Source organism: Phocoena phocoena, chromosome 11 (genome assembly GCF_963924675.1).
Source record: "Phocoena phocoena chromosome 11, mPhoPho1.1, whole genome shotgun sequence".
Classification (NCBI taxonomy): Eukaryota; Metazoa; Chordata; class Mammalia; order Artiodactyla; family Phocoenidae; genus Phocoena; species Phocoena phocoena.
The window spans coordinates 67,318,520-67,895,235 of NC_089229.1; the positions used below are offsets into that span (position 1 = coordinate 67,318,520).

At 37.9% G+C, this 576,716-nt stretch overlaps 2 protein-coding genes and 1 pseudogene across 3 annotated transcripts in view; 1 reads left to right on the forward strand and 2 right to left on the reverse strand.

The window, feature by feature from the left end:
• The first annotated feature begins 66,042 nt into the window (after positions 1–66,042).
• On the forward strand, positions 66,043–451,002 carry NELL2 (neural EGFL like 2). Its single transcript, XM_065887857.1, has 20 exons — positions 66,043–66,538; positions 66,979–67,107; positions 122,146–122,296; positions 161,017–161,193; positions 161,280–161,376; positions 163,755–163,827; positions 163,998–164,080; positions 165,311–165,439; positions 166,929–167,031; positions 214,952–215,043; positions 218,179–218,281; positions 224,962–225,090; positions 276,143–276,268; positions 330,135–330,257; positions 333,017–333,112; positions 408,323–408,463; positions 429,792–429,985; positions 431,471–431,647; positions 433,150–433,374; positions 450,293–451,002. Exons 1-20 carry the CDS (start codon positions 66,484–66,486, stop codon positions 450,341–450,343), a joined length of 2,454 nt encoding a protein of 817 aa, XP_065743929.1. The 5' UTR covers positions 66,043–66,483; the 3' UTR covers positions 450,344–451,002.
• Positions 451,003–465,493: 14,491 nt separating this feature from the next.
• LOC136131100 (E3 ubiquitin-protein ligase RBX1 pseudogene) lies at positions 465,494–465,838 on the reverse strand (annotated as a pseudogene).
• A 95,627-nt stretch (positions 465,839–561,465) lies between these two features.
• The window catches only part of TMEM117 (transmembrane protein 117), a 556,152-nt gene continuing 540,901 nt past the window's right edge, over positions 561,466–576,716 (reverse strand). Inside the window, exons 7-8 of one of the 2 annotated variants that reach the window (XM_065887475.1) lie at positions 574,412–574,541; positions 561,466–563,206 (exon numbers count right to left, since the gene is read on the reverse strand). In XM_065887475.1, coding sequence (XP_065743547.1) covers positions 562,557–563,206; positions 574,412–574,541 — 780 coding nt within the window. In that variant the 3' untranslated portion in view covers positions 561,466–562,556. The remainder of the gene's footprint in view (positions 563,207–574,411; positions 574,542–576,716) is intronic. The other variant, XM_065887476.1, reaches the window with a different exon arrangement.

The following is a 576,716-nucleotide window of genomic DNA, read 5'->3' on the forward strand; positions in this document are numbered from 1 at the left end:
GTTTGAATACATTTTAAATTAGAGAGATTTGCAGTGCATTATAATGACTGTTCCCCGTTTCAGCATTGCATTTTATATGTGGTTGCTTAAATTCTTGACCCTATAGAAAGCTATAAGGATTATTATTTTACATCAAGATTTTTCCTCTCATTTAATGATTGCTGAAGCATTTCCTTTTTGCAAACCAGCTTATAATACTGTTGGCCCTTGCTTAAAAATAAAGTTGTTGGGAATTAGGTACTTGATCCGCATACATAAAGAACAATCATACTTACAGCCTTTCCTGTCCTATTTTTATTTTTTATTTTTTATTTTATATCGGACTATAGTTTATTTACAATGTTGTGTTAGTTTCAGGTGTAAAGCAAAGTGATTCAGTTATACATATACGTGTATCTATTCTTTTTCAAATTCTTCTCCCATTTAGGTTATTACAGAATATTGAGCAGAGTTCCCTGTGCTACACAGTAGGACCTTGTTGGTTATCTATTTTAAATATAGTAGTGTGTATATGTCAATCCCAAACTCCCAATTTATCGCCGCCCCACCTTTCCCCTTTGGTAACCATAAGTTTGTTTTCTGTCTGTGAAGTTCATTTTTATCTTTTTTTTAAGATTCTGCATATAAGTGATATCATATGATATTTGTCTTTCTATGTCTGACTTACTTCACTCAGTATGATAATCTCCAGGGCCATTCATGTTGCTGCAAATGGCATTGTTTCATTCTTTTTAATGACTGAGTAACATTCCATTATATATAGGTACCACATCTTCTTTATCCATTCATCTGTCGATGGACATTTAGGTTGCTTCCATGTCTTGGCTATTGTAAATAGTGCTGCTCTGAATATTGGGGTGCATTTATCCTTTTGAATCATGGTTTTCTCTGGATATGTGCCTGGGATTAGGATTGCTGGATCATATGGTAGTTCTATTTTTAGTTTTTTAAGGAACCTCCATACTGTTTTTCATAGTGGTTGCACCAGTTTACATTACCAGCAACAGTGTAGGTGGGTTCCCTTTTCTCCACACCCTCTCCAGCATTGTTTGTAGACTTTTTGATGATGGTCATTATAGTGGGTGTGACGTGAGACCTCATTGTAGTGTTTTTGTTTTTGTTTTTGTTTTTGTTTTGCTATGCCACGAGACATGTGGGATCTTAGTTCACTGACCAGGGATTAAACCCGTGTCCCCTGCATTGGAAGCACAGTCTTCTTCTTTTTTTCTTTTTTTTTTTTTTTTTAACAGGGTTCATACTTTATTCTACAAATTAATCCCCATTCCATACATGGAAGTGCAGAGTCTTAACTACTGGGCTGCCAGGGAAGTCCCTTCATTGTAGTTTTGATCTGCATTTCTCTAATAATTAGCGATGTTGAGCATCTTTTCACGTGCCTCTTGGCCATCTATATGTCTTCTTTGGACAAATGTCTATTTAGGTCTTCTGCCCATTTTTTAATTGGGTTGTTTGTTTTTTTGATTTTTTTTTTGGAAATTTAGCCCTTGTCAGTCACATTGTTTACAAATATTTTCTCCCATTCTGTGGGTTGTCTTTTCATTTTGTTTATGGTTCCCTTTGCTGTGCAGAAGCTGTTGAGTTTAATAGGTCCCATTTGTTTATTTATATATATTTTTTCTGTTACTCTAGGAGACAGATTGAAAGAGATCTTGCTGTGATTTATGTCAAAGAGTGTTCTGCCTATGTTTTCCTCTAAGAGTTTTGTAGTGTCCAATCTTACATTTAGGTTTTTAATCCATTTGGAGTTTACTTTTGTGTATGGTGTTAGAGAATGTTCTAATTTCATTCTTTTACATGTAGCTGTCCAGTTTTTCCAGCACCCCTTATTAAAGAGACTGTTTTTTCTCCATTGTATAGCCCTCCGTATTTTAGTATCCAGGCACACAGCAAGTGGAGGACACTTCAGAAACAAGAAGTTGAGCTTGTTTAACAGTGGTTTCTCTAGAGAGCTTTACTTCCATTTGCTGATTAAAAGTTGGTAAGTGAGTTTTGTTTCTTGTTGACATCAAGCACACTGTGAATATCTTGAGGTGAGTGCTTAAGTGTGACCAAATAAAACGGAAATAAAAGTAAGTCACATAAGACAAAAATTGGATTCCAGATTGCTCTGTTTTAATGATTTATTCAATATAACAAAGTCTCTTTCTGTGGCTGCTGCTAACTCTTCTGTAATCCTGTGTTAATATTTTAGGTAAAAAATTGAGTCCAGGTGAGGGGTTGGGGCAGGGGAGTGACAGCTAAGAGTTGGGAGAGGACAGAGTTGAGCAGGAGGGAAATGTACCACACTAAGATTTGTCATTTTCTTGGATAGTATTATTTTTTCTTGCTTTTTTTCTTTTAGTTCTCTAGCAGGTAAGTAAGCTACATTTTCCGATTTTTATTTGATTAAAGAAAGAAAATTTAGAACATTTTAGAAGAAAGTCACCCTCAAGTCTGCCACCCATAAATTAAAAACATAGATAAAGATACAGAGACAATTTTTCTTTTATCCACTGCCCTTGTTTGTTCAGGAGATGGAGTTTTAAAAATAGATTCAGGGCTGAAAACCCCAAAACAAGAGCTTGCTAAATGACAGCCTTAGAAACAAATCAGCACCACTATTGGTTAATGCTGCACTTGGTGACTTAAGGAATACCTGAATTATTCTTACCTAGGAGCTTATCACTGTGGCCAGAGACAAACACTATCATAAAATATAACTGATTCAATTCAACAGACGTGTTGAGTGCTGAATATGCACCGTGGTTGGTGTTAAGCATAAAAGGATGAGAAAGACAGTCTTGCTTTTCAAAGAACTCACAGTCTTAAGAGAAGCAGGCAGGTAAATATTGTTCAGAGTTATTCATAAGGAGCTCAGTTCCATATTAGGTTATGAGCAAATTGTTATGGGAGCACAGAGGAAAGAGAAGTTGTTTAATTCTATAGAAGGGACATTCTGGACTCTATGCTTTTTTCAGGGTTTGTATGGGATGCGCAATTGTCTGTAAAGTACTTTGAAAAGTACATTGGAGGATAGGGTTCACCCAAGGTTTTGGCGTTTGGTTCTACCCACTGATTTGGGAGACTGAGTGAGAAATCTTGTCTTCTTTCTCATACCCCTCAAGGTTCTGATCAATGTCCTACAGACAGTATAATTCCCAGAGTGGCCTTCCTCAGCATTCCCTCCACCTTGAAACGATCTGTGTACTTCACTAGTCCCCTAAGTGTGTTTAGGGAGGGGCTGTGCATATTAGTCATCTTTCACTTCCGGTGCCTAGCAAGTGCTTGGCACACTGTAGCCTCCCAACACATTTTTGGTTAATTGAACTAAAGGAAGAAAGAAAGAGATGTGTACTTCTCTGATCTCACTCAACCAACCTTATTTTCCCTCCCACCTCTTTGACTAATTCCCTTATTTCTGATTATGGAAATTAAAGAAAATGCTCCCTTAATAATTCCTTCGGAAACTGTGCTGCAGCCATATTAAGGGTTTTCCTATTTCCTTTCAATTTGAAAAGAAGGGTGGAAAAGCCAAGAGCTGCAGCTTTATTCTCCCCCCCCCCCCACCTTTCTTACTCTTTTCAGATTCCTTCTTTGGTTCCAGAGCAACCTCTAATAAAGATATTAACCTTGTATTTCTCTTTATCCAAAGCATGGACATAAATCACATGGTTTCTGCATTATATATGTTAATCCTCTAGGATAATACCATCCTTTGCTGTTTGACAGACATTCCAGATTAAAGCGTTTTAAAATAATATATCATTAAAAGAAACTACAGTTGGTGGCCAGGGAATTCAATTACATTTTTCTTTTTTTTAATGGAATCAAAGCATTTTACTAATTAGATTTGTTTTTCCACAAGATGGCGCCATAGCCCTTTTGATTATTTGGAGTCTATGAGCCCAGGGTTTTATTTTATTTTTTAAAGTAACTCCCCCTCCCTCTAATACTTTACGTATAAAAGTGACATATAAGAAAGAATATAAGATTGTCACTCATAAAAGGCCAGATTTACTATCTGATTTTAAAGAGGTCCATAGGAATAACCATAGAATAGCTAATAACAGGCATTAGTACAAGATGAATAATTACTAAACCTGAATTAATTATTTTTTCTTTAATCAATTGTTTATTAAGAGGAAGGAAAATTGTTAAACATAGTGTAACTCAAATATGAATTAAGAATTTAATTTTTAAAGCATTACGGATAAAATTTTAATGTTCTTTAGTACTACTTGTAGTTTGGGTGTTCAGAATGAATTGTTGAATTCACTGGGCAATTTTTTTTGTTTGTCCTCATGTAGAAAAACATCTTATATAGAGGACTAATTCTTTTTTACTAAATATTTTGGTGTTAATCACATTCTCAGGTTTGTTCTAAATATATATATATATTCTTTTTCTGCGGTACGTGGGCCTCTCACTGCTGTGGCCTCTCCCGCTGCAGAGCACACGCTCTGGACGCGCAGGCCCAGCGGCCATGGCCCACGGGTCCAGCCGCTCCGCAGCATGTGGGATCCTCCTGGACCGGGGCACGAACTTGTGTCCCCTGCATCGGCAGGCAGACTCCCAACCACTGGGTCACCAGGGAAGCCCCTAAATATTTTTTGATTGTTTTGAAGTTAAGTCTTCCCCAAAGTTGCATACAAATTTGCAGGTGAATCCCATTTATAATAGTGATGTTGAGCCCCTTTTATGTGCAAAGCACAGTTTTAGATAGGATCTAAGCAGGAAAACAAAACTTCACTGCTATTTTCATATAATCCACTCAATCTGAAAAGTAAAAGAAAAAAGATTACTGCTAAAAATATGTTCAGAAGGCTTAGATTTATTTTATTTTATTAAAAAATAATTTTAACATCTTTATTAGAGTGGTGTGTTAGTTTCTGCTTTAAAACAAAGTGAATCAGCTATACGTATACATGTAACCCCATATCCCCTCCCTCTTGCGTCTCCCTCCCACTCTCCCTATCCCACCCCTCTAGATGGTCACAAAGCACCGAGCTGATCTCCCTGTGCTATGCAGCTGCTTCCCACTAGCTACCTATTTTACATTTGGTAGTGTATATATGTCAATGCAGAAGGCTTACATTTAAAATATTAATATTTTGGGAGTTAATTATTATGAATATTATTTTTAACATCTTTATTGGAGTATAATTGCTTTACAATGGTGTGTTAGTTTCTGCTTTATAACAAAGTGAATCAGTTATACATATACATATGTTCCCATATCTCTTCCCTCTTGCGTCTCCCTCCCTCCCACCCTCCCTATCCCACCCCTCTAGGTGGTCACAAAGCACCAAGCTGATCTCCCTGTGTTCTGCAGCTGCTTCCCACTAGCTATCTATTTTACGTTTGGTAGTGTATATATGTCCATGCCACTCTCTCAGTTTGTCACAGCTTACCTTTCCCCCTCCCCATATCCTCAAGTCCATTCTCTAGTAGGTCTGTGTCTTTATTCCCATCTTGCCCCTAGGTTCTTCATGACCCCCCCTTTTTTTTCTTAGATTCCATATATATGTGTTAGCATACAGTATTTGTTTTTCTCTTTCTGACTTACTTCGCTCTGTACGACAGACTCTAGGTCCATCCACCTCACTACAAACAACTCAATTTCGTTTCTTTTTATGGCTGAGTAGTATTCCATTGTATATATGTGCCACATCTTCTTTATCCATTCATCTGTTGATAGACATTCAGGTTGCTTCCATGTCCTGGCTATTGTAAACAGAGCTGCAATGAACATTTTGGTACATGACTCTTTTTAAATTATGGTTTTCTCAGGGTATATGCCCAGTAGTGGGATTGCTGGGCTGTATGATAGTTCTATTTTTAGTTTTTTAAGGAACCTCCATACTGTTTGGGAGTGAATTATTTTTGAGATTTATTTTGATAATGCTGGATCCATTTAATGAAAGTTACATATTGACCCCAAATACTAAAGATTTTAATTAATGCCTGATATAATCTCCTTGTTAGAATCATAAATTTATTAAATTTTAAAAGTCCAACATGAAAAGAAAACAAATTACTGTGTGCAATTCTTAATTATGTCTAATTGCGAGTTTGTAATGTATTTCCATTTATAAAATCACTTAAGTTATCAATATTTGAGACAACAGTTTGTGTTTACAAATTGCACATTTGTTAAGGAGTGAATTCGTTAATGTGCTAATTAGAAAACTCCCATAAAAGACAATACAGGTTGTGTGGCTCACTTCTGTCCATTTACTCCCATTTGGATCTTGTAGTAGTGAGTGGGTGGAAACACTATGGTTAAGTTTAAAACCACTGAATTCACATTAACAGATATGTTTGTGCTTTTAGTTGGTGATTGAAGTATCTAAGCCATTTATACTCTCATTATTACTACTACTAATTACTCTTCCGGAAGGTCTACTGTGTGTCAGGGACATCAAGCATTTATTTAACTCACAATAATGGTTTGGAACAGGTACTGTTATTCTGATTTCACAGATGAAGACACTGAGGCTTAGAGAAATTAGATAATGTTCCAAGGGTCAGGCAGCTGGTGAGTGGAGGCCAGGATCTGAATGCAAGTTTCTATGACTCCAGAGCCTGTTAACCATTTCAACCGCTTACTTATATTGTGTATGTAATTACCATGTCGTGTAGCTCTTGGTGAAGTCTTCAAATTTAATGTGAAATACTATGTTCTTAATGTGTAAGGAATAACGTAGGCTTTCTATGCTATTTAGGGCACAATAAGGGCTTTTGCAAAGGGGATTTGTTAAGTTATTATGATAGAGGCAGCAAGCAGAGCATCTCTGGGGTGAAAAGGAAGCTCCGTTTTCCTTCTTCCTCTCACCCCTTAACTTCCCCCATGTCATTTTGTTAATGTACAATACAAGCTATCATGGCTCTAATGGGCAGACCTGATTGTATTCATTTAAAAATTACTTAAAACCCACCAAATTCATTACCTTCCAACAGAGTGAAAAGATGAAATGTTTCTATTTCAAAATGTTATCTTCTTAAAAGAAAAGATATGAGTTTAAAAAAATACTTGGTAAACTAAAATGACAGTTGAAGGGCTTTTTGTGTTAGTTATTGGACCAGATTTTCTACATATTCTGTTGCGAAGTATGTAAAAGTTATTAAAAGAAGCACAGCTGTGAATATCTCTAAAAAGTAGCTAAATGGTCATTTAGATGAGATGGATGTGGGTAAAGTGAAGTCTTCATAGAGAAATAAAATAAACTTTAAAAAAGCTTATTTTAACCCTAAATTAAACCCCAACCCTAAGGATTCTTTGCTTCCCTAAATGATGCCAGAAAGATCAACTGCTCCAAGCACAATGACAGGTATGAAGCAGATAGCACACACCTGGTGATGGAAGGTTTCAGGAATCAAATCAGTCTTCCCTTCATCCATCTGTCTGGCCGCTATTTGATGGTCACTTAGTATTTGTAACATATTCAATTCTGTAGTTACTGACCCTGCTGTTACAAGCGCTGTGTGAGGTACTGCAAGCCTTAACTTACCCACAGAATTAAATCATCAGTTCAATATGTTTGCCTCAGTATGTGATTGTATCTTTTACAGGACTGCTGATTCAACCGTTTGGGGGCTGTAGTCCTTGATTTTTATTGTCAGCTTGTTTAAGCAGGAGATAGTCTGTTCATTGATAAAGAGCTGATGGAATTTATGTATTTGGGTGACTGAATTGATCTAATTATTTGGTGTTTAAAGGATTTCGCATGCGTTATAGACATAGTCATTCACATGTTTAGGAAATAAAATCCTTTGTCACATCTACACCATAGTTTAGTAGAAGTAGTAGTAAGAATCATAGTAATAATGTTTATAATAGTAAATTTTACTTCATTGGTGGGAAGCAACTTCATATGTTAGCACTATAAATATTCTTTTGAGGATCTGACTTAGCACCTTCATTTCAAGAAACATAGAGAAAACGTGTCATCTTGGGGAGGACACTATTATCTCTATCCCTTAGTTCCCTCCTTTGTAGGATAAAGAAGCTGCACTAGGTGATCTCTAAGTTAAAGTTCAATGCTATAGTTTTATAATTTTAGGATTTGATTTTCCTTCTTTTTTTAAAAAAATTTTATTGGAGTGCTGTTGATTTACAATGTTGTGTTAGTTTCAGGTGTATAGCAAAGTGAATCAGTTATACATATATCCACTCTTTTTTAGATTCTTTTCCCATATAGGCCATTACAGAGTATTGAGTAGAGTTCCCTGTGCTATACAGCAGGTCCTTATTAGTTATCTATTTTATATAGAGTAATGTGTATATGTCAATCCCAAACTCTTACCTTATCCCTCCCCCCTCTTACCCCTGGTAATCATAAGTTTTTCTACATCTGTAACTCTGTTTCTGTTTTGTAGATAAGTTCATTTGTACCCTTTTTGTAGATTCCATATATAAGTGATATCATATGGTATTTGTCTCCCTATGTCTGACTTACTTCACTCAGTATGACAATCTCTAGGTCCATCCATGTTGCTGCAAATGGCATTATTTTGTTCTTTTATATGGCTGAGTAATATTCCATTGTATATATGTACCACATCTTCTCTATCCATTCCTCTGTCAATGGACATTTAGGTTGCTTCCGTGTCCTGGCTATTGTAAATAGTGCTTCAGTTAACATTGGGGTGCATGTATCTTTTCGAATTACTGTTTTCTCCACATATATGCCCAGGAATGGGATTGCTGGATCACATAGTAACTCTATTTTTAGTTTTTTAAGGAACCTCCATACTGTTCTCCATAGTGGCTGTATCAAGTTACTCTCCCACCAACAGTGTAGGAGCGATCCCTTTTCTCCAGACCCTCTCCAGCATTTATTGTTTGTAGATTTTTGGATGATGGCCATTCTGACAGTGGAAGTTATACCTCATTGCAGTTTTGATTTGCATTTCTCTAATAATTAGTGATGCTGAGCATCTTTTCATGTGCTTTTTAGCCATCTGCATGTCTTCTTTGGAGAAATGTCTATTTAGATTTTCCACCCATTTTTTGACTGGGTTGTTTGTTTTTTTGATATTGAGCTGAATGACCTCTTTGTATATTTTGGAGATTAATCCCTTGTGTGTTGTGATTTTCCTTCTGATTTCAGAAATTTTTTTCTTGGCACCTGTTTTTTTTTTTGTTTTGTTTTTGGTTTTTGTTTGCTTTTTAAAATTGAAGTATAGTTAATTTACAATGTTGTGTTAGTTTCAGATGTACAGCAAAGTGATTCGCTATACACACACACACATACACCCACACACATATATATACATATGTATTCCTTTTCAGATTCTTTTCCATTATATGTTATTACAAGATACCGAGTATTAATGCCCTGTACTAGACAGAAGGTCCATACCGTTTACCTGTTTCACACATAGTAGCATGTACATGTTAATTCCAAACTCCTAATTTATCCCTCCCCCACCATCCCCTTTAGCATTGATTTTAGAAATTTGAAGAATTTTTTTTTTATTTTACTCTTAGGTAATGCCTCGCAAGTTATCTTACACATAGTAGACAATAAATGTAGTTGAGTGAATAAAAGATAGCAGTAGACCAACATCAATGTTACATTTATTTAATACCTATTAACTGAGCATCAGCTATGTGCTGATCTACATGCCTAAGAACCAAGCAGTAAATTAGGATTAAATTCCCTTTTCTCATTTAGTTTACAATCTAGTGGGGAAAAATGGATAATAAACCTTAAAATAGCAATGATTTCAGATAGTAACAAATACCCTGCAGGATAATGGGGAAGACCTGAGGTGGGCAGGTGTGTATAGACAGGCTGGTCAGGGAAGGCCATTATGCTATGTAAAGATCAAGAGTAAGAATATCCCAGGCATTGGGAAAATCTAAAGCAAGGGTCTTGAAGTCAGATGTAGGTTGTCATCTTCAAGCGACACGTGGTGGACAGGTATAAAGCGAGGGAGTGTTCTGAGATGACGCTGGAGTCAGGCAATATCAAGATGGTGACAGGTCTTCTAGGACTTAGTAAGGAGCTTGGATTTTATTCAGTTGCAGTGAAAACATGAGAAAGTTTTAAGTGTATACCTAATTCTCCCATTACATAAATGTATATTCTGAGATTGTAGATGTTGAGTCATACTTGGCCAAAAATTTCCTTTTTCTCCCTTGTGTCCATAGCGATACCCTATTACTGTCTTTAGAAACTCATTTCTAAAATTACTTCATTAAATCAGGAATGAATGTTTTTTTCCCTGCTCATGAATTGAAGATTGAAATGTTTCCAAAGGCCACTTTGAGAAATGAGAAGCAAATGGGGTAAACTTCAAGAGGAGATAAAAATATATTTGTATTCTTTTTTTTTTTAAGAAAATTCAGCATTTATAAACCCTTTTTATTTTGTGAGATTTCTGGAACAGTGGGAGTCAAATTCCTATTTTTGTGATAAGGAGTGAAGGTTTGTGATTTCCCCTTAAGATTCCCCTTCATATTATGAAGTAAAGTACAGTACAAATATACTCATCATGGAAATACAGATTTTACTTTATACTGGGGTAAAGGAGCATTATAAATACCTCATAATGCAATAGAGAGGACAGCTCAAACTGAAGTGCACTGATATTCTTTCAGAAGAGTTTTGTCTTGAAGTAACCATTAAAAGATAATTGGGAAGTTGGTTCGTCTACTGTTAGAGTGAATTTTACTTATAGTGGGGTAAAACTTGGGTATAATGACAGACAGGGTCTAGTTCAGCACAGTGTTTCCCTCCAAAATATGGAAAGGTGACTTATTACATATAAATGGTAATGTACAGGTTTGAACCAAAGAAAAGTAAAAGTAGTGTGTATTTTGGGAGAAGTTGATTAATGTCTTTGAGCTGTTTCCTCACCTATGAAAATAAAATTGAACCAATGATTTCTAAAAAGGATTCTATGCAATTGACATTGATAAGTTAATTATGTAAATAATGAGGGGAGAAGAGGAGAGAATGTTTATGACTTTATAATCAAGTTTTGAGTCAAGGACGATGAAAAGGGACAGAATAGATAAATTTTAACATGAAAGGCTCTTCAAGGATGGGTTGGTTATAAATAAGCTTTGTTTTGTAAATAATAGGAAGGCATCTTAAAATTTGCAATTTTCCCTCTGAATTAAGTGGAAATTGAATTCTATAAACATTCTCTAATGTTGCCCATTTCAAAAGCAGTTTCTGGAAAGAAAACTCTGTATGTGTTATTGCTTCCCGCATGTGTTTTCACACTCTTATAACCCAAAGTTAGTTTTGTGAATTAGTCATGGTATTATGTCTTTGCTCTGTTTCTTGCCTCTCTTCTGGTCATCAAGTTCTCAATAATCCAAAGACATATTGAAAATGGAAAAGTAGTTCAAAGTTGAGAAGGAAATGAGAATTCAATCTGATGACAATAGTTCTCTTGGGTTTGGGTTTGTATGTAGATGTTTATACAGGAAGCTTGAATATTGGAAGGCAAGTTTATGTCTTATATGAAGAATATTTATCCAAAATTTACTTGGGGTTGACAAGTGTACAAAGTAAATGCAAGTGGTTTAATTGCTATAGGTTTATCATTGATAGATATTTGAAGCAAATTAAATTTTATCATCACCATTTAGTAAAATTTAAGATCTCAATGTTAAGAATAAAATTCAGAAGATTTGTTGTTTTTCAGTACGTGTTTAATTTTTTAAAACAAGCAATGGAGAGCTTGTATTCAAGAAAATAAAAATGATTTACTCTAGATTGTAAAGAAATTAAGGATATATCCAAGTGCTTTGGTTTCTCAAGACATAACCAAAACCTTTTTCTCTTCTCTTTAAGTATTTTGATCAATTACCATCTCTAGGTCTGTGATTCCTTTCATTGATGTCTCTGGCCCAGGCCTCTCTGACAAGATCTAGACTCATCTGTGACCCTGCCTACTCAGCATCCGCATGTGGATGTGTCATTAGAACCTCAATTCAACATGGTCAAAACTAAACTCTTACCCATGCTTTGCTATCTGATTCTTTTCTAGTTCCTTATCAGAAAAAAAATACCCCATTGACCCAGCAACACAAGCCAGAACCCTTGTTTTCATCCTTTGCTCCTTCACATCTAATCAACTACAAACTTCTGCTTGTTTTTTTTTTTTTGATGCTTATACAATCTTTGAATCTGTTTCTCTGTAGCTAGTTTTCTGCTCTGAGCTAGTCTTATCTCTCATCCAGACTGCTGTAACAGCCCCTGAGTCACCCCCCACCCCCACCATGTCCGCTCTTGTCGGCTTTCAATACCTAGTCTGGAGCCAGAGAGAAATTTTTGAAAGGTAAACATGATTATTCACTCTCCTTCTGAAAACCCTGCGAAGATTTCCCACTCTCTACTAGGAGAAGGTCGAAATGCTTAACCTGGCCTCAATGATCTGGCCACTGCCTGCTTCACCATACTCACCTTGATGGTCTCCACTTTACTTTTTGGGTCCTAGCCACCTTGACCTTTGAATTTCTAAAACGTATTGTATTCTTTTCTCTAAAGCCTCAGGGCCTTCATAAGTGCTATTTTCTTTGCTTGAAACATTCTTTCCTGCCTATTCTTCAAATTAACTCACATTAGTCCCTGGTGAGCTGTTAACTTCTATTTATAACTCTGCCCAAATATCACTTCTACAGGGAAGGCTGTTTTGATCTTTTAGAAGAGGTCATATCTCCTTAATAAGTACTTATTCTATACCTTTTCTCTTTAATTCATTCATTCATTCCTTTTTTTTTTTTTTTTTTTGGCTGTGCCCTGTCTTAGTTGCAGCACATGGGATCTTCGTTGCAGCATGCGGACTCTTAGTTGTGGCCTGCATGCAGGATCTAGTTCCCTGACCAAGGATCGAACCCCGGGCCCCCTGCATTGGGAGCGTGAAGTCTTACCCACTGGACCACCAGGGAAGTCCCGCATTCATTCTTTCTTTCAGCAATTATTGGGTGTCTACAATGTCATGTATTCTTCTAAAAACTGGAGATAGAATGAGAGAAGACTGACCACAGTCATAGGACAAAACAAGTGAGATAATTTCATTATCTTGATGAAGATTATAAAGAAAATTAAACAAACTAATGTGTTAGAGAACGACTTGAGAGAGGTGCTTTGGGTAGAATGTTTGCATTCAGTCTCATGAATGTTGGTTTGTTTTATGTTTGTCTTCTCTGCAAGAACACAAGTGCCCAAGAACTGGGACTTTGTTGCCCTTGCTCACAGTATCCGCAGCACTTGGTACAGTGCTCAATACATGACAGACGCAATAAGTATTGCTGAGTGAATGAACTAACCTAACTGTATTCGCTTCTTGCGGCTGCCATAACAAAGTATATAGGTGGGGGCTTCCCTGGTGGCACAGTGGTTGAGAGTCCGTCTGCCGATGCAGGGGACACGGGTTCGTGCCCCGGTCCGGGAAGATCCCACATGCTGCGGAGCGGCTGGGCCCGTGAGCCATGGCTGCTGAGCCTGCGCGTCCGGAGCCTGTGCTCTGCAACGGGAGAGTCCACAACAGTGAGAGGCCCGAGTACCGCAAACAAACAAACAAACAAAAAAAGGAATATAGATGGGGTGGCTTAAAACAGCAGCTGTTTATTCTATCACAGTTCTGGAGACTAGAAGCCTAAAATCAAGGTGTCAGCAGGACCTTGCTCCCTCTGAAGTCTCTGGGAAAGAATCCTTCCTCACCTCTTCCTAGTTTCTGATGTGTGCCCACAATCCTTGGCATTCCTTGGTTTAAAGGTGCATCACTCCAATCTTCCTTCTTCATTACGTGATCTTCTTCTCTTTGGGTCTGTGTGCTCTATCTCTGTGTCCCAATTTACCTCTTCTTATAAGATACTGTAATTTGATCAGGGTCCACTGTAATCTACGATGATTTTATCACTTGATAACATCTGCAAAGACCCTATTTCTAAGTAAGGTAATATTTACAGGTATGTGAGTGGGGATTAGGACTACAGTATATCTTTTGGGAGGACATAATTCAACCCACAATACCTATATCCCTAAGTTAAAGGAAAATCGAAAAAGTTAACATTTTAAAAGTTTATATAGTTTTTAAGACTTATTTTTAAGGAAGCTGTATATAATGTACACATATTTGAAAAGGCATTACTATTTTACTTCGGATAAGCATGATAAATTATTTTTGATTTGTTCTAGACTATTGGTTGAGCCCTAACCACACCAATATCTGTGCCATCCTAAAAATCAGTACCATGATGTGAACCAAATTCATCTCATGTTCTCTATTCCCTTAGCAGACAAGCACCTGCTTCTTCATATATTAAAAATAAATGAATGTGGAAGGATATTCATGACACTCGCATCATAAAAATTCATCCTGACATTCTTGCAAAGACTGTGTGGAATGTTGACATATTTTTGTTATAAAATGACAGTTTTAGCACAAGTTATTCTCACTGTGACCAGGGAGAAAGAGAAAACTAAAGAAAAAGAATATGTTACAGTACTACCCACACGTTAAGTGAACCTGTCAGGCAACAGAATGGCAGAGGTCCTTTCTACAAAGGTGGAGAAGTTCTTTTGCATATGAAGGGGGCAGGGGGAATGACTAACATTGCTGCCTTATGCTCTCTATCTTAGGAAAGTATTCCTGATTTTCCCACCAAATGCCATCTTGCCCTCCCTTGAATCCATTAGCACTGTGTTTTTAGTTTTCTCAAATGACCCTTACCTCATACTTATTGTTTACACTGCTCTAGGTGCTTTGCATTTATTAACTCTAGTTAGTCTTCATAACAGCCTATTCCCATTGCATGGCTGAGGAACTGAAACACAGAGAAGTTACATGGCTCATTAGGTTGGAGCCACAATTCAACCCAGTGTAATTCTTGTGTCTTTGTTCTTACCCATCGTGCTATACTGCTTGTGTTGTTAGTAAATTTTAAACTTATTTTATACCCCTGTAGATTGTAAGCTTCCGAAGACGTTGGTCACTATATCTTTCTTACGTTTGTATCTGCCGTAAAATCTAGCTCAGTATCTTGGGCGTAATAGATACTCAATAAATGTTTGCAAATAAATTGAAGTTAGACCATGGTTTGCACAAGTCTATCCAGTGTCTGGGGCTTTGACTTCCAAAACATGAAGACGTTCATTTGGAAAAATAGAATCCTGAATAGGTAGATACAAATAAAATAAGGACACTGACAAACGCCGGTTTTGGTGCTTCCAGCCTCCAGATGCTTCTTTCCTTCACTCCCTCCCTAAGGCCCCACCTGCCAGCTATAAAAATGTGCACTTAGGTTGAGATCTCAAGTATTTTCACTGAGGATAGCTTAAAATGTTGCCCTCTTTAAAAATATTTATATTACTCAGGAATCAATCACTGTATCATCAATAGATGAGGGAGGTATTTATTTGAGCAGTAGTGCTACTCCTAAGCTACAAATTATATTAATTTTCATGTAAAATATCATTTTATAAGTCTGTTGGTAACTTTTGCACTTGTTTGCACTCTCTTCATGTATAAATATAATATTAATTAATAGCAAATAAAAACTTTAATCTTCAGTTTTAAATTTGGCAGTTCTGAAATAATGTAGCCATGTTCGTGTTCACTCTGCTACTTAAGAATTTAAATTTAATTTTGCCTTTTTATTATGTGATATGTGCATCACAAGCCTGTGGGCAATAGATGAGCTTTAATAACGCTAAAAATAAATAAAATGGGAATGTTAATAAACCTTGTAGCTCATTAAACATTTGGATTCACTGAGTATCTATTAATTTTAAATGAGACTACATTAAGAAACCTTTGTTACATGAAGGTTGTAATTAAGTGAATAATATATTCAAATTCAACACAAAATATCTTTTTCCACATCTTTTTACTGACAATTCTTTAGTAGGAAATTTCAAGGAACTGAAAGACTTAAAAAGTAATGATTAAATTGCAAATATAACAATTTATAGTTCTTTGTAAAGAATTAAAATTTAAAAGATATGTCCAAATGGATTCTCTTCGACAACTCATTATTATCTTCTTAATCTATTCTAGCATTTGTGATTTCATCATTTTATTAAGAAAGTGCACGTGTCTTTTAACCCTCTTTATTGTTCTGTTCCATTTGTATATTTGAAAATTCTTCCTTAGTTTCTATTAAAATACATGCACTCTAAATTATTCCTTTTTCTTTCTCTGTAGAATATTCCTCTTTCTTTTAAGAATCTCTTCAGTTTCCGACCTAAGGTTAATCCATGTGTAAAGACTTTACTTTGAGAATCATGTTTTTGTACTATCATTATCTATGAAAATAAACATCACCTTATGAATGTATGACTATCAAAAAAGTGAACACTCATTTTATGTGGGTTTTTCTTTTTTTGGTTTCCTTTGGAATTTGGGTTTATTTTTAACATTGAATTATGTATTATTTTGCTAGGGCTTGTTAAAAAACAAAATTCAACTGAGTAAATTTGAAGATCTAATTGGCTTTATTCAATGATTCATGAATGAGGCAACGTCTCATCTAGCAAATAGAAAGGAACTCCAAAGAGCTGCAAAGAAGGAATGGCTTTTAAAGTCAGAAATGAGTGGGATAGGAAATCATAAATAAAAGAAAGGATTGTTTCTGACAAGATCACCTTCCTTTTGGAGGAAGGCAGATTCTCTCAGTAGTGCTGGCCAGGAAGTTCCAGGATGACTGGTTAAGATTACATTCCAAGGAGAGGCTGAAACTGCAGTTAGAGTAGGTTTTAAGTCTAGGTTTGCTGACTTAGGGCTTAGCAAAGTTACCCCATTTTAGGCCTGTTGTCTCTTTTTTTTTAAACAGGTGGCTGTAACAAAGTACCACACGCTGGATGTTTGTACAATAGGAATTTATTGTCTCACAGTTCTGGAGGCTACAATTCCAAAACCAAGGCAATGGAAGAATTGGTTTCCTCTGAGAGCTGTTTCAAGCCTCTCACCTAGCTTCTGATGGTTTTCTGGCCATCTTTGGTGTTCTTTGTCTTGTGTACGCATCACCCTGATCTCTACCTGTTACCTACCTGTTCTTGGATTCTTTAATCAATAGAAATTGATAAGAGGCCAGAGGAGAAATTCGGGCAAGGCTTTATTGAGACTCATTCTGCAGCACAAGGGAGTGAAAACAAGTAACAGGTGTCCCTTGGTCAATCTCTGAGTGGGGTGGCTAGCTCGTTCTTTAAATGGGTTGACGGTAGGAGCGGATCGGTGGGTTGGGTGGCGGGGCGGCTTAGGCGGTCTGCCCACCCCCTTGGTGATGCTGTGTGCAGGGACCATGCACAGTACCCTGCTTTTGCTCCCAGCACCTCAGAAGCGGCAGTTGTTTTTCGGCCTCTTCGTATCTTATTGTTCACAATTTGACCCAGCTGTGCGTGAGTGCAGTTATTTTTAGTCCCTTATAAGTTCCTTTGTGTTTTGTTGCTCAATGAGACATTTGTCCAGGTGCAAGCACTGCAGTAAAGGGTCCCAGGTCCCAGCCTATCTTACCTTCATGTACACATGGCATTTTTTTCTGTGTGCGTGCCTCTGTGTCCAAATTTCACCTTTTTTTAAGGATAGAGTCAGCTTGGATTAGGGCTCACCCTACAGACTGCATGTGATATTGTGATGTATAAAAAGAAATATATATTTGTTCTTTATCCCCATTTCCATCATAGATCTCCTAAAAACCTTGGAATTTCCTAAGTGTAATAACGGTGTCTTTTTTTTTTTTTTTTTTTGCGGTACGCGGGCCTCTCACAGCTGTGGCCTCTCCCGTTGTGGAGCACAGGCTCCGGACGCGCAGGCTCAGCGGCCATGGCTCCCGGGCCCAGCTGCTCCGCAGCATGTGGGATCTTCCCAGACCCGGGCACGAACCCGAGTCCCCTGCATCGGCAGGCGGAGTGTCAACCACTGCACCACCAGGGAAGCCCTAGAGGTACTTCTAAATGTACTTTGCCTGTGCAGATATGAAAAGAGGAATACTAAGTTTCTGAGATTTTTCCTGATTGGCCGGATAATCTACACAGGTGTGTGTGCACATGCATGTACATGGCTATATCCCCAAAATAACGTAAAGCTAGTGAGGTCGTTATGCAACTCAAGTGATTAATACAAACTAGAATAGATTAATATAAATTATTATGTATAAATATAAAAACAGGGCATAATCAAATTTAATTATAAATATCATGTTTCTTATTAAATTTAGGTGACTGCCACAACCCCAGATTTAGCATCCATTAATACTTTCTGCCTGAATAATTTTTTTCTGTGATGGTTGCATCCACTTTTGCAAGCCACACTTCAAACGGAATTTAGCTAAAGTGGAGATGTTTGGGGTAGAGTTACCAGAGCCATGAAAAGACTGAAAAGATTCAAACAAAATGGTATTAGTTTTATACTGCAGACCAAACTACCAGAAACTTAGTGGCTCAAAACAACACACTATTAATTATCTCAGAGTTTCCATGGCTTAGTAGTCTGGGCACAGCTTAACTGGGTCCTCTGTCCAGGGTCTCACAGGCTGCATCTTTATTTAGAGGCTTGACTGAGAGAGGGTCTGCTTCTGAGTTCACTCAGGTTGTGGGCAGAATTCATTTGAAGCTATATGGCTGAGAACTCTGAATTTTTTACTGGCTACTGACTGGAGGCTGCCCTCAGGCTCTAGAGGCACCTGCAGTTTCTAGTGGCCCATCCACAGTTCCTTGCCTTGTAAGAGAGAGTATCTCCTGCTTGTCTGTGCCTTCAGGGGGGACCCAGTCTCTCTTTTAAAGGACATTCACCTGATTAAGTCAGGCCCACCCAGGAGACTCATCCCTTTGATTAACTTACAATCAACTGATTTGGAACCTTAATTATCTGCACAATCACCTCATCTCTGAATATTCTGTTGGTTAGAAGGAAGTCACAGGTCCCACATACACTCAAGGGGAGAGCGTTTTACAGGGTATGAACACCAAGGAGTGGGAACTGTGGGACCACCCTGGGGTCTGTCCACCATGTTTACCTGGAGAAGGCTCAGGTGGACATGATAGCACCGAACTGGTCATGTGGAGTAGAGTATCTCCTCAAACTCCCCAGTAGTTACTATTATCCTCTATTTGCAGATGCGGAAACTGAGACTCAGGACAGCTAGGCAACTTGGCTGAGGTCACTCACTTAGGAAGTGGTTGGGCCGGGCCTGTCTGAATTCAAACCTTGTACTCTTTGCATGCTATCATGTGGCTTAATTCTTCTGTATAATCGCAAGGAATGTATTATCATCTGTATATCAGTCTTTATAATCATCCCGGTGTGGCGTGAACTAGTCTCGTGCAATGTTTCTCAGTCCTGGCTGCATATTAGAATCACTTCGGGAGCTTTGACAATATACTGACTCTAAATCAGAGTCTCTCGGAGGTAGGCCCCAGGCACTGTGATTTTTTTATGTTTTCTTATCAATAAATGTCCCAGGTAAAGTATTTAGTTTAGGTGACATAAGAATGGAATGAATAACAGGCTGAAGGTGAAATGGACCATTTTGGAAGATGGTGGATTCTCTATCAATCAACATGTTTCAGTAAAAATAAAACAGCTGTGTGGCAGGAATGTTACAGAGGGAGTTTAAGAATGGATACTTGGTTGGACTGGAAGACCTTTAAAATCTATTTTGACCTTGAGAGTCTATGATTCTAGGACACTGACATTTAATAAGTGTTAAATATGACTTATAATGAGTCAACCAGAAGGGTCTCAAATTTTGTCATTTTCTTGACTTCCATACTCCATATAAATCTATTGAAAAATGGGTGTGCTGTGGTCAGGAAGGTGGTGTAATGCTGGACGCAGTGAGGAGCGCTGGAGAGATGTGATAGAGAAGAGAAGCCTCTAGAGATTCTGTCGGAAAGGAAACTAGGAAAAATTCACAGCCATGACCTATTTCATATCAGTTTCCACAGTATTCCAGGATTCTCTTGCTTCTTTTACTCCCACCTTGGTTATAATAATTTCTGTTTTTTAAAATGTGAGTTTTATTTGATGGTCGAGTAATAACAATTTCTTTTTAGCTCAGATCTTGAACCCATTTCATTTACTTGATTTCTATTTTACCAACTGTTCAGGTTGTTTTTATATTTTCAACTCTCTTGCCTTTGTACATTTTCTTTTCATTTGATTTCCCTTGTCTATCGCTTTTATAAAATTTTAAGCTCTTTCTCAGCTTCTTCACCTTCATAACTTTAAGCCTGCCGTTATTTGCAGTTTTTATGCAGGTAAGGTTGGCCCATTGATTGCCTACCATCTGCTGAGTCAGCACCCTCTAATACCTGTTACTTGTTAAATTATGTAGGCTTTTCCAATACTTTAATTTTGATTTAGACATACTTGAAATATATAATGCAGATTTTAGAAATTTTAAATATAGTAGGTGATGAAATATTGCAGTTTGGAGAGTGGTGGTTGTGAATATTCATTAAAGGTGTTTGGAAAAGCTTTTAGATTATCCTGTAGCTAGGCAACTTCCGACTGTATTTGCATCATGTGGAAACAAATTGCAAGGACTGATGAGTGATATCATTTAAGAAGTACAGTGGGCTGACAACTTCATACATTTAATTAACACAAATTACCAAGCAGTGGTGGTGGTTATTTTATACTACTTTCCCACTTTACGCATCTGTTTCCACTACATGCAGACAGCAGTCTTTGAGGGGACCATTTGGGATTCTAATTGCTGATTCTCAGTAAAGTGTTGTCTGACCTTGGACTCTGCATTTATATTTTGAAGAAGCTTCAGTGTAAGTTTCAAATTATTGGAAGGAGAATTGCAATCTCCATTTACTTCCAAGTATATTACTTTCAATTCCCACATGTCCTGTCAGTCACCAGTACAATTAAAAGGTCACAGAAGATGCAGACTAGAATGTGAATTCTTTAGGAACACATTACATGTGTTTCATTTCCTTATCAGTGTTCCATGGTTGTTGTTTAAGATCAGATGGTAAACAGATGAGAAGACATCCATGTTCTTCATTTACTGAGAAGGTAAGATAAGCTTGCATATGAAATAAAGCGAAATGCAATTAGAAAGCAATTAAAAATTGACTCAGACTCCTGCAATTAGTTGCATATTTTGTATCATCTTACTTGCCTCCAGTTTTATAAATTTCGCTAATTTGAAATTTGCAAAAAGTGCATTATTTTTTATCTTTATACTTTTCCAACAGATATGAAAATGAGTTCTCTTGAAAGTTTCCTTTTCCAGGCTTTATTTTTGATGTCATCTTCACTGATGACTCCTAAAATTATATCTCCAGCTCAGGCATCTCTCCAAATTCCAGGAGTGTATATTCAATTGCCTACCCAACAACTCCACTCTCATTTAACATTCACCAGATATTTATTGAGCACTTATTTATGTGCTAAGCACCGTTCTGGCCTCTGGGAATAATACCCCAGGGAACAAACCAGAAAAATCCTGCCTTCATGGAGCTTTCATTCTATTAAGGAGAGACAATGAAACACATAAGGAGAATATATAGGATGTTAGATGGTGTTAAGTGCTATGTAGAGAAAATTCTGGGAAGGACGATAGAAAATATGTGTATGGGGCAGTCTGCAATTTCAAAAGAGGTGGTCAGGGCTCCAAAGAAAACATCCAGATGGCCAGCAAGCACATGAAAAGATGTTCAGTACTGCCAATTATTAGAAAAATGCAAATCAAAACTACAGTGAGGTATCACCTCACATGAGTCAGAACAGCCATCATTAAAAAGTCTATAAATAAATGCTGGAGAGGGTGTGGAGAAAAGGGAACCCTCCTACACTGTTGGTAGGAATGTAAATTGGTGCAGCCACTATGGAGAACAGTATGGAGGTTCCTTTAAAAACTAAAAATAGAGTTACCATATGATCCTGCAATCCCACTCCTGGGCATATATCCAGAAAAGAAGAAAGCTCTAATTAAAAAAGATGCACACACCCCAATGTTCATAGCAGAACTATTTACAATAGCCAAGACATGGAAGCAACTTAAATATCCAGTGACAGGTGAATGGATACATAAAAAATGGAATATTACTCAGTCACCAAAAAGAATGAAATAATGCCATTTGCAGCAACATGGATGGTCCTAGAGATTATCATACTAAGTGAATTAGGCAGACAAAGACAAATATTATATGACGTCACTTATATGTGGAATCTAAATATGATACAAATGAATTTATTTACAAAACAGAAATAGACTCACAGACATAGAAAACAAACTTATGGTTACCAAAGGGGATGGGGAGGGGAGAGATAAATTAGGAGTTTGGGATTAAAATATACACACTACTATGTACAAAATAGGTAAACAACAGGGACCTACTGTATAGCACAGGGAGCTATACTAAGTATCTTGTAATAACCTATAATGGAAAAGAATCTTAAAAAATATATATATATTCGTTACGTATAACTGAAACCACTTTGCTGTACATTTACAACATTGTAAAGTAACTATACTTCAGTAAAAAAAAACTTTCTTATAAAAAAATAAGAGGTAGTCTGGGAAAACGTTATTGATATGGTGACATTTGAGCCACATGAATAACTGTAGGAAGAGCATTTCAGGCAGAAAGAACAGTATGGGCACAGGACTTGAGACAGGCTGGGACCTGGGCCCCTTTGCTGCAGTGCTACAGGGCTTGCACCTGGACACACCTCTCCTCGAGCAGCAAAATACTAAGAAACAGTAAGGAACTAAAAATAACTGCATGCATGTGCAGTTAGGGCAAATTCTGGACAAAAGATACAGAGACCAAAAAACCCAGCTGCCACATTTGAAGAGCCTGGAGCAAAAGCAGGGGGGTGGGAGCAAAAGCAGGGCACTGAGCATGCCCCCTGCACACAACACCACCTAAGGGGTGGGCAAAACACCTAAGCCACCCCTCCAGCCTGACCCCTGGACACACCTCTACCCTCACCCCATATAAGGAACAAGCTCGTCCCCCGCCTTGGGGAGTAAGCGAGCAACGGAACCTGTTGTTTGTTCTCCATCCCCACTGCTGCAGCAGGGGCCCCAATAAAGCCTTGCCTGAATTTGTTGTCTGGCCTCTGATCAATTTCTATTGATTAAGGAAGCCAAGAACCCTGGTCAGTAACAGTCTGACTGGCTTGTTATGGAAACAGTAAGGAGGCTGAGGAGACTGAAATGGAACAGGGGAGGAAGAGTGTGATCAGAGGGGTGACATGGATCAGATCATGGAAGACTCAGCAAGGACTTTTGCTTTTACTTCAAGCAAGATGGAAAAGCACTGAGGGTTTTGGGCCAAGGAGTGACGCTATCTGACTTGCGTTGTAATGGGATCATTGCTTTGCATGCTGTTTGGAGCACAGACTAAGGGGAAGGATGGTAGCAGGGAGAGCAATTAGGATGCTGGCTTGAACCAAGACGGTTGTGGGTAGAGGTGGTAAGTGGCCAGACTCAGGATATATATTGAAGAGGAGCAGAAAGGATATATTGGACGATTGGGTGTGGAACATGAGAGCAATGGTTCCAAGATTTTTGACCTGGGTAATCAGAATGATCCATCCAACACCTGCTGAAATGGGGAATATTCTTTTATTCAATCTGGAAGAAAAAGAAACCTTTTAGACCTTATTATTATGAAATGTCTATAAGAAGACTTCTTAGTTTTAATCCTCAGAATTTGAGTTCTTAAACTCTTTCTTACAATTTTACTTTTAAGGTAATTCTGAACACTTTTTTTTTTGTAGAGAAGTACAGTGACCTGAATTTTTAAGCAGCTAAGAATTCAATGTGAATCATATTGTTTTCTTTAAAATATATTAATGTTCATGAATTTTAAAATTATATTAAGAGTTTTGGGATTTCTTTGGTAAATTCACAACTATTTCGAATTTGAAACATAATGTTTATTCCTACCTTGAGCTCCCAATTATTGCTGGCCACTATTTTTTGGATTGAAAAGGAGAAAAATTACTATATTGCGTTCGTCTTTGTTTCTAACTCTAGTTTGAAGCTAACTTTTTAAAGTAACTTTTTTTCCTGAATATAAAAGTAATGCACACTGATTTTGGACAGTGTGAAAAATAGGAAGAAGTACTATAAAGAAACTAGCAATCAACTTTATTCCCTCATCCTTCTGTTACATTTTTATATCCTGACTTTTTTAACCAGGTGTGGGGAGAAAATAATGAGAGCTAGGAGACTGTGGCTCAATACCTAGGGTAAAGATTGACGTCTCAGTAAAGTTTCCTACTTAAGAGAAGAGCCCAAATGGGCTTGTTTTATCTCATTTTCACCAATCTCTAAACAGCCTAAGGATTTATTTTGAAAATTTCCCAGAATAAATGTGCAATGAAATACTTTGTGAAAGGAAAACACTCCCTCGGACCCTAGCATATCTATTTTATTTCCATAACAGAAGAACACATTGTGCTTACTATATACGTAGCACTGTTCCAAGCACTTTATAAATATTAACTTATTAAATTTATCTAATCATCAGAACAACCCCTGAGTTACGTACCGTTACAGTTCCCATTTTACACAGGAGAAAATCAGCACAGATTGGTCAAGTCATTGTCTGAGCTCACACAGTTAGTAAGTGGAATAGCTAGGATTTAAATTTAGACAGTTTAGGTCCTGAATCTCAGTTCTAACTGCCACTATACCCTGATGATTTTGTGTCCTTTATAATAAGGATCCAAGTTCATTTTTGTTTTGTTCCGATGAACTCAGTAAGAATCTAATATTTTTATTCCTATGACCATAATTTGAATTTGTAAGGCTCATGTATTTTTATGCATGGTTAGGCTTGGCATGTAGAAGGTACTAAAAAAATTTTATTGGATGAGGGATAGATATGTACGATGTCATGTGGTAGGAAGCCAGTTTATATTGTAGTGATGTCCTCACTGGCCCAGTAGCATTTTGCAGAATACGTTCCCACAAAACATTAGTCTTCTAATATGCTCCTTAAAAAAGTGAGGGTGGGGTTCCTGTGGTCAAATTCATTTGTAAAACTATATATTTTCTTTTCTTTTTGAGATTCACAATGTGCATTAAGAAGTGCAGAAAAGTCTAAAGTAAAAAAATCCTTTAAATTTTGTTTAACCTTATTTGATCAGAGAACCATTTTTTATGTCATATCTGACAACATTCCATAGAACTAATATTTATGGAACACACTTTGGCAAATAACTACTTAGCAGGAGTAAAAGCAGACTGCTTAGGCTAACAGACTACTTAACTATCTAAAAATAAATGACTTACAAGGCTACATTTCTAATTTCATTTTACAGAACATTTCCATTGTTTCTCCTCATGAACCACACCTCTCTTCACAATTAATGTAAATGTCCTTTGAATTTATTCCTCTACATTTTGCTGATGCTTTTCCTTCTGCATGACCTTCTTGCTTCCCAATACCACCTTCTCCCAGAACACAGACCTTCATAAACCTCCTTCAATCTGAGCCTTAACTCAGTTCTCCAGGCCCAGTTCAGATACCACCTATGGCCCTCTTTTGACTCAGAAAGACTTAATCTCCCTTCCTTTTTGGCCCCTTAGCATTTGGTATGCAAATGTATATTGTACCTATATAGTTTTCTTATGTGTGTGTCTTTCTCTCTAGTTTATGGATGACTTGAAGGCAGGGATGTGTCTTGTACTAGTTTTTGTTTGCTTATCACATAGTAAATATTGTCATGACAGAGAACTATCTTGAAAAGCTTCTTTAGTTATCATTTTCAGTTGACCCTTGAACAACATGGGTTCAAACTGCGCACTTCCACTTATACATGATTTTTTTTCAATAATAAATACTACAGTAGTACACCATCTGCCGTTGGTCGAACCCACAGATGTGGAACCACAGATACAGAGGAACTGTGGATATGGAGGGCTGACTGAATTATACCTGGATTTTTTTTCTTTTTCTTTTTTTTAAAATGTCTTTATTGGAGTGTAATTGCTTTACAATGGTATGTTAGTTTCTGCTTTATAACAAAGTGAATCAGCTATACATATACATATATCCCCATATCTCCTCCCTCTTGCATCTCCCTCCCACCCTCCCTATCCCACCCCTCTAGGTGGTCACAAAGCACCGAGCTGATCTCCCTGTGCTATGTGGCTGCTTCCCACTAGCTATCTGTTTTACATTTGGTAGTGTATATAAGTCCATGCCACTCTCTCACCTCGTCCCAGCTTACCCTTCCCCCTCCCTGTGTCCTTAAGTCCATTCTCTATGTCTGCGTCTTTATTCCTGTCCTGCCCCTACGTTCTTCAGAAGCATTTTATTTTTTTTTAAGAATCCATGTATATGTGTTAGCATACGGTATTTGTTTTTCTCTTTCTGACTTACTTCACTCTGTATGACAGACTCTGCATCCATCCGCCTCACTACAAATAACTCAATTTCGTTTCTTTTTATGGCTGAGTAATATTCCACTGTATATATGTGCCACATCTTCTTCATCCATTCATCTGTTGATGGACACTTAGGTTGCTTCCATTTCCTGGCTATTGTAAATAGAGCTGCAGTGAACACTGTGGTACATGACTCTTTTTGAATTATGGTTTTCTCAGGGTATATTTCAAGGGTAAACTGTACTTTTGATTTTGATCCATTCACCCAAACCAGGTTGCCCATAAGAGCTTTGTAGATTTCCTTTTGGGAGTGGCAAAGATTAAAGAGATACATTTACTTTTTGATGATGTTTCATCTTTTTATCTTTGTGAAAGATTATACTATGTGAGTATAATTTAAAATCTAACTGGGAATACTTAGTGTTTAACTGCTGCTGAATCACAATGCCATCATATAGCTAAATGGTCACCACTAGAAACGTATGTTATTTCTTATAGTCTCCTTAAGTTTGAGCAAATGTAATCAATGGTCAGAGTGATCGCAACACTCGTCTGAAACCTGCAGCTTTCCCTGTTGATGTACAGTAGTTAGAATACTCAGGGAGGAGATAATCTCATGTTAAATGGCTCAAACGTGTCCTTCCTTAGCACTCCTCCTGCCCCCATATTTGAAAAATAGTACTTTATTTTTAAATGTAACTACTTTTTCCTTTTTAAACTTAGTAGAGCGTTGTATTGATTTCATAATTTCTCTGTTCTTATGTGCTCTGTGTATAGGTATCTTTTAAAGGTCAAATACTTTAAAAGTAAATCTAAATAAATTATGTCAGCTGACTCTTCTTTCAGTGAAAGTTGAAGTACATTAGTCGTATGGGATCTTTTCTGAAGGACTCCTCCTATAGAATGGAAAGGCATGAGCCAACCTTAAAGATGTCCAGATGGTTTACCCAATACATAATAGATTCCTTTTTAGTCTTGATTGTTGAAATAGCTTTCAATTATCTGTCTCTCTAGTGTGGTCATTAATATTCTATAGAAGGCAAAAGCAGGTTCCCATTCCCTATGATGAATACCCATCTTTAGCAGCACAAAGTTTCTTCAATTCATTTACTTTTGATTCCTTGTGGAATATAACCTTATTAATTGAATATTTTAGCTCCTGGCTTACTTTACTTCTCCCAACATTTCTCCTGCCACAGTTCTTAAAGATTTTAATATCCATGTGAATCGTGCTTCTACTACTCTAGACACTTGGTTCCTTGACATCCTCTCCTTCAGAGATCTTGTCCTCCATTATTTCTCAAATACAACCTATGTTCATTCAAGACCATATCCTAACTAATAACTGCAGCCTTGCCACAATCTTGATCCCAGGCATCTTGCCCTGACTATTTATCTCCAGTTTATTTCCTAATACCCTGATCGAACAATCATTTGACCCCTACCTATTTACTATCCCTCATTTCTTCATACGTTACCAACGTTTTAACCTAGCTTAAGTTTCTTAATTAATCACTATATAACTCTCTTGTACATACCTTCTAATCTTTTACCATCACAAGACTGGCAAGAGTTTTGATCACTGAACTCAAATAGACTTATCACGCTGCCTTGCAATCATACTTCCCCACGCCACTCACACTTCTATACTTCTACATGTCTATTTCACACCTTCCCCTCTTTCCCCAAACCTTCAACATCTCTGCCCCATCCTAACTTCCACTGAGAAAATAGAAGCAACCAGAAGAGACCATCCTTAAGCTTGTACCATCACATTTAACCACCTCTGCCTTTGTGTGCCTCAGCTCCATCTTCTTTTGTTAGTATGGATGAAGAACTAGTTTTCAGCAAATGCCAACCCTCTACTTGTGTATTTGATTCCATTTCTAGAATGTACTCAAGAACATCGTTCCAGTGATTCTCCCTTTTTTCTCTCAGTCATCAGCTTTCTCCTCCCTAGTGGTTCTTTCTCACCGCCTTATAAACATATTGTTACATCTTCTATCTTAAAACAAGAACAAAGACAACCTCCTTTGATCCTACCCTTCTTTCTCTCCTGCTTACCATTGCATTTTTCTCCTCCCCTTTATAGCAAAATTGTGCCAAAAAGTTGTCTATCCTCACTGTCTCTAATTTCATTTTTCTCATTTTTCTTTTGAAGCGTTCCAAACTGGCTCTGCCTCCATCATTCAACTGAAATCGCTCTGGCCAAGGTTACTAATGACCTCCATGTTGCTAAATCCAAAGATCAAATATCAATCTTCATTTCTCTTGACCTACAAGCAGCACTTGACACTTCCATGACACTGCCTTCTTTTAGTTTTACTCCTAATTCACTGGCTTATTGTTCTCAGTTCTTTGCTATGTCTTTCTGTTCTTTCAGAACTCTTAATGTTGGAGTGCCCCAGAACTCTTATTGTTTTCCGTCTGTCTTTTCTCACAGTTTTTGCGATCTCATTTGGTCTTATGGCTTTAAAAATTATCTACATGCCAATGATGCCCAGATTTATATTTCCTATACATGCCTTTCCTCTGAATCTGCATCACAAAACTCCATCTGCCAGCTTAGTATCTCCATTTGGACGTCTAATAGTCATCTCAAGTTTAATGTGTTCCAGACTTACCTTCTGATTCTCGCTTCTCTTCCCCTAACCAGTTCTTCTTCTAGATTTTCCATCTCAATAAATGTCAATTTTATCTCTCTTAGTTGTTCATATAAAAGATCTTAGTGTTCCCCTTGATTCCTCTCTTTTCCTCATACTCCACATCAAGTCTGTTGGTAAGTTCTATCTGCTCTGAATTCAGTATGTATTCACAGTCTCACCACTTCTCACTGTACTTAGTCACTACTTCCCTGGTTTGAGCCTCATCATTCTCCCCTGGATTATTGCAGTAGTCTCCTAGCTCCTCTACCCTTTTCTCCTCCAGTCATTGTCAGAGCATCCAGAATTAAACGTTTTAAATATAAGTCATTTAATATCATTCTCTGTTCAAAATCCTTCAGTGATTTTCCATTTCACTTAAAGAAAAAGCCAGCATTCTTACAGTGATTCACAGGCTCAGGTGACTTGGCACCCTGTTACATCTTTGACCTCCTGTGCTCTTACTGTCCCCCTAATCCCAGCCGTACAGCTGCTGCTCCAGGCACACTATCCTCCTTCTGTTCCACAAGTATGCCTAGAACATTCCTGCCTCAAGGCATTTGCTGTTCCCTCTGTTTAGAAACTCTCTTCCCTAAGATACTGTCACAGCTCACCTCCTTGACCCCAATGCCCACTTTTTTTTTACATTATTGCTCCACTTTTAATTTAATTTAGTATACATTAGAATTGAGTATATTCTTCATAAATCACATTACTAAGCTAGGATCCTGTATGACTCATTACTGTAGTTTCTAAAGTACCCAGCAGAGAATTTTGCAGACTTGTTGATATTGAATGAGTGAATGAAGAAGGAGGACAGATGTTCAACTTTCATTGTTTTTCTTGTTACATTTAGTTACATATGTGAAGTCATGGAGATATTTGAGATAATTATCTAAAAAATAAATACTAATGTTTTTCCTCCCAATTTTTTCAAAATATCTACATTATTAAAGCAAAAAGTTGTTTCAACTCTAGTTTTTATAGAAGAAAATATTTTGGGGGTTCTGCTTTGGTTTTATTTAATCCTTGTGACAATCGCCTTAAGTCTTTACTTTGTGTAAATTTCTTAGGTAATTCTGAGTATTCATTTCACCATCTTTGTGAGACCTTTACTAAACACCCTATTTAAAATTTTAACCTCTCTATAAACTGCCTATTTCACTTTCTTACTTTATTATTTCCATAGTGCTTATGACCATCCAACATACTGTATAATTAATTGTAGTTAATTTAGTTTATTATTTGTATCTCTTCCTCAGAATAAGCCTCTGAGAGGGTAGCAGTTTTTGTCTGTTTTGTTCATTAATGTATCAGCAATTTCTGGTGCCTAGTAGACCTTCATTAAACATTTGATAAATGAATATATGTATGATAGTCGTACCAAAGGGACATCTATTTGTGAGGATTCAAACCAAACGGCCCCCTCTGGGGCTGAGTGCCAGTCAGGTAATGCATGGTCTACCTGAGGATTACAGGATACTTTGATGATGATATTGGCCAGAAGAGGATATCAAATAATTCAGTTTATTTAAAAAAATGATTTGGGAAGAGACATTAAGGATCTGTCAGTGCTCAAATGACCAGATATTAAAGAAGGAATTTATATTAATCAATTTCTTACCCATTTTCTGATCCCTATGTTTTGCTTGTTCAGTCTGGGCTCACTGAAATCTCACTTTAAAAACCTATGCTACTGAAAGAAAGCATATCTTACAGAAGGAACATACTTGGAAATTAAAGTCATCTTAGTTAAGATTTATAAACAGTCATGAGAATTTATGCTTAGAATATTATCAAAAGGGAAAATTTTTAAGTATAAAAATGCCACGTAAAATGCCAAAAAATGAAAAATATATTAAAAATAGATAATGAGAAATTCCAGCTGACAAATACAACTACATTAGACGAAAGAATATCCTAGAAAAATAAAAACATACAAGAAAAAAAATCTACATCATCAGAACTCTTACATATAAGAATTTTCTTTTTAAACACGTAAAGCTGAAGAAAATTTGGTGTAATTTAGTGTTCAGCGTTCTTTTGTCTCCTCCCCAAACTGTGTCTGATCCTCACTGGACATGCCCACTGGAGAATCACCAAGAGATAAATAAATCCCTAATGAATTATCAGGCTACCTCACTTCAGAATATAATGATTAGTGGTTCTATCCCTTTCCCTTAAATCCTTTCTCTTCAATTTTACTTTTTAGTATTCTCAATATTTGATTATATTTATAACATAATGTTTTGGTGTATTTATTGCTTTGAAATACTTTTAAGTGATTTGAGGAGAATTAGAATGTATATTGTACAATTCTTCTGATTTTTAAACAGGAATAAAGTTTTGGGAAACTCTATTAGTCAGGATGAGCTGACCGTAACAAACAATCCCCAATCTCAGTAGCTTTTATTCTAGTTCATATCACAATCCAGTGAGGGTCGTTGGGAAGTAGGAGGAGGGTTCCTCTTCCACACATTCATAGATTTAATCTCCTTCCATCATGTGGTTTCGTTGTATTTTGTCTTTTAAATCTTCAAGAGTCTCAGAGCATTGCACTGTATATTTTTGCACCTGGCCAGCATGCAAGGAAAGAGAGAGTATGGAGGTTTTAGGAGCCAGTCTTGGGAGTGTTGAATATCCCTTCTACCCATATTCTATCGGCCACAACTCAGTCAAGAGCATGTGCTAAAAAAGGGAGCTTGGGAAATCTATTCTTGCTGTGTCTTTAGACTAAAAGAAAATAGAGTTTGTTGAACATATAGCATTATTTCTATCATAGTGTCTGATTTAGCTTTTTCCCATTTCCCCCCATATCTGAGATATTTAATGCAGTGAAATAAAGTATAGTCTTTCTAAAGTAACATTTAGTTTTTTAATTTGCTATGTTTATAAGCAAAATGTACAAAAGAGTCCTAGACATTTGATAGCTTTGTTCTGGGTGCTCCTGACCATGCTTGCTAATTTGCCTAGATTTTAAAGATGCTAAGTTTTAACACTGGAAAACACTCCTCTTTTCCACATCATATTTTGTAAGTGTGAACCTTCATTGGTTTTCTGTTGTTTCTGAGAATGTTACGATCAATTTCTGCACTGTGTTCTGTAATCTGGCAGTCCCGACAGGTATTTGACCAACCTTGGTAGGTAATTATTACTCATATTATCTTGTCAAATTTGAGAGGATTCACAGCTTCTTTTTAACATTCTGATTTCACCAGTACTGTACAGATGGGCCTTTTTATAAAAGGATGTCAGTAATGTATTTAGCATTCATTTGTACAAAAGAACAAAGGACATTTTAAAGTTCTCTGATTGAGTCACTCTGGTGCTTAAAAACCTTCAGCAGTTTCCTATTGTCTTCAAAATAAAATCCAGACTCATTTTGGCTTTCAAAGCTGTGGGCTTCACTTACCTTCTGTCCTTATCACCTACTTATCCACTTTATGCATCTGAACTAGATTTTTATTTTTCAGACAGGGAGGAAACATTTGCCTATGATGTACCATCTGTCTGGAGTGTCCCTCATTCTCTCTTCTACCCTTTAAAAACCAAGTTTTTGAAGCCCAGATCAAACTCTCCATTCTTCAAGAAAACTCCACTGGTCTACCAATTTATCTATTGCCTTTGTCCTCTGTGTTCCTCTAATACTCTAAGTAATTTCTCTCTCATAAAACCAATTACGTTTTATTTTGCCCAACAGTTTTCATGTGTATACATCTATATCCCTGAGGCTAAACTATACATTCCTTAAGGGCACATGCCCTTAGAAATAGATTACATTGTAGTTTTTAACCACTCCTGCGTATACCTTAGCCATGTAATTCCTTTAAGGAATGTTAGTTGATTTTGATTAAAATTGTGAAATTATGTTAATTTCTGTCATTTATTAACAAAGGACGGTTAACTAAGAGATGGAGATGTTAGAAATCTTCTGACAGTTTTTTAAGGAAGCCTATAGAGCTAACCTCAGCTGGATATCCTGAACTAAAATAAACATTTTCTTCTTTTTTTAAACTTTGCTGTGTGTTTCATATTAGCTTACGCTAGCAAATATATTTAGCAACCAACAAGGATTGCTTCGTTGGATGATTTTTGTGAAGTGGCACAACTTTTAGCCTTTAAAACATGACATCTTGCTTTCTGATTTAGCCAAACTAAGGCCTGCCCGGATAGCCCCTCTCCATGTCTTACTGAATAATAATTACTCTTCTAACTACTTTGACCTAAATGGAAATCTCAGACTCTTGTTTTTTCCTTTCTTCATAACACACTGAATGATTTATTTTCTCTAGCCTAATCAGAGAAGGAGCAACCAATAGAGGATAGGGTTTGTAATCAGACTATAGCACTTTATAAAACCAAATATAGAAAAATATTTTATATTTATAGATGTATGTATTATGTTTTATTAATTGTCGAATTCAGTGGTTACCAGTATAGACATGTTAGATGATAATGTAACCCAGTTGTCTATTCCATCTCTATTTATGTTGGCAGTATAATGCCACCAAAGAGAGGCTGAGTGATTCCTTTAAGGCTGTAAATCTCAAGGGGGAAGTATATGCCGCAGGGTGGTGGTGTTGGTATCAAAGGTAGGGGAGTGCTATATTATTTCATAACATAAACTGTAGAAAATGAAACTCAATTACACAGCATTGTTAATCAACTACACTCCAATATAAAATAAAAATTAAAAAAAACTCAACAGAAATTTTATTGAGTGGTATGGATACAGATCAGAATCCCCTGGGGTTATATTTATAAAGGGAACATGAGTTTAAAAGAGTTTGAGGATGCTCGACATCGCTAATCATTAGAGAAATGCAAATCAAAACTACAATGAGGTATCACCTCACACCAGTCAGAATGGCCATCATCAAAAAATCTACAAACAGTAAATGCTGGAGAGGGTGTGGAGAAAAGGGAATCCTCTTGCACTGTTGGTGGGAATGCAAATTGATACAGCCACTATGGAGAACAGTATGGAGGTTCCTTAAAAAACTAAAAATAGAACTACTATACGACCCAGCAATCCCACTACTGGGCATATACCCTGAGAAAACCATAATTCAAAAAGAGTCATGTACCACAATGTTCATTGCAGCTCTATTTACAGTAGCCAGGACATGGAAGCAACCTAAGTGTCCATCAACAGATGAATAGATAAAGAAGATGTGGCACATATATATAATGGAATATTACTCAGCCATAAAAGGAAATGAAATTGAATTATTTGTAGTGGGGTTGATGGACGTAGAGTCCGCATACAGAGTGAAGTAAGTCAGAAAGAGAAAAGCAAATACCATATGCTAACACATATATATGGAATCTTAAAAAAATGGTTCTGAGGAACGTAGGGGCAGGACAGGAATAAAGACGCAGACATAGAGAATGGACTTGAGGGCACAGGGAGGGGGAAGGGTAAGCTGGGAAGAAGTGGGAGAGTGGCATGGACTTATATACACTACCAAATGTAAAATAGATAGTTAGTGGGAAGCAGCCACATAGCACAGGGAGATCAGCTTGGTGCTTTGTGACCACCTAGAGGGGTGGGATAGGGAGGGTGGGAGGGAGATGCAAGAGGGAGGAGATATGGGGATATATGTATATGTATAGCTGATTCAGTTTGTTATACAGCGGAAACTAACACACCATTGTAAAGCAATTATACTCCAATAAAGGTGTTAAAAAAAAGGAAAGTTTGAAAATTATGGCTTTAGTGCTTCTCACTCAACTACATGGGATGGTGACAGTTGCAAGACAAACTTTTCCTTTATTTGTTTGTAATGGAGATTTAGACCAAACTGTGATTTTTCATGTATCTGCAACAATATATTTTTATTTAATCATCAGTATGAATACTAATCAATTAAGCACGGCTAAGTTAAATAGGAATCTTAGAAACAAGTTGGGAATTCCTCTTTACATTTCAACTGTTCTGCTTTGTTTCTTCTAACTGAACTTACGGCTCCTTACTAGATTGCTGTCATGTTATCATATCACACTTTAACCAGAGTTGACACTCACTCATCCTGATAAATAGATGCTCTTCTAGCACCAAAGCAAGGACCCAACCTGCTACTGTTCTCTAAGTGCCAAGGGGAAAGACCGCAGGAGGAGACTTCCTTTCTACTTTCTCTACTTCCTGTCTTTTCTCCTGGCCAACTCCAACCAGTCTAGTGTGAAAACAAATATCACCTTTTTTTCCTGTCACCTCCCTTGTGATTCATACCTCTCACCCATGTGTTTACTGCTCATTATATCTTTTAGCTCCTGTCTCCTTGTCTCTTTTTATGTCTGTCATCACAGCTTCTAGACTGCATCCTAGCTGTAATTTCTTATGGAAAGGGAGTTTACCAACCCTTCTCACATTCTCTTTGATTTATGAAAATGTAGCAAGCAGTATCAATAGTTAATTGAAAATTCAGTATGCGTTACACTCAGTTTCTACTTCTACACCATGTTACCATGCTATTTAGAAACCAGAATGTAACTGAAGTTTAAATTTTTTAATCAAAACTTTTCGTATAAAGGTGAACTTAGATAAACATTTATTTTACTTGTATAAAGATAAACTTAGATAAGTATTTATTTTATTTATTTGCACATTTACTTATTTAATTAAATAGATATTTATTGCCTGGCATGCACTAAAGGATTTTAAGTGAATAGGGTTCATAAATTATAATTATCATATATTATCATCAGATTACCAATTTAAAAATCCCAGACATAGCTGCAGGCGTCAGATATCAATTTTGAGGTTTTACAGAAATGGCAGTAATGCAAATATTGATGCTACTAAACCAGGTCAAAATGGATATATCCCATTAGGCTATTATGAATCTATGTCATAAATTCAAGGCAAAATGTCACCGAAGTGAAATTAATAAATTCAGAAAATCAGTACCTTCCTATTACATTAGAGATAAATTAGGGCAAAATTGATCTCTTTGCTGCAGAAAAGTGGGAATGAAAAAATAATCTATAAAATATGAAAAATTATTTATTTGGTTAGCTTAAGAAGATACCTTAAAGCAGAGAAGCCTTGTATATTTTTTGTTGTTATTAATACTGATTAAAGGCCAAATTCTCAGTATGGACACTGAGAAATAAGAAAATAAATTCTAGGTCAGAATGTTTTGTCATCTGGGCAAAGCACTGGGAACTCATCTCAAAAAGACTATTACATTATGAGTCCATTCTTCGACTGAAGGGCTGAAAGCATCCATATGGGAAATATGCAGGGTCTGGTGGTGAGGTGTCCTTCTTCCCTGACCTTATTCTAATCTATGAAAATCTCTGTCCTTGCTCTTATCATGCTTACCAGCTCAGTCTCTATCTTCATATCCTAGAACCTAGCACAATGCTTTCTATAAAGTAGATTCTCAGTAAATCACTGTTGGGAAAAAAAAAAACCAACAACAACAAAATAAACAAAAGAACAAAGATACTCAAGTAAAGAGAAAAAAGGCAAATAAAAAGATAAAATTTCGTAGACTATTAGGGCATTTTTGTAATAACTCAAAATAGTCTGTTGTGCTTTTTTGTCCTTATCTAATTTTTCTCCCACCTATCTATCCTCATTTACTTTATCCTTAAGAATTACTTTTTATTGTCATTTGGCCTAATTTCCATCCCCCACTCCATACCTAATTCCTTTTTTCCCCTTTCCCTACTCCCCTGTTCCCCACCTTACCCCCATCCTTCTGACTTCTTATGGACGTAAACCTTATTCACTCATTATATCAGCAAACATATTGAAATCTATACTGGGTCAGGCATTAAACTAGGTTCTGGCACCTCAGAGGTGAACAGGAATTCTTGCCCTGAAGGAAGATATATTCTAGGTAGATGGAAGATAGATAAGTAAACAACTTTGTAAAAATGATGCGATATTTGTTACAACAGAGGTGAATGCTGAGTTTTATGGATTTGAAGAATACAGTAGAGAACCGGGTGCATCCAACCCCTACTGTGTGTGTGTGTGTGTGTGTGTGTGTGTGTGTGTGTGTGTGTGTAAGTAAGGTGATAATCACGTGAGTCTTGTGGCTGGATGGAAGTTCATCAGGTAGGGTGTGGGATGAGACTGGGGATGCAAAATGAGGTATGGAAGGCTATTCCAGACAAAATAAATGGCATAATACAGAAAACTTAGCTGCTTTTGTACTTGGCCCTCTTCTGAATTTTTTTCTTCCCTCCCTCCTATTCCATCTTACCCCACTTCCCCTTAATTCCTTTTCCTTTTCTGCCTCTAGAAGGCTCAGGGGCTAAATAGTTCCTAGAAGGATGCAGTCATACTATCAAGGTGAGGGATCATTTTTCACTTTTGCTACCCAATGAGTCTGAAAATGGTATTTTATATTTTTTTCTGAAGATATAAGACATTTTTGTTGCTGCACCCTGTAAACTGCTGTAGAAAAATTCTGTTCAGTTCATATTTATTGTACACCTGCAATTTTCCTGGCATTTGATGATAAAAGAAGGTAGACATAATCTCTGTCCCTATGGTGGTTACATTCTAGAAGGGAGCACAAATATTAAAAAAATGGTTATAAAAATGAGAAGCTCATCTTGTCTATACTATGCATCTATACTAGGGGAGGTATGGAGTGTGAAGTGGGAGAGAGCATGGGGTATTTATATATGACCAGAGTATAGGGAGTGAGAGGCAAAGTGGCAGGAGATGAAGCTGGAGATCTGAGTGAGGATGAATTATGTAGAGTCTTGTAGACCAGAGTTACTCAAAACGTGATGCTAGTTTTAAACTGTTTATAATGGGTCCACATGAGATAACTGAAGAGGAAATGTTTAGAAACTCTGATTGCATTTTGATATTACCACAATATCTAAGCAGGTGGTTTTCAGTTTAAGTTTTATGTAGAAGTGTCCTCCTGTGGTGCAACTGTAATAACAGAAAAGCATTCTGGAATAAATACTCAGATTAAGAAGCTTATAATTTAACACACTACTTTTTAAAAAAATTTATTTTATTGAAGTCTACTTGATTTACAATGTTGTGTTAATTTCTGTTGTACAGCAAAGTGATAGTTATACATATTATATATATATTCACTTTCATATTGTTTCCATTATGGTTTATTATAGGATATTGAATATAGTTCCCTGTAACACACTACTTTCTTTATCAAGAAAGTCTTATTATGAGAAAAAAAGTTAGCTGAACAGGTAGTGTGTTTAGCGACGTAGCAAAAATTGTGAGGTATGGTAAGGCTAATGTGTTAAATTCTACTACCTTATTCTCTTTGTGATGATGTGAAGAACATGAAAGCTGGTAATAAGCAGCTGTTTTTGCAGGCTGAGTTATGATGATTACAGAGGGAAAATGTTCAGTTGAGAACGTATGAACCACAAAAGAAAGTCTTTCTGCAAGATAAGAAATCAGTTTCATCTCAACATTTTAAAGTTGTGAATTGGACAGCATGGATTTGTTTATATATTTGACATCTTTGGTATTTTAAATTATCTAAATACATTCATTCAAGGAAGGAACGCAAACTATATTTCATTAATAGACAACACTGAAGGGTAAAATTGAGAGTTAGAAGCTTGGAAGAACAGTTTCTATGGATTGTTATGACATGTTCCATAATTTAGTGAAAAATATCAATGGGACAATTGATGATCTTAGAATTTTGACATCTGTGAGTACCTTACAAATTTGATAGAAGTTTTGGAATTTTACTTTGTATCAGAAGAAGATCTGTGCATAAAAAATAGTGGATCCAGCATTCCTTTTAATTTTTGAAAGATAATGTAGATTTAACCATGACTTTACATGATAAATTATTTATCAGTAACTATTTACTGATAAAGGATTAAAGATGGATTTTGAAAATACGGCATTGTTTGCTTCACTTTAGATAAAAATTAAGAACAAACACCCTGGCTTACAGTAATTCATTTTCTTCCATTCCTGACAATATACCTTGGGAGACTGATTTCTCTATGATGAGTGTTAATAAACAAGACATAGATGTATGTTATCCCCTGAGAGCAGCATTGTCATCAATCCAACTCAGATAAGTTAACAAGCAGGAAACAAGCTCAACTGTTGATATACATGGTGTTCATTCAAAGTGTGTGTGAAGCAATTTAATACAGGGGATTTCTATTTTCTTTATAACTTTTTTCTTTATGATTGTGAATGACAAAAGATATGAGCACAATCAGCAATTCTCCATTTTATTCTCCTACATGCAAGCTTTCAATAATCAATGTATATAGTTTCTATAATTTTTTCCTGTTATGTTTGTTCTGATTAGATTTATTGAAATGTAATTTTAGGTCTGTTGAGTTTCTATGTCTTTTAAAATATATTTTTCTGGAAGTTAATTTTATTATACTTTACAAACGTAGAATTTTGAATCTCTAATCTGTTGATTCATGATGGCTTAGAGATGAAAAATTTGTTCATCACTTCAATAAAACTGGGGAAAAAAATTAGTCTGTCACTACAGATAGTTTGAGAAACGCTTCTGTAGGCAGGTTTAGGATTTTGGACACTGTCCCAAGGGCAGGAAGAAGCCTTTGAAGGTTCAAGGATAGCTACTATTCCCATTATTTAGGATGCTATCTGGATATTCACAATTGGGAGGCTTGGGAGACCCCAGCTGTCAGGCTTGCGTAGGTGCTCAGAACAAGAACACAGCTAGTCTCAAACATTTGCCAACTCGATTTAAGATAGTACAAGTACCACTCTGCAATCTTTCCTGACATGCAACTTCTACCCACTCTGCTCAGGAAGAGGTACCAATTAGATCTAGCAAAACCATGATTATATGATTAGGTACAATTACTAAGTATGTGAAGGGTTAATTTAGCTATTTTTTATTTAGAATAATAGAATTTTGGAGCTGAAAAGGATTTGATGTATTTAACTTAGGCTCAGAGAAGTTCTATAGAGAGGACTGATTAATTGGTCTCAGACACAGAGACTGGAGTTGTGCAGCCACAAACTAAGGAAGACCTGAGGCTACCAGAAGCTAGAAAAGGCAAGAAAGGATCCTCCTCTAGAGGCTTCAGACCATCACCTTGATTTCAGACTTCTACCTTCCAGACCTGTGAAGGAAGAAATTTCTGTGTCTTAAGCCACTCAGTTTATGGTAATTTGTTATGGCAGCCCTAGCAAACTAGTACATGTGCTGATAAAGTGTCATGAATAACAGTTTTCTGGTACATGAATTTCCAAAGACTTAAACTAACATCCCCTCTAGAATACAATGTTTTATAAAAGGAGTTTGGGTGTGGAATCAAATAGTTATGATTCGTATCCCAACTGTGCCCCTTACTTAACATTGACCTTAGGTAGTTTACTTAATTTCTTTATGCTTTGGTTTCTTTATCTGTAATAGTTTGGTAATAATAATAATGATAATAATAGTAGTAGTAGTAGTAGTATTTACCTTATAGGAGGAAACAAGATGCTACAATAGTTAAGTCAAAGGAAAAAGATAATTTCATGTGTGGATAAAGGGAGTAGACAGGCAATAAGGTGAAAAATATGCCTGTAATGTTGGAAAAATAGTTGTCAGTCACATTGATGCAATTTGCTGGGGGAGAGGGAGGAAACTAAGGGAAATGAAACTAATATCCGTGCTTCATCCTAAGTTGGAGGCATTTTGAGGCACATTCTTGTGTATAATCAATAAGAGCCTGAAGTACTGAGATAAATAACAAGTGAAAATAAGTTGTCAGTTTCTTTTTGTTGCTAAAAAAAGTATGTCACAAAACTGCAGCTAATTTTACACAAGAGGTTTTACTTAGAAACTTAGACCTCCATCAAAAATCACTTGTTGAACCCATTTTGAATGTATAGTATTGATCTAGACATGAACAAGATGGGCTTTTGCTATATCTCAGCAACTATGTAGAACGATCTGTAGAGGTTAATGAGGAGGTTTTACATGCCCTAGAGGATTATGTCCTGTTGAACAAAAGTGAACATATTCTAGTAAATTCTAAGTAGTAATAGCTACCATTTATTTAATGCCTACTATAGGCTCGACACATACTAGGTGTGTTTATATACATTTTCCTTGTATTTGACATATTTACAATGTGTCAGGCACTGTTGTAGGTATTAAGAATAAATCAGTGAGAGGTCTCGGAAGATGGGAGAGGAGTAGGGGGACGAGTTCATTTCTCCCCACAAATGCATCAAGAATACATCTACAAATGGAACAATTCTCACAGAGTACATGCTGAACACTAGCAGAGGACCTCAGACACCTAAAAGAACAAGAAAGATCCCTATGTAACTGGGTAGGATGGAAGAAAGAAGAAGGGAAAAGGAAGAGGAGAGGAAGCAGGATGGGACCTTCACCCCTAGGGGGAGCTGAAGGTGAGGAGAGGTCCCGCATCTTGGGAAGCCCCCTCACCAATCCAAGCTGATTAGGGAGATCAGCTTGGACAGAAGGGGAACTTCAGGGACTCAGAGGAGGGCACAACAACTGGTCTGTGGCAGACAGGACAGAGTGAGACCTACACAGATATTCCATACCACAGCCCTGTTTGCTGCATCCTGAGGTGGGTGTCCACCAGTATGCATGGGGGCTGGATGCTGGAACATGGAGTTCGGAGAGCAGACCACAATGCTATGAGATTAGAAATCAATTATAGGAAAAAAAAACTGAAAAAAAACACAAACATATGGAGGCTAAACAATATTTTACTAAACAACTAATGGATTACTGATGAAATCAAAGAAGAAATTTAAAAGAAACCTAGAGACAAGTGACAATGAAAACATGATGATTGAAAACCTATGGGACACAGCAAAAGGAGTTCTAAGAGGGAAGTTTATAGCAATACAATCTTAGCTCAGGAAACAAAAAAAAATCTCAAACAACCTAACATTACACCTAAAGCAACTAGAGAAAGAAGAATAAACAAAACCCAAAGTTAGTAGAAGGAAAGAAATCATAAAGATCAGAGCAGAAATAAATGAAATAGAGATGAAGAAAACAATAGCAAAGACCAATGAAACTAAAAGCTGGTTCTTTGAGAAGATAAACAAAATTGAAAAACCTTTAGCGAGACTCATCAAGAAAAAAAAGGGAGAGGGCTCAAATCAATAAAATTAGAAATGAAAAAGCAGATTTTACAACTGACACCACAGAAATACAAAGGATCATAAGAGACTACTATAAGCAATTATATGCCAATCAAATAGACAACCTGGAAGAAATGGACAAATTCTTAAAAAGGTACGATCTCCCAAGACTGAACCCGGAAGAAATGGAAAATATGAACAGACCAATCGCAAGTATTGAAACTGTGATTTAAAAACCCCTAACAAAGAAAAATCCAGGACCAGATGGCTTCACAGACGAATTCTATCAAACATTTAGGGAAGAGTTAACACCTACTCTTCTGAAACTCTTCCAAAAAATTACCAAGGAAAGAACACTCCCAAGCTCATTCTGAGGCCACCATCACCCTGATACCAAAACCAGACAAAGATACCACAAAAAAAAGAAAATTACAGGCCAACATCACTGATGAACATAGATGCAAAAATCCTCAACAAAATATTAGCAAACCAAACCCAACAACACATTCAAAGGATCATACACCATGGTCAAGTGAGATTTATCCCAGGGATGCAAGGATTCTTCAATATACACAAATCAGTCAATGTGATATAGCAGATTAACAAATTGAAAAAGAAAAACCATATGATCACATCCATATATGCAGAAAAAGCTTTTGAGAAAATTTAACACCAATTTATGATTAAAAATTCTGCAGAAAGTTGACATGGAGGGAATCTACATGTATGGCTACATACATGGCCAACATAATAAAGGCCATGTATTGTATGACAAACCCATAGCTAACATCATAGTCAATGGTGAAAAGCTGAAAGCATTTCCTCTAAGATCAGGAACAAGACAAGGATGTCACTCTCACCACTTTTTTTCAATATAGTTTTGGAAGTCCTAGCCATGGCAATCAGAGAAGAAAAAGAAATGAAAGGAATCCAAATTGGAAAAGAAGTTAAACTGTCACTGTTTGCAGATAACATGATACTATACATAGAAAATCCTAAAGATCCCACCAGAAAACTACTACAGCTCAACAGTGAATTTGGTAAAGTTGCTGGATACAAAATAAATACACAGAAATCTGTTACATTTCTATAAACTAACAACATAAGATCAGAAAGAGAAATTAAGGAAACAAGTCCACTTACCATTGCATCAAAAAGAATAAAATACCTAGAAATAAACTTACCTAAGTAGGCAAAATACCTGTACTCTGAAAACTATAAGACCCTGATGAAAGAAATCAAAGATGACACAAACAGATGGAAAGATATACCATGTTCTTGGATTGGAAGAATCAATATTATAAAAATGACTATACTATCCAAGGCAATCTACAGATTCAGTGCAATCCCTATCGAATTACCAATGGCATTTTTCACAGGAACAAAAACTTTACAATTTGTATGTAAACTCAAAGGACCCCAAATAGCCAAAGGAATCTTGAGAAAGAAAAATGGAGCTCGAGGAATCAGGCTCCCTGACTTCAAACTATGCTACAAAGCTACAGTCATCAAAACAGTATGGTACTGGCACAAAAACAGAAATATAGATCAGTGGAACAGGATAGAATGTCCAGAGAGAAACCCATGCACCTATGGTTACCTAGTCTATGACAAAGGAGGCAAGAATATACAATGGAGAAAAGACAGTCTCTTCAATAAATGGTGCTGGGAAAACTGGGCAGCTACATGTCAAGGAATGAAATTAGAACACTCCCTAACATCATACACAAAAATAAACTCAAAATGGATTAAAGACCTAAATGTAAGGCCAGATACTATAAAACTCTTACAGGAAAACATAAGCACAACACTCTCTGACATAAATAGCAACAAGATCTTTTTCAGTCCACCTCCTAGATTAATGAAAATAAAAACAAAAATAAAAAATAGGACCTAATTAAACTTGAAACCTTTGCACAACAAAGGAAACCATAAACAAGACGAAAGGACAACCCTCAGAATGGAGAAAATAATTGCAAAAGAAGCAGCTGACAAGGGATTAATTTCCAGAATATACAAACAGCTCATGCAGCTCAATATCAAAAAAAACAAATAACCCAATCAAAAAATGGGCAGAAGATCTTTATAGACATTTCTCCCAAGAAGACATACAGATGGCCAAAAAATATATGAAAAGATGATCAACATCACTAATCATTAGAGAAATGCAAATCAAAACTACAATGAGGTATCACCTCACCCAGGTCAGAATGGCAATCATCAAAAATAATCTACAAACAATAAATGCTGGAGAGGGTGTGGAGAAAAGGGATTCCTCCTACACTGTTTGTGGGAATGTAAATTGGCACATCCACTGTAGAGAATAGTATGGAGTTTCCTTAAAATCTAAAAATAGAGCTACCATATGACCCAGCAATCCCACTCCTGGGCATATATCTGGAGAAAACCATACTTTGAAAAGGTACATGTACCCCAATGTTCACTGCAGTACTATTTACAATAGCCAAGACATGGAAGCAACCTAAATGTCCATCAATGGATGAATGGATAAAGATGTGGTACATATATATAATGGAATATTACTCAGCCATAAAAAAGGACAAAATAATGCCATTTGCAGCAACCCGGATGGATCTAGAGATTGTCGTATTGAGCGAAGTAAGTCAGACAGAGAAAGACAAATATCACATGATATCGCTCATATGTGAAATCCTAAAAAATGAACTTATCTACAAAACAGAAGTAGACTCAAGGATGTAGAAAACAAACTTATGGTTACCAGCGGGGAAAAAGAGGGGAGGGATAAATTGGGGGTTTGGGGTTGACATATACACACTACTGTATATAAAATAGATAACTAATAAGGACCACTGTATAGCACAGGGAACTCTACTCAATTCTCTGTAATGGCCTATATGGGAGAAGTATCTAAAAAGGAGTGGATATATTTATATGTATAACTGATTCACCTTGTTGTATAGCAGAAGCTAACACAACATTGTAAATCAACTATACTCCAACAAAAATTTTAAAAAATAAATAAATCAGTGTAAAAAACCTGTGGAAAATGGAGATTACATCCTTGGGTGGGGGAAAATAGACAATGAACAAATAAGCAAGTAAATAATAAATGTATAAATAAGTAAAATTAAGCAAATAAGGAGGGTAGGAAGTATAGAAATGTATAGGGGGTGCAATTTTGAATAGGGCCATTTGGGAATGACTTCACTGAGAAGGTGACACTTGAAAGAAATGAAGCAGCTGTGTGGGAGAAGAGTGTTCCAGACAGAGAAAACTGGATGTGCAAAGTTCCTGGGTCAGGAGTGTGCTTGGATGGTTCAAGGAACACCCAAGAAGTGCTAGGGCAGAGTTAGTTCAGGGGTAGTTAATGAGAGATTTGGTCAGAGAGATATAGGTGGGATTTCATGTAGCTGTTCATGAAAGTCCATGTGGGTGGTGCATCTTGATTTTCTTGGAACATCAAGAAGCAGCAGTTATATTTTAAGATTAATCTGTCACTCTTTATAAGGTCCCTTTGTCCAAAGTGGTGCCTGGGCCCTAGTTGGGATTTGCTGATCTGAGGCACGGAGCATGGTGCTGATAGTTGGACCTCCACAAATATCTGTGGTATAAATGACTAAATTAGGCAAACAAGGCTTATGAGCTAGCTCTGAAATTAATTAGTTGTGTGATTTTGAACAAATTGCTTGACTTGTCTGAGTCTTAGCTTGCAAAATGAGAACTTTTCAAGCTTTACTATTAAGTGATCGTGAGTGATGGCCAGTCTTCCCAGCAAGTCCCTGACTTAACTCTGTGAATGTAAGAGTCAGCTCAGGGAAAGGATGAGGATGACCTGAAGACCCCCTGCACCACTAACACATTTATTTACCTGCTCACTCAGCAGCTATGTCATTCTGTTTGCCTTCTCAGCTCCAGCCTTTGGCCAAGACAGTAAAGCTGGAGATAGAGTCTGGCTCTGGCAGGGTGACACAACTCTTGAGGCTTTTCTTTCTGTCAGAGGATTTGATGATATGTGTGAATGGATACTTTGGCCAGGCTTATGCTGAATCTGGGTCCCTGCCAGCCTTTTAAAGATACTAACATAAACTTATCCTTGTTCTCAAGCCGTGAATTTGGGAAACCTGGTCTGGACTTTCCATCTAGTAACTACATGTTCATCAAAAAGAAGATTCTAATGTCAGTAACTAAGCACTAAGAATTATGTAATGAGTCAGGAAAGATTATGAATTATTGTGTCTTGAGGCCTGAACTTAATCAATTTCCTTTACAATGTGGGTTATGAATAGCCTTAGAAAAAGAGAATGATTTTTGATGATAGCAGAGGCAGAATCAAATAAAAATCTTCCTCTTAAAATGGAATTTTTTTTTTTTTTTTTTTTTTTTTTTTTGTGATACGCGGGCCTCTCACCGCTGCGGCCTCTCCCGTTGCGGAGCACGGGCTTTGGACGCGCAGGCTCAGCGGCCACGGCCCACGGGCCCAGCCGCTCCGCAGCACGTGGGATCCTCCCGGACCGGGGCACGAACCCGTGTCCCCTGCATCGGCAGGCGGACTCTCAACCACTGTGCCACGAGGGAAGCCCTAAAATGGAATTTTTAATAACTTCTGTATTTACCATTTCTGGAGTTAAGTTTACAACATGAAGGGGGAAATCTGATATAAGTAAAGCTGGCTTCTGGATACCATTAAGAATATTCTGGGGCTTCCCTGGTGGCACAGTGGTTGAGAGTCCGCCTGCCGATGCAGGGGACACGGGTTCGTGCCCCGGTCTGGGAAGATCCCACATGCCGCGGAGCGGCTGGGCCCGTGAGCCATGGCCGCTGAGCCTGTGCGTCCGGAGCCTGTGCTCTGCAATGGGAGAGGCCACAACAGTGAGAGGCCCACGTACAGCAAAAAAAAAAAAAGAATATTCTGACCTTTAGCCCTTCTGGGGAGGGTTACTTTGTCTCTTAATGTTAGGCAAAACCCCATCCTTTAATAGAAAACCTTGAGCAAGGCCAGAAGCTAGCAGACCAGCTGGGTCCACATGGATGCTTTATTCTATTCATATAGACACTAAGTCCTGCAGTGTATTGGCAAAAGCAGCCAATGCTCAATCTGCTTGTCTATTGGTAGTTAAAAATAAGGGCTGCATGGTGGGATACGTTTTTAAACCAATGACTAGTGGCTCTTGCAGACTGGTAACATTTGATAAGCCAGTAAGTCAGTCCTGTCCTCAGAACTATATATATATATATATATATATATATATATATATATATATAGTTATATAGTTATATAGTTATATAGTTATATAGTTTATATATAGTTATATATATAAAATTTAAAAAATACATATATTTTTCAACCAATAAGGCTCACTAGCTAACAGTGCTATTTAGTTAACCATTTACATATTTCAGTTCTCTTTTCCTTTCCTATTCTCATGCACTGATTTTAATTACCAATATTTTGCATTACGGTAATTGAATCACAAAGGGGAATGACAGAAAAAGGCTAACCTTGATGTGGCAGAGTTTAATGTAACAACAACAGAAAGAACTAGCATTTACATACTGCCTGGCAATTTTCAAAGTAGACTTGACCCTCCGCAGCCCTGGGATAGCTAGGCGTTCGTTATTACGCCATCCTGATGACAGGTGCAGGGAGGTTGTGTTTGGCTCAGGAAAGAGGAGGTGGGCCAGGGCCTTGACCTGGAGCTCCTGACCAAGTTCCAAGCTTGTTCCTTTTTGCAGACTGCCCCTAGTACTGGGTTTGAAGCGCTACTTCCCTTATTTTTCTTAGAGCGTTTCAGTTGATTTGTGTGAGTAGTTCAAAGTATGGGGAGAATATAAAGAGTTGACTGAAACCTAACCTTCTTCCATGTTCCAAACGGGCACCTCTTTTACCTTCATGAGTGAGTGTGCTTTGGAAGGAAAGGCATCTTAAATAACTTCTCTTCTCCCACTTACCATTCTTTTTTTCATATTGTACATAATCATTTTCATTTTGAGATACTGCTTCTTCTAATTTTTTTTCTTTTACACTTTTTCTATTTGGTATTTTAATGTTATTGGAGTGTTGGGCTCTTTCAAAAGACATGTGGAGTAAGGGAGGTGTTCGACTCTGTGGTTGGTTACAGAAATCTGAGCCACTCTGCCTTGAGCCCTGGGACAGAAACCAAGGTACCCTGATGATTGTTAGTATAAAATGAAGAAAACGACAAAATGAGTCAGGAATCACCCTCTCATCATCCCAGGTTTTGTCACAGTCAACAACATGTGAAAGCGGTGTATTGCTGCATGTATTAGTAGTTCATTGCTGGATAGTGTTCCATTTCATGAATTTACCACAATTTTTTTTCCATTTATCAGTCTGTGGACATTTGGGTTGTTTCTGCGTTTGGTTAAAATGCATAAAGCTACTATGAGTCTTTGTGAAGAAATCTGTTTTCATTTCTCTAGGGTAAATAAATACCTAGGAGTGAATATTTTACTTTATAAGAAGCTTCCAAACAGTTTTTTGAAGGGCCTGTACGTTTTCATTCCCTCCAGCAAAGAATAAGAGTTCATGTCATTTTTTATCTTACTGGCACTTGAAATTGTCAGTTTTTAAAATTTTAACCATTCTAATATGTGTGCATCTCATTGTGGTTTTAATTTGGGTTTCTTTAATGACTGCTGATGTTGCAATTTTCATGAACATTTTTGCCGTCTTTATATCTTCTTTTGTTAAGAGTCTATTTAAATATTTTGTCTGTTTTCTTTTTAAATTAAAAACCTTTTGTCTTACTGAAGTATGACTTCCTTATATAACAGGAAACAAGTCCTTTATTAGATACATGTTTTGAAAATATTTACTCCTATTCTGTATTTTGTCTTAATTTCCTTTTTTTTTTAATTTATTTTTGGCTGCGTTGGGTCTTCGTTGCTGCGCACGGGCTTTCTCTAGTTGCGGCAAGTGGGGGCTACTCTTTGTTGCGGTGCGAGCGCTTCTCATTGCAGTGGCTTCTCTTGTTGCAGAGCATGGGCTCTAGGCGCGCAGGTTTCAGTAGTTGTGGCACGTGGGCTCAGTAGTTGTGACGCATGGACTTAGTTGCTCCACAGCATGTGGGATCTTCCAGGACCAGGGATCAAACCCATGTGCCCTGCATTGGCAGGCAGATTCTTAACCACTGTGCCACCAGGGAAGTACCTGTCTTAATTTTCTTAATGGTGCCTTCCAAAAACCTAGTTTTTAATTTTGAAGTACTACTTATCATTTTTTTCTTTTAATTTATGTGAATTTTGTGCCCTGCTTGAGAAATCTTTGCCTAACCCAAGTCACAAGATTTTTACCTATGTTTTCTTCTAAAAGTTTTAGAGTTTTAGCTTTTATACTTGTTTGTGATCCACTTCAGGTAAATTATTGTATATGGTGCAAGATAAAGGTTACAAATAAGAATTATCTCCCTTCCTCCTTCCTTCTATCCTCCCTTCTTCCCTCCCTCCCTCCTTCCCTCCTTCTTTCCTTCCTTCCTTTCTTCCTTCTTTCCTTCCTTCCCATATGGATGTCCAGTTTGTTAAAGAAGTTATCCTTTATCAATTGAAATATCTAGGTGCCTTTGTAAGAAATCAATTAATCATATATATGTGAGTCTATTCCTGTACTCTTTATTTTATTCCTTTGGTAGATATGTCTATCCTTATCCCAATACCATGCCATCTTGATTACTGTAGCTTTCTAGTATAATCTTGAAGTCAGTTAGCAGACATTTGGTCCAGTCCAAAACATCCATAAGAAATTTGTTCCATTCCAAAGGGTCCTTGATATTTGGTCCTATCCAAAATATCCATGAGCATATTTGTTCATGTCAGGTGGTTTTGGAATAGCACCAAATATCAAGAAACTTTCCTTTTGGCATGAACCAAATGCCTCCATGGTCGTTTTGGACAGGACCAAATATGACCAAATATCAAGGACCTTTTGGCATGGACCAAATGTCTTATGAACATTTTAGACAGGACAAAATGTCCTACAAGTTTGAAATGAAATAGTATAAATACTCCAATTTTGTGCTTTTTCAGGCTTTTTAATTTTCCTTGCTTTTACATATAAATTTAATTTTTTTAATTTATTTTTTTATTGAAGTATAGTTGATATACAATGTTGTGGTAATTACTGATGTACAGAAAAGTGACTCAGTTTTATATATATATATATATATATATATATAAAATACACTTTCTTTTTTTATATTCTTTTCCATTGTGGTTTATCATAGGATATTGAATATAGTTCTATGTGCTATACAGTAGGACGTTTTGTTTATCTATTATATATGTAAAAGCTTACACCTGCTAACCCCAACCTCCCACTTTGTCCCTCCCCCAACCCCTCCCCCTTGGAAACCGCAAGTCTGTTCTCTATGTTTGTGAGTCTGTTTCATAGATAAGTTCATTTGTGTCATATTTTAGATTTTACATATAAGTGATATCGTATGGTATTTGTCTTTCTCTTTCTGAATTACTTCACTTAATATGATAATCTCTAGTTGCATACATGTTGCTGCAAATGGCATTATTTTGTTCTTTTTTATGGCTGAGTAGTATTCCATTGTATATTCCATATAAATTTTATAATTGGCTTGTCAATTGCTGCCAAAAAGCCTATGAGATTTTGATTGTCTTGAATCTGTAGATAAATGTGAGTATAATTGATACCTTAAAAATATTAAATCTTCTTATTAATGAGCATGATAAATATTTTCATCCATTTAGGTCTTCTTTAATTTCACTCAGCAATGTTTTGTAGTCTTCAGTGTAAAATCTTGTCTATATTTAGATTTATCCATTTTAATGCTATTATAAAATGGTATTGCTTTTTATTGATATTTTCAGTTATTACTTGCTTGCATGTAGAAACATAATTGGTTTCTGTATGTTGGCATTGTAACATTGCTAAACTCTCTTACTAATTCTAGTAGCTTTTTTTCATAGATGCTTTGGGAATTTTTAAATGTAGATGACCAAATCATCTAGGGAAAAAATTATTTCTTCCTTTCCAATCTGAATGGCTTTTGTTTCTTGGCTCATTGCATTGATTAGAAACTTCAACATATTTTTGTCTTGTTAATGTAGAATCTTTTAAAATATACTTTATTATACTGAGGAGATTTCCTGCTACTTTTACTTTGCAGTGAGTTATTTATTTTATCGTCAATAGTTGTTGAATTTTGTCAAATACTTTTCTTGCATCAATTGATATGATCACATAATTTATCCTCTTTAGATTGTAAATGTGATGGATTACATTGACTGATTAAAATATTGACTCAACCTTGCATTCCTGGGATGAACCCTACTTCACTGCAGTTTATTACTCTTTTTTATATTTTGGCAGATTTTATTTTTTAATATTTTATAGTGGATTTTACATGTATGTTCAAAAGATATATTTAGTATCCATGTTCAAAAGGTATATTTTGTATCTATGTTCTAGTTTCCTTTATTTGTTTTGTATTGTCTTTGTCTGGTTTTGGTATGAGTAATGCTAGTCTCATAAAAAGAGTTGGGAAATATTACCTGCTCTTCTATTTTTTGGAGGGTCTATGTGATAATGTTTGGTGGCATTTGGCATTGAAACTCTCTGGGACTGGAGATTTCCATTGATTATGAGAGAGGAATGCAGGGAGTTTCTAAATATAATTGTGGATTTTCTTATTTCTTCCTTCAGTTCTGTTCACTATTTCTCTAGGGCTTCAAGTATTTTGAAGTTTTGCTATTAGGAGCATACACATATAGGATAGTTATGTCTTCTTTGTGAATTGGCCATTTTATTTTTAGGTAATGTACCCCTTTCTCCTGGTAATTTTCTTTGCTCTAGATTTACTTTTTGTTATTAATATAGTCACTCCAACTTTCTTTTGATTCACCTTTACATTGTATATCTTTTCTTAATACTTTTATCTTAAATTTACCACATTATATTTGAAATGAGTATCTTTCAACAGCCCATAGTTGGGGTACATTTTTCAAGTCCATTCTGACAGTCTTGGTCTTTTAATGTTAATTGTTGGTTTTTTAGTCCATTTACATTTAATGCAATAGGGATATGTTTGGATTTTGGTTTTCCATGTTATTATTTCTTTTCTCTTTGTTCCTTCTTTTATCTGTTCCTCTCAATCCTTTTCCTGTCTTTTAATTTATCTGAACATTTTTTAATATTCCATTTTATTTTATCTATTCTGTCTTTTAACTATATCTCTTTGTATAGGTTTTAAAATTAGTGTTCTGGAGAATACAATATGCATACTTAACTTTTCACTGTCTACTTAGAGTCCATGTGTTACCACTTCAGTTTGAATATAGAAACTTTTCTACCATATTGGTACCTTTATCCTCATCTCTTTATGTTGTGGTTGTCTTATGTATTAAATCTACAAACATTGAAACCCTTTTGGAGTACTTTAAAATATTTTCTTTCAATCATTATCGTAGCCAGAATAATGGCTCCCCAAATATGTCCATACTCTAATCCCCAGAACCTACGACTATGGCAAAGGAACCTGTACAGGTGATTAAGGTTAAGTGCCTTCAGATGGAGAAATTATCCTAGATTATGAGGTAGCCCCAATGTCATCATATACAGCCCTAGAAGTTAAGGACCTTTCTGAACTATAGTCAGAGAATCAGAGAGAATGCACTGTGTGAAGGACTTAGTCTGTTGTTACTGGCTTTGAGGATAGGAGAAAGGGGAAATGAGCCAAGGAACACAGACACTCTCTAAAAGTTGCAAAATGTATGGAAAAGGATTCTCCTGCAGAAAGGAATACAGTCTTGTCAATGCTTTGAGCTTAGCCTATTGACTAGTGTCAGATTTATGACCTACAATACTGTAAGATCATAAAGTTTGTGGTAATTTGTTATAGCATCAATAGACAACTAATAAAACATATTTTATAAAACTCAAGAGAAGAATTATCTGTTGTGTTTACCCAGATATTTACCATTTCTACTGCTATTTCATCATTACTGATATGCTGGTTGTCTTTCTATTATCATTTCCCTTCTGTCTGAAGGATTTCCTTTAGCAATTCTTTTAGGACAGGTTTTTTGGAAACCAGTTCTTATAGATTCTCTTAATCTGAGAGTACTTTCCCTTCATCCTTATTCCCGAAGGATATTTTCACCAGATATTGAATTCTGGGATGACAGAATTCTTTTGAGCACTTTAAAAAATGTTGTTCCCTTCCTTCTGGCCTGCATGGCTTCTGATGAGAAACCTGCATTCATTTAAACTGTTCCTTCCCTATAAGTAACGTGTAATTTTTATCTGGTTGCTTTCAAAATTTTTTCTTTGTGATAGTTTTGTTTTTCTATTGTTTTCAGCAGTTTGATTATGATATGGTTGGCCATGGATTCCTTTGCATTTATCCTATTTAGAATTCACTGAGCTCCTTGAATCTGCTAAATTTATGTCTTTCTCCAGATTAAGGAAGTCTAAGGCCATTATTTCTTTTTTTTAATGTATATATATATATTTTTTATCGATTTTTATAGGAGTATAATTGCTTCACAATACTGTGTTAGTTTCTGCTGCACAACAAAGCGAATCAACCATATGCATACACGTGTCCCCATATCCCCTCCCTCTTGAGCCTCCCTCCCATCCTCCCTATCCCACCACTCTAGGTCATTGCAAAGCACCGAGCCAATCTCCCTGTGCTATGCGGCTGTTTCCCACCAACCAACTATTTTACATTCGGTAGTGTATATATGTCAATGCTACTCTCACTTCACCCCAGCTGCGCCCTCCCACCCCGTGTCCTCAAGTCCATTCTCTATGTTTAGCTCTTTATTCCTGCCCTGCAACTAGCTTAATCAGTACCGTTTTTCTTTTCTTTTTTTTTAGATTCCATATATATGCGTTAGCATGCGGTAGCTGTTTTTTTCTTTCTGACTTTCTTCACCCGGTATGACAGACTCTAGGTCCATCCACCTCACTACAAATAACTCAGTTTCATTTCTTTTTATGGCTGAGTAATATTCGATTGTATATATGTGCCACATCTTCTTTATCCATTCATCTCTGGATGGACATTTAGGTTGGTTCCATGTCCTGGCTATTGTAGATAGTGCTGCAATGAACATTGTGGTACATGACGTTTCCTGAATTATGGTTTTCTCTGGGTATATGCCCAGTAGTGGGATTGCTCTGTCATATGGTAGTTCTATTTTTAATTTTTTAAGGAACCTCCATACTGTTTTCCATAGTGGTTGTATCAATTTACATTCCCACCAAGAGTGCAGGAGGGTTCTCTTTTCACCACACCCTTTCCAACATTTATTGTTTCTAGATTTTTTGATAATGGCCATTCTAACCAGCGTGAGGTGATACTTATTGTAGTTTTGATTTGCATTTCTCTAATAATTAGTGATGTTGAGCATCTTTTCATGTGCCTCTTCGCTACCTGTATGTCTTCCTTGGTGAAATGTCTATTTAGGTTTTCCACCCATTTTTTAACTGGATTGTTGGTTTTTTTGATGTTGAGCTCCATGAGCTGTTTGTATATTTTGGAGATTAATCCTTTGTCTGTTTCATTTGCAAATATTTTCTCCCATTCTGAGGGTTGTCTTGTTTGTGGTTTCCTTTGCTGTGCAAAAGCTTTTAAGTTTAATTAAATCCCATTTGTTTATTTTTGTTTTTATTTCTGTTACTCTAGGAGGTGGGTCAAAAAAGATCTTGCTGTAGTTTATGTCAAATAGTGTTCTTCCTATGTTTTCCTCTAAGAGCTTTATAGTGTCTGGTCTTACATTTAAGTCTTTACTCCATTTGGAGTTTATTTTTGTGTATGTTGTTAGGTAGTGTTCTAATATCATTCTTTTACATGTAGCTGTCCAGTTTTCCCAGCACAAGAGGCTGTCTTTTCACCTTTGTATGTTCTTGCCTCCTTTGTTGTAAATTAGGTGCCCATATGTGTGTGGGTTTATCTCTGGGCATTCTATCCTGTACCATTGATCTATATTTCTGTGTTTGTGCCAGTACCATACTGTCTTGATTACTGTAGCTTTGTGGTATAGTTTGAAGTCTGGGAGCCTGATTCCTCCAACTCCATTTTTCTTTCTCAAGATTGCTTTGGCTATTTGGGGTCTTTTGTGTTTCCATACAAATTAAAAATTTTTGTTCTAGTTCTGTGAAGAATGCCATTCGTCGTTTGATAGGGATTGCATTGAATCTGTAGATTGCTTTGGGTAGTATAGTCATTTTCACAGTATTGATTCTTCCAATCCAAGAACATGGTATATTTCTCCATCTGTTTATGTCACCTTTGATTTCTTTCATCAGTGTTTTATAGTTTTCTGAGTCTTTTGCCTCCTTAGGCAGGTTTATGCCTAGGTATTCTATTCTTTTTTTGCAGTGGTAAATGGGAATGTTTTCTTAATTTTTATTTCTAACTTTTCATTGTTGGTATATAGGAATGCCAGAGATTTCTGTGCACTAATTTAGTATCATGCAACATTACCAAATTCATTGATTAGTTCTAGTAGTTTTCTGATGGCATCTTTAGGATTTTCTATGTATAGTATCATGTCATCTGAAAACAGTGACAGTTTTACCTCTTCTTTTCCAATTTGTATTCCTTTTATATCTTTTTCATCTCTGATTGCCATGGCTAGGACTCCCAAAACTATGCTGAATAAGAGTGGCAAGAGTGGACATCTTGTCTTGTTCCTGATCTTAGAGGAAATGCTTTCAGTTTTTCACCATTGAGTATGATGCTTGCTGTGAGTTTGTCATATATGGCCTTTATTATGTTGAGGTAGTTTCCTTCTATGCCCATTTTCTGGAGAGTTTTTATCATAAATGATGTTGAAATTTGTAAAAAGCTTTTTCTGCATCTATTGAGATGATCATGTGGTTTTTATTCCTTAATTTGTTAATGTGGTGTATCACATTGATTGATTTGCATATATTGAAGAATCCTTCCATCCGTGGGATAAATCCCACTTGATCATGGTGTATGATCCTTTTAATATGCTGTTGGATTCTGTTTGCTAGTATTTTGTTCAGGATTTTTGCATCTATGTTCATCTGTGATATTTGTCTATAATTTTCTTTTTTTGTGATATCTTTTTCTGGTTTTGGTATCAGGGTGATAGTGGCCTTGTAGAATGAGTTTGAGAGTGTTCCTCCCTCTGATATATTTTGGAAGAGTTTGAGAAGGATGAGTGTTAGCTCTTCTCTAAATATTTGATAAAATTTGCCTGTGAAGCCATCTGGTCCTGGACTTTTGTTTGTTGGAAGATTTTTAATCACGGTTTCAATTTCATTATTTGTGATAGGTCTGTTTATATTTTCTAATTCTTCCTTGTTCAGTCTTGGAAAATTGTACCTTTCCAAGAATTTGTCCATTTCTTCGTGGTTGTCCATTTTATTGGCATATAGTTGTTTATAGTGGTCTCTTACATCCTTTGTATTTCTGCAGTGTCAGTTTTGATTTCTCCTTTTTCATTTCTAATTTTATTGATTTGTGTCCTCTCCCTTTTTCTCATGATGAGCCTGGCTAATGGTTTATCAATTTCGTTTATCTTCTCAAAGAACCAGCTTTTAGTTTTTTTTGTTTTTTTGTTTTTTTTTGCGGTACGCGGGATTCTCATTGTTGTGGCCTCTCCAGTTGCGGAGCACAGGCTCAGGATGCGCAGGCTCAGCGGCCATGGCTCATGGGCCTAGCCGCTCCACAGCATGTGGGATCCTCCAAGACCGGGCATGAACCCATGTCCCCTGCATCAGCAGGCAGACTCTCAACCACTGCACCACCAGGGAAGCCCCCAGCTTTTAGTTTTATTGCCCTTTGCTATTGTTTTCTTCATTTCTACTTCATTTATTTCTGCTCTGATCTTTATGATTTCATTCCTTCTACTGACTTTGGGTTTTCTTTGTTCTTCTTTCTCTAGTTGTTTTAAGTGTAGGGTTAGATTGTTTATTTGAGAGATTTCTTGTTTCTTGAGGTGAGATTGAATTGCTATAAACTTCCCTCTTAGAACTGCTTTTGATGTGTCCCATAGGTTTTGGGTTGTCGTGTTTTCATTGTCATTTGTTTTAATGTATTATTTAATTTTCTTCTTTGATTTCTTCAGTGATCTCTTGGTTATTTAGTAGCACACTGTTTAGCCTCCATGTATTTGTGTTTTTTACAGTTTTTTCCCCTGTAATTGATTTCCAATCTCATAGCTTTGTGGTCAGAATAGATGCTTGATATGATTTCAATTTTCTTAAATTTTCCAAGGCTTGATTTGTGACCCAAGATGTGATCTATCATGAAGAATGTTCCATGTGCACTTGAGAAGAAAGTGTATTCTGCCACTTTTGGGTGGAATGTTCTATAAATATCAATTAGATCTATCTGGTCTCTTGTGTCATTAAAGCTTGTGTTTCCTTATTTATTTTCTGTTTGGATAATATGTTCATTGGTGTAAGTGGGGTGTTAAAGTCCCCTACTATTATTGTGTTACTGTCCATTTCTCCTTTCATGGTCGTTAGCATTTGCCTTATGTACTGAGGTCCTCCTATGTTGGGTGCCTTGACATTTATAATTGTTATATCTTCTTCTTGGATTGATCATTATGTAGTGTCCCTCCTTATCTCATGTAACAGTCTTTATTTTAAAGTCTATTTTATCTGATACAAGTATTGCCACTCCAGCTTTCTTTTGATTTCCATTTGCATGGAATATCTTTTTCCATCCCTTCACTTTCAGTCTGTATGTATCCCTAGGTCTGAAGTGAGTCTCTTGTAGACAGCATATATATGGGTCTTGTTTTTGTATCCATTCAGTCAGTCTGTGTCTTTCAGTTGGGGCATTTAATCCATTTACATTCAAGTTTATTATCATTATGTATGTTCCTATTACCATTTTCCTAATTGTTTTGGGTTTGTTTTGTGGCTGTTTTTCTTCTCTTGTGTTTCCCACTTGGAGAAGTTTCTTTAGCATATGTTGCAAAGCTGGTTTGGTGGTATTGAATTCTCTTAGCTTTTGCTTGTCTGTAAAGGTTCTGACCTCTCCATCGAATCTGAATGAGATCCTTGCTGGGTGGAGTAATCTTGGTTGTAGGTTTTTCTCTTTCATCACTTTAAGTATATCCTGCCACTCCCTTCTGGCCTGCAGAGTTTCTGCTGAAAAATCAGCTGATAACCTATGGGGATTCCTTTGTATGTTATTTTTTGTTTTTCCCTTGCTGCTTTTAATATTTTTTCTTTGAATTTAATTTTTATTAGTTTGATTAATATGTGTCTTGGTGTGTTTTTCCTAGAGTTTATCCTGTATGTGACTCTCTGTGCTTCCTGGATTTGGGTGACATTTCCTTTCCCATGTTAGGGAAGTTTTCAACTATAATCTCTTCAAATATTTTCTCAGACCCTTTCTTTTTCTCTTCTTCTTCTGGGACCCCTATAATTCGAATGTTGGTGCATCTAGTGTTGTCCCAGAGGTCTCTGAGACTGTCTTCAGTTCTTTTCATTCTTTTTTCTTTATTCTGCTCCTCAGCAGTTATTTCCACCATTTTGTCTTCCAGCTTACTTATTCATTCTTCTGCCTCAGTTATTCTGTTATTGATTCCTTCTAGTGTATTTTTCATTTCAGTTATTTTGTTCATCTCTGTTTGTTTGTTCTTTAGTTCTTCTAGATCTTTGTTAAACATTTCTTGTATTTTCTCAATCCATGCCTCCATTCTATGTCCTGAGATTCTGGATCATCTTTACTATCATTACTCTGAATTCTTTTTCAGGTTGATTGCCTATTCCTTTTTCATTTATTTGGTCTTGTAGGTTTTCACCTTGCTCCTTCATGTGTGACTTATATTTTTGCCATCTCATTTTTTTTTTTTTTATGAGTGGGATTGTTTTCCTGTTTTACTGGTTGTTTGGCCTGAGGCTTCCAGCATTGGAGTTTGTAGGCTATTTTGTAGAGCTGGGTCTCGGTGCTGATATGAGGAACTCCGTGAGACCTCACTCCAGTGAATATTCCCTGGGGTCTGAGGTTCTCTGTTAGAGTGGTTCAGACTTGGAACTCCCACTGCATGAGCTTCAGCCCACCCCTGGGCTCGTGAATGAAGATCCTGCAAGCCCCATGGAGCAGCCAAAAAAAAAAAAAAAAAAGAACAATAACAAAGTTAAAAATAAAATTAGAGTAGGAAACTAACAGATATGTTAGAAAGAATATAAAAATATAGAAGAATCAACAACCAGAAGGTACACCAGTACCACAATAGTAAAAGAGAGGAGGGAAAAAAAAAAGTGGGAGGGAAAATCCTTGGCTGTCGAGGGCGGGGCCTTAGCAAAGGTGAGGTTTGGGCAGTGGGTGGGGCCAATACTCAGGACCCACAGGGCTGGAAAAGACCCTAGGGGCTGTGGGGGGTGGAGCTTAGTCTCAAGCAACAAAAAGGACCCAGGCGTGACCCCCACCCCTGGTCTCAGAGGGCAGGAGACCTCACCTGGCAGCCTAGTAGGCTCCCATTCCCACGTTGGAGGGGAAATCACCCTCTGCTCTTCTCCTGCTCCTCCCAGAGGGCCCCTCCCACCTGCCTCTTCTGTTCTCCCCTCGGCCTCCTTCCTATGCCCCCAAAGACCCATGCAACCTGGAGGGGGCTTTGGAGGGCAGGGGATTGGCCTGGGAGCTCAGCAGGCTCCTTGGACCTGAGTGGGTGAGTCAAACGCCCTTGGCCCCTTTCCCACTTCCTGGAGGGCCCCTGCTGCAGGCCTCTCCCGTCTGCATCTCCTGATCTCCCTGACCTCCCTCCTATGCCCCCAGGACCCACGCAGCATGGAAGGGGCTTGGAGGGGAGGTATTGGCTTGGGAGCTCAGCAGGCTCCCCGCCCAAGTTGGCCAGGCAATCATCCTCAGCTCCTCTCCCGCTCTTCCCAGCGAGTTCCTTCCACCTGCCTCTCCTGATCTCCCTGACCTCAAGGGCATCAATCCTGTCTGACCTCCACCTCTCCTCCCCACTCAGTCCCCCTATGTCCTACCAGTTCACCTTGGGGTTCCTCCCATCTCCTTGGGCATGAGAGTCCCCTACCAGTGGTGGCAGGCGCCCTAGCTGTGGAGAGAAGCTAACTCTGCATTTTCCCACACTGCCATCTTGACTCTGCCTCTAGGCCATTATTTCTTGAAATACTTTTTTTGCTATTGAACTCTTTTTCCTCTCCTGGGACCCTAATAGCATTAAGGTTATTTTGATTTTGTCTCATAGATTTCTGTTGCTATATTCACTTAAAAATAAGCAACAACAACAACAAAAACAGTATAAAAGCAAAAACAGGAATCAACCAAACAAAAAACACTCTCTGTTATTCAGATTGGATCATTTCAATTGATCTGTCTTCAAGCTCACTGACTCTTTCCTCTGTTATCTCCATTCTGCTACTGAGCCCATTCTAATGAGTTATTAAATTTCAGTTATTATGCTTTCCAGTTCTAAAATTTCCACTTTGTTCTTTTTTTATATCTTTTATTTAGTTGCTGCTACTTCCTATCTTTTTATTTGTTTCAAGAGTGTTTGCCCTTGTTTTATGGAGTATTTTTATAATAGCTTTTTAAATGTCTTTTTCAGATAGTTCCAACATCGTTGTCATCCTGGCATTGGTATCTGTTGATTTCATTTTTCTTATGTAAGTTGAAGTTTCCCTGGTTTTCCCTATGCCAAATAATTTCAGATTATGTCTTGAACATTTGAATATGGTAAGTACTGTGAATTTTAAGTACCAGGGAGAATGTGAATTTTTTTTTAAAAGCAGGCAATTGGCACAGTTGGGTTTAGACTGTCAGTTCTGACTAGCCTTCTTTGGAGAGATTTCAAAGACTTTGTAGTGTATTTAGATTTATCTCATGTGCGTACCACCCAGAGGCTGTCTGTGACTTGGGTGATGGTATATTTCTTAGAATTACTCACTGTCACTGTGGTGGTACTTCAAACTCTGGTCTTCTTTCTCAATTTGCCTGCTACTACTTAATTTTCAGAGTCCTCAAATACTCCATGCATTCTGTCCAGGTTTGGTAGCATTAAGTGGGAGAGAGGCTGGGGTATGCTTATTCTATCTCACCCAGGATTAGATTCTCATGCATGCTTTAATTCTTGAAAGCTTTTCACTCTTATTTGTTTAAATATTTCCAATAACACTACCTACTTCCATTCTCTCTAGTCTCTTATTTTACATCTCTAAGTAATTGTGTTTGGATCTTCTAATTGTAACACTGTTCACATTTCCCATCTTTGTATCATTCTTGCCAGATTTTCAATAATATCTTCAGATCTCACTTTTTATTCCCAGGTTTTTTTGTTCTCTAATTTTCAGCTCTATTTTATCTGCTGCTTTTTCTTTTTTCTTTTCTTTTTTTTTTTTTACATCTTTATTGGAGTATAATTGCTTTACAATGGTGTGTTAGTTTCTGCTGTATAACAAAGTGAATCAGTTATACATATACATATGTTCCCATATCTCTTCCCTCTTGTGTCTCCCTCCCTCCCACCCTCCTTATCCCACCCCTCTAGGTGGTCACAAAATACCGAGCTGAACTCCCTGTGCTATGCGGCTGCTTCCCACTAGCTATTTTACGTTTGGTAGTGTATATATGTCCATGCCACTCTCTCGCTTTGTCACAGCTTACCCTTCTCCCTCCCCATATCCTCAAGTCCATTCTCTAGTAGGTCTGTGTCTTTATTCCTGTCTTACCCCTAGGTTCTTCATGACATTTTTGTTGCCCTTAAATTCCATATATATGTGTTAGCATACAGTATTTGTCTTTCTCTTTCTGACTTACTTCACTCTGTATGACAAACTCTAGGTCCATCCACTTCATTACAAATAGTTCAATTTTGTTTCTTTTTATTGCTGAGTAATATTCCATTGTATATATGTGCCACATCTTCTTTATCCATTCATCCAGTGATGGACACTTAGGTTGTTTCCATCTCTGGGCTATTGTAAATAGAGCTGCAATGAACATTTTGGTACATGACTCTTTTTGAATTATGGTTTTCTCAGGGTATATGCCCAGTAGTGGGATTGCTGAGTCATATGGTAGTTATATTTGTAGTTTTTTAAGGAACCTCCATACTGTTCTCCATAGTGGCTGTACCAATTCACATTTCCACCTATCTGCTGCTTTTTCTAGCCAGTGTTTAAAAAAAATTTTTTTTAAATATGCTTTTTTGTCTAGAAGTTCTATTTGGTTTCCTTTGAAATCTGCCTAATATTTCCTCATACAGTTCTGTTCCTTCATTATTTTTTTCTATTCCTTAAAAAACTCCAATCATTTAAAATATATTTTAAAATACTTTTTGATCATGTTTCTCTGATATTCTGAGTTCAAGAGATTCTAATTCTCTTTTTTTTTGTATGTTTGTCTCCTGACTCATTTTCATGGTATTTTACTTCAGTGCAATTTATTATTGCTATTGATATTATTGTTATTATTTAATTGTGATTATATCTTCATCAGAATTTTTTCTCTTATATGCCAGAAGTTGTGGAAGCTCCCTTAACGGAATTTTTACATTTGCTTCTTCAGGAGACTCTAGGGGTTTTATTCTAATTTCTGATTTTATAATTTCTTATACCAGTGCAGATGTAATTTTGGACCGTGTGCTTATAAGTGCCAAAGCTTGAGATTTGACATTTATTACAGGTGACTTTGTTTTCCACCTATGGTCATGTGCAGCTGGCAAGCATTCTTGTCAATTCTTGGGCCAATTTGTGCAAAATATATGTGTAATATAATCATTCATATCTCCCTATTTTTATTGGAGGGATCAGTAACATCTTCACATCTTCTGGCTTTGGCCATAATTTATTGTTTCCAGTTCTTGTGTGGATGGTAAAATCCTACCCCATTGTCTTAAGGCCCCTACTGTGTCCGAAACCCTGTGTCCTACCCTCTCCCAATCATTGCATGAGTTACTCTTTTGTCTGCCAATTTTCAGCTATCTCTGCTTTCCCCTAGCATCTGGAAATTTTTTTTCATTTTTTATGTAAAGTTCATCTATGAATAAAAAAATCTTGAAAATTTGTGATAAAATTTTATTTATCACAAATTTTATTTGTGATGTATTTATGAATAGAAGAGGATTCTTTCAGGGTCAGTAGAGTCTACCATTTTGACTGAACTTTACGTGGTTAGTATTTATATTAGTTTTCTGTGAATGCTGAAACGAATTACCACAAATTTAGTGATTAAAACAACAGAAATTTATTATCTTACAGTTCTGTAGTTCAGAAGTCTAAAACAGATTTCACTGGGCCAAAATCAAGGTATTGGCATGGTAGTATTCCTTTGTGTGTGTGTGTGTGTGTGTGTGTGTGTGCGCGCGTGTGTGTGTGTGTGCGTGTGCGTGTGTGTGTTGGGGGAGAGAGCATTATTATGCCTATCACAATGACTGAAAGCAAAAATTTTAACATTGTATAAAGGATCTGTTTAATACATGAGACAATCACAACTTAAAGGGGTGAGGATAAAGGGACCAATATGGTGGTAAAATTTCTATGTTCCAATTCAAGAAGTAACACATGGACTTTAAAGTAGATGGTGAAAAGTATGTATATTGTATTCCCTACAACAGCAATTTAAAAAGCTACACAAAATGGGGCTTCCTTGGTGGCGCAGTGTTGAGAGTCCGCCTACTGATGCAGGGGACGCGGGTTCGTGCCCCGGTCCGGGAGAGTCCCACATGCCGCGGAGCGGCTGGGCCCGTGAGCCGTGGCCGCTGAGCCTGCGCGTCCGGAGCCTGTGCTCCGCAGCGGGAGAGGCCACAGCAGTGAGAGGCCCGCTTACCGCAAAAAAAAAAAAGCTACACCAAATGATATAGTTATGAGACATATAGATAAAATGGAATATTAAAAATACTGGCATTTAGTGGGTAAAGACCAGGGATGCTTTTAATCATCCTACAAGGCACAGGACAATCCTAACAAAGAGCTATCCAACCTTAAAATGTCAATAGCTCTAAGGTTGAGAACCTCTGCCCTAAATAATACAATGATTCACCTTTATTATGATTTTCTAAAGCTTTGCATTTCCATTTTATGGAAACAGCTCTTCTCTGTACTCATATTTTAATGGTTTCCATAAATTTAATTAGGTCACATATTTACTATAGCAGGTTCAACTGGATTAATTCTGGATACAAAATACCACTCTTCTGGAGGGAGCATAAGCACGTGTGACAAGTTTACTAACCCCCAGCTTTCAGCATGTCATAGGTGAGAGTCAGAGATTGGTGAGTACCCCTGATTCTATGATTTGGTTGAGTGCAAGTAGGATAGGAGAATGTCTATATGTAAATATGTGTGCATATGTATATTTACTTTTCCCTCTCATTTTATGTTTCAATTTTTAATGTAACTTTTGTAGATACTTATTACAATTCATTTTTTTGGCTGTACTTCTATAGAAAGATTTTAAATTTCATGGTGAATAATTTCCTTTGAATTAATTCAATTCAATTACATTAATTTCATTTTGTGTAGTTTTGCAAATTTACAAAGTTACATAAAACAATATTTCATCACATATATGTACTGGAATATTTCTCGAAGTTTACAAAATTACAGATAGAATCAAATGGGAAAACTGAAAAGGAGAGATCATTAAAACTTAATTTGGAAAAGCTTACAGATTCTGATTTTTTCCCTTAAACATTCCAAGAACAGAGCTAAATATGTTCCCCTCATCCCATTATAGTATAACATAGTACATATTGCTCTACTGGAGCCTCAGACTCTACCCAGTAGGTATTTTGGTAACTAGCTGGGTAGGATCCTTTTGGAGAATTCAAAATCTACTTGTTTGGATGGAAAGTTAAGAAACTCAGTTGATCTTTGTACAGATTAACAATTTAATCGCTTTTGAAACTTACTTTTTCGGTATGGGACTTTAATGTCATTATTCAAAATTTACCTCAAAATTTAAGGGCTGTAGAATACTATATGCTGTTAACCTCAAGTATACTTTTGCCTGCTGAGAATTAGATCTCAAATGACCTCACTGTTATGGTTTCGGTGCATATGGTGAAGGGTGGGTAGAGCCTGCATGAGTGTGGTCAACGATGGGGTGGCTCTTCTCTCTTGCCCAGGCTCTGTAGTCGTCTTCTGCTCGTTTCTCTGCTCCTCGACCCCATCGCCCGTGTGTGTCATTATCTATCGATCATCTATCTATCTATCTATCTATCTATCTATCTATCTATCTATCTATCTATCTATCTATCTATCATCATCTTTTATCTCTTCTTTTCGGGATGGGCAGGCACGCTGACTCTGTTGGCCTTGCCTCCTGCTGTCCTGGAGAACCAGAGCCCGGGTTTGGGCGCTGTGTTTGGCAGGGGGCGCGCGAGGTCCCGGAGCTGTCCAGCAGTTCCTGGCTAAGTTCTCCACTGCGCTCTCCGCACTGGGGAAGCTCTCCAGCGCCCCGCCCCGGCTAGGGAACCTCTCCCGCAGAGCTCCCAGGGCTTCCCAGGCTCGCCACCTGTCTCCGTCAGTTTCTCTCTACTTCCAGCCCCACCACGGGAGTCTACCTTGCCTTAGCAGTCTTCCTCCGCAACCCCCCGAGAGGGAGTCCCCTCTCTAGTCCCCGAGGTTGCGCGACTGTATGCGGGCTTCCCGCCTTTGCCTAAAGGGCGGGCGAGTGCGTCTCCTTCTAGCCTCGCCTTCTGCGATTGGGTGATCCTTTCTCTCTCAGTCTTTCTAGACAGGCGCCCGAAATCTCGGGGTGAGAGCAAAGACCGCCCATCAACTTAGCACCTTGAAATAGAATCTTTCGATCCCGAAGGAGGTTGGCGTTGCTGGGGTCGGCGGGAGAGGAAGAAGGAGGGCGGAGGCTGCAACGGCTCCGGGGCTAGCTAGACGGGGCTTGGAGACCGAGGAGCCCGTGCGGGAGAGGGACACCGGGCGCGGGGCCTCGCCCTCGGGCTCCCTCCCTTCTTCCTCTCTCCCCGCCTCCCGGCCCGCCCCTCCCTCTCCGAAGAGCCGTCTCTCCTCCGCGTGTCTCCGAGCGCTCTCTCCATTGTCTCTGCCTTTACAACAGGTTCGGGCGGGGGGGAAGACAGGCGGGTGCGGGGCCGCCCCAGCCCCGGCTTTCTTGGGGCGGCCTTCCTTCCTCCGGGTGTGAGTGCCTTCGGCTGCTTTGATTCGGCTCCGGAGCTAATTCCCCGGCGGAGCAGCCCCCGGCGAGTCCGACCCCTCCCTCAGGGCCGCCTCCCAGCCCGCGCCCCGCCGCCTGGGTCTGCGTGTGGGAATGATGTGCGCGTTGGAGGGTCTAAGTTCTTCACGCGCCTGGGGGGTCCTCCCTTTTTTTTCTTAGGCAACCAAATCGTACTCCTCTTACTAATCAATAAATCCAAGGCAGCGGCAGGAAAGACGAACGCTGTTTTTCCCGCTTGATTCCAAGAACCTCTTCGATTTTTATTTTTAAAGAGGGAGACGATGGACTGAGCAGATCCACACCATGGAGTCTCGGGTCTTACTGAGAACATTCTGTTTGCTCTTCGGTCTCGGAGCAGGTGAGTGGCCTCAGAGCTGGGGCGGGAGAAGGGATGGCCCCCGCCTCTGGGCAGCCCGAGCTGCCTGGGGACGCCTCGCTCTTCCTCCACCTGAAGTAGGTCTGGAGTGGGAAGCTTGGAGTAGGGGGTGGGTTTGGATTTGGATGTTTTTCTGTGCTTGTCTTGGAGACAGCAGGGCGGGTCACACCCCTAGTCCAGGGTCTGAGGGCCAAGGGGAACTTTGCACCGAGAGGGGTTTAAAGTAGGTCACGGAAATGGGACTGGGTGCTCTGCTCTTTAAATCTTGATTGCTGATCTCAGGTAAGGCAGCGGAGGGAGTCGCCTCTTGTCAGTTTCCAATATTGTCTCTAAGACGCGGTTCTTTGCTGCCTTGGAGGAAGAGACTTATATTTTGATGGAGGTTTTTCTTTCTTTCCTCCTCCCTCCCCCACTCCCACCAGTCTGGGGGCTTGGTGTGGACCCCTCCCAACAGATTGACGTCTTAACGGAGTTAGGACTTGGGGAGTCCACGACCGGAGTGCGCCAGGTCCCCGGGCTACATAATGGGACGAAAGCCTTTCTTTTTCAAGGTAAGAGGGGCGTGCTCAGTCCCCAGTGTGGTTTCAGTTCGGATAACCCCTGGAAGAGCTGGCCTGACCGCTCTTCCTAACTTCTGTTTTGCCTCATGGATGACATCTGAGCTGAGATGTGGAGGGGTCAGTGTGAAATACACACACCTTCCATCTCTTTTTAAGTGGCTTGGTTTCTCTCTTCCCCCACCCCCTCCTCTTTCTTACTTTGTACTCTTGCCAGTTCTAATGGATAGTCCCTTAATTACTGTACAGAAACTCCGATGGCAGATGGTTGATTTTGGAGTCTGAGTAACAATGAATTATAACACAAACGCCTCATTTGGGTGAAATTGATTTAGGTAGGGAATAGGGTAGCTTAATCTTAGTTAACACACTGCTCTCTGAAAGTTTCAAGTACAGTGGTGCCCAGTTGCAGAGGAATTTCTTTATGTGGGTAGCTTTGTGGAAAAATTAATATCTTTCAATAGTTTTAACTACTGTGTGTCACAAACACACTATATTTGAGACAAGATTCCTCATTGAAAGATAATGATTCTTCTCCATCAATGATAGGAGAAAGGAAATAATATTCTCTTAAAAGTTATTTTGAAAATATTTCAAATAAATGTTAATTCAAAAGTATACTTTGTCTCACCATTAATCGCGTACTTAGGATTTTTAAACTTTTCTTTTGAAGTCAGTGGGCTTTGGCTATGCACAAGTGTCTACATTTAAATTTATATTTAGGTGTGTTATGTAGTCAGAGCAAATTCCAATGCATCGATCCTTCAGCTTTGATTTACCAACCTTTTTGAAGACTGCTTGGTTTGTGGGAAGGTGCTGTAGCATGAGCTCCTAAAAGGTAGCTAAACACATACAGAAAGACTAGTTTCACATATGGTAAAGTAAAGATGAAGGCTAAAGAGAAATGGAATTTGGTTTAACATATTTGATGGACTGACTAAAGCATCTTCTCCCCACCCCACCCAGTTTTTCTTTTGTGATTTCGGTGCTGTGGCTTCAAAAAAAGTGCAACTCATAATTACTAAAGAGTTGGATATGCAAAATAAAGCCACTTCAGCAAATTTGCCACCAAGAAATAGGCATAAAATAAAACTTGAGTGTTTCTGTAGTGGTGTTGTTGCGTGGTATAGCCAGTATGTGTCACCATGGACAGTAACACCAAAGCTTACAGTTGGAAAAGGAGGAAATTGACATGTGTTGCATTTATTTAAAGCAAGTTTACTCTTACAATAAGTTAAATGCAATTTTCTGTTTTAATTATGGTGAGCCCACTAAATGCTGTTATTGTGAGGGATATTCGTGATAATATTTTATTTACTTAAAGTTCTTTTTTTTGGTGGGGAGTGGGGGTGTGATTTGGATATTGACTCCTTTAAGAACAATGACCAAATCTAATAAAGGAAATAAGACTTAGACTGTCAGCAAAATTCACAGAGCAGAATAAAAGTGTCATTAGAGTTAAGCTTCTGTTTTTCTCTTTTTCTTCTTCTCCTTTTTTTTCAATCTCTGAGTTTTCAATCCCTGTGAGCTGGAAACAAAATTACTTCAGGGCTGCCAATTTGATTAAGTGGAAAGCTTTACAGAAGCTAAAGCTCCTGATAAACAAATGGCGTTGAAGTGCCCTTAAAATTTCCAAAGGTCCTTTAAATTATACTGGTGTTCTTGTCTTTCTCTGAAGACCGTCTGAGCTGTCACAAATAGAAACCTTCAGGACTGTGCATTTTATGTTCTGATGCTAGACAATTTCTAGGAAATAGTCTCAAGGCACCAATATCTTCTGGTTAAATTTTTATAAGAAATGTTTAGGATTCATTTTTATTTAAATTGCCAGTTCTTCAAGGTAGGCATTGTGTTGTGAATGAATTGGCCATACTTACTACGTATCAGTGCACACCGATGAATTGTTTTGTTTCCTTGTTGGTACCAAGCACAATATTTAGACAGAGTAAATGCCTGGCAAATATAGTGTACGAGATTTGGAGGTGTAAAGTTTTATTTCATGCCAAATTATGCACCTTATTTCATATAGCCAATCAATCAGCAAGTATTTGCTACCTGCTGTGTTCTCAGTAGGCGTGTATTACTGATGTATTTATTATGCTCTAATGATTTCTCTGATTCTCAGATTTAGATTATAAAATGGACAATAGGTAGACCTTTGGCCCTGCTTGATAGTTTTGCATTACCTTGGAAAGGTCTTTTCTCTGCTATTAGAATGTGGAAACTGTTTTTAAGAAGTCAGTTCTGGGCTTTGCTGGGATTACATGGATTTTAGAGAGACAAAAGCTTTCAGCCTCTGAAGATTTTATGGACTCGCTTTATAGTGAATTGAGGGTGTGGCGGATATTTTTGTATAGTCTTCAAAATGGCATAGCAGGAATAGTAACACGTTACAAACCTGTGAGGTGCTCTCAGATTTCACATAAACTTATCAGATAAGTTACTTTGTGCTATCAGATATGTTCCAAATAGATGGAAGAGCTTTTTGAACCATCAAATCTCTCTATCTTCTTTTGTCTCTTATCTTTAAATTAAAGAAATCTCAACATACAATTTCCCAATGATTTTTGCTCATTTAATATTGCTTCTCCATTTAGCTAGTTCATTCTTCTCTTTATTGTTTTTTAAATATGCTTATAATTCAGTACTTTTAGAAACTAGTTTTTGTAAATTATTGTGCACTAAGAATCTACTATTACTTAATAACTATTATATTTATTACATATGTATAATGAAAGCAAGTAGAAATGTATTTCAAAGTCATACCTGATTTTTGTCATATATAGCATCACTAAAATTGTTTTGTTGTTGTTGAAATTTGGTTTACAGTTGCTTTGGGAATTGAAGTAATAAGATGCTAAATTAGATCATCTTTTGATACATGTGGCTTTTGATCTGTGCCAATTATATTTTTCAAAAGAAAAAAGTGACCAGGCAACAGTTTGGAGTCTATATCAAGATCTTCCATGTATTTCTAGCTACAGTCTGACTGATAGACACAAAAATACACTTATGGTTTTAAAAAATAGAGGACCAGGTTCTGACAGTCAAAAGACCTATGAAAGGTGGTAAAGAATTCTGAAATGTTAAGGGCTAGTGCAATTATAAATAGAATTCTACCAACCTTGTTTAAAGTCTAGGGAATATTCTTCAAGATAATGATTATAATAATCTTTCCTGTTTATACATGAGACACCAAGAATGAGAAGAGAATACAGAAGTATAGTTCTAGGACTTTCTAACATGATTTTTAGATCTTTGGTTTTAACGTTTTGTCTGGCCAGGTTCCCAAACTAGATAGTTTCCTCTGTTGGTTTAATAAAGTTTCTTCTAAGGCGTTCACAGATTTTATAATGTCACTAATCCCCACGAGGGAAGTAGATAAAATCAAAGCATTTTTTTCCCCGAGTTGGTCATTGGGAAATAAATATTTAGTAATTATTTTTAAAGAACTTTAAGATGTTAAAGGAAAAAAAATGTTCACAAGTCTACCTTATGCCAGTATTTGAAAACAGGAATGAAAATGGGCATTTGGTGGTGAGTCATTGGCTTGACTAGGCAACGGTAACTGCATTAAGGAAAGTGAGGTGGCAGTGAGTAGTACTCTTCTTCAGTATGAAGATCAGAGAGTATCTGTGGACTTAGAGACAATGGTCATTTTGATGCCGCATTAGAATAGAATAACACAATGACTATGGGCTTTGAAGAGATGGGCTTTGAAACCAGTTAGACCCAAGTGGAATTTCATTAGTTGTGTTTCTATGGTGAAGTTACTTAATTTCTATGAGCTTCAGTACCCTAAATTATAAAATTAATGTTATGAAGAATTTTTTTGTGCACCTATTCTGCTAGGTGTTAGGCCGATAACAAATGAAGTTAGAACTTTACTTTCATAGTGCCTTAAAAATAGTCATTAAACAAACAATTACACAGATAATAATTTCATCACTGTTAAGATAAATGATATGAAGAGAAGCTAAGGATGTAATGGGAATCTACGTTCTTGTTTAGGGAGTCACAGGATCAAGGAAACTGTCTTTGAAGGAGAGTCATTTACACTGATAGCCAAAGGATACATAAGAGTAGTCTGGGGAAGAGGAGCTGTGGGGATTCAGAAAGGAAGAGTAACACAGGCAAAGGAGATAGCATGAGCAAAGATCCTGACCTGAAATGAGCATGGTGCACTTGAGAAAATGGAAGAAATCCAGAGTAGTGGAAATGTAAGTGTTATGATATGAAATGAAGCAAACAAAGAAAGCACGGATCAGTTTACACAGTAGATCATATTTATACAGAAGAATTGAAAATTTATCATTATACAGTATATACTGTGGTGGGCAGAATAATAGTCCCTCAAAGTCCCTAAGCCTAGGAACGGAGAATATGTTGTGTTACATGTCAAGGGGGAATTAAGGTTGCAAATCTTGGATGATCTGGGTAGGCCTCATGTAATCACAAAGGTCCTTTAAATCTGGAAGAGGGATGTAGAAGAGTCAGTGTCAGAGTGAGGCAAAGAAGAATGACTAGACCTGCCATTCATTGCTGGCTTTGAAGATAAAAGTGGGCCACGGCCAAAGCATGTGGGCAGTCTCCAGAATTTAGAAAAGCAAGAAAACAGATTTTCATTTAGTGTGTCCAGAAGGAACACAGCATAGCTGACACCTTGATTTTAGCCCAGTGAGATCCAATTTGAACTTCTGACCTCCAGAGATGTGAGATAATAAATTTGTGTTGATTTAAGCCAGTTATGTGTGTGGTGATTTGTTACAGCAGCAATAGGAAACTAATACAGATTTTGATTCATGGAAGTGGGGATGCTGTGAGAAATACCTAAAACTGTGGAAGTGGCTTTGAAATTGGGCAATAGGCATAAGCTGGAAGAATTTTGAGGGACATGATAAAAAAGGCTAGATTGCCTTGAATAGACTGTTAGTAGAAATATGGACATTGGTGATTCTACTAGTGAAGATTCAGAAGAAGATGGAACATGGTAAACAAAACCCAAATCACCTTTGAGAATACCTGAACTGTCATGAACAGACTATTTGTAGAAATATGGACATTAAAGGCAATGCTAGTGAGGGCTCAGATAGAAATCAGGAACATGTTATTTGAAACTAGAGGAAAGAATATCCTTGTTATATAGTGGCAGAAAGCTTAGCTGAATTCTGCCCTGCAGTTATGTAGAAAGCAAGACTTGTAAACATGAGTTTATATATGTAGCTGAGGTGATATATATGCAAAGTTTTAAAGGTGCAGCCTGGCTTTTTCTTGCTGCTTATAGTAAAATGTGAAAGGAGAGAGATAGATTGAGAGAAGAACTGTTAGGCAAAAAAGGAAGCAGAACTTGGTATTTGAGAAATTCTTAACATATCCAGATTGCAAAATATGCTAAAATTAGGAGATTCACTGGCAGGAAAGCCTACTCAGGAGAGAAAGCCAATAGTGTGGTCTAAAAACCTTTTGCTGGTGCCTTAGAAGTAAGGTCAGAGTATTCAGTCACATAGAGGGCACTTTGAGGAAATTGAACGTGTGACTCATGTATTCCCTCAGACAACTCAGTAGAAACCTGTAATAGAGATGGATTTATCCAGGAAATATTTGTGGAGGAGCCTGTTGTTTAATGGAGTAAATCTCTATGACGCATGTGGGAGACCCACAAGGTTCTTGAGAAAACCATACCAGCAATAACACTCCTGGCTTAACCTGAAAGGGCAAGTGAGAAGATGTAATGAAAGAAGGTTGTTGGGTCCCCAAAATTCTACAAGCAAGAAATAGGCTGGTTAAGTTACTCAGCTGCAAACATGTGCCACCTTTCATGGGCAGAACTGAGAGCCCAGAAGACAGAGCTCAGAGCCTAGAGGGTGGAGCCAAGAATCACAGAGGATTATTCGCAGATCTTAAAACCAAATGCAGTTTACCTGGCTGGATTTCAAAATTGCATGGATCTGGTGTCTAATTTATTTAACTTCTATTTTCTCCCTTTTTGAATGTGGATGTCTATAACTGTTATCCTACTTCTATCCCACCATTTTATTTGGGGAGCAGTTAACTTGTTTCTTGAGTTTTACAGGTTTACAGATGACAGAAATTGTGTCCCAGGATGGATAATACCCAAAGTCTCTTTTTTTTTTTTGTGATACGCGGGCCTTTCACTGTTGTGGCCTCTCCCATTGCGGAGCACAGGCTCTGTACGTGCAGGCTCAGCGGCCATGGCTCACGGGCCCAGCCGCTCCGCGGCATGTGGGATCTTCCTGGACTGGGGCACGAACCCATGTCCCCTGCATTGGCAGGTGGGCTCTCAACCACTGCGCCACCAGGGAAGCCCCCAAAGTCTCATTTATACCTGATTTAGATGATGAGATTTAGGGCTTTTGAATTGATAAGATTTAGACCAGATTTTAAACTTTGGGTTGATATTCTAATGGGTTGAGACTTTGGGAGACTTTGGGATAGAGTAAATGTGTTTTGCCTGTGAGATGGTTATAAATCTTGCTGAAGGACAGATTATGGTAGGCTGGATAATGGTCCTCCAACTGTCCACATACTAAATCCTGAGAACCTGTAAATATGTTATGTTACGGGGCAAGGGGGGATTAAAGTTGCTGAAGGAATTAAGGTTGCTAATCAGTGGACTTTAAAATATGGAGATTATTTGGGATTATTTGGGTGGACTTTATGGAATCACTCGGGGGCTGCCCACAGGGCCATGTACCCAGGGCCATGGCCATGGCACTCCTTTAAATATGGAGGAGGGAGGTAGAAGAGTCAGTGTCAGTGTAATGTAACATGAGAAAGACTTGATTGGTCCTTGCTGACTTTGCACTTGGAAGGTGGTCTTGAGCCAAGGAATGTGGGCAGCTTCTAGAAGCTGTAAAAAGTGAGGAAATGGATTTTCCCCTAGAACCTCCAGGAGGATCTCAGCCTCACAGACACCTTGATTTTAGCCCAGTGGGATTCATTTTGGACTTCTGAACCTCTAGAACTGCGAGATAATAAATTTGCATTGACTTAGCCATTAAGTTTGTGGTGATTTGCTACAGCAGGGATAGGAAACTGCTGTATGTGTTAAATGTTAATTTATTTTGTAACTGAATTACACTTTCTTTTGAGCCCTCCTTCTACTATCCATGAGAATAAATTTGTTCAGTGGTTGGAAACTTGAACTAGTCAGTTAAAGTTATCTTAGTCATTTGGGACTTAAAAGTTTTTTAAGTGTAAATTCAGAGTCTTCATACTAAATGATGAGTCTTTAAGGGATTCTCTCCATCATTCTGAGGACAAACAGAGTAAAATCAAGTTGTGGGTTTTTTCAATTGTGCTTATTTTTCAAAAATGCACCCCTTCTTCCCCGAAAAGGTTCATCCAGAGGTTGAGGGGGAAAATTAGAAAGCATGCATGTTTTGGAAGTAGAATGGATAGCACTTAGCATGGTGTTTGGCACTCAGTAAGTATGGTAGTCAGAATTATGGACAGGGGCAAGAATTACTAGAGTTCTTTATCAAAAGTGCCAGGGGTGGGCTTCCCTGGTGGCGCAGTGGTTGAGAGTCCGCCTGTCAATGCAGGGGACACGGCTTCGTGCCCCGGTCCGGGAAGATCCCACACGCCGCGGAGCGGCTGGGCCCGTGAGCCATGGCCGCTGGGCCTGCGCATCCAGAGCCTGTGCTCCGCAACGGGACAGGGGTATCTGTAGGATGCCAACTAGGTTTGATTTGGGAGAAGCTGGAGCAGTCTTGACAGGCTCTGACTGGTGAATGATCTCAAATGTCATGGCTAAAGCGCACCCTGGATAATAGCTGAAGTGAAGGGCCTTTCTGTGGCTTCATTCCATCTCCCACTAGCTCATTCACCTCATGCTGGTCCCAGACCCCATTCTTGCAGACACCTATCCTTTTCTGAGTTCTTGTTATTATCTGTCCATAATTCAGATAATTATTGTCTGTATGCTATCTGGTAACTTTGGTATTAGATATTAAGGCCTTATGGTGTGATGTCTCCTGTTGATTTTACTTTAATTCAATTTAACAAATATTTATTGCACTGCTATTATGTATAAGGATAGGACATACATACAGTATAATAGAGGAAAGAAGATGTCTACGTAAGTTATTACAGGAGGTAAAGCAGGAACCAAAGTTTAATTGTAAATAGTGAAAAAGTAAATTTGGGACTTTATGTTAAAGAAGCTAGAAACTGTGACAATCATTTGTCCTAGTCTACATTTGACAAAATGTAGGTGATCATTTAACTATTAGTCAGTTATAAGAACAAGTGAATAAAATCAAGTGTTGGGGTTTTCTGTTTGCTTATTTTTGCAAAAATATCTGAGGACTATCTCTTAACCTTTTAATAATAAGAAATCATTTATTTTGAGGTATTTATCATTTTGGTCAAATTTTTATTTTTCATGTTAAAAATTTATCTACCTATATAAGATCGTCATAAGTTAGTGCCTTTGTGTGTCATTTGAGCATTCCTCTTACATTGTTTTTATCAATTTTATGAAACTTTTCATCTTTTGCTAGTCTTAGTTTAGAATTGACATTGAAGAGAGATGCCAGTCATGTGGAAACTCATTTTTTAGGGGATAATTTTTGTTATGGTAACTTTTGCTTCACATATGTTGAAACTCAGATATAAACTACTGTAATTAAGAAGAATTAGGGAGAGAATAGATGGGAAGAAAAGTGGAGCACAGCTCTTCCCTTTCCCATTAGGGCTGCTGCCAGGAACTGGACACGGGCCCTTGGACAAGTATTTGCTGAGTTGTTCTTGATGGCAACCCTCCTGACAGCCTTCATTCTGGGGAAGGGATGGGGAACCCAGACAACCAGGTGTCTCTCCCTTCAAAGAGAAGATTTAGAATGTGGACAACAAACCAGTGCTTGGAAGGTCACACTCTACCTGTCTAGACAAAGGGAAGAAATGATGGAGACAATTCCAAGTTCAAATTGATGTGCAGTAGTCATTAGGAATATGGACTCCAGAGCTAGGTATCTTGGGTTCAAATTTTGGTTCCTTTGTTCACTAGTGTGAACTTGAATTTGTTGTTTAACGTATCTCTGCTTCAATTGAGATAATGACAGTACTATTTCTTAGAGTTGATGTGTAGATTATATGAATAAAACTGTGTATGGCATTTACTAGCTAACCTAAGGTGACTTTCACGTGATGCAGGGATGAAGGTGAAGGTAGAGTGGAGTGGGGGAGAAACTGTCCCTGAAGCATCTCCTGTTCTATTTTTGTTGTTTGGGCTTTACTTGGGAGAAGAGGACATGCGGTTTTAGGTAGAGAGAAATTAGAACAAACGGTCAGTTTGGAGAGGAAGGGGTAAAATCTGCCACTGTTCAGAAGTTGGGGGGGGGCATAGAGAAAACCAGCAAAAGAAGATTCAGAACATAGTTCCTCTACAGTCACCCCAACACACATTACTTTTTAAGTGTATTAAAGGTTTAGCTTAGATTTTGAGTCATGTATTGTGGGGAGAAGTATTAGAAGTTCTGAACAACAACACAGTTGTTCTCCCTGGCTCTGTCTGGGTCACCTTGGCTTTCCCTGACAAGGTACCAGCTTGGTCTGTTGGTGGGAGCTGGTGGTAGAGGATAAGATTCCAGGGAACCTTGAATGGTGGTTTAGGGGCCAGGGTAATGTTGACAGAACCTTTGGGGGTGGTCCTTTGGGTCCTTTCTGAATCAGAATCACTTTCCCTACATTTCCTGCTACATCTTTGGCTTTTCTTTTTCTTTTTTTTTTTTTTAACATCTTTATTGGGGTATAATTGCTTTACAATGGTGTGTTAGTTTCTGCTTTATAACAAAGTGAATCAGTTATACATATACATATGTTCCCAAATCTCTTCCCTCTTTGGCTTTTCTTGAATATCTTGCTGGCATGATTGTTTCTCTCTATAGTCCCTTTGCCAGTTTTCATTCCAGTGGCACCTGGGACTCTGGTCTTAAGTGATGTACTGTCTTGTCTCTCTGTTGAGACTGTAAGTTCCCCAGGGAAAGGATCATGCCATATACTTTTCCTGGCCACTAAAAACTCTGTGCCAGTTCCTTCTCTGCATTGTTTTTCCTCTTCCTTTTTCCTGGTGAACTTTTACATATTATTCAGGACTCACCTAAGATACTAATCTTTCCTTGGTAGAATTGTTGTTTCTTCTTCTGTGTTCTCTAAGCTTTCTTTACTGAAACAACCACCTCGCTGTATTATAGCTAGGGTTTTCTTTTTAACATAAAAACTCTGACCACTTTTATTTTCCTTGCTGCTACTTCCCCGATCCACACCATCGTCATTTTTTTTTTTTTTTTTTTTTTTGCTGTACGCGGGCCTCTCACTGTTGTGGCCTCTCTCGTTGCGGAGCACAGGCTCCGGACGCGCAGGCTCAGCGGCCATGGCTCCCGGGCCCAGCTGCTCCGCGGCATGTGGGATCTTCCCGGACCGGGGACCGAAGCCGTGTCCCCTGCATCGGCAGGCGGGACTCTCAACCACTGCGCCACCAGGGAAGCCCACCATCGTCATCTTTTGCCTGTATTATTGCAATAGCCTCCTAAGCAGTCTTCCTGTTTACCCTTTTGCCCCCCTGCAGTCTGTTCTCAACATACTTGTTGAGTGATCTTTGCAAAACATAATTCACATCGTGTCACTGCTTTGCCCCAAACATTCAACGGTTCCCCATTTCACTCAGAGTCAAAAATAAAGTTCTCATTATGCCCTACAAAGACCTACATGAACACTGCCACCCCACCGCATTACTTTCTGGCCTACTTTGCGGCTTTCTGCCCTGCTGTTGGCTTTAACCCTACTGTCCTTCCCGTTCCTTCAATAGGCCTGGCACTCTCTTGACTCAGGGCCTTTGCCCTGGCTATTTGTAATGCCTGGAATCCTACTCTCCCAGATGTCTACATGTTTTCCCACTAACTTTCTTCAGATGTTTTCTCAAGTATCAGTTTGTTAATGAGGCCTACCCTGACCACTGAGTAAAATTTCAACTTGTCTTTTACCCCACAAGTATTCTTGATACCCTTTATTCTGATCTGTTAATTTCCATAACATTTACCATCTAACATGCTATGTAACGCACTTATTTATCATTTGAATTGTTTATTCTCTTTCTTCTCTCTGGAGAGTAAGCTCCATAGAGCAGGGCTTCTTGGATGTTTTATTAACTAATATATCACCCAAGTGCCTAGCGTATAGTAAGAACTCCATAAATATTTGTCACTTGAATCTACTTGTCTTGCTAACTAGATTGCGATCTCCTTGAGGCTTGGGACTCTGCCTTGCTCCTTGTGGCCTCCTGGCCTATTGTGGTGGCACACATGATATGCTCAGTAAACCATCAGTAAGTGAATATTTGTAATGTTGAATTGAGTCCATTTAGTCATGATTGTTTGTTTTTAATCTGATTGTTTTTGGTGACATTATTATATCTTATATTTATGTAACTTTAAAGAAGGCTGAAGAACTCTTGTACTAGATCCAAACACCTACGTTCTTCTCCAGTAAGAAAAGGTAAGAGGGTTGAGAGGCATTGAAAAAAGGTAGCTCTGCTTAACTTAGTCTCTGAATTATTCTGAGAGAGCTCTTCTCTATCCCAAGATGAAGTGTGCCACAGAGGAAACAGCAGCATGGTGAAGAACCTGGACATCGTGAACACTTGTTAAAATTTTACTTTGAAGTATTGTGAATTCACCATTTAGCAGAGACACTCATATTCATATGAACGTACTAAGAAAGATTTCCAAGGCAGATGGGATTGATTTGGGTTATCTATGCTATGGTACTTTTCCACTATTGCAAATCAAGCAGACAGACTGGAGTGTATCCAGAGGACAGCAACTGGAGAATTGAACGGTTTGGAAACCATGTCAGATGAGGAACAGGTGAAAGAGTTGGGAATTTTTAGCCTGGAGAATAAAAGACACTGGAGATAGGACCCTATATTTCAGATAATTGAAGGACAGTCATGTACAGGAGGGCTTAGGTTTATTTTGTGTTGTTCTAGAGCAGTAATGCCCAAATGTCAGCCTGATGATCAGTGGTTAATTGACTGCCTTGTTAAAAATACTCTCTGGCCTTCCTAAACTAACTAAGTTTGTATTTCTGGGGGGTGAATCCTAGGAATCTATAGTTTGAAAAATCTTCCTGTGATTTTGATGTTCAGCCAAATTTGTGAACCACTGTCTAGAACTAAGCTGTCCAATATAGCAGCCACTGACCACATGTGGTTCTTGAGCACTTGTGCCTCGTACAGACTGAGATGCAGTGTAAGTGTCAAAATACACATGGGGCTCTGAAGACAGTCTACAAAAATAATGTAAAATCTCAATATTTTAATGTTGATTATATGTTGTAATAATATTTTGGATGTATTTGGTCAAATACGTACATTATTAAAATGAAAATCACCTGTTCCTTTATTTTGAAATGTGGCTAATAGAAACTTAAAATTATTTATGTGACTCACATTTGTGGCTCTCCTACTTCTTCTACTGGGCAGAACTGTTATAGAGGGCAAAACTAGGATCTGCAAAGGAAGTTAGGAAGAGGAAATTTTGGAGTCAACGTAAGAAAAGCATTTTCAACAAATAAATTCAAAAATTAAGAGGCTTATTTTAAGCGATATTTATCCATCCATCTGTCCATCCATCCATCCAATAAACATGCTTCTAATAATACTCAAATAGAGATTAAATGACCTATTTCAGGGAAGATGTTTCAATGGGTGTGGGGTGGGGATTAGGACTAAATGATTTCTAAGGTTACTTTAGTTCCAGCTAAAAGTGAATTACTATCTTTTCCCTTTTAATTAACTTTTTATTGTAACTACAGGTGTCCAGGGCATCTTCTTTTTCATCTGTCTGACAATCCTTGACTCTCTCTTCATAACAGTTCCCTTTTAAAAAGCATCTTGAAGTTCTAGTACTCTGAAGTTTGCTACTGAGAGATATTCTGTCATTTACTCCTGTGCTGTGCATTTTGTATCTGATTTATAAATATTCCTTCTTTTTAAAAATTGAAATATAGTTGATTTACAATGCTGTGTTAATTCTGCTGTACAGCAAAGTGATTCAGTTATATATATATGAACATTCTTTTTTATATTCTTTTCCATTATGGTTTATCACAGGATATTGAGTATAGTTCCCTGTGTTACACAGTAGGACCTTGTGGTTTATCTATTCTATATATAATAGTTTGTGTGTGCTAACCCCAAACTCCCAATCCATCCCTCCCTCCACCCCCATGCCTCCTGGCAACCACAAGTCTGTTCTCTATGCCTGTGAGTCTGTTTCTGTTTCGTAGATAGGTTCATTTGTGTCATATGAATATTCCTTCTTAATGGTAGTGATTCACTTTATTTCTTCCATTCACTGGTGTCTTAGTGTTTAATCTATTTTGCTTGTCTATTTAAATGGAGAATCCCCTAGGCAAGCAGTATGTCTAATTCTATGTTCTTATAGTCTAACACATTGTACTGGTGGACCATTAAATGTTCCAGAAAAAGTGCCAAATAGATTAAGTATTTTAGAGCAGAATATAACCTATATTTTTAGAACTCATTTAAATTTCCGGCAGTAATTGGTAGCTGAACATCCTCACTATGAGTTGTGTGTGTTGACATATACTTGTAACTGAGCAGAGTTCTTCCTGGAGACTAACAGATTGTTAAAAAAAAAAAAGACACATAAAAACGGTTGCTGCATGCTACCAATGAGAGGCAGTGCTCCTAGTAACTCAATGTTGAACCTGGATGTTTCCTGAGAGCCTGTTGATTTTGGAGGAGGACATGTTCACTGATATACTTTGGTGTATTCTTACTACATTTCATCAAATTGCTAATTATACTATAAATACAGATTTGTTTAAAGTGTTTGAGTACTCCTGAGAGGCAGCTTATTTTATGTTACCATCATTCATGTTTGTTCTTCCTTCTGAGACATTTTCAAAAGTTCAGTTGAAATGTAAATACTTTGCTTCTGTTAAGACTTCCTATCCCCTGATGTTCAGACTGAATTTTTATAGGATACTTAATAGATAATTTAATTCAAACATCTTAGAAAAGCACTGTGACTCTAGGCTTTCTGTTTTTGCCTTTCAAATGAAAACAAGGAGATTTTTCACTACAGGAGAGGAAACATCATACCCCAAGTAAAGGGGAGATTTGCTTTAAGATGTCTCAAAGGTGGGAGTGTTGCATCCAAATTTGAGACCAAAGAATCCAAACTTGGGCTTGTCTGGGGTTTTAGGACACTTCATGTTTCATTACTATTCTGAAAGAAAACATGTGGACATGACTTTACCAAATTTCTTTAACTTAAAATTCGAGGGTCAGAAGTTGGAACTCAATTTAATTGGACTTTTAACATTTCAAACTCAAATCTGAGTTGCCTTTACCATAACCCTTACTAAATTCTTCCTGAAGTTCATCACTAATTTCTGTGATAAACAGTAGTCCTGAAGAGACAGGACATTGTTTTAAATTATACTTTTCATAGGCTATTATGGGTTAAAATTAAGAATTTTTTGAGGTTGAAATGAATTGGATATAAGCGCTTGAGTTGGAATGTTAAGTTGCAGTATGGGAATTTGCAAGAAATCAGGCCTATAAAGGGAAAGAAAAGAACTCAGAATAAATGTGTATTTACTGCTACTCACCTTGGAACACTGACTCTGATGCAGAGGTCAATTTTTTTCAAGTTGCTGCAAAAATTTCATTAGCCTTATCATAGATGCCTCTGTACAACAAAGTATCTCATGGTACTTTTCATCCTTTTGCTGCTGTGGGTCTACTTTTTAATAATTGAGTTGCATTTCCAGTGACAATAGTGTAATTTAAATTGTTCTTTGATAACACACTTCCAAATTAGAACATGTTTCAGAGACTAATGGAAAAAAAATGAGTGTTCACTCTGTGAATCATTGAGCAGGCAGGAAAGTGTCCAGTGGGGAGAACCCACCTATTTAATGGATGATTACTTTTTGTTATTTTGGTCAGCAAATTAGCAAAGTCAGAGGGTGAAGTTGGGGAAAGGCCAGATAGGCTGTGGAAAGTTGCAGGCTCAGTCTTATTTCTGAAACTTTCTGGGACTGATGTTAATTACACAGGCATCAGACTAGAAAAGGCCTGCTTTTAAGTAAACACTATCCTAGCTGTCATGAAGAAACTAGAGGGAATGTTTAAACTGTAGCCATCTGTGTGTAACAAAGCTTTTCTCTCATGGGAAGAAAACAGAATAGAGGTGCAAATGCAGAACTACCTCTTTTTAGACTTTCTGAAGTCATTATATAACCATGCAACAAATATGTACTACTGGGAGATATCGGAGGGTTCGTTTTCCTTTTTTTTTTTTATTATAAATTTAGTTATTTATTTATTTTTGGCTGTGTTGGGTCTTCATTACTGCGCCAGAGCTTTTCTCTAGTTGCGGTAAGTGGGGGCTACTCTTCGTTGTGGTGCGTGGGCATCTCATTGCGGTGGCTTCTCTTGTTGAGGAGCACAGGCTCTAGACACACGGGCTTCAGTAGTTGTGGCTTGTGGGCTCTAGAGCACAGGCTCAGTAGTTGTGGCTCACGGGCTTAGTTGCTCCGCAGCATGTGGGATATTCCCGGACCAGGGCTCGAACCCGTGTCCCCTGCATTGGCAGGTGAATTCTTAACCACTGCACCACCAGGGAAGTCCCGGAGGCTTCGTTTTCTTTCCACACTATCTTAGTAGAAGAAGTAGGTAAGGAAAATATAATTTGTTATTTTTTTTTTCCAACAGTGTATGTTGGGATATAACTCCACAGAAGGAAGTGTTCAAATCATTAAACTGAGATGTGGAATTTCAGGTACAAGCTCTCTATTCAAGGAAAAATAGTAAATCAAATGCTCTGTTGATATTGATGACCATTGGACAGTTAATACATTTAGATTTTAGTGGATTAAATGGAGAGAACTCGTAAAATAAATCTATAAAAATATGAGAGAGGACGATGGGAAGTGTAGAATGAATGTTCTACATTCTTGCTGCAGAGAGACTTATTTTTAATTAGAGAAAGTAGAACGGAGTGCACTTTCGAAGAAAAGATCAAATGTTTTTGAAGGACAAAATCCGTCTTTGTGGCATGTAGGTACTGAGGAAGAACACTGTATGGCATAAGATACCGCAAGCAGATTCAGCTGTCAGTATGTGATGCGTGAAAAGACCTGGGTACTGCTGGCTCTGGAATTGGGTCTCACTGGTACAGATTGCTGCCAACATTTGGAACTGAAATAGGCCATTTTTCACATGGCGCATCCTCCCTCTGTAGGAGGAATGGGGTTTATAACAAGTGTTAGCCACTATTCAGTCCTCCAGATAGACCCGTGAAGCTTTTTTGCATTTTGATTTTGAAAGCACTATATCTTTGGAGCTATAGGTTAATTCTGTCTGTAGCTATAGCAGTAAATAAACAAATTGCTGGTGAAAATTGAAGATTTAGCAGGATGCTAAAAAAGACTGAAAAAAAGATAGATAATACTTGACTTTATATCATTCTGTTTGGTATTACCATGAACTAACAGTGGTTGGTTATCTTTTTTTAATATGTACATATATTGTTATTGACATGCAATCATAAGCAAAAAACCCCCAAATTTGGACTTGTCTGGCGTTTTAGTCCATTTAATGTTTCAGTATTTTTCTTATAGAAAATGCATAGAAATGACTTTACAAAATCCCTTACCAAATTTTTCCTGAGGTTTACCATTAATATTTATTTATGAATGTGGATTCTTTACTCCTCTTGATTTATGGTGGTGGGTGTGTGAGTTTGTCAGACTAACCCAGTCAGATCCTTCTGACTGGGTTATGTGCTGACAGTAATGTGCTGACCCAGATGGATTAAGGTATTTCTATTATAAACAATAACTGTTTAGGGTTCTCTTGCTAATTCTTTGAACAAAAAAGGGAATGATGAATTACTTGATTAATACAATATGGATAGCATTCTAGCCGAATCTTATTCATAATTATATAAATAGGTACCTACAATATAGGTATTTTAAGCATACTGTATGTAAGATTATTAGGCTCCCAGAGCCTCTGGATAACCCCCAAGTGCAAAACCGTATTTGTCTGTTTCATCTAATCCCTTCATCTGGATTCACCACCTTCTTCCTAAATTACACTTTCTCCTCCCTGATCTCTTTGGCTGTTCTCTTTCATTAACATCTACATTGTTGTCGTTGTTGCCAAAGGTTTATACAGTCCCTATGGGCTCCATTTAACGGTGTTGCCAGGGCTATGTTACAAGTCCCTATTGTTTCAAACTATTCATTTTATTACTGTTTATCATATACTTCAAGTTGCTAAATTTTGCAAGAACTGTGAGAAACTTGTTTCATAAATTTGCTTTTTTCAATGAGCTGTACTCCATTGTTTTCGTGTACACCTCCAATATTAATTTTTTACAGAAGAAAAAATTATGATTTTGTATCGATACCCTCTTTCTTTGATGAGAGAAGCCTCACTCTCTAATTAAATGTAATCTTCAAAAATAATATTATAAAAAATAATCTTTAATTACAATTTATTAACAAAACCATGAATATATTATGGTTTTAGAGCAAATTAAAGTATTTTTGAAATGACTCTCCTGATACCATTAAGAAAATGACCAAGTGCACAGAATAGACATCCTTGTCACTCAGTCTCTTACACTTTTCCACTTGCACAGAGACTTCCCTTCCTACTTAGTTCCTTTTTTATGTTGTTGGAATTATTTATGTCTGCGTTTTTTTTAATTGTCATAAAAAATAATAATTAAAAAATCTTTTTCAGGACTACTAAGTTAGTAGTTCTGTCTCTCAATATGATCATTATTCCCTATGGAACTGTGTTGGTCTATAAATATATATTTTCATTGAGACACAATTAACATACAGTTGAATGTATAAATCTTGAGTACTTAGTTTGATATGGTTTGATAATTGTATACAATTGTGTGTGTACCATCCAGAACAAGGTATAGAACATTGCCATTCCCCCATAAAGTTCCCTGGGCTCCTTTGCAGTCTGTCTTCCACTCCGTCCCCCACAACTATGCTCTGATTTCTTATGTGATAGATGAAGTTTGCCTATATATATATATATATATATATTTTTTTTTTTTTTTTTTTGCGGTACACGGGCCTCTCACTGCTGTGGCCTCTCCCGTTGTGGAGCACAGGCTCCGGACGCGCAGGCTCAGTGGCCATGGCTCACGGGCCCAGCCGCTCTGCAGCATGTGGGATCTTCCCGGACCGGAGCACGAACCCGCGTCCCCTGCATTGGCAGGCGGACTCTCAACCACTGCGCCACCAGGGAAGCCCGGTTGTACTGTTTTGTATCACTCTGTGCTCCTATAGAAATGCTCCACACCCTTACCAACATTTGTTTTTGTAGTCTTTTTGATTTTAGCCAGTTTTGTGGGTATGAACAGGTATCTCATTTTGGATTTAATTTGCATTTTCCTGCTATAGCATAATATACTATTCAGTTATTTCTTTTTGTGAAATATCTGCTCAATTGTTCTGTCCATTTAAAATAAAAATCTTTTTATTGTTGGTTCTCATAGAATTTCTTCGTATTGGGTTGGCCAAAAAGTTCGTTCGGGTTTTTCTGTAAGATCTTCTATAAAAACCCGAACAAACTTTTCGGCCATCCCAATATATCGTAGATATGAGTTATTTATCAGATATATACCTTGTGAATGTTTTCCCCCAGTTGTGGCTTGTTTATTCATTTTCTTAATGGAGTCCCTTGATGAACAGGGATATTTACTTTTTTTTTTGTTTGTTTCAAGGTAAATTATGCTCAGAGACTGAGATTATCTTTGCCAATATTTTATTTAACACAGGTCTACTGTGGGAATTATAATTTCACAAGCCAATAGCATACAAGATAATGTCCTTTAATAAGCCAATAAAGAAATAGCATACTCCAAACCAATGACTGATTAATTACACTATTGTTCCAGGCAAAGGGCACGATGAAAGGAATAAAGTCCAAATTTAGTTGTGGTGTACCTTTCTGTTGCAGGAAGGGGGACCCCTTCCAGGGCCTAGAGTGGGCTTTTGTCTAACACTCCCAAATGAATTGTCCAAGGAGACACATGTACTGACAAAGCAAAAGACTGTATTGGAAATGGGCACACAGGCAGAGAGCAACAAGGTAAAGGAACCCAGAAGAACTGCTCTGCTACGTGGCCTGTGGTCTCAGGTTTTATGGTAATGGGATTAGTTTCCGGGTTATCTCTGGACAATCATCTTGCATGGCCCATATTTGATCTAACTAAGAGTCTTCCCTGGTGGCATTCACATCTCTCAGCCAAGATGGATTCCAGCATGAGGGCTTCTGGGAGGTGGGCAGGATATGTCGTCTCCTCCCTCCTTCTTTTAGCCCCTCCCAAATTCTTCCAGGTTAGTTTTACAAGACATACTATGGGTTGGCATGTCCTCCTTCCTTTGGCCCCTCCCGAATATTCCTGGTTAGTTTTTGGTGGCAGCACCACATTCTTCATCGAGACCTCCTGTTGCAAGACAACTCAGGCAAGAGGTTATCATCATGCCTGGTCAAGGTTTCAGTCAATGACTCCCTAACATTTCTATGAGCTGGTTCTCGAGAGAGAGAGCTTAGTCAACTGAGAGCTGATGTCCAGCTGCCAGCGCAAAGATGACAATCTCTTGTTGTAGAGCACATCGCTAGGACATGAAGGCACTGAGGCTGGCAAGCATGATAATCTCCTTCCCTGGGGCTGCTTCATGGTTTTCACCACTGCTGAGCAGAGATCCACCTTCCTAGGCAGGAGCCAATACCCCAAAGTCTTCAGAGAGTTATTTAGATCAGCAAAGAGTCACCTTGCCCAGACCAAACACTCTCAGATGGTCCTCACACACTCTGGGTATTTATACTCTAATGTCCCCTTGCCATAGCTGCTTCTTCATATGTTCTTATTGATAAGACCCTGGTGGTGCCCCTCAGCAGTTGAGCTACTACTGAGTGCTTGTCAGCAACCGCAGATGTTGATGATGACATCCTGACGCAACAACTTCAATACTTTTATCGAAACAACTTTACTTATAAAAACAACTGTATTCTTAGATCAAAACAATTTTTGTCATGAACAAATAGATCTGAAATCATATCAAACCACTAAACAACAGCATTCATCCTCTTACTACATTTATTGTATCTCTCTTTGTATATACCCTTATTTCAAATTCACCTCTATCTCCTCCCCCATTTTCTCTGATGCTCAGAGAAACTTTTGCACAACTGTAGCAATGACAGGGAACGGAGGTAAATTTTGAAGAGAAAGGACTTGGGAGCGTCGTTAACTAGAAATGTTAGGCATGTGATCTTTTTATCATGTGATGTATTCATCCTCTACAAAGGAGAATGAATCCAAGTGACAAATGGCCTAAATGCTTCTGGAGTTTTCAAAATCAATTTACCCCATTTCCTGAGGTTGAATGGGGGAAAAAAGAAGTCTTAAATAAAAATGAACAAAATGATTTTACCAGGATGGCTGCAAAAATTATCTAGTTGAACAGAATTGAATTAGGTGCTCCTAAGACCCACAAAAATTAATATTTAGAGAGAGTATCCAAAGCTGTATAGATATTTATGTTTACTCCTAATTCATGAATCTCCAACTAAACTAGTTTGTTTTTTTAAGAAATGTGTTCATGCTTGAGGTAAAGACTCATCCATTTAAAAATGGATGGAAAATAAATAAGGGAATATCTAATTGGAAATATGTCTTTTCGTGGCTAATGCCTATGTGAGCTAAGGATTTAATGACTTTTTGATGACCATTGAAGATTTTTATATGGCTCTACGTATTGCTGTATGAGATTTACAATGTTATATCCCTTTCCTGAAACCACTGAAGAATGCAACAGATGAAAACAGTTTCATTAGAAAAACAAAATTGTGTATTATTGTACTTGGAATTTTGGCATTTTTTTTTTAAACATCTTTATTGGGGTATAATTGCTTTACAATGGTGTGTTAGTTTCTGCTTTATAACAAAGTGAATCAGTTATACATATACATATGTTCCCATATGTCTTCCCTCTTGCGTCTCCCTCCCTCCCACTCTCCCTATCTCACCCCTCCAGGCTGTCACAAAGCACCGAGCTAATATCCCTGTGCCATGAGGCTGCTTCCCACTAGCTACCTACCTTACTATGTTTGTTAGTGTGTATATGTCCATGACTCTCGCCCTGTCAAAGCTCACCCTTCCCCCTCCCCATATCCTCAAGTCCGTTCTCCAGTAGGTCTGCATCTTTATTCCTGTCTTACCCCTAGGTTCTTCATGACATTTTTTTTTCTTAAATTCCATATATATGTGTTAGCATACGGTATTTGTCTTTTTCTTTCTGACTTACTTCACTCTGTATGACAGACTCTAGGTCTATCCACCTTATTACAAATAGCTCAATTTCATTTCTTTTTAAGGCTGAGTAATATTCCATTGTGTATATGTGCCACATCTTCTTTATCCATTCATCCGATGATGGGCGCTTAGGTTGTTTCCATGTCCTGGCTATTGTAAATAGAGCTGCAATGAACATTTTGGTACATGACTCTTTTTGAATTATGGTTTTCTCAGGGTATATGCCCAGTAGTGGGATTGCTGGGTCATATGGTAATTCTATTTGTAGTTTTTTAAGGAACCTCCATACTGTTCTCCATAGTGGCTGAACCAATTCACATTCCCACCAGCAGTGCAAGAGTGTTCCCTTTTCTCCACACCCTCTCCAACATTTATTGTTTCTAGATTTTTTGATGATGGCCATTCTGACTGGTGTGAGATGATATCTCATGGTAGTTTTGATTTGCATTTCTCTAATGATTAATGATGTTGAGCATTCTTTCATGTGTTTGTTGGCATTCTGTATATCTTCTTTGGAGAAATGTCTATTTAGGTCTTCTGCCCATTTTTGGATTGGATTGTTTGTTTTTTTGTTATTGAGCTGCATGAGCTGCTTGTAAATTTTGGAGATTAATCCTTTGTCAGTTGCTTCATTTGCAAATATTTTCTCCCATTCTGAGGTTTGTCTTTTGGTCTTGTTTATGGTTTCCTTTGCTGTCCAAAAGCTTTGAAGTTTCATTAGGTCCCATTTGTTTATTTTTGTTTTTATTTCCATTACTCTAGGAGGTGGGTCAGAAAGGATCTTGCTGTGATTTATGTCATAGAGTGTTCTGCCTATGTTTTCCTCTAAGAGTTTGATAGTTTCTGGCCTTACATTTAGGTCTTTAATCCATTTTGAGCTTAATTTTTGTGTATGGTGTTAGGGAGTGATCTAAGCTCATACTTTTACATGTACCTGTCCAGTTTTCCCAGCACCATTTATTGAAGAGGCTGTCCTTTCTCCACTGTACATTCCTGCCACCTTTATCAAAGATAAGGTGTCCATATGTGCTTGGGTTTATCTCTGGGCTTTCTATCCTGTTCCATTGATCTATCTTTCTGTTTTTGTGCCAGTACCATACTGTCTTGATTACTGTAGCTTTGTATTATAGTCTGAAGTCAGGGAGCCTGATTCCTCCAGCTCCGTTTTTCATTCTCAAGATTGCTTTGGCTATTCGGGGTCTTTTGTGTTTCCATACAAATTGCGAAATTTTTTGTTCTAGTTCTGTGAAAAATGCCGGTGGTAGTTTGATAGGGATTGCACTGAATCTGTAGATTGCTTTGGGTAGTAGAGTCATTTTCACAATGTTGATTCTTCCCATCCAAGAACATGGTATATCTCTGCATCTATTTGTATCACCTTTAATTTCTTTCATCAGTGTCTTATAATTTTCTGCATACAGGTCTTTTGTCTCCTTAGTTAGGTTTATTCCTAGATATTTTATTCTTTTTGTTGCAATGGTAAATGGGAGTGTTTTCTTGATTTCACTTTCAGATTTTTCATCATTAGTGTATAGAAATGCCAGAGATTTCTGTGCATTAATTTTGTATCCTGCTACTTTACCAAATTCATTGATTAGCTCTAGTAGTTTTCTGGTAGCATCTTTAGGATTCTCTATGTATAGTATCATGTCATCAGCAAACTGTGACAGCTTTACTTCTTCTTTTCCGATTTGGATTCCTTTTATTTCCTTTTCTTCTCTGATTGCTGTGGCTAAAACTTCCAAAACTATGTTGAATAAGAGTGGTGAGAGTGGGCAACCTTGTCTTGTTCCTGATCTTAGTGGAAATGCTTTCAGTTTTTCACCATTGAGGATGATGTTCGCTGTGGGCTTGTCATATATGGCCTTTATTATGTTGAGGAAAGTTCCCTCTATGCCTACTTTCTGCAGGTTTTTTTTCATAAATGGGTGTTGAATTTTGTCGAAAGCTTTCTCTGCATCTATTGAGATGATCATATAGTTTTTCTCCTTCAATTTGTTAATATGGTTTATCACATTGATAGATTTGCGTATATTGAAGAATCCTTGCATTCCTGGAATAAACCCCACTTGATCATGGTGTATGATCCTTTTAATGTGCTGATGGATTCTGTTTGCTAGTATTTTATTGAGGATTTTTGCATCTATGTTCATCAGTGATATTGGCCTGTAGTTTTCTTTCTTTGTGACATCCTTGTCTGGTTTTGGTATCAAGGTGATGGTGGCCTCGTAGAAGGAATTTGGGAGTGTTCCTCCCGCTGCTATATTTTGGAAGAGTTTGAGAAGGATAGGTGTTAGCTCTTCTCTAAACGTTTGATAGAATTCACCTGTGAAGCCATCTGGTCCTGGGCTTTTGTTTGTTGGAAGATTTTTAATCAAAGTTTCAATTTCAGTGCTTGTGACTGGTCTGTTCATATTTTCTATTTCTTCCTGATTCAGTCTTGGCAGGTTGTGCATTTCTAAGAATTTGTCCATTTCTTCCAGATTGTCCATTTTATTGGCATAGAGTTGCTTGTAGTAATCTCTCATGATTTTTTTTATTTCTGCAGTGTCAGTTGTTACTTCTCCTTTTTCATTTCTAATTCTATTGATTTGAGTCTTCTCCCTTTTTTTCTTGATGAGTCTGGCTAGTGGTTTATCTATTTTGTTTATCTTCTCAAAGAACCAGCTTTTAGTTTTATTGATCTTTGCTATCGTTTCCTTCATTTCTTTTTCATTTATTTCTGATCTGATTTTTATGATTTCTTTCCTTCTGCTAGCTTTGGGGTTTTTTTGTTCTTCTTTCTCTAAAGGGATATTTACTTTTGATGAAGTCCAATGTATAATTTTTTTCTTCTGTGGTTTGTGCATTTTGTGTCCTGTCCAAGAAATCTGATGTTCATCTAATTTTAAAAACTTCTTAATTTGTGAGTTCCTTCTTACCAACATGTAAATTCAGCAGAAAGAAACAGACCTATATCATCTTAAAATTTTTAAAGCAGACCATCACAAAATTATTGCTTACATGGCCAGGGTAAGTAGCACAAATAAGCTCACTGGACCAGCTATGAGATTATAAGTAGTGAGGTCAATAGCTAAATGGAAAGTTCAAGTTTCACTTAAAGCTATGCGAATTCAAATTTATGTTTCTGGAAATGGATGGGCCAGCTGGGGTTTTGTAATCCCTGCCTTTAAAGAACTATTGAAATAGATTCTTATTAAATGATTTTTGTCCAGTGACCGCTGCTTAAACCTGAGCTCTTTTCAGGTGAGAAGGAGTGATCAGTCTGTTGATTAAAAAAACCCAGTCTCAGATAGTTTGTGCCTTCTGTTTTTTTCTACAATGATGATGGTTCATAAGGAGGATATGGCTTTGGTGACCTCATACCCAAAGGAAAGACTTGAGATCTTTGGGAGGTTTATCCTCTGGTTCCACTATCTGCAGGGTGTTTGTGTGTGTGTGTTGATGTCCATCTCTCTGCTGCTCTCTGGGGTGATATCCCATGCCCACCTGTTGCTACTTGTGCTGGCGGTCGTGGCTCAAGTCTGTGGCTGTCGTTACTTGTACACTGGCTTTTGTACTTGTGCACTCGGTCAGAGCCAGTGGTATCACCTGGCTAACTGCCTTAGCTTGGTCCTGCTGATGCTCAAGAGCCTCACGAGGTCTGGCTGTAACTCCCACTTGACCCTAGTCTGGGTGGCTGACCCCTCTGCGTCGCTCTTTGTTAAAGCCACCTCACTGTTTCTCCCCTGGTCTTTTCCCTGGCAAGGTCCCGAACCAGACCTTGGGAAAGGTAAATCTCAAGACATCCCTCTTCCTTAGCCCATCGCACTTCTGAGTTTACTCTGGTGGAAGGGGTATCGTGAGTACACTACTAGGCATCTCTAAGAGCTGTGTTCTACAAGCTTGGCTCTTGGTATATACAAGGAAGGACTTGAGAAATTTATAAAACCCTCTCTGGAGATAGTAGCAGGCTTGCAAGGCTGTAGTCTTTCTGCAAAATCCTATTTCTGAATTACAGAAGTTGAATATTACTTAGGCTTTTTTTCTTTGCATTCCGTCTGTACTGAGCCAAGATTTTCCTCCTAGGCAGAAGGATGCTTAGGCTAGCTAAGGTGAATGCATTCAGAGGCATATTAATAATTTATAAAATATTATCCCTGTTATACATAAGAAATAGAGATAAGTCCACTGTGTTAAATCTACTATATTAGTCTCAGTGGAGTTAAACAGTAAATAGTAATAGGATATATGATGATAGTGCTTCAGGAACATGCACCTTAGTTTGGAAGAGGATTAATAGAAGTAAAATACATATATGAATAAGGTAATAATCCAATGCACTTACTTTATAAGAATGGTGATTTACGTATTCCATTCTTAATCCTGTTTGCATCCTTACTGTACCAGTGAGCTTGGCATGGGGTCACTCACTGCCCTGCCAATAGTAATATTGGTGATGGTGGTGACTGTACAGCTGAGTCTCTAGCCATTACTGTGGTTTTTTTTCTGTTCTGGCTTACCTGAAGCTATTAGAAGCATAGAATGTTACATAATATTCTGAATTCTGGTATCTGGCATTATGTAGTATGGGGGAAAACTGCCTGGTGATAATCAGCTGCTCTCTCTATGTCCCTACAAGATATCCTGGAATTAAAAAGCCACTTTCCAAAGACCTGTGGCTGATACTGGCTTCAGAACATTGTTGTTTGTGAGATGTCAGAATGCCATGAGAGAGAGATGGATTGTTTTTAGTTCTGGAAAGTGGTGTAACTGAAAAATCCCAAGTAACATCTGTATGTATCATACGTATAGAGTTCAAATGGAAATGGAAAGATCATTTAGAGAATTTAAAAGTTTTTGGCCCGAGAAAAACCAGAAAAAATATGTTTTAGGATTTATTTTGCATTGATCATCTTAGATGGGTTCCACTGCTTACAATAAATTGTCATAACGCTTTGGCACATTGTCTGAAAGGGGAGAGTATGTAAGAAAAATTAGATTATTTTTTCACCTGGAGTCCAGGCTATTCTACTATTGTGGCAACTTAAAATACAATAGATGGCAGCAGGAGTAATATCAACATGATAAATGATAATTCTTCCAGAGGAGCTGTGCTGATCAATATTGCTAGTGATCCATAAACTGAGGACTCTCTTAGCGGGGTTTGGTATGATTAGACCACAGTGGCACTAAAGAAGCCATCCCCATCTGTGGCATTAAGAATCTTCATAAAAGCAGACTGTCCATGTTGATGCTGACACCATAGACTGCCTGACAGTGCTGGAATTTTCCCGTAAGATAAATGCATCGTTAACTGTGATGGCTCCAAAGGAACTTTTGTGGTCTTTGGGGGTCAATAATCTCTAAATATATACTTGCATAACAAACCACAGTTGCTATGAGAGCACTTTTATAGACATCTGGCCTATAAGTTGTCTCTTAAATGGCCTTAAACCATGTACATGGCCAAGTCAGTGACTTCAGTGGATCCACTCCAATCATTGATCCATATGGTTATTAGTGCTCTTGGTGTAAATGTTTCAACTCCATTTTTATTATATTAGCATTTTTATAGGTCCAGAATCAGCACTGCCTTAGCATGGAGCTCAAGTCATTTTCTAATCTAAAGTCTTGAATTTTAAAAGCCTTCAGGATTAAATCCTTGACATAAATAGAGAATAACCAGGCAAAGAAAAATACATCTTGGCTCAAAAACTTTCCCTGGAAATGGAGGCAAAGTGAATTTGCTGTTACAAGATCTTTGGGGTGACCCTCATGTGAACTAAGACTGATTGACCTCTAGTTTTTGCTTTAGGGTTGTGTATGTGCGTGCGTGTGTGTGTGTGTGTGTGTGTGTGTGTGTGTTTATGAAAAATCTCTGGTTCACAAGGTTCCAGATCTTAATCCTTAGTATTGGGCCATTGCCTTTGCCTCAGAATACCAAGTTTCCATTGAATTTAAAATGTAGCTTTTACCTTAAGGACTGTTTCTTGTCCCCAGCTTGCTTTCTAAATTGGAGTTGTCCAATAGAAGGGTGTAATGTGTGGAAAGGTCCAATATGGTAACCATTAGCTATGTGTGGTATTACACACTTGAAATGTGGCTAGTGTGAATGAGGAGCTGAGCATTTAAATATTTATTTAACTTTAATTGCTTATTTTTTGATTGGGTTGCTTGTTTTTTTGATATTGAGCTGCATGAGCTATTTGTATATTTTGGAGTTTAATCCCTTCCTTGTCAGTTGCTTCATTTGTAAATATTTTCTCCCATTCTGAGGGTTGTCTTTTCATCTTATTTATGGTTTCCCTTGCTGTGCAAAAGGTTTTAAGTTTAATTAGGTCCCATTTGTTTACTTTTGTTTTTATTTTCATTACTCTAGGAGATGGGTCAAAAAAGATCTTGCTGTGATTTATGTCAAAGAGTGTTCTCCCTATGTTTTCCTGTAAGAGTTTTATAGTGTCTGGCCTTACATTTAGGTCTTTAATCCATTTTGAGTTTATTTTTGTGTATGGTGTTAGGGAGTGTTCTAATTTCATTCTTTTCTATGTAGCTGTCCAGATTTCCCAGCACCACTTATTGAAGAGGCTGTCTTTGCTCCATTGTATATTCTTGCCTCCTTTGTCATAGATTAGGTGACCATAGGTGCGTGGGTTTCTCTCTGGGCTTTCTATCCTGTTCCATTGATCTATATTTCTGTTTTTGTGCCAGTACCATACTGTCTTGATGACTGTAACTTTGTAGTATAGTTTGAGGTCAGGGAGCCTGATTTCTCCAGCTCCATTTTTCTTTCTCAAGATTGCTGTGGCTATTCGGGGTCTTTTGTGTTTCCGTACCTAAATAGACATTTCCCCAAAGAAGACATACAGATGGCCAGCAAACACATGAAAAGATGCTCAACATCACTAATTATTAGAGAAATGCAAATCAAAACTACAGTGAGGTATCACCTCACACCAGTCAGAATGGCCATCATCAAAAACTCCACAAACAATAAATGCTGGAGAGGGTGTGGGGAAAAGTGAACCCTCTTACACTGTTGGTGGAAATATAACTTGATACAGCCACTGTGCAGAACAGTATGGAGGTTCCTTAAAAAACTAAAAATAGAGTACCATATGACCCAGCAATCCCACTCCTGGGCATATACCCAGAGAAAGCCATAATTCAAAAAGATACATGCACCCCAATGGTCATTGCAGCACTATTTACAATAGCCAGGACATGGAAGCAACCTAACTGTCCATCAACAGAAGAATGGATAAAGAAGATGTGGTACACATATACAATGGAATATTACTCAGCCATGAAAAGGAATGAAATTATGCAATTGGCAGCGACATGGATAGACCTAGAGACTTTCATACAGAGTGAAGTAAGTCAGAAAGAGAAAAACAAATATTGTATAATATCGCTTATATGTGCAATCTAGAAGAACAATACAGATAAAAACTTATTTTCAAAGCAGAATTAGAGACACAGCTGTAGAGAATGAACGTAAGGGATGGAAGGGGGAGTGGGATAAATTGGGAGAATGGGATTGATATATATACACTACTATGTATAAAACAGATAACTAATGAGAACCTACTGTAAAGCACAGGGAACTCTACTCAGTGCTCTGTGGTGACCTAAATGGGAAGAAAATCCAATAAAGAGGGGATATATGTATATATGTAGCTGATTCACTTTGCTGTACAGCAGAAACTAACACAACATTCTAAAATAAAAATTAATTATAAAAAATGTAATAGCTTAAAGTTAAATAGGCTTACATGGCTAGTGTACTGATATAGCCACTGCACACCACACTGCAGGCCACAGAGTACACGACTCTGTACTGTATTGAATAGCATAGCTCTAAATACTGTGCCTCATTCCTGTCACCTTCCCTATGCTTGGTGGACCTTAAGTCAGGAATCATAACATTTGATTAAGAAAGGTTTTTTACAATAAATGCTGGAGAGGGTGTGGAGAAAACGGAACCCTCTTGCACTATTGCTGGGAATGTAAATTGATACAGCCACTGTGGAGAACAGTATGGAGGTTCCTTAAAACACTACAAATAGAACTACCGTATGACCCAGCAATCCCACTACTGGGCATATACCCTGAGAAAACCATAATTCAAAAAGAGTCATGTACCACAATGTTCATTGCAGCTCTATTTACAATAGCCAGGACATGGAAGCAACCTAAGTGTCCATCGACAGATGAATGCGTAAAGAAGATGTGGCACATACATACAATGGAATATTACTCAGCCATAAAAAGAAACGAAATTGAGTTATTTGTAGTGAGGTGGGTGGACCTAGAGTCTGTCATACAGAGTGAAGTAAGTCAGAAAGAGAAAAACAAATACCGTATGCTAACACATATATATGGAATCTAAAAAAACAAACAAAAAATGGTCATGAAAAACCTAGGGGCAAGACAGGACTAAAGATGCAGACCTACTAGAGAATGGACTTGAGGACACAGGGAGGGGGAAGGGTAAGCTGGGACGAAGTGAGAGAGTGGCATGGACATATATACACTACCAAATACAAAATAGATAGCTAGTGGGAAGCAGCTGCATAGCACAGGGAGATCAGCTCGGTGCTTTGTGACCACCTAGAGGGGTGGAATAGGGAGGGTGGGAGGGAAGGAGGTGCAAGAGGGAAGAGATATGGGGATATATGTATATGTATAGATGATTCACTTCGTTATAAAGCAGAAGCTAACACACCACTGTAAAGCAATTACACTCAATAAAGATGTTAAAAAAAAGGAAAGGTTTTTTACTAAATTAATAGTCTTTATTCCTTTATCACTCATTTGTGATGGGGAAGGTCTCTTGTTTGACGTGTACAACAATTAGTAGGACAGCTGGCTTTTTGGAATACAATTTGGAGTCTGTGTTATTTAATCTCATCTTCTCAAGTTAGGAAGTGATCAAATACTTTGAATTTTTCTAGTTTGTATAGAAAAGGAGGCTCACCTTACATTTAGGAAATTTACTGGCACTTTGGGACTCTCATTATTCCCGTTTTTGAATGGAAAATATAGCTGATTAGGAGGCTATGTCCAAAATATTGAGCAAGGGACAGGTTGGAATTATCTGGCATTTTATGGCTTACTACAATTAAAATAATAGAATGGGTACCAATTGTAATTTTTAAAAATTAGATTCCTATTATATCACTTGTGCACCTTCATAAACACTCTCTGAGGCGTTTTTCTTTACTTATACGAGATATGGAAAATAGAGGTTTGCTGTGACCAGATCATCAGAAGTGAACACTTCCTACTACAGTAATGATTTATTTAAGTTATGGAATGAATTTTAAAATTGAGTAGACTTGTGCTCATCTTTAAAAATAGTTTTCAGATGCTGATTTATACACAGTGAAATGCACAGACACTAAGTGTACAGCTCAGTGAGTCTGACAAATACATGTACCTATGGATCCTGTATCTCATGATTCCAGGTACTCCAACATTTCTCATGTAAAACCAATTCAAGCACCCTTGTGTCTCTTTCCAGGTGATCCCTGCCTGCCATTCCCCTTCTGCCACCCCTACTTCTGAGGAAACTCTGATTTCCATAACCATAGCTGGTTTTGTTTGTTCTATTTCCTGTGTCTAGATTTCTTTGTTCAGCATAATGTTTTTGAGATTCATTCATGTTGTACATCCGAAATTTGTCTTTTTTTTTTTTTTTTTTTTTTTGCGGTACGCGGGCCTCTCACTGTTGTGGCCTCTCCTGTTGCGGAGCACAGGCTCCGGACGCGCAGGCTCAGCGGCCATGGCTCACGGGCCCAGCCGCTCCGCGGCATGTGGGATCTTCCCGGACTGTGGCACGAACCCGTGTCCCCTGCATCTGTAGGCAGACTCTCAACCACTGTGCCACCAGGGAAGCCCTTGCCTGTTTTCTTAATGAAGTCTTTTGATGAGAAGTTTCAGTTTCCTAGGGTAGCTGTAACAAATTACCACAATTTGACAATCTGGGGGCTTAAAACAATGGAAATTTATTCTCTCACAGCTCTGAAGGCCAGAAGAAATCATGATGTTAGCAAAGCTCCCTCTGAAGAATCCTTTCTTGCATCTTCCTACCTTCTGGTAGCTTCCAGCAATCCTAGATGTTCCTTGGCTTGTACCTGCATTATTCCAATTTCTGTCTCTGTCTTCACATGGTGTTTTTCCTTCTATGTGTGTGTCTGTGTTTCTGTGTCTCCATGTGTTACATGGCCTTTTTATAAGGATATCAGTAATTGGATTTAGGCCCACCTTAAACCCTAAAGTATGATCTTATCTTATCTAATTCCAAATAGGGTCACATTCTGAAGTTCCAGTGAACATGAATTTTGGGGAGACACTATGCAAAACAATAGACTTGCCTATTTATTTTCTTAATGAGGTTTTTTGGTAAACAGAAGTTTTTCACTTTGATGAAATCCAACTTATTTATTTTTTATTTAATGGCTGGTGCTTTCTGTGCTCTGTATAATAAATCTCTGCCAACTCAGGTTCTCAGACATATCCTCTTGTGCTTTCTTCCAGAAGTTTTGTAGTTTTTACCTTTTACATTGAGGTCTATAATGCCTTTTGAATTTGTTTTTATAGCATGAGATGGAATTCAAAGATGATTTTCTTTTCCATAAGGACATCCAGTTTTTTCAGCATGATTTATTGAAATATTACCTTTTCCCCTTTGAATTTCTTTGGTGTTTTTATCAAAATTTATTGGACAGACCTCTTTTTCTAGGCTGTCTGAGCTATTCTTATACCACACTGTTCTGATTACTGTGACTTATGTTAAGTGTTGAAATCAGGTAGTATAAGTCTTCCATCTTCCTCCGTCCCTTCCTCTTTTTCAGGATTGTTTTGACTGTTGCAGGCTTTTTGCATTTTGTTGGATTTTGTTGTCTTCTTTTAAAGAATGCTGAGTTTTTTTGTTTTGTTTTGTTTTAATCAGGCAGATACTGGAGGATTATCATTGTTCTATTATGGCTTAGTCTTAAGATTTGTTAAGGTGGCTCTAGAGTAGCCATTACTCTGTAGCTAGAATGGATCCACTTCCTAAGGCATGGCCTTTTTGGCTTGAATGCTCTTGGGTGCTTGAAGAGATCTCTCTACTCTGGATGGTCATAAGCCAGTGGCTTGTGTGTGTCCTCTGGAATCTCAGTCTGGCTCCTTCTCCCCGGGAGCTGTCCTCTGCCAATCTTTTGGAGTTTCTCACAGTGCATGCACAGCTTAATAATTGGCTAAAGCTGGTTCTTGGGAACCCCAGGCAGATTCCAGGAGCTCTTCCTCTGCACATCTGTCTTCTGCCTCTGTGCAGTGAAGACTGTGGCTATCTCTTTGGCTCCATCTGTTTCCCTGTGCCTATGCCTCAGTTAGGAGGGTACACAGGCAGAAAGCCAAGGTTCTCGCAAGGATCACAACCTTGTGGTGTCTGTTGTCCAGTGACTAAAAATAGTTGCTTTCTACATTTTGTCTAATATTATAGTTTTAGATAGTAGTGGGTAGGTCTTACAGCCATTCCTGCATTATGGCCGAGACAAGAAGCATGTGCTATCCTTTCAGAAAGAGAAATGTAAATATTATTACCAATCAGTTTGATTCTTGATGATATCTAATTTTAAAGGTTTGATCTATAGAAAATTGAGGCAAGGTACATGATATAGAAGTAAGAGATGTGAAAAAAGCCATGGGGTACACTTAAAGAAGTTCAATTACTCTGGGCAGTCAGGGGGATTGCAATCATTTTGAAATGTCATACCATAAAGCTTGCCAATTTCTGTTCTCTTCTATCCATTGTACTTTCTGCTAATAGATTTCTGAGGCATTACCCAGTGCACAAGGGTTCACTGGGCTATTTGTTTTAAACTGTTGAATTTTAATAAAATTATTATGGTTTCCCCCCAATAGGTAGTTATGCCAACAACAAAACACTACTTTCAGAATATTAAAAATATCAGGCCTAGGGGTCTGCCTGCTTGTAGTGTTTTGCAAAACTACTTGTTATCTCCTCAATTCAGACACATAAACAATTGCCTTAGAAAGACATTTTTAGCATTTTAAAAGATATCTCTTTCCCATGTATTTGACCTATTCCTGCCTTGGTAAAAAGGAGAGAAAATGAATTGCTACATTTACTGTAGCACCTTTGACTTATACATAGTACAATTTGTTTTAAGCTAGAGATCTATAAAAAAGTGGTAGAAATTTCTGTTGGCAGGGAACCTTTATGACACGTTGTTTAGTTACTGTTTGTTAAGAGCAGATGCAATATATATGTTGCCATTTAGAAAGAAAAGTAAAGAGCCTTGTTTAGGAAAGTACATTTCAACATCAAAGCAATAGGTATGCATTTTGAACCTACTGGGCCAGTTTGGATTTTGACTTTTGGGTTATGGAAAGACATTACTTTAAAAAAAAGGCCACTATATAGAATGACTGGGATGATTTAGTCAATATTTCTCAACCACGGCTATTGTATAAACCTTTTCCAAAGGAAAAGTTAATTCTTTCTGACTCCCATTATGTACCTAAATTATTTGTATTGTTCCTTAAATTTATGTAAATATAAAACAGAGTATAAATTCCTTGTGCTAATAACATTTATACTAATAACACTATAATCAAAACACATTTACAATTTAAATACAAACAAAGCTGTAAATACAAATTAACAACATTAGTTTAACATGATAGGTAATATTTTGCTGTTTACAATGTAAATATGATACCAAATATGTTTGTTATCTATAACATAAATATGACTGCTAGGATGCAGGTTCTTTTAAGCCCTATTCATGTACTGTGGGATGACTCAATTTTCTCATCATTTTGCTCTGAATACTGTAAAACCTTTCTTAGTATTTATTCAGTATTGTAACTTGGCCATCTCTTGGCCTGAAAGCCGTCATGTTACTTACATGTATCTTTTCATAGTTGTCTCTGTGAATTATAATAGTACTTCTTGGGTCAATGCAGTTGTAAACAAAAATACTAAGGCAGTCACCGAAATTTCATGAGAGTGCTCCAGAGGGTGGTTTTCCAGATGTTCAAGAGTATATTAATACAAATGTTAAATTTTAGTATCAAAACAAGTCACAAAATGATGTAATTCTTTTTTTTTAAGATTTTTTTTTTGATGTGGACCATTTTTTATAAATCTTTATTGAATTTGTTACAATATTGCTTCTGTTCTGTGTTTTGGTTTTTTGGCCGCGAGGCATGTGGGAGCTTAGCTCCTCGACCAGGGATAGAACCTGTACCCCCTGCATTGGAAGGCAAAGTCTTAACCACTGGACTGCCAGGGAAGTCCCACAAAATGATGTAATTCTTATAGGTAACCTACGGACTGTTAGGAATGCATCCATGCACATACAGTTTAATAAACCATCTGGTAGAATGGATTTGAAGAGGCGAAGATTAGACGCAGGGAGACTAGAAGACTATTGCAGCAGTCCAGAAGTGGGATATCAAGAGCTTGACCTCGAGTGGAAGTGATGGAAATGGAAGAGAGTCAATGGGTGGTGATGATCACTAGCCCCAATATTCTAGTTTATTTGAAAGATTTATTTATTCATTCAGTCATTCATTTCTTCATTTGGGCATTCATCACTGGAGAGACTGTTTTCTATGATGACTAAAAATCTTTATTTTGTCATCTATCATTTCCTCATGGGATTGTTGAGTGAGATTAAAAAATGTAAGATCTTGGAACATAAGTTCTTGATAAATGAGGGTTATTATTAATCCATTCACATTTATTGAGTTTTAAATTATGTCAGGAAGTAGACTAAATTGGGATAGATAAGGCCTGAGTTTTGGTTTCAAGGCATTCACAGTGTAGTGATGGACACTCTAGTTTGACAAGCTCTGCAGTGGTAAACTCTCCAGCACTCAGTGGACTGGCATTCTGAGGAATAAATCACCTCCTCTACCAACTGTAGCTGGGTCTTCAGGACTGCATCGTGGAGCAGGGTGCTTGATTAAGCTGGAACTTGGAAAGCATTTAGGTGCTTGTCTGACAGACCAAGAGGTAAGGAAGGATGTTCCAGGCAGAGGCATAGCATTTGCAAAGATACGGCGAGTTCAAGAGCCTGTGCGCTTGGAGGCATGCAAGTAGTTCAGTGTGGATGGAATGGAACACGCATGTGGGAGCATGGGCTGGGGTGAGGTTGGAAAGGTAGTGACAGTAAGGCAGTGTTGAATTCTGAGAATCAGAATGGGAACCTGACCTGTGACATCTGTCTTGCAAGTGTGTGCCATTGGTTATGGGAGGAACTGAGAAAGCCTGACTTAAGCAGTGCAGCCAAGCCCAGCTGCCAGAAAAGCAATCCAAAGCAGTGTCCCCAGATGGCAGGCAAATCGTGTCATCCTGGGTGAGAAGAGCAGAATTATTATGGTCCTTTTCAGTGGAGTCATTAGGAAAACTTTTCACCATCATCAGAGTCCTGACAGCACACTGAGGGAATGATAGTTTTCAAGTGAAAACTTCATTGAGTAAGTTGTGTTAGAAGTTTGAAAAACAATTCCAGTAATGGAAAGAACTTGAAGTAGATTGTTACCAGTACACATTTCATATTAGTATCTCTGCATAGAGCTGAAGGGCCTTTTGGAAAGCGTTTTAGTTGTGATATTATTCAGTATTCAAATGTTGATATTATTCTTAAGGTAATGCAGGATTTTTTTGGTTTAGTTACTAGTGCTCGTGTTCTTAATCGATATTTACGAAGAGAAATCTTATGGATGCTTCAAGCGTTGATCTGGGTGATTGTTGCAAATAATTCTGTTTTTATGCCATGTTGCACATAATTTATATATAATTGATCATCTCTGTCTTCTTCTAGTACAATTTTCTTTTTCTTTAGTACCATTGTTATATATATAAGTAACATGAAAACATAGACTGTTTTTTCTAAAAATGATTAGAGTGTCTTAGCTGTCTTTAAAATGTTTGTTCCGAGTTACCAAGGTTACCAAAGGGGCACATAAATATTCTGCAGAAGCATAATTAGTACAATGGTACAGAATAATCCTTCACAGATGGTATAAAGGAATAAGAGAAAAATTTTACAAAGATCATAATGAGAATAGGAAGTAGTGTCACATAAATTCACTCATGTGGCACAGATTGAAGCGTGCGTGGGGAGGTGTGGGAGCTGCACAAAATTAAATCCCCTCATCACACTCTGAAAATTGCCATCTTACAGTCTTCAGGTCCTCCTCCTTCTCAGATGTTGAAGCTGTGCTCCCAGACCAGCAGAAGAAAATTTCATATTTCAACATGTTCCCATGTAGTTGATGAATTCATTTACAGTTGTGGCTGCTAAAAGCTGTTGATGTGCGTGTTGAAATGACTGTTCATATCTACATCTGTTAGATAAGTGTTTCATTTATTTGTTTATCCATTTACACACATCAGTTTGAATTCTTTGAATATCAAAGTGTGTGTGATATTAATTGGGCACTTATTAACATCACTTATTAATAGCCAAGCACTGTTCTAAGTGGTATATATATGTGTGTGTGTATATATATATATATATATATATATATATATATATATATATATATAAATCCTGACAATGACCCTATGTACTATTATTATTCCCATTTTACAGATGGGAGCCAAAGTAACTGAGGCCCAGAGAGGTTAAATAGCTTGATTAAGCTAACAAATGATGGGAATAGCATAGACATTCAGTGTACACTTAGTCCAGAATGCACGCACATATTCAAAAATGATTATTCAAAGTGTAGGTCCATTTTTGCAGTGAAAGATTGGTGCTCACAATTTGTAAATTACCTACGTAACTCATATTGACATTACTTACCAAAAACATTTTTCACGCTTGTTCCAGATGAGTGGTAGTTGTTGGGTTTTCACTATAGTCAATGACATAAGAGATCTTACTGACCTTTCAAGGTATCCTCTGTCGACATAATTTCAGACATCCTTTTTGTGCTCTGGGAAGCACCATGATACCAAATTCTGATACTGTATTTCTCAGTGGGTTTTATTACCTTTAATAAAGGTATTTTCATCCTACATATTCTAAATACTAAAGACAGGTAGAAGGATTTGAAATTAAATCCCTTGGACTTCAGTTTCAACATAAGTTTTTAAAATGAGAGAGAGAAGCTCTGTGGATTGTGGTTTGCTCCTGTGGTAGGCAGGCCTCTCACTGTTGTGGCCTCTCCCGTTGCGGAGCACAGGCTCCAGACGCGCAAGCTCAGCTGCCATGGCTCACGGGCCCAGCCGCTCTGCGTCATGTGGGATCTTCCCAGACCGGGGCATGAACCCGTGTCCCCTGTATTGGCAGGCGGACTCTCAACCACTGCGCCACCACGGAAGCCCGCTCCCGTTGTTCTTAGAGTCGAGGCTTCTGTGAAGTGCACTGGCAGCATTACAGTCAAGTCCCCCTTGTGCAGGTTTCACAAAGGCCATTTAACTCCTGGAGCTCACATCTTTGGGAAGCTATTCTCCACTGATTTGTGCTTCTACTTTAAGATGATTTTAGGATATTGTAATAAAAGTAGCACAGTATAAGTCCTTAAGGCTGAAATCCGAATTGATTTAATATGGACAATCTAATCTACTGAGTTCTGTAAGGAACACTGCAGTTCCCCAAAATGGGACGGAAAAGTCAGGGCCTTAGCCATCAGAAAACCAAAATGTAGTTCCAGTCCTCCAAAAATATTTGAAAAAGTGTCTGGAAGATATGAATCAACTTGTTGAGAAAAATACTTTAGGTTATTCTTCTGTAGTGTTTGGTTTCAAAGTAGCCATTCAGACGCACAGCTATGGTGAAAACGAGATGAGAGGGTGTGGGAAGGTGCTCACAGGGCACCTGGTTCCTAACAAGCAGTGGCTAAATGTTAGCTTGTGTGCTTTCTGGCAGCTGAGATGGAGAGGTTAAGGGCATTCTCTGCAGTGGGTAACCTGGACTCCAATCCTGGCGCAGCCATTTATCAGCTAGAACTCCTAAGCAGTGGTTCTCAACCAGGGTAAGCGTTGTCCCACAGGGCACATTTGGCAATGTCTAGAGACATTTTAGGTTGTCACTCTTCAGGGTGGGGTTCTACTGGAGGCCGGGGATACTGCTAAGCATCACACAGTGCTCAGAACAGTGGGTCCTCCCCAACAGAGAGCTGCCTAGTCTGAAACGTGAATAGCACTGCGGTTGAGGAACCCCAACCTAGAACAAGTAACTTTGTCTCTCTGTAAATAAGGACGCTTAGCTAATGCAAAGAAAGCGCTTAGAAAAGTGCCTCGTATACTAAGCACATAGTAAATACTAAGGCTTGTTATTCTTTAAACAATTATTTGTAGGAGGCTCACTATGGGCCAGGCACTAGCCTAGGTGCTATGTATGCAGTGGAAGTGGAAGGGAAATAGGCCCGGTCTCTACCGTCGCAGAGCTTGCTGTTTCTGGCTGCAGGGGTCACCGCAGAGGAGACCACCACTCCTTAGGGGCAGCAGCATCGATCACTGTTGGGACCACCTCATGCTCTCTGTGCCTCCCTCCTCTTTTTTTTAAGAAGATGTTGGGGGTAGGAGTTTATTAATTAATTAATTTATTTTTGCTGTGTTGGATCTTTGTTTCTGTGCGAGGGCTTTCTCTAGTTGCGGCAAGCAGGGGCCACTCTTTATCGCAGTGCGCGGACCTCTCACTAACGCGGCCTCTCTTGTTGCGGAGCACGGGCTCCAGACGCGCAGGCTCAGTAGTTGTGGCTCACGGGCCTAGTTGCTCCGCGGCATGTGGGATCCTCCCAGACCAGGGCTCGAACCCGTGTCCCCTGCATTGGCAGGCAGATTCTCAACCACTGCACCACCAGGGAAGCCTCCTCCCTCCTCTTAAAGTACAAGCTCCTTCTTCATCTCTTTGTAAAAATCTCTCTTTTAGACTTAGAAGAATCCACAAAAAGAAGAAAAATATTAGCCCTAGCTTCCCCATCACACTCATCTGGATTTGAGCATCACAAACCTCTCACCCGATCCATATGCAGACATTGCCAGCATCTCCAAGCATCCTTTGTGAGGGGGGAGGTCTCTTTCATGCCAGTGGTGCTCCAATTAGAGAATGTTCTTCACCCCAGGACTGCTTCTCTTCCTTCTTTACTGGCTCTGGGTATCTTAGTCGTTCTCCATCAGTGCTGGGATCCCTGAGTTTCTTCTCTCCCCTCCTTCCCTTATTCCCTCGGAGCTGCCAGGAGCATCTCAGGCTCCTGCTGTTGCTCCTGTAGCCTAATGTGGCTCAGGGATGGAGAATCTCCATTCCCTTTACGGTGCTATTTAGGGAGAAGACATTCTTAGGGTCCTAAGTGTGAAGTTTGAATGTGGTTTCACCTAGAGGCCAAGCTGTAAAGGGTGGTCTGTTTCAGCACTTTTAGGTTTGCGTAACCAGGCCTTGTATGCCAAACATTCCCAGTTCTGACCAGGGCAGGGAGTTTATTGGGACCCCACCCCACTAGTGTGGGCATACAACTCATTAAAAGTCACTGTGCTAATGACTGGTGCCTGGTGCTGTGCTGCTCTATGCCTGCTAAGCCATCCCTTCTCCTTCCGCCTCACTCTGCTGGTCCAGTTCAGATAACTGGGCTTCTGCTTTGGTTTTGTCTTAGCCCTACCGTTCTCTGAGTAACACAGTATCTCTGCAAAGGCTGATCACAGAACCATGATCTGTTCCTGACCACCCATCTAAACTCCTTCCATTTCCCACCTCCCTCCCTCCTACACGCCTTATGCTCCAGCAGTATAAACGGTATAGAATACTGGTGGGTCCCTGAAGGTACTGTGCTTCTGCATACCACATGCTTTGCACAGATTGCTTCCTCTGCCTGAATTACCCAACTTGAACCAAGCCAGGGTTCACGTTTACTTCTTTGACTGTTCGATATTGAACTGCCGGCTCCCTTCAGGATCTAGTCTGCAGCTTGTTCAGTTATCCCATCCCTTTACCTCATCTTGGCGTCCAGATTTCTCCCTTGCCCAGCAAGGTTCCAGGTGTTCTGAGTTCAGCATCCTGGATTTAAGAAACCAGAATCTATTGGATTTAAGTCAGCCACAGCATACTGTAGTAGATGGAGTCTTCTCAGGACCTAACCGTCGTGTAAAGTGTTGCTTCTGTGTAAAAATGCAGGCCAAAGTCCTAAAAACTGATCAGTCAATGATGGTTTAGAAACAGCCACATTTATAAATTGTAGATTGACCACAGCAAAAATGTGTGTGAGTGTATGTATGTATGTGTGCATACACACATATATACACACACATGTATTAACATATACTGTATCTTCTGCATTTATGCTCATACTTTATGAAGCAAGAGGGAAGAATGAATAAGGATACTGAAAATAAGAATTCAGAAGAAAAACAAAATTAGAGTATATTTCTACTGAGTGAATGTGAGGCTGTGCAGATAAGGGAGAGAAGCTATGCAAATGAGGAAATATGTGAATGAATCGTTAGATGTTGGTATTTAAATAGGGAATATTATTGTTGATGTTTGGTCCTAATTTCCTAAATTAGAAATGGAAATATATCTTTCACATATCTGTATGTAATTCAGAGCCATATCTAAATATGGCATTAAGGTGGAAATACCCATTTTCTCTTCCAAATGCTAGAAAGAAAACAATTTTGTGGAATTGGAATATGAACTAAAGAGGAAGAAATATATGACTTGGGATAGCGTTCAAACAGGAAATTCTGGGATGAAAGGAGGCAGCTTGTTTTAAGATACACTCAGACATTATGGTTTCAAAAGAATTTTAAACTCTAGCAATTTTCCTAGCCTGGACTAATAAGATAGTTGCGACTGGTACTTGGTATGGGCCATGCCTCCCAGGACCTCTGCATAAACCCGTGTTCAGGGTCAGTTGTGTGTGTCTGTGAGATTATCAGGCATTGCCTGTAGCTGTACAGCGAGTTCAGGGTTGTAAACCTTGTTTCACTGGAGAATTAAGAGGGGAGGGGAATGACATCCTTACACGACCAAGGTGGGTACGTTGTTTTATCTTCCAGACCTTAAAAAGGAAAATTAATTCAACTCTATTCAACAAATATTTATCAAACTCCTTCTCTCTGTCTTGGACCATAATTGCTGGTAGTTAGGAATAGAAGAGAACTAAAATGTACACTCGTTGCCTTCAAGGAGATTAAAATCAGTCTTTCTGAGGATTTAAGATTGGCATATAAAGCAATTACGTAAGAAACAGAGAAAGATGTAAGACAGCACAAAGTGCTACACTGAAAAATAATGAAAGTGCATAATAAACAATCAGGGCTATAGACCATCATAAAAAAAAATATTGTCAGGAAGGTGGGATGTGACATGTTAAATCCTGATTGCAGTATAATTCCAGGATTATTTTCATGCCTGGGTTCTCCTCTGTTTTAAAGGGTGTAAAATATAGTGAGGAAAACTATCTGTAGACCACTGTGTAGACTTTTTGCCTGAATAGTTTTTTCAAAAGAAAAAAAGCCAAGAACATTCATTTGTTAAGTGTTCTGAATATTCTATGTAGGTCAACTCACAACTATCCCAAAACTGATAGTGGAGCTGAGAGAAGACAAGTCCAGTGCTTTCATTTGGTTCTGGAAGGTGTTTCTTGCCATTCAGTTAGAAATTATTTTCTCTGACATTCTGGAAATTTGTAACATTTCTAAGAAACTACTCAACCTTCAGTGTAATCATCTGAGGGGAATGTTTTGAACCTGTCATTAACTGAGACCTCTATTATTCCTTTCCTGGGAACATACTCATCTCAGAGTGCTACAAAGGATTAAGTTCTTTTCGTAAATCTAGAGTCCCTCTGCAGACTTGCCAGTTTGTGTTGCAAGGGGAAAGGAGAGAGCCTTTGGTCTTAATAGATAACAATATAAAACATTATTGTAAAATTTTTTGTACGTATTCTAGTTTAGTTCATTGGGGTTATCATCTATTCTACCTTTTAAATCATAAATTTTAAACTGGGTGGCAATGCAAAGGAGTATTTGAAGGCAAAATAAATCTCTAGCCTTTACTTAGCTATTTGAGCAAACAACGAGCACTGTTACGAAAAGGCATAGAAGTACGTGGGGAAGTCATCAATGAACAAGACAGTTGGCCGCATATTGATTTTCTGCATGGACTGTGCCAAGAAGAATTACAAAATTGATCCCTGCACTTGGAAAGCCTATCACAGAATGAGAGAAGATAGGATGTGCCCCCAATAAACATATCAACAGCAGTGATGAAGGCAAGGTAACAGGAATTGTCTCGTTTTTGATTCTATAGCATCTAGACTTGCCCTAACTAAGCAGATCATCACATTATTTTGGTCTTACTTTCTAGGCATAAACATAGCTAAAGATATAAAAGAATTGCTTTTTTTTTAAAAAAAATTATTATATTGAAGTGTAGTTGATTTACAATGTTGTGTTAGTTTCTGCTGTACAGCAAAGTGATTCAGTTATGCATGTATCTTTTTCATATGCTTTTCCATTGTGGTTTATCACAGGATACTGAATATAGTTCCCTGTGCTATACAGTAGGACCTTGTTGTTTATCCATTCTATATATAATAGTTTGCATCTACTAATCCCAAACTCCCAATCCATCCCTCCCCCATCCTCCCTCTCCTTTGGCAACCACAGGTCTTGTTTTCTATGTCTGTGAGTCTGTTTCTGATTTGTAGATAAGTTCATTTGTGTCATATTTTAGATTCCACATATAAGTGATATCATATGGTATTTGTCTTTCTGACTACTTCACTTAGTATGATAATCTCAAGGTCCATCCATTTTGCTGTAAGTGGTATTTATTTTATTCTGAAAGAATTTTATTCTAAAAATATTACTTTTTATCTAAGGGAAATTATATTTGTTGCTTCCAGGGGTCAGTAGACTGTTCCTTGTTTTTTTGATAATAGCCATTCTGACAGATGTGAGGTGGGACTACATCAAACCAAAAAGCTTTTGCACAACAAAAGAAACCGTGAACAAAATGAAAGGCAATCTACTGAATGGGAGAGGATATTTGTAAACAATATATCTGGTAACGGGTTGATATCCAAAATATATAAAGAACCCATAAAACTCAAAATCAAAAAAGCAAATAACCCAGTTAAAAAATGGGCAGAGGACCTCAATAGACATTTTTTGAAAGAAGACATACAGATGGCCAACAGGCAAATGGAAAGGTGCTCAACATCACTAATCATAAGGGACATGCAAACCAAAACCAAAATGAGATGCCACCTCACATCTGCTGATACTTGTTTTAAAGAATGATACCTCAGGGGCCATCTGAGTGAGTCATAGGAGAGTTGGGGAGACATATTACCTAGGGAATAGGCTAAGCTCCCGTGACAGAGACCCCCAGTGTTTAATTAATAAATGAGTTTACAGCCATAAAAAGAATGAAATAATGCCATTTGTAGCAACATGGATGGACCTAGAGATCGTCATACTGAGTAAAGTAAGTCAGACAGAGAAGGACAAATATCATATGATATCGTTCATATGTGGAATCTAAAAAAAATGGTACAAATGAACTTATTTACAAAACAGAAATAGACTTTCAGATGTAGAAAGCAATCTTATGGTAACGGGGCGGGGGGAAAGGGGGGAGGGATAAATTGGGAGATTGGGATTGACATATGCACACTGCTATATGTAAAATGGATAACTAATAAGCATCTACTGTATAGCACAGGGAACTCTACACAATACTCTCTAATGACCTATATGGGAAAAGAATCTAAAAAAGTGGATATATGAATATGTATAACTGATTCACTGTGCTATACAGAAGAAACTAACACAACATTGTAATTAGACTATACTCCAATAAAAATTTAAAAAAAGAAAGGAGTTTATTTCTCTCTCACCTAACAATCTAAAGGTAGGCAGGTGTTCCACGGCTGATGGGTAGTTCTGCCACATGAGATTATTCAAGGTCCCACAATGCCCTTGTCCTCATGGAAGAACTTGGCTTGCTACCACAACATCCTGATTCCAGCCTGAGGGAAAGGAGAGTGGAGAGCAGTCAGTTTCCTTTTCAATAATAAAATCTGGATCATAGCACATATCACTTCTACTCACATCCTTTTTGCCAGAACTGAAGTCACCCGGCCTCTTTAGCTGGAATGTAGTTTCTAGCTGGACAGCCATGTGCCCAGATGAAAGTAGGGAGTTTTATTACTAAAAAGAAGGTAATTATTGCTACTGGAGGACAACAAGCAGTCTTTGCCACAGTAGACGGTTCATTGTATTGAATTATTCCTGATCTTCATTGCTGAATGCTCAGCACGTAGCAAGTGCTCAATATATATTTGTTGAATTAATGAAAGTGAGCAGGAAACTAGAGCCAATCCTTAGGCCAGGGATGAGCACTTAAAGAGAAATCCAAGTCTTGAAATGGGAGAGACATGAGCTTGGTAGGATTAGATGTAAGCCTCCTGGGAATGGATGAATCAGTAGTAGAGATTATATAGCTTCTAGTAAAGTGAAGTCCAGAGATGAGCTTAGACAGTAAGTGAATCTTCTGTGCTTTATCCAGGGATAGTACCCTCACTTAAATAGAGAATATAATTTAGAAAAACTCACAGGAGCAGGAAAAACTCCACAAGGATGGTACGATGGGGTGAGGGGAGGGTATGAGGATGAGTGGGAGTTGGGGTAGTATCCAGTCCAGTAGCCTCCACAGTTCAAAGGCAGGCAGGCATCATTGGATGGATCTAGCATTCTGACACTTTTTAGCAGGATTCATCCATTCCTGAGGATCAGCAGAGAGAATTGGCAAGATTCCTGACTGGGCATTAGAGCCTCAACCAAGCAGATGGGGGGGTGGGCAGGGCAGGGTTTTGAGTTCTAGGCTGGGAAACTGAAGCAGCAGCTCAACTTTGTGTATTGGGCCAACATAGCAGGTGTGGGAAATGATTCATTTTAGAAGCTGCACAAATTCTCAGAGCTAATTTTTTCGTTGAATATCTGAGCAGTAAGACTTAATTCTGAGCATCATTTCTAATTTTCAGGCATCTTTATCATAACTGGTTCAGAAATGGAGGGGAGACGGATACGGGGCCTGGGGAACAAGGGCAGAGGTTGACTGACATAAGGGCTGGTGTCTGAGACTCTGGACTGAGAAACTGATTATACTATGCCCCGTGTCCTTTGGTACTTTATAATGCTGTTTTCTTTCTTGCAGTGAAAAGAATAATTGTAAAATATAGCACAATTTCAATAGGGTGATAAACCATGATAATGGATATTTTGGTGTCTTGTAATTCTAAAATAATCTGATTATTGTAATTAAAGAAGGATAAAAGCAGAACTCCCAAAATTGATGTCTCAGGTCAACTTGGCCTATTAGGTAGAAAATGAAATCGTGTATCTCAGCACTTCAACTCTGCATAATTGATGGGGCACTACTTACTATCTCTTTGGCTATTCAGCAGAGATTCTGTTAGAATCTGCTTGTGTAATTTGAGGTTGCACAATTTATAACCTTCATAATTTTATAGATGTAAAACTATCTTAGAGATACCTATTATTTATTCTTGTCAATTAATAGGTTCAATTGAACATTGAAGATATATAATGAAAATCTCACCTTGATCCTCTATGTTTTCTTCCTTCTTTTTGCGCTAATAAATCTGCTAAGCTAAGCCAAACGCTAACATGCATGTGGATAAAATGATAGCCAGCTTTGTGAATGCACATATTTGTTTTCTCTCTTATCCTTCTCAGGGACTGTATGAATATTTGATCAGACTTCAAAGAAAATAAAGGAGTGACTTATGATTCACTTTTCACTTAAAAAACTAATTTATATATATTTCTTTTGAATTTCTAGTTACTCGCTTAATAGATGAACATTTTACAAAGAGTAATTATATGTGTTATTTAAGGTATAGCTAGGTACTGTATATGGGATAGTTTACAAGAGAAAAGAAAGATTCCATTATTGATGAATTTGTACACTTCTCTATTAAGATGAGTAGTTTAGTTTAAGCAATACCTCATCCATTATAACTGTATCAGCATAGGAAGATGCAAGTTGAGCCTTTTCCTCTACTATTAATGGTAGGACTAGAAAAAACTCAAGTTTTTTTTTTTAAAGAAATTCAAACATTTATTCAAGTTTTCAGTGGCTTTAGTCAAGGCAAAAGCATGTTTTGTAAATGATGGCAGTCCATGAATTTAGTTTTCCTTATGTATTTAAGACATTGGCTCATGATATTAGCCAACACACTGTATACAGTTTAGATTCAGTTGGATATAATACTGGACTACTTTAAATAAAGGTCTAGCAAATTACTAATTCTCAAATCTGCTACATATGTTCACATGAGGTTGTTGAGACTGCTCTCCATAAATAGTGAGGCAGGATCAACAGAGGAATGCAGCCAGTCTATTGAAGTTGTGAATGACGTCGTCATTATCATCATCATCATTATTGGCATTGGCATTGTCGTCGACCATCATATCCCCTTTTATTTGCTTAGTATTTCTGCCTATTTGATCTTCTTGAGCAGTATTGCAGTTGAGAGAAGAGATGATAAAGAGGAATACTGTTGTAGCTCCTTTACCTTCTTAATTTTGCTGGTAACAAAAGAGCTGCTAATTTCACTGGTGAATTTCTGAGGGACAGCTAAACACTAGCTAAAAGCATTAATCTGATTATAAACTCAAGTACCAATTTTAATTTTAATCTACAATGAGGATTATAATAATGAATGAAATCAGGATACTCATACCGTGTGATCACTACTGCTGTGTCGGAAGGAAAATGTACCTTGGAAGCCAATTATTATCAGAAAGTTGTTTGTTACCATGGAATAAAAACAAACAAAGTGGAATAACTTTAATATCTTGTCTTATGTCTGTTATGTATATACTTTTAATACTTTAATTTTAAGCCTCAAAGTATAGAGGTGTTTTATTATTTGTAGTCCCCCTTGCACCCTGACTACACTTTGTTCTACTTTACTGGTGAAAATTCCAATGATTTATTTAAAGTCAATTAGTTAGTTGCTAAATCCAGGAGTAGAATCTGCTATTTGTTTTTGTTTCTTTGACTAGTTAGTGGATGCTTTTGTTCCTGATTATATTCACTTATGTATGTATATTTTTATGTTGTTAGATATTCACAACATTAAGCCAACAAACATTTTTTGTAAATAATACATGAAGGTACATATGTTTATTATGCATTGAATCAAATTATAATTAGCTGTAGATTTGAAAGAAACTTTTGAGATTGTTTTGAGGTTAAATGAAGGGATATTTCCAAGTTGACATCCCAAGAGTGTGTCCTTGAACTCCCTGAACCTAGGAATGTAAAGGGCATATAGATGTCTAAAGGGTGAGGATGTGACATCCTTAGATGTGCGTTTGCTGACGAAAAAAAGTTGTGGATTACTCATACATTTTGCCCAGTAACTTTTTGAGGAGAATTATTTAAAATTGTCTTTTTAAAAAGCTTTTTGTTTTAAAATTTAGTATTGTTTACATCTCAATAGTTTCAAGTAGTTTCAAGTAGCAACTGAGAGATTATGTGATATGAATAGTTTTGTAGATCTGAAAAACCTAAATTGATCCAAAGATCAAGAAAAATGTATTTATTTATCTTCAGAATATATTTTTCATAAAAGTTAACTAAAAATGAGGGTTTATCTACTGTCTATTATAGAGTATGCATCGTGCTCCTGTAATAATAGGAAGCACCTTGGCCTGGGTTGGGATCCAGGCTCTGACACTTGAATTTGGTAGGTTCATTCCTATATCCTCTCATAATTGCCTTGGGTAGTGCTATTGGAGGAGGTCACTGAGAGGACATGGCCGCCAGTTGACCCACAAGCCGGAGGCGGCAATCAGAGGCTCCTCACCCCCTCCCATCCTTGAAATGTACATTCCAGTGTTCCCACAGTCGGAGCTCTTTTCAAGGAAGCAACTGCCTTGAGAAAGCAATGTGTTGTTGAGACCATCTGGATGGCATAGGTGACAGAACCCAGTTAAGGCTTCTATATAAACTTTTAAAATTCTGGTAGGCGAATGCAGAGCTGTACTTGTCTTGCGACCGCCCAAGCCAAGCCTGGTGTGTAAGTTCCTTTGTTTGTTAAACCTGCCACCTACCAATCCGAGACATCTGCCTCTTCCTGTGGTCTCTCCTTGCCCTTCGTGTACCTGCTCAGTTTCAGATTTCACTCAGGAAGCTCCCGTTGAACCAACAGGTTCCTAAAAGAGTAAGTTGATGGAAATCAGCTCTGATTTTGAGCCACTTACAGAGATAATCACAAATGTCTTGGTTTCTCTGTGCCTCTCTTTCCTCATCTGTAATTTCTATTACTGTGGAGCTGATAATTGCATTTATTCAAAGTTGCTGTACACTTAAATGAGATTGTTGATGTTTAAGGACTTTGCAAGCTGCATATATTGTGTTAATAAAATTTTAATGGCTTTTAAAATTGTTATTATTTTGCCTTTAAAGTTTTGCACTGTAAAGGCATGGATCTATTGAAAGAGTAAGAGCAATGAACAACAACTATTGATATAATAGTAGTTCTAATTTCATACATTTCTAACCTGAATTTAGAAGACAACAACCTTTCATAGTTAGAGACTGAACAAAAGGGTAATTCGGTGAGTTTTGGAACATTCTACGTCAACCGCTCTATGCCTAAGATTAGACCGTTTTTATAACTGAATCTGCACATGGTATTTTTATTAGTCTGCTTATGTGGCGGGAAATCAGTTTAGGTTTCTACACACTGCAGACAGGATAGACACCTGTCAGGGGCCAGGGACTCATTTGATTCATCATGGCAATTGTAGTGATGCAGTTAAAGTGCAAAAGAAGAAAAGAATTCTTACCGATTGCTTTGTTATTGGGAGATGGACAGACCCCTTCTCTTTACTTTTACTGCTAATGCACTAAACATACTTAAAGAAGCTCTAGTCTGATTCTTTTTCAGTAAACATCCATATTTGCTGCCACAGATACACTTGCATTAAGCTACAGTCTATTTTGTATAGAAAGAAACCAGTTTCTGTCTCTCCATCTCACCCTCACTCTCCTCTCTCCCCCTAACTATGTGTGTGGAGGATACACTGCATCCAGACATGAACTCATCACTCCATCCTGGTTGTCCCATGACTAAAAATGAATATTTTGATGTAATTGCTTCTGACCTGCTTCATTATTTATTAATAACTGCTTGAAAATGCCACACGTTGTGTTCTTAGTGGGATTTTTAGGCTTCTGCATGCAATAAAAATGGAAAACTTGGAAAAAAAGTTTTATTTTAAACTCAAGCAGTTCTCCAATTAAAAAGACCTAATACAGCATGGGCATGCTGGGAAGTTCTTCTGTAAGGCTTCCTAGTAGCATTTAAAGGCCCCTTTTCTCAGCCTGTTTTTCTCTGAAGAGGCAGTTCAAATGATGGTCGTCAGCCCTTCTTTGAAAAGACATTCAGCTTACTTTGATTTTTGTCCATAAAAGAATGATCATTCACAGTTCTCTAGAAACAGGGGGTGGTAGGCAGAATTTACCTTAAGAATAATTTCATTGCAAGAAACTTTTATGTTAATTTTCATATGTGAGAACTGGTATTTTGTGGCTGAGTTTGAGACACTTAGAATGAAAGTAAGCTCAGAAAATCACCACAAGGGTATAATGGCTCTTGGTAGTTTTAGTGGGTTCCACAGTCTCATTGCTTGTGAGAGTAATAATAATATGTATCATAATTCTAAAAGCCAACACGTGGTGTTGCTACATGGCAGGCACAGCTAGTCATCTGCATAGCTGGCATTGGAAACTTATTTTTCTGGGGTGAGAATTTGTCCTCATAACCATCTATTTTTTATGTGTGGTTCCTAACAGGAGACCTTGTTGAGCAATTGCTTAATACATACCTGAATTTAATTATGAATTCTGAAAACTGAAATGATAACAAAAATAAAGTAAAATTATTCTTCCGTGGTGGTTTCTTTGACTTGACTTTCTGGTGAGGACTAGAGTTGGATCTTAGAGTAATCACAGGAACTCAGAAGTCTCTCTGAACGGTATATCATCTTTGAGATGAAAATAGAAGGCAGGAGTGCTAATTTTACAAAGTGGGAAACAGAAATGCAAATGGGGAAAGTGACCTTTCTTAAAATCACTACTAAGCGAGTCACTTAAGGAACTAAAAATGTTATGTTATATAATTACTTCTTTCTGGATTATTTTCTATGTTGATGCTCCCGAATTTGCCTTTCTGTTTGTGAGTGGCAGTTAAGCATGGGTAAGGATGCCACATTCAGGAGGCAGGGCAATTTAGTGGAAGGAATACTGGGCCCGAAACTGTCATCCCCATTACACCTCTAGATTGCCTGGTGCCTTTGGGTGAATCACAGAATTGTAATAGTTGTCCTTGTTAAGCGTTGTGAGAATAAAATGGAATGTGAGTTCAAAGGGGAAAATACATTATTTATACATTTTTGAAAGACAAATGTTGTATGGTGCTAGACGTGCAGCATTGTATAGTACACGTGTAAAGTTATATATGTTGTCCCTGCTGTGCTACAGATTTAGTGTTTTTATGGTCCATCCTTTTATCCTCTTCTCATTCCTGTGATTCCTGTGATTTACTCAGGCATGCCTATGACTTTAGATACTGTATTCTGATGACCTCTACATTTATACTGCTGACCTTGACCTCTCTTGAGATCAAATTCTGTAGTGCCAGCCTCCTACCGGACATGTCCACATGCACGTTCCAGAACACCTCAGAACGACCGTTTCTAAAACTGAAATCCCATTTGGGTACCATCATGCTCCTACTGCATTTGCCTTTCATTCTGTTTCTCAAGCTAGAAACTTTGGATTCAATTTTCTCCTGTTTCTCCTGTTTTTGCCTTTTGCATGTGTTTTATCAGTGACCAAATTCTTTAGATTCTGCTTTCTAAAAATCTCTTGAATTCTATAATAATAAAATGATTATACTCCCTAATTTTTTTGAGCTACTCACAGAGTTCAGGCTCCCATCAAATCCTTCCCGGACGCAGGCATAATAAATTTTTGAAAAACATGTTTTTAAGGGGGAACAGTAGATTTAAATATCATTAAGGTGAGGTAAGGATTGGTGGGAGATGGTGTTCTGTTGACAGAAAGCTGAAAATTAGTATACTTCCTAGAGGTGCTCTCTCTGCCTCATTCAGTAATTTGTCTTCACCTGGGGATTATAGATTCATGTAAGACCCAGTTTTTAAACCGCTATACAAGTGAACTTGGTTAATCAGGATGGAAAGAAAAGAATTTCATTTTTCCTGACCCTAAAGCATAGGCTGAATGGAGCTTCTGTAGGACATGTTTGGTATTGGAGGGTCCCTTCTTCCTGCAAGTCACTCTAACCACCACAGAGGGAGCAAAACAGGAAGGTAATAGGCTGGGAGGAGAGCCTGGACAGGGTGAGAGAGCGTGTCCTGAATTGTGACCCTGCGTAAGTGAATAGGCTTAAGTATAAGCTGTATGGAGACCCTCTGGGACCACACTTAACCACCCTGGCGGGATAGAGGATGGTTCTGCCCTGCAGGTCTCCTTAAGCACTTCCTTAAGCATCTCAATGCAGATATCCACCTGGGGTTCACTTGGCCCTTCTCACATCAACATGCCTGACAGGCAGTGAAAGAACCAGTAAGTGGTTCTGTATCACGATTCCTGGTGAAAGCCAAAAACATCAATTTGATTTAGAAAAGGTAGTTTAGGGATGTCAAAATGTGATATTTAAAATATGTGAAATTTAACAAAAAGTCAATAATCACCTGAATTGCCATTTTCTCAAGAGTTTTCCCAATGTTCAGATTTTTTTCTTTCTTCATATATTCCACATGGCTACCAGAGAAATTTTTCCAAAATGCAGATTGACAAATCTTTAAAAAAAATGGTTTCCCTTCAACTACACTTGCCTTCCTCATGTTTTCAACCGTGGTGGTTTACATTTTTACCAACAATACTCAAATGTAATCCATTTTTTAGGTCCTTCTTCCTTTCATCATAAGGTCAGTCTTCACATGTAATTTCATCTGAAAACAAAACAGATAAAAACCCACACAAATAATATAGCCTCCTAACCCTTCTCACAAATCTGACTCCAGAAGCAGTGGAGAATAATATAGAGATTTAGTGAAGGTTTTCTTTGCGTACCAAATAACAAAGCTTTCTAAAACTCCTCTTCAAGCATCTCTTCTTTAAAGTTCCACCTTGTCAGGCAGCTGGTACCCTTTTCTCAATTTCTTTTCTCTCACTATAAAAGCTCAAGCTTCCTGGGCTACACCTTCCCATCTCTCTGTGGCTCTGATCATCATTCCTGTATTTAGTGTAGTCCTTCCTCAGTTTCCTTCATTTATGTCCCCATCTATCACCCTGTTCATCAAGACAAAGGATGCTGCTCAAGCTCTACCTGCCTGAAAAGGGTCGGAGCGAGGCAGGGCCGGGAGGGGGAGTGTGATGTTTGTAATTCAATTTTAATTTGTTCTTATCTAGCAAATTGAAACGAAGTCATGAAGTTTGTGAATGATTCACTTGTATATAAATTGGAGTGGATTAAAAGTTAACACTAGATAAATCCTTCTCACAGAGTCTCATTTTCTGTGCCTCCTTGGGGAGAAGATTGGTTTTGGATCTCAGAGGAATTGGATGGCATCTCTGCAAAGCCTGACTTCTCTCTAGTGGAATCTAGGGAGAAACTATTACATTGACCATGGCTGAAATTGTGGATTATTATTACGCTTTTGAACTGTGACTATTGACTAGAACTGAGGAAGTTTGTTTTTGGAAACTAGGAAGTTTCTTTTTCCTAAAACCTGGAACCAGTATCCTGGGCCTGACTTCATTGCCCTGGCTTAGGTGCCTGTTTCGGAATCAATTACTGTGGACAGGAATAGGCGACGCTCTGATTTAGCGCAGAGGAAGCCATGGGTTAAGAGTGGGGAGGGATCGTCTTTCAGTGGTAGATAAGAATTATTATTATTTATTTTTTACCTAGAGAGTAAATTGAGGATGGTGACAGAAACAAGTGTCTATTACATTGGCACACAAAGCCCTGCCTCTCCTCTTCAGCTTTCCTATCCAGCCCCATCCTGCAATGGCTGCTACTTGCTGTTTCAGCCATGTCGTGCCCTATCACATCTCTTTGCTTTTTCATAAGCTATTTCTGTGACTGGAATGCGTTTCCCTCTCTTCTCTACCTGGTGAACTCCTGAGCAAATGCCTTCTGTTTCGAGATCCTGCCCTCCAGATGATGTTGGCTACTTTCCCTCTGTGGTCCAACACCACTTTGTACTTACCTGTATGACAGCGTTTCTTTTGTTTTATTGGGATTATTTGTCCCCTCCTCCATTTTATGGGTATCTTGAGGGCTCCTCCATGTCTGTGCATCCCCAGTGATGGACACAGACCAGGTGATTGCAATTTTATTCCATAAATTTGTGTGGCTGGAAAGGTGGGGAACTTTAGATTAATCTCATAATCTCTGTTTCATCAAGGTTGTGGTTCTCAACCTGATTTCTGCTGCACTGTTCCGAAGGGAATGCTTGGAAATGTGTGGGGGAACTTTGGGTTGTCACGATGACTAGGACTGAGTGCCACTGGCATTCGTTGGGCCAGGACCAGGGGTGCTAAATGTTCTGTAGTGCATAGGATAGCCTTCCACAGGAAGGGTTATTCTCTCCAAATGCCAGTAGCTTCCCCTTGAGAACTCCTTATCTAGTCTATCTAGTCTAAAGCACAGAAAAGAGGAGAACGATTTGATAGCTACAGAAACTGTGTTTCTGGCTCCCATCAACCCTCTGCACACACTGAATAGGAGAGCGTTATGCTCTGTGAGCGGACGGCTTGAATGATAGGTTTTTCCTGTCCACTAAATCCATTTCTACCCCTGGCTATTTCTCCCATGTCCTCTGGGTCCTGAGGTTGGAGTGCATGACTAAACCACAGGAAAGTGCAGGATAAAAATCTGCTCTCCCACTCAAATCTCTCTTGTCTAGGTGTTCTCTAAGCCTGGGGAGAGGGACGTGGGAATTGAGTTCTGTGCATTTCTTTCAAAAATACGGCACGATAATTTGATCTTAATGTTTCATCCACTGCACAGAAGGCTGAGAGTGACTAATTTCAATGATCTTTTAAAAAATCTATTTATAGCAAGCCTTCTGGCTACAGATATCAACGTGGAAGGTGGCACATTGATTTAAATCCAGTTTTCTGTCACGAGGTGTCAGAAAAGCTAAATGGCTCTATCATGGTTTTTTAGGTCCTTTTCTCGGAAGGACATCCTTTTGTTCAATGTTGACACTGACGTGGCTGTGGTATCCAGGATTTAGGAAGAGTGTGAGGAGAAAACTTGGGAGCTCAGTTTTTCAAACAGGGCTCTTTGATTCTTCATCTCAAAGACATTTTTGAAAAAAGGTCTCTGAAACACAAGCTCAGTCATTCATGTGGTTTACTGTCCTGTGTTATGTGTAGCAAAAAGTCTTTTCGAACCAATTTACCAGGAGTCTGGAGCTCAGTATTTATCAGCAGCTGCTTGATAATGTTTTCTGAAAGATGTTGCCTGTAAAGAATGCTTTATAAAGCCAAGTTCTAGTCTATTTACTGTATGTTTCTTTTTTTAGATACTCCCAGAAGTATAAAAGCATCCACTGCTACAGCTGAACAGTTTTTTCAGAAGCTGAGAAATAAGCATGAATTTACTGTTCTGGTGACCCTAAAACAGACCCACTTAAATTCCGGAGTGATTTTCTCCATTCACCACTTGGATCACAGGTACGTTTGGCTGCTAGAGTTTCCTGTGTTTTCATTATATATGGTGAAATTAACACATTAAAGAGAAGTAAACAAAAGCAAGATATTCATGATTGCTTTAAAACAGCAAGAATAATTTTGCTACATTATGCAAAATCAGAAACACAAGTAATTGAGATCAGCCTAAAAGCACAAGGAGCTATTGCTTTTGATGTTGCTAAGAGCGAAGGGAAGTCACCATTCCTAAAACCCATTTATTAATTACTAACTTCCTCATGAGTTATCTTCCTCAGTGTTAAAGTCAAACATACTTCCTCTTAATTGGTGAACAGTTAGCCACAAAAATACCATATTCTGTTTCTCTAGGTCATTGCCTGGCTTTAGAGTTTAATAGTCTTATAATTTTAATCACAGACAGATAAATTCTTTTTCAGCGCACTTCTTAGACTGTGACAGTTACAGCTGTATTTTTGGACGCGTGTTGAATCAAAATGCTGTCTAGTATTTCCTAGCTCCTCACATGCATAGAAGCATGATTAGGAGAGCTGGTGGGAGTAGTGAGGAAGAGGGGAGGGGGGAAGAAGAAAATCATTCATAACACTTAGCATATACATAAATTGCTACTAAATGATATCAAACAGCTTAAAGTGATTCCTTCCTGAAAGAATAACCACAGTTCTGACAATGAAAGTTCCTTTGTGTTCATATTTTGAATGCCCACCTCGTGACTATCTGGGAACGTTGGGCGAATCATATAACCTCTCTGTGCCTCAATTTCCTTATCTGTAATAGGAGGATAGAAATAGTACCTCCTTCATAGGTAGTTGTGAGGATCAAAGAGTTCATATATGTAAAGTGTTTTACGTATATAATGGACTTAATGATCCTGTTCAGATGTGGGCAGAAACCTCTTTTCTTGGTTTCTCTTAGGAGAGATGGGGCAGCCTGGGACTTGGCAAATCTTTGCTAAATACTAAAGGGCAAACAGAAGCAAATATATGTGGAGAACAAAATATAGAAAAGTGACACAGAGAGTAGGGTTCCTGATGACATTCTACCTGGATTACTCTCAGGGATTTAAGACCCCATCTAATTCTATCGTTAGTCCCAAAGGATTGGCGTATCTTCCCAGGCCCCTCACTTGGATTTCTTTCCTCCCAGGTTTTGGCCTGTTTTTGAAAGGAGGGTGCCATCCTAACATTCACCAGGTAATTGGCTTGGGCTCCTTAAGACTGAGCAACAGGGCTTCCCTGGTGGCGCAGTGGTTGAGAGTCCGCCTGCCGATGCAGGGGACACAGGTTCATGCCCCGGTCCAGGAAGATCCCACATGCCGCGGAGCGGCTGGTCCCGGTGAGCCATGGCTGCTGAGCCTGCGCGTCTGGAGCCTGTGCTCCGCAACGGGAGAGGCCACAACAGTGAGAGGCCCGCGTACCGCAAAAAAAAAAAAAAAAAAAGACTGAGCAAGAAAGGGAGAGGTCCATCTCCAAGGGCTCACCAGGGCTCGTCGCCGTGGTATGTTCCTGGTCCTCGTCTTCAGGTGATTGACATCAGGGGAGCTCCTCATTTGTAACGCTGCGACCCTGCTCTTCTCCAGTGGGCTTTAGGCAACATGATTCACCTACAGCGAAAGATATTGTTTCTTCACAGAGCAGCCTGATTTATTGCTGATTATTTCTCTTTGCTAAGAAAGCTTCCCCTGTATTTTGGGCACGAGATTTTTCTAAGCCCTGTGGCTTCTTACTACCCCATTTGTAGAGACATGGAACTCACGTAACCTTCTTCCAGATGACATCCCTCACGACCATCCCATCCAGATGGTCAATGTTTTGTTGGTCCCTAGAGTTGAATACATTAACTCTACAAATGTTTGACCAGCATGCATTTCTTATAATTTGTGCACTTTCCAACTGATACATATTAAAATAGTTTGAAAATATTTTTTAGCACCTTAGACATAGTAAGGATATGGACCACCGAAATACCCAACTTTTATCAGGTAGGTCTTTGAAGGAAGATTTGCTGTCAGACAGATCCTATCTTACTGTTCCTATGAAGTAAATTTGTTAAAGTTGTGTGTAGGGCTTTATATTGACTTATTTCAATTAAAAATAATATTTGTTTTTTTTCAAATTAGCATAGCAACATATTTTCATTGTAGAAAATGTGGACAACTGACAAGTGTAATAAAGAAATAGGAAAACTCATACAAATCATATCACCAGAAGAAGACTGATGTTGAAATTCTGTCATACTTTAATCGAGTTTTTTGTCTGTGTCGGTGTGTGTTCGTTCTTTTGGATACTGAACTCTTTCCTTTTTTAACTTTGATAAACAACACTGTGATGAACATATTTATACATAAATCTTTGTGCTCAGCTCTCATGCTTTCCGATTATTCTTGTTAAATTGATTATTAATTCTTCATTCTTCCTTTGTATCATCTGTAAATTTGATAACATTTACCTAAACAAATACCATATTTGAGATATAGGATATTTTTCTATGATATTTAAAATCATATCTATTTGGAAGGCACTTTTCATTTGCTTGGGAAGCCAACAATTATTAAAGGCTTACCGTGTGCTAGGCTCAGTGCTCAGTGCATTCCACGGGTTAGTTCCTTTTACGTCAATATTAGATAGTGGTTCAGAGTGCAGATCTGGAGAAGGACTGCGTGCATTCCAGTCATAGCTCTGGCTATGTGACCTTGGGTAAATCACTTACCTCTTCTGAACCTCAGGCTCCTCATCTGTGAATCCGTATAAAGTGCTTGATGATACTAGAGAAAAAAATTCACTGAAGTCCTATCATATTGCAAGGTCATTATTCTCATTACCATTTTACAGATAAGAAAAATGAGTTTTAGAGAGGTTAAGTTGTTAAAGGCTCCCAAGAGTAAATGCAGGTAGGGTTTAAACTCAGGTAGTATGATTATAGAGCTGGTCTCCTGCACCTCTGTGCTGTGTCTGAAGTTGTTAGACTAGCTTCTCTTCTGCCTGTTTTTTCACAGTATCACTTATCTAGATGGTGACAGAGTCGGCACCCAAACCCACTTCTTCTGATTTTTTTTATTCCAGTTTTATTGAGATATATCAATAATTGACATGCAGCACTGTATAAGTTTAAGGTGTACAGCATAATAATTTGACTTACATACGTCATGAAGTGGTTATCACAGTAATTTAGTGAACACCCGTCATCACATATAGATACAACATCAAAGAAATAGAAAAATAATTTTCCTTCTTCTGAGAACTCTTAGGACTTACTCTCTTAACAACTTTCATGTATAACACACAGCAGAGTTAATTATATTTACCAAGTTGTACATTACATCTCTAGTACTTATTTATCTTACAACTGAAAGTTTGTACCTTTTGACCGCCTTCATCTAATGCCCTCTTCCTCCATCACCTGCCTCTGGGAACCACAAATCTGATTTTTTTTTCTGTGAGTTTGTTTGTTTGTTTTTGAAGCATAATTGACCTACAACACTATTAGTTCCTGTTACGCAGCGTATTTCTATATATTTCAAAATGATTACCACAATAAGTTAAGATGGCACCATACATACACACATATGTAGTTATTGACTATCTTCCCCACACTGTACATTTCATACCTGTGACTCGTTTATTTTATAACTGGAAGTCTGTACCTCTGAGTCTCCCTAACTTATTTCTCTCCTCGCCCCAAACCCTCTCTCCTGTGGCCATAACCTGTTTGTCTCTGTATCTGTAACTCTCTTTCTGTTCTGTTATGTTTGTTCATTTGTTTTGGTTTTTAGGTTCCACATATGAGTGAAATCATACAGTATTTGTCTTTTTCTGTCTGACTTATTTTACACTCAGCATAATTTGGATTCCCGAGTCTGGTATTTTTACGCATCCACTGTGATATCTCCTAACCTCCCATCACCCTCACAGACCTTGTGCTTTGGTTTGTATTGTTTTTTTTCCTGTTGTTGCTGAAGGTATCTTTCTTTCCTTAGTCTTATTCTCTTTAGTGTCATCATTTCCTGAACACTTATTTATTCTCTGCTATTTTCACAAAAAAATTAAGGAGGTTTATAGAGATATCTACAGCACAATAAGACAAAAATAAAATGAAATATGCAAACCAAGGCAAAGAAGAAATAGACAACCACTTAGATGATAAGGGAATGCAACTATTCTTGGTTCTGAGACCAGAGACTTATTTCTCCTATGACCTTTTATGGTAAAATATAGTGAGTGCCTTTAGAGGAACAAGTTCAGAGGACCTTGTGTCAGCTGGTGTCATCAAGCCACAGCGCGCTTCAGAAAAAGCAAATCTATAACGATGCCAGTAACGTGCATCTAGGTGTAAAGGTGTTTGAAGTTGTACTGTCTTCGAGGCCCTTGGTAGCGTGCACAAAAGTTCTGTGCAACCAAGTTTAACTGCTCAGAATGCCGATAGCACCTCCTATGTGAAATCCTGATAAAATACCATGTCTTCTAGGCAATATTCCACACCAGTTGCTTTTCCCAGTGTCTTGAGAATAATACTGAATTCAAGTTAGACTTCTCTGATAAATACCCAGATTGCAGCTATTCTTTGTTGACAGTTAAATGAAAGTTGTGTTGAACCTCAGCAGCAATTGAGTTGTAGGAAATATTGACATTTTATTATGAAAATTGAGGAACCAAATAAGGCCATGCCTGAACGGAAGGTACCCACATCCTCCTGTGGTAGCTGAAGTAGGCAGTTCCCAAGGGCAGGGCCAGGCTTTTCCTGGGTAAGTAGTGTGGATTCTACTCTTGCGTAATGATGGATGGATCCTCTAGAATGTGGAAATTTTAACTATGCTACAGATTTCAAACATTACATATAAGGTTAATGCTGATAGTGAATTTTACAAATTAGGAAAATCACAAAGAGGGAAGCAAAAATCATCTGTAATTTTATCCCCCTGGGGATAGTGTCTACTAATACTTTCAGTTATAAATGTCTACTTAAAATGTATAGATATACTATTTTTTAAAAAAATTAACTCACACTGTACATATTTTATAACTTTTTATAATTTAGTAAAATTTTTTGAGGATTTTCCTATGCCAGTAAATATTCGTTTATAATCTGTTCATTAATGACCAAAGAGTATTCCATTACTGGGTGCAAATTAAATCAGGGAAATCAGATTCTCACAAAATTTTAATTTTGTCATTAAAAATGCCAAACTATCCAAAAAATGTCAAATTTTGATCAGTAGAACTATCTGACGTATCCATCAAGATGACTAGCTTGCAAAATATGGTCCTGGATAAGTGAATACATTTATGTGCTTCAAAAGATGGTTAGCTGTAAACCAGTTAAATGTTGAAAAATGCTCATCAGAAGAAACAGGTGATCTGTCATCCTTTAACTGGCAGTGATTAGATGTGGATCCAGCCTTCCGTCAGGTCTGTCTTAGTTCACAGAAGAGCTCTTCCTCATGAGGAAAGAAGCTCATTTCCTAGTTGCTTTTGGGAGTGGGTGGGGTGAGGTTGTGGTGCTCCACTGACCACAGGTTCTTGCCTGCTTGGTAGAAGGCAAGAAGTTGAGTTATTCATAACCCCGTGAGTTAGGCTTTGTGAGTTTGACCATAGAGTGCCTGCTGCAGAGCAAACACTAAATAAACATTAATGTTATTACTAGAGATGATGTGAAGCGGCTTCCCCGCTTCTCGTGTCAGTCGCTGACTTCACTCTTATCTCCCTGCGGGTTGATGGCAGTGAGCTATCCTGAGATGTCTGGCTATTGCGCATCTTGCTCTGACTCCAAAGGAAGTAGGGAGAGGTCAGTGAGAAATAGAGGCTGTGGGGAATGTCGGCTCCGGCACTGGCAGAGATGGAGAAAAGTGGTATCATTCAGTAGGAGTATAAATGCCAGGCACAGTGGCCAGTCTTCTCATCACCTCTGTGTAGATCCCTTTCTATCTGCTCATCCAAGTCCTGTTCGCATTTCAGAACTTCACTCACAGCTCCGTGAAGCTTTTACTGACCTTCCCAGTTTACATGAATTTCTTTCTCCAGGTTTTTAAATCTGGGCCACTCCTTTTGGCATTCTAACATACAACATCTTGTTGTTGCAATGTTTCACATATGTATTCATTGCATATGAGAAGGTAAAAAGTATTATTTGCTGCCTTTGATCACAATTTAAATTTTAAAAATCTAAATCTATTTGGTAACAAATATTTACTGAAGATTTTTAAAATTTAAATTGTAATTGTAATTTTTAAAAAAATTGGTAATACATCCCATGGTTCAAAATTTAAAAGGCACAATAAGATATAGAGAAAAAGTCTACCTTCATCCCTCCCCGGCCACCTGATTTCTGTCCCTGGGGGCAACCACTATTATCATTAAAGACATTTTGAAAGTAAGAAAAGTTAAAAGAAGAAAATGTTTCTCAGCCAGTCAGTGGTGTGCTGGAGCAGGCTCATACTGGCTGATAAGAATTGAAACTTTGTGGGCTGGCTGATGTCACTGTTGTAGCTTGAAGTAGACTATGGAAATAAGCAAGTGCTACAGAGTAGAGCTCTTTTTAAAAAATGTATTTTTGTTGATAAATATTCTGTTTTTAATGAGTCTACTTTTTTCATATTTCTTTTCTTCTATCTTCCCTAAACAAACGGATAAATGAACCAATATCTTAGAATTATTTCTGTAGAAAACAGAGAGCCAAATGTTAAACATTTATCAGCACCATGCCTGCAGTGGTTGTAGACAACCACCATAAGACTCCAGGATGTAGCTTTCTAATCCTTTTCCCAGGAGTACTTGTGTGTTTGCCTGAAATTTTATGTAGCTGACAACAATTTTTGATTAGATTTTTTCTTTTGCTGTAAAGGATTATGCATTAAACTTGCACACTCCATTTTACCTGCCATGCTGTCATACAAAGTTAGATGCTAAATAAATATTTGGTGGATGAAAAAATGAGTGGAAGATCGAGCGAAAGGTCATCATGAGTACGCCAGGAATCACAAATGACATCACAAAGTTTTCTCCAGGCTAGGGTAAAGGATCTGGAGAATGTTCAAATTGCTCTATTGATGCAGGGTGCCTTATCTGTCCTGAAATGCCATTAGCTCTAGGCGTGAGGATTTCACTAACTGGCAGACGCTGCTTCCAAATGACTGCAAGTCAAGTTCTTAGAGAATAACGACACCTGTAATGAGCTATGTAGCAACATCTCAGCCACGGTGTGAAAGCTGGAAACCCAATCACACAACTTTGTTGGTTTGGGCATATGAGACTAATGGATGCGCTCTGGGTCTTGGGGTGTCTGAAGTGAGCTAAGAGCAAGATGGAAGTGGGAAAGGCAGACATCACAGTATCTTGGGACTGGAAGTGTGCTTAAGTCACATCTTGGTACTGAAACACAGCTTCAGACAAAGTGACATCGTCATGAAGCTACTGGGAACCTTATAAGCAGTGCCCTGGTGTGCCATGAACAGTCTCATTTGGCCTCCAAACCTGAGATGCTGGTTTCCAGTGATGTTTTTCAAGTAGGGGCTGCTGTTAAAAATTGGACCACAAACTTCATGTGAGCACAGTGTAAAAAGATTGTTGGCTCTTCTGGCATTTCTGTGTATGTTTAGCCAACATCAGTATTACCTAAAAACAACAGACAATAATATATGGTACTTTATGTATGAAAGAATTAAGACACTTAGGCAGATCAAAGGAGTTTTCTCATCATTACAGTTTTCTGGCTATTGTGTTTTGAAAGGAAAAAAAAAGACTAGAGAAGTAATTCTAAGATATTATTCACTTATCTATTTGTACAAGAAATATAGAGGAGAAATATGAAAACAGTAAAGGCTAATTGAAAAGTGAAAGTATATTTGTAAGTAAAAATGAATGAGAAAATTTCCCCGAATTCTAAAAGGACTCTGTTCTCTTTTTCCATGTTTTGCAAAACTGCATTTTCTTCACGATAAATAAAATCCTTTTGCTGTCCCTTGATGTAGCTTTGGTACAGTCCCCTAGATTACATTCTGTGGTTTAAAATTTCCTTTATGAGAAATTTATGGTCTACTCTATAGAATAGAAAATTTGGCATGATTTTGGGCAGTTTGGGGGAAGTAAGAAAAAAATTCATCTGTCCTTGATGCTACCTAACTTTCTTCTTTGGATGTTGAAGAATTTGTGACAATGAAGGAGAGATTATCTCAGCACAATATTTGACTCTGCAATGAATACTGATACATAGGCATTAATGCAAATACTGTTGATTAGTTTACTATTGATCTTTTAATTGGAGATCTGGAAAGGGGATGATGATACATCTGTATTTAACTTTCCATCTTAATCTGCCCCGCTGTATCCAGTGAATGATCATTTTGTCCTGCCTAACAAAGAAAAGAAATGGACATCTTGAACTTAGATCTAGGTATACTTATCTAGTGTAATATCTAATAGGTGAAGCTGGTGGTCCCAATGCCAGTTACCCAAAAGCCCATTCTTTTCTCACATATTTGTAATGTCAAATGTAGTACCAAATCTCTATCAATTCAGAGGTCTGTTTCTGCGCCTTGTATTCTGCTCTACTGATTCCTTGTGGCTCCTGCAGGAAGACCACACTACTCTGATTACTGTAGTTTTATAAGACTTGCTAACTCATAGTTCAGGTCTCTGTTCTTCTTGTTCAGATTTTTTGCTATGCTTGAAACTTTATTCTTTGGTATAAACTTTAGAATCAGTTTGATAAGTTTTATGAAAAAAATGCCATTGGGATTTATATTGGAATTATGTCACATTTATAGATTAATGTGTTAACATTTTTCTGATATTCATTTTTTAAAATCCAGGGATATGACTTATCTCTCCATTTTCTTTCACTTCTTCTTTATAATTATCTCTATAAAGGGCATACACATATTTTGTTAGATTTTTTTCCTAGGAACCTTATAGGCTATTCTGTTACTCAAGTGGGATCTTTATTTTTCCATTATATTTTCTAATTTGTAAAAGACTTAAGTTACTATATTACCAGAAAAATGGATTCTGATTTGTATCAAAAGTAACATCTTCTATAGTATTTAACTTGCTTTCTCTTTTGTCTCTGGAGGAAAGTTGGATTTTTTGGATGCAACTCAAGTATAATAAGAAAATTTTCAAGGTGCCATCAAAGTTCATTTAATTCTCTTTTCTTAATCTGCCATACATTGATATGCACTGACATTTCAGTGATCTTTTCCAAGCTGAATGTTGAGGGATTTGTTGTAATATATTTTAATTTTTTGGCATTAAGACTCTTCTCCTTTTAGTCTTACGGTGTCGTTGTGAAACTTCCCAAATGCTGTTTAGGCCTTTGGTCAATCACTTAAAATCATTTTCCAAAGGACTCATTTAACAAATTAAAATGATCTTCCTGCAGTTTATTAGGAAGTGACAGGAAATAGAATTGAGCTTATTTGTAACTTGTTTTGTTATCTCCTGTAGTGTGGTGAAGCATGTACCTTTTAAAAAAGTCCATGCAAAATATTGTTTTGGGGCTTCCCTGGTGGCGCAGTGGTTGAGAGTCCGCCTGCCGATGTAGGGGACACGGCTTCGTGACCCGGTCCGGGAAGATCCCACATGCTGCGGAGGGGCTGGGCCCGTGAGCCATGGCCACTGAGCCTGCGCGTCCGGAGCCTGTGTTCCGCAACGGGGGAGGCCACAACAGTGAGAGACCTGCGTACCGCCAAAAAAAAAAAAAAAAAAAAAAAATTGTTTTGGTGTCCTTATTGACATGGAGTTTATGTTATCTCCATTACTTAAGAAATCTTATTTCCCTAGCTGTTGTATACACTTGCATTCCATTGATCTTGGCAAGGTGTCATATTTTTGAAACCATATATTGATGTATTTCATAATAGTTGAATGAAAGTCATTCAAATTTTGCCTCTTCTTTTCAGTGATTTTACCCATTGAGCATTTAAAGAAGGAGATGATTGGCATGCTGTCATCTTTCCTTTGTATTTTAACCTTTGGTTATTTAAAACTCTAGGTGGTGTAAAAATTATGTTTGATTATTATTGAGGATGTGAGTGCACTAGAGAATACATGAATCAGTGAATATTTCAACTTAAATCCATTTATCTTAGCCAATAAAAATACCCTGATCAGCACTGAAAAGAAAGTAAGATATGTGTTTTGAGGAAACAATTTACTTTGCAGATGACTTGAACTATACACTTTGAAGCACTGAGCACTATATTTAAAATACTTTTTGCTAACATGATATCTGAGAAATGACTGTCATTTCTAAAGTTTACTGTTCTTTGAATATTAGTGAATTTGTACATTTTCATATATTTATTAGTAAGTTGTTGGTGTCTCTGATTAGATGAATAGTTTCTAAATATCCTTTGCCATTTTTACACCAGAGTCTTGTCATTTTTCTTGTTTATTTGTAAAATTCTTTATATGTTAAGAATGTCAACTCACTGACAGTTATATTTGCAGGAGAGTTCCCAGGTTGATGATTGCTTTTAATTTAAAAATGTTTTTTGAAATCATTTCAAACCTACAGAAAAGTTACAAAGACAGTACAAAGAACTCCTGCCTCTTCTCTCACCAGATTCCTAATTGGTAATATTTTTAGCTCATTTGCTCCATCACCCTCTATCTCAGTCCAGTACGCCTTTTACTGACAATATACTCCATCACCCTTAAATACTCTAGTGTATATTTTATTAAAACAAGGACACTCTCTGTATAACCAACATACACAATGCAATCAAGAAATCAGCATTGACAGCACAATACCATCCAATCTCAGACCCCATTTAAATTTCACCAACTATCTAAACAATGTCTCTTTTTCCTTCTTGGGCCATAATTCCATTCTAGAACACATGTTGCATTCTAGAACACATGTTGCAAATTTATAATTTCCTTCAATCTGGAGCAGTTCCATTCCCTGTTTTGGGTATCCTTTAGAGTCTCAGAAGTATAGGCATTTCATTCCATATTATCACCGTCAACCTGGGTCCATCTGATGTTTCCTCATCACACTCAGGCTATGCATTCTTGTTAGGAATACCACAGAAATGATGCTGACCACATCTGGAGGTACACTGTGTCAGTCTGTTCTACTGCTGTGATATTAACCTTGATCACCTGGTCAAGTTAGTGATCTGCCAGGTTCTGCACTATTTTTTCCCTTTGATTTTGATCAGTATTTTATGGGGAGATAATTCAATTTCATTCCAATATCCTGTTCCTCATCAGACCTTCACCCACCTGCCTTAACATCCATTGACTGTTCCCACCTGTATAAGATACGATTGCTTCTTAGTGACACGAATAAAATGATAAAATGGAAAATTGAACTCATTCTAACTCAAATTCATTTTTTATACTGTCAAAAACTTAAGGAATATATGTCATGTAAAAATATATTCCTAAAAAATGGTAATTCAGACTTTTGTATCTCATTTTTTAATTTTTATTTTTTGCCGTACACGGGCCTCTCACTGTTGTGGCCTCTCCTGTTGTGGAGCACAGGATCCGGACACGCAGGGCCAGCGGCCACGGCTCACGGGCCCAGCCGCTCCGCGGCATGTGGGATCCTCCCAGACCGGGGCACGAACCCACGTCCCCTACATCAGCAGGCAGACTCTCAACCACTGCACCACCAGGGAAGCCCTTGTATCTCATTTTAAGTGCATATCCCCTTTCACTATGCAAGATATCTTTAAATTAACTACTGTATTTTTCTTTAATGAAAAGTATTCATTTATACTGAATGAAATTCAGAGAAAATAATGTTATTTCCATAAAGTTGATTTGCCCAACTTTTCTACCTTTTTCTTGATAGCTTTATATACAATATTGCATTCATTGAACTAAACTCAAAGACCTTTGTGAAAACAAGATCAGAGTGTATATAAGATGTATTTCCAGGCAAATTTTGCTGGAAATACATTTAGCCTTCTATGATGTCTAGTTACTGGATTTTCAGTTTTTGACATTTCTAATTGCATGTTTTCTACATTTAAAAAATAATTCTGATTGTTATTCATCAGCCAGTAACTGAAATAAATATATGACAAAATCTTTCTATCCTTTAGTTTGTCAGAATTCAGGATCTATTGCAGGTGTTTTGTTCAATCACATTAAGAAAAGTTGTGCTTATTTTTAATCTCTCCATTTCTAACTAGATATGAGAATGTAGAGTAATAAGACAGTATAAAAATGTCTGGTCATGTAAAATAAAGATCTGGCAGAAATATAAAAATTCTGGACACGAAAAAGGAAGGCCTACATTTATAGCAAATCATCACCCCGGGGAGTGTCAATTCAGGAAAATGATGAAATGGGAACTCTTTGAGGACCTGGACTTTGGTGTCTCTTTCCCAGTATTCTCTGTACCTGGTATAGTGCCTGCTGTAAAGATGGCTGGTGGATGTTTGAGGAATGACTGAATGAGAAGTGCAGAGAATCTGCTGATATCCAGTGTATGGTAGTTGGCTGATTTCTTAGGTTCATTGAAATGTTGTCTCTGCATTATAAGGATTAACACTTTATTAAGTTCTTACTCTGTGTCATGTAGTCTTCTAAACACCTTACATGGATTAATCTCATTAAATGTGCATCACAGTCTTGGAGGTAGATACCATTCTTATCCTTATTTTCCAAATAAGAAAATGGGGCCTTGAAAGGTTAAGTCTCAAGTCCCAGGTTACAGTAAGTGGCAGAATCAACATTTGAACCAGGCTGCCTGACAGCAGAGCCCATTCTCCTGTAACCACCATCCTGACAACTTCTCTCTCTGCCTGTTTTAGAGCAGCACTATGGCCTTTCTGCCTCCTCAAAACCCAAGAACTCTATTGACAGGGTTAATACTCTTGCTTTCTATTGCTTTTGAAGACAACAATCATATATTTTTCTTCTATTAAGCTTTTTTGTTACAGTAAACATTTTTATCCGGAAGTTTTCTTTCTTGCAATTTATTTCTTTATTTCAATAGCATCATCATGGCTTGTTGAAGTTGATAACAGTATAAATAAAGCTGTTGTGGTCTGCATGATTGGGAAAATATTTTGTCTTTTCATTTTTTAAAATTGACTCTCCATAAAAAGTTTGTGCTAAAACTTAAAACCAAGATTACTACATTTTTGGCATTTCCCTACTAGAATTTGGGGCCCAGTTGGATCTATTTTCTTTAGTTAGGGGGGTCCAGTAGCCATTTCGATTGGGAACGCTTGAAGTAATAGGCTCACTAAGAGCAAAATGTCACCTCAGTGGACGACCCATGAATCCTGTTGCCTTCTTCCTTGGCTTTTATCTATTCTGAACAATAGAGGAGACATGATGACCCATGAAGCATGTCAGAAAACAGATGCTGCAGTGTTGACAGCTTACTCTCCCCTGTGACTAATTCCTTTCTTTCAAATACAGCCTCCCTAGAACTTCTAGTTGCCTTACATGCATCAATGCTTTTCCTTTATTGTCTGCCCGTAGTTTCAGAATGTGTTACGTGTAAAGCTGCCAGAAATTCCTGCACAGACCAACCTCTATTGGCCTAAGGAAGTCCTATCGATTTTTTAAACGACCTTAGGAAAGCAAAATGTTAAGAGGAAGATTTGAAACCAGATAAAATACTTCCTGGAATCAAAGGGCATCGAGGGTCTTTGGGAGTCACTTAGTCACTCCAGATGTATGTATTCCTAAAAGCATCATGAATCATTGTTTTAGGTGAAGGTGATGATGAAAAGTTACCATCTTGAGAACATAATGTTCTTCCAGAAATATTGTTTGCTGTTTATACTTTGAGATAGCACGATTGCATGCACACTTTAATACACTTGTAAAGCCACTTAAGTATCTGGAAATTGAAGACACCATTGCTGTATTCTCTTGGAATTACACATGCACATACACACAAATTCCAATTCATCCAAAACTACAATAATGTTTAAATTATGTATATAAATGTGTATGGATTTTAAGAGGTCACCAAGTTCTTTCCTTCAGGCAGAGCTGACTTAAATCATTCTAACTGGTAAAACTACATCCAGAAAAGATGTTTTGTTTTGTGAATTTTTTTCACAAAAGAGATTGACTTAAGTAACCAAATTCAGAAATTAAAAAGTGATGTATTATGGAATTTTTAATGTAAAATTAAGTACATAGTGTCTTATATACTAAAGGATCAAGTAATTAATGATTCCTCAATGAATATGTTATTCCCTCCCAGACTGTGCTCTACTTTTCTATGTATGTATATTTTTAGATCCTTTCATATCAAAGTGGATGTTATGAGAATTTGATGTATAAAATATCATTTCTGTAGTTTTTGAACCCTACTTGACCATTAACACACATCACAGATGGTTTCACAGATCCAGGGATAATTTACTCCACTTCCTTTCTGCAGAAATAGAATTACATATAATCAGTGGAAAAAAGAAATTCATGTTTTATATAGGTCTTTTAAAATAACTTTTCAGGGAGGGAGATGCAAGAGGGAGGAGATACGGGGATATATGTATATGTACAGCTGATTCACTTTGTTATAAAGCAGAAACTAACACCACTGTAAAGCAATTATACTCCAATAAAGGTGTTAAAAAAAAGAGATAGCTATAAAATAACTTTTCAATAGGAGTTTCATCTTTAAATTCAAATGAAGTGATACCTCAGTTAATAAATCCCTTGGAACCATATGTATTTTATTACTTAACTATATTAAATATACGTTGTGCGTGCACATGCGTGTACACACACACACAAATACTCGCACCTCAGAGTCTTTCAAAACAGAACAGCTAGTGCTTATTTTTAATGACCAAATCTTTAAATTTTCCTCTCTAATATGTTAATCTGAGTTTTATAGAAAAAAGTATGACCATTTCTGAAATTAGAACGATGCTATATATCATAAAGGGATAGTGAGCTGGAAAAATTTTAGAAAAAAGGAAAGAATGCACTGACCCTCTCTCAACCTACCACTCTTCAGTGTAAGCCCTCTTGGGGAATTAGTGAAGGGTTATGCTTCTAACTTCCTTTCAAATATCATCAGCGTCTCTACATTGGAGTAAGGACTAGAGGCAGAATAGCTTTGGTGATGCCATCAGGAGTGAGATGGGATGAATCCAGTCTCCAAATAGATTCCTTGAGTTTTCAGCAAGTGGGGATCTTATTTTACATGGCCTGTACTCGTAGGTGATAAATGTAAGTTGGGAATCATTGCAGAAATCTTCTTTTTCCTTATATGAATGTCTAATTGATGCTCCCCAGTTCTTTGAAAGAATGATTATTTTCTTTTAGAATTGCAGTCACCTTTGCTATAATCAGCTGAACCTGATATGTATGGCCCTGTTTTTAAACTATCTGTATGGTTCCATTAGTCTATATTTCTATTCATGTGCCAACATTGCATAGTTTTAGCTACTGTGGTTTCATAATAATTTTAGATATAGTACTGTAAACCTTCCAAATTTTGTTGTTCTTCTTCAAGATTATCTTGGATATACTTGTCTTTTTCACATTTCCTTGTAATTTTAGAATCAGCTTGATTTTTGGTTGGGGCCTATTAAATCTGTATGTAAATTTGACCAATGATTTACGTATTTCCATTAGAGATTTAAAATTTTTTCTCAGTAACATTTTTATATAACATTTTATTTCATTTGTTTTGTAAGGTTATCGCACATTTTCTGTTAAATTCTGGGATATGTGATGTTTTGATGTTAATTTAATTGGCACATTTTAAATTTTGTTTTATATTTGTTAGCAATACAAGTGAGTTTTGTACATTGATCTTCCAGTGACCTTTGTTACATTAATTTATAATTTATTATTACTCATTTATTCATTAATTTATCTGCTATTCATTATAATATTGACTACCAATAACAGTGATATTTCTTTCTTTTCAATTCTCATACCTTTAATACATTTTTCTATCTTATTACATTGGCTATTCAATATGAAGTAAATATGGAATAAAAGTGTGCTGGCTGATATTTTTATCTTCCCAATCTCATGGGGAAAGCTTTGATATTCCATTATTAAGTATGATGTTTTTCACAGTTATTATTGTTATTTTTGTTTATTTGTAGATTCTTCACCTTATATAAAGGAACTTCAGTTTTATTCCTCAGAATTGAGGAAAAGAATGGATGTTACATTTTCTCGAATGCATTTTCTACAACTGCTAAATATTTAATTTTTCTCCTTTATTTATTTTTTTGGGGGGATTTTTTTTTGTTCAAACAGAAAGTCACAAAAATTATAATCATCTGCATCAGTTCACTCAGTCCCATGTAATTAATTTTCTTTTTATCTTGATCTTTCGTTAGCACTTTTATGAGTTCATCAGTTTTCCATTAGAGTTCTGAAAATGCTTATTCATTCAGTTCAGCAGTATAGTCAGTTACCAGAAACCTGTACTTGTCAGAGTCTTTCCCATGAATTCCTTGAATGAAAGGATGAAACCCTTTTATAGGAACATATTTGCAAAAGCATCTGAGTACACCCAGAACTGTCTGTAAATGACAAAAGACTTAAAAATGGCCACGGTTAAAGATTTGATGAAAGTCCATAATAATGCAATTGACAAGAAAATTTAGTTATTTCTGAGATATACATTTTAAAGTAATAGCTAGAATTATGACTTATAACATTATACCAGAACATATAAGATTTTTAGAAATTTCATGTAATGTCTGAAACATTTATATTAACATATTTCCATACAAATAACCCAAAGAAAGTTTAGTATTAGTTGTTTTTGTTTGTTTGTTTGTTTTTTATACTGCAGGTTCTTATTAGTCATCAGTTATTTGTTTTTTTTTTTTGCTGTATGCGGGCCTCTCACTGTTGTGGCCTCTCCCGTTGTGGAGCACAGGCTCCGGACGCACAGGCTCAGCGGCCATGGCTCACGGGCCCAGCCGGTCCGCAGCACGTGGGATCCTCCCAGACAGGGGCACGAACCAGTGTCCCCTGCATCGGCAGGCAGACTCTCAACCACTGCGCCACCAAGGAAGCCCTAGTCATCAGTTTTATACACATCAATGTACACATGTCAATCGCAGTAGCCCAATTCAGCACACCACCATCCCCACCCCGCTGTGGTTTCCCCCCCTTGGTGTCCATACGTTTGTTCTCTACATCGATGTCTCAACTTCTGCCCTGGAAACCGGTTCATCTGTACCACTTTTCTAGGTTCCACATACATGCGTTAATATATGATATTTGTTTTTCTCTTTCTGACTTACTTCACTCTGTATGACAGTCTCTAGATCCATCCACATCTCAACAAATGACCCAATTTCATTCCTTTTTATGGCTGAGTAATATTCCATTGTATATATGTACCACATCTTCTTTATCCATTCATCTGTCGATGGGCATTTAGGTTGCTTCCATGACCTGGCTATTGTAAATAGTGCTGCTGTGAACATTGAGGTGCATGTGTCTTTTTGACTTATGGTTTTCTCTGGGTATATGCCCAACAGTGGGACTGCCAGATCATATGGTAATTCTATCTTTAGTTTTTTAAGGAACTTCCATACCGTTCTCCATCGTGGCTGTATCAATTTACATTCCCACCAACAGTGCGAGAGGGTTCCCTTTTGTCCACACCCTCTCCAGCATTTGTTATTTGTAGATTTTCTGATGATGCCCATTCTAACTGGTGTGAAGTGATACCTAACTGTAGTTTTGATTTGCATTTCTCTAATAATTATTGATGTTGAGCAGCTTTTCATGTGCTTCTTGGCCATCTGTACGTCTTCTTTAGAGAAATGTCTATTTAGGTCTTCTGCCCATTTTCTGATTGGGTTGTTTGTTTCTTTAATATTGAGCTGCATGAGCTGTTCATATATTTTGGAGATTAATTCTTTGCCTGATGATTCGTTTCCAAATATTTTTTCCCATTCTGAGGGTTGTCTTTTCGTCTTGCTTATGGTTTCGTTTGCTATGCAAAAGCTTTAAAGTTTCATTAGGTCCCATTTGTTTATTTTTGTTTTTATTTCCATTACTCTAGGAGGTGGATCAAAGAAGATCTTGCTGTGATTTATGTCAAAGAGTGTTCTTCCTATGTCTTCCTCTAAGAGTTTTATAGTGTCCAGTCTTACACTTAGGTCTCTAATCCATTTTGAGATTATTTTTTGTATGGTGTTAGGGAGTGTTCTAATTTCATTCTTTTACATGTAGCTGTCCAGTTTTCCCAGAACCACTTATTGAAGAGACTGTCTTTTCTCCATTGTATATCCTTGACTCCTTTGTCATAGATTAGTTGACCATAGGTGCGTGGGTTTATCTCTGGGCTTTCTATCTTGTTCCATTTTTCTATGCTTCTGGATTTGTGCCAGTACCATATTGTCTTGATTACAGTAGCTTTGTAGTATAGTCTGAAGTCAGGGAGTCTGATTCTTCCAGCTCCGTTTTTTTCCCTGAAGACTGCTTTGGCTATTCACGGTCTTTTTTGTCTCCATACAAATTTTAAGATGATTTGTTCTAGTTCTGTACAAAATGCCATTGGTCATTTGATAGGGATTGCATTGCTCTGTAGATTGCTTTGGGTAGTAGAGTCATTTTCACAAAATTGATTTTTCGAATCCAAGAACATGGTATATCTCTCCATCTGTTGGTATCATCTTTAATTTTTTTCATCAGTGTTTTATAGTTTTCTACATACAGGTCTTTTGTCTCCCTAGGTAAGTTTATTACTTGGTATTTTATTCTTTTTGTTGCAATGGTAAATGGGAGTGTTTCCTTAATTTCTCTTTCAGATTTTACATCATTAGTGTATAGGAATGCAAGAGATTTCTGTGCATTAATTTTGTATCCTGCAACTTTACCAAATTCATTGATTAGCTCTAGTAGTTTTCTGCTGGCATTTTTAGGATTCTCTATGTACAGTATCATGTCATCTGTGTTAAATAGTGACAGTTTTACTTCTTCTTTTCCAATTTCTATTCCTTTTATTTCTTTTTCTTCTCTGATTGCCATGGCTAGGACTTCTAAAACTATGTTGAATAATAGTGGTGAGAGTGGACATCCTTGTCTTGTTTCTGATCTTAGAGGAAATGCTTTCAGTTTTTCACCATTGAGAATGATGTTTGCTGTGGGTTTGTCATACATGGCCTTTATTATGTTGAGTTATGGTCCCTCTATGCGCACTTTCTGGAGAGTTTTTATCATAAATGGGTGTTGAATTTTGTCAAAAGCTTTTTCTGCATCTATTGAGATGATCATATGGTTTTTATCTTCAATTTGTTTATATGGTGTATCAGATTGATTGATTTGCGTATATTGAAGAATCCTTGCATCCTTGGGATAAATCCCACTTGATCATGGTGTATGATCCTTTTAATGTGTTGTTGGATTCTGTTTGCTAGTATTTTTTTGAAAATTTTTGCATGTATATTCATAAGTGATATTGGTCTGTAATTTTTTTTTTTTTTTGTAGTATTGTTGTCTGGTTTTGGTATCAGGGTGATGGTGGCCTCATAGAATGAGATTGGGAGTGTTCCTTCCTCTGCAATTTTTTGGAAGAGTTTGAGAATTATGGGTGTTAGCTCTTCTCTAAATGTTTGATAAAATTCACCTGTGAAGCCATCTGGTACTGTACTTTTATTTGTTGCAAGATTTTAAATCACAGTTTCAATTTCATTACTTGTGATTGGTCTGTTCATATTTTCTGTTTGTTCCTGGTTCAGTCTAGGAACGTTATACCTTTCTAAGAATTTGTCCATTCTTCCAGGTTTCCATTTTATTGGCATAGAGTTGTTTCTAGTAGTCTCTTAGGATGCTTCGTATTTCTGAGGTGTCTGTTGTGACTTCTGCTTTTTCATTTCTAATTTTATTGGTTTGAGTCCTCTTCCTCTTTTTCTTGGTGATTCTGGCTAATGGTTTATCATTTTTGTTTATCTTCTGAAAGAACCACTTTTAGTTTTATTGATCTTTCCTATTGTTTTCTTTGTTTCTATTTCATTTATTTCTGCTCTGGTCTTTATGATTTCTTTCCTTCTGCTAACTTTGTGTTTTGTTTGTTCTTCTTTCTCTAGTTCCTTTAGGTGTAAGGTTAGATTGTTTACTTGAGATTTTTCTTGTTTCTTGAGGTAGGCTTGTATAGCTATAAACTTCCTTCTTAGAACTGCTTTTGCTGTATCCCATAGGTTTTGGATTGTTGTGTTTTCATTGTCATTTGTCTCAAGTTATTTTTTCATTTCCTCTTTGATTTCTTCAGTGATCTCTTGGTTATTTAGTAAGGTATCGTTTAGCCTCCATGTGTTTGTGTTCTTTACATTTTTTTCCCTGTAATTCATTTCTAATCGAATAGCATTGTGGTCAGAAAAGATGCTTGATATGATTTCAGTTTTCTTAAATTTACTGAGGCTTGATTTGTGACCCAAGATGTGATCTATCCTGGAGAATATTCCGTGCATACCTGAGAAGAAAGTGTAATCTGCTGTTTTTGGATGGAATATCCTATAAATATCAATTAAATCTATCTTGTCTATTGTGTCATTTAAAGCTTCTGTTTCTTTAGTTATTTTCATTTGGATGATCTGTCCATTGGTGTAAGTGAGGTGTTAAGGTCCCCCACTATGATTGTGTTATTGTCTATTTCCTCTTATAGCTGTTAGCAGGTGCCTTATGTATTGAGGTGCTCCTATGTTGGGTGTATATATATTTATAATTGTTATATCTTCTTCTTGGATTGATCCCTTGATCATTATGTAGTGTCCTTCTTTGTCTCTTGTAACATTCTTTATTTGAATGTCTATTTTACCTGATATGAGTATAGCTACTCCAGCTTTCCTTTGATTTCCATTTGCATGGAATATCTTTTTCCATCCCCTCACTTTCATTCTGTATGTGTCCCTAGGTCTGAAGTGGGTCCCTTGTAGACAGCATATATATGGGTTTTGTTTTTGTATCCATTCAGCAAGCCTGTGTCTTTCGGTGGGAGCATTTAATCTATCCACGTTTAAGGTAATTATCGATATGTATGTTCCTGTGACCATTTTCTTAATTATTTTGGGTTTGATTTTGTAGGTCCTTTACTTCTCTTGTGTTTCCCACTTAGCAAAGTTCCTTTAGCATTTGTTGTAGAGCTTGTTTGGTGGTGCTGAATTCTCTTAGCTTTTGGTTGTTTGTAAAGCTTTTGATATCTCCATCGAATCTGAATGAGATCCTTTCTGGGTAGAGTAATCTTGGTTGTAGGTTCTAACAGTTCATCAGTTTAAATATGTCATGCCAATCATTTCTGCCTTGTAGAGTTTCGATGAGAAATCACCTGTTAACCTTATGGGAGTTCCCTTGTATGTTATTTTTTGTTTTTCCCTTGTTGTTTTCAATAATTTTCCTTTGTCTTTAACTTTAGCCAATTTGATTACTATGTGTCTCGGTGTGTTTCTCCTTGGGTTTATCCTCTATTGGACTCTCTACGCTTCCTGGGTTTGGGTGGCTATTTCCTTTCCCGTGTTAGGGAAGTTTTTGAATATAATCTCTTCAGATATTTTCTCTGGTCCTTTCTCTCTCTCTTCTCCTTCTGGGACCCCTATAATGCGAATGTTGTTGCGTTTATTGTTGTCCCAGAGGTCTCTTAGGCTGTCTTCCATTTCTTTTCAGTCTTTTTTCTTTATTCTCTTCCACAGTAGTGAATTCCACCATTCTGTCTTCCAAGTCCCTTATCCATTCTTCTGCCTCAGTTATTCTGCTATTGATTCCTTCTAGTGTATTTTTCATTTTTGTTATTGTATTGTTCATCTCTGTTTGTTTGTTCTTTAATTCTTCTAGGTGTTTGTTAAACATTTCTTGCATCTTCTCGATATTTGCCTCCATTGTTTCTCTGATGTCCTGGATCATCTTCACTGTCATTATTCTGAATTCTTTTTCTGGAAGGTTGCCTATCTCCACTTCATTTAGTTGTTTTTCTGAGGTTTTATCTTGTTCCTTCATGTGGTTCATAGCCCTCTGCTTTTTCATCTTGTCTATCTTTCTTTGAATGTGGTTTTTGTTCCACAGGCTGCAAGATTGTAGTTCTTAGTGCTTCTTCTCTCTACCCTCTGGTGGATGAGGCTATGTAAGAGGCTTGATGGGAGTGACTGGTGGTGGGTAGAGCTGACTGTTGCTCTGGTGGGAAGAGCTCAGGAAAACTTTAATCCACTTGACTGCTGATGGGTGGGGCTTTGTTCCCTCCATGTTGGTTGTTTGGCCTGAGGCAACCCAACACTGGAGCCTACCTGGCCTCTTTGCTGGGGCTAATGGCAGACTCTGGGAGGGCTCACACCAAGGAGTATTTCCCAGAACTTCTGCTGCCAGTGTCCTTGTCCTCGTGGTGAGGCATAGCCACCACCTGCCCCTGCAGGAGACCCTCCAACACTAGCAGGTAGGTCTGCTTCAGTCTCCTGTGGGGTCAATGCTGCTTCCCCTAGGTCCCGATTTGCACACTACTTTGTGTGTGCCCTCCAAGAGTGGAGTCTCTCTTTCCCCCAGTCCTGTCAAATTCCTGCAATCAATTCCCACTAGGCTTCAAAGTCTGATTCTCTAGGAATTCCTCCTCCTGTTGCCTGAACCCCAGGTTGGGACGCTTGACGTGGGGCTCAGAACCTTCGCTCCAGTGGGTGGATTTCTGTGGTATAAGTGTTCTCCAGTCTGTGGGTCACCCACCCACCAGTTATGGGATTTGATTTTACTGTGATTTTGCCCCTCCTTCTGTCTCATTGTGGCTTCTCCTTTGTCTTTTGTTGTGGGGTATCTTTTTGGTGAGTTCCAGTGTCTTCCTTTTGATGACTGTCCAGCAGGTAGTTGTGATTCTGTTATTCTCACAAGAGGGAGTGAGAGCATGTCCTTCTGCTCTGCCACGTTGGTTCCTCCTCCCTTTATTTTGTTAATATGTAGTGAATTACTTTTTTTTTTTTTTTTTGCGATACGCGGGCCCCTCACTTTTGTAGCCTCTCCCGTTGCGGAGCACAGGCTCCGGATGCGCAGCCTCAGCGGCCATGGCTCACGGGCATAGCCGTTCCGCGGTATGTGGGATCTTCCCAGACCAGGGAACGAACCCGTGTCCCCTGCATCAGCGGACTCTCAACCACTGCACCACCAGGGAAGCCCGTAGTGAATTACTTTGATTGATTTCTAAAATGTTAAACCAACATTAAATTTCTGATATAAGTCCCACTTAGTTATGATGTATTATTCTTGTTTTGTATTACTAGATTATATTTGCTAATGTTCAGGGCTTTTACGTATATTTTTTTTTTTTTTTTTTTTTTTTTTTTTGTGGTACGCGGGCCTCTCACTGTTGTGGCCTCTCCCGTTGCGGAGCACAGGCTCCAGACGCGCAGGCTCAGCGGCCATGGCTTACAGACCCAGCCGCCCCGTGGCATGTGGGATCTTCCCGGACAGGGGCACGAACCCGTGTCCCCTGCATTGGCAGGCGGAGTCTCAACCACTGCGCCACCAGGGAAGCCCTACGTCTATTCTTATGAATTAGATTGGTTTGTAGTTTCCCTTGTAATGTCTTTGTCAGGTTTTTGCCTCATAGAATATGTTGGGATGTGTTCCCTTTTTGGTAATCTGGAAGAATTTGTGAAAGATTGCTGTTACTTTCTCCTTGAAGTATTCAAAAGAGTTCACTGATCTAGCCATCTGAGACTGGAGTAATGTTTGTGGGATGATTTTAATTACAATTATCCTTCTTTCTAGGTTTAGTGTCCATAACCCTAACAAAGGCCAGCACTCCAAACTGCGTATGAAATTGCATTTCCTCTCAGGGCGTTGCTTCAAGAATTCACTTCTTCTTTTGCACTATTACTTTGTACTTTCTCTATCGGATATTTCCATAAGCACATAAATATGCTATAATATTTATAGTATGAAAAGCAAGCCAAATGTAAAACCTTCTATTGACCTTACCTATTCAACTGCTGTTCCTCTATTTCCCTTTGGTTGTCTCCAGTTCCCCTCCTCTCACTCTTTATTGGACCCTACTCTCTCTGCTTCACTGAAAATGTATTTGTCAAGGCTTCCACTGATGTCCATCTTGCAAAGTCCATTCTCTAATTCTGAGTCCTCATCCTGTTGGACTTTGATTACTCCATCCTTCCAAACTCTTTTCTTGAGCTCCCACTTTCCTGGTTTTATTCCTCGGTCTCCTGGCTCCTTCCTCCTCACACCCCTGACATCTGGATATAGGACTGTTCTAAGGCTTGATGCCCAGACTTCTTCCCCATGTTCACTTAATTCCTAAGTGATCTCATACTGTCTAAGGGCTTTAAATCCCATCTCTATGAGACAATGGATTATTAATTTTTTCTCTTATCTTGACCTTTGCCCTTGGACTCCAGACTTGTATATCCAACAGCTCATCTTCACTTGCATAAGCTGGAATATCAAACTGTGCATGTCAGAAGTCAAACTCATCATCCTCTTCCTTAAACTTGCTCTTCATTCAGTGTTCCCCATCTCAGTACATGGTAACTGCTTTCTTCTAGTTGTGCAGGCTAAGAACCCTGAAGGGTTTCTTGATTTCTCTCACACTGCACATTTAATCCTAAGAAAATCTTTTCACCACCTTCCCTGGTCCAAGGTACCTCTAGCAACTCATCTCCTTGATTTAGCCCTTGTAATCTCCCACCGTTCATACAGTTTATTTCCGACACGGCAGCCAAAATGATTATAGTAAAACTCTGTTCAAAAAACCCTCCCATAGCTTTCTACCTACAGCAGCCAAAGTTATTTTTTAGACCCTTAGTCCGTAAATGGTCTGCCTCTGTGCTTTCTGATGCCTTTTTGACCTAATTTCCTCCTATTCTGACCCTTCCTCATTCCACTGTAGCCACACAGGCTTCAGTGATATTCCTTGAATTTGCCAGGCAGGCTCCTGCCTCAGGGTCATTGCTTTTCTTCAGGGTTTCACTACATGTCACTTCTTCAATAAGGCTTTCTTTGAACATCCTGTTTTAGATATCATCTTACCATACTCCTTAGCCTCCTTTTAATTTTCTTCATAGATTTTATCACCATGTAACCTGTTTATTTGATATATTTTATTAATTTATTTTAATATAAATTCAAGGAGAACTGGTATTTTTATCTCTTTGGTTCTCTTCTGTATCCCCAGAACCTAGAACAGAGCCTAGGACAAATAGACATTCAGACAACATTTGTTGAATGAATAAATGAGTGAGTAGTAAATGAATATAAGAAATCCCTTTGAAATGTGTATGCCATTTGAGTCAGCAATTTAGTTATAATAATTTATTCCAAGAAGGAAATTGTGCAGGTACACAAAGAAACATGTATTGAAATATTTTTATTAAGAATGAAAAACTGGGGAATTCCCTGGCGGTCCAGTGGTTAGGATTCAGTACTTTCACTGCCGTGGCCTGGGTTCGATCCCCGGTCAGGGAACTGAAATCCTGCAAGCCGCATGGCATGGCCAAAAAAAAAAAAAGAAAAATCGGAAACAGTAATAGGAAATTGGATATTAACTAGATCATGGCACAGCTATACTATGAAATACCATGCTTCCATTACAAAGGATGTGGCTTTACTTTTATTGACTTGGAAAGATGTTCACAGTGTATGGTTAAGTGAAGAAGACTGCAAAGGGTACATGCAAAAATATTATATTGATCATCTCTTGCCAGCAGGACCATTAGTGATCTTACTTGTCTTTTTCATGTTTTGTGTATTTTCTGAATTTTTGTATTATTATAACCAATTATTTTATGTCAGAAAAATTGTATACATATATAAAACCAAGTTGTCAAATCTTTCACAAGTAGCCATATTCTGCTTGGTCTTCCCGTAAGACAGGAATGCTCAGCTTGGAGTCCATGAATGGACCTCATGGGATCTGTGAACCCCTTGTCAAATCTGTAAGCCAGATTTTCTACGAATTTACATATGTGCATTTTCAGATCATCACAGCAATCCGTATTCCCTAGTTGATCTTCCTCAACCTTGCAACAGTGTGTTCCTGGGTTCATTCTTGATAAAGTAGGGAAGACTCATCTTCTCTGAGTCTGCCTCTTCTTTGAACCCTTTCTCTTCAGTCTTTCACTAATTTCCACTTGCTTGGTCTCCGTCACAACTAAGTGAATGGAGGTTATGAGAGGACATAGCATTCAGTAGGTGCTGCCCTTTATCCAACAACATTTCAACTCGACTTTCGTGCGTACCCTGTGCTGTGGAGTGAGTACCCACTTATTACCAGTGCTTTATCATATCTGTTCTTTCTCCATCCTTGTATAAGACCGTTCCCAAAGTGATATTTAATGCCATGATGCCACTAAATTCTCCTCCCCTCCAGGATCATAGCTCAAAGTGTTGTTTCTTAGATTTTTTTGTGTCATGCTAGTAATAAATTACCTCCATTTCATGAATGGCCACTTTCCCTTTTACTTTACTGTAAACTCAGTTATGTGGGGTAATAAGATGGAGAGATTGTTATTCAAGCCGTCATGTATGATGCCAAGGCTTCAATCATGAAACTTCCATTTGCTACTGCTCTTTCCCTTTGGTGATATAATTTTGCTTCCTAGCTGTATTATTCCTGAAGCAGCTTTGTTACCCTCACTGGTCTAGCTACATTCCTCTTCTTGCAGTGAGATTTTTATAGTAGTATTATTATTAGTTTTGAAATGGCTAAACATTTTTCAGTTAATAATGAGTTTATTATTGAGGATCTCCAAGCTTCACCATTGTTTGGCCTTATTCATTGCCATATTCTCAGTTCCCATAGTAAATATTAGCTGGAATAAATGAACAAATAAATCATAGTTTAAAAAACCATCTTCCCTTTATGTTTTAATATAAGCAAGGCCTTGGTTTTATAAAAATGAAATGATTGGCCTTAGGAAGTCATGAATTATTGGTCACCAGATGAATTCAAACAAACTGGATGACCATTTGATGGGAATATCATAGATGAGATGCAAACATCATTATTTGGGTAGATTCTCACTAAATTACTTTCTGTCTGATATTCCTGTTTAAGTTAAAATCAGCCCTGAAAATTTGCTGATGTTTAAATAACATGCATAAATATGTCATAGGAAATATAAGTCATAATCATGATGTGTATGGAGTGCTTACTCTCTCTCAGTAACTGTGTAAAGTAAGTCCTTATAAGTTATTTCATTTACAAAACAACCATATAAGTTCACAACTCTTCTTACCCTTATTTGATAGGGAAGGAAACTGAGGCTTGGAGAAGATTTTTAACTTGTCCAGTTGTGAACTATGGAGACAGGATTAAGACTCTGAGGTCTTTTAAATTGCTGCATTATACTGGCTTGCTGATGACCAAATACTGTTAAAAACTAATAAAAATAGAATCAATATGATTCTAATGAAGGATGCCAAAAAGTACACCTTTTACTCCCCACTCTGCCATCTCCCTCAATACTTGAGGGAATCATTGGAAGAGGCGAGGTGAAACAGCCGTTTTGTTTCTAATAAGTGAACGCAGCAGCCTAACTTACAGTAAATTTGGCCCTACCACTGGACTTCATGTTTCATATTTTACTGGTTACACTAGAGCCCCCACAATACCAGTGCTGTCCACTTAGTTTCTATGAGCGTGGATTAATCTTCTGTTTTTATCTGCAAGTTATGCCTCCTGGTTTCTGCATTATTTCAATTAAAAATGTATTCAGCACACTGAATTGTATGCTTTAAAACAGTAAATTTTATGTTATGAGAATTTTGTCTCAAAAAAATGTGTTCAAATTGCTTGCTATTCACAGAATTGGCTATAAAAAGCTGGACTTTATAAATGATGCCTTATTGGGACTATTGACAAATAACTAAAATAGTTACCATTTATTGAGTGCTTCCTGTGTTTCAGATGCCAGGCTTTATATGGCTTATCCCATTGAATCCTTATTTTACAGATGAGGAAACTGAGGCAGTGAGAGGTCAGGTCATAGATGGTAGTGAGAGGCAGAGCTGGTTTTCAATTTCAAAGCCTGTGCACATAACTCCTTTGCAGTTGTACCATCCATGAACCACACTAATGATATAGTTGGCACTAGAAGTGCCTCTGGCTTTTCTTCAAGTGACTGATTTACAACTGGGTTGTAGCTTAATGTTCTGAGGTGATCTGATCATTTTTCTATTTAGGTTTAATTTAAGGCGGCAGAAAAATTCTCGTTTCATGTTGTGTGCAACCTTTTGGCGGATGAGACATGACCTTATTTTTATCCTTTGATCTTGAGTTATGAAGGAGGTTGTTAAAATGAATGATGTCCTACCACTGTTGCCAATTTCTTCAAAGCCTAGTCTTAGTTTATATTTCTGCCATTGCAAAGGATATTTGATTAACAAGGGCATAAATTATTATAAAGGGTGAACTTTATTTCTGATTTTAGTTACTTCTCAAGATTATGAATAACAAATCAGGGCGACATGATGTGTTGAAGTGTGACAAATTATCTTCTTGGGATTTAAAATGTGATTTCAATTTAAGGTAGTAAATGCTCATTAAACATAAAAGGGAAAATGAAGGACAATACAAAGAAGGTTAAACTTCGTACATAGTTCTGTCACTCAGTTGCTTTTAAAAATGTTGATACATTTTATTCCAATTATATATTTTCCCCATGGTCACAACTGTAATGTATTAGTTAGGGTTCTTGCTTGTAAGGTGACTTCGGGGGTGGTGGACAGGCAGGGTAGCTTACAGTACTGATGGGAGGCTGAGGCACCAGAATTTTGAGGAGGCAATAATCAAAAGTGCCCTTGTAGGTCAGCAAACAGGAAGCAAGATGCAGAGTGACCTTAATATAGCTGACTGGGATGCTGCTGCCCTATCGCAATGTAGGGGTCCCTCCTCCCTCTCTTCCTTGCTGTGCTTCATCCAGATACCCAGTCCAAAGGAAGAGTGTCAGATTGCTAAGATGTGTCATGGACCTGTCCCTGGCTGTACTATGGGGAGGAAGACGGAGGATTTGACCTTCGCTTTTTGAAATGAAAAAAATATCTAACGTGTTTTGGGCGTGCCCAACAGTGTTCTGAGTGCTTTCTTAAATTAACTCATTCCAATCCTCAGGGAAGTCCTTTGAGGCAAGTGCAATTTGTATCTTTGTTTTATAGTTGGGTAACCAGATGAGGCACAGAGAGATGAAGTAGCTTAGTGCTACCAGGAGGGCTACCAGGATGTGAAGCGGAGGTCAGGCTTTAGGGCTTGGGTGTTTAACCACACTGATCTACTGAGCCTTGGGGTGGGGGGATAGGTGAGGGGAGGCCACCTCCCACTTAGATGCCACCCAATGGGGGACAGGTGGAGTTCTGGAAATGAATAATATTTATTGAATACTCACCACATGCCAGGCACACTTCTAAGTGTTTTACATCATCATTTATTTTTCTTTTCACTGGATGTTTTTTGTGTATTACATATCTATTTCATTAAAAAAAACTGAGCGAATGATGCTGATAAAAATGTAATTTTTGGTAAAATATTTAACTACTGAAGTGTTGTTCTTGTTTGTGCAGCATGGTGTCAGCCTCCGTGCTATTAAGGATAATTCTGGTGCCTCAAATTTAGGAATTCAGTACAGGTGACAGTAATATCTAGAGGAAGAGACCAGACTGACAGCAGTGGTAGGGTTCTTGCCTCCATGTGGTAAAAGAACTGAAGGTATATAGCAATGGGGTGATGTGTTTGCTGATGTTATTTTTTTTTAATGCAAATATCTCTCTATCATTATAGAACTCACTAGTTGATTAAATAATGAATACTTGTTATCAAATAATAAGATAGAAGGGACTCTCTGATTGGTATCTTCTGGATCAAAGACCGAACAACTTGGTGTTTTATTTATGCTTAATAAGTTTACACATGATTTATATTCTGGATTACTTAGTTTATTTTTTATCTTAAAATAGAATTTTACTATATATGTGTGTATATATGTATTATATTAAAGAAGTAATACATAATTAATGGAGAAAATTCAAGGTTATAAAAATATTTGAGAAGGTTCTTGCATCCTTTCCCCCAAATTGTACTCCCCTGAGGTAACTACTGTTAACATTTTGGCATATATCCTTCTTGATCATTTTTTCTCTAAACACACACACACACAGTTTTCTCAAACTAAATGGGATTCTATAGAGCTTTTTTTAAGTTTAATTCATATTGGTAATTAACGATGGCATTATTTCACGTCAGAACCTCATGCTTTCAGAGAGTGGCATAGTGTTCCATAACATGGATGTATAATTCCCCTGTGAGTGGGTAGTTGGTATTTTATCAGACTTTTTTTTAGTGAGTGACACCACTGTCACTTTTTTTCTCCTCTACTCATAGGCCTTTGGTTTCATTTGCTAGTTCCTCCTCGAAATGTTAATGTGTCATTTCATCTATAATAATTCCCTGGATAATCCCTATGCCTTCATGGCTTTCAATACAATCTCTATGTCTATGACTCCCAAGTCCTATTTCCATAATGGACCTCTCTCCATCTCAGACTGGTAGATCTAGCTGACCTCCCTACATGTCCTCTTGAATGCTCATTAGGTACTTTAAACATAACATATCTAGGTTTAAAACTTGGTTCAAATTATCCTTGTTTTTCTTAATTTGAGAATGCCTTGATTTCTTCATCTCTGAAGGATATTTTCACTGGGTATGGGATTCTGGCCTGATAGCTTTTTCTTTCGTCACATCAAAAATATTTTTCCACTTCCTTCTGGCTTTCATTGTTTCTTCTGGGGAATTCACTACCATTCTAATTGTTTTTTCCTATACATAACGTGTCAATTTTTTCTCACTGCTTTCAATATTTTTATCTTTATTCTTAGTTTTCAGAAGTTTCGTTATGATCAGTATTCCTTCGAGTTTATCTTGTTTGGGGTTTGCACAGATTCTTGAATCTGTGAGTTTATGTCTCTGACCAGATTTGGGGAGTTTACAGCCATTATTTCTTCAAGTACTTTTTTAGTTCACCCTCTTTCTCCTCTTTTATGGGCTCTGATTATGAAAATGTTAGAACTTTTGTTATAATCTCCCAGGGCTCTGAGACTGTTCATTTTTTTTCAGTCTGTTTTGTCTCTGCTGCTCAGATCAGATAATTTTTGTTCTGTCTTCTAGTTAACTGACTCTTTTTTGGTCCCCTCCATTTTGCTGTTGAGCTTTTTATTTCAGTTATTGTATTTTTCAGTTTTAAAATTTCCATTTGGTTCTTCTTTATTTATTTGGTCCTTCTATTTCTTTGCTGAGGCTTTCTAACTTGTTTTTCTAATTTTTGAATTTTATTTATTTTTTTATACAGCAGGTTCTTATTAGTCATCCATTTTATACATATTAGTGTATATATGTCAATCCCAATCTCCCAATTCATCACCCCCCCCACCCCACGCCACAGCCACTTTCTCCCCTTGGTGTTCACACATTTGTTCTCTACATCTGTGTCTCTATTTCTGCCCTGCAAACCAGTTCATCTGTACCATTTGTCTAGCTTCCACATATATGCATTAATATACGGTATTTGTTTTTCTCTTTCTGACTTACTTCACTCTGTATGACAGTCTCTAGATCCATCCACGTCTCTACAAATGACCCAATTTCGTTCAATTTTATGGCTGAGTAATATTCCATTCTGTATATGTACCACATCTTCTTTATCCATTCGTCTGTTGATGGGCATTTAGGTTGTTTCCATGACCTGGTTATTGTAAATAGTGCTGCTGTGAACATTGGGGTGTATGTGTCATTTTGAATTATGGTTTTCTCTGGGTATATGCCCAGGAGTGGGATTGCTGGATCATAAGGTAATTCTATTTTTAGTTTTTTAAGGAACCTCCATACTGTTCTCCATAGTGGCTGTATCAATTTACATTCCCACCAAGAGTGCAAGAGGGCTCCCTTTTCTCCACACCCTCTCCAGCATTTGTTGCTTGTAGATTTTCTGATGATGCCCATTCTGACTGGTGTGAGATGATACCTCATTGTAGTTTTGATTTGCATTTCTCTAATAATTAGTTGAGCAGCTTTTCATGTGCTTTTTGGCCATTTGTATGACTTCTTTGGAGAAATGTCTATATAGGTCTTCTGCCCATTTTCTGATTGGGTTGTTTCTTATTTTAATATTGAGCTGCATGAGCTTATATGTTTTGGAGATTAATCCTTTGTTTATTTGTTTGCAAATATTTTCTTCCATTCTGAGGATGGTCCTTTGGTCTTGTTTTCTTTGCTGTGCAAAAGGTTTTAAGTTTAATTAGGTCCCATTTGTTTATTTTTGTTTTTATTCCCATTACTCTAGGAGGTGGATCAGAGAAGATCTTGCTGTGATTTATGTCAAAGAGTGTTCTTCCTATGTTTTCGTCTAAGAGTTTTATAGTTTCCGGTCTTACATTTAGGTCTCGAATCCATTTTGAGTTTATTTTTGTGTATGGTGTTAGGGAGTGTTCTAATTTCATTCTTTTCCATGTAGCTGTCCAGTTTTCCCAGAACCACTTATTGAAGAGACTGTCTTTTCTCCATTGTATATCCTTGCCTCCTTTGTCATAGATTAGTTGACCATAGGTGTGTGGGTTTATCTCTGGGCTTTCTATACTGTTCCATTGATCTATATTTCTGTTTTTTTTTTTTTTTTTTTTTTTTTTTGCTGTACGTGGGCCTCTCACTGTCGTGGCCTCTCCCATTGCGGAGCACAGGCTCCGGACGTGCAGCCTCAGCGGCCATGGCTCACGGGCTCAGCCGCTCCGCGGCATGTGGGATATTCCCAAACCGGGGCATGAACCCTTGTCCCCTGCATCGGCAGGCGGACTCTCAACCACTGTGCCACCAGCAAAGCCCTATATTTCTGTTTTTGTGCCAGTATCATATTGTCTTGGCTACTGTAGCTTTGTAGTATAGTCTGAAGTCAGGGGGTCTGATTCCCTTTTTTTCCCTCAAGACTGCTTTGGATGTTCAGGGTCCTTTGTGTTTCCATACAAATTTTTAGATTTTTTGTTCTAGTTCTGTAAAAAATGCCATTGGTAATTTGATAGGGATTGCATTGAATCTGTAGATTGCTTTGGGTAGTATAGTCATCTTCACAATATTGATTCTTCCAAACCAAGAACATGCTATATCTCTCCATCTGTTAGTGTCATCCTTGATTTCTTTCATCAGGGTCTTATAGTTTTCTTCATACAGGTCTTTTGTCTCCCTAGGTAGGTTTATTCCTACGTATTTTATTCTGTTGCAATGGTAATTGGGAGTGTTTCCTCAATTTCTCTTTCTGATCTTTTGTTGTTAGTGTGTTGGAAAACAAGAGATTTCTGTGCATTAATTTTGTATCCTGCATCCTGCATTCATTGCTTAGCTCTAGTACTTTTCTCGTGGCATCTTTAGGATTCTCTATGTACAGTATCATGTCATCTGCAAACAGTGACAGTTTTACTTCTTCTTTTTCAATTTGTATTCCATTTATTTCTTTTTCGTCTCTGATTGCCATGGCTAGGACTTCCAAAACTACGTTGAATAATAGTGGCGAGAGTAGACGTCCTGTCTTGTTCCTGATCTTAGAGGAAATGCTTTCAGTTTTTCACCATTGAGAATGATGTTTGCTGTGGGTTTGTCATATACGGCCTTTAGTATATTCAGGTAGGTTCCCTCTATGCCCACATTCTGGAGAGTTTTTATCATAAATGGGCATTGAATTTTGTCAAAAGCTTTTTCTGCATCTATTGAGATGATCATATGGTTTTTATTCTTCAATTTGTTAATATGGTGTATCACATTGATTGATTTTCATATACTGAAGAATCCTGTGTCCCTGGGATAAATCCCAGTTGATCATGGTGTATGATCCTTTTAATGTTTTGTTGGATTCTGTTTGCTGCTATTTTGTTGAGGATTTTTGCATCTACATTCGTAAGTGATATTGGTCTGTAATTTTCTTTTTTTGTAGTATCTTTGTCTGGTTTTGGTATCAGGGTGATGGTGGCCTCATAGAATGAGTTTGGGAATATTCCTTCCTCTGCACTTTTTTGGAAGAGTTTGAGAAGGATGGGTGTTAGCTCTTCTCTAAATGTTTGATAGAATTCACCTGTGAAGCCGTCTAGTCCTGCACTTTTGTTTGTTGGAAGATTTTTAATCACAGTTTCAATTTCATTACTTTTGATTGGTCTGTTCATATTTTCTATTTCTTTCCGGTTCAGTCTTGGAAGGTTATACCTTTCTAAGAATTTGTCCATTTCTTCCAGGTTGTCCATTTTATTGGCATAGAGCTGCTTGTAGTAGTCTCTTAGGATTCTTCGTATTTCTGCAGTGTCTGTTGTAACTTCTCCTTTTTCATTTCCAATATTCTTGATTTGAGGCCTCTCCCTCTTTTTCTTGATGAGTCTGGCTAATGGTTTATCAAGTTTGTTTATCTTCTCAAAGAACCAGCTTTTAGTTTTATTGATCTTTGCTATTGTGTTCTTTGTTTCTATTTCATTTATTTCTGATCTGATCTTTATGATTTCTTTCCTTCTACTAACTTTGTGTTTTGTTTGTTCTTCTTTCTCTAGTTCCTTTAGGTGTAAGGTTAGATTGTTTATTTGAGATTTTTCTTGTTTCTTCAGGTAGGATTGTAGTGCTAGAAACTTCCCTCTTAGAACTGCTTTTGCTGCATCCCATAGGTTTTGGATTGTCTTGTGTTCATTGTCATTTGTCTCAAGTTATTTTTTCATTTCCTCTTTGATTTCTTCAGTGATCTCTTGGTTATTAAGTAACGTATAAAATAACCTCCATGTGTCTGTGTTTTTTTACATTTTTTTCCCTGTAACTGATTTCTAATCTAATAGCATTGTGGTCAGAAAAGATGCTTGATATGATTTCAATATTCTTAAATTTACTAAGTCTTGATTTGTGACCCAAGATGTGATCTATCCTGGAGAATTTTCCATGCGCACTTGAGAAGAAAGTGTAATCGGCTGTTTTTGGATGGAATGTCCTATGAATATCAATTAAATCTATCTTGTCTATTGTGTCATTTAAAGCTTGTGTTTCCTTATTAATTTTCTGTTTGGATGATCTGTCCATTGTTGTAAGTGAGGTGTTATAGTCCCTCATTATTATTGTGCTACTTTCGACTTCCTCTTTATAGCTGTTAGCAGTTGCCTTATGTGTTGAGGTGCTCCTATGTTGGGTGTATATATATTTATAATTGTTATATCTTCTTTTTGGATTGATCCCTTTATCATTATGTGTGTCCTCCCTTGTCTCTTGTAACATTCTTTATGTTAAAGTCTACTTTATCTGATATGAGTACTGCTACTCCAGATTTATTTTGATTTGTATTTGCATGGAATATCTTTTTCCATCCCCTCACTTTCAGTCTGTATGTGTCCCTAGGTCTGAAGTGGGTCTGTTGTAGACAGCATATATGTGGGTCTTGTTTTTGTATCCATTCAACGAGTTGTGTCTTTTGTTTGGAGCATTTAATCCATTCACGTTTAAGGTAATTATCGATATGTATGCTCCTATTACCATTTTCTTAATTGTTATGGGTTTGTTTTTGTAGGTCCTTTTCTTCTCTTGTGTTTCCCAGTTAGAGAAGTTCCTTTAGAATTTGTTGTAGAGCTGGTTTGTTGGTGCTGAATTCTCTTTGCTTTTGCTTGTGTGTAAAGATTTTGATTTCTCCATCAACTCTGAAAGAGATACTTGTTGGGTAGAGTAATATTGATTGTACGTTTTTCCCTTTCATCACTTTAAATATATCGTGCCACTCCCTTGTGGCTTGTAGAGCTTCTGCTGAGAAATCCGCTGTTAACCTTATGGGCATTCTCTTGTATGATATTTGTCGTTTTCCCTTGTTGCTATCAATAATTTTTATTTTTCTTTAATTTTTGTCAGTTTGATTACTGTGTGTCTCACCGTGTTTCTCCTTGGGTTTATCCTGCCTGGGGCTCTCTGTGTTTCCTGGACTTGGGTAACTATTTCCTTTCTCATGTTAGGGAAGTTTTTGACTATAATCACTTCAAATATTTTCTCTGGTCCTTTCTCTCTCTATTCTCCCTCTGGACCCCTGTAATGCGAATGTTGTTGCACTTAATGGTTTCCCAGGGGTCTCTTAGGCTGTCTTCGTTTCTTTTCAGTCTTTTTTCTTTATTCTGTTCTGCAGCAGTGAATTCTACCATTCTGTCTTCCAGGTCACTTATCCGTTCTTCTGCCTCAGTTATTCTGCTATTGATTCCTTCTAGTGTGTTTTTCATTTCAGTTACTGTATTGTTCATCTCTGTTTGTTTGTTCTTTAATTCTTCTAGGTCTTTGTTAAACATTTCTTTTCTTTTCTTTTCTTTTTTTTTTTTTGCGGTACGTGGGCCTCTCACTGCTGTGGCCTCTCCCGTTGCGGAGCACAGGCTCCGGACGTGCAGGCTCAGCGGCCATGGCTCACGGGCCCAGCTGCTCCGCGTTATGTGGGATCCTCCCAGACCAGGGCACAAACCCGTTTCCCCTGCATCGGCAGGCGGACTGTTAACCACTGCGCCACCAGGGAAGCCCTGTTAAACATTTCTTGCATCTTCTCAACCTTTGCCTCCATTCTTTTTCTGAGGCCCTGGATCATCTTCACTATCATTATTCTGAATTCTTTTTCTGGAAGGTTGCCTATCTCTACTTCATTTAGTTGTTGTTCTGGGGTTTTATCTTGTTCCTTCATCTGGTACCTAGCCCTCTGCCTTTTCATCTTGTCTATCATTCTGTGAATGTGGTTTTTGTTCTACAGGCTGCAGAATTGTAGTTCTTCTTGCTTCTGCTATCTGCCCTCTGGATGATGAGGCTACCTAAGAGGCTTGTGCAAGCTTCCTGATGGGAGGTACTGGTGGTAGGTAGAGCTGGGTGTTGCTCTGGTGGCAGAGTTCAGTAAAACTTTAATCTGCATGTCTGCTGATGGGTGGGGCTGAGTTCCCTCCCTGTTGGTTGTTTGGCCTGAGGCAACCCAACACTGGAGCCTCCCCGGGCTCTTTGGTGGTGGTAATAGCAGACTCTGGGAGGGCTCACGCCAAGGCGTACTTCCCAGAACTTCTGCTGCCAGTGTCCTTGTCCTCGTGATGAGCCACAGCCACCCCCCGCCTCTGCAGTAGACCCTCCAACACTAGCAGGTAGGTCTGGTTCAGTCTCCTGTGGGGTCACTGCTCCTTACCCTGGGTCCTGATGTGCACACTACTTTGTGTGTGTCCTCCAAGAGTGGAGTCTGTGTTTTCACCAGTCCTCTCGAAGTCCTGAAATCAAATCCTGCTATCCTTCAAAGTCTGATCCTCTCGGAATTCCTCCTCCCGTTGCTGGACCCCCAGGTTGGGAAGCCTGACGTGGGGCTCAGAACCTTCACTCCAGTGGGTGGACTTCTGTGGTATGTGTTCTCCAGTTTGTGAGTCACCCATCTAGCCGTTATGAGATTTGATTTTATTGTGCTTGCACCCCTCCTACCATCTCTTTGTGGCTTCTCCTTTGTCTTTGGATGTGGGGCATCTTTTTTGGTGAGTTTCGGTGTCTTCCTGTCAATGATTGTTTACCAGTTAGTTGTGATTCCAGTGCTCTCGCAAGAGGGAGAGCACATCCTTGTCCTCCGCCATCTTGAACCAATCTCAGCCTCTGACTTTTTTTCATTTGTTTCAAGTTTGTTCAAATATGTTTGTAATTGCTCATTTTAATCAATGCTTCTTTAAAATCTGTGTCAGGTAATTTTTACATCTCTGTCATCTTGTGATGTTGATATCTATTGCTTGTCTTTTTTCATTATATTTGAGATCTTTCTGATTCTTGGTATGCTGTTTGATTTGGGGTTGAAACCTGGATATTTTTGTATAATGTTTTGAGACTTGGATTGAAACATGGATATATTTGTATGATGTTCTGAGACTTGGATCTCATTAAACTCCATATTTTATGTGACTGTCTGTGACAATGCACTGGCAGAGGATGAGGGGGTGTCATCTTGTTATTTCCAGGTGGAACTAGAAATCCAGGTGCCCTACTAGGCCTTCAGTTGACAATTAAGTGAGAACTTTTATTATTTCTGGGTGAGGGGGTGGAAGTTCCAACTGCCCACATGGTCTCTACCAAACACTCTGGTAGGGATGGTGTCATTACTGCAGGGTGATGGTGAAAGTTCTGACTCTCCACTAGGCCTCCTCTGAGAAGGCAGTGTGCTTTGTTACTAGGGATGGAACATGGTCTCCACTGATGCCATGGTTCGTCTCATTACTGGCTGACAGGGTTACAATTCTTGGCTCTCTGCTTGGCCTTTGTTGGCACCACCCTGGCAGAGGTGTTGGGTACCTGATTTCTGCCTCAAGAGAGTGGAAATCTAGGCTCCCCACTTAGCCTTTGCTGACATGTTTGGGGATGGAATCACAGTTTTTCCTGTGGTGCTTGGTGCTTGGCTGGAATAGACTGGTTGTTCTCTAAAAGTTTTTGTCTTTCTGGGCTTCTCCTCTTTTGGTACTTTAGCTAGAGTGAGCAGGTTTTTGAGGGGAATTGTTTTGTCTGCATCCACTGGTATTTCCAGGTTGCTGGTATCTCCACCTCCAAGACAGGCATATATGAGGCAAAAAGAAAACCCTCTTCACTCACCATTCTGTTGTTACTCGGGCCCTGCGTGCCCTTGCATTTTTAAAAAATTTTCTCCATCTTTCAGACTCTTCTTATTGTTTGTTTTATAATATCCTGTTTAGTTGTACTTATTGGGAGGAATAGGAAAATTATGTCTATTCTATCTTTCTGGAGACAGAGGTCATGTACATCATTTTTGAGCTTTATTTTCAATGGGCCTCGTGTGATTCTTCTTCTCTGTGCAGGTACCTGGAACTGGAAAGCAGCGGCCATCGGAATGAAGTCAGACTACACTACCACTCCTCCGGCAGCCACCATCCTCACACAGAAGTGTTTCCTTACATTTTGGCTGATGATAAGTGGCACAAGCTCTCCTTAGCCATCAGTGCCTCCCACTTGATTTTACACGTCGACTGCAATAAGTAAGTGAAATGTTCTCAGTTTAGGTAACGGAAGATTCTAAGAAATGACGGTTAATGCACATTACTTACCTGATGCTTCTTTGCAGAATATATGAAAGAGTTGTGGAAAAGCCTTCAACAGACTTGCCTATGGGCACATCATTTTGGCTGGGACAGAGAAATAATGCACACGGATATTTTAAGGTATCTTCTGACTAAGGTCTGAGCATAAAGTGTAAATATAAATGCTTTTTAATGAATTTGGAAAAGTACGTCTTGCTTTTTATGGTATAAAGCAAAATAATTTGATGTGTATAGTTTTTTTCTATTTGTGTCTATTTCTGTTTTAGTTTTTTTTTTTTTTTTTTACACTGGTGTTTAATTTAGCTGGTCAGCACTATTTTCTCTTTTTTTCCTGAATGAGTTTGAACTTTAAACATAACAGAGATGATCACAAGGCTCAATCAGGGCAGAGTTAACATCTTCTTGAAATCAGGCATCCAAAATAATAAAAATCTAAAATGTTAATATACAAATAAACTCTCTACCTTTGAAATATAACCTTTGATGAGACTTTTATTGGGGTGTTAATAATAGAGGATTAAAACTTTTCATTATTCATGGTCTCTTCGTATTTCTGAAAGTGAGAAAGGAATACATATATATGCACAAATCTATCAAAGCTAGAAAGCAGTTATAATTTATATCTTTTTCTTATTGTCTATTTAGAGACACACTCCATGGAATTGCATCACAGGATCTAAAAGACATACCGTTTAACTTTCAGTATTTTAAGGTTGAGGAAATAAAGTTCAGAAAATTGCTTGATTACAAGCCCATAGTGTAATCATTTCCCCTCCAATGACTCTGACACTGCCTGTCATACAGAAGGGGATCGGCAAATGATTGTTAAATGAAACAATGATAGGTGATGTGTCTAACTCACAGATTTCTAGCTAGAGTAGGTACCAGTAACTTTAAAATTGTGTTCTGAGAAAGGTTTGTATTCCCAGAAAGGTATTTTTAAAACTTACTTAAACTGCTACCTGGAAACCAGGTGCTTTGAATGTGTTATTTCATCGAATCCTAGTCTTGCTAGCCTTGGTGCAGGGCCTTTTAAATTTTTTAAAAATCTCTTTTACATATGCATAAACTTGTTCAGAGAGTTTAAACAACTTATCCAAAGCCAGTCATGGGGAATTGATCCCATGCTTGTGAGTCCTGAAAAATCAGTGCTCTTTTCCCACATAAGAGATAGCAAGTTTTTGCTATAGGTGCCGAGTCTCTCTTCTATTTAATCATGGCACTCTTCCCCATGGAGCTCAGACGTGGCGTCAGAAACCTCACATGTCAGTTATGTGTACTACTCTAGGGGCCATAATTTTTACTGTAGACTGTAAATGGTGCTCACTAGATTTGGGCAGTACACAAACTATAGAACTCTACATGGTAGCTTTGCTTTCATGTTGCTGCTACCAAGTGATAGGATTTTGTTGTATACAAGTTGCTTCCCTGATCCAAACCCCAAGCAAACAGCAGATCCAGCAATTGCCACATAGTATACTTAAATATTTATCATTTACACTGACACTGTTTTTGTACCATGCTATTAATCAGATTAAATATGTAGAAGATACATAGTCCAGGATTTGACTGGTAAATCTTCGTAGGTACATTCAAAATTGTCTTAATAATATGTTGGTATGTCACCTCTGTCATTAAATGTTCTATTTCCATTTTTCAAAAGGGATAAAGTGAAATATTACTTAAAGAAAATATATAAAGATATTGAAGGAAGAGAGAGGGGTGGTGAATGAAAGGGACGTTGGAGGGTGTCTGATGAGGTCGTTTGTGAGCTACCATTTGGCCATTGCTTTAAGAGCCTTGTAAGCTGGAAGCTAATTATATCTTAATGACAAAGGATGCATGTAAATTTCACATGTAAACATGTGATGTGACCTTCTGTGTAAAATGGGTCATTTCCAGTTGGCATTTTAAAAAATTTTAGGCTAAACTTTCTGTACTCCTAAGGACTCATCACTAAGTCTTGCTGTAGCTGTTTAATAAATCTCTTGTCCTTTTTAAATTGAGAAATTCACTTTAAAATATCCAACCGAGAAACAAGAAATGCTAGAATAAGCATTGCTCTTATGACTTAGCTTTTCTCTTGTTTTCTTTTTGATGATAGCAGTTAACTTAAAACGGGTATCAGTTTCACTGTTGTTGAAACCCAAAGTGATCTTCAGGTTGATTTTTAAAGGTCATTTTCAAGCCTTTCTTCAGTGGCTAACTAAAAATAACTTCCCCAGACACAAACTGTTGCCTCTTAATTATATCTTGACATTTACTCTTAAGACTTTAAAAATATTATCAATAAGAAAGTATGGTGGGTAATCATCTGTTTTGCCTGCCTGATGTTTTTCTTTCCCTTTGGTTTGAAGTCAAAGCAATGTATTCAAAAAGATTTTATTCAGGGATTTTGGTGAGTCTATCCTGTAATGTTTCCCTTCATGAACTTGACTGTTGAACATAATTTGGGTAGATGAAAGTAATACGTCTTTTTCAAAATTTTTCTCACACAGGGTATAATGCAAGACGTGCAATTACTTGTCATGCCCCAAGGATTTATTGCTCAATGCCCAGATCTTAATCGCAGTAAGTCCATTAGTTCTCGCACTGTGTAATGAAAAGTATGCTTCTTGATTAGTTTTGTCCAAAATGTCAGTTTGAAATTAGAGTTTTTATATATTAGTTGTCAGCATAGACTTAACCAGATTGAACTCCTTATAAATATAACTTGACCAACGTGGTGTTTGTAATTCTAGCCTGTCCAACTTGCAATGACTTTCATGGACTCGTGCAGAAAATCATGGAGCTGCAGGACATTTTAGCCAAAACATCAGCCAAGGTAAAAGCTCCTTAGAAATAGAGTCTGGGGGAGCTCAAAAATCCTTGAGGTTCCTTACAATTCCTTTTATAACCACAGTTGTTCACCTTTGAGACTTTTCTTATACCCTACTGTGTACCAGGACTAAACCGAAATCCCTGCTCAAGAAAGGGGCTTATAAATATTCAAACCCTAGCCATCTGTATAACAAATGATTCAGTAAATCAAGAATGAGGCAGATTACTACACTGCTTATTACGACAATAGGATTTATTGTTTAATTTAGTTTTTATTATTTAGTTTTTCTTTGCAAGGAAGGAGGCAAGAGGACATTGTAAAGAATATGAGCACTAGAATTATGTCAAGGAAATGGTCCCATGAAATCTTTCTACCACTATGTTACAGTTGTAGGAATATTGGCTATCTTAAGCCTGTATCAAGTTTACCTATAGTTTCACCAGGCTGTTGTCTTGTTGCATAGCAGTTACTTATGACCTGGAAGTTGTGTTGTAGATCAATGATTTGTTTCTGACCCAATATATATTCTAAAATTTATGTTTGCACTCGAGCAAACATAGTCATGAAATTAGACATTTTTAAAAATGGAAAATGCTTCTCTGCATTGTGGATGATGCTATTTTGACTTAGCCTTCTTTTCCATCATATAAATCCTGCTTTTTTCCCCCAAAGGCAGGGGGCAAGTTTACTACAAAAAGAAGAGGGGAAAAAATCCTTTCTTTTAAATTAAAGTCTTAAGTCATTTGCAGCAACATGGGCGGACCTAGAGATTATCATACTAATTAAGTAAGTCAGAAAGAGAAAGACAGTTACCATACGATATCACTTATATGTAGAATCTAAAATATGATACAAATGAACTTACCTGTGAAACAGAAAAAGACTCACACACGTAGAGAACAGACTTGTGGTTGCTAAGGGAGAGGTGGGTGAGCGAGGGATGGATTGGGAGTTTGGGATTAGCAGATGCAAACCATTATATAGAGAGTGGATAAACAGTAAGGGCCTACCATATAGCACAGGGAACTATATTCAATATCCTGTAATAAATCACAATGGAAAAGAATAAAATGAAAAAAATAAAGGCTTATGTATATTTATAATAAATAGTTGATGGGCACAGCCATCATTACAGCTATTCATCTGAGAAACAGTCAGATGCCTGTTGGAGTATTTTGCCTTTCTGCATTGCTGGAATGGTGAACGATATGAACCCCTTCCTTTGTGCCACAGCTGTCTCGAGCCGAACAGCGAATGAATAGATTGGACCAGTGCTATTGTGAAAGGACTTGCACCATGAAGGGAACCACCTACCGAGAACTCGAGTCGTGGACAGACGGCTGTAAGAACTGCACATGCCTGGTATGGCTTTCACTGGAGTTCAGACTAAGGGAACTCAGATGTCCCCACCCTTTAAAAATTTATTAAAACAACGTCATCATGAAAATTTCGAGACCCATTTCCTCAAAACACAACACTAAAGTGGCAGCAAACCCGGTCAAATCTAAAGGACTGTGTGTTGCCTTATTAAAGACCCTTTCTAGCCTATAAAGATGATTACGGTTTAAGAATGCTATAAAGTTTTAAGTTTACTGGTCCACACATGAAGTTAACAATTTAAATTGGGTCAGTAGAGGGATCCCCAAAGGATTCTATCCTGTTATCCTTAACTTTTCCAGGGATTTTCCCCTCATGTTTTATTAATGCATTTTGATAAAACTAAATTAAGTGCAACAGGAAATACTGTGTCCAGATTGGGCTGTACAAACAAATAATGGAGTTTAAATAATATTTAAAAGTTTACTAATACAGCAGAATACAAATTATAGAGTATAAATAAGTTTGAGTTCTCTAATTGCTCACTAATTAAGTAGAATATTTAATGCATTATTATTTCAAACATGTAAGTTCATTTTCAAAGACAAGTTCAAAAGGAGTTTAGTTTTGAGCTTTTAAATTCCATATGAATTACCTGTTAAAACTGGTTGACTGGAAAGAAGTCAGAGGTCTAAAAAATTTTTTTCCCAAGTTCATCCAGTTTATTCAAAAGTGGGAGATCATGATGTAAGAAGGTCAGAGTTAGCTGTGAAATAGCTGTACATGTGTGTATGTATGTGCCTGCTTTGTATGATTTCTATTCAGGAACATATATTCCTATTAAAGTCATAGCATTTTGCAAATACAGTAAAACCTTCCCAACTTGTTAAATGGGTGCCAAAAATCAAATTGAGTAAAATACAAGATGTGGTATGTGAAGTCAATAAAATGACTAGAAAAGCAGCTAACCTACCTGGGAGCTCTGGGTGACCTTCGGGAATCAAATTCCTTGAGGTCCCCTTTGCCGTTTGGCACCTCTTGTGATGATTGTCAGCACCAATTCATGGTGGTGGCCTGTCCAAGCTTAAATATCCTTGGGAAGATTTCTGCATCCTGAGACTGGGTCTCCAGCACAGCAGCAGCTATTCCAAAAATCTCCTCGTTTGTTGATGCTCATTTTGTGAGTCATCTGGGGAGACACGAGTGCCCCAGGCTGACCCTCAGCCTGCTGTTTTCCCTGTCAGCAGGTGCCCTTCCCTCCACACCTGTCCTCATCCACTTCACAACAGGAGGTGAGAACTCTAGCTCAGTTGCTGGACAGAAGGTGAAGCCAATCACCATCTGTGTTATGACCCAATTTGTATTACTGTGGGTTTTACTGTATTATGGGTTTTGCTGTATAATAACCAAAGAGAATAGTGGTATTTATGACATTTTACATGAAGAGTTTGAAATTTAAGAAATATATTAAACAATACTTGAAAGCTACCAAGCTGCAACTTGGAAATTCTTTAAAATACTGTTTTCTTCTCAGAATGGAACCGTCCAGTGTGAAACTCTGATTTGCCCAAATCCTGACTGCCCCCTCAAGTCGGCTCTTGCATACGTGGATGGCAAGTGCTGTAAGGAATGCAAACGTGAGCATAACTTTTATGATGAATACTTTTTTGGCAAAAATAAAGCTTTGTATTAATAAATATTCACCCATCATTGGTTTAATCTGGGTAAGCTAAATAGCTTTTAGAAATGATGGAAATACCTTCTCTATTTTGGTTGAGCAGTTCTTTTCCACTTAAAAGTGCTATACTTGTATTTTAGCAAGAAACTTTTTCTTGGAGGAATCTATTCTGTATAGTGACAGTAGTGGCAAAGATATGTAAGAAACTTAGTGGAAGGCACTTCTGTCATTAACACTGCTTGATACAAATACCTCTCAACTAGGTTGAGAATAGTCCACACTCAGTCAAGATAAACAAGAAAATCCAAGATACAAGTGACCTTCAACAGCAGAAGATACAAAACTCTATTAGTCCAAACCACAGAAGTGCACATTGTTATAGGATTGTCCAGTGTGGACAGGGCAGGGCCATGATCTTAATTGATAAAAGAGGCTCATGCCACTGAATGAGGAAGCCATCTGCCTTTTAGCAGCTGTTGTATACGGTTCACTTCTGATGTCTGGAAATGCTCTTTGAATTGATAGCTATCCTCAAATGGGTTCTAAATCATTTATTTAATAACATAAATCACCGCATCTCTATTACTTACACTTTAAAAGATTGCCTTAAGTCCATGTTAAAAGTAGCATTTAAAATTTAGCTACTATTTTTTTTTTTTTACCATGCAATAGTAACATATATGAAAACTGGGTTGTTATAAAGTTTGCAGACTATATAGGGCTGTGTAAGTGCAGTATAAGCATACACACGCATGCACGCACACAAGACAGAAAGGGGGGAGGGCAAGGGAGAGGGACGGAGAGGAAAACAAAAGTAACAGCTGCTTTTTCTAGGGTTTATATGCTCCCTGGTCTCCGTTACCACTGCCATACCTTACTGTTGCCTACGCAGTGCGCAGGGTGCTCCTTCTGGCGAGAGTGACAAGTTATCAGAGAAAAATCAGGAAGTCACTTTGTAGCCCATTGATTTAATTCCCTCAGGAGCTCATGTATATTTACTTTTGTTAGACTTTACCTTGAAGCCAGTCCATTTCATGAGAGTGTATTAGCCTAGTCAAGTAGATTTGGCTGAACCAGGAAAGGTTGAATGCAGTCGTTCTCACACATGTCACCAGCTAATTTCCTTGGTGAGGGGTAATCTGAGTTCTTCCTTGAACTTGTATTAATAATGACAAGCTTGTGACGATATTCTGTAGTTTTCTTTGTAGATGCTTGGAGGTAGGAGGAAGAAGGGCCCTCTATAGGACTTTATATTCATTACACGACAGTAGCAGGAATCCTACTTTTGGCTTTTATTTCTTTCATCCTTTCCACTGATACTTCTACATTGTTACCTGTGAATATTTACATTCACATTTACATTAAGTGATGTTGATTTTATTAGAGACAGGCTGATTGGAATAATGGACCATCATGATAGATGGATTAGTCAGAAGTTGTGAATTTCAGTTCTGCTTTTACCATTTGTCTCTGTTACCAGCAGTAAGCTGCCTATTCAATCAGACAGTGCTTGAAATCTTCCCAGAAAGCATGTAGTTAGACTTAATAAAATGGTAAAATATTTTGAAATTCATTAATACAAAGTGCTTCTGGCAGACTTTGGTGTTAATGATTGGAAAGCAACTGTATCTCATACATAAAATAGTGAAAGCTGCAAATAAGTGATCAATGAGGGGACCATAGCATCACTGGAGAAGTGTCAAAATAATTCATTCGAGTCTTCCATTTCATACAGTTAAAAAATAATAAGGAATTAAATGACTTTGTCTTTCTGGTCATATTCAGTGATATGAGTGCCGTGGAATAAAAGGATTTGTGTCCTATGGTTGGTTGTATTTCAAGTATTTGAACCTCTGGTTCTGATGAATTCAACATTTTATGAGGGCTAGCATGATATTTTCAGTAAACACCCATAGATTTTTTTTTTCCTACGAGAAAAAAGTATTTAGTTCATACGGTAAACATTGTTAGAGATTATTTGGGAATGTATCTCATGCACAAATTTTTTTATGCAGAAAAGAAATGACATAACTGTTTATTGAGTATAATTTATATACTATATATATATGTATATAGTATATACATATATATGCTATGTAATTTGCCCATTAAAAAAGTATACAATTCAGTATATTTTAGTATATTTGTAAGGTTGTTCAACCATCATCACTACCTAATTCCAGGACATTTTCATTATGCCACAAAGATACCCCATAACCGTTAAGAATCATTCTGCCCCCCCCCGCCCCCCCCCCCCCCCCCCCCCCCCCGCCGCCTCCTGCCAACCCCTGGCAACCGCTAATCTACCTTCTGTTCCTATGTATTTGCTTATTCTGGGCATTTCATATAAATGCAATATACAATATCCACATGCATAAATTTAAAAACGGTCACGAGAAATATTTCAGGAAATGTGCTTCTGAAAAGTTTTGCAAAAAATATTTTATAAAGGATAAATAATATTTACAATAAATTTAATAATCATTAGCTGACTTGTTTAGATAGGTCAGATTTTCATATGTGCTGAAAGTGGGAGAAGCTAATAGTTATACAGATCCATGATGTTCTGTGTGTGTGTGTATGTGTGTGTGTGTGTGTTTCACTGTTACATATGAGGGGAAGGAAACAGTATCATTTTCCTATGTAAATTTCCCCAGTAGCATCAGTGTTATAATTTATAAGAACTTAATTTCAGTGGAATGTAATTTCTATGTGTTTTACTTTTTAAAACACAAACATAAGCCTTCCTCTTTATTATTATTATTTTTATTGGAGTAAAATTGATTTACAATGTTGTGTTAGTTTCTGCTATACAATGAAGTGAATCAGCTATATGTATACCTATATCCCCTCTCTTGGACCTCCCTCCCACCCCCCATCCCACCCATCTAGGTCATCACAGAGCACCGAACTGAGCTCCCTGTGCTATACAGCAAGTTCCCACTAGCTATCTGTTTTACACACGGTAGTGTATTTATGTCAAACCTAATCTCCCAATTCATCCCACCCTCCCCTTCCCCTTCTGTGTCCACATGTCTGCTCTCTACATCTGCGTCTCTATTCCTGCCCTATAAGTAGGTTCATCTGTACCATTTTTCTAGATTCCACATATATACGTTAATATATGATATTTGTTTTTCTCTTTCTGGCTTGCTTCACTCTGTATGACGTACTCTAGGTCCATCCACATCTCTACAAATGACCCAGTTTTGTTCCTTTTTATGGCTGAGTAATATTCCATTGTAATATTCCATCTTCTTTATCCATTCATCTATCGTTGGACATTTAGGTTGCTTCCATGTCCTGGCTATATAGTGTTGCAATGAACATTGTGGTACATGACTCTTTGAATTATGGTTTTCTCAGGGTATATGCCCAGTAGTGGGGTTGCTGGGTCATATGGTAGTTCTATTTTTAGTTTTTTTAAGGACCCTTCATACTGTTCTCCATAGTGGCTGTATCAATTTACATTCCCACCTACAGTGCAGGAGGGTTCCCTTTTCTCCACACCCTCTCTCCAGCATAAAAAATGGGCAGAAGACCTAAATAGACATTTCACCACAGCCTTCCTCTTACACACTGCGCTCATTTGATCTTTGAAACTCTTTGGCCCGATAGCCTTTTTTAATGGCATAAAATAAACAAAGTATATTCTTTAGTGAGAACTATTTAAAGAGATTAATCATTTATTGTTTCTAAAGCCCTCGGAAGGGAAAACATGTAACCTAACCGCTGAACTGTTACTCTGCCAAGGCTGAAAGGAACGAAGTACTTGCACGCGGCCAGTCCTTTCTGGTGTTCTTTATTTACTGCTTTCAGCCTTGCTGCGTCAGAGCTGTGTGTGCAACTCTGAGCAGCCCTATTTTGCAGCCTGCTTTATATTTTCCCTCTGTAACTTCAGCTCTAGCCCTTTATCCAAACATAAATACTGTTGAATAGTAAGAAGGTTGTTGTTCTGGGAAAGAAGTCAGAGAGAACCAAGCCTGTCACTTTTCTTTATTTGACTGGACATAGCAGAGTGTTGGGAGGAGGGGCTAAACCTTTTATGCTTCTACCATTGAGCCACTGTGGTGGAGTTAAACAGAGGGTGAAATCCAAAGGCAGGAATGCACCAGTGCCAAATCATTAAGGTAATAATAGTCCCAACTATAATGAAGTCATATCACTTCCTCAGATTAGAAGGCACATACTTGGCTCCTCAGGTAAACCTCACAGTAACTGTATAAGGTAGGCATTGTCTCCATCTTCCTCATTAGAGGGATTATGTGACTTGCCCAAGAACACACATTTAGTTAGATGTGCCAGAAGAAATTCTCTCTGAAAGTGCTGTGCTTTGCCAGCCTACTTCCCTCTTCAAAACCACCTGCTGTAATTAATCTCAGTGATCTCCTTTCATCGATTTGTAACTAAGCTTACCATACAAAGCCATTTGGGGCTCTGGCTCAGTCTAGGTGAAATTACAAAGTAAGCAGAGTACCACTCTGTTTACTTTTCAGCCACCTCTGCCATACCCTTTATTCCAGTCACAGGCTCTCAACTAGCCAACAGCAAGATGGACTGACTCAAATTCAAGGCAGCTCTAGAAAATGTAAAGTATAAATATTTTGGGTGACATTAAATCTGAAATAGGATGAAGTCAAACTAATTAAAGTACATAAAATCCCAACCCAGTTTAAAAAATTGTCAGAAAATAATCAACTAAAGTTCTAGGAAATAGAAAGTTACTAAAATCACTGAACTTAGAAAACATTTTTAAAGTATTCAGTGAATTCATTTATTTTCTTTCAGTGGACTGTAGATTCAAGTTTGAACACAGACCTCTGCTTCACAGAAAAAGTGATTCATGAAAATAGGGAATCTGAAGCAAATCTGAACTAATGCTGTAATGACTTTTGCAGAAAAGGCTATGTTTTAATAAACAACAACAAGGAAGGCGGATTTCCTCTCCATTTCTAGAAAGGCATCAAATACAGGAAATGTGAATGTGACCATCAGAATTGGTTGGTGCTTGCCTAGTAGCCATAGTTACTTTAATTGGTGTTTTCTCAAAGAGGCCAGATTTATATGAATAAATTAAAATTATTATTTTGGCTGAACAAAATCAGGGTTTTAATATGTAATATAGATTACATTTTAATATGTTTTGTGCTGATTAGACATCATATTGTTTTAAACTTAATTTAAAAACCCTCGTAGCTTAGATAAAATGGACTTTTGATATCTTTGCATACTGAGTGGTTAAGCATGTGGGTTATAGAGTTAGATTTTCTGGGTTTGAATTCTGGTTCTACTGCTTATTCGCTGTGCAACTTCGGTCAAGTTACTTAACCTCTCAGAGTCTCAGTTTCCTCATCCGTGATATTATATGTAAGGGTTGGTGTGAGGACTGAATGAGTAATATATGTAAAGTGCTTAGAACAAAGTTACCTATTATTACTGTTTTTATTAAAAGATTCATGTATGTTTTTATTGATGAAAATACAAACTAGTGAAACTCATTTGGTCATAGATCTTAAAGCTACATAGGACCTAGAGATCTTCAGAATAGCAATTTGCTTTTTAGGAGGTAAAGCTTCAGTATCCCTATTTTACATAGGAATAATGAAGCCAGGGAGGTTAAATTGCTTTTCTAAGATCAAACAGTTAGTTTGTAATGCAAGGTAATTTTTTTTCAAATTCTGTTCTGATATACAGTACTACTCTTTTTAAAGGCCATTCCGCCCTCAATATTTTGGATAGGTCTTGACCAAGGTTTACACATGGAACCAATTTATCATGCTTTATATATTCTTTTCAGTCTGGCTTCTTTCATTCAAAATCATGTTTGTGAGATTCATCCATATTTTTGCATGTAGATGTCATTTATTCATACTTATTGCTGTATATGTTCCATTTGTGTTAATGTATCACAATCCACTCTATTATTGAAAAGTGAGTTAGGTGGTTTCCAGTTTTTGACTCTATAAATAGTTCTTCTATAAATGTTCTTTACATCTTTTTTGGTGTTATGCATGCCTGATGGGTATATACCTTAGAATTGTTTGGCCACAGGGTAAAAACTGTTTTATTCTATAGCAAAGCAGTTTTCCAAAGTGCTTATTCCAGTTTGGCCTCCCACCAATGGTGTATGAACATTCCAGTTGCTCCACAATCTCACCCACACTTGGCATTTTTAGTCTTTTTAATTTTAGGCATTATGATAAATTATACTGGTACATCATATTGTACTGTAGTTCAAATTTGCATTCCCCTGAAGACTAATGAAGATGAGCACTTTTTCATACATTTATGGACCAATTTCCCTGATTTTAAATAATACAAAATAAGAGTAGATTTTTAAATACAAACATTTCCCCAAAGAGCATTTTTCTTTTTTTGGGGGGGTAGAAGATGGTAGTTTTGGAGGTTTGATTCTTTTATTTTCATGTTATCATGCAAATATGGATGATCTAGCCCTGTCACTTAAAATGCATAGCAAAGTAGGGACAGAGATTACATGACAGTCACTCAAGTAATTTGGGGATTTTTTTAAAGAAAGGAATGGCAGTAATGAAACTGACTCACAGACTTTTAAACATGTGAATATAGGGAGGAGGAAGAAAAAGCAATGGGATATAGTTCACCAAGAATCTTTGTTCTTAAAAAAAAGAAACGCATAATTTATATAGGCTGCGTTAAAAAAGAAAATAATTTTGGAGCAACATAACCAATAAACTTAGCTGTCTCTACAGTAATGCTGGAAGCATGGGAAATATGCAGTATGCATTGGAGGTTCTCATGAATGAACACGATTATAAATTATTGGGCTTTATAGAGACACGAGGGGCTACGTGACTAGAATGCTAATGCCGGCTCGCGGGGATCTGCGCAATAATGAAAAAGGTAGAAATAGCACTCAAAAGGAACGTGCGTTGTGTTACATATCAAACACAATATTTTTGGGACGTTTCCTGAATGTCTGTGGTTATTAAGGAATATTATGTCAGCAAACAATTGAATGAGCTGAGCGCTCATGGTGTTGGTGTAAATCAAGTGCATGGCCCTGGTTTGGATTGTCTTTTCTTACCAAAATTACCTTAATTTAGTATTTAAACTAATCCTGGATAAAATCATAGAATTGTAACAATTTTCTAATTCTGTAGGTAACTATGAGGAAATGGGCAAGAAAATAGTTCACATGTGTATTAGTTAAGGTCATTGAACTCATGATAGGGAGTATTTTCACTAAAGACAAATAGCTAAGTTTTATTAAAGAGAGGTTTCATCCAGATAATCCTGTAGGCTTCCTGAACACTGTCATTAATTTTGTGCTGATTTTTTTCATAAACTCTTCAAACAGGCATTTGGCATACTGCTATCTCTTAAGCATTATAAAAACTGATAAATATCAAATCAGAGGAAAAAACACGAACTGGCAATGTATTAATAAGCAAGAATAATTAACAATATAGCCTTCAGATTAATGACTGTATGAGACATTGCATGATACATTTTAATGATCTTTTAGCAAAATAAAAAAAATCTATTGTTAATTTGTCAGCTTGTAGCAGAGCTGAGGTACCAGGAAAAGGCAGGGCAGAATTACAGGATGATGGCAGTGTCACAATGATTTGCTGCTGTGTCCTGTACTCCACAGTTCTGAGATGTTTGACTCTATCATTCTTTCTTCCTAATCCTACTACAGCATTTTAAAAAATTTATTTTACTCAAGTATAGTTGATTTACAATGTTGTGTTAATTCCTACTGTACAGCAAAGTGATTCAGTTTTATATATATATATATATATATAAAGCATTCTTTTTCATATTCTTTTCCATTATGGTTTATCACAGGATATTGAATATAGTTCCCTGTGCTATACAGTAGGACCTTGTTGTTTACCCATCTTATATATAATAGTTTGCATCTGCTAATCCCAAACTCCCAATCCACCCCTACCACCCCCCCACCTTGGCAACCAGCATTTTTAATGTTTTAACTAAAAATAATGCCTGCATACATTAAACCTTCATCCATCCAAAAAGATATAAAATAAAAAGTAAAAAATCTCCCTTCTCCTCTGTCCCCTGAACTTTTTTTTTTTTTTTCCCACCATGAAATCCCCTGAACTTCTAGTTCTCGTGTATCCTTCCAGGTGATTTTCAGTATGTCCACTCACATATGCGTGTGTAGGCTTTTCATGTACAGTAAACGATGTCATACATCTTCCTGTACTTTACCTTGGAGATGTTTCCATATCAACGAACTTTTAAAAACGGCTGCATAGTACTCCACTGTATAATTTATCATAATGTTATTTCTTCCCCCTCAAAGGATATTTTTGTTGTTTCTGATTTGTTGTTGTGGTTTTTCTTATGAAAATCAATATTGTGGGATGTCATTCCTGCATAATCTTGGTGCACTTTTATATGGTTTTATACAGTAAATTGCTGAGGGTGGAATTGCTGGGTCAGAGACTGTGGCACTTTTAAATATTGTCAGCTTTTGCTCTACAATTATTTTCTTGCTCTAAATTACAAAAAGCTGGGTGTTTTTCCCTTCTAGTGAGGAGCATTTGGTGGCAGCACTGAGGGAAAACTGAAAACACCACTTTTCTCTCAGTTTCACGAGGTCTTTAAAAAGAGCACCAGGGGCATTTTTCTTTTTCCCAAGCAACTTTGACAAGGTAATATCAATTCATGGGAGATCCCTCCATGAAAGATAAGTCTATGGAAGCCTGAACTTTCTTGTTTTACCTCAAACGTTATTGTCTGGTGAGCTCATAGGAAATTATTATTAAAATTAATTGCTGTTCTGCATCTTTGGTAAATTCCATAGATGGCATGAAAATATATTGAATTTATTTTTTTCTGAAATGAAAGTGGTTTTCCAGAAGACATAACACGGGTACTGCCCTCTGATTTTGATGCATTCTGCCGTGCCTATTTAATCATGTTTTATTTTAAAATAATAAAGAGTCCTCAGCCTCTAGTTCTTTACCCTGAATTGTAATTTCTCTTCATTATTAAGATCCTTGAATAAATGTATTTTGTGGATTTTATTATTTTTCATGCCCCATTACATTTTCTCAAAAGACTGTCTCTGCCCATCTAATGACGTTGCTTAAATGGCCTCACACTCTTCAGAAGAAAGCTTTATGCAAATTTGTCTTTAATAATAATTAAGTCAAACTGTCTAGCACAGTTCTAGGAGACTAAAAATGGGACTCTTTAGGTGATCAGAAGGCTAGTCCTTCTTAGTAATGTAAGGCTTTGAAACGAGTGAGAGGATTTGAGATGTATACCAAAGCAAAAGAGCGATAATTCATGGTAGACACAATTTGAGAGAAGAAACACTTATCTTGGAAAATGCAGCTTCTTATTTGCCATGTTGTTAGGTAATTGTTTTAAAAATGAGCTTATTTTCTTCTCAATAGAGATCAGACAAAATGGCGTTTTGAAATTGGGAATAGGAGAAAATAGACATATGCAATTTAAAGCATCTTACAAGTTGATTTTGGCAATTTTGTGGAAAGTAGTAAGTCAGGAAGACCAGCTGCATAGTAAAGGTAAATGGACGTCATAGTGCCCATTGGAGAATAAAGCCATGGCTCCCACCGTCCCCAACAGGAAGGATGAAATAGCAACTCAGCATCACCAGCCTCCCCTCTGGATGCCTGTGTGTGGCCTGTGCTCTCTGGTACATATTTGCAGACGGTGTAAAATTAGTATAGATTAAAAATTAGATGAAGAAAACATAATGATATAGGAGTTCAGTGTGAGGAAGGGTCAGAAAAGAATTCTCTTTTTCAGTTTAGAGATGCTTGTGATAGAGTACAATTCAGGCACATTTCTTTTTATACAAAAGCTGGCCTCCAATTCAGAACTATTTAACTATAAAAATTACATATGAAATTGCTTTAAAAGTCATTACTGGAGTTGGTGATGGTAAGAATGGAGTCGCATCCAACTCAAGAATGTTAAACTTGTAAAATATCTCTTCTTTGGAATGGCTGCTATAATCCCATGTCCTACTACTAGAATATTCTATCCACATTACATATAGAACCTTTGCCTAGATTTTGCTTCTAAATCACAACAGCTGCTATTTACACACTCTTCACCGCAGTTGCTGGAACGTTGCCTCTATTGGGGAACTGGCTATATGATCTCTGGACTTTGGGCCACACCGGGTTTTTAGGATTTGATGTTCAGATCTTGGTCTTATTGTTTGTTTTACACTTTAATTACATTGTTGGTATAAAATCATTTCTGAGCTGGCTGACTTCAGAGTGGCCCTCACTTATAAATATTAATTCAGATTGTAAAGGCAAGTCTCACAAACACTTGTGCAACAAACTCAGAAACTTAGGAGAGAATTTTAAGTCTCCAGAGCATAATAGATCATATACAGATATAATGTTTATGATTTTAACCATTGGCAAGTGACCCCAATGATCCGTGATACATATATTCGTAAGTTTCCTGAGACCTGAATTTTCATTGAACAAGCTGTGAGGCCTGTAGGCAGGAGCACAGCACTTGGCTCAATGCTTCTCAAATCTTAATGGGAATATGAATCACCTGGGGATCTTGTTAAAATGAAAATTATGATTCCGTGGTTCTGGGGTGGGGCCTGAGAGTTTGCATTTCTAACCAGCTCCTGGGTGGTGCTGTTTTGTGGAACACACTGAACACACGTTGATTAGCAAAGAGTTAGCTATTCAACCTGTTCAAGTTTTTATTCAACCTTTTCCTCATAGTTTATTGTGGCATCACTTATAAGAAGACATGAAAGAGGAACTTTTTTTTTCCTGAGTTGTTATTGTTAGATTTGGGAAGCTAATTCTTTATTACGTTTGGAGGAAGAGAATAAAAGGGCAGTGGGTAACACATTCTTCTCACACTATTTTGTGGGTATCATGTCCTTAAACCAATAAAAATTTGCACTTTTCTGAGCACAAATGAGTTTATCTCACAGCAAGCGGTGTTAAGGATTTCTCATTTGTGTTTATGCCTATGGTTTACCCCCAGCATTTCTCAGGCCCTGAATCTCAGAAAGGTCACTTTTGTTAGTCGGGAAGGAGGGAGGGGGTGGGCTTGTATAGAACAAGATGAACATTGTACTTGTTCACTGGTTTATTTCATCTATTAATGTCCCTTCAGCCCAGGATTTCTAAATGCTGTAGGACTTGGAGCTGGGGGAGACAATCACAATCAGCTGAATGTGAAGTGGAATTGGATGAACTCTCCTGGCTGAGTTTGCCATAGGCCTAGGAGTGAGCTTAGGAGCTGGAGAGCTTGGAATAATACTGGAAATAGTAGTAGGGGGATGATTGTCCTATGCCTATGGAAATTGAGGGAAATAAAGGTGAAATCATGTATCTTGCCACTGTGTCTCTTTCCTATAATTTTCATTAATTTGAAAAATAGTTGTTAAGCACCTCCTGTGAATTATTCTCTGCTACACACTGGGGATACAGTGGTGAACAAAATAAGATTTTCCTCTGCCCTCATAAACCTGATAATCAAGTCAGGGAGACAGACGTTGATCATATCATAATCAAGTATGCAGTGGAATGTTGCAGCAGTAAGATGTTGATAAAGCACCTGTAGTAAGTGAAATTCTTCTAGCGTGGAGATCAGAGAAGGCATCCTTTAGAAAATGATGTTGAGTTGAGATCTGATAAATAAATAGCATTACACTAGTAAAAAGAAGAAGGAAGAAATGTTCAGGCTGAGAGAATTTAATATACAAAGGTTTTGAGTAGGGAGGTAGGATGTTGTGAAAGGAAGCTGACGTGGTTGATGTGCAGAGAGTCAAGGGCACAGTGTAAGATGCAGCTGGAGAGATAAGAAGGGGTCAGATTAAGGAGTTTTATTTTCATCCTAAGGGCAATGGGATGCAAGTTGACATTTTAAGCAAGGCAGGTCTTTTTTTTGCAGTTATCCAGAGAAAAGATGATGGTAGCTTCATTAAGTAGGAGCAATATATATTTAAGGTAGAGCCAACAGAATTTTCTGATGGCTTGATATGGGTATGAGTTAAAAGAGAAGAGTCAGGATGACTCCAAAGTTTTTGGATTGAAGAAGTAGAAGGATGGAGTTACTACTAAGATGAGAAAACGGATAATTGAGCCGGATTTGGGAGGGTGGCTAAGATCAAGAGTTCAGTTTAGATATGTTCTGTTTGACAGGTGTATTAGCCACTTAAATGGAAATGTAGACAAATAGTTATATATTTGAGTCTGGAGTCTGGGACAGAGGTCAAAAGTAGAGCTAAGGATCTGAATTGTGGAATTTTTTCCTGCGTTTCTTGGAAATTTGTATTTATTTTTTGATTTAAGTTTTCATCTACATTGTCCGCTTTAAAATTTAATTCTTTGTATTTTTGCTTTTTGATTCATAAGAGCTCTTTTTATACTAAAACTCATCTGTTATGTATGTTGCAAATATATTTTCATAATGTTACTCCTTCTATTTAGTATTTCCAACATAAAGAAGATTCAAAATTTTATGTAATGGAGTCTTTGAGTCATGCTAAAAAAGGCCTTTTGCTCTTATTATTCATAAAAATATTACCTTCTAATTTCTGAATGGCTCCTCCCTTTTCATTTTAAGTTTAAACAATCTGGGATTTATTTTGCATACCTGAGATAATAATTCTAGCTAACTTTTTTTTTTGCCAAACAAGTTACCAATAATTCCAGTATCATTTGTTGACTAACTCTTTTGTTCACTGATTAACATGCCACTTTATCTTATATTAAATATTTACATATTTACATGTATTTAGGTTTGTTTCTAGGATTTCTCTTCTTTTTTCTTTTTTTTAAATATTTTACTGTAATATTTTTATTTTATTCTATTTGCTCAGTCTGTAAGATAGCGTTTAGGAAACACAGTTCAACCACAAGACTTCTTTTTTAAATATTTTTTTTTGTCTGCTTTGGTCTTAGGTGGGGCACGTGTTATCTTCATTGCGATGTATGGGCTCTTCGTTGTGGCGCATAGACTTCTCTCTAGTTGTGGCATGCGGGTTTTCTCTCTCTAGTTGTGGCACACGGGCTCCAGAGTGCATGGGCTCTGTAGTTTGTGGCACGTGGGCTCTCTAGTAGAGGCGCATAGGCTCAGAAGTTGCGGTGTGTGGGTTTAGTTGCCCCGGCATGTGAGATCTTAGTTCCCTGATAAGGGATCGAACCCGTGTCCCCTGCATTGGAAGGTGAATTCTTTACCACTGCACCACCAGGAAGTCCCAGATTTCTCTTATTTTCTATTAATCTATTTGTCTCTTACGGTACTGATTCTACAATATTTGAATTATTTTAGCTTTTTAGTATGAGTTATTATCTGGAAAACCCATCATTTTTCTTTCTAAAAACTTCCTTGGGTTATTTTCTCTCATTTATGCTTCTAGATGACTTTTACATATCATGAGAATTATCTGTTCCTAAACGGTTTTCGAAGCTCAGTCATATGTGTGTCTGATTCAGGTACCTTTTTTTGTGATAATTCTTTGATGGATAACACAGAAAATGTTTTTGTGGTTGTTTTTGTTTGTTATTTTGTATGTATTACTGAAAGCAGTTTCATGGTTTAAGATTTGCAGTATTTCAGGGTGGAGTAATTCTGGTTGTTGACAAGTTCAAGGGTATGGCTATGGAAATAGGGTGCTTAAGTGGTGAAGGAATGAAATTCGCTGTATACCAGGAGGCAAGGAAACTTAGATTCTAGGTGTTGAACAAAATTTCCAAAGACCTTTCGAAGTTTCCCAAGACAAAGTGGAAAGGAAGATTGCTTTTTAGGTTCCAGTGACTCGGTCATAGATAGATGATATTAATAAGGAGAGGTAGTAGTGGGGAAGGGGTGGAAATCAAAGGAGGATGGATTCTTCCATAAGGATGAAAGAGTGGTGTTTTGGAAGTGACACTTCCCTCCTATCGCAGACATAAATGTGGTATGGGAAAATGAAAAATCTAAACGGCATGGTTTCAGAGAAAGAAACGTTATCCTCACTGAAAATCTAAGTTTCAATCAAAGGAGGGAAGTGAAGGGAGCATTCTGTAAGGTGTTAGATTGTGGAGGATATATATGGACAATGGCTCTGATGGAGAGTTGGAAGCCTTGTGGATCAGTTGGCTTTTGCTTTGTAGCAAAACATCCCAAAACTCAGTAGCCTAAAACAGTAGCTTGGCAGGTTGGAAATTTGGATTGAGCACCTGGGAATTTTTTTTTCAGTCTTGATTTGGTTGGTCTTGTCTTGGCAGGACTTGTGCATGCATCTGTAGTTAGCTGGTGGGTTCACTCGGTTGTTTTAGGACAGCCTCACGTTTTGTGGCTGGGATAATGGGAGTCTCTTTCCATGTCTTCTTTCAAACTAGGAGGTTAGTCCAGGCTTGTTTATCTAACAGCTACAGATTTCTAAAAGTCCAAGCTTACAAAGTTTCTTGAGACCTAGGCTGGGAACTCAGTCAAACATTCTTACTTCCACCATGTTCTTTTGGCCAAGTCAAGTCACAAGGCCAGTGCGATGGTGGAGGACCTGTAAAGTCACTTTGAAGGGGGCATAGAAACAGGGAGTAGAAAGCGGTAGCCATTTCCACAATCTTCAGTACCTTGGGAGGATGATTCGGGGGGAAGGAAATCCAGAGAGATATGAGGATGAAAGCAGGAGAGACGTATCTGGTTGTTGCTTTCAGACTGTGGAGTTGTGGTCAAGAATGACGGGATATGAAGTATGGTGGGCTTCACTGACCTCAAAAATTCGATTCTTACCCTGGGGCTAACTTTCAGCACTGGTGCAGCCTGAATTCTCAGTGGTAACAGGAACTTGGTGACTCTAGTTGTCAACCACCATGGCTGAGGCCATTCCCGATAGAAGTAACAGATGGTACGTTAGAGGCATGAAGTTTTACTCTTTGGGTAGTGATTCAGATAGAAGAGAAGAGAAATGTAGTATGGTGCTTTTAAAGTATACTGTCCCAGAAAGGCGAGGATCAGAAGTCGGTAACTCCCAGGAGTTCAGTTTCAAGGTAGAAATAACAGTGGGTGAGGCAAATAAGGAGTGAGGCTTCTGAAGAAATTCTAACGCAGGTTTATATAGAATGAATTGTTATTCTGTTTCACACAAGGCAGGGTTTATTTGTCAGTTATCTCTGTATCTCCATCACTTGACACAGTATCTAATGCACAGTACATGCCCAATAAATGTTTTTGCATCATTTACTGAATAAGGCATTCCATATTTTGGCCCCTTCTCTGAGAATGTTTTATTGTACTCTAGCTCTTCTATACATGTTAACAGTAGGTTTAGATTATTATATTTGTGCATCTTCTGCAAAAAGAATAATTGATTGTACTTTTCTTCACTGGGTCAAGTTTATTCTTTCTCTGTTTTGAAGTGGGGCTTCAATAAAGCAGAGTAACCAGGGGTTATGTGTGGCAGCAATTCACAAAGCTAATAGCATTTAGAAAAACATTCATCCTGAAAAGAATAGAAGGATGGGACTTGCCTGGCGGTCCAGCTGTTAAGACTCCACACTCCCAATGCGGGGGGTCTGGGTTCGATCCCTGGTCAAGGAACTAGATCCCACGTGCCACAAATAAGAGCCCACGTGCCGCAGTGAAGATCCCGTGTGCCTCAACTAAGATCCCGTGTGCTGCGACTAAGACCCGGTGCAGCCAAATAAATAAATATTAAAAGAAAAGAATAGAAGGAATTGTCTTTTCTAAATTCTTTACTTCGTCACGAATGTTGCAGACTTTCACTCAGGGCAAGTTAAAACCATTTCCTGATTTTGAATGCTTTGAGGATAAGAAAAAATTCCCCAATAATTCAGTGATCACAGATAACATATCAGAAAACTAAAAATGTGTATCTGAGATAGTCTCTTTAGATTATGCTAAAAACAGTGATAAGTTTGCATATATGCAGTATTAATGTTGGGTCAACATATCTCCTGTATCAAAAGAAACCTTTCCCATACATAAAAGAAAATACGTTACGTTATACCAGATAAACAAAGCTTGATGTTCATTTTGTTTCCAGGTTTCACTATTGTAAAAATATTGCCATAATTATGATATCAGGTTGAATCTAAAAGAACAGGAATTTATAGGTCAAACATTGTACAAAATTTGTAGAATTTTGACACAGGTTGTTGAACTCAAAGGTTTTATTAATTTACACTTCAGTAATATATGACTGCCTGTTGCTCTATGCCACTCCAGCACAAGATATTGTCATCATTATATTAGAAAGAAAATATTTTCTAATTTGATGTATAGTATATGGTATTTTGTCCAGTGTGACTCAAGTATAGTGAATGGTGTGACAGTGTAAGTTGAGTATTTTGCGATGAAGGTGGAGAAAGATGCAATGACAGATGATACAGGGTCTTTCAGGTGATATGAAAGATCTTGATATTTATTTAGTCTTCTAAAAAAATCTACTTTAGGTACAATTTACATGCAATGAAATGTACACAGTTTAAGTATAAATTTTAATGAATTTTGACAAATGTATACATCCATTTAAATCTGCTACCATCCGTATATGATTCATTTCATCTAAGTCATCAAATTTGTAGACACAGAATTATTCATTCTAGTCCTTTGAAAGATCTTGATATTTAACTCTAAAGCACTAGGAAGCATTTGAAGGGTTTAAAATAGTAAAGTGTGATAAAGTGTTACATTTTAGATAGATTACCCTGCAGCAGTATGAAAACTGGATTTAGAGGAGCAGGAGGGGATGTGGGGACATTAGGAAACATAAACACTAGTCCAACTGAGAGAGGTTGCAGCCTGGGGTAGGATAATGGCTGTGGAATTGGAAAGAAGTGAATGGATTTGAATACGTAGGAAGTAGATAGATTGTTTACACTGATTGGATTTCAGAGAATGAAGGAGAGAGATGTATTACAAATAAATTTTATATTTCAGATTGATGCAAGTAGGTGTATGATTATGCTACTTACTGAAGTAGAGAGCACTGGAGTAGAAGCAGGTTTGGGGAGATTATGGGTTTAGTTTGATCATATTGAGTTTGACATGCCCATGGATATTTAAGAGAAAATATTAAAGTTTGATGTATAAATTTTTAACTTAGAAGAAAAGTCTGAACAGGAGACACAAATATGGAAGTCATCTGTACATAGATGATAATTGAAGCCATGGGAATGGTTAGAGTTACTTAGGAAGAGAAAATGAGGACAGGGACCAATCCTTCAGGTATTCTAACATTTAAAATTTATAAGAGGTGGATGAGCCTGTAAAATAGTCTGAGAAATTGTTGCCAGAGATTTACATGGAAGATCAGAAGCACTTTTGTACCAGGGAAGCTAAGGGAAGAATGTTTTTGGAAGGAGAGAGTGGTATACAACAACAGAATTTGCTGAGAGGACAGGAACGATGATAAACAACATTTTTTCATCAGATTCAAAATCTGGAGGTGACTGACATTGTGAGAGCACTTTGGTGGACCAGAAAGGAAGCCAGATTACAGTGGGCTATGGGGAATGGATAGGAGGAAAAGTGGTGATGCTTTTTGTAACAATCAGTTTGTGTGTGGTTGGGAAGAGATACGGAGAATTTACTGGGAGCACATGGTAGGGTCCAGGGATTTCTTTTTAGATGGCAGGGAATAGGAACAGATAATATTTAAATATTGGTGGCATGAGAGAAAGAGAGAGAGAAGGATTGAAAATAGAAGGGAGGAATTAATTGATGGTATAAACTGAGCAGAAAGGATAGGGTTCAGAGCATAATTAGAGGGTTTTGCCTTTGTTGGTGGAGAGATACTCAGTATGTAGAGCAAGAGGGAAGGGAAAGTGGGTGGATACAGATACAGCTAAATGTATTGATTTGGTGGAAAGGAAGTTGAAGGACTGGCATCTGACAGCTTTTATTTTCTTTGTGAAGTGAGACCCAAGGTGAATTATTGGGGAGAAGAAGCAGAGTCACAGGTTGAGTAGAGATGGGTTGAAAGATATTTGGCTAAGAAATGTTAAAGTTGCTAACTAGAGGCTGCTATTCCTCCATCAGTTTATGAGATCTCCCCTTAACTGTTTGACAACCCAGACATGAGGAAAGTAGATTGATTTATCCATGGTTGGGATTTTGCTTTCTGGACAAAAATGCCATAAAGAAGGTTATGATGTTGGCCAAAAATGGATCAGAACTAGAGACTCACAAGATTTAAGATAGATAGAAAAGAAGGTAAGGACAGTTGAGGGCTAGTCAATAGGGAGAAAGCTTTTGACTCATACAGTTGAACTCATACAGTTGAAGAGTAAATGCAGTGAGAGCAGTTGAGGAAGCAACTTGGAAGCATGAAGCGTTTGAGTTGGAGAGTAAGTAGAACGTCCGGTTTAGAGATTTTGGAGGCAGAGCCATTTTGAGGAGACAAGGGCAGAATACGAACAGGCAGGCGAGGTAGAGGTGAGGGTGGTGTCAAAGGAGCCACGAGGTGGGGTGCTGGATGGGTCAATCACATGGATGCCAAACTCTTCCAGAATGTTGCAGACATTTGGATGGAGAAAGATTGGATGGAGACCCAGGTTTCAAAGTCAGTAGTGAAAGATGGGGAGTGTCCAATATTGTGTGTGTGTGCGTGCACGTATATAAAATGGTAGGAAAATTGGTGACGTGAGCCTCAAAGAGCAGATATTTTTTTGTGAGGGTAGAGAAGTGACACCAACTATATCTTCTTACTCTGAGGTATGGAATGTGAACTTCACAGTTTACATGAATGTATTATTTTACTGGGGCTCCATAACAAAATACCACAGACTAGGTGGCTTAAGCAACAGAAATTTATTTTCTCAGCGTTCTGGAGGCTAGATGTCCAAGGTCAAGGTGTTGGAACGTTTGATTTCTCTTGAGCCCTTCTTCTTGGCTTCCAGACGACTGCCTCCTCGCTGTGTTCTCACATGGCCTCGCCTCTGTGCCTGCACATTCCTGTTGTGTCCAAACTTCCTCTTTTTATAAGGACGCTAGCCAAGTTGGATTAGGGCCCATGCTAATGGCCTCATTTTAACTTTATCACCTCTTCAAAGGCCCTACCTCCATCTATGGATACATTGTGAGGTACTGGAGGTTAGAATTTCAACATCTGAATTTTAGGGGGACTCAGATCAGCTCATAACAATGAAGTATCCGTGGTGGTAAAGGAGCATACAGTTATCCCTTGAGAGGTCCGTTAGGCAAGTGGTAATCTTGTGGGGAAACCAGAATTCAGTTAAGGCCAGAAGCCAAGGGGATGAAGCTACAGAAGGGATACAATTAGAATTCCAGAGGACTAGGTGAGTTTGGCAGTGAGATTTTGGGGGTATGAAAGAAGAGTCATATGCAGTATAAAGACTGGTATTCAGGAAGACTGAATGAATAGAGTTCACCTGGTTGGTTCACGAAGGGGAAAAAAAAAAAAGGAGACATTTGACTTTTTGTTGAATTAGTTGTCTCATAGTGTTGTCAATATTATATCCTGTTGGAAAAATAGTGGGTTTGCAGTGCTTTTTGCAGTATTTTACATTATTTTCTGCTGCTAAATGAATAGATTTTCTTTTTTTTTATTTTATACTTTATTATTTCTTTAAAGGAAAGCTATTGATTTTGGTCTACTTATTTTATAACTCAGTTATTGTTTCAAATAGTTTCTCAAGGATTCTCTTTTTTTTTATAGATAATCATTCATATCTTTCATAAATACGGATCATTTTGTCCCTTTTCCAATATACTTCTAATCACATTAATTCTGATAGTAGTGGTGGCTCTGGAAATCCTTATCAGATATTGGCCTATGGTAAGGACTGGATTTTATTTGTAGCAAATGTATGCAATAGTCTAGTTACAAGTTAGTGGAATTTAAGCCAGAGTGGGTGGCAGTGAACTTGAAGGAAAAGGAATAGTTTTCATAATACGATACTTAGCTTTTGACTGAATATAGAGTCTGGAAGAAGAGAGGTAAAGATGATTTCAACAGTTCCACTTAGATAACAGAGAAACACAAGGAGGATGCCTTTTGTGTTTCACTATTAAGTATAGGATTATTTCCTTATGGTAAGCGTTTGTAAGGGTAATAACTGGGCCAAAGACTATTTATCATTTTAATACTTTTAGCCACAAACTACCAGACTGGATACCAGCTGTGTTAACATACTCCTTCACCAATACCATTGTCATCATTTAGAATTTTGTTGTTAGATCCAAAGGAGGAATGTGGTATCTCATTGTTCCTTTATGAAATCTTAAAATGGCCTTCCTTAAAATTTGAGGTCTGACAAATATTATGTTAGTTTTTCTACTGGTATGATTTCTTTTTTTTAATTAATTAATTTAGGGCTTCCCTGGTGGCACAGTGGTTGAGAGTCCGCCTGCCGATGCAGGGGATGCGGGTTCATGCCTCGGTCTGGGAAGATCCCACATGCCGCGGAGCGGCTGGGCCCCTGAGCCATGGACGCTGAGCCTGTGCGTCCTGAGACTGTGCTCCGCAACGGGAGAGGCCACAACAGTGAGAAGCCCGCGTACCGCCAAAAAAAAAGAAAAAAATTATTTATTTTTGGCTGTGTTGGGTCTTCGTTTCTGTGCGAGGGCTTTCTCCAGTTGTGGAAAGTGGGGGCCACTCTTCATCGCAGTGCGAGGGCCTCTCACTATAGCGGCCTCTCTTGTTGGGGAGCACAGGCTCCAGACGCGCAGGCTTAGTAGTTGTGGCTCACGGGAAGGGAGGCCGGGCTTACAAGATCCCACCGGACCTTGGAAACTGTGGTAAGGACCTGGGATGTTATTCTCAGCCTGCCCAGTGATTTGGGGGCTAGTAATGAGGACTCAAGCCTGGGTGGTGGCAGTGAGTGGGGCGCCCCTGTGGCAGCACAGGACTCGGCAGTTCTCTGAATGTGGTTGGCAGAGGGGTCAATGACACCAACGTTTTGAGGCCTGCTGAGGCACAGTTGAAGTGACTGAGAATGATGGTGCTGTGTAGAGAGGAAAAGATGATTTTCAGGAGAAGAGGATAACAGTCTGAAGGTAGGAAGTTGGGAACGTATACATTTAGGGAATGGCAAGTGGGCCAGGAAGGATTAGAGGCGTAAGAAGGAAACTGAGGTAGAGCTGAGTCCCCTGGGCTGAGTCAGAGGGCAGTTTCCGGGACTTGCTGAATGGAGATTTAGTGGTCTTCTAATAACGCACTACCTTTGCTGGGAACCAAAAGCTATAGTGGGGTTGTCATTAACTGCAGCTGAAGTCAGAGCTGGATTACAGTCCAGCCTCTGGCATGTATAAACATTGTGAACCTGGTTAAGTCATTTAAGTTTAATTTGTTTATTTATTTCTATGTTTGTTGTGAGCTTAAATGAGACACTGTACGTCAACTATACTGCTGGAACAAAATAAACCCGTATTAAATGGTGCTGTTATGATAACTAATCAATAGTGGGTGATTATTTTACATAATGTATATGAAGTAACTTTATGAGATGAAAGAAACTAGGTATGAGGTATTAATGATGTCGATAAAGCTAAGTTCTTGGTCTTTTCTGTACTGCTTTCTAACTGTAGTAGCTCCTGTACTAATTTTATAACTTTAGACGATCGTAGAGTAGTCAGTGTTTTATAGAAATGTATGTAAAGCAAAATGGTGGTATTACCTTTTTACAAAAATGTTCAAATTGCAGGCTTAGATAATTAATTGAAGCTCAGAATAATGTAATTTTGTAGTTTTATAGTAAAATTACAAGTTCATATATTGAAAATTTTGATGACCTCATTATTTTGCCCATAAATTTCAGCAAATTAAGGAAGACTTGCTTAAAAGTTGAAGTAATAATGTTTTTATTAATGTATGTAGCTTTGGAATCAGGGAGTCAAAAGTAAATGTAGGAAAAATATGAAATGAAGTCTTGGCCATAGAAGTAGGTATTGAATCTTACCAATAGTTTCTGGTTTTACCTTTCACAGATTTGTTTCTTGAAAACAAAATTAAAATTAAATATGTGTAGCTAATAGTTAATTTTAATGATTATTTTTAAAAGGAAGATAAAATGTGCTTCACATTTTCAACGAGATATATGTGAAATATAGTTATCTCAGAGGCTCAGCTGTTCCCAGCACCTGAGCCACCCCCTTGAGACCATTAGGATCTCTATCTAAAATAGAATATAAAGAATAAAATATACTTGAATGGAAAAAAAATCTAAGTTTGTCTTTGAATGTATTTAAGAAAACATGATTCATCTGAAACCAAAACAGTAATAATACCTTTGCTATTCCTTCCTTCTCCTTTTCACTTACTTTGTAATTGTATTTTATTTTCTATTTCCCTGTCTCTCATGCCTTAATGACCTCAATTTTCTGACTGGTCCTCTTTGACCTACACAGAAGCCTTCTTAAGCATTCAGTGAGTTCTTTATGAAATACTGTGGTCATTTAATCTGCTCTGCGAGGCCCTTTTGGGAGCCTTGTTTCTGTTCTCTAACTTCAGGAGTGAAAGGCTGTTGCCAAGTCATGATTTTTATTTTTCCTCCTGTTAGTAGTATTTTAAAGATAACTCAAATATTGTCCACTCTGCTTTTGTAATTACTCTTATTATAATTTTCTTTTGATATTGGATCACTTTTAGAAATGCAGAATTCCAATTAATTCATCTGATTAACTGCATTCATAACCTGTTAATCTTCATTTTTCCATTTAAAATATTTTAGTGCTTGTTATCTAGCCTGAGCTCTCTGGATGTGTGTGATTTATCCAAGCCTGGATGTATAGAAACATAATAGAAAGAAGTAGGCTTGCCTGAAAGCTTTAGTCAGCCATGTTGCTTTGGCTGTTATCATGGCGCCTGGGAGAGGGGCACCTGAGAAAAGAATGAGGAGGCTTTTCCATGGGTAGTATTCACCTGAATGCAGTGAATTTTCTAGTAATGCAAGTTTCTGATTACTCTATTTTCTGTTAGTGATGTTTAGCCTTGGTAATCCAGAACTGTTAATAGAATAAATGGATTTTTCGAGTTGCTTGATTTTGCTTGCATTATACAATATAGTCACATAAAAGAACGCAAGCTTATAACCCCCCTAAAACTTCTTGTTTCCTGTCAGTGAACCCTCTAGCATAAATGTATTAGGAAATATCTACCTTCTCATAAAAGCCTCAAAATAATTTGTCCTAACGTAAAATTTTAATAGAATTTCCCTTCCTATCTATTTAGCTCTGCTAGGCAATTACGGGCTTCTCTGAACACCGTCTGCTCTGCAGGCTGTAAAGAAACATACCTCCCCTTTTCAGTTGATGTTTAGCAATATGCACTTGTTAACTCTGTTTTGTTTTTGAAAAAATGTAAAAAAGGAAAAAAATAATCTCCTTTGAATGACTTTCTTTCCCTTTGAAAAAGGACACCTTTCTAGTTCCACCCCCCTGTGGAGGAGAGGTCTTTTCTTGCAATGCACATTGCATAGAGGTGGATATATGTACTTGGAATCCCCTCTGTAATTTCTACTTTTCTCCAGTTTCCTAGGCTGGTTTTCATGGTTCACGTACTTTCTGTGCGCCTTTTGTGGTGATAATGTTGTTGCTTGAGAATCGGTCCCGCCATTTCAGTGCCATGTATACTCACCAAGTGACAATGTGCGAGAGAGTGCTGCTTCTGCTATGGCCGTTTCTTGGCTCCGGCATCAGTTTGCCTTTCTGCATAACTACATTCGGAATGATGGCATCACCTCTCCTCTTCTCCAGCCACAATCTGCAGTTGTTCTAAGAATGCCCTCGCCATTCCCCTCTCCTTTTCTATTCCTATGAGGCATCCATCACCTCTCTCGTTAGCTAAGCATAATGGCATCTTGGAAATACATGCAATAATCCTCAGATGCCATAAATTCTTCTTACTCTGTTTTCTAAAGAGGTGACTAAGTAGTTTCTTCTCTAAGGGATGGAAATGTTCAGCGCTGCAGTAATTTTTGATGTGGGCTACATATGTCCTAGCTGGGGAAAGCCAGAAGGAAAGAAAAGTGGCCGAAAGTGTATTAAAATAGAATCAGGAAGTATAGTAGGACGATGACAAAAATGTATATTCTTTTTTCTCCATATGTCAGTATACTTGAGAAAAAGAGCAAGGAGATAGAGAGGGAAATTGAGATAGCATTGAAAAATATTAAATATGTGTAATAAATAATTTTTTAAAAGAGCTTATAATGCATTACTCATCTTCTCACCTTTATAGTAGCTCCTTCTATCCTGAATCCTCCAGGGAAATTTCTTTTGCAGTTTGCCTTTAGCTAAATCTGTTGGGAGAGACTGAACTAAAGTCACAGGGAGCTTCAGGAGGTTCATTACCTGTTAATCTTTGATTTAAACCCTTGTCAATGCTAGCAAAATATCAGTCAGTCCTTTTGGAGTCGTCTTTTTGTTTAGAGGACTGGTTTCGTCATGCAAGGTTGATGTGGCATGAGTGATATTAAGTTAATGCTGAGATCTCTGTTTCTGTCAGAACCATTTTGCCTCTCACAGTCTCTAAATTATTTATGTGTGTGCAAATTTACCATAATACAAATCCTATAAAGTGGAGTAATATTAACTTTAATTGCTTTTTGCTTTTGTTTTCTTTTTGGTCTCTTCCTCTCTCTTTGGTAGTCTTTAATATTTGCTCTTTGGCATTTGATTTTATTGCTTGAATACTTAATTTGGAAAGCTGATCTTAAATTCTGACTGTTTTTAATTCACTAAATGGATAGACCTTTTCATTGCTTTCACATGGTCCAAATTTGAAGAATTTGGTTTGTGTAAGCCAAAGCTGCTGGATGTTTCCAATCCTATTCAGTAAACGAAGTATGCTCTATTTAATTATAGTGCCGTGGAAACTAAGTATTTGTCAATGTTCAGTCTATTATATGATCCCTTTCAAGCCACATTATAGGTATAGTGAGGATAATAATAACAATACTGATGTATTTATGTTTGGTTCCTTGGCATGAGTAATATTGAGTATTTTAAGTATTAAGAGAAAAAGTCTGTTGAATACACTTGGTAAGATTTAATTATTTCTATAAAACATAGGATGATGAGGAAATGCAAAATAAGGAGTGATTCTTTTTTTTTTTTTTTTTTTGCGGTACGCGGGCCTCTCACTGCTGCGGCCTATCCCGTTGCGGAGCACAGGCTCTGGACGCGCAGGCTCAGCGGCCATGGCTCACGGGCCCAGACACTCCGTGGCATGTGGGATCTTCCCGGACCGGGGCACGAACCCGTGTCCCCTGCATCGGCAGGCGGACTCCCAACCACTGCGCCACCAGGGAAGCCCTAAGGAGTGATTCTTTGTCTATAGAGATTAAGGGATAGAGCAAATAATACTCTTACCGATGATTTATGAAAGCGTATGTACTGTGAAACAGCTGGTTTTTTTTTTTGTTGTTGACTACATTTAAGACACAAAGAAGTATAAAGGAACACTTTTATTTACATATTATCTGTTAGCCTGTATGAATGTTAATGTTATTTGTATTCTAAGATGACAATATTGACAAATGTGTCCATCAGTTTGAAATTTCTGAAAAACGCTTTTGTGACTTCTAATCTTCTGCTGTCACTAAGTGCTGGTTAATTTGCTCAGCCCACATTTTATAGAGTAGATTGCTGCTCTGATGAAGAATCCTCATTTTATAGATGAGAAAATTGAGAGTCAGACAAAGGATGGTGTAACATAGTGATTAAAAGCCTGGACTTTGGAGCAAGACCACCTGGTTTCAAATCTTGACATTGCTAATTGCCATGTGAGTGACCTTGGTTAGTCAAGCGGATTTACTGGTAGAGTTAGAGTTGAGATACATATATATATACACACACATATACATATACATAATATATATATATTATAATATAATATTATATATATGTATACAGTGAGAGAGAGAGAACTTTGAAACATTACCTGGTATATAACATGCTCCAAAAAGTGTTAGCTATTATTGCTACTATCATTTTTATTACTATGTGACCACATGGATTGTCCATATTGGTCCTGGGTCAGAGTTTTTATCTCTTGTCCATATGCTATTGCCATGACACATGCTGCCCTCCTAGTATGCTATGTTTACTGTATCTTACCTCTATCTGAAATTCAAAGACCACATGCTGAAAAATGGGCATATGTGAATTTTAGACCTTTTCTTGGTACAGCAAAGAGGTTACCTGCATGTCAACTGGTAACTGATACAGAAGAAACCAAGTCCAAAACTAAAGAATATTTAGTTCACATTCATTAGAATTTATATATTCTATCTATCTATCTATCTATCTATCTATATATATATATACACACACCTTTTTTTTTCCTCGTTTTGCCCCTTTGTTAAACCTCACACCATACCCCATCCTAGGCTCTATTTCTTAGCTTTTTATCTTGCATTTTAAACTGTATAGATGTCCTTTCCTATACTAAATGCTGTAGCAAGTTTTCTTTTTTTCACTTGTTCACAGTCCAATACCGTGCCATACAGTTTTGGGTTTAGCTTTTTATGTCTTTGAATGCAAGTTACAGAAAACTCTGATGCAAGTGGACTAAAAATAAAAGAGAAAATTTATCGTATCATGCAAAAAGCACTTCACAGACAGGGCAACTTAGGGAAGGGTATGCCACGGTCTCACCTCTGTTTCTCTTTGCTTCTTTTTTCTGCCCTCCTTTGTGTATTGGCTTGATCTTTAAGATCATAGCAAGGTGATTATATCAATTCCAGGCGTTACATCCAGACAAAGTGCATCCAGAGAAATAAAGGAAACATCAGCTGGTCTGTATCTGTATAACATTCTTAACAGCAAGAAAATCTTTCCCAGAAGTCTCCTCACAGGTTTCCCCATTTCTCATTGGACAGAATTGTGTCACATCTCATAACTCAACTTATCATTAGCAAAGGCAATTGGATTACCATGTTTGGCCTAGAATAACAATTTGGGTGGAATAGAGGATGGAAAATTGTTTTCTGTAAAGGACCAGGCAGTAAGTATTTCTGTTTTGCAGGTCACAAGTTCTCTTTTGCAGCTACTAAACTCTGTCTCTACATATAAACAACATGTAAATGAACCAGCATGGCTATATTCCAGTACAACCATGCTTATTGACGTTGCAACTTGAATTTCATATAATTTTCACGTCATAAAATATTCTTCTTTTTTTTCCCCCAGCCATTTAAAGATGTGAAAACTAGTATTAGCTCCCAGGCTGTACAATATTGTACACTTATAACTTATGTAATGTTGTATATCAACTATACTTCAATTTAAAAAATAATGAAAAATGACGATACTGGGAAAAAAAATGAATGGCAGATGTATTTGACCTGTGGGCCATAGTTTGTCAACACTGAGTCAACCCTCAGGACCACTACAAGCTATTTTGACCAAAGAAATTCTAATCTTGATATTTATTTATTTTGAGTTTTCCTTCCTATAGCCTTATGAGACAAAGGGGACAGAAATAAAAACCCAATAGATGTATAAGGTGGGAGTACACAGGATACCCTCATCACAATAAGCTGGCATCCTAAAGACTGCACCTTCAGGACATGAAGCCTGAGTTGCAGTCATCTTGGTTGTTCAGGGGGCCTCAGGCCTTGGGTTTAGTTTAAAGTCGTTTATAATGCACTTGGTGAAAGAAAATGAACCTCCTTTCTGGAGCAATCTGCCTTCATCTTAGACTTCAAGTTATTCTTAGACATTTTTTTCAAGTACTACTAGACACCTATGGGAACAAAACACTGAGAATGAGAACTGGCAGAAACAACAGAAACAGACTGCAGAGAGGATTAGAATTAACCAACATTTAATGTAATACAAGCATGCTCATATGTTCAAAGAAATAACAAGGTAAGTCTGGATTTATTTTCAGGGAACAGGAAAACAACTAATTTGAAAAAAAGAAACAAACTCTAGAAATGAAAAATACAATAACTGGGAAAAAGTACAACCTCAACAGACGGACTTAATAGCAGAGTAGACAGAGATACATAGAGAATTAAAGAACTAAAAAATAGGTCATAAGAAATTATCCAGAGGTCAGAACAAAGATTTTTTTTTTAAAGATGGAATATACTAAAGAGAAGGAAGAAGACAGGGAAGATGCAAGAGAATGTTTAATATACGTTTCCTCTGAGTCCCAAAAGGAGAAGGGAGGGGAGATGGCTGAGGATTTTCTGGAATTGATAAAAGACACCAATCTACAGATTCAAATACCCCAGTGAATCCCATAAAAGATAAATAAATGTAAATCCTCATCTAGACACAATTTGGTGAAACTTCAGAAAATTGAAGACAAAGAAAAATTCTAAAAAGGAGTCAATAACAATATTACTTTCAAAGCAGTAATGAATAGACTGATCACACTGACTTTTTTAGAGGAATTTTATGTTCACAACCAAATTGAGAGGAAGATACAGAGATTTCTCATATACTCTGTCACCCCACATATGCATAGCTTCCCCCATTATCAACATCTCTCACCAGAATGGTACATTTGTTACCAAGGCTGAACCAACTGAACATCATAATCACCCAAAGTCCATAATTTATCTTAGGGTTTACTCTTGGCTTATACATTCTATGGGTTTGGATAAATGTGTAATGACATATATCTGTTATTATGATATCATACAGAGTATTTTCACTGCCCTAAAAATCTTCTGTGCTCTGCCTATTCATCCCTCTTCCCCAAGCTGATGGCAACCACTGATCTTTTTATTGTCTCCTTAGTTTTGTTTTTTCCAGAATGTCATATATTTGGAATCATATAGTATGTAGCCTTTCAGATGGCTCCTTTCACTTAGTAATAGGCATTTAAGGTTCTTCTATGTCTTTTCATAGTTTTACAGCTCATTTCAATTTACCACAATAATATTTCATTGTCTGGCTGTACCACAGTTTATTTATCCGTTCACTTATGGAAGGACATCTTGGTTGCTTTCAAGTTCTGGACGTTTTGAATAAAGCTGCAACATTCATCTGTGTGCAGGTTTTTGTGTGGACATTAGTTTTCAACTACTTTGGATAAATATCAAGGAGAGCAGTTACTGGATCCCGTAGTAAGAGTTTGTTTAGTTTTATAAGAAACTGCTGCACTGTCTTCCAAAGTGGCTGTAACATTTTTCATTCCTATCAGCAATATACGAGAGTTCCTGTTGTTCTGCATCCTCTCCAGCATTTGGTATTATCAGTGCTCTGGATCTTGGCCATTCTAATAGGTGTGTAGTGGTATCTCATTGTTTTAATTTGAATGTCCCTCATGACATATGATGTGGAGCATCTTTTCAGATGTTTATTTGACACCTGAGAATCTTCTTTGGCAAAGTGTCTGTTAGGGTCTTTGGTCCATTTTTAAATCGGATTGTTTTCTTGTCGTTGAGTTTTTTGTATATTTTGGATAACAGTCCTTTATCAAGATGTATCTTTTGGGCTTCCCTGGTGACACAGTGGTGGAGAGTCCGCCTGCGTATGCAGGGGACACGGGTTTGTGACCCGGTCCGGGAGGATCCCACATGCCGCGGAGTGGCTAGGCCCGTGAGCCATGGCCGCTGAGCCTGCGCGTCCGGAGCCTATGCTCTGCAACAGGAGAGGCCATAACAGTGAGAGGCCCGTGTACCGCAAAAAAAAAAAATAAATAAAAAATAAAAAAAGATGTATCTTTTGCAAATATTTTCTCCCAATCCGTGGCTTATCTTCTGATTCTCTTGACATTGTCTTTTGCAGAGCAGAAGTTTTAAATTTTAATGAAGTCTAGCTATCAATCATTTCTTTCATGAACCTTGCCTTTGGTGTTGTATCTAAAAAGGCATCACCATACCCAAGGTCATCTAGGTTTTCTCCTCTGTTATTTTCTAGGAGTTTTATAGTTTTGTGTTTTACGTTTAGTTCTATGATCCATTTTGAATTAATTTTTGTGATGGATCGAGATTTATTTTTTTGCACATCCAGTTGTTCCAGCAGAATTTGTTGAAGAGACTGCCTTTGATTCATTGCATTTCCTTTGCTTCTTTTTCAAAGATCAGGTGACTAGATTTATGGGGAGTGTATTTCTGGGCTCTCTATTCTGTTCCATTGATCTATTTGTCTATTCTTTCTGCCGGTATCACATTCTCTTGATTACTGTAGCTTAATAGTAAGTAGTGAAGTTGGTAGAGTCAGTCCTCTAACTTTATTCTCCTTCCAAATTGTGTCCACTGATTTCTCAATAACAACAGGTGAAGCCAAAAGGGAGTGAAATGGTATCTTCAATATACAGAAGGAGAATTTAAGGGAAAAAAAAAATGTCATGAAGAACCTAGGGGTAAAACAGGAATAAAGACGCAGACCTACTGGAGAACGGACTTGAGGATATGGGGAGGGGGAAGGGTGAGTTTTGACAGGGCGAGAGAGAGTCATGGACATATACACACTAACAAACGTAGTAAGGTAGATAGCTGGGGGGAAGCAGCCGCAAGGCACAGGGATATTAGCTCGGTGCTTTGTGACGGCCTGGAGGGGTGGGATGGGGAGAGTGGGAGGGAGGGAGACGCAAGAGGGAAGACATATGGGAACATATGTATAGCTGATTCACTTTGTTGTAAAGCAGAAACTAATACACCATTGTAAAGCAATTATACCCCAATAAAGATGTTTAAAAAAAAAAAATATACAGAAGGAAAAGAGTTCCTGACTGGAATTCTGTTTTTAATAAGAATAATTTCATAGATGAAGTAAAAATGTTTCAGAAATATAAAAAGCTGAAAAAATGAAGTTCATGTGAGTAAACCTAAATGAATATTGATAGAATAAGACAATTATCATCATTCTCATAAGATTTTATTTAAGAATATATAGAATTAATTTTAAAATACAACAATAACATTATAGTATAGCAGGGAGTAAAATGTGTTAAAATGTGTTATTGAGTGTAAGGGAAAATAGATTTAAAAAAACAATAGAAAATAAGTTATAAAACAGGGAGAAAAAGAAACAGCATAGGCAGAGGGAAAAAAACACAAGATAGTAGATTTTAAAATTAATTACATTAAATGTAAATGATCCCATTTAAAAAATAAATATTTTGAAACTGAATTAATGAAATCCAACTCTACTGTTTAAAAGATGCACATCTAAAACATAAGGATACAGAAAATTTTAAAGTGAAAGAATAGTAAAAACCCATGGAAAGGAAAGCTAGTTTCTCCCAATTAATATCAGACAATGTAGACATTAAGGCAAAAGGTATTACCAGTTACTTCATAATGATAACATTTCAAATCACAGGGAAGACATAACAATTTTTTTAATTAAAAATTTTTTGAACATCTTTATTGGAGTATAATTGCTTTACAATGGTGTGTTAGTTTCTGCTTTATAAAAGAGTGAATAATCTATACATATACATATATCCCCATATCTCCTCCCTCTTGCATCTCCCTCCCACCCTCCCTATCCCACCCCTTTAGGTGGTCACAAGCACTGAGCTGATCTCCCTGTGCTATGTGGCTGCTTCCCACTAGCTATCTATTTTACATTTGGTAGTATATATAAGTCCATGCTACTCCCTCACTTCGTCCCAGCTTACCCTTCCCCCTCCCCGTATCCTCAAGTCCATTCTCTATGTCTGCGTCTTTATTCCTGTCCTGCCCCTAGGTTCTTCATAACCATTTTTTTTTTTTAGATTCCATACATAAGACATAGCAATTTAAATTTGTATACACCTAATAATATAGCCTCAATATATATGAAACAAAATTGACAGAACTACATGGAGCAATAGATGAATTCACAGTCAGAATGAAGTTGCAGGAATTGACAGAATACAAGCACACAAAAAAATCATTAAGAATACAGAGCACTTGAATGTGATTAACAATCCACACCTAAAGAACCTATATAGACCATTACTCTCCCAAAGTGCACTTTATGTGTTCCTTTAAGCACCTATGGAACATTCACAAATATTGATTATGTACTGGATGATGAAGCTCATCTCAACAAATTTCAAAGAATTAAATTATATAGGGTATACTATCTGACCACATGCAAATAAGCTAGAAATCAGTAACAATAGGTAAGTAAAAAATTCTGTGCTGGAACTCATTGTTTCTCAAATAAGCCGAGCTTATTTCCCCCTCTGCCTGGAATATTTTTCCTGTCGTTTTTCCCACATTAGGTCCTCTAAGCCTTCAGTCTCAGCTAAAATTTCATCTCCTCAGACAGGTATTCCCTGATCAATCCAAAGTGGTATTCCCTGATCAAATCTAAAATACCCTCCTAGTTATTCAGTGCCTGATTCTTGTTTGTTTTCTTTACTCAGTGTTAACCTTCAGTTATTGCATATCTGCCTGGTTAGTTGTCTTTGAATCCTCCTCTGTATTGCAGATTCTATGAGGGCAAAGTTCATTCTTTCTGTTCACGTCTGTGTCCCCAGTGCTGAGCACAGTGTGTGGTGTATAGTGGCCATTCAAGAAGTATTTATCGAGAGGATGAGAATGAACATTTCCATAATTTTCTTCTTAATAAATGGAGATGAGGAGAAATGCAGCAATACATGTGATAGTATCTTCAAAGGCATAAAAAATTGTGGGAAGCCTTCACTTCTTAATTCCAGAGGCTTTGGGGGAATGTGATCACATTTTGACGTATTATTATGAGAAGTGTTAAATTTGGGGGTAATTTAATTCTTAATTTCCAGGCTTAATGTGTTTAACATTTTAACCTCAATGTTTAATTTAGCATAGCTGTAGAAAATTTTGCTTAATTGGCCCCCTAAGGGGGAAAATTGCCTGAAAATAGGAAAAAGTGATGTATTTTAACAAATATTTTGTCCCAAAATACAAGTACAGCTGTATTTAATGAGGCTTAATCTTTAGTCTTACAGGGTGTATGAATTCTCCCTCTTTCTCTGTCTCTCCCTGGCATCCCCTCCCTCTCCTTCACCCTCTCCCTTGTCTTCCACTTCCATTACTCCTATTACTTTTTTTGTAGTTATAAACATAAGAAAATGATTTAGAAGTTAAGATGCCACTGGAAATAGAACTTTAGGTTTATGATGTTATCCTTAACTACAGCATAAGACTAAAATAATTTTGGCCAGATTCTTTTAGTAACATCCTATCAGTTACTCTCTGATATTATCCAGGATGGAGATGTATACTAAAAGATCACTGAATTGACTAGATGGATTAATCTACACAGTTGATTCTCAACACGGGCCATACACTGGAATCACCTGAACGCTCTTACAAAATACTCATGCCCAGGCCCCTCCCCTGGAGATTCTGATTTAATTGGTCTGGGTGCCACAAATTGGTAGTTTCAGCAAACTCCCTGGGTGATTCTTATGTGCAAGCTGGGTTAATAATCAATGGTCTACAACTTTGTTACCCAAAATGTGATCACTGGACCGGCAGCATCAGTATCACTGGGGAGCTGGTGAGACATGCAGAATCTCAGGCCCCATTCCAGATCTACCTAACGAGGATCTTCATTTAAATAAGATCTCCAAGTGATCAGAGAAACACTCCTCTGTGATTCCATTGGCGCTGTTAAAAAAAAAAGTATCAGCTGAACTTGAGGCTAAACCTGTACACAACATAAGTTAGATTTGCATGCTAACCAAGAGGTAGATGTTTGTTCCCAAACCTGTTTATGGCAATTGTATTTGTACTGTAATTCTAATACTATTGAAATGCTATAAATACATATTCATAACATAATATGCAAGCCAATGAAATATGAATGTGAAAAGAAATAAAATTTCTTTTAATCAAAGTTGAGTGCTTTGGGAAAAGATGATAAACTCATACTGCTAAAAAACATCCTCTTGAACTAGGTGTCAGTAAGACAGTTGTAAAACGTGAAAGAAAACATAGGATAAGAATGATCTCTCTATAGATTGCTTCGTGAGTATCTATCTTGTTTCCCTTAAAACAAACAAACAAAAACTTAGAAATTACGAGCAACACATTTTAAATTTTATTTATATAATCAAGATTACGATGAAGCACAGTCAGAGAATCCATACTGAAGAAAAGTGTTCTACTTCAAAACGTTGAATGTGTGAGGATGTGTTTTTAATTAAAATGTTTAGGGTACATATTTATTGTTGTCTATGATTTCTCACTTTAACTGGTTTTTTTCAAACTATGGACCAAATACCTGTCCAGATAACATGGAATAAAGAGTCTTCTACTGAATATCTATGTGACTGTCCTTATTTAAATGTTAATTCTAATGTTCTCTTTTCCTAGTTCTTTTTTCCTCTGCATAGAAATATAGTTTTCAAGCTTAGCTGTATACGTGGGCAGTGTTAAAAAATAAAGAAGCCCAAGTCCTACCCTCTGAGATTCTTATTATTATGCAGCTGGGCATAGAGTTTTAAATGTTCTTCAAGTGATTTTACTATGCATCCACAGTTGAGAACTGTTGGCCCAGTAGATTGAGAGTATATAAATTGGTTATAAAATCAACTGATCATAAATGAATTCCAGCTTATAAAGGTATCCTGATGAGATGTTCTTTAGGATCTGGGTCCGAAGTCTATTATGATTATTATTCTATTCTGGTCTCTGACTGTATTGTGAGTACTCTGTCTCTGATTTAAATCACATTAAAGTGATTCTCCTTCAGTGGTCATTTTCAAATACCCCTCTGCTGGAAAGCATTTCCAGTTCACTCTCGTAAGACGTTTTTCTTCCTCTGAGTTGTGTGGATTTCCTCGTACGTGTGCTTCTCTGTTTCCCACACTAGACTGAATGCTCCTTGAACGCAGGAAGGCGCCTTCCTAGGACAGTGCCTGGTGGACAGGAGGTTATCATAAATGCTTCTTATTTCCACCAGGTGTTGCCACTCTTGTTGCAAGTTTCCTTTTGTTTAAACTTTCGTTGCTTTCTGCTTTCCTTTCTCCTGCTCCATCTCAATTTATGCTTTATAATTTTTTTGTCCTCCGTTGCTTCCTCTGCTCTCTCCTCCCTCCTCAGTGTGCTGCCCGTCTGCATGTCTTATTCTACACGGAGCTGGCTCCCCTTAACCTTTGGCTTCTTCTCTTCCCTTGGCTCATACGCTTTGCATAATAGAAGGCGTTATTAATATACCACTCAGACAACTACATTTAAAATATGTCCTCCTAAGACAGCTACCTTCCCCAGGCCCCACCCCCTACCATACGTTCTTTGTTTTGCCTGTACACAGATGCTATTTTAAAATTGCACAATCACTCTTTCAGGGGCTTTACTTGTAATCTCTTAGTTGAGCACTAGTGTGTGGTTTATAATGAAAAGGATCATGCTTTACAATTCACAAAATTTTCAGTATCTTTGTCAATATAATAATGAAACAGCATATGTCTAAAAGGTGCCAGTCATTTTGGAAATACACTCCTCAAAGTTAAACTAAAGATCAGGCATTTAAATTTTGACTGAGGTCACTGGATTCTTAGTGGTAAGAAAATGTACGCAGAAGTTTTTTTTTCAGAGGAGTTCTAGTTCTGGCTTTGAACTAGCAGTGTGTGACAGTTTCCATATTATATTATATATTATGTTATCTTTGTAAAAGCTGTCACCTCATGTATGTTCATGTTGTCACTTTAAATGTGTTCGTGTATTGACATGAATATTATGTTTTTCTCCAAATCTTTACCTTCACTCATTAAATTTATTTTTCTTATCCCCAGGAGACTAAATGAATTGATTACATTGTCTTTTTTAAAAGAATCCATCCTATGGTATATGAGGTAGGATCAAGAATAGGGGCCAGTGGTAGAAAGGTAGCTAAATGAAAAGAATTTCAGGATCTATCTTAGTTACAATTTAAATAGGTAGAATCAAATTAGGGCCAAAAGTACTGAATTCCTCCTTCCATCTATAGACTTGGCCTTCTTGCTATGATCTTCTAAATATCCAATTCTTGCTTTCCCAGTATCTACCCTTCTAACCAAAGGCTGATCTGGATAGGGTGTTAGGATTTATGCTTTTGTTGTATTCTGGAAGTTATTTTTATCCTCCTTTGCCTCCTAACCCCTCACTACTGCTAGATTTATGGTGTTTCAGGGCCTGTCCTCGTTTTGGAAGAATAGGCCACTGACCTAAATTAAGGCCCCCTAGGAGAAGCACTCTTTGGTCCTTTAGAAGTGCAAGGACATGATATATATAGGATGAGAAAGGAGGTTTGTGCATCTACTCTCATGCTCTCATTTCCTAAACTCTGATATTAGTTTTGCAAACAACTAAATTCCCAAACAATTAATGAGATTTAGTTAAACGAAGCAATCATGTATAATTAATGAATTTGTGAATTATTTAAACACTGAAATTTTGATCATTTAAACAGCATTGACTCATAAAAACTGGCTTTATGTAGAGAAAGGAGAAGGTTTTGTCATCAAATTGTCCAAGCAGACTTCCGTTGTATGTGTTGTCTTGTATTATTCATACTGCTTTGACAGTAGCCAGCTATTTTTCAGTAACTGATAGATCTGCTCCCATTTCAAGTGCTCCAGTTCTACTTCAGTGGAGAATAAGCTGCCATTTAACAGAAAAGGGAAAATATTTCTGTGAGACCCAATTTATAGGACCTTTATTATAAGAGGCAAAATCAAAGGATAGGGCCAAATATAAAGGGACACATGAAGATCAGAGAGGCCAATTTTCTTGTTTTCAGGCTTTTCATCAAATAGGAAGCTAGAAGAGAACTTACCAAAAAAAAATTCAACAAACCTTTAAAATTTATTATTTACGGCCAGTGCTGGGTGCTGAGTACAAGATCCAAAGACAAATTAAGACACTGCCCCCATCTCATGTAGGAAAGATAAAAAAAAAACGTGCAACTAACTAGAAGAAAGGAAAAATGAGTTCAGTGCTCTAATAGAAATTTAAGCATTGTAGAAAGAGGGAAAATTAATTTATAGCACTTAGTGCTCAAAACTTTTATTACAACCATATTGTTAAGAATTGACTCCAAGTGAGTCCAGATTTCAAACAAGATTGTGGGCTGGATAAATGCAGCATGGCTGATTGGAGTCTTTTAAGAATATTGAAACACTTTCAGATTTTTTTGTTTGACTCCACAGAATCTTAGCCTGTTTCATGAATACATTTATTGTGCATTCTTTTTTAAAAGCTATAATAAAAATATACATAATTACAGTTAATGAGATATTTTCTCATCCAACAGTTTTCTTTTCTTTTTTTTTTTTTTTTTTTTTTTTTTGCGCAGGCTCAGCGGCCATGGCTCACGGGCCTAGCCGCTCCGCGGCATGTGGGATCCTCCCAGACCGGGGCACGAACCCCTGTCCCCTGCATCGGCAGGCGGACTCTCAACCACTGTGCCACCAGGAAGCCCCTCATCCAACAGTTTTGATTTGTATATAACAAACAAATAAGTATCATGTTGACTCAGAATGAAATAATTGCCATTGTACGTGGGGTTTTTAAGAGCCCTCCCAGTGGAAATCAAGATTAGAAAGAACATCTTGTAAAAGCCATTACTTTATACAACTCTGCCCTTAACAGACAGCTTAAACAATTTAAAGATCACTGATCCCTGGTGTTTTCAAAGAGAATTTTAAAGAAATTATAAATCCCATTTCTCACTAAGTTAATTATACTGTTTTTCTTCTTGGTATCTATAACCTTTAATTTTGTGTTGTATCATTTTTATTTATTTTTTTTCCAAAATGCATTATTATTATTTTAAAATGAATTTATTTCATTTAACTTTAAAAAAATTTTTTTAATTTTATTTTTTTTATACAGCAGGTTCTTACTACTCATCAGTTTTATCCACATCAGTGTATACATGTCAATCCCAATCGCCAAATTCATCACACCCCCCACCCCCAGCCCCGCAGCTTTCCCCCCCTTGGTGTCCATATGTTTGTTCTCTACATCTGTGTCTCTATTTCTGCTCTGCAAACCAGTTCATCTGTACCATTTTTCTAGGTTCCACATATATGTGTTAATATACAATATTTGTTTTTCTCTTTCTGACATACTTCACTCTGTATGACAGTCTCTAGATCGATCCACGTCTCAACAAATGACCCAATTTCGATCCTTTTTATGGCTGAGTAATATTCCATTGTATATATGTACCATATCTTCTTTATCCATTCGTCTGTCGATGAGCATTTACGTTGCTTCCATGACCTGGCTATTGTAAATAGTGCTGCAGTGAACATTGGGGTGCATGTGTCTGTTTCAGTTATGGTTGGCATATATGCCCAGTAGTGGGATTGCCAGATCATATGGTAATTCTATTTTTAGTTTCTTAAGGAACCTCCATACTGTGCTCCATAGTGGCTGTATCAGTTTGCATTCCCACCAACAGTGCAAGAGGGTTCTCTTTTCTCCACACCCTCTCCAGCATTTGTTGTTTGTAGATTTTCTGATGATGCCCATTCTAACTGGTGTGAGGTGATACCTCACTGTAGTTTTGATTTGCATTTCTCTAATTATTAGTGATGTTGAGCAACTTTTCATGTGCTTCTTGGCCATCTGTATGTCTTGGAGAAATGTCTATTTAGGTCTTCTGCTCATTTTCTGATTGGGTTGTTTTTTTTTTAATATTGAGCTGCATGAGTTGTTTATATATTTTAGAGATTAATCCTTTGTCCATTGATTCATTTGCAAATATTTTCTCCCATTGTCTTTTCGTCTTTTTTATGGTTTCCTTTGCTGTGCAAAAGCTTTGAAGTTTCATTAGGTCCCATTTGTGTATTTTTGTTTTTAATTCCATTACTCTAGGAGGTGGATCAAAAAAGATCTTGCTGTGATTTATGTCAGAGTGTTCTTCCTATGTTTTCCTCTAAGAGTTTTATAGTGTCTGGTCTTACATTTAGGTCTTTAATCCATTTTAAGTGTATTTTTGTGTATGGTGTTAGGGAGTGTTCTAATTTCATTCTTTTACATGTAGAGTCCAGTTTTCCCAGAACCATGTATTAAAGAGACTGTCTTTTCTCCATTGTATATCCTTGCTTCCTTTGTCATAGATTAGTTGACCATAGGTGTGCAGGTTGAACTCTGGGCTTTCTATCTTGTTCCATTGATCTGTGTTTCTGTTTCTGTGCCAGTACTATATTGTCTTGATTACTGTAGCTTTATAGTATAGTCTGAAGTCAGAGAGTCTGATTCCTCCAGCTCCGTTTTTTTCCCTCATGACTGCTTTGACTGTTCGGGGTCTTTTGTGAATCCATACAAATTTTAAGACTTTTTGTTCTAGTTCTGTAAAAAATGCCATTGGTAATTTGATAGGGATTGCAATGAATTTGTAGATTGCTTTGGGTAGTAGAGTCATTTTCACAATATTGATTCTTCTAATCTAAGAACATGATATATCTCTCCATCTGTTTGTATCTTCTTTAATTTCTTTCATCAGTGTCTTATAGTTTCTGCATACAGGTTTTTTGCCTCCCTAGGTAGGTTTATTCCTAGATATTTTATTCTTTTTGTTGCAATGGTAAATAGGAGTGTTTCCTTAATTTCTCTTTCAGATTTTTCATCATTAGTGTATAGGAATGCAAGAGATTTCTGTGCATTAATTTTGTATCCTGCAACTTCACCAAGTTCATTGATTAGCTCTGGTAGTTTTCTGGTTGCATCTTTAGGATTCTCTATGTATAGTATCATGTCATCTGCAAACAGTGACAGTTTTATCTCTTCTTTTCCAATATGTATTCCTTTTTTTTTTTTTTTTTTTTTTTTTGAGGTACGCGGGCCTCTCAGTGTTGTGGACTCTCCCGTTGCGGAGCACAGGCTCTGGACGCGCAGGCTCAGTGGCCATGGCTCACGGGCCCAGCCACTCCGCAGCATGTGGGATCTTCCTGGACTGGGGCATGAACCCGTGTCCCCTGCATCGGCAGGCGGACTCTCAACCACTGCGCCACCAGGGAAGCCCATGTATTCCTTTTATTTCTTGTTCTTCTCTGATTCCAAAACTATGTTGAATAATAGTGGTGAGAATAGACATCCTTGTATTGTTCCTGATCTTAGAGGAAATGCTTTCAGTTTTTCACCATTGAGAATGATGTTTGCTGTGGGTTTGTCATACATGGCCTTTATTGTGTTGATGTAGGTTCCCTCTATGCCCATTTTCTGGAGAGTTTGTATCATAAAAGGGTGTTGCATTTTGTAAAAAGCTTTTTCTGCACCTATTGAGATGATCATATGGTTTTCCTTCTTCAATTTGTTATTATGGTGTATCACATTGATTAATTTGCATAAATTGAAGATTCCTTGCATCCCTGGGATAAATCCCACTTGATCATGGTGCATGATCCTTTTAATGTGTTGTTGGATTCTGTTTGCTAGTATTTTGTTGAGGATTTTTGCATCTATAATCATCAGTGATATTGGTCTGTAATTTTCTTTTTTTGTAGTATCTTTGTCTGGTTTTGGTATCAGGCTGATGGTGGCCTCATAGAATGAGTTTGGGAATGTTCCTTCCGCCACAGTTTTTTGGAAGAGTTTGAGAAAGATGGGTGTTAGCTCTTCTCTAAATGTTTGATAGAATTCACCTGTGAAGCCATCTGGTCCTGGACTTTTCTTTGTGGGAAGACTCTTAAACACAGTTTCAATTTCATTATTATGATTGGTCTGTTCATATTTTCTATTTCTTCCTGGTTCAGTCTTGGAAGGTTATACCTTTCTAAGAATTTGTCCATTTCTTCCAGGTTGTCCATTTTATTGGCATAGAGTTGTTTGTAGTACTCTCTTAGGATGCTTTGTATTTCTGTGGTGTCTGTTGTAACTTCTTCTTTTTCATTTCTAATTTTCTTGATTTGAGTCCTCTCCCTCTTTTTCTTGATGAGTCTGACTAATGGTTTACCAATTTTGTTTATCTTCTCAAAGAACCAGCTTTTAGTTTTATTGATCTTTGGTATTGTTTTCTTTGTTTCTATTTCATTTATGTCTGCTCCGATCTTTATGATTTCTTTCCTTCTGCTAACTTTGGGTTTTGTTTGTTCTTCTTTCTCTAGTTCCTTTAGGTGTATAGTTAGACTGTTTATTTGAGATTTTTGTTGTTTTTTGAGGTAGGCTTGTATAGCTCTAAACTTCCCTCTTAGAAGTGCTTTTGCTGCATCCCATAGGTTATGGATCATCGTGTTTTCATTGTCATTTGTTTCTAGGTATTTTTTGTTTTCCTCTTTGATTTCTTCAGTGATCTCTTGGTTATTTAGTAACGTAGTGTTTAGCCTCCATGTATTTGTGTTTTTTACATTTATTTGCCTTTAATTCATTTCTAATCTCATAGTGTTGTGATCAGCAAAGATGATTGATATGATTTCAATTCTCTTAAATTTACTGAGGCTTGATTTGTGACCCAAGATGTGATCTATCCTGGAGAATGTTGCATGCACACTTGAGAAGAAAGTGTAATCTGCTGTTTTTGGATGGAATGTCCTATAAATATCAATTAAATATATCTTGTCTATTGTGTCATTTAAAGCTTGTGTTTCCTTATTAATTTTCATATTGGATGATCTGTCCATTGGTTTAAGTGAGGTATTGAAGTCCCCCACTATTATTGTGTCACTGTCCATTTCATCTTTTATAGCTGTTAGCAGTTGCCTTATGTATTGAGGTGCTCCTATGTTGGGTGCATATGTATTTATGATTGTTATATCTTCTTCTTGGATTGATCCCTTGATCATTATGTAGTGTCCTTCCTTGTCTCTTGTAACATTCTTTATTTTATAGTCTATTTTTTCTGATATGAGAATTGCTACTCCAGCTTTCTTTTGATTTCCTTTTGCATGGAATATATTTTTCCATCCCCTCACTTTCAGTTTGAATGTGTCCCTAGGTCTGAGGTGGGGTCTTGTAGACAGCATATATATGGGTCTTGTTTTTTGTATCCATTCAGCAAGCCTGTGTCTTTTGGTTGGAGCATTTAACACATTCACATTTAGGGTAATTATCGATATGCATGTTCCTATTACCATTTTCTTAATTGTTTTGGGTTTGTTTTTGTAGGTCCTTTTCTTCGTTTGTGTTTCAGACTTAGAGAAGTTCCTTTAGCATTTGTTGTAGAGCTGGTTTGGTGGTGCGGAATTCTCTTAGTTTTTGCTTATCTGTAAAACTTTTGATTTCTCTATCGAATCTGAATGAGATCCTTGCCAGGTACAGTATTCTTGGTTGTAGCTTCTTCCCTTTCATCAGTTGAAATATATCATGCCAGTCTCTTTTGGCTTGTAGAATTTCTGCTGAGAAATCAGCTGTTAACCTTATGGGAGTTCCCTTGTATGTTATTTGTCATTTTTCCCTTGCTGCTTTCAATAATTTTTCTTTGTCTTTAATTTTTGCCAATTTGATTACTGTGTGTCTTGGCATGTTTCTCCTTCGGTTTATCCTGCATGGGACTCTCTGCACTTCCTGGACTTGGGTGGCTATTTCCTTTCCTATGTTAGGGAAGTTTGCCACTATAATCTCTTCAAATATTTTCTCTGGTCCTTTCTCTGTCTCTTCTTCCTCTGGGACCCCTATAATGCGAATGTTGTTGCATTTAATGTTGTCCCAGAGGTCTCTTAGGCTGTGTTCATTTCTTTTCATTCTTTTTTTTTTTTATTTTGTTCCATAGCAGTGAATTCCACCATTCTGTCTTCCAGGTCACTTACCCGTTCTTCTGCCTCAGTTATTCTGCTATTGATTCCTTCTAGTTTAGTTTTCATTTCAGTTATTGTGTTGTTCATCTCTGTTTGTTTGTTCTTTAATTCTTCTAGGTCTTTGTTAAACATTTCTTGCATCTTTTGGATTTTTGTCTCCATTCTTTTTCTTAGGTCTTGGATCATCTCCACTATCATTATTCTGAATTCTTTTTCTGAAATGTTGCCTATCTCCACTTTATTTAGTTGTTTTTCTGAGGTTTTATTTTATTCCTTCATCTGGTACATAGCTCTCTGCCTTTTCGTCTTTTCTATCTTTCTGTGAATGTGGTTTTCATTCCACAGGCTGCAGGATTGTAGTTCTTCTTGCTCTGCTGTCTGCCCTCTGTGTTGTATCATTTTTAAAGGTGATGATACCAATAGGGAAATTTAGTGTAGACTCATGTATTTTCAATCCAGTAATAAAAAGAATCTAAATATATAGTCACTGAGGAAATGTTTAGAAGTGAAATATATGTCTATTTGCTTTTATATTCTAAAATATTGTTAGATAGATTTGAATAATTCTTTCTACAAAGGTTTGCAGAAGTTGATTTAGATCTCATTAGAGGGATCTGCATTTTCTATCTTTGCATTAATGACCAATGAATCATGATTTTAATGTGTAACTTACAGCTTTTAGAGTTTTACTGGCTTCTTTCACTTATCCATTTCTCAATCTCTTCTATAAGTTCCTTTCCACATTTTTACAACTGAAGAGTCTCAAATTTGCATCTGTTGCATTTCCTGTCTTCTTATTTCTTGTTAATTGTTAAAATAGAGGAGAGATTAAGTGAAAGTAATGCACATTAATTGCTTTTTCAGATTTTCTCATAATTATGGTGCTATTAACTATGTGATTAGTGATATTTAATATAACCTTGGTAAAACATGTATACCAATTGTTATAGCATCCTATTGAATTTCCCCAAGTTCTAGTTAATTTCTCTCCCTATGGCTTAATAGACTGTTCATTGGACAGCTCTGAGTGAAATAATTCACATGATGTGAATGGTACCCCCTGGTGTGTGTGTATGGTATTGTGTGTGTGTGTGTGTGTGTGTGTGTGTGTGTATATGAGAGTCACAGTGAATATGCCTTTGACATTGGTTAATATTAATAACTTAAGAGTAGCAGTAGTGCTATGGGTTAGTCTGACTGCATGGGGGCTTAGCTTCTTAGTCTGCAAGGGGATAAGACTGTATCAATGAATTAATACCCTTCCCCCTAGAGGCTTCATTACCTTCGAATATGTACATGTAATATACTCAATAAATCACTTAGCGTAGATCTCTGAAAATGCAGCCTAGTTGGCATAATTCTGCTTTAAGCTGGTAAATGATTTGGACATAGGAATCCAGAGTTATGTCACAAGAAACTTATTGCTATATATGCACACAGCAGCACGCACACACACACACACACACACACACACACACACACCAAAACTGGGAAAGAAATGAAGCCTCTGTCTATGAACATGTTAATGCAATTGAATTGAAGAAGAAATCAATACAGCAAAATGATTATTCCTTTGTTGTTTCGTTGAGGAAGTGATTTCTTATACTGTGCTGGGGAAGGGTAAGCAGGGAGGTGCAGTTCAGTTAGGGAATTCTAGAGACTTCCTTGCAGTCAGTGTGGTAGCCACAGTGATCATTATTATCCCTGAGGCTTTGTCCCTGATACCTACAGGGGCTAGCCTTGGTTAAAATCAAGGCAGCACCTAATCTGTTTCCTCTCCTCTGTTTTAACACTTGATCTGTCCAGTTCCTTCATTTTGCCTTCTCCTTGCTTATGGATCTCATTTTGATAAGCTATCTGGGTTTTTTTTTTTAAATAGAGCTGTATTTTTTAAATGTCTCAATTTTCCCTCTTTAAAATTTATTTTTACTGTGTTCCACTCTCTCATGCTCTTGTAAGCAACCTATCCTTGTAAACTATTTCTCTTCATGGTCTAAATTGAATTACTGTGATAGCTACCAGTGCTGGGGGTTGGTTATTCTTTCCCCTGGACACCCCACGCACCCCACCTGTCTTTCTCTGTCCTACTCTGTACCCCAGGAGCTGGACTTCTGCAGACTGTATCACCCTGGTCTCCTTGCCAGCTGGCTTTGGGTAGGGTTTGCCAATGAGATGCACTGGCAGGAAATCAGAAGGCCAGAAGAGAGAGTTGGCCGTGTTTCTCCCCTGCTCCTTCCCTGCACCTGGCTGGGCTTCTGGTGGTACCTGTGTCTCTCATGATTTCGACTCCCACTGGGCTGCCTCTCCTTCATAACTCTGGCTCACTGTGGGCTCCAATAAAACCATTTCCTCTCCCTGTTCCTTATCCCTGGGGTGATGATGACTTGTCGCTATTGCTAGAGTCTGGGTCCTTCTCCAGCCCTTGTTTCCTCACCTTTGATCCAGTGCCCCCGCCCCCGCCCCCAGTTTACCACTTTGTCTCCTGTGTTTACCTGTCACTTATGAATTTCTCAGTTATAGCACTTGAGCTTGGCTTTTATTATAGTTAGTTGAGTTGTGTACGAGTCTGTCTTCCCAACTCAGTAGTGAGGGGTAGAAACATGTCTCTTTCATCTTTGAATCCTAGTACCTAGCAGACTACCTGGCATGTTACCAGGAGCTCAGTACGTATTTGTTAAATGTATCAACAAATTAATAACGACTTTTACTCCTGCAGTCTACTCCTACGTCCCAGAGCCATCCTTATGGATCTTCAAGATTCCTTGTAGTAGTTTTTAGGAATGATTAGGAATATATACCTATATATGTATATATATAGGTATATATTTCTGAGTTTCTTAACATTTTTCCCCTAAAGAACCTAGGGAAGGCATACCCTGATGGCATTACTAGGTATTTAGAGTAAACCTCAGAATTATGGAGAATCACAGCAACTGATCAAGAAAGAAATGAGACAAAAATCACTCACTTTGGGTTCTTTCTAAGCCAAATTCACCCTGCTTGTGCGGATTGATTGAAAGGAAATGAAGCAATTGTGATCTCATTTGTTTCGTGCTTCTCGCTCTGCCAAGCTCCATTTGGTGCCCTGTTGTCTCACAAGTTGCCTATTTGAGTCTTTTGAATTAAGAGTTTAGAGCAGAAGGTCCATCTGCTCTGCATGAGTATTAAATTATCATAAGACTTCGTATAAGAACTTACCCTTGTGGTTTTACAGTGTTTCCTTTTCCCTTTGCTCTAAGAAAGACTTGGAACATCATATTTTTTTCTTCAACATAACCTTGGACTTGAATAGACTGCAGTTACCGAGTTGTATAATATAATAGGCTTAGGAACCTTTGACTGGCAGGTGCTGAATAGAAGAAGGTTTTATTTATTCTCCTTATCTTATAAAATGTGGTACTTAAGTATAATTGAACATGCCATAAGCCAGATCTTGGTACTTTGAGGTTATTGAATCTCATAAGAAAAAACAAAGCACAATCTTAAAAATTACACGTTGGATATAGACATTTTACAATCAATCAAGTTCATTAAGTAAATGCACATGCTATTGTAATTCATATATGATAGATAGTATGCAACTGACAACTCCCTATTTTTAGTTTGAATATTCATGAGTGAGCAAGTTTCAGCCAGCTTTTAAGTAATATAATTTATGCAAGTAAGTTGTATTCACTTCCAACAACCCCCAAAACTTTAAAATCAATTTGCCAGTAATATATATTATGTAGTGAAATTTGTTAATAAAAGCTGAGTAAGGAGATCAGCTGAAGGATGGCATTTTTAAAATGTGCATGCTTTCCATTATTTAAATGTACAGCTTTTAAATAATCAGTTAACTTTTGGGCAAAGATGAAAGTTGGCTTAAATATGAATATTTCTACAACCATATATATACTCAATATTTAATAGAAGTATGTCTAATTTCTTTGTTATAAATTTTTTTAGGCAATGTGATACTTTTAAAGATAATGGGATATATAAATTCTGAAGAGGGACTTTATTCTAACTCACACAATGGAATTAAAAGGAAATATACACACCCCTTTTGTAAAATCCATGTAGTTAAAATTAAAAATTGGATTTAGTAAATAGGGCTAACAAACTGCTTGAGTTTTTTTCCTATCAGATGACTGCTTCCTCTGGTCTTTTGAAGTGATTAGCTTGGGTTGATCTAGATGTTATGGAGCTCCAAAGCATCTACAATATTGAGTGTCCTTTGAAAGGAAAACAGTGCAAATCTGTGAAAACAAAAGTTGGTTCAGAGTCTTAGAATGGAGGGCTAAGCCCAAGAAGGATACTGAAAGTTAAGCTTAATTAGCTTTAGGGTAAATCTGTCTCTGTTTAGGTGATGAGTCAACATAGGTAGTGTGAAACATTCATTTCAAAACAAGCAAGCAGTTTCCATTGGCTAAATGTTTGCTGTGAATTGTAAATATTTTGAAAGTCTCAAAAAAATTCTATGATACTTTGTATGCATCTTCACTCATTAAAAATGTTTTCACCACTGAGTCTGAAGTTCTATCTTAAAATTTTATTTAATTGTGATGGAAGCAAGGCAGGCCCAGATTAAGACCTTTTAACATCTTAAATAGGGTGCCTTAACCCACATGTACTTACAAGTAAAATGATACTAACCCATAAAACATAACGTTTACATGTATGTACTGGAATTAAAATAGTTTCTTTCTAATTTTCTGTTTTAAAATTCTGTAATGGGGCTTCCCTGGTGGCGCAGTGGTTGAGAGTCCGCCTGCCGATGCAGGGGACATGGGTTCGTGCCCCGGTCCGGGACGATCCCACATGCCGCGGAGCAGCTGGGCCCGTGAGCCATGGCCGCTGAGCCTGCGCGTCCGGAGCCTGTGCTCCACAACGGAAGAGGCCACAACAGTGAGAGGCCCGCTGCAAAAAAAAAAAAAAAAATTCTGTAATGGTATATAAAAATGAACTTTTCTCATATTTGTGTTGCCCCTGATTTGTAGCTCTTTGAGCACCTGCTTAATGTGCCCTGAAGTGGGACATCATCAACAGGCAAGTAATTAGCTTTGAGTCTGCTTATAAGCACTCCTTTTTCAGAGTTTAATTCTGACTTGCCATTGCCTCTTATCCTTTTTGTACCTTATTTTACTCTCTGAACTTAATGGGCATGAAAATAACTTGAGCCTACATGTGCCTTATATTGGGTTGAATTTAGGTTTACAGTTACTCAAACACCTTGAAAAGTCACAAGGACATGTGAAATATTGTGGCAAAATGATCTGAACACCTGTAAGCTATTTTTCTTAATGAAACATTTAAAAAATATATATGTTTTTTTACTCCAAAGCTGTATGCCAATTTCATGGACGAACCTATTTTGAAGGAGAAAGAAATACGGTCTACTCCTCTTCTGGCGTATGTGTTCTCTATGAGTGCAAGGTAAGGAAGCTCTTCATGTGTGTTTCAAATTTCTTACCGTTACATGAACACAGTAAATGTTCCTTTAAAAATCTCACCCTTGTAATACCTTTAAAATTCTAAGGCAAAGAGAAAATTTAAGATGATAATTATAGCTCAAATGTATAGAAATTCTCATTGTTTTTGCAATCATGTAAATTAGTGGTTGTAAAATAATTTTCCCAATAAATAAAAACACTCTTTTGTCATATTAAAGTTTTATGAAGTTGTCTTACATTTTCCAAACACAAATCAACTCCTTGTTTGCTGTTTTGAAGAAAATGTATTAGATAAAATTAGACTCGGCCTGTTCTCACTCTTGCTTTTGACTCGTGATAAATATCAGTCCAATTAAAATCAGAACCAAATATACCTAATAAAAATTAGGTGTTGGATGGAGATGAGATTGATATTGATCTTAATTCCTTTGGGAGGAATCTTTTAAATAATTTTAAGGGGAATGTTTTATAAATGTGCTCTTGACGTATGCTTCTGAAGCAAACGTGATTCATTTTAAGTCTGCTTCTTGACCTACTAATTGAAAAACTAAATATGTTTCATAACACTTTTCACATTTACCTTTTATAAACTATGATTTTATATTCCTTGACCATAATGTTATATTTCAAGCCATATTCTGTCTAAAGGAAACTGTCTACATATAAAGTTTCTGCTTTAGGGTTCATTTACATTTGATCCTTAATTTTCTTCTTCAAATGCCTCCTGTACATGGTTTGTGGGGATGATTTAGTATGTATAGGTTATTTAGAAAATTAAGATAAGTGATTTACTCTGCTGGCAATAAACTGTGAGCATTCATATGATTAAGTGTTGGGGAAAGGAAAATCCTCAGAATTTTGCCAAGATAAGTTGAATCTGAAAAATCCAGCTGTATACCTCGTGCATCTTAAGTTGGAAGACATTTGGGATAAGCAAGGCAGAGACATAAAGATGCAAAACTGTGACAGATTTGGTTTCTGGAACGTGAAAGCTCTGATTTGTCCATGTCCATTATAAGGTATTCTAGCTGCTTCTTTTGGCTTTAAATAAGCTCTCCCATGATGTAGGTTACCATCTTAAAGTTAAGGGAGCTGGGGCATTAGAAACACTAACACAATTGCTGAAGCTATATTTCCAGATGGATTTTTCTGCGTCAGCATCCCTTCACCAGTGCTGTTTTGAGTGGAGCAGGTCCCACGGTAGATATAAGGATTGGAAGGCTTGGAGTGAGATCTAGCAACACCAAGGAAATCAGAGAAATTTTACTTCAAGGAAGGTGGAAAACTTTTATCAGCTGGTTTCTAAGTGAACGCTAACTTTGCAATATCAGCCCTAAATCTGAAAATTGTGAGGGCATTTGAAGATTCTCCACTTTGTGTGTGTGTGTGTTCTTTTCATTTGACAAGTGTATTCCATAATACTGATAATTATGATCTAAAATTTACTGAGATAGTTTCCTATTTGATTTTAAAATACCTATAAAGTGATTTTATTTTAAATTCGATTTGTGAGAAGTCTGTGTATAGGCAACTCTGCAGGTGCTTAGTAAATATTGGGTGAATGAATAAATGTTACCATTTATTTGCTCAAACAAAAGAAATCACTTCCTACCCTCTAATGCTGTGCTGTCCAGTAGAAATATGATGCAAGCCACACATGTGATTTTTATTTGGGCTAAATTTTCTGTATTCAACCCCATATATCCAAAATATTATCATTTCTAATGTAATCAGTATAAAATTCTTAATGAAATATTTTACATTATTTTATCATACAGAGTTGTCAGAATCTTGTAGCTAGTGGCTATGGATTCTACAGCACAGCTCTACCAGAATTGCATAAGCTTTTGTATTCTTCACTAAATTCTTGACATTAAGGACTCCCATTGTTTTTTCTCCCTTCAGGCCCCTGAGCTATTTTACATAATTGTCATCTCTCTCAGGCTTCCATTTTCTGGGCTGTCAATTCTAGTCCTTCTTTGTTCCTTTATTGTCAGTTTTGTGGCCTTGAAAATGTGTCCTGGGGGGTCTGTGAGTTTCATAGTAACACAGAAAAACACGGTGGTCCTGAAAATAAGATTATTAGAATGGATATTACCGTCAAACCAAAGGAAGAATAGCGTTTGACTCCACTGTATACATGTCTTCTGACACTTTCTTTTTTTTTCCTGCCATTATGGTGACTTGGAGAAGGTCCTTTCCATTGATAAGCCAGGAAGAGGGAGATATTGAAATTACGATTTCTTCAATAAAAGCAGTACTTATAGAAATGATATCTAAAAAACTAAGCTATTGAGCAGTATTAAAACAGAAGCCTTCAAGTTCCAATGGTTATTTTATTACTTATGTATTGGTAAGCATAGTATAACAGTTAATGACCCTCGCTCTTAAAAAGACTGGAGGTTGACAGTATAGAAGCAAAATGTTTGCTTCAAGGGCAGTGCTGTTACATTTATCAGAAAAGTATTCTGTTCTGTATTTTGGTTTCTCTTTGAGAAGGGTTTTATCTACTTCGGTGGCTAGAACTATAATCGTTTTACATTGATTTATTCATTCATTCAGGAAAATTTTTCGATTACTTATTATATGCCAGAAAAAATGCAAGACATTCATGCTCAAGAGACATAAATCCTGCCCTCATTTTCCTTATAGTTTTGTGAGAGATCCCCAATGTTCCTCATCACACTCACTTGGGATAATCTATAACAGTTTACGAAACTTTGAAATGAGAATGTTTAAAAAGCCCGGGTTTTATTTATTGTTTTTTCCAAAGTGAGCTATTGATAGAATTCAAGCTGTATCTTTGACACAGTTGTCATCTGGATGTGCAAATATGTTGTAAACTAACAGAATCTTTCAGGATTACCCTGATGTTTGGAAATTGAAGGCATGGCTGCAGTGTGGCATGCTTCCATTCCCAGAGCTGCTTGTCCATTTGAAAGGCTTTCCAGTTGTCATTTAATGTTATTTTGCAAGTGAGTGTGTGACCTGTGCAGAGGTTCTCAGGGTGAAAATTTTACTCTCATGTTCGAAGAAATTTCTTGGATGTCGGATCTGGAAACTTCTGAGTTATTCCTAATTAAGAGGTTTGAAGCTTTTATTTTCTGTTGTCTGACAGGACCAGACCATGAAGCTGGTTGAGAGTTCAGGCTGTCCAGCTCTGGATTGTCCAGAGTCTCATCAGATTACCTTGTCTCATAGCTGTTGCAAAGTTTGTAAAGGTAAGGCTTGTCTGTAAAATAAAATTTATGTGCATGCGTCATTCTAAGAGGCTACTTCAACTGACAGGAAATAGAACTTTTTATAATCAAGTTATTTCCAAAGACTATCGAATTAAAATCGAGATGCTCCCATGCATTTCTGCAGGGTGTATTGTACCTGTCTCAAGCTCTGGGTTTCTATACTTCTCTCTGTGTACTTGTCCTGAGTCAGCATGGCATTGTTGAAAACATTTACACAACAGTGCTGAGTTATTTTATTGTTTCTTTTTTTTGCCGGGGGGTGGGGGGCGATTTCCTTTCTTTTCTCTTCAGTCTGTTTTTATAATTGTCTGAGCATAATTCCCATGTTGTTCAAATCCCTCTCTTCACAATTCCACTCTCCTTCACTGATAGGCTTCTACACTACCAAGAAGAGAGAGGCCATCAGACATGCATTGCTTATTCTGTGTTGCCTCTATGATGATAAGCCTATGACCAATAAGTAGAAGGAATTTAGATTTTTAGTTCAGTATAAGAAAACAGTAAAACTTGAGGTATTCAGAAATGCAGTGGGCTGCCCAGGAGGCAGTGAGTTGCCCATCACAAAAGATTCTTAAACTTGGTATTTTGTTATAGATTTAAGTATTAAACTAAAGGATTAATTAATTATATGGAATTTTTATGTTCCCTACCAATCATGAAATTATATGTGCCTTCTTGAGTTATCCTGAAATTATGTGTTTGTGAATCTGTCTCCTTCATTGGATTTTGCACCTTGAGGTGCAAAATGTAACAGGCTGGGTCTTTATATTCATCTCTATATTCTTAATACCTAGTATGGCACCTGGGATGTAGCTGAGACTCATAACTCATGTAGTTGGTACTGTATAACAGTGCCTTAAATGAGCTACTAGCACTTGTTTTAATAATAGCCTTTATTGGTGCAAAATAAAACTTAAATGGAAAAAAGTAAGAAAAAGAAACTTTATAAAACATATACTATTTTGTTTCCTTTTAATCTCATCTATTAAAAAGGAAACATAAGATCCCTCTCTCCCATTTTTAGGAGGGTGGTACAGTTTTTTCATTTTCTTTTTAGCTACTTCTTCCATCCATTCAATTAAGACTGCCTGATTGCATCCATTTCTTTTTAAAGAGCCTTAATACATTACCAAGAGCAAATTAAGAATGGAAAAGCTAGCTACAAAACTGGTTACATTTAAATTGCCTATAGTTTTAAAAATCAATATGTTTACACAGCCCACTCAAAATATCAATACAATGACAAAATATACCATGACCTACACCCCCTCCACCTGAGATCCTGATATCATTGATATGTGACTGGCCAGAGCCAGAACCAAACTCAGGTTTGGCTTCTCATTGCTCAAAAGTCAATGTTCTGGAGACAAGGTTTGGTGGAAAAAGAAAGATGTATCATTCAGGAAGCCGGCAACCTGGGAAGATGGACTAGTGTCCCCAAAACCATCTCCGAGTTGCCAGTTAGGGGACAGGAGTTTGTAAAGGAAAAGTTTTAGAGGTGTGCAGTAGGGGGCTATGTGTGGAGCAGCACAGTCTGCTTCGATAATTACCTTGAAATTGGTGGTGCAGTGGTCTGGTCCGAGTCACCTTGATTGTGTAGGGAGAGCAGTTAATCTGTAGCTGCAGGCTTGAAATGTCCTATAGTTCCTGGAATTTCTCAAGCATGTAGAAGGTTATTCTTTAAGCATTTAATCATATTATAACTTAGTCAGGCCTAGGTCATAGGTTTTTCTCAAAATGGAACTGGGGCTTCTAATATGGAGTTGCCTTCGCTAAGGCAGAAGCTCAAATACCTTTTCCTAATTCCTGAATAAGTGTTTCAGAGCCAGATTTCAGATATATGGGATGGAGCCTTGGTATCACCTTAAAAAACACTCTTCAATAAATTATTTTACTCAGCCTGGATTGAGAACCTCTGGTTTAGAACTGGAACTGAAATTGGACAAGTTGGCCTTTCTTGAAACATTTAGCACCATTTAAAATAAAGGTTACTTCCATTTCTGACTTCAAATAAATAGAATAAACAAATGAGTCCTCCTGGTATTCTCTGACTTTTAAACTAAAAAACGTCAAGTTTTGAAGGCTTAAAGTTTGAGTCAACTCCTACACACATATTGTGACAAATTCATTTGTAGTATGGTTGGCCTCCAGTTTCCAGGCCTGTCTGCCTAGTGCTAAAGATGCCACATTCACATCTGAAAAACTAAGTTGTTCAACGAGTTAGTAAATATTCCCTGAGGGCAGAGCATGAGATTAAATTGTTGACCTTTCCACTGGAGGCTCTGCCGGTGGTTGGAAACCAAGCTGTGCACCGAAATAAGGCTCCAAATTTCTAGGCACCAAGTCAAATCCAGCCAGGGCTGTTTTCTAGGTACCCTGCTGTCTTCAGTTGTAGCAGCTCAGGAACAGTGTAGCAGGAATGTTCTTTTCACTTTTTTCATATTTGAGAGCTCTTTCAAGGAAGCTTATGACAAATTACAACACGACAGAGACTTCATGATACAGCGAGAACTCTGACTTAGAAAGGTACAGAAATAACGTGAAGCTATATGTTTTCATATCTCAGCCCATCCCATTCTTCTTCTCCTCCCTTGGCCGCCCCTTTCTCTTCTTACAGACCATCAAGTCCTATTCACTGGATGCCCAACTTTAATTTAGCACTGACTTTGTCGTGCCTTACAATTAGAAGTGATAGAGGCACCGTGTGCATAAGGCTGAGTGGGTGTAAATTGTTTGCACCCAACTTCTGGACAATTCATAGTTTCCCACATCATTCAATTACATCTTCATGATTCTTGTTATCTGTGTACCACAAATAACATTATTTAGTTAATGTTTTTATGTATACTGTTAGTCAACTCATTTTGTGAAAATTTAGTTTTATTCCTAAGCAGTAGTATCCATGAAATAATGGGATTATTTGTTAGATTCATGTATTTTTTTATACACATTTAAATAATTCCATTGCTATCAGTACTGTTTTTTAAAATGTTCATCCATGCACGTGAACTACCTTTTGGGAAAAATCAGGATTATCCATCATCTTGCAGACGATACTGATATGAGTTAATATTCTTTCAGGTACAATTGATAGAACACCCAGTGCAACTGACTTAAGCAAACAGTGGAATACATGGCCCCAGTGAGTGGCTTGACTCAGATCTCAAATCTCGCCCCTTTGCTTAGATGCATCTTTCTGTTTGTCTCCTCTGAGGTGGCCTTATTTTCAGACTCTGTGTGTTCCCTGACATTCTTATGCTCACGTTATTATGATACTCAAGTAGGTGGAAGAGAAAGTTCAGTATCCTCGTGAGTTGAACAAAGGTCCCAGAATTGAGTTTCAATTATCTGCGTTAACCTGAACTGCATCATTTGCTCAGACCTGAAGAAATTACTATGTCCATACCAGTGGGATGCATTGACTGGTGTGGCCTTAACCAGTGGGCAGGGTAGTCCATTTTCCTGTAAGCACCTAGGCTAACAGTAGAGGTGAAGAGTTCATCCCAGGTATGACTAGGTTTTTGTTTTGTTTTGTTTTTTTCCACAAAAAGGAGGAATAGACACCTGTAAGGCAAAACCAACAAATATTCACTTCAAAACTATTGCATTCTCTTTCTCCTGGTTATTATGAATAACATTTATTTATATTGTTCTTATGCATAATCTTTTGTATCCGACCCTTCCTTACCCTTTTGTATCCTCAGTCATAGAAAAATGCTTATTAATATTTTATAGAAAGATCTAGTACACTTAATGAAAGAATCTCATGTAAATTTGGAAAGCTTAAAAGGAATAGAAAACTTGGTATCCTTGAGGTTAAAACCCAAAGGAGGAAATAAAAGAAAGACCTGATTGTATTAGATCATTAATCTATCCATGTATAGCAAATATTTGAATTTTCTCCTATGATAGGTATCTCAACACATTTGGCTTATGGCTTATTAGTAATACTCTAACTGCTTTAATTATTAACAAATGCTATACTATTACACTTTTACATAGATGATCTCATTTGAACCTTTTGCAAGGTAGATATTATCCTAATTTTACAGGTGAGAAAAGCTGAAGGTTTAGAAAGGTTAATTAACTTACACAGCTAGTAATTTACATAGCCAGTAAGTGGTAGAGATCAGATGTAAATCCAGGTCTTTCAACTCCAAAAACCAAGCACAGATGAGTAGGAATGTGGCTATAATGGTGGAAGGACTATGGTTTATTGCCAACCCATACTCTGATTTTTTTTGAAGTTTTTCCCTATAGATTGGAAACAAGCCCCTTTAACTGAGTCTGAATTTTCTAACCATCAGTAGTTAACATTTTAACCTTGGCATTTTTGAATCTAAGCAGTAAAACAACCAATAGATTCAATCAACTTATTTCTTGAGAGACTAAATCAAAATAGCTATCTGACATTGTTTAGAGTAAATTAGTATTTGACAAAATTTTCAGTTTTCAAGTCTCCAGGTTAACTTAAAAAAACTCATCTGATGAAAAGTGAAGTACTCCATAACTGAACCTAAAACAATGAAAAGTAGAATCATACTGTTATCTTATAGTTAGAAAATTCTTGCAGCAATTAAACACTGCATGGTGAGCGTGTGCATGATATTTGATGCTGAGATGAGGGGGTCTTACCGTTACTTATACAGACGGGAAATGGATTGTAATAGAGGAGGCTTATGGCATAGACAGTGACAGCATGGATTGAACAGAGTCTGAAAAATAGGAGAAGAGAAAATGCATCAAAATGAAGTGTTGAAAGATGGTTTTGAAAAATATAAACTTACGAAAGAAAAGTAAAAGTGCGTCAGGAACAGTTCCTGTTCTTAGTCACTGCTCTCTAAAAGTTGTTTGAAGCATTACAGGTAAACTTCTACAGATTTAGTGCTGTTAAAACATGGTCCCTTAATTCTCTGTGTATCTTAAGGAGTGGGCCAGTTTTTTTTAGTAACATTGTTTTAATTTAGAATAAATATAAAGTGATTTTGTGGAACATTTTCATTTTAGGTTGATGGTGTGCTGAGCTATTGGTATAGAGAATGAGGATGACTTTTTAGCTGGAATTATCCCTCATCAGGCATTGTAAGACACTGGAATACATTTTAAGAAATATGGTCTCAATTTAGCTACTTAAAGAAGGGAATAAAAAGACCCAAGGAGAAAACATGTTTAACTTTTCCTTTCCTTAAGAGTGAACCTTTTGCTTCTAAATTTTCAGCCTTAATCATGAGAATTTAGATTGTGAAGAATCTTGTCAAGAAAAGTTGTCAAGTGATTTCAGTGCTGTTATTGACTATATATTTTTCCAATCTTCATACACTGTTCTATTTTATTTTATTTCTGTAGAAATCACTAATTCTTTTGATTTTTCCTATCCTTTTTAAATGCATCACTGTATTTTGAGAGCCTCACCCTTCCTAAGGCTTATTAAATTGTACAAACACTATTTTACTATACATTGTAGTTGCATTTCATGGGAGATTTGTTTTAACTCTGGGTCAATATTCAACATAGTCATTATGGGCACAAACCAATTGGAATGGACATCAACCATTGTGCTGAACCAGAGTATACCTTTTGGCTGCGGTATAGCTTAGTTCACCCTTTCACTGAATCACAGCACTGTATGGTAATTTGATAACAAATAAGATGAGTGTAGAACTTACATCTTCATGATTTGCTCAAGTAAAAGTCTTTTCTTGCATGTAAGCAGATGAGTTTATTCTGAGCTACATGAAATGTATTCTTCTGGACCTCTTTTCTTTTATACATGGTGAAAAAATAATTCATTAGACAATGTAAAACGAGACAGAAAATTTATGCATCAAGCAATTTGAAAATTGTTTGAATGATGTATAGTCATATAATTTCCATTAAATATGGATTCCAGTGTTCCAGCTTTTTATTTCAGCATCTTAGATGATCTTTGAACAGGGATTCACACAGGAAAAAGAGATTTGAGAAATTACACATGATTGGTGTCACTGTTTATGAAATGTTCCATTTTTCTTTCCTTTACATAAAGACTCTGGAATCTGTGAAATCTTTATAATTCATAAAAACTTTCTTTTTCTTTTGAGTGGACATATTTTGTCTTGCAGATTTCCTGAGAAAATTAAATTAAAGTGATGTGATTTTTTTTATACGTTTACAGTTTTGTGGGGTTTTTTAAGGATGCCAAGTTGTCTGTTTCATTTCTTAAATACATAATGTGCACATCTCATCTGGCTTGGTCTGTATTACTCATAGTTATTGACAGTGTTCAATCAGTAATTCTCAGGTCACTTTCCTTCCTCACTGTGTTGTCTTCTATATTGTAAATCTTCATTTTGTACTCCAAGAACCTTTCTTTGTTTCCAATATTTGGAGGACTGTAATTGGAATGTTAGGGACTAGAGATACCATTTATAAAGTCAGAAATAGAGGAGACTTCAAGAAGGAATTAATTGAGTTAACTTCAAGAAGGAATTAATTGAGTTAAACACACTCAAAAACTTTTTAGTGCACATAGCATATGGTCCTATAAACATTGGATGAAGATATCAACTTAATCGTTTAGAGAAATATAGCTTCTAAATTAAAGAAAGATTTTAAGGAGACAAAGTTTATTTGCTTTGTTATGATTTTATTTACCCTAATAAGTTTCTTTTTTCTTGTAGGTTATGACTTTTGTTCTGAAAGGCATAACTGCATGGAGAATTCTGTCTGCAGAAATCTGAATGACAGGGCCGTTTGTAGCTGTCGAGATGGTTTTAGGGCTCTTCGAGAGGATAATGCCTACTGTGAAGGTAATCCTTGTAATGATGTGTAGCTTGGCTGTATAAATTTCCTAGGATTACTGCATGCAAAATTTATTAATTTCCCAGGTCGTCAAGTTGATGGGCCCATTAAAATCAGTGAATTTGATCTGAAGGATATTAATCAGCTAAAAATAATTATCTTTCAAATTAAAGTTTTTCAGCTATCTGCTACATGTCAGGCTAATCAGTTCATATGGCTGGGTTCCTTGAATTAGGACAATGCTTCCACTGTGAAATTGCCTTCTTTTTTTCATAATTAGATATTCAGGTAGTTCACACATTGACATGAATACAGTGGCTTGCAGTTAGAATCGTAGTCACATTTTTTCCGACAATGTTGTGTAACGAACGAAGACAGTCAATTAACAGGAACGTAAAGTGCCCAGCACCATTTTTGTTTGCTACTGTCTGTAATCTCAGTGGTTGTATTCATGCTCTGTGGTATTTAGTAAATAGCTCCAGTGGAGAAAATAGTTTCCTAGTTATTTTAAAAATCTTAACTAATATCCCAGGCAGTTTATTGTCTCATTGAAACAGTCCAAATACAGTGATGGGGCCCCTGGCATTCACAAATTCTGTGGCTTTGACTGTTCGGGAAGACCCTAGAAGTCCAAGAGATGTAGTAATTCATAATTTCCCCAAGGCACACATTTGAATCATTCTCATTAATTGTGTGACTAGCTAGTGGGTCTTGCAAGTAAGAACACTGATATGGTGGTATTTGGGCACTTGGACAGTTTTGGACTTACCATTTCCAGATGTCAAGAATGTGCCATCAGTCCTTAGAGATCGTGTTTAGCTACATGATGATTTACTGGCCCTTTGGAAACCAATTTCTTTTGTTTCCCTCAGGTTTCAATAGGTTTTCACTTTTTAAATTGACCTTTTTTTTCTCAGCATATTCCTTTAAATGCTTTTGATTCAGTCCTAAAGAGACCATTCTATTTTTGCCAAAAGAAAGACATATAGCTTCCCTTCCCCATTCATAAGTAGATTTAAAATTCCTCATTTTGAAAGGTTTTATATTAGAAATGAATTTAAAGTAACTTAGTAAAATAATGTATTTTTCATTAATATTTGGGATCTCTAATATGTAATAAGTTCCACTGATATTGTTAATGTGTGTAACATGAAATCACATGATATAAATTCATACAATACTTCTTTTTGAATCTTAAGATAATTATTCATATTTTGAGCTGCTTCTTTTTGTTGTTGTTAAGTATATTCACTCTTGTAATAAATATTTAGTGAGCATCTACTGTGTACCAAGCACTTTTCTAGGCACTGGGTAGTAAATGGTGAATAAGACTGATAAGGTTCCAGTGCTCAGGAGCTAGCATTCAAGGGAGAAGACAGAGAATAAGAGGGTAGCTTAGAAGTAGAGAAGGTAATTTAAGGTAGTAATAAATAATAGGAAGAAAGTTAAACAGGATGATGTGATAGAAATTGGGGATTAATTTAGATGAGATGGTCAAGGAAAGCCTCTGGGTTTGGGGTTGGGAGGGGATTGACAGTTGAATTGAGACTTGATGATAAGGAAGTAACATGGAAAGATCTGCAACAGAGCATTCCAATTAGAAGGAATAGCAAGTAGATAGACCCTAAGTGGTAACTAGCTTGGATATTCTAGAAACAGAAAGAAGGATAATGTGATGCAGCACATGAGTCAGTTAAGATGCAATTGGAGAGTTAGGTAGGGGCCAGGTAATGTAGGGAGACTGTAAGTATTTTAGATTCATCTAGTAGGGGAGTGATACGTACAGACTTGCATCAAAAAAGATAGCTGTGGCTGCAAGGTGTTAGATGGACTCTGGGGTTGGATGTGGTCAGAAGAACAGAAGTGTAAACAGGAAGACCAGTTGGAAGGCTATTGCAGAACCCTAAGCAAAGCTGTTGATGGCCTGAATTAAGAGAGTGGTAAGGGAGATAAAGAGAAGGAGCATATTTACGTATGTTTTGGAAGTAGAGCCAACAATGCTTGCAGATAATTTACTGTAGAGGAGAATTAAAGAGTGATAAATGGGAGTCAAGGTTTTGATTTTGAGCAGCACATGGATGATGTTGCCATTTATTGAGACAGGAAAGAGTTCAAGGCAAGAGGCCAGAAATTTAGATTATTTATCAATACAACCTGTTGAAAATTGATTTAATTGTAAAGACTAGATCTCTGTTTTTATCTACACATTTATCTGTAGTGCAGATTGGCAGCTGTTTACTGTTCTGAACGGATCATACTGGAAAATGGTTTGTAAATTTCCTCATGTTGTTTATTTTTCATTTAAGGAAGTAGTCTTCAAAAGTTAAAATAATGGAAAAACTTGTTGGTTTATTATGGGGATCTTGAATTTTTTAGACATGAGTACTTCTAGTGTATCTTTTGTTATTCATGTTAACAGATTCTACAGTATTCTGATCAAATTTGATTTTCTTTTTCATTTTGTTTTATTGTTGCTAAGAATTTTTTATTGAAATATAATTGACTTACATATTATATTAGTTTCAGATGTACAACATAGTAATTTGATATTTGGATACATTACAAAATGATCAGCATGATAAGTCTGGTTACCATCTGTCACAATATAAAGTTATTACAGTATTATTGGCTATATTACCTATGCTTTATGTTACATCCCAAGACTTACTTATTTTATAACTGGAGGTTTGTACCTCTAAATATCCCTCACCTAGTTCACTAATCCACCAACCCCCTTCCCCTCTGGCACCCACCAGTTTGTTCTCTGTTTATGTGAGTCTGTTTCTCTTTCATTATATTTGTTCATTTGTTTTAGTGTTTTTGTTTTCTTTGGAAAAATACCCAAAAGTGGAATTGGTGGATCTTATGGTAGTTCTATTTTTAATTTTTTGAGGAGCCTCCATACTGTCATCCATAGTGACTATATCAATTTAGATTCCCACCAACAGTGCACAAGCATTCCCTTTTATCCACACCCTTGCCGACATGTTATTTGTGTTCTTTTTTTTTTTTTTTTTTTTTTTTTATGCGTTACGCGGGCCTCTCACTGTCGTGGCCTCTCCCGTTGCGGAGGACAGGCTCCGGACGCGCAGGCTCAGCGGCCATGGCTCACGGGCCCAGCCGCTCCGCGGCATGTGGGATCTTCCCAGACCGGGGCACGAACCCGTGTCCCCTGCATCGGCAGGCGGACTCTCAACCACTGCGCCACCAGGGAAGCCCTATTTGTGTTCTTTTTGATGATAGCCATTCTAACAGGTGTGAGGTGACATTTCATTGTAGTTTTGATTTGCATTTCACTGATGACTAGTGATGTTGAACGTCTTTTCATGTGCGTCTTGGTCATATGTATGTCTTCTTTAGAAAAATGTCTTCAGATCCTTTGCCCATTTTTTAATCAGGTTGTTAGTTCTCTTGATGTCATTATAAGTTCTTTGTATATTTTGGATATTAACCTCTCATTGGATATATCATTTGAAAATATCTTCTCCCATTAAGTAGGCTGCCTTTTGTTTTGATGATAGTTACCTTTGCTCTGCAAAAGCTTTTTACTTTGACGCAGTCCCATTTGTATGTTTTTGCTTTTCTTTCTCTTGCCTAAGAAGACAGATCCAAAAAATTATTTCAAAGACTGATGTCAAAGAGTGTACTGCCTATGTTTTCTTCTAGGAGTTTTATGATTTCAGGTATTACATTTAAATCTTTAATCCACTTTGAGTTTATTTTTATATGGTGTGAGAAAGTAGTCAGTTTGATTCTTTTGCGTGTAGCTGTCCCATTTTCCCAACACCATGTATTGAAGAGGCTATCCTTCCCCTTTGTATATTCTTGCCTCCCTTTTCATAGATTAATTGACCACATAAGCTTGGTTTTAATTCTGGGCTTTCTCTTTTTTTTTTTAACATCTTTATTGGAGTATAATTGCTTTACAATGGTGTGTTAGCTTCTGCTTTATAACAAAGTGAATCAGTTATACATATACATATGTCCCCATATCTCTTCCCTCTTGCATCTCCCTCCCTCCCACCCTTCCTATCCCACCCCTCTTGGTGGTCACAAAGCACCGAACTGATTTCCCTGTGCTATGCGGCTGCTTCGCACTAGCTATCTATTTTACGTTTGAAAGTGTATATATATCCATGCCACTCTCTCACTTTGTCCCAGCTTATCCTTGCTCCTCTCCATATCCTCAAGTCCATTCTCTAGTAGGTCAGTGTCTTTATACCCGTCTCGCCCCTAGGTTCTTCATGACCATTTTTTTTTTCTTTAGATTCCATATACATGTGTTAGCATGCGGTATTTGTTATTCTCTTTCTGACTTACATCACTCTGTATGACACACTCTAAGTCCATCCACCTTACTACAAATAACTCAATTTCGTTTCCTTTTATGGCTGAATAATATTCCATTGTATATATGTGCCACATCTTCTTTACCCACTTATCTGTTGATGGACACTTAGGTTGCTTCCATGTCCTGACTATTGTAAATAGAGCTGCAGTGAACATTGTCGTACATGACTGTTTTTGAATTATGGTTTTCTCAGTGTATAGGCCCAGTAGTGGGATTGCTCAGTCATATGGTAGTTCTATTTTTAGTTTTTTATGGAACCTCCATATTGTTCTTCATACTGGCTGTATCAATTTACATTCCCACCAACAGTGCAAGAGGGTTCCTTTTTCTCCACACCCTCTCCAGCATTTATTGTTTGTGGATTTTTTGATGATGGCCATTCTGACCGCTGTGAGATGATATCTCATTGTACTTTTGATTTACATTTCTCGAATGATTAATGATGTTGAGCATTCTTCCATGTGTTTGTTGGCAATCTGTATGTCTTCTTTGGAGAAATGTCTATTTAGGTCTTCTGCCCATTTTTGGATGGGGTTGTTTGTTTTTTTGATATTGAGCTGCATGAGCTGCTTGTAAATTTTGGAGATTAATCCTTTGTCAGTTGCTTCATTTGCAAATATTTGCTCCCATTCTGAGGGTTGTCTTTTCATCTTCTTTATGGTTTCCTTTGCTGTGCAAAAGCTTTGAAGTTTCATTAGATCCCATTTGTTTATTTTTGTTTTTATCTCCATTTCTCTAGGAGGTGGATCAAAAAGGATCTTGCTGTGATTTATGTCATAGAGTGTTCTGCCTATGTTTTCCTCTAAGAGTTTGATAGTGTCGGGTCTTACATTTAGGTCTTTAATCCATTTTGAGTTTATTTTTGTGTATGGTGTTAGGGAGTGTTCTAATTTCATTCTTTTCCATGTACCTGTCCAGTTTTCCCAGCACCACTTATTGAAGAGGTTGTGTTTTCTCCACTGTATATTCTTGCCTCCTTTAACAAAGATAATGTGACCATATGTGCGTGGGTTCATTTCTGGGCTTTCTATCCTGTTCTATTGATCTATATTTCTATTTTTGTGCCACTACCGTACTGTCTTGATTACTGTCGATTTGTAGTATAGTATGAAGTCAGGGAGCCTGATTCCTCCAGCTCCGTTTTTCTTTCTCAAGATTGCTTTGGCTATTCGCGGTCTTTTGTGTTTCCATACAAATTGTGAAATTTTTTATTCTAGTTCTGTGAAAAATGCCATTGGTAGTTTGATAAGGATTGCATTGAATCTGTAGATTGCTTTGGGTAGCAGAGTCATTTTAACAATGTTGATTCTTCCAATCCAACAACATGGTATACCTCTCCATCTGTTTGTATCATCTTTAATTTCTTTCAACAGTGTCTCATAATTTTCTGTGCACAGGTCTTCTGTCTCCTTAGGTAGGTTTATTCCTAGATATTTTATTCTTTTTGTTGCCATGGTAGATGGGAGTGTTTTCTTAATTTCTCTTTCAGATTTTTCATCATTAGTGTATAGGAATGCCAGAGATTTCTGTTCATTAATTTTGTATCCTGCTACTTTATCCAGTTCATTGATTAGCTCTAGTCATTTTCAGGTAGCATCTTTAGGATTCTCTAGGTATAGTATCATGTCATCTTCAAACAGTGACATCTTTACTTCTTCTTTTCCAATTTGGATTCCTTTTATTTCTTTTTCTTCTCTGATTGCTATGGCTAAAACTTCCCAAACTATGTTAAATAATACTGGTGAGAGTGGGCAACCTTGTCTTTTTCCTGATCTTAGTGGAAATGGTTTCAGTTTTTCACCATTGAGGACGATGTTGGCTGTGGGTTTGTCATATATGGCCTTTATTATGTTGAGGAAAGTTCCCTCTATGCCTACTTTCTGGATGTCTTTTATCATAAATGGGTGTTGAATTTTGTTGAAAGCTTTCTCTGCATGACTTGAGATGATCAAATTGTTTTTCTCCTTCAAATTGTTAATATGGTGTATCTCGTTGGTTGATTTGCGTATATTGAAGAATCCTTGCATTCCTGAGACAAAACCTACTTGATCATGGTGTATGATCCATTTTTTTTTTTTTTTTTTTTTTTTTTGTGGCATGTGGGCACCTCACTGCTGTGACCTCTCCCACCGTGGAGCACAGGCTCCGTACACGTAGGCCCAGTGGCCATGGCTCACAGGCCCAGCCACTCCGTGGCACGTGGAACCTTCCCAGACCAGGGCACAAATCCGCATCCCCTGCATCAGCAGGCGGACTCCCAACCACTGCGCCACCAGGGAAGCCCGGTGTATGATCCTTTTAATGTGCCTTTGGATTCTGTTTGCTAGTATTTTGTTGAGGAGTTTTGCATCTATGCTCATCAGTGATATTGGCCTGTAGTTTTCTTTCTTTGTGACATCTTTGTCTGGTTTTGGTATCAGGATAATGGTGGCCTCATAGAATGAGTTTGGGAGTGTTCCTCCCTCTGCTATATTTTGGAAGAGTTTGCGAAGGATAGGTGATAGCTCTTCTCTAAATGTTTGATAGAATTTGCCTGTGAAGCCATCTGGTCCTGGGCTTTTGTTTGTTGGAAGATTTTTAATCACAGTTTCAATTTCAGTGCTTGTGATTGTTCTGTTCATATTTTCACTTTCTTCCTGGTTCAGTCTCGGAAGCTTGTGCATTACTAAGAATTTGTCCATTTCTTCTGAGTTTTCCATTTTATTGGCATGTAGTAATCTCTCATGCTCCTTTTATTTCTGCAGTGTCAGTTGTTACTTCTCCTTTTTCATTTCTAATTCTGTTGATTTGAGTCTTCTCCCTTTTTTTCTTGATGAGTCTGGCTAATGGTTTATCGATTTTGTTTATCTTCTCAAAGAACCAGCTTTTAGTTTTGTTTATCTTTGCTCTCGTTTCCTTCATTTATTTCTGCTCAGATCTTTATGGTTTCTTTCATTCTGCTAACATTGGGGTTTTTTGTTCTTCTTTCTCCAATTGCTTTAGGTGTAAGGTTAGTTTGTTTATTTGAGATGTTTCTTGTTTCTTAACGTAGGATTGTATTGCTATAAACTTCCCTCTTAGAAATGTTTTTGCTGCATCCCATTGGTGTTGGGTCATTGTGTTTTCATTGTGATTTGTTTCTAGGTATTTTTTGATTTCCTCTTTGATTTCTTCAGTGATCTCTTGGTTATTAAGTAGTGTATTGTTTAACCTCCATGTGTTTGTATTTTTTACACATTTTTTCCTATAATTGATATCTGGTCTCATAGCACTGTGGTCGGAAAAGATACTTGATACGATTTCAATTTTTGTAAATTTACTGAGGCTTGATTTGTGACCCAAGATATGACCTATCCTGGAGACTGTTCCACGAGCACTTGAGAAGAATGTGTATTCTGTTGCTTTTGGATGGAATGTCCTATATATATCAGTTAAGTCCGTCTTGTTTAATGTGTAATTTAAAGCTTGTGTTTCCTTCTTTATTTTCATTTTGGATGATCTGTCCTTTGGTGAAAGTGTGGTGTTAATGTCCCATATTATTATTGTGTTGCTGTGGATTTCCCCTTTTATGGTTGTGAAAATTTGCCTTATGTTTTGTTGTACTCCTGTGTTGGGTGCATAAATATTTACAATTGTTATATCTTCTTCTTGGATTGATACCCCATAATCATTATGTAGTGTCTTTCTTTGTCTCTTGTAACATGCTTTATTTTGAAGTTTATTTTGTCTGATATGAGAATTGCGACTCCAGCTTTCTTTTGATTTCCATTTGCTTGGAATATCTTTTTCTATCACCTCACTTTCAGTCTGTATGTGTCCCTGGGTCTGAAGTGGGTCTCTTGTAGACAGCATATATACGGATCTTGTTTTTGTAGTCATTTAGCCAGTCTCTGTCTTTTGGTTTGAGCATTTAATCCATTTACATTGAAGGTAATTATTGATATGTATGTTCCTATTATCATTTTCTTAATTGTTTTGGGTTTGTTATTGTTGGTCTTTTCCTTCTCTTGTGTTTGCTGCCTACAGAAGTTCCTTTAGCGTTTGTTGTAGAGCTGGTTTGGTGGTGCTGAATTCTCTTAGCTTTTGCTTGTCTGTAAAGACTTTAATTTCCCCGTCAAATCTGAATGAGATCCTTGCTTGGTAGAGTAATCTTGGTTGTAGGTTTTTCTCCTTCATCACTTTAAATATGTCCTGCCAGTCCCTTCTGCCTTGTAGAGTTTCTGCTGAAAGATCAGCTGTTAACCTTATGGGGATTCCCTTGTGTGTTACTTGTTTTTTTTCCCTTGCTGCTTTTAATATGTTTTCTTTGTATTTAATTTTTGGTAGTTCAACTAATATGTGTCTTGGTGTGTTTCTCCTTGGATTTATCCTGTATGGGACTGTCTGTGCTTCCTGGACTTGATTAACTATATCCTTTCCCATATTAGGGAAGTTTTCAACTATAATCTCCTCAAATATTTTCTCAGTCCCTTTCTTACTCTCTTTTTCTTCTGGGACCCCTATAATTCGAATGTTGGTGCGTTTAATGTTATTCCAGAGGTTTCTGAGCCTGTCCTCAGTTCTTTTCATTCTTTTTTCTTTATTCTGCTCTGCAGTAGTTATTTCCACTATTTTATCTTCCAGGTCACTTATCCATTCTTCTGCCTCAGTTATTCTGCTATTGATCCCTTCTAGAGAATTTTTAATTTCATTTATTGTGTTCTTTAGAACTGTTTGTTTGCTCTTCTAGGTCTTTGTTAAACGTTTTTTGTATTTTCTCCATTCTACTTCCAAGATTTTGGATCATCTTTACTATCATTATTGTGATCTCTTTTTCAGGTAGACTGCCTATTTCCTCTTCATTTGTTAGGTCTGGAGGGTTTTTGCCTTGCTCCTTCATCTGCTGTGTGTTTCTCTGTGTTCTCAGTTTGCTTCAGTTACTGTGTTTGGGATCTCCTTTTCACAGGCTGCAGGTTCCTAGTTCCCATTGTTTTTGGTGTCTGCTCCCAGTGGCTAAGGTTGGTTCAGTGGGTTGTGTAGGCTTCCTGGTGGAGAGGACTGGTGCCTGTGTTCTGGTGGATGAGGCTGGATCTTGTCTTTCTGGTGGGCAGGTCCACGTCTGGTGGAGTGTTTTGGGGTGTCTCTGGCTTTATTATGATTTTAGGCAGCCTCTCTGCTAATGAATGGTGTTGTGATCCTGTCTTGCTAGTTGTCTGGCATAGGGTGTCCAGCACTGTAGCTTGCTTCTCGTTGAGTAGAGCAGGATCTTGGCGTTGAGATGGACATCTCTGGGAGATTTTCGCTGTTTGATAGTATGTGGAGCTGGTAGGTCTCTTGTGGACCAGTGTCCTGAACTTGGCTCTCCCACCTCAGAAGCACAGCCCTGATGCCTGGCTGGAGCAGCAAGAGCCTGTCATCCACACAGCTCAGAATTAAAGGGAGAAAAGAAAGAAAGAAAGAAAGAAAGAAAGAAGATAAAATAAAATAAAGTTATTAAAATAAAAATAATTATTAAAAAAAATTTTTTTAACTAATAAAATAACAAAAAAGAAATAAAGAAGAGAACAACCAAACCAAAAAACAAATCCACCAATGATAACTAGCTCTAAAGACTATACAAAATATAAATAGACAACAGAAAAACGGACAGACAGACCCTAGGACAAATGGTATACCCACTCACAAAAAGAGAAGAAGGGAAAAATATATATATATTTCATTGCTCCCAAACGCAACCTCCTCAATTTGGGATGATTCGTTGTCTATTCAGATATTCCACAGATGCAGGGTACATCAAGTTGATTGTGAAAATTTAATCCCCTGCTTCTGAGCCTACTGCAGGAAATTTCCCTTTATCTTCTTTGTTCGCACAGCTCCTGGGGTTCAGCTTTGGATTTGGCCCCACCTCTGCGTTTAGGTTGCCTGAGCGCGTCTGTTCTTCACTCAGATAGGACAGGGTTAAAGGAGCAGCTGATTCAGGGGCTCTGGCTCTTTCAGGACAGGGGGATAGAGGGGTACGGATGTGGGTCCAGCCTGTGGTGGCAGAGGCCGGTGTGATGTTGCCACAGCCTGAGGCGCGCCGTGTGTTCTCCCGGGGAAGTTGTCCCTGGATTACGGGATCCTGGCAGTGGCGGGCTGCACAGGCTCCCAGGAGCGAAGGTGTGTATAGTGACCTGTGCTTGCACACAGGCTTCTTGGTGGCTGCAGTAGCAGCCTCAGCATCCCATGCCTGTCTCTGGGGTCCACGCTGATAGCCACGGCTCTTGCCTGTCTCTGGAGCTCGTTGAGGCAGTGCTCTGAATCCCCTCTCCTCGTGCACCAGGAAGCAAAGGGGCAAGAAAAAGTCTCTTGTCTCTTCGGCACCTCCAGACTTTTTCCCGGACTCCCTCCCGCCTAGCTGTGGTGCACTGGCCCCCTTCAGGCTGTGTTCATGCAGTCCTCTCCCTGGGATCCCACTGAAGCTGGAGCCTCAGCTCCAGCCCCTGCCCATCCTGGCAGGTGAGCAGACAAGCCTCTTGGGCTGGAGAGTGCTGGTCAGCACTAATCCTCTGTGTGGGATACTGTCTGCTTTGCCCTCCGCACCCCCATGGCTGTGCTCTTCTCCATGGCTCCAAAGCTTCCCCATCTGCCACCCGCCATCTCCGCCTGCAAAGGGGCTTCCTACTGTGTGGAAACCTTTCCTCCTTCCCAGCTCCCTCCCACTGGTGCAGGTCCAGTCCCTATTCTTTTGTCTCTGTTTTTTCTTTTTTCCTGCCCAGGTATATGGGGAGTTTCTTGCGTTTTGGGAGGTCTGAGGTCTTCTGCCAGTGTTCAGTAGGTGTTCTGGGGGAGTTGTTCCACATGTAGATGTATTTCTGATGTATTTGTGGGGAGCAAAGTGATCTCCACGTCTTACTTTTCTGCCATCTTGAAACTCCTCCTGTGTTTTCTCTTTTGTTCCATTGATCTATGTGTCTGTTTTTGTGCCAGTATCATATTGTTTTGATGACTGTAGCTTGTAGTATTGTTTGAAATCAGGGAGCATGATACCTCCAGCTTTTTCAAGGTTCCCTTGGAATTTGGGGTCTTTTTTGTTTCCTTACAAATTTTAGAATTATTTGTTCTAGGTCTGTGAAAAGTATCATTAGTATTTTGATAGGGATTGCTGCATTGAATTTGTATACTGCCTTGGGGAGTATGGTCATTTTAGCAACATTAATTCTTCCAATCCATCAGCACAGCACATTTTTCCATTTGTTTGTGTCATCTTCAGTTTTTCATCATGTTGTATAGTTTTCTGAGTACAAGTCTTTTACTTCCTTGGCTAGATTTATTCCTAGGTATTTTGTTCTTTCTGATGCAACATTAAATGGGATTTTTTCTTGATTTCTCTTTCTTATAATTTCTAGTGTATAGAAACACACCAAATTTCTATATATTAATTTTTTTTTTTTTTTTTTTTTTTTTTTGCGGTACGCGGGCCTCTCACTGCTGTGGCTTCTCCCATTATGGAGCACAGGCTCCAGACGTGCAGGCTCAGGCTCAGCGGCCATGGCTCACAGGCCCAGCTGCTCCACGGCATGTGGGATCTTCCTGGATCGGGGCACGAATCCGCGTTCCCTGCATAGGCAGGCGGACTCTCAACCACTGCGCCACCAGGGAAGCCCTCTGTGTATTAATTTTGTATCCTGCAGCTTTATGGAATTCATTTATTAGTTTTGATTTTTTTGTTGTTGAATCTTTAGTATTTTCTATATATAGTATCATGTCATCTGAAAATATTAAAAATTTTATTTTTTCCTTTCCAATTTGGATGTCTTTTATCTCTTTTTCTTATCTACTTGCTAGGGCTAGGACATTCAATACTATGTTGAATAAAAGTGACATTTGTGAGCTCCCTTGTTTTATTCTTTATCTTAGAGGAAAAGCTTTCAGCTTTTCACCATTGAGTGTTATATTTGCTGTGTGTTGTCATATATGACCTCAATTATGTTGAAGTATATTCCCTCTATACTGACTTTCTTGAGAGTTTTTATCATAAATGCATGTTGAATTTTGTCATAAGCTTTTTCTGAATCTATTGAGATGATCACATAATTTTTATTCTTCAATTTATTAATATAATTTGTCACATTGATTGATTTGTTGATATGGAGCCATCCTTTCATCCTGATGATAAATCCCATTTGATCATAACATATGATCCTTTTAATGTATTGTTGAATTTGGTTTGCTTAGTATTTTGCTGAGGATTTTTGCATCTATGTTCATCAGTGATATTGGCCTGTAATTTTCTTTTTGTGGTGTCTGTCTCATTTTGGTATGAGGATGATGCTGGCTTCATAGCACAAGTGTGGAAGTGTTCCTTTCTCTTCAGATTTTGGAATGGTTTGGGGAGTCTAGGCATTAACTCTTCTTTAAGTGGTTGGTAGAATTCACCTGTGAAGCTATCTGGTCTTGGACTTTTGTTTGTTGGGAGTTCTTTTTACTACTGAATCAGTTTCATTACTGGTAATTGGTCTGTTCATATTTTCTATTTCTTCCTAATTCAGTCTTGGAAGATTGTAAGTTTCTAGGAATTTATTCATTTCTTCTGTGTTGTCCATTTTGTTGGCATATAGTTGTTGTAGTTATCACTTATGATCCTGTTTTTCTGTGGTGTTAGTTGTAACTTCTGTTACATTTCTCCTTTTATTGATTTGGGCCCTCTCTCTTGATTTTTTTTATTGATTTTGTTTATCTTTTCAAAGAACCATCTCTAGTTTCATTGATCTTTTCTATTATTTTTTTTTAGTTTCTATTTCATTTATTTCTGCTCTGATCTTTATGATTTCTCTCCTACTAATCTTGGGTTTTGTTTGTTCTTGTTTCTCTAGTTCCTTTAGGTATAAGGTTAGGTTGTTTATTTGAGATTTTTCTTGTTTTCTGAGATAAGATTGTATTGCCATAAACTTCCCTCTTAGAACTGGTTTTGCTGGGTTCCATAGATTTTGAATTGTTGTGTTTCCACTTTCATTTGTCTCCAGGTATTTTTTGATTTCCTTGTTGATTTTTTTTTTGTGTGTGTGTGTGACCCATTGGTTTTTATGGTAACATATCTTTTAGCATTCATGTGCTGTGTTTTGCAGTTTTTTTCTTGTTGATTTTTAGTCTCAGACCCTTCGGTCGGAAAAGTTGCTTGATGTGATTTTAGTCCTCTTAAATTTATTTGAGACTTGTTTAGTGGCCTAGTATGTGCTCTCTCCAGGAAAATGTTCCATGTGCACTTGAAAAGAATGTGTATTCTGCTGCTTTGGATGGAATGTTCTATATATATATATTAAGTCCATCTGGTCTAATGTGTCCTTGAAGGCCAATGTTTCTTTATTGATTTTCTGTCTAGATGATGTGTCCATTGATTTAACTGCAGTGTGAAATTCTGCTACAATTATTGTGTTACTGTTAATTCCTCCTTTTATGTTCGTTAACATTTGCTTTATCTAGATGTTCCTGTGTTGGGTCTATAAATATTTATAATTGTTATATATATATTTTTTTTAAAAACGTTTTTATTGGAGTATAATTGCTCCACAATGGTGTGTTAGTTTCTGCTCTACAACAAAGTGAATCAGCTATACATGTTATATCTTCTTGTTGAATCGATCCCATTATCATTAAGTAATGTCCTTCTTTGTCTCTTGTTACAGGCTTTGTTTTAAAGTCTGTTTTGCCTTATATAAGTACTACTACCCCCCCTTTCTTTTTTGTTTCCATTTGCATGGAATACCTTTTTCTATCCCTTCATTTTCAGTCTGTGTGTGACTTTAGATCTGAAATAGGTAGCATATATATGAGTCTTGCTCTTTTATGCATTTGGTCACTTTATTACTTTTGATTGGAACACTTAGTCCATTTACATTTGATGTAATTATTAATAGGTATGTACTTACTGACATTTTGTTGATTGTTTTCTTGCTGTTTTTGTAGTTCTTTTTTGTTCTTTCTTCTACTTTTGCTCTCTTCCCTTGTGATTGGATGACTGTCTTTAGTTATGTTTGGATTCTTTCTTTTTTGAATGTGTGTATCTAGTATAGATTTTTAATTTGTGGTTATCATGAGGTTCATATATAACACTATATATGTATGTATATATATTGATTATTTTACATTGATCTCAAGTATGAACACATTCTAACAACCCTGCATTTTTACTCTTCACACCCTGTTTAATGTTTTTTTTTTTTCTGTTTAATGCTTTTGACATTATATTTTCCATCTTTTTGTTTTGTGTATCCCTTAACTACTTTGGGGGGCTACAGATGATTTTACTACTTTTGTCTTTTAACCTTTATATTAGCTTTATAAGTGGATGATATACTACCTTTATTGTACATTTGCCTTTACTAATGAGATTATTTTAAAAATAATTTACATATTTCTAGTTGTATAATCTTCTTTTCTGCTTAGGGTAGTCCCTTTAACATTTCTTGGAAAGCCAGTTTAGTGGTGTTGAAGTATTTTAGCTTTTGCTTGGTAACCTTGCTGGGTAGAGTGTTGTTGGTTGTAGATTTCTTCTTTTTATCACTTTGAATATATTGTGCCACTCACCTTGTGGCTTGCAAAATTTCTGCTGGAAAGTCAGCACATACTCTTATGGTATGGAAGGCTACTAGTTAGGAAAAGCTAACTAGTAGCTTTTCCTTTACTGCTATTAAGATTCTCTCTTTATCTTTAATTTTTGCCATTTTAATTATAATGTATATTTGTGTGGACCTCTTTGGGTTCATCTTATTTGGGACTCTCTTTGCTTCTTGCACCTGGATATCTATATCCTTTTTAAGGTTAGGGAAGTTTTCAACTGTTATTTCTGCAAACAAATTCTCTGTCCCTTTCTTTCTCTCTTCGCCTTCTGCAACCCCTGTAATGCACATGTTAGTACACTGGATGTTGTCCTAGAAGTCTCTTCAACTATCCTCATTTAAAAAAGAAAAATCTTCTTTCTTTTTTTCTCTTCAGTTTGTGTAATTTCCTCTGTTCTGTCTTCCAGTTCACTGATCTATTCCTCTGTATCATCTAATATACTGTGTATTCCTAGATTCCTTCTAGTGTATTTTTAAATTCAGCTATTGTATTCTTCAGCTCTGTTTGGTTCTTTTTCATATTTTCTAACTCTTTGTTAACCTTTTCACTGTGTTCATCCATTCTTTACCTCAGTTCACTGATCATCTTTATAATCATTACCTTGAACTCTTTTTTGGGTAGATGACTTATCTCCACTTCATTTAGTTCTTCTGGGGTTTTATCTTGTTCCTTTGGAATATATTCATCTCCTCATTCTGCCAAATTCCCTTCGTTTATTTCTAAGTATTAGGTAGGTCAGTTATGCTTCCTGACCTTGTAGAAGTGGCCTTGTGTAGGATACATCCTGTGGGTCCCAGAAGCACACTACCCTCTGGTCTCCAGAGCTATCTGTTCTAGGTGTGTCCCCTGTGTGGACTGTATTGGCCATTCTGTTGTGACAGTGCAACAACTGTTGGCACACTGTTAGGCAAGCCCGACCCCTTGCCCAGTCAGCTGCTAGTTCCTGCCTGTGCCATTGGCTGCTTCCCACTGCTGAGTGCGGCTGAATCCTGGCATGGCTGGCTACAGGAGCTGGGGTTTCTTGGGACTGGTTCCAGCCTGCTGCTGTGTGGGCCGACTCCCATGGTAGCTGCCTCTGGGGCCAGGGCTATCCCATTAAGGATAGTTTGACTCACTAGAAGCAGCATTTAACATTTTTTATGCAATTGTACATGTTGTCTATCAGCTGGTCTTGTAGAGTTCTGGTCCTCTAAGAAATTAGACTTGTCATTATATGCAAAAGTAAGCAAGTGATATAAAATAAATTTTATTTACTACATCTGTGGGGTTGTTTTAATGATATAATTATAATTGAGATTATTTTTACTACAACTTTCTTGATCAGAGTTAAAATAGCACTGGTAAAATTTGGAGTTTGTTTATTCATTTGACAAATATTTATTGAACGCTTGTTTTGTTCCAGGCTCGGCTAGAGGTGAAGCAGTAAATAAGGTGTACATGACTGATGTTCTCTCAGGCAAGGAAGGTCATTGCACCAAAGAGCATTTAATTGCACATGTGGCAAGTGGCGAAAAGAGAAATAGGTTAACAGGGGCTCTGATCTGTGTGGGTGGTAGTGCTTGAATAGAAGAGTTTTTCTCTGTACTCTGAAGATTAAGTAAAAATCAGCTATGCGTAGAAGTAAGTGTGGGAAAGGGAATCTCCTTTGGAGGAATCACCATGTCTAAAGGCCTTAAGGTGAAAAGAAGCACTTTGTAATAACTGAAGGAAGGCAGAGAACAGGGGAGAGGTGCCCAGTGAGATTAATGATGGGAAGCAGGGCCTTGAAGGGCATAGTAAAGACTAAGGGTTTTGTGCTAAGAACAAGGGAGAGCTGATGAAAAGTTTTGCAGAGGAATGCCCTGATCACATTGGTGTTTTAAATAATCACTTCTGCTTCAGGCTGAATGAAGGGAAGACTGGATGTGGGAAACCAGTGGATGGGAGACCTCAGTGGCCTGCAGAAGAAAGGGGGATGGAGATGTGGGTGTATTTGAGAGCATTAGTGAGGTAAAACCAATCCTGACGATTAATTGGTGCTAGCAGACGATGAGTAGAGAGGTTTCAAGGGTGATACTCAGGTTTCTGTCCTGAGAAACAGGCAGGTGTTAGTGCTGCTCTCTTAGGAAACAGATTTGGTGGGAAAATCATCATGGTGGGTTGTAGTACTTGAGGGACAGGTGAGTAGCCAGTTGAATATACTTCATTGTGGGGTTCAGAGAAGTTTAAGTTGTACATAACATTTGGGTTGCTTTGGCATATAAATGGTAGTTGAGAAAGTGGAAGAAATTACCTAGAGAGTTTTGAAAAACTCTGGTGTTTGAGTGTTTTATAAAGAAGATGACTTGGTGATGGAGAGAGGAAAGTCGTGGCTGACAATTAGGAAGAGAAGAGGAGGTGGTGTCACAGAAACCAAGGAAAAGAGGGGATTTCAAAAAACATACAATGCTTCTGAGAGATCGAGAATGATAAAGACTGAAAAACATCCTTTGTGTTGAACATTATGGATGACACTGAGGGCCAGCCATGGCGATTTTGGTGCAAAGGTGATGACAAAAGCCAGTTTGGAGTACATTCAGTATTGCATCATGGGAAAAATGGTTCTGATGAAGGAAGAGAACTCCTTCCAGATGTTTGCTTATGAAGGGAAGGAGAAAGACAAAGCAGTAGCTTAAGGGACAGTGGGGCTAAGAAAGGGTGTTTCTTTGCCACCTGTTTTTTCCTTTTCAGTTCTGTCTGGCCTCACCCCCAGTGACTCAGCCATGCAGATGATAGCTTCTTGTTTTTGAAAGAGTTTTGTGACTCCTTAGATATTTATAAACATGACTTAAATTAGGATTTTATAACTAGATGACTTGTCCAGCTTTTAGATATTAATGTTCTAAAATATCTGAGAGTATATTGCCCTGCTTTATGTTTTTTATGAACTATATGTTTATCATATTTCTCTTTTAAAAATCATTTGTCCATCTCCATCCATTCAATGTTCCTCATTCCCTACAGAGTGTTACCAAATTTTTTAGTACTTTCCCCTTCATTTGGTTTCTTGTAATACATACAGTCTATAAAGATTGTCAAAAATTACGTTGGACATTGTGTTTTTCAGAATGATTCTTTGCTACATGTCTTGACTTTAAACTGAAAATGGTAGGAGCTTTTGATGTTTTGACTATACTTCCTCTTGACACTTCCTTACACTATTGAGTACTATTTTAGGACCATCTTGGCATTCCATTTTAGATAGTGTCTTCAGAAGTCATTTATTTGGTAAGTTTCTCTCTTCAGTGCATAAGAGGTGCCAGGGATTACAGCTGTGTCAGCTGTAGTGCATTATGATGAAGAAGCTTGTTCCTGTTTCCCAGACACCTTAAAATTGCTGGCATTGTTGCTATCCAAGCTTTTGGCAGTACACTAAGAACTGGAAAATAATTCTGCATAGGTGAGTCTTTTATATATTTGCGTATCACATTTGTTTACCAAAATTGGTAATGGATGCCTTATTAACGAAAGGAAGTTTGTGAGGCATTTCTTCAAATTAATGAGAATATAGAAAATCTGAACCCCCTAAAAGAATAATCCCTTGCTGATGGACCAGTTTTTCCTGGATTCATCTTATCTCTTTCATTCTGACTGCTGCTGCCAGATATCATTGTTTTCACTTCATGTCACCTTCTGTTTAGTCATTCTCTCTCTAGTGTCTCGCTCCCTCCTACCCAACCAGGACCCATTCTCTGGATTAATGTTTACAAAACCCATTTCTTCTGCTTGAGAGCCCATGGTCCCTTTTTGTTGCTCAACCCATCAAGCTCAAACTCCTTTGCCAAGGTTCCAAGCCTTTCTGTTGCCTGGCCCTACATAGCTATTTATCCATTAATCCATAGCAAATCTCTTCCAGTATTTTCATCGTTTTCTTTGCTCATGATGGTTTGTCTGTGTTATGGGTTGAGTTGTGCCTCTCACGAAGTCATATGTTAAAGCCCTAACCTGTTACCTCAGAATGAGAACTTATTTGGAAATAGGGCTGTTGCAAGTGTAGTTAGTTTAGATGAAGTCATACTGGAAAATGCCGGGACCCTACTCCAGTATGACTGTTGTCCTTATAAACTGGAGAGATTTTGACACGGACACACGGGGAGAATGTCATGTGAACATACAGGCAGAGATTGGGGTGATGCACCTACAAGCCAAGGAACACCAAAGATTTCCAGCAAGGTACCAGAAGCAAGGTGAGGAGCGTGGAGCAAGTTGTCCTTCTCAGCCCTTAGAAAGGCTGATACCTTGATTTTGGACTGTTAGGCTATAAAACCGTTAAGACAATGAATCTCTGTTGCTTAAGCCACCAGTTTGTGAGGCTTTATTATAGTAGCCTTAGAAAACTAATACAGTCTGACAGGTATACCTTCTGCTTTTTGTTCTAACTATCTATGATTTAATTATATTCTAGGCTGCTTAATTTTTAAAAAAATTTTCTTGATGAATTAGGTGCACATAAATTTAATTTCTCAAATCTACTTTTTATTTTATCCGACTGAAGAATTAATACCTTGTTCTGTACTAATTTATATCCAATTGCCCGGTTGTAATATACTTTATTATCTATTATATTAGTTATTAAGGGATTCATACGTGTGCATTTGTATGTATTTCTACCACCTATAATATAAGTGTTTCGTGGTCACAGGCTATTTACTTTCCTTGAATTTTCCAAAACTTCTAAAATAGAGATAGACAATTTAGAGTTTAAGAAATATTTGTTTATTGATGGTTTGAAATGCTTAGATATGCTGAACAGATGGGCACCTTTAGGCTACCTCATCACTAAAGAATTATTCAGGATAAGTATTGAACTTATTAAATTGTACTTATATAAGAAAGTCTAATTGTCATATAGATTTTTATAGCTAAAAATGGATTTAGTTGTTTTAGATTGATATGCATTTTCCTTTGAAAAATATTTTGAGTAGTACAAGGAAAGGAATTTATTCGTTTATCCCACTCATTGTACTGATAAATGGCATGCATACTTAAAGGACTACAAATCCCAGAAAATTTCCCATATCCACCATTGCTTTTACTGAACACTCTTAAATTTTCACCTAAGATTTGAATTCTAGCTACAATTTGCAAACCAACTGACTCGAACATCAAATGTTTGGTATGTAGAAGTTGCTTAACCAAATGCTAGTTGAACGTGAAGATTGGAACCTTAATAAACATTTCGTTAGCACTTGCTATGTGCCAGGCATGGCACACCTTCAAACATAAACTATAAACCACTATATTTAGGTATCCAGTTCAAATACCTGTTTGTTTGTTTTTTTCACCAGTCACACCAAAAGAAATACTGTCTCCTCTCACCCCATTCCTGTCTTTTTAATTCATTCCTTTGGCTAATGATACCTTTTCTACCTTCTTTTTTGTTATGCATTTCAGTAAATTCTGGCCTATGTACAAAGTAATGTAAGCATAAATCTTAATGAAAACAAGTAATTTCTCAGTTTTTTCCTATGTTGTATTCTTTTTTCTTATTATACTGTTTGCCACTAAGGCTAATATTAAAAAACAAAACCAACATAATAACCATATTGCTCTTTAGAGACATTTAGAAAGCTTTCCGCATACAACAGTTTATTTCATGCAGCAGTCCTGTGATGTAGGCATTATTATAATCTCCTGTTTCGTAGTTGAGAAAACTGAAGAGCTTGGAAATAAAATGATTTTCCCCCAAATCACTTATTTAGATAGCAAACAGTAAACGAGGGTTCAAATTCATGTCACCTATCTTCAAATTTGGTGTTTTTAAACTTTTACTACTTTTAATTTACTTATTAGATACCTAATCTAATTCTTATTTTTATGGGTAAGAGTACCATATAGATTTTTCTTCAGAAAGACTTTCTTTTAAAAGCAGTTAACTGGCTTTAAAAATTGAATGTTTCTGAAAAGGAATAAAAAAAACTGTAGTCCATCTGAAAAGCAGCTTCTTGGCATTAGAGAAACTGTAATGAGACGGAACCATGATAAATAATCCACACTGGAAGACAATGGGAAAACAAACTCTCTCTCATTCTTTCTTGCCCTTTCCTTCCCTCCCTTCCCTTACTCTGTCCCTCCTTTCTTCCTCCCTCCTTCCTTCCCTCCCTTCCTTCCTTCCTTCCTTCTTTTTTTTCTTTCTCAGCTTCACATCTAATTCATTTAGTAGTGAATTCCTGACTTAGTCAGTACCTGCATTTCATTAATTATGGAATATAGAGCCAATCTGAGACGATTTCTTTAACAATAAGATGAGTGATAGTCTCACAGAGTTGCTCCAAGAGATATGAAGGAAAAGATACAGAATGAGCTCAACTCTCTGACTGTAAACTAGCACACAACTCTCCACTGGAGCTAATGGGAGGCCTGCTAACAGAGTAGGGATAAATAACCAGGGGACCAAGCCCTATGGGATTAATTAGGAAATTCTAGCAGATTTTAGCTTTCAAAACTATGGTTAATGATGCCTGTTCTATTGAGTATTAAAGTAGAGTTTCTTAAATAAAAAGGTCCAAGGTTACTGTGTTAGTCAGCATTCTTCAGAAAAACAGAACCAATAGGACATATATGTCAATAGATAAGAGAGGAGAGAGAGAGAGAGAGAGAGACAAAGAGAGAGAGAGAGAGAGAGAGAGAGAGAGAGAGAGAGAGAGAGAAAGTATAAGGAATCGACTCATGTGATTATAGAGGCTGAAGAGTCTCAAGATCTACAGTCAGCAAGCTGGATACCTAGCAGAGTTGATAGTGTAGTTTTAGTCCAAGTCTAAAGACCTGAGAACCAGGATAGCCAATGGTGTAAGTTCAATTCCAAGGGCGGGAGAAGACCAGTGTCCTAGCTCATCAGTCAGGCAGGCAAAGTTTCCCTCCTACTTAGCCTTTTTGTTCTATTCAAGTCTTCAGTTGATTGGATGAGGCCCACCCACATTAGGGAGGGCAATCTGCTTTATTCCAAGTCATATGTAAACCTCATCCAGAAGCACCGTCACAGATGGATACACCCAGAATAATGTTTGATCAAATGCCTGGTCACCCCATGGCCTAGTCATGTTGACGAATAAACTTAACCAACACAGTTACAAATTAACAACAACAAAAAAAGGAGATGAGAAAAAGTATTTCTGATGTTTCCAAATATGAATTAACCTTTTAATAGCATCATCTATCCATCTAATCAAGTGAAAAATTTGCCACATAAAACAGATTTTAGAATTAATATGATATATGGAAATATTAAAGTGTTTTTAGGCATTGAGGAATATCTATTTAACATGTTTACAATGCTGAGGAAATACTGTTTTGTATTGTTTTGTTTTGTGTTTTCATGAAAATCATTCTTTCTCCGATTAAGGAGTTTTGGTGCAAATCTTTTGAAAATCCCTATCAAGTGACATAACAAAATTTGAACTTGCATTAGTGGTTTTTCTGGCCTCATTCATCATTTGTTCTCTGTGATACTTAACTTCAGCTTTCTCTAACTCAATTTCTGTTCATTTGTAAACTTGATTAAGTTTACATTAAGATACTCAAATCAGAGGAAAATGGCATTTTTTCTTTGAAACCAGGGCCTCCTCTGATATGAAGGGAGGACTTTAAATTTTTTTAATCAAACCTAATAAAGATTAAACTTCTCTGAATTTCTTCTTAGGCATAGTTTCTCATGCAAAGGAAGTTGAAGAAGCTGTCAATGCTACCTATATACTATTCTTTTCAAACAAAATATCATACTTATGTGATTTTTATGGTCAGCTGATTTTTTTCCCCCAAAGAATGCACATCTCTAGAAAACACTCATAGTTAAGTCTGAGTTCGTGATCACTTTGGATACTATATAGAGGAGAAATCATAAATCAGTTATCTATTAATGATATATCTATGTATTAAATAGGATTAAGAACAAGTATTTTCTTCTTTCTGAGGTGGATCTCTAGGCTTTTTTTTGGCATTTTGATTTACGATTGGCTTTTATCACTAAACTTCATAGAGAGACTCTCTGTTAGCATTCGTTTATTCACAGTATTTGTTGAGTACAAAGTATGTGCCAGGTCTTGAATGGGTGCTGGCCATAAAGTCATGGGTAAAACCAATTACACTTCTGCTCTTGTGGAGCTGACTTTGTAGTGGAGGTAACATCTAAAGTCTATGTCCATTTTCCAGATGCAGATGGAGATGAGAATTGTGATTGATGGTTTTGCGCTTTTGAAATAAGTAGTCCTGTCTTTGTATTCTTTTGTCAGTTGTTTTCTAAGACCTTATTATTCAACATGCTGGTCCAAGGACTAAAAATATAGGCCATTACCTGGGAGCTGGTTAAAAATGCAGAATCTCATACTGTATCTAAGACCTACTGAATCAGATCTGCATGTTAACAAGATCTCCAGGTGATTCCTATGCATATGAAAATTTGAAAAGCACTGGTTTAAGGCATAGAGTTTATTATTATTAGTTAATTATTAGTTATTATTATCACCTCAGTGATTTGACAGCTATCCAGTGTTTTTTAGCCATATGTTCAACTGGAGGAAAAGTTTAGTGTTCACAAACTCAGTTTATTTTCATCAGTATACAGTTTCACTTCCTCAGCTTAGTTTCTTAGAGCGCTCAGAGTTTAGAGGTTCAAGCTGCATCAAATTCACCCAAAGAGCTTGTTAAAAATACACGTTCCTGGATGCAGCCTTTATCCTGGATTGGGTCTCAAAAATCTGCATTTTTACAAGCTTCACAGGTGATTCTCATGCACGTTCAAGTTTGAAAAGGATTATTCTAAACTAGTTCTATATTAACATCCTTCTCAGGATGGATTCAAAATTGTGATTACTTTTGAGCCTTTAATTAATCTGTTCCTCTCAAGAAAGATGAATTGTTGAGCCTGTGTGGTCATATATCCCTGTGTGTCACAGTGGTGTTAGTTTAAACCGGTATTTCTCAACATTGGTACTATTGACATTTTGGACTGGATAATTCTTTGTTGTGGGTGGTATCCTGTGCATTGTGGGATGTTTAGCAGCATCCCTGGCCTCTACCCATTAGATGCCAGTAGCACACCTATGTCCATCTCCCCACTTCCAGGTGTGATAACCAAAAATTTCTCCAGACATTGCCAAATTTCCCTGGGAGGGCAAAATTGCTTCCAGTTGAGAACCATTGGTTTGAATTAAGTAAGGAATAGGAACATGGCTATATGTGAGCATGATGCCTAACCCCAGTATCTGTTTATATTATTGGATTTTCTTGAGGGCTTTTGGATTTATGCCAAAGGTGAAGAGGGGTTTATGTACAAGCTTGTGAGGGCTGCCTGGACCTTTGAGCTGGTTTAACGCTGAATGGTGGGAGAGACATAATGTGATGATGGGAAAAGGGATAAACTCTCATATGTAGGACATAAACAAGGCTACTGTAGGGCCTAGGTTCCAAAGAACAAAACAAAGTTAGGTAAAAGAACCTTTTTTTTTTTTTTTTTTATGCTGTGAAGACTGAAAAAGACCATATGTGGTATTTCAAGAGTTTTGTAGTTTGGGGATGGGAGCTATTTTTAAAGGGGCAAATTAGGGACACAGGGATATGTACTAGCTTTGGCAGAGACTCAGAGGACAGGGAAAGGCCTAGAGGATGCCCAGGGGCAGGGCATTGGGCAGTGATGGTATGCGCTGATTTATTCTAGAGTCCATAGCAACACTCAGGGTGGTGACCTTCTGGTAGGTATGGTTTTGGGTCTTGTTTGACCTGCTGTTGTCAACAGAATGCTTACCTTTGCATTTCTTTGTAATATGTTGGAGACATTTACTACCTGCCAGTGTTAAACAAGCATTTATAACCATTACCCTTTTACTAGTCGATGCTGAAAAGTCAATTACTTATTTTGTACAACTCCTTGTGCATAAGGAGATATTCTGGTACCCAGTTGGATACGTTGTACGTTGCAGATTTAGATGTACATCTACCTGTAATTATTTTTTTTTAAATATATGTCAGAAGAAATTTGGGGATTTAATAGACAAATGAATGTAAAATGTTTATATGATCAAATCAAAATCTTTCCATTTACTAACTGTGGGAACTTGTACAAATCACTTAATATATCTGAGCCTCAGTCTCCTCACCTATTAAACAGGGAGAAATTGTTTCATGAGGTTGCTGTGGGAAGGGAGGTTAAACAAGATTAAGTAGGTGAAAATGTCTTCCAGAAAAATAAGTCTTTGGTAAGAGTGTGCCATTGAACTTGTGTTTTACACATATATTTATTACCACCAGTGTGTCAGTCAGTTCATGCAACATGAATTTATTTGGGAAACAAGGTATTATACTATTAGTTTATTGGAAACTTGAGGAAGCAGTACGCAGAGTCAGTATGATAATGTCGTATTTTAAGCCACTTATAAAGAGATCTTTAGCTACTTCAGTAACTAACTTACCATGCATTATTTCTAGAACCAAACCACTTTATGCCAAATGAATAATATTCTAACCAGTTCTTGGATATAGAGTATGTACAATTTGTCCTCATTTTGTAAATTATATGATAAAACTTTAAATGTAGCCATGGGGATTCATGTTATTTTTCTATAAATGAGTAGCAGGTTAAAGTACTTGATAATTACATGTATATGTACTTGTTTATTAATGTTAGGGAGAAAAGGCCTGCGTTGAATTAAGCAAAATCAGCTGCAGGTGTCTTATGTGAAGCATTGGTTCTCTATCAGCTTTTTATTAGATTAAAAAAAGTCATTTTTTAAAAAAGCCACCACCCTGGAAAGTATCCATTTGAAGTGACATGTGAAGCATCACATGATTAATAATTTTTTAATTAATTAATTAAAATTTTTAAATTTTTATTTTATTTTTTTATACAGCCAGTTCTTATTAGTCATCAGTTTTATCCACATTAGTGTATACATGTCAATCCCAATCGCCCAATTCATCACACACACACCCCACCCCCTACTGCTTTCACCCCTTGGTGTCCATACGTTTGTTCTCTACATCTGTGTCTCAATTTCTGCCCTGCAAACTGGTCCATCTGTACCATTTTTCTAGATTCCAAATATATGCGTTAATATACGCTATTTGTTTTTCTCTTTCTGACTTACTTCACTCTGTATGACAGTCACTAGATCCATCCACGTCTCAATAAATGACTCAGTTTCATTCCTCTTAATGGCTGAGTAATATTCCGTTGTATATATGTACCACATCTTCTTTATCCATTTGTCTGTCGATGGGCATTTAGTTTGCTTCCATGACCTGGCTAGTATAAATAGTGCTGCAATGAACATTGGGGTGCATGTGTCTTTTTGAATTATGGTTTTCTCTGAGTATATGCCCAGTAGTGGGATTGCTGGACCATATGGTAATTCTATTTTTAGTTTTTAAAGGTACCTCCGTACTGTTCTCCATAGTGGCTGTATCAATTTACATTCCCACCAACAGTGCGAGAGGGTTCCCTTTTCTCCACACCCTCTCCAGCATTTGTTGTTTGTAGATTTTCTGATGATGCCCATTCTAACTGATGTCAGGTGATACCTCATTGTAGTTTTGATTTGCATTTCTCTAGTAATTAGTGATGTTGAGCAGCTTTTCATGTGTTTCTTGGCCATCTGTATCTCTTCTTTGGAGAAATGTCTATTTAGGTCTCCTGCCCTTTTTGGATTGGGTTGTTTCTTTTTTTAATATTGAGCTGCATGAGTTGTTTATATATTTTGAAGATTAATCCTTTGTCTGTTAATTCATTTGCAAATATTTTCTCCCATTCTGAGGGTTGCCTTTTTGTCTTGCTTATGATTTCCTTTGCTGTGCAAGAGCTTTGAAGTTTCATTAGTCCCCATTTGTTTATTTTAGTTTTTATTTCCATTACTCTAGGAGGTGGATCAAAAAAGATCTTGCTGTGATTTATGTCAAAGAGTGTTCTTCCTATGTTTTCCTCTAAGAGTTTTACAGTGTCCGGTCTTACATTTAGGACTCGAGTCAATTTTGAGTTTATTTTTGTGTATGGTGATAGGGACTGTTCTAATTTCAATCCTTTACATGTAGCTGTCCAGTTTTCCCAGCACCACGTATTGAAGAGACTGGCTTTTCTCCATTGTATATCCTTGCCTCCTTTGTCATAGATTAGTTGACTATAGGTGCATGGGTTTATCTCTGGGCTTTCTATCTTGTTCCATTGATCTATGTTTCTGTTTTTGTGCCAGTACCATATTATCTTGATTACTGTAGCTTTGTAGTATAGTCTGAAGTCAGGGAGTCTGATTCCTCCAGCTCCGTTTTTTTCCCTCAAGACTGTTTTGGCTATTCAGGGTCTTTTGTGTCTCCATACAAATTTTAAGATTTTTTTGTTCTAGTTCTGTAAAAAATGCCATTGGTGATTTGATAGGGATTCCATTGAATCTGTAGATTGCTTTGGGTAGGAGAGTCATTTTCACAGTGTTGATTCTTCCAATGCAAGAACATGGTATATCTCTCCATCTATTTGTATCATCTTTAATTTCTTTCATCAGTGTCATATACTTTTCTGCATACAAGTATTTTGTCTCCTTAGGTAGGTTTATTCCTAGGTATTTTATACTTTTTGTTGTGATGGTAAATGGGAGTGTTTCCTTAATTTCTCTTTCAGATTTTTCATCATTAGTGTACAGTAATGCAAGAGATTTCTGTGCATTAATTTTGTATCCTGCAACTTTACCAGGTTCATTGATTAGCTCTAGTAGTTTTCTGGTGGCATCTTTAGGATTCTCTATGTATAGTATCATGTCATCTGCAAACAGTGACACTTCTGCTTCTTCTTTTCCAATTTGTATTCCTTTTATTTCTTTTTCTTCTCTGATTGCCATGGCTTGGACTTCCAAAACCATGTTGAATAATAGTGGTGAGAATGGACATCCTTGTATTGTTCCTGATCTTAGAGGAAATGCTTTCAGTTTTTCACCATTGAGAATGATGTTTGCTGTGGGTTTGTTGTATATGGCCTTTATTATGTTGAGGTAGTTTCCCTCTATGCCCACTTTCTGGAGAGTTTTTATCATAAATGGGTGTTGAACTTTGTCAAGAGGTTTTTTTTCATCTATTGAAATAAGCATATGATTTTCTTCTTCAATTTGTTAATATGGTGTATCACATTGATTAATTTGCATATATTGAAGAACCCTTGCATCCCTGGGTAAATCCCACTTGATCATGGTGTATGATCCTTTTAATGTGTTGCTGGATTCTGTTTGCTAGTATTTTGTTGAGGATTTTTGCATCTATAATCATCAGTGATATTGGTCTGTAATTTTCCTTTTTTGTAGTATCTTTGTGCGGTTTTGGTATCAGAATGATGGTGGCCTCATAAAATGAGTTTGAGTGTGTTCCTTCCTCTGCAATTTTTTGGAAGAATTTGAGAAGGATGGTTGTTAGCGCTTCTCTAAATGTTTGATAGAATTCACCTGTGAAGCCATCTGGTCCTGGGATTTTGTTTGTTGGAAGATTTTTAATCACTGTTTCAATTTCATTACTTGTGATTGGTCTGCTCATATTTTCCATTTCTTACTGGTTCAGTCTAGGAAGGATATTCCTTTCTAAGAATTTGTCCATTTTATTGGCATACAGCTGGTTGTTGTAGTCTCTTAGGATGCTTTGTTTTTCTGCAGTGTCTGTTGTTAACTTCTCCTTTTTCATTTCTAATTTTCTTGATTTGAGTCCTCTCCCTCTTTTTCTCGATGAATCTGGCTAATGGTTTATCAATTTTGTTTATCTTGTCAAAGAACCAGCTTTTAGTTTTATTATTCTTTGGTATTGTTTTCTTTGTTTCTGTTTCATTTATCTCTGCTCTGTTCTTTATGATTTCTTTCCTTCTGCTAAGTTTGGGTTTTGTTTGTTCTTCTTTTTCTATTTCCTTTAGGTGTAAGGTTAGATTGTTTATTTGAGATTTTTCTTGTTTCTTGAGGTAGGCTTGTATAGCTCTAAACTTCCCTCTTAGAAGTGCTTTTGCTTCATCCCATAGGTTATGGATCATCGTGTTTTCATTGTCATTTGTCTCTAGGAATTTTCTGATTTCCTCTTTGATTTCTTCAGTGACCTCTTGGTTATTTAGTAATGTATGGTTTAGCATCCTTGTGTTTGGGTTTTTTACGTTTTTTTCCCCTTTAGTTCATTTGTAATCTAATAGCATTTTGGTCAGAAAAGATGCTTGATATGATTGCAATTTTCTTAAATTTACTGAGTCTTGATTTGTGACCCAAGATGTGATCTATCCTGGAGAATGTTCCGTGCGCACTTGAGACAAAAGTGTAATCTGCTGTTTTTGGATGGAATGTCCTATAAATATCCTATAAATCTATCTGGTCAATTGTGTCATTTCAAGCTTCTGTTTTCTTATTTATTTTCATTTTGGATGATCTGTCCATTGTTGTAAGCGAGGTGTTAAAGTCCCCCACTATTATTGTCTTACTGTCAATTTCCTCTTTTACAGCAGTTAGCAGTTGCCTTATGTATTGAGATGCTCGTATGTTGGGTGCATGTATATTTATAATTGTTATATATTCTTCTTGGATTGATCCCTTGATCATTATGTAGTGTCCTCCCTTGCCTCTTGTAGCATTCTTTAAAATCTATTTTATCTGATATGAGTATTGCTACTCCAGCTTTCTTTTGATTTCCATTTGCATGGAATATCTTTTTCCATCCCCTCTCTTTCAGTCTGTATGTGTCCCTAGATCTGAAGTGCGTCTCTTGTAGATAGCATATATATGGGTCTTGTTTTTGTATCCATTCAGCAAGCCTGTGTCTTTTGATTGGAGCATTTGATCCATTCATGTTTAAGGTAATTATTGATATGTATGTTCCTATGACCATTTTCTTAATTGTTTTGGGTTTGTTTTTGTAGATCCTTTTCTTCTCTTGTGTTTCCCACTTAGAGAAGTTCCTTTAGCATTTGTTGTAGAGCTGATTTGGTGGTGCTGAATTCTCTTAGCTTTTGCTTGTCTGTAAAGCTTTTGATTTCTCCATCGAATCTGAATGAGATCCTTGCTGGGTAGAATAATCTTGGTTGTAGGTTCTTCCCTTTTCTCCACTGTATATTCTTGCCTCCTTTAATAAGGATAATGTGACCATATGTGCGTGGGTTCATTTCTGGGCTTTCTATCCTGTTCCATTGATCTATATTTCTATTTTTGTGCCATACTGTCTTGATTACTGTCGATTTGTAGTATAGTATGAAGTCAGGGAGCCTGATTCCTCCAGCTCCGTTTTTCTTTCTCAAGATTGCTTTGGCTATTCGGGGTCTTTTGTGTTTCCTTACAAATTGTGAAATTTTTTGTTCTAGTTCTGTGAAAAATGCCAGTGGTAGTTTGATAGGGATTGCATTGAATCTGTAGATTGCTTTGGGTAGCAGAGTCACAATGTTGGTTCTTCCAGTCCAACAACATGGTATACCTCTCCATCTATTTGTATCATCTTTAATTTCTTTCAACAGTGTCTCATAATTTTCTTGTGCACAGGTCTTCTGTCTCCTTAGGTAGGTTTATTCCTAGATATTTTATTCTTTTTGTTGCCATGGTAAATGGGAATGTTTTCTTAATTTCTCTTTCAGATTTTTCATCATTAGTGTATAGGAATGCCAGAGATTTCTGTTCATTAATTTTGTATCCTGCTACTTGATCCAGTTCATTGATTAGCTCTAGTCGTTTTCTGGTAGCATCTTTAGGATTCTCTAGGTATAGTATCATGTCATCTTCAAACAGTGACATCTTTACTTCTTCTTTTCTGATTTGGATTCCTTTATTTCTTTTTCTTCTCTGATTGCTATGGCTAAAACTTCCCAAACTATGTTAAATAATACTGGTGGGAGTGGGCAATCTTGTCTTTTTCCTGATCTTAGTGGAAATGGTTTCAGTTTTTCACCATTGAGGACGATGTTGGCTGTGGGTTTGTCAGATATGGCCTTTATTATGTTGAGGAAAGTTCCCTCTATGCCTACTTTCTGGAGGGCTTTTATCATAAATGGGTGTTGAATTTTGTTGAAAGCTTTCTCTGCATGACTTGAGATGATCGAATTGTTTTTCTCCTTCAAATTGTTAATATTGTGTATCTCGTTGGTTGATTTGCGTATATTGAAGAATCCTTGCAATCCTGACACAAAACCTACTTGATCATGGTGTATGATCCTTTTTTTTTTTTTTTTTTTTTTTTGTGGCATGTGGGCACCTCACTGCTGTGACCTCTCCCACTGTGGAGCACAGGCTCCGTACATGTAGGCCCAGTGGCCATGGCTCACAGGCCCAGCCACTCCGTGGCACGTGGGACCTTCCCAGACCAGGGCACAAATCCGCATCCCCTGCATCAGCAGGCGGACTCCCAACCACTGCGCCACCAGGGAAGCCCGGTGTATGATCCTTTTAATGTGCCTTTGGATTCTGTTTGCTAGTATTTTGTTGAGGAGTTTTGCATCTATGCTTGTCAGTGATATTGACCTGTAGTTTTCTTTCTTTGTGACATCTTTGTCTGGTTTTGGTATCAGGTTAATAGTGGCCACATAGAATGAGTTTGGGAGTGTTCCTCCCTCTGCTATATTTTGGAAGAGTTTGAGAAGGATAGGTGATAGCTCTTCTCTAAATGTTTGATAGAATTTGCCTGTGAAGCCATCTGGTCCTGGGCTTTTGTTTGTTGGAAGATTTTTAATCACAGTTTCAATTTCAATGCTTGTGATTGTTCTGTTCATATTTTCACTTTCTTCCTGGTTCAGTCTCAGAAACTTGTGCATTACTAAGAATTTGTCCATTTCTTCCAAGCTTTCCATTTTATTGGCATGTAGTAATCTCTCATGTTCCTTTTATTTCTGCAGTGTCAGTTGTTACTTCTCCTTTTTCATTTCTAATTCTGTTGATTTGAGTCTTCTCCCTTTTTTCTTGATGAGTCTGGCTCATGGTTTGTTTATCTTCTCAAAGAACCAGCTTTTAGTTTTGTTTATCTTTGCTCTCGTTTCCTTCATTTCTTTTTCATTTATTTCTGCTCAGATCCTTATGGTTTCTTTCATTCTGCTAACATTGGGGATTTTTGTTCTTCTTTCTCCAATTGCTTTAGGTATAAGGTTAGTTTGTTTATTTGAGATGTTTCTTGTTTCTTAACGTAGGATTGTATTGCTATAAACTTCCCTCTTAGAATTGTTTTTGCTGCATCCCATTGGTGTTGGGTCATTGTGTTTTCATTGTGATTTGTTTCTAGGTATTTTTTGATTTCCTCTTTGATTTCTTCAGTGATCTCTTGGTTATTAAGTAGTGTATTGTTTAACCTCCATGTGTTTGTATTTTTTACACATTTTTTCCTATAATTGATATCTGGTCTCATAGCACTGTGGTCTGAAAAGATACTTGATACGATTTCAATTTTTGTAAATTTACTGAGGCTTGATTTGTGACCCAAGATATGACCTATCCTGGAGACTGTTCCACGAGCACTTGAGAAGAATGTGTATTCTGTTGCTTTTGGATGGAATGTCCTATATATATCAGTTAAGTCCGTCTTGTTTAATGTGTAATTTAAAGCTTGTGTTTCCTTCTTTATTTTCATTTTGGATGATCTGTCCTTTGGTGAAAGTGCGGTGTTAATGTCCCATATTATTATTGTGTTGCTGTGGATTTCCCCTTTTATGAAGGTGAAAATTTGCCTTATGTTTTGTTGTACTCCTGTGTTGGGTGCATAAATATTTACAATTGTTTTATCTTCTTCTTGGATTGATACCCCGTAATCATTATGTAGTGTCTTTCTTTGTCTCTTGTAACATTCTTTATTTTGAAGTTTATTTTGTCTAATATGAGAATTGCGACTCCAGCTTTCTTTTGATTTCCATCTGCTTGGAATATCTTTTTCTATACCCTCACTTTCAGTCTGTATGTGTCCCTGGGTCTGAAGTGGGTCTCTTGTAGACCACATATATACGGGTCTTGTTTTTGTAGTCATTTAGCCAGTCTCTGTCTTTTGGTTTGAGCATTTAATCCATTTACATTTAAGGTAATTATTGATATGTATGTTCCTATTATCATTTTCTTAATTGTTTTGGGTTTGTTATTGTAGGTCTTTTCCTTCTCTTGTGTTTGCTGCCTACAGAAGTTCCTTTAGCATTTGTTGTACAGCTGGTTTGGTGGTGCTGAATTCTCTTAGCTTTTGTTTGTCTGTAAAGCTTTTGATTTCTCCATCGAATCTGAACGAGATCCTTGCTCGGTAGAGTAATCTTGGTTGTAGGTTCTTCCCTTTCATCATGTTAGGTATATCATGCCACTCCCTTCTGGCTTGCAGAGTTTCTGCTGAGAAATCAGCTGTTAACCTTTAGGAATTCCCTTGTATGTTATTTGTCGTTTTTCCCTTGCGGCTTTCAAAAATTTTTCTTTGTCTTTAATTTTTGCTAATTGATTACTATGTGTCTTGGCGTTTTTCTACTTGGGTTTATCCTGTATGGAACTCTGCGCTTCCTGGACTTGGGTGGCTATTTCCTTTCCCATGTTAGGGAAGTTTTCCACTATAATCTCTTCAAATATTTACTCTGGTCCTTTCTATCTCTCTTCTCCTTCTGGGACTCCTATAATGTGAATGCTGTAGCGCTTAATGTTGTCCCAGTGGTCTCTTAGTCTGCCTTCATTTCTTCTCAGTCTTTTTTCTTTATTCTGTTCTGCAGCAGTGAATTCCACCATTCTGTCTTCCAGGTCACTTATCCGTTCTTCTGCCTCAGTTATTCTGCTACTGATTCCTTCTAGTGTATTTTTCATTTCAGTTATTGTAACATTCATCTCTGTTTGATTGTTTTTTAATTCTTCTAGGTTTTTTAAAAAACATTTCTTGCATCTTCTTGATCTTTGCCTCCATTCTTTTTCCGAGGTCCTGGATATCTTCACTATCAGTATTCTGAATTCTTTTTCTGGAAGGTTGCTTATCTCCACTTCATTTAGTTGTTTTTCTGAGGCTTTATCTTGTCCCTTCATCTGGTACATAACCCTCTGTCCTTTCATCTTGTCTATCTTTCTGTGAATGTGGTTGTTTTTCCACAGGCTGCGGGATGTAGCTCTTCTTGCTTCTGCTGTCTGCCCTCTGTTGGATGAGGTTATCTGAGAGGCTTGTGCAAGTTTTCTGGTGGGAGGGACTGGTGGTGGGTAGAGGTGACTGTTGCTCTGGTCAGCAGAGCTCAGCAAAACTTTAGTCCCCTTGACTGCTGATGGGTGGAGCTGGGTTCCCTCCCTGTTGGTTGTTTGGACTGAGGCAACCCAACACTGGAGCCTACCTGGGGTCTTTGTTGGGGCTAATGGAAGACTCCGGGAGACCCTCCAACACTAGCAGTTATGTCTGCTTCAGTCTCCCCTGGCGTCACTGCTCCTTCCCCTGGGTCCCGATTCACACACTGCTTTGTTTGTGTCATCCAAGAGTGGAGTCTCTTTTCCCCCTAGTCCTGTCAAAGCCTTGCAAACAAATCCCACTAGCCTTCAAAGTCTGATTCTCTAGGAATTTGTCCTCCTGTTGCCGGACCCCCAGGTTGGGAAGCCTGACGTGGGGCTCAGAAACTTAACACCGGTGGGTGGACTTCTGTGGTATAAGTGTTCTCCAGTCTATGAGTCACCCACCCACCAGTTATGGGATTTGATTTTACTGTGGTCGCGCCCCTCCTACCGTCTCATTGTGGCTTCTCCTTTGTCTTTGGATGTGGCGTATCTTTTTTGGTGAGTCCCAGTGTCCTCCTTTAGATGATTGTTCAGCAGCTAGTTGTGATTCTTGTGTTCTTACAAGAGGGAGTGAGAGCACGTCCTTCTACTCTGCCGTCTTGATTCAGTCCTCTAATTTATTTTTTTATAATTTTTATTGGAGTATCTTCCCTTTACAACATTGTGTCAGTTTCATGTGTACAGCAAAGTGAATCAGCCATACATATATCCACTCTCTTTTAGATTCTTTTCCCATATAGGCCTTTACAGAGTACTGAATAGAGTTCCCTGTGCTATACAATAGGTTTTATCAGTTTTATCTATTTTATATATAGTAGTGTGTATATGTCAATCCCATTCTCCCAATTTATCCCTCCCCACCCCGTTATCCCCTGGTAACCATAAGTTTTTTTCTACATCTGTAACTCTATTTCTTTTTTGTAGATAAGTTCATTTGTACCCTATTTTTACATTTCACATATAAGCAATATCATATGATATTTGTCTTTCTCTGTCTGACTTACTTCACTCAGTATGACACCTCTAGGTCCATCCATGTTGCTGCAAATGGCATTATTTCATTCTTTTTTATGGCTGAGTAATATTCCATTGTATATGTGTACCACATCTTATTTATCCATTCTTCTGTTGATGGCCATTTAGCTTGCTTCCATGTCCTGGCTATTGTAAATAGTGTCGCAATGAAAATTGGGGTGCATGTATCGTTTTGAATTATGGTTTTCTCCAGATATACACCCAGGAGTGGGATTGCTGGATTGTATGGTATCTCTATTTTCAGCTTTTTAAGGAACCTCCACACTGTTCTCCATAGTCTCTGTACCAATTTACATTCCCATCAACAGTGTAGAAGGGTTAAAATTTAAATTGATGGAAACAGTCTCTTTTGCAACTTCATTAAGTTTAAGGTCAGATATAACTTAGAGATTAAATTACAAATACCAGCTCTATCTTGCCTTTCAAGAAGTCCAAGTCATATGTTCTAGTTATATTTGTTAAAAGTGTTGAAGCCAGTTAGCAAATGCTTGCTTGAAGTGAAACACAACTATTAGCATTCCTCTTACAATTCTCTTCCTCTCATTATATATTCATTAGCTTCAAAAAGAAGAACAACTCCAATATAAAATAAGATTATCAGGAGCAGAAAGGACATCGGGAAAAAAAGGCTTGGAGATAGGAGATGGAAGTTTGAGCATGGTTAATGGCAGCAAAACAGTATAGCTACAAATACCTAAGGATTGCACAAATGAAATAAATCTAACTTTGATTCAGTGATGTAAAATTATGTTTGGGATCAGTTGTGACGTGTGATGTTGTGAAGAAAAATGAAATGGCATGGTCAAAGCAACAGACATTGGAATAAATATTAGTCTCATTATTAATATTATGAATAGAAATAGGAATAAGTTTTAAGGAGGCGATATCTGTAGATTGTGAGAAGCACAAATTAAATGTCAGAGACGAGTGAGAAATTTGACTTATGTAGAGAAGGACTTGGCTTGTTTGGGCAAATGACAATTCCAGAGCTAAAATAGCTGTATGTGTTTGGACAGAAGGGATAGTTAGGAAATTGGTGCTACCCTTAGTGAAGGTGAAATATTGGTGAAAAAGCAAAGACATTATGGTTCTAATTTGGATCTCATACTCATTGGTGTGGTATAAAAATAGATCCCTAGGATTTTGATAATACATAAAAATATTTTCACGTTTACTTTTAATTCCATTTTAAATTTCCTCCAAGTAATTTTACTTTAATATGAAGAATGTGCTTTTAAACAGATTTTTACAAATTGTTCGTATCCTTAAATAAGAAAGTGACGGTAAAGAAATGGGACTGAAATTGTAGAACATATACGTTTGTTTATACTGAGTTGTTGTGAGGTCATACTTCCTAATCAGCATTAAACATTGATTAAAACTGTCAAATTTAGCAATGCAATTTAGTCAGTGATTTATGTGTAAACGAACAATTGGAAATTGGAGTGGCTTCATATCTTTCACGAAAGCACTGTGGTGATGTTTAGATTAATCTAATAACTTTGAATCTAATAACTTTGAATTTGGATATTGTAATGACTTGTTTGGGGTAAAATAAATATATATGTGTTAAGTTAATTTTTAATATTAAAAGTACTAATCTGCCTTCTAGGAATGAATGCAGTTCAACTTGATGAATTTTCACATCCAACATGGCAAGGCAATCTTTCAAATGAGCCTGTCTGTTCCTTAGTTTCAAGCAAGTTGGATTCAGCTAAGACAGCTACTAACTAGCCATGCATATGCACAGATGAAAAGTGCAGAAGTAGAGACAGATGGACTCCCTGTGGCCAAAGAGGTTTGGGAGACACTGTGGAGGAATTGGGGCTTCATCTGGGCCCTGAAGGGTGAATGCAATTTAGTTTGGTAGAGAGAAGTAAGTAAAGAGAAAGAGCAAGACATGTCTTGGAATTTTTTGCAACAGGAGGCTTATGTCCGGGCGTGTTAGCAGGTTACACTGTAAAGATAGAGACCAGATTGTGGAGGAACAGTGGGTTACATGTAGTGATTCTGTTCTAGATTTGCCAACCCTGACTTAGAGCAAACATCTGAGAACCTTCTCAACTTCAAACATGTTCCTTGGCTGTGAAAAGTGGGTAACTCTATTTGCTCTCCCTAGGTCACAGGGTTATTGTGAGAATGAACATATAATGCCTATGAACATGAACTGGAAGAATCAAGGTGTTACAAAAATGTCAGGTGAGGCTTCCCTGGTGGCGCAGTGGTTGAGAGTCCGCCTGCCGATGCAGGGGACATGGGTTCGTGCCCCGATCCGGGAAGATCCCACATGCCACGGAGCAGCTGGGCCCGTGAGCCATGGCCGCTGAACCTGCGCGTCCTGAGCCTGTGCTCCGCAACGGGAGAGGCCACAACAGTAAGAGGCCCGCGAACCGCAAAAAAAAAAAAAAAATGTCAGGTGGTCGATCTTTACAACTGTGTGTGTGATGTTACCAGCCCCTAGCTGTGTGCTGTACTCTGCTTGGTGATTTTACTCTGCACCCCAGCTCAGTTTCCTCTCCTTTCTTATAATGATTATTTCAGACCTTCACCATTCCCTACCAACCTTTGACTCTACCCATTCTCTTATTCTCAGCAGATAACTTCTTTACCAGCAGAACAGAAAATGGAGACGTAATTCCTCATCCTCCTGTTCTCATTACATAAACCCACATGCTTCACACCCACCCTTTCTGCCTTTCCTTAGTCTCAGTGGAGTAGACACCCTTCCTCCCAGCAGTCATGGGTTCATCTCAGTGTGGAGTCTCATTGCTTCCTGTCTTCAGAGGAAACTGGCTCCATCCAGTGCTCTCAAACGCAGTTTTCAACTTCTTTCTGGTTACTCCTTCCCATCAGCATTTAAATACCCTTAAATTTCTCCATTAACCCCACCTCCCCTTCTAGCTTTTGTGTTATTGCCCCCCTTGTTCTTTATAGGCAGATTTCTTAAAGACATGATCTGATTTCACTGTCTTCATTTCTTCGTGTCAGGTGCTCTCCTTAAACCACTTCAGTCGAGATTTTTCATCCCATATCCCCTCCAGACTGCTCTCACCAGGGTCACTGATGACTTCTATACTGTTAAATCAGACATCTTTCAGTCCCTACCTTGCTTGACCTCTAGGCAGCAGTTAATTCTATTGATCACTTCCGCCTTCAAACACTTATTTACCTTGTCTTCATGAAAGCACATTGTATTGATCGGGTGTCAGAGTTGCAAACAGAATCCACTCCGGCAGCTTAAACAGAAGAGGAATATAATGAAGGATGTTAGGTGGCCCACAATATATGTGGGAGGACAGCTTTAGATGATGTTAAGCCACGACAACACCTATCACATCTGGGTACAGATCCCACTCTCTCCACCTCTTGGTGTCAGCACTGCAACTCACACAAATACTGCACACTTTTCACTGCTGACACCCAGGACTGGACTCCGGAAGTTGTACCACTGCCTTCACCACCATGCTTACTAGAAGATCTCACAACCTTCTTAGTCAGGAGGTCTCTTCTGAATTGAAGTTTGGCATGAGTGCCCCTGATTGGCCGTCCTAAGCCATAGGTCTATATTCTAGCTGCCAAGTACACTGAAAACTAGAGTTGTGACTTCTCTCTTGGGCAGATGGAGATTCCCCAAATAGAGAAGGTGCATTGAAGAGGTGGTAGCTACCACTATTTCAACATTCGTCTACCTCCAATGTGCTTCTAATTTCGCTGCTACATCCCTGAGCAGTCTTTCTCAGTCCCCTTTCTTTACTTGCCCCTGGAATGTTGAAGTTCCCCAGGGCTCCGTCTTAATCTTTCTTTCTTCATTCTGAACCCTCTCCCTGGGTGGTGATGTCTAACAGCATGGCTTTAATTACCTTCTCTGTGCTTAGGACCCCCAAATCTTGATCTCCAGTTTTGAGCTCTAGGGCCACACATCTGACTGCCTTTTGGACTTGGATATGTCTTAAGCACCTCAAAATCAGCATGTCTAAAGCATACTCTTCTGTAACCCAAATGCATTCCTCCAGTTCCCCACAGTACAGGTCCATCTAGTTGCTGAGAAGGAAGATGTTATCCTTGAGAGCTTCCCTCTCTCATCTGCAGGTATCCAGTCAGTCCCAGAGTGCAGTCACTTTTATTTATTGATTGACTGATTGATTGCGGTACGCGGGCCTCTCACTGCTGTGGCCTCTCCCATTGTGGAGCACAGGCTCGGGACGCGCAGGCTCAGCGGCCATGGCTCACAGGCCCAGCCGCTCCGCGGCATGTGGGATCTTCCCAGACCAGGGCACGAACCCGTGTCCCCTGCATCAGCAGGCAGACTCTCAACCACTGCGCCACCAGGGAAGCCCTGCAGTCACTTTTAGATCCCATATATATTGTTTTGAATCTGCCATACTCTCCATATTTAACTAGAATAGACTGTCACAGTCACAGGGACCCAAACTACTAGGAGAGCTTCCTCCTAGCTTCCAGTTTTGCTCTTCTCTAATCCATCCTCTACCTTGCAGTTAAAAAGATCTTGCTGAGCAACTCATGTCATATCATTCCCCTGCTTAATGCCCTTCTGAGAAGCACACACTGCCCCGCCCCCCTCCCCCACCCCATGCATGTGCTTATGTGGGCCTAGGGTATCTCTGGAAGGTTGCACCAGAAATTAGTAACTGTGGCTGTCTTGGGGATTTGGATGGGAGAACTGAGTGGCTGAAGGTCAGACTTACTTTTACTGTGCACTCTATTGTATCTTTAAAATTTTTATACCATGTGAACGTATGATGTATTCGAAAATTGACTGAAAAACCCAGTAGATTCCCATTGATCGCAAGATAACGTCAAACTCTTTCATGCGGTTTGCAAGACCTCAACACAAAACCGCTCCTGCTTGCTTCGTGAGCCACATTGAATGTCTTGCTATTCTTTGAATATGTAAAATTCTCTCACTTTCCAGCATTTGCACATAGTTCCCTTGTTTGAAATGCTGTCTTCTTTCCCATATCCTTTAGTCCTCTGCTCAGATGTCACAGCTTCTGGGAAGCCTGTTTTTTTTTTAATATAATAGTGTTTATTTATTTTTACTTGTTGACAGTTTTGCTTTATTTATTTATTTATAGCTTCGTTTGGGTTTTCGTTTCTGTGCGAGGGCTTTCTCTAGCTGTGGCAAGCGGGGGCCACTCTTCATCGCGGTGCGCGGGCCTCTCACTATCGCAGCCTCTCTTGTTGCGGAGCACAGGCTCCAGACGCGCAGGCTCAGTAATTGTGGCTCATGGGCCCAGTTGCTCCGCGGCATGTGGGATCTTCCCAGACCAGGGCTCGAACCCGTGTCCCCTGCATTGGCAGGCAGATTCTTAACCACTGCGCCACCAGGGAAGCCCTGGGAAGCCTGTTTGACTAGATTTTGAGCCCTCACTTTTTTTCTAGGTAGTACTGTCCTTATCAAACTCTTATAATGAACATAATCATCATCATCATTATTATTATCATTATTATTAATTGTGTCTCTTGTCAGAAAGACCATAAGCTCTGCAAGGACAGATACATCTGCCTTATTCAAGGCTATGCCATTGGTTTTCAAGTTAACACTTTGGATATAGTAAGAATTCAATAAATATTACTTACATATGGATAAACTACTCATGCGTTTGTTTCCTCTGCCCCTTAAGCTAGGAGTAATATAGTCTGTTAAGAGTAGCAAGAAACTGATATAATGCTAGTGGTTTCACTCTTCCTGAAGAATGTACCGTATAATTTACAATGAATGAATTTTTTAAAATAAATGAAGGAAATATGTGGCTACTGTTTTGAGATGTCAAAAGAATCATATGTTTAAGTAGCATATGATAGATATAGTTTTTAATACATAAAAATTAATATTTGGTAAACAAACTCATTAATGCCACTGACTTTAAAACATGATTGCTGGCAATTCCTTTAAATGCTAGCTTATTTGTAAATGACATTTTAATTTATTCTTTACTGATTCTTCACTGAGCAGCCTACTTTTACTTGCAAATTTTTTATTCTTAAAAATACTCGTATCTTCCCAAATGTTACTCTCAAATCTCTTTCCAGAATTCATTTCTCAGAACTTCGTCTTTTTCTTGATTTATGAATTAAGTTTTTGATCTCTTTGCCAACTTTCCCAAGGCAGTTTTTCACAGCTTGTGGGCCAAGATTTGGTAATAACCCATACTGATCTGTATCATTCTTCCATATGAGGAGTCCTTGCTGTTGAGCTGTATGACTTAAGATCTTATTGGCTGAGCAAGAAGGCATTAGTGTTCATTACCATGCAGGACAGTATTGAAAATGCTGTCACCTTAGAAATACACCACGCTTTAAAAAAAAATGGCACCAGTGACATGCAAGGCATAAGATGGGGGTAGCTGGGTTGCGTGGCAGAAGCACATAGGTGAGGGGGCAGTATGCCTGGGTGCCCACTGCCTCCAAGGTTGGTGTGGAGACCAGTCTGTGGCCAAAAGGAACATTAACTTGGGACCCGGGGTTTGGAAACAGTGTTCTCATTTTGACTGTCACTCATTAACCGTGTAAACTTGTATTAGAGGGATCTTCCAAAAACACAGATTGGATTCAATTAACCCTCTCCTAAAACCTTTCCCATTTTGTATAGGATGAAGTCCAAATTTTTTAACGTGGCTCACAAAAGTTTCATGATCTGACTGATCCCTGCCACCTTTTTAATTTGTCTCTGGCATCCCTGTGCCTCCATCTCTTTGATAGTAAATGGCTGGGATTAGTTTAGATGATTTCTAAAGTTCCTTTCAGGTCTAAAAATCTATGATTCTGAATAGTTACAAAGTCGGCCTCAGCTTTCAGATAGGGTAAAAGGGAATTTATAAATTCCTGTTTCTAAAATAGATCAGCTTGAATTATCCTGGGGCAAGAGAAGTTGTTCAGGTATAAGAAACACCGTTTAATTCTGCTTTTTAAGTTTGGTAGAGTAGGATTGTGTGTCCTACAAAATCCTAGAGAATCAGATGCTTCGGTGCAATCATATAGATCATGTTCTCTTTGTTAGAACTGTAAATTATGAGAGCTGGTGACGACTTGGAAACCTCTAGGCTTTGTCTTTACAGATGATTAAATTAAGGTCCAGAGAGATGAAATGCCTGTCAGGTTTATAATAGAGCCAAAGACTAGACTAGACTCCAGCCTTCTTTATTCCCACCGCAGTGTTTTTCCATGACACAAGACAATTTCACCACCGTGGCTTATGTTCACAGTTCATACAAAAAAGCCCACGTCTAAGTGAATGCCTGGGCAGTATCCTGGGAAGACAAAGGATTCACTCTACCAAGTTGAGCTCCAGGTCAGGCCAGTGTGAATGAGGATACTTATCTTTTCGCCTTCCAGATGAAAAGCCATGAAAGGGTCCATTGATTCCTTCAGCAGATATTTCGTGAGGGCCAGCCATTATTCTAGAACAAGGTCTCTACCCTCCAGAATCTTATATTCCAATAGAAGTAGACAACAGACATACCAACAAATAACTTAATAAGATGCTTTCAGACACTGATAAGTAACGTGGAGCAACTGGGGCTGGGAAGGTTACTTTAGATTTAGTAACTACCTAAGACTCCGATTTTAACTGATGCACATTCTCCTCACCTTGATTGTACCTTTTAAATTAATTCCACAGTTGCACCTTACCAACTCTTGTGAGATGTATTTTTCTATGCTGCTTCCCCAACCTCCTCCTTCCAAATGCTTTAATGTCTTCATATCACAACAAAGAAGATACCTTTCTTATATTTTTTGGGCATTTAAGTGCATTTGCATGTGTCTTCTATCCCATAACAGTGTTTGTTTTTTTCCTGCACAAACTTCATTCAAATGGAATGTCCATCATTCCTCAAGATTTCATATTTTTGCCATCTCTGCTGCCTACACCAGACTTGAATCTTTACAGTACTGTTTTTTGAACACCTCTGTTTGACAGGAAGCTCTCTACTTTGGCAGCTCCTTCCAACTTTGTGCAAGTCAGTCACTTTAAGCCTCCTTCTTCAAAAGCCACTTCCAGTCCTACCACACCATCACATATTCCTTGGTTGCCTCTGTCCTTAGTCATCAACTTTCCTCTTTTTTTTTTCTTTTGGCACTTAGCATAAAAGACCTCATGTTGTGATTCATGTAAGTATGTCCTGGCTTCTTAATTTCATTATCGGCTCCTCACATTGGGGGAGGGAAGAGTTATAAAATCATTTGTATCACCAAATATAAATTCCCTAATGTGTTCTGAATTAAATGGTGCTCAGAAGAAATAAGCACTGTGTTAAGAAAAAAAAGTTGGTTGCTCCCTATTTAATGCACATTGGTGTATGTTTCAGATGGACAGTATGTGTCACTTCATCACATTATCTTTTAAGTATTATTTCTTCAGCTAGAGTTTGTCATTTTTGCCTCATGCAGTAAATAGACATGTTTTGTGTTCATTATATACTTGTTGAATAAATGAATGAAGATTTTTTTAAAACAACTAGATATTTCAAAGTCTGTACTTTGATCATGTACATTGTGACTTTTAAGGAGGGGAATGGGGACAGGATAGTAATATAATGGTTTTGAAATTATTTGACCATGCAATACTGTCTTTTCAAGCAACCATGAATCTCTTAGAGATAGTACTCTCTAAAATGTAGGCTTAAAACATAGAAGGCACCTAAATGGAAAATGATGATGATATTAATATTTCCTGGACTGTAAGTCTTTTAAGGCAGGGTTTATGCTTTAACTCCCTTTGTACTGAATTTTGGAAGGCATGTTAAAAGCCCCATGTTTCAGCCGTGTACCCTTTGCTTGAATCTCTACAGTGTGTCCAGCCATGTTTGAATTCTTCCACCTGGCAGGAAGCTACCTTCTAGTAGCCCTCTCCAATATTGTGCTGTTCTCCCCACTTAATAGATAATTGTATTGAAGCATAATCTGTCCGTGGTACTATCCACCTATGGTTGTTGTTTTACCCCTTAGGGTCATCAGTAAGACTGAAACTCCAGTAAAGTGACTTGAACATAGAAAACATTCAATAAGTATATAGAGAATCGAACTGAATTTTAAGAATTTGACTCACTGAGTTTTTGAATTGGGATTTGGAACTAAAACATACCTTGGATTAAGATTGAATATGTTTCTCACCAGACTACTTTTTAGTTATGCCATTTTTGTGCCTGTATCTGCACATGTAAACGGAAATGATGTTTATGTTGCTTTGTAGTTCTAGTATGTAAATGTGACTCTTTGGAGAGTTCCTTTCCTGAAGATGCGGCATGAGAAATTTAAAAAGGCAATTGGCAATTAGGTATGCAGTACTGCGATGATTTTTTTTGGCATTTTACTTCTTTTCCCCTCACAACACTGCTCCAGGAAATAGGTCTGACACTTCATATCTCTTTGTTGTGAATCCTGTATTCCTATGTGATCCAAATCACTCAAATTCCTAAAAGGCTTCTTATTAAATAGGTTCCTCATTTTTGCTTTACAACCCTATGTTGAACTGGGTTGGCCAAAGAGTTCCCTTGGGTTTTCCCGTAAGATGTTACGGAATATATTTTCTCTGACTATATGACAGCTTAAAAAGGAAACATCTGCAAAAGAAAATTGGACAGGCTGATGTCCCCCAGCAGTCTGGGATGTAGACCTAACAATGAGCAATTGTTAGAGACAGTATTCAGAAGGCCAACTTACCCTTTCACAAATTATCCTTTATTCATCTTACAAGTCAAAATATTCCATAGCTTGTAGCTGTAAATAGAGCCACATTAACAGAAATTACCCCAATTTACTGTCTCTTTTCTCCATCCCATCCCATAGCACTTTAGTATTCTCAAAGTTCCCATTCCTTAAGTGTTCTTAGGAGGGATCTGGGTTGCTTCATACGTACTTACGAGTTTGATTTGCCAGGTTTGGTGGCTACTCCTGCTGCGGTAGGCTTTCTCCTCTAGGATAGTGTTTGGAGAGAGGCACAGTGTCTTCTGTACTTAATGCTTGTTTCACCTGGACTCAGTCCTGCTCCAGGCACTGAAGCTACTTCCTTGACTCTACCAGGAACTATCTCTCACTAGGAACTACTCTTGTTTTGAGGTGATGTCACAGTGTACTCAGTGGTTTTTCCTTTTGATAACCAAGATGCTGTCCCTGGGTTATGTTCATTGTTCTTAGCTCTTTCATCTCCAAAGATAAATTCTTCATGCTTTTGTGCACATGGACTTCTTTGTGGCCATCCCTCCAGCTCACAGCTTAAGCCCGGGGGCTTCTACAGTGGTTTTCAGTAACATTGACTTCTCCTCATTACCCTCTTAGAAGGGCAGGGTTAAAGTTCTTTGATCCAGATGAATACCTTAATAATCCCATATGATTCTTATTATGATCTTAAGACTCTGGAAGCAAATGAGTTTTCATCATATTCCACCAGGGTGCTTGTAGTTTGATTTTTTTTTTTAGGCTGTAATCGATTGTGATACTTTCCTTACAGACCAGTGCAAACATTACAGGAGTAGCAGGAGTAGATAATGCTCTATGCGTGCTTGAGAAGAATGTATATTCTGGGTTTTTTTGGATGTAGTGTCCTGTGAATATGAATTAAGTCCAGCTGGTCTGCTGTGTCATTTAGGACCTCTCTTGCCTTATTAATTTTCTGTCTGGAAGATCTGTCCATTGATGTAAGTGATATGTGAAATAAAGTCTCCTCCTATTATTGTATTCCTCTGTTTCTCCCTTTATGTCTGTTGATATTTGTTTTATGTATTTAGGTGCTCCTATATTGGGTGCATATGTGTTAATGAGTGTAATATCTTCTTCTTGTATTGATCCTCTTATCATTATATAATGTCCTTCTTTACCTTTCTTTATGGAATTTGTTATAAAGTCTATTTTGTCTGGTATGAGTATTGCTATCCCTGCTTTTTTGTCATTTCCATTTGCATGAAATATGTTTTTCCATCCCCTCACTTTCAATCCGTGTGTGTCTTTTGCCCTGAAGTGAGTCTCTTGTAGGCAGCATGTTGTAGGTTCTTGCTTTTTATCCAATCTGCCACTCTGTGTCTTTTGATTAGAGAATTTAGTCCATTGACATTTAAAGCAATGTACTTATTTCCATTTTAAACCTGGTTTTCCAGTTGATTTTGTAGTTGTTTTTGTTTTTGCTCTTGTGGTTTGATGGTTTTCTTTTGTATTATGCTTGAGTTCTTTTCTGTTTGATTTTTGTCAATCTGTTGTATGTGTTTGATTTGTGGTTACCCTGGTTTTCAAGTATGTTGATCCATAACTATATCTACTTGCTTTAGACTGATAATCATATAAGTTCAAACACATTCTAAAAGATCTACATTTTTTTACTCCCTTCCCCAGTGTTTTTGATGTCCTATTATACATCTTCATGTTTAGCCTTTTGCAGTTAATTGTAGTTATAATTGCTTTTACAAAATTTTTTTTCTTTATATAATTGCTTATTTAAGTGACCTTCAATCCTTTTATATATTTGTCTTTCCTATTGTGATTTTTCCTTTCCTGTAGATTCTTGCTTCTTTTCTATTTAGAGAAGACCTTTCAATATTTATTTAGGGTAGGTATGGTATTGCTGTATTCTTTTAGTTTTTGCATGTCTGAGAAATTCTTTATCTCTCCTTTTATTTGAAATGATAATCTTGTTGGGCAGGGTATCCTAGGTTGCAGGCTTTTTCCTTTCAGGACTTTGAATGTATCATGCCACTCCCTTCTGGCCTGCAAAGTTTCTGCAGAGAAATCAGCTGAAAGCCTTATAGGGGTACCTTTGTAACTGACTCTTTGTTTTTCTCTTGCCGCCTTTAGAATCCTCTCTTTATCTTTAGCTCTTTCCATTTTAATTAAGATATGTCTTAGTGTGGGTCTGTTTGGGTTCATCTTGTTTGGGACCCTCTGTGCTTCTTATTCCTTGAAATCCGTCTTCTTCTTTAGATTTGGGAAGTATTCAGCCATAATTTCTTCAAATTTTCGATCTCCTTTTCTCTCTCTTCTCTTTCTGGAACCCCTGTTATGCGTACGTTGCCGCAGTTTTTATTATCCCATAGATCTCGTATGTTGCCTTTTTTTTTTCCTTTGTCTTTCTGTCTGCTGTTCTGATTCAGTGATTTCCATTATTCTATCTTCCAGATCACTTATTCATTCTTCTGTGTTATTTAGTCAGCTATTCATTGCTTCTAGATTGGTCTTTAGCTCAGTAATTGTCTAATTTTTATTGGTTCCTCTTTATAGTTTCTAGTTCCTTGTTACAGTGATCTGCATTTCTACTGATAATCTTTTTAAATTCCTTTAGCATTTTTATTACCTCCTTTTTGAACTCAGGGTCTAGTAGACTGGTGAGGTCTACTTCATTATTTGTTCTTTCAGAGGATTTCTCTTCTTTCAACTGGCAGTAGTTTCTTTGCTGTCTCATTTTACTTAACTTTCTCTGTCTCTATGAATTTAGGAGAAACCGTTATCTACTGTGATGTAAAAGGGCTGTTTTCATGTGGGAGCATCCCTGTGTAGACTGTACGGGTCCAATATTTTTGTGGCAAGGGCTGTTTTTGATCTGGATGCCAGCCACGTCTTTCCTCAGAGAATGCTGGCTCTTAGCCCCTTGATAGAGAGTGTGACTTGCATTGTGGTGTCCAGAGACTGCACAGCAGTGTTGGACAGGGCCTCCTCTTTACTCTGTGGCTGTCACAGCCCTGTCAGGGGTGGGGTCTGCTCCCCAGTTCTTGGACTAGAAGCCCTGAGATCCAGGTTCTGTAAGGCTCTGTTGCCCTTGAATGCCTGCTCTGTCCCAAAGGATGTGACCAGTGAAGCAAGTGAGGCCCAGGGAACCTATGTGCTGTCCATGCAGGCATCCGTGGTTTTGCCCAGAAGCAGCCCAAGGTTGTGTGCGTCCCTTACTCCACTGTGTTTGTCTCAGACCAAGTGCTAGGCTGCAGTGTGGAGTGGGCTGGTTCTGGGGGCTGAAGTGCTGTGGCTGCAGGAATCAAGATAGTTATGCTGCTTCCTGGGGCCCGGGCTGCCTCTGTGGCAGGCCTCTCCCAGGACCTGTGTGCCCCAGATCTGGCACCAAGCTGTGGTGTGGGGTGGGTGGAACCAGAGGGCTCCCTCTGGAAATGAACTGCTGTATACTCCTCCCCAGGGACTGTCCGCCCAAGACGTGCATTTCTGTGGCGCCACTTGACAAAGACTGCCCCTACCCTGTGAGCTCTGAAAATGGACTTCGAGGCCAGACCCGCCGCCTTCATGTGTGAGCCCACAATGTCTGCCACGTCTGGACCCACCTCCACCTGTGCGAGCACTGATCATGGCTCCGATGCCAGACCCACGGCTGCCATGTGTGTGCTGTACTGACAGTGGGCTTTGAGATTTGGCATGGACCACTCCCCAGGCCTTCTGGGCTGTCTCCACACAGCTAGAACGAGCCCCCTCCAAGGGCCCTTCTGCCTGAGACTTAGCGCCTAGCCACCGAGCACTAGCGGCCCTGCCCAGCACGCATTTCAGACTTTTGGGAGTGTGGTGAGGTAGCAGCCGTTAGCTCCCCACTCTCTCCTCCATGATTACTAGCAAGCCAGCATGCACACGCTCCTCTTGAGCTAAGTCCAGGCCCCCCCCGTCCCAGCTGACCTCTTAGCAGGAAAAGAGGTTCCCCAGGACAAGGGTCTATGTGTGGACTTTCACAGATCCTTCTCAGCGGCGCTGGTTCCATCCTGATGCCTTTTTCTTTCTTTCTTTTTTAAAAAATTTCCAACCTGCTTATGTGGAGATCTTTCTTGCAGCTTTGGTTGTATAAGAGATCTTCTACAGCTTCCAGTTAATTTTCTATGAGAATTGTCTCACGTGTAGATGTATTTTTGATGTTGGGGGAAGGTGAGCCTCACGTCCTTCTACTCCTCCATTTCGGTCCTTCTGAGTGATTCTTAACTCTGACTATGCATTAGACAAGGGGTCATCAAACTATGGCCTGTAAGCTAAATCTGATTCATCTTCTTATTTTGTAAATAAAGCTCTATTGGAATATCGTCAGGCTCATTCATTTACATATTGTCTATGGTTGCCTTCATGCTACAACAAGAGTTAAGTAGTTGCAGTGGAGAACTTATGGCCCCCAAAGCCTAAAATATTTATTATCTGGCTCTTTATTGAAAATTTTTGCTGACCCCTGCATTAGACTCTTCACAGAGAAGATTAAAAATAATATTATGTCTGTGTTGCACCACGGATAATTAAACAAGATTTTGGAGTGGGATTTGGGGAGTTGGTGCAAAAACTAATGTTTTTTAAAAGCATCTCGTATGAATATAATGTGTAGCCAGAATTAAGAAACACAAATAGATGATCCCTACCCTTCAAGGGTATATTTGACTTACTGGAAAAAGAAACTTACAAAAATTAATAAAGGTACAATGGATATATCTATAATGGAAACATTTACAAAGTTCCAAGAGAGCACAGCATAGGGAGCATTTTACTTCCTTAGGGAAGTTTTCTCAGAGAGACATTTAAACAGATTCTTGAAGGGTGAATCTACTGGTAGACAAGATCCACTGCGGGTGGTGATAGGGAGAGAAGGATAAGAGAGAACAGCATATGCAAAAGCACATAAGTAAGAAAGAGTGTGGCCCATTCAAGAAATGACCAGAAGCTCAGTGTGGCCAGAACACTGAGAGGGAAGAGGGAGTGAGATCATAGAATATAAAGCCGGAAAGTAATGGTCAAACTGGGAGGGGCTTTGTATGCTAAGATGTTTGTAATTTACTGTGTTGACTTTCATTTAGAAGTTGAATGGAGAATTGAGTCTCTCTAAATCTCAGTATTTTCATCCGTAAAATAAGTAGTTAGCCGCATAATTGCCAAGAGCCCTCTAGCTCTAAGGTATAGCCCCCCCCCACCCCCCCCACCCCCCGAGAGACTGTGTCAGCTATTTCTTTTGATACTCTCAGGACTGAGAACATACGTGAGTTTATATGAATGGCATGACTTTTGTAGTATTGGGTCACCTGACTATCTCCTGTAATTGATCCCTTTATTTTAATAGTACAAATGAGGTCAATGCTACTTTGTGGATTTACCACGAGGATTTGAGAAAGCACACTTCTGGAGGAGAAGCACCTTGCCTGGTCAATGCATTAAGGCCCTTAATAAAGAGTATAACATAATGATAAAATACCTGTAAAATACTGTATGTTTCAGGCAGAGAGGGGCTATAAAATGGGGACAGTTTTATTGTTAAAATTCACATTCTTCCCAATTAGTACTAGTGCTTATTATGGCTTAGCATTTGCAAGTCTCTACACTCAAAACTTGGTGTGTGAATTACTGTGGAAGCTCTTCAATATGATATCTTGTTTTTCTATTTTACAGCTTCTCATTTCTATCAGGCTCTAGATTGTAATTTCATCTCTGTTCAACACTTACTGGTATAGCTGTATCTCTACTCGTATCTCTAATAAACTACATGTTATTGGTTTCATATCTTTAAGTGAAGTTTTTCAAGTTCTGGTGTGTATTGAATATTCTATTTACCTCTTGCAGGGTCTCCCCAAGTGTACAGAATAGCCAGTGAATCAAAAAATAATATGTGGTCAATATGATTGAAACGTCCAAGACTCTAAGGCAGCCCAGTCTCTATTTTCTGGCTCATTTTATCAAACATTCTATCTAAGGTAGATGAATGGACTGAATATTTTCAGATGTATTTTAGAATGATGCAAGTTGAAATATAAAGACATCTTTGAAACTCCAGCAAGAGCTTTTAGGGAAAAAATGTTATAATTTCTGTCATTTGAACATCAAAGGTTTCTACTAAAGGAGATACTTTGAATACATTTAAAAAATGCTTTTCAATTAGTAACTTTTGCCCTCTCCCCACCAAAGAAAATTATAGAGAAACTCTAGACTACTGGGCACTGTTGACCCCTTTGCCCTACTTTTTCTTCACAGACGTTGACGAGTGTGCTGAAGGGCGCCATTACTGCCGTGAGAACACGATGTGCGTCAACACCCCAGGTTCCTTCATGTGCATCTGCAAAACTGGATACATCAGAATCGATGACTATTCATGCACAGGTAAACACTGACTATTCGTGAAATAAAACCTTTCTATGCCTTAAACTTACTTTTAAAAGTTCCTTCCAACTCTAAGTGTTTGGAGAAGTGTGCCATAAAGGCCCCCTTCCAACAAAACAAGTCATAAGCAAAAGCATATCTTCTTGATTTGCTAGTTAATTCTGAATCTGTTCTAAGGAAAGGGCTAGCTCCTTGCTCTGGATAAGAAATTCCTATTAGAAATGTAAAGATAAACTGAGGAACAAAATCAATATTTTACTAATTTTATACTTAAATAGCATTTATACTCAAAACTTGTGTGAATTCTATGGCAAATCTGAGAAACACCCTTAAATACTATTTCCTTTACATGACAGTTGACTTTTGAATAGAGGAATAATGGCATAAATAATGTAATGTTTTCAGAAATAGATCCGTGGAGTGCTAGGAAATGGGAAAAGTGTCTTCATGCCTCTGGGGAGTGCAGTGGAGTATCTACATCAAAGAAGTTTTGCTTATGTGTGTGCTATGAAATATCACTCCCATCAGTAGCATCCAGAGTCCTCCTCAGGGATATCTCGAGTGTTAGTAATGTCTGAAGTTGGTCCTAGTATAAGACAACCTATTCACTTCATATTCTGTAGAATATGAAAGAAAGTGGTGCTAACAGAGTAGCTTGCAGCCTATGGGGATTGAAGAAATGTGGGTGTGAAATACAACATTCTTTTGGCTTTTTTTTTAAATAGAAGAAACATATACATACCATATTTTAGAAAAACATGTAAAGTCATAAAACTGGAGAGCACTTAAAGTGTTATCTTGTCATTTTTACTCTTAGGTCCCCATCATAAGTTGGAAATATCGTAAGTTGAAAATGCATTTAATGCACCTAGCCTACCAAACATCATAGCTTAGCCTAGCCTACCTTAAACGTCCTCAAGACACTCACATTAGCCTACAGTTGGAAAAAATCAACTAACACAAAGCCTATTTTATAATAATGTGTTGAATACCTCACGTAATTTATTGAATACTATAGTGAAAGTGAAAAACAGAATGGTTCTAAGTGTATCGGTTGTTTACACTTGGTTCGCCACCGCTGCCCAGCATCGCAAGAAGGTATCATACTACATATCACTAGCCTGGAAAAAGATCAAAATTCAGTATTCGAAGTACATTTACTACAGAATGTTTATCACTTTCGTACCATCATGAAGCTGAAAAGTCGCAAGTCGAACCATTCTAAGTGGGGACTGTCTATACTTGATATCCTGTTTATTAGTTAGAGCAAAGGGACCGTCCTTCCTCTAAATTCAAGTGTAGCATTTATATAAAAACAGAATGATGAAAATAAAATGTAATCAGAATTGCCTTCTCAGTCTATGGAGAATAACCAAAGATATTCTGAAGGTAGAAAATATATTTAACATAGAGTTGCCAGTGGATTTACAGATTCTTGCTTTTTTGTCAGTTCATCCTAAACATTTCCACATTATGGGAACAATTCTGCAGTTTTTCTTTAGAAAAAATATAATCACACTGGGTGGCAAAGTATCCTGATGGAGCACTATGGAGATATTTTTCAACACAAAAAAGGAATATAAAAGAACAAGTCTTAAAGAATAAAATAAACAGTTTGCCGTAATATTGGTAATATCAATAAATCTGCATTCCAATGTAATGGCTAACAGAACAAAACAAAAAAACTAAGATAAAACTACTTGAGTGATATTTTGAGATGTACTCATTAAAAATAAAAATGCTAGCAGTTTTCAAGGAGTCTGCTAATTCTTCGGCATTACAGACTTAAAAAGCTTTGTATATTTTTGTACTTCCTAGTGATTCTTTTTGTTTTTCTTACAATCTTAAAAAGTGTTAGAGACAAGTAAGGAAGAGTACACGACACAAGATTTGACCTAGTGTTGAATGAGGAGTGTTTCTTGGGGGAGGGTATTTTCAAGAGATTCATTTCCATCCTGAGCCTGTCTGTTGGCTGTAAATCCAAGGACTAGTTCAGCTGTCATCCCTTACAGAGCATCTTCTGCTTTGGCTTTACCTCTCCCAGTGTATTTTCTTTCCAAATAAAATCCCACAAATTGCTGGGGTGTTTTTTTTTTTTTTTTGGACTACTTATGGAGAATTTCCCCTTAAGATTTCAAAGTATCTAATGATAAAAATGAAGTGTCCCTTTGTAGGAATACCAAGAAGGCCAAAGTCACCTTAGGAAAAGCTGTTCAGGCCATGATTTTTTGCCTAAGGAGCCAGAGCCAGGAATTTCATGATCTGGCAGGTGATGGAATGTGTTTCCTTAATGATGCACCAGCGTTTCCAGCTAGCACCACTATTTCTATGCTTCCATTTAAAGAAGAGAGACTTTCTTGCCCTGAAATTTTCTACCTACTATGAGTAGGTCTGCAAATTTGAGGATTTCCATCCATACATAAAAGTTGGATTTTCTTGGGAATATGAGTGGATTTTACTTTGTCCTCCAGAGTCAGGTGATCTTTGACACAACATTTTATGCTAAACCGTGCAGGACCAGCACATATTTAGGGTTCCTGTAAAGGCAATGAACGTTTAAATTTTTCCTCATTGAATCTTTTCCTCTGCCCTTTAGCATTAGCATCTGAACAGAAGGCTTGAAGAAGGCTTGACTCCTCTATGATGTGGGTTTGCCTTATGGCTGAAGGCATCTAGGCAGTACCTTTTCAAGAGCTCTCATAAGACCAGAGTAGGACTTTATATCTCTGATAAAGATTGGGATTTATTTTCTCTGAAGTTTAGAAACAGACATTCACAGACTTACAGGAGTAGGCCTTCCAGAATAAATGTCAAAACACCACTGCAGAGCCATTCTCTGATGTTTGTGACTGAGCTCTTGAAGTTCTGAATTTGTTTTGCTTCTGTATCCCTGCCCCTCTTTGCTATTGAAGAGCACCCTGCCATAGCGTAACAAGTGACATTGTCAACACTGTACCCAGCCGACTCTCAAATGTGCTAACCCCATCTGAAAATTAATCATGGACATTCTAATTTAAGGAAGAATCCAAGGCAATACATGTTACTTTATAGTCAAGAGCTTTGATCAATAAAAGAAGCCTATTTTTGCTTTTATAACCCTGTAGTCTGGCATAGAAATTATGTATGCTATAGCGTAATCACCTTCCACAGCTGGTAGAATTGCACAGATTGTTTTTTTCTTTCACTTTCAGATAATTTGAGTTATATTTTTCCCATGATGAGAAAATTTTGGAGATGGAAGCATTCTTACAGATAATCTAATCCAATTTCCTAACTTCTACAAATGAGGAAATTGAGGCTCAGAGAGATTAATTGCCTTACCTGTGGTCATACAGTTAGTGAGAAGCAAAAGGGGGCCAGAGGATAAGACTTTTTATTCTTACATTAGTCACCATTGGTTTCATTTGCAACAACACAAAAATAAGGGGAGAAGACTCATACTTTATCTAGAACTGCATTATTCAATTTATAATATTCAGTAGTTAAAGGATAGAAAGGGCAGAGGGAAAGGAAGGAAAAGGGTTTGGTTTATATGAGCCAAGATGTTAGAAGCCCATTCTTCCATCTCTCTGATTACAAAAATAACTTAATTTTCATGAATAACAAAGTGTCTTTATTATTTATCTAGACTAATGCCTTTCTTGGGTTACTCACACAAGCACTGATTAAATTGGGCAAACCTTTCTGAGTCTTACTAGACAGCTCATCTTGAAACTAGTCTTGTGTAATGCACAAAGAATAAGATAGCTCTGGAAATAAAGATGGGATCAAGAATTTTGGAATTATCAAAGGAGAAAAATATTCTGAAGGAAAAGGCATTCATTTCAGATCTTCCCGATATATCTCTCTGCTTTGAGTATTACAACTAAAAAACAGAGTTCTCATTCTTTTTTCGTGTTGATGAGCTTGTAATCTTCCCACTCTTGTGTAGTTTTTTAGAGTGGGAACAGGAGAATGGGAAGGGTGGACCAGTCTACCACCAAGGAATGGAAAAGGTCTTGTCCAACTTAGGGAGAAAATTCATTCTTTAGGGCAGTGGTTGTCCAACAGGGGTGATTTTGTCTTCCTACCTGCCAGAGGCTATTTGACAATGTCTGGACACACTGTTGGTTATCACAACTGTGGGGAAAGGGGGTTGCTACTGGCCTAATGATAGGTAGAAGCCAGAGACATGCTAAACATCCTATAATATTGTTAGACTAGCTATCCTCTTGAGGAAATGTCTTATTTTTCTGGAACCCTTTCAACTGGGAGCTTTTCTCTGGTTACTTTCCAACTGAGTCATTAATCTTTGTCCTGCACAGGACATCCAGTATAAGACAGTCCCCCATAATAAAGAATTATATGACCCAAAATGTCAGTGGTGCCAAGGTTGAGAAGTTAGGGTCACCCACTCGAAACTGTAGGATGTACACTTTCTTTTTAATTTCCCTTTTCCTCTCCAGGTTTCTTTTAGGCCTTGTATAGTGATGTCTTCTCTCATTTCTTGAGGTACCCAGTGTCCTTCTATTGGCCTTTGGCCACAAAAGGGACCCCTTCTCAGTAAGGCCCACTCTCCCCCAAGCTCTTTCCTCTCCTTTCTCTTATCAAAAACCTGTTCTTAAGACTCACAGACATAGAGAACAGACTTGTGGTTGCCAACGGGAAAGGGAGGTGGGGGAGGGATGGATTGGGAGTTTGGGGTTAGCAGATGTGAACTGTTATATATAGAATGGATAAACAACACGGTCCTACTGTATAGCACAGGGAACTATATTCAATATCCTGCAATAAACCAGGATGGAAAAGAATATGAAAAAGAATGTATAGATAGATAGATAACTGAATAACTTTGCTGTACAGCAGAAATTAACACAACATTGTAAGTCAACCATACTTCAATAAAATAAATTTTTAAAAACCTGTTCTTAGTTTAACAGGTGGAAAAATTGCAGACCTTACAGAGGTGGCAGAGGGGATTTCTTAAGGCCTCTCAAATTACGCTATCCTGATGCCTCCCCAGTAGCTTTCCACTGACCCTGACTGCTTCCGTTTTTCCAGAGCTTCTAATGCAGGCTTTGGTCCATGTCACATATCACAGAAGGTCCATAAAGTATCTGAGCACAAGAAATTCTTCTGGATACTTGATTTTTGTTGTTAAACAAAGAGCCTCCTCTGGTGTTCCCCCAAGGAGTTTTACTTCTTAAAGTACTTAACTTTTTACAGCATCGAAAACTCCTAGCACTTACATTTTATGATCTCGTTGTAGTTACTTCTTTTTCTCTAACAAGGTCAATACTGACTTTTTAAAAAAAAAAAAAAAAATTATCATTACCATCCTATTTGTTGGGCTTTATTACTGTTGGTTTTCTAGCATTTTCAAGAGTTTTAGATGCTATTGACATGCACAGAAGGTTGCAGAGGATTTACTACTGGGCAACCAGAGCAAAGATTTTAAGTCCGTTGTAACCCATGCGTGGCCTTTTCTCAAATAGCTGTCTCCTTTTTGTGTGTTTCTTTGAAGTTCCCTATTAATTAATGCTAGAAAAGGTCATTTGCTTAAAAAAGAGATGATATTTTGGAAAGGCAGTGTAACATTATTCTTTTTCATTCTGCAGTCTTCCAAAAAGAATTGAAATTGAAGCTGATAATTTATTGTATGTATGTACAATAACTTTATTATCAACTGTTTAAAAATAGTTCTTGGTGGGTTTATCAAAATCACAAGTACGGAAGAAGGTAGATAATTCATTGTGTGTGTACCATGATAATTACTGGTATATAAATAGTGAAGGAAGTAAGAATATTGTGGACAATGGCAGAGAGGATAGGGGCCAGGAGAGGCACAGATCAGAGAGAACAATGGTAAAGAAGAGGAAGTGAAAATATGCATGTCAGCACTCACAAAACTCCTAAATAAACGTCATTTTAGTTATAAAAAGCCTTGGCTCTTTATCTTTGGTAAAATGCCTAGCACAGAAGAAATCTTTAATAAACATTAGCTACAATTATTGTTGTTGTTTCTATTGTGATTAGAGAAGTGATCCTCTTGAGGAAATGTCTTCTGTCCCTAGGAGTTTTTCAACTGGGCACTTCTCTCTGGTTACTTTTCAATGGAGTTATTTTTATTATTATTATAAATAGATAGCCTTGCTGGAGCAATGGATTCAATGTGTTTTTATTTAGTCAACTGACTTATTATGTACCTGTGAATAGGGGCTTAAAAAAGAAAGAGAAACCTTGGTGTAACTGAATAGCACTCTCTCTGGAAGTTAGAAAAAATCCTCCCATAGGAGGATTTGTTGTACTTCCTGGGATCAGGGAGGTTCCTCCTATTCTTGAGAATGAGTATTAGATGGGGAGGCTTGGAGCTAGATATCTGCTTCCAGGGCCTACTGTGGACACCAACCTACCCGGAGTTGAGTCTATGGCCTCCAAAGAATTAGCGAGTCTGGTCAGTTCTCAAGCAGGGCAGATTTTATGAGCCTGGCTGCTTCTATGTGGATTTCTTTTCTAAAGAATCAAAATCAGCAATCAGACAATCCTGCCATCTGGCCACTAGTTGCCATGACAGTTGGGAAAGACTTTTGCATTTTTATGAGCAATCACTCCAAATTTTCTTTTTCTGGAATCAGCATTACAAAATACGATACAATTGTGGCATATTTCATAAAATATGAAAAGTCAGATTTCGGGTGTTAAATACGGCCTCTAATGCTAAAAGCTGCATCATTCATCTCCTGTAGTTTGCTATATATTATTATGCTGTGTAGTTATTATTGAGTAACTTGAACATCTACACATGATCACAAAAGCAAATTAAAGTACCAAGCCTTAGGACTCAAAGAATTAATAATGAAAAGCAGTTTTTAAACAAACATAATCAAGAAAACCTCTCTAGAAGAATGTGTACTGTGGTTACCGGGAAGGGTTAATGTTTAGAAAACTTCAGACCATGTTTGGAAAACTTGCAGAGAACAGAAGTGAGACTCGTCTGCACAGTGAGTGTGGAGGCCAAGGCAATGTGCTTATCTCTTTTCTGAAACACATATATGCACGCATACAATTAGCAGTCAGCTCAAAATGGAAGAGGCTCAAAGGCTCAGGGAACTGAATTGCCTTTTTCAAGATGAAAAGCTTGGAAAAGAGCCTGTGCTATCTGAATCTGTCAGTGAGTGGGGGTCACACACCAGCACCCACGTAGCAGTTTCCAGGCTTGTCGAAGCCTTTATTCAGCATCTCAGTGCAGCCCTCGTATCCATGTCTGACCTCCAGCCCGGCCGTGGTTTGATCCAAGCACCCGGTGGTGTGTGTCCACACAAGTTCATCTGAGCACTGAGATGGTGGCAGCCGCCTCATTAGGCAGCCTCACTTGCTTTGACTTGGTTGGTAAACTCTAATTCACCTTTGTCCCAAACGGATTATTGTTTGAGTTTTATTATGAGACTTTTATGTGAAGAGCACAGAGCTGAAAACTCACGTAGGGGAATAAAAAGATTATACATGCCAGGAGTGTAATAATAGTGGTGTCTTAGCAACAGACACCTGTGGAGGACAGGATTATTGAAGTTGAGGTTTAATAGATGCCTTTCACTTTCTTCCTTTATTGTTGGCTTTGACATGTTAGCCGGAATGGAAGTTTGGCTTTCCTTGTGCCTCTTCACTGTGTGCTCCGTGAAACAGAGTTCATCGTCTGGCTCTGCTGCTGATCTAATCTTGCAGTGGGTGTGTATCTACCTGGTGACATCGCCCTGTCTTGGTGTTCCCCTTTTCTCCCCAGCCCGAGGTGCCTTTGCAGTGTCACATTCAGGTCATGGGTTTGGGCTCAGAGGGTGAGTTTCTTCTCTCAAATCCAGAGCCTCCTCTCTCCTGTGTGCCTCTGCTGGGGAATGGCAGAGCCTCACTCGTTGTTTAGGTAATGCTTTCACCAGTCTATCTGTCGCCATGTATTTCAGTGATTGGTACTTTCTTCAGAAGACTTCTGATACCACATAAGAGGTTGCTTAAACTAAGTTCTTTTATCAAAGGGACTAATATTGTATTAGTTATCTACTGCTGCATAACAAATAACCCTCAAGTTTAACAGCTTAAAACAGCATGTAATTATTGGCTCACAGCCTGTGGGTCAGGTGTCTGGGTGTAGAATAGCTGGGTCCTGTCCTTCAGGGTCTCTCAGAAGGCTACAATCAAGGTGTCCACCAGGGCTGGGGAAGGATTTTTCTTTAATCTTACCTTTGTGGTTGTTGGTGGATTCAGTTCCTTACTGGCTGTTGACTGTTGATTGCCCTCAGCTCCTTGCCATGTGGGCCTTTCCAACATGGCAGCTCACTTCATCAAAGCCAGTCAGAGAGAGAGCCTGCTGGCAGGACGGAACCAACATCTTTTGTAACCTAACCACAGAAATGACATCCTATTGCCTTTGCTGTAGTATATTGGTTAGAAGAAAATCACTTAGGTCCAGCCTATACTAAAGAGGGGGATTACACAAAGCCATGTCTATCATGAGGTGGAGATCGCTGGGAACCATCTTAAAGGCTGCCTACTACAGACAGACATTAAATATTATCAATAGTTAACTAACCTGCTTCAGCTAGGTACTGATAAAGAGCACCAGGTTAAGAGTAATGAAAGAGTAGTAAAAACTCATTGTGTAAGAACTGTGTGTGAGTGATTGTGAAAAATTCATGATATGTCACACATTTCTTTCACTTTTCTTGACACCAGAGCTTTGATCTGGGTGCATAGTAGGGTTATTGTCCAATTTAATACATGGAGATGGTATAAGTAAATCATTACTGTACATTGTGGTACATTCTGTAACAAAGGAATGTGCAGAGAGCTGTGGCCACCCCAGAAGAAGCAGTGAGTAATCTGGTTTAAGCCCAATTTTGGGCAGGCATCACTAAGTGACATTTAAATTGAGGTTTTTAAGGATGAACAGACATTTCAGGAGAGGAAGAAGTGAGAGAAGGCATTTCAGGAAGAAGGAAGAGTAGGTACCAAAGTATGGGTTGTTGTATAATAGCAAGTTTAGTGTGAATGGAATTGTTAGAGCTAAAGCCAGAAAACCCTGTGGAAATTCTAAGTTACATTTCATGGTTTCTAAAACATTTCACTCAGTCTGTGCACCTTCTAACTGAGATGTGCATGTTGAAGTGTCCATGTTTTGCTTTGTTTTTGTTTTATGTTACTTTTCTTTTTTGCTGAAAAGTTGATTATTAAACTGATGATACTTCTAACCATCAATGCAGAGCTAGAATCAAGGTGATAGGATATTTCATTTCAAGGAAGACAGAATGCTTTGTCGGTGTTCTTGGAACCCCATGAAAGAATAATTTCAGTGTGTCCTAATGAGAACCGAATTTAGAAGTTTTCTAGAACAAAATCATAACCATTAAGTCACTACCTGAGACATTTTTATACAAGAGAGTTGCACATACATATCCATGAAATGTTAGGAAATGCAACAAGAGCAAACAACAACAAAAAGGACAGGAAATGCCTAAGAGTTCCATAGAGCTTCTCTCTTTAGTTGGTCCAAATCAAATCTTAATCTCCTCTCTGGGCCCCTCTTCTCCATGAATGTTTTGTGGCGTTTTAGTGTACAGATACTAGCTCGTTCAGACTTCTTGGATTTGAATCTTTGTTCTGCTGTCTATTAGCTGTGATCTTGAGCAATTTATCTAACCTCTTAGCCTCAGTTTCTTCATCTTTAAAATGCAATAATATTACATACTTTATACGTTGTTTTTATTTTTTTATTTTTAACATCCTTATTGGAGTATAATTGCTTTACAATGTTGTGTTAGTTGCTGCTGTATAACAAAGTGAATCAGCTATATGTACACATATATTCCCATATCTCCTCCATCTTGTGAGACGAAGCATGCAAAGTCATCAGCATGACAGCTGAGACACAGTAAGCATTTAGAAGTGATAGTTTTTATCGTTACCAGTCGTGGTGAACAGAATAATGTCCCTCCAAAGATGTCCGCATTCTCATCCCCAGAACCTTTAAATATGTTTCCTTACATGGCAAGAGGGACTTTGCATATCTGATTAAGGTTAAAGACCTTGAAATGAGGAGATTATCCTGGATCATCTGGGTGGGCTCCATCTAATCACATGAGTTCATTAAAGAGAAGAACTTTTCCCGGCTGTTGTCAGAGGGAAATGTGACTATGGAAGAATGGTCAGAGAGTTGCAATATTATTGGCTTTGAACATGAAGGGGGGGCCCTGGACTGGAATAGCCTCTAGAGGAACAACCTGAAGAAGCTGGAAAAATCAACAAACAGATCCTCCAGAAAAGAATGCAGCCCTCTGGACATCTTGATTTTAGCTTGGTTGGACTTCTGACCTATAGAACTATAAGATAATGAATTTATGTCATTTCAGGCCATTGAGTTGAGAGTAATTTGTTATGGTGATAATAGAAAGCTAATATACTATTATTATTAGCTAACAGTGTTGAATTGTCCAAAACTATATTTAAAAAATGATTCTCAGTTCCCATCTCTTTTCTAATTGTTGAGGAGCAACAATTCAGTTCCAGTAGTACTGGAGCAAGTCTGATGTTTGTGGGGAGAGTTAGAAAGATAGTCTATTAAGTAGAGAGGGGATCCAGTTCATATTTATGTCCAAATTCCTCACTTTAATGATTGAGTTGCTTTTTTCATATTTGGTTTTTGATGTAAAAGTTTAGGGTGCTCGTTATTTTAAAAACATTTTCCTAGTCTGCTTCTAATGAACACAAACACATGTATCAATACAAACACACAAAATTATGCAGAAATAGACTATACATTTACCCAAACACAGTAAATCTAATGATGACATAATACATTTCCCATCTGCCTACTTTTAAAAAGGTTCTGAACTTCGTAATATGAAGAAAGTCGGCAGACAGTAACTTTGGAAACACTCTTTTAAAAACGCATGTGTAGACTTAGTTGTTGGGGGAATGCTGCTACCATAGGTCTTCGGAATGGAATGCAGGGATGTCGAGAATGACCTTTCATTTAGGAAGGCTCCATGCCAGCAAGACTATACTTGAGAGTGACCAAAATTGGCTCTCAGAGGCAATATATTTGGCTGTGGGGACATCTTAATGATTGAACATTTAAACAGTCAAAGATTCATTATGAAAATCTGGAATTCCAGCCAGACTTCCAGATTGTTCCCCATTAATTCTCAGTCTGCATCACTGCACCTCAGCTATCAAATGCAGCTGAATAGTAGCAACCCTCTTAGGGCAAGAGGGTCTCCCCAGTTCATCACAAGTCCTCATCTCCCAGCCCCGAGACTCAGCAGTTCCAGTAAGAAAACTGATATTTGACTTTCAGAGTTCCTATAGCCAGTCTGCCTCGTCCATTTACCTTATCTCTCTGACTCATGAATTAGAGTATTTTCAGTTTGCAACCTATGATTTATAGTATTAAAGTGATAATAAATATGGTCATCCTAAGCCATGGAGATTTTAATACAGAAATAATGTCAAAGGTTTGGCTTTTTTCTAAGTCACGTTCCTACCAAATCCATCAGTCACATTGAAATAAACCTCAGGAGAAGCATCAGACACTTCAGTAAATTTTGAATTCATCTGTATTGGTTTTCCTTGTGAAATTAAATAACCTTAAATAGTAATATCACAAGCAGAATATATATGCCATTCTAGTGTAGTGTTGGCCAATTTTTAAAACTCCGAAAAATTGAGTTCATTGCGAAGTTTATACAGAACAAATTGTTTAGAACTAAAAAACACAAAAAATTTATTGATAAGCTAGAAAAGGGCCATGGAAGTGAAACTGTTCCAAATAAGAAATGTTGTTTTGTTTTCTAATGGCCAGTCTATTCTTTGATAGAGGTAATATTTTACAAAAGGGGGTAGCAGTCAATGGCTTGTAAGGAGATGAATGTAATTATCTAAGGGAATATAACACCTAGATTCAGTTTGCAGGATTTCACTGTGAGTTAATCAGCGAAAGAGGCTGTTACCATTTGCAAGTCCTATGCTAGAGGAGCTGGGCCAGGGGCTATTGGCTTTGGCTTGGTTGATATTAATTATACTTTTGATTTTGTGTGGCTTCTCTTTATACACGTAACGATTAGTGATATTATCCCTCCTTTAGCAGTAAAGCTCTCCACATTTCTATGTAGAATCTGACGAGTCCCGTGATAAACAACTAAGAGAGCAGAGGGGCAGAGAGCCCTGTGTGGCTACCTACCAACTGTCCTTGTGACCACAGGCAGCTCTCAGCCTTTCTGCATCTCAGTTTCCTGTCAGCAAACAGGGAAAATATGATTTGTTTGTATGTAGTCAGCGCTCTTAGGCGCAAGTAATAGGAAAAACTCTGGCTATCTTAAAGTTAAAGTGATTTCCTGGAAAAGTGAAGTGGCTCAGAGAAAACATATAAAGCTTGAGAAGCAGTCTGGAAAATGTTCAGAGACCAGGGCACCTCTGGAGGCTTTGAAGCTCTAACAGTTTTCTCAGGAAGGGGCAATTATAAGATGTTGTCACCCTGCTGCTGGGGACACACAGCACTGAACATGAGAGCTAACTATCCCATTGCTTTCCAGCCACCCACTCTACATTCAAACTTCCTGGGCAGAAGCATGGAGTTGTTTTAGTTTATGTCACACGGCTGTGTATTTGCCAAGTGACAGGAGGTTGGCTGGGATAAATGTCTTGCCTTCTTTTGGCTTCCATGGTGGGAGAGGTGCTCTGCCTCCTACCTAGATTCACACAGAGGAAGATGTTTTCAAAACACACAAGCTGTTGAGGTGCTGGATAGGCAAAGAGTGGGGCAGGGGTGGAGAGGACAGGAGAGACAGACAGAGAGACAGAGAGAGAAGTCTATATTGTCCTTACTTCTCAGCTGATGTGGGTTCTCTGATAAGACTATAAGTAAAAGAAGGCTGAAAACCTTTCAAAGCATTATAAAAACATAACATGGTATGGTTATTGTTATTATTCCCACTCTCACTATCTCAGTTCAAACCTTCATTGCTTTTCACCTGGATGTTTTAGATGTACTGCTGGCTATCTCACTGTCTGTAATATTTTGCCTCTCCACTATTATCTCAACTTTGTCACCAGCTTTGTCTTCCTATCCTGTGCAGTCATTTCCTTCTCTAGGAACTTCAGTGACTTCTCATTGTTCAGAGAGTAACACTGACACAGCTTAGCAAAGCAGTCTGTCTTCCCAGCTTCATGTCCAACTATATCCTTCTGCAAGCCACAGGCTTCTTCTGCTTTGCAAAATGACTATAGAACTTGATAAGGTACTACACTATAATACAAATTGTGGTGTAATTGGCTCCAGTCCCGTTTCCCACCTGGATGAACCAAAGGTCTTAGCTTTTTAGGGTACTGGGAGGAAGAAAGGAAGTAGGAAGTTACTGATTTATGATCATCTGAGACTTCAGCAGTTCAATTCAAAGCATATTTAACTTTGTAAGGATTCGGCAGAGAGCATGCTCCAGAGCCTTCCAGCAGGAGGCTTCAGTTCTCCCAACATGTGTCAATCTCAGAGTCTAGCCCTATAACCATCCCTGTCTGCTTCTGCACACCTCTCCCGCACAACAGGGTTGCACCCAAACACAGTGACCTGCACAGCAGACTCCCCTGCTCCCTTCTAGTCTCAGCCAAGAAAACTGACCCGCTAAATTGCCAAGAACCAGGAATAGCAGCACCTGTCTGCTCCCCTTCCAGCCACGCAATGTATCACACAGTAATTGGGCAACCAAATAAAAGTAGTATTTCCATCAACCGCATTGCTACGTTTGTCTTACTCGATTAGATTTTTAGACCCCGCTTATCCCATGTGGCAGGTTTTATTGTACCATTCTCGAAGAACGTCTTTGCTGATGTAGTTTTTACTGGCCAAAATAGCTTTCTTTCCCTTTTTCTTACTGAAATGCTACTCACCTTCTGTGAGTCAGTGAACATGGTCTCACCTGAATGAAGTTTCTTTGAGTCTTCATTAGAAAGTGTGAGTTAATTTAGCAGCTAATGGCATGAAGTTCAAGTGGATTTAGTACTCACCTTCTTAGTCACGGTATGATATTTTAATAGATTTCTTCATCTGCATTTCTATAGCTCTTAATTATATCTGTTTACTTCTGTAATTAGTTGTTTACACATCTGTCTTCCCCCATTAAATTATACATGTTATTTGAAGGCAGGCTTTTACGTCTTTTTCATCTCCACACCCACAGAGTAAAATTTGATGAATTTAATAAATATTTCTTGAATCAATTAAAGTTGGTATTAGAACGAGAGCAAGCAAGTGATTGGCTAAAGCGTTCACACAATCAGTGCATTTTGGTGTTTTCAGAAGTAGTTTTATCAACAGAATTCAAGAATAGGTCTTAGAGCTAGATAGCATCTCTATGGAATGTATAGCTATCATCTTGTGAACGCTTTCCACACTTTAATTAACTTAATCTCATGCAGGAGATATCCCTGTTCATAGATGAGAAGAGAGGTTGAGTAACTTGCTCAAGTTCTCATTTATTCTAAGTGGAGGAATCCTATTCAAATAAGGAGAGGAAAGCACATTTAGCTAGTCTCTTCTTTCATTTTAAGGAAAGCAAAACTGTCCCCAGAGTATAACTATGTGAGCCAAACATGCATTCGTGAACTTTGTCTCTGAGTCTTACCATTCTCAAGTTCATGGCCATTAGGTTTTGTATCAGAACTAGTCCCAGGTAGCATTGTATAAGATACCTACTACCCACTCCTTGGCATCTTCCTCAATGCCTTTGGTTTCTAGTAGGCTCAAATTCCTTCTAGAGAATTAGAATGGATGTGCACTGTCACAATTCATTACGTCCTCTCCAGCAGAACTCATAAAGCCAGGCATTCATTAGACAACTAATTTTTGAGCACTTAGACATAAGACATTTTGCTAATAATAACAAGCGCTAACATTTATTTGTGCTTACTATATGCTGGATACAGTGCTAAACCTTTTATATGCATTTTTTCATTTAATCTTATTAAGCATCTTTTAGATCAGCACTATTGGCAGCCCCATTTTACATATGAAGGAACTGAAGCCAAAGGAGTTTATGTACCATCCCAAATCTGTAAGCTTTTAAGTGATAGGGACACTCGGGGAGGTAAAAATTGTGCCCCAGTAGTATTTTGATTTAGCAAATCAAAATGGCTGTGTGGATCAAGCGTGATTTTAAGTTCCATTCATTCAAGTTTTTCTCTGACTTTTTAATTGGATTCTTCACTTCATATTCAGCAGACAGTATAGTACTATACACAAGCATCACTCTGGAGCCAGATCACCTGGGTTTGAGTTCTCTCTATGCAGCTTATCTGTATGACCTTTAGCAAGTACTTAACTCAGTGCCTCTGTTTCCTCTTCTATAAAATGGGAATGAAAAGAATAATACTTACCTTACACACTTGATGTGAGGATTGGAGACTCTATATATATATATATATATATATATATATATATATATATATATATATATATACTGCAGTGCTTGGCATAAGTATTTTTTTTAATATTTATTAACTGCCATTTGGAAGACATGTGCTTGTTGCTTTGGATGATAAAAATATAAATAATACCTATGCCTATCCCTTGGGGACTTTATAGTCTATGAGATAAGATAGAAATATATTCATTTAGCCAGTTAACTAAAATTAATAAAAGACAAATTAATTAATTGCTAAACAGAGTTACAGGGAATGTACTATGGCCATTTGCTTGTACAAAATTATAAGAATGAATGCAAAATGAGGGAAAAAAGAAATGAGGGGAAAAACATTGGCTAGAAATTAGGAAATGAGGGGTGTATGAAAGGACTTGTCAGTTATTAGCTGGAAAACTCAACAGCTACTATACCTCCCTGAGACTCTTTCTCTCTTGGTAAAATGGAGAAATTATACCCACCTTATGAACGTATTATAAGGATGACTGTAACATCATATATTAACACATATATGTAGAATCTCAAAAATTGGTATAGACGATCTTATTTACAAAGCAGAAATAGAGACACAGAAGTAGAAAACAAACATGGATACCAAAGTGTGGGGGAGATGAATTGGGAGATTGGGATTGACATACATACACTATTGATACTATGTATAAAATAGATAACTAATGAGAACCTACTGTATAGCACAGGGAACTCTACTCAGTGATCGGTGGTGACCTAAATGAGAAGGAAATCCAAAAAAGAGAGGATATATGTGTACGTATAGCTGATTCACTTTGCTGTACAGTATAAACTAACACAATAGTGTAAAGCAACTATACTCCAATCAAAATTTTTAAAAAAAGGATGACTGTAAAATAACATGTTTAACCAGACAATATGAAATTTTATTCTATTATTTAACTATAAAAGAGACTATTGTACTCAAGGAGAAATTTGGAATTCAGAATAAGAAAACATTTCTTTCCCAATCTAACCCATTTTTGCTTCAGCCAACACCCATTTGCTAAAGCCGTGCGTGGGCAACTAAGCTGCCCTGATTCCTCACTCACCCTCCACATCCAATTCATTTACATGTTCTTTGTTTTAGTTTTCAAAATAAGAGCTCAAATCCACACCCTTGTCTCCATCTCCCTCCCGTTATACAAGTCCAAGTCACCCTGTTGTCACCACCATATTGGTTTTTCATGTTTGCTTTTACTATCTCCAATCTGTTTTGCATACAGCAGTCAGAGCAATAATTTAAAAGCAAAAATTGAACTATGTTATGCCATTGCTTATTGCCATTCCGTGGCTCCCTTTACAAACCTATGATACAGCCTCTCCTGACCTCTTCCCCTTGTCTTATTCCACTCTGCCTTGCTTCTCATGTTTGGTCTCATTGGCCTCTTCTTATTTCCTGGAAAAAATCCCAAACCTATCTCTTCTTCAGAGATTTCCTATATTCTGTCCCTTTTATTTGGAACACTTTTCCTTTTGCAGAGTTGCTTTCCTTATCCTTTAAGTTTTAACTTCAATATTACCTTCCTTGTCCACTTTATCTAATTAACCTCTTCCCCGTCCCCTGTGGTTCTCAATCATGTCACCTATGTTTCCTTCAAAATTTAATACACACAAACCCTCCCATGTGCTTTTCTTACTTATTGCCTATTGTTCTCCAGCTCCTGTAAGCTCCACAAAGGCAGGGAAAATGTCTACTACTTCTGCTTTGTTCATCACTGGATACCCAGAACGGTTCCTGGGAGGTACTTGATGAATGACTATTAGTAGACATTTGGGTCCATTACTTGATTCAACAAATATTTGTCGATTAGCTACCATGAGCATCAAAGCACATCACGTCAGAGTTTTACAGAATAAAAAATTAATATATTAGGGAATGTGAAATGTTGCATATGTATATACTTTACTTTGTCTGGTATAGTGTATCTGTGGAGTTTATTAGTACCTTTGAAAGACTGACAAATACGTCACCAGGAAGCTGAGACTGAATTAAATTAATACTTTTCTTCTTTGTCATATCCAGTTGCCATACTTGTCTGATTCTATTTGAGGAAAAGTTTGGGGTATACTTTCTAAAATACTAGTAGGTGGTTGCCATGACTTTTTCATTTCTAAGTTACATTGCATAGAATTTATCTCAGATTATTATACAAAATTAAACTCAGTTACATGCCACACAATGAGCTCATCTCTCTCAGTCCTACTAGCCCCTCACTCATGTTTATTGCTAAGCCAAGCCTATTTTGTCTGTATTTTTTCTTTTACTGCAACATAATGACCTGAATATGTTATCCCAAGATTATCCCAGCAGAGGAATACAATGACGTTGTTAATCTCCTTGCACTGGTTTCTGTGTTCAGTCTATCAATAGCTGAATCTTTTTGTTAACAGCAGTAAATGTAAATTTGAGGCACTTTCAACCCAAATGTTCTTCTATTATTATTCCTTTCTAGTTTGTCTTATCCTATCAAACATTTCCCTGATTTGATTAGATTTTCCCTGGTGATTTCATTGATATTGTTCCAAGTAGAAACTCTTACCCATGTTTCTAGTCTTTTTTTAAAGTCTTGTATTTGTTAAAGTATGGTATTTTCTTTTTAATTTTGTAAAATCTCATATGCACATAGCAGAACCAGTCCACCAAAATGAATTAGGATAATACGTATCAATAGAAACCCTATTGAAGTTCAAGAGAAAACAAACACACATGTTTTTAAAAGCTCAACATTGGTGAATTTAAATATACCACATTTACATGAAACCCTAAATTTTGCTGCTTTCATATTGCTACATGTTTTCTTTTATATATGCTTTCTTTTCTTCCTGATAAAAAAGTATTAGATGTGCCCAGTAAAATAAATACAGGAAAGTCCCCCAAAGGAGGAAGGAAATAAAAATCCCCCACTATCCCATCTCCTGGGGAGACTGCTGTTAATATTTTAGAAATAGTCCTTTATCTGTGCATGCAATGCATGTATACCTTTTAAAATTAGATTGGAATCATGCTATAATATTATTTTTTAATCTTTTAAAATGATCAATTTGGTATGAATATTTTCTCATGGCAATAACATTTCATGGCATTATTTATAATGGTTGTTTAACATTCTACAAAATAGGTAAACTCTAATTTATTTAGTCAGTCATATATGTTTGAAATTTTAAGTGCTTACCAAAGTTTCATTGTTACCGATAATATGTGGTGTGGGAATTTTTGAAAGCCTCTTTAATAATTTCTTTAGGATACATTTCTATAAAAGGAATCATTAGGCCTAAGTTTTGTGCATTTTATTTTTTTATTTTTTTATTTTTTGCGGTACGCGGGCCTCTCACTGTTGTGGCCTCTTCCGTTGCGGAGCACAGGCTCCGGATGCGCAGGCTCAGCGGCCATGGCCCATGGGCCCAGCCGCTCTGCGGCATGTGGGATCTTCCCGGACCGGGGCACGAACCCGTGTCCCCTGCATCGGCAGGCAGACTCTCAACCACTGTGCCACCAGGGAAGCCCAGTTTTGTGCATTTTAATACTTCAGATGTATATTATCAAATTTTCCTTCGAAAGTCTGCACCAATTGTATTCCCACTCAGCAGTATACAAGAAGGTTCCCTGAACTCTCTTTTGCACTGGTACTTTATCCCTTTTATCTATCAATTTTAAGATTTAAATATATATATATCTTGGTGTTTTTGATGTCTTTTATTACCAAAGAATATGAACATTGTTTTATCATGTGTGTATTCTTTTTTCCTTTTGTGAGTTGTGTGTTTGTATCCTTTGACCCTTTTATCTACTTTGATTGTTGATGGTTTTCTTATTGATTTCTAAAAATTATATGGGTTTTCAAAATCTTCTTCAGGTTGGATAGCACAATTATCAGGTTAAGAATCATTTAGAAATTCTTGCCTAGAAGATAATCTAGTTACCAGCTTCTTCTACCAGCCCATACCCATCCCAGGAGACTCAAAAACTGAGTAGCAGGAAAGTGCAATAGTGACCTCATTGATCAATATTTTCTAGCTTCAAAAAAATCCTGTGAATATTGCAAGGAAGGAAATATCATCCCCATTTCACAGAGGAGAAAACTGTACTTCTGAAAATTGAGAAATTGATACGAGGCATCACAATTTTTAAATACCAGGGCCCTGACTAGGATTTTAGGTGCCAAATCTGCTACATCACCTTTCTTGTGCTTATGATTTCCTCTTTTCCCTTTCTCGTTATTATAATTTATTTTCCCTCACTATTTTTTTTAACAACACATCAGCACTAAAAGGGGCATTTTCCTCAATGTGGTTTTAGGTTGCCTCTCAAGTCCTCAGGGGAGACTGGCTTTATGTCACACACAGGGCATTCCTAGATGCCTTGCAAAACATGAATCATTTCATTATCGTTCATCTTGTCCAAATCTCTTTTTATCATGAACTAAATTTGATTGAATTTTGCAGTTAATTTTATTTCTTTATTTCTGGAAAGAAAATATTTTAATAAATAGGCTGAAGGAAAAGAGATATGATTTAGCTGACAAGGAATTAAGACCCTCTTTGTATTGTTTCTGCTTCATGCTTTGGCTGTGTATTTTTTTGTTTTTGTTTTTGTTTTTGCGGTGTGTGGGCCTCTCACTGTTGTGGCCTCTCCCGTTGCGGAGCACAGGCTCCGGACGCGCAAGCTCAGCAGCCATGGTTCACGGGCCCAGCCGCTCCGCTGCATGTGGGATCCTCCCGGACAGGGACACGAACCCGTGTCCCATGCATCGGCAGGCGGACTCTCAACCACTGTGCCTCCAGGGAAGCCCTTGGCTGTGTATTTTGTGCTTACTTATTTTCCCCACTAATTTATCTTTCATATAAGATGATAGTATTAGTCACCATTTTTCTGATACGTGCTTTGTTTTGTTTTGTTTTTGTTAGTGGTGATGGCTTTGTAAGGAGTTAGCCATATGCTCCTTAGTTACGTCTGGTTCCAAAAGAAAGTAGCTGTGAGAATTCTGGATAGGATCTGATATTTGTGGAACATTTTTTTCCTCATTATAAAGTAAACATAATTCTCTCCAACAGTACTCCTCTTAACTGGTTTAATTCTAAAGTTTTAACATCCTCAGTTCCATGTTATCACCCCAAACTCTTTTGGATTCTAAATACATACATATGATGACTGAGAGAAGTATTTGGAAATGAAAGCATCCCAAACAGAAAAGCATCCACCTTATTGGTTATGCTTTATTGCAGAGTTTCTGCTTTATAATATGCTGCACTAAATTTGCCCACCTTGTTCCTCAGATATTTCTATATGAATAGCATGTTAACTATATTATAACAAACATAATATGGAAGTTCATTCAGTCTAATAATGCTCGTTGCTAGGCAACCATGTTTCCAAAATAGCAGCCGAAGCAGTGCAATGTCAGCTAAGCTATCTGAACAATGTAGAGCGTAGAAACTGATCACCCATGTCCTGATCTTTACGAATTTTGAGTTTGTTAATACGGTTTTTAATCAAAGCTAGAGAAAAATTAAGTGCTCAGTTGAAAGCTTTTGGAAATTCAGGGAGGCAGATTAATTGTTTGTAGAGACAGATCAGGATTCAAATCCCAGCTCTATTATTTAAATAATCCCGGTAACAGTGGACAAAATATTTACCCCTTCAGCTTCAGTTTTATTGTCGTTATTTACAGTAGTGATAATAACATGTACTCTGTGGGGTTGTTGTGAAGATTCAGTGAAAAATGTTTCACATAGTTCCTGGTGCACAGGAAGTGTTCAGTAAGTTAATAGTGTGATGATCGTGATGAGGACGATGATTCAAAAGATCATGCTAACCATTTTTTAACCCTTTCGTATTTTTGAAGCAATCAACAAATACTTCTTGAGCATGAGCCTTGAGTAATAAGCTGTACAAATAAGAATTGACAGTTTCATTTGGGAGATATATATATATATATATATATATATATATACAAGAGAAAAGATAATGACTGCCCAGCATATGCAAAGCCCCTGAGCTAGGAGAAAAAGTTAATGTGTTCGAGGGGCTAAAAAGTGGCCTAGGGTTTGGAGCCTAGTGAGCAAAGGGGGAAGGTGGCATGAGGTGAGAATGAAGGGGTGGGATGGAGTTAAATCATTCACTGAATTTTAGTCTAGGTATCATAGTAAACCTTTGAAGTGTTTTTAGCAAAGGAGAGATGTGATTTGATTTATATTTTAAAGACACTGTTTGGAGAACAGTTTGGTTGGAGGTAAGAGTGAACTTGGAAGGACCAGTTAGGAGGCTCGTCTAGGTTAAAGATGACAGTGCGGGGCTTCCCTGGTGGTGCAGTGGTTAAGAATCTGCCTGCCAATGCAGGGGACACAGGTTCGAGCCCTGGTCCGGGAAGATCCTACATGCTGCAGAGCAGCTAAGCCTGTGCGCCACGGCTACTGAGCCTGCCCTCTAGAGCCTATGAGCCACAGCTACTGAGCCCGTGTGCCACAACTACTGAAGCCCGCACACCTAGAGCCCGTGCTCCACAGCAAGAGAAGCCACTGCAATGAGAAGCCTGCGCACCTCAACGAAGGGTAGCCCCGGCTTGCCACAACTAGAGAAAGCCCATGCACAGCAACGAAGACCCAATGCAGCCAAAAAAAAAAAAAAATATGAGAGTGACCCAGGCTAGGGTGATGGCCCTGGAAATGGAGAAAAGCTAGCAGATTCAAAACATTCTGAGAGAGAATCATCAGGACCTGTGATCTATGGGTTGTACAGAATGAGGTCAAGAGAGGAGTCAAGCATGATTCATCTTTCTAGATTGAGCAGCTGGGTACATTAGTGATAGTGAAGAATGAGTAAAATGTCAAGATGAGCAAGGAAGAGGAATTAGCTTTTTAAATAAGGGAATTAATTGGCAATGAAGGAACTCAAGGTCTTGTTAGGAAATAGCAGGTGGCCCAGTTCAGCTCAGGATGAATCACGTGTGTGTCAGGGATGGGATGGGGTGGGGTGAACAAAATAAAGTTGGAAAGGGGTTAGCTGGCACAGGTTCACAGGTGTCAAGCAGATATACGTGGATGTGTGTCGTTTATCTATTTGTGTCCTTATTTACAATCAGGTCTACTCTCTGTAGACTTTCTTTTCTGCTTTCCCCTATGGGCAGGCCTGATCCTCATGGAGGGTGATGAGGACACAGGGAGAAAAACACAAAGAACAGCTGGCTGTCCGCTAGGGTAACCGCTGGCCACATGTGTCTGTTCAGCCCTGGAAATGTGGCTCGACTGAATTAACGTGATCAAGTGTAAAATATACACTAGATTTTGAAGACTTAATATGAAGAGAAAGGATTTTAAATATCTCACAATTTTTATATTGATATGTTGAAATAATATTTTGAAATGATTGGGTTGAATAAAATATATTATTAAAATTTTCATTAAATTAAAACATTTTTCTATTAGAAAAATTATGCATGCACCTCACATTACGTTTCTGTTGGACCATGCTCATCTAGAGTGGTTTAACTCATGCCAACCTACGTGGGCCACCTGAAGAGTGAGTTTCCGTATTGCCAGTCTGTAGTTTCTTGAAGGCGGTGATCCTGATGTGTAGAGCAAGTGAGATGGTGTGAATGAGTCATTCCAAGATGTATTATCAATAAACACTTAACCAGGGTCCTTGGGTGAAGCTACAGATCAGCTTTACCTACAGCAGAGTGTTAACCCTCTACAGCTCACAATACAGGATATCTGCAAAACATTCCAGAGCTCTGCTGACTTCTCTTCTCATAGTTCGTTGCCCTCCATAGAAGATTTAGCTCTTTCTCCTCAAGATTTGTTTGATAGACTTTTCCTGGGAATTTTCTCTAATCAATTCTTCCCACTCAGAATTACATGCTGTGCACTTCATTGCCATTGGCCAGGTGGTTTCCTGAGGTTAATCATCATAGAAAATGCAAATATATTGAGCACTTTTATATACATACTTCCTTTTTTCTCATGAAGATGTATTTCAGTTTTATACCCACTTCTTTCTGAACTTGAGAGGCTTGTTTAGTATTGGATGGAAATGGATCAGTGTCATTTATATTTAGGATATGTGGTCAATTATAAAGGTTTAATTTAAGGCTGAGCTTTTCACCTGGCAACCTTTTTTTATGTCTGAATATATTTTCCCTTAGGGTAAAGAATTTTACAGGGATGGTATAAGTGCAGGAAGAAAAGTAGCATTTTTTCCTACATGGTAGAAGCTCTTTTAACCAACCACGACTTAACCTACCCACCAGATATATTGATATTTTCCAAAAATAGTGCTGTTTCACACAAAAAAAATAAGTTGAATATGTATGAGAGACTTGATTCAGGTCAAGTCACTTAAAAATGTGCTATCAAATTAGGTATGGGTAAGAAAATTATAAAATATTTGGAAAAATTATAGAAATCTATTATTCTTCATTCAAATTGCTCTGCAAGTGTCTTTAATTTCTCACTCCACTTTAAATAAATTAAAGTTGGAACTCCCACAGAATGCATAATCACTATGATTTATGAAAGAAAGACTTTTAGGAACTCAAGGTAAAAGACTTGGTCTCCATTAGAGACTGACAAATAAATTCTCATTTGTATATTTTAAGTAAAGTGTTTAAAATATGTATGCATTACCTTTTGTGATTTCTGTCTTCCTCTATCACCTGACTTCTAATCACACTGGGCAAAAGATTTCCTATGGATTTGACATTTTATAGCATGGAGAGGACCTCAATCTAGCTACCGTTTACCACAACATATGTGAAGAGTATGGTTTAATACTCTGATTCACCAGCTCTTCTTTACCACTTGTTCACATCTTATACACTGGCTTCTTTTTCTCCTCCTCTGAATTGGCTTACATGGACCAGTGACCTCGTAAACACCTTTGCTTATGTCTCTCTAGCCTTTAATACTGTTGCCTTTGCCTCTTAAACCTGTCTTCCTTTTGGCTTATATTAACCAGTCTATTCTGACTTTTCTTTTTCCTGTCTGCATGCTTTTTTTCCCTCCTACTCCTTTATGGGCTTATATTTCTTCTTTTTCTTTTTTCTTACCCTGTTTCCTATTCTTACAATTTTGATTTTTTTCTTCATACTATTTTCACTGATAGTCCCATTCACTATTTTTTCTTCATTTAAAAAGAAATTTATTTTATATTGGAGCATAGTTGTCAAGAAGACTGTTGCTCTCTGTGGGCTAGTTACAGCACTGCTTTGGTATAAAAACCATAGGGATAATTGAGTCATGATTAGAGCAAAAGGAATTAATGAGATGCTTCTAAGAAAATTGGGATATTGATGTATTTTGTCAGTGTACCCCTTCCCCAGATAATGAAGAAAGAATATATCAAATTCTACCTCCTTCAGTTTCCCACTTCCAGGCTTTATGTAGACCATCTTTTTCTTCTTCTTTTAAACATGTTAATGCCATTGATTACATGTTGGTCTACATCTCTTTTTCACTTTGTTCTTTCAGCTTTTTAAGTGGACATGAAGATAATATTAAAAAAAGATTTCTTCCAATGTGTCAGGCATAGTTCTAGATGCTTTAAATTTCAAAACAATACCATACATTTGGTATTATTAGCCCCTTTGCTTAAGTGAGGAGTATGAAGCGTTGGAATTTTCAATAACTTGCCTAAAATCACGCTACTAATAAATACTGGTGCCCAAGTCTACTCGTTTTGAAAGCCATGTTTTTTAATGACTACATTTAACTCTATACATTCCTATCTAATCTCTACTTAAGCTACATCCCACAGATTTTAATATGCAGTATTCTCTGTATCATTTAGATCGAAATATTTCATAATTTCCATTGTGATTCCTCTTTAACACTTGGAATATTTAGATGTGTTTTTCCTACAACATATGGAACCTTTGCTTACTACTTTATTAAATTACTTACCCAAAGTAACTTTTATAGATATCTATTTTTAGTTGAAATATAGTTTATTTACAATGTCATATTCATTTCAGGTGTATAACATAGTGATTTGATATTTTTATGGATTATACTCCATTTAATGTAAAATATGAAATATTGGCTATATTCCCTGTGCTGTACATTCTATCCTTGTATGTTATTTATTTTATGCCTAGTAGTTCATACCTCTTAATCCCCTTCCCCTATCTTGCCCCTACCCCTACCCCTCTCTTCACTGGTAACCACTAGTTTTTTCTCTGTATCTGTGAATCTGTTTCTGTTTTGTTATATTTATTCATTTGTTTTATTTTTTAGATTCCACATATAATTGAAAACGTTGTATTTGTCTTTCTCTATCTGACTTACTTCACTAAGCATGATACCCTCCAGGTCCATCCATGTTGTTGCACATAAGATGTCCTTATTTTTATGGCTGCCTAATATTCCATTGTGTATATAGATCACACCTTCTTTATCCATTCATCTGCTGATGGACACTTAGGTTGCTTCCATATCTTGGCTATTGTAAGCAGTGTTGCTATGAATGTTGGGGTGCATAGCTATAAACATCTATTTTTATTCATTATGTTTTGAATTTTATTGCTGTAATTCTTAAGAAAATGAGAAGGGTAGCACAGCATTGTTCCTAAACATCTTTTTCACGTGCTATAAATAAAAGATATGGATCCTGTTCTCAAAGAGTTTAGTCGGTTAGAAACTTATAACAAATAAGATCAAAAGAAAACATTATAACAATGTCTAGGAGCTCTAAGGATGAGAAATTCAATGGGTATTGTCTCAATCAGAAACATTTTCATGAAAATGGTGGAATGTGCATTGGGTCTTATGGGGAGGATAGGATTTGGGTGAATTGGGTAAAGGAAGGGGATTTCAAGTAAGGAGGCCAACACAAATGAAGTTATCACGGAAAAAATACTGTGATCTTGGGGCAATGACTAGGCCATCCATATTTTGCCCCTTGGAACACAGGAAATAAGTCTAATCTTGGTTGCATATAACAGCACTCAAAATAATGTTCATAAAACTACTAAGTCTCTGCGAGTATCCTTTTTGAATTAACTAACTCTTCCCTCAGTTATTATTCCTAATGAGTCTCTTCATTTTGACTGCTTATTGATATGTTAGTTAAACTTTATCCTTCTTAAATGGGGCCCTTATAACAGGGCGTGATCCATGACTTCTTAAAGGGTAGTTCCCAGGATGAAACCCACAAGAAAACACCAACTGTGAAATCTTGAATATGGAGTACTGCCTTGTAGTAGTCAAATCCACAGTGTGGCCATGTGACTGGGACAGTTAAGGAGTAATTCATTTACTTTTCATAAGATGTAAGACTTTAAATGAAGAAGATCAGTTAGATTGATTAGGTCTTCTTAACTTATTGTTAAGTTTAAGAGTTCAGACTTGGAATTCAACAGATCTGACTTTGAATTCTAGCTGCTCCACTTAAAATTCTATGACCTTGGATGAATTTATTTAACCTCTTTATGCCTCATTTTCCTCATCTATAAAATGAGAATAACAATACCTATTTCATAGGGTTGGTATGAAAATTAAATCAAAGAACAAAGTAAATCACATGGTGTAGTACTTGGCACATTGTAAATGTTCAACAGGTAGTAGGTAAATATAAGCCTGGGTATACATTTCAGCCAAATAATGAGGCATTTTCCTGTTCACATCAACTCTACTCGATTATACCAGTATAAATTTTATATCCCCAAAGTGGTAGAATGTTAAATATGCAAAATATGCATATAGGTCTTGCTTCTGTATGGATAATGAACAATAATTAATGGGGCTATTAGTACATAGGAACAAGTAATAGTGAGTGAGTGCTTCACTATTTATTATAACATGTAACCAAAAGGGTATGCTTTAAATGATGCTGTTTTTAGTCAAGACAGTACTATTTATGGGAATCTTTTCAGAGGACAAAAGCAGATTAGAAAAGACATTTCTAGGGTAAACTTATATTCTGAAACCCTCCATGTACTTATCTAGGCTAGGAAATAACAACTGCAGTGTAGTTGAAAATTTATGACAGAGTCGGCAAAAATAGCAATGTAAGCCAGCTTTGGTGGTTGACGGTAGAGTCTGGGGAAAGCGATTTGCTAATAAATGTTTTCTGCATTTTGATTCAATTACCATGATATTCATAAAAATGAATGAGGAAAATAACATTTTAACCCAGAAGTGCCAGAGAGAGTTGCCAATGTATAATATTATTTCATTGCATTTGCCCAATTTACCTCTGAAATGTGGAGTCCATCAATGAAGGCCTTCTTGTATTAATATGTGAGTATGAAGGTGACATCCTGGATGTTTCCAAACCAACTTGCCTCTAATATCTTTGTCATGCTTTTGCCTCTGAATCATTACTACAGGGGCAACACAACCCTGTATTCTCTTGCTAAACACAGTATTTCTTTAGCGGGATCTTCATGTTTTAATCGTCTAAAAACCAAAAAGTATCTAAATCCTCTAAAAACTAAAAAATACCTAAAACCTGGTTTTAGATACTTCTATCGACTAGATAATCTTATAAATAGGAAAAAATATTTCAGTAAACTTTAAAAAAAAATTCTCCTTAGGTGATTTCCAAGTGGGTTTTTTTTTGTTTGTTTTTGTTTGTTGTTTTTGCAGATACATTAAACTCTACTAACCCAATATTTTGCTTTTGTAGTGGACTCTGTTAATATGCTGGAACTGAAACTATACCCTTTCATGCTTCAATTTGAAAGTCACTATTTAGGCCATTTGTATAGTAATAGTTCTCATTCATAAGTAAACAGTACAGTAGAATAAAATTATATTGTTGGACTCCTTTTTACCCAAATATAGATACACTTTATATAATACCATATGTCTTGAAATGTAACTGCATTCAAATAAAAGCCTGATAGTATACAATTATTCTACATTGAATAGAGAAGCTGTTAGTCTTATCCCTCAGTGCATATTTTACTAGTCTTCAAATTTAGAGTTCTGAAGTGTAATAAAAGGCATACAGAGGGAAAGAAGCCCTTTAATCTGAAGGATACATGGGTCCAATTCATAATTTTTGAGAGTCTGCTCTGGGCTGGGTGCAACGCTAATCACACAGTTCCCGCTCTGGTTGCCTTCATCATCATCCGGGGTGTGGGTAGGAGTAGGTAGCAGACTAGTAAACAAGCAAATGGATGAATATTATCAAATATTTGCTATGAAGAAATGCTATAGAGGCCAGCATTGAGTACCTACTTAGATTATATGAGCAGACAAAGCCTCACTGGGCTCATGAGAGAGGAAGAGCCTGGGGAAGAATATTACAGGCGGAGAAATCAGCAAGTCCAAATACCGTGGAGCAAAATGCTGACCAATAACAGAGGGTTGGTCTCAAGTGGGGAGGGTTATACAGAACCCAGTGGGATTGGACATTGGAATAACAGATTTACTCACCTTCAGTCTCAGCTGCATGAGACCACATTTTGACTTGGATTGTACCATACTGCAAGTAGCTAAGTGGTTTAGCACTTTCTACCATATAAGTGGGTGGGTATGCTGCAATTCTTCAGCAGTCACTGGAAAACTGCAAAGTCTGAAAAGTTGAGAGGATTTACTGAATTACCATTGCCTCCACTTTCAAAAGTGACGCTATAGTACCCATTGTACTATTAACTAGCATTGCATTTTGTTATGTCATAAAATGTACAATTTTTTTGCTCTTAGTGCATTAAGATATAAGGTATATGTGGAGATTTGTATCCTTATCTTAATTCTTCCTTCTTGATATTCATATAGCATTTCCATCTTGAAATTTGGATAGCACTTATTAACCCTCATTTTGTTACAAAAAACGAAGAATATTAAATTTAAAAGTTAAGATGGGTCCAATTCTTTTGTGTCGCTATGGAATGAGGATCTCTGTTTGTTTCAAGTCACTGTGTACTTGAATTCCATATCAGCCCTCTCTTCTCATCTTGGTGTTTCACTGCTGGGCGCATTCAACACTGATTATCAAGTACAAGTCCTTTACTCTTGACCTCCTCCCTCATTTATGCATGGGTTTCTGCTGATGATGCCAGACTATGTTAGAACATGTGAACCCAATAAGGACACAGTTAGTTCCACTTAATGATAATTGGTCTTCTGGTATGGTTTCCAGGAATATATTGCATGATTAAAGCAGGAACCACTTATTGGCAAGATCAAAATCGTCTGGTTACTCCTATACTTCTGTTAACGTATTGGTGTTATCCACAGGGAGAAAAAAGTGAGTTCGTTGAACGTATTTGCAAAAAGAGTTTGTACAACTTTCTCCTAAGTGTGCTGGTTTTTAATACTATGTATAAGCTATTCAATCTGCTAATCCCAGTCTTAGAATGGGAATTTGGTAATAGTACCTTTTTTCTTTTAAAAAGGAAAGGGAAACAAGTTATTTCTGCAGGCAAGTATGTACCTGTGCATTTTTATTTTTTATTCTGACAGCCTACCTGTAACTTGTGAAGGATTTTGGCTGGCAGCCAAACTCAGAGCCTCTGTCAACTATTACAGTTATTTGTTTCTGTATGTATTCTCAAGTGTCTTTATAGTTGAAATGAAATAAGTAACACGTTTGGTGTACATTAGACCACTCTAGACAAATATTTTGGTGGAAGCTTAATTTATTCAGTTCTCCTGACTTTTTTGGTGTATCTGCTTTTCTGTGAAGTATTCCGTGCATCTTTATAACCATTGAGAACACATTCTTGATTTAAAGCAAAACTTTGTTACAAAAATTAGCATTCCAGTGCAAAAATTAGATTAAAGCAGAATGAATACACAATATTTGAATTACGCTAAGTAATGTCCATTTAGATTTGGGTTTTAATTTTTAAACGTTTATTTAGCAAAATACTGCCTGAAATCTGTAGGCAAAGATTTTTATTGTATTGATAGGGAAAGCAGTTCTGAATTTCATAAAGCATTCACCAGGGAGACTGTATTGTCAGCAGCAGTAATTACAGCAGGTAATTGTGTCATTTACCCTCTTACAGACCACTGAATGTGATGAGCATGGGACATACCAGCTGTCACACCCTGCTAGCTTTCATGTTCTGGGATTTGCAAAGTCACACTAGGACTCACTCTTGGTGAATGAAAGGGAAACAAAAATAAAGTGAGATTAAAAACTACTGCAGCTTTTATAGAGAGAATTTCTAGAAAACAAAAAGTGTAAATTTCTCTAAAGTTGATAGTCGACCTAGGCATTCCTCTTCTTCATTTTTGTTTCATATAGTCCAAGGCTGTTGTGCTGGAAATAAATATAACTCAGACCCAATTCTGCTGCTTCTTAACCATTAACCTTGGATAAGTGATTTAATCCTCTAGAGCCTCAGTTTCTTCATGTGGTCGATAAAAAATTTGGTGAAGGATACACCTGCTAAGGTCCAATTTCCCTTTTAAAATTCTCTGTGTTTCTACTGGGAATAAATTCTCTTTTAGGTGTTGTAGATATACCAGTGAACAAATTAGGGTTGCTGCCGTGATGAAACTTTTATTCTAATGAGGAAGGAGGAAGACAGACCATAAACACATAAGCAAACACTTTTATATAGTTTAACATCAGATAAAAGCAGGTGTTGCGAAGAAGGAATCCAGGTAAGCAGAGGTGTGAGACAGAGACTCTCTGAGGAGGTGCCCTCTGAGCAGAGGCCTGAAATAAGTGAGTGACTGAGCCATGAAACCGTGTGGATTAAAAGCATCTCAAGAGGAAGAAACTGCAAGATGTTTTGTCTGTTCAAGGAACACAGAGAGGCCAGTGTGGCTGGGAGGAGGAGAGAGGTAGAAGATGACTTCACTGGGGCACACTGTGGCCATGGCAAGGACTTTGGATTTTATTCAAAATGTGAGTGAAGAGAATCCAGGGAAGGGTTAAGAGCAGAAGGATGTTGTGGACATCTTGTGAAATAAGGCTACCAGTGGGAATATTTGCATTTTAACAGAATATGCTCAAATATATTGGTATATAAATGGCCACTTTAAAAAAATCACGTGATTTCAAATTTATAGGGAAAAATTTTTGTAGAGATGTCAGAGAAGACTAATGATTACAGTTGAGGTTCTTTTGATATCTTTTGATATTTTTGAAATTACCTTTGAGTTTCATTTTACCTTAGATAATATAGACTTGGTAGGAATAATCCTAAAGGAAGAAAAATATTAACTTCATTTGTGCTGGCATATTTAGTTTTCAACCTAATTCAGGAAAGATTTGGGGATATGATAGTGTATTAGTAGATGTGATTAAACACAGAATAGTGAACACTTTTCTAGGTATCTTTCTCTAGAATAGTTGAATTGGGACAGAGAGCCAATTAGACATGAAGAAAAGCCTGCACATATTCAGTATACAGGCCAGTAGCTTCTTATAACATTCTTGATGGGTCTTTTTCTTCTGTTGGTGTATCATGACAAACTGATTTTTTTTAATGCATAAAAACGTTTAATCAACAAACATAGGTGGAACATTAAGTTCTAGTCAAACACTCTGCCAAACACTTGAGATTTAGCAGGGTACCTACAGAAAGTTTGCTGGTGAAATATGTTTGACTAGGGAGCTAGGAATCTCTTAAAGCTGTGTTTACACTTCAGACTTATATTCTATCCTTACTTAGATGTCCAACGATGGCTAGAAGTTGGTTGCTGCCCATTGTGGCAGGACTAACGTCCCTTCCAATCGATCTTTTTAATGTCAGTTGGGTATAAAAACAAAACACATCTTCCTTGTCATTAGGAGAGCATAACCTAGAAGTGAAAATTAGTAAGTACATAGACAACTGCATTTCAGTCCTATAATAGAAGGAAGCACAGCAAGCTAAGGAAACAGGTTAAGCAAAGATGCTGAGCCATGAAAGTGATGAGGTAGTGACAAAGGAAATGGCAATATAAAGAAAGAAGACAAATCTCTGCACTTCTACCTTCCTGTTCCCAAGATAAATCTATAATTAACATCATGTTGTACTTTTCCTAACATTCAGCTTTTCAGAAATATGTATAGCTGAATGATTTCTGTCTTCTCTTCTAGAGAATTCTATTTCTCAAAGGTTTCCAACCATGATCCCATCGTTTTATTTTTCCTAGCTCTGGGACTTTTAAGAATGGCCATATCCCACTTTCAAAATAATCATTTTGATTTAGTGTCTTTGTCCGTTCAGGCTGCTATAACAGACTGGGTGGCTTAAACAGCAAACATTTATTTATTACAGTTCTGGAGGCTGGGAAGATCAAGATCAGGGTGCTGGCAGGTTGATTGTTTGGTGTCAGCATGCTTCCTGGTTTATAGATGAAAGTCTTCTCCTTGTGTCCTCAGATGCCAGAAGGGGCATGAGAGATTTCTGAGGTCTCTTTTGTAAAGGCACTAATCCTATTCATGAGGGCTCCATTCTCATGATCTAATCACCTCCCTAAGGCCCCACCTCCAAATACCATCACATTGGGCATCAGGCTTCAACAAAAGGGTTTCAGGGAGACATAAATATCCAGTCCATAATGCTTAGTTTATCATTTAGTCTTGGGGTACAATGGGTTGAGGATGGAGGATGGATAATTCAGAGGCCAGATTAGAAGACAGAAGCAGGACTGGCCAACAGAGAAGTAAGTCACAGTCTACTTGGTCAATCTGCCATAGAGGCCCAGGAGGCTACCTGAGCCAGCTGTTCTTTGGTAACTTGCAGATATTTCCCATTCTCGCCTTTTCCCTTCTGTCCTACTTTATCTTAAAGGGACATTCTGAGTGAACGAATGGATTTTATCATTCGTGCAAAGATATGTGGAACTAAAAGAGGGAGCCTTTAAATACACTTACTGGCCACTTGTACTAGATCTGGGCCCCCAGAGGAAGGAGGGGAGGAAAGCAGGTAGTGATGAGGGGGGTGCTGGGTGTAATTAGAGGAGGGGAGAATAAGATCTGTGAATACAAAGAGCACGTGTTTTCCCCAGAGCAGGACACTGCTGATTGTAATTAAAACACACTTGCAGGCAGGGAGAAGATTACAAGTTACAGTTAAAAAAAAATTTTTAACTGATACTGTGGAAGAATAAAAGAAAGCGGGATGAGTAAACTGGGGAGGAATGTAAATAAAGCTTGCACTGGGAAACAAGGGCAAGAAACCAAGAGGTAAGAAAGCAAGGAAAGAAAGTTAGGATCAGATGGAGCCCCACTTGCTATTCAGCTGTTCCTTATGCTACACATCTTCTGGTTTTGAGGTCAGGTTTCTATTCACATTCAAACAGCAATCTGATTGGGATCCCAGAGGCCAAAAGGTGTGGGGACCCGTGAGGGGCATAAGGAGAAGGGAAGAATTGTCAGCTTGTTCAGGTGGGGTGTATGCTATTCAGGGAACGCGAGTGATGGGATGGCAGGTTAAAGTCTTAAACTCCTCTGAACAATTTCAGAGATTCCTGAGGGCAAGAGCTCCCCTCTGTGAGAAACAGTGAGAAAAGAGTTACTGCATTTAAAGGAAACTCATCAAGTAAAAGTGAGTGATTCAGAATGAGGTTTAGAGTAAAAGCCATTTCAAATTCTTGAAAAGAATATAAAATAAAAAGAAGAGACACTAACCATATTATCAGGAGAGAAAATTATTTTTGGATTTTAAGAAATCGCTTCTAAATGACAGAAAAAAATATTTTACTATACTACTAAGTTGATTCCTGCCTCTAAGAACTAAAAAAACACAGGTGTAAATTAGTCATCAACTTGGTATCTATCTTCTCTCTATGTCTAGTGCATACAAATTATATGCATTCATACACATACATATATATATATACACACACACACTCATACAAAATATATTCACACACATACTGCACACACATAAAGAGATACATTTGTGTGTATTATTTTATGGGAAAACAACAGCTATAAATATTTTGAGGACAGGTATTCTGCCTTATTCATCTTATAACAATTACGACTCTTAAACATGGTAGAACTTACATATTTGTAATATCAATAAACATTATTGCAATTAGAAATACTAAAAGATATCAAAAGATACCAGCTCTAACATATCAGAGATAGTTAAATGCTGTGAAGCACAGAATACACAGGGAAGCATGAAATAAAAGTGTATCAAAAATACTTTCACATATATCTTACGTTTTATTAAGGGTACTAAAGAAATATATATATATATATATATATATATATATATATATAAAATCCTTTGGAATCGAAAAGAGTCTTATATCTTGTATTTTGCTGTGGTAAAGACTCAAATAACTTTCTCTAAGAGAGATGAATTTGTAATGAAGCTCATTTTAAAACTGAAGTTTCCGAGTGAAAAGGTCAATGATTCTCCTTTGCCCCATAGTCCCAACCCTTTAATATTTGAGGAATCATTTTATTTTCTGTAAGTTGGAGGATAAAGGGTCAGAATATGATGTCTGATCTAAGTATGGAAATCTAAGATCATCTTAAAATGCATTGAAAAGACTTGTCTAGGTTGGAATACTGTGGTTGCTTTTCTTAGATAATTTTGTATTTCAAAAATTCCCTTTTATGTTGCATTTTTTGAGATACATTTTCTGATGCAGTTTGTTGAATACACTCTCTATTCTTATTTTTTGTAGGCATTAAAGCAGAGCAGGGCTGAGAGCTTTAAATGAAAGAATAGATCACATGGCGTTAGGTGGGGATGATTTGTTCCTGCAGTAGAAGTTTTCACTAGCTTAGTGAACACCTTTCCTTTCTTTCAAATAAAGCTTAATAAATGGAAAAAAACTTGCCTCCATCCACATTTAGAGGCAGCACCAACGTGAAAACATAGGAGTATCAAGCTTGAACCTTTGCCTTGGTGAAGTTAAGCATTCCATGATCTCTTAAGCAATATATAGGTACTGCGCTAAATGATAAATCCCAAGCATGTGACATGGATTTTGAATGAGTTCAATGTAAAATGTAAAGTATCAGATGTGAAATACTCTGAGAAATGGAAAACACTGATTTTGTATAGATTGAAGCCGAATATTTATTCATCCACATTTACCAAGCACTTAAAACATGTCAGGTGTTTTGGCAAGAACTGAGGATTCAAAGATCTATAATAAAATTTGCTGTCTCAGGATGTATACTGATTAATGGGACGTGGGTAAAAGAATTAACAATCCCTGACAGTGTGATGCTAACTTATGAAACATTTACCTGCACTGGATTGTTCTAAGTGCCTTTTATACATTACCTCAGTTAATTCTTACAGCTTTGTGAAGAAAATACAGATGCACAATCCCTTCTCTATAATTCTGAACTCCAAAAAGTCCCAGACAGCTCTGGACAATGGATGGTTTTATTTTTTAAATTCATTTAGCAGCAAAATTTGATCTGATGTCATGTTATTTCTCATCTTTATTTATCCAGTTTGGTATGAATAGTCACACTTTTACCGCAGAAATATTTGTTTGATTACCAAGTACTGCCCCAGATCCTCCTGGGGATTTTATCCCTATACTATTATTAGGTCCATTCAACAGAGGAAAAAACTGATGTAAAGAGATTAAATAATTTATGTAAGGAGAGACCTTCAAGATGGCGGAGGAGTAAGATGTGGAGATCACCTTCCTCCCCACAAATACACCAGAAATACATCTACATGTGGAACAGCTCCTATAGAACACCTACTGAATGCTAGCAGAAGACCTCAGACTTCCCAAAAGGCAAGAAACTCCCCATGTAACTGAGAAGGGCAAAAGAAAATAGAAAAAACAGAGACAAAAGAATAGGGATGGGACCTGCACCAGTGGGAGGGAGCTGTGAAGGAGGAAAAGTTTCCACACACTAGGAGCCCGTTCACTGGCGGAGACGGGGTGGGCGGTGTGGGGAAGCTTCAGAGCCATGGAGGAGAGCACAGCAACATGGGTGCAGAGGGCAAAGCAGAGATTCCCGCACAGAGGATTGGTGCTGACCAGCACTCACCAGACCGAGAGGCTTGTCTGCTCACCTGCTGGGGTGGGTGGGGGCTGGGAGCTGAGGCTCCGGCTTCGGAGGTTGGATCCCAGGGAGAGGATGGGTTGGCTGTGTGAACATAGCCTGAAGGGGGCTAGTGTGCCACAGTTATCTGGAAGGGAGTCTGGGAAAATGTCTGGAGCTGCCTAAGAGGCAAGAGACCATTGTTTTGGGGTGCACGAGGAGAGGGGATTCAGAGCACCACTTAAACGAGCTCCAGAGATGGGCATGGGCCACAGCTATCAGCACTAACACCAGAGACGGGCAGGAGATGCTAAGGCTGCTGCTGCAGCCAACAAGAAGCCTGTGTGCGAGCACAGGTCACTCTCCACACCTCCCCTCCCGGGAGCCTGTGCAGCCACCACTGCCAGGGTCCATGATCCAGGGACAAGTTCCCCAGGAGAATGCACAGCGTGCGTCAGGCTGTTGCAACGACGTGCCAGCCTCTGCCACTGCAGGCTCGCCCCGCATTCTGCACCCATCCCCCGCCCCCCCGCGCCCCCCCCCCCCCCCCCCCCCCCCCCGGCCTGAGAGAGCCAGAGCCCCCTAATGAGCTGCTCCTTTAACCCTGTCCTGTCTGGGCGGGAACAGATGCCCTCAGGCAACCTACACACAGAGGCGGGGCCAAATCCAAAGCTGAACCCCAGGAGCTGTGCGAACAAAGAAGAGAAAGGGAAATCTCTCCCAGCAGCCTCAAGAGCAGAGGATTAAATCTCCACAATCAACTTGATCTACCCTACATCTGTGGAATACCTGAATAGATAATGATACATCCCAAAATTAAGACGGTGGACTTTGGGAGCAACTGCAGACTTGGGGTTTGCTTTCTGCATCTAATCTGTTTCTGGTTTTATGTTTATCCTAGTTTAGTATTTACAGTTTACTATCACTGGTAGATTTGTTTATTGATTTGGTTGCTCTCTTCCTTTTTTTAATATATATAGATATATTTTTTTATTCCTTTTTCTCTATTTGTGAGTATGTATGTGTATGCTTCTTTGTGTGATTTTGTCAGTATAGCTTTGCTTTCACCATTTGTCCTAGGATTTTGTCTATCCTTTTTTTTTTTCTAGTATAGTTTTTAATGCTTATTATCATTGGTGGATTTGTTTTTTGGGTTGGTTGCTCTTTTCTTTCTTTCTTTCCTTTTTTTATTATTTAAAAATTTTTCTGTTTTTTTAAATTTTTATTTAATAACTTTATTTTGCTTTATTTATTTTCTTCTTTCTTTCTTTTTTTCTCCCTTTTCTTCTGAGCCGTATGGCTGACAGGGTCTTGATGCTTCAGCCAGGTGTCAGGCCTGTGCCTCTGAGGTGGGAGAGCCGAGTTCAGGACATTGGTCCACCAGAGACCTCCTGGCTCCAAGTAATATCAAACAGCGAAATCTCTCCCAGAGATTTCCATCTCAATGCTAAGACCCAGTTCCACTCAATGACCAACAAGCTACAGTGCTGGTACACCCTATGCCAAACAACTAGCAAGACAGGAACACAACCCCACCCATTAGGAGAGAGGCTGCCTAAAATAATAATAAGGTCACAGGCACCCCAAAACACACCGCCAGATGCGCTCCTGCCCACCAGAAAGACAAGATCCAGCCTCATCCACCAGAACACAGGCACCAGTCCCCTACACCAGGAAGCCTACACAACCCACTGTACCAAACTTAGCCACTGGGGGCAGACACCAAAAACAATGGGAACTACAAACCTGCAGCCTGTGAAAAGGAGACCATAAATGCAGTAAGTGAAGCTAAATGAGAAGACAGAGAAACACACAGCATATGAAGGAGGAAGGTAAAAACCCACCAGAGCAAACAGATGAAGAGGAAATAGGCAGTCTACCTGAAAAATAATTCAGAGCAATGATAGTAAAGATGATCCAAAATCTTGGAAATAGAATGGAGAAAATAAAAGAAACAATTAACAAGGCTCTAGAAGAACTAAAGAGCAAGCAAACAATGATGAACAGCACAATAAATGGAATTAAAAATTCTCTAGAAGGAATCAATAGCAGAATAACTGAGGCAGAAGAACAGATAAGTGTCCTGGAATATAAAATAGTGGAAATAACTACTGCAGAGCAGAATAAAGAAAAAAGAATGAAAAGAATAGAGGACAGTCTTAGAGACCTCTGGGAAAACATTAAACGCTCCAACATTTGAATTATAGGGGTCCCAGAAGAAGAAGAGAAAAAGAAATGGACTGAGAAAATATTTGAAGAAATTATAGTTGAAAACTACCCTAATATGGAAAGGAAATAGTTAATCAAGTCCAGGAAGCACAGAGAGTCCCATACAGGATAAATCCAAGGAGAAACATGCCAAGACACATACTAATCAAACTATCAAAAATTAAATACAGAGACAAAATATTAAAAGCAGCAAGGGTAAAACAACAAATAACATACAAGGGAATCCCCATAAGGTTAACAGCTGATCTTTCAGCAGAAAGCTTGCAAGCCAGAACGGAGAGGCAGGACATATTTAAAGTAATGAAAGGGAAAAATCTACAACCAAGATTACTCTACCCAGCAAGGATCTCATTCAGATTTGACGGAGAAATTAAAACCTTTACAGACAAAAAAAAGCTAAAAGAGTTCAGCACCACCAAACCAGCTTTACAACAAATGCTAAAGGAACTTCTCGAGGCAGGAAACACAAGAGAAGGAACAGACCTACAATAACAAACCCAAAACAATTAAGAAACTCATAATAGGAACATACCTATCGATAACTACTTTAAATGTAAGTGGATTAAAAGCTCCAACCAAAAGACATAGACTGGCTGAATGGATACAAAAACAAGAGCTATATATATGCTGTCTACAAGAGACCCACTTCAGACCTAGGGACACATACAGACTGAAAGTGAGGGGATGGAAAAACATATTCCATGCAAATGGAAATCAAAAGAAAGCTGGAGTAGCAATTCTCATAGCGGACAAAATAGACTTTAAAATAAAGAATGTTACAAGAGACAAAGAAGGACACTACATAGTGATCAAGGGATCAAGCCAAGAAGATATAACAATTGTAGATACTTATGCACTCAGCATAGGAGCACCTCAATACGTAAGGAAAATGCTAACATCCATATAAGGGGAAATCAACAGTAATACAAGCATAGTAGGGGACTTTAACACCCCACTTTCACCAATGGACAGATCATCCAAAATGAAAATAAATAAGGAAACACAAGCTTTAAATGATACATTAAACAGGATGGACTTAATTGATATTTATAGGACGTTCCATCCAAAGACAACAGAATATACTTTCTTCTCAGGTGCTCATGGAACATTCTCCAGGATGGATTGTATATTGGATCACAAATCAAGCCTCGGTAAATTTAAGAAAATTGAAATTGTCTCAAGTATCTTTTCAGACCACAGGGCTATGAGACTACATATCAATTATAGGAAAAAATCTGTAAAAAATACAAACACATGGAGGCTAAACAATACACTAGTAAATAACCAACAGATCACTGAGGAAATCAAACAGGAAATCAAAAAATACTTAGAAACAAATGACAATGGAAACATGACAACCCAAAACCTACAGGATGCAGCAAAAGCAGTTCTAAGAGGGAAGCTTAAAGCAATACAATCCTACCTCAAGAAACAAGAAACATCTCAAATAAACAACCTAACCTTACACCTAAAGCAATTCGAGAAAGAAGAACAAAAAAGTGCCAAAGTTAGCAGAAGGAAAGATCATAAAGATCAGATCCAAAATAAATGAAAACACTAGCAAAGATCAAAAAAACTAAAAGCTGGTTCTTGGAGAAGATAAACAAAATTGATAAACCATTAGCCAGACTCATCAAGAAAAAAAGGGAGAAGACTCAAATCAATAGAATTAGAAATGAAAAACGAGAAGTAACAACTGGCACTGCAGAAATACAAAGGATAATGAGAGATTACTGCAAGCAACTCTATGCCAATAAAATGGACAACCTGGAAGAAATGGACAAATTCTTAGAAATGCACAACCTGCCAAGACTGAATCAGGAAGAAACAGAAAATATGAACAGACCAATCACAAGCACTGAAATTGAGACTGTGATTTAAAATCTTCGAACAACCAAAGCCCACAACCAGATGGCTTCACAGGCTGATTCTGTCAAACATTTAGAGAAGAGGTAGCACCTATCCATCTCAAACTCTTCCAAAATATAGCAGAGGGAGGAACACTCCCGAATCATTCTACAAGGCCACCATCACCCTGATACCAAAACCAGACAAAGATGTCACAAAGAAAGAAAACTACAGGCCAATGTCACTGATGAACATAGATGCAAAAATCCTCAACAAAATACTAGAAAACAGAACCCAACAACACATTAAAAGGATCATACACCATGATCAAGTGTGATTTATCCCAGGAATGCAGGGATTCTTCAATATAAGCAAATCAATCAATGTGACACACATATTAACAAATTGAAGGAGAAAAACCATATGATCATCTCAGTAGATGCAGAAAAAGCTTTTGACAAAGTTCAACACCCGTTTATGACAAAAACCCTCCAGAAAGTAGGCATAGAGGGAATTTACCTAAATATAATAAAGGCCATATATGACAAACCCACAGCCAACATCATTCTCAATGGTGAAAAACTGAAACCATTTCTCTAAGATCAGGAACAAGACATGGTTGTCCACTCTCACCAGTATTATTCAACATAGTTTTGGAAGCTTTAGCCACAGAAATCAGAGCAGAATTAGAAATAAAATGAGTCCGAATTGGAAAAGAAGAAGTAAAGATGTCACTGTTTGCAGATGACATGATACTATACATAGACAATCCTAAAGATGCCACCAGAAAACTACTAGAGCTAATCAAGGAATTTGGAAAAGTAGCAGGATACAAAATTAATGAACAGAAATCTCTTTCATTCCTATACACTAATGTTGAAAAATCTGAAAGAGAAATTAAGGAAACCCTGCCAGTTACCACTGCAACAAAAAATAAAATACCTAGGAGTAAACCTACCTAAAGAGTCAAAAGACCTGTATGCACAAAACTATAAGACACTCATGAAAGAAATTAAAGATGTTACAAACAGAGAGATATGCCATGTTCTTGGATTGGAAGAATCAACATTGTGAAAATGACTCTACTACCCAAAGCAATCTACAGATTCAGTGCAATCCCTATCAAACTACCAATGGCATTTTTCACAGAACCAGAACAAAAAAATTCACAATTTGTATGGAAACACAAAAGACCTCGATTAGCCAAAGCAATCTTGAGAAAGAAAAAACAGAGCTGGAGGAATCAGTCTCCTGGACTGGGACTGGGACAAAAAACAGAAATATAGATCAATGGAACAGGATAGAAAGCCCAGAGATAAACCCATGCACATATGGTCACTTTATTTTCGATAAAGGAGGCAAGAATATACAATGGAGAAAACACAGCCTCTTCAATAAGTGGTGCTGGGAGAACTGGACAGCTACATGTCAAAGAATGAAATTAGAACACTCCCTAACAGCATACACAAAAATAAACTCAAAATGGATTAAAGACCTAAATTTAAGGCCAGAGACTATCAAACTCTTAGAGGAAAACATAGGCAGAACACTCTGTGACATAAATCACAGCAAGATCCTTTTTGACCCACCTCCTAGAGAAATGGAACTGAAAATAAACGAATGGGACCTAATGAAACGTAAAAGCTTTTGCACAGCAAAGGAAACCATAAACAAGACGAAAATACAACCCTCAGAATGGGAGAAAATATTTGTAAATGAAGCAGGTGACAAAGGATTAATCTCCAAAATTACAAGCAACTCATGGAGCTCAATATCAAAAAAACAAACAACTCAATCCAAAAATAGACAGAAGACCTAAATAGACATTTCTCTAAAGAAGATATACAGATTACCAATAAACACAGGAAAGGATACTCAACATCACTAATCATTAGAGAAATGCAAATCAAAACTACAATGAGGTATCACCTCACACTGGTCAGAATGGCCATCATTGAAAAATCTAGAAGCAATAAATGCTGGAGAGGGTGTGGAGAAAAGGCAACCCTCTTGCATTGTTGGTGGGAATGTAAATTGATACAGCCACTATGGAGAACAGTATGGAGATTCCTTAAAAAACTAAAAATAGAACTACCATACAACTGAACAATCCCACTACTGAACGTATACCCTGAGAAAACCATAATTCAAAAAGAGTCATGTACCACAATGTTCATTGCAGCTCTATTTACAATAGTCAGGACATGGAAGCAACATAAGTGTCCATCGACAGATGAATGGATAAAGAAGATGTGGTACATATATACCATGGAATATTACTCAGCCATAAAAAGAAACGTAATTGAGTTATTTGTAGTGAGGTGGATTGACCTAGAGTCTGTCATACAGAGTGAAGTAAGTCAGAAAGAGAAATACAAATACTATATGCTAACACATATATATGGAATCTAAAAGAGAAAAAAAAAGGTTCTGAAGAACCTAGAGGCAGGACAGGAATAAAGATGCAGATGTAGAGAATGGACTTGAGGACACTGGGAGGGGGAAGGGTAAGCTGGGATGAGGTGAGAGAGTGGCATGGACATATATACACTACCAAATGTAAAATAGCTAGTAGGAATCAGACACATAGCCCAGGGAGATCAGCTCGGTATTTTGTGACCACCTAGAGGGATGGGATAAGGAGGGTGGGAGGGAGATGCAAAAGGGAGGAGATATGGGGATAATTGTATATGTGTAGCGGATTCACTTTGTTATAAAGCAGAAACAAACACAACATTGTAAAGCAATTATACCCTAATAAAGATGTTAAAAAAAATAGTAATTAAGGTAAGATTTGACAGCTAGCAAAAGGCAGAGCTGGGATCTGAACTGAGGTACGCTGACTCCAAAGTCCTTACTCTTAATACTACTATTGTGGCTTTTAAATGCTGTGATGGAGTTAAGCACAAGCCTCCATGGGTCCTAAGGGGCTCAGCTAAATTAGACTGATGGAGTTTTAAGGAAGGTTTTCTGAAGAAAGAATCATTGTTTGATCTGAGTGGGAGGTGAGTAGGAGAGGTAGACAAAGAAAGTGGGGAAGGACCTTTGGGGCAAAAAGCAAGGATGCATGTGTGAAATATACAGGGATTGTCTGGTATGATCCTTGGCCTTTAGTGGAATCTCAATTAATGTCATCATTACTAAATGGATGCCATGGGGGAGTTATAAATGATGCAGTATGGTAAGAGCAAAATGTCATAATGAAAGTCTTAACGAGTAGGCGGTGCCTTGATGGCTAGTTAAAACAATGGGATGTCACTAGAAAAATTGAGAAGAAGAGAATGGGGGAGAGATAGACAATATCAGTTTTTATTTGAAAAGTTATTCTGGTAATGCTTTGGAAACGTACAAAACTGGGGGCAGCGTTGTCATAATGAGACTAGCGCAGTAATCCAAAGGAGATATCTCGTGCCCAAATATGGGCAACTGCAGAGCAGTGGGTATGGAGATGGGGGATGGGGATGAGAATTGCCAAGGAAGTAGAATCCGGATGAATTGGTCCCTGGATGCAGTGAGTGGGAGGAAGTGCAGAGAGGTCTGTGGTGACTCCCACATTCCTGGTTTGGGAGGAAGAAAGGCTTATTGGTACACGTAGCTACAGATTCAGCTGTGGGTGGGAAACCTGAGGATGTTCTTTCCTGATGACCTGGTGGTTTTCTGTGAAGTTGTTGGGAGGTATGTGCCAAGAGTGAGGGAATGTGAATGGGGCAGGCATTTTAAGACAAAGCAGCAAAGCTGCTGAGGGGAATGGAAGAGAAAGCAGGGGATGTACAGAATTGTCACTACAGGATACATACCTTGAACAGTTTGCATTAGCAGATCTCTGAATGTTTTACATGTTAGAGACGTACTTTATGGTGATTGATTCACTCATTAACAAATAGTCACTGGAGATCAATTTTGTGCCAGTCATTTTGTTGGATGTTGGGGGCGATTGATGGATTAGACCCAAGGCTCTAGCATCTAGGTGGCTATCTGACAGATTTTGGGTGGGGAATTTTTGCTTGGTTTCTTGTCACCATCAGTAGAGTAAATTAAGTTTCCTAATATGATCTTTGCTTTTATATCTTAACTTCTCAATTCTATTTTCTTCTTTTCCATGAAAACCAAATCAAACCAAACTAAAACAAGAACAAGAATAACAGAATCCCTAAAGAAGCCCTCTTATTTCTGTTCATCTCACCACCATCTTCCCAGTCACCCACATTTGAAACCTGAGCTATTTTTAATACCTTTCTTTCTTTTGACTCAAAAATAGATTCACTGTGGGGTGCATTAGTTCTGTGTTTAAATCTGTCCATCTTTCTCCATCACTGTGGTCCATTCTATTGCAGGCTCTCTTTTCAACACAGTTTCATTCCACAAAACGTAGGAACTGGGCTGTGTAAAATGAGCAAGACATGATTGCTGCCTTAAAGGGATTTGAATCTTATGATCTGGGGGGATAGCTTCTCAGCTCTTCTTCCTGTGTCCTTGTAGTGCTTCCTTATGCTGTGCAGGTGCATTACCCCACACAGTGCTGGGCGGATAATAAGCGCTCAGTTTCCGTCTATTTTCTTTCTTCCATTTCCACTTGCCCTCCTCCTCCCCTTCCTCTTCCTTATCCCTTTGTTTTGCCTCTCAGTGTTGCACAGACTCTTTTCTCAACTCTCAGTAATAATCTAACTCTGATTCAAAAGGAGAAGAATAAAAGGAAGAAAGAAGGATTAAGGAGAGAGAGGGAGGCTGGCTTGCTAACACGGGACTCCTACTTTGTCAAGGAAAGTTAGCCTCTCCTCATCTGCATATTACAGTTAATTTCCCTAAAGATCAACTTTAATTTTATCATTCCACCTTTTATTGTACAGGGGGATGTGGCTATTTATTGCCCACCAGATAAAATCATGCTGTATTCTTGACCTGTTCACACTGTTCCTTTCTGTTCCCTGTCAGTTATCACCTATGCCAGCTCAACCGCTGAACAGCCCTACCATACCCCATGCTTTTGTCTTTTGCACCCATGCTCTCTCCATATGGAATACTCGTTCCCATCTTTACCCTTTTCCTATTAAAACCCTTCCTATCTTCTAAGACTCACTTTTTTGGCCTATTTGTTATATGACACTTTCCCAGGATTATGGGAATACCACTCAGTCGATCTTCCCTCTTTAAGCCTTTTGAAATCTTTGTTTATAGGTTGTAGTTTTTTCAAACATGGAAGGCTCTTGGCCTTGTCACTTCCTAGCTGTGTGATGTTGGGCAAGATGCGTCCTTGCTCTGGGAAAGCTCTCTATTCCTATTTGTAAAATAAGAGTAATAATAGTACCGACCTAAAAAGGTTTTTGTGAAGGCTGAAGGGGATAATGCAAATAAAACACTTAGTGCAGTTCTTTATAGCATGTAGTAAGCTCTTAAAAATTAGCTACTGTCATTATTACTATTATTTTCTCTCTTACAGCACTAAACAATGGCTGCAGTATATCACAGTTATTACCTATTCACATCACCCATCCTGTAATAGTTCAAAAGTTTCTTGAGGTCACAAATCCCATTTTGATGCATCTTTGCCTCTTCTGGAGCACTAGAGTCACACAGCAGAAGTTTCATAAATGTGTGTTGAAAGAACAAATGAAAACTGTCTGACTGATGGTTAAAAGTATTTTGTTGCCCTACAATGTGTTCAGACAAAGCTTATTTCCTGAAACACCAAATAGGACAAAACAAGATTTTGCCATAAAAATAGAATTTGAATTACTTTGTGAAATTACTGTAAAGGTAGAGAGGAAATTTGAGTGTGCTTTGGTTGTTAAGAGTCTTGATCAAATAGGGATTAGGCAAGGAGGCTGAACATACAATGGAAAGACTAGAAGAAAATAAACCAAGCATGTCGGAGGAAGGAAATCTGAACAAATTCCGAGTTGCTGAACAAACTGAAGAATAACAAGGAGTCAGTATTGAATTGGTGTGGTCAATGAACAGGAAACTTGAGTAGTGAACAAGAAATGCTTGGGTGTTAAAAATGAGTTTTAGTGGGTTTGCTGCTGTTGTAGGCATTGAGCAAGTTTAAAGTATAATTTCTTATAGTTACTTGAATAGTGTTAAATGTAAAAGTAGATTTCTGTTAAAATGACATTGTACTAAATAGATTTTTCTCTGTAATGTGAAGTGAGTAAATAAGGTAACCATAAGAAACAAAATGAACAGCTTTGGGTAAGCATGATAGAGGTTTCTTTTTCCTTAATATAACCATTGAAAGTTATTTCAGTGGAATTTTGGAAACCAGAAAAATGTCCAAAATATATTTGATTTCAGAGAAGATTATGAAGAGAGCAAATTCTGTGAGACATTTAGGTTTTGCTAATTGAAGTAGAGGACATCGTCTAGCTAATAATGACAAAATGAACTTTCCCACTGAAGTAGATAATAAGATGAGAAAGTAACTAATAGTTGTTGAGTGTCTATGATTTGCCAGGGTGCTTACATTCATCATTGAAGTTTATTCTCTGTAACAGTTCCCTAACATATGTCTTAATTTTTTCATTTTGAACTTAGAAAGATCAGCTAACTTTCACACGGCCACTGAGAACTTAGGATAAAATACCGTCTCAAAGCCTGTCTGGAAAGCATATGTATCACACTGCCTCCTTGCTATTGCTTATTAAAATAGTACATAATTTTCCCATAGTTCTCCTTTGTCTTCATATTTACTTAGGGTCCTAGTACAGAACAATTGATGGAGGATGTTTTAAGCTAATGACTGGTAGCGGTCATCCTCACGAAGCAGTAATCATTAGGACAAGTGTTCTGATTTCAGGGATGTGTCTTGCTGGTGGCAGTGAGCACAATATTGTTCTTCACACACCAGACTCTAAATATCTGTGGAGGGGAAGGAAGGAGGGGTGAGAAGGAAGGAAGGAATTCCGGTTCTTTCCAATCAACCCCCAAACTATCTAGTAATCGTTGAGTTGTAATAGAGAACATGCTTTATTTTCAGTTTGTACTCACTTTGAAAAGACCTGCCGTAGAATAATTATCTTGTGAATGTACTAAGGAACTGTGGTTAAGTCCAAAGAGTTGTTTCCTTTGAGAAATAGAGATGGCATATATTATCTGGGGACTCACCATTGTCATCATTCTTTTCAGAGTAAATTAAGAGGTCTCATTTGCAGACCCATGGGCTGTCTTGTTCTGAAGCTCTTCACAGGCCAGTGCACATAACTACACACTGGCTTTGGTGGGGACACATATGAGTGAAACTCATGGATGAACTGCTGCAAACCTCATTGATATGTTAAGGCAAGCAATCTGGTCTCTGGAAATATAAGAGGAAAATAACCAAGCACCTCTTCACTTTTGAGATAAACCACCCATCTAAGCATCCAGTTTGATGGTGTTATCAATAAACTAGGATTATTACACTTCCATTGGCTTCCTTGCTCCAAGACTTATTCAGTCTTAAGCCTGAGGGAGCTTGTTCCCAGGTTAAGACCTGAGGTAGATTGTCACTAGGTTTAGAGCCATGTCCTGCTACATTCTAAGAGAGAATTTGCTCACTGTAAATTTATATTCCAGGAAACACTTGGGGCAGGGAAAGTGAAGCAGTTTTCTTTGTGGAATTTACCCCTGTATGTTGTGATAGCTGCTGTTTTCCCAACATTTCTAGATTTGGAAAGGAAAGTAGAAGATGCAGCGTAGACAATATAATGCTTGTGACTGGAGAAATCTATCAGAGGAAAAGAAAGATTCTCTGAGGGTATTGGGCCAGCTATGAAGCTATATTACATTCTATTACCAGAAGAGCGGAATTTGCTGTGTAAACGTGTCAACCCAAGGATCTAGTATATTGCTGGGGGATATAAAACAGAATTCTCGAGAAGCAGTGGACAGTGTTACTAGGGCCTGACCACTGGTATCAGAGGAGAGGACTCTTGGACATTGGAGTTATCTGGTTGCCAAACTACATTACGGTTGAGTTTCCAGAGATTTTTAAGCTGGGGGAATTAGTGCTGGTGTCCAAGTTCTGTGAGCTGGTTACTTTGCTTTTCAGGCGTTTGTACTTGACCATATTGATATCTTCCTTTTCTTTTGAAAACGTCTCTCAACTGTGTGAAAATGTGGATTTTAGTATGAACAGAAATTACCTCAGTGCTTTGCCCTAGGAGTTCTATAATTTTTAATAAGGTTGCTATAGGGTTAAAAAATACTAGAAAATACAATAAAGAGATGATAACTTCCTAATTGTGAAACATTAGAAGACTTGTAATGTGTGAACATTCAAAACCTCTGGATAATTACAAAAAAGAACACTAGGATAAAAAAATAGATCAGGGAAAATCTACGCATTAAATGTCAGGAGGCCCTATTGCATAGCAATCAATAACCTAGCTTTTGGAGTCAGATGTTGTGATTCACAGCTCTACCACCTACCAAGCTGTGTGATCTCAGGCGAGATGCTTAGCTTCTATAAGCCAAGTTTAATTTTCTGAAAAATAATGTTTCCTAATTAATATGAGGATTAAATGAGATAGTGTATATTACAAAGTATGTGATATGCAAGCACTGAAATAGAACTAGGATTATTACAAGTCATTCAGGTTCAGTCCAATTTGTAAGAGACTCAAGATTCCAAAAACAAAAGAAGCGAAGTATGTAAATGCTGTTTCAGCTTGGAACCCGCCTCTTCCCCACACATGCATAAAGAATATCCATGCCAAATGCTCTGCTCTCCATGAAGTCAGTCTTGCATTCCCACCTGACCCAACTAGAAATGACTTCCTCCCTTGATCTCTATGACCTTTTAAAACAGAGATTACTTCCTTGCTTCAGCATTTCTCATAATGAAGCCATGCGCTAAAGGCACTTGTGTTTTTGTCTTATCTCCCCAACTAAACTATAAGCTTTGTGAGGATAGCTACTATTTATAATCATACTTTTAATCCCGAAAAGATCCTAAAACACAATAGACATTGAAGAAAATTGTATTTAATTGAAATGTAGATATATTTAAATTACTTTTCACTCCTATTTTCTGTAGTATTTGCCTTTTGTATCATAGTGAAATTCTTGAATAGAGCATGTGCTATGTGTATTGCATGTCTGTGCTGAAATCATAGTGAGAAAAGCTATATGAATTTTAGAATGGCTGTCTTGTCTCTAGATAGTACATTCATTCTGGAAACAGCTCAATATGAATACCAATTTTAAAATCCAATTTGAATCCAACTCTATGTCATTCTGACTGATGATCTGTTGGGTGTTGAGTCTTTTTTTTTTAAAGTCGCTGTGTTTTATTTATTTATTTATTTATTTTTGCGGTACGTGGACCTCTCACTGTTGTGGCCTCTCCCGTTGCGGAGCACAGGCTCCGCGGCCATGGCTCACGGGCCCAGCCGCTCCGCGGCACATGGGATCCTCCCGGACCGGGGCACGAACCCATGTCCCCTGCATCGGCAGGCGGACTCCCAACCACTGTGCCACCAGGGAAGCCCGGGTGTTGAGTCTTAAAATGATTTTAGATACATTAACTTAAACAGGTTAGGAGTTAATCAGTGAAACTGAAGTATTATTATATGTAACATCTGTGTTTAGATAAATTCAAATGTGTATATTATTACTTTATTTTCATAGAGGAATTTTACTATACTGACCCTTGTCACTGGTATGAAATCAGTTTTACATAGTATGTAAAGATGCAGAGCATACACAATATGGCACTCAGGACAAATCTTTGCTAGCTATCACTGTAACATTATCTATTCTGTGTATAAGGTACTGTAATAATTGACACCCGTACTACTTTTGTTTAGAACTGTTGAGGGGTGATGTTTTCTTTCTATAACTTTTTTCCTTTTTTTCCATTTTATTTAAATTTAAAATTCATAGGTACAAAAGTGTTTAAATTTTGATTAAAATTATTATATGCTAATATTTTTAAAGAAAAGAAAAAGAAAGAGGTGCATTCAGTTTCAATCCCAGCTATTGTTTGGACTGTCATGTCACATGAACAGTGACATTTTATCTGAGGATATGAAGATAGCTTTGGATCTTATGGATTGGATATTCTGAACATCAGATCTGATGTGTCTCCTTTTCAACATATGTGAAATAAAACTTAGAAGTCATTCACAATTATATCCTGACATGCTCTTCTCAAACACTGGAATGTTTGAATGATTTAAATTCTGTCTTAATATTTTCCTCCTTATTTTATTTAATTTTATGTATTATATGTTAAAAATGTTGAAGGAAGTATTAAAAATGGATAGGCTGACTGGTGGGTCGGTGGTGGAGTCCTTAGGGGTATGTCAGTCAGGGAAACAGTAAGAAGTTGACATTTGACCAAAAGTCGATATGGAGCAGCAATAATTAACTATTTGTTGAGATGACCTTATAGAATATTTGCTCCTTGCTTCATTCACATTCTCTTTTTTAAAGGGCTGTCAAAGTTAGTTCTTCTGTGAGATTACAGTACAGGCATTTTAAAGGGCTTTTCTTAAGATCACAGTTTAGTTGATAATTGTGAGTATAACCAACTTTATTTTAAGTAGTTTGAAAAAAATTAAAGTGACAATATAAAAGAATTAATACTTTCTGTTTTCAGAATACGTCCTGCTATCTTAATTAATATTTGAAATATCCCAAACCAAATAAAACACCACCATAGTAAAATGAGTAAAAAACAGCTTAGGTTTCGGTAGCTTTCCATTTGGTGTCTAGTCTCCAATTGAACAAATTGGGATTGACTTGAATGATAACGGTATAGGAAGTACGTCCTTTGGCTGTGTTGGGTGCACACAGGCTTTCTCTAGTTGCGGCAAGCAGGGGCCACTCTTCGTTGCAGTGCATGGGCTTCTCATTGCGGTGGCTTCTTTTGTTGCAGAGCACGGGCTCTAGGCACACGGGCCTCAGTAGTTGTGGCTCAAAGGCTCTAGAGCGCAGGCTCAGTAGTTGTGGTGCACGGGCTTAGTTGCTCCGCGGCATGTGGGATCTTCCCGGACCAGGCCTCGAACCTGTGTCCCCTGCATTGGCAGGCAGATTCTTAACCACTGCACCACCAGGGAAGTCCCTGGTCACTCATTCTTTCAGTCATTTATTCAAGACACTTTCTTTGAATGTTGAAATGAAATACAAAGAAAAATATAAAATTCTTCTCCAAAAATTCACACTCCCGGGTGGGGTATGAAAATAGAGAACCAAGGAGAAGTAGACACTTATGATAAAATATAGTAAAACAGCCTTGTATCTGGTGCTAGGGAAAACAGACAGAAGCCCCAGCTCATTGGGAGGGGGAGAGAAAGGTGTTTTCACAGAAGACATGCCATTTTAGTGTAATCTTTAAAAGTATTAAGGGTTTTCCAGGAGAATCCATGGGGCAGGCGCTGCAGCCAGAGGGAACAATATATGTACAGGTGCGCACCAGTGCATTTAAAAACCTGAAAATTGTCTTCACCCTTGAGTTGCTTAGAAGCCACTTATTCATTTCAGTGGCCGCCGAGAGTAAAGGACAAACCAGATTCCAGGTTGTGTAATTAGTTAACATTTGTTGAACATTATACTGGTTGCTAAACTGAATCTTGTTAGGCCCTTCCTCTACCCAGTGAGTACCGTCTAATTAAGAGGGCAACGAAGGCGGGATGAAAACAACATCAAATCAATCAGTAGCTGTCTTTAAAGGGCCCCACGGCTGTCTGTATAGAGATTTATAGATTAACTGCAGCACTTTGAATTGCAGTGGGAAGAAAATTGGCAGCAGCTGCAAACTTCACAGTGTGGCTTTATTTTGCTGCAGGCAGCTGAACCCAGAAGTAGGTGGGCTGCCCATTCTGGTCCCTCCGATATTTAATAGTGTCCAAGGGTATCCCCAATTAGGACACCCATGTGTAATCCAGCCATTTCCTAAGCTATCATCAATATGCATGAATTTATTAAAAACTCTGAAATATTCTGATTCTAGATAATAAAGGTGGAATTTTATACAATTTGGGGAAATGCAGCCAGGAATTTGGAGAATATCTATTTGTGTAATTCTAAAACCTTAGTGATTGAAATCTGTCTGAAAGGTCATTGAGAATAGTCTTTATAGATTTTATTATAGGCCTATAGCTAAAACTGTCATAACTTTGTGCTTGCGTAACACAGGACATAGAATCATGAAATGTTCATCTTTATTTTTTAAAAATAAAACAAAGAGCATTCTATTTTAGTATTATAGTTAAAATAAATGATTTTAGTCTAATCTCAACTACGTATGTCAAAGGCAATTTTTTTTCAAAAGTACAGTTACAGTACTATTATGTTGTCTAGAATAATATATACGTAGATACATATTGTTTGGAATGCAAAAAGTTCTAAAGTGAAAAGCAATATTTCTTTTTGCTTTGATTATTTATATCATAGTGAATTAGTGGCTCAATCAATATAAGTGTATTAAAATATACATTTAATTTTAGACCTAAATACTATTTATGTAAGAGACTGGGTAATAAGTAGTGAGGCTGTAGGGATTTTAGATGGCTGAACTAACTTGTATGCATTTCCTCACTTGTATTTCATTTCCTACTCATCTTGATTTCGATGTTAGATCTGTTTTCTTTCTCGTATTTACTGTGTTTATTCCTCACACTTACATTTTTGCTAACACTGAGCTAGCATTCTGAAGTTGCCTAATATTTCCATGAACTTGGTCAGGCTACTGAAGCACTCTGAGCCACCACTGACACATCTTTAAAATGGTGATAATGACATTGGTTCTGCCTCTCTCACAGCGGGGCTGTGAGAATCAAGTGATTCAGTGCTTTTGAAAGTGTCAAGTTACACACAGTTAAAGGAGGTATATTGATTGTATATCTCAGAGTTTGCATTTGCACATATTATAAAGGCAAGTTTTAGTCTTATTTAATAAAAGTGTGGTACTTCCTTTACAGAAAGAGGGAACTTACTAAGAAACTCAGATATTCCCCCAGCAGTTTGCACGTGTATCTTTATGCCTGCAAGTGTGGATGTAGATGTTAACTGCATCTAATTCCACAGGGCTTCAAGTCCATTATCCTGCAGGTCAGGATTCATGGAGCAATACAGTTACACATCCTTTCCTATCACCCTTTCCATGCTACAGGAAAAAGTTAGGTAGCAGACTTATATCATGAGATAGTTCCCCAAATATTAACCTCTGAGACTGTAAACAGCTGGCTCTGGGATCTACTTCTGAGAATTAATCCCCATCCTTCCCTCTCCTCTCCTTCTATTCCTTGCTACTATTGGTGGGCCTTGTATCCAAATCCTTTAGTGTTTAAGGTTTGTGGATGTGTACACTATGTATGTACTTCAAGAGGAGTATACAGTACTTCAAAATACAAGCTCTTCTTTAATAGGTAATTTGTGTATGTCTGTGTTGGAAAGAAATAGCATACAACAACAAAGATGAAGGTGCAATTTAAAGCACAGTCGTTTTGAAAATCTGTCTTTGAGTAACAAAAACGTATCCTCGTTTCAGAACATGATGAGTGTGTCACAAATCAGCACAACTGTGATGAAAATGCTTTATGCTTCAATACCGTCGGAGGACACAACTGCATTTGCAAGCCAGGCTATACCGGGAATGGAACTACGTGCAAAGGTAAAAGATTTAAGTGCTGGCACCTCTTCCGTTAGGGATAATGCAATCCGTCTCTCCCTCCCTCCACCCTCTCTCATCACTGTTTCCTGCCTTCTGGGTACATCCCACAGACATTGAGAACTTTGAAGTGTAGCTCATGGGCTTCCTCTTAGATTACGTCAGTGTTTAAATGGCCGAACTGTTCAACAGCTCTGATTTAATGCTCCATGACCTCAACCACAGTGGTTTCCACCTCTCTTCCTCTCTAGTGGAATCATAGCCATAATCACGTCCTGGACATTTTTGTACAGAACTACTCCACTCTAGAAATCTAAACTGTAGCTTTTTATTATCTAACCCCATGTCCTTCTGCTTCCTGTTTGCCCACTCTGTTCTTTCCACAGTTTTGCATCTTTAATCTCTCTGACCTGTCCTTTTCATCCAGATTCCCAGTCTCCTCCCAGGTTCCGATATTTCTTTTTGAGTCCAAACATTACAGCTATATTTTTTTCGGCAGCCCTATCAACCCATTTGTTTTACTACCATGATCCACTGTGAAATATCTATGTGGGGTCAGTCTGAGAGCTCTTCTTCTCTGCTCTCTCTCTCTTGAGCTAAATACTTATTAACTGGGAATTTTAGGTTTCTATGTGTTATCACTTCCCATTTTGCCTGGTTTGTCATTACCAATCAATAATTCTCAGGTTTTCATTTCCATCAGCGGATATTCTGGCTGTAGTCCACCACCATCCATTAATTCACTCTTTTATCCATGCCCTCATTTTCCTTCATCAGATGAGCTTACCTCCCACTTCGAAAGGCAAACGGAGGTTCTATTCTGGAAACTCCGCCAACTTCCATAGGATAAAGCCCATATTCCTTATTATGTCATATAGATTTATCATTTGTCTAATTCAGGCATTTTAAGCTTCAAAACTGGTCCATTCCTCAAATGTACTGTGTTCATTATCCTGGAGTTTACCAAAATTAATTTTCTTTGTTACATGTATATGGGAGACAGGAGATAACAAGGAATTGTTACTAATGCCGTGTCCTTTGGTCATGACTTTCAGACCTGGTCTACAATCATACAGTGGATGCAGATAGGGATGGGCCAGAGGATTACTCTGTCAAAGTCTATGGAAATCTGTAGTTTAGAGCATTGTAAAGGCCTATGCATTTGGGAGTCTAAATCCCACAAAGATTTCCTCAGAGACTGGATGGATCCTGAGGAAAGCTAGACTTTCAAGTCCATAGATGGTATAAATGCACCCTTAGGACTTCCCCAAAGCATATGGATGTTCAGAGAGTTAAGATTTCATCTGGGAGCCCAACAGCTTCTCACTCTTATTTGCATTTGACTCTCACTCCTTATTAATGTGAAAAATAAAGTTTATAGCGTAAAGAATTCTTGAAGCCATGAGAAGATGCAGACAGATAATTCTTATCTTTGAAGGAAGGAGAACTTTCCAGTGTCTATAAATTTCTTCTGGAAATTAGGACTATAGGTTGCTTGAGTAAAGACTCTCTGTTCCTGTGTGTGTCTCTGCTGGGAACGTCAAAAGCTGAGAGAGAAGTAGTTTAGCTGTAGGATCTGAATCATTGAGTCCTATTCTCTATCAAGAGACTGCAACCTTGCAAATTACTCCAAGGAGGATATACACATGGTCCGGTGGGTGTACCCTTTCTTTTCATGAGGCTTCAATTCCTAATCTCTTTGGAAGTTCTTGGTGACTAGGTATTGTTTTTGCCTAGGATGAAGACAGATTAAGACCTAGAACCAAAGAAGCCAAATGGCCTCTTTGGGCCCCTTCCTTTAACTCAGTAGCAGAATCTCAGACTTCTACAGTTTCCCACCCTGAGAAAGTACATCCTAACTAATTAGAGGAAGCACATGCCTGAAAACTAGAGCAAAAGCTTTTGCCGCAGGCATGGAACAGGCTGATCGAGTTCATCCACAACAGGCCTTGCCAGGCTGAGGGAACAGCCTTTGCCTTACAGAGTCAAAGAATAAGCTGAAGTGGAAACAGAAGTTTCTGAGGCTACTCCATCCTGCCCATCTTGTTTTTCTCACCTTTTCTGAGGGCAGTGCATCTCAAAAGATCACCCTTGCAGCGGCTCAGAGCTTGGCTTCTTTTTCTTCTCACAGAACTCCCCTCACTCACACACCCACTCTAACACAACAGGCTATGCAGTGCCTTTGCCCTTGAGCCTGGATCCTGACCTATCCTTGGCAGAGGGATTCAAGACCTTTCTTGAAGACTCCTTTATCAAATTCTCATTATTGGCTAATTTATCACCAGGAGTAATTTAGAACTTTTTGAAGGATGGGGCACTTCTCTAGTATTTTGACAGTTTGGGCAGTGTGTAGAATGATCAGAGCCGTATAGGATTCAATTATTTCTTATTTCCGTAACTTATTCTTTAGGTGGTGGTTTCTTCCTTAAGAAGATGCCTAGGATAGCTGCCATTTTTTTTAGATTTAATTTCAAGCTGGATTGCTACAATGAGGTGCAATACTACTTCTAATTCCTGTTTTGTAAGGCTACTGTTTTTTGTTAAAAGAAAGCTCAGTATTTTCTTTTACAGGTGAAATACTTAACATTGAAAAGAGTACTATTCTACAAATTGTGTTGAAGCTTCTTACCTATATGGAAAGTATTATTTGAATATGAAATTATAATAGCATTTATATCAAAGGCAATAAAGAAAAGCTAGTTTGGAGTATCTTGAACTACTTCCTTCTAAAGTGCTAAAATTATGTATCTGAATTATTTTAGCGTTTTGCAAAGATGGCTGTAGGAACGGAGGAGCTTGCATTGCCGCTAATGTGTGTGCCTGCCCACAAGGCTTCACTGGGCCCAGCTGTGAAACGGGTAAGAATATCATACCATCTTCTAGAAGATGAATTTTTACGCCCATGTATAAAGTAACCCATGAGGAAAATAATGTTTCAAGTGGGCTTTCAAAGCATGGCACTTGCTATTAACACAGAAGCTTAGCAGGCAGGAGGTGGGAAGTTTCAGTGAGGCGTAGTCATTGGGCGTTTGCCCAAAGTCACTCTAAGGAGGTTTTGCAACTATTATAACTAGAAGTATATTGAACTTTTTCAGAAAAATATGTTGGATTACCCAGGATTTTATGACTTCATAATTCACTTTACTCGTTTGGAGCCCAGTTTTCCTGGAATCTATATGCCCATATTAAAGCATAGAATTCAAGCTTATGGCCAACTCACTTCCTGGGACACACTACTTCCTGCATCCACATTTGAGAATTTTTAATAAATTTTTACCTGGTCCATTTAATATTTTTTCATTGTTGTCTGTTTACAAAGTGTTTAAAGTTTTCTACCCCTTAATTATTCCTCATCCAAGTCTGTCCTGAACTTACTCCTTCTGACACATACTAATACTAGAAACTTTTAAAAATATTAAAAAAATATATATATGTGTAGTCTATATATAGCTTATGACTGAAAGTAAGATGTTTTGTCCATTGAAAACACACCTTGAGAATTTAAAAAGTGCCTTGAGTATTAGCCCCTAATTAAAATCATATCAGTAGTAGTTTTGGTTTCTTTGGGTTAAGTGGGTTCTAACGGCAGATGACCTCACAAAGTCTGATTATTCTCCCTAAGAGAAAGCTGCTGCCACCAATGATTAGTGGTTACCACCTCCTCTTGCTTTCCATAAATCTCAGTGCAGTAGATGCAGTGAATGTCCTGTCTCCATCCCACCTGCAGTCATCGGGTTTAATAAATACACTGATCAGAACGTGAGACAGAAAATGCTCTGGTCCATTTGAGAAGTGAAAAGTTTACTGAATAAGTACTGCCACTGAGCACAGAAGGATGCTCACAAAAGGATCACTACATCCTTTCTTTCTGCAAGTACCTCTAAGTGGTGCTTTTCAAACTTCGGTGACTAACTGGTTACAAAGGTCTCTAACAGAAAATGCCTAGTGGCTATCTTTGATATGTGGGCCTCTTTCTTAAGGAGATCATTTCCAAAATCAAGAGTTCCAAAACTCATCGTGCATGTGAATCACCCATAGAGCTTGTTAACTTGATAAAAAAATACAGATTTCTGATAATTAACTATCATAGGATTTAGTAAATCAAAATCAGGTACTTCCAGTGCAGTGGTTCTAAAATGTTTCTATCCCATGATCTCCAGTAGTACCCACACATGCATCAAGGTACACTAACAAGGTGTACATTCAGACCTATGGTAACTATGTTTCCTGAATACTGTTTCTGTTATGCTGTTTCTCGTACAAAGTCTGGATACTGAAATAGCGGCTTTTTCAGGGAATTTCAGTGGTGTGCAATTTTGAAATAAAGGCTGTCCCAGAAAATCTGGGATGAATAATGGTCATGCTCAATCCTGCGTGTCATTTCCCCACTAAAAAAAAATTATATGGAGAGATTGTGAAAGTGTGGAATGGCATAAGATTAATCTGAGCAATGTAAAATTTAAAACTGGAGTTAAAAGTAACCCAACAGAATATTTAGCTTTTTCTGTGTAGTTATCCTTGATCTTTCAGTCTGTAAGAGGACAAACACAAAATGCCAAGGGCTTTGAGAAAAATGTACGTTTAAAATCTAGTTTTACTCTTTCCTTGTTATGTAGCCTTGGGCAAGGTGCATAACTTCTGTGTCTTTTACCCTGTGTACGTCACCTTACTCTTCACAGGTCTTCTCGAAGATAGGTATTATCTTGGAGGTATTATCCATTTACAAACAAAAATATTGGGTTCATCATGATTTAATTTTTCTAACATCAGAGAGCTAGCAGCTGAATACTAAGGTCTTTCTACTCTCAAATCCAGGTTTTTATCTATATAATTGCTTTTCAGTTTCTTCTGAAGTCACTCTAATGACAGAGGAGAGAGAATGCCTCCTATCTGGGAAAATGTGATACCAACACTTGCCTTAAGGCATCTGTCCCAATTATTGCTCCAGGTTAGATCCCAATTCCTCACCTCCCAACACCACCATTTTTGTTGATGTAGTTATAAATAGAAGGTGTGCCCTTTAAAAAAATACCTTCAGATGAGAAGAGACTCATTTGAAATAATTTATTCACCCATTTATTCAACAGATGTTTAATTAGGATCTGTTATATGCTGAGCACTGATCTAGAAACAGGATATAGCAGTGAACAAAACTGAGGCCCTGTCTGCATGGAAATTATGGTGTAGTGGAACAGAGGGACTATAAACAGGAAAATAAATGTCAGGTAACAATAGGTACTGTAGGGCTTCCCTGGTGGTGCAGTGGTTGGGAGTCCGCCTGCCAATGCAGGGGACACGGGTTCGTGCCCCGGTCCGGGAAGATCCCACATGCCGTGGAGCGGCTGGGCCTATGAGCCATGGCCGCTGAGCCTGCGCGTCCGGAGCCTGTACTCCGCAACGGGAGAGGCCACGACAGTGAGAGGCCCGCGTACCGGGAAAAAAATATTAATTTTTCATGGCCTTCTTTTTTAGCTGCTGTGTAAGGTTACCCACTTGTACAGCATAACTTCATTTTTAATTAAACATCCTAATATTCCATCATGTGGTTAACTTGAGTTTAGCAGGGTGATGATTTCTTGGATAAACTCAATAAAATGTATTAGAAATCTGTGTGCTGAGGTTTAACAGCTCTATCACCGCCATGCTATATTTATTGCACAATTGCTGAACCTCCGCAAACATGTGTCTGCTGATCCAATTAATATGCAAAGCTGGGCTTCCCTGGTGGCGCAGTGGTTGAGAGTCCGCCTGCCGATGCAGGGGACGTGGGTTCGTGCCCCGGTCTGGGAGGATCCCACATGCCGCGGAGCGGCTGGGCCCGCGAGCCATGGCCGCTGAGCCTGCGCGTCCGGAGCCTGTGCTCCGCAACGGGAGAGGCCACAACAGTGAGAGGCCCGCGTACCACAAAAAAAAAAAAAAAAAAAAAAAAAAAATATGCAAAGCTGTCTTATTATACTGAAAGTAAATCTTTCAGTCATGATTTACAGCATAAGTCTAAAAGATTTGACAGTCCCCTGTAAGTAACTGCTGACTTAAATCAAATTAAGATGCTTATAACTGGGAAAAAGTTGATATCAAATGGCAAAGCTAAAAAAATTTGCTGCAATATCAAAGAAAAGGAAATCAGACATTTTAGTGATAAATGGCTTTGTGTGTATGTGTATGTGTGTGTGTAAAATAATGGTTTTCTTGACCACAGATCAAAACATGAGATGAGATTTTAATTATTTACAGTGAGTAATTAAATGAATATAAATTTAAGTTGCATTCCTAAGTGTTTTTGTAGCTTTTTAATATCTGTAGTTTCAAGATGATAAAATGAAGCATGAGGCATATGTGAATGTTGCTTTACGTCCAAGATAACTTCATATTGGTTGAGGTTGATTGATGTTTTAAAATTTGTATTATTACTGTTACAGTATAGGTAGTAAAAATCCTTCAATTCGCTTATAGTAACAAAGTTATTTTGCCAGTAGTATGCATAGTTAGCATATATTATTAATGTCGAACTGTATTACATTTCCTGATATTGTTTAACTAGCATTTTTCATCATTAAAGGAACATATTGATTTAATTTCATGATCATGTAACTTTTTCTAAAAGGCATATTTTTTAGACGCTTACATCATTTTATATCATTTTACATAGACTGAAACAAATTCAGAAACAAAAGAAAAATTTCAAAACGTTTCTTCCATAGCATACATACCTTTTTTTTTTAACCAAAATGACTCACAGTGAAATTCCATTACCAAAATGTGTATCTTTTTGTGGGAGAAGAGGAGAATTTGAGTAAAAATGTTGAGCTAACATAGTTTAAACAGAAAGAAAAACTTTAAATACCTTCACTTTACCAACAACTGTGATCTTTTTTTAATATTATTTTGAATTCATTTTGCTATAGCTAAACAAATACAAACTCATACAAAAGCCATTTTCTGCCTAAGATGGAGACTCCAGTCATACTTGCTGATCTTCAGACTTGGTCTCTAGTCATAAAAGTGAATAAATCACATTTGATGAATGAATGCATAGTAATGAACTTTGGAAGAATTAGGTGTTTAGATCCCAATGTTACTTTTTCCTGTTACCAAATTAAAAACAAAAACTCTCACTGAAAGCTTTTTGACCATACCTACATATGAGTTAACTTAGGTACTTAAGACATGTCTTCTCTTTATGTTGGTGATTCTTGACTGTTTTTGTTTTTGTTTTTTTGTGGTACGCGGGCCTCTCACTATTGTGGCTTCTCCCGTTGCGGAGCACAGGCTCCGGACGCGCAGGCTCAGCGGCCATGGCTCACGGGCCCAGCCGCTCCGCGGCATGTGGGATCTTCCCGGACCGGGGCACGAACCCATGTCCCCTGCATCAGCAGGCGGACTCTCAACCACTGCGCCACCAGGGAAGCCCCCTTGACCTCTTTTAAATAACCCTTTAATTGCTTTATGTTATGCCAAACCTTGGTTCTCCTTGAAGCAGTTAACAGAGTGGTCAAGAACACAAAAATTGAGGTCAGAGCGACATCAGCCTGAGTCTAGCTCTACTGTTGACAAGCTGGTGATCTTTTCTATGTTACTTCATTTTTTTATGCCTTAATTTTTATGTGTATAAAATGAAGATAATAATATCTACCTCATGGGTTGTTCTGGAGATTAAAAGAAGTAATATAAGCAAGGTGCACAGCACCATGTCTTTGATGTGGTAAGCACTCAATAAATGATATTTGATGTGATTATATTACACATTTTAAGTAAAATGTTCATACAGAGCTGTTTGAAGCTTTTAGATGTCCTTAAATTAGCGGTATGTACCCTGAAACGTTATAAAATAAGGGTTAGGAATTAGAAATAATTCTAGTTTTCTTGACTTATTTATAAACCTGCTTTAAGTATAACTTTACTACACTGTAATGGTTTAACATGTTTAATTTAGGAATGTGCATTCTTTACATTTACTTATAATTGCTTTATTTTAGTCCTAATGCAAATCTTTAAAAATTAATGTTTTCTGGAAATTTGTCTTTGTACTATTCGAAAAGTAGTTAAAAGTTCTCAGTGTTAAATCTCAAAGTCATTCTTCCAAGTCCTTCAGGTTAATTGGAAAAAGATCTTACTCTTTCCATGTATCAGTCATGTATAATAGATAACAACTCTGATGGGGAAATTTTTCAGGCTCTTTTATTTTAAGGCCTACCTAATTAGCACTGGAAATGATGACACGTCATGGAGTTAATGTAAGGGAGAAAAACGTGGGTTTCAAACTGTTAGAAGGCAGGTCTCCAAAAAAGAAAGGAAAAAAAAAAGCCAAATGGATTATTTGGGAATTTGGAAAAGATCTTCACTTTTGCTTTAAAAGTATTGCTAATTTTTTCAAGGGATTACCCTTGAATATAACTTATATTGTATTATACCCTTGAGCTCCTAGTATTCATATCCCGTCTTCTTCTTTTTATTCAAAGCAAACCAAATAAAGTCACTGTTTTGATTTTTCTTTGATATTATTCTAAAATTAATTAACTGAATACTTAATATTTGAAAAAGCAATTTATGTACATGGTATAAAATTTAAAAGGACAGGGCTTCCCTCGTTGCGCAGTGGTTGAGAGTCCGCCTGCCGATGCAGGGGACACGGGTTCGTGCCCCAGTCCGGGAAGATCCCACATGCTGAGGGGCGGCTGGGCCCGTGAGCCACGGCCGCTGAGCCTGCGCGTCCGGAGCCTGTGCTCTACAACGGGAGAGGCCACAACAGTGAGAGGCCCGCGTACCGCAAAAAAAAATTTAAAAGGACAAAGAACATATAATGAAAATTAAATTTCCTTTTTATCTCTTCCCTAAACATTTGTTTTTTCCCCTTAAGAGTATGCCTTGGAAATCATACTACTGATATATTCTCATTAGACAGAATGATTCAAATAGGAAAGTCAGTGTTATAGGAGCATGCTACGACTCAAATAATAGGCTTTTAATTTGTAACTCTGGGGTTGCTAATAAGAATGCACATATTGGGTACAAGATCTTTCTTTTCCTTTGGGCACCCCCATACTTTGGTTTGGAAATGTTCTGCCACTTTCTCCTTCATATAGTCTAAATTTTTTTTTACAGACATAAGCTGATGAATTTCTATTCATTAGTAATATGATAGGGGAGGTACAAACTTGATATCTTGGAGAGACTTTAGAAAGTGGTAAAGACACGAATAGCTATCTGGGACTCAGTCTTCTCTAATTCAGAATATATCTAGGACACATTTTATTTATAGTCAAATTATCTTTGCTTCCTGCATTCCATTTCTTTCTTCTATGTTTTGTTTCTTTCTTCCTGAAGGACCTACCTTAGTACTCTCTTAGAGTGAGTCTATTAATGGCAAACTCTCTTTCTCTAATATGGGCTTTATGCCATTTTCAGTCTTAGGTGAGCTAGGTGTAGAATTCCAGGTGTTTTCTCTAAGCACTGTGAGGTAAGTATTCCACTGCCTTCCTGGCCTCTGAGATTTGTGTTTAGAAGTCTGCTGTCAGTTCAATTGTATCAATCATTCATTTGAAAATACATCTTTTCTTTGAAGATCCTCCTTTCCTTGGGGTTTGCAGTTTCAGTGCATTATATCTGTATTTTTATTTATCTTGTTTGGGGCTCATTTAGATGATTGAATCTGAGGAGTCATCTCTTTCACCTGTTTTGGAAAACGCTCCATCTTTATGTCCTTGAATATTGCTTCTCTCTCATTCTCTATTCTTTCCTTTCGGACTTCCTATTGGATGTATGTTGGCCATTATCTTTCTATGTTTCTTCAACTTTCTTTAGTATTTTCCATCTCTTTATCTCTCGTGCTGTGACCTTTGTGATTTCTTCATATCTGTCCCCCAGTCTATCAGTTATCTCCTCTCCTCAGCTTTGTCTAATCCTTTGTTAGCTTATCTGCTGAATTTTTTTTTAAATAACTATCTTTTTTATTCCTAAGAGTTATATTTTTCAAATCATTTAGTTCTTTTGTTTTTTTCCCCTTAGTTCTTATTCATTTCTTGTGGTTTTGATTCCTTCTTTTATGTCTTTAAAACACTTCTATTACATTATAATCTTTATCACGTTGCTGTATTGTCTGAAGTTCAGGGGGGTCTAAATCATCTGAAGTTAAGGGGATCTAAATCTGCCTTTTGTTGTGTTTGTTGACTCTTGCCCATGATACAGTGTTGCCTTATGTGTTTGTTTGTTTGTTTGTTTCTTTTTAATGTCTGATCTTATCTTCATTGAAGATTTACCTGTGAAACCTGAGGTCTTTTCTCTCCAGAGGAATTTTGAATTTGCTTCTGCAGGTATACCAGGAGTATTGCAATCAATATTTGAGTTAATTTCTTTGCCAAGTGGTACACCACAGAGATGGTATAATTTTAAACCTCAGAACTCTGTAAGAGCAAACATTTCTTCCTCCCCGCTGAAGTACAGGCAAAATGATGTCTTCTCCTAATCTCCTGTGCTGGTGAATGTTTTATTTGTGTGTATGTGTGTATGTGTGTTTCTATCCTACACTTAAGCTGAAGGGCAGCCCTTCAAGGATCCTGCTGTCACCATGTGGGCCATAAAATCCAAATCTGGTGTTTAGCTTCTTCTTGTGCCATATAGGAATTTCCATTTTTTAAAATGAGCTCACTTATGAATTTAAAATTATTTTTAAGCCATGTGTTTGTAGAAAGAAGGTTTTAAGTGATGCAGTTTTCAGTATGACTGAAATTGGAGAAAAAGCCACTCATTTTAAACATAAGTGTGATTTTATTGATGCTCAGTGACTCCTGCGAGTTCTGAACTCTGGTTGCTAATAAATCTGCAGACTGTGAGGTGACACTCATGGTGGCAGAATGAAAATGGGGTGGAACACAGGAAGAAACAATTGTAATATGAACAGCTTGATAGAATATGCTAGGAACAGAGCTGTGGATGCAACTACTTCTTTCTTTTCCCTCAATTCCTGATGCTCCCTGGAGGGTTCATATCCATGGCTAGTTTCTGTTTCTTTCTTCATGTAAACTTTCTGGAAGAAGCCGCTGGCACTTAGGTACAACAAACCCATAACAGTCAGCTTTATCCAGCTGATAAGTGACTCTTCCTTAAGAACTCTCCTGGTTTTTGAGAGAATAAAATATATTCTAGGTAATTTATTTTTAGATTTAAACTAAAATGTGGTGCCCAGGGACAGTTTAATATCAAATATATGGGTGTACACTCAAGTTAAAGAAGATGAATCCAATTTGCAAATGACATAGATTGGGGAAGGTAGCTAATATGGCAAAAAACAGGACCAAGATTCAAATTTATTCAGATTGTAGGAACAGGAGGATCGAAGTAACCCTATGACACTTAACAAACATTTAAAAACACTTCCTGTAGTTGTCCTACTTTCAGCTTTCAAATAAGGATACACTGCTTCTACCAGAGTTTCATTTTTAGATTCTTAATTCTGAGCTCTTACATCCTGGGCCCACATTCATTGTACCCTTTGCCCTACCCTTCGACTGTCTTCTGTTTTTTAGTTGTCCTTTCTGTCCTCCCCCTTTTCCCTATTCCCTCCTACTGGTATGTGCGTTCCTTGAGAATAGAAAGGAAACCTACAATTCTGTGTTTCTCATAGGGCTCAGCATCCTGTTTTGCATACAGTAGGCATTCGATGAATGTTAATAAGATATAAATGCACTCTTGAATTTGGGTTAGAAAAAACAATTGCACGGGATAGAGGAAACCGACTTTAACAGTTTCATGGTTTCCTTGACTGCTGATCCAAGTTAAGTATGAGCAAAAGTACACCGCGCTAGCTCTGAAAGAAAATATATACTTAGTCTGTGTTAAGAGAAACAGAGTACACAAAATAATATAAATAAGAGTCTCCCTGAATTCTGTATTACTTATTCCATGGTGGAATAAGAGTCTCCCTGAATTCTGTATTACTTATTCCATGGTGGAATATCATATTCACTCTGGCCAACGGATTTTAAGAGGTTATTGGCAAATGGGAGTGTGATTAGGGAAAAGTTACCTGAGAGGTGAAAGCCTTGGCAGAAATAAGAGGATTGTTGAATAAACCCTAGGTGTTTAACCAGGAGATGAAAAAAATAAGGAACTTGAAAGATAGCATACAAACTATCCTTAAATACATGGAGAGCTAAACTAGTACGTGAATTTAGGATTTTATGTGTAGCTGTAAATGTGAAAAACTAGTAAGTTTACCAGAAGACAAGTTTGAGCTCCAAATAAGGCTGATCTCAAGAATCATATGAAAGTGGGATGGCCCAGCCTCCATGTTCCGGTAGAGTCTAGATGACCAAATGTTAGAAGCACTTAAGGCCTAGAGGATCTTCACATGGGTCTAGTTGCCCTTGGTTTATTGGAATGATCTAGGACTCTTCTTGTTACAATTTTTCATAACAGTAGTTACTTCAAACTGCGTGTCTCAGGGTACTTCCTGAAATGATAAAAAGGCAATGTAGCCTGATGATTAAGAGTTAAGAATGGGTTTGGAAGCTAGCTCTCTGGGTACAAATCCAGGCTCTGCCACTAACTAACTGTGTGGACTGGGACAAGTTACTGAATTTTTATGTTTCTGTTTCCTTGTTTTAAAATTGAATGATAATAATAATCATTATTTTATTGTATTGTTGAGAAGGCTACAGTAGTGAATACATACAAACAGTTACAGCATTGACTTGGTACATGTTAGTTATTATCATGACCTTACCCCTAATCCCTACAGTAACCCTCTAGAGAAGTTAATATTACCAGATGAGGAAAGTAAGATTCAGAAAGATAAAGTAATTTTTTTCTGGGCTGTATAGCCAGTAAAGTGGGGAAATAAGGGATCATGCCCAGGGCTGATCAAATTAAAATAATCTGTGACCTCTACTGCACCTTAAAGATGATTAAATGCCTTTGAAAATGGCAACAAACTTTGTGGAATACAGGTGCCAAATTATCTAAATTAAACATTTATTAAGTTCCTGGGCACACATATGAAGATGGAGAAAGTAAAAGTCGGGGTTTTTTTTGCTCTTGGGAGTTTATATCTCTGTCTAATGCACAGGGGAGCATTTTAACTAAATGACAGGGAAAGAACAGGTGGAAACAACAATAATAGTATACCTTTTACGTGATTGCTAACTACTAATCTTGTCTGATATGGTAACCCCAGAAGAAATTGCTCTCAAGAAGAGTGAATTCTGGAGCTGTAACCTGGCAGTTGTAACTTACAGGGGAAAGCTTCACGATAAACACCTACTGGTGGGGCCTGGAAGGCAAGCAGACAGCTGATTAGATGTGTGAAAAGTGCAATCTAAACAGTTAGACAGGCTTTTTATTGCCAATTTTCTCAATATTCAGTCTGAAGGTAATTATGAGGCTGAAAAAGAGTGGACTTCCACCTCTTGTTTAATCAAAAGCCTTATTAACAAAACAAGTTAAAGGAATTCTCTGATAGTCTTTTAAGATGTGGAACTCTTTCCACTCCTTCTTAGATGAGGTGTTTTCATTTGCTTTGAGAAACCTTCAAAATATAAATCACTCACTCAAGTATGTTTTTTTCTTCAGATTTTAAAAGGCTCAACCCCAGTCTTAAAATGAACCTTACTTTTTTCCTTTTTAATATAGAGCCAAGAATATTTTTACTACTTATTATTCTTTTTTTTTTTTTGCTGTACGCGGGCCTCTCACTGTTGTGGCCTCTACCGTTGTGGAGCACAGGCTCCAGACGCGCAGGCTCAGCGGCCATGGCTCACGGGCCCAGCCGCTCCGCGGCATGTGGGATCTTCCTGGACCGGGGCACGAACCCGTGTCCCCTGCATCGGCAGGTGGACTCTCAACCACTGCACCACCAGGGAAGCTCCACTACTTATTATTCTTGTTAAAAACGTTTAATTCAGGGAAAATTAAAATCAGTTAATTGCAACTGTATTTCTTTTTGCTTGAAAGTCAGTCAGCCCGATGGATTCTGTAAACATGACAACTTATTCATTACGGTCTTCCTGGTTTTGACCATTTATAACAAAAAGAAATTAATTAAAACAGAGAGACCTATAAACAGTCCTGAATAGCCAAGAATCAAAAGTAAGTTTCATATGGTAGTTCTATTTTTCGTTTTTTAAGAAACCTGCATACTGTTCTCCATAGTGGTTGTATCAGTTTACCATATGACCCAGCAATCCCACTACTGGGCATATACCCTGAGAAAACCATAATTCAAAAACAGTCATGTACCACAATGTTCATTGCAGCTCTATTTACAATAGCCAGGACATGGAAGCAACCTCAGTGTCCATCGACAGATGAATGGGTAAAGAAGATGTGGCACATATATACAATGGAATATTACTCAGCCATAAAAAGAAACGAAATTGAGTTATTTGTAGTGAGGTGGATGGACCTAGAGTCTGTCATACAGAGTGAAGTAAGTCAGAAAGAGAAATACAAATACCGTATGCTAGCACACAGATATGGAATCTAAAAAAGAAAAAAATGGTTCTGAAGAATCTAGGGGCAGGACAGGAATAAAGATGCAGACGTAGAGAATGGACTTGAGGGCACGGGGAGGGGGAAGGGTAAGCTGGGACGAAGTGAGAGAGTGGCATGGACGTATATACACTACCAAATGTAAAATAGATAGCTAGTGGGAAGCAGCCACATAGCACAGGGAGATCAGCTTGGTGCTTTGTGACCACCTAGAGGGGTGGGATAGGGAGGGTGGGAGGGAGACGCAAGAGGGAGGGGATATGGGGATATATGTATATGTATAGCTGATTTACTTTGTTATAAGCAGAAACTAACACACCATTGTAAAGCAATTATGCTCCAATAAAGATGTTGAAAAAAAAAGTTTCATATTACAGGATGTCAAAACCTTTACTCAGTGAATGTTGTGAAGGGGACTCTTTCCATAAGTCACAAAACTTAATTACAAACCAAGGAGTGCTGAATCTCTGTTACACAGATAATTTTGCTCCCCACACTGAATGAGAGGTTATATTTAGTAAGTGTCTAAAATCAATTAGAGTAGAGTCAATCAACTAATTTTAGCTTATGTAGGAGCAGAATGGGGAAAATTATCAGAATTTGTTGAAATTATTAATAAATATTAATACCATATTATCTAAGATCAAATCTTTACCTTCAAGTTGACATTCCTAAAGGCAAATAGAAGGGAGATGTTTGTTGTACACTTGCTGTGCTCATTTACCTTAGACTTTGCCCCACTACTGGAATGCCTCTTTTGGAAATCGAATATAACTTCTTAATCACTGTCTCTGAAGTGTTCAAGTTTCTTTACCTTCCTGCACCAAATTCTTTCAGGCAACCCCTTTTATTGGTTTCCTTGATATGACATTTTCTCCAGACTGTCGTACACCTGCTGTACACCTCCAGACTGTTGTCACACCTACAACCTTATGTTGTAGGTATCGTGACTCACATTTTGGGGGAAAAGATAGAGAAGTAAGTGAATTGCCCAAGGTGACATAGCTATTCAGTTGAGGAGCTTGGAGTTAAACACAGGATGACCTAAATCTAAAGCCCATCAGCAAATGCTGTACTGTACCGCCGCTTGCCAGCCCTCACACACGTGAGCTCTCACTCCTTTCCTGCCTGACTGCCTTTGCTTGCAGTTTTTTTTCCTTCTTCTCATCTCCTGACTGTGGAGATTAAATTACACACTTGATCTCTTTCTTAACACTGTCTCCTTTGTGGAGCTCGTCTGCCCTCATGTCTTCAAAAGGAATCATCCTGTCCAGACACCTCCACAGCTTAACTCCCACACCTCAAGGGGCTTCTATCTCTTTCTGCTTGGAAATTTTGCACTACACAGCAGCTCGCTTCCCTTGTGTTACCTGGATCCTGAATGCTTTCCTTCCTCCGTATTGGAATCACCTTGGCCTGAAAAACCACCCATCTCCTTTCATTTCCTTCATTCCCCTAAAGCAACACCAATAATCTGTAGTCGAATTTTAACCAGAGTTTTGAGTGTAAAGGCTGAGGTCTAAATAGGAACAAAGCAAAGGCCAGAAACCAAAATCACAGAGATCCCATTTTTCTGAAAATGCCTTGACTGTTTCTTGCCTGAGTCAGAGGCAGATTTCTCTTAAGCCAATAAAGCTTAAGCTCTACTTATCTGACCGTGCTTCCTTCTTTCAAGGTCTTAGGAAGAGCCCTAGCAATGTGCTCACCTGGTCATATATTTTTGTAAAAATAGCAATAGTTATATATCTTGGTAATCTCTTTTTTCTGAAGGGACCCTCAGAATTATAAAGGCTTCTGGTCCCCAGATTCATTCCTACAGAGTAATTCTTCCCAGGCAGGATATCTTCTACTCTAAAGCCCTGGCATCATACTTCGATTCTCTCTAGATCCTTCTTTTTCTTGAGACCCTTATCCTCTCTTTGTAGCTCTCAATTTAAACCTTTAAATCCCTCTCTCTCTCTCTCTCTCTCTCTCTCTCTCTCTCTCTCTCTCTCTCTCCCTCTCTCCCCCCCCCCCACCCCCTTTCCTCTCCCCATGCTCTGGGAGAAGGGAGCAGCGCCTTTCATACCCAAAGGGGTCATCACCATATTTTCCTAAAGCAACACTTTTTCCTCTGTTATGACATGTGCCACTGTCCTATGATGTTAAAACTGTTTCAATTACTATTTTGAACTGCCTTTTAAAATTTCCTGACACATCAGCGAGTCATTATTGAAACCTTATCATATGCCAAACATTGTGCTAATTGCTTTACATTTATTAACTCTATGTAATCATAAAAACTATACTCTGATGTATGTGTAATTATTTCCATGATCATTTTAAAAATCAATGCTTAGTGAGGTTAAATAATGCTTCCAAGGTCACCATAGCAGACATATGGTAGGCTCTCGATCTAATTAGTTACACCTGGCCCCAGACATGCACTCATCACCTCTTCATTTTACCATCCAAGTATCACTATTTTGTGAAACTCTCCTTGATTTGTCCAACCAGAAGAATCCTTGCCCTCCTCTCAACAACCATGTTAGTGCCAATTTTATTTTATTTCCCTCAAATTAACTCGTACCGTTATTAGTCTTAAAGCACAAGAACATTATCTTAAACTTTTAGGGAGTTTCATTGATTCATGGAAATCAACCCAGTAATTTATGGATTGGCTTTTATGACTAAAAAACATTTCTGTTTTATTGAGATAAAGGAGATGACTATTATGAAATTCATAAGTATGCTACTTTAAAAAATTCTTTTGAAAAGGGAAATTATTTAATACCTTAAGCAGAATATTACTTATATGGCTTACGTCCCTTAAGTGATGAACCTGGGCTGCATTATAGAAAATGTATACTTGTGTTGTTCAGGGACTTGAAAATGCAGTGTGTCATCTTTCCTAACGGGTGATGTTGGCTGTAACAAGGAGTTGGGGGCGTCTGTTAAAAGAAAGCAGTTGGGGCTTCCCTGGTGGCGCAGTCGTTGAGAGTCCGCCTGCCGATGCGGGGGACGCGGGTTCGTGCCCCGGTCCGGGAGGACCCCACATGCCGCGGAGCGAGTGGGTCCGTGAGCCATGGCCGCTGAGCCTGCGCATCCGGAGCCTGTGCTCCTCAATGGGAGAGGCCACAACAGTGACAGGCCTGTGTACCACAAAAAAAAAAAAAAAAAAAAAAAAAAAAAAAAAGCAGTTGTTCTTAGTTGATAGGGGAAACAACTACAAGCCTAATCAATGACTTACTAATGATAGCTGTCACCTGATTCTGGTGAATTTGGCTACTGACATATGCACAAAAAGGATAAATCAGTACTTATAGATTGGATTGGGGCGAGTATATTTTAAGCTATGAGTTATGAGTTGAGTGGGCTTAATGTGACTCAACGAGGGGAGTAGGAAGAGAAGGAGGCAGGGATAATTTCTCAGATGGAATGGTGAGACCGAAAGTGAACACCAGTCATTTGAGCAACAGGTAAGGTACGTATGTAGTGGGTTGGAACCAGCTGGCAATTTCCAGAAAAAGAACGGGTCTGTGCAAAGTTTCTGTGAGGAGGACATCAACAGGCATTCTGAAGAAATTTGGGTTTGCTTTTGTTGTTACAAACAAAATCAAGAATAGTACTTAAGAGGAACCTTAATGGAAGTACTTTTCTAGCAAGTATTGCTTAAAAGTAGAGCTTCTTTGGACTTGAAAAGACTGCCTGGAGCAAACTTGTTCATCTTCCTCTTTGAATTTAAATGTCATAAAAGGAATATTTTGGTGTCCAGTGGTTCGTTTTTCACTGAACTGACTGAGAGGAATGAACACAAACTCAGAGGTTCCAAAATGTAGGCAGCCTAACATCACGGTCAAAAGTGTACCTAAATGTAAGGCCAGAAACTATCACACTCTTAGAGGAAAACATAGGCAGAACACTATATGACATAAATCACAGCAAGATCCTTTTTGACCCACCTCCCTGAGAAATGGAAATAAAAACAAAAATAAACAAATGGGACCTAATGAAACTTCAAAGCTTTTGCACAGCAAAGGAAACCATAAACAGGACCAAAAGACAACCCTCAGAATGGGAGAAAATATTTGCAAATGAAACAACTGACAAAGGATTAATCTCCAAAATTTATAAGCAGCTCATGCAGCTCAATAACAAAAAAACAAACAACCCAATCCAAAAATGGGCAGAAGACCTAAATAGACATTTCTCCAAAGAAGATATACAGAATGCCAACAAACACATGAAAGAATGCTCAACATCATTAATCATCAGAGAAATGCAAATCAAAACTACAATGAGATATCATCTCACACCAGTCAGAATGGCCATCATCAAAAAATCTAGAAACAATAAATGCTGGAGAGAGTGTTGAGAAAAGCGAACACTCTTGCACTACTGGTGGGAATGTGAATTGGTCCAGCCACTATGGAGAACAGTATGGAGGTTCCTTAAAAAACTACAAATAGAACTACCATATGACCCAGCAATCCCACTACTGGGCATATACCCTGAGAAAACCATAATTCAAAAAGAGTCATGTACCAAAATGTTCATTGCAGCTCCATTTACAATAGCCAGGACATGGAAGCAACCTCAGTGTCCATCAACAGATGAATGGATAAAGAAGATGTGGCACATATATACAATGGAATATTACTCAGCCATAAAAAGAAACGAAATTGAGTTATTTGTAATGAGGTGGATGGACCTAGAGTCTGTCATACAGAATGAAGTAAGTCAGAAAGAGAAAGACAAATACCGTATGCTAACACATATATATGGAATTTAAGAAAAAAAAATGTCATGAAGAACCTAGGGGTAAGACGGGAATAAAGACACAGACCTACTAGAGAATGGACTTGAGGATATGGGGAGGGGGAAGGGTAAGCTGTGACAAAGCGAGAGAGTGTCATGGACATATATACACTACCAAACGTAAAATAGATAGCTAGTGGGAAGCAGCCGCATAGCACAGGGAGATCAGCTCGGTGCTTTGTGACCACCTAGAGGGGTGGGATAGGGAGGGTGGGAGGGAGGGAGACGCAAGATGGAAGAGATATGGGAACATATGTGTATGTATGACTGATTCGCTTTGTTGTAAAGCAGAAGCTAACACAGCATTGTAAAGCAATTATACTCCAATAAAGATGTAAAAAAAAAAAAAGTGTAAACTTTGGAGTCAGGATGCTGGAGTTCACTCTCCCAGGTCCACCACTTAAGGCTGTGTGGTAGTTGAGTGAGTGACTGCATCCTTCTTAATCTCAGCTTCCTCCTTTGTAAGAAAGAGTTAGCCAGGTATCCTTATGGTGGTTATGAGTATTAAGTGAGCTAATTCTATTGAAATTAACTGAATGAAAGCATAGAGACAGAAACTTGATTAGATGCTATCAGGGAGTCGGGGGAGGGGGAAATAGGGTACAGAGTTTGTGTTTGGGGTGATGGATCATTCTGGAACTAGATAGTGGTGATAATGCACAACATTGTGGACTTAATTCATGCCACTGAGCTGTAGACTTAAAAATGGTTAAAACTGAAAATTTTGTGTCATGTAACATCTACACAATAAAACAAACAAAAAAGAAAGCTTATGAATGATGACTGTCACTTAGGCTCAGATTCTTTTCTTCTGGTTCTAATTCCAGGAAACACATTTTACATAATTTCAGGTCTAACATACTGACTCTTTCATTGCCACCTCTGGTGTTCTGTGATCTAAAAGGGAAGATCCTCAAGGTAGTGTGCCCTCCGAGAGGTCCCCTAAGGGGGCTGGGAGCTCATCTCGGCAGTCTTGGGGCCCCTAGGGCACAGGGTCAGGAAGGAAGCACTTGCACTAACAGATCCCCACAGCTTCAGCAGTGGAGCATGGTTTGGGAGCTTCTTCCTGATGCCTCACGAGGAGTGACGAGACTTGATGAGACTAACTCAGTTATGGTGCTTATCAGTCACCACCAGTTGTGCCAGCTATTTTCCTTTCCACTTCATCTAGGTCAGGCAATCAAACACATGGATTCCAGATTTAAACCAACTCTTACAGGATCATAAACATTGTTCATCATTTTAGAAACAGAAGGTTGTACTAATTTAGCAGTAGACTGGTGACCACCAAGGGGGCTCATTATATGGTCCATAAAAATCAAGAAACACTAGACCCAGACAGGACATTTTTCCTTGAGATTTCTTCCAACTAATTGATGGATTTTAGAGAATCTAGTGTTATTACATAAACACATCTCTTTTGCTACATTGAAATTACTTAAAAATAAAGTCTGATACTTACTTGACACATAGGGTTAGATTACATGACGTCAGAAGTTCTTTTTGACTCTGATCCTATGACTCGTACCCACCCAGCATAACTAGTCATGAAAAGAAAAGTGCTATTTCAAATCGTTTCCTTTACCAAGCTATGCAAATGTATATGAAATAATACATGTGATAATTTTGTAATGTAATATGCACTTACTGAGTTTAAATGATTATTAAACTTGTTATTTTTAAGCTGCTATTGTTTGTCAGTAATAATTATGATAATTATTTTAGTTTCATTTCATTCTGATTAGAGGTAACTGTGTATGTAATTTTAAAATGTTCAAGTCCATACATCACTCAACAGCTAGTGTTTTAGATTAGAGATAGTTGTTATTTGTATTGCGTGTGAGGTGGATACACTTTTAGTCCCTTAACATATATGTACTGAGCTCCTGCTTTGTGCAGGGCACTGGTCTAGGTACTGGGAATATGGTGGGGAAAGAAACTGGACAACATCCTTTCTCTCATAAAGCCTATTTCAACCTCCTCAAAACATAACCCTTATATCTAAATAATTTAGTTGCTAATATGCTATAGAACAAAATGGGGGAAAATTAGCTACTTCTATGTGTCTGGTATTATACATGACATAGAAACCCTGTGAAATAATTTTCATTATCCCTATTTTAGAAGAGAAGAAATTGCCTTAAGACACTTGCAAGACAAGTTAAACTGTAGCATTTCTTATCAGGCTATTTGGTAAATTCTATATAATTACTTTAAATACCTTTGCAAAACGGGGGAGAAATTTTAGAATTAGAGGGGTACATAGGTAATCCTAGTCTTAGCAGAGCCTATGAGAATGATAATTCATTATAAAAATTAACAGCAATAAAATAAATCCTCATTTTAAGAAAGTTTACATATATGACACATAAGTATGTCTGTATATCTATCTATCTAGTCTCTCTTCGAAGTCCATTGCTTCTACCCCACTCACTACAGCAGTGGTTTCAATCAGAGGTGATTTTGTCCCCTACAGAATGTATGGCAATGTCTGAAGACATTTTTCATAGTTATATTTGGGGAGGTGGGGATGCTACTGGTGTCGTGTGACTAAAGGCCAAGGATGTTGCTACCATGCTACACTGCACAGGACAGAGCCCCATAGCAAAGTGGCACTGGACTTAAGGTGAAAAACCCTACATTAGGGCTTCCCTGGTGGCGCAGTGGTTGAAAGTCTGCTTGCCGATGCAGGGGTACACGGGTTCGTGCCCCGGTCTGGGAGGATCCCACGTGCCGCGGAGCGGCTGGGCCTGTGAGCCATGGCTGCTGAGCCTGCGCGTCCGGAGCCTGTGCACTGCAATGGGAGAGGCCACAACAGTGAGAGGCCCGCGTACCCCCCCCAAAAAAAAAAAAAAAAAAAACCCTACATTAGAGGTAACAACTATTAGCTGTTTGGTGGGTTTATACACACCTGAACATACACACTCTCATGGTGTGCAAATGGGATAATATTGTACTTATTATCCCATGATTTGTTATTTCTACTTACTACAAGTTGGAGGTCTTTCAGTTAGTACCTTTAGTTCTGTCTCATTCCGGAAGACTGCATAGCATTTACTATGTATGTGTAAAAGTATCATAACTTAATTAACTCTTCTCATATGAATAGACATTTAGGTTGTTTTCTTTTCTTTTTTTTTTTTTTTTTTTTGCTATTTCAAATGGTTGCAGTGAACATCCTCATATACACATTTTTGTACAAACATGACAGCATTTCTCTAGGACTATTTCCTTGAAGTAAGACTGCAAAGTCAAATTGTATGAACATTGAAAAATTTGGTAGGTATCACCAACCCCTCCAGAAAGGATGTGCCCAAGTTATAGTCCCACCGATTGTCTATGAGAATGACAGGAATATTTTCAACTTGGCAACTGTGTTTACTAAAAAGGAATATAACATAAGCAAATAAAATTGTGCTTGATTTCAAGAATGTGTGGACAGATGAAGCCACAAAAGCCCAATAAGCTGTATCAAAGACATAATAATGGTCAGTAGAAAGTAGACTGTGATGATCACAGAAATCACTGTTACACAAGCAATAACAGTGAGAGGACTAAGCCCGTAGCAGGTGTATCCACTGTCCACACTGTGCTGGAAAATTTACCAAAGAGCTAATGGATTCTGGCTGCCTTGTTAATATGATCCAGTGTGTCATCTGCCTTCACCTAACTAACTGCCTGGTAGCAGGAGGAACAGCAGTTGTCCACAGGATTTATAGCTACTTAGCTTTTCAGTAAGGCAGAGGAAAAATAAACCAGAAAAGGTGTCATCCACTGAGATCATTAGAAAAGGGACCATGAATAAATGAATTCTAAGAACGAGATGTTGGCTAAAAATGGAAGAGGTGAAACCTGAATTAAATAATCCCTTCCCCTAACCTTTCCCAAAAAAACAACTGTATAAATAAGGCCCGGATATATAATATAGGAGTAATACTCAAGCCACTACTTTTCATGTGAAACTGAAAGAGCTGGTTATAGAGCATGATAGATTTGTTGGCTGAAAGAGTGTTGTGTAGCACGGGATCTGGAATTGCGTGCCTGCTTTATGAGCACATCTTAATGAAATCTGTGTCGTTTGTGTGACGTTTGTCACATCTTGCTCTGTCATTAGGCTATTTGTCCTGTAAGACGGTCACTCCGACTGGTCACCTGGGAATAGGCTCTGAGGTGACAGTGTTAGAAGAAGTAGAGACTTCCTCTCCTCATAGAGCTTACATTTTCAGAGGGGAAACACACATTTAAAAGTCAATTATATAGTTATTTAAGTATCTTTGTGATAAGAATTGAAGGTGCTATGAAAAGATATAACAGGGCACCTGACCTAGTCTAGGGGGTGAGTGCGGAAGGCATCCTTCAAGTGGCATCTGAGCCAAAACAGAGAAACCACCCTACTTGTACCTTTGAACACGTATAACAGTTTGTATCACACTTAGGGTACATGTCATATATTTCCTAGTGTTTTCATCTATTTCAAGAACTAAACCCTCCTATAGAATGAACTTCCTAAAGAAAACTAATGATATTGTAAATCTTTGTCTTTTCATTAACAATTAGCATAGTTCATGACACAATGAAAAAGCCTAATCAGTAGTTTCATTCGTTTATTCATTTGTTTTACTCAGCGAGCAATGCCTGAGATGTGCTCGTTACTATCCTAGGCCCGCAGGAGATAGTAGTGACCAGGATGACAAGGTCATGCTCTCCCAAGGTTTCCATTTTGGTGGGGATCCAGACAAACGTATGTATAAATAAATGATATGTGATGTGATATACTATAGAGAAAATAAATAGACTAATGTGGTAGAGTATGAATATTAGTGGTTAGAAAAATCTTTTTTAAAGAAGGGGGATTTAAGTTTTGAATTTATGCCATCAAACTGTACAAGCCCTCCCCTTACCCCAGGCTTCCCGATTGTTCACCTCCTCTCCAGCACAAATGACCAAAGGGAATGCAGCGCTACCATTCCCTAGAATGTTCCTTTTCCACCCTCCAGAATAACTGCTTCATGCCCATTTCTGTCTCATCAACCTTCACCTATCCCCTACTAGTGATGACCTTACCTTTAACTTCCTTGATACCAAAATGAAATGGAGGAATTAGCCTTGAAAAGATTTGGATAAAATGGTAGCATACAATTGTTTTGTAGTTCTTTCTTCACACCCTTTCTCAAAAGTGGCTGCTTTAGCATTGCGTTTGTGTAGCATGAGCTTAAATTTTTTTGTTGAATTGAATTTTTAAAATTCCAGCCATAATTGGATACTTTTCTTTTCAATATTTACATGTTTAGGCCCTCATTTGACCTTGCTTCTTCTTTCACCCGAATTCAAAACTTCCAACATATTTCTAAGACCTCTATGTTCAAGTTAAATCATATTTGCAATCATATTTTTCAACTGACTGTTATTACCTTGTTACAATCTCACAGGGAAAATGGCTCCAAGGCATTTAGGAATCCTAACTTTCACTTCAAAAAGAACTCTGAATTTTTTTTTAAAATGTGTATTTTATTCTTTCAAACAGTCTATAAAAAAAAGTGTAGTTAAAATGAACCAATTAAAGGTTTTACACATACTTTTTTTTAAGTATTAAAACTTACTTTGTAACTTTCCTAAGACTCATTCCATGGTATTATCTCCCTCAATCTGTGGGTTGATTGTCAGTGTTTAAACAACTATAAAGACATTGTTCCAGATATTTAGAAGAGTGGCTTACAATAATATCTTTAATGAACAGATGACTTCTCAGTTATGACTCAAGTTATAACCCTTCATTAGTTTATTCTGCCTTGAGTATATCAAGTGGGCGATGTAGATTGTAAAGTGGAAATGCCTTTTTGCTTTTAAATTAAATTGTCATAAGATGAGGAGTTCTAACTACTTTCCTTCTAATTAAAACCTACGAACACAAGAGTAGCTGTCCATTAGTGATACATTGGTGAGTAAAGACTGGTGGCTTTAAGTATAGGTTTTAGTCTAGAACTACTAGAAATTTTTATTTATTCACTGAGAAACCTGAAATTATATGCATATGGAAATCACCTAAAATAGAAATGGAATTACTTACATAATTGACTGAAGCCCTCAGAAGTTGAAATATAAATTGTCCTATGCAAATGTTTAAATCTTTTAAAAAATTTGTCTCAAAATGAGGTTTACCTATAAATGTTTTACCATATTGACCATTTTTGCAATAATACTGTTTTCTATACTGACTTAAGAAACATTGCAGTAATTTGAAATTCAAACTCAAACTCTTTTTACTTATAGGGCATTTGTTAGATGAGATGAGATGAAATATATAGGTCAGAAACAGTAAAACGTCCTGAGGTTTCCCTATGATGATTTTTGGAATTTAAAGCAACTTTCCAGAAATTCAGCCAATCTAGGCCTTCTAATTTTTGTTTCCAATATTAGTATATGGGTATGTCCAGATAAGAATTTATATCTTAAAAATGGGAAGTGGTCTAAAATGGTCTAGAGAAGTAAATTTGCTTTTGGCTCAAGAGTGAATTGGTTTTTCTTGTGATTTCTGGAGAATAGTAATAAATTCATGCACTGAGATCACTATGGTATCAGTAATTGAACAATAGATTTAAAAAAAATCATTTATAGGTTTAATTATATATAGTATCCATATCTTATCACTGTAGATATTAAAATTTGAGCATGGAATGGTTTGTGAGTATTGGCAGACAATCCATGAGGTTGGCTCTACTTTGCGTTCTCAAGATGAACCAGTTTCTGTGGAACTTCAGAAGATACAGCAGAGGTCAGTTTATTTTGAAGGGTAGGTGCATGTTATGTGAGGAGAAGAAGATGTGGAGGAGAGCATCTGAGGTCCATGGAATGGCATCTGTCCTACCTCTGTCCCTTTAAAGGACTTTGTGCCATTTCTGTGGTGCATTTCTGTCCGAGCTGCCCATCTGTGAAGCAAGACTGTGAGGGGAGTTGGCTGCCCCTTACTCCCAACTCAGTCTCAACAGATACCTCCTCTGTTTTCCCCTTAAATCAATGTGGATCTTCACAAAACTATTCTCTATTCTGATGAACCCAAAACAGAAGGATGACATTGTGCAGTTAAGAAGGTTATGTCAGGAGATTATGTCTAATTCAAATTTAACCTTAATTTGAAGCGGGTACAAAATTCATTCAAAATGCCTATTAGACAGGTGCCCTCTCTAAACACATACCATTGTAGCACATTTTAAAACCAATCGTTACCATTCCAAGAACCATCCCAAGAACTCATTTCTTGGTTCCAAAAAGCCTTCCAGATAGCTTAAATAATCCTATAAAATTATTCCATGAGAATGAAGTTGTTATAAATATTTGAATATGGCTTAACAGTTTCATAGAGCTAAGGAATACATTATGTCTTTTAACTCTCTCAGAAAGCCCTATCTTTATGATAGAGATTCCCCATTCTAGAGGTGAAGTAATTTAGGTTTAAAGAGTTAATGGATTTTTTTTTTCTGGTCTTCCACAACCAGAAATTGGCAGGACCAGGAATTAAAGTATTGTCTTCTGAGTCTAAATGTGTCTTAAAAAACAACTTACTCTGTTGATTTAATACTGTGATAAAGAACAACTTAACTGTGTTAAACTAAACAGTGTTAAAACTAAACTCATATTTAAAGGAGGCAGTACTAAAGAATTCCATATTATGTAGTAAGGCGTCTAAATTGCTAGGGATATAAATTTTCAAGTTAACATCTTATAGGACCTAACAGAATATGGTTCCACTCAAAATCAGTTTACTTCAGCTGTTTGAAAGTGCTTGATGAACAGGTATGAGGCCAGGGTGCTAAGTATTACACTTGTTTCAGAATAAAATGGTTATGCCTTTTGGCACAGTAACTGAGGGTCTCTGGTGAATACTTTCCCGTGCACTTTAGCAGATTCAAAATTAATTTTTGAAAACAAAAACAGTCTTAGCTATGAGTAGCCCCATTGTACACCTGCAAGAGTAAGTAAACTCTGTGAGCTAATTCAAACTTCTGATTTTTTACTAAAACTTGTCACGTTGGTCATCCATTTACTTGAATCTAAAGGAATATGTTCTCTCTTTAATTACTAAACAAAATAATAGCATTTCAGGGACTAATCAGAAAATTAAAATTGGGAGTGATTTTGATCTCACACTTGACAAAAGCTGGTTTAAAACCTCTGATACCTTTAGAACGTGATAATCATAATGAAATCTCAAAATCCATTCCTCTTGGTTTTCTGAGCCCCATCTCTGTACAAACAAACAAAGCAACACCTCTGAGAAAGGTCTTTACTAAGTTACAGTTGAACTTAGGAAAGAGGGAAGGTAGGCATTTGAAAACTTTTTCTGTTTCTTTGCAAATCAATAATAAAACATTGACCATCACCTTAAGACATTTCGCTTATAAATTACTCTTAGAATTCAAACCAGGGGAAAAGTTTGTTTCTTTAGGAAAACTTGTATGTACCATTTTGCTGGATGTTAAAAACTCTCCATCTTTCCAGTTGTGACTTTGTTGCCAGGAGGCTCACTTGCTGACCCCTGGTGCCTCTCTTGGGAGTTTTTTGCTGCCTTCATTTTAAATTAGTTATATACCCTTTGGGAAGTAAGCAAGATATTAGTTAAATAGACCCATGTATCTGAATTTTGAATAAAATCAAACCAAGATCTAGAAGAAAGTAGAATAGCCTTCTTATGCAGTACTATCATTGCTTTTATGGAATTTTCTTATTTCTCTTAATGGGTCTTTTCATATCCTTGGCCTTTTTCTATCTTGATCAATTTTTTTACTTTAAATTTATTTTCAAAATTGAAACTTTATATTGTTTTCTTTTACCTATACCTGAAATACTGTATGAGAGGATGGGGTTTTTGTTGTTGTTGATTTTTTATATATTTAAATATATATCGTATTTTTATATATTTAAAATTAGATTGCTATGTTATGTTTACAATGTTTATAAAAGGAAAGGTGTGGCTCCTTGAAGGAAGTTAGTAAAGAAAAAAAATACTGGTAAAGTAAAGGTTTAGAGAAGAACTAAGAACAGTATAAAGTAGTAGAATCAAAGAGAATTATGGCTTCAAATAATACTTTAATTCACACATCTATACTTAAGGGAAAATATTTGGTACTGCAGGGTATTCAAAATAAGTACAGCCCAGCTCTTGTCTCTAAGGAGTTTAAAATTCAGTAGAGGGAATTGAAAATACACAAATTACTATAGCACATGGAGAAATCAAAAGATTCAAAAAATAGTAACTTCCTCCAGTTGGTGAGATCTGGGCCGAATTCAAAAATGCATGTTAGATTAGGTCAGTTTCTGTGTTAAGGGTCAAGGGAAATAGGGTAACTCATATAAATGCCATGATCAAAGGTGCACCCGTTCAGCTGGAGCTGGTTTTAAGAGAAGGCAGGCTCTCAGGGTAACCAGAAGAAAAGCATCTACCAGAAATGATGATGATAGTGATGGGGAGAGAGACAGTGAGGATGTAGTCATTCAACCCACACTTGTTATTAGGATAGGCACTGTGATGTAATGATGGAAAAGGCTCACTGCCTGCCCTCAAGGAGTGCTTGGTTTAAGGAGCACAGAGGTCTGACCAAACAACCCTCTGATAATTCAGAGGTCTGACTCTACTTAGTCCTACAGAGGGTGTAGGCTGCCGCACTGCACAGCTGCACAGACCGCTTCCACATCGTGTCTGGGGGAGGCGGGAGGATATGACTTACTCAGGGATACCAGAAATGCTTCACTGAGGCGAGTGGGCTGAACTGAGCTCTAAAGAAAGGGTAAAAGTTCAGTAAGTGAAGTGGGGAGAAGAGTGTTCCATGCAGAGGAAACAGCATGTACAAAGCGCCTGTGATGGGGGCAATGAGGCATATTTGAAGAATGGAAAGGAGGTCCACGTGCCTGGAGCACAGAGGCCAGGGAGAGCCTGCTGTGAGATGAGGCTTTTGAGGAAGGAAGAGGCCAAACTATGAGGGCTGTGGGTCCTTAATATTTTGGTCTTTATCCTCCAACCAAAGAAAAACTATTCAATGTTTTAACTGAGGTCAGAGTTTTAATTACTCAGAGAGGAAATTGGAAGGAAGAGCGCAAAGAAGAGTTAGGCAGCTACTCAAGAGAGACGTGATAATAATGGAGAAAATGAAAATGTATTGAGCTCTAACTGTGTAGCGGGCAGTATGCTGAGTGCCTTATGTGCATTATCGAGAACTTGCCTGGATAATTGTGGTGCTCTGTCAAAGTAAGTTCATGTTTCCATTTCCTCTTCAGTCCCAGTGCATTAAGCAAGCACAATGCAGTTCTACTAAGATGTTAGCCAAGATACTGGAGCCAAAGGGATGACCAAAAGGCAGGACCACAGACCGAGGCTTTATCTCGTGACATTTCCTTATAAATTACTCTTCTACTTCGTATCTCTCTGATGCCACATGTAGGCAGATGTCAGTGCTTTGTAGCAAAGATACAGCTAATCAGGAAGTCCAGATGCTTCCAAGGCTCTAAGAACCAAAGCTGCTAGGAGTTCGTAGAATTATCGGCCTGTAAATACCTGACTGAAAGTGAATCCTCGGGCTTCCCTGGTGGCTCAGTGGTTAAGAGTCCACCTGCCAATGCAGGGGACATGGGTTCGAGCCCTGGTCTGGGAAGATCCCACACGCTGCAGAGCCACTAAGGCTGTGTGCCACAACTACTGAAGCCCGTGCGACTAGAGCCCGTGCTCCGCAGCAAGAGAAGCCACCGCAATGAGAAGCCTGTGCACCGTAGTGAAGAGTAGCCCCTGCTTGCCACAACTAGAGAAAGCCCATGCGCGGCAATGAAGACCCAATGCAACCAAAAATAAATAAATAAATACATAAAATTTATTTTTTAAAAAAAGGAAGAAGAGAGTGAATCCTCAAACTTCAATTATTCAGATATCCCTATTTACTTAAAACTCGTAAGTTTTAAGTAAGGTAAAAAGTTATTTAGAATGTTAGCTAATAAGATGATACTCAGTTGTGCTCATTTATTTCTATTTATTTTCTTGAGTTATTTGTTTATTAAGTATTTGCTTTAGCGACTACTATGTACAAGGCACCGTATCAACACTGAGGATACAATAGCGAAAAAAATAGGTGACAATTCCTGCCTGTGTGGAGCTTACGTTGTAGGGAGGGAATGCAAACCATGAAAAAGATATGTAAATAAAGCATGTAGTATGTTAGATGAGACTACATAGCAAACAAGATATGCCTTATAACTTATCCTGTATTTAGACTATGGTATAGTTTGAATCCTATAATATATATTTCGTAGTGAGAAAATTAAAGCAGATTGGGAGGAATGTCAAGTATAATTTGGAGGTTGCGATTTTAGATGTCTGAGGAAGGCTTCACTGAGTCGGTGGCATCATCATAAATACCTAAAGGAGATGAGGGAGCCAGCCATGCAAATATATGGGGCAAGAATATTCTTGGCAGAAGGAACATCATTGCAAAATCTGTGAAGTATTAGCATCTCTTGATTCAAATGGTGTTTTCCCACCCATTTACAAATGCTGACAGATTTGTAATATTTCATAAAAGTTATATTGTCACCGAATAAGATTAAGTGGCTTTTTTGCTTTATCTTTTCAAATTCCATTTAATGTGGCATACAAGATATTTACTGGTTTTTGTTACAAGATATGTTATGTTTTAAAAGTTTCCTCTAAGGTTAAAAAAGAGGAAGATTATAAAAATAAGTGTTTGTTGTAGATATTTAAACTGTATTTTTCAATGTAAAACAATATTGATAAAGTCCTTGATGTTAAAGATAAACTTATTACCCCGCCTCCAGATTTTTGTCTATTTTTATTTTACACACTTTCTTTGTTTCTTTACTTGTATTAATTTTCATTCCTTTATTAAAATCTTTTTTTAAATTGAAGTATTGTAGACTTACACTATTATATTCGTTTCAGGTGTACAGCATAATGACTCAATATTTTTACATGTGATCACCACTTTAAGTCTCGCTACCCTCTGTCACCATACAAAGTTATGACAAGAGGAACTGTATTCAATGTCTTGTAACAACCAGCAATGAAAAGAATCTGAAAAAGAATAGATATATACCTGTATAACTGAATCACCTTGCTGTACACCTGAAACATTGTAAATCAACTATATTTCAACAAAACTCTTTACAAATTTTAAAAAGGTATGACAAGATATATTTGCACAGCTTCTTCTACATATGTAATCACACAGCATAATTGACTGGGTGTATTTTTTAAATGAATAAATGCCTTCCTTTTGCCAAAATTGTTTTGCTGGAGATCTGTTTGTCTTACAAGGAACCATGTGCTTCTCACTAAGGGGTAGAAATGCTAGATTACTGAGTTCAGGTCAGTCCTCCTGCTGCTGCCAGCCTGGCCTGCTGGCATCCATACCGCCCAGCTGCGGTTCAGCGTAACCAAGCCCTCTAGCCCTCACTCCACACATAGCTGCTAACCTCACCACACACTCAGCTGTCCCTTTTCCGGTCTCTGCAGAGTCACTCTCAGGGCACAGGTGACGTGGAGGTGGCCAGGAATTTATGATTCCATTTAAAAAGCTGACTAGACCATGACATGATAGAGATTTCCAAAGAACACTTTCAAAAACCATTTCTCATGTGGCTCTTCCATGGGTGGTTTGGGGGGCAGAGTTGCTGGTTCTTGAACTGGTGCTTCTCCATCAACCCTATGGGGAGGTGGCTGGCTCCCACTGCTGGATGTGATGATGTCTTTTCCCCCTTTTCTGGGCCTCAGCAAACTTCCCTGCAACAGGAAAGAAAGCATTTACCTGATACCCGATTACTCTGCTAGTCTAGCTATTGTCTTGGGAGTATTGGAGGGTGACGTCTGGGGTGTCAGGAGCTTCTGTGAGCCACTCAAGCCACGACAAGTTGATGACTTTCCAGTGTAGCGGCAATCAGTCATGTGACCGACATGAGGAGTGAACTTGGGACGTGGGCTTGGTATTCCACCCTTGCTCGTGTGGAAATGAGCAGAAAGGTCAGCAGACAGCCACTGAAGATATTCAAAGTCTAGATGAGGCTTTTGCCATTTGGAAGTGAGCCAAGATGGATGAATGACTTTGCACCTATTCGTCTGAGGAATTTTAAAATGATAATCCCAAGGGAACAGAACTAGTCCTACACTTGACTAAGTCTGGGTTCCTGGGTGGAATAAAACAATCACATTTTCTGAGGTTTTAAGGAGTTGGTGAAGCTTCATTTTTTTTTCCTTCAAGCCAGTTAACAGCCTTCACTTTTGCTTCAGTTATGAAGGGCCCACTTAATTCACTAGCATAATTCCATACTTTGGAGATATACTAAGGTATCTCATCGGCAGCTTTGAGTATTTATAAATTTATTTATTTATAACATCTTTGTTGGAGTATAATTGCTTTACAATGGTGTGTTAGTTTCTGCTATATAGCAAAGTGAATTAGCCATGCGTATACATATATCCCCATATCTCCTCCCCCTTGTCTTTCCCTCCCACCCTCCCTATCCCACCCCTATAGTTGCACACAAAGAACACAGCTGATCTCCCTGTGCTATGCGGCTGCTACCCACTAGCTATCTATTTTACATTTGGTAGTGTATATATGTCCATGCCACTCTCTCACTTCGTCTCAGTGTACCCTGCCCCTTCCCCGTGTTCTCAAGTTCATTCTCTACATCTGTGTCTTTATTCCTGTCCTGCCCCTCGTTTCTTCAGAACCATTTTTTTTCCTTTTTAGATTCCATATCTATGTGTTAACATATGGTATTTGTTTTTCTCTTTCGGACTTACTTCACTCTGTATGACAGTCTCTAGGTCCATCCACCTCACTACTAATAACTCAGTTTCGTGTCCTTTTATGGTGGAGTAATATTCCATTGTATATATATGCCACATCTTCTTTATGCATTCATCTGTCGATGGACACTGAGGTTGCTTCCATGTCCTGGCTATTGTAAATAGAGCTGCAATGAACATTGTCGTACATGACTGTTTTTGAATTATGGTTTTCTCAGGAACTATGCCCAGTAGTGGGATTGCTGGGTCATACGGTAGTTTTATTTTTAGTCCTTAAAGAACCTCCATACTGTTTTCCATAGTGGCTGTATCAATTTACATTCCCACCAACAGTGCAGGAGGGTTCCCTTTTCTCCACACCTTCTCCAGCATTTATTGTTTCTAGATTTTTTGATGATGGCCATTCTGACCGGTATGAGGTGATATACCTCACTGAGGTTTTGATCTTCATTTCTCTAATGATTAGTGATATTGAGCATCCTTTAATGTGTTTCTTGGCAATCTGTATATCTTTTCTGGAGAAATGTCTATTTAGGTCTTCTGCCCATTTTTGGATTGGGTTGTTTGTTTTTTTGTTATTGAGCTGCATGAGCTGCTTATAAATTTTTGAGATTAATCCTTTGTCAGTTGCTTCATTTGCAAATATATTCTCCCATTCTGAGGGTTGTCTTTTGGTCTTGTTTATGGTTTCCTTGGCTGTGCAAAAGCTTTGACGTTTCATTAGGTCCCATTTGTTATTTTTGATTTTATTTCTATTTCTCTAGGAGGTGGGTCAAAAAGGATCTTGCTGTGATTTATATCATAGAGTGTACTGCCTATGTTTTCCTCTAAGAGTTTGATAGTGTCTGGCCTTACATTTAGGTCTTTAATCCATTTTGAGTTTACTTTTGTGTATCGTGTTACGGAGTGTTCTAATTTCATTCTTTTACATGTAGCTGTCCAGTTTTCCCAGCACCACTTATTGAAGAGACTGTCTCTTCTCCATTGTATATTCTTGCCTCCTTTATCAAAGATAAGGTGACCATATGTGCATGGGTTTATCTCTGGGCTTTCTATCCTGTTCCATTGATCTATAGTTCTGATTTTGTGCCAGTACCATACTGTCTTGATAATTGTAGCTTTGTAGTATAATCTGAAGTCCAAAAGCCTGATTTCCTCCAGCTCTGTTTTTCTTTCTCAAGATTGCTTTGGCTATTGGGGGTCTTTTGTGTTTCCATACAAATTGTGAAATTTCTTGTTCTACTTCTATGAAAAATGCCTTTGGTAGTTTTATAGGGGTTGCATTGAATCTGTAGATTTCTTTTGGTAGTAGAGTCATTTTCACAATGTTGATTCTTCCTATCCAAGAACATGGTATATCTCTCCATCTGTTTGTATCATCTTTAATTTCTTTCATCAGTGTCATAATTTTGCATACAGGTCTTTTGTCTCCTTAGGTAGGTTTATTCCTAGGTATTTTATTCTTTTTGTGGCAATGGTAAATGGCAGTGTTTCCTTAATTTCTCTTTCAGATTTTTCATCATTACTGTGTAGGAACACAAGAGATTTCTGTGCATTAATTTTGTAGCCTGCTACTTTACCAAATTCATTTCTGGTGGCGTCTTTAGGATTCTCTATGTATAGTATCATGTCATCTGCAGACAGTGACAGTTTTACTTCTTCTTTTCTGATTTGGATTCCTTTTATTTCTTTTTCTTCTCTGATTGCTGTGGCTAAAAATTCCAAAACTATGTTGAATAATAGTGGTGAGAGTGGGCAACCTTGTTTTGTTCCTGATATTCATGGAAATGGTTTCAGTTTTTGACTATTGAGAGCGATGTTGCCTGTGGGTTTGTCACATATAGCCTTTATTAAGTTGTGGTAAGTTCCCTCTATGCCTACTTCCTGGAGGATTTTTATCATAAATGAGTGTTGAATTTTGTCAGAAGCTTTTTCTGCATCTATTGAGATGATCATATGGTTTTTCTCCTTCAACTTGTTAATATGGTTTATCACAATGATTGATTGGCATATATTGAAGAATCCTTGCATTCCTGGGATAATCCCACTTGATCATGGTGTATGATCCTTTTAATGTGCTGTTGGATTCTGTTTTCTGGTATTTTATTGAGGATTTTTTCATCTGTATTCATCAGTGATATTGGCCTGTAGTTTTCTTTTTTTGTGACATCTTTGTCTGGTTTTGGTACCTGTGTGATGGTGGCCTCGTAGAATGAGTTTGGGAGCATTCCTCCTTCTGCTTTATTTTGGAAGAGTTTGAGATGGATAAGTGTTAGCTCTTCTCTGAATGTTTGATTGAATACGTCTGTGAAGCCATCTGGTCCTGGGTTTTTGTTTGCTGGAAGATTTTTAATCACAGCTTCATTTTCAGTGCTTGTGATTGGTCTGTTTATATTTTCTATTTCTTCCTGGTTCAGTCTCGGAAGGTTGTGCTTTTCTAATGATTTGTCCATTTATTCCAGGTTGTCCATTTTATTGGCATATAGCTGCTTGTAGTAGTCTCTTAGGACGCTTTGTATTTCTGCAGTGTCAGTTGTTACTTCTTTTTCATTTCTAAGTCTATTGATTTGAGTCTTCTCCCTCTTTTTCTTGATGAGTCTGGCTAATGGTTTTTCAATTTTGTTTATCTCTCAAAAAACCAACTTTTAGGTTTTTTTCATCTTTGCTATCATTTCCTTCGTTTCTTTTCCATTTATTTCTGATCTAATTTTTATGATTTCTTTCCTTCTGCTAACTTCGGGTGTTTTTTTTTTTTTTTTTTCTTTATTTTTTTGCGTTACGCGGGCCTCTCACTGCTGTGGCCTCTCCCGTTGTGGGGCACAGGATCCGGACGCGCAGGCTCAGCGGCCATGGCTCACGGGCCCAGCCGCTCCGCGGCATGTGGGATCTTCCCGGCCCGGGGCACAAACCCGCGTCCCCTGCATCGGCAGGCGGACTCCCAACCACTGCGCCACCAGGGAAGCCCTCTAACTTCCGGTGTTTTTTGTTCTTCTTTCTCTAATTGTTTTAGGTGTAAGGTTAGGTTGTTTATTTGAGATGTTTCTTGTTTCTTGAGGTAGGATGGTATTGTTATATACTTCCCTCTTACGACTGCTTTTGCTGCATCCCATAGTTTTTGCGTCATCGTGTTTTCATTGTCATTTGTTTCTAGGTATTTTTTATTTCTTCATTGATCTGTTGGTTTTTTAGTAGTGTATTGTTTAGCCTTCATGTGTTTATAGTTTTTACAGATTTTTTTCCTGTAATTGATATATACTCTCATAGTGTTGTGGTCGGAAAAGATAATTGATACGATTTCAATTTTCTTAAATTTACCAAGGCTTGATCTGTGACCCAATATATGGTCTTTCTGGAGAATGTTCGGTGAGCACTTGAGAAGAAAGTGTATTCTGTTGTTTTTGGATGTAAAGTCCTATGTATATCAATTAAGTCCATCTTGTTTAATGTATCATTTAAAGCTTGTATTTCCTTATTTATTTTCATTTTGGATGATCTGTCCATTGGTGAAAGTGGGGTGTTAAAGTCCCCTATTATTATTGTGTTACTGTTGATTTCCCCTTTTATGGCTGTTAAAATTTGCCTTATGTTTTGAGGTACTCCTGCGTTGGGTACATAAATTTTTACAATTGTTATATCTTCTTGGATGGTACCCCATAATCATTATGTAGTGTCCTTCTTTGTCTCTTGTAACATTCTTAATTTTAAAGTCTATTTTGTCTGATATGAGAATTGCGACTCCAGCTTCTTTTGATTTCCATTTGCTTGGAATATCTTTTTCCATCCCCTCACTTTCAGTCCGTCTGTGTCTCTAGGTCTGAAGTGGGTCTCTCATAGACAACATACATACGGGTCTTGTTTTTGTATCCATTCAGCCAGTCTGTGTCTTTTGTTTGGAGCATTTAAATCCATTTACATTTAAGGTAGTTATCGATATCTATGTTCCTATTGCCATTTTCTTAATTGTTTTGGGATTGTTATTGTAGGTCTTTTCCTTCTCTTGTGTTTCCTGCCTAGAGAAGTTCCTTTAGCATTTGTTGTAGAGCTGGTTTGGTGGTGCTGAATTCTCTTCGCTTTTGCTTTTCTGTAAAGGTTTTAATTTCTCCTTTGAGTCTGAATGAGCTTCTTGCTTGGTAGAGTAATATTGGCTGTAGATTTTTCCCTTTCATCACTTTAAATATGTCCTACCACACCCTTCTGGCTTGCAGAGTTTCTGCTGAGAAATCAGCTGTTAACCTTATGGGGATTCCCTTGTATGCTATTTGTTGCTTTTCCCTTGCAGCTTTTAATATTTTTTCTTTGTGTTTAATTTTTGGTAGTTTGATCATTATGTGTCTTGGAGTGTTTCTCCTTGGATTTATCCTGTATGGGACCCTCTGCACTTCCTGGACTTGATTGACTATTTCCTTTCCCATATTAGGGGAATTTTCAACTATAATCTCCTCAAATATTTTCTCAGTCCCTTTCTTTTTCTCTTCTTTGTCTGGGACCCCTATAATTCAAATGTTGGTGTGTTTAATGTTTTCCCAGAGGTCTCCGAGACTGTCCTCCATTCTTTTCATTCTCTTTTCTTTACTCTGCTCTCTGCTAGTTATTTCTACTATTTTATCTTCCAGGTCACTTATCCATTCGTTTGCCTCAGTTATTCTGCTATTCATTCCTTCTATAGAATTTTTAATTTAATTTATTGTGTTGTTCATCATTGTTTGTTTGCTCTTTAGTTATTCTAGGTCCTTGTTAAACGTTTCTGTCATTTTCTCCATTCTACTTCCAAGATTTTGTATCATCTTTGCTATCGTTACTCTGAATTCTTTTTCAGGTATACTGCCTATTTCCTCTTCATTTGTTTGGTCTTGTGGGTTTTTACTTTGCTCCTTCATCTGCTGTGTATTTCTCTGTCTTCTTATTTTGCTTAACTTACTGTGTTTGGGGTCTCCTTTTTGCAGGCTGCAGATTCATAGTGCCCATTGTTTTTCATGTCTGCCCCCAGTGGGTTAGGTTGGGTCAGTGGGTTGTGTAGGCTTCCTGGTAGAGGGCACTAGGGTCTGTGTTCTGGTGGATGAGGCTGGTTCTTGTCTTTCTGGTGGGCAGTACCGTGTCTGGTGGTGTGTTTTGGGGTGTCTGTGAACTTATTATGATTTTAGGCAAGCTCTCTGCTAATGAGTGGGGGTGTGTTCCTGTCTTGCTAGATGTTTGGCATAGGATGTCCAGCACTGTAGCTTGCTGGTCGTTGAGTGGGGCTGGGTCTTAGCGTTGATATGGAGATCTCTGGGAGAGTGTTAGCCGTTTGATATTATGTGGGACCAGGAGGGCTCCGGTGGACAAATGCCCTGAAGTTGGCTTTCCCACTTCAGAGGCACAGGCCTGACACCCAGCTGGAGCACCAAGACCCTGTCAGCCACACGGCTCAGAAGAAAAGGGAGATTAAAAAAGAAAGAATGAAAAAATAAAATAATTAAAATAAAAAATATAAATATATATTATTAAAAATAAAGAAATCAATAAGTAATAAAATAAAAAGAGAAAGAAGAGAGCAACCAAACCAATAAACAAATCCACCAATGATAACAAGCACTATAAAGTATACTAAAAAAAAAAATAATAACTGACAGAACCTTAGGACAAATGGAAAAGCAAAGCTTACAGACCAAATCACACAAAGAAACATACACAGTCACAAAAAGAGAAAAAGGAAAAAATATATATAAATTTAAAAAAAGGAAGAGAGCCACCAAATCGATAAACAAATGTACCAATGATAATAAACTCTAAATACTAAACTAAGATAAACATAAAGCCAGAAACAAATTAGATGCAGAAAGGAAGCCCCAAGTCCACAGTTGCTCCCAAAGTCCACGACCTCAATTTTGGGATGATTTGTTGTCTATTCAGGTATTTTACAGATGCAAGGTACCTCAAGTTGATTGTGGAGATTTAATCCGCTGCTCCTGAGGCTGCTGGGAGAGATTTCCCTTTCTCTTCTTTGTTCGCACAGCTCCCCGGGCTCAGCTTTGGATTTGGCTCCGCCTGTGCGTGTAGGTTGCCTGAGGGTGTCTGTTCCGCACTCAGACAGGACGGGGTTAAAGTAGCAGCTGATTAGGGCGCTCTGGCTCACTCAGGCCGTGGGGAGGGAGGGGTATGGATGCGGGGAGAGCCTGCGGTGGCAGAGGCCGGCGGCGTGACGTTCCAACAGCTGTGTGTTCTCCCGGGGAAGTTGTCCCTGGATCACGGGACCCTGGTAGTGGCGGGCTGCACAGGTTCCCAGGAGGGGAGGTGTGGATAGTGACCTATGCTTGCACACAGGCTTCTTGGTGGCTGCAGCAGCAACCTTAGCATCTCATGCCATCCTCTAATGTCTGCGCTGATAGCCACAGCTCGCGCCCATCTCTGCAGCTCGTTTTGGCGGTGCTCTGAATCCCCTCTCCTCACGCACCCCGAAACAGTGGTCTCTTGCCTCTTAGGCAGGTCCAGACTTTTTGCCGGACTCCCTCCTGGCTATCTGTGGCACACTAGCCCCCTTCAGGCTGTGTTCACACGCAGCCAACCCCAGTCCTCTCCCTGCGCTCTGACCGAAGCCCAATCCTCAGCTCCCAGCCCCACCCGCCCCGGCGGGTGAGCAGACAAGCCTCTCGGGCTGGTGAGTGCCGGTCGGCACTGTGCCTCTGTGCGGAAATCCCTCTGCTTTGCCCTCCGCACCCCTGTGGCTTCGCTCTTCTCCGCGGCTCCGAAGCTTCCCCACCCCCATCCCCGTCTCCGCCCGCGAAGAGGCTTCCTAGTGTGTGGAAACGTTTCCTCCTTCACAGCTCCCTGCTAGAGGTGCACGTCCCATCCCTGTTCTTTTGTGTCTGTTTTTTTTCTTTTGCTCTACCCAGGTACGTGGGGAGTTTCTTGCCTTTTGGGAAATCTGAGGTCTTCTGCCAGCGTTCAGTAGGTGTTCTGTAGCAGTTGTTCTACATGTAGATGTATTTTTGATGTATTTGTGGGAAGGAAGGTAATCTCCACGTCTTACTCCTCCGTCATCTTGAAGGTCCTTCTATACGTTTTCAGAGTTTGTGAAATTTAAGTTTTTTTGTAACCATAACTTGCACAGATTTTTCAGATGGTGAAAGTATGAGGAAACAAACAAAACTCTGGTTACGTAAAAGTAAAGTACTAGGGATTGCATGTTTAGGGGAGAACTCTCCTAGTGGGTAGTGCTTGAACCAAGACTGGAAGGTTCCCAAGATGGTGGCCAAGCAAAGATCTGAGTGGAGAGTGTGTCTGTGTGAACATTCTGTATCATATTTCCTAGAAATTGGTGTGGTCTTCCTGTGTATAATTAAAATCTTTCTTCATTGTGAAGAACTATATTAAATATTTTTAAACAGGTTTCCTCTTGCATGTATTAGGGTCTCTATTTCAGAGACCCCAGTTACCCTTAGCTGAATTATGTTTGCCAGTCTTCCATATCTGTTAGCTTCATCCTAATGATTTAAATCTTCTTTTTCCTTCCAACTATATTTTCTATGAATATGACAAGCTTTCTTTTAAGTTGGAAACTTTATTTTAAACCATGTATGTTTCATTCTTTCTGTTTTTAATATGCATTACTTCGGTAGAGATGTTGTTTTGGTCTTCAATTTTATTTCCTTTAGGCTTGCAATTTTCCTTTTCTATTTTGTTTTTCTACTGTCTCATTTTATAAAGCTTTTTTTAAATCAATATATTCCTATTAAGTGCTGTGGAAAATTTCCTTCTCTTTTAGGGTTATGCTTTTTCCTAGGCTGATTATTTTCTTTCTGTGCTGTATGGTTTTGAGTGTTTTCCATAGTTTTTGTGCATTGGATTCAAGTCCCTTTCCTCATATTTTACTCACACTTGGACAGTTTGGTCCAGATTTTCTATTTGACTTCTTTCCACGCCATCTGAGAACTGTTTGCTGTGCCTTCCTTGGTTGTGGTTTAAGGACTCAGTATTTTGAGTTCTATCCATAATTTTCTCTGGCTTTGAGGGCCTGATAGGCTGAGGGGAGAGCTTGGCCCAGGGAGTGATATCTGAGCTTCACCTTCACTTCTAGGATTTCATAAAATGTTTGGTGTCAGAGTTCAATCCATGAAGTCAGAGAACTGTCCCATTTCTATAGAGATTCACCCTCAGGCTTTGGGTCAGCCCCTGATTCTATGCGTCAATTTGGTACTTTCCTCTTCGAGAATCAGTCCTGTCCTGCACATCTATTTCAACCTGGTTTTCCCCTGCTGCTGTTTCTCCCACTCCCTAAACAGAAGAGAGAAGCCACTTAGTTTTCCTCTTGCCAGATCTGAGAGTATTATTGAGAATCTCAGAATCTGGTCTATTCTCTCACATGGCTTCTTGGAAATGGGATGGGAAGAGGTTTGGTCATGTCACAGTGGCTGCAGTCAGCTGCAGAAACTTATGTTTCTTTAGGTAAGCCATTGCACTGTGCCCTTTTGCTTGGTTAGTTATTTGTGGTGATTTTTGTTGTGGTTGTTGCTAAAATCTGTGCTGTTGTCCATTCTACCATCTAAACAGTAAATCTCCCATCACCCTTATATTACTCTAGCTCTTTCATTTACCTGTATATAAACAGACTCAAAACCAAACAACACTGAAACATAGTTGTCCAAAAGATATCTTAAAACAGATGAATATTAAAGCTTTCTATATTTGCTAAAAAAAAATTCCTAGTGTTTTCTAGGAAAACAAACTGACCTTTGTGTTTGTTATATTTCTTAAGAAAATCAACTTATTATTATCAAAAATAGCAAACATTTGAGTCATTTGATCTTAAAAGTATTAGATATAAATAAAACATGTAATGATGGGCTTGGAATAATAAAATTTCTTTAAAGAGAGGAAGAAAATACGAAATGGCAATCATGACCCATCCAGAGTTATTTCTGTTTTGAGCTATGTGCTGTTTTACTAGTAATATTAAAAAGTCCATAACACTTTTGTTATGGTCTCCCTTTCTTTCTCTCCCTTTAAAAAAAATTAAGTTATTTATTTATTTATGGCTGTGTTGGGTCTTCGTTGCTGCATGCGGGCTTTCTGTAGTTGCGGCGAGCAGGGACTACTCTTTGTTGCAGTGCGCAGGCTTCTCATTGCAGTGGCTTCTCTTGTTGCGGAGCACGGGCTCTAGGCATGCGGGCTTCAGTAGTTGTGGCATGTGGGCTCAGAAGTTGTAGCTCATGCGCTCTAGAGCGCAGGCTCAGTAGTTGTGGAGCACGGGCCCCATGGCATGTGGGATCCTCCCAGACCAGGGCTCGAACCTGTGTCCCCTGCATTGGCAGGCAAACACTTAACCACTGCGCCAACCAGGGAAGTCCCATCTTTCTCTTTTTCTTGTTATGTTTATTGTTCATGTGGGTGGCTGTAATCTACATACTCTATGAAATTTTTATGGTTGATACTGAGCCATAAGTTCCTACTAAAATACAGTTGAAAACTTGGAAGCTGTTTTAGACCTGAGCCAAGAGAAAAGACATTGTGTCATCAACTTTTTGTGCAGTTTATTTACCTTATAGTCATGGGGCCCCCCAAAATATTTGTAAGTCTGAGGGTAAGAACTCATATTCCATGTATTGCGCTGAAATGCTTCAATACTCATTTTGGTATCTTAATAAAGATATTTACCAAATATGGAAAATTAACTTATTCATTTACCTGGTAAATATTTATTGAATGCTTACCATGTGGCAGGAACTCTTCTGAAGACTGGAGATCCTCTGATGAACAAGATAAAATCCCTCCCCTTATATAGCTTTACTTCAGAATGAAGGAAATGGGCAATCTGTGAAAAAATAAATAATGACCTGATTGTGTTCTTAATAAGCATTCTCAAATTTAACCATTTATCCTTCAAACTCAGTCATTGCTGATCTGAGATCAGAGACAGTATATCAGTATATCAGTGCAGGCTAATTGTTTGCTTGTGCCTGAATTGTGTATTCTCAGTGACAGACCTATATACCCTGGGCTAAGCCAAAAAGGCACCACTATGCATAAAAATATATAAAGAGGGGAGAATGAATAGCTGAAACTCTTTAAAGATTGCCCCATTTACTACTCTACCATCTGAAAAGGGGAAATGATTGTAAGGACTATTTAAAGGCTGACCTCCGTGGTAGATTTTCCTCTTGCTGCTAAAATTGCCTTTGTTCACTCAGCTGTTTTCAGAATACTCTTTGTAAGATCCCACCTGGCTTTTCTCTCTTACTAAGTATATGCTGTGCTTCGAGCCTATTAATAAAGCACAATAGGGTTGTTGTGACCTTGATTCCTTGGGGGTGAAGAACCCCAGTGGGATTGTCAGTGCAGCTTCCACAGCTAGCTTGAAATGTTAGCTGTCCTTACAAGGCAAGAAGGCAGTACTACACATTTTGCTACATTTGGCTTGGACAAAATACATTTCCGTCCAGTTCTTCAGATGGCATATAGTGACATTCACTAATTGACACCATATTCACGGGCTACAGGTAACAATTTTGAAATGTCTGAGATGTAGGAGAATGAAGCAATTTAAGTTCCAAGGACAATTTGGCAGGGAGATAAATAGAGCATTACCATTTTAAAGAGACAGTCCTTATAAAAGATAGAGAATCAGGATGTAACTTTTGGGGTCAGCCCTCAAAATTACAACTGTGTTCTATCATTCAGTATACATGTTTTTTTAGTTTAAATTTTAATGGGCATTTACATACTTCATGGCAATGATACCAATAGGAAAATACACTGCATACAAGTTTAAAAAAATAAAGATTGAAACATACAACTAATTCTCATGCCTAATTAAGTGTTCTGAATTATCAGCTTCGATTGTCACAAGTGTCATCTCCTTTGATAGTATTGGCCACCTAATAGGAGACTGTTACCATCCCAGTTGTCCGTGGGCCTGTGATTGATCAATTTTTGACAACAAAGAAATGTTAACAAGGCTATATGGCGAAGCAGTCACTGGAAAAATCCCTTTCACAATGTTTCTACTTAATTGTGAGCATCACCATTGCCACGTGTGATATAGCAACACAGTTAAATTTCCTTTTGCTCACATTTAGTGGGACCTATGGGGGTGTGCAGAAATCATTGGGGGATCAGGAGCCTGGAAAATTACATACTCGAAGAATTAATGAACTATAATTCCATATTACGTTCTCAATCACGTGCTTCCTTTTCATTAATAGAACTAAATTGGTTTTCCATAGACAGGGTACTTTTAAAAAATGCAATCATGCTTTTGCTCAGATAAAAAAATGCTACCTGCTTTGCGGATGAAGCTTGTTCTATCATGAAACTTATCAGTAGGAAATTTATAGGGAAGAACTTATCTGCTGTGTTAACTCAACCTGTTGTAGTGCCTTGAAATTGGTCTTTAAATCCCTGGCTGGAAACTGTGACTCATTTCTTAGTCCTTGTTCTTTTTAAGGAGAAAAATGTTTTTGAGTTATGTAGTACTACCTAATAGAGTGATAATCAAAGGCTTCTCTGAATACAATGAATGTCTTTTCATAAAAATTTTCATAAATCAAAATTTTAGTATCTTAATAAGTATATCAGTAGCTTCATATTATTTCTGGATCCCAAGTCATAAAAGCCTTTGGACATAATGTTCAAATTATATCAAACTGAAATCTAAACATAATGTTAAAAATCTTTAGCCAGGTCTAAAACAGAGCCATTTATAAATTCAAATTAAGATTATTTTCAGTGTATGTGGCAGTAATTAGTTTAGCTAAAGAAAGGAGTTCATCATGGTAGGCATATTGTAGATACTGCTTTCTGATTAACAGGCTAGCTATATTACAGTGTGCTTTACGTACACACACACATACACACAATCACGCACATGCGTGCACTATAGTTCAGAATCACAAATGACCGTGTGGCGGTCTAACCTTGTAAAAGCGAATTCTATCAGGGTTTATGTGTCAAAAACAATTACATTAATTTCTAGTAATGTTGCTATTATTATGTACGCATCCCTCAAGTTCTAGCTCTTAAGAATCAGTTTATACTTCCTTTCTAGGTGATTCTCTTTTAAGTATTACAGCAATGATATGATGAACTGTGGAACTATAGAATATAATACCTTATTCTAGATGAATCGGCTCCAAAGGCTTTTATGCTTCCATGCTCTCACTATTGTGTTTCATTTCCATGATATCAAATCTCAAATCAAAATTCAGTCTGAATAGAACTAAAGCATTGAAAATATGGGAATAACACAATTACGTGAAAACTAAGACATAGTTTTTGTTAGAAAGTAAGCCACAATGTAGAATCAAATTATTTAAGATTGATTCCTAATTATATGATTATGTAGTCTTTCATGAAATTGTAATACACATACACATACTGAGCTACATTTCCTGCCACCAAATCACTTAGTTTACAATCATACATCAAATCAAATCCCTTTCCTTTTCAACCTTCCTTTCATCCATAAAGCTTTTAATGACCCCCGTCTTGCCATTCGGGCCAGCTATGCCCGATATAAATACTTTTCCTGTTTACTTCTGTAAGTATTTAATATTGAAATCTTTATTTTTTGATTAGTGGGATTTTATAGGTTTACTTATGTGCATTATGTGTGTACTTGGATGTCCCTTTCCAATTTAAAAATTCTCAAATACATTTTGCTAGCTTGGCCACCTTTCCTTATTAAATGGCTGTAAAATTTTGGGAAAATCCTCAACTGTGAAGGAAAGTGACAGGTACCTTACAAGATAATTGTGAAAATTAAATTAGATAGCTGATATTATACGCATAATACTGAGCACATAGTAGGCATATTTAGGCATCCTTCTCATTTCTATGGCCTTTGTCCTTTTCTTTCTTGCTCCGTGTTCTAATTCATCCTATATCTAGTCCACTTTTAGCCACCTGAAGGGCCTTGATATGATTTCACTTCAGGATGATGTATTGCTTGACTCTCTTCCCCCCACCCACCCACCCCCATTCCTGTGACTACTTCATTGAGTCAGACTCTCTCCTGGAATATTGTGACAGTGGCTAATTGGTGTCTGTGCCTGATTCACATGTGTGCCTGTCTGCCCCCTGCTGCCCCTCCAATCTCTTTTCCACACTGCTGTCAGAATGCTCTTTCTAAAGCAGTATTGATGATGTTGGATCCTGGCCTAAAACTTCTCAATGGTTTCTGAATAATGTTACGATAGAGATCAAGCTGCTTGATGTGGCCTTTTAGCACCTTCACACTCTGACCTCCGCTTGCTTCTTCAGCCTTGTGTCTTGCTGTTTCCCTCATTCTACCCCCAAGACACATTCATGCGCTCATGAGCACAAACACACACACCAGCCAAGTCCTCACAGAAGCCAGGTTTTTCTCTAGCTTCTTGGCCTTAATATGTTTCTATCTTTTGCCATCTGTCTTCTCCTGTCTAACTCCTTTGTATTTTTTACTTCAACTTAGATATGTCTTCCTCTGGGAAGCCTTCTGGGGCCCCAGTGTTCAAACTGGGAACTATTTTTAAGTGTCTCCACATATCCTAAGATTCTTACACCATAGCACATAATACCCAGCATTGTAAGTACCTATTTGATCATCCTTTGCTCTATTAAACTGATAAACTTCATGAGGACCATGTCTACATAATTCACAGTTGTATTTCCAATACTCAGTATAGGGCTGAGCACAGAACAGGCACCAAATAACTTTTTTTCTCTCTTAAAAAACACATTTTTACCTGTTTTAAAAAAGCGCTGGAACAGGCACTAGGCATTTCATATACTATCAAGATGGGCCTAGATCAGAGCAAATGGGCCACTCTGTGTAGCTTAGGTAGGCCCATTTAGACCCAGGAAAGATATTCCTGTACCTAGTATAATGATGTGGAAATCAAGAAAAAGAAAACCTAAGGATAAATGCAAGATGAATAATGTCACATAATTAAAATGCCTGCATTTAATGCCTTTAAGTAAATTAAAATGCCTTTTGATTTTAAAAAGGCATTTAAAATGCCTTTAATTTTTTAAAAATGCCTATTTTTTCTTTTATATTTCTAAGCTATGTTCAGGTACTAGCCAAGATCATCATTTCCTTTCTCCCTTATTTTGGTCTTTCTTCTAATACTGTTTCCTCTCTTCTTCACTTTCTCATTACCCCAGGGTTATTTAGAAAAAATTCTGAATCAACTGTATGTGCAGAGGTCATTCAACTCTGATTCTTATTTCAAGAACAATTTTTTTATATCCTGACAACTAAAAATCAGAATCTGCCCTAAAATAGGTTAAGTATTTGCATTCCCTTTCTATTAGCTCGTATTTTTTTCACAAAAGAATTCCATTAGCATTACATCTCATTGGCTGATGTATCTGAAAACTGAGTAGAAAGATATTACAGTTCCTAAAGAGTAAATGGCATTGGGAAATGAAGATTGAGTTATTTTTTTTAAAACTAAAAATAATTTAAGTACTTTTTAACCTGACTCATTAAAACAGAGAGTTGTATGTGTCATTGAAAGTGTAAAACTCCCTATCAGACAAAATGTATATAGTATAGTAAATACAGCACTTCACAATTTTCGAAAAAGTTTTATAAAAATTCTACCAAATAGGTGTAATTGTCCCTGTTTTAGCAGATTATGAAGCTGGATCAGCAAAATTATCTAATTTGCCTTAAAGCACAAGATATTAAATGATCAATGCTAAGATTTGAACTCAGATTTTCTGATTCCAGGTACAGGCCACCTCCACCCCAGCTGTGGATATATGTCACGTTATTATAGTCCTTATTGTTATTCATGAGATTTTTGTGTGTGTACATGAAGTCTCTACTAGGCTACATGCCAAAAAGGGCATATGAACTCTGTGATTGATGTGTCGTTTTCTTTTCCTAACCAACTTCATCCATTCCTGATAATATTAACCTACCACCCATGCCATTTCTTTTCCCTGACATTATCTTCTCTTTATTTAGTGGTATCTGTGAATACTAATTATATGTTGACATCTAAGGTTTTCCATTTGCATTTTTAATTTTCTTAAGGACAAACGCTGTTGTAAATCTCTAAAATATGCATCTATTGTCTATAAATAAATAGTTATGTAAACTAAAAAAACCTGGGAAATAGCCTCACTAATCACTCACTCACTATATCAAATTAGTCAAGAAGTCATGTAATTTTACCTTTTCAATAGCTTCTGAGTCTGTCTAGGAAGTCTTTCCCAACCTCCATCCCCATTGCCATCACTCTAATGAGCTCTTGCCTGAGCTATGGCCAGAGCCTCCTAAGTGCTCTCCCTGTTTCTTTGGTTCTTCTGTTGAAGTGCATTGTCCAAACTGACAGAGTAATTGTTCTGAAATGCATATCAGACCAGCCACTCTCCTGCTTCCAGTGACTCCAGGATTCTAAACTCCCTAGGAATATACAGTCATCAAAATACTATCCCCACTTACCACATTGGCTTCAGCTTCTCCCACTTCCCATTCCTGCCCCACTAGACCATTCCCTATAGCAATAATAATAATAATAAACTGTAATTGAGAATGTGTTCTATGTATTGGGCAAAGTGTTCAACACTCCGTTTGTATTCTATAATTAAGCCTTACACCCCTATGAAGCAGATTAAAATTCTCTTTTACAAATAAGAAAACAGAAGTATGAAACGTTTAAAATTAGGTTGCTCCAGTATCACTCCATGGCTAAATATCAAGGCAGATATTGGAACTTAAGCAGACTGATTTGAGAACCCTCTCTACACCAGGCTTGTGAATGTCATGTCCCTGTATCTGTGCACCTGCTCTTCCTATTGTCTGAAAGTACACTTCTCCAACACAGAGCTTCCTAGCAAACTTATGCTCATCCCTCAAAACTTTAAATTTTGACAGCCCTCTCACTGTTATTTAGGGATAACGGTCTTTCATCAATTGTTAGTTACACATATTTCCTATTTTAACATTTACAAAATCAGGAGGCATCTTATAACTGATGGTGTATCATTGTTTAATTGGCAGCATTTTTCTCTGAGTGATACATAAGACAATGTGCAACTTTTGATTAATGAATTAGCTGGAGTTGATAAAAATGTTATTTTTAGAGTTCGAGATCAATTTTGATACTAAGTCTCTTGAAGGCTAAAACAAACAGAAGTGAGTACTTTCACAGATCTGAATGCTGGAGGGGAGAACATTCCTGGCTCCATGGGTGGGTGGATTTCTAACTTTGAGGCATACATAGATTACCTGGGCACTGAATGGAAAATTCGGATCACCAGACTCCATTACCTGGGATGCTGACTTCATAGGTCTAGGGAAGAAATCAGAAATCTGCATTTTTTCTGGCATCCTCAGAGGATTCTGACTCAAGTGGTCCACACTTTGAGAACCACTGCTTTAAGGGATGCAAAGCTGTTTTTAGTATTTCATTCTCGAATGGAACTTCAGAATGAGTATAGATTGAGATAGATGATATAGATGATAATACTGATAATGCCCCATAGTCCCTTTGTTGAAATCCATTGGACAATGCCCAGGAGTATTATTTGCAGACTGTGGCATCTGATGAAAGAAAAAGTGAGAGCATACTCTGAAAAGATATCTCAGTGTAGTTTTGGAGAAAACCAAAATAATACAGCTTAAATGTTCCACTTGTATCTAAAATAATGAATAGATTACTAACAAGTTGTGTGTTCTTCTGACAGTCCTCACAGATAATTTATATACATATGCATATATGCATTTCATATGTGTGTTTATATGTATTCATATACATATACGTGTGTTTATTAGAGTGCGAGTCTAATAGGGCACAGGATGTCTTTATGCCCTCAAGACCTACTCAGTGCCTGGCATACGTAGAGACCCAACCCAACAAAGTGCTTCCACACACATGATTTCATAATAAAATGCTGCAACTCCTTGAGAACATTATATAAATACTGGGAGCTGAAACAGCCCCGAAAACTGTTAAAATATTTAGATCATTCAGCTTTTCCTTCGATAATGGAAATTATATCTCTGTTCTTTTTCATCAATAAAGAATTTCCTGAATATAGCTTGTTTTGCTGCCCTTTTGCCACAAACATATATTTTTGCATTCTAATACTTCTGCAGGTGCACCTCACTCCTATATATTAATAACATTCGCCTTCTGACTTGAGTATTTCTTAACATACTAACAACTTTAGGGATGATTTTTAGTTGGAATTAGTAAGTCAAGTATCTTATCTTTTTATTACTGAAATGATCCAGCTGGATGAATATGAAAACAGAAATGTTCCATCATGTGATATCACAAAGTAGTTCATTAAACCGCAGAAATGTGTTATCATCTCATTTATGTACTTTTCCCAAAACAGTTGTCCTAGGAATATACAGCAATATGTGCTCTATTCTTGACCTATAGTAAATTTATTAAAATCGGATTACTAATAACCATGGTGGAAGTTTTCAGCAGGAAATAATTATAGCATCTTAGGGACCAGAAGCAAACTGGCAGTTTTCTACATTTGTAATATCTGTGACATAAACCTTTTATTTCTTCCAACCTATCTATCAATGTACTTAGCAAGTCTGAAAATAGAAAAGACCATTTCTACTAGAAAGTATCAGTAGTACTGACAGTTCTATATATTCAGTGATAATTAATATTTATAATGATGGCCCTGGGGCACTGTAAGTTCCTTCTAAACCGGTAAGGAAGACTGAGTTATGTCAGCATACTTTTAATACCTAATGGGTTTTCTTATCTTGTAATTATTTGGAAATATATCATTGAATGCTATATATCATTAGACTACTTAATTAGACTCACGCTTCAAGTTAAGCAGGGTCACCCTTTCCCAAAATTGAAGATGAATGATGACTTACTAGGATTAGTATTAGTATATTTATGCATATTTAAATAATAAAACACCTTTAAAACAATGTTCTCTGCTTCAAATTCAGTACTCAGGATTTTACTGGTAGCAGAAGCAGGAGAAGAAAGAAAAAAATTCCACCTATAACTTCCATCTCCTAAAGATCCATTTCTTACCTTCTATCTTGAACATCAGAGAAGAATAAAATAATTTGTTTTATGAACTATTTTTCATGCATGCAGAAGTAGTGAAATGGGATTAAAGCTCAGTTATCCATTCTGTATTCTGTATCATCCGTCTTTCCTTTTTTTTTAATTTTATTTTACTTATTTTTTTATACAGCAGGTTTTTATTAGTCATCAATTTTATACACATCAGTGTATATGTGTCAATCCCAATTGCCCAATTAATCATACCACCATCCCCACTCCCCCGTGGCTATCCCCCTTGGTGTCCATTTGTTTGTCCATTTGTTCTCTACATCTGTGTCTCAACTTCTGCCCTGCAAACCAGTTCATCTGTACCATTTTTCTAGGTTCCACATACATGCATTAATATATGATATTTGTTCTCTTTCTGACTTACTTCACTCTGTATGACAGATTCTAGATCCATCCATATCTCAACAAATGACCCAATTTCGTTCCTTTTTATGGCTCAGTAATATTCCATTGTATATATATACCACATCTTTTTTATCCATTCGTCTGTCGATGGGCATTTAGGTTGCTTCCATGACCTGGCTATTATAAATAGTGCTGCAATGAACATTGGGGTGCATGTGTCTTTTTGAATTACGGTGTTCTCTGGGTAAATGCCCAGTAGTGGGATTGCTGGATCATAAGGTAATTCCATTTTTAGTTTTTTAAGGAACCTCCATACTGTTCTCCATAGTGGCTGTATCAATTTACATTCCCACCAACAGTGCAAGAGGGTTCCCTTTTCTCCACACCCTCTCCAGCATTTGTTGTTTGTAGATTTTCTGATGATGCCCATTCAAACTGGTGTGAGGTGATACCTCATTGCAGTTTTGATTTGCATTTCTCTAATAATTAGTGATGTTGAGCAGCTTTTTATGTGCTTCTTGGCCATCTGTATGTCTTCTTTGGAGAAATGTCTTTTTAGGTCTTCTGCCCATTTTTGGATTGGGTTGTTTGTTTTTTTAATATTGAGCTGCATGAGCTGTTTATATATTTTGGAGATTAATCCTTTGTCCATTGATTCGTTTGCAAATATTTTCTCCCATTCTGATGGTTGTCTTTTTGTCTTGTTTATGGTTTCCTTTGCTGTGCAAAAGCTTTTAAGTTTCATTAGGTCCCATTTGGTTGGGTTTTTTTTTTTGTTTTTATTTCCATTACTCTAAGAGGTGGATCAAAAAAGATCTTGCTGTGATTTATGTCGAAGAGTGCTCTTCCTATGTTTTCCTCTAAGAGTTTTATAGTGTCCAGTCTTACATTTAGGTCTCTAATCCATTTTGAGTTTATTTTTGTGTATGGTGTTAGGGAGTGTTCTAATTTCATGCTTTTACATATAGCTGTCCAGTTTTCCCAGCACCATGTATTGAAGAGATTGTCTTTTCACCATTGTATATCCTTGCCTCCTTTGTCATAGATTAGTTGACCGTAGGTGCGTGAGTTTATTTCTGGGCTTTCTATCTTGTTCCATTGATCTATGTTTCTTTGTTTGTGCTAGTACCATATTGTCTTGATTACTGTACCTTTGTAATATAGTCTGAAGTCAGGGAGTCTGATTCCTCCAGCTCCATTTTTTTCCCTCAAGACTGCTTTGGCTATTTGCGATCTTTTTTGTCTGCATACAAATTTTAAGATTTTTTGTTCTAGTTCTGTAAAAAATGCCATTGATAATTTGATAGAGATTGCATTGAATCTGTAGATTGCTTTGGGTAGTAGAGTCATTTTCACAGTATTGATTCTTCCAATCGAAGAATATGGTATATCTCTCCATCTGTTGGTGTCATCTTTAATTTCTTTCCTCAGTGTCTTATAGTTTTCTGCATACAGGTCTTTTTTCTCCCTAGGTAGGTTTGTTCCTAGGTATTTTATTCTTTTTGTTGCAATGGTAAATTGGAGTGTTTCCTTAATTTCACTTTCAGATTTTTCATCATTACTATATAGGAATGCGAGAGATTTCTGTGCATTAATTTTGTATCCTGCAACTTTACCAAATTCATTGATTAGCTCTAGTAGTTTTCTGGTGGCATCTTTAGGATTCTCTATGTATAGTATCATGTCATCTGCAAACAGTGACAGTTTTACTTCTTCTTTTCCAATTTGTATTCTTTTTAATTCTTTTTCTTCTCTGATTGCCATGGCGTGGACTTCCAAAACTATGTTGAGTAATAGTGGCGAGAGTGGACATCCTTGTTTTGTTCCTGATCTTAAAGGAAATGGTTTCAGTTTTTCAGCATTGAAAATGAAGTTTGCTGTGGGTTTGTCATATATGGCCTTTATTATGTTGAGGTAGGTTCCCTCTATGCCCACTTTCTGGAGAGTTTTTATCATAAATGGTGTTGAATTTTGTCAAAAGCTTTTTCTGCATCTGTTGAGATGATCATATGAGTTTTATTCTTCAATTTGTTACTATGGTGTATCACATTGATTGATTTGGGTATATTGAAGAATCCTTGCATCCCTGGGATAAATCCCACTTGATTATGGTGTATGATCCTTTTAATGTGTTGTTGGATTCTGTTTGCTAATACTTTGTTGAGGATTTTTGCATCTATATTAATGAGTGATATTGGTCTGTAATTTCCTTTTTTTGTAGTATCTTGTCTGGTCTTGGTATCAGGGTGATGGTGACCTCATAGAATGAGTTTGGGAGTGTTCTTTCCTCTGCAATTTTTTGGAAGAGTTTGAGAATGATGGGTCTTAGCTCTTCTCTAAATGTTTGATAGAATTCACCTGTGAAGGACTATTGTTTGTTGGAAGATTTTTAATCACAGTTTCAATTTCATTACTTGTGACTGGTCTGTTCATATTTTCTATTTCTTCCTGGTTCAGTCTTGGAAGCTTATACCTTTTAAGAATTTGTCCATTTCTTCCAGATTGTCCATTTTATTGGCATAGAGTTGCTTGTAGTAGTCACCTAGGGTGCTTTGTATTTCTGTGGTGTCTGTTGTAACTTCTCCTTTTTCATTTCTAATTTTATTGATTTGATTCCTCTTCCTCTTTTTCTTGATGAGTCTGGCTAATGGTTTATCAATTTTGTTTATCTTTTCAAAGAATGAGCTGTTAGTTTTATTGATCTTTGCTATTGTTTTCTTTGTTTCTATTTCATTTATGTCTGCTCTGATTTTTATGATTTCTTTCCTTCTGCTAACTTTGGGTTTTGTTTGTTCTTCTTTCTCTAGTTCCTTTAGGCAGAAGGTTAGATTGTTTATCTGAGATTTTTCTTGTTTCTTGAGGTAAGCTTGTATAGGTATAAACTTCCCTCTTAGAACTGCTTTTGCTGCATCCCATAGGTTTTGGATCATCGTTTTCATTGTCCTTTGTCTCTAGGTATTTTTTGGATTCCTCTTTGATTTCTTCAGTGATCTCTTGGTTATTTAGGAACATATTGTTTAGCCTCCATGTGTTTTTGTTTTTTACATTGTTTTCCCTGTAATGCATTTCTAATCTCATAGCGTTGTTGTCAGAAAAGATGCTTGATATGATTCAATTTTCTTAAATTTACTGAGGCTTGATTTGTGACCCAAGATATGATCTATCCTGGAGATAGATCTATCCTGATCTATCCTCAAGTTCGGTGTGCACTTGAGAATAAAGTGTAATCTGCTGTTTTTGGATGGAATGTCCTATAAATATCAATTAAATCTATCTGGTCTGTTGTGTTATTTAAAGCTTCTGTTTCCTTATATATTTTCATTTTGGATTATCTGTTCATTGTTGTAAGTGACGTGTTCAAGTGCCCCACTATTATTGTGTGACTGTCAATTTCCTCTTTTATAGCTGTTAGCAGTTGCCTTATGTATTGAGGTGCTCCTACGTTGGGTATATATATAAATATAATTGCTATATCTTCTTCTTGGATTGATCCCTTCCTCATTATGTAGTGTCCTTCCTTGTCTCTTGTAACATTCTTTAAACTCTATTTTATCTGATATGAGTATTGCTACTCTAGCTTTCTTTTGATTTCCATTTGAATGGATTATCTTTTTCCTTCCCCTCACTTTCAGTCTGTATGTGTCCCTAGGTCTGAAGTGCGTCTCTTGTAGGCAGCATATATATGAGTCTGGTTTTTGTATCCATTCAGCAAGCCTGTGTCTTTTGGTCAGAGCACTTAATCCTTTCACGTTTAAGGTAATTATCGATATGTATGTTCCTATTACCATTTTCTTAATTGTATTGGGTTTGCTTTTGTAGATCCTTTTCTTCTCTTGTGTTTCCCACTTAGAGAAGTTCCTTTAGCATTTGTTGTAGAGCTTGTTTGGTGGTGCTGAATTCTCTTCACTTTTGCTTGTCTGTAAAGCTTTTAATTTCTCCATTGAATCTGAGTGAGATCCTTGCTGGGTAGAGTAATCTTGGTTGTAGGTTTCTCCCTTTCATCACGGTAGGTATATCATGCCACTCCCTTCTGGCTTGCAGAGTTTCTGCTAAGAAATCAGCTGTTAACCTTTGGGAGTTCCCTTGTATGTTATTTGTCATTTTTCCCTTGCTGCTTTCAGTAATTTTTCTTTGCCTTTAATTTTTGCCAATTTGATTACTATGTGTGTCAGCATGTTTCTCCTTGGGTTTATCCTGTATGGAACTCTTCGCTTCCTGGACTTGGGTGGCTATTTCCTTTCCCATGTTAGGGAAGTTTTTGACTATAATCTCTTCAAATATTTTTTCTGTTCCTTTCTCTCTCTTCTCCTTCTGGAACCCCTGTAATGTGAATGACGTTGTGCTTAATGTTGTCCCAGAAGTTTCTTAGGCTGTCTTCATTTCCTTTCATTCTTTTTTTGTTATTCTCTTCCAAAGCAGTGAATTCCACCATTTTGTCTTCCAGGTCACTTATCCGTTCTTCTGCCTCAGTTATTCTGCTATTGATTCCTTCTAGTGTCGTTTTCATTTCAGTTATTTTATTGTTCATCTCTGTTTGTTTGTTCTTTAATTCTTCCAAGTCTTTGTTAATCATTTCTTGCATCTTCTCGATCTTTGCCTCCATTCTTTTTCCGAGGTCCTGGATCATCTTCACTATCAGTATTCTGAATTCTTTTTCTGGAAGGTTGCCTATCTCCACTTCATTTAGTTGTTTTTCTGGGGTTTTATCTTGTTCCTTCATCTGGTACATAGCCCTCTGCCTTTTCATCTTGTCTATCTTTCTGTGAATGTGGTTTTTGTTCCACAGGCTGCAGGATTGTAGTTCTTCTTGCTTCTGCTGTGTGCCCTCTGGTCAGTCTTTCCTTTTTTGCTGGTTTCATATCCTCAGCCTATAAACATACTCATTTCATTATCTTAAAATTTTCCTTGAATCCTTGCTTTTCCTTTCCTTTCAAAATACCAACATACCCTTTTCCTTTCTTTCACAAACTGTTTTAAAATGAAATCTGTATACACACTCTTTACTTTATTGATCTTCCATTTACTTTTCAACTGATTTCTATTTGTACCCCCCTTGCTCCCTTATGAATTGCTGTACCCAGAGACCTCTCTTCCATTTTCATTCTATTTAACCAATTTGACACTGTTGAAACTTCTCTCTTTCTTGAAATCCTTTCTACCTCTTACTGCTTGAAGCTGTTCTTCTGCCTTTGATTCCTCTTCCTCAGTCTTATTTCCTATCTTAAATACTCTCCTTTAGCAACCCCTTTTTCTCATTCATTTTTATGGCTTCATTTACAACAGTATATAGCAAACGATACCAAATCTGTGCTTTGTTTCTAACCTCTCTTGAACCCTAGATATGTGTTTTCAGTGGTCAACTAGACATCTTTCCCTAGATGTCTCATAAGCACCTAAAGGCCAACAGCGAAGTGATCTTCTGTTATTCTCTCCCTCTTTCCCTCAACAGGCAATGAGACACCTGGTCTCGTAGATTATACCTCTTCAGTATCTGTGCATTGATCCTCTCTGCTGCTACTGTCATTATCTCTATTTGTTGTCCCTACTCATCTTCCTTCCTCTAATTTAGCTTTCTTCCTACCATCTTCCCCTTCTAATCTACCTCCAAACAGATCTGGCCATGTGACTTCCCTGTCTCTACCCTTGATTAATAACATTCCAGAGGCTAGGACCAGGCAAAGAATATTGGTACTTTTTGTTTCCTTTTTGCCATACTGTTTTAGCAGTTAGTGGGAGCCGTGGCCCCTTGGGGTGAAAATCAGATTATTGTTTGGTAAATAATCTGTAATCCAAAAGGAGCAAGGCAGAGAGGATAGTCAAGGGATAAGCTCCCCAAAGCAGAGAGTGATTAGGTACTCAGGTTCAAAGCTGTAACCAAGACATTGCCTAGGAGAATGGGCGAGGGTTTGTGGGAGCTCATTATCTGCTTTTTGTCACCATAAGCCTGCTGAGAAAGCTTCAAGAGACAAATCATGAGTGAACACCCTCTACTCAAAAGCTCCTTTGTCTCCACATTGCTTTCAGGATAGTATCTAAAATTGCACGTCCAACAAACAAGTCCCTTCACCATCTGACCCCAACCTGTATCTTCTACCTTGTCACTTGCCACTTCCCCTCACATGAATATGCCCCTGCCACACTGAGCCACTCTCTCTTCTCTGAACTCTGTCATCCTCCTATTTCTATAAGTAGGCTGATCTCTCTGTTTGGAATTCCTTCATCAGCTTGTCTTTCTAGTTAGTTTGAAAGTCACTTGCTTTGCCTAGCCTTTCTGGTGGAGCACATACCTCTAGTATAGCCTTTGCAAATTCATCTCTAGTGATTTCTTAACATATTTGTACCCATAATCTAGCTTCTGCAGAGCTGGATCTGGCCTGGGTTAGGGCTCTTAACAAATCTCCTTATATCCTGAAGGAGGCCTCAGCTTGCGATAAAAGAGCCAATATCAGTTTCTTTAGGTAGAAGAATTCCTCCAGGTTTATTCCCACTTCCTCTGCTTCCTCTGTTTCAATGATCTGGCATCTGGCTTCACCCCCTACTCCTAACCCTTTTGGGCTGATGACTGGTAATACCGCCTGCCAAGTTTAGTGTTTGTTTCATTGCTACCTGTTTCTCATAATTTTTGGTCTCATATACTCCCACCACCTCCAAGGGCAAGCTCTGCCCATCTTTCTATCCTGGTTAGGCTTTCAGACCAGCCCCTCTGGGAAGGCACTTACTTGCCTGGAATGGGGACGACTAGCTTCTTTGTTGCTGCAACCACAGTGCCCAACATGGTGTTTGGAACTTAGACTCATAATATCTGTCTGATTGAATTGGACATAAAAGCCCTAAAGGAAACTACAGAAACCGTATTTCCCCTTGTATCATGCCAGCTACGCTGGATTAGCATCATCAACTTAGAGACTGTGCCCTTCCCCCTCCATGTATCAGGGAGACCAAAGCAGCTCAAGAGCTTCTTTTGGTAAGTTCTCAGTGATGCAGACTGGTGCTTTCTGACTGCTGTCCTCGACACAGTGGACCTGAAAGCAGCATGCACGTTTGGACGTGTGCATCTCAAGTGTGTGTGCCTTGACGGCTTAACCTCCCCAGATTCCCAGTGTCTAGTACCTAGCCATCCTCTCCTCAATCAGACCCCCACTGATAAAGTAAGGGAAGTGGCAATGACAGGTAAATAGTATGTTATCCACCCTCAGGCAGATTTGCTGCTGAACTTGTCTCCTGCTTAGATAGACTGCTCAGAACCCCAGTCAAGTTGAATCACACAGCAGGCAAGCCCAAGGAACTCTCTGAATTGGAGAACTGAGTTCATATTTCTTGGCCTCCTGTCACAGCGGCCTCTGCAACCATTAATAAACCAAGTCTGAGATTTATCATTCGTTAATTCTGGGATGCTGATGTCCATCCTTTACTTAGGTGAACTAGGCAGCTGATTCTATTTGTAGCACAGTGTCTTCGAAGCCGATGATGGTGTCGGCTGAGAAACAGTGCTAATGAGCCTTAGGAAAGCCTACTAACGTTAATTTTATTCCTTCAATCAGTTTTATTGTTAGTAATATGAGGGATCAAAGATTCATAAACAGTGCTTTCCACTGTAGGAATATGAGCTCAAATAGAGGGTGGTTGGTGGTAAGACACACATCAAAATAGCTGTAAAGCAAGTCATTTATGTTAGGAGACATATGATGAACCAGCAAGTGCTGTAAGTACTCAGGGGGAAAAAAGATTCCATCTCAGACTGGGCCTGCCCTTCTAGCCCTTTCAAGATTCTATTTCCCACAATGAGATTCATTGATTTCCAAACAGGGTGAGCAGCCTGCTGCCCACCAACCCTTCCCGGGAACCCCAACCAGTGTTGATGGGGCTGCCCTAGACCCCCATGCAGTTATCACTACTTTCAGCACCATCTGGGAAGAACTTCCAGGAAGACAGGCCTGCTGAGTTCAGCTGAGTATTCAGGGTTGTGGTGCTCCTTCCTCTGTCACCTGGTTTCCCCATTCTGCAAAGGAAGCTTCCCAGCCTGTGTTCCTGAACCTGTGCCTTTGCAAAATTTCTGTTTCTTGATGTGAGGCTAAAATACTGCGTTCCTGTTCATTACTGCTACACTTGAGTTCCCAAACTCACACAGTGTCCCTTTACACCAACTCCTCCTCTCTATTTCCCTGTTTCTGTAATTGATTTTCTTATTTTTATTGCTAATTTTGGCTCCTTTTCTAAGGACAGTTTGTTCACTTGAGTACTTGGAAGTTGTTTAGTCATCGACAGTTACGCACCAGTAAAAGGTTAAAAACCAATTTCTGATTATTTTTATCGTATATGTGCATCAAGCTGAGAACACATATTCCTTTTTATTACATATTTTAATAGTTTTATTGAGTTAAAATTAACAGACGATAAATTGCACACGTAGAAAGTTGATGTTTTGATATATAGCATACACCTGTGAAACCATCACCCCAATCAAAATTGTTAACATATCCATCACCCCCCAGATTTCCCTTTGCAAAAAATGTGCCTTTTGTAACGCCTCCCCCTTCCCCAGGGAGCTACTGATTTTCTTTCTATCACTGTAAGTTACTTTACATTTCCTAGAATTTTATGGAAATGGAATTCTACAGTGTGTACTATACCATTTCTTTATTCTATATTTGATTTATTGATCTTTATTATTAGTTGACAGGGCATCCAGGCTGGTGAGAGAGGCATGTGAAGAGTGATATTTTAACATACTACGCCTCAATTCAGAATTTTCAAATGTGCAATTCTTCTAAAATTTCTATCATCAGAATGTTACATTATTTTATAGCTTAAGTGTGGAGTCCTTCCTGAAAATCATCTATGATAATATAGTAACATGCCTTTAGCAACTACCACATAAGGTAATTTCCTACATGTAGTACATGATATCTGTAATCTGAAGTCTGTCCTGTTACATTAGTACCTCTACCATATTAGAATCTAATTAAGCCATAAAATATTTTGCACATGGCCAAATCATATTTGGGTGGAGCTAGTATATGTAAATTAGCTAAGATAGGCGTTAGGTTCCAGAAGAACACAGCTCTGGGGTGTGTGTGTGTGTGTGTGTGTGTAATAATGTGTGAGTGTGTACATTAGTATGTGTATAGAAATCAGCCTTCTCATTAATTTGGAACACTTAACCACTTTTTTTCTCACAGCGTTCAATTCATTGTCCTGCACTTTATGATTTACTGACTAAAACAAGCTACTTATTTGAAGTATTCCCAATGTGTATGTAAATCACTATATATTTGGATTTTTTATCCTTTACACTTAGTTGAATTGTTGCTTCATTTTTTAAAGATTTTTTTTTTATTTTGAGAAGAAGGAAGAACATTTTATATATTTGCTGAGGGAGCAATTCTCAAGTATATTTAATAGGGTTCCCTGGCTGTGGGTATGAAGCCAGACAACAGTCTAAAACTAGCAGTTATTCTCTTAGAAATCTGCCTTCTTAGGGTCAAAGGATATGTTAGGTCATGAATCAACCTGGGAAATAGAGGTGAAGAGACTCATTTATAGGAAATGTTCACCTTTAGCCATCCCTCCATGGTCCAATTGAAATAGGGAGATAAATAGAGTAGATAATAGAAGCTGACCAAATGAAGGCTCAGCAATGAGAATCTCAAATTATGTCATATCGTATGGCACATTTGGGATCCTTGTCCTATGACACCATAAAATTTGAAAGTCACAGCAATAACTTTAAGACACTGAGATAAGAGCAGTATTATTAATTCAAGGATTTGGGATGGTTTCTTCACAATGTAAGTACAATGTAGGTGGCTCATTTTTGTTCTTTTTCCATGTTTTCATATAGTCTTAACATCATATGCCAAAAATCAATTTGTAAATGTCTTCCTTGTGGAGCATTCTGTAAAATCTGAAGAGAGCTAATAGTAGTAATAATAATAACTATTGGTAGAAGTCTTTTTTTTAACTAGGAAAAGGCAATAATCACATGTAAAATTTTAGAATAATTAGCTTCACTGTAAGAGAGCCTATAATCGAAGTTTTCTTTGAAATGCCAGAAACACAGTCAATCTGAGTAGAGAGAGAGTTTGGGTCAATCAGTCAGAAAAAAGTTATTATTTTGAAGAAAATACGTAGAGACTTTTTAGAAACCCCTCTAGGCTATAATTATAGGACTTTAATTTCTGGATCATCTTTACAAAGGACAAGCTGTAAGGGGTATAATTCATCTACTTCTATAATTCATCTACTTATTGAAGCAGTAAGAGACATGGAAAGCAAGTCAAAGTTACCAATTAATCCTTTGATAACATTAATCTTTTGGAAAATTTTGTGTTTACCGTATCTAAAAATGCTGTCAAAATTACATGCAGTGAGAAAAGTACCTAGATAATCTAACTAAGTGATCTCAAGGTAATTTTTTTTTAATTGCATAACTGCATTCCAGATGTCGCCGCCGATACTGTATTAGCAGTAATGTCCCAAGGCTGTGCACTGTGAATCCCTATTATTGGCAATCAGACCAGTCATTTTCTGGGATCATTCTCTTCAGAGTATACCCAGAGATGCTTACATCTATGACCCGTGTTTTCCTGGGCACCTCCAGTTTGTGTGTCCAGGGTAATTTCACTTCTTTTGAAGGGATTCCTGTAGACGGTGTTAACAGAAGGGTGCTTTGTCTTATGAATAATCAAAACTTACCTCACAGTCACTGTGAGGTTCTCCACTCCAAGTTGGGCACCAGGTCCTATCTATGCTACCCTCAGATGGGCATCTGGATCCTCCCCCAGACCTAGCATCATCTCCTCATTAAATCCTTTCCTATTTTTCCAGACACCCTTAACTAATCTTTCCGCCTTTGAATTCTCCAGCCTTTGCTGCTGTTTACAAAGTAGGTAGCTCAGTGTCCTCTGTGTGAGCTGGGGATGGGTCCTGGAGGAGGGAGGAAGGACCCTTAGGAGAGAAGGTCATTCATAGCACAGAGGGAAAGCCGAGTAACCAGGAAGCACACCTATTAGTACATCAGGTGAGACTCCTGCTGCACAGATCTGTCTTTCTTACTACCGTAGGAGCTTCTCAAAGTCAAGTCCCATATTCTTTTTACTCCTGTATCCTCAAGGTCTGCTAAATAGTAGGTTCTCAGTCAAATCTGTTGCATGAATGAATAAATTAAATTAATACAAATGTGGACATACAAGTCTTATGTATATTACATATGCTTCTAGAAAAATTAATATCTATATTCAAGGGAAAATAAATCATAAAGCAGGGCCCATGACAAACATAACTTAGATTTCCTATGCATGTGAGCTAGAAGGATAGATTCCAGATAGTTTATATAGGGTATAGTATTGAATTAGGGGGCTATTAGCAATAACAAATAAGAGTCCAAATACATTAATGACTTAATCGTAATAGAAGTTTATTTCTCAGGTAACTGTCCAAAGTAAGTGTTTCTTATTGGTAGGAAGTTTAGGGAACCAGACTCCTTCTCTCTTTTGCTTCCTCTCCCACCCCTCCTTTCCTGTTTCTGGGGACCTCATTAACTGTATCCAGCCAGCAGAAGGGGAAGAAAGAGGATAGAGGGCAGCACATCTGTTTCCTAAAAGCCTTGGCTACACCTCTTCCATTGGCTGAAACTCAGGTAGTCTAGCTGTGTGCCAAGGAAGAAGAAGAAACAGATTTCTGAGATCTGCTAGCAATCTGCCACAGTAAGCATGCTATAACTGTTTGTATTCTTCCCAGGAATTTCTCTTATTAGTAGGTACTATGACTCTATGTTCTTCATAACAAGGGATTAAATATGTGGGTAGAAGAATTTACAGCCAAGGAGGTAGAATTCATCAATTTGTTTTCCCTACCTGTCTAATAAATTTCACTTTTCTAGTTAAGTGAATTTCTTTTGTTCTCTAAGCACAAGAGATATTAGCGTGGAAAGAATTCCAGAGGCTATCTTCGTAGTTCAGGGCAAACATGCCACCAGAGCATAAATAAAGGTGAATTAACAGAGGGTTTTCCTGTTTTTTAATGATCTGCCGTAGGAAATTAGGAGCATAGACTGCTGAGTTTTATAGTTTGCAATTACAGCTATTTTTTATTCGTCATATTTGAAATAGTTCCAGTTAAAATGTAAACAAATTTAATATTTATTATTTGGCTTTACAGTCCCAAATTTAAACTTCAGAGCAGTTATTGTTAGTGTAGTTCTTAAATAAAGTGTTGGTTAATTGAAAATAAAATGACAGTTCTCAGTATATATGATATTCTTTAAACCATGTTAGAAAAAACTTGGGCAGCTTAATCTTTTAAGTCAGCCTCACTGATATCTTTTTCCTTTGATTTTGAAGTCCCAAATCCTTCTTGTTTTTGGTTTACTCACTGTGAGCCAAAGTTTAAAAGAGCAGCACTTAAGTTGTGCTCTTAAATTCACTACAGAATTATTTCCTTTGAAAAAATATAATTGCTTAAATAAGTTCATTTCATTAATTGTCTTTCAAATGCTTTCAAACACTCATATGTCAATCCAGGTGCCTCCTACTCAGGACTCAGTCCTGTTTGTTAAGGATGAATTCATCAGAATTCAACAGATATTTACTGAGACCCAAGGTACACCAGACGTACCTTAGAAACAGAAGACTCAAAGATGAGTAATGTAAAATTCAGACCCTCCGGGGGCTCATTTAGAAACAACCTGTGTCCATCAATGGATGAATCGATAAAGAAGATGTGGTGTATATACAGTGGAATATTATCCAGTCATAAGAAAGAAGGAAATCCTGCCATTTGTGACAGTGGATGGACCTTGAGAGCATTATGCTAAGTGAAATAAGTCAGACAGAAAAGGACAGTACTGTATGATGTCACTTACATGTAGAAGCTAAAAAAGCCAAACTCACAGAGGCAGAGAGTAGAATGGTGGTTACCCGGGCGGGCCCGAGGGTTGGGAGAAATGGGGACATGTTGGTCAAAGAGTACAAACTTCCAGCTAGAAGATGAATAAGTTCTGGGGAGCTAATGCACAGAGTTTTGATTATAATTAACAGTACTGTGTCATATACTTGAAAGTTGCTAAGAGAGTAAATCTTACATGTTCTCACCACAAAAAAAGAAATGGTAATTATGTGACATGATGGAGATGTTAGCTGAGCGATGGTGGTAATCATTTTGCAGTATATATGTGTACCAAATCTACATGGTGTATACCTTAAACTCACACAGTATTATATGCAAATTATATTGCTATAAACCTGGAGGGGAAAAAGTCTAATGGCTCTCAGCCAACTGTGGTAAACTCAACAAGTGCAGCAGGAGAACTAGAACCCAGAGAATTTGCAGTGGTGTCCTGGATACATAAGACCTGAGGAGAGCCTTGCAAATGTGATTTTGATGAGTCCAAGGAAGAGAATGTGTATTCTAGGAAAAAGGAACCTTGTAGGCAAACGCATGGAGATGGAAGAGTCCAGTTAATGTGCAAGGAAGGAGAGGGCCAGTATGAGTCTTGGACCATGGGATCTGTGGAAGGGTAACATGGGAGATGAGAATAGATGGCCTTGACCATCATCTTGAGACATTAATTTACAAGGGTGCGTAGGAGCTACTCTTCTAATCCATCCTGGTTTTATTTATAAACTCCAGATCCTTTCTGTAAATCTTTTTTTTTTTTTTTTTTTTTTTTTTTTTGCGGTACGCGGGCCTCTCACTGTTGTGGCCTCTCCCGTCGCGGAGCACAGGCTCCGGACGCGCAGACTCAGCGGCCGTGGCTCACGGGCCCAGCCGCTCCGCGGCATGTGGGATCTTCCCGGACCGAGGCACGAATCCGCGTCCCCTGCATCGGCAGGCAGACTCTCAACCACTGCGCCACCAGGGAAGCCCTCTGTAAATCTTTTTAAATTATAAAAGCAATGTATATTTAATTTCTTAAATTTGTATTGAAGTATAGTTGCTGTATAAAATTATATAAGATAATCTTTTTAAATTATAAAAGCAATGTATATTAATCTGACGATTTATAAAATGAAGAAATACACAAAATAAGAATAATCTGTAATATCACCAGCTGAAGATGACTGCTTATTCAAAATGAAATACATGTTTACATACTGGAGTAATACTTCATAATTTTAATCCTGCTTTTTTACATGACATTTATCATAAGTGCTTTTACATGTCATTAATAATTTTCAGAAGAACGTACACCACTATGTCTAAAATAGATAACTAATGAGAACCTCCTGTATAGCACAGGGAACTCTACTCAGTGCTCTGTGGTGACCTAAATGGGAAGGAAATCCAAAAAAGAGGGGATATCTGTATACATATAGTTGATTCACTTCGCTGGACAGCAGAAACTTAACACAACATTGTAAAGCAACTATACCCCTATTAACAACAAAAAAAGAAACATCATTTTAGTAAGCTGTATGGCATTCCATTTTATGAATGTGCCATAATTTATTTAATCACTCCCTCGTCACTGTCCATTTAGATCGTTATCTTTGCCCTAGCAGCTTAATGCTGAGATAGTGTAGATAAAGCTAGACTTCCCGTTGCTTCTGTTGTTGACTGATGCACTGAACCCACTAGAAGGACAAACCTTGCCAGACCACTTTGGATGAGTCTTGCCTCTGAGCAGCAGGATGAACTCCTGGGAAACACATGTGCTTCCATAGAAAACTACAAGTAGTTGTGGCAGCTTTGCTCATATAGGGATTGTTTTTCCTTTGGGTCCCTTCATATCACTTCTCCAGTCACTATATGAATATTTTTTAAAAGTTTGGGTGTGTGTGTATGTAAGCAGTAGTGTAATGGTATTTTATTTCCAGATAAAATATCTGACACTTAGTAGCTGGACAACTGTCGGTTATCTTCCCTCTCCTTGTCCCTTCTTTATATCAGATAATCATAAAAATGTTGTCTAAAGGATTTTTTTCCTTTTTAAAATACATTATCAAGTACAGAATTAGGCCGAATCTGTTACTCAAGCACTCAAGATTGGAGACCCTTTGATGTATGATTTGGTGTTGCCTTAGTGATCAAATCTAATTGCATAACTGATCTGATTGATCATGAAGAAATAGGTTGTTAAAGTGAACAAAAAATATGATCAGTCTGGAAGAAGTTTGATTAAGTGACCTCATATTGACAGGACCAAGCAGTGACCGTCAGCCTGTGTGGTTAAGAGGTTTGGGAGCAGCATAAAAGAGCAAACCTGTCTTTAAGAAACCCGTAGCCTGTTTCACTTAATTTTAATTGGAAGGAGTTATTGGTTTGCTCAATTGCTTTCTTTTTGGTATTTTTCCCCTTCAATTAACTAAGTGGGAGAGCTGTGATGTTTCATTACTGGCTGAGAAGCCTGTATCAAGCTAATGGGTGTTTTAGCAGAGATGGAAGCAGTGGTTATAATAAAATGGTCTGAAAGTAGATAGTCTGTCAGAGATCTGACACGTGCTCAAAGCCAACAGAGGCCATTCATCAGTGCATTTCTTGCTTAGCACTCACTCAAAGCTCTTTCCGATGACTTCTCATTCAGATATGTATGGAAACTGTAGTATTCCGTTTCTTTTTTTATTGTCATCAGTGAGCTCATTTTGCTCAAAGCAGTATTTCTCCTGATATAAGTTTGTGAGTTAGCTCACAAATAAATACAGGGTAGCTATTTTGACTGTCATCTTACCATTCCTCGCGTGCCATTCAAAAGCTTGTTTTCCTGAATAACCAGTAAGTGAGCTCATCAAAATGCAAAAAGCCTTTGATAGTGCTATATTAATAATTAGAAAGCTTGCATTAAATTATTACACACAGGCACTTTAGCCATCTTATTCTTGCTGGATACTTTGAGGAAATCAGCTTCTTTTTTCTCCTTCCGGAAATAATCTCAATATCAAGTAGGCGATCTAATCCCTGCTATTAGAAAGTGGCTCAGGGAAGCATAGGAATTGAGAGTTTCCTGCTTTTACCCTGATTAAAACCAGTCTACTTATTATTACAGAGCCAGCAGGTGCTACACATCCATGTTATCTTGGGAGCCTAACCATAATACCATCTAATGTACAAAAAAAGCATGCCGATTTTAAAAGCAGGTACTTGATTACAATGTAATAAATGAATAAACGTTTTAAGTAATTTTCTAGTATTTGCAGGAACAAGTCTGGAAGTTTTTGTTCAGCTATGTTTTACTCCAGTGGCCTAGTTTTCAGTGATCAGAGTTTCAGAGTGAGGTCATGTCTCTTTCCTGCATTCACATATTTCTTCACCTGTACTATTCCTACAGGCCTCATATCTACCTTGCCTCTGCGGTACTTGTGCTGATGCTACAGTTTTTGTTAGACTGTGAACTCGAGTATACCACCGTAATGACTACTGTGTTTTCTATGCAAGACATTTGATATGTACTTGAATGAATGAGTAAAAGTCTTCTAAGTCTCATATCCTACACATTAAGCTAAGCTACCTTGTAAAAGGGATATTGTAATGGCAAAGATTTTTAGGTTTTAAGGAGTTTCCAGAATTCCATTTTATTAAACGCTTTGTTCAACTTGTTGCTCATACATCAGAGGGAGTTTCAATTCTCTGTTAAGCCAGAAGTATTTATTCTTAAATTTACAACAAGAGGCCATTGGAAAAAGTCCTTGGCATTGTTGACAGTCCTTTCTTCTCCCTCGAGGTTCTCTTCTCCCTTTAGGTTCCTGTGGTTACACTTGTGACCTTCCCACGTTGCTGCTAACAGTTCCTCCTACAGTTCCTCTGCCTTTTCTTTCCCTCCATTTTCCCACAAGGACTGTCCTTATCTCTTTCTTGGTTGTTTGTTATCTCACTTTAGTAGTTTCATCCCCCTCTTCCAATTTCAGAAGCATCTTGTAGTATCAGTTCTGATTATATTATCCGCGTGTTTCTGGTCCTGATATCTTTTTCCAGAGCTTCTGGCTCATCTTTCTTTTCATCTAGATATCACTGCTAGCCAGTTGCTACCATATTATACTCAACACTTTAAAAATGAGACTTCTGAATGTTTTCAAAAAATATTTTTATGTATATGAAAGAAATTAGACACGTTTAAACAATCAAAAACAGAAGAACTTAGAATGAAAAGCAATAGTCCCCTGACTCACTTCCTGCTTACCTTCTATCAGCTTTTCTAAAAGGAGTTCCTCACCTGAACTACAAACCAGAAAATGACCCGAGCAACTAATTTCTCAGATCTCGCAAGGATGGTACATGACTAGTACCATACCAGATACACAGCAGAGAAGTTCATTCATGATTTGCTTAGGGTGCCTTAGGGCATTAGAACTTACTTCTCTTGTGAAAGTCCAGTTGAGACAAGGTACTAGGGGGGACCACTTTCCAGGGGGACCACTTTCCAATTCTTCTAATATGTTTATACCATGCTTTGTTTAACTGGTCAATTTTAGACGTTACCAGTAGACTTTTTTCTATGATAGATGATAATTTACCTTCCTTATACCACCACCCTTCCATATCCCCTTTTCTTATGTAAGTTACCTTTTTAGCCTTCACTAGTATATGTGTTCACCTTCATTTCTTGTTTTATCTACCATACATAGTTTTCCTTGCTTCCCTATTTCCAAATCGAGTTATGTTCTGAGTTCTTAGTGGACACGAAGTTTTTGGGAACAGTATTCGACCCACTACAGGTAGTTTTCAGTGTATTGATGGAGTTTGGGTATTTAAAGCCCTAGTATTAGATGAAATCATTAAGAAGTTAGTAGATGGAAAAGAAAATATCTGAATATAGATCCCTAGGGAACTCAAACTTGCGGAGATTGAGAAGATAAGACCTGAGAAGAAAACCAAGATATAGGGGCAATGAGGTGAAAGAACTAAGACAGTGATATATCCTTGCAACGTGGAGAGTTTTAGGAGAGAGTGGTGAACTACTGATAGGTGTTTCGTTACATGGATTTGGTCCTTTATTTTATTGCATTACATCATCAGTAAAATCTTTTAAAAATAGTAAATAGCACAAAAACTTTCTAAGAAATTATATATCTTAAAAGATCTTTATCCAGCTTTTCCAGGTATTTGACAGTTTTGCCAAGTATAGAATTCTAGGGTCAAAATCATTGCTTCACTCTCTTACAACAAGCAGTGAGAAATGTGATGCTAGACGGATTCTTATCCCTTTATGTGTAACCTTTAGGTTGCACATAAGGGTTATTTCCCTTCTGGAAGATTTATATTTTGTACTTACTGTGAATTTTCACAATGTGCATTTAGATGTGAATCTGTTTCATTCATTTGAGGTAGTGTTGTATATAGGGTAAGGGTTTGACCTCTATATCTAGAGTATCTGGATTCAAATCCTAGTTTTAACCCTCAATAATCTTGAGAAAATTACTTAAACTCCCAGTATCTAAGTTTCTTTCTCTTTAAAATTGAGGGAATGATAAAATTTCCTACCTCATGGGACTGCTGTCTGCACTATATGAGTAAATATAGGTAAATTGCAAAGAACGGTGGCTGCCATATAGTCAGTCATCAGTAAGTATTGGCTATCATTTCATTATTTGGAGAACTTGATGGGGCCTTTTAATCTGAAGACTAAAGTCCTGTGAAAAGTTCTTCAATTATTACTGTTATTATTTAAGATAGTTTCTTCACTTTGAGTTTTCTCTTTTCTTGGTATGAAATTTGTTTTTAATCATAAGCTATATGTACCATTTGAGTTGGTACATTTTGATTGTTGGTTGGTACAAAAGCTGTTTGATTTTTTTCCTATCATATTTTTCTTCTATTTTCTATATGTTACTCTTTTAGAAAGACTACTTCAACTTGATCTTCCAAGTATTATACTGCATTTTTGAAAAATTTCAGCTATCATATTTTTAATTTCCAAGAGCTCCTTATTCTCTGAATATTCATTTTTATAGCACTGTGTGCTTTTCTTATGAATGAAATATTCTTTCAAGTCTATTAGAAAGTATTAATTAGAAATATTTTAAGTCCTGTTCTGTGCATTATCTCTGTTTCCTTCAGGGTCAGTTTTTATGGTGGTATATCTTGGTTATTCTGTTTAATGTTGTAGTCTTTTCTCAAGTATTTGTTTCTCCTTGATCTCACATTAATATTTAAGAATGAATTAAACATTGACCTTTGATATGAAGGTAAGGTTTGTTGACTGGCAGTCTTACACTGGGTGAGCTAAAAAGGTGCCACTTTTTACACTTTGAACTCTAAACACTGAAATGCAGGGGACTTTGTTACAAAGGATAACTCCTACATTAGCTACTTAGTTTTCTCCAGATATTTTATTTATTTATTTTCTTTACAGAAGAACCATCCATTCTGGCTTTGGGGGTAATTGCTTTCTTTCAGCTGTCTGCTCAAGGTGGGAGGAGGTGGTTGGGTTGATTGTTCATCAGTAGACCTTTAACTAATCCAGAAATTCATTGAATTTTCTTCTCCACTGGTGGTGTTTTACCTTTTATCTTTGTTTACACTTTTCTTTGTCCCTTTAACGTAATGCTTATAAGATGGGAGGAAGAAGAGATTTAACAATGTTTTTAATCTTTCATCTTTAATCAGAAGTTTGGATGTACTCTTTGTTAAAAAATTAATAATATATGTTATATATATTAAATATATAATTACATTTACATTGTATTTCATGTATATATATAATGTACACATTTTCTATACCAATTCTACACCATTTAATATTATAGTCAAGTGTTTGACATAAATATTTGAAGGAGGATGAGAAAGGGTCATCTTATCATGTCTTGTTATTGCATCTTAGTGAATGCTTTCAAGCTGCCACTCCTGCCTTAATTCCCCCTGACCTAGCAGGACTCAAAAGGTGGCATGCTGAGCTTGCCACTTAGTTACCTGATATTACAAACAGATCATTCATTCACTCAGTAAATGTTTATGAATCTCTAACCATGCGTCTGGTTCTTTGCTAGATGTTAGAGAAAGAAAGAAAAACACACAGGCATAGTCACTGCCCATATTTATACAAATTATTTGTAAACTATTTTGATATTAAGGAAAATTGGGGGTGAAAACAATGTTTTATAGCTTGATTGTGGTAGTGTTTATGTGTCAAAACTCATGGAATTGTTGGTGATGTTTTTTGTATATAAATTTTACCTCAGTACAGTTGGTTTTAGGTCTGAGGAGATAATATGTATAACATGATGACTGTAGTTGATTATACTGTATTGTATAATAGAAATTTATTAAAAGAGTAGAACTTCAATGTTCTTACCAAAAGAAAAAAAAAAAAGGTAAATCTGTGAGGTGATGGATGTGTTAATTAACTCAATGGGGCAATGGGGGAATCCTTTCACAATTTATACATATATCAAATCATCATATTGTAGTCTTTAAATATCTTACAATTTTATTTGTCAATTATACCTTAATAAAGCTGGAGAAAAATAATGTTGATTTTAATAAAAAGGAAGACAAAAAAAAATTTAGGAATAAGCCAAGGCAAACTATATAGAAGGTGTCCTTTCAGAAATCGATAAAGACCGTAAAAGCTATAAAAATTATTAGAGAAAGAGGAAGTACATCATGTGTGTGGATGAAAAGATTCAATAACGTAAAGATGTCACTTCTCCCCAAATCAATCTATAGAACCAGTGCAGACTTCCCCTCCCCCCATTTTTGGTTTTGTTTGGGGGTTTTGTGAGAAATTTCAAACTGATAGAAAACCCAAAGAATCAAGATACTTTTGAAAGGTGGGCAAAAAGATAAGGAGTAGCTATTCTGAGCCAGGCACTGCTTCTCCTGTGAGGCCACGTATAGTTAATGGCAGTAGTTAAGAGCGAACTATTAAGAAATAGAGAGTATTACTTCTATTTCAAAACCAGAAAACCCAGAGAAGTTTAGTAAAATAACTCAAAGTTACACAGATGACAAGCCACAGAGCTGAAATTCACTCACATTAAGATATATACTGATTAGTTATAAAGCAGAAACTAACACACCATTGTAAAGCAATTATACTCCAATAAAGATGTTAAAAAAAAAAAAGATATATACTGAGACATCTCAAAGTATAGGCTGTTTCTGGTTGGCCAAGTGTTGGTCTTCAGAGGCAGCCTGTGGTGAGAGAAAGAGCACTGGACTTGGAGTTGAAAGAGTTCTGGTCCATGGTGTGACCTTGGGCAATGCCTTTGCTCTCACCGCTTTTTTGTCTATGACATAGGGATAAGAATAACTTACACAGCTGTTGTGAGGACTAAATGACATGATGAAGAAATTACATTATGCTTTTTTAAAGAGTTGTCATTAACTTCCTGATTATGAACTATAAAGTAGTGAAAATAATTTTCACTAAATCTCCAATGTTATTATCCAGCTTGTGAAGAGGATTTTAGGATTTTCAAAATTTATTTACATATATTGTCATTTTACTTTCAAAAAGTTCACATGAGAAAATCAGTCTTTTTATGACATTTTGGATATTTTATACCCAAGTCTGAAATAGTTGTAAAAAACAATGTAATGCTCAAAAGAGTTTGCTTTCATTGAGCACTCACATCTAAAGGTTGAAAGCAGACTCCCCAGAAGCTCAACAAAAGACAGAGGGAAATGACCTTGTGATTTTTTTAAAAAATGCTGTGGATAATCTAGAAAGCAAATAATCCACATGTGGGTAATCAAGAGTTGATTAATTGTTTTGAGGATGTTTAATTTCCTACTGTTTATCAATATAATTTACCTACCAGTGCATAGGATAGTGATATAACTAGTCCAAGTACTATTTTTTATGAGAAATTGTCAGGTTTTTATTAATAATAAACACTTTGAAACACAGTACTCTCATGATTTGACTTTGCCATTAAAAGTACCATGCTCATTTAAAAAAAATAATTGTATTTTCTTTTCTTTTGAATAGGGTAGCAGGTTAAACTAATGATTAGGGTCTGTTTTAGGTATGGATGGTTCTAGATATTTACACAGTTTTTATTATTCTTAGTTATGTTGTTATGATAGAAATAACTGTTCCTATGCATGACAAAGGGTTTGTTTATCATTCAAGTGTCTCATTTTATAACTACACTTAATTTTACAAAGAAATAATTTGTCATTTTCCAAAGTGACCCATTAAATGCTGATGTCAAAAGCCATTTTTGTTTGGCCTCCTCTGAAGCCAGTGGTCTGTGACATTGTAGGAGGCATGCAGTCTTGTGTCACCACACCTGAGGGAGGCAAAGAAAACAAGATACTGACATGTGTGAGCTTTTTTTTATTCATACATGTTCCTTTCTTGTTTTCTGCTTGTTGGTGTGTTTTTAATGATTACCTCAAAACATATGTACTTTCTAGAAAATCTATCACCACAGTGCCTTTCACTTCCATTTTCTAAGTTGATTTTGATCTCTGGAGTATGACTGCTGTTCGTGACTGCTGTTGGATGGCTAAATATCTTTTGGATTTTAGATTCTCTGTGCTCTGGGACAGCATCTCAATATCATCACTAGCTGACTGTTCTAAATGTAGCTAGTGAAAAAGTTCTAATTGTCCCTAAGGAACTAGTTCCTTTCTAAGACAGAATATATAATGAAATCATAGTTTTTCATAAAATTTATTTTTAGTTTTTTATATAATGTACCTACAGAGTATAAAATTAAGGTCCTTATAATTAAGACTAAATCATATGAGCTTATACATCCTGTACTAACCTTTCTGAATACTCTAACTTGGTTTGGAAAGTAATTTGTTCAAACTTGGTAGTTCTTATATGGAATACAATAATAACATTCCCCCCACCCCAGGTCTGCTGTTCTCTGTGTTTCTAACTCAATTAGATAATATAAAGTTTGGTCTTAACTGACTTAAAGAAAGTACCAAAGAAATAAATCATCTGATTTTTTTTACTACTTTCTGTTATTATATGATGTGTAAAGCACGATATGTGCATATCTGAAATTGCACACAATATGTGTGCATTTATATGTTCTAACTCATAGTAATGTCTACATTTGTGTATAGATAAAATATACTGAATTCTTAAATTGTGGATCAGATTTCAGTTCTTTACTTATTAATGATTACTGAGTAACTAAAGATATACATACCATCAGATAGCTTACAGATGAGGCTGCTTGTTTCATCTTTCACTTTAATTAGACCCATGAGCCAAACAAACATACCTTCTGGTGGAAAGTGCATACTTTGGCAATTCAAGCACACTCTCATTTTCTACCGACTTTCACCAAAGTAGAAAAGTTTTCATAAACAAATCAAAATTAGCAGGAACATGAAAGTGTAAAACAAAGCAATGTATATTATCTGGCTAGTTTTACTTTGCTATCCTAAATGGTAGCAAGTATATAATTTGAGCCATGACATATGTATACTTATACTATATTTTATAAGTTAAGTCATATTTTAAATGAATTAAGACATTTCACTACCTAATGAACTACTCAGTAAATCCTTCTGAGATATGAATAATTGCTCCATACTGTATCTCAGTGTTTTCAAAACTCCAGTCATTCATATGCCACCTTAATAAGTTTTGTCATATTTATATACTGTTTATACCAATATCTACTTACTGTTGTTTCTGTAATCCCTCTCACTTTTTAAATTTAAATACAATTTCACTACTGTACTATTAGTATCACTTGCTATAAATAGAAATAATTCAGAAATATACAAATGTAGCTATTAAAATAAAGTTTTTGCCTGTTATCACCTAAATACCATACCAGTGGCGGCAGATATATAACATGCTGGGAAACACTGTCCTGCATGATTGTAAATTCAGGTTTTCATAAGTTTAATTTTCTTAAAATAAAACACACTTTAGATAGATAGTAAACCCAGTAAGGGCAGAAATTACTTCTGCTTTATGTATCCTTGTTTCCCCAGCACTTAATACTTGGCATATAACAGGTATTCAATAAGTATTGAATGATAAGTTATTGAGTGACATGTATATTTGCATATCTATCTGCTAAAATACTACTTAGTATTAATAGTCAAATAATGATACTCAGATTGTATAGGAAAATACATTATGGCCAGCACATGTTTCAATCCCCAGTCTTCAGGGAATATGCACTAATATACTGTGTAACATTTCTGTTAAACTTTAATGGATATAGATCAAGGAAGGTTGCTGTAATATAAACAAAGAGAAGTGGAGATGAAGCAGTATAGGAGTGGGCCTGGTGATTAGAAAGAGTGACAAGAGAAAATGAGTGAGGAGTAAATATTGAAAGATATATCTGTGTCATGTGACCTGAGGTAGCCCTTGTGTTGCAGCAAGAAAAAATAACTAAATTAAAGGGTAAATAAGAGATGTGAAAGTTGCTTCAGTGGATAAGGCTCTGTTCTATTAATATTTACTTCCAAATCACCAACGCTAATGACCAAATTATTCTAAAATGAGGTGCTCTAAACATCCCCCTCCTGACCTTCTTCCAATAAACTCATTTCTAAAGCTTAAATTCCAACCTGTTTTCTTTTGTCCATGCACTTAAGAAATGACATAACCAATTTCCTGCATCTTTTGGGTTAGAAGAAAAGACCATATAAAGCTGAAATGAGCATAGCATTTTAGTCCCATTTATAAGTCATCAGTTAGGGAGGCCCCTGAAGTACAGATAGGCTGTTTCATAAAACGTATAAGGCCTTACTAAATGGAAGCAATCCACATCAGCTATGTGTCAGGAAGTCAATGGTTAGCTGACTTGGCCACTAACAATTATTTTGACAATAGGAATTACCAACGGTAAGAAACTGACTCTTCAGAAGAGAAACCACAGAGGCAAATCACTCATAGTTCAGAAAGAATGTTAAAATTTTGCAATCATATAAAATATTTATTTTGGCTTACTACCTAATCTAAGAGAATGGTTTGTGCCTTGTTTTACTGAAGGAACTCCGGGCTTATCAAGAAGTATATGAGTGATGACTTTTTTTTCTTTTAAAAATCTTACTTATTCAAAAATGTGTCTCTTTAAAAATTGAACATAGTAAAAGAGGAAATTTTAAAAGAAAATGAAAGAAATATATACTTCCAAGAATTTGAAGTTAGATGAGACTAGAAGGCAGTAGATACTGCTGAAGTGGATTGTCTGGGAGGAAAGGACTCTAAAAAGTATCTGGTCTTCCCATCAATAGGAGGGACTTGTCATGCTGGTCACTGCAGCAGGGAATATGATGCAGGTGCGGAAAACATATAAGAAAAGGCTGTTCTACCTCGGCGAGTGGAATCTGCAGTCATGGCAAAGGGTTGTCAAGATGGATATTTTTGGCAGCTGTGATGGTACGGTGCCAGCAGATCACTTAGCAAGGTCTGAGGCAACCCCAAACCACCCAGAAACCCAGAAGGTATTAAGAAGAAGGGGACACTCTGTAAAGCAACTCTAGGAATTACTTTTTCCTCTATGACTGATTAAAGAGGCTTGGATGGACATCAGATGTTCCCATTAATCAGCAGACTGAATAAGAAGAATAAAAGGCTCACAACATTTGAGAATAGTAATAAGCCACTGGAGGAAATATATGAAACTCAAGATACATTCTCTGTTTGTTTAGACAATTTTGCCAATTTCAGCCTGTGTCTACTTGTATGAAGGAGCACACACCAGAAAGTTAGGCAAATATGAACTCTTAGGTGACCTTGGTTAAATCCCATAATTTCCTTTTGCCTCATATTTTTTCATATGTTCAATATGCTGACTAAATGGCAAGATTTATTTTGAGGGTTGAATGAAGTAATGATATATGTGAAACACATTAAAAGGTGGCATAGAGGGCTTCCCTGGTGGCGCAGTGGTTGCGAGTCCGCCTGCTGATGCAGGGGATATGGGTTCGTGCCCCGGTCCGGGAAGATCCCACATGCCGCGGAGCGTGAGCCCGTGAGCCATGGCCGCTGCCCCTGCGCGTCTGGAGCCTGTGCTCCGCAACGGGAGAGGCCACAGCAGTGAGAGGCCCGCGTACTGCAAAAAAAAAAAAAGGTGGCATAGATGGGATATATTCTCAAAAATAGGAAGCATGTTGATGCATGAATGCTATTGCCATATACTGGAGATTATGTTGATAGTAATAAGAGACCCTAAAATTTCAGTGACTTAAAGCAAAAAGCTCATACTCTATGTCCACCCCAACTAGAGGAAGAACGTGCCCCATATCGTCTTCACTCAGGACTCAGGCTGATCTTCAGAGCTTCTGGAAATCGCTGGTCATTGTGATGGGGGAAGGGTATGTGTGAATCACACACTGCATCTTTAAGGCTCTCTCTGGAAGTGACACATGTCATTCCCTAATTGACCTCAGGAAGTCACACGGCAATCCTAGCTTGTGTCCAGAAAAAGAGCTGGAAATATTTGGCGAGCAGCACTAATGACTATCACAGATGGTTTCTTTCCAGTTTCTACAGTTGGATGACTTTTGCAACAGAGAAGCTGTCTAGATGTTTCTCCTATTGCTAATACCACTACATTCTTTCTCTATAGCTTTCAACAACCAAGTAGACTTTCTTGATTTTATGTTGTCTTAGTTTTAAGGATTTGCTGGCACTAAATATTTTAGTAGCCATCTTAACAGAATATTTTAGTTTCTTTGAGAGAAAGGCAGCAATTGTATAACATCCCGTTTCTGTTTTCTTTCCCAAATAGACATTGATGAGTGCTCTGATGGCTTTGTTCAGTGTGACAGCCGTGCTAACTGCATCAACCTGCCTGGATGGTACCACTGTGAGTGCAGAGATGGCTACCATGACAATGGGATGTTTTCACCAAGTGGAGAATCGTGTGAAGGTCAGTACAAGGAGAAGACCTAGAGTTTAAAGTCTTAAAATTGAGGAAAATGCAGTAAGATGTAAATAGTAGATTGATCTAATATTTAAGGTATTGGTGATTTTTGCTGTGTGTTTATACAACAGTGATTAGAAACATGTTAAAATCTAACTTTTGCTTGCGAATTATGATAACTGATTTTCAGATAATTAAAACTTGTAATAGTAAACCAATTTTCTGTGGACAATTTTAACTGTTGAAGCGTGTTTTAGAATGAGTAAACCCATAATGTCAGATAAATTTTTTAAATGGCAGCAGGTAAAAATCTGACCCAAAAAAAAACTAGAAAAAAAAATAGATGAGGAAAGCAGGATAGAGGGAAAATGAGGGTAGAGGAAATACAATGATGATATGGCCAAGGGAAATATAATGCATGCTACTCTGGGCTGTTCCTAACGTATCACTCACCTGGCAAAGTCAGAGATATTTAGTGAATGTTGGATACAGAAGATATGGTCCCTGCTTCACAGAAGATGTCAATCTAATAAGAGTGGAAATTTGAAAAGATTATATTCAATTATTTACCATTAATTTTGACTTATTTTCAGTGAATTGACAACTCTGTTCCCTTGTATCCTCTATTAAGGGGCACAATATTTAGGAGGCAGACAGAGTAAGTAAAGCACAGTGAATAATTGTCAGGGAAACCACCCATACTAAAAGGATATGGCACAGGATTGGAAAACGAAACAAACCTCAAGAAGTCATTATTTTCTCCATTGGTGTTTACACCTTCATAGAGTAACAGCCTAAGAGAATGATGTGGCTAAAATGACACAGTCGATGAAAGCCTTGGAGAATCTAACTTAGCAGTGCTTGACGCTTAAATGATGAGACGTCTTTTACCCTCGGGCCTCAAGAGGTTTTCACACAGAGAAAAGTGAAACAGACATGGGCGATAGATGCCAAGGCTCCCAGCGTGCTTTGCCAGCAGCTGCAGAGCTCTGGACCTTGAGCGGAACGTTCATCTGGATTTTTATGCGGAACGGGAACGCTACTGCCTTACCAGGGACTAAAACCTGGCATTTGCAAATAAACACTTAGCTGTGGTCTGAAGACTCTACCTGGCACTTGTGAATGTTCCAGAATGCGTACTTCCAGCCCTGTAGAGAATGCCATTCAAGAAGCCGATCAAACCGTGTGATTTTGCCCTTCCCTGATAAAATATTTTGCCTGTTTTCTATAGTATATTATGAGGAAGAAGTCATCAGTGCTACCTTTTTAAGATTGTCTTTTATTTTATTTTGAGTTACATACATAAAGAATGAATACAAGCTGATTATAAATATTTCAAAGCATACAGAAATATATAGAGCAAAGCTGAAAATGCATCTTTATTTCATCTCCCCCTTTTCCCCATCCCTTCCTCTTCTGCTCTAGGGGTAACCTGTGTTTAATTTTGCTTGGTATCCTTTTCTGTGCATCAGAATGTAACTAGAACAAATACATACCTCTGCTGACTATCTTACTTTATATTTGCAACTGCTTTCACTATCTTTTAAATTTATGACCACATGTCTCAAGAGAGCTGTATTAGTTATCTACTGATGTGTTAAAAGTTACCCCCAAAACTTAGAAACTGAAAACAACAAAAGTTATCTCACAACTTCTGTGGGTAAGGAATCTATGCACAGCTTAACTGAATGCCTCTGGTTCAAGGTTTCTAAGGAGGTTACTACCATCAAGTTGTTGCCCAGGGATGTGGTCTCATCTTGAAGACTTGTCTGGGGTGGGAGTGGAGAGAATGAAGGTCACTCATGTGTCTATTGGCAGGCCTTGTTTCCTTAACACAGAAGCTACTCCACAGGGCTGGGGTCTGGCTTCCCCTAGAATAAGCAGGTGCTCAAGATGGCAGCCACAGTCTTTCCATAACTGAATCTCAGATGTGACATTTCATCACTTCTCCCATAGTCTATTTGTTAGAAGCCAGTCAGTAAGTCCAAGGGGAGAGGATTACACAAGTGTGTGAATATTAAATGGTGAGGATCGTTGTGGGCCATCTTGTAAGCTACCTGCTCTGAGGACCATCGACATCACCCAGTATTCCTACTTTATTTCCTTAGTTACTTTCCCCTGCATACCTTCTTCCGTCTCCTCAAATCTTAGATACCACTTTCTTTCTCTTCTTTCTCTGTCGATAACTCTGCTTATTTAACTGAGAAAAAAGAAGTACTTCCCTTTTCCACCAGACATATGGTATGATATACAGTAAAGATGTAACGGTCAGGAAAAAAATGACAAAACGTAATTAGTGCATTCATTAGTGTCCAAAAGTAACAAGGAAAATGAAACTAGCCATTAAAATAACACATGATAAAGATGAATATAGGGAAGTAAAGGATTCTATGAAATGCCTACACAGAAAAGGCTTTTTGAGGAAATTCCATAAATACAGAAAGAATGGGAAATCTTATTTTTTTAAAAAAAGAACCACAATTCTAGAAAGATGATTCTATTATTATCTTCCAGTATAATTTATAATGATTATCGTAAAAATCTACTACTCTTTCAGAAGACAGTGTGCTCTGAAGAATACTTTTAAAAGAACCCACCTATGTTGTATAAAACAAGAGAGAACTAAAGTGCTTCTTTTTAACAATTATCTATTTACTGCAATTTCAGTGATTTGTAGAATTGTTATATTAGTATTTAGAAGGATGCAATTTTAAGAGTGTGATTATATCTGAGCAGGTTCCATTTTTCTGTGCTGGGGACAAAGAAAAGAAGCATTTCAACGTGGACAAAGCCACAGCAGTGGGTTTACAATTATGCTGAAGTATAATGTTCATATTTGAAAATGTGAATAAATAACTTTGCACTGTTTCACTACTTCTTAGGCTGTGTAATCTACAAATACGTGCCTTATAAACTGCATTCATACAAAGTGTAAACTGTTTTGCTCATCCATTTACCTCAGAGGTGTAGACATTTAATCACCAGATAATGTACAAGGGTACCACTTTCCTTGTCCATATCATCATTCCTAATGTGCCTGAAAATTTGTCTTTCTCTGAGAATAAAGCCCAGTATCTTTTTTCCAGGTAAGAATATTGTATTTTCATGCCCACATTTCCCTTTACTTAAAGCTTTTATTTCTGGATTATCTTTATGCTTGGTGAGGATTTTTTGAACTTGTATGACCCCAAAAAATGTTTATAGGGTAACATCTTTTGAGTATTATGTTCAAGCCAAATACTATAAATTCTAAACTTAAATCAAGGAAAAGTATGAAAATGAAATGAATCTATTTCAACTCAAGAAGTGGTTACTGAATCTATGCACAGGTACCTTGAGGTACTTTACCAGGCACCTACTGTGAAGAAATATAAAGGAGGTATGATCACTGCTCTCAGCTTGTAGTCGAGATAAAATATGTACAGTAACAACTGTCATACAAGATAGAATGTAGTAAGTTTTTCAATAGAGGAGAAAAGCTGCAAAGTTGAAAATGATGAATACATAAGAAAAGTATGAATTCAGAGCCATAATGAAACAAAGAGAGGAATTATTTCCTGTTGGGATCAAGAAAGGATTGAATATCTAGCATTGTTTCAGGACTTAAGTATGATGTGATTATTGGCTTATTGAGATAGGGAAAGAGAGTTCCAGCAAAGGAAGTAGCTTTAAATGCCTTTCTAATAAGTTTGAACTTGAGTCTGAAAGTCTATTTTTGAGAAAGGGAATGATGAAAGTGTATCTCCACCAAATCTATATTTTGGCCCAGTCCTATTTTCTGAATTCCAGACCCACATATCCAGTTGGACAGCTCTACCTGGAAGCTCAGCGGAAAGTGTATTTCAACGTGTCAAACTAACTCATGTCTTTGCTCATCCCTGCCACCTACTTCCGCTCCCCGGCAAAATCTTGCTCTTCTTTGTATAAATATCATCAACCAAATTTTCCAAGCAGGACATCTAATCATTCATGACCCTTCTCTCTCCCTAGTCTTTGAAGCCAGCAAATCACTAAGAAGTTGCTTTATCTTTGTTGTTTCTATCTTGGAAGATTTTAGCTTTGTTGTTTCTTTCTATGCATCCCCACTGCTACTACTCAATACAGCATTATGCCTAAGAGCACAGACTTGGAGCCTGACAGCTTGGGTTCCCATCTGGGCTGTATACCTTACTAGCTGTGTGACCCTGAGAAAGTTATTCAACATGTCTAGGCCTTAATTTCCTGATCTATACAATGGAGATAATGATGGTACCTTTCATGGTTGTTGTGAGTCATTATATGAAATGAGTCATTATATGAAAGTACTTAGAATTTGATACATACCAACAGCTATATAAGTGTTTCCTTTTATTATATGACCATCACTTTCCTGGAATACTGAACAGTCTATTAATCAGTCTCCTAGCTTCAATTTCTAATCCATTTAAATCCCTTTTCCACAGTGAAGCCAAAGGACCCTTTCAAAAATGCATATCTGATTATGATTTTTTTTATTATGATTTTTTTTGTTTTGCAATTCCCTAAAATGACATTTTATTGTCTTTAAGATAAGGTTCAAATTTCTTGCAACATGACTTCTAACTGATCCTGGAGAACCTCTTCAGCTGCCTGTCTACCCACTCTGCTCTCCCTAGATATTCAAGTCATACCAATACTTCTGATCCTCTAACACATCTTGATGGCTCTGAACATTGGGACTCAAACACACCCTTACCTCTGACTAGACCAGTCTTTACCTCCTCTTTGCTTGGCTAAATCTTATTCATAATGTAACTGCCACACCTGGAGAATGTGTATGCGGGCAGAAGAAAGACCCAAAAAGAGCTACCAGTGTGATAGGAAGCAAGTAAAGGAAATTTATCAGGGAGAGGGAAGGACCTGTGTCAAAAGCTGCTGCTAGCTCAAGTTCGATGGGAACTGAGACTTGACCACTGGCTTCAGCAACATTATTTCTCCAGTCACTCACTAAAGCACTTACCAGTATTTTTTTTTTATTTTATTTTACTTATTTTTTTATACAGCAGGTTATTAGTTATCCATTTTATACATATTAGTGTATATATATCAATCCCAATCTCCCAGTTCATCCCCCCACCCCCACCTGCCACTTCCCCCCTTGGTATCCATACGTTTCTTCTCTATATCTGTGTCTGCCCTGCACACTGGTTCATCTGTACCATTTTTCTAGCTTCCACATATATGCGTTAATATATGATATGTGTTTCTCTCTTTCTGACTTACTTCACTCCGTATGACAGACTCTAGATCCATCCACGTCTCTACAAATGACCCAATTACATTCCTTTTTATGGCTCAGTAATCTTGGATGGTATATATGTACCACAACTTCTTTGTCCATTTGTCTGTCAATGGGCATTTAGGTTGCTTCCATATCCTGGCTATTGTAAATAGAGTTGCAGTGAACACTGGTGGGGGGGGGTGCATGTGTCTTTTTGAATTATGGTTTTCTCTGGGTATATGCCCAATAGTGGGATGCTGGGTCACATGGTAATTCTATTTTTAGTTTTATAAGGAACCTCCATACTGTTCCCAATAGTGGCTGTATCAATTTACATTCCCACCAACAGTACAGAGGATTCCCTTTTCTCCACACCCTCTCCAGCATTTGTTTGTAGATTTTCTGATGATGCCCATTCTAACTAGTGTGAGGTGATACCTCATTGTAGTTTTGATTTGCATTTCTCTAATAATTAGTGATGTTGAGCAGCTTTTCATGTGCTTCTTGGCCATCTGTATGTCTTCTTTGGAGAAATGTCTATTTAGGCCTTCTGCCCATTCTCGGATTGGGTTGTTTGTTTTTTTAATATTGAGCTGCATGAGCTGTTTATATATTTTGGAGATTAACCCTTTGTCAAGTTGCTTCATTTGCAAATATGTTCTCCCATTCTGAGGGCTGTCTTTTCGTCTTGTTTGTAGTTTCCTTTGCTTTGCAAAAGATTTTAAGTTTAATTAGGTCCCATTTGTTTTTTGTTTTTATTTCCATTACTCTAGGAGGTGGATCAAGAAAGATCTTGCTGTGATTTATGTCGAAGAGTGTTCTTCCTGTTTTCCTCTAAGAGTTTTATAGTGTCTGGTCTTACATTTAGTTCTCTAATCCATTTTGAGTTTACTTTTGCATATGGTGTTAGGTAGTGTTCTAATTTCATTCTTTTATGTGTAGCTGTCCAGTTTTCCCAGCACCACGTATTGAAGAGACTGTCTTTTCTCCATTGTGTATCCTTGCCTCCTTTGTCATAGATTAGTTGACCATAAGTGCGTGGGTTTATCTCTGGGCTTTCTATCCTGTTCCATTGATCTGTATTTCTGTTTTTGTGCCAGTACCATATTGTCTTGATTACTGTAGCCCTGTAGTATAGTCTGAAGTCAGGGAGTCTGATTCCTCCAGCTCCATTTTTTTCCCTCAAGACTGCTTTGGCTGTTCAGGGTCTTTTGTGTCTCCATACAAATGTTAAGATTTTTTTTTGTTATAGTTGTGTAAAAAATGCCATTGGTAATTTGATAGGGATTGCATTGAATCTGTAGATTGCTTTCGGAAGTATGGTCATTTTCAAAATATTGATTCCTCCAATCCAAGAACATGGTATATTTCTCTGTTTATATCATCTTTAATTTCTTTCATTAGTGTCTTATAATTTTATGCATACAGGTCTTCTTTCTGCCTAGGTAGATTTATTCCTAGGTATTTTATTCTTTTGGTTGCGATGGTAAATAGGAGTGTTTCCTTAATTTCTCTTTCAGATTTTTCATCATTAGTGTATAGGAATGCAAGAGATTTCTGTGCATTAATTTTGTATCCTGCAACTTTACCAAATTCATTGATTAGCTCTAGTAGTTTTCTGGTGGCATCTTTAGGATTCTGTATGTATAGTGTCATCTCATCTGCAAACAGTGACGCCTTTACTTCTTCTTTTCCAATTTGTATTCCTTTTATTTCTTTTTCTTCTCTGATTGCCATGGCTAGGATTTCCAAAACTATGTTGAATAGTGGTGTGAGTGGATATCCTAGTCTTGTTCCTCATCTTAGAGGAAATGCTTTCAGTTTTCCAGCTTTGAGAATAATGTTTGCTGTGGGCTTGTCATATATGGCCTTTATTATGTTGAGGTAGGTTCCCTCTATGCCCACTTTCTGGAGAGTTTTTATCATAATTGGGTGTTGAATTTTGTCAAAAACTTTTCCTTCATTTATTGAAATGATCATATGGATTTTATTCTTCAATTTGTTAATACGGTATACCACATTGATTGATTTGTGTATGTTGAAGGATCCTTGCATCGCTGGGATAAATCCCACTTGAGCATGGTTTATGATCCTTTTAATGTTGGATTCTGTTTGCTAGTATTTTGTTGAGGATTTTTGCATCTATATTCAACAGTGATATTGGTCTGTAATTTTCTTTTCTTGTAGTAACTTTGTCTGGTTTGGGTATCAGGGTGATGGTGGCCTATATTTCTATAGAGTGAGTTTGGGAGTGTTCTTTCCTCTGCAATTATTGGAAGAGTTTGAGAATGCAATTTTTGGAAGAGTTTGAGAATGATGGGTCTTAGCTCTTCTCTAAATGTTTGATAGAATTCACCTGTGAAGCCATACTGTCCTGGACTTTTCTTTGTGGGAAGACTCTTAATAACAGTTACAATTTCATTATTATGATTGGTCTGTTCATATTTTCTATTTCTTCTTGGTTCAGTCTTGGAAGGTTATACCTTTCTAAGAATTTGTCCATTTCTTCCAGGTTGTCCATTTTATTGGCATAGAGTTGCTTGTAGTAGTCTCTTAGGATGCTTTGTATTTCTGTGGTGTCTGTTGTAACTTCTCCTTTTTCATTTCTGATTTTATTGATTTGAGTCCTCTCTCTCTTTTTCTTGATGAGTCAGGCTAATGGTTTATCAATTTTGTTTATCTTCTCAAAGAACCAACTTTTAGTTTTATTAATCTTTGCTATTTATTTCTATTTCATTTATTTCTTGTCTGATCTTCATGATTTCTTTCCTTCTACTAAGTTTGTGTTTTGTTTGTTCTTCTTTCTCTAGTTCCTTTACATGTAATTATAGATTGTTTATTTGAGATGTTTGTTGTTTCTTCAGGTAGGATTGTATTACTATAAACTTCCCTCTTAGAACTGCTTTTGTGGCATCCCATAGGTTATGGATCACCGTGTTTTCATTGTCAGTTGTCTCTTGGTACTTTTGCTTTCCTCTTTTTTTTTTAATTTATTTTTTCACACAGCAGGTTCTTATTAGTCATCCATTTTATACCCAGCAGTGTATACATGTCAATCACAATCTCCCAATTCTTCACACCGTCACCACGCCCCACCTCCGCTATCCCCCCTTGGTGTCCATACGTTTATTCTCTACCTCTGTGTCTCAATTTATGCCCTAAAAACAGGTTCATCTGTACCATTTTCTAGGCTCCACACATGTGTTAATATGCAATATCTGTTTTTCTCTTTCTGACAAACTTCACTCTGTATGACAGTCTCCAGATGCATCCACCTCTCTACAAATGACCCAACTCCATTCCTTTTTTTTCTTTTCAACATCATTATGGGAATATAATTGCTTTACAATGGTATGTCAGTTTCTGCTTTATAAAAAAGTGAATCAGTTATACATATACATATGTCCCCATATCTCTTCCCTCTCCATCTCCCTCCATCCCACCCTCCCTATCTGACCCCTCTAGCTGGTCAAAAAGCACTGAGCTGATCTCCCTGTGTTATGCAATTGCTTCCCACTAGCTATCTATTTTACGTTTGGTAGTGTATATATGTCCATGCCACTCTCTCACTTTTTCCCAGCATACCCTTCCCCCTCCCCGTATCCTCAAGTCCATTCTCTAGTGGGTCTGTGTCTTTATTACCATCTTGCCCTTAGGTTCTTCATGACATTTTCTTTCTTTTTTTAAGATTCAATATATATTTGTGTTAGCATACGGTATTTGTTGTCCTCTTTCTGACTTACTTCACTCTGTATGACAGACTCTAGGTCCATCCACCTCACTATAAATAACTCAATTTCGTTTGTTTTTATGGCTGAGTAATATTCCATTGTATATATGTGCCACATCTTCTTTATCCATTCATCTGTCGATGGACACTTAGGTTGCTTCCATGTCCTGGCTATTGTAAATAGAGCTACAATGAACATTTTGGTACATGACTCTTTGAATTATGGTTTTCTCAGTGAATATGCCCAGTAGTGATATTGCTGGGTGGTATGATACTTCTATTTTTATTTTTTAAGGAACATCCATACTGTTTTCCATAGTCACTGTATCAATTTACATTCCACCAACAGTGCAAGAGGGTTCCCTTTTCTCCACACCCTCTCCAGCATTTGTTGTTTGTAGATTTTTTGATGATGGCCATTCTGACCGGTGTGAGATGATATCTCATTGTAGTTTTCATTTGCATTTCTGTAATCATTAATGATGTTGAGCATTCCTTCATGTGTTTGTTGGTAATCTGTATATCTTCTTTGGAGAAATATCGACTTAGGTCTTCTGCCCATTTTGGGATTGGGTTGTTTGTCTTTTTGATATTGAGCTGCATGAGCTGCTTGTAAATTTTCGAGATTAATCCTTTGTCAGTTGCTTCATTGCAAATATTTTCTCCCATTCTGAGGGTTATCTTTTGGTTTTGATTATGGTTTCCTTTGCTGTGCAAAAGCTTTTAAGTTTTATTAGGTCCCATTTGTTTTTGTTTGTTTGTTTTTATTTCCATTTCTCAGGGAGGTGGGTCAAAAAGGATCTTGCTGTGATTTATGGCATACAGTGTTCTGCCTATGTTTTCCTCTAAGAGTTAGATAGTGTCTGGCCTTACATTTAGGTCTCTAATCCATTTTGAGTTTATTTTTGTGTATGGTGTTAGGGAGTGTGATAATTTCATTCTTTACATGTTGCTGTCCAGTTCTCCAAGCACCACTTATTGAAGAGGCTGTCTTTTCTCCACTGTATATTCTTGCCTCCTTTATCAAAGATAAGGTGACCATATGTGCCTGGGTTTATCTCTGGGCTTTCTATCCTGTTCTGGCTTTGTGCCATTACCATACTGTACTGATTAGTATAGCTTTGTAGTATAGTCTGAATTCAGGGAGCCTGATTCCTCCAGCTCTGTTTTTCTTTCTCCAGATTGCTTTGGCTATTCAGGGTCTTTTTGCGTTTCCATACAAATTGTGAAAATTTTTGTTCTAGCTCTGTGAAAAATGCCATTGGTAGTTTGATTGGTAGGGATTGCATTGAATCGGTAGGTTGCTTTGGGCAGTAGAGTCATTTTCACAATGTTGATTCTTCCAATCCAAGAACATGGTATATCTCTCCATCTCTTTGTATCATTAGTTTCTTTCATCAGTGTCTTATAGTTTTCTGCATACAGGTCTTTTGTCTCCTTAGGAAGGTTTATTCCCAGACATTTTATTCTTTTTGTTGCAGTTGTAAATAGGATTGTTTTCTTAATTTCACTTTCAGATTTTTCATCATTAGTGTTTAAGAATGCTAGAGGTTTCTGTGCATTAATTTTGTATCCTGCTACTTTACCCAATTCATTGATTAGCTCTCGTAGTTTTCTGGTAGCATCTTTAGGATTCTCTATGTATAATATCATGTCATCTGCAAACAGTGACAGCTTTACTTCTTCTTTTCCGATTTGGATTCCTTTTATTTCTTTTTCTTCTCTTGTTGCTATGGCTAAAACTTCCAAAACTCTGTTGAATAGTAGTGGTGAGAGTGAGCAACCTTGTCTTGTTCCTGATCTTAGTGGAAATGGTTTCAGTTTTTCACCATTGAGGATGATCTTGGCTGTGGGTTTGTCATATATGGCCTTTATTATGTTGAGGAAAGTTCCCTCTATGCCTACTTTCTGGAGGGTTTTTATCATAAATGGGTGTTGAATTTTGTTGAAAGCTTTCTCTGCATTGATTGAGATGATTGTATGGTTTTTCTTCTTCAGTTTGTTAATATGGTGTATCATATTGGTTGATTTGCGTATACTGAAGAATCCTTGCATTCCTGGGATAAACCCCACTTGATCATGGTGTATGATCCTTTTCATGTGCTGTTGGATTCTGTTTGCTAATATTTTGTTGAGTATTTTTGCATCTATGTTCATCAGTGATATTGGCCTGTAGTTTTCTTTCTTTGTGACATCTTTGTCTGGTTTTGGTATCAGGATGATGGTGGCCTCACAGCATGAGTTTGGGAGTATTACTCCCTCTGCTATATTTTGGAAGAATTCAGGAAAGATAGGTGTTAGCTCTTCTCTAAATGTTTGATAGAATTCGCCTGTGAAGCCATCTTGTCCTGGGCTTTTGTTTGTTGGAAGATTTTTAGTCACAGATTCAATTTCAGTACTTGTGATTTGTCTGTTCATATTTTCTATTTATTCCTGATTCAGTCTCAGCAGATTGTGCATTTCTAAGAATTTGTCCATTTGTTCCAGGTTGTCCATTTTATTGGTCTAGATTTGCTTATAGTAATCTCTCATGCTCCTTTTATTTCTGCAGTGTCAGTTGTTACTTCTCCTTTTTCATTTCTAATTTGATTGATTTGAGTCTTCTCCCTTTTTTTCTTGATGAATCTGGATAATGGTTTATCAATTTTGTTTCCCTTCTCAAGGAACCAGCTTTTAGTTTTATTATCTTTGCTATTGTTTCCTTCATTTCTTTTTCATTTATTTCTGATCTGATTTTATGATTTCTCTCCTGCTATCTTTGGGGGTTTTTTGTTCTTCTTTCTCTAATTGCTTTAGGTGTAAGTTTAGGTTGTTTATTTGAGATGTTTCCTGTTTCTTCAGGTAGGATTGTATTGCTATAAACTTCTCTCTTTGAACTGCTTTGGCTGCATCCTGTAGGTTTCGGGTCATCGTGTTTTCATTGTCATTTGTTTCTAGGTATTTTTTATTTCCTCTTTGATTTCTTCAGTGATCTCTTGGTTATCAAGTAGTGTATTGTTCAGCCTCCATGTGTTTGTATTTTTTACAGATTTTTTCCTGTGAGTCATATCTAGTCTCATGGCGTTGTAGTCGGAAAAGATACTTGATACAGTTTCAAATTTCTTAAGTTTACCAAGGCTTGATTTGTGAACCAAGATATGATCTATCCTGGGGAATGTTCCATGAGCACTTGAGAAGAATGTGTATTCTGTTGTTTTTGGATGGAATGTCCCATAAATATCAATTAAGTCCATCTTGTTTAATGTATCATTAAAGCTTGTTTTTCCTTATTTGTTTGCATTATGGATGATCTGTCCATTGGTGAAAGTGGGTTGTTAAAGTCCCCACTATGATTGTGTTACTATCGATTTCCCCTTTTATGGCTCTTAGTATTTGCCTTATGTATTGAGGTGCTCCTATGTTGGGTGCAAAAATATTTACAATTGTGATATGTTCTTCTTGGATCGATCCCTTGATCATTATGTAGTGTCCTTCTTTGTCTGTTGTAATTGTCTTTGTTTTAAAGTCTATTTTGTCTGATATGAGAATTGCTATTCCAGTTTTCTTTTGATTACCATTTTCAAGGAATATCTTTTTCCATCTCGTCACTTTCAGTCTGTATGTATCCCTAGGTCTGAAGTGGGTCTTTTGTAGACATATGTACGGGTCCTGTTTTTGTATCCATTCAGCCCGTCTGTGTCTTCTGGTTGGAGCATTTAATCCTTTCACATTTAAGGTAATTATCGACATGTATGTTCCTATTCCCATTTTCTTAATTGTTTTGGGTTTGTTATTGTAGGTCTTTCCCTTCTCTTGTCCTTCCTGCCTAGAGAAATTCCTTTAGCATTTGTTGTAAAGCTGATTTGGTGGTACTGAATTCTGTTAGCTTTCGCTTGTCTGTAAAGGTTTTAATTTCTCCCTCAAATCTGAATGAGATCCTTCCTGGGTAGAGTAATCTTCGTTGTAGGTTTTTCTCCTTCATCGCTTTAAATATGTCATGCCACTCCTTTCTGGGTTGCAGAGTTTCTGCTGAGAGATCAGCTGTTAACCTTATGGGGATTCCCTTGTATGTTATTTGTTGTTTTTCCCTTGCTGCTTTTAATATGTTTTCTTTGTATTTAATTTTTGATAGTTTGATTTATATGTGTCTTGGCGTGTTTCTGCTTGGATTTATCCTGTATGGGACTCTCTGTGCTTCCTGGACTTGACTATTTCCTTTCCCATATTAGGAAATTTTCAACTATAATCTCTTCAAATATTTTCTCAGACCCTTTGTTTTTCTCTTCTTCTTTTGGGACCCCTATTGTTCGAATGTTGGTGCGTTTAATGTTGTTCCAGAGGTCTCTGAAACTGTCCTCAATTTTTTTTATTCTTTTTTCTTTATCGTGCTCTGCAGTAGTTATTTCCACTATTTTATCTTCCAGGTCACCTATCCGTTCCTCTGCCTCAATTATTCTGCTACTGATCCCTTCTGGAGAGTTTTTAATTTCATTTATTGTGTCGTTCATCAGTGTTTGTTCGCTCTTTAGTTCTTCTAGGTCCTTGCTAAACGTTTCTTGTATTTTCTCCATTCTATTTCCAAGATTTTGGATTATCTTTAGTATCATTATTCTGAATTCTTTTTCAGGTAGACTGCCTATTTCCTCTTCATTTTTTAGGTCTGGTGGGTTTATGCCTTGCTTCTTCATCTGCTGTGTGTTTTTTTGTTTTCTGTTTTTGCTTAAGTTACTGTGTTTGGGGTCTTCTTTTCGCATGCTGCATGTTTGTAGTTCCTATTGTTTTTGGTGTCTGTCCCCAGTGGCTAAGGTTGGTTCAGTGGCTTGTGTAGGCTTCCAGGTGGAGGGTACTAGTGCCTGTGTTCTGGTGTATGAGGTTGGATCTTGTCTTTCTGGTGGGCAGGTCCATGTCTGGTGGTGTGTTTTAGGGTGTCTGTGACCTTATTATGGTTTTAGGCAGCCTCTCTGCTAATGGATGGGGTTGTGTTCCTGTCTTGCTAGTTGTTTGGCATAGGGTGTCCAGCACTGTAGCTTGCTGGTCGTTGCATGGAGCTGGGTCTTGACGTTGAGATGGAGATCTCTGGGAGGTTTTTGCCATTTGATATTATATGGAGCTGGGTGGTGTCCTGTAGACCAGTGTCCTGAACTTGGCTCTCTCACCTCAGAGGCACAGCCCTGATGCCTGGCTGGAGCACCAAGAGCCTGTCATCTGCATGGCATTCCAGAACTTGCCAACTTGTTATATTCTTCTATTCATCCTCCCTCTCTTCTTCTGCTAGTATTGGAGGGTCTCCTGAAGAAGTGGGGGGCAGCTGCGGCTCACTGCAGGGACAAAGAAACGGCCGGCGGCAGTTCTGGAGAGTACTCACCAATCTGAGCCCTCCTGGAGGCTGCCATTTTCTTACCTTCATTCCTTTTTCTGGCTGAGTAATATTCCATTGTATATATGTACCACATCATCTTTATCCATTCGTCTGTCAGTGGGCATTTAGTTTGCTTCCATGACCTGACTATTGTAAATAGTGCTGCAATGAACATTGGGGTGCATGTGTCTTTTTGAATTATGGTTTTCTCTGGGTATGTGCCCAGTAGTGGGATTGCTGAGTCATATGGTAATTCTATTTTTAATTTTTTAAGGAACCTTCATACTGTTCTGCATAGGGGTGTATCAATTTACCTTCCCACCAACAGCACAAGAGGGTTCCCTTTTCTCCACACCCTCTCCACCATTTGTTGGTAGATTTTCTGATGATGCCCATTCTGACTGGTGTGAGGTGATAACTCATTGTAGTTTTGATTTGCAATTCTCTAATAATTAGTGATGTTGAGCAGCTTTTCATGTGTTTCTTGGCCATGTGTATGTCTTCTTTGGAGAAATGTTTTGTTTGTTCTTCTTTCTCTGCTTCCTTTAGGTGTAAGATTAGATTGTTTATTTGAGCTGTTTGTTGTTTCTTGAGATAGGATTGTATTGCTGTAAACTTCCCTCTTAGAACTACTTTGGCTGCTTCCCATAGGTTTTGCATTGTTGTGTTTTCATTGTCATTTGTCTCTAGGTATTTTTTGATTTCCTCTTTGATTTCTTCAGTGATTTCTTGGTAATTTAGTAATGTATTGTTTAGCCTCCATGTGTTTGTTTTTTATGTTTTTTTTCTAGAGAATAGGTCCACTTTATTTGGTTCAAAAATATTTTTATATATAACCATTATTATGAAATGCAGGATTGTCAAGAAAATGTAGATGGTCATTAAGAATTTGTCAAATAGATTATTCTATGCTGGGTTCGGTGATAGAAGTATCCCTTAATTGATTTTCCCCAAATTAAGATGAGCAGCTAACCCTGAGATCTTTGGCCCAGGAAGGAGTAGGTGAGGAATAGCCTGCTGTCTCAGATGCAGAATGCTTCTGGAAAGGACAGTGAAGAACTTGCTGGAGGAGATGGACCTCTGAAAAATCGTTCCTTTCTGCTTTTTGCACTGCGGATTCTTCCATCCAGTTCTTCAGCACATATCTAGGATTAAAAGTTGTCATTCTTTTTCTTCTTTCAGAATCTGAATCATTCATGTTACTCTTCAGTCTCCAAAGGTACTGGGACACCCAGGCAGGAAAGAGTTTGTGCTTTGAGATCATTTTCAGTGCCCAGAATTGCTGAGGAATGCTGAGCTCCTGTAACTGGCTTTGAGTGATCTCACTGAGCTGCCGAAATGTCATTGTGAAGTCAGCTTCTGTCTTTTCCATGAGATGTAAGAGAAATGCAATTAAATCATCATCACCCTTGCTTTTTCCAAGTAATTCCAATTTGGCTTTGAACAATTCTCTAAATCTTGTATCGTAAAGAATGGGATACCCTGAGCAGCAAGTTGCTTTTGCCTAGGATCCAGTAATGGGTTTAAAGCTTGTAACAACTTGTTTAAATTAAACATTCCAATATTAGCCTGATATCCTATTTTTATCTTCTTTCATCATCAGATGTGTTTGGTACAAAATCTGGATTATAGGCCTCCATAAAATCAAATGGACCATAGTCAATTGTAATGGGTAACAAACTGAAGTTATCAATATTACAAACACCATGAGCAAAACCAGCAGACATCCACAAGGCAATAGGCTGTGCCGTCTCAGACACCACAGTAGAAAAAAAAATCCAAATATCTGTTAGGTTCCTTGACATCTACTGAGGGGAAGTGTTCCTGTATGATGAAGTCTAATAACATCCTTAGTAAATCCAATTCACCATAATGAGCCAAAATTTCTAACGATCCAATTCTAAACCATGATTTTGCAACACGCAGTACTATTGCACCTCGTTCTTTCACAACGTTTCCATTGTAAAATTGATCTCTCCATACTGCATCATCACTTACAACCAGACTTGCAGCTCTGCTAGTGGGAATTCTGAGATAGTACATAGCCTCACTACACAAAAATTCTCTCATGGAGGAACGAAGCACAGCTCTGCCATCGCCGTTTTGGGAGTATGGGGTTTTTCCTGAGCCTTTTAATTGGAGCTCCCACTTTTCACCCTGCCTGTTCATGTAAATTCCAATAAGATGGGCTCTTCCATCGCCGAGCTGATCTACCCATATCCCAAACTGGTGGCCCCCATATCTGTGAGCCAGTGGAATGGATCCAAGTACTATCTTTTCACCACTTACAAGCTGGATAAAAATCATCTGTTTCTGAGATAGATAAATCAAGGTCCAAAATATCTTCTAGCACTTGCTTTGAAACTGCTACAAGATGTACTCTTGATTTGAAAGGAGTGGGGAAGGCAATTGAAAAAACACAGTTTTTCACTTAACGCACATCATTTTCTTTAACAGGATCAATTGGCAACACAGCTATAAGTTTTTCAGAGGAGAGCGTCCAAAAGTCGGGAGACGAGGCTAATCTAACTTCTCTTTCACAATAGCCCTGCTCGGGGTTTGACTTGTTACTGTAAAGATGCAAAAGGCTGGCACTTCCTTCAAGGCCAGGTCGCCATAAGGAGCAGACGACGGCGTGGCAGTTAACACCCGAGAGAAGCAGCCGTGGAAACTGGAGCCTCCGGATTAGGCAGCAAAACGGGAACCCGATCCTTTGCGTCCTACTTCTGCCTAAATACGCAGAAGGAAAGTTCGTGATTGTTCGTCGGGCACCCTGGGGCATTTCTAGATGACAGCCGGTCTAACACGGGTGCATTTTTGTGGAGATTGCCGGAGGCACCAGCTGGGCGGGGTTAGGGGAGGCCGCTCCCCATGAGGAAGATCACGCTGGTTTCTCCCGAGCCTGCGGTGGGTGGGCGGGGTTACGAGGGGGTCCAGCCACCGCACCACCGCTCAGCTCCCTGCAGCCGCTCCTCCTCCTGCCGGGCGGGAAGCGCCCTCGGGAGGTTTGTTTTTTATGTATTTTCCCCTGTAACTGATTTCTAACCTCATAGCGTTGTGGTCAAAAAAGATGCTTGTTATGATTTCAATTTTCTTAAATTTACTGAGGCTTGATTTGTAATCCAAGATGTGATCTATCCTAGAGAATGTTCCGTGCACACTTGAGAAGAAAGTGTAATCTGTTGTTTTTGGATGGAATGTCCTATAAATATCAGTTAAATCTATCTGGTCTATTGTGTCATTTAAAGCTTGTGTTTCCTTATTAATTTTCTGTTTGGATGATCTGTCCATTGGTGTAGTGAGGTGTTAAAGTCCCCCACTATTATTGTGTTACTGTCGATTTCCTCTTATATAGCTGTTAGCAGTTGTCTTATGTATTGAGGTGCTCCTATGTCGGGTGCATATATATTTATAATTGTTATATCTTCTTCTTGGATCGATCCCTTGATCATTATGTAGTGTCCTTCCTTGTCTCTTGTAACATTCCTTATTTTAAAGTCTGTTTTATGTGATATGAGTATTGCTACTCCAGCTTTCTTTTGATTTCCATTTGCATGGATATCTTTTTCCATTCCCTCAATTTCAGTCTGTATGTGTCCCTAGGTCTGAAGTGGGTCTCTTGTAGACAGCATATATGTACATCTTGGTTTTGTATCCATTCAGTGAGCCTGTGTGTTTTGGTTGGAGCATTTAATCTATTCACGTTTAAGGTAATTATCGATATGAATGTTCCTATTACTATTTTCTTAATTGTTTTGGGTTTGTTTTCGTAGGTCCTTTTCTTCCCTTGTGTTTCCCACTTAGAGAAGTTCCTTTAGCATTTGTTGTAGGGCTGGTTTGGTGGTGTTGAATCTCTTAGTTTTTGCTTGTCTGTAAAGCATTTGATTTCTCCATCAAATCTGAATGAGATCCTTGCTGGGTAGTGTAATCTTGGCTGTAGGTTCTTCCCTTTCATCAGTTTAAATACATCATGCCACTCCCTTCTGGCTTGTAGAGTTTCTGCTGAGAAATCAGCTGTTAACCTTATGGGAGTTTCCTTTTATGTTATTTGTCGTTTTTCCCTTGCTGCTTTCAATAATTTTCCTTTGTCTTTAATTTTTGCCAATTTGATTACTATGTGTCTTGGCATTTTTCTCCTTGGGTTTATCCTGTATGGGACTCTCTACACTTCCTGGACTTGAGTGGCTATTTCCTTTCCCATGTTAGGGAAGTTTTTGAGTATAATCTCTTCAAATATTTTCTCTGTTCCTTTCTCTCTCTCTTCTCCTTCTGGGACCCCTATAATGCGAATGTTGTTGTATTTAATGTTGTCCCAGAGGTCTCTTAGGCTGTCTTCATTTCTTTTCATTCTTTTTTTCTTTATTCTGTTCCGCAGCAGTGAATTCCACCATTCTGTCTTCCAGGTCCCTTTTCCGTTCCTTTGACTCAGTTATTCTGCTATTGATTCCTTCTAGTGTATTTTTCTTTTCAGTTATTGTTATTGTTCATCTCTGTTTGTTCGTTCTTTAATTCTTGTAGGTCTTTGTTAGACATTTCTTGCATCTTCTCTATCTTTGCGTCCACTCTTTTTCCGAGGTCCTGGATCATCTTTCCTATCATTATTCTGAATTCTGTTTTTGGAAGGTTGCTTTTCTCCACTTCATTTAGTTGTTTTTCTTGGTTTTTATCTTGTTCCTTCATCTGGTACATAGCCCTCTGCCTTTTCATCTTGTCTATCTTTCTGTGAATGTGATTTTTGTTCCACAGGCTGCAGGATTTTAGTTCTTGCTTCTGCTGTCTCAGTATTTTTAAAGTTGGAATTTCTGTATACTATAGTAGGTTTTTCAAAGTAGAATATATACTCTTTATGTATATATTATGTATATAATGCAGGAATCTTATATTGTGATAAAACTATATGTAAAAATGAATTCCAAAATTCTATACTATCATTCAATTGAGAAGTTTCTGCACTGGGAAACCCAGTATAGATAACAAGCAGGAAAGTTAAGTTCAAATTAATTCAAATCTCATAGGATAGCAAAAGGTAATAGTCCATTATGATGTTTTTGCCTATATATTTCTCCAGGCATGACAAGTACATGCCAACCATTGTCGTAAGCAACTTTTTATTCTATTTCTTCATTGTTAATGTACTTTATTTAAGGGTACATATGTTCTTTGTACCTATATATCATCTTTTCTTTGTCTTCTGCATCAAATCCAAGGACATTGTCTGCCTTTAACCAAACAAACAAAGAAACCTGTTAGCAGAGCTTTTATTTTAAATGTAAGGCAAAATGAAATGATTGTAAAAATCCAGCCATTGCCATTAACAGAATAGTGTCCTTATATTAGTGGATATTTAAAGACTTAAATATATAAAATATATATATAAATATAGTGGATATTAAAAGTGTAGTAAGAGGTATTTGTAAAGATTGTGATCAAAGAGACCAAACAACTATGGTTAATGTTTTTCTTGCTTACCATAATTGCTAATTACAAAAATACTTAATGGGAGACAAATATCAACTCATCAAAAATACCTTATTATTTGGATTAGACCAAATATAGACGTGTTTTACAAAATTCATTTCTATTACCAAGAGAAATTTTTTTTCTGATCTGATATACATGTATGTGTATATATATATATATATATATTTTTTTTTTTTTTAATTTTAATATATCCTCATGCTGGCTAAGAGTTATTTTTTTGATCATAGTTTTTAATTATAAGCAGTACTATCCTTGACAAATCAAGCTATAATAAAGTTTACTGTAGTTATAATAGAAACCTTTTCAGCTGTCATCTCAGTTCATTGGTTTTATTGATATGGGAACTAATAAAAATCAAAGGACGTAGAGAGAAATAATCATGTAACTTATTTTCAGGAAAACATATATGACAGAATTTAAGTATTTAAGAATTTAAATGTGGCTAAAGTATAATCTTGACCAGGCATGTCCCCAACAATGTTGAAATCAAACCGTTTAAGGAAGATAGTTACTATACTGTATAATTTTGAAGGGAAATCAGTGTACAGTTCTTCTAGTTAAAAGCTATATATTCCATCTTCTCTCTAACCCACTTTTCCTGCTGTGATTTAATTCTTTATTTCTTGACCTTTACTCAGATGAAAAAGGAAATAACTCCTTACTGCCACTCGTACAATATCCCTGAAATGTATTTTGGCTTGTGACCTTTAAATGGTGCAGATAAATAAAATGAATCTCATATCTTCATATGGACCTGATCTGTGGGTCAACATATGTTTGCTTTTCATCTGTATGAAAATGCTTTGATTGTGATTGTCATGGAATAGGTGAGGTCAGGTGAAGAATGGGAAGCTGCCAACTGAGGCAGGAGATGAAACTATCTGAAATGGGAAAGTTAAGAACTGGGGGATTCTTTGTGCGAGAGATGGTAATTGCTTATGGTCACTTGCCCTTCCATGGGTGAGAAGCAGGGTGTAAGGACAGTGTGAAAATGCCTGGACTGTTAAGGGAAGAACACCTGGGCAGTACACTGGAAAGAGCTTACATATGGGTGACACAGCTGTGAGAACAGGGCTTGAAACTGAATAAAAATGCCTCAGGTCTTCCATGACATTTCATTTCCCACTAAGAAAGGATTTTCTGTAAGCACCATTTTAACACTGAGGATGATTTCCTCAATTAAAAAAAAATAGGCACTTTTAGAATTTCCACTGCCAAACTGTTTGTGTTTGAAACATTGAGTCCTATTTGTAACTTTCAAAAAATATAAATGTTTCATAAAGCCTAATGGTATTTACAGAGATATAAAAGTTAAAAATCTAGCCAAGGTTATTTGGTGTTTGAAACTAAGCATGATAATATTTTTGTGTGAAATCCCTAGACCATTAACATTGCTTTAGTCAGCATTAATAGGAAATGCATGCCAGTGAGATGAAAATTAATTTCCAGTTGAATGCTTTATGTTGGGAGACAACTTGCCTGATTGCAGTTGTTTGAAACGGAGCATATTCTAAGCACTTTGCCTGCTGCCTTTTCTTGGCTGTAGATATTGACGAGTGTGGGACCGGGAGGCACAGCTGTGCCAATGATACCATTTGCTTTAACTTGGATGGTGGATATGATTGCCGATGTCCTCATGGAAAGAATTGCACAGGGGACTGCATCCATGATGGAAAAGTTAAGCACAATGGTCAGATTTGGGTGTTGGAAAATGACAGGTGCTCTGTGTGCTCGTGTCAGGTTAGTATAAACAAAACATTGTAACCATTTTTATTGAGGTGTAATTTGCATATATTTCAAGTGTACAGCTTGATGAACTTAGACAAATGCATATGTCCATTTAACCATCACTCAATTAATAGAACATTTTTACCTACCCAAAATGTTGCCTCAGTCCTTTCTTAGTCCCATAGCCCTAGCCTCGAGCAAACACTGCTTCCAGTTTGTATAGATTAGATTTGTATTTTCTAGAGCCTCATATAAATGGAATCATATAACACAGTTGGCCTTCCGTATCTGCAGGGTCCCCATCCATGGATTCAACCAACTGTGGATTAAAAATATTTGGGGAAAAAAATTCCAGAAAGTTCCAAAAAAGCAAAACTTTAATTCCCCCCACACTGGCAACTGTTTACATAATATTTACATTGTATTAGATGTTATAAGTAATCTAGAGATAATTTAAAGTAAACGGGAGGGTGTGCATAGGTTATGTGCAAATACTATGCCATTTAATATAAGGGACTTGAGCATCCATGGATTTTGGTATCCACGATACCAAGGGAAGACTGTCCATACTCTTTTGTGTCTGACGCCTTTCTCTCAGCATTATGTTTTGACATTCCTTTATATTCATTACACGTATCAGTAACCCATTCCTTTTTATTACTGAATAGTATTCCATTGTATTGAAATACCACAATGTGTTTATTTATTCATATGGTAAAATTTTGTTTCTAACTATGCTAATGTTTCTATAGTCACAATATCATATTTGAATGAATGCATAAATGAAACCATAATGAATATGCTATGGCCTGTAAGTGAAAAATATCTATTTGGGTTATATTTCAGTTTTAGAGAGGTGTTCTATTATGTATACCCAGTTGATAATAGACATTTGAATTATAGTTAAATGAATAATACCAAGGACTCAACTATTATTAAAGAAATTGATAACAGCTTGTACAAATCATAAGGTTAAAATATTCTAGAAACTTAATAATATGTAAAACTTGTTGACTAGCTACCAAATATAAACATATAAGCCCTCACACAAAACAAAATTTAGTTAGTATTCAAATTACTATATTAATAAACAAGTAAATGTATATTTATATATACATACACAATTTATTTACACATAAGAGCCATGCAGTGGTTATCATTTTAACTGGTTAGTTCTGAAAATTTTCTTTCCAGTCAAGTCATTTAAAGAGTAATGTGTGGAAAGAAAATTGGAAGTTCTCCAGCTTAAGTAATTTCTGGGTGTTAGCTACAAAATGGAATTTTAAAGAAAATCAGTTATATTGGGTAAACAGTGTGAGTTATCTCAACTTCCAAATCAACATCTGAGATTATAGATATAGTATGTAATATATATAAAATGTATATATGTGTGTGTATATACACATGTGCACACACACAGATACACACATACATATGATGTTAGTATATTGAGAAGTGGAGGTTTTTGGTAACTGCTTTTTTCCCCTTGTCATACAGAATGGATTTGTAATGTGTCGACGGATGGTCTGTGACTGTGAGAATCCCACGGTTGATCTTTTCTGCTGCCCCGAATGTGACCCAAGGCTGAGCAGTCAGTGCCTCCATCAAAATGGGGAAACCTTGTACAACAGTGGTGACACCTGGGTCCAGAATTGCCAACAGTGCCGCTGCTTGGTAAGTTCAGCTACGTGAATTTCAGGGAAATGTTTAAACCCAGAATTGAAATCGTAAAACAACCTTGCCCTGCCCCCCTGCACCGATATTTGGTACCTGGCCATAGTGTTGGGAGTTACAAAAAGTGAACCTGGTTAGGATGATAAGGTGATGGTTATGCATTCAGGGCCTGAGAAGGAATATCTGGGGGTAGATGAGGTACACCATGTCATGTCAGGCTTTCAGGACTATCTCCAGAGCTCAAAAGAAGAAAAGGCTCTCCTGACTTCTCAGCTTAGGTTTACTTAGAGACAGTTATGAACAGAATAATGGCATTCAAAAAACATCACTTTTTCCAGTAGACCTTTTGTTAATCCATTTCTATCAATTATGCTTAGATGTAAGAAAACAAAAACAAAAAAGCACACTTTTTTTTCTTTCTAAAGATTGTTACTGTCAATGCTGTTCTGGTGGGCACCCTGTTTTACACATAATATGGATATGCAATAAATACTAGAATCTTCGAATCGAATGTATATATTTATGAAACTTCTACTGGAAACAATAGGTTAAAAAGAAAATGAAGACTTGATAAAGAAAATGAAGACTTGATAGGGAAAATACCAATCATTTTTTCATTTAAACAAATTTCTTATTTCTTTCTAGTGGTGTAAATAAAAAGGAAAATTGGTCTATATGTCTTTATAGAAGAAAGTTTCACAGATGCTACTTTTAAAGTTAGGACTAGTTTCCTTTCTATTTGTGTGAAGATATTTTTAAGGCAATGCTTTTTTGTTGCTTCCTTTTTATACTTTCAACCCAAAAATCAATTGAAAGAGCAAGGTCAGTTTCTGTACCTGAAGGCTGCTTTCATCTCCAAGACCCTGAGACTCAGAATTATGAAGAAAATAGGAAACAGGTGGGAACTAAATTTTAAAAAGGTCCAATTCACACAATTTTCTCATGTGGAATAAAAAAGACTGAAATCAGCTCCTAGTTTCGTTTTGTTTTTTCCAGAGTCCCTACACTGAGGAACGTATAAATGAACAAAGAAAAACTGTCAAATTTCCTTCATATTTCAGTTTACTTTCTTGTCAGTGGACAAAACTTTGTTTTTTCAAAAGGGAATAAGTGAGAAGGTAGGGGGAAAAGATTGTGAAAATGAAAAAAGCATCTCATAGGCAGAAACTAAAAACCTCTTCTGTAGTAAACAATTCTCCTTTGTCATGGGAAAGAGAAGGGCATGCAAATTTGTTTGTTTTAAGAGAAAGAGTTTTTGCTTTCCTTTATTGTTTTTCTTGTTTAACCCCTGAAGACTGTTTTATAATCCATCTGCAGTATAGGTCTCATCTCTCTGATAGGGATTTTGTGGATTCCCTGCAAGATTCATAGCTGTGAAGGTCTGAGTATAAGTGTCCATCAAATAAATTGAGTATTCGGTAAACACTGCTCTCTCCCTCCTCACCTCCCTCCACGCCCTCCCTCCCCCTCCCTTTGCCCTTGTTCATCTGCTTTCCTTATAGCAAGGGGAAGTTGACTGTTGGCCCCTGCCTTGCCCAGAGGTGGAGTGTGAATTCAGTGTCCTCCTAGAGAATGAGTGCTGCCCGCGCTGTGTCACCGACCCTTGCCAGGCCGACACCATCCGTAATGACATCACCAAAACTTGCCTGGACGAGATGAATGTGGTTCGCTTCACTGGGTCCTCTTGGATCAAACATGGCACTGAGTGTACTCTCTGCCAGTGCAAGGTAAAGCCCATTCATTATATTCAAGTGGGGAGCACTTGGCCAGCTGCACCCAGGATTCACAGACACTAATGTGCTTAACCTGGCCAATGGGAAGCATCTTCTTTCCTATTTCCTGTTCAAACAGAGATGGGAGCAGGGCCACTCAGCTTTATTAGTGCCAAGGCTGACTGTCCCGTGCATCCTCTAATGCATATTCAGGGAGAAGCAGGTGCTTGGTCAGAAACCAGAATGATGGGTTACTAATATCACCAGAACAGAAAGAACCTACGTAAATTGCCCTAAAGCATCTAACTGTACACATCTTAAAAAAAAATAGTACAACACCAAACTTCATGTTTCTTTCATGATAGAAGACAATATTATTTTATTGATTTTTATCTAGTCCTTTTATGAGATAAGATATATCAGCAAAGTGAACATATTACGTTTTCCAAAGTGAAAATCAATATGGCAAAAATGGGCATATTTCTTGGTTTGTGGTGGTGAGTTACATTGAGTTGAAAAATTTAAGATCTGTTGTTTACCATATTTTATTCCTACGGCTGGAGAAAAAATCATTATAAAGATTTTTCTTTTTATTCTCATAGGAAAATAGAGCATTGTGCCTTTTGCTTCACTGAGAATAGAAATACTGGTAATGTAGACAAAGTATATAGAATTCACAGATGGTGACAAAGTTGAAAGCATTAGAATCAACACTAGAACTAAGTAAATAATCTGGAAAGCTTAACAAGAAGAAAGCAAAGATGTCAGATTTTTCCCACCATAGCACAGCCAAATATCTATAACTGCTCTGGTTCTTTAAGTGAGCATTTCCATTTAATTGTTTTTTTTCAATAGAGCAATTTCATTCAGATTCATGTAGTACAAATTTCTTACTAGAGTGGCTTGATGTAACAGGACAAAGAAATGTGAAATGCTTTAAGTTTTGAGATGCTATTATCTATTTCAAACAAAAATTTCTAGCTCTTTCAATTAATGCAATTTGTCAATCAAGCACAGCTTTTCGGGGAACATTTAATGCAGTTTTCTAAAAGTGCATTAGCACATTTGGAAGTTACTTTTACTACTAAAAGTTACTAATAATGTATATGCAGTGCTGCTTTAATATACATTTTTTAAAATAGATCTTTACTGGAGTATAATTGCTTCACAATACTGTGTTAGTTTCTGTTGTACACCAAAGTGAATCAGCCACATGCATACATATGTCCCCATATCCCCTCCCTCTTGAGCCTCCCTCCCACCCTCCCTATATACATTTGATATGAGTACATTTGAGTACATTTAATGGTGCATTATCTAGAAACTTCAGCATTCATGACCAATAGGGAAATACTTTCTGACATTTAATTGCCAAATAGAGTTGAGACTCTTTACACTCTTTATCTAACTGTTAGATTATTGTTCTGAGCAATGTCAACAAATACATATACCAGGTGATAGAATGTAAAACCAGATACAGCTCAGACAGGTACTTCCAACAAGAAAGATGCATTCAGTAATAGGCAGAAAAACATTAGAGTGTTTTCTGAGGAAAAGAGTGTGAATGAGCTTGTCATTCACCACCTTACAAACAACTACTAGGATTTTTTGGCTTATGATAGAAATATAGTCCAGAAAGTGTATTTTGACATTAAATTCATTTCTTGTCAGATAAGTGCCGATTCTCAGAGGTTACTATTTGATGCCATTTCCCTCTTCCCTTCTTATTAACTAGGAGTTATAAGAATATCCTCAATGTTACCAAATGAATCCCTAATACTCATCTTATTATGTTTATTTTGTGCTATTTTAAAAGTCAAACTTATGCCAAACAAGCTTGAGACATTTCATTGGAGGTGAGCATCCTTTACAATTTGGTGCTTTCAGAGCACTGTTTTCACTTATCATCTCCCCATCCTACCACTTCTGAGTTATTTGTTTTAGTCAATAAATACAAATTATGTGGGGTATTGTGCCAGAACCAGGGTAGAATGATAAGCAAAAATGGGTACAATCATTCCTGGAAATTTTTGCCCAGCAGCTTCTAGAGCTCTGCTGTCCAGTACAGTAGCCAGTAACCACACATGGCTATTTAAATTCATTGAAATTAAGTTAAAAATCCAATCCTCAGTCACACTAGCAGCATTTCAAATGCTCACACATGCTAGTGGCTCTCATATTAGATAGCAAATATAGAGAACCTTTCTATCGCAGAATACTGTATTGGAAAGCGCTGGCCTAGAGGTGAAGAATGTGGCATCTGGAATCAGGCTACCTGGATTGAAAGCCTGGTCAACCTCACTAGCAATGTCACCTCAAGGGATATTTATTAATCTCTCTGTGGCTCCATCTTTCTCATCTAAAAATGGGAATACTGATAATACTTACTTAGGAATAATTATAGTACCTACTTGAGAAAGTTGCTATAAGAATTAAGTGAGAAGATCCATACAAAGTTTCCGACACATTTCATATGCATTCAGAGTAAGTGCTCAATAAATGTTGACTATTATTATTGTAAGTAGTGGAGTATAGAAACATTAATTAAGTCATGAAACAGGTAAAGACAACATTACAAACTCTGATGGATGCTCTAAAGGAACGTTGCACTGTGCTAAGAGGCTGTACAACGCATGAACCAGTTTTACTTCCTGAGGAATTAAGAGTTAGCTGGGAGAAATACAGTTATGAGTTTCCCTACCCTTTTTAAAGATCTCTTCAAATGTAATTTGCTTAGCTTAAAAAAAAATGTTTCCTCCACTCGGAAGTTGAATTCTTGCATCAAAAAAGAATTACTAATTTTGTCTTTCCTAAATCTAATAGAGACTACACACCCTTATGATGGGTCAGAGAGTTTTCAGGCAATTATGTTTTGAGCTCCAGACAATAAAGAGGGATGTACCCAGTTGAGAAATAAAGAGGGAGGAGGTATTAGAGAGTCATTCCCTTTAATAAATTATCACTGAGTGGGACACTTGGGAAATTGGAAACTGGAGGGCCACGTTTAACTCCTGGGGAGACTAGATATAATACTGAGATAATTGAGGTATGGAAAAAAATAGTTTTATATAGATGAAGCTCCTAACTTTCTAAATGTTGCCTTCATCTATTAGAAACCATAAACTTAAAGTTTGGAAAGTGGACATCTGTGCTAAAATTAGAATAGATAACTAAATTTATCTATGGAAAGAAATACCCCATTAATAAACAATATTATAATGAATACTTTAATATGTGATCAGGAGAGCTTCGCAAATCAAAACAGGAAGAAAGGATTATTCTATAAATACTGGAATGACTGGACAGCAGTTTGAAGGATGTAAGTTGTATATACTATTATATTATGTATCAAAACAAATTCCATGTGGAAAAAGTGATAAATATTAAAAATAAATCAAAGCAAAGATAAATAATCAAATATTTACCAAAATTCTTGAAGGAATATGCCTTTTCTAATTTAAAAGTGATAAAATCTACCTCAAAGAAAATTTAGAGCTTCTATAGATAAACAAAATTAGCAAAATAGATCACAACTAGACACTAAAAGATATTTTCAACAGACATGATTTCTTTATTAGATTAAAAATATATGAAAATTAATTTTAGAATACTTATTTCCCCATAAATAAATCAACAAAGGATGAATAAACAATTTACTAAAGAATACAGCTATCAAAAAAGAGGAAATCAATAGGATTTGAGAAGATGGTGGAAGAGTAAGAGGCGGAGATCACCTTCCTCCCCACAAATACATCAGAAATACATCTACACGTGGAACAACTCCTACAGAACACCCACTGAACGCTGGCAGAAGACCTTCAGACCTCCCAAAAGGCAAGAAACTCCCAACGTACCTGGGTACGGCAAAAGAAAAAAGAAAAAACAGAGACAAAAGAATAGGGACGGAACCTGCACCAGTGGGAGGGAGCCGTGAAGGAGGAAAGGTTTCCACACACTAGGAAGTCCCTTTGTGGGCGGAGACTATGGGTGGTGGAGGGGGGAAGCTTCAGAGCCATGGAGGAGAGCACAGCAACAGGGGTGTGGAGGGCAAAGCAGAGAGATTCCCGAACAGAGGATCGGTGCGACCAGCACTCACCAGCCCAAGAGGCTTGTCTGCTCACCCGCCGGAGTGGGTGAAGGCTGGGAGCTGAGGCTCAGGCTTTGGTCCGATCGTAGGGAGAGGACTGGCGGCGTGAACACAGTCTGAAGGGGTTAGTGCACCACGGCTAGCTGGGAGGGATTCTGGAAACAAGCCTGGACCTGCAGAAGAGGCAAGAAACTTTTTCTTGCCTCTTTGTTTCCTGGTGCGCAAGGAGAGGGGATTAAGAGCGCTGCTTGAAGGAGGTCCAGAGACAGGTGCGAGCCGTGGCTAACAGCGTGGACCCCAGAGACGGGCATGAGACGCTAAGGGTGCTGCTGCGGTCACCAAGAAGCCTGTGTGTGAGCACAGGTCACTCTCCACACCTCCGTTCCGGGGAGCCTGTGCAGCCCGCCACTGCCAGGGTCCCGGGATCTAGGGACAACTTCTCCGGGAGAACGCACGGCACGCCTCAGGCTGTTGTAACGTCACGCTGGCCTCTGCCACCGGGCTCGCCCTGCACTCCGTGCCCCTCCTCCCTCCCGGGCTGAGTGAGCCAGAGCCCCCGAAGCAGCTGCTCCTTTAACCCGGTCCTGTCTGAGCAAAGAACAGACACCCTCAGGCGACCTACCCGCAGAGGCGGGGCCAAATCCAAAGCTGAACCCTGGGAGCTGTGCGAACAAAGAAGAGAAAGGGAAATCTCTCCCAGCAGCCTCAAGAGCAATGGATTAAATCTCCACAATCAACTTGATGTACCCTGCATCTGTAGAATACCTGAATAGACAAAGAATCATTCCAAATTGAGGAGGTGGACTTTGAGACCAAGATAGACTATTTTTTCCCTTTTTCCTCTTTTTGTGAGTATGTGTACATTTCTGTGTGAGATTTTCTCTGTATAGCTTTGCTTTCACCATTTGTGCTAGGGTTCTGTCTGTCCATTGTTTTTTTTTTTTTAAGTTTAAAATTTTTTTTCTTAATATTTTTTATTTTAATAACTTTATTTTATCTTATTTTATTTTATCCTCTTTCTTTCTTTCTATTTATTCTCCCTTTTATTCTGAGCCGTGTGGAGGACAGGCTTTTGGTGCTCCAGCCAGATGTCAGGGCTGTGCCTCTGAGGTGGGAGAGCCAACTTCAAGACACTGGTCCACAAGAGACCTCCCAGCTCCACGTAATATCACACGGCAAAAATCTCCCAGAAATCTCCATCTCAACACCAGCACCCAGCTTCACTCAACAACCAGCAAACTAAAGTGCTGGACACCCTATGCCAAACAACTAGCAAGACAGGAACACAATCCCACCCATTAGCAGAGAGGCTGCCTAAGATCATAGTAAGTCCACAGACACCCCAAAACACACCACCAGACGTGGACCTGCCCACTAGAGAGACAAGATCCAGCCTCATCCACCAGAATACAGGCACTAGTCCCCTCCACCAGGAAGCCTGCACAACCCACTGAACCAACTTTAGCCACTGGAGACAGACATCAAAAACAACTGGAACTATGAACCTGCAGCCTGCAAAAAGGAGCCCCCAAACACAGTAAGATAAGCAAAATGAGAAGACAGAAAAACACACAGCAGATGAAGGAGCAAGATAAAAATGCACCAGACCTAACAAATGAAGAGGAAATAGGCAGTATACCTGAAAAAGAATTCAGAATAATGATAGTAAAGATCCAAAATCTTGGAAATAAAATAAAGAAAATGCAAGAAACATTTAACAAGGATCTAGAAGAACTAAAGAGAAAACAAGCAATGGTGAACAGCACAATAAATGAAATTAAAAATACTCTAGAAGGGATCAATATCAGAATAACTGAGGCAGAAGAATGGATAAGTGACCTGGAGATAAAATAATAGAAGTAACTACTGCAGAGCAGAATAAAGAAAAAAGAATGAAAAGAAATGAGGACAGTCTCAGAGACCTCTGGGACAACATTAAACGCACCAACATTTGGATTATAGGGGTCCCAGAAGAAAAAGAGAAAAAGAAAGGGACTGAGAAAATATTTGAAGAGATTATAGTTGAAAACATCCCCAATATGGGAAAGGAAATAGTTAAGCAAGTCCAGGAAGCACAGAGAGTCCCATACAGGATAAATCCAAGGAGAAGCATGCCAAGACACATAATAATCAAACTGTCAAAAATTAAATACAATGAAAACATATTAAAAGCAGCAAGGGAAAAATAACAAATAACACACAAGGGAATCCCCATAAGGTTAACAGCTGATCTTTCAGCAGAAACTCTGCAAGCCAGAAAGGAGTGGCAGGACATATTTAAAGTGATGAAGCAGAAAAATCTACAACCAAGATTACTGTACCCAGCAAGGATCTCATTCAGATTTGATGGCGAAATTAAAACCATTACAGTCAAGCAAAAGCTGAGAGAGTTCAGCACCACCAAACCATCTTTACAACAAATGCTAAAGGAAATTCTCCAGGCAGGAAACACAAGAGAAGGAAAAGGCCTACCATAACACACCCGAAACAATTAAGAAAATGGGAATAGGGACATACATATCGATAATTACGTTCAATGTAAATGGATTAAATGCTCCAACCAAAAGACACAGACGGGCTGAATGAATACAAAAACAAGAGCCATATATATGCTGTCTACAAGAGACCCACATCAGACCTAGGGACACATACAGACTGAAAGTGAGGGGATGGAAAAACATATTCCATGCAAATGGAAATCAGAAGAAAGCTGGAGTAGCAATTCTCATAGCAGACAAAATAGACTTTAAAATAAAGACTATTACAAGAGACAAAGAAGGACACTACATAATGATCAAGGGATTGATCCAAGAAGAAGGTATAACAATTGTAAATATTTATGCACACAATGTAGGAGCACTTCAATACATAAGGCAAATACTAAGAGCCATAAAAGGGGAAATCAACAGTAATACAATCATAGTAGGGGACTTTAACACCCCACTTTCACCAATGGACAGATCATCCAAAGTGAAAGTAAATAAGGAAACACAAGCTTTAAATGATACATTAAACAAGATGGACTTAATTGATATTTATGAGACATTCCATCCAAAAACAACAGAATACACATTTTTCTCAAGTGTTCATGGAACATTCTCCAGGATACATCATATCTTGGGTCACAAATCTAGCCTTGGTAATATTAAGAAAATTGAAATCGTATCAAGTATCTTTTCCAACCACAACGCTGTGAGACTAGATATCAATTACAGGAAAAGATCTGTAAAAAATACAAACACATGGAGGCTAAACAGTACACTACTTAATAAGGAAGTGATCACTGAATAAACCAAAGAGGAAATCAAAAAATATCTAGAAACAAATGACAATGGAGACACAACGACCCAAAACCTATGGGATGCAGCAAAAGTAGTTCTAAGAGGGAAGTTCATAGCAGTACAATCCTACCTTAAGAAACAGGAAAAATCTCAAATAAACAACCTAACTTTATACCTAAAGAAATTAGAGAAAGAAGAACAAAAAAACCCCAAAGTTAGCAGAAGGAAAGAAATCATAAAGATCAGGTCAGAAATAAATGAAAAAGAAATGAAGGAAATGATAGCAAAGATCAATAAAACTAAAAGCTGGTTCTTTGAGAAGATAAACAGAATTGATAAACCATTAGCCAGACTCATCAAGAAAAAGAGGGAGAAGACTCAAATCAATAGAATTAGAAATGAAAAAGAAGAAGTAACAACTAACACTGCAGAAATAAAAGGAGCATGAGAGATTACTACAAGCAACTATATGCCAATAAAATGGACAACCTGGAAGAAATGGACAAATTCTTAGAAATGCACAATCTACTGAGACTGAACCAGGAAGAAATAGAAAATATAAACAGACCAATCACAAGCACTGAAATTGAAACTATGATTAAAAATCTTCCAACAGACAAAAGCCCAAGACCAGATGGCTTCACAGGTGAATTCTATCAAACATTTAGAGAAGAGCTAACATCTTTCCTTCTCAAATTCTTCCAAAATATAGCAGAGGGAGGAACACTCCCACACTCATTCTACGAGGCCACCATTATCCTGATACCAAAGCCAGACAAAGATGTCACAAAGAAAGAAAACTACAGGCCAATATCACTGATGAACATAGATGCAAAAATCCTCAACAAAATACTAGCAAACAGAATCCAACAGCACATTAAAAGGATCATGCACCATGATCAAGTGGGGTTTATCCCAGAAATGCAAGGATTCTTCAATCAATGTGATAAACCATATTAACAAATTGAAGCATAAAAACCATATGATCATCTCAATAGATGCAGAGAAAGCTTTCGACAAAATTCAACACCCATTTATGATAAAAACCCTCCAGAAAGTAGGCATAGAGGGAACTTTCCTCAACATAATAAAGGCCATATATGACAAACCCACAGCCAAGATCATCCTCAATGGTGAAAAACTGAAACCATTTCCACTAAGATCAGGAACACGACAAGGTTGCTCACTCTCACCACTACTATTCAACAGAGTTTTGGAAGTTTTAGCCATAGCAACAAGAGAAGAAAAAGAGATAAAAGGAATCCAAATTGGAAAAGAAGAAGTAAAGCTGTCACTGTTTGCAGGTGACATGATACTATACATAGAGAATCCTAAAGATGCTACCAGAAAGCTGCTAGAGCTAATCAATGAATTTGTAGCAGGATACAAAATTAATGCACAGAAATCTCTGGCATTCTTATACACTATTGATGAAAAATCTGAAAGTGAAATTAAGAAAACACTCCCATTTATCATTGCAACAAAAAGAATAAAATATCTAGGTATAAACCTACCTAAGGAGACAAAAGACCTGTATGCAGAAAATTATAAGACACTGATGAAAGAAATTAAAGATGATACAAATAGATGGAGAGATATACCATGTTCTTGGATTAGAAGAATCAACATTGTGAAAATGACTCTACTACCCAAAGCAATCTACAGATTCAATGCAATCCCTATCAAACTACCAGTGGCATTTTTCACAGAACTAGAACAAAAAATTTCACAATCTGTATGGAAACACAAAAGACCCTGAATAGCCAAAGCAATCTTGAGAACAAAAAATGGAGCTGGAGTTTTCAGGCTCCCTGACTTCAGGCTATACTACAAAGCAACAGTAATCAAGACAGTATGGTACTGGCACAAAAACAGAAATATAGATCAATGGAACAGGATAGGAAGCTCAGACGTAAATCCACGCACATATGGTTACCTTATCTTTGATAAAGGAGGCAAGAATATATAGTGGAGAAAAGACAGCCTCTTCAATAAGTGTTGCTGGGAAAACTGGACAGGTACATGTAAAAGTATGAAATTAGAACACTCCCTAACACCATACACAAAAATATACTTAAAATGGATTAAAGACCTAAATGTAAGGCCAGACACAATCAAACTCTTAGAGGAAAACATAGGCAGAACACTCTGACATAAATCACAGCAAGATCCTTTTTGACCCACTTCCTAGAGAAATGGAAATAAAACCAAAAATAAACAAATGGGACCTAATGAATCCTAAAAGCTTTTGTACAGCAAAGGAAGCCATAAACAGGACCAAAAGACAACTCTCAGAATGGGAGAATATATTTGCAAATGAAGCAACTGACAGAGGTTTTCTCTCAAAAATTTACAAGCGTCTCATGCAGCTCAATATCAAAAAGACAAACATCCCAATCCAAAAATGGGCAGAAGACTTAAATAGACATTTCTCCAAAGAAGATATACAGACTGCCAACAAACACATGAAAGAATGCTCAACATCATTAATCACCAGAGAAATGCAAATCAAAACTACAATGAGATAGTATTTCACACCGGTCAGAATGGCCATCATCAAAAAATCTAGAAACAATAAATGCTGGAGATGGTGTGTAGAAAAGGGAACACTTTTGCACTTGTTGTTGGGAATGTAGATTGATACAGCCACTATGGAGAACAGTATGGAGGTTCCTTAAAAAACTACAAATAGATCTACCGTATGACCCAGCAATCCCACTACTGGGCATATACCCTGAGAAAACCATAATTCAAAGAGTCATGTACCAAAATGTTCATTGCAGCTCTATTTACGATAGCCAGGACATGGAAGCAACCTAAGTGTCCATCAACAGATGAATGGATAAAGAAGATGTGGCACATATGTACAATGGAATATTACTCAGCCATAAAAAGAAACAAAATTGAGTTATTTGTAGTGAGGTGGATGGACCTAGAGTCTGTCATACAGAGTGAAGTAACTCAGAAAGAGAAAAACAAATACCATATGCTAACACATATATATGGAATCTAAGAAAAAAAAAATTCGTGAAGAACCTAGGGGTCAGACGGGAATAAAGACACAGTCCTACTAGAGCATGGACCTGAGGATATGGGGAGGGGGAAGGGTAAGCTGTGACAAAATGAGAGAGTGTCATGGCCATATGTACACTACCAAATGTAAAATACATAGCTAGTGGCACGTTGCTGCATAGCACAGGGAGATTAGCTAGGTGGTTTGTGACCACCTAGAGGGGTGGAATAGGGAGGGTGGGAGGGAGGGAGATACAAAAGGGAAGAGATATGGGAACATATGTATATGTATAACTGATTCACTTTGTTATAAAGCAGAAACTAACACACCATTGTAAAGCAATTATACTCCAATAAAGATGTTAAAAAAATAAAAAACATAGACTGTCATGTAATACTGCAAAAAAAAGAGGAAATCAGTGTTTTAAATTATTGACACTTAAATATAAACTAATTATTATTTTCACATACTGCGGTAAAAAAATATTTCACCATAATTTCCAATGCTGACAGAGGTGTACTGGAATTGTAATTCTTATGCAATGTTAGTGACATTGAAAAATACATGTCAGGAACCACACATACATCTCCTTGCCCACTCCCCGTCCCTACAAAAATGTCCAGAAGATCCTACTAATCCTGGGTCTGAGAATCCAACCTAAAGAAATAATCTAAAATATGGAGCAAACTATAGGCATCGTAATATTAACCTCAACATTAATTGGCACGCAGAATCAAGGAAGAAATCAAAATAGCCAACAAATGAAAAATGGGTTAAATAAATTATGGTAACTCTGTAACATATAACATTATATCATAATTATATAATATGTAATTATATGATTGCATTATTCAATTATTCATGTACTAACAATGCTTATAATAAAAATCAAGATAAAAATACTATGTGTGATTACATATGCACTTTGATTACAAGAAGGTTGAAAATAAAGGAATATGAAGTGAATTCTATTAGGACATACTAAAATATTGACAATAGTGGGATTTTAAATTATTAATTTTTATATAGATTATTTATAGCCACATATTATATATGAATATGTAATTACATATATTTATTTTATCTATAGTATGTGTAATTTATAAACATATTAATATATTAGTACCATATAGTGATTGATAAGTAAATAATAAATATATTAAATATAAATAAGAGTAAAATATATTATATATGCCATATATAAACATTTTACTGAAAGCTAAAAGTCAGCTGTCTTCTATTCTTAATGTTATAGAGTTTACCATGCAAAGAGTGATGATGACTTCTTTACCAGTAAATATAGCCAGAAATAACAAGGTGTTAAGGAAACTTACTGTGTTACTACATAAAAATAGATGTTATAATTAGTTATGACAGTAGGTGGTTACTATTCCTAGCAACCTGACTAAGTTTCAGTGGGTCACTTTTTATTCTAGTTTTTATCAAGGTAATGTTTGTTAAGGTGAAATGCATAGTTATTTTGTATATAATTTTATAAGTTTGATGAATCAAAATACAGAATATTTCCAGCAATCTAGCAAGTACCCTTTTGTCCCCTTCCAGACAATATCTACTTCTCATAGGAAACCTCAATTTTATTTCATTATAGTAAATTTATTTTCCTATTTAAAAATTTCATGTAAATGGATCGCACAGTATATATTCTTTTATATCTAATGGTGAATTGACCAGTTTATCATTATGTAATGTCCCTCCTTATCTCTAGCAAGGCTTCTAGACTTGATGTCAATTTTGACTGGTACTTTGTTTTTTTTTAATATTCATTCATTTATTTAGTTGAACCGGGTTTTAGTTGCAGTCGGCGGGCTCCTTAATTGCGGCTTGCCAGCTCATTAGTTGCAACACGTGGGCTCCTTAGTTGTGACAGGCAGCCTCCTTAGTTGTGGCATGCAAACTCTTAGTTGCAGCATGCATGTGGGATCTAGTTCCTTCACCAGGGATCGAACCCAGGCCCACTGCATTGGGATCATGGAGCCTTATCCACTGCACCACCAGGGAAGTCCATTGTCTGGTACTTTTGTAGCCACACAGTATATTGTTTTGATTCATCCACTTTCAACCTATCTACGGTTTTATATTTAAAGTGTATTTTTTATAGATAATGTATAAATAGTTCTTACTTTTTTATCCAGTGTGACAATCTTTGGCTTTTAATTGAAGTGTTAGTCCATTTAATATTGTTTTTGATGTTGGTGGGTTTTGGCCCACCATTTTGCCATTTGTTTTCTACTTGTTCCATCTATTTTTTGTATTCTTAATCATCTATTCCTTCCTTCTTTTTATTTGTTAATATTTTTAATATTATTCAATTTTACTTGTTCTTTTGAATTCTTAATTATAACTCTTTATGATTGTTTTAGTTGTTGGTATAGGAGTTGTAACATATATCATTCATTTATTACAGTATAATAAGATTTAATATTATACTAATTCATATAAAATGTAAGAACTTTGGAATAATATAATCCCATTCCCCTAACCTTTGCACTATAATAATCATATATTTATAACTATGTATACTATAAACTCGAAAAATCTGTATTACTATCAATATTTTTGCTTTAAGAAGTCAAATATCTTTGAAGCAAATTAATAGAAAAACAATGCTATATTTTAATTTTATATTTATTTCATATTTATATTTATCCACATATTTACCATTTCTTGTGCTCTTCATTTCTTCTCACACATGTTAATCTCCATCTAGTGTTATTTCCCTTTATCTTGAATAACTTCCTTTAGCATTTTCCATCTTGCAGATATACTGGCCACAAATTCTCTCAACTTACATTTATTTGAAAATATTCAACTAAATATAGAATTCAGGATTGATGGATTTGTCCCAGCACTTAAAAGTGGTACTCTACTGTTTTCTAGTTTCTACTATTTCTGATAAGGATTCAGCTATCATTTGTACTTTTGTTCCCTTATATGTAATATGTCTTTTTTTTCTCCTCTGTCTCCTTTCATGATTCTTTCTTTATCTTTGGTTTTTAGAGTTTTGACTATGATGCACTTAAGTTTTTATTTTTTGTCCTCTTTGGTATTTGCTGGGCTTTTTGAGTATCTAAGTAGATTTTTTTCACCAAATTTGAGAAAAATTTGGCCATTGTTTCTTCAGATATTTGGTCTGCCACATTATTTCCCTCCTATTCTTCTGCGACTCTAATTACACATGTGTTATATGGTTTAATATTATCCTGAAGGTCACTGAGGTTCTATTTTTATTTCGATCAAATTCTCTTTTTTTTAAAGATTGGATAATTTCTATTTTTTTTAATTTATTGACTATTTCTTCTGCCATCTCTAATCTGCTGTTAAACCCATCCAATGAATTTTTCATTTCGAATATTGCACTTTTCAGTTCCAGAATTTTTTTTTTTTTTTTTTGGCGGTACACGGGCATCTCACTGCTGCGGCCTCTCCTGTTGCGGAGCACAGGCTCCGGACGCACAGGCCCAGCGGCCATGGCTCACGGGCCCAGCCGTTCTGCGGCATGTGGGATCTTCCCGGACCGGGGCACAAACCTGTGTCCCCTGCGTCGGCAAGCGGACTCTCAACCACTGCGCCATCAGGGAAGCCCCAGAATTTTTATTTAATTCTATTTACAGTTTCATTTCTCTGCTGTAACTTACCATGTTTTATCATTCATTATGACCATCTATTTTTTACATCTTTGTATGTATTAGTAATAGCTACTTTCTAGTCTTTAGCATCTGGATTAACTTTGAGTCATTTCTATTCACTAGTTTTTCTCTTGGTGAGGAGTCACTTTTTTCTGTTTTTCTTCACATGTCTAGTAATGTTTATGGTTTACTGGATATTGTAGATAATACATAGTATAGACCCTACATTCTATTAGCTTCTTCTGAAGACTGTTTTTGTTCTAGCAGATTGCAAATTACTGGCCAGTCATCTTGCAGTTGGAAAGGCTGAGCTTTACATTGGTTAGGTGGATCTATTCCAGGTGTACCCTTAGTTTTCGGGTGAATCTCTTAATCTTGAGACATCATTTTCTTCCTAATCATGGCCCTTTTGGGCTTTCAATGGAAAGCCTGAATTTTTTATCTGTCCCTTCTAACTTGGCAGGACATAGATTTTAAATCCACAGTGAGCAGCATCTGAAATATCTGCTCAAATCTTTCAAACTTCAAGCTGTGACTCTCTGATTGTCTCTTTAGATTCTCCTCTGCAAATCAAAGACCCGCCACAGATTTGGGGAGAGTTGACATGCTGATTCACTCCCTCCTTTCTAGACATTTCCTCCTGAATTTCCAGCCACTCTGGCAGCCCAACAGAGCCCTAAATGTTGTCCTCTGACACGTGGGCCCTATCAGATTGTGGCTTTCTGCTTAAGTTATACTTATCCTAAGCATCACAGACTAGGAGTGCCCTAAGGGAAAATGCCAAGTAAAAATGAATCTCAAACAGTACATCTTCCTTCTTTTAAAGATTGAAACTCCTCCAGTGTCTACCTGCTTTTAGTCACTCTCCATTGCTTTAAATAATTTTTATATTTTGTCCAAACTTTATCCATAGGAGGGATAGTCAGTCGATAGTCTTAAATAAGTAACTCTGCCATTACTGAAACAGGAACCCCAGTGGAATATTTTATCAGTCTTTCTTGGATGAGCTATGTTTCCCTAATTGGGGAGCTTCCAATGACATGCTCTGTAGAGCATTTATGTTGCTATAGCAGAATCGATATGGAATGAGAAAAACACTACTGGAAGACTTGCAAAATATACCTTCTCTTCCTAAAACATATTCATACTCCAAACATTCCCTAACTCTCTTTCTGCTCAAAATCCATACAATTTGAGAAACTGATATCCTCAGGAACTGGTACACCCCTCCCTTCATTGGGTCAATGGATTGGGAAAGATCATGTGACCAGGTTATGGCCAGAAAACCTCTGCCTCTGAGCGTAATGACAAAGCTTTAAAATGCAGCTAGAGATCCAAGAGATGGATGTCACCTTCGTTTGCTGTCAGAATAAGAACTCTCCTTAATAACAATTTAAAATGAAAGAGGATTAAGTTAAATCGATAATACTCTTCTTGGATATAGAGTGGCTTTTCCCTCATTTGGTAAGCTTCAACAAAGGCTAAAGTACCAAAGTCCTTTCTTAAGTTTTATCTTACATGAACAGACCCTTTTGGTTTTATCATATTAAGGTCTGATACATTTTCAATCATCTAAAGTCAATTATCTGAGAGACTATATCAAATAGAAGATGAGTTTTAGAGTCAGACTAACCTGAATTTTAATCCCAGCTGTACCATTATATTAGCTATGTGATTTGGGCCATGATATTTAAGCTTTCTGATCTTCAGTTTCTGAACCTAAAAAAACATGACTATTAATAGTGATCCTACTGGGAATGCTCTGAGGTTGAAATTAGATAATGTAAAGTGCCTGGCAAAGTATCTGACACAGAGTATGCACTCAAAAAGTAGAAAGGTATTATCATCTTATGATTGTGGTAACAATACTAACATTTTCATTATTAGCTAGCCAGTGGAAGAAAGAGCGCAAGGATTCAAAAGAACAAGATACAGATTTTTTTCCTCTCTGTAATACACCATACTCTTTTGGTACTTTGTTATAAAAACTAATTATGGGGGCTTCCCTGGTGGCGCAGTGGTTGAGAGTCCGCCTGCCGATGCAGGGGACACGGGTTCGTGCCCCGGTCCGGGAAGATCCCACATGCCGCGGAGCGGCTGGGCCCGTGAGCCACGGCCGCTGAGCCTGCGCGTCCGGAGCCTGTGCTCCGCAACGGGAGAGGCCACAACAGTGAGAGGCCCGCGTACCGCAAAACAAAACAAAACAAAACCTAATTATGCGTATCTGGCTCTTCCTTGACTATTTTCCCTGCCTCATCTCTACACTGTTTTCTTCACCAACTTAAAATTCTCACCCAGACCAAACCTTTTTAGGTTTCTTAACTACACAAAACTCTTTTCACTTTAAAGCCTTTTGTTCATTCTGTTCCCTGTGCTCTTGGTCTGCCTTTTCACAGATCTGTCTTGAGGTCTTGGTTTAAACATCACTTCTACAGAGAAGTCTACTCTGGCCACCCAGTCTAAGTAGCCAGACATTTATTAATCTCACGACATCACCTAGTTTGTTTCTTTTCTAGCACTTTTCACAATTTTTGATTGTACATTTGCTTAGTAATTCCCCCCCACAAAACTATAAGCCCTGCCCTAGGAGGGTAGTGACCATATCTGCTTTATTTACTCGGGCTCAGTTTACTCAATGCTTGTTTTGTGAATGGGTAAACCAAACAACGAATGTGAGCTAAGAGAGTGCCATGGGGTCAATAAAGTTGGCTTATGATTTGCCACAAATAACTGGCCATAGTTTGTTCTGCGACAGTAGGGGCATGAAAAGCGATTGAGCCATTGAACTTTCAGGGGCACATAAATAACAAATAAACCATTCAGTTATGTTATGTGTACCAATCGATGAGTATTGACTAATGGCTTAAAAAGTAATACCATGCTTTTTTTCCCCTCTCTTCTCTAGAATGGCCACATCTGTTGCTCAGTGGATCCACAGTGCCTTCAGGAACTGTGAAGTTAACTGTCTCACTGGAAATTTCTGTTTAAAGAATGTTCTTTCATTAAAAAGACCAAAAAAAAAAAAAATTGAAGCGGATGATTTGTGGGCAGCTAAGTGCAGCATTGTTAATAGCTGAGTAAACTTTCAATTATGAAATGTGTGGAGCTTGAGAAAATCACAAAAGGAAACTTCTTGGGGCAAAACTAGACCAGAATTCCACCTCAACTGCGTCTGATGTTGGCATGTAGAAGAATGCGTGTGAAATACACACCATGACATCACGACCTCTGGATGTAAAGCCTGAGCTTATGGGAGCTTTGGAAGCCTCTAGCTTCACTGGTGCAGAAAATTTTCCTCTAGATCAGAATCTTCACAAATCAGTTCAGTTCTTCACTGCAAAAAATAAAATGTAAGGCAGTGAACGAATTCTGTTTTCCGAAGCAAAGCAAAGAAGCTATAACATGTTATATGTACAGTATACACTCTGAGAAGAAATCTGAAACGAGTTATTGTCATGATAAAAATAACGCACAGGCATGGTTACTTAATATTTTCTAACAAGAGATGTCATCCTTATTTCATTGTTTTACTGCACTTAATATTATTTGGTTGAATTTGTTAAGTATAAGCTCGTTCTTGTGTAAAATTAAATAAATATTTCTCTTACCTTATAACATGTCCAAGTGTCTGCATAATGTGTTCCTTTTCCCCCACAGATGCCTCAGTATACAAACTGCTTTCTAGTTCCGCTGATGAGAAACTCCCACCGTGCTATTCCCAAACTGAAAGGTGATTTTCACTCCATTTCATGCCGAAGTGGCGGGGAGGTGGGTGATGGATACCTTTGTTCTGCCTCTCTGTATCCTCTCAGTCATCTTTTACCCTACCTCATATCCTGGGGGCTGACCTGTATACGTTGTATTAGTAGGTTCTCTTGTCCTCTGGATTCTGATTCGGTTTGACCAGTGGTGACCACCGGCAGGATATCAGAAAGAGGACGTTTGGATATTTATTCTGCTGGCTCCTTTCCTGCCAGGTTACTACCATGATTAGCTGTGTCACTTACTGAAGGTGACATCTCCTGACACGTGACCCTCTCTGTTAAGCTACCCCCTCCAGTTTTTGATAACTTCTATTTGCTTCTTCTGGCTTAGAGATAATAACAACTCTGGCTGCTTTGTCCTTTCAGGTACCTGATCGATTTCTTGTTGTTTTCCCTATCTCCTATTGCATCTTTATAAATCGTCCCTTTGTTAAACTGTCTTTAATTAGCCAGCTCGAGTGTGCTATCTGTTTCCTGCCAGGACTTTGACTGATATACATAAGGAGGGTAGTATGTGAGGGTTGGGAATATCTTCAAGAATTGGTCCTTCACAATTTGATATAAAAATTTAAAGAGTCTCAATCTTAGAAGGCATTATGATATTACATGTTAAAATTTTTGATGCACTAGAATCTCAGGAGGAAAAAAATTAACTTACTGATGCCCAATAGAGGAGTTAATCCAATATTGCCCTAGTCATATGTTTTGTGCTAGGGTGAAAAAGGAAATATATTATTAAATTCACTTTTGGTTTAGAGACTTCTTTAAAGAAAAAAAAAAAGGGAAAGGAACAGGATATGACTCCCACAAGCTACAGAAATGGTAAAGTGGCATTTTAACTACCCCTTCCCCATTGTTATAGGAACAACCTAACAGGAGCTGAGCTAAAGGATAATTCATAAATGTCTTAATACTTTGGCATGTGTAATATTTATTAAATGTGTGAATTCAAGTATCTCAATATTCCCTGGTTTTATCATAAACGATTTTTTCTACAGCCTTTTTATATTTAATTTAAAATTTCAGCAGAGCATAAAGTTTATTTTACTTTATAAAGATTTTTTTTTTGGCTGCATTGGGTCTTCGTTGCTGCTTGCGGGCTTTCTCTAGTTGCGGCAAGCAGGGGCTACTCTTCGTTGTGGTGTGCGGGCTTCTCATTGCAGTGGCCTTTCTTGTTGCGGAGCATGGGCTCTAGGTGCATGGGCTTCAGTAGTTGTGGCGCACAGACTCAGTATTTGTGGCTCGCGGGCTCTAGAACACAAGCTGAGTAGTTGTGGCACATGGGCTTAGTTGCTCAGTGGCATGTGTGATCTTCCCATACCAGGGATCGAACCTGTGTCATCTGTATTGGCAGGCAGATTCTTAACCACTGCGCCACCAGGGAAGTCCTAAGTTTATTTGGGGGGGGCATTATTTACTATGGTAACTAGCAATTTAGTCTCCAAGAAGGTATTAATTTGAAGTTTTTTCTACATATTTCTCCCTTATATAGATTTGGGATTTCATATTAAATCTCCCTAAAGTATATTTTATTTGCTTTTATGAGGAGAGTGAGAAATAGTATGTGCCTGTGCGTGTGTGTATACACACGCATACTCAATCTACATCCATATATTTGTATATATTCATCATTTAGATATTTTATGCCTTCTGGAAGAAGAAGCAAGGCTGGAATTGCATACTCCCAATCTGTTGTCTCTGTAGGGCTCTGAGCATACTGGTGGTTTTCAGAGTCTGGTTTCCATAGACTTCTGAAAGAAAGAAAACTCATAACAGTGAGAAGAAAAGAGGGAAAAAATAAGATTATGTTCTTGCAAGGACCTTTGAACCAATGAATGTGTTCAGATTGAATTTTTCCAGATCCAGGAATATATATATATATATATATATATATATATATATATATCCAGGAATATATATATATAAGGGATCCAGGAATAAATTTATCAAAAGAGTTGCATGGTCTTATGGAGAAAATATAAAACCACCTTGAACAAATTTTTTTTGAAGTCCTAGAATATACTTAGGCACTGTGTGAAGAGTTTATACAATGAGCCAATTTCACTGCAACAGTCCAGATACTGCAGTGAATAAAGTGCGTACAGAGGGGAAGCACCCACACATTGCTTCCTCATGGAGCTCACATCCTAATGCAGGGCAAAGGAAATTAACAAATAAATAGATGCTATGTCAGGCGTTCCGAAGAAAAATTAAGCTGAGTGAATTAGTGATATGGACCAGGGTGCTAGTTTAGATAGGGCGGGGGTGAAGTCCTTTCTAAGATAGAGTGACATTGGAGCAGATATTTAATGAAGTGAGGGAGTGAGGCATCCACACACCTGGAGAGAGAATAACAAGCGGAGGGAACTGTGCGTGAATAGGTCTGAGATGTGGACTGAGCAAGCTGAGCCTTACAGAGGATGTGGTCACAGGAGTGGCTGGTGACCAAATCACATAGGTTTTCCTAGGCCATCATTAAAGATTAGCATTTTTATTCTTAGTGATTTGGAAGTTGTTAGAGAGATTTGAGCATAGCTCTGACATAGTCTGATGACAATTAAGGAATCCCTCTATGCCCTTTATGGAGAACAGACCCGGGATTGGGGCCAGGTGGGGTGTGTGCTGAGCTTGGGTACAGGAGGTACATTTATACCTCAGAATTTCCAACAAGATGATAATGAATTTGGACTAGGATGGCAACATTGAGGGTGAGAAGAGAGGACCATTTAACATTAAAGAAGATCCGCTTACGTGAAAAAATGGGTAGGAAGACTAAATGTCATAAAAGTGTCACATCTCCCCACTAGTGCTAATAAGGAAAAAATCCTGAACTATTATAGAAAAGCAAATGGCCAAGAATATTTTGAAGAATTATATCTGGGGGCAGGGGAGACTTATTCTATCATATATCAAGAGGGTATAAAGCTATAGGAATTAAGAACCTTTGTTATAGGAATAACTAAAATAGATGACAGATCAATCTACAATAGCATCAAGACCTCAGAAAGCATCCCATGCACAAATGGATACTTGATATGTGACAGAGGTTATACTGAAGAATTGGACATGTGGAAATTGCTTCTGGAAAAGCAAAAACAAAATTATGTCCTTATTTCACGCAAATCAATTCCACGTAGATAAAGGACCTAAATATAAAAAGCAAAATAAATTTATGAAGACATTTTAGGAGAATGCTTTCTGACCTGGGGATAGTTTAAAATAGACTCAAAGGGCATATATCATAAAATCATAGTTAAATTCTACTATATGGAATAGATGAAAAGACAGGCCATGGACTGGAAAAGATATTGGGGTATATATATTCACAAAGGATTGGTAACCAGAATATATGTATTTAAAACTCCTAAAAAAGAAAAAAAGTACAAAATACCCAATAGAAAAATGGTCAGAAGATATACATAGCTGTTTCACAAGAAAGGAAATGCCAAAATGGCGAATAAACATGAACATTTGCTTGGGCTCCCTAGTCATCAGGTAAGTTTATATTAAAACCGTAATGACAAAATATTTTTAAAAATCAAAAAAATTAAAAAGTAGGATAACACCAATTGTTGGTGAAGATGTGAAACAGCAGGAAGTCTTGCACACCGGTAGTGGGATATACATCACACTTACCTCCACGCCACTTTGGGGGGCAGTTCTGTAATATCTAAAGTCGAGGATATGCACTTGTCATGATCCAGCACATACTCCTACATTTATGATCTAGAGCTGCACTGTCCAATACAGTTGACACTGGTCATTTGTGTCTATTTAACTTTAAATTAATTTAATTTAATTAAAATTCACTTCCTCAGTTGCATGAGTATATTTCAAGGGCTCAATGGCTACTCTGTGACTAGTGGCTAGGGGCTACTTCACAGACAGCACAATGATATTCCTATCATCCTAGAAAGTTCTAATGGACAGCACTGATCTATAGGAATGCTCATAAATGTGTATAAGAAGACATGCAAGAGATATTCATAATAGTGTTATTTGTAATAAAATTCTAGAAACCATGCAAATGTCAATCAGTGGGATCATCAATAAACAAAATGTGGTATGTTTATATTACAGACTACTCTAGAGGATGCAAATGAATACATAGAGCAACATGGATGAATCTCAGAAACGTGTTGAGTAAAAAACAAGATGCAGGGCTTCCCTGGTGGCGCAGTGGTTGAGAGTCCCGCCTGCCGATGCAGGGGACACAGGTTCGTGCCCCGGTCCGGGAAGATCCCACATGCCGTGGAGCGGCTGGGCCCGTGAGCCATGGCCGCTGAGCCTGCGCGTCCGGAGCCTGTGCTCCACAACGGGAGAGGCCACAACAGTGAGAGGCCCGGGTACCGTAAAAAAAAAAAAAAAAAAAAAAAAAACAAGATGCAAAAAAGGAACATTTTTTACAGTATTTACATAAAATTTTTAAATGTACAAAACTTTGTGTTATGTTTATGCAAGTACAAATATGCATAAAATGCATATCAAGATGCATGGGAATGATAAATATCAAATTAGGATAGTGGCTGTCTCTGAGAGGTGGAAGAGGGGTGCCAGGTGCACAGGATGTGTAACTGTGTTGGTAATATCTGTTTATCGTTTTATTCTGTATATTTCAGATATTTTAAAATAATGCTATCTATTGCTGACATTCAGGTAAATGAATTTACAAATTGACTAAATGTGGGGTTTTTTTTTGTTTTTTTGGGTTTTTTTGTCCATGCTGCATGGCATGTGGGATCTTAGTTCCTGACCAGGGATGGAACCTGTGCCTCCTGCAGTGGAAGCTAGGAGTCTTAACCAATGGACTGCCAGGGAAGTCCCGACTAAATGTGTTTTCATTTATATTTCTATGCCCAAAACTAAGCCAGTTAGTTTTTACATGCACGTATGGAAGTACCCAGATTTGTGGAAGCAAGGCTTTAAACAAATATACACCGTAACGCCTACAAGGTTTCCATTCGTAATTATGTTTTTAAATAAAAACAATACTAGTTAAAGGCAGGTAATAAAAGAAAAAAAATGATCACATGATATCACCACCTTTGGTACTGGTTTTCTTTGCTCTTTGTCAAATGCTTACATATTTTACATTGTTGCAATCACAATATCATTTTTATTTCTACATTTTGCATAATATTTTATTGTAAACAATGTTTATATTATTATGAGTTTATAAAATTTTAAGGACTAGTAAATATTTCATTGATGTTAGAAATATAGTTTATTTCCTTCTAACTTTTTCACTATTATAGGTGCTGCTGCAATTCATATGGTGTAAGTTATTTTTTAGACTATATTATCAACAGTAGATTTAATGAAGCAAGTTGTGAACTGTTCGAATAATGTAGTTTAGCTGAGGTATAGTTGATGTACAATATTATATAAGTTTCAGGTATACAACATAGTGAGTCATAATTTTTAAAGTTTATATTACATTTATTTTTGTTATACATATTGGCTATATTCCCTGTGTTGTACAGTATATCCTTGTAGCTTATTTATTTTATACATAGTAGTTTGCACCTCTTAATCCCCTACCCTTATCTTGATTTAACATGTTTTATTGCTTGTCCAAAGGCTGTATCAAAGAACATTCCACTGGCAATGTATGCAATTACTTTTTATTTTTTGATAGATTTATTTTATTTGTTTATTTATTTATTATTTATTTATTTTTTGGCTGCATTGGGTCTTCTGTGGCCGTGCACAGGCTTTCTCTAGTTGCCAAGGGCTTCTCATTGCGATGGCTTCTCTTGTTGCAGAGCACGGGCTCCAGGCGTGCAGGCTTCAGTAGTTGTGGCACACGAGCTTCAGTAGCTGTGGCTTGTGGGCTCTAGAGCGCAGGCTCAGTAGTTGTGGTGCACGGGCTTAGTTGCTCCACAGTATGTGGGATCTTCCCTGACCAGGACTCAAACCCGTGTTCCCTGCATTGACAGGTGGATTCTTAACCACTGTGCCACCAGGGAAGCCCTGCAATTACTTTTAAAACAACCTTGTTGCCATTGGATATTATCAATTTAATTTTTGCTCTCCGTTGTAGTTTTTTATAGGTGTAAAATGGTACATTATTGTTTTAATTTTAATGTCTTTAAATAACTGTGAGGTTAAACTTATGTAGGCATTGCCATTTTCTACATATGTCCTTTGCTTCTGTATCTCTAGTCCTTTGATCAATTATACATGAGATAAACAGTAAAAAAAATATTCATGTATAATTGTTGGAAATCCTTCCACAAATTTTTGCCAATGTTTTTCTCAAAATATTGTTACTTTTTATAGTTTATTTCTTTTCATTTTTAGTATAAAGAATTTTAATATGTATCACTGATGGTTACTTTTATAACCTCTTATATTTGTTCAAAATTCATATTATTACATCTCCAAATAGTTCCCTACATATATTCCATACATGGGAAAGCACCTCCTCTAGAAAACATCCAAGAACTATTTGAGTTCTTCTGAACATCAACTGAAATGAGTTTTCTTAAATTTCAACTTAAGGTATGTCATGTTGGTCCTAGCTCTATTCGCTGGGAGATGTTAACTCATCTTCAAATATTCTTCTGGAACCCTCTTCTTCCACTATTAAATTCCTCTCATTCCTTTAATCTGTCTTGAGAAAAAATATCTCAGTGGTTCTCTTCTAGGTGTTTTCCTGTTGTTCATGTGCCCGTGTATGTGTCATGCCTAGAACTAAACACCATATTCCAAGAGAAATATCTCCAGCCAGGGACACACTTGGTTTAGGAACTGAGACTACAAATAAGGACTCCTTAACTGAGCTTTATTTTACAGAGAAGAAAAAAATTTTTTTCTCCCAATTCACCAACTGAGCTCTTCTGATATATTTGAAATTCATAAAAACTTTAAAATGCTAAATAAGAGAACATTTATATTCAAATTATATTCTCCCAAGTGTGTTTATGAAATCGTCTTTCTTAGAGCATATTCAGTGCTGTATAAAATCGTGTTCTATTCAGTGGTATTTCACTATTCCATAAAGAATCTAGTAGCATGTATTTTCTACTTCAAATCGAATTTTCCTAGTAATTTGGGCTTTTCGTCTATAGTAAATACATTTATCAGTGCGGGTCTTTGTGCATCATTTCATCATCTCTAAAATATATTCCAAAGGAAGATAGCTTTGCCTTGTTCTGAAGAAAGCAACTTGATTTTATTTCAGTAATTTGTACGCCGGCCTCTCACTGTTGTGGCCTCTCCCGTTGCGGAGCACAGGCTCCGAAACGCGCAGGCTCAGCGGCCATGGCTCACAGGCCCAGCCGCTCCGCAGCATGTGAGATCTTCCCGGACAGGGGCACGAACCCGTGTCCCCTGCATCGGCAGGCGGGACTCTCAACCACTGCGCCACCAGGGAAGCCCCAGTAATTTGAATCATTTTAACTGTGAAGCAAAGCCAATAGAAACAGAGTCGTATCACCTTGGTGAAATTCTAACTCAACATAGAGTGGGACACCAGTAAAACACTTCATTAAATGATGATTAACAATAAAGATAGTTATTGCATTGGCATATTTGGCCCATGGCTAGCACAGAATAGACTATCAATACTTTTATGCTTTAGATTTTTTTTCAGCTTTATTGATGTATAATCCACAAAAAAATTGTAATATATTTAAAGAGTATATCATGATGAATTTCAATTTGTATACATTGTGAAAGGATTTCTACCATCTAGTTAATTAACACATTACATTCATTACATATATATATATAGAGAGAGAGAGAGTATACATTTAAGTTTTACTCTGTTAGCAAATTTCAATTACACAGTACAGTGTTATCAACTATAGTCACCATGTTCTACATTAGATACTCAGACCTTATTCATCTTATAAGTGAAAGTTTTTACCTTTTTACCAGCCTCTCCCTATTTCCTCTGTCCCTAACCCCTGACAACCACTTTCCTACTCTATGTTTTGAGGAGTTTGATTTTTTATTTTAGATTCCATATATAAGTGATACGATGCAGTACATGTTTTTCTCTGTCTGGCTTGTTTCACTTAGCATACTGCCCTCTAGGTCCATCCATGTTGTCACAAACTGCAGGATTTCCTTCTTTTTCATGGTTGAATAATATTCCAATATATATTGGAATATTATACATACACACACACACAAGATCTCTATTCATTCATCTGTTGACAGACATGAAGATTGTTTCTATATCTTGGCTATTGTGAATAACGCTGCAGGGAACACGGGAATGCAGATATCTCTTTAAGATCCTGATTTCACTTCCTTCAGCTATATACCCAGAAGTCAGATTTCTGGACCATATGGTTGTTCTACTTTTAATTTTTTGAGGAAACTCTATACTATTTTCCATAGCGATGGCACCTATTTACATTCCCAACAGTGCACAAGACTTTCATTTTCTCCACATTCTTGCCCAAACGTGTTATCTCTTATCTTTCTGATGATAGGTATTCTAACAGGTATGAGGTAATATCTCATTGTAAAATTGATTTGCAATTCCCTGATTATTTGTGAGATTGAGCACCTTTGTGTATACCTGTTGGACATCTGTATATCTTCTTTGGAAAAATGTCTATACAGATCATCTGCTCATTTTTAAAATCAGAATGTTTCTGTTGTTTGCTACTGAGTTGTGTGAGTTCATATATTTTGGATATGAACCCCTTACTATATATATGATGTGCAAATATTTCCTCCCATTCCACAGGTTGCCTTTTCATTATGTTGATTAGTTTCTCTGCTGTGCAGATGCTTTTTAGCTTGATGTAGTCTTACTTATTTATTTTTCCTTTTACTGTGTTTGCTGTTGGTTTCAAGTCCAAAAAAATCATTGCCAAAACCAAGGTCATAGCTTATCCCCTTTTGTTTTTCTCGGAGTTTTACAGTTTCAGGTCTTAAATATAAGACTTTAGTCCATTTTGAGTTGCTTTTTGTGTATGATATAAGATGGTGGTCCTGTTTCATTCTTTTGCATGTGGCTGTCAGGTTTCCCAAAATCATTTACTAAAGACACTATCATTTCCCCATGGTACATTCTTGGCTCCCTTGTCGTATCAATTGACCATACTTCCGTGGGTTTCTTTGTAGGCTCTCTATTTTGTTTCCATTGATCTATGTGTCTACTATTATGCCATAGATTTAGTATGTCCATGGGAGAATGTGAATTCGGGAGGGTCTTTTCTCCATCTTGGACCAGATTCTGCCTATAGCTTCAGGTCTTAGAGTAAGGAAGAATAAAAGAAGTTCCAGCTCACATAGAGTCCAGAGAGTTGACTAAAAGTGAGTTTGAGGCCAAAGCCTCGTTTAACGGCCAGAGAGTAAATAGTTGAGGTACACATTCTCTGTTGCAATTGCTCAGCTCTGCTATTGTAGAGCTAATATATCAAGGTAAAGCATGTGTTGGAGAGCATAATATATAAGTGAATGAGCGACCATTTTTGGCCGATAGCCCATAGTTTGTCAACCTCTACCCTATGCTATATGAACCAGGGGAAACTTCAACAGGAATATATGTAGCCCATTGGGTATTCAGAAATTTGTTGCCCCAAACAGTTGTTCTTTTTCTTATATGTAAACATAGAGAAAATTCATGATCAAAATCCCAAAAGCATTTTAGTGAAGCCAAAGTGAAGGGATCGCATTTGCTGAATCCACACATAACCCACCTCAATGAAACTTGCCTCCCTCTTCCCTTAGCCCCAAACTCTCTACCTTTTCACCCTAAATCAATTAAAGCTGAGGATGTATGTCCACAGAAAGGCTTCTGCCTTTCCAAAGACCTATAAATGTCTTACTGCTGCACATGTGAAGACGTCAGGGCTCTAGAAACTGATTCTCAGGGTTCATCAGGCATAAGGGACAGAGCCAACCAAACCCAGCACCCAGGATTTTCTTTCCCTATTTGACATGCAGAGGCAAGTGAGTTTATTTTCCCTAATTTTGGGCTAAGTGCAGTTACCACTTTGGAACCCAGGGAGGCAGACTCAGATATCTTCCCTAGGCCTGACAGCCTAAGTCTGCTCACCTACAAAATGGAGTTAACAATACTGCCTACATTGTAGAGCTTTTGTGAGGATTTAATGAATATTCATAAGTATCTAGCCCAGTACTTAATATAAGTATGCAGTAAGTATATTTTTCTTAATACTTATTATTATTCTCAGGTGCCAAAGAGGCTGGTAGAAGAATCTCACTCTTAACTCCTTTACAAAAAGCCACTAACAGCAACCAAAAGCCACTAGTTTGCTACCAATTATTCTGTTAAATTTTCTTCCCAAGAGATATTCATTTATTCAGATCCTCAAATGAGTCAGTCTTTCCCTGTTAGCAAATATAAGTCATACTTTCTACATTTCTCTTCCTGAGCCCGTTACATATATTATTATTCAAACACAGAATTTTTCTTTCAGAGCCTAGAGGCGGCTGCAGAATCTAGCTCACCAGGGCTCTGGGAAGCCCAGTCTTGTCCTGGCTCCTCTGGATATGAGGCAGATGTACCAGACGGCTGTCCCATGAGGGCTTCTAATTTAGCCAAAGCCCTGCAGAGAAAGGCTTCAGTTCCTCAGATCAGAAAAGTTTGGGAAAGATTGCAGAGCAACCTGATTTCTAACTACCAAAACTGTAAGAGAGAGAGATTTAGATTTCTTGAGATCCCTAGAAATAGCATCAGAATATTCCTCCATTTGAAGCAAATGAAGGCTAAGTATCCTTAACATAAGCTCTAAGAAAATATTGCCTACTCAGGGCAAGTCCTACCCACTGCCCTCTGAAGTGGTCCATTTACTATCTAGCAGGATCAATACAGGATCCCAAGCCATTACCCCAACTCAAGGACGTGCCAGCACTTACAGGCACCTCTTTTTTAGTCTATGTCCTCAAAGATATCTGCATCTTGGGGTTATTGGAGGAGCAGCAAAATTCCCTTAAATATTCTGAAAGTCGTTAAAAACCAAGAATGTGTTGGACCTGAGTTCACATCCCTGCTCTGTCATTTCCTAACTTAATCATGGTGAAGCTCACTTTCTAAAAAATGGATATCTATCCTAACATTATTGTCCTATCGACAATAATATCTAACGTACAAAGTTGTCAAGAAGATTACATTCTTTTACTTATTTGTATGTTATAGTTATATTATAGTCACTGAGATTAGTGGCTTTAACTGGGAAAAGAAAGAAAATCAAAGAAGGTTCACCATAGGACTGAATACACAGCTAATCCTGATATAAATAACTTTGTGAGTTCCCAAACAAAACAAAAGAAATTGAAAGGTACTCCTAAGCTTTAAACCAACTTCCACGGTTACAATGCAAATGATGAGAAATACAAGGAAAGATTGATGACTCCCACTTTAAAAGCAGGAGCTCTGCCCAGGTCCTGGTCAACTCACAAGCCATGCTAGGGTGCCCTTTGGAGGGAGATGTAACAGCTCTCTGGTTTCCTTTCCTGTCTCCTTCTAGATCCTACAGCTGAGGCCAATATATGCCTCCCTGCTGATTGGAGTTTCTTGATCAATCCTAGGAGAATCCGAGGAGATATTTTAAGAGCTTTAGCCCAATTCTCTGGCACTTGGCAGCTAACGAGTCTTGCTCCTTATCTGGACCTAAGTTTTGGTTTACTTTTTCCTAAGATGTACAAGTTCCTCTCTTATACCTAAACTCCTATTTCATTAGGTTTGAAACCTTATATAGCTCTTTCAAATCCCCTCCCAAGGACTAGAGTCTGAATGACTGCCTAGAAAGCTGCCCAATGAACACCAAATTGTTTCATGATATGAATGAGAAAAAAAATTGCATTGCTTTAAGCTATTGAGATTTTAATGTTGTTTGCTACTGCACTTAGCCTAAATAATACTTAAATTTTCCAGTGGAAATTGGAGACTATGGTTTATCAGTAGGATGGTAGTCAGCAGATTGAAAATCAGGAGAGCATTGTGTTATGGGAAAGACGTTTGCAAAAATCTGTTGCCAGCAATAATTTGGTAGGCAGATCTTGCGCTTACTGAATTGTAACTCTAGGGAAAGAGGTTAGAAAACAATGTTAGTGCATACAAACTAGTGTTGTCCACATCTGGCACAAGAAAGAAATGAAATGAGCTCCGGAAAAAGTTGGTCACTTTATAAGCAGAAATGAGAGGGAATAGAAAAAAATCTAAAAATGTGGGCCATCAAAGTGTTGGAAATATCTTTGTTTCTAGATCCTAAACTGTAAGTGATGTGATTGAGAAAGGCTTGGAGTAACTAAAAAACTTCTGCTGCTCAAAGTGACTTAAGTCTTGCAGCAAAGATCACACACATTAATAACCATTTTTAGCCACCATTAAATTAGGAAAAAACAATTGGAGGGATCAGGCAATAAAATCAAGCTGATTAGAGACCAACGTCTGGGAAGCATCTCTGGGTATGGTTACAGGCACATGGTACTGATTGCAAGCAAATAGACCTGAAGCTTTGCTCATGAAGAAATTGCACATCACATAAAACCACGTGGGTGGTCTCAGGGAGCATAAAATAATCATCGGGCAAACAGTGGGCTGACAAAACTCTGCAGCCCCAGGAAGGCACAGCCCACTTCAGATGTGCAAGGAGGATAATAGATAAGGAGGAAGCTCCCAAAGGATAGAGTCAGGGGGCCACAGAGCACAATGATGTGCAGAAGAGTTTCTTCCAGAGAGCTGATTCAGAGAAGAGTCAAAGATCTCCCCCTGCTCTCTGGGTTTGTCCAACTGGATTACCTCTGACCAGTAACGGCTGTGTCTCCCTGTTTTACCCTTTCCAAACGGAACTATTCTTTATGGTGGATATCAGGGATGGATACTAAGTGCATAGTCACAGGACTATGAGAAACTGTATCTGATAGATTGTACAGGACATGCATTATCTGAGATCCTGGAAATGAGTGTAATCTATATGTGGGAAAAGGGGAGAGAATGAAAATTTGGTTATCAGAAAGAGCAGGCAATGGTGAAAATGCTAATGTTCAGCAATACACATATTCCCTTTTCTTGGGCACATAGAAAAACTACATTTCCCAGCCTCCTTTGCAGTTAGGTATGATCAGGTAATTGAGTTCTAAGTAATGGAAGGTGGGCAGAAGTGAAGTAGTCTAACTCTAGGCATAGTCCACACAGCCTCCTGCAGTGGAGGCCTCCAAGGCCCCAGAAGTAGGTAGAAAACTACAGCCCATAGGCCAAATATGGCTCACTGCCTATTTTTTTTTGCATATTTTTATTAAAAGTAACTTTTTCAAAAAAAAATCATTAGAAGAGCAGCATTTTTGCAAATCTCTTTTATATCTGACAATAGAAGACAGCTGGATTCTCATGTCAGCTTCTTCATTCAACATGTTTCTTTGGTTGAAGCATATAAAGAAAAGCTGGCCTCATGGTCATGCAGTTGGAAAAGGAACTTCATGAAATTTCTGAAAGGGTTTCAGGTAACCCCAGGGGTCCTCAGACCATACTTTGAGAACCACTGCAGTAAACTATACTGTTTCTCAGTTAGAGACTATATGGCTATTGAATCAGTATTAGACCAAGATATTTTAAACAGGGACTTCGCTGGTGGTCCAGTGGTTAAGACTCAGCACTTCCAATGCAGGGGGCACAGGTTCAATCCCTGGTCAGGGAACTAAGATCCCACATGGCACATGCACTGCCAAAAAAAAAAAAAAAAGACATTTTAAACAAATTGCAAAGGGTGGTAGTAGGGAAGGAAACTTGAATTCTCCCATTAACTCAATTTTAAATATCAATTTTCGATTTAAGTTCAAAAACTGCTCTTAGCCAGCCAAGATTACGTATTAGGTTTTTTCAAGCTTACTTTTCCAAACTAAGAAGAGAAAGCAACATGTCATACAGAAAGTTCACATTTGTACAGTGTCTTTACAGTTTACAAAGACTCTTTCTGTATCCACCTGATGCCATTTAATCCTTAGAAGCCACTTGATAGAGGAGGAAAGCTTGGAGCAGAGAGGCAACTTTCCCAAGATTGCCATCAGTAAGCAGGCTTCCTCGTGACCAAGAGATGGGCTCACAGGACAATTCTGCTCTGTCTCTAATGAACAAACATCTCTCTTGCAAAAGCTGGCTTTCCAACCTGGGAAGAGGGGACTCTTTATTTATGTTCACTTTTTTCACATCTATATAACAGACAGCATCTGTTCTAGAATCCACCTGGATTTCATTTGACACAGAATATCAATACGATATGGCTGCAGGAATAGCAAACTGGAAAGACAAAGCATAAAAGACATGGGTCTATCTAATTTATAATTAAGGAACAAGAGGGCAAGTCATTAAATGAATAACAGAACAGCTGAGCTTGATGGAAGAATTCTTTTTTCTAGTGCACATACTTTTGGAATTCCCACTATCTGTTGTCCAACAGACACACCTGCCATGTTTTGAGCCAGCAGGAGAAGCAGTGGAAGTGAAAAGTATGGTCACAGACTCCCCATGCAACGGTGCACTCTTCAGAAGTAGCAGATGCCTGGTTAGCTCAACATCCTATGGAAAGATCCATAATGTGGTTCCTGCAGATGGCACAGTTATGAGCCACAATATCCCAGGCCCAGAGGGTTACTGCATTTCATTTTTTCCCTTCAGTGTGCTGCTTTCCCATGCTGTTGTTGGTGCCACTTGGGGTATCCATATCCATCACTGCTGCCATTTTGGAAACATACCTCCTGTGGTCCTCACTGCCTATTCTTGTACAACCATGAGCTAAAATGGCTTTACATTTTAAAATTACCTTTAAAAATAAGAATAATAATATTCCACAACATTCAAAATTATATATATATATATATATATAAATTATATAAAATTTAATTTGCAATGTCGTAAAGTTTTATTGGAACACATTCACATTCACATTCATTTCTATATTTTTTCTGCCTGCTTTCACATTAAGTGGCAGGGTTGAATAGCTACAGCAGAGACCATCTGTGGTGCCCTCACTGCTGCCCCCTGCTGACTCAGTGCATTCTACATTGCAATGATGCAGTTATAACTTGACCACATTTTGACTGCCATCCATATCACTGTACTGTAACATTTTATTTTATTTTATTTTATCCTTTTACTATCAGTGCATATTCATCAGGTGAAAACAAGAAGGAAGAAAAAAGTGGACTTCATATGGTGCATGTTTGAGGCATACTGGAGTGTGGATTATTTTGTTAACAAATTAGGTGGCAAAGCATTGTTTTTTTATACAATGACCTTTTAGCTGTGGTAAGCAAAATAATACCACCGCCCCCTAGATGTCCATATCCTAATTCCTGGAACCTGTGAATATGTTATTTTACATGTCAAAAGGAACTATACATACATAAAGTAAAAATATTAAGGAAAAAAGGAACTATGCAGGTGCAACTAATTTAATGGATCTTGAGATAGAGATTTTAAAATTTAATCTAGATACAAGACTTTATTTACAAATATTTAGATTAATAGCATTTTGGCACATCAAGTGAAGAGCACAGCAGTCTGAATAAATCCTGTCACAAAAACAGTAAGACCCATTGTAAATAATTTTGTAAATCAGGGAATTGCACCTCAAAAAGCCACAGTCTTTAGTTGTGACAGCTACCTTGTATCCCAATGGGTAACTTTTTCTTTTGTTTTTGTAAATATATACACACACCGGCAAGTCATGGTCCCTGGGGGGAGTCCCTTGTGATACAACACTATAAATGCTGTAAATCTTTATCAGAATGTACCAACCTATTCTAGGAATCTTGTTTTTAAAAAAGACAAACATAAAAATGATGCCACAAATTAACCAAATCCTATTTTCTGCACATTCCACTTTTGGGTTTTATTTAACATTGACTGTATAATATTGTTATTATCACATGTTTACAACCCAGAAAGACATATTTTTTTACTTTAGTGTCTGTAAAAAGGGATTTAAAATGTGTAATTTAAACACTGCAGCTGACCTGAATGAATTTTATATTATATGCTGAGGTTTACCTATCCTACTTCCAACAACTTCTCAATTCCCAGCATAAAGCGTGAAGTCAATTAGAAATCAATGAACAGAAGTGAAAAACTTTTTAAAATATAAGTTTGTTGTCTTAAGAAATAAGATTGTTTCCTTTGCAATACAGTATTTTCTCAGTGGCCAAAACACCCAGAGCAAAGTAATAACTTACTTTGTATCAATACAAACACTGAAACACCATTAGAAACACCTTCCCTTTAACAAAACAATTTATGCCAACATGACATATAGTAGCCCCTCATACTAAGAACACAAAGAATATCTTAAGTTATTTCACTGCAGTGTTAAAAACACACAATTTAAAATCCCTTAACAGCAGCTCTGGCTGTCTGGTTCAGAATCTCATCATTCCAGAAAGGCATTGAGACCATTATTACCCTAGTGGTTCTAATGTAATCACAATGAACATTGTTTTTACAAAGGGAGAAATGGGACAGTCAGTCAGAGGAGGAAATGGGATGATGGAAGCAGATGTTGGAGTGATGTAATTGCTGGCTGGGGCCATGTGCCAAGGAATTTAGGAATCCTCTAGAGATTGTGAAAAAGCAAGATTTGGATTGTCCCATAGATCCTCCAGAAAAATCACAGACTCCCCAATATTTTAATTTTAGCCAGTTAGACTCCCTTTGGATTTTTAACCTCCAGAACTGTAAGATAATAAATGTGTGTTGTGTTAAGTCACTAAGTTTGTGGTGTTATAACAGCAATAAGAAACTAATACAATAAGTCTTGATATTACCAAACAGAGCACATATTGAAATATTCCCAACTGACAGGAAAACACTGTCCAGAAAAATTAGAAAATTTAAAACAAAATATCTTATCACAGTAGAATTTCTTCACAAAAGTAAAGAAAAAAATAAGGCTGCAACCTAAATACATTTTCCAGTGGCTTATTTGTTAGCCAAGCAAGAAAGCTCTTTACTTCTGGTGAGTTAATTAAATTGTGTTTGATTGAAGCTGAAGAAATGCATCCAGAAAAAAATAATTCAAAACTATTACCCTTTTGATGAGAACAGTTGCTCAAAAAGTTAAGGATATTGGAAACAACATGGAGAGTTGACTAAAACATTAATCATAACGTAGATGATTTTGAGTGGTTTGTTTTGGTTCTTGATGAGTAAATGTTACCTATACCACTCAGTTGTTTATTGGATGCCAAGTTTTAAGTTACTTAATCATCTGAGTGGAACAACTACAGGTGAGTACCTTTTCAGAAAAGTTGAAGAAAACATTAATTCAGTACAACCTAAAGTGGAATCTGCTAAGATGTATTACAACCGATGATGGTAAAAATACGTGTGGAACAGAAAAAGGTTCTGTTGGACAAATTCACGAAGTTTGTGAAAAAATAAGGTATTTAAAGCCTATGTTTTTTGGCCTCCCCCGTTGTGGAGCACAGGCTCCGGACACGCAGGCCCAGCAGCCACAGCTCACGGGCCCAGCCGCTCCACGGCACGTGGGATCTTCCCGGACCGTGGCACGAACCCGCATCCCCTGCATCGGCAGGTGGACTCTCAACCACTGTGCCACCAGGGAAGCCCCTAGCCTATGGTTTTTAATTGTCTTAGTTATGAGCAAAGACTCTGCGGAAAATATTTGAATCTATCATGTGTTATTGAAACAGAAGTGTCAACAGTATATTTCATTTGCTTTCATGGATTTATCCATCTCCAGTTCCATGAATTTTTGTCAGAAATAGAAGCTGGATTTCTTACCCTGCCCTACTACACAGTACTTTGATGGTTTAGCAGTGTTAATTTATTGTCAAAATAAACAGACTCAAAATTAAAAATTTTCTGAACAAGGAAAGCTGTGCTCAGCCACTATCATCAAATACTGAATGACTTTGGAAATCATCTTTTTCCACAGAATTGATAATGCATACTGAATTCAACCTAGAATTTCAAGGCAAAATAGCACTTACATGTGAAACACATACACTGTAGTCATTTCCATAACAACCTAATTTTGTTTGAGCCACAGGTAACCTTAAGCTCCTTTATACACTTTCTGTGCTGTAAATTTAAAACAGAAACCCAAATCTCCATTCCCACACAAATTTGCAGTGATATGCTTTCCCAGCTCAGACTACTGTAACAGCAGTATTTTTGGCATCTCGATGCAAGTACAAAAATTTTCATATTTCATAATCCATATAATTGTTCAATTGAGGAGCTTCCTTCTAATCTTCAATCAGAAGTGATTAGTCTACAATGTAATGATAGGTTAAAAGGCAAGAGAAGAATCTTATAGAATCCTGAAACTACCTTTCAAGAGATGAATATAGTCAATTAAAATCATACACTCACAGATTGATATCAGTATTGGCAGAACTTATCCAGGTGAAAAGATGAAATAAAAAAAATTCAATACAGACTAGTATTAACTGATGAACATTTGTAGGCATTTTGACCATAGGGAAAGTAATTAAACCTCAATCAAGCAAAATTGTATCCCCCAACAAAATAATTCAATTTTTCTCATTGGTAGGCTTGTATTACAAATAACTATACTCAGTTATCATATTTTGAATTTCATCAAAATAATATTTGCTGAAATTTGTTTTCTCTCTTGTTCAGTAAGCACCTACATAATATCTTTGATTTTGCCTCCTGACTGGCAAAGCCTAATATACTATCTGGCCCTTTACACAAAATGTTTTTTGACTCTGATTTAGGAGAGGTAGAGCTATTAGATACCAGCAGACTACAATACTAATCACTAGATGGAGGGCTGATCACTCAACAGTCAGTTGGATCACTGAATAAGAAATTAACCTTCATTGTCTTAAGCCGCCAAGACTTGTGGGTTGTTTGTTACAACAGCCAGTGTTACTTACCATGACTAAAACAACCTTTTAATTACATGATTGAAATTCACATTTATGGAAACCTCAAAAACCATGAGAATTTCCAGGAAGTACTAAGTCACTTTGGGAAAAAGCTGCAGATGCCTTATCTTAGCAAAGTAAATCAGCACAGGGAATTCATCTTTCATTAACTCCGCCAACATTGTTCAAGGCACTGTGAGGAAGGTTATATGCAAGGTTGATTTGAAGTTTCTCTTTGAATTATAAATTCCCACTTATTTTTGAGTTGAGCAATTTAATACATTTAAATCAATAAACCTTTAGAAGCCAGATGCAATCATTTATTCAATGGAAATCTTCCCCTAGATGAAGAAAGAACATGCGTTTTTGCTTTCCTAAATGAGCAATTTCTCATTCCTTGGAATAACGCTAAACTGTTCCTTGCTTGCAAACTAGAAAAGAGTAAATTTTGAGGTCTGAATAGGACACTACTTTGAAATACCCCCAGAGAGAGCACTAGGCGAACTTCTGTAAGAAAATGCAGCCACCAAATTGTCAATATTTGTCCCAGTTGCATGAAGAACTAGAGAGAGCAAAACACTGAGGAGAGAAAATTTTTTTTTCCCATTTCGCATTGTGAAGTGAAAAACTACCTGAGATGATAAGCATTTCACTTTCTGATTCAGAGTAGAGTCAGGTCCATAAAATTAAATTATATAAGCATGGCTCAATATTTCTTTTAAAATCACATATTTAAAAACTATTTTCTGGTTGTGTTTAATATGACTGTGTATCCCAGATCTCATCCTAATCATTCTAATTAATTTTTCCCCAAATGTTCCTAAGCATGAGAATCCCTTGGGGTAAGTGTTTTTTAACACGTCCGTTTTTGTACCCAGAAACAGATTCATTAGGTCAAATGAAGGCCTAAGACTCTGTACTTTCACAAATTCACCTTGGAGGTTAAAGTGGATGCCACATATTTTGAATGGGGCTCACTCAGCCTCCATTCTGCCTGCTGAGACTCTCTTGCAGCTAGAGTTCTGGCTGCAAATGAATTCCACTAGTTAGAGTGCACTTGCAGAAAATTTGGAAGGTGGAAAGCAAGGTGGAAGCTACCTTTCTGCCCCTTTTTGGCTATTTCTTCTCTCAGGCATGGTTGTGGTCATGAGCTTTCTCAGGTAATATTTCAGTATCTGTTGTCCAGTTTTCTGTGTGTTGAACAGTGGCGGTTTCAGAGGTAGTAGCGGTGTCCCTTTTTCCTGGCATAGTTCCAGCGATGACCTATTGTTCTAGAATATTCCTGGAGCCCAAACAGGAAAGTACCTTTTTATATAACTTCTAACTATTCTGTAAGCAACTAATTCTCTGCATCATGTCAGTTCCTGCTTAAAATACCCAGAGTTGTTTCTGTTTCTTCAACTAAACTGTGACCAATAAAGAATATGGCATCAATGTTAACATTATACCGCAGTGGGTTCTAGACCACTACCATTGTTTCTGTCTCTTAGAAACCTATTCTTTTCTCATTGTATAGGAATGTGTTTGTGAGAAGATTCATTAATGGCATCAAGATGCCATTGAGATCCTGGGTTGATATTTGGACAGCAAGTATGATTGCCCACTGATTCCCTACTCCACCTCCCTTCCCAACACAAAGGATCAAGGATTATAGTAAGCCTTTTTACCACTGCTTCTCCAGGTGGGGACCACCCTTAGGCTGAGACCACAGACCCTTTCTAGAAGAGCAGCAAATGTGACAGATGAGGGAAGAGGACCATCTGAATATAAACTTCATAAGGGCAGAAATTTCTGCTTGTTTTTTTTTTGTTCAATATTATAATCCTAACACCTAGAATAGTGCCTGACAGCACTGTTACCTACTAATTACATAAAGAATTTTATGAACTGATGAATAGTCAGTAAATATTTGTTGAATAATATAGCACTGTCTAAAGGAGTTACTACTTCTTATCAAGGTAAAACTTCCAGAGACTTATCTTGCCTCAAGGCTTGAATGGTATATTAGGGCTAAAAAAAAAAAAAAAAAAAAGAATATGCAGGGTCTAGAAACAAGCATTGTACCTACATAGTCTGGAATTTTACATAGCAACCTAAATCTCTGAATACTATGATTTTCACCTCTTTGCATTGCTCACTGGCTGGCCACTCTGTAACCCTATGTCGTGTTTCAAATGTTGCTCTGAGCTAGTATTGGTCACTGCCAGTCCATCAAGATATGTCCTGGAAACGACTCTGCTACCTTCTGTTGGAATGCCAAGCCTACCTTTGCATGGTTTTGGTTTTCTAAACCCCTTACAATGAAGTGAGTGTTGATGTGATAGCTTGGTCTTAGTAATAAGAACAAAATCTAAGTTATCAAAATCAGCACTCACATTTAGAGTCAAGTTGCCATTAAGTGGCTTAAAATGAAGCCCCAGAACACTGGACTAGTACATACATCCCTCTTGCCTAAGGTCAAGATTGCCCTAAGAAATGGTATGGCTGATGATTGGTGGTGGACATTGAGGTGTAAGAGCTATGAGCAATAGGTTATACAAGTTATACAATATATATACAAGCAATAGGTTATAGGTTATAAAATGTTTTTATTTTATACAAATAAAAACATTTTATTTTATTCATTTATATCAGTCCCACTTGCTGATCTTTATCATCAAACATGGAATTCCCAAGGATTGAATAGAGGGTAGCTTTGGGACAAGAATCCCCAAATAATATTTCATCTAGCTCCATGACTTGTACCTTTCTGCTAGGGTTCCCTCACTCTCATTATCATGCCATATTCACTCTTTAAAACCATGATCCACCAATGGAAAAAAACAAAAAAAAAATCAATAACTTTCTGCACAGCTGAGCTATATTGGCATTTAAAAAATTACCTATGATTCTAAGATAAAATTAAACAAGAGGAAAATATAAACTATCTAATTCCCTAAGAACAAACTCCCTTCTAGCCTTTGTAAAGGCCTGATACATTTTCACCTGTCTAATTTGGCTTCCGGCCCTCTGATTCTTTCTTATTTCCACGAGACAGAATGCATCTCTGTCCTCAGATATGCTGATAAATTTCCCAGTCTTTGGCAAAAATAACTTCTGTTCCAGTGAATATTGAAGTTGCTCTTGTACAACTCAATTAGCCTTTCTAAATCACTTAGCCCACATCAGAACAAAAGATTAGATTTTATTTTTATGATTCAGCTTCCAATCACTGTTTGAACTTATCCATTGGTTTAATATAGCAAATATTTGTTGGAATCCTTTCATGGACCAAGCATTATGCAAAGTTCTAGGCATACAAAGATGAGTGGCCACTGCCTTTCCCATCAAAAAGCTGTCTGTGGTACCAGGGACAGAGTCACAAAAGCCAACTTAAATGCAAGTCATGATATGACTTGAATTGGAAACTGAATTATCAGAATAATTACCAAATATGGCAGGTTTTGAGCAAAATGAAGGTTGAGATTCTTCTCATAGAACAGAGGACCGTAAACAGCAAAAAGTGACTGGCAACATTTAAATTACAGTGGGACTGGGCTGTACTATTTGTGAGATAGAACTTTTTTCTAAATCAGATTATATCAATTATGAAAGTGGTTCTTTAGTTGTCAAAAAAAAGGAATTGAGTTATAGGTTTATATTCCTTTTAGCCTTCTTTTAAACTTTATTTATTTTTTTTAATTACATACAAAAATTTCTTTTCTTTTGATGGGATACATAACATATAGTAATAATTTTGACAGTGTTATATCAATATTTTTACATTTAATATTAATAATCCAGGGTCAAGGTGATTTTAGATAATTTGCATTTGTTTTAAGTTTTTACAATCTCTTTAATTTCAAATGAGTGACCTATCAATAAAACGATGATGGACTATAAGTACACAAAGTATTTGAAAGTTAAATTTTAATAACAAATGGGTTCTACTGACCTTATTTTTTCTAAATCTCCAGAGATCAGGAATGCAGTATACAGTCAATTCTGTTAATTTTCATTAAATATTCTTTACACTGTTTAGTATTTTTCTTATTTTCAACAATAGACATTTTTTCATTAAAAAATCTTATTTTAAAGTAATTCTTACAAATTTTCCTCACACGGGCGCTACATAGTTTCTCTCAGTTTGTCTAACCATAAAACCATTTCACTTGTATTTGACAAGACAAAGGTAAAGGGTTTTGTTACAAGTAGTTGTGAGAATCCATACATTGTTCAAATGTCCTTGAAACTTTTAAACTTGATATCAGCACTTACATAGCATCACTGAAGAATCATGGGAATTATTGAATCCTGCTTCCTCAGTCTCCTGCTGAGACTCAGAAAAGAGAACTGATGTACACAGATAAGATCACATACTTTCTTAGTTTATGACAACAATGGGAATATAACCCAGAAATTTAGGTTTCTATTTTAGGACACTTTTATTATAACACAGCTGTCTTCTTAATTAACTATAAAGTAATAAAAGGTCACTTTTAACATAAAAGTTGTAAGTAAAAAGTTCTTTATACCCCAGATACTTAAATAGATCTGTGATAAATAATGATACAAAATCCCAGTTTTATAATTTAGGATATTTAAGAAATTTTCACTTAACATCAGTGTTTGACTTGAATGATAAACAAGGTAGCATGTAGTTTTAAGTCAACATAATACCCTAATAATATATTACAGTAAATATTTTCAATCCATAAGTATTCTTTGAACATGCCTACTTGCAGAGCACTGTCCTAGTTTTCAAGGAAAATGGTTGAGGAGGTTGGAGAGGATTAAAGAAAAGTAAAGGACATCATGTTTCTTTCTTTTTTTTTTAAATAAAACCTTCAATGTATTAATAGAAGTGGGGGGAAAAAACATGATTAAATAAAAGAACTTTATTACCAATTTTTTTTGTCTTTAAAATTTTTTATTTGCCAAGATATAGTGAGGGAGGGAATCATCTTTAACTTCTCTCTTTCCCTTGCATTTCAATTTCCATTCCAAGTATAAATATTATAACTCTGTCTTTAAAAGAGCTCCAGAATCTGATCACCTCTTATCATCTCTCCCATTATGTAATAAAGAATCTGACTCCATTTTTGGATGTTTGACTGCTTACCCCTCCCTCTTCCCCTTCTGCCCCAGGTGCTCTCCCTCCTTTGGCACCAGGGGAGAGTCAAACCACTCATGGGAACCCTCACTCCAGCCCCACTCCCTGACCACCCTAAACCTCCAGGCAGTGTCCTTTTCCTGCTCTCTCAGCCATTTTTGGACCATCTTGGGAGGTCTGCCCAGTTCTCTCCACAAAGCCTTGTTATATAAATAATAAACCTTTCCATGCTCCCTCTTAATGCATGTTGGTGGGGATGGGGGATGGTGTGGTAATAATGTCTGACATCTGAGCTCAGTTTTGGACGGGGGTGCATCCCGTGGAGAGGCCACAACACATTATAACCCTGGTTTAAGCTACCTCTGCCCCTTGCCTAGAGTATCACAATAACCTACATTTTTGGTCTCCCAACTTCAGCTCTTGTCCCATTTTTGTCTATTTTCCATAGGGTAACCATGGTAATAACTTAAACATGTAAGTCATATCTTGTCACTCTTCCATTCCAAATCCTCTAATGGAATCACTTGGAATAAGAGTCAGACTCCTGACCATAGACAATAAGACTTTTTGTGATCTTTCCTTCCCTACTGCTTTTATGACATCATCTCTTACCCTCTTACCGTTCCCCCCTTTATCATTCCACTCTGGTTCGCCACGGTGGCCTCCCTGTTGTTTCTCAGACGTGCTAAGCATGGCCTACCTTATTTTCATGTACTGTTCCCTCTGCTGGACTTCAGTTCTCTTCTATTCCTTCTCATAGCCTGGTGGTTAGTTCCTTCATATTCTTCATATCTCTGCTCAAATATCGCCTTATCACTGTGGACTTCTCTGACCATCTGCATAAAAAATAGAAATTCCCTCACTCTCTAATATTCCCAATCTCTATTTGCACACACCCATATCCCCCCCCACACACACCCCAGAATACATGGTTTTAAGAATACACTGATTGGATAACTAAGTAATTATTTAATCCCTCATTCTCCTATAGACACATAAATATACAATGAACATCAAAAGCATTTTTTGACTAGTCCAAATCTCTATTCTCTCTGGGCAAGTAGATAAGGAATAATATACACAAAAAGTTACACTGCAAATAACTTAGTGTTGGGACTTCCCTGGTGACACAGGGCTTAAGAATCCACCTGCCAATGCAGGGGACACGGGTTCAAGCCCTGGTCCGGGAAGATCCCACATGCCGCGGAGCAACTAAGCCCGTGTGCCACAAGTACTCAGCCTGCGCTCTAGAGCCCACGAGCCACAACTACTGAGCCCACGCACCACAACTACGGAAGCCCATGTGCCTGGAGCCAGTGCTCCGCAACAAGAGAAGCCACCGCAATGAGAAGCCCGCGCACCGCAACAAAGAGTAGCCCCTGCTCGCCGCAACTAGAGAAAGTCCGTGCACATCAATGAAAACCCAACACAGCCAAAAATTAATTAATTAATTAATTTTTTAAAAAACCCTTAGTTTTGTTTCCTGGTCTTATTCTGGACATAACTTTTGCTATCAAAGAATTTCAATTGGTCTGTCACTTCTGCAGGGAATGTGAGGCTACATCTTCAACTGAGAGCCATGAGCTGGGTTTATATTCAGGTGGGAATATAAAGGAGGGAAATGGGAAAAGGAAGACGCTGGAATCAGTTGGTCCTAGTTTACATCAGGCACTGTGGTAATTAAATAGAATGATTATTCTACCATCTGTTTTCTGAATGCCCCTATGTTTCCCTTTGATTTCTGCCCTGCAATTTTTACATGGAAGCGCTATGGATGCTATCTGGGAAGGTACAGCTTATCTCAACTATTTTCTTTTTATCCTGTTGAGTTGGCTCAGCATGGCAGTCCTTTGAAGGCAGTGGGAGCCCTGTGTCTGCATCGCTTCCAAATAGATGCACTCTTACTGAAGGCTCAGGAGAGAATGTAGAAATCAGACTCCTCCTCCAACCAAGATGCTTTCCACAGAAAGCTGCATGAAGTAAGGGTCTCACAGGAACTTCCAGGTTTTTACAGTTTAATCTTCTACATGCTTCTTTTGTTAAATCATAATTTAAGAAATAGATTTAAAGCTACTCTTAGATGCAAGAATCAAGGATGTGTGACGCCCTGACTAATAGCCCCCATGGAGATATGATACTATTGCACTTTAAACTTGTGGAAACTCTGGCACTGGATGTGAAGTAAACACCTGGGTTTCTATCACCCTGCATTTGAATTAGTGACTTTTAATTCATTTTTTCATACTTTAGCTTTGCCTTTATTTGTAACTCTCTTTGTGACACTTAGTATCCTATGCCTTGTATACTTTTGCTTCTACCATTCTTATCACATTTACCAGGCTATGTCTTGTATTGCAGTTTTTTTATAAGCTGGTCTTCCCCAGAGTGTAAGTTGCTTGAAGTCAAGGAAGATATTTTTGTGTCATCTGCTTAACGTTGGGCCATATCATTCGCCAATCTAAAAACTCTCTACCTGGTGTAAGCCAGCACCCAGGGTCTTGAGAAATAGTCACCATAAACATAATAATCTTTAGCCAACCCCCAGATGTCAAAGTAACTCATATTAGCAGTAGAGAGGGGCAAGACCTCTAGCAGTAAGATTCCACACCCCATACTTAACCTGGTTCCAACCGCAGTTCCTAGTTAGTGGAGTCCAGCCAAGTTCTCTATCAGGAGGGGCAGTGGCTGTTCTCACCATATTATCGGATTCATATATTCCTGTGAATTAATATTTTGTTTTTATGGCATGTCTTTCTTCATCTCTAATAATGCTCCTTTTCTTTTACAGTCTTAACATCATCTGATGGTGACCCCATCGCTGTGGTTTAAGTGTTTGTATTATAGATCATTTCCTACCATTTGTTTTCAATCTTATATCTAATGCATATTTCTAGTAAGCAGCATATACTTGCTTTTTCCTTTTATAACCAGTGAGAAGACTTATTACAGTATAATAAAAATGATTACTTTTCCCCACTCCCCTAGCTAGTTGTAATATTACAACCTTAGAACTTTTAATCTCCATTCCTCCTCCTTTCCCATTTTTTTTTTGCGGTACGCGGGCCTTTCACTGTTGTGGCCTCTCCCATTGTGGAGCACAGGCTCCGGACACGCAGGCACAGCGGCCACTGCTCACGGGCCCAGCCACTCCGCGGCATGTGGGATCTTCCCGGACCAGGGCACAAACCTGTGTCCCCTGCATCGGCAGGTGGACTCTCAACCACTGCACCACCAGGGAAGCCCTAAATGTCTTTTATTAATTTTGGAAAATCCTTGTCTATCATCTATTTAAATATTGCTCCTTGTCCATTCCCTTGGTCCTTTCATACTGAAACTCTGTAACATAATTATTTTCTTTAATCTGTGTAGTACCTTTGACCTTAAATTCCATTTTGAGTGATATTAATATTGCTGCTCCTGCTTTCTTTTTGTTTGCATCTGACTGGTATTTCTTCATCTGTGTCCTTTCTTATAAAAGAATTTCATTATTATTTTATTTTATGTAAGTTACTTATAAATAATAAGTAATATAATATATAAAGTATATAAAAGTCTAACAATTTGTCTTTTAAATCTTTCACTGACATGTAGTATAATAACTAATATACTTGATTTTATTTCTTTCTTTTAAGTTTATTGGTTCTTTTATCTCATAATTTGCTTTTTTCCTTTCTTAAAATTATTGCTGTTTTATTTAATTTGCTCTTCATTCCATCTTTTGCTCCCTGTTTATTTGGAAGTTCCATTGTAGTTTTCCAGTAATGTAAGATTGGCACTGACTTTACCCTAGAGATCCATACACAGATCTTATCTGTATTTATAGGCTGAAGTTCTAACCCTCAGGCTCAATGCCATTAAGCAATTGCTTACCCAGACCACAGGAGAGGAAGCCCCTCGGGTTTTTTTTCTTCTCCTAGGACCACAACAGAACTCAAGACTTCCTTTATACCCACTTGCCAGTAACTTATAGCAGCTGCTTGAATCTGGAGCTACACAGTTTGGAGTTGCTAAGAAGGGGAAGGAGGCTGCATTCAGGTAACCCTGTTTCTAGAATCCCAGCTGCCTCTCATACACTATCTCATTTAATCCTCCTACAGAACATTTTGACAGAATGTATTCATTTCCATGATGTCTACATTAGAAGAGATAACCCATGTAACAGCACATAGTGGCACACACCTGTCTTTGAGGCTGAGCTGAAGCATTGATTTTATCTTATTTTTTCAAGCTGCACTCTCTGGGTACAATCTGGAGTCTATTCATTCCTTTCTGGAAATGTCTCTATTCCAATTAATACTAAGATTAGATTAGTTGGAAGTCCTTTCTGTGTCATCTCTCTGGGCCACCTAGGTCCACATCCACATATCAGTTCTAGAGACTTGCCAACCCAAGGCATGCCATGGTTGTTCAGGACAGATATGACAATGATAACTATAGTAACAGCAATAATTATAATAATTTTGGTTACCAATTGCTGATTGCTCAATTTGCAACCCCAAGAAGCTTAAAAAGAATATTGTTAATCTTTACAACTTTACAGGGCAGTGCAATTATCCTCTCACTACAGATGAAGAAACCAGGGCTTCAGAGAGCTTAAATGACCTGCTCACATTCATTCAGCTTTTTAGTGGAAAAACCTGGGTGCAGACCACCTTGGTCTGCCTGTCCTTCCTCCCATTGCATCTCAGGTGCTCAAGCTGGGCTCAGAGAAGCCATCGGTTTCCTCGGAGCCTCCCTAGGGTAGGGGAGGATTTAAGTGGTGTAGTTCCAGCCCCCTCCATGCTTCCACCTGAGCAATGCAGCTCAGGGAGCCCTGACAGTGAGGATGGGAAGTAGGTGAGAACTAGAAGACTTTCTCAACTTCTCGGTTTGGGCTTCGTTCTGTTCTTTAGCACTTCCTGTGTCTCTCTGCTGTGCCATGTGGAATGTTAAAGCTCTTTTCCTCCTTGTCAATGTCCCCAGTTTTCTTCCTTTCTCTGTTTCCTAGCTCCTATTCTGAGCCCTATTCTTAATTTCAACTGCTAAAGTAGAACATGATCTCTAGCAAAATGAAAGCTACAGGAGACTTTAGAGAGAAGTGAGCACACCTCTTTGTCTGGCAGAAGTTGGGGCAGTAACTGAGGCCTCAAGAGACTATGGGGCTGACTGGGGTGAGGCCCCTGACTCATAGCTCTGTTCCCCCACACAACATGCTACCTCGTTAAGACAAGATGGGGTAGCTCATAGGGCTTAAGGTATGTTCTCTCTCAAGGGTACTTAAGGAAAATTCCTGAAGATGGAATGCCTCACAAACAGCAGGCTGAAAAGGCTGTCTAAAGGGCCCCTCGCCTTGCTCACCCTATCACTCTTAAAGGGGTCTAACCTGTGCCTTGAGGAAATGAAACCGTATTCTGGTATGTCTCCATTATATAGAGTAGAATAGACACAGCAAAGATGAAGGCTGTAAAAATTAAATGTAGTGTCTGCGGGCCTACTAATGGCTGTTACTGGCTATTAATTGATATAATTATGTTTTCATCTTTAACTATTCATTTGTGCTTTAAAAGTTAAATGTATTAACAACTAACTAGACTCTTTCCTGGAGCCCTTTCCTGGAATGTGAATATGTATTTTTAAGCAGGTTCATGTTTATGTCCCAAAGTCATCAGACCTGACTTGAAAATAAAATTACTTCTCTGGACTCAAGCCCTAAAAGAAATCAACATCAGTCTTTTTAAGAAACATCTAATATTCCTAGTCTTTTGGTTTTTTTCCTTTCTTCTTGCATTCATCAGAAGCGTCTTCTGAAGCCAGTCAAATGTCTCACCTCCAGGCATGTGTGGATACTCCTGAGGCAGGAGAAAATGCAATTCTCCTTAGCTTTAGATCAGAGCAGAGCACCAAGAACTATTAGTCAAAGAAAATAAGAGTATTTCAGTTAGAATTTTTGGTTGCAAGCAACAGAAATCAACTTTAGCTAACTTAAGCAGAAAAAGTTATTGGAAGGATTTTGGGAGCTCATAGAATCCTTGGAAAATATGGAGAACCAGTCTTGGGAAACAGGCCAGAATCAAGAAGACTTGGTATCAAGAAACACAGCTTGGTGGTGCCATCAGTCATTTCAGTTAGAGCTTCTGTGCAGCCACCACCACTACTGGACCTTCTAGACAATCATCGTTACACTCACAACCTTCCATCTGGAAATATGGTATCAATTATCTCTGCCTTTTTGCCCAATTCTCTCAAGATTCCAAGTCCAAGGTGAGAGCAGCTGATTGTTCACATCATATGTTCATTGCTGGAGGGTGAGTAGAGATACCTGACTCCTTCCTTTTCTCTAGAGGGAAATCATGCACTTATACACAGAGATAGAGTCCCCATAATCAGAAGGATATTCAAATATTTGGTAGCCAAAGAATCCATTTTGGACAGTCAAAAATTTCCCAGTTCACTTAGATAATTATTCTGGCTTAATTTCACATTATCCTGATGAATCCATCAGACTTTCTACACTCCTACATTAGCTGGATAAATGATGACAGTCTGATTTGTCTGTGAGTCCTGGCCAAAGTGGGGATGGAGGCCCTTCCTATCGGAAATACACATACAGGACATCATCTCAATAATTAGAGTACGTCCTTCTCAAAATAATTCTATGCCTAAATGGCAAAGTCTAGAGGAAAAATGTGTTTATATCCCCAGCATTGAATATTATGCCTGCTATATAACAATGCCTGATAAATGTTTGTTGAATGCATACTTATAAGAGCTACCTTTTATTTGGCATTTAGCTACATCCCAGGCACTGTGGTAAGCAATTTATATGCATTATCTAATTTAATTGCCACTTTTATTATCCTTATTTTACAAATGAGGCAACAAATGTAATGAGGTTAAGTAACTTGTTCAGTGTTGTAGACCTAATATGTGGCAGAGTCCCCAGAAGCTTGGTCTATCTAGAGTGAGAATGGGATACTTTCTCAAATGTGTGTTCTGCTCTGTACTCCCAAGAAATGACTACTGCCAGTTTAATTTTAGCTCAGTCATCTTTGGGATAAGTTTTATTATTATTCAATATAAATGTATCATAGAATAGAGAAGAGCAGACACTAGAAATTTTTTCTTCCTGTCCATCTGTATCTATTTTCTTATACAGTCTACCCAGACCTTTCTTTTTCCTCTTGGTGAGGTTGGGAGGGATTTGAAGGGAGCAGATACTATCACCTACAAGAGGACAAAGGACTTCGGGACACAGTTGGGAACTATGTTTTCAGGGAGCAGGAGGAAATAGGAAGAATTTTCCACTTATATTGTACTTATAGAGATAGGATTTCCACATACATAAACCAATTCTTAGAGACTTAACATAGAAAACAAGTCATGAATCCTGGAGAGAAAAAGAAAGAAAGAGAGAAAGAGAGAAAGGGAGAAAGAAAGAGAAAGAAAGAAAGAAAGAAAGAAAGAAAGAAAGAAAGAAAGAAAGAAAGAAAGAAAAAGAAAGAAAAAGAAAGAAAGAAAAAGAAAGAAAGAAAATAAAGTTGACAGTTGCTAATTGGTTAATTAGTGCTTCACTAAAATGACTCCAAATTTGAGCGCTTCCACATGAACAGTAGGAAAAGTAAGCAGGAAACACGTTTAATGCACCTGAAGTGGAATGCATGTGGCTGTTAGACAAGCAACTGGTCTGCATTTTCTTGCCCACTGTTTGCAAGGTAGGGCTTTCCTGAAGCAACATATGAAAATGCATAGAACTTAAGGGATAATCAATAAATATTAGTTCACTTTCCTCCTCCAACCCACTTTCTTCCTTCATTCCTTATTTACAAAGAGAGGACCTGAAGCCACCCCATACATTATCAGCAGAGGGAATGCATGCATGCATCACTCGCTCAACAGCAATTCCTGGGGGGCTGCTAAATGGCAGGGACCATGCTAGACACTGAGAGAAAGCAATAAACCAAACCAAAGGCTATTATGGAACTAATAGCCTTGCACAGCTGTAAACTTTAAATCAATGATTACTTAACATCCTTCATGATGTGTGATATGAAGATAAAAGGGACAACCACCCGGAATCCAAGGAGTGGAAAGGAAGGATGTCCAGACCTAGAAATAGTCCTCCTTCTCTTCTTTCTTCCTCCTTCTTTAGCCAGGGATCCCACACCTGAAATAATTGGGCAGGAATGGAAGAATAGGATATAGTACTGTTAGTGTTTACATAAATCAGGTTGTACCTTGCCTCCAGCTCAGACTCAGGCCAAAGCCTTGATTTCCACTCAGTGTCCTTAGGGAACAGGCACATGGTCGGCCACTTTGAGTTGCCTCTGTCCCCGGGAAGCTCCTGGCAACATACTCTGAGCCAGAATCTCAGGTATCCTTAAAATAGGCAAGCAAAGGATGTCTGAGATGGCAGATGCTCTTGTTTTAATGTCCGTAGAAGATGATGGGGTTGCGTTCTTACCTTATATTTTCTGTGTCCTTAAATCTCCATGTGGCTTTATAACTAAGAAATTGTTCTTGTCATGGCACTTTGCTTTGGAGGATCTTTATATCATAAACATAGAGACATATAAGAGCTGTCTAATATGTGTGGGCAGCCAAAAACTATATCTTGATAATAATAGTTAACTTTTATTAAATACTTACATGCCAAAACATTTCAGACACGATCTCTTGGGGCATCATTATCCTACTTCATTGAAACCTGTAGCTAGTCAGGATTGGGAGTTTTGAAATTTAGTTCAGTCCCTAAGAGCTTAAATATTTCATTTCGAACAGAAGACTTCAAATCTGTATCTCAGAATTGTATTTAATATCAGGGCAATTCTTTTTATCATGTCACCTAAGGCAAGTTATTTAGCCCCTTGGGCAATGGTTCTTACAGTGAAGGGGTTAAACTAGATAAACTCTAAGATTCTTTCCAGTGGTGCCATCTTTCTCTTTCAAACAGATGAATCCTGCATTCTACATAGAAGAGAGAATGGTGGTCATAAAGAGTTTTAGATAGTTTGCTTTACCTATTTAAGAGAATACATGAAAACAAAAAGAGAAGCTGATGTTAATGACACCTAGACTGAAGCAGTATTTAGTTTCTTTTTTTTACAAAAATGTTTTCTAATTTCCCATGGATATTCTTTATACCTGATAAGATAGAAACTTCAGAAGTGAAACTCATGTCTTTTCCAATGAATCTAAAATGAAGTCCTAATGAGAGTACGTTCTATTTATATACGGGTGAGAGTAGGGAGGGGAACAGCTTTCCCCTACCACATTGGCAGCAAGCTTCTGAAAAATGGCAATTTAGATAAGATTTGTCAGTCTTACCACCATGGATAGATTTCAAACCTCCGGGAAGTTGGAAATGAGTATTGTCCTCCCAACTAGAGCATAAGACCAAGTTCAATTTTCTTCTTTATCCAAGATTTTTGGGTAATCATGAAAAAAAATCTTTAAAGTTATTCTTGCAAATTTCTCTGCCACCAAAGAGAGGAAAATAAAGTATTTCATGCCACACCAGAGAGCTGTGAGTACTCATTCTTGTTTGTAAACATTAATCAAATGATAGGCATGGATACCTGCAAAGTATGGTTTCTGTCTAATTTAAAATTGGCCAGATTATTGACTGAGGTCTGAGTAATGATTACAGCTGGGGTTTGATGTGTATTCAGTGCCATTCTTCCCTTTGCATTCATTTGGAGCTGGGTGGGAGCTTTAGGGCTTTCGGTGGAGACAGTGCCTATAATGATTTATTTAAATTCTGACCATGCTTTCTAATTATGTAAATATTCAATCACCTCTATTGGTGACTCGACTCTTAAGATGTTGAGAACATTTCCTGTACATAACATTTGGCAAAGTTTCCTGGCTCCTATGCTTTAAATGCTACGAGAAAGGATGTGTTGCAGGGAAAAAAGAATCAAGCTGAGTGCTTTTCAACAATTCACCATTCTTCTGGGGTGAAAATCCGACACTTACATTCAGAAGTGCTATCCATACATCCAACAATGTTGAAATTGCTTTTGTTCACTGGAAGAGCTGGAGGTGTCATCAGACCCTCTGTGTCTTTGGGGGTGTAATGATCGTGCGGTGGCATATAACGTATCAGCATATTTCCTTGGCCATTCCAGGGCAGGAAGTGTACACCCAGTCTTGACTGAATTCACAGTGGTCAGTTTGGAATGGCCATACCTTTTCATGTGCAATCCCAAGAGAAAAGGACCAAGAGTTAGCAAGCTCTAATTATTTCTCATTATTACATCCTATTATCACTCACTTCCTCCCAAACCTTCTGACTTCCATCTCTTAAAACTTTCCCCTCTGCTCATCGCATGGCAGCTACACTGGCTTCCTTGTTCCCTCAGACACTGTAAGGCACATACCACCCACTCTCACCCCCACCCTTGGGGCCAGGGCTGCTAACCTTCCAAATACAGCCCAGCTTACTCCCCACTTCCTGCTGATCTCAAATGCCACTTATCAGAGACATCTTCCCTGACCACCTTCCTCAATAATCCCATTCCCCCAACCCCTTCCTTTGTCTCAAACTCGTTATCTCCCCAACCTGGTTTATTTTTCTTCATTTGATAACATTATTTGACATATATTTATCTATCTTTCCCAACTTATTATCCTGACTTTTCCTTCCACAACAGTTTTCTCAATATGACATTTATTTTTTATTCAAGTATTGTTGATTTACAATGTTGTATTAATTACTGCTGTACAGCAAAGTGATTCAGTCATACATATATACATTCTTTTTTTAATATTCTTTTCTCTTATGGTTTATCATAGAATATTGAATATAGTTCTGTGCTATACAGGAGAACGTTGTTGTCTGTCCATTCTATATATAAAAGCTTACATCTGATGACCCCAACCTCTCACTCCACCCCTCCCCCAACGCCCTCCCCTTGGCAACCACCAGTCTGTTCTCTATGTCTGTGATTCTGTTTCATAGGTGGGTTCATTTGTGTCATATTTCAGATTCCACATATAAGTGGTATCATATGGTCTTTGTCTTTCTCTCGAATATAAGTTGGTGCAGCCACTGTGGAAAACCGTATGGAGGTTCCTCAGAAAACTATTTGTTTTATGTATTTTTTGTCTCTCTCCTTCTACTGTATCCTCAGTGCCTAGAACAATGTAGCAGTCATTCAATAAGTGCTTGATTAAATGAGTGATTGAATTATGATTGATAAGATTCTCTTCAACTTAACAATGTGAATTGTTCCTATTACATAAAACAAACAGAAACAAAAAACAAAAAAAAAAACAAAAATCCATCAAAAAAACCCCCCATAAAATTCCATGCCCCCAAGCTTTTCAGCATAACATTCCAGGTTTTCAGCAGTTGGGCTCCCAAATCCTGATATAATCTTAACTTCCACTGCATATTTGTCTCCTGGCTCATGCAACATTTGTTCCACTCCTGAGGAATATCAGCTGGTCACAGGATACACTCAGCATTCTTCTCACTCTAGATTTTTTTCCAGGTGTATTGTACATCTCCCTATTAGCCTGATTAAATCTTTTCCTTCTGTGTTAGTTTGCTAAGGCTGCTGTAACCAAGTATCACAAACTCAGTGTCTCAAACAACAGAAATTTGTTGTCTCACAGTTTTGGAGTCTACATGTCTGAAATCAGGTGTCCTCAAGGTTGGTTTCTTCTAAAGGCTATAAGGAAGGGTCTGTTTGAGGCCCTTCTCTCCTAGCTTCTGGTGGTTTATTGTCAGTCTTTGGTGTTCCTTGGCCTCTGCTATATTGCTCTGATCTCTGCCTTTATCTTTACTGGTGTTCTCCCTGTGTGCATAGCTGTGTCCAAATTTCCTCTTTTTATAATCATATAAATATAATCAATCATATCTATTAGGGACCCACCCTACTCTAGTATGACCTCATCTTAACTAATTACATCTGCAGTGACATATCCATATAAGGACACATTCTGAGGTATTGGGGGTTAGGACTTCAACATATGTATTTTTAGGGGATACAGTTCAACCCATAGTACCTTCCTTCAAAGTCTAGAACAAGTATCACTTCCTCTAAAATGCTTTTCTGATGCTTGTAGTGGGAGTCCCTCTCCCTTCTGTGTTCCCATTATGTTTTCTTTATATCTGTATTCTTCCTTTGACAATACCTATTTCACTAACTCATTCACTTACCCTTCAATTCTTAAGGGTGTTTAGTTTGTCTCTGGGAGCATGCAGTAACTGAAATATGCCTTCTGCCCTCTTGGAGCTCTTAGACTAATGATAATGAGATTCTAAACTCCAGAAGGACAGAGATTTTAATCTCTTGGTAAATTTTAGTTGATTTCAATAATTACTCTTTGATTTAATATTGCCATGATGGATATATATAAAGAGGCAATGGTATAACAAAGGAGGCTGTTTTCACAGAAGGGACCCTTGCTTTTCTCTGGAAAGGTCAATAGAAATTAGGCTGACCCAGTGAGAAACAACAGAGATTTCCATGAGAAGTGGCAATAGTTTTGGGGAGGCATGAAAGAACAAATCATGTTTGGGATGTTACCAGAAATCAAGGACATTGGCAGTGTAGAAGTCAGGGAATCAGATCTTGAGTGTCTTCTGAGTCATAATTAGGAAATCAGAAGTGACTGAATGTTGAATACAATTCTTGTTCTCTCCAAATTTGTCTAAAGCCCCCAAATTGAGGGTCATTGTGAAGAGGAGAAACAGACACCTTATTAGATCTTATTAAGATGAGTCCAAATCACTCTTCCTCCTCTTTTCCCCACCCCTCCTTCCAGCTTATATAAGAATTCAGTTTGTTGAAGAGAGGATTGATAGAAGCAGTGAATCTTATGCTTAGAGGAAAAGTATTTTGCATTTTCTTTCTTCTCTTCATCTCCCCAAACTAGGAGAAATGGAGAGAGAGAGAGAGAGAGAGAATGAATGAGAGAGAGACATTCAGAGAGGCTGAGGGTGCCAACAAAAAGAAGTCAGCATTTTACCCCTATGCTGATGCTTGTTCAACTACAGAAACTTTTAGGCTCTTCCCATTGGGGCTGCCAGAGGGGAGAGAATTCTTGAGAAACATACATAGACCTGGAGGATGTATATATTTCCTGACCAGAGAACCCTGAGGATGAGAAGTTGGGCAGAGGTCCACATTCAGGCAGCAAGGCTGGGAATAAGGAGAACGTCAGGGCTCTTTTCTCACCTGGCGACAGGGTGACCAAAGGTGAAACAGGAGGGAAACAGGCAGGGCACAACCTTTGAAAGAATGACATGACATAAACTGATTAGAACCACATGGGCCCAAGATGGAGGACAAGTCGACTTCCACTAGACGTTGAGACTTGGTATACTCAAGTTGCTCATTGTAACATATCAGCAAGCTAAATGACACACCCACAGGTGCCATGACAGTTCCAAGACCAACCATAAGGATCAAAAGTTGGGCGGTGGCCCAATTCCTGGAAAACCCTGCCCCTTCCTGAAATAGCTAGAATATTCCTCCCACTCATTAGCCTATGATATTACGCACCCCTATAAAAACTGACAACACCATATCCTGGTGCCGCTCTCACCTTCTGAGATGGCCCACACTCTGTCTGTGGAGTGTGTTTCTCTCTAAATGAATCCACTTCTTACCTATCACTTTGTCTCTCACAGAATTCTTTCTGTAATAAGACATCAAGAACTTAAGCTTCATTAAGTCCTGAAACCAGGTGTGTGATCTTACTTGGAAGACCATGGGTTTTGGCTGGGTTCGAGTCCAGGCTGCGTGGGTTCAAGTCTCAGTAAGGGTTTTGGCTGGGTTAGAGTCCTGGCACGTGGGTTCAAGTCCTAATCTGAAGTGCCCAGTTTCAAAGGTGCCTCATAGATGCTCACCCAAGGGAGAGCTGCTTCCCAGGGTGAGGGTGTCTCAGGGATAAGACACCATGGATGAGTTTCCAGGGCAAGTGCTGTCAGGCAGGTGGGTGGGGGGTATCGAAGCGTCCAAAACAGGTTCCTGAGAGAATACTTTACCCACTGTGTGAATTATGTAGTGTGGAGATCCATCTGAGGAGCCCACAAAAATGTTCCACAAGACAGCCAACATCTGGATGCTGCTACTGGGAGGGCACTGTTGGTGAAGAGAGAATTACATACATCCCTATGTGATTAAAAACTTCTCACCCCTTGTTTTTCTCAGTCTTTTCACCAGCCCAGATCCTAGAGCTAGAAACAACAGAATGAGAGGAGGAATTAGAGAAAAATAAAAGAAGAGACAATGCTTCCCCACCCCTTCTCTGCTACAGGATCCCCTAGCTTTTAATTGGGTGCTAAACTGAAATTTTAATTCAGACTGGGCTGGATGTGTTTCTCCATCTGAGCTGCAAATTGGTTGTATCATCTAATTCAGTCCATTGGATAAGCCTGTTACACAGACCTTATCTTACAGTGGATGCAAAGATGCAAATGTTTTCAATAAAGGAGATGTGTACTGAAGTTGTCATCCTGAAAGATAATGCTAGTAAAATTCTACACTTCTTCCACAGCCCAGTTATTACTGACTCAGGTAAGCCTCCTCCTCCATCACCTCAGTCACTTCTCCCTGCTTCTAACATTTACCCATGTAGCTGTATTTGCCTCTCTTTCTGAGAAGCACAGGAGCTGTGCAAACAAAGAAGAGAAAGGGAAATTGCTCCCAGCAGCCTCAGGAGCAGCAGAATACAATCAACTTGATGTACACTGCATCTGTGGAATACCTGAATAAACAACGAATCACCCCAAAATTGAGGTGGTAGATTTTGGGAGCAATGATATATACACTTTTTTCCTTTTTCTCTTTTTGTGAGTGTATGTGTATGCTTCTTTGTGAGATTTTGTCTGTATAGCTTTGCTTTTACCATTTGTCCTAAGGTTCTGTCTGTCTTTTTTTTTTTTTTTAACATCTTTATTGGGGTATAATTGCTTTACAATGGTGTGTTAGTTTCTGCTTTATAACAAAATGAATCAGTTATACATATACATATGTTCCCATATCTCTTCCCTCTTGCGTCTCCCTCCCTCCCACCCTCCCTATCCCACCACTCCAGGCAGTCACAAAGCACCGAGCTGATATCCCTGTGCCAGGCGGCTGCTTCCCACTAGCGATCTACCTTACGTTTGTTATTGTGTATATGTCCATGACTCTCTCTCACCCTGTCACAGCTCACCCTTCCCCTCCCCATATCCTCAAGTCCATTCTCCAGTAGGTCTGTGTCTTTATTCTGGTCTTACGCCTAGGTTCTTCATGACATTTTTTTTTCTTCTTAAATTCCATATATATGTGTTAGCATATGGTATTTGTCTTTTTCTTTCTGACTTACTTCACTCTGTATGACAGACTCTAGGTCTATCCAGCTCATTACAAATAGCTCAATTTCATTTCTTTTTATGGCTGAGTAATATTCCATTGTATATATGTGCCACATCTTCTCTATCCATTCATCCGATGATGGGCACTTAGGTTGTTTCCATCTCCGGGCTATAGTAAATAGAGCTGCAATGAACATTTTGGTGCATGACTCTTTTTGAATTTTGGTTTTCTCAGGGTATACGTCCAGTAGTGGGATTGCTGAGTCATATGGTAGTTCTATTTGTAGTTTTTTAAGGAACCTCCATACTGTTCTCCATAGTGGCTGAACCAATTCACATTCCCACCAGCAGTGCAAGAGTGTTCCCTTTTCTCCACACCCTCTCCAGCATTTATTGTTTCTAGATTTTTTGATGATGGCCATTCTGACTGGTGTGAGATGATATCTCATTGTAGTTTTGATTTGCATTTCTCTAATGATCAATGATGTTGAGCATTCCTTCATGTGCTTGTTGGCATTCTGTATATCTTCTTTGGAGAAATGTCTGTTTAGGTCTTCTGCCCATTTTTGGATGGGGTTGTTTGTTTTCTTGTTATTGAGCTGCATGAGCTGCTTGTAAATTTTGGAGATTAATCCTTTGTCAGTTGCTTCATTTGCAAATGTTTTCTCCCATTCTGAGGGTTGTCTTTTGGTCTTGATTATGGTTTCCTTTGCTGTGCAAAAGCTTTGAAGTTTCATTAGGTCCCATTTGTTTATTTTTGTTTTTATTTCCATTACTCTAGGAGGTGGGTCAGAAAGTATCTTGCTGTGATTTATGTCATAGAGTGTTCTTCCTATGTTTTCCTCTAAGCGTTTGATAGTTTCTGGCCTTACATTTAGGTCTTTAATCCATTTTGAGCTTATTTTTGTGTATGGTGTTAGGGAGTGATCTAATCTCATACTTTTACATGTATCTGTCCAGTTATCACAGCACCACTTATTGAAGAGGCTGTCCTTTCTCCACTGTACATTCCTGCCACCTTTGTCAAAGATAAGGTGTCCATATGTGCGTGGGTTTCTCTCTGGGCTTTCTACCCTGTTCCATTGATTTATCTTCTTGTTTTTGTGCCAGTACCATACTGTCTTGATTACTGTAGCTTTGTAGTATAGCCTGAAGTCAGGGAGCCTGATTCCTCCAGCTCCTTTTTTCGTTCTCAAGATTGCTTTGGCTATTCGGGGTGTTTTGTGTTTCCATATAAATTGAGAAATTTTTTGTTCTAGTTCTGTGAAAAATGCCAGTGGTAGTTTGATAAGGATTGCATTGAATCAATAAATTGCTTTGGGTAGTAGAGTCATTTTCACAATGTTGATTCTTTCAATCCAAGAACATGGTATATCTCTCCATCTATTTGTATCATCTTTAATTTCTTTCATCAGTGTCTTATAATTTTCTGCGTACAGGTCTTTTGTCTCCTTAGGTAGGTTTATTCCTAGATATTTTATTCTTTTTGTTGCAGTGGTAAATGGGAGTGTTTTCTTGATTTCAATTTCAGATTTTTCATCAATAGTATATAGGAATGCCAGAGATTTCTGTGCATTAATTTTGTATCCTGCTACTTTACCAAATTCATTGATTAGCTCTTGTAGTTTTCTGGTAGCATCTTTAGGATTCTCTATGTATAGTATCATGTCATCTGCAAACAGTGACAACTTTACTTCTTCTTTTCCAATTTGGATTCCTTTTATTTACTTTTCTTCTCTGATTGCTGTGGCTAAAACTTCCAAAACTATGTTGAATACGAGTGGTGAGAGTGGGCAACCTTGTCTTATTCCTGATCTTAGTGGAAATGCTTTCAGTTTTTCACCATTGAGGATGATGTTCGCTGTGGGCTTGTCATATATGGCCTTTATTATGTTGAGGAAAGTTCCCTCTATGCCTACTTTCTGCAGGGGTTTTATCATAAATGGGTGTTGAATTTTGTTGAAAGCTTTCTCTGCATCTATTGAGATGATCATATGTTTTTTCTCCTTCAATTTGTTAATATGGTTTATCACATTGATAGATTTGCGTATATTGAAGAATCCTTGCATTCCTGGAATAAACCCCACTTGATCATGGTGTATGATCCTTTTAATGTGCTGTTGGATTCTGTTTGCTAGTATTTTGTTGAGGATTTTTGCATCTATGTTCATCAGTGATATTGGCCTGTAGTTTTCTTTCTTTGTGACATCCTTGTCTGGTTTTGGTATCAAGGTGATGGTGGCCTCGTAGAAGGAATTTGGGAGTGTTCCTCCCTCTGCTATATTTTGGAAGAGTTTGAGAAGAATAGTTGTTAGCTCTTCTCTAAATGTTTGATAGAATTCACCTGTGAAGCCACCTGGTCCTGGGCTTTTGTTTGTTGGAAGATTTTAAATCACAGTTTCAATTTCAGTGCTTGTGACTGGTCTGTTCATATTTTCTATTTCTTCCTGATTCAGTCTTGGCAGGTTGTGCATTTCTAAGAATTTGTCCATTTCTTCCAGGTTGTCCATTTTATTGGCCTAGAGTTGCTTGTAATAATCGCTCATGATCTTTTTTATTTCTGCAGTGTCAGTTGTTACTTCTCCTTTTTCATTTCTAATTCTATTGATTTGAGTCTTCTCCCTTTATTTCTTGATGAGTCTGGCTAGTGGTTTATCAATTTTGTTTCCCTTCCCAAAGAACCAGCTTTTAGTTTTATTGATCTTTGCTATTGTTTCCTTCATTTCTTTTTCATTTATTTCTGATCTGATTTTTATGATTTCTTTCCTTCTGCTAGCTTTGGGGTCTTTTGGTTCTTCTTTCTCTAATTGCTTGAGGTGCAAGGTTAGGTTGTTTATTCGAGATGTTTCCTGCTACTTAAGGTGGGCTTGTATTGCTATAAACTTCCCCCTTAGAACTGCTTTTGCTGCATCCCATAGGTTTTGGGTCATTGTGTCTCCATTGTCATTTGTTTCTAGGTATGTTCTTTATTTCCTCTTTGATTTCTTCAGTGGTCACTTCATTATTAAGTAGTGTATTGTTTAGCCTCCATGTGTTTGTATTCGTCACAGATCTTTTCCTGTAATTGATATCTAGTCTCATGGCCTTGTGGTCGGAAAAGATACTTGATACAATTTCAATTTTCTTAAATTTAACAAGGCTTGATATGTGACCCAAGATATGATCTATCCTGGAGAATGGTCCATGAGCACTTGAGAAAAATGTGTATTCTGTTGTTTTTGGATGGAGTGTCCTATAAATATCAATTAAGTCCATCTTGTTTAATGGATCATTTAAAGCTTGTGTTTCCTTTTTTATTTTCATTTTGGATGATCTGTCCATGGATGAAAGTGGGGTGTTAAAGTTCCCAACTATGAATGTGTTACTGTCGATTTCCCCTTTTATGGCTGTTTGTATTTGCCTTATGTATTGAGGTGCTCCTATGTTGGGTGCATAAATATTTACAATTGTTATATCTTCTTCTTGGATTGATCCCTTGATCATTATGTAGTGTCCTTCTTTGTCTCTTCTAATAGTCCTTATTTTAAAGTCTATTTTGTCTGATATGAGAATTGCTACTCCAGCTTTCTTTTGGTTTCCATTTGCATGGAATATCTTTTTCCATCCCCTTACTTTCAGTCTGTATGTGTCACTAGGTCTGAAGTGGGTCTCTTGTAAACAGCATATATAAAGGTCTTGTTTTTGTATCCATTCAGCCAATCTGTGTCCTTTGGTGGGAGCATTTATTCCATTTACACTTAAGGTAATTATCGATATGTATGTTCCTATTCCCATTTTCTAAATTGTTTTGGGTTCGTTATTATGGGTCTTTTCCTTCTCTTGTGTTTCGTGTCTAGAGAAGTTCCTTTAGCATTTGTTGTAAAGCTGGTTTGGTGGTGCTGAACTCTCGCAGCTTTTGCTTGTCTGTAAAGGTTTTAATTTCTCCATCAAGTCTGAATGAGATCCTTGCTGGGTAGAGTAGTCTTGGTTGCAGGTTTTTCTCCTTCATCACTTTCAGTATGTTCTGCCACTCCCTTCTGGTTTGTAGGGTTTCTGCTGAGAGATCAGCTGTTAACCTTATGGGGATTCCCTTGTGTGTAATTTGTTGTTTTTCCCTTGCTGCTTTTAATATACTTTCTTTGTATTTAATTTTTGACAGTTTGATTAATATGTGTCTTGGCATATTTCTCCTTGGATTTATCCTGTGTGGGCCCCTCTGTACTTCCTGGACTTGATTAACTATTTCCTTTTGCATATTAGGGAAGTTTTCAACTATAATCTCTTCAAATATATTCTCAGTCCCTTTCTTTTTCTCTTCTTCTTCTGGAACCCCTATAATTCGAATGTTGGTGCATTTAATGTTGTCCCAGAGGTCTCTGAGACTGTCCTCAGTTCTTTTCATTCTTTTTTCTTTATTTGGCTCTGTAGTAGTTATTTCCACTATTTTATCTTCCAGGTCACTTATCCGTTCTTCTGCCTCAGTTATTCTGCTATTGATCCCATCTAGAGTACTTTTAATTTCATTTATTGTGTTGTTCATCATTGCTTATTTCATATTTATTTTTTCTAGGTCCTTGTTAACTGTTTCTTGCATTTTGTCCATTCTATTTCCAAGATTTCAGATCATCCTTACTATCATTATTCTGAATTCTTTTTCTGGTAGACTGCCTATTTCCTCCTCATTTGTCAGGTCTGGTGCATTTTTATCTTGCTCCTTCATCTGCTGTGTGTTTTTCTGTCTTCTCATTTTGCTTATCTCACTGTGTTTGGGGTCTCCTTTTTGCAGGCTGCAGGTTCGTAGTTCCCAGTGTTTTTGATGTCTGTCTCCAGTGGCTAAGGTTGGTTCAGTGGGTTGTGTAGGCTTCCTGGTGGAGGGGACTAGTGCCTGTGTTGTGGTGGATGAGGCTGGATCTTGTCCCTCTAGTGGGCATGTTCACGTCTGATGGTGTGTTTTGGGGTGTCTGTGGCCTTATTATGATTTTAGGCAGCCTCTCTGCTAATGGGTGGTGTTGTGTTCCTGTTTTGCTAGTTGTTTGGCATAGGTTGTCCAGCACTGTGGCTTGCTGGTCGTTGAGTGAAGCTGGGTGCTGGTGTTGAGATGGAGATCTCTGGGAGATTTTTGCCGTGTTATATTACATGGAGCTGGGAAGTCTCTTGTTGACCAGTGTCCTGAAGTTGGCTCTCCTACCTCAGAGGCAGAGCCCTGACTCCTGGCTGGAGCACCAAGAGCCTTTCCTCCACACGGCTCAGAATAAAAGGGAGAAAAATTAGAGAGAATTAGTAGAAGTATTAAGAAAGAAAGAAAGAAAGAAAGGAAGGAAGGAAGGAAGGAAGGAAGAAAAAAAGAAAGAAGCAAAGAAGGAAAGAAGGAATGAAGGAAAGAAGGAAAGAAAGGAGGGAGGGAAGGAGGGAGGAAGGAAGGAAGGAGGGAAAGAAGGAAAAAAGACAGAAAGAAAGAAGATACAGTAAAATAAAATAAAGTATAATAAAGTTATTGAATTAAAAAATACTTATTTAGAAAAAAAAGGGACAGATAGAACCTTAGGACAAATGTTGGAAGCAAAGCTACGCAGACAAACTCTTACACAGAAGCATACACATACGCCCTCACAAAAAGAGGTAAAGGGGAAAAAATCATAAATCTTGCTCTCAGAGACCACCTCCTCAATTTGGGATGATTCGTTGTCTAAAGGAGAGAAGGAAGGAGGGAAAGAAAGAAAGAAAGAAAGTAAAGTATAATAGAGTTATTAAAATTAATTATTAAGAAAAAAATTTAAAAAAAATACCATGGACAGATAGAACCCTAGGACAAATGGTGGAAGCAAAACTATACACACAAGATCTCACACAGAAGCATACACATACACATTCACAAAAAGAGGAAAAGGGGAAAAAAATCATAGATCTTGCTCTCAAAGCCCACCTCCTCAATTTGGGATGACTTGTTGTCTATTCAGGTATTCCACAGATACAGTTACCTCAAGTTGATTGTGGAGCTTTAGTCCGCTGTTTCTGAGGCTGCTGGGAGAGACTTCCCTTTCTCTTCTTTGTTCTCACAGCTCACAGGGGCTCAGCTTTGGATTTGGCCCTGCCTCTGCGTGTAGGTCGCTGGAGGTCGTCTGGTTAAAGGAGCTACTGATTTGGGGGCTCTGGCGCACTCAGGCCGGGGGGTAGGGAGGGGCACTGCGTGTGGGGCGGGCCTGCGGTGGCAGAGGCCAGCGTGACATTGCACCAGCCTGAGGCCCGCCGTGCGTTCTCCCGGGGAAGTTGTCCCTGGATCCCGGGAACCTGGCAGTGGCAGGCTGCACAGGCTCCGCGGAAGAGGGGTGTGGATAGTGACCTGTGCTCGTACACAGGCCCCTTGGTGGTGGCAGCAGCAGCCTTAGCGTCTCCCGCCCATCCTTGGGGTCTGTGCTTTTAGCCACGGCTCGCACCCGTTGCTGGGGTTCGCGCTTTTAGCCGCGGCTCGTGCCCGTCTCTGGAGTTTGCGCTTTTAGCCGCGGCTCGCGCCCGTCTCTGGAGTTCCTTTAAGCAGTGCTCTTAAACCCCTCTCCTCGAGCGCCAGGAAACAAAGAGGGAAGAAAAAGTCTCTTGCCTCTTCGGCAGGTGCAGACTTTTCCCCGGACTCCCTCCCGGCTAGCTGTGGTGCACTCACCCCTTCAGGCTATGTTCAAGCCTCCAACCCCAGTCCTCTCCCTGCGCTCTGACCGAAACCGAAACCTGAGCCTCCTGTTTGTTTTTTATTATAGTTTTTAGCACTTGTTATCATTGGTAGATTTGTTTTTTGGTTTGGTTGCTCTCTTCTATCCTTTGTCCTTTCTTAATTACTTTTAAAGTTTTTTATTTTTAATAATTATTTTTTATTTAATAAATTTATTTTATTTTTTCCTTTCTTTCTTTCTTTTCTTCTCCATTTTCATATGAGCTGTGTGGCTGACAGAGTCTTCGTGCTCCAGCTGGGTGTCAGGCCTGTGCCTCTGAGGTGGGAGAGCTGAGTACAGGACATTGGACCACCAGAAACCTCCCGGCTCTACATAATATCAAATGGTGAAAGCTCTCCCAGAGATCTCCATCTCAATGATAAGACCCAGCTCCACTCAACAACAGCAAGCTACAGTGCTGGACACACTATGCCAAACAACTAGCAAGACAGGAACACAACCCCACTAGTTAGTGGAGAGTCTGACTAAAATCATAATAAGGTCACAGACACCCCAAAGCGCACCACTAGACGTGGTACTGTCCATCAGAAAGAAAAGATACAGCCCCAACCATGAGAATACAGATACTAGTCCCCTCAACCAGGAAGCCTACACAACCCACTGAAACAACCTTAGCCTCTGGGGGCAGACACCAAAAACAATGTGAACTATGAACCTGCAGGCCACGAGAAGGAGACCCCAAACAGAATAAGTTAAGCAAAATGAGAAGACAGAGAAACACACAGCATATAAAGAAGCAAGGTAAACGCCCACTGGGCCAAACAAATTAAGAGGAAATAGGCAGTCTACCTGAAAAAGAATTCAGAGTAATGATACTAAAGATGATCCAAAATCTTGGAAATAGAATAGACAAAATAAAAGAAACGATTAACAAGGACCTAGAAGAACTAAAGAGCAAACAACCAATGATAAACAACACAATAAATGAAATTAAAAATTTTATAGGGCTTCCCTGGTGGCGCAGTGGTTGAGAGTCCTCCTGCTGATGCAGGGGACACGGGTTTGTGCCCTGGTCCAGGAAGATCCCACATGCCGTGGAGTGGCTAGGCCCGTGATCCATGGCCTCTGAGCCTGTGCATCGGGAGCCTGTGCTCCACAATGGGAGAGGCCACAATAGTGAGAGGCCTGTGTACTGCCAAAAAAAAAAAAAAAAAAAAAAAAATTTCTACAGACAGAATGAATAGCAGAATAACTGAGGCAAAAAATGGATAAGTGACCTGGAAGATAAAATAATGGAAATAACTACTGCAGAGCAAAATAAAGAAAAAAGAATGAAAAGAATTGAGGACAGTCTCAGAGACCTCTGGGACAACATTAAACTCACCAACATTTGAATTATAGGGGTCCCAGAAGAAGAAGAGAAAAAGAAATGGACTGAGAAAATATTTGAAGAGATTATAGTTGAAAACTTCCCTAATATGGGAAATGAAATAATTAATCAAGTCTAGGAAGCACAGAGAGGCCCATACAGGATAAATCCAAGGAGAAACACACCAAGACACATATTAATCAAACTCTCAAAAATTAAATACAATGAAAAAATATTAAAAGCAGCAAGGGAAAAATAACAAATAACATACAAGGGAATCTCCATAAGGTTAACAGCTGATCTTTCAGCAGAAACTCTGCAAGCCAGAAGGGAGAGTCAGGACATATTTAAAGTGATGAAAGGGAAAAATCTACAACCAGTATTACTCTACCCAGCAAGGATCTCATTCAGATTCAATGGAGAAATTAAAAATTTTCAGACAAGCAAAAGCTAAGAGAATACAGCACCACCAAACCAGCTTTACAACAAATGCTGAAGGAACTTCTCTAGGTAGGAAACACAAGAGAAGGAAAAGACCTACAATAACAAACCCCAAACAATTAATAAAATGGTAATAGGAACATACATACCAATACTTACCTTATATGTAAATGGATTCAATGCTCCAACCAAAAGACATAGACTGGCTGAATGGATACAAAAACAAGAACTATATATATGCTGTCTACAGGAGACCCACTTCAGACCTAGGGACACATACAGAGTGAAAGTGAGGGGATAGAAAAAGATATTCCATGTAATTGGAAATCAAAAGAAAGCTGGAGTAGCAATTCTCATAGCAGACAAAATAGTTTTAAAATAAAGATTTTTATAAGAGACAAAGAAGGACACTACATAATGATCAAGCGATCAATCCAAGAATAAGATATAACAATTGTAAATATTTATGCACCCAACATAGGAGCACCTCAATGCATAAGGGAAATTCTAACAGCCATAAGAGGGGAAATTGACAATAACACAATCATAGTAGGGGACTTTAATACCCCACTGTCACCAATGGACAGAACATCCAAAGTGAAAATAAATAAGGAAACACAAGCTATAAATGATACATTAAACAAGATGGACTTAATTGATATTTATAGGACCTTCCATCCAAAAATGACAGAATACACTTTCTTGTCAAGTGTTCATGGAACATTCTCCAGGATAGATCAAGCCTTGGTAGATTTAAGAAAACTGAAATTGTATCACATATCTTTTCTGACCACAATGCTATGAGATGAGATATCAATTACAGGGAAAAATCTGTAAAAATACAAACACATAGAGGTTAAACAATACACTACTTAATAACCAAGAGATCACTGAAGAAATCAAAATATACCTAGAAACAAATGACAATGAAAACATGATGACTCAAAACATATGGGTTGCAGCAAAAGAAGTTCTAAGAGGGAAGTTTATAGCAATACAATCCTAACTCAAGAAACATCTCAAATAAACAAACTAACCTTACACTTAAAGCAATTAGAGAAAGAAGAACAGAATAACTGCCAAAAGTAGCAGAAGGAAAGAAATCGTAAAAATCAGATCAGAAATTAATGGAAAAGAATTGAAGGAAACAATAGCAAAGATCAATAAAACTAAAAGCTGGTTCTTTGAGAAGATAAACAAAATTGACAAACCATTAGCCAGACTCATCAAGAGAAAAAGGGAGAAGACATATATCAATAGAATTAGAAATGAAAAAGGAGAAGTAACAACTGACACTGCAGAAATACAAAGCACTCTAAGTGACTACTACAAGGAACTCTATGCCAATAAAATGGACAACCTGGAAGAAATGGGTAAATTCTTTGAAAAGCACAACCTTCCAAGACTGAACCAGGAAGAAATAGAAAATATAAACAGACCACTCACAAGCACTGAAATTGAAGCTGTGATTAAAAATCTTCCAACAAACAAAAGCCCAGGATCAGATGGCTTCACAGGTGAGTTCTATCAAACATTTAGAGAAGAGCTAACACCTATCCTTCTCAAACTCTTCCAAAATATAGCAGAGGGAGGAACACTCCCAAACTCATTGTATGAGGCCACCGTCACCCTTATACCAAAACCAGACAAAGATGTCACAAAGAAAGAAAACTACAGGCCAATATCACTGATGAACATAGATGCAAAAATCCGCAACAAAATATTATCAAACAGAATTGAACAGCTCATTAAAAGATTCATACATCATGAACAAGTGAGGTTTATCCCAGTAATGCAAGGATTCTTCAGTATACGCAAATCAATCAATGTGACACACCATATTAACAAACTGAAGGATGAAAAACCATAGGATCATCTCAATAGATGCAGAGAAAGCTTTCGACAAAATTCAACACCCATTAATGATAAAAACCCTCCAGAGAGTAGGCATAGAGGAAACTTACCTCAACATAATACAGGCCATATATGACAAACCCACAGCCAACATCGTCCTCCATGGTGAAAAACTGAAACTGTTTCCACTAAGATCAGGAAGATGATAATGTTGCCCACTCTCACCACTATTATTCAACATAGTTTTGGAAGTTTCAGCCACAGCAATCAGAGAAGAAACAGAAATAAAAGGAATCCAAATTGGAAAAGAAGAAGTAAAGCTGTCACTGTTTGCAGATGACATGATACTATACATAGAGAATCCTAAAGATGCCACCAGAAAACTACTAGAGCTAATCAATGAATTTGGTAAAGTAGCAGGATACAAAATTAATGCACAGAAATCTTTTCCATTCCTATACAGTAATGATGAAAAATCTGAAAGAGAAATTAAGGAAACACTCCCATTTACCATTGCAACTAAAAGAATCAAATACCTAGGAATAAACCTACATAAGGAGACAAAAGACTTGTATGCAGAAAACTATAAGACACTGATGAAAGAAATTAAATATTATACAAACAGATGGAGAGATATACCATGTTCTTAGATTGGAAGAATCAACATTGTGAAAATGACTCTACTACCCAAAGCAATCTACAGATTCAGTGAAATCCCTATCGCACTACCAATGACATTTTTCACAGAACTAGAACAAAAAATTTCCCAATTTGTATGGAAACACAAAAGATCCCGAATAGCCAAAGCAATCTTGAGGGAAAAATAAACGGAGCTGGAGGCATCAGACTCCCAGACTTCAGACTATACTACAAATCTACAGTAATCAAGACAGTATGGTACTGGCACAAAAACAGAAATATAGATCAATGGAACAGGATAGAAAGCCCAGAGATAAATCCACACACATATGGTCACCTTATGCTTGATAAAGGAGGCAAGAGTATACAATGGAGGAAAGACAGCCTCTTCAATAATTGGTGGTGAGAAAACTGGACAGCTACATGTAAAAGAATGAAATTACAATACTCCCTAACACCATGCATAAAAACAAACTCAAAATGGATTAAAAACCTAAATATAGGGCCAGACACTGTGAAACTCTTGGAGGGAAACTTAGGCAGAACACTCTATGACATAAATCACAACAAGATCCTTTTTGACCCACCTCCTAGAGAATAAATAAATAAATAAATAAATAAATAAACAAATGGGACCTAATGAAACTTAAAACCTTTTGCATAGCAAAGGAAACCATAAACAAGACGAAAAGACAACCCTCAGAATGGGAGAAAATATTTGCAAATGAAGCAAATGACAGTGGATTAATCTCCAAAATTTATAAGCAGCTCATGCAGCTCAATATCAAAAAAGCAATCAACCCAATCCAAAAATGGGCAGAAGACCTAAGTAGACATTTCACCAAGGAAGATATACAAATTGCCAACAAACATCACTAATCATTAGAGATATGCAAATCAAAACTACAACAAGGTATCACCTCACACCAATCAGAATTGCCATCATCAAAAAATCTATAAACAATAAATGCTGGAGAGGGTGTGAAGAAAAGAGAACGCTCTTGCACCTTTGGTGGGAATGTAAATTGATACAGCCACTATAGAGAACAATAGAGAGATTCCTCAAAAAACTAAAAGTAGAACTACCATATGACCCAGCAATCCCACTACTGGGCATATACCCAGAGGAAACCATAATTCATAAAGGGTCATGTACCACAGTGTTCATTGCAGCTCTATTTACAATAGCTAGGACATGGAAGCAATGTTAAGTGTCCATCCACAGATGAATAGGTGAGGAAGATGTGGCACATATATACAGTGGAATATTACTCAGCCATAAAAAGAAATGAAGTTGAGTTATTAGTAGTGAGGTGAATGGACCTAGAGTCTGTCATACAGAGTGAAGTAAGTCAGAAAGGGAAAAACAAATACTGTATGCTAACACATATATATGGCATCTAAAAAAAAAAAAGGTTCTGAAGAACCTAGGGGGAGGACAGGAATGAAGACGCAGATGTAGAGAATAGACTTGAGGACACAGGGAGGAGGAAGGGTAAGCTTGGATGAAGTTAGTGAGTGGCATGGACTTATATATTCTATCAAATGTTAAATAGATAGCTAGTGGGAAGAAGCTGCATAGCACAGGGAGAACAGTTCAGTGTTTTGTGACCACCTAGAGGGGTGGGATAGCGTGAGTGGGAGGGAGGGAGATGGAAGAGGGAAGAGATATGGGAACATATGTATATGTATAGCTGATTCACTTTGTTATAAAGCAGAAACTAACACACCATTGTAAAGCAATTATACCCTAATAAAGATGTTTAAAAAAATACTAAATAAAAAGAAAAAATATACACATAGGCATAACTCATTTTATTGTGCTTTGACTGATTGCACTGCTTCACAGATATTGCATTTCCTACAAATTTCAGGTCTGTGGCAATCCTACATTTTAAGATGATAATTAGCAACTTTTTGCAATAAAATATTTTAAAATTAAGTTATGGAATTTTTAAGGCATAATTCTATTGTACACAATAGGCTACAGTATAGTGTAAACATAACTTTTATATATATTTGGAAACCAAAACCTCATGTGGCTGGCTTTATTTAGATGTTTCCTTTGTTGCGGTAGTCAGAAACAGAACCTGCAATATCTCCAAGGTCTGCCTGTACATATTTTCTATGACTACACTGTAAATTCCCTGAAAGTGGGAACAATGCCTTATCGGTATTTACATTACTGATTTTATCTAGAGGAGTACTCAACAACTCTTTGTTGCAATTAAATTAATTTTAAATTACCTTTAGTGATTTTGAATTCCAAGGTATCTGATAATTCCCACTTGCTATCTGGAATTTCAGGATTCGCCTTTGTTTATTCTCTTCTGCTGGTCTCAGTCACGTTGTCTTATCTCCTCATGGGTTTTGTTATATCATTGATTCTCTGTGTGACTTTGGTTTGAAAAAATACTTCCAGAAATACTTTGAGGTATAAAACAATGTATTCCTCCAGGAGAATTTTTATTTGCTTCTACAGGTACCTGGAGGCATTAATATTCAGGGATCCTTTAACTTCAATTTCAGAATGAGATTTTCTGAGTGATATAGATGGTTTTGTTACCGAACAAAAGTTCGTGTGCCTAATGCACAGTGAAGCCAAATAAACCGAAACATTGGACTTTGGAGCAAAGAAAGGTTTCTTGCAAGGCCAAGCAAGGAGAACAGGTGGCTCACGCTCAAAAACCGTGAACTCCTTGGTGGTTTGCAGAGAGAAGTTTTTATAGGCAAAATTTGGGGTGAGGGCTGCAAGGTGTGTGACTTTCTTCTGATTGGTTGGTGGTGAAGTAACAGGGCAGGTTTTCCAGGAATATTCTGCTCAGCCTGAAATTACCATCCTCCACCTGGGTGGAGCCCTTTGTTCCTGCAGAAGAACTCAAAGATATTCCCTGAGGAGGAACCAGGACACTGCCCCACGGCTGAACTATTGTTCTTTGACTTCTCCTCCCTTGTTTCTGCATTCCTTCCCTTCTTTGATTAACAAATGTTTGAATCTGCCCTTTGGAAATCAGGGAAGGGCAAGGAGGCTGAATGAAGCCTATTTCCTACAAACAAGAAATGAGAGACACAGAAAGAATTTTGTGCCCGGGAGGTTCCCACAGTATCCTGCTTGGTTTCATTTTAAAACCAGGCTTCAGTCAGAGAAAGGCTAGTGTACTTCTGGGTCCCCTTTTCTCCTGAGATATAGCATTTTGGGGTCCCAATCTAAGATACAGCTGGTTTAGCAAACTCCAGCTGTGGACCTTTAAGGTTTTGAAAATTTTGTTTAGTCTTCAGCTGTCTCACCAGGATCAGCAAATATCCCCAGGGCAGAACCAGCCATTCGGGAGGAGTCTCTTTCTCTTGCCAGTGTTGGCCTGATGTTCCTCACTGTCTGTTATCTCTGAACCTTTAAGCAACTGATTTTTATCTTGTGTCCATCTTTTCTAGTTGTTCTCAGTGACAGTCCTCAGAGCTGATCCAAATTACTTAGTCCATCTTTACTGGATGCTGAATCTTGAAAACCACAATGTTGAACTGACTCAGTGCTTTTTTCTAACTTTAAAAGAATGACCATTGGCTTTGGCAGATTTTAAATTAGCCGTAGCAGGAATCTTGGATTGTTGCCTGACTACTGGGTAACATTTTGGAAGTTACCAGGAAGTGTTAATGAAATATCAGATTCTATGCTTCCAGAGTTCAGCCAAGTGCCTCCTCAACTTCAGAGTGAAACAATAGATTTAAACTTCTATGCAAGTCAGTCTTAATTCCCTATGAATCTGTTTTCATCTTGGGTATGATAAAATGTGAGTAAGAATTAACATTGTGATAACTTAGTTTCCACATAGAATCCACTTATCAAAACAACAGGATATGTGAACAGGAGAAAAGAAATGGAAGAATTATGGCCAGACTCCATGGACAAGGCTTCTTTCTGTGGTGACTTTAAGATTATTTGTCCATTAATTCATCCAGCATTTATCAGAACTCCAAAGTGTGTCAGGTGTGATAAGGATTCTGAGAATGGGAAGAAAAATTGAAAAAGAAAGCCATGGTTCCTGTCCTCCCAGCAACCACTTAATGTACTACTACTCTAAGAACATTCCAAAACTTTCCAACCCTCATTCAAGAGTGTTTTCTTTGTTCTACTGCCCAAACATATTTGCAGTGGGTCCTGAAATTAGCACCTCATGGCAACAAGAGGTTACCATGTGCTGGGAGCAGTGACTAGGGGGAGGGAGGGAGAAAGAGTTGGCAGTAGGAGCAGGAGGAGAGTTTCCTGCTGTGCTGTTTGGGATGGGGATGGGCAAGGAAGCTAATCTGCAAGGTCACTCTGAGCCCCAGCTTCCACTCCACTGTTTTGTCTTTGTGTTGAGGGACTACTCCCTGGATGAGAATCCCTTTTTCCTACTTCACCTCTCTTTTCACTGCGACCAAAGCAAAATATCATAGTGCTACTTCTGCTCTGATGGATGAGTGGATGTCTGTAATGAGGCCACAGATAAAACATAGTACTGTTCCTGACATTTTTTTTTGCGGTACGCGGGCTTTTCATTGTTGTGGCCTCTCCCGTTGCGGAGCACAGGCTCCGGGCGCGTAGGCTCCGCGGCCATGGCTCATGGGCCCAGCCGCTCCGCGGCATGTGGGATCTTCCCGGACCGGGGCACGAACTCGTGTCCCCTGCATTGGCAGGCGGACTCCCAACCACTGCACCACCAGGGAAGCCCTGTTCTTGCCATTTTAATAGATCAGAAGCTTTAATTAAAGTCAAGAGAGAACTGAAATTGTTCAACTTCACTACTTTTGCTTACACCTTAGACTTTTTCCAGGAATTCCTGGGAAGAAAGCAACTGTTAGGCCAAGCACATTTCCTAAGTATGAAAGAGAATTAGAAAGTTAAATAGACTAGTAAAATGCCATGGAAATTAAGCAAGCTCCTCCTATTAGTTCTTCTTGTGTCTTAAAACCAGGACTATGACCTAGAAGTCACCATGTGTCTTGTCTCTCTCTCTCTATTGTAAATAATTCAACCAAAATGACACATCTTGGTGAAGTTCAAATATTTATGAATAAGCTGGTTGAACAAACCTGCTTTGAGCTTGGATGTGGAAACTAAAGACAAACTCCAGTGTTGTGATTTGACAGAGTTAGAAAATAAGAAGTGGGAGGATTACAAATGTGAAAGATTTGAGAATTAAAGGGCTAAAATGTGAACATAAATGCAGCTGTGTTAACACCATTAACACCACAGTAATTCATGTTTCCTGAGGAATCTAATCTGATTCATTGTAAAATTAATGCAATTGGTTTGCTATTATATTAGGTGGTTAATTAATTAATTAATTGAAATTGAGCTTGGTTGTCCAATTAAATTTTAATTAATACAATAATTGGAAGTAGTCAAAAAAGCATTGCTTACCAGCAGCCCTTTGGGACCTATTTTTGAACAGATCAAAATGATTTATAATTAGGTGTCAATTATTTATATTGCTAAAGGGCCTGAGGACATCTCGAAAAGTTTATTCTGAAGAGGCTTAAACTCTTTTCCACCTGTAACCTTATTTATATTTATTATTAATTTTCATAGAAAGATATATTCACAGAGAATAAACTAGCTTCTTTCTCTGCTTGTTTGAAAAAATTCTAAACTTATGGTGAGTAATTAATAGAATTTTCTTATGTTTTATTTAGTTTAGTCTTTCAAATAGGAGCTCATCAATGGATGGCATTGTGTCTATTTACAAGAACCAGTTTGACTAAATTCAGCTTAAATCTGGTTCGTTTTTCTTTTTTAAGAGGAAATATGTCATCAACTAGATTGGCTGATTTCTTCTTTCCCTTCCCTTCCTTTTTCTTCTCTTTTTCTTCCTTTTTCTTTCTTCCTTTTTCTTCCTTCCTTCCGCTATGATCAGGCCACCCAAGATAGCTGTTCACTTGCTCTCCATACATCCTCTGCTCAAAAAGCCCCTGCCTCACCTATACCCTACTCACCTGACAGACCTTCCATCTTTTTTTCTTTTTTTAATTGGGGTATAGTTGCTTTACAATGTTGTGTTCGTTTCTGCTGTACAATGAAGTGAATCAGCTATATGTATACATATATCCCCTCCCTCTTGGATCTCCCTCCCACGCCCTCCCCATCCCACTCATCTAGGTCACCATGGTGCACCAAGCTGAGACCCCTGCGCTATACAGCAGGTTTCCACTAGCTATCTGCTTTACACATGGTAGTGCATATATGTCAATCCCAATCTCCCAATTCATCTCCCCCTTGCCCCCACCCCCCACCACGTCCACACGTCCGTTCTCCATGTCTGCGTTTCTATTCCTGCCCTGTAAATAGGTTCATCTCTACCATTTTTCTAGATTCCATATCTTAATCATAGAGCCTAATCAGTAAATGCCTACTTGCCCCCTGCCCAGCTAGTGACTGTTCTAATCTTTAGATCAAAATGTCTCCACTATGATAGTTTATCAAGGGGGTAGTAAGGTGCGTGCTCCACTGCTGGTTTCGCTGGTAACCAGTGAGCCAACCTGACATCAATTTCCCCTATAACTGGTAACCTCTCTCTTCCCCTGGTAGCAAAAACTGCTGCCATGTCCTGCCTGCCACCTGCCATACATGGTGGGGTGTTGCTCCAGGACTCTTGCTTCCAATGTGTAAGATCTCCTGTCCAAAAATCATTGATGTCTCTGTCACTGTCTCTGGGCTCTTTCTTTCTTTCTTTTCTTTCTTTCTTTCTTCCTTCCTTCCTCTCTTCCTTCCTTCCTTCCTTCCTTCCTTCCTCTCTTTCTCTCTACTTCCCTTCCTCACTACTACTTTGTAGGAAGGTCCTGAGCCTTTCTGTTTATCTGTGTGTGGGGACACACTGATCAAGTGTTTGTTAAACGTAGTTTTCATCAAAGATATTTTACACTCATATAAAACTTGCACATATTCTCCTTTAATCCCCACAATTTAATAATACTTAGAGATAATGATTTTTTTCATTTTGCAGATGGGAACCTAAGTTTCAGAAAAGCAAAGTATCCAACTCAAGATCAATGGTTACTAAGTAATGGAATTGCTACTATTACAACATGCTTGTCAATATTAACCAACTTTATGTGCCATAAAATTACAGAGTAAAATATCTATTAAATGTTTCATGATTATGCCACCTGCACATATGGCAGAGTCTGGTTGGCCTGCAAATATTCTCTTTTCCTCTCACTTCATTGCTCTTTCTTCTATCTTCAGAGGCTAAGAGAACACCAGCATCTCTCCATGTTAGTTAAACTTAGACCCTCCACCAATTCCAGTCTCCAAACACAGAATCCCCTGAAACCCAATCAGAAAAACTCAAAATATTTTAAAAGGTTTTCACCCTCTAATTTTACCTGTAAAATTAGAACATATTTGTTCTAATGTACATTTTCAGCCCTAGGTCAAAACTACTTTTTATGTCTCCTATAAGAAGACCTGGGTCCATAAAATGCTTTTTCCCTGAAACTGAACAAAAAGGTGACACCATCTAAATGTAACTTTGACTTGTAATTTGGTGAATGCACCTATGTTGAACCACATCACCTTGCCCGTTATAATTTCATATTTGTACTTGTATAAATGCCCAGAACTAAGCATTTTTTTCATTTAAAAAATATCTAAAGCTATTTTCTTTAACAAGCACATGATCTCTACACCTCTTCCTCTAACCTTTCTGACAATGTTACAGTTTCCTAACTGGATAGATTTATGAATTTGAAAAATAATCAGTGGGATAGCATGCCCTCCATTAACCTAGGACAAAAATGGTTTATCCATTAAAAACAAAGTCCCAAAAACCTGACAATAACATTCCATGGAAATATTTCTGAAGAGGCAAATACAGTCACTGTTGAAGAGCTGATACAGAAAATAGGGATATGATTTTAAAAATACATTAAAATGTATGTGCATGTACATGAAAGTAAAAATACATTTAAACATGTTCATGCAGGCTAAAATATATATAACACAATCACATAATGTATATAAATATGCCAGTAGTACTCATTTCCCCTTACATAAGGGGAATATGTTGGCTGATTTCCTTGGTAATAGATTAGAAGATGGAATGTTTTGAGTCTCAGGCTCCTACCTATTGCTTTACTATTATATTTACATTTAATTCTCATTTTTACAATTGGCTAAAACGTTAGTAGAAGAAATAGCTTCAGGAACTGGCAGGTGTCATAGAACCCTGGAATTGCATGGACAAGCAGTGGATGTAAGCAACTGCATATATTACAATTACTTTCTTATTAAAAACCTTAGAAAACTGTGGCTGTAGAAGGAGGTCCTCAAGAGGACATGACTACCAGTTGACCCAAGAGCTGGACCTGGGCAGGGCAATCAGGATCCTCACCACCTCCCTTGGTGTTGGAATGTACATTCTGTCCACCATTCCCACAGTGGGAGCTGCTTTCAAGGGCTCAGCCCTGAGAGAGTAAGGTGTTGAAACTATCTGGATGGTATATGTGACTGAACCCAATTAAGACCTCTATATAAACTTTTAAAATTCTGGCAGGTGAGGGTGGAGATCTATTCATCTTGTGGCTGCCCAGGACAAGTCTTGTATGTAAATTCCCTTGATTATTAAACTTGCCACCTACCAATCTGGAATGGTCTGACTTTTTTGGGGGACTCCCCTTGCCTGCCATATATGGGGACCAGTTTCAGATTTTATCCGGGAAGGACCAAAGTTCTTGACTTGGGAATGTGTTGCCTAATTAAAGGTTGTTGACTAAAGAAAAACAAAAAAACACAACATAAAAGGTGTGAGTTGGGCTTCCCTGGTGGCGCAGTGGTTGACAGTCTGCCTGCCAATGCAGGGGACACGGGTTCGTGCCCCTGTCCGGGAAGATCTCACATGCTGCGGAGCGGCTGGGCCTGTGAGCCATGGCCGCTGAGCCTACGTGTCCGGAGCCTGTGCTCCGCAACAGGTGCGAGTCAAGTTTATTCAGTGATTACTGAGGACTATAGCCTGGGAGACAACCTCTCAGAGAGCTCTGAGAAACTTCAGAAGCGGTAAGGGGGGATGTCAGTATATAGGTGATTTTGGTGAAGAGGGTACATGCAACCAAACTCACATTTCAGGAGAAGGTTGTTGCTAGTCGTGAGGAACAGGCATCTTAGTTAATGGTTTTAATGTTTTTCTAAGTATGGGAAGATGAAAGAATCCAGGTTCATAAAAATATTTCTCCTGAAAATATCTATCTGAAGACCTGTTCTGCCAGTTTTCCCAGAGCACAGAGTGCCTCATTCCTGATCTCTACCCTGAACTCCTTTCAGGTGGTGTTGAAGGTCAGTGACTGCAGTGGTTAATGACTCAATCCTTGTAGAGCTGGATGGCAAGTAACATTCTTTAGCTGGCAAGGTACTTCCCCCATTCCACCCTCGACAGTTCTACATGTTCAGCTGACAGAAGTTAAAATAGAGAAAAACTTAATCTTTGTTTCCAAGGCATCCCCAACTTGTGAGTAGAGAATGAAGTTAATCTTTAGAAAGTTATACTTTCTTATTTGTAATAATTAAAACATATAATAACTATAAATAAATTTCATTGGCTCTTGCACCCACCTGTAGATTCAGCTCCTGCAATATTCACTCCCAAGTAGTTCTAAGAAATCCAAAGGGCTATCTAATGTGTTCTCACATGCAGTTAAGCCCCCTTGGGACTCTGCTATTGCTCCATTAGGTTCCAAAGATCCCTCTGGGCACCATAGTCTTCTAGAAAACTCTGCCATTGCTCCCCCAGGCATCATTGCCAATGCACTCAGGTCCACAGTAGATAAATGGGTAGGGGGTGGAACGCCTCTCTTCCCTTGTGTTATAATTTGTCAGAGGGGTCCCCAAGCAGCACTGCCTGTACACCAACATTTTCAGAGCTTTTATGTAAAGCTGCTCTTTCAGTTTTTAGTTATCATATTCTCTCTCTTTAGACATCCATCCGGGATAGAGATGGATCTGAGTGACAGCCATAATGTACTCAAAATGCTCATTCTCTTTTAATGACAAAGGCTTTGTTACAAGTGTGTCATGCCTGCTTCCTTCTTTACTTTATACGAACACATTTCCAGGAGGCCTCTCAGACCCTGTGAAAAGAGACTTCAGTCAGTGCCATGCCAAAGTGTTCTAGACTTACCAGAATGTCAGCTACACATAGATTGGACTAAAGATGAAATCCTTGCTATAGAAATAAGAACACATTGATGGACTAGTAGAACTGAAAGGGCAGTTGGTGCTCTGATATTTAGTTCAAAAAAAAAAAAGATTAATGGCAATTTCAGAAGAGAGCAACTCAATGCCTAATAGTCACATTCCTTTGGGGAAGAGTGTGAGGGAAAACTACATAACTGGGAGTTAGCTTGGAGTTCCAAAATGGACCCCCTCCCAAACTGAGGATGATAATTCTAGAGATAAAGATCTGGTTTTATCACTTATTGGTTATAAAATCTCTTTTATTTTTAATTTTCTCATCTGTAAAATGGAAGATCCTAATAGAATAAGGAGAAAACTATGGACTTAGATACTTCTCCTCCTTGGACAAAATATATATATGTGTGTGTATATATATATATATATATAATTTTCTCTCAATTAGTGAAAATGTGTATTTTAAAAATTTTTTAGTGTGAGAATTTAAAAAAACATTTTGTACAATTTTGTAATGTATGAACATCAAGGGCAGGTTGTTTTAATATTTTACAAATATGTCACTTCTACAAAGTCAGGATAAGACAGCCTGAGCCTGAACATAGATTCCTTTCATAGAAGTCCTCTGTACCTAATTGCAGCTTTCTTCTACTGGTTCTTCGGAATGACCTGTTTAAGGTTGCTTGGGGTCCAGGCCTGAATGAAGTGGGGGGAGGGGGGGTCCCATTGATGCTAGTGTATCTCATTGAATTCTCTCTGTTCCCTTGAGGTCCTGAATGGTGCCCTGGGACAGTGGGAGAAACAACTGAGAGTGAAATTATTTGCATTTGCTGAGCACTGTGAGAAGTTTTGCCTTTAAGCACTGAATTTCTCGGTCTGATTAAGAAGAACCAGGGATTAAAATGAAGTTCATGGCTCTTCCCTTTGAATTCACTGAATTCTTTCCCTAAAACCCAAACTTTACTCTCATTATTGAGTTGCTGGGCAGATTGGCTTTGTACACTATAAAGCACTATATGAATATTTTTAGAGTAGTCATCATGTGAGATAGAATATCAGAGCTGATTTATTAAGCAGCCATTTATTTCCAAGACTGAGGACCAAAGTCCCAGTGAAGATTGATGCTATGCATCAGAAATGCAATATCTAGTACAATAGCCTGGAGTTAAAAATTAGAATTCCAACAATAGAATCAATTCTCCATTCTTAACAGGTCATCTTAATTAAACCCATAATGATCCAAGAGTCTTTGGGGATTATTTCTCAGCTGCCGTGTCCTGTTTGGCATTGACACAATGATTGCTGCCGTAGAGGCCAGAGATGAATGAAATCACCAAGACAGAATGTCCTCCTCTGTGGTGTCTCCTTTCCAGATGTTCATTGTTCTGTTTTGCTGTTGGAGCTGCTAGGTTCGCACTGTGCTACAACAAAAATCACAAATGGGAAGTCCACCCTTCACTGTCCTGCAAACTGCACTCATCATAGGCTACAGAGAAAAGCTGCCTTGTGCCTCCACTGTCTCCACATTAGTGAAACAGCTCTTTAAGGTGTCTTTGGAATTTTGATATGTTCTCCTTTCCTTTGCCCTTAGGAGCGGGGTTAGAAACTTTATGTCCAACCCAAAATGGCTCTTCCCTTTTGTCGTTAGCTTTTGTTTTCAATAATGGCCCATTTTCCTTTGTCCAAATTTATGAACCTCAGTCCTCTATTCCCTTAGGTTAACGTTTTTTCCCCAAGGACGTTACTCTCAGTTCCCAAAGCAAATAAACTGATGTCATACCCATTCTCATTAGTCTTTCAGAAGTATTTAGTCAAATCTGGATTCCAGAGAAAAATAAAAAAAATCTTACACTGGCAAACTGGGCCTCCCTGCTATAAGCATAGTATCCTAGCCATAAAGTATTGAGAGTCACATGTAGATTCTACACTTTAGGACATTTTTAACAAAAGAGCATGAAACTAGTTGCTGGAGGTTTATTTCTCTTTGCCTAGAAATGGAATGGAGTAGAATCTGTGACTCAATCGGTGAACTATAAACTGGATTTTCACTAAAACTTTGGTATTTCACCCCTCAAGTAATCCTTGAAGGAAAAATGTCACATCTGGAAGAAGTGTCTCATCAGTGCATCATTGCTCATTTATTCAAAGATTGTTGTTCAGTATCTACTATGTGTGTGTCAGTCAATGTTCCAGCTGCTGTGTAGAGCAGTGAATAATCCAGTAAAACTCTGGCCTTTGTGGAGCTAAACAAATAAACAAGATAAATCCAGATTGTGATATATGCTATATAGGAAATTGTTTCAGTCATCTTGGGCTGTCATGACAAAATAACATAGACTGGATGGCTTAAACAAGAGAAATTTATTTCTTCACAGTTCTGGAGTCTGGAATTCTGAGATCAGAATGCCAGCATGGTCAGGTTCCAGTGTGGGCTCTCTTCTTGGCTTGCAGATGGCTGATGTTTTGCTATGGCCTCACATGGTGGGGGGAGAGGGGAAAAAGGGGAGAGGAGGAGAGGGGGAGAGGGGGAGAGAGGGAGAGAGAGAGAGAGGGAGAGAGAGAGAGGGAAAGGGAGAGGGAGAGAGAGAGCGTGCAAACTCTCTGTTGTATCTTCTTAATAAGGGCGCTAATCCAATCATAAGGGACCCACCCTCATGACCTCATGTAAACCTAATTACCTCCCAAAGGCCTTGTCTCCAAATATCATCACACTGGGGACTAGGGCTTCAACATATGAATTTTAGGGAGACAAAATTCAGCCCACAGCAAAGCAGAAAAATTGACTTTATAAGATGTTCAAGTAGAATTTATTCTGGACATAGAACAGCAAATACAAAAGCCCTGAATATCTAAAGAGTATAGAAGGCAGATGTGACTGGAGACAAAGGAGGAAGAGAGGATCTTGGCTTGGAATAGGATGGAGACTCTGGAGAGAGAAGGAAGTGGATGAATCAGTAATACAGAACTATCAGGATTTATGGATTAGATGTGGAAGATAAGGGAGAGTAGGAATCAAGGTGATTCCTGAGCTCTTGGATGTATATTAACTCAGAAGGGAATTCCGAGCTTATGACCCAGGAGAGCAAAAGCAACTCTTTATAAACTCAGAAAATTGGTAAACAGTTAACGCAAATGATCCCACAAAGATGCCCATATAGCTATGGGTTGATCATTCTGAAATATAATAAAGGTATCATCAAAATAAGTTCTTATCCAAAATAAGTCTCAGAGACTTTGAGGCTGGTAAAATGAAAACCAAAAGATGGAATGGATAAAAATCAAGTCATGGATCATAAATTCACATAATACATTTTGACTTGCCTTTTGCATATTTATTTCATTTTTATGATATATATCCATGTGAGAAACAAATTATTTCCATATTAAAATAAACCATGAATAACCATAATAACTAATATTTATGAAGTGCATACTTTGTTCTACTTTTTAGGGGCTTCACATGTTATTAATTAACTAGTGCAATTAATTGATCCTTACAACAGTGCTTTCATTAGGCCCACTTTACAGATGATAGAATTGAGGCACAGTTAGCTGAAATGAACATCATAAGGTGTCACGGCTAATGAGTGGGCAGAGCCAGGATTAAACACAGGAATCTGAAACCAGAGCCCACCTCACTGTAGTGTCTCATTCATGATTAAGAAGGCTAAAGAGGGTGGGGCAATTAATGGGTTAAATACACTTGTTTGCAGAACTAATCATTTTGGAAAAAGCATTTGTAAAGATACTTTTATGTACCATGTAGGCCCCAATAAAGCACCCTTCCAAGTGTTTTAAGGTCTTTATAACACGATAAGGACATTTTGAGAGCAATCCAATGAACTGGTCATGAGAAAAACGGACTCTGCACTGTAGTTTCTCTCCTGGAGTTTGAACACTGGGCATCATTATCCTCTAGAAGTTGTTTGATCCATTCTACTGACTATGAACTGTTAAAAACATCAATTAATAATATTTACCTGTTTGTGCAAGCTGTCAGCAGATCTATTACTGTAAATATCGCAATCTGACAAATCGAAAGCAAAATATAATTTATTTCTTCAGTACAGAACTATTTATTGATTTCCTACCCTGTGCCACTTACTGCACTAAGCATTGGGTCCTCTCACAGTTTTAATTGCTCCTTAATAAACACAAGGCTTAGTTTCCAGATTGGGGTATAGAGAAAGATAATGACTGAATTTTAATATGACAATTTTAGAACCAAAAGTTGCTTTATAACCAATTCATTCTTTTCTCTGCATCATGATACTGTTTTCTGCTAATGAGTAATACATCAGTGCCCCTAAAATGGTCCAACTGTCTTCAGTGATTTTTCTGAAAGAATATGTTTTCAAAAATGTCATTTATTTGCAGAGAAGGAGGTACTATTAATAGCGTGCTAGTCCAGCATTGCATTTAATGACAGAATAACCTGAGATGAGATTTGGGACACAAACTTTAAAATGTTCCATATAATGGTAACTGGCTTTGTATTCTGAGTGGTGCCCGCTAATTAGTGCTACATGTTTCAAAACTTTTCCAGCATCTCATTTTTATAGCATAATAACCTTAGCCTGCTTTTTATTGGGTAGGTGCCTCTGCTAGTTTTCCTCAACAGACTGTATGGAGTGAGAAAAGTCAACAGCCCATTTTTAACCTCAGTGAGATGAATAAGCCCAGGAAAAGATTCAGTCAAGCTCTGCATCCTCCTGACAGTGAAATACAGGTTTTTCCTATTTAGATGCACAGTTTACAAGGAGTAATTGACAGTTTTGCAGAACTTCTCAAGGTTAGATCTTATGGCTCTTTAAGGTCTTACTGAGGATGTTATGAGTGTATCAATAACCACCCTTTCCTGCCAAATTCAATTCCATAGAGCTTTCTATCCTTGAATGTGCTCAATGAATGTTAAGGCTGGCTAAGTAACTGGAAGAAAGTTATTCATCACCTGCAAAGCTGTGTGGTAGTGACTGAACAAAGAGAAATCTGAACACTTTCCACATGTCAAAAAGTGCAAGGTTAGTATGATTGTGTTATTGATTTTAAATACCTGTCAAATGTAGTAACTTTAACCTACTTAATATTGCTGATTGTTGAGAAAGGAATAATGGAGAGTTGGTTTAATCAGAGCTGGAAGTCATTTTTGTGCACTTGAGCATAATGAATTCATATGTACATTCTGGTGAGTATATGGCTTTTGCTACTTTTAAACTTAAGGCAAAACATACTAGTGGAAAATTGCCTTGGAGCAAAAACTGTATTTTGTACTGCTTATCATGGTAGGATTCATTTTTATTAAAAAATCATGACTCCTACACAGAAGTAGTAGTAGTAGTCCTGGTCTGGAATGTCATTAAAATGAATACTGCTGTATGTAAGCAGATTTGAAAAGAACCACATTTTATTTCTTTGTTTCATTACTCACTCTTACCTTTCCAAGAAGAATGTCACCTATGTTCTTTTTCTGCCTTTTTCTCACCTAACCTTTCCAGAGCTATATCACTTTAACCACATCTCTACTCATTCCTGCTAAACTCCTTTTTCCAGGAATAAGGACATAAAATTCTACTAATAATCATTACAGAGTGGTTTGCATCTTACAAAGAATATCCTTTTCATTTCTTAATGCAGTTCTTTCAAGTAAGATCCATTTAATTCCAGATGTTCATGTGATGAAACTGAGGCTCAGGACCATTGAGTGCCATTGTCCATGGCCACATACCAATAACCAGCAGAGTGGGAAAAGGAAATATGGGTGCAATAATTATGCTACTCTGAGTATTTCTGCACATGTGGATCTGAACCACTGGTATCTGAATTGTCTGGGTAGTTGTTATAAATGGTGATTTCTGGGCTCCATCCCAGAACTACAGAATCAGAATCTCTTGCAATAGCACCCGTTGTATCTCATTTGAAATAAGTACTATAAGTAATTCCAATGCAATGTATATGCTGTTTAAGAACCCCTATATCATATTATAGTATCATTGAGCAAATCATCTACATAAGACTGTTGAATTGTTTTATGTTTTGTTTTGTGTGCTTTCACACATTTCATCCTCAGAACAAATCTGGTTGTTGCACAGAACAGGTATTAATTTTCCCACCTCTCTCTTTCCCCTAATGTCTTTTAAGATAAACTGAGACAAGGGGGAAAGTGATTTGCCCAAAGCCACATAGCAAGTCCCAGATTTAAAAGCATTTATGCAATTTAAATATAAAGTGCCATTACCAGAAATCATTTGAGTAAGACTGACTTTTAATGTGAATCTATGTTAGATGTGCTATGGAGGAAAATACGTTTCAGTAATGCTCATTTCTGTGGTGTAGTCTATGCCCATACAGACACTGAAAATGGAGTGTAGATTTTAAAATTAGGAGCAATGAGCAAATCTCGACAGAAAATGCAACACTGCCCTTTGAGAGCGACTTTCTACTCTAAGTTCTAATTGATTATATTATTTGTTTAGGTCTCCAAAGGTCTAATTAGAGAAAGCAGAGGTAATAAATTCAAAGCCTCTGCAATGGGTTAATAGGAATGCACCCTTTGGTTGTGACTGTTAGATTGAATGATGTTCCTACTAATATGGAAGACATGGTCATTGACTAATGGTCTTCTCTGACTTTCTTTTTTTTTTGATTATGAAAGGCTTTATTTTTTTAATTTTTCATTTTATATTGGAGTATAGCAGATTAACACTGTTGTGATAGTTTCAGATACACAGCAAAGTGACCCAGCCATACATATACATGTCTCCATTCTCCCCCAAACTCCCCTCGCATCCAGGCTGCCACATAACATTGAGCAGAGTTCCCTATGCTATACAGTAGGTCCTTGTTGGTTATCCACTTTAAATATAGCAGTGTGTACATCATGTTGATCCCAAACTCCCTAACTATCCCTTCTCCCCACCCTTCCCCCTGGGTAACAATAAGTTCGTTTTCTAAGTCTGTGAGTCTGTTTCTGTTTTGTAAATAAGTTCATTTGTATTTCTTTTTAGATTATGCATATAAGGGATATCATACAATATTTCTCTTTCTCTGTCTGTCTTCACTCAGTATGACAATCTCTTGGCCCATCCATCTTGCTGCAAATGGCATTATTTCATTCGTTTTATTGGCTGAGTGATATTCCATTGTATATATGTACCACATCTTCTTTATCCATTCCATGTTCTGGTGACTGTAAATAGTGCTTCAATGTCCATGTCCTGGTGACTGTAAATAGTACTGCAATGAACCTTGTGGTGTATGTGTCTTTTTGAATTGTGTTTTCTCTGGGTATATGCCCAGGAGTGGGATTGAAAGGTCATATGGTAGCTCTGCTTTTAGTTTTTTAAGGAACCTCCATACTGTTCTCCATAGTGGCTGTGTCAGTTTACATTCCCAAGAACAGCATAGGAGGGTTCCTTTCTCTCCACACCCTCTTCAGCATTCAGTGTTGGTGGATTTTTGTTGATAGCCATTCTAACTGGTGTGAGGTGATACCTCACTGTAGTTTTGATTTGCATGTCTCTAATAATTAGTGATGTTGAACTTCTTTTCATGTGCTTCTTGGCCATCTGCATGTCTTGTTTGGAGAAATGTCTATTTAGGTCTTCTGCCCTTTTTTTTTTTTTTGTGGTACACGGGCCTCTCACTGTTGTGGCCTCTCCCGTTGCGGAGCACAGGCTCCAGACCTGCAGGCTCAGCGACCATGGCTCACGGGCCCAGCCGCTCTGCAGCATGTGGGATCTTCCCAGACAGGGGCACGAACCCGTGTCCCCTGCATCGGCAGGCAGACTCTCAACCACTGCACCACCGGGGAAGCCCTTCTGCCCATTTTTTTGATTGGATTGTTTGTTTTGATGATATTAAGCCTCATGAGTTGTATGTAAATTTTGGAGACTAATCTCTTGTTGGTCACATCATTTGCAAATATTTTTTCCCAATCTGTGGATTGTCTTTTTGTTTTGTTTGTGGTTTCCTTTGCTGTGCAAAAGCTTTTGAGTTTAATTGGGTCCCTTTTGTGTATTTCTGTTTTTATTTCCATTATTCTGGGAGAGAGATCAAAGAAGATATTGCTGCAATTTATGTTAGAGAGTGTTCTTCCTATGTTTTCCTCTATGAGTTTTTTATAGTGCCTGGTCTCACATTTAGGTCTTTAATCCATTTTTGAGCTTATTTTTGTGTATGATGTTAAAGAATGATCTAATTTCATTTTCTTTACATGTAGTTGTCCAGTTTTCCCAGCACCATTTGTTGAAGAGACTGTCTTTCCACCATTGTGTGGTCTTGCCTCCTTTGTTGTAGATAAATTGACCATAGGTGAGTGGGTGTATTTCTGGGTTTTGTATCCTGTTCCATTGATCAATATTTCTATTTTTAGGCCAGTACCATACTGTTTAGATGACTATAGCTTTAGAGTATAGTTTGAAGTCAGGGAGCCTGATTCCTCCAGAGCCGTTTTTCTTACTCAAGGTTGTTTTGGCTATTTGGGGTCTTTTGTGTCTCCATACAAATTTTAAGTTTTTTTTGTTCTAGTTCTGTGCAAAATGCCATTGATAATTTGATAGGGATTGTACTGAATCTGTAGATTGCCTTGGGTAGTATAGTCATTTTGACAATATTGATTCTTCCAATCCACAAACATGGTATATCTTTCCATCTGTTCGTGACTTCTTCGATTTCTTTCATCAGTGTCTTATAGTTTCCAGAGTACAGGTCTTTTGTCTCCTTAAGTAGGTTTATTCCTAGGTACTTTATTCTTTTTGATGTGATGGCAAATGGGATTGTTTCTTGAGTTTCTCTTTCTGCCCTTTCATTGTTAGTGTTTAGAAATGCAACAGATTTCTGCGTGTTAATTTTGTAACCTGCAACTTTACAAAATTCATTGATGAGCTCTAATAGTTTTCCGGTAGTGTCTTTAGGATTTTCTATGTAATATATCATGTCATATGCAAACAGTGGCAGTTTAATTTCTTTTCCAATTTGGATTCCTTTTATTTCTTTTTCTTCTCTGATTGCCATGGTAAGGACTTCCAAAACTATGTTGAATAAAAGTGGCAAGAGTGGAAATCCTTGTCTTGTTTCTGATCTTAGAGGAAATGCTTTCAGATTTTCACCATTGAGTATAATGTTAGCTGTAGGTTTGTTATATATGACCTTTATTATGTTAAGGTATATTCCCTCTATGCTCACTTTCTGGAGAGTTATCATAGATGGGTGTTGAATTTTGTCAAAGGCTTTTCCTGCATCTATTGAGATGATCATATGGTTTTTATTCTTCAATTTGTTGATGTGGTGTATCACACTGGTTTGCAGATATTGAAAAATCCTTGCATCGCTGGGATAAATCTCACTTGATCATGGTGTATGATCCTTTTAAGGTATTGTTTGGTTTGGATCATTAGTATTTTGTCGAGGATTTTTGCATCTATGTTCATCAGTGATATTGGCCTGTAGTTTCTTTCTTTGTGGTATCTTTGTCTGGTTTTTGTATCAGGGTGATGGTGGCCTCATAGAATGAGTTTGGGAGTTTTCCTTCCTCTGCCATTTTTTGGAACAGTTTGAGAAGGATAGGTGTTAGCTCTTCTCTAAACGTTTGATAGAATTCACCCATGAAGCCATCAGGTCCTGGACTTTTGTTTGACGGGAGTTTTTTAATCACAGTTTCAATTTCACTGCTTGTGATTGGCCTGTTCATGTTTTCCATTTCTTCCTTGTTCAGTCTTGGGAGACTGTACCTCTCTAAAAATTTGTCCATTTCTTCCAGGTTGTCCATTTTACTGGCATACAGTTGTTTGTAGTGGTCTCTTATGATCCTTTGTATTTCTGTGGTGTCTGTTGTAACTTCTCCTTTTTCATTTATAATTTTATTGATTTGAGTCCTCTCCCTTTTTTTCTTGATGAGTCTGCCTTTTTTTCTTGATGAGTCTTGTTTATCTTTTAAAAGAACTAGCTTTTAGTTTCATTCATATTTGCTATTGTTTTCTTTGTTTCTATTTCATTTATTTCTGCTGTGATCTTTATGATTTCTTTCCTTCTACTAACTTTAGGTTTTGTTTATTCTTCTTTCTCTAGTTGCTTTAGGTGTAAGGTTAGGTTGTTTATTTGTGATTTTTCTTGTTTCCTGAGGTAATATTTTATTGCTATAAACTTCCCTCTTAGAACTGCTTTTGCTGCATCCCATAGGTTTTGGATCATTGTGCTTTCATTTTATTTGTCTCTAGGTATTTTTTAATTTCCTCTTTGATTTCTTCAGTTATCCATTGGTTGTTTAGGCTCCACATGTTTGTGTTTTTTATAGTTTTTTCTTGTAGTTTATTTCTAATCTCATAGCATTGTGATAGGAAAAGATGCTTGATATGATTTCAGTTTTCTTAAATTTAGCAGGGATTGCCTTGTGGTCCAGCATGTAGTCAATCCTGGAGAATGTTCTGTGTGCACTTGGGAAGAATATGTATTCTGCTGCTTTGGTATGGAATGCTCTATAAATATCAATTAAATCTACCTGGCCTAGTGTGTCATTGAAGGCCTGCATTTCCTTATTGATTTTCTGTATGGATGCTCTGTCCATCGATGAAAGTGGGGTGTTAAAATCCCCCACTATTATTGTGTTACTGTCGATTTCTCACTTTATGGCTGTTAGTATTTGCCTTATATGTTGAGGTGATCCTATGTTAGGTGCATAGATATTTATAATTGTTACATCTTCTTGGATTCATCCCTTGATCATTATGTAGTTTCCTTCTTTGTCTCTTATAAGTCTTTATTTTGAAGTCTGTTTTGTCTGATATGAATATTGCTACTCCAGCTTTCTTTTAATTCCCATTTGCATGGAATATCTTCTTCCATCCCCTCACTTTCGGTCTGTATGTGTCCCTAGATCTGAAGTGGGTCTCTTGTAGACAACATATATACAGGTCTTGTTTCTGTATCCATTCAACCAGTCTATCTCTTTTGTTGACACATTTAATCCATTTACATTTAAGGTAATTATTGATATCTACATTCATTTGTCATTTTCTTAATTGTTTTAGGTTTGTTTTTGTAGGTCTTTTTTCTTCCCTTCCTCTTTTGTTCTCTTCTCTTGTAGTTTGATGACCATCTTTAGTGTTATGTCTGGCTTGCTTTTTCCTTTTTGTTTGTGTATCTATTGTAATTTAGGGGTTTGCTGTTCCCATGAGGTTTTGATATAGCAGTCTATATATGTACAAGGTTTTTTTAAGTTGCTAGTCTCTTTCCCGCCTAGAGGGGTTCCTTTAGCATTCGTTGCAAAGCTGGCCTAGTGGTGCTGAATTCTCTTAGCTTTTGCTTGTCTGTAAAGCTTTTGATTTCTCTGTCAAATCTGAATGAGAGCCTTGCTGGGTAGAGTATTCTTGGTTGTAGCTTCTTCCCTTTTATCATTTTAAATATACCATGTCACTCCTTTCTGGCTTGAAGAATTTCTGCTGAGAAACCAGCTGATAACCTTATGGGAGTTCCCTTGTATGTTATTTGTCATATTTCCTATGTCACTTTTAATATTTTTTCTTTGTCTTTAATTTTTGTCAGCTTGATTACTATGTGTCTTGGCATGTTCCTGCTTGGGTTTATCCTGTCTGAGACTCTCTGTGCTTCCTGGACTTGGTTGACTGTTGCCTTTCCCATGTTAGGGAATTTTTCAGATATTATCTCTTCAAATATTTTCTTGGGTCCTTTCTCTCTCTCTTCTCCTTCTAGGACCCATATAATGCAAATGTTGGAGCATTTAATGTTGTCCCAGAGGTCTCTTAGGCTGTCTTCATTTCTTTTCATTCTTTTTTCTTTATTCTGTTCTGCAGCAATGAATTCCACCATTCTGTCTTCCAGGTAACTTATCTGTTCTTCTGCCTCAGTTATTCTGCTATTGATTCCTTTTAGTATATTTTTCATTTCAGTTATTGTATTGTTCATCTCTGTTTGTTTGTTCTTAATTCTTCTAAGTCTTTGTTAAACATTTCTTGCATTTTCTCAATCTTTGCCTCCATTCTTTTTCCAAGATCCTGGATCATTTTCACTATCATTATTCTGAATCCTTTTTCTGGAAGGTTGCCTATCTCCACTTCATTTAGTTGCTTTTCTGGGGTTTTATCTTGTTCCTTCATCTGGTATATAGTCCTCTGCCATTTCACTTTGTCTAACTTTCCGTGATTGTGGTTTTTGTTCTGCAGACTGCAGGATTGTTTTTCTTCTTGCCTCTGCTCTCTGCCCTCTGGTGGATGAGGCTGTCTAAGAGCCTTGCACAAGCTTCCTGATGGGAGGGAATGGTGGTAGGTAGAACTGGGTCTTGCTCTGGTGGGCAAGGCAGTGCTCAGTAAAACTTTAATCTGCTTGTCTGCTGATGCATGGGGCTGTGTTCCTTCCCTGTTAGTTGTTTGGTCTGAGGTGACCTAGCCCTGGAGCCTACAGGCTGTATGATGGGGCTAATGGCAGCCTCTGGGAGGCTCATGTCAGTGAGTATGTCCCAGAACTGCTGCTGCCAGTACCTTTTTCCCTGCATTGATCCACAGCCACTGCCCACCTCTGCAGGAGACCCTCCAACACTAGCAGGTAGGTCTGGTTCAGTCTCCTATGGGGTCACTGCTCCTTTCCCCCAGGTCCTGGTGCACACAAGACTTTGTGTGTACCCTCTAAGAATGTAGTCTCTGTTTCCCCCAGTCCCATGGAAGTCCTGCAATCCAATCCCACTGGCCTTCAAAGTCAAATTCTCTGGGGATTTCTACTCCTGTTGTTGGGTCCCCAGGCTGGGAAGCCTGACGTGGGGTTCAGAACCTTCACTCCAGTGGGCGGACTTCTGTGGTATAATTATTCTCCAGTTTGTGGGTCACCCACTGGCAGTTATGGGATTTGATTTTATCGTGATTGCACCCCTTGTACCATCTTATTGTGGCTTCTCCTTTGTCTTTGGATGTGGGATATCTTTTTGGTGAGTTTCAGCATGTTTCTGTCAATGGTTATTCAGCAGTTAGTTGTGATTTCAGTGCTCTCAGAAGCAGAGGTGAGTGCACCACCTTCTACTCTGCCATCTTGATCCAATCTCCTCTTCTCTGACTTTGGTGTCCCTTTTGAGCACTTTTCCATTTGTGGCACTAAGGCTTAAGGAAATCAGTTTGGCATTCACCTAGGATGGTATATTTTATTTTTTGCAGTTAAAATTGGGTGGAATGACAGGGCAAATTGCCATTGAAAAAGGCGAGTCAAAGATAAAAGACCAAAAAGATTGTGGACGTTATTGAATTGATTAGTAACTCATTCTGCTATCACTTCCTTCTCCTCCATCCCCCAAAGTTATGTCCCCTTCATGCAGGGTGCAAGTCCTTGTTCCAATCTGGGGCAACTCTGAAGGGCTCTCCAGCTCCAGAGCTCCCTGTAGGGTTAGCTGAAATTTTTGTTGCAACTTCTTTACAGTTTAATTTCTTCCCGTGCCCCATTCCACTTCACTCACTCCTCATAGGTGTAGGTCTGGAGTACATTCCCCATATACCTCCTGCATGCAAATCTCAGAGTCTATTCTCAGAGAACTAATTGTACATCTGGGCTTTTTGAAGACAATTGGTGATAACTTCTCCCAAAGTCTAAGAAGAGGTGCTGAGACATCCATGCTGAATATACTTAAAGAGAGCAGAACTAGTCTGTGACCATGAACTCTTATCAAACATTCCAGTCTATTTGAAACAAGAATTGAAGAATGATATAAACCTACAGAGGGAATAATTGAACTTTTGCTCTCCTTTCCTGTGGACTACACCTGCTTTTTACTCCAAGTCAAAGAAGGGGGACTAGAAGAGTTTTCAAGTGAGTTTGGGGCTGCCTACACAGAGATACATTTTATTCCCTAGTTGGAAATTACCAGAACTGCAGAATCCTGGGTGATGATACCGTGGTCCCAACAGAACACCATAAGAGAGTTCTTGGGAGTGCTGAACAAGCCATCATCTAAAGTTGAGGCCATATGTTAACATGCTGCTTCCTCTAGGTTTGGAAAAGTTTAAGCTAAGCAGTGTTGTGTAAGCCCTGACAGTTGTTTTTCTTTTTTGTAATGCAAGTTCTTGACGTAAGCTGTGATTGTCCAGGTATCCATTTCAAAAAAGGCAGCCATTTCAAAGACAGCTATCTCAAATAAACACATTGCCAACCACCCAACTGTATGAAGAGCCAGGCTACCTCCCCAACTGAGGTTCTTTTGTTTTAGCGATCTTGGTTGATTTTGATAGCTTACCATTTGGGCCACTTTAAAAAATTCTCTTCCTAAGCTTTAAATTCCTGCTCTTATGTTTAAAATTCACCAATAAAGATTGAGTCCTTGAAATCTTAGGCCTGTATCCTCACCCCCAATAAAAACAGAACCCAAGGCCTGCCTGTTACCTCACTGTGTGGTCCCAGGTGTGCTATTATAATTTCCAGATTCTGTAAGTAATAAACTTTTATTTTTTCAAAGTTTCCTGATGGTTGTTACTAAAGATGTGTTATAATCAAAATAAAGAGCATAAGGACTGGTCCAATCACGACATTGGTTATTGATAGGCTGCGACCTGCACAAAACAGGCAAGAAGTTAAAACAGCCTGTATTTTCAGGGAGAAAAGAGAAGTAACAGGTCACAACGGCAAGGAGGTGTGAGTTTCCATATTCCAGGGGGATGCTGTGGCTGGTAGCTGTGCTATAGCTCTCTTGATGTGGCTTCATTAGTGAAAGGCCAAGTGATATTAATCTAGCAACAAGAGCTGAGGGAGAGGTAAAGGAGGTCAGCTGGCCAGTGCACCCCCCATGTCAGTTTCTGAGCTCTACATCAAGGGTTATTGGACTAGACATATGCATGAGATATCCTGAGGGATCTTCATTGGTCATCTCTTGTATCTGAGCTCTACACTCCCAGTGTTTATTATACTCCTTTCTCTCTGTTTCAGTCTCCTCTCCCTTGTCTTTCCTCCTGAAATCACTTTCTTCCAGCCCTAATAAATTTTCCTTAATTTCTTCAGGAGAGCAGTTTACTTTTCTCTTTGTCTTACTCCTCATCTATGCCCCAAATTGCCCCCAAAATTATTTAGTTAACCCACCTGTTCTCTAATGTTTTGGACCCAGAACCACTTAAAATATCTGTCAAAATTGCAGAAAGTTACAACTCATTTTTATTTATTGTGGATTTTTAAAATTTATTTATTCAAAATTATTTGATTTCAAGAAAAAATGTTAGAAAGAGAAGATCCCTTAAATTTAGGAAGTAAAGGGATCCAGTGTTATTAGTTACTCAAGATGATTTGATTACCATAATTAGGTCTTAATTTGGCTGAATTAAATTTCCTGGCATTGAGGGGGAAAAAAAAGGGAGAGAGAAGATGGGGGAGTTAAGCATTGATGTTCTGGCAGAAGAAAATATTTAAATTTGTCAACAGAGAAACTTTTTTCATAAACTAAACTCAAGTATAAATTTATTGCATGTCATTAAATAAGAGGTGCTATGACTTGCAAAAGACGTATAAATGCGTTCAGAATGGACAGGCCTCATTCTTTAAAGCCAGAGCACATAATATTACATTGGAAGGGCAATGCTGTGGAATAGTGGAAAGCACTTTGGACCTGGAATCAAAGATCTGAGTTTGAATTCTGTAAAAACTTTATAGAAGTTCGGAGCAACATTTTTCTTATCTCTAAAGAATATGTTTGTACATGGGTCTTTTTGTGGAAATAAAATAAATATATATGAAAATGTATATAAGATTGCCTGGCTTAAACTAGAAGATAATTAAGAGTTTCTTAAATTTAATCTGGGAGGAAGAGGAAGATACGGAAATATATTCATCTATCAACTACATATATTTTTCACATTGCATTTAATTTTATTTTTGCATTTTATACATATAGTTTTATTTCTCTCAAGAATATTATTCCCATTTTAGAGAGAGAAAAGTGGCTCTTGGATCCTGATTGATCTTGGTCCTTAGAGATCCATTTTATCCATTCAAAAAGAATAAAACAAAACAACAGTGGTAACATTCTTCTTGATTGTTCTTGTAAGGATGTGCTGGTAACCTCACCTTCTAAGCCAGCAGAGTTTCACAGTGGGCTGAACCCTCTCTACTCCTGAAATTAGAGACTAGTAGGCTTCATAGCTTGGGAGGCAACAGAGCACAGTGTTCTTGGAACCCCAATACAGGATTGACAACTTTCCAAATTAGCCCACAGCAACAGAAACTGCTGTACTCTCACCAGCACACAAGGGAATGCTGCTGCTCAAGGAGGACTAGAAGCTCTTTCTAAGCCCCTATTGTAAACATATCTATGTGTGGCAACTCCTCTAAGGAAAAGTAAGTGTCCTTAAAGACATTCAATTATAGTTTCTCAAAGGACTGATTTTCAACTTAAATATTTAATAAATGAATTTAAAAAAAGAATTGTCATTATTGAGAACCAAAATTGAAGCTTGAGAAACGAAGTAGAAGAAATATTTCAAAATACAGAAAAAAATACAAAGGTATGCAAACCATCAGGGAAGATGTAAAAGACTTGGAGGACAGATTTAATAAACATAACATAGACATATGGGAATTCCAGAAGAAGGTAATGGAGTATATGGAACATAGGTTATAATTTAAAGAAGAAGAAGAGAAGAAGGAAGAGGAGGAGGAGAGGGAATTAATTTCATCTGAGTTAAAGAATGACTTGAGGGCTTCCCTGGTGGCGCAGTGGTTGAGAGTCCGCCTGCCAATGCAGGGGACACGGGTTCGTGCCCCGGTCCCGGAAGATCCCACATGCGGTGGAGCGGCTGGGCCCGTGAGCCATGGCCGCTGAGCCTGCGCGTCCGGAGCCTGTGTTCCACAACGGGAGAGGCCACAACAGTGAGAGGCCCGCGTACCACAAAAAAAAAAAAAAAAAAAAAAAAAAAAGAATCACTTGAATCTAGAGATTAGAAGGGCTTGCTGAGATCTAGGAAGGAATGGCTGAAAAAAAAAATAACATATACTTAGGCATATTCTGGTAAAATTTCTGAACTCTAAGAATAAGAGGAAAACATACAAGCTTCCAATAACAATGAAAACCCTTAAAAAGGAAAGCAATTTTGTATCAGACTTCTCAGTAGCAGCAATAAAACTAGACACAGTGGGAAAAAAACCTTACAGACTGATGAGAAGATAAGACTCCAGCCTAGGAATCTCATATCTGAGCATGATATTCTCCACTAGTTATGATGAAATATTTGAGGATACACAATTCAAAGAATATGCCATGATACCACCCTGTTGGAGAAAAAACACTCAAGAATAATAGACATTATAAATGAATCAGAATAGAAACTTCAAGATAGGGGAAGTGTAAGAGGAGAGGCATTGGTTATGAGCAAATAGTTCTGCATTTGCATAGTTAAATCTAAATAGTTAACAATAGAATGATTGGAAACGCACAAAAGGAATACTAAATAAAGATAATTAAAAAGAAGGAACACCCTGCAATCAGGACAATCCCTAAGAGGCTGGGTGGCCCAGAGCACCTCCATGATGTGTGATGGGGAGAATAATGTCCCCCCCAAAGATGTCCATGTCCTGATCCTTATGAATATGCTGTGTTACATGGCAAGAGGGACTTTGCAAATGTGATTAAATTATGAACCTTGAGATAGGAAAATTATTCTAGATTGTCTGAGTGGGCTCAATCTAAGCATATGAGTCATTTCCATTGAAACTTTCCAAGATATGGTCAGTAGGAAGTTTCACTACAGATGAATGGTCAGAAATATGCAACTTCACTGGCTTTGAAGAAGGAGTAAAGGCCCATAAGCCAAGGAATGTGGGAGTCCTATAGAAATTGGAAAAAGTAAGGAAATATATTCTTCCTTAGAGCCACTGGAAAGGAACACAGCCCTGCTTATACCTTGATTGTAAGCCTTTGAAATCCATGTTAGACTTCTAACCAGCAGAAACTAATACAATACTGTAAATCAACTATACTCCAATAAAAATTAAAAAAAAAAATTAAAAAAAGGAAAAAAACTTGGGAAATTTGTATTTTACTAGGATAGTTTTCTATAATTGTCTCTGAATTTCATTTAGTATTCCTTTACAGTTCTTTTAAACCCCCCTTATTTCTGGTTCTCCATGATTGGTCCTTAGCTCCATTTTCAGTTGCATCTTGCATTAGTCTGCTTCATGCTCATGGCCAATCCTCAGCAGATTACCAACCCCTTCCACATCATCCTCTTCTTTGAATGTTCTCTTGGCCTTCGTGTTCTGATTGAACTAAGGTTTACTCTTAAATCATCATTTCCCTCTCAGACAGAGAAATTCTTGTCCTTCTTGCTCTTTACTGTTATTTCTAGACCATTTATTCTTCTGTACATCTGTAAAAACCCCAGGTGACATCCTGCAACATTTTTTTTTTTGGAGTCCTCTATACCCCATTCTTCCTCATTTCTTGACTGTTTTAGCACTTAGCTCCCTGTATTATCTCCAAGGATGCCTTTGCCATAAATATATGACCAACTGTTGAAACTGGGAAGAGTTTCCTCCACCTAGTCCTAAATCTTGGTGATTTCAGTGATCACATGGAAAATCCTTCCAATGTCTTGGCCCCTGGCCACCTTAATCTCTTCTTTAATATTCTCATTTTATCAGTACTTATGCCACATTTCCATTTCATAGGAAATTCTAGGACATGTTAGTGCTGAAAACTGCACAACCTTGGTAATATAAATTTCAACACTCTTTCTCTCCGATTATATTAACTGGCTTACTCTATTATCTAAATTTCACAACTTCTGTGACTCTATTCACAGACATATAATCAAATGATCACCTTTGCAGTATTTCTCAATTTTTTATATCCTATATTTCCTTATATGCTTACATCCCATATTCTATCACTTTGATTTTTCTCTTTGTATACTCTTATCTTTTGTGCCTTTTTCTCCCTGCAACATATCTGTCTGGCAGAAGTCTGTTTAACTCCAACTCTCTGCCTGTTCCCAATCTATACTCACAGTTTATGTCATGGTTGGAGAAAAGACAAACCATTGGGTTGGCCAAAAACTTTGTTCGGGTTTTTCTGTAAGATGTTTCCATAACATCTTACAGAAGTCAATATGTTGACTTTTTCTGCTTAAATTCAAACTGAATTTTGTTGTCTGCCAATCTGATAACATTTCCCTAGCCTTTTTCCCATCCTCTCAGACAACTATGTCACAACGTACCCTCTCTCTTCAGAAGTCTAGCACATTTTGTCCCCTCTTACCTGCTGCTGTTTTCTTTTTCATTGAAAAAAGAAAACACTGAACCAATGAGGCCTTCCACTAGCTCCCACTTATACCTACCTACTTCACTAGATCTAAACCCATATACTCTGCCCTCCCACCTTTTACCATGGCTCTGAGGTCACTCTTTCCAACTGTGCTCTAAATACCTCACTCTGTCATCTCTTCAAGGACTTCATCCAGCAATTATCCCTTATCTTTCTTTCTCTACTAAGTCATGCCTATCAACATACAGCATAAAGTAATAATTCCCATCATAACAATTCTCATGACCCTCATTTCTCTTCCAGTTATGTCTCATTTTTCTGTTCTCCCTTATACCAGAGCTTCACTAAAAAACCACAGAAACTCAGTGTTTCCACTTCCTCCTTTCTCATTCTTTCTAAAACCCACTTTAATCAGGCTTTTATAACTCACCATTCTAACAAAATAGCTCTTGTCAAGGTCATTCATGGCCCCTACCTTGCTAAACCCAATGACCATTCTCAGTCTCCATCTTACCCAACTAATTGGCAGATTCGACACACTGATCAATGTTTCTTGAAAAATTCTCATGATTTAGCTTCTGGGACACCACCCTCTTGATTCTCAGACCTCACTGACCATTTATGAGACAGGCCTGCAGACTGGGATGCTTTGCTGCAGAGCTGCAGTGTTGGCACTTGGACACACCTCTCCTCTAGGAACAGAAGACAAAGAAACTGTATGGGACTAAAAATAACTGTGTGCATGTGCAGTTTGGTCAAATTCTGGACCAAAAGATACAAAAAGACAAACCCAACTGGCTTTTCTGAAGAGCTGGGAGCAAAAACTGGGTGTTGGGAGCAAAAGCAGGGTACTGTGCAAGCCCCCTGCACTCAACACCACAAAGGGGTGGACAGAACACCTAAGCCATCCCTCTGGCCCAACCCCTGGGCACACCCCTACCCTCATAAGGAACCAGCTCGCCTCCCCTCAGAGAGCAAACAAGGGAACCTATTCCTTGTCTTCTCTCCCTCCTGCAGCCAGTCCCAATAAAGCCTTGCCTGAATTTCTTGTCTGGCCTCTAGTCAATTTCTATTGATTGGGGAAGGCCAAGAACCCTGGTCAGTATCATTTACACTCAGTCTCCTTTACCAGTTGTACCTAATCCTCCTGACTTCTAAATTTTAGAGTATGCCCAGGCTCAGTGCTAGGATATCTCTCTACACTCACTTGGTGATCTCATCTCATCTCATGGCATGAAGTAACATCTCTACCCTCAGCACTTCTAAATTTATATCTCAACCTTGGCCCTTTTCCCTGAACTACAGATTCATATACTATTTCATTTGTTAGGACCAAATCCTTGGAGTCATCCTTGACCTCTCTCTTACTCTCACATGACAAATTTAATTTGTTGGTAAAAGTCCTTTCAGCTATTTGAAAAACATATCAAAAACTCAACTGTTTCTTGTTACTCCTCCATAGCTATCTTAGTCCAAATCACCATTATCTCTTGAATGTATTTCAAATGCCTCCTGTTTTCCCTGAATCTGCCTTTGACCCCCGAGATGCACCTGGCAGATGATACTACTCCTTAAAATATCCTCCAAGGTCCTAATCCTTTTTATTTGAAAGTAATCTCACATCACCTGTGAGCTTGCTGGAAATGCAAAATCTCAGGCCCTATCCCTAGACCAACTGAATTAAAATCTGAAGATTTAATGTGATCTTCAGGTGGTTCATATTGCACAGTAATGAGAAGCACAGCCCTGTGAGCTCTGCCGCTCCCCTACCACCCCCATCACTCTCCAGATTTCTTGCCAGGCTCCCCCTTGATCTCCTCCTGGAGTCACTACATCCTTCCTTGTTCATTGCTGTTCTCTGAATGCACCTGTCATGCTCCACCTTCAAGGTCTTTGCGTTGACTCTTCCTTTGTTCTGAAATGTGCTTCCTCCAGATATATGCAGTGATCTTTATTCATGATTCTGCTCAAAGGTCACCCTTTCAGACAGGCCCTTGCTGACTACCTCATCTAACAAAGCGACCCAGTCCCCCAGCCCTAAATTCTCTTTTCCCTTTTCTCAGCTATATATTGCACAGCTGATGTATTACAAATTTATTTGTTTTTCATATGTCTCTCCACGTTAGAATGTAAGATCCATGAAATCAGGAACGTCATATTGTCTGCTGTGAGAGTGTCTGGTTCTAGTGGGCCATCAATAAAATATTGCTGAATTAATGAATAAATGCAACATGCACCCCAGTCATACCTGATTCTTTGCCATCACCTATACACTCTATTGGTGCTTCTTCCTCCATCTTCTTCTATTGAAATGCCATCCAGACCCGAAACCTCCACTCAAACACTGTGTCTTCCATTAGGCCTTGTCTAACTTCTCCCGGTGAAAGTAATTTTTCTTTCTTCCTTTGATATTTAGCTTTCTATTGTTATGGTAGCACCTACCACGTCCTGCCTCATGCTTTGTATATTCAAATTATCAGCCATCTTTTTTTAATCAGCTTTATTGAGGTAAAAAAAATTACATATAATAAAATACACACATTGTAAGTTTATAGCTTGAGGAGTTTGACAAATGTATACCCCATCTAACCACTAACTCAGTCAAGATATAGACAGTTTCCATCACCACAGAGATATTTGTCATGCCTTTTGCAGTCAGTCCCCCTCGTCCCACTGATTCCTGCATCAAGCAATGACTAATCAAATTTGTATCATTAGAGCTTATTTTGCCAATTCTAGGGCTAGAATAAATCATATGGTACAAACTCTTTAGAATTTGGTTGATTTCACTAAGCATAATATTTGAAATTCATTCATGCTGTTGTGTGTATCAGTAGTTTCTCCTTTTTTATTGCCGAGTAGTATTCAGTCATATAGATATATTATAATTTGTTTATTCATTCACCCACTGATAGACCATTTGGTCACTTCCAGTTTGGGTTATTTATTTATTTGTTTTTTGCGGTACGCAGGCCTCTCACTGTTGTGGCCTCTCCCGTTGCGGAGCACAGGCTCCGGACACGCAGGCTCAGTGGCCATGGCTCACGGGCCCAGCCGCTCCACGGCATGTGGGATCTTCCCGGACCGGGGCACAAACCTGTGTCCCCTGCATTGGCAGGCGGACTCTCAACCACTGCGCCACCAGGGAAGCCCCCAGTTTGGGCTATTTTGAATACAGCTCCAGTGAAGATTTATGTGGATGCCTTTTGTGGACAAAAGTTTTTATTTATTTTGTGTAAATACCTCAGGGTAGAAGAGGTGTATCTTATGATAAGCATTGTTTATCTATATAAAATAGATAACATGCTTTTGAAAGTGGTTTTATAATTTATACTCCCACCACCAACATATGAGAGTTTATTTTTCATTTTTCTGATGACTAAAGATGTTGACCATCTTTTCATGTGCTTACTGCTGTTCCTATATCTTCTTTTGAAAAATATCTATTCAAGTCTTTTGCTCATTTAAAAAATTGGTTTGTTTGTCTTCTTATTGTTGAGTTGTAAGAGTCCTTTCTATATTATTTATACTTATATCAATTTATTTTCGTATGTATTTATATATTCTGGATAGAAGTCATTTATTAGAAATTGCAAATATTTTCTCCCATTGTTGCTTGCCTTTTCATTTTCTTAAAATTATCTTTTAAAGAGCAGAAGTTTAAATATCTTTTTTCCGTAGTACTATTTATGGCGTAAAAAAATCTTTGCCTACCTATGTCACCATTTTAAAGTCAAGAATTATTTCTAATTCAAGGCACTGTTTGCAGGTATTCAGTGATGTTTATGTGATTGTTGAATTGAAGATTATGAGAGCTGGAAGAGCATGAATCTAATGCAGCTAATTGTCATCCCAGTTGTTTAGTTGATGATTAAACATATGGGTGGTCAGTTCAAGTCATATGTGACACCATCAAAATGGGATTTCATCTGTCATAATGTTCCCACTAACTGTGATCTTAGCAGCTACTCTTCTGTAGGCACCAAAGAAGCATAAATTCCGTATCAGTCACATAGCTTCAAGAAACAGGAACCAGATCTGCTTGAAGAAAAAACGGATTTATAGAAAGGATATTGAGTAGCTCACAAGACTTGGGAGAGTCTGCTAAAGCAGGATTTGAAAACAGGCAGGAACCCAGAGGTCTTTGGAAGCTGAAAGACAGGTGGATTCTAGCACAACTCTTACTCTGCTAGTGCAGTGGTTCTACGGACAAAATCTCTGTTGTGTACCTCCACCAAACATCTTGACTTCTATGGTCCACCAGCTGGAATAAATTTTAACTCCCTTAATTTCTGCATTATTTGTTCATAACTCAATATTATGGACAGAAGCATCAAATCCACTGAGGTCTTTTTTGCGTGTCAAGTTGCATTCCATGTGCTGGGGATATACTCACAAACAAAATATATAAAAGTGCTCTCCCTTATGAAGCTTATGGAATTGAAGAAAGTGCAGACAGTAACGATAAATATGATAAATAAACAAATATATAGTAGGATGATGTGCCTGTTACTGGTTTTCTGGAAGTAAGTAGAGGGCATATCTCCTATTTCAGCTTCTGTAATAGTCAAAGTGGGCACTTCATCACATATATGCAGATGGGCAGTTCCCAATGTGGGGAAGAAATGGGATGTTGGAGAGGCAGAAAGAAAGAAAGAAAAATATTATAATATGGATATCGTTTAATTTAAAGAATGGATGAATACTTATTATTATTTCACACTTACCCAGTAATATTTATTGACCTCTTTGTTCCAGGTACCATACAAGTCAGCTTCACATATATTATTATTTCGTTTTATTCTCTATCTTATAATCTCTAAATTACTATCCACCTTTTCTTGAGATAAGGCAACTGGGAGTTCAGAGTAGTTGTCTAGCTTATTTGAGGTTGGACAACAGAATTAATTCCCAAGTCCTTTCATTCTATACCCTGTGTTTCTTTCATTATGCTGTTCTTCTGGTTAAGAGAGGTTTGGTTACTGGAACCTCCAATGATAGGAAGTTTATGGTGTGTTCTACTACCTTCAATGTGGTTCCCGTTCTTGACCCTCACACATGATAAAATCCAGAAATGTCCCTAATCCACAGAATGAGCCTTAACCATAGCCTTACCTATGGCTTTCACCAATATTTCAAAATAATAACTGGCCTCTACTGCAGTTCAGGGCTGCTTATTTCTACTTCTGGGGATAAGATATCAGAGGAAGAAAAGCAATTATTGCATCTTGCACTGACTGAGGAAGTGCTTCTCAGCCATATCAAGTCAGATCAAAAAGTACATAAAACTGCAAAAAAAAAATTACCAGCAAGTAGGAAAGTGTTTCCACTGACCTCAAAAGCACTCAAAGTGTCACTTATCTGGGGGTCACAAGAAGGACCATTATCATTCCTTGTTTTCTTTCATTAAGTGTTTACACTTGGCATTCTATTTGGCAATAAGCTCAAGGTTATGCTGTCAGTGCAAGATCATTAGCTTTACAATTTTTCAAAAAGCGTTTACCTTAGCAAATGTTCATCCCAACTTCAGTGAACATGTTTATGTCCAGGTGTAAATCCTGTTGCTGGAAGATCTGCTTGCTAATTACACTGGCTGCTGTTCTTTATTTCTCTGTGCATGAATTGGGCAGCAGAAATTCATCAGAAACCTTTTCTTCCTGAACGATATTAGCTGAAGATTTTAACATAAGCATGAGTTGTTGTGCCTTGGTAAGCAATTTCCTCCTGCCAGCTGTCCAGGGCCAGGTCTGAGGAGCTGTGCTTCTTTCACCCCAGCATCATCAAGGCAACTAGAAAAGGTGACAAATGTCTAGTTATTTTTGGTTAAAGCAGTATCAGTTTGATGTCAGAAAATGTTCAGGCTGATAAATATCTTCCTTTTTTTTTTCTTTCTTTCTCTGAATGCTCTTTGAAAAGGAAAGGGGATGTGATTTAGAGGGGAGGTAGAAGGGGTTGGTAGATGAAAATGAGACTTCAAAGAGCAACTAGAGTACGGTGGATACTGTGTTCAGGGCTTACGCTACAAGGGTGACACTGCCCCTTCCTTCAAAAAAACCCCCCAAACCCCAAAACCCTCAGTCTAGGGGACAGAAGACCATGTAACAACATAGTTGCAATATATTGCAATACATGTTTATTACTGGGATTGGCTCAGGTGATTATAGAGGCCAACCAGGAAAGCTCATGTAAGGCAGTGGAATAAGGAAAACGGTTAGACTTTGAGTATGTTGGAGTGGCTGCAATGTGGAGTGTGTTAAAAGGTATGGCAAGATGAGAGGGAGGAAAAGTTAAAAAATGTTTCTAGAGTTCCAGGAATAAGAGGGAAGGTCTGAATAACGGCACATTTATCAAGGATGTAGTTGAAGAAACGTATGGATGTAGAGACTAGGTATGTGGACTGATTGAATGGGTGAAGTTAGGGAAAGCAAATAATCTAGGATAACTTCTACCTTCAAGACTTGAGCATCTGGGTGAACTGTAGGGCCAGTTAACAAATAAAAAATAGATGCAAACTGTTCTAAAGCCAATTTGGCAGATCAGAAGACATCAGCTTATTTGGTAAATATGGTAGCCTCTGGTGGAGCAGAGGTAGGTGGGGTCTAAGCTTTCTCTTCCCCACAACCTTGTTACTAGATGGTGTGCCACTGTGAAAGCCAGTCTTAGGCCAAGTTCCACTAAAAGCCTAAACGTGCTTAGCCAGAAGTCACAAGAACAGTGCCACACTCTGCACCGGCCACCTGACTAAGCCCCTTGCAGAAAAGGCTTAGGAGAAGTGATTCCAGAACTTTCTGAGAAAAGGGGCAGCCAGGCTTCTGGCCTGGTTAGGTTACAAAGTTCTGTGTGGAGTGGGGGGTTGCCCCACCACTGGCATATTAGCCTCAGGCTCTTGTCGTGTTCTTACTCCATGTTTGTGTAAATGAAGACTGTAGAACATAGCCAGTCATTTCTCTTGAACACATTCATATCTTTAATAATTATTTTTTTTAAGGTTCTAATAGCACTTAGGCTAATTACTTACTCGAGGCTCTTAGATTTTGATAATGGTAATTCAAATATTTAGTAAAAACCCTTGGAGCTTGATTTCTGTTGGGGTACTTGTAATACTAACTAAACTCCCCTGGGGGTGTAGCATGAAATTAACTTGTATAATTGTTTAAAACTTAAAAATACTCCACACTGTTTATGAAGTAAATTTTTAAGTAAATTATCAATATAATAGGAAGGCCTGTGGGAAAGTCTTAGATACGGTAAATGTACAATGCCTTTGGTGACTAAGTGTATACATTTGGCAGGTATTTACATATTTAAATCTAAAGTTAAGGAGTGAGATCTTAGAAATGTAGAATTAGGCATCACTAATACAAAGAGAATTGATGAAAAAGAGGGACAAAATGAATTGGTCTGAGTAGTATGCATATAAGTTAAAAATTCATTTGCATAATCAACCCTGGGTAGATTGATTGATTTCTGTTCCTCATGGATAATAATCAGAATGGTTGCACTCATTGCTTATATTGACTTATAAATCCTCAAAAGCCCTGTAAGGTAGGTGTTATCATTGTACCTATTGTAGATGAGGGAACCAAGCCACAAATAAGTTAACTTACTTGCCTAACATCTCATAACTACAAAAAAAGCAATATGATGCCTGTGCCCTTTGTTACTAAAATAAAAATTAATGTCATTTTAGCAATGGAGACAAGGGAGGTGGTTTTACTAGCTGAGTGAAATGTAGGGATTTTCTTTTATTTGTTTATATCTAAAACAGAAAATCAAGTTACTCTCTCTAAATAAAAGCTGTTTAAATACTCTGTTCCAGGAAGGCCCAGGCCTGTCTCAGAGCTTAATGAAGCTTTTTTCTTTTTTTTTTCAAGTTAATTAATTTATTTTGTTTACAATAGTCTTTATGTTTCCTTTTACGAATGATAATTTTACTGAGTAGAGAATTCTAAGTTGATTTTTTTCTTTCAGCTCTTAAATATTTCACTAGCTTCTTGCTTGCATGGTTTCTGACAAGAAGTCCAATGTAACTTCTATCCTTACTCCTTGTTGGGTAAGACATAATTTTTTTCTCTGCCTTCATTTTACAGTTTTCTCTTTTTCTTTGGTTTTCTCGGCCGTTTGAATGTGACATGCCTATGTATTGATTATTTAGTATTAATCATGCTTGGTGTTCTCTAAACTTCCTTTACCTGTAGTTTAGTGTCTGTTACTGATTTTGGAAAATTCTCAGACATTATAAATATTAATACTTCTTCTGTGTTGTTTTCTCTTTCTTCTCCTTCTGATATTTCAATTACAGAAATGTTATACCTTTTGAAATTATCCCACAGTTCTAGATGTTCTAGTTCTTGAATTTTTATTCTTTTTTTTCTCTCTTTGCATTTCAGTTAGAAAGTTTCTAGTGACATATCTTCAAGTCCACTTATTCTTTCCTTGGCTGTGTTTAGTCAATTGATAAGCCCACCAAGGCATTCTTCATTTTAATTACGTTTTTAATCTTTAGCATTTTCTGTTTATTTTATTATATTTTTCATCTCTCTGTTTACGGTACATATCTGTTCTTCTATGTTGTCTACTTTTTCATTAGAGACTTTGGTATATTAATCATAGTGTGTATATTCCCTAACTGATAATTCTAAAATCTATGCCATCTCTGAATCTGGTTATTATGCTTGCTTTCTCTCCTTAGACTGTGTTTTATTCTTGCCTCATAACATGCCTTGTAATATTTTATTGAAAGCTGGATATGCGTAGGATAATAGGAACTAGTGTGAGGTTTTATGTTAATCTGACTGGGACTTGGGCCATGTTTAATATTTATTGTAGTTGTAGGTGACAGAGGCTTCAGTTTCCTTTAATGTCCTTGTTTATATATCCTCTCATCTTGGGTTTCCCAAAGAACTGCTTCTTAAATAGAATTTCTATCTTGTAGCTCTTTCAGCTGCTATCCACTATTATTATACTGAAGCCCTGTTGATGTGATGGTAGGGTTTGGGGGGGATGAGAAACGTTCTACAATTTTATGATTGAATCTCAGTCTTTTAGTGGGTCTGTGTCCCTGGGCTGTGACTTTTACAGAGGTTCTAAACTTGCTTTTATCTCTCCATAGGTGAGATGGGAGAGCTAGAAGGAACTGGAGTTGGATAATTGCTCTTCCCTCAGGTGGATGAGGGTCTGGCAAAATTGTTTCTCTTAGAGATTGGGCTTTTGTTATAAAGAATGGATATTTCTCAAAATGATTTATTTTGCCCTCTCCCTGCAAGAAATTGGTGAATTTTTTTCTTGGCTGTTCAGCATGAGAACCTGGGGATTACAAGGAAGTGTGTGGGCTCCCCAAAGACTGGGCCCCCAACAGTTCTTACTCTCAAGCTAGTCTGCACTCAGACTCTAGCCACTCATCAAAATTATCATTTAAGTATTCTTATCAGTTTTGGGCTCCAGTAGCTTCTAATCCAGATAAGCTGATGTCAGCTGTGTTTGGCTGTGATTCTCTGTGTTCACCTGTCTTTCCAACTTTCAGGGTAGCAGTTCGCCCCTGTGACCTCAATTTCTCTGATGAGTCTAAGAAACATTGATTTTCAGTTAGTTCAACTTTTTCATGGTGTAAAGCAGGTTCTTAGACAAAATTCTGCCTCCCCCTTAGACATTTATTATTTTCTGAATAGGCATGAAACAGTGCATACAAACTGTCTTGTAATCTTATTGACATTCCATCTCTCTGTGCTCTTAGGTGACAATGCAACTTGCATGAAAGTTTCACCTGAGACAGAGTGAACAATACTTTAGAGGCAGAATGTGGTCACTTTTCTAGTAATCATCAGGAAACAGGGATTTTCTGATCCAGTGGCTGGACCCCCAAGGGTCTTCTAGGGATTAAGTCTTGAGTGAACTAAGAGTACAATTCACCGGATTTGCCAGGTTCTTATTCTGCGTTCATCCAAAAATGAGAAGTATCATTAAAATAGCCTCATCACTTAGATATTAATTTCACCAATGAGAGCTCATTTCTAGCATTCATCATACTAACCCCCCTAGAAATGAGATTTCCTTCAAGACCACTTACTGCCTAGAACATAGTTTACACAAACATGCACACATTTGTATCACCCTATGTTGAAGAACTTTGAAGTAAATTTTACATATTATAACAGCAAGATCTGGAATACAAGAAGAGGAATGATTTTAAGGAAGGAAAAATAATTTGCTTATGTAAATCCTGACATTTAAAAAAATATATAGCTGTGCATAATAGGTGGATGTTTGATCATTAAAAACAATCTCTTTTCAAATTTACTTATTCTTTGCTTTTCTTTGGCACCATGTAAAATGCTCTGCCAATAGAAGTATACAGCAAAAGCTAAAAGCAGTTTTCCACTAGCATTTTTTCTTGGGATCTGCATTTGAGAAAACTGGTTTTCCAAAGGAGTAAAAAAGAAAGATCATATCATAGCAGAAACTGGACAAAGAAATGACACATTCCAACATGTAGGAATTTTGTGTGTTAATTCTCACAGAATGCTGCAGAAAATGAAGCATACAATATGTTTGTAATCCAATTTGATTCAGTGATACTGAGACTTCCCCACCTTAATTCTACAAGATGTTACAGGGAGGGCATGAAAAATAAATTCTGTTTGTAGGGCCGTGGCAAGGGACCACAATGGCACAGGCAAAAAGACAAAATGAGCTGACCTCTACTGGAAGAATCTCTTTGATCTCTCCCTCCATGCCTCCTGCTGTCTTCCCATCATACTACTGGTATGAAGTCTGGGTGTAAGTACAGAGCAGGGCTATACATATTGTTGGGGAGGAAGGAATTTTCCTCTACCCTTCTAGGTTCTTCTGGCTGATCATAGAATGAAATTGACATGAGACAGGTTAACAGGAGAAAATCAAACAAAAGTTTAATAACATATGTACATGGGAGAGACCCAGGAAAATTGAGTAACTTACCAAAATGGCCAAAGCCCTCACCTTAAATACCACCTTCAGCTAAAGACAAAAGAGGATGTTTGTTAGGGGTAGTGGTTTGAGACCTCAAAGTGGAGGGAGGCAATTCACAAGGAGATGGAAAAGCAAACGTTTGCTGGGCCAGGCAGAGACAATGGGACACAGAGAAGACTTTGATCTCTAGGCCCTGCCTAGAGTTTCCTCCACCAAAACTAGCCTATATTCTTCGCAGATGTCTCTGTTGATAGCTCTATTCTGGGACAGACCCTCTATCTAAATTCTTTCAGGCAGTTAAGGGTTCGGCCAAAGTTTCTTCCCTGAGTCTTTTGGGCCTTCCTAGTGTTTTCATCTCAAAGTACTCTGCAAGCCAAAGAGATAATTTAGGGTAGCAAGCTTTGCTCCCCTACCATAACTATATATCTATAGATTACTTATATGTCTATAAATTTGAATATGGCTATACTAGTTCTGCAACTTTATCCATGTTTCTGAACTTCTCTTAGCCTCAGTTTATTAATCTGTAAAAAAGGAGATAATGATTGTGTCTATCACAGAGATTATGTGGGGATCAAGTGAGCTAATGAGTGTGAAGTGCTTAACAAAAGGCCTGGCTCACAGTAAGGGATTCAACACATGTTACTGTCTTCACTGCAGTGAGACTGAACTCAAAACTGTTGTAGCAGCTGTGGTCCTTTGCCATGGCCCTGTTGTTTTTTCCTTTGTTGAGTAGACCCAACAATTTACCTTGTGGCAGCTCTTCTGTGTTTAGGTCATAGGCTGTTGAGTAGTTCTTAGTTACGTAAAGGTAAGGCTGATTTCCTTTGAGGAAGAAGGAGTAGGACATTGGTCATGGACAAGGGGATTCCTTCTTGGTATGTAGAGGAGAGTAAATATGGGGCCCAGAAGCCTTCTGGGAGGAAGAGAGACCTGCACCACCTCCTTGAGGTTCAATATTATCAGCAACTCTATAATGGATTCCCATGCTTTCAGTTAGTTACCTGGCAAGAAGGAACATCAAGGGCCCCAAGGGAGTGTGCACCATATAGGAAGGGAGGGTCTAGGCTCAACACCAAGTTTAAAAATGCTTTGTGGGCAGGGCTGCTTTCAATGCATCATGATACCGAAGCCAAAGGACTCTCAGGACCCAGCATCCTGTCCATTGCACTGTGCTCTGTATAAAAAAATGGCCCTACACTGAGGATAAATAAACTAAAGAGCCTCATTTTGGGGACTTAAAGCGGGGGTGCGGGGGGGGATTCCTTTTGATCCTATCCCTTTTAAAGGGTATAAATTCTTAAGGAAGTCATCTCAGCAGTGTGAATCAACCCCTGTGACTAAAAGGGACCAATTTCCAACAGCAACCACATATGGCAATGAGGATCAGTAATGATAATGGACTAGCAGACTTGGCATATCTCTCAAATGCAGATGGGCTGAGTGACCTGGGGTTAACAGTTGAAGTGAGAACACTTTAGGGAGGTGTTACTGGATTCTGGATAATTTGGGCAAACAAGTTTTAAGAGATTAGTTATGAAAATGAAAGGGATAAAATCATATATTATGTAAAGCTCTCACACCACTTACATTGTATTCATCCATCCTTTCATCTATTCATCTATTCATTTATTCATTCATTCATTCCTTTATTTATTCATCCATTCAATATGTATTTATTGAAGATGCTATTTAAGATAGAAAGCTTTATAAGACATGCTTTTTGCTATGAAGGGGCCAATAATCCCATCAACCAGACAGGTTTCATGGAGCAGCTCATGAAGGAATATCATTAAATTTAATTTGTTACTATCTTTCCAATGAAACATTGCATACTCAGAAAATTCAAATCATCACCTCATCACAGGCACTGAAATGGTTCACTTTGTGAGTGTATGTGTGTGTGTGTGTGTGTGTGTGCACGCACATGCATGCATGCTTACACAAGCTTTGTGTTTAGAGATTTGGGGGATGTACAAAATACTTATGCTAATCTACTTGGTTTTAATGTAGTGACCACTATCTTGGTGTGGAAATTTGTTTTGCAAAACAAAATTAAAGCTCCATAACACACTACTTGGAGAAGAAAACCTCAGAAAGCATGCCATAGTGGGGTCTCCCTCCTCTATCTAGGGAGACAATTCAATATCAGATTTGGCTCCCATGGGAGCATTGCTTGTCTTTTCTTCTGATGCCCACACTGGAAGATGTACTTACAGAGACAGCTTGCCTAATCACCTGGTAATGAATATCCATCCCCTGCCACATCAGCCTTTATGGTTCTAAAATAAGTGAATTCCCACCTGTTATGGATTATTGGGTATTTCTGCATCTGTTCAATAAGGGTGATATTATTTTAGTGCAGTAAAAACAGGACTGCATCTGTGTATCTGTCTTTGTTTCTTTGCTAGTCTTCTATATTTTGCTTTTCGATCTCAAGATGCTGGAATAAACATGTTCTTTGGATGCAAGAAGACATCTGATCCAATATTCCCTAATTAACGTACTCTCTTAAAAAGCATCTCAATATCCTTAGAAAGTCTTTGAGTACCCAGGCAGAATGAGGAAAGAGCTTACTGCACTTATTTAAGAATTCCTATTCATAGCAGCATCTCGCTGAAGTATTCTAATCAGCTGTCAGGACAGGCAGGTCTCCCCATCGCTTCTGGACAGCCCCAAGGCTCACAGAAAGATGGTGGAGAGGGTCAGGCTGACATATTGTTTTGCTGTTTTAATGAGCACAAAGTAACTTATTTTGCTGAAAAATTTCTCTGGATTATGACAGACAAAACACCTCTCACAACATGATAGGTTTTCAGTGGGCAGCTCTGGTTTCTTCCTGTAGAGGCTGCCCATCCAGCTTGCCTGTTCTAGTTTATCCCTTGTTAATTTTTTTTGCTGTGACGACTCAGCCCCAGCAATTCCCCAAAATGCACAAATGCAAGATTAGAAAGCAAAGGCAGAGTACGTCATATATATTTTTTTCACCTGGGGTGTCCAGTGGTAGAGGCTGACATCAACTGTTGAGTCATTTTTTCTATTTTGTAGTTTAATTCCTTTTTCATGGTGAATGCTTTCTTGCGAGCATTAACATATGATACAAAGACCTTCACACTTTGTGATCCCTCTCTTTATGTCTTTTCATATGCCTCCACAACCCCTGACTAGCCTGCCAGGCCTCATGACACAACCTGTAAGTCCATATATATTCCAACCTTGGGTTACTTTTTTCTTCCACACAAAGTATGTGACCAGATAAACCAACCACAGCACTGCCCATTGGGAAGAATTTCTCTTTCCCATGTCTTTCAAGGTCACCCCTGAATGAGCCATATTAGATTTGCTGTTCATATTTAGCTGACTCTCACATACCAAGTCAAGCCATCCATAAACCAAGCTTGGGTTTTTTCCTATTAGTTGGTCATTTGGGATCTGTCCTATGTCCATACAAGAGATGAGAGAAGTATGCTATTATGATAGATATGGATGCTGTCTTAGTCAGTTCAGGCTGCTATAACAAAAATATCATAGACTGAATGGCTTAAACAACAGACATTTATTTCTTACATTTCTGGAGGCTGAGAAGTCCGAGATCAAGGTACCAGCAGATTTGGTGTCTGGTAAGGACCGGCTTCCAGGTTCATAGACAGCTGTCTTCCTGTAAGATCCTCACGTGGCAGAGAGATTCCATTCTGGGCTCTTTATCTCCTTATAAAAGCACATATCCCACCATGGGGTCTCTACTCCCAAAATCTCATCCAAATCTGATAGCCTCCCAGAGTCTCCCCCTCCAAATGCCATCATATTGGGGATTAAGCTTCAGTATATGAATTTGAGGAATTAATATGCAGATGGAGTGGCGGGGAGGGGTGGGGTCTGTCCTACCTTCTTACGCCCCTTACTTGTGCTCTCTGGTCCTGCTTGTGCTAGGGCCTAATACCATGTCAGGAGTTGTTTTACACATATAATTCTCTGCTGCAGATGGCATGGCCTTGCTCCAGAAACCCGGGGGTCTGTGTTGTGACTCTTTCAGTGGGGCATGGCACAAACTCCACTCAGCCTCTTTATTCATCACTGACGCCGCCAACACTGTAGGGTCTGCAGATCTTATGGTCCAAGTGGTGGCAGAGTTGCTTGCCCCTCATCTTAAACCTGCTTCAGTCCTTTCCTGATCAAGGCTTAAATACACTTAAATCTAGAAGCCTTTCTCATTGCCTGGTATGTGGACTGGGGCTATATTTCTATATGTGAAATGTAGCTCATCATTAGGCAGTGTTCTTCTTCTCCTTCTCCTTCTCCTTCTCTTCCTTCTCCTCCATCACCGTGTTCTTCTCCTTCTTCCTCTTCTTCTTCTTCTTCAATTCTCTTTTCCTTCTTTTTTTGTGGTAGGAGATGCAAGATACACTAATTTTGAGGAGGATATCTCAGTATGTTCTCAACCACTGGACCCCTGAAAATTTTATGAATGTGTCAGGCCCCTGAATTTTCTCAGGGCCCATCATATCTCTTACCAAGACCTTCTGTATGCTAACCATCTTTTGCTCATTTGGCCCTATAGATATAATATCATTGATAAAATTAGTCAGTGTGAAGTTCTGTAGGATGTCTAGATGATCCAGATTTCTTTGGATGATGTTTTTATTAAGGGCAGGTGAGTTCTCCATGGGTAGCACTGTAAGTAAATATTTTGTTTGATCCATGTGAATGCAAACGGCTTCTGATACTCCTTTCTGACTGAGATAGAAAATAATGTATTTATGTTGCTGTAGGAAGGGTGTAGGGTATGTTGCTGTAGGAAGGCCCTGGGCAGGGTCGCTCTGCAGCTGAGGCTGACCAGAGGAGCTGACAGTTAGAGGTATCTGCTGACAGCATCCCTTGCAGCTGGGCAGCAAGTCCTTTGTAGGGCAGCACATCTCCATGTTCATCACAAGTCATTAAGAGGCTTTTTATTGGCATTGTTGGTGTTTTTGACAACTATTTGCAGAACAGAGGTGTTTTTGCTGCTGTTGCTTTTTTTTTTTTTTTTAAGGAGTGGACCAGAGCTAGAACTGAGATACATGATTACATTTCTACTTGCATGTTATCTGTGTATGTAAACCCAGACACATCTACTTCTTTATTTTCCTATCTCTAGGCTTCGGTTAACTTTCTGAAGAACAGTATATATTTCATTTCATTGTATGAGCTGAAATCTTTGCAGGTAATCTTTCAGTCCTTATGAAGATCTAAGTTACAAGAGCCTCTTCTGGGGTCTTTAAACTGGATGCTCCAACTCACATTTGTTACCATTTCCCTGTTGCAGACAGTGAACTCACAAACTAAGAATCCTAGTTAAAACAAGGCCTGTTTGGTGTGTCATCCTCACACAAGCAGGAGATGAGTAATTTGTCCAATTGTGGAGAAGGGACCTAAAGACAGCGAAGTCAAAGCTAGGTTGATTTAATTATCTTATTGTACTGATGGGGTCTTGACATCCACTCTTTGTCAGAGTGATCTTTCAAAATATGCTATATCTAATGATATTATTTCCTACGTAACATTCTTTAGAGGTTTCCCATTATCTTGAGAAAAACATGCAAAGTCCTCAACTTGGTCAAGAAGGCCTAAGTGTGATCTGCCCCACCCACCTCGCCCACCTGATAGAGGAGCTAGAGATACAGGAGTGAGCCTTAAAAACAACTAGAGAGAGAGAGAGAGAGAAATATACGGTAAGTACACGATTACACAAATAATAACTTAATCAGACTTAACAAGAAGCACTACCATTTCTTCTGGGTTTTTTTTGAAGGTAGCCTACTGTAAAAGCTAATGCAATCTTTTCTGCCTCAGCCTGGCATTATTCTCTGGCTTTTGCTTTTTGTTTCACAAGAATGTCCTTATATCTGTGGATTCAGCTTTGTTCAGTCACTGTGTGACTCCTACCAACATTTCTCAGTGTCCCGGAAGAGCCATCGTTAGCAGTGAGGTCTGTTCTCATAAGCCAGCTCCTGTTTGGAGTGCGGTGGGCGTTAAGATATTTCTTTTCCCCCTCCTACTCGGTGTGTCTGGTGGGCAGGGCTAAAACACAGCCTGGTCTCTTGTCTGCCTTCCAGCTCTACTGGTATCCTTCCCTGAATCCCACACCACTTAAATATAAGCCAAGTGCCCCAGAATTGCAAACTGGTCCATCTCCCAGCTCTGGGCCAGCCCTGTGCCCCTCCTTGGACCTCTCCCAGGAATGCTTCCTGCTTCAAGCTGGACAGATTACTTGGAACCATGACCACACCGTGACAGATTCAGCAGTGTCTGCTGCCACCCCTCCCCCTCACTGGATCCCTTGGATACAGAGCATTTTCTGCCTTTTTGCACAGCTGCTCCTCGGCCTTTTCAAATGGATGAACCATGCAGGGAAATGAAACCCTTGGCCCTGACTCTTGTTTTCCTCAACGCGCAGACTCATTACCCTGTTTTTTCAGGTTGGGCTGTGACACATATGTAAGCCCTTGGGTTTTAGAAAAACACTTCTCTGCTCTGTCCTTTAGAAAGGACATCAAGGAGTGAGGCTGGTGGTGGAGTGGAGTAGGATACAGCGTACATCCGCTGCCTGGAACTAAGAGGTGACTGATGATAAAATGCCAAGGAGGCAGAAGGAGAGGACATGAGGCATCTCCTCCCTGACATTTTGCTCTCCACCACAGCCATCATTCTGCTGGATATCAGGCTGGTGAGGCTGGCTGGGATAGACCCCACCTTATTGATTCAGTTAGGGCTGTGTGCCAGTTTTCTCTTCCAGACCATACAAAACTAATCAAATTAATGGATGCCGCTGCTGGTTCTCACCAAAGGCCATTAAAAGATAACTCTTTCATGAATAATTCTGAACATTGACTCAAAGCAGTTGATTACAAGGACTACGTATTTCAAATGGGAGGAATAATTGATGTTTTCAATATGTAAATGGCTTCTAAGGAATTCTGAGATACAAGTTATAGGAGTACTGCTATAATCACAGTTCATCTGAGTTTCAGAGCTCCTGACTTGTGTTTATTTTCCAATTTTGGCTTCCAGAGAACAACACGTAAAATCCCGCAAACTGTTCCATCATCTCTCTTCACTCTGTGGTGCTCTGCCCCTGGATTCCCTGAGTGCTTTGGGTCTGCAGAGAGCTATGAACTGCTCACAAAGTCACATAGAACGAAGTAGTGTATTTCCTTTCTTCTAAGAGACAGCGTCTCAGGATACACAGTCAGTCATCATGTCACTGCCTACCCAATATCACAGTAAACTCACCCATGCTAATCTGTAGTAGAAGCAGCTGACCCGTCAGGTGAGGATCTAGAACCTCTGTCTCAGGATCAGAACATAGACTTCCAGTTGCCGCTCTGATTTGTTTCTCTTCGCTCATGCTTTGTCCTGGTTTGGTTCTTAGCTCCTATCTTGAGCCTCCTTTACTTGAGGAAGAGTTTGTACACATTTTTTGGCTCAACTGTGATGCTCCCTTTCAATTAGATTTTGGTTAACTTTATGTGTCACGTTGAGGGGGCCTGGGATGCTCAGGTTAAATACTGTATCTGGGTGTGTCTGTAGGAGTGTATCCAGAGGGTATAAGCCCTTGAGTTGGTTGACTCAGTAGATTGCATTCCCCAGCGTGGATCGGTATCATCCAATCCACTGCCGGCCTGAAGAGAATGGAAGGGCAGAGGAAGGAGGAATCTGTCCCTCCTTCCTTGCTTTATTGATTGAGCTGGAATGTCTCATTTCATCTTCTCCTGTCCTCAGGCTGAGATTTGTAGCATCAGCTCCGTTGGTTCTCAGGCCTTCAGACTCACACTGAATTACATCACCACTTTCCTGGGTCTGCAACTTGTAGAGAGCAGCTGTGGGACTTCTTTGCCTCTATTATCTTTTGAACCAATTCCTCATGATAAATCTTCATATCTGTATGCACATATCTGTAGCTCTTACATCTATATCTCTATATTCTATTGGTTCTGTTTCTCTAGAGAACCCTCACTCTCCAGATCAAATGTAAATAATGACTCTGCCTCCTACTTAACTGAAAGGGTTTGTTTGGCAGAGTTCACTCCCCTACGATATTTATCATCAAGGGGATCAGAGAATTTGAGAATATTATGCAACACAAATGAGTCAGTTCTAAGTACATTGCTTCACTACATAGTTATTCAATCAAATTTTACCTCACGTCATCAATATATGCAAGATCAAGGAGTTTATAATTGAACAGGACGTACAGACATGCAAACCTAAAAAGGAAGAGAATGTTAAAGACGCTTTGGTAGATAAAAGGTAGGTCATGTAGGAATACAATGGACGGGCAGTAATTTTCACTTTGGAAGGGGAAGAAAGACTTAAAAGAGATGATAGTTGAGTTAATCCTAGGTGTCATGGTGGAAAAGGGGATTCCAAACAGGAGACACTGTGACAATAGCAGAGTTGAGTGGTACGGTGGCTCATTAGGAAAGTAGTAAGTAGTTCAACATGGATGGATGATCAGAACCCTCTGGGCATGGAAGAGTCAGAGAGGGTCCTTAGTGCCAGAGAGGATTCTGCATTTCATGAATGATCCCCAAATTGATGTTTGTGAGACAGTCACCTATGGAACTTTTAAAACTCAGCTCAGCTGCTGTTGTATCCTAAAGCCGCTGAGTATGAACTTGCAGACGTGAGACTTGGCTGAGTTTATATTTTGTAAATGCTTCTCTGACTAGAAATTACTCCAACTGTCCCTGTCCTTTGTAGGCAGAGAGCTGAAGGCGTTTCCTAGCATCCCGTGCAGTTAGGCAGACCCCGCAACAGAGTTCTGGCTAACGGCATACAGAAAGTGATGTATGTCACTTCCAGGTCTCTTCCTAAAATTTTCTGTAAGATTTTCCTCACCCTCTCTCTTTCCTCACCAGCCAACTAGATACGCAGAAAACTTAGAGTCAAGGAACTGCTTATTGGAATAGGTTGGATCCCCACATGGCTGAATGGAAAGCCAGCCGGTGGACACCCAGTTCAATGGCAACGTGAACAAGAAATGAAATCTTACTGCGTGAAGGCGTTGGGAATGTGGAATTGTGCACAATATCATTAAAAACCACTACTGAGCAATCGGTGGTAACTGAAAAGGCGAAGTAATATGATCAGACTCTAGAAAGATTGTTCCGGTAAATGTGTGGAAAATGGATTACACTGGATAAGGGGAGCATTGGGAAGACCAGTTAAGACAACACTGCAGCTATCCTGGGGAGAGACGATGAGATCTCTGCATGGCACTCAGTGATAATGACAGCCAGTAGGAGAGAAGACCTGTGAGACACAAAGTAAATACAATCTATTCCCACTGGAAGCCATTTGGATATGTAAACGGAAGGATCTCCCAGCTTTCTGGCATATTTCAAGCTCTAAATACTGCCCTTAAAATTAAGAAACATTATAATTCGTTCAAGGATAATTTTATAGTAATTTCATCATTATCAAATCTGAATAGTAAGTGTTAGAGTTCCTGATGTGGCCATTGCTCTTTCTCCGATCTTACACATTTTGTTTCAGTCAAGAGAGACTATTTTAAACTGCAGATCTGTTCTGGTGTTGGTTAGATTGAAGTCAACAGGGCTATCCAGATAAAATAAGGAATTCAAGGCAAATAGGCCTATAAGCTGAATGGAAAACCACCATCCTGTTTGAAAATATCATTCTATAAAGCACCGTGGCTTGGCTGAGGTGTCAGCTTGATGCCATGGGATACAGAGGTGGGGTCTTCCTAAAAGGCAAGGCTGGGGTGACACCCTGATTCAGAAGTGACTACCTCAACTGCGTCCGAATACAGCCGGAAGATGCTGAAGGGCAGGGGCTCAGGTGTGTGTGTGTTGGCTCTCATTTAAATGCGAAGACACAAGCACTTTCACTTCAGGATTTATGAAAGGTGGTGGATTACTGGCATGATGAGAAAGTCCCTATAAGAGAAGCTGGTAGAGTAATCATAAAAGGAAGGAAATAATTGAAGAACTGTAGAGCAGAGGAAACCTTGAGGAATAAGTTTGGCCCAGCAGCTCCAAGGGATTATGGCCATTGATTTCAGACAATTTAGTCACTTGCTTTAAACTAAGGAACATGAACTTCTGTTGAAAGTGAAAAGGGATTACATTGAAGTTTGTAGAGTTCAAAACAACTACAGAGAGAGAGAAAATTGGGAACAAACTGCCTAACTATGTTCAAGGGTGTCTGGAGCTGTTGGTGAAGGCAAGCCCAGTGGGCTCCCTTGAAAGGGGGGCACTGGAGGGAACTGGAGCTCACGTCTGTGATATTACCTTCCAACTGCACGGCTCACTGCAGTTCACAGAATGTGTTCACATACAGTCTAAGCTGATTCTCTTAAAAAACTCTGTGCGCTATTCCCATTTTGGGGATGAGAAACTAAGGTTCACAGTGTTCAAGGGACATGTTTTCAATATCAGTGCTTGTTTATACCACAGTACAGCTTGCTCACCTTGGTAAAGATTTTAAAAGATAAATTATGGACGATTACTTCAAAATATAGTTGTTTCCAGAGCCCATATTCAAATTATGCTTTCTAAAACTGGCCAATCTCTAATCATTTTTTCCCTAGTTTAAATATTCATACCTACCTATTACTCTCCTGACATCTGCCTGGGGATGTATTCAAAACGTGCAGAGGTCCATTCTTTCCCCTTCCCCCAGGAAAGTGAAACCATGAAAGAAACCAATGCCAATGCCGGAAATTGTATTAGGACAAATCTGTGCTGTGGTTTTATAAATGTAGCTTAAATCAGAACACCTGGCAATGAACGGAATGCTTCTGTCATTTAATTCAGACTTATCTTTTCGATCATATGATTTAACTTGTAAATTGCTTCCAGACAGCTGTTAGAAACTATTTAACTTAGATTCTTGAGAGATAAAAACGGCTAGAAATCAAGCATCTTATGGTTTTACAACTGCTCCTCAGGTTATTCTCAGCAAAGATCCTGTTTGAAACAGACACTCTAGTTTGGATGGATCTTTATGAAGGATTGTCATGGAAAATAATGGGGCTTTGGAGTCAGACAAACGCATTCAAATATTAACTCTGCATTTGCCAGCTTCGTGACCTTGAGCAAGTTAAGAAACCTCTTTGAATCTCAGTTTCATCATCTATAAGGTGAAATTAAGCATACTTACCTTTAATGGTTAATGTGAGGATTAAGTGGGATAATTTGTTTGCACATAGAAAATACTCAAAATGGTATAATATTAATGAGGGTTGAACAAAGATCTAGATAGAGCAAGATATTTATTAAGATGAGGAACATCTATAAATTTGTTTTATTACTGTAGTTCTCAGTTATAAATTATAGTGGTCCTTCTCAATCATGCAGGTTAAGTCCTCAAAATGCCCAATAGCACAATTATTTGGTGTTAAAAAACTTAAGACCTTATGAAAAACTGTGTTAGAGGACAGAGCTTTAGAATAAACCTATGAAATACATTGTATGTGTTTTATATTCCCTGAAGTAAAATAACTGATACTTCACACACAATTAAAATAATATCGGTGGTATTTTACACGTGTTAAATTAGTAATAATACTATTGAATTTTGTTTCTCACTAAAATTTTTCAGAATGTCTATTGCAAAGTATCTGCAAAATATTTTTATTTACAAGATGTTGGCTTTTATTTGCTGATAATATGTTAACAGACAGACTCTGCCCTCGTGTGTGTTCTCCCGTTAAGGATGCTGCAGTCTCTCTGAAATGTTGTGTTGATTTTGTCCTTCTCTTCTCGTGTTGCCCACTCTCCCCACACCTACTTCTGTAGTTTGTTTCCCAGGTCCCACGCCTCCTCTCCCCAGTCTCACCACACTCCCTGGGGCAGAAGTGGCATAACTTGAGTGCAAGCAAGGATGCTTAAGAAACCAACCAACCAACCTTTTGTGTAACCCCCTCAGCTGTGTTGAACATATGTTTTTGAGTCTTCTGCCTAACAGGTAGGAGTACTGCACTCATGATAACTTTAAGTTGAAGTTCCTTTGACAACGTCTCCCTCCTCTCCCTGAAGTTTTAAAGCTCATTTGCACTACAGCTGCCATTTTTCGTTTCCAAGTCTTCCTTGCTGCTGCTTCCATCCACTCTCCACCATCTGCCTTACCTTGTCTTTCCATTCTAAATATCCACAGCTTTTTCCAATTATCTTCAACAAGAGTGACTTGTGAGCTACAAATACTACATCTCAACTTCTCTAATTGTTCAAATTATAGTACAGTTCTGGTCCAGCCAAAATGGTAGTAAGCCAAACATGTATGACCTCGAGTCTCTTATCTATTTTTGTTCTCTTTAATCACAACCCCATGCACACAAACGTCTTTAAAAATAAAAATAGGGATCAAGGAGAAAAGTGCCAGTGTATCTGTTGTGAAACGAATTCAATTGCTCTACCCCTCTTAAGGGCAGGGCTGGCTAATACATTAGAGTTGTGTCCTGAAACACAAAGCTGGAGGAAATCAGGCTAGCTAGAGTGAGAAGCCATTTCACTGTCTGAGGGAAGAAAAGACAATAAAAGCACAAGACCCAGACTGGGGTTGCGTATCCAAGAGTGTTAATTTAAAATAAGGGTCAGTTCACAGTGAGGACAGCTAGGTGACAAGCAATGGTGGGGTGCTGAGATTTTGGGTGAATGTCAGATAATACAGTGGCATCATAAACCATTAGTTATAGGGGCAGCTAAGAGTGGTTTATTAGCATTACCTTTCTTTTTAAATTTTATTTATTTTTTTATACAGCATGTTCATATTAGTCATCAGTTTTATCCACATCAGTGTATACATGTCAATCCCAATCTCCCAATTCATCACACCCCCACCCCCTGCCACTTTCTCCCCTTGGTATCCATATGTTTGTTCTCTACATCTGTGTCTCAATTTCTGCCCTGCAAACCGGTTCATCTGTACCATTTTTCTAGGTTCCACATATATGTGTTAATATACGATATTCGTTTCTCTCTTTCTGACTTACTTCACTCTGTATGACAGTCTCTAGATCCATCCATGTCTCTACAAATAACCCAATTTCATGCCTTTTTCTGGCTGAGTAATATTCCATTGTATACATGTACTACATCTTCTTTATCCATTTGTCTGTTAATGGGCATTTAGGTTGTGTCCATGACCTGGCTATTGTAAATAGTGCTGCAATGAATATTGGGGTGCATGTGTTTTTTTGAATTATGGTTTTCTCTGGGTATATGCTCAGTAGTGGGATTGCTGGGTCATATGGTAATTCTATTTTTAGATTTTTAAGGAACCTCCATACTGTTCTCCATAGTGGCTGTATCAATTTACATTCCCACCAACAGTGCAAGAGGGTTCCCTTTCCTCCACACCCTCTCCAGCTTTTGTTGTTTGTAGATTTTCTGATGATGCCCATTCTAACTGGTGTGAGGTGGTATCTCATTGTAGTTTTGATTTGCATTTCTCTAATTATTAGTGATGTTGAGAAGCTTTTCATGTGCTTCTTGGCCATCTGTATGTCTTCTTTGGAAAAATGTCTATTTAGGTCTTCTGCCCATTTTTGGATTGGGTTGTTTGTTTTTTAAATATTGAGCTGCATGAGCTGTTTATATATTTTGGAGATTAATCCTTTGTCCATTGCTTCGTTTGCAAATATGTTCTCCCATTCTGAGGGTTGTCTTTTCATCTTGTTTGTAGTTTCCTTTGCTGTGCAAAAGCTTTGAAGTTTCATTAGGTCCCATTTGTTTATTTTTGTTTTAATTTCCATTACTCTAGGAGGTGGATCAAAAAAGATCTTGCTGTGATTTATGTCAAAGAGTGTTCTTCCTATGTTTTCCTCTAAGAGTTTTACAGTGTCTGGTCTTACATTTAGGTCTCTAATCCATTTTGAGTTTATTTTTATGTTTGGTGTTAGAGAGTGTTCTAATTTCATTCCTTTACATGTAGCTGTCCAGTTTTCCCAGTACCACTTATTGAAGAGACTGTCTTTTCTCCATTGTATATCCTTGCCTCCTTTGTCATAGATTAGTTAACCATAGGTGCATGGATTTATCTCTGAAGTTTCTATCCTCATTAGTTAACCATAGGTGCATGGATTTATCTCTGAAGTTTCTATCCTCTTCCATTGATCTATATTTCTGTTTTTGTGGCAGTACCATATTGTCTTGATTACTGTAGTTTTGTAGTATTGTCTGAAGTCAGGGAGTCTGATTCCTCCAGCTCTGTTTTTTCCCTCAAGACTGCTTTGGCTATTCAGGGTTGATTGTGTTTCCATACAAATTTTAAGATTTTTTTTCTAGTTCTGGAAAAATGCCATTGGTAATTTGATAGGGATTGCATTGAATCTGTAGATTGCTTTGGGTAGTATAGTCGTTTTCACAATATTGATTCTTCCAATCCAAGAACATGGTATATCTCTCCATCTGCTGGTATCATCTTTAATTTCTTTCATCAGTGTCTGTTTTCTGCATACAGGTCTTTTGTGTCCCTAAGGTAGGCTTATTCTTAGGTATTTTATTCTTTTTGTTGCAGTGGTAAATGGGAGTGTTTCTGTAAACTCTCTTTCAGATTTTTCATCATTAGTGTATAGGAATGCAAGAGATTTCTGTGCTTTAATTTTGTATCCTGCAACTTTACCAAATTCATTGATTAGCTCTAGTAGTTTTCTGGTGGCATCTTGAGGATTCTGTATGTAGAGTAACATGTCATCTGCGAACAGTGACGGTTTTACTTCTTCTTTTCCAATTTGTATTCCTTTTATTTCTTCTTCTTCTCTGATTCCCGTGGCTAGGACTGCCAAAACTATGTTGAATAGTGCTGAGAGTGGACATCCTTGTCTTGTTCCTGATCTTAGAGGAAATGTTTTCAGATTTTCACCATTGAGAATGATGTTTGCTGTGGGTTTGTCATATATGTCCTTTAGTATGTTGAGGAAGATTCCCTCTATGTCCACTTTCTGGAGAGTTTTTATCATAAATGGGTGCTGAATTTTGTCAAAAGCTTTTTCTACATCTATTGAGATGAGCATATGGTTTTTCTTCTTCAATTTGTTAATATGGTGTATCAGATTGATTGATTTGCATATACTGAAGAATCCTTGCATCCCCTGGATAAATCCCACTTGACCATGGTGTATGATCCTTTTAATGTGTTTTTGGATTCTGTTTGCTAGTATTTTGTTGAAGTTTTTTGCATCTATATTCATGAGTGATATTGGTCTATAATTTTCTTTTTTTGTAGTATCTCTGTCTGGTTTTGGTATCAGGGTGATGGTGGCCTCATAGAATGAGTTTGGGAGTTTTCCTTCCTCTGCAATTTTTTGGAAGAGTTTGAGAAGGATAGGTGCTAGTTCTTCTCTAAATGTTTGATAGAATTCACCTCTGAAGCCATCTGATCCTTGACTTTTGTTTGTTGGAAGATTTTTAATCACAGTTTCAACTTCATTACTTGTGATTGGTCTGTTCATGTTTTCTATTTCTTCCTGGCTAGGTCGTGGAATGTTATACCTTTCTAAGAATTTGTCCATTTCTTCCAGGTTGTCCATTTTATTGGCATAGAGTTGCTTGTAGTAGTCTCTTAGGGTGCTTTGTATTTCTGCGGTTGTAATTTCTCCTTTTTCGTTTCTAATTTTACTGATTTGAGTCCTCTTCCTCTTTTTCTTGATGAGAATGGCTAATGGTTTATCAATTTTGTTTATCTTCTCAAAGAACCAGCTTTTAGTTTTATTGATCTCTGCTATTTTTTTCTTTGTTTCTATTTCATTTATTTCTGCTCTGATCTTTGTGATTTCTTTCTTTCTACTAACTTTGGGTTTTGTTTGTTCTTATTTCTCTAGTTCCTTTAGGTGTAAGGTTAGATTGTTTATTTGAGATGTTTGTTGTTTCTTGAGGTAGGCTTGTATTGCTATAAACTTCCCTCTTAGAACTGCTTCTGCTGCATCCCATAGGTTTTAGATCATCGGTTTTCATTGTCATTTGTCTCTAGGTATTTTTTGATTTCCTGTTTTATTTCTTCAGTGATCTCTTGGTTGTTTAGTAACATTATTGTTTAGCCTCCATGTCTTTGTGTTTTTTCCGTTTTTTTCCCCTGTAATTGATTTCTAATCTCCTAGCCTTGTGGTCAGAAAAGATGTTTGATATGATTTCAATTTTCTTAAATTTACTGAGGCTTTATTTGTGACCCAAGATGTGATCCATCCTGGAGAATGTTCTGTGAGCACTTGAGAAGAAAGTGTAATCTGCTGTTTTTGGATGGAATGTCCTATAAATATCAATTAAATCTATCTTGTCTATTATGTCATTTAAAGCTTGTGTTTCCTTATTGATTTTCTGTTTGGATGATCTGTGCATTGGTGTAAGTGAGGTATTAAAGTTCCCCACTATTATTGTGTTACTGTCAATTTCCTCTTTTATAGCTGTTAGCAGTTGCTTTATGTATTGAGGTGCTCCCATGTTGGGTGCATATATATTTATAATTGTTATGTCTTCTTCCTGGATTGATCCCTTGATCATTATGTAGTCTCCTTCCTTGTCTCTTGTAACTTTCTTTATTTTAAAGTCTATTTTATCTGATATGAGTATTGCTACACCAGCTTTCTTTTGATTTCCATTTGCATGGAATATCTTTTTCCATCTCCTCACTTTCAGTCTGCATGTGTCCCTAGATCTGAAGTAGGTCTCTTGTAGACAGCATATGTATGGGTCTTATTTTTGTATCTCTTCAGCAAGCCTGTGTCTTTTGGGTAGAGCATTTAATCCACTCATGTTTAAGGTAATTATCGATATGTATGTTCCTATTACCATTTTCTTAATTGTTTTTGGTTTGTTTTTGTAAGTCCTTTTCTTCTCTTGTGTTTCCCACTTAGAGAAGTTCCTTTAGCCTTTGTTGTAGAGCTGTTTGGTGGTGCTGAATTCTCTTAGCTTTTGCTTGTCTGTAAAGCTTTTGATTTCTCCATCAAATCTCAATGAGATCCTTTCCAGGTAGAGGAATGTTGGTTGTAGGTTCTTCCCTTTCATCACTTTAAATATGTCATACCACTCCCTTCTGGCTTGTAGAGTTTCTGCTGAGAAATCAGCTGTTAACCTTATGGGAGTTCCCTTGTTGCTTTCAATAATTTTTCTTTGTCTTTAATTTTTGCCAGTTTGATTACTCTGTGTCTCAGTGTGTTTCTCCTTGGGTTTATCCTGTATGGGACTCTCTGTGCTTCCTGGACTTGGGTGGCTATTTCCTTTCCCATGTTAGGGAAGTTTTTGAGTATAATCTCTTCAAATATTTTCTCTGGCCCTTTCTGTCTCTCTTCTCCTTCAGGGACCCCTATAATGCGAATGTTGTTGTGTTTAATGTTGTCCCAGAGGTCTCTTAGGCTGTCTTCATTTCTTTTCATTCTCTTTTTTTTAATTCTGTCCCACAGCAGTGAATTCCACCATTCTGTCTTCCAGGTCACTTATCTGTTTTTCTGCCTCAGTTATTCTGCTATTGATTCCTTCTGGTGTAGTTTTCATTTCTGTTATTGCATTGTTCATCTCTGTTTGTTTGTTCTTTAATTCTTCTAGGTCTTTGTTAAACATTTCTTGCATTTTCTCAATGTTTGCCTCCATTCTTTTTCCAAGGTCCTGGATCATCTTCACTGTCATTATTCTGAATTCTTTTTCTGGAAGGTTGCCTATCTCCACTTCATTTAGCTTTTTTTCTGGGGTTTTATCTTGCTCCTTCATCTGGTACATAGCCCTTTGCCTTTTCATCTTGTCTATCTTTATATGAATGTGATTTTTGTTCCACAGGCTGCAGGATTGTAGTTCTTCTTGCTTCTGCTGTCTGCCCTCTGGTGGAAGAGGCTATATAAGAGGCTTGTGAGCATTACCTTTCTCATGTTTTGTTTTGGGTTGTGTTGGGACTCACAGGACAGCCAAAGAATGTAACAGAATTGCTCCAGAGCCCAGTGGTGAGACACGACAGTGCTACTCGCACCTTCAAATCTGAGTGTCTGTGTTGAACAACTTCTTTCCTTGTACTGTCAGCTCGTAGTGCTATTGGACACTACTTGTGAATTCCGATGGTATAGAAGTGACAGGATACTTTATGTCTGGCTGACTCTTAGGACAAATGAGGAAGAAATAATTCTTAGCATTTCTAATAGGATTCACTGATGATTTTAGATGTGCTAGAAGATAAGTGGACAGGATAAGGAGCCACCATGGGGAAATGGGATAACTGACTGTGGCTATATAATTTAAATGAGCATGTGGTGATAAGATTTATGTCTAGGCATATATTATCAGGCATAAAGTCATAGAGTTTATTTAATTTTCAATTTATACTACTAATGAAGTTCTCTATGATGCCAGATACTAAAGTTGTGTCAAATAAGTACAAATTCTGAACTGCATGAAAGAAAATACTATAATTACTGAACAGTAGATATATAATTGTTTATAGTCTTTAAGCATCACTTCAATGAAGGCATCATATTTGTTATGCTTTCTATAGAATTTTGGTTAGTAATTTTTTAATCCTCCTTTTAAACTCACCATTTTTCTGAATTTTTAAAATGTTTCTGAATTTACTACACATTTTTTAAGTGTCCTCCATAGTCCAAAAATTTTGGTATTCATAAAGCTCTGCAGGGTCATAGTCCAGTGACATATGACTCAGGATCTGAGACTAAACATGGATGGGTGAGATTTTGACTTAGATTTTATTTCATTTTCTAATCTTTAGTTGGAATAGGTGCAAAAGGAATGTGCAATACACAAAAGAGGTAGGAAAAGAAGGAGGGAGACCCACATGTAGATAAAAAGGTCAAGGTTGGTCTATACAATTGAATATTGGAAGCCTTTGAAGGATCAAATCTTGTTTGACTATTAAAGTGTCATCCCTGGATATTATTCTATTTGATACTAAACTCCTGGAAACTTTAAAGACAAATATTCATATCAGCTGATAGCCAGTTTCTCTAGTCAATCCTTTGAAATGTATAAGCATAGTGCTCTAAGATTGGTTGGTTGGTTTGTTTTCTATCTTACTTCTGCTGACTAGATTCCTTCATTGAAGCACTTTTTCCTTAAAAGCCACATAAAGATTCTCAAATAATATTCTCATAAGGACTACATACTGATAATAACACCCACTTTCTAAATCAACTTTCATGTTCATTCTACAAGACAATGACTTTCAGAATAAATAAAAATATAGTCCTAAGTGGCATTATTTACTTGTCCCAGAGTCAAAAGTTGAATCGTCCACTATGCAAATTTGGTCATGGCCAATGTTCCTACATGTCAGGGATAACATCGTAAGTTTCTTTGTACAGAACGGTCAGTGGGTTACTATAGTGAGCTTGATCTCTGCAATTTTAGTGTCAGAGATCCTTATGATTCTAAGTACCTCATGTGTGGCTATTAAAGGTAAAATAAACAGCAGGGGTATGGTTCCAATTGCCTAGTAAACAATCATAGAAAGATGTTTATTAAAGCTGACTCTCAAGTGACAGAGTTCTATTACGTATGCTAAATTTAACATGCTGCAAGCTTAAAAGAAGATAGATCAAAACAATAGAGGTTTTAAAAAATCATAAAGACAAAATACAGCTATGTCAGTATGTGACAGGAAAATAATTTTGCCTTAAAAGTGATCTTCCCCAACCCCCTCAAGGAACATGTAACCACAATTTATGGAACAAAATTAAAGCAAGTTGGGAGCATTCCATTTCTTAGCCTGCTTGGCTCTGAGTTAAAAAAAAAAAAATTAATGAGCTGTTGTTAAACTAAGATACAATTGATCTCTTCTACTATAAACAAAAAACTACAATACATAATTACGGATGTATAATTCTGATTTATTAATGTGTGATGTTTAGTTCTTAAAAAAAGAAAACAAAAATAACAAAACACACACAAAACAAGCCAGTAAACAGACTCTTTCATGCACATCCTTTTTTCTACCTTACATAGTTCCATAGCATGGTTTTTTAGAGGAGTTCCCTTGCTCAGGGTTGGCATATGTTTTTCAATTTTCACTGTCAACAACCATATTTACAGAAAGATGTACAAATATTGTGAATGGTAGGCTGTGCAACCCTCACATAATTAAAACTTCAGTTTCTTGGTTTTCTAGGGCTTTGTGTAAATGCCAATAAATTTGAGAGTTCACCTAACTGTGCATCTTAACCTTTGTTCCTAAAGGTGAAGGGCAGGATTTTTAATCAGGTAGCAATTTACCTTACTTGGGAAAACATAATTAGGTATTATTATCTAATTGCAATTACTGGTTGGAGAAAGTCACATTTCACAAGTAGTGACCCATGATGGATTATCACTCTCCTATTACTGAATTCTGCATCTGTATTTGTGTTTGGCAGACAGCCAATAAAAATTCAAAGGTAATCACAATGCTTCTCTGCAGTCCAGCTGTCAAAGTACCAACTCCGCTGCTGAATAAGAAACCGAGACATACTTCCTGAGCCACATCTTGACTATATCTGTGTCCTGCTCAGACATCAAGTGGAGATCAAAATAATTGTATAAAAAAAAAACCCATGTGAAGCAGGTTAGAGAACTGTTCCATACTTCGTTTCTGGTACAGTTAAAAAGTTTAATGTCTCAAGGCACCACTATGGTTGAACATCAGACACATGGGTAACCAGCTAATCTACTAGGCTGTAAAGTCAGTAAGTAGCTTGTACAACTGTGAAAAAGCAATCTCTAGAGGACTGTTAGATATACTGTAGGCACAGGTATCATAATACAAATAGAAAACAATGAGTCCTAGAAAAAGCATGTTGAGCACCGTTGTGGCATCATTTGTATTTCTTTACCTAACGCTATGTAAACCTTAACATTTACAAAAGGAAAGACTAACTTTTGAAAGTTACACCCAGGGTTGCTCTTTGTGCTATCCCCCAATAATCGGTTCTAGTTCGTTGGTGTACTTTTAGAAGTCGTTGGATCTGGGTCGCCTCCCCCCGTGGCGCTGGTCGATTCATTTAAGTGCGAGCTCAAGTTCTCTGACGTTAGGTGGGAAGACTTGTAGACAATCTCATTGAAGTCAGACCTGATGCACACCAAGGGGGGGTCATTCAACGGGTCTTCCACTGAGGCCTGGGTGTTTTCTCGCGTGATTCCCATGTCCTTGCTTTGTTCTGATGGGGATTTTCTTTTCATGCGTGTGTAAGTATTGTCTTGATTCTCCATGCCTTGCTCATTTTTCAAAAACCGTCCAAAGAACCAAATGAAGAATCCAAACCACACAAAAGCTATCAGACTTGGCACAAAAGCCAGACACTTGACATCAAGGCTTGCCCCTATGAACCTGCTGTGTAAGAACATGTCTCCCTCAACATAGGTTTTATTAGTCTGAGGGTTGGTGTGATTGGACCGCCATTCCCAGGATAGCTTGGTTCTGTTCAAATCCTTTAGACTCTCTGAGTCTTTCACTGTATATATCTTCTGCCCTGGGCCAATATACTGTCCATATTCATGAGGCTTATAAAAAATCTGATTCTTCCACATATTAAGATCCAAAATCAAGACGAGAAAGATAATCCCATAGTTAAACCATTTACCTGCATTAAAAAAGAAATACTGCATGTTAGTCAAAGACCTATAAAACTGCAATAGAGTTTTCTCCTACAAAATGGAGATACTGGTATTATAGCATAAATTGTTAATATTTTAGACCTGCTAAAAATTTTTTGAGAGTGTTATGCTGCCATTAAGTGAATTGGCAATGGGGATTTCCTAAATGGATTCTAGGCATGTGAAAATGTAACTGTAGATCCCAGAGCCAGTAATTTATGGTAACTACACTTTCTAGATTAAGTCTCCTGGTTTTTAAGGCACCACAGTTATACTCAAATTTGGTTCCATGTAGGTTATTCTATAGAACAATTTAATTAAGGTTTAAACCAAAGTTCTGATGAAATTCTTAAGAAAAGTCCAACGTATGATTGACTATCTCTTACAGTTTTATAATTAAGCCAGGGAAAGAAAGAAATCATTTTGCAGTGCAAGCACAGCAGTATATCAATTGAATTCACATTACTCTTTGTAGGTGACCTGTTGATTAAACCATTAGTTGATGTGATTCAGATCAATAATCCTTGAGCATTCATTTCAAGACTTTAAAAATAATTGCATCAAATTCTCATTGAACAGAATCCATTTATCAGACATATAAATATAACCATAGCTGTAGAAGACATGATTTGGAGAGACTGTAATTATTATGACTTCTTTGTAGTATTTAAAAATCTTACATAAATAAGGTATTATTTAGAGACATACTACCTAGTGAAATCTTTGCACCTTTAAATGGAAAGAATGTTGAAAAAATTTCAAGGGATACTAGATTCCATTATAATTTTTATTATAATTTATTCCAAGTTTTAGTGTGTCATAATAATATAGTAATACTCAGCTCATAGTTTTGCAAAATTATGTGATATTTATAACAGGTTCTAAAAGTTTTAGTTATAATTATATGTGTTATGTCAAAATTATTTTATTTTGTATTTAAAAATAGTGATAGTGAACATTATTAAGTTACTGCTTCACATGAGAGATAGGACCTTGGGCAAACTTCTTAAACTAAGATTGGTAAAAATGTATTTTTAAATATGTACTCCAATAGAACACATAGCTCTATAAAAATATAACTTTGTAAAGAGTTTAAGAAAGTATTTTATCATCATCATTACACATTTTCAATCTCCTATTATATGCAAGGTTGAAGAACTTTAATCCGGGGCTGGCTCCCAAACCTACTAGCTATGTGACCTTGGGTTAGTTGTTTAAATTCTCTAAACTCCAATTTCTTTACAAGCAGAAAATAACAGTACTTATTAAGCTGTTAGCATTTCATGAGATTATTAGATACTAAGCACAATGCCTGGTACATAATAGGAACTCAGTAATTGCTACTATTATTATCATCAAAGCCTTGCCTAAGTCATGATAATGTCTTCATTTGCATGGGAAGGTGCAACTTCTTCTCTATGAAGAGAAGTTATATAAATCATATGAAGGGAAATTATAACTCTGCCTGTCCTGAAATCATTCAACTATACAGGGTTTATAATATTTGTAATGGAAGCTCTTGCCTGAATGATTTATTTGGCACACCCAAACTGCAAAGTAAGATAGAACATTGGAAACTTTTCCAGATATGATAAAATGTTTATAACATCTGGTACTGTTAAGTTCAAACGACTCCTGCCCTCTTGAATCTTCAAAACGAAAACAGAATCAACCATAAAACAAATTAAGAAAGCTCAAGCCAGAGAAATTCAAATACAAAGGTGAGCATCATTGCCAAACATTTATTGTGCTCAGAATAGACTCTGTGGAGGGTACCTTAGTAGATGCTGAAGACATATGCTACTGCCTTCTAGGAAGGAACTCATCATCTTATGGGGGAAATAGGAAAGAGACATCAACAGATAAATAATAATAAGAGGCCACATTTAAGAGGTGCCAAAGGAGTGATACAAACCATTAATTCTGCAGATGTTGAGAAAACGGAATAAAAACTGAGGGCTAAATTCTGCAGAAAAGATTTTGCAGGAAATAGCAATTCATGTGGTCCCAGAAAGAAAAGCAAGACAGGGAACGGTTTGGAAAATGTTATGTTTCTTTCTAGTATATGTTTTTTTTTTGCTGCAGATAGAATAACATACAGAAAAAGATCAGGTAATGTGGAAGAGAGGGCCTGAAGGGAGAGAGAAGGGAAAGAATGGAGACTATCATAGGAAAAAAAGGCCAACCAGAATGAGAGACAGGTGATATATAAAAGTTCAGGGATTATCATTCAGTATCTCGGAGGCACTAATTTGTAGCTTCTGTGATAGAAGCAGTTGGGAGAGGGACTTTGGATACTTCTCTGTTGAAGAAGATCCATACTTATTCCCTTGTTGTAACCTACATGGGTTATGAAGCCAGACTGGATGGTGAGGGGAAGAGGTCCTTGGACTTGTGTGACTGACCATCACCTTCTTGACTCATAAAGGTCCCTTGGAAAAATGTGTACCCGCTCTTGGTCACTTTTATACACTCATGAACAGAGCAGTCCTTCATAAAGGACTGTTTCCAGGGTAATGACATCAGAAACGGAACATTAGCAGCATCATGGAATCAGCGAGGAAAAAGAGGAATGCTCACGGAGCTTGGAGAAGGGTGCTTTCCTGGTGAGGAGAAGATGCTCAGGGAATGTTTAATAGTCAAAGGAAAAAATAAAAGCAGAGAATAAAAGTGGTAGTGAATGTACAGCGATCAAACTGAAGGAACCCTGAGGATAGAAGGGGATTTTTTCCATTTTTTCAAATTATTTTCTCTACCCAAGATGAATGGTGCTGGGTAAGTTTGACCACTAAACTGTCACACTAAAGGATCACATTATGTTGCTTCTCACATGACCTGGTGTCTGAATATTTAGATAGGATGAAGGAGACATGCATTAAGAATGTGTTGCCTGACAGGGATACCATCACCCTGCTCTAACACATCTTTACTGATTTGTGAGAGAGAGTACCATAGTGACAAAAACTGCAGGCTGGACACCAGCAGATGGAGATCTAATACTCATCTTAAATAATACAACCTTGGGTAACTTGTTTAACCTCTCCAGATCTCAGCAATTTTATTTTCAAATTGAGGAAACAGAACTAGATGCCTCCCAGTTCTATGATTCTGTCCTCTTCCCCCAAATCCTTCTACTTATTAACTATTCAACTTTTTGTTCTATGAAATGGAGAATAATACCAACATAACCACTTCAAAGGATTATTGTGAGGATAAAATGAGAGGTTATATTTAAATGTTCTCTGAAATGTATTGTTTGCCAAAAATGTAGGGTAGCATTATTTCTGCCAGTTCTTCCTTCTACTTCTTCAATCCAGTTAATACAAGATCTTAGTGATAGAAAAGAGAGAGAGAAGAGTGTGTAAGGATTTGTAACAAAGATATATCCTAAATGTTTCAGTTTGGATAAAACAGAATACATTACTAAGCACTGACATTACTGGGTAGATATCACTGGACTAATTATGCAAGAGGATCTAGTGTATAGTTATATGTAAATATGCTTTCTGAATCACCATATTTAACTTGTTAAAAATCCTTAGCAACTGTAATTTGTCTACAGCTTGCAGTAGTATTAGTCCAGAGACAAGGTCTTTTATACACACAAATTTGGAAGCAGATAGATTCTTCCCCTCCTCTGCAGACAGATCGTGTTGGGAGGTGGGGAAGTGCAGAGAGGAGAGAATCAACTGAAGCAGGATCCCTATTGATTTATTTCCTTTTCTCCTCTGTGAAGGTAGTATTGTCCTTCCCCCCACTGCTGTAGCCACTCATTCGAAACTTGGAACAGCTGAAAATATAGAAGAAATGGCTCTTCTTACTTTTTGTTTGTTTCCTGCCCACCTGACATAACTTCTGGTCCATTTATCCATTTGTACAAGGAAGGATGTTCATCTTTCTCTATCATCCATTCTTCCATTTTCCTATACAGTGTTTTATTACTTTGGTAATACTCTCTCCTCTTTAAAAACCAGTTTTCTGAGATGCAGCAAACTAGAAAGCAAAATCAGGTGAGACAACTCAACCTTAGTGTTCTTGTCTATAAAGTGAAGGAGTTGAGCCATATAATCCTTGAGATTTCTTCCCTGTCCTAAAAGTCTCTTTGATGATTCTGTGAAATAAACGTCACCTAAACCTCAGTGTTTTATGATGGACCAGAAAATTCTCACCATTAGAGCAAAAAAGGTGCAATACACAATTTTCAGATGCAGAAAGCTTTCCTTAAAAAAAAGATTGTATGTTCTGAGAAACACAGTTTGCCATAAAAAGATAATTTTGAGTCCCTGAAATGACACACATGACAAGGTATAAGACACAAAAAACAAAAGACTAAAAAAAAAAAAAGGGCTTCCCTGGTGGTGCAGTGGTTGAGAGTCCGCCTGCCAATGCGGGGGACACAGGTTCGTGCCCTGGTCCCGGAAGATCCCACATGCCGTGGAGCGGCTGGGCCCGTGAGCCATGGCCACTGAGCCTGCGTGTCCAGAGCCTGTGCTCCACAACGGGAAAGGCCACAACAGTGAGAGGCCCGCGTACCGCAAAAAAAAAAAAAAAAGACTAGAAGTGCTTCTACTGTCATTTTTCCATGTGTGGTGTTGTGAACCGACAATCAACCATAACAAGAGGCTTGGTATTTTGGCATTTATCACATGAGAGATTTTGCATTTTCCCCTGCTGTTTCAACTACATAGCATAATGTAATCAGCAAGGAGGAAGGGTAATAATCCATACATTATTTCTATTAATCTCCTTCTCGAAATACCTCATTGTCTCCTTTAACAAGAAATCCCTGCATGGTGTTGGTGGGATTACCTCTTTCTTGTGTTTTGTGCTTTTAATGAATCTTACTGATTGTTAAAAATGATATTACAGTGGTAGTTTTATCATTTTACTTTGTGGGAGTTTATAGAATCCTGGGCTAGTTAATTTTAAAAGAATTCTTCATTAAATATCACCCTCACTCAGCATAGGAAATGACAACAGTTTGGGGGAAAGTGCTATTTTTTCAACTAAGGAAAAAAGCTATAAGTGATGATATTTCCACCATATAATGAACCTTTCATGATTCAAATATGCAATTATAATATTTTGTAAAATCTTTTACTCAGTAGGGTTGCCAGTCAGCATTGAGGTTGAGCTGTGCTGTGAGCACCCTCTATACCAAGTGGGTGTCACCGCTAAGCCAGACTCTTGCGTCCAGTGGTCACGCTCCATAGATCCATTTAGTATCCATTATGGGATAGCAGGGAACCATGGCCTTGAAGAAGACAACGTTCGGATAATTAAATAAATAACAGTTTGCTGTAACAGGCTTCTTGGCCGTATTCAATGTCCTCTCACTCCAGACATGATCAGTGAAAACAGTGCTCACTGAGTTAGCATCTCTTTATGTCCCCCTAGGTATTTTAGGGATATCTAGAAACCACATTAAGTGCTTGGGCCATGAGGAGACCATTTAGCAAATTGAAGATAATGACTAAATAATTGATGAACTAATGAGAGTTAACTTGAGTTAATAAATTATCTCCTTAAGACTTAAAAGCAAATGAATATAGTGTCTCAAAGTACCTCTCTTGTCATTGTCATTTCCGTAAGTGGGCTACTACTCCTTTAGGACATAATCCAATATGATGAATAGAGGTAGAAACTTGTGATGATAAAATGTGAAAGAAAGGGCCATGCAGTTGTAGTGAATTAGATGACCCTCAAACTCTGACTTTCTTGAGATTGGGAACTGTGCCACTCATTTCCGTATTCCCTAGATCTTAGCTTAGCTTTAGACACATGTTAACTCAAAAAATGTCCACTAATCATTAGGTAAATGTCTGAGATACTGTGTCCAGAAAAATTTCGAGGAGTGAAGTTCTAGTCTTTCAAGTCATATACACGTGTCGCCATGATCTGGTGAATTCCAGGATACTGCTAAAATAAAATAAAATTAAGATAAAAATAAGATAAAATCTGGAAAATTGGGAAAAACAAAACATTCGTCTCAAAGATTATATCAATTATATATTTCAAGTCTTTCTTCTGGATGTAAAGACAAATTCCTGAAAATCACGTGAGTTTTATGACAAAAATCCTCATCTATGCATAAGTGAACCCAGAATATCTCAGCGTGGACAGGACAGACCAGCTTAGGGACAGCAAGGACTGACAGGCAGTGGGCAAAGCAACCATGGCCTTGAAGAAGATGAGTTTGGGACAAATAAAAGGGATTGCTGCTTTGTGTACAAGTAAACATAGTTTACTTACATAGTAAACTCCTAGAGCTTCACAAATGTGTTGAAAATGGAAATTGCTTCAGGAAAGGTTTAGGAAAGTTCATAACTGAGAGAATAGCAAGAGATCCTTGTGTACTTTGGATAAGTTCACGATCACTGGGGACTGTCATGGTGAAGGGGATGCATTGTATTTCCCTATAACAAGTCCCTTGCTAACTTTGCCAGACAAAATATTCTGCTGGATGGACCCCTGGCCTGCCCTCACCAGCACTTTCCATGATGTGTTTGACACAGGAGAACTCTTTAAAAAACAATCTTTGGGAGCTCATTTGCCAGAAATCAGGCACCTATGGAAATAAAATGAAGGGGTTTTCAGCATTATTTTCCACATTCTCACCATTGTAAAGCACCTGTGCCCTCATGCATCTCAGGAAACTGAAATAGAACACAGACCTACAGAGGCTTGTTTACTTCTACATTTTCCATTTTTGCAGAAAGGCTTCCCATGGGAATCATCGTGCCAGCAGTGTGAATTCTCTCCTCACAGATGCACAGGCCTTCCTTCTGGCCTTTCCCCCAACCCTCTCCTAATTTACTCAGATGATGGCCACCAATGGGACACTTTCTTTGTCTGGCTGGGATGACAGATGGCAGAGCTTCCACCGGGATTGGCATTAATAGGACTCATAGGAGCTTCCAAGACTAAATTGAGAGGCCATTCCTCTCTTGAGACTTAGTGCATCACATTTTGAATCCATCTTTGCACTCACCTTATAGGTAAAAGGGAAGAGGGCAAAAGAGATAATTACACAGTTGCATTTAGCACTTACTTTTAGGAGAAGAACAATGGACTTGGGCTAAAAGCACCAATGTGACTGAATCACTAACCATTTATCCCCTTTATTACTGAAGTCAAAATTCCCAGAAAAAAATATTTTAACACACCCTTGGATAGAGATGATTTATTTTTTATAAGCTGTAGCCCAGCTTATAAACTGAAAGCTCATACATACTGCAGCAAACCATCTGTCAAGGGGGATCCAGATGAGCTAAACAGATGCAACAATTCAAGTTATTTCTGACATCCATAAATAAAACTAGCTAGGAACTAGGATTAAAAAATACTCAAATCATAAAGGCTTTTAGAATGTCAATGGGAACTCATCAGTGTCAGATAACCGTCTACATACAGAGCATTTCATTGGGAGAGAGATTTTTTTATTTTCATTCTTAGATTTCTCTTTCTTGATGACTCAGCACAGTAAATAACAGGAAAGGACTCCGAATAGTGGAAAAGTAATTTGAGAGCCCTCTCTCAGGCTACCTAATGTTTGTGAATTAAATAGGAAAGCCAGATTCTGGAGGGATGAAAGGAAAAGCTTTAGGTAAAAATACTGAGAACGTATTGAGTGCTTACTTCATGGCAGGCAGTGTTTTAAGTGCCTTGTACATATTAATCAATTTCATTCTCGCTGCAATCCTATGGGATAAGTACCATTACTGTCCCCATTTAACAGATGAGAAAACTGAACCTCTAAGAGGTTAAAGAGCTTGACAAAGGCCCTGCCAACAGTTAGTAGCAGGGCTGGAACCTATGCACCAAGTCTTTACATTCCATTGCTTCAGCATGCACTGAACATCTTTTCTAGATCACAGAGAAATAATAGTTGAGGCTATCAAGGCATCCTTGACCCTGGGAGAACCCCAGCCAGCCTTGTCGAGGCTCTTCTGGTGCAGAACAAACACAGACAGAGAAAGCAATAGACAGAGCTATCTGGAGGTCTGCAGGATCCCTTCCTAGCCCTGGCTCCAGCTTCTTCTGGACCTTTTCTCTGGTCATGCTCTGCTTTGGGACCTCCTCTGTTGGTCCCAGCTCTGAACTTTCTAGCTCCTGTCAGGCCCCTACCATATGCCTTTCTCACTGGCTACCCCATTTCTATTGAATTTGCATTCTGCCCCTTGGCTTTTGTTTTAAGAAGTGCATAGAAAATAAATAAAAGCTGAGATGAGAGGAATTCTAACTATAGAAAATGTTTCTCAGTAGCAGTGCTTCTCAAAGTGTGGTTCTCTGGCTGCCTGCGTAGGCAGCATTGGTGGTGCTTCAGAGGATGGCAGATTCTAGGCTCCACCTCCTACCTCAGGCATCTGACTCTGGGTGTGTGGCTGATTGATCTTTTATACAAGCTCTCTAGGTGATTCTCATATACATAAAGTTTGAGAAACATAGATGGATATAGAGGGTTTCACACTTAATACTCCCAGGGGTGATTTGCTAAACAAGGAAAGCATTAGGGTCTCTTTACGAAAAGAAGCAGAACTTGAAGGAACCTATCAAGCTAGCGTTTGTAGTTCACTTGGAAATTTGTGGGCTACTAACGATTAAGCATGTTAAAATACAACATGTAGCACTGTGTTTGGGGGGTTTTGCCTGGGTTTGCCCAGAAACAACTATCTTACAACATCAGATAAAGTCAAAGGCCTTTCAGGGGAGATGGGTGATGCTCCAGGGTGGCTTCAGCAACCTCTTCACCAATTCACAGAACAAAGAGAGCAACAGAACAAAACAAGAGGGGAAAGTTCTTTTTTCAGCCTCCAAACCTGTCACCATTTTCCTAGAAATTTTTATCTTGGATCTGGGGAAGCACATGACCATCTTACCACAAACTGGATTTAAATAGTTTATGGTGGAGCCCTTCACCCCAAAGCCCACATGTATCCTATCTTATTTTGAATTTAAGAGCCAGAATCCTCGAAAGCCTTCCTAGTAGGTCCAGATACCCAATCATTTGCATGGCTCTTCTCAGGGAGACAGTCTGACCGCACCGGTGTCTTCTCAATCAGAAAGGAGCAGTTCTCAACGGTCAGCATCACCCAGGGCAGCTTTACAAAAGTCCCATTCCTTGGCCTTTGCCCAGACCTACTGGGTTGGGACCACTAGAAATGGGGCCCAACAATCTGTATATTTATAAAATTCCTGGATGATATGATAATCAGCATAATTTGGCAAATACTACCCCAAAGCCTTAATTATAATATATTTCCATCTTCTGGAAAACTTTATTAATGTGAAGTCTCTATTGCAAAAACTTAGCTAGCCTTTCCTCCTTTTACATTTTTAGAAAATAATACTTGGTGGGATGAATGTTTTAGTTCAAAGGCACAGGAGGCTTTACCTTGAAAGTAATGATGCTGAATCATCAGAGATTCCTGTGTGCCTGGCTCCCTTCCCAGACACTGAATACAAGTTTTAGTTGTAATTTTGTATTCATATTCTTAAGTAAAGCATTCCAAATTGTGTAAGCTTTGGGAACCACAAAACCTACCCCTGCACCTGTCTATAAATGGCAGCATATATGACAAAGCCATGCAAAAGCACCCGAAATTAAATATTTTAACAGCTTTATTTTTCTTTCTGGTTGGTGGATTTTCTGAGTCTTCCTCTATTACCCCCTTTTTTAAACCTGATATTCTGCACTCAAACAATATATTTTTGATAAGGCTTCTGATATTCAGTCAGAGACAATATTAGTGCCATGATGGTCTGAGACAAGAGCTGATAGCAAGAACAGATGGTCCCGTCAAAAGCCCACCCAAAGGGATATGATGATACCACGTGTGTCATAGCTGTTTTAGAAGTCGGAGAGGGTAGCATGCTGCAGAGATTAAGTGGGGACTCTGAAACCACACTATGTGACCTGAACTCAAATTGATTGATTTACCCAGTGAATTTAATAGAAGAGCCTCAATCATTTTGAATAGAAAAGAAACCTGCTGCATCTTCCCTATTCATGAGCTCATTCTCCAATTTAGGGAGGTTGCCTCATGCTCAAAGCAAAAAACAGCCTTCAAGTTGAGCAAAGGTTTTTTGCAGTACTCAGATGTTCACGTTTTCTGTGCTCAGGCTATTTTTATTCGGCAGCACAGACGGTCGTGTAAGCACAGATTTCTTCAGCAGTTTTTATTATAGCAGGTGTGGGATCCTAGGCCATTGTCCTTAAAACACACACACATTCATTACCTGCATTTGAACAGCTTGAGAACCAATGCCATTCTCTCTTTGTGAACATTCAGCTGACTGCTTCTTGTTATAAAGAGAAAAAGTGGTATAAAACGAAGCTCTGGGAAGCCTTGTTTAGATGAGAATGACTGAGTTGTCATGGAAGAAGATTATAATAAATCATATTCGAGCTACTTCAAGAGCAGGACACATCTGAAAATGGAATAATCTGAGGATCCACAAGAGAATCGCCTGAGACAAACATGAGCCCTGCCACAGCAATAAGTTTTACTCAATCAAATGGGAAGCGGCCCAACTCCCTAAAGGCACATGGTCTGATTGGAGCTCTAGGGTACCACTGTTTTGATCTCAGAAGCAAATGAAGAACAAAGCATAAAGAGTATTCACGACAAAAAAATATACTGAGCTGTATGTTGTGAAAAAGAAACCCACTTAATGAACAAAACTGAGGTGTAGTGGTCTATGGAGTGTGGCAGAGATAGCAAACAATCCATAACAAAGATATGACTCATCTCTGATACTCCTAGGCTAGAACATGAGACATGACATCACAAGTGGCTGCCCAATGGGGGACCATATCTCTCTGCTCTCCTCAACTCTACGTGGGGCTATCTCACTAGTTATTCCCCATGGAATGTGCATGGAGGTGACATGTTTTATTTCCAGGCCAGGGAGTTAAGAAACAGGCAAACCCTCTTAGTCATTTTCCCCATTCTCATTATTCCCATTTGCTCAGTGGATGTTGAAGTTGAAATTGTTAAAGTCACCAGGAATCTAAGTCCCAGAATGATGGTCCACAGCCCCTTGCTGATCTGGAACCGCCTCGCACTGTTACGTGAGTAAAATAAAACCATATTCCTGTATGCCTCTAAAATGTTACCATTTGCTTTGCCTTTTATAGCAGCCAGCATGACTCTAACTAGGAGACAATCAAATTGTGTTCAAAATTATACCTGTTATGTGAATACGATATTCCTCCTTGAAGATCTTCTGGAAGAAAGGAATCTTGAACTGCATGTGAGGCGTGTGCAAACCGGGAAGATTTACATCGACATCTCCCATGAAATGTGGGAATTCCCAGTCCTGCCAGAGAAAATCAACATGAAAACATATCTGTTATTTGTTTCATTCCTAAGCAGCTAAACACCAAAAATTGACTTTTTATAAGCACCTATTTTAAAATCATTTAAATGCAGCTAGCTGTTGGGTGTATCTGTTTTGTTCTGTGATGGTCGTTTTATGTACATTAGGTAGTGGTATGCAAACAAAATCAAAATTAAGTCATAACTTATATCCTTAGATTGTCTCTTTAATGTGATAATAAGAAACCAATGCAGATTTGATGTGCATCAATACATGTTTCTGTCTTTCTTTCTGGAGACCTGGTCTTAAATTTTTATAGGAAGGAAGTGATCCATATTTTAAAAATATGGGGTAATTTAGTTATATTTTGTTCCACTACTTAAAAAAAATAAGAACCTTATAACAGCATATTTGTGTAAGAAGACAGAGTAAATAGGATCTAATTCACTTAACCGAGTTCCTTAATTCACATCAAGAGAGCTTTATTAATCATCTCTGCTAGCAACTATATGGAATGGAAAAATGCCAAAGACTCCTGTCCTACCCTCTTGCAATTTAGCATCAATTTGAACCAAACGATGGAGGGCCTGACATACTAGCTTGCGAGATGAACAGTGAATTAATTCCCAAATTGTCATTAGTTATTTCCTTGTTGTCAAGGCAAAATCAGGTGGGATGACTCTCCTTCTCATAAGGAAGGAAAACAGATGCAAATGAAGATATTTTTAGGTGTCTCATCTGCTCTTGATTTTTGGAGAGAGGTACCAAATTAAAGTTCATAACTAGCATGTGAAGAAGAAATACACTAAATAATGAAGAAACCTTTAAGCTGAATCCATATTTTTATTTCTAGTAATGAAATGATCACTAATTAACAGTCCTATACTTAAAGAATATTTTTTTAAAAACTTGGATATGAAAAAATAATAAACAAAATATTAATTTAAGATTTCAATCTGCTATCTCAATTAAAAAAAAACTTATTTTTCCCAAGATTTCTATATATGCAGCTAATAGAGGTGTACTGATAATAGTGTGCCTGAACATTTTAGGAGTTTCCATGTCATTCCACTCCCCTCTTTGGTAAAAATTCTGATTAAGGCAGAATAGACCTTAAAGGAAAGGCGAGTATGTGAGTGGTGGTAACCAGGAAAGTTTTCAATGTCTATTAATTTCTTGATCAATGGATCACTTTAAACCACTAATAAGAAATAAATATGTAAGAAGAAAATGATGCAATAGCATCCCTTTCTATTGGTGTGTACGCAAATTTCTTGTTGGTCTTGCCTCTCTTGGTTTTTCAGATTTCAGCAGCAAATAGACGTGTAATTTTGGAAATTCAGAAAACCCAAAGCATTGGAGCCGAATGAATTTGGAACATTTTGATCTAAAATATTAGTAGGAAGTGGATCGGTAATAATACTTGTGAACGATTGCATTTTATTAACGTGAATTTGATTTTGTTTTTTTGTCCTCCACTGATAATATCTTGTTCTTTCTATATTACTTGAAAGACTCTTGCAAGAGAATTGAAAATGAATTTAGTCTTTTACTAAAATATAACTGACATCTGCCATAAAAAAATTATGCTTGGCAATGGTACCCAGAGAATATTTCACTAGCCCTGGATAAAAAACACAGAGCGTGATCAATAGAGAAATTCTCTCTCTTATTTCTTGGTGTAAGTAGGAGTTTAGGATTAACAGATACACACTATTATCTATATAAAATAGATACACAATAATGACATACTGTATAGCACAGGGAACTATATTCATTACCTTGTAATAACCTATGATGGAAAAGAACCCGAAAAAGAATACCTATATCTGTATCTCTTTCTATGTATATATCTGAATCACTTTTCTGTACACCTGAAACTGATACAACATTGTAAATCAACTACACTTCAATTTTTAAAAAAAAGTTAAAAAAAAAGGAAGAGAATACTTCTTGGTAGTAATTGGGCAAGTGTACTTAGGGTGCCTTCTTTTGGAAAGATGTTCTTAGACTGTTATCATTTAGCTTTTCATTTCATGAAATGAAAGCTTTCTACTGGGTATGAAATCAATTTTAGTTTGAAAGTAATCTCTAGAGATTTCTTGTAGACTGGGATCAAAATTTCATTCCCCCCAAAATTGTTCCTCAATTATTTCCCACCTGTACTTGGAGATA

Bases quoted from the DNA above. Each gene is read 5' to 3' on its own strand.
- NELL2 (XM_065887857.1), top strand. From the start codon at position 66,484: ATGGAGTCTCGGGTCTTACTGAGAACATTCTGTTTGCTCTTCGGTCTC. The intron at 165,440-166,928 runs GTATGGCTTTCA...TTTTCTTCTCAG, and splicing joins GTAAGAACTGCACATGCCTG to AATGGAACCGTCCAGTGTGA. The intron at 431,648-433,149 runs GTAAGTTCAGCT...CTTTCCTTATAG, and splicing joins GCCAACAGTGCCGCTGCTTG to CAAGGGGAAGTTGACTGTTG.